The sequence below is a fragment of the Pangasianodon hypophthalmus genome, chromosome 1 (genome assembly GCF_027358585.1).
Source record: "Pangasianodon hypophthalmus isolate fPanHyp1 chromosome 1, fPanHyp1.pri, whole genome shotgun sequence".
Lineage (NCBI taxonomy): Eukaryota > Metazoa > Chordata > Actinopteri > Siluriformes > Pangasiidae > Pangasianodon > Pangasianodon hypophthalmus.
This window is the reverse complement of record NC_069710.1, coordinates 12,862,095-13,438,810: the sequence shown is the minus strand read 5'-3', so window position 1 is coordinate 13,438,810 and position 576,716 is coordinate 12,862,095. Positions and strand designations below refer to the sequence as shown.

At 39.2% G+C, this 576,716-nt stretch overlaps 27 protein-coding genes and 1 long non-coding RNA gene across 55 annotated transcripts in view; 11 read left to right on the top strand and 17 right to left on the bottom strand.

Annotated features, from left to right (window-relative positions):
- The window catches only part of st18 (ST18 C2H2C-type zinc finger transcription factor), a 49,778-nt gene extending 22,435 nt beyond the window's left edge, over nucleotides 1-27,343 (bottom strand). The window contains exons 1-7 of one of the 3 annotated variants that reach the window (XM_053236631.1): nucleotides 27,115-27,342; nucleotides 15,923-16,038; nucleotides 13,234-13,285; nucleotides 11,377-11,407; nucleotides 10,226-10,449; nucleotides 5,686-6,255; nucleotides 3,571-3,705 (exon numbers count right to left, since the gene is read on the bottom strand). In XM_053236631.1, the coding sequence (XP_053092606.1) occupies nucleotides 3,571-3,705; nucleotides 5,686-6,255; nucleotides 10,226-10,449; nucleotides 11,377-11,407; nucleotides 13,234-13,285 (1,012 nt within the window). In that variant the 5' untranslated portion in view covers nucleotides 15,923-16,038; nucleotides 27,115-27,342. Of the gene's footprint in view, nucleotides 1-3,570; nucleotides 3,706-5,685; nucleotides 6,256-10,225; nucleotides 10,450-11,376; nucleotides 11,408-13,233; nucleotides 13,286-15,922; nucleotides 16,039-27,114 lie in introns of all 3 variants that reach the window. The other 2 variants (XM_026926148.3, XM_034308702.2) reach the window with 2 other exon arrangements.
- On the top strand, nucleotides 10,437-22,258 carry LOC128318781 (uncharacterized). The gene is made up of 3 exons (XR_008302224.1): nucleotides 10,437-11,642; nucleotides 14,639-14,704; nucleotides 15,940-22,258. It is a non-coding gene; the product is annotated as an uncharacterized LOC128318781 (long non-coding RNA).
- A 35,016-nt stretch (nucleotides 27,344-62,359) lies between the features above and the next one.
- Nucleotides 62,360-82,558, bottom strand: rb1cc1 (RB1-inducible coiled-coil 1). Of its 2 annotated transcripts, none has more exons than XM_026926288.3 (23): nucleotides 82,169-82,558; nucleotides 78,171-78,302; nucleotides 77,670-77,796; nucleotides 77,107-77,277; nucleotides 76,698-76,900; nucleotides 76,189-76,597; nucleotides 75,254-75,424; nucleotides 74,896-75,080; nucleotides 74,454-74,640; nucleotides 73,593-73,674; nucleotides 73,388-73,452; nucleotides 73,198-73,301; nucleotides 72,250-72,376; nucleotides 70,274-72,156; nucleotides 69,503-69,659; nucleotides 68,208-68,316; nucleotides 67,794-68,076; nucleotides 67,247-67,301; nucleotides 67,104-67,151; nucleotides 65,009-65,067; nucleotides 64,785-64,912; nucleotides 63,556-63,626; nucleotides 62,360-63,292 (listed from the first exon to the last, which is right to left on the bottom strand). In XM_026926288.3, the coding sequence occupies exons 2-23, from the start codon at nucleotides 78,239-78,241 to the stop codon at nucleotides 63,215-63,217; spliced, it is 4,773 nt and encodes a 1,590-aa protein (XP_026782089.3). In that variant the 5' UTR covers nucleotides 78,242-78,302; nucleotides 82,169-82,558; the 3' UTR covers nucleotides 62,360-63,214. The 2 variants fall into 2 exon arrangements, with proteins under 2 accessions (XP_026782089.3, XP_026782090.3); XM_026926289.3 differs by lacking the exon at nucleotides 82,169-82,558 and adding an exon at nucleotides 80,015-81,530.
- A 14,915-nt stretch (nucleotides 82,559-97,473) lies between these two features.
- agap3 (ArfGAP with GTPase domain, ankyrin repeat and PH domain 3) lies at nucleotides 97,474-245,837 on the top strand. Of its 3 annotated transcripts, none has more exons than XM_026926227.3 (18): nucleotides 97,474-98,297; nucleotides 166,346-166,404; nucleotides 172,439-172,526; nucleotides 176,423-176,508; nucleotides 178,329-178,470; nucleotides 178,672-178,806; nucleotides 181,578-181,705; nucleotides 183,209-183,367; nucleotides 190,169-190,252; nucleotides 197,141-197,245; nucleotides 199,624-199,795; nucleotides 212,206-212,370; nucleotides 221,692-221,853; nucleotides 228,118-228,272; nucleotides 228,914-229,004; nucleotides 229,151-229,373; nucleotides 241,006-241,261; nucleotides 242,721-245,837. In XM_026926227.3, the coding sequence occupies exons 1-18, from the start codon at nucleotides 97,928-97,930 to the stop codon at nucleotides 242,934-242,936; spliced, it is 2,796 nt and encodes a 931-aa protein (XP_026782028.1). In that variant the 5' UTR covers nucleotides 97,474-97,927; the 3' UTR covers nucleotides 242,937-245,837. The 3 variants fall into 3 exon arrangements, with proteins under 3 accessions (XP_026782028.1, XP_026782029.1, XP_026782027.3); XM_026926228.3 differs by lacking the exon at nucleotides 97,474-98,297 and adding an exon at nucleotides 154,495-154,759; XM_026926226.3 differs by lacking the exon at nucleotides 97,474-98,297 and adding an exon at nucleotides 154,767-158,660.
- Nucleotides 245,838-251,849: 6,012 nt separating this feature from the next.
- On the bottom strand, nucleotides 251,850-257,182 carry gbx1 (gastrulation brain homeobox 1). The gene is made up of 2 exons (XM_026926690.3): nucleotides 256,134-257,182; nucleotides 251,850-255,522 (listed from the first exon to the last, which is right to left on the bottom strand). Exons 1-2 carry the CDS (start codon nucleotides 256,576-256,578, stop codon nucleotides 254,984-254,986), a joined length of 984 nt encoding a protein of 327 aa, XP_026782491.1. The 5' UTR covers nucleotides 256,579-257,182; the 3' UTR covers nucleotides 251,850-254,983.
- A 2,576-nt stretch (nucleotides 257,183-259,758) lies between these two features.
- Nucleotides 259,759-269,273, bottom strand: asb10 (ankyrin repeat and SOCS box containing 10). 6 transcript variants are annotated; one of them, XR_008302498.1, is made up of 6 exons: nucleotides 268,811-269,273; nucleotides 266,533-266,800; nucleotides 265,288-265,792; nucleotides 262,504-262,617; nucleotides 261,255-261,473; nucleotides 261,003-261,141 (listed from the first exon to the last, which is right to left on the bottom strand). XR_008302498.1 is itself a non-coding variant. In XM_026926439.3 (5 exons), exons 1-5 carry the CDS (start codon nucleotides 269,148-269,150, stop codon nucleotides 260,956-260,958), a joined length of 1,413 nt encoding a protein of 470 aa, XP_026782240.1. In that variant the 5' UTR covers nucleotides 269,151-269,272; the 3' UTR covers nucleotides 259,759-260,955. The 6 variants fall into 6 exon arrangements, 4 of the variants coding, with proteins under 4 accessions (XP_026782240.1, XP_026782241.1, XP_053093298.1 ...); XM_026926439.3 differs by lacking the exon at nucleotides 261,255-261,473 and having other exon boundaries at nucleotides 259,759-261,141; nucleotides 268,811-269,272; XM_026926440.3 differs by lacking the exons at nucleotides 261,255-261,473; nucleotides 268,811-269,273 and adding an exon at nucleotides 267,707-268,546 and having other exon boundaries at nucleotides 259,759-261,141.
- An 8,394-nt stretch (nucleotides 269,274-277,667) lies between these two features.
- zgc:92591 lies at nucleotides 277,668-279,368 on the bottom strand. The gene is made up of 2 exons (XM_026926441.3): nucleotides 279,149-279,368; nucleotides 277,668-277,955 (listed from the first exon to the last, which is right to left on the bottom strand). Exons 1-2 carry the CDS (start codon nucleotides 279,263-279,265, stop codon nucleotides 277,719-277,721), a joined length of 354 nt encoding a protein of 117 aa, XP_026782242.1. The 5' UTR covers nucleotides 279,266-279,368; the 3' UTR covers nucleotides 277,668-277,718.
- Nucleotides 279,369-290,807: 11,439 nt separating this feature from the next.
- asic1c (acid-sensing (proton-gated) ion channel 1c) lies at nucleotides 290,808-373,870 on the top strand. 6 transcript variants are annotated; one of them, XM_053232169.1, is made up of 12 exons: nucleotides 290,808-292,303; nucleotides 346,530-346,680; nucleotides 348,851-348,978; nucleotides 352,832-352,982; nucleotides 353,099-353,155; nucleotides 354,077-354,230; nucleotides 355,180-355,271; nucleotides 355,371-355,450; nucleotides 361,120-361,191; nucleotides 362,970-363,022; nucleotides 363,231-363,266; nucleotides 369,197-373,870. In XM_053232169.1, the coding sequence occupies exons 1-12, from the start codon at nucleotides 291,740-291,742 to the stop codon at nucleotides 369,273-369,275; spliced, it is 1,617 nt and encodes a 538-aa protein (XP_053088144.1). In that variant the 5' UTR covers nucleotides 290,808-291,739; the 3' UTR covers nucleotides 369,276-373,870. The 6 variants fall into 6 exon arrangements, with proteins under 6 accessions (XP_053088144.1, XP_053088146.1, XP_053088154.1 ...); XM_026926438.3 differs by lacking the exon at nucleotides 290,808-292,303 and adding an exon at nucleotides 322,940-325,110; XM_053232171.1 differs by lacking the exon at nucleotides 363,231-363,266 and having other exon boundaries at nucleotides 290,809-292,303.
- On the top strand, nucleotides 342,874-345,012 carry LOC128317966 (acid-sensing ion channel 2-like). The gene has a single exon (XM_053232188.1). It carries the CDS (start codon nucleotides 344,019-344,021, stop codon nucleotides 344,805-344,807), a length of 789 nt encoding a protein of 262 aa, XP_053088163.1. The 5' UTR covers nucleotides 342,874-344,018; the 3' UTR covers nucleotides 344,808-345,012.
- Nucleotides 373,871-374,774: 904 nt separating the features above from the next.
- On the bottom strand, nucleotides 374,775-386,749 carry atg9b (autophagy related 9B). Of its 2 annotated transcripts, XM_026926585.3 has the most exons (15): nucleotides 386,658-386,749; nucleotides 385,745-385,897; nucleotides 385,153-385,196; nucleotides 384,976-385,040; nucleotides 384,511-384,681; nucleotides 382,222-382,363; nucleotides 381,148-381,896; nucleotides 380,794-380,947; nucleotides 380,418-380,597; nucleotides 379,983-380,228; nucleotides 379,455-379,690; nucleotides 379,103-379,205; nucleotides 378,830-378,914; nucleotides 376,821-376,988; nucleotides 374,775-375,880 (listed from the first exon to the last, which is right to left on the bottom strand). In XM_026926585.3, the coding sequence occupies exons 2-14, from the start codon at nucleotides 385,851-385,853 to the stop codon at nucleotides 376,840-376,842; spliced, it is 2,433 nt and encodes an 810-aa protein (XP_026782386.3). In that variant the 5' UTR covers nucleotides 385,854-385,897; nucleotides 386,658-386,749; the 3' UTR covers nucleotides 374,775-375,880; nucleotides 376,821-376,839. The 2 variants fall into 2 exon arrangements, with proteins under 2 accessions (XP_026782386.3, XP_053088141.1); XM_053232166.1 differs by lacking the exons at nucleotides 384,976-385,040; nucleotides 386,658-386,749 and having other exon boundaries at nucleotides 385,127-385,196; nucleotides 385,745-385,789.
- A 774-nt stretch (nucleotides 386,750-387,523) lies between these two features.
- abcb8 (ATP-binding cassette, sub-family B (MDR/TAP), member 8) lies at nucleotides 387,524-394,679 on the top strand. 2 transcript variants are annotated; one of them, XM_026926017.3, is made up of 16 exons: nucleotides 387,524-387,763; nucleotides 388,635-388,971; nucleotides 389,440-389,595; nucleotides 389,871-389,965; nucleotides 390,278-390,383; nucleotides 390,909-391,070; nucleotides 391,180-391,265; nucleotides 391,378-391,475; nucleotides 391,572-391,677; nucleotides 391,756-391,789; nucleotides 392,106-392,242; nucleotides 392,330-392,424; nucleotides 392,589-392,722; nucleotides 393,324-393,471; nucleotides 393,676-393,926; nucleotides 394,292-394,679. In XM_026926017.3, the coding sequence occupies exons 1-16, from the start codon at nucleotides 387,663-387,665 to the stop codon at nucleotides 394,373-394,375; spliced, it is 2,130 nt and encodes a 709-aa protein (XP_026781818.3). In that variant the 5' UTR covers nucleotides 387,524-387,662; the 3' UTR covers nucleotides 394,376-394,679. The 2 variants fall into 2 exon arrangements, with proteins under 2 accessions (XP_026781818.3, XP_026781819.1); XM_026926018.3 differs by lacking the exon at nucleotides 387,524-387,763 and having other exon boundaries at nucleotides 388,929-389,039.
- A 3,873-nt stretch (nucleotides 394,680-398,552) lies between these two features.
- Nucleotides 398,553-408,651, top strand: LOC113533962 (myosin light chain kinase, smooth muscle). Its single transcript, XM_026926488.3, has 14 exons — nucleotides 398,553-398,837; nucleotides 400,187-400,222; nucleotides 402,193-402,320; nucleotides 403,109-403,265; nucleotides 403,388-403,699; nucleotides 403,959-404,055; nucleotides 404,169-404,372; nucleotides 404,493-404,710; nucleotides 406,168-406,291; nucleotides 406,365-406,514; nucleotides 406,689-406,809; nucleotides 407,067-407,157; nucleotides 407,245-407,385; nucleotides 407,689-408,651. The coding sequence occupies exons 1-14, from the start codon at nucleotides 398,675-398,677 to the stop codon at nucleotides 407,892-407,894; spliced, it is 2,148 nt and encodes a 715-aa protein (XP_026782289.3). The 5' UTR covers nucleotides 398,553-398,674; the 3' UTR covers nucleotides 407,895-408,651.
- Nucleotides 408,105-415,123, bottom strand: coasy (CoA synthase). 3 transcript variants are annotated; one of them, XM_053234435.1, is made up of 10 exons: nucleotides 414,941-415,123; nucleotides 412,980-413,676; nucleotides 412,657-412,871; nucleotides 411,628-411,777; nucleotides 411,264-411,453; nucleotides 410,971-411,035; nucleotides 410,614-410,698; nucleotides 410,204-410,301; nucleotides 409,913-410,059; nucleotides 408,105-409,550 (listed from the first exon to the last, which is right to left on the bottom strand). In XM_053234435.1, the coding sequence occupies exons 2-10, from the start codon at nucleotides 413,641-413,643 to the stop codon at nucleotides 409,482-409,484; spliced, it is 1,683 nt and encodes a 560-aa protein (XP_053090410.1). In that variant the 5' UTR covers nucleotides 413,644-413,676; nucleotides 414,941-415,123; the 3' UTR covers nucleotides 408,105-409,481. The 3 variants fall into 3 exon arrangements, with proteins under 3 accessions (XP_053090410.1, XP_026782291.3, XP_053090415.1); XM_026926490.3 differs by having other exon boundaries at nucleotides 411,646-411,777; nucleotides 414,941-415,122; XM_053234440.1 differs by lacking the exon at nucleotides 414,941-415,123 and having other exon boundaries at nucleotides 412,980-413,701.
- Nucleotides 415,124-415,334: 211 nt separating this feature from the next.
- Nucleotides 415,335-423,279, bottom strand: naglu (N-acetylglucosaminidase, alpha). The gene is made up of 7 exons (XM_026926891.3): nucleotides 422,767-423,279; nucleotides 422,081-422,228; nucleotides 420,966-421,112; nucleotides 420,785-420,870; nucleotides 419,976-420,232; nucleotides 417,779-418,506; nucleotides 415,335-417,513 (listed from the first exon to the last, which is right to left on the bottom strand). Exons 1-7 carry the CDS (start codon nucleotides 423,189-423,191, stop codon nucleotides 417,031-417,033), a joined length of 2,274 nt encoding a protein of 757 aa, XP_026782692.1. The 5' UTR covers nucleotides 423,192-423,279; the 3' UTR covers nucleotides 415,335-417,030.
- Nucleotides 423,280-426,983: 3,704 nt separating this feature from the next.
- arnt (aryl hydrocarbon receptor nuclear translocator) lies at nucleotides 426,984-441,626 on the top strand. 2 transcript variants are annotated; one of them, XM_034304489.2, is made up of 21 exons: nucleotides 426,984-427,271; nucleotides 428,845-428,944; nucleotides 429,075-429,110; nucleotides 429,277-429,324; nucleotides 430,269-430,482; nucleotides 431,294-431,507; nucleotides 431,907-432,009; nucleotides 432,302-432,367; nucleotides 432,476-432,561; nucleotides 432,723-432,802; nucleotides 432,927-433,061; nucleotides 433,178-433,252; nucleotides 433,445-433,596; nucleotides 434,179-434,304; nucleotides 434,667-434,757; nucleotides 435,742-435,772; nucleotides 436,633-436,735; nucleotides 436,847-437,003; nucleotides 437,186-437,357; nucleotides 437,490-437,626; nucleotides 440,876-441,626. In XM_034304489.2, exons 1-21 carry the CDS (start codon nucleotides 427,253-427,255, stop codon nucleotides 440,960-440,962), a joined length of 2,232 nt encoding a protein of 743 aa, XP_034160380.2. In that variant the 5' UTR covers nucleotides 426,984-427,252; the 3' UTR covers nucleotides 440,963-441,626. The 2 variants fall into 2 exon arrangements, with proteins under 2 accessions (XP_034160380.2, XP_034160388.2); XM_034304497.2 differs by lacking the exon at nucleotides 434,179-434,304 and having other exon boundaries at nucleotides 426,985-427,271.
- Nucleotides 441,627-447,224: 5,598 nt separating this feature from the next.
- mrpl51 (mitochondrial ribosomal protein L51) lies at nucleotides 447,225-449,500 on the top strand. The gene is made up of 4 exons (XM_026926498.3): nucleotides 447,225-447,373; nucleotides 447,554-447,642; nucleotides 448,664-448,771; nucleotides 449,225-449,500. The coding sequence occupies exons 2-4, from the start codon at nucleotides 447,558-447,560 to the stop codon at nucleotides 449,419-449,421; spliced, it is 390 nt and encodes a 129-aa protein (XP_026782299.1). The 5' UTR covers nucleotides 447,225-447,373; nucleotides 447,554-447,557; the 3' UTR covers nucleotides 449,422-449,500.
- Nucleotides 449,501-449,587: 87 nt separating this feature from the next.
- On the bottom strand, nucleotides 449,588-451,746 carry tfpt (TCF3 (E2A) fusion partner). Its single transcript, XM_026926497.3, has 6 exons — nucleotides 451,531-451,746; nucleotides 451,084-451,296; nucleotides 450,923-450,993; nucleotides 450,593-450,662; nucleotides 450,320-450,457; nucleotides 449,588-450,208 (listed from the first exon to the last, which is right to left on the bottom strand). The coding sequence occupies exons 2-6, from the start codon at nucleotides 451,294-451,296 to the stop codon at nucleotides 450,134-450,136; spliced, it is 567 nt and encodes a 188-aa protein (XP_026782298.1). The 5' UTR covers nucleotides 451,531-451,746; the 3' UTR covers nucleotides 449,588-450,133.
- Nucleotides 451,747-452,274: 528 nt separating this feature from the next.
- ndufa3 (NADH:ubiquinone oxidoreductase subunit A3) lies at nucleotides 452,275-454,617 on the top strand. Its single transcript, XM_026926499.3, has 4 exons — nucleotides 452,275-452,347; nucleotides 452,823-452,894; nucleotides 454,167-454,244; nucleotides 454,403-454,617. The coding sequence occupies exons 1-4, from the start codon at nucleotides 452,338-452,340 to the stop codon at nucleotides 454,492-454,494; spliced, it is 252 nt and encodes an 83-aa protein (XP_026782300.1). The 5' UTR covers nucleotides 452,275-452,337; the 3' UTR covers nucleotides 454,495-454,617.
- A 1,198-nt stretch (nucleotides 454,618-455,815) lies between these two features.
- On the bottom strand, nucleotides 455,816-474,655 carry zgc:158689 (uncharacterized protein LOC791177 homolog). Its single transcript, XM_026926496.3, has 15 exons — nucleotides 474,169-474,655; nucleotides 471,805-471,919; nucleotides 471,473-471,548; nucleotides 470,343-470,429; nucleotides 467,897-467,958; nucleotides 466,442-466,513; nucleotides 466,154-466,291; nucleotides 465,080-465,232; nucleotides 463,586-463,765; nucleotides 462,944-463,421; nucleotides 462,643-462,850; nucleotides 462,339-462,413; nucleotides 461,996-462,206; nucleotides 460,965-461,005; nucleotides 455,816-460,876 (listed from the first exon to the last, which is right to left on the bottom strand). The coding sequence occupies exons 2-15, from the start codon at nucleotides 471,850-471,852 to the stop codon at nucleotides 460,804-460,806; spliced, it is 1,902 nt and encodes a 633-aa protein (XP_026782297.3). The 5' UTR covers nucleotides 471,853-471,919; nucleotides 474,169-474,655; the 3' UTR covers nucleotides 455,816-460,803.
- Nucleotides 474,656-479,719: 5,064 nt separating this feature from the next.
- si:dkey-283b15.2 (neuronal pentraxin-2) lies at nucleotides 479,720-484,606 on the top strand. Its single transcript, XM_026926684.3, has 5 exons — nucleotides 479,720-480,925; nucleotides 481,743-482,079; nucleotides 482,172-482,419; nucleotides 482,618-482,797; nucleotides 482,899-484,606. Exons 1-5 carry the CDS (start codon nucleotides 480,335-480,337, stop codon nucleotides 483,106-483,108), a joined length of 1,566 nt encoding a protein of 521 aa, XP_026782485.1. The 5' UTR covers nucleotides 479,720-480,334; the 3' UTR covers nucleotides 483,109-484,606.
- Nucleotides 484,607-484,632: 26 nt separating this feature from the next.
- On the bottom strand, nucleotides 484,633-498,876 carry cyth2 (cytohesin 2). The gene is made up of 12 exons (XM_026926580.3): nucleotides 498,667-498,876; nucleotides 497,480-497,630; nucleotides 497,314-497,380; nucleotides 496,852-496,970; nucleotides 494,470-494,550; nucleotides 494,061-494,173; nucleotides 493,808-493,956; nucleotides 490,726-490,837; nucleotides 490,152-490,228; nucleotides 489,978-490,049; nucleotides 489,448-489,602; nucleotides 484,633-488,249 (listed from the first exon to the last, which is right to left on the bottom strand). Exons 1-12 carry the CDS (start codon nucleotides 498,731-498,733, stop codon nucleotides 488,162-488,164), a joined length of 1,251 nt encoding a protein of 416 aa, XP_026782381.1. The 5' UTR covers nucleotides 498,734-498,876; the 3' UTR covers nucleotides 484,633-488,161.
- Nucleotides 498,877-501,110: 2,234 nt separating this feature from the next.
- sphk2 (sphingosine kinase 2) lies at nucleotides 501,111-510,549 on the bottom strand. Of its 2 annotated transcripts, none has more exons than XM_026926579.3 (6): nucleotides 508,269-510,549; nucleotides 508,020-508,169; nucleotides 507,527-507,621; nucleotides 507,323-507,438; nucleotides 504,589-506,383; nucleotides 501,111-504,070 (listed from the first exon to the last, which is right to left on the bottom strand). In XM_026926579.3, the coding sequence occupies exons 1-6, from the start codon at nucleotides 508,756-508,758 to the stop codon at nucleotides 504,008-504,010; spliced, it is 2,709 nt and encodes a 902-aa protein (XP_026782380.3). In that variant the 5' UTR covers nucleotides 508,759-510,549; the 3' UTR covers nucleotides 501,111-504,007. The 2 variants fall into 2 exon arrangements, with proteins under 2 accessions (XP_026782380.3, XP_053082967.1); XM_053226992.1 differs by lacking the exon at nucleotides 501,111-504,070 and adding an exon at nucleotides 504,087-504,341.
- A 4,543-nt stretch (nucleotides 510,550-515,092) lies between these two features.
- On the top strand, nucleotides 515,093-525,391 carry cnot3a (CCR4-NOT transcription complex, subunit 3a). Of its 2 annotated transcripts, none has more exons than XM_026926332.3 (19): nucleotides 515,093-515,197; nucleotides 515,963-516,023; nucleotides 516,129-516,196; nucleotides 516,545-516,619; nucleotides 517,142-517,231; nucleotides 517,345-517,473; nucleotides 517,746-517,841; nucleotides 519,078-519,182; nucleotides 519,299-519,413; nucleotides 519,586-519,692; nucleotides 520,283-520,339; nucleotides 520,478-521,279; nucleotides 521,682-521,796; nucleotides 521,902-522,043; nucleotides 522,178-522,277; nucleotides 522,460-522,658; nucleotides 522,774-522,906; nucleotides 523,009-523,134; nucleotides 523,410-525,391. In XM_026926332.3, exons 2-19 carry the CDS (start codon nucleotides 515,999-516,001, stop codon nucleotides 523,506-523,508), a joined length of 2,583 nt encoding a protein of 860 aa, XP_026782133.1. In that variant the 5' UTR covers nucleotides 515,093-515,197; nucleotides 515,963-515,998; the 3' UTR covers nucleotides 523,509-525,391. The 2 variants fall into 2 exon arrangements, with proteins under 2 accessions (XP_026782133.1, XP_026782132.1); XM_026926331.3 differs by having other exon boundaries at nucleotides 515,106-515,288.
- prpf31 (PRP31 pre-mRNA processing factor 31 homolog (yeast)) lies at nucleotides 525,315-533,331 on the bottom strand. Its single transcript, XM_034303819.2, has 14 exons — nucleotides 533,178-533,331; nucleotides 532,627-532,842; nucleotides 531,550-531,610; nucleotides 531,332-531,415; nucleotides 530,832-530,929; nucleotides 530,575-530,681; nucleotides 530,323-530,492; nucleotides 530,080-530,237; nucleotides 529,763-529,852; nucleotides 529,517-529,644; nucleotides 529,352-529,424; nucleotides 527,925-528,053; nucleotides 527,552-527,650; nucleotides 525,315-525,830 (listed from the first exon to the last, which is right to left on the bottom strand). The coding sequence occupies exons 2-14, from the start codon at nucleotides 532,840-532,842 to the stop codon at nucleotides 525,711-525,713; spliced, it is 1,533 nt and encodes a 510-aa protein (XP_034159710.1). The 5' UTR covers nucleotides 533,178-533,331; the 3' UTR covers nucleotides 525,315-525,710.
- A 109-nt stretch (nucleotides 533,332-533,440) lies between these two features.
- Nucleotides 533,441-552,205, bottom strand: lmtk3 (lemur tyrosine kinase 3). Of its 3 annotated transcripts, none has more exons than XM_053241255.1 (16): nucleotides 551,652-552,205; nucleotides 548,916-549,049; nucleotides 548,110-548,245; nucleotides 547,909-547,982; nucleotides 547,618-547,736; nucleotides 545,821-545,908; nucleotides 545,385-545,533; nucleotides 544,924-545,008; nucleotides 544,159-544,280; nucleotides 543,455-543,604; nucleotides 537,116-543,269; nucleotides 536,798-536,970; nucleotides 536,409-536,542; nucleotides 535,690-535,952; nucleotides 535,515-535,599; nucleotides 533,441-535,115 (listed from the first exon to the last, which is right to left on the bottom strand). In XM_053241255.1, exons 1-16 carry the CDS (start codon nucleotides 551,737-551,739, stop codon nucleotides 534,988-534,990), a joined length of 8,082 nt encoding a protein of 2,693 aa, XP_053097230.1. In that variant the 5' UTR covers nucleotides 551,740-552,205; the 3' UTR covers nucleotides 533,441-534,987. The 3 variants fall into 3 exon arrangements, with proteins under 3 accessions (XP_053097230.1, XP_053097180.1, XP_053097197.1); XM_053241205.1 differs by having other exon boundaries at nucleotides 535,690-536,024; nucleotides 551,652-552,204; XM_053241222.1 differs by having other exon boundaries at nucleotides 535,690-536,024; nucleotides 536,807-536,970; nucleotides 551,652-552,202.
- A 791-nt stretch (nucleotides 552,206-552,996) lies between these two features.
- leng1 (leukocyte receptor cluster (LRC) member 1) lies at nucleotides 552,997-556,590 on the bottom strand. Its single transcript, XM_026926127.3, has 5 exons — nucleotides 556,112-556,590; nucleotides 555,381-555,563; nucleotides 554,389-554,577; nucleotides 554,159-554,274; nucleotides 552,997-553,593 (listed from the first exon to the last, which is right to left on the bottom strand). The coding sequence occupies exons 1-5, from the start codon at nucleotides 556,241-556,243 to the stop codon at nucleotides 553,368-553,370; spliced, it is 846 nt and encodes a 281-aa protein (XP_026781928.3). The 5' UTR covers nucleotides 556,244-556,590; the 3' UTR covers nucleotides 552,997-553,367.
- Nucleotides 556,591-556,759: 169 nt separating this feature from the next.
- On the bottom strand, nucleotides 556,760-569,313 carry tmc4 (transmembrane channel-like 4). 3 transcript variants are annotated; one of them, XM_026926125.3, is made up of 17 exons: nucleotides 569,224-569,313; nucleotides 567,316-567,438; nucleotides 566,270-566,456; nucleotides 566,016-566,164; nucleotides 565,750-565,917; nucleotides 565,212-565,297; nucleotides 564,372-564,517; nucleotides 564,118-564,265; nucleotides 563,075-563,233; nucleotides 562,309-562,463; nucleotides 561,580-561,700; nucleotides 559,231-559,328; nucleotides 558,846-559,029; nucleotides 558,486-558,616; nucleotides 558,149-558,304; nucleotides 557,549-557,627; nucleotides 556,760-557,293 (listed from the first exon to the last, which is right to left on the bottom strand). In XM_026926125.3, exons 2-17 carry the CDS (start codon nucleotides 567,341-567,343, stop codon nucleotides 557,057-557,059), a joined length of 2,232 nt encoding a protein of 743 aa, XP_026781926.3. In that variant the 5' UTR covers nucleotides 567,344-567,438; nucleotides 569,224-569,313; the 3' UTR covers nucleotides 556,760-557,056. The 3 variants fall into 3 exon arrangements, with proteins under 3 accessions (XP_026781926.3, XP_034163438.2, XP_026781927.3); XM_034307547.2 differs by lacking the exon at nucleotides 569,224-569,313 and adding an exon at nucleotides 569,127-569,157; XM_026926126.3 differs by lacking the exon at nucleotides 569,224-569,313 and adding an exon at nucleotides 569,026-569,137.
- Nucleotides 569,314-572,768: 3,455 nt separating this feature from the next.
- mboat7 (membrane bound O-acyltransferase domain containing 7) overlaps nucleotides 572,769-576,716 on the bottom strand; it is a 22,135-nt gene continuing 18,187 nt past the window's right edge. For both annotated transcript variants that reach the window (XM_053234639.1, XM_026926466.3), the window contains exon 9: nucleotides 572,769-575,339. In XM_053234639.1, coding sequence (XP_053090614.1) covers nucleotides 574,985-575,339 — 355 coding nt within the window. In that variant the 3' untranslated portion in view covers nucleotides 572,769-574,984. The remainder of the gene's footprint in view (nucleotides 575,340-576,716) is intronic.

The window sequence follows — 576,716 nt, the reverse complement described above, 5'->3', positions numbered from 1 at the left end:
GTCATGCCAGAATGACCAAAGTAAACAATATTGTAGAGGTTATTTGAATATACAGCTCTTTATTGCTATAGCATTTGGATGGAGGCAGTGTAGTTAGAGGATCAAACATTGTTTGGTGAGTTTGTGCTAAAACATACTGTGAACAGGAGCATTAAAACAAACCTGCACTTATCATCAAGGTAATTTGCTGGTATAATGCCAGCACGTTGCCGATTTGGTTGAGTGTAAGCCTTTTTTCCCGCTTGCCCCAGTTGCAACTAAAATTGTGCTTGTATTACCACCTCTAGGGACTCCTACTTAGCACAAACACAATTTTCCTGACTTTAAACAAATTTGCCTGTTATTAATATCACCCCACTTCAAAATAAATAGGCTTCTTTACCAAACTACTAACTAAATACAGAATGTAAATTCCTTTATCCATTACAAATAAGAATACTTGATTGTGAAATGTTAACCAGTTCATGCAAGTCCATAAAGTGTCCAGCAACACTAATTAATTACTCCACTCACTAAACCTGTTATATTGTTAATTGTCATCCAGCCAGTTATTTGTACTTGTTATAATCTCGCCCTCTCCTCTGCGCATCACACTTTCCATGACCGTGCCATTGTCTCAGTGTGCATCAAGACCAATTCACACCGAAAGCTTTTCTGAAGCATTTTTTGCCACGGAACAGGTTCACTTTCAATTAAAACAAGAAAAAAAAAAGAGGGAAATCCACAGCCGCTCAGTGATATGAGCTGAACTTACATGGGAAAAATGGTGCCCCATCCATCGTGGTCTGTTAAGTAATGATAGAGAAACCAATGAGTGTGAGAGCAGTTCAGGTCTGCGAGCACTGAGACACAAGCTTCAGGTCTACGCTTTACTCATGAGACAAGGCGCAATTCATGATTAGTGATACTGCAGTGTGCACTCAGGTCGACCATCCTCACGCTCTCTATTTAAATGCCATAACATCTTGAACATAAAACTCAGCATGAGGAGTTTATGGCACATAACAGCAACCAACATAAACAGATCTAAATGTTCCATGATGCCGCTGATCATTTCCATGACGCCGATTACTCATTTCTGTAGCAGTATTGATAATGTAATCAGCAAGTATCTAAAAAACATATACTCAGTCTAAAAAAAAAGGCTTTAAGTGCCATGTAAATTTTCAGTTGCAGAGTAACGCACCAAAGAAATCTATTCAAATCACACACTGCTGTTTTCTCTGCACAGTATACTTCATTTAAACTTGTGAGAATTTGCAACAATGAGGCTGTAGCTACAGAGCACAGTGTTTGCGTGGTCAGTAATGATATTTACATCATTCTGTTTACATTACTTATTGAACTTTTGCCTGTTTTCTCATGCTGAATCTCTGCACTGTCTTGATATCCGTATCTTTGACCCCATCCCTGTTCTCAGCTATGATTGTGGAATCAGTACAATAAAACAAAGCTTTAACCCTTGTGCCTTTAACATATAAGGAATAAGAGATGGCATGGCATGCCGTAAGAGGAAAATAATCTGTGAAATGGAGTTACTGTTACCACCCCAGAGTTGAATATTTTCCTATAACTGCACGTCCTGAAGTGTTCCTTTTATACCACAGCAATATGCCAACAATTAGAAATTTGTATTTATTAAAGAATGGTGTGGCATACTTTTTATCCATTTATATTTACGTTTAATTTTGTAGAATGTCTGTTAAACAAGTTAGTTCCTGTTCTCACTTGCGTTACAGCAGCTATAAACAGTCGTTCCCTCATGAGCCTCTCTTTTTATCTCTCTCTTTTGGGGTTAATAAAGCGAAAAAATGCAGCTTGTCATGTTACTGAGAAGCCCCAAAGCGTGAACTCCTCTGTCTGGAAGTTAAAGCTCTGACTGTTACAAAGCACTAAAACTGGAGACTCCTTCCATAAACGCTAAATAAACTTCACAATATCACACAATTACACAGGTTTTTTGAAAAAACAAAGTCAAATCATATTTTTAGAAATCAGTAACTTCTGATCAATCAGATTTGAGAATCCAACAGCGTATTTATTGAACATATGCATGTAAAGATAGCTGGAGTAGGATACTCCCTGAATATATTATAATTCTAGGTAGAATTCGGGATTGTTTTTAAACTGGGCAGTGAAGTGAAAATTGCATTTAGTCAATTAACTCTGTTCCTTCATGAGAACTAAGACACAGATTATAGTTGATCCTATTAACAGCAACAAACTTCACACTTAATGTTTTTGCTTCCTTCATGCTGCTGGAAATAAATCTCTGTTTCAAATATCAACAAGGAAACAGACTACAGCTGTTAAAAAAAAAAAAAATAAAAAAATAAAAAAAAAATAACACTGGCTGTTGGATACCGAGGGAGTCCTGTATCCCTAATAACTTTTCCCTTTTGTACACATTTTTTCATTTAGTTTGGAGGACATGTCTGTCCATTTATTTCTAAACGCTACATCCGCTCTAGTCCTTTGATTTGCGGAAGACTGCTGCAGCTCTACGACTTCATGCTTTCATACTGAAAGCCCTTAATTACATTTGCTGTTCCTTTTGTTGCTTCCCTGTTTAATGGTGAATGTTTGTGTTGCTTTCAAATGGCAAGAAAAAAAAAAAGGCAGTGCGTGAAAAAATAAGTGTTTCCACACCATGATGCTGATTTGCATACCACAGTAAATCAAAAGCAGTAGACAAACTTCAGAGCAGAACTTGTGAAATGACAAACGCGTTCTGCGTGCCTTCTGGAAATGTGCTTGATTAAATCTACACTGAATTTACCGTGGTACATAATACAGTCTACAGGTAAATGCACATTATTCAAATCAGTGGTAGTTTTGGTGTGTATATTATAGGTAAGGGAAAAAAAAACATGCTTGTGTAGGAAAATAATCAGTGATGGGGTGGTGTGATGAAGCAGAGTTCCTGTTGCCACCCTGAAGTTGAATATTTTCCAATAACACAACAGTATGTACCAAAGTGTTTTATTCCTTTTAGACCACAGCGATTTGCCAATGCTTATATAGTTTTTTCATGAAGGAAAGACATCATACCTTTTATCCATTTATTTAAAAAATGCAGCTTGTCAGGTTACAGAGAAACCTCAAAGCACAAACTTCTCTATCCTGATCTTTTGTTAAAGTGATTTAAAATTAGTTTTTAAGACAAGTAATAGAAATATAATAGAATATAATCAACAGCACTGACATCGAATGTTGATTAATTTCCTACAGCAAAGTGTTTTATTTCTTTTATACCTCAGAAATTTGCCATTGCAAAAGAATGAGATGTCATAGAAAATTAATCAACACCTTCTGGCCAATCAAAACTGAGAACTCAACAGTTCTGTGGTATCATTTTTTTTTTATCCACACTATAAGTTATAACTATAATTTTACTTGTAGAAAATTTCAGAGTTTGCCATTTAACATTGACGTTAGATCTGATAGAAAACTTGATCACACCTTGCTTAGCTAATAGCCATGGTGCATAACATAATTCCAGTGAAATTATGTTAATGAGATTTGGTTCATTTAGAGTAGAAGTCCTAAAAAAATGACAGAATAACTCACTTTCAGGAGGCACTCGGACTTTGTGGGGACATCCCGACAAACTTCTGTGGTGTGGGTACAATCCGGTCACATGACCCGTCCCATCACACCCTGGGGTCGGACACTTAACGTCTTTCTTATCTGTTCTTAGCGAGTCTATGGAACAACACAAATTCACAAAAATATCTATCGCAATCCAATCTATATATGTTTTTATATATATATATATATATATATATATATATATATATAGCCATATGTTGGGTTGGAATCAAAGTGTTAATCTGACATTAGCTATGATTCAGATCTTGAATGTTACTTTTTTACTTTCGGGATTAAACAGCACTTGTGAATCAGAGGCACTTTGGGGGGATTTACGACTTACACACAGGGTTAAATGTCTACTTGATACCTATCAAAGTTGATTCCACTTATTTCCAAAATGTGTTTATTTAAGCGATTTAAGTGGGATCATCTATCCCTCAGGGTCCAAACTCTTTCTGTCCTTCCCCATATCCCTCTTCTTTGTCCCTATACTGGTGGTTGTTTCTGCAGATAAGCCACACATGGGATAAAGGATAGGATGAAGTCAGATCCACTGTATGAGTATAGTTCATTAGCATCCAGAGACAGGATGCAGTTTGCAGTCTGTGCTGTGTTAAATTATCCTTTCAACCAGAAGCCCAGCAAAATGAATGAGATTACAAATAAACTCGGGGATGTGGTACTTAAAATTTACCACCCTGTTTTGAAGAAAATAAATTCATGACTAAATGAATACACAACACAGTGCTGCGTTCTACTTCAACTCTGTCTGGGTTCCTCTGTGGGGACGAGAGCCTAATGCCACTGTCTCATAATGTGTTTTATATTTATAACTGGCTAAAGAAACTGGATTTAAGTCCAGCACAATACAACAAATATGCAAGAGTGTTGTTAGTCAGTAAAGCCCTAATGGTACCGAAGTTATATACAGTCATATATCACAGCCTTTGACTTAGATTGTAAATACACTGAAAGTACTATATTACAATTATTATTACTAGTAGTAGTAATAGTAGCATAATTATTATTCATAGTAGAATTATTATTTGTAGTAGTAGTTGTTGTAATTTAATTATTATTCATAATAGGAGTAGAATTATTATTATTATTATTATTATTATTATTATTATTTTAGTAGTATTGTTAGTAGTTTATAATACTACTAACTAACATTAATAATACTACTACTGGTCTAGTAGTATTCATAGTAGTAGTACTAGTAGTACTGTTAGTAGTAGTATTGTTATTTGTAGTAGTAATAGTAGCAGTACTGTCAGTAGTAGCAGTATTGTTATTCATAATAGTATTAACATTAATAATCATAGTAGTAGTAGAATTGTTATTGTAGTTGTAGTAGCAGTGTTGTTATTCATAATAGTATTAACATTAATAATCATAGTAGTAGAATTGTTATTGTAGTTGTAGTAGCAGTGTTGTTATTCATAATAGTATTAACATTAATAATCATAGTAGTAGCAGCAGTATTGTTATTCATAGTAGTATTAACATTAATAATCATAGTAGTAGTAGAATTGTTATTGTAGTTGTAGTAGCACTGTCAGTAGTAGCAGTATTATTATTCATAATAGTATTAACATTAATAATCATAGTAGTAGTAGTACCAGTAGTAGTGTAGTTATGTTTAGTAGCAGTAGTGTTAGTAGTTGTAGTCTTATTATTCGTAGTAGTAATAGCATTAGCAGTACTACTAGTAGTAGTATTATTATTCATAGTAGTAGCAATATTGTTATTCATAATAGTATTAACATTAACAATGGTAGTAGTAGTAGTAGTATTGTTATCTGTAGTAGTAGCAGTACTAGTAGTAGTATTTTAATCATTATTCATAATAGTAGTATTATTCATGGTACTTTTGTAGTAGCATTATTAGAGCAGTAGTAGTACCATTACTAGTAATAATATTGAAATAATTATTAAGCATAGTACTATACATATCATTATTGTTTGTAGTAGTAGCATTAATATTAGTAGTAACAGTATTATTTTTATTATCAGAAGTAGTAGTAGTAGAAGAAGTCGTAGTAGTATAAATGCTAATAATAGTAGCAGTAGTTCTAGCAGTAGTATTACCTTTACTGTTATGGTAGACAGCGCGAGCGTCCATTTGTCTCCGTTCTTGGTTGACCCGTTCCAACAGGAAGCGGTCCATTTCCCTGTAGGCACCGTGGAGGAGCTGCCTGTGCATGGCCTGCTCCAGGAGGCCCAGGTTGAGCCGTGCCCGCTCCATGCCCATGCCCAGGGCCCAGCCTCCAAACGGGTCGTCCAGCTTGGGCACCTGGGCCTCATCCTCATTGTCACTAACCTCCCTCGAGTAGGCAAAATCATCTATCAGGAGCCCACTGGCAGCGTGACTTACATACATGGGGAGCTGAAGTCCAAAGTGTTTCTCGGGCCGGGCTTCATCAGTGGAGTTAGGGCTCGGGCAGGTGGCACTGGGCACGGTCAGAGGGCGAGGACTAATCCATCCACATTCCTCTCGGTCCGTATCTTTTTCTGGGCTTTTTTCACAAAGGTCTTTATCAAGCCATTTCTCATCACATTCGTTCTGGGAAGGTTCGGGAGAACTCAGGCTGGTGCGTTCAGACCACGACAGTGAGCCATGAGATTTGTCTCTGTAGTCAAGGCAGTCAAGGTCGTCGTCTGAAAACAAAAAGGAAGAACCGTTATTGAAAGTTAGGCATCATGGAAATGTTTCAAAATGCAATTACCAAAATATATAACTTCACACTATATACACAGTACTACTAACTCTCAGTCAAAACCGTCTCTGCCTAATCAAGGAGCCTTACAAGATCAACCAAATGTATGTGAACATGCAGAAACAACAGGCAAAGCCCTTTTAACCGAGCTGTCAGGACATCCACAGGGATATCAATTAACGTTTTCAAAGCAGTAGAAGAAATGAACGTGGAACATATTCTTCATTTTTTTTTTTTTTTATAAACTTCCTTTCCTGAAATCTCCCTGAAGTAATCTGCAGATAGATTGCTCGGTTAAGATGTACACGACTCCAAGATTGTTTTTGTGTTCCTTAGATTTCGTATACTGACTTAGAGGATTATTAGACAAGGAAAAAACACTACATCGGACATGAATTTTCAAATATGACTACCAGCTTAGCAGGGCAAGACACGAAATGATTTATAATGTGTTCTTATAAGGTACATGAAGAAACAACAAAACAAGAAACAAAAAAAAAAAGAAAAAGAAAAACATTTCACTCTTAATGACTTTTGATTTAATAACACTAAAAAAACAAAGGCTTTGGATTAAAATAAAAAAAAAAAAAAAAAAATCAAAGCCCATGTGATTGTCAAATATAATTCATATTACACGACAATATAATGTTCTTCTATACTGTGTGTGCATTTCTTCGACTAACAAAGTGAAAAAAGAGAAAATGGGAAACAACAGTAAAAACTAAATGTTTACTCAAAATATAATATTTTTTATATTATAATAATATTATTATTATAATATAATAACACACTTTTTAATAATCTGCTTTGTTTTCTTTTCTTTTTTGGTTACGTTCACCTTAGGTTTTGGATTGATTTTTGTAATTCTGTTTCTTGAAGATAAATTGTAAAATAGAGGTAGACTAAAAATGTTTCTTTTTTCCCTAAAATAGTATAACTATTTCATAAAATAGTTAATCAAGTACTTGCTCAGGTATCTCTTATATATGAAAGTCAGAGTGATTCCCTTTAATTAGATTCCTTAAACAATCATTCATTCATCTGGTGGATCCGGAGGCGATCCCGGGAATACTGGGAGCGAGCTGGGAATACACCCCGGATGGGATGCGGGTCTAATCAAACATCACACACATTCACACACTTGTTCACACGTAGGGGTAATTTAGAGTCGCAGGTCCTCCTGTTGACGTTTTTTTAAAGGTGGGAGGAAACCAGAGACGGTGGACATGGGGAAAACATTCAGAACGCTGCACGTGATAATGTTTAGTAGACTCAAAGAGAAATGGTTTATGGCCAGTCGTAAGCACAAAACCTTTCACAAACAAGGAAGCAGGGCTTGCTCGAGTGTTTTGGGGGCCATAAGCAAAATTTGAGAATCTCTGGATCCAGCTAGAGGCATTAATCCAGACTAGCATGAGTATTTAACAGCGTGCACAGGAGCCTGTGGACTTTCAACTGGAAATTTAGATTTCGCTCCACATTTTGCTTCAATTATTCTTTTGCACTTTTTAACTATTAGCTTTTGGGAGAACCATGTATGAAAATAGGACCTTTTTTTAAGTAGTCTAGGGAGTGCATATGAATAAAAGCTAATAATCAAGCAATTAATACATTTTAAAAATTCCATTTTCACATGATTATAAAAAAACAACTTTCATTTTGTTTATCCTCAAATCTTGCTTGGGCTTGAGTCAGCCCTGTTTACTTACAGCTGACCATAAAACGTCTTTAATAATCATCTTAATAATAAGCATCTTTACACCCTGCAAACCGCACTAAATGTGATATCAGTAGGTTAAATCGATATTAAAAGTAAAATGATTTGATTTTGGAGGAGATTTTGTAATGCCACAGGCTAGTATCACTACAGGCTAGTATCACTAGTATTTATCAGGTTGTATAGTAGCCTCTAAACTTAATCCACCACAAATCATCATGTAAGGCTTCGAAGGAAGTGGTCAGATTTTCAGGGGGAAAAAAAAAAAACATTAGGGAATGTGCTTTCCAATTTATCCAGCCTAGAGCTTTACTAGAGCGAATACTGTGGCACGACAGCTCCACAACATTCTAGCTTTTATTTTAGGGTTTAGCTCAAATATAAGGAAATATGCAATTCAGTAAATACACATCATTTATGTGCTTCATTTCCATTAAGGCAATCTAACAGCTCTCTTTTCCTCCTTTTTTAGGCTCGTCTGAATCACGACAGAGGTGTGATAAACCAAGCCTGTCCAACACAGATGCAAAGTTAGCCAGTTATGCTAAGTTACAATTAGCAGAGCAGGCATCCAGGCCTACTCTGCCATCCAGATGGAGACAGAGCGCTCACCAAAAAGTGCGCGCACACACACACACACTCACACACACACAGCAGTGAGAAAGAATCGGGGTGGGGGCTTGGAAGGCGAGCGTGGTTGGAGTGTTGGAACAGGTGAATGGTTTGTACTCCAGAATAGCCATTACCGTTGCTAGTGTGCGATCTGAGGCTTGGCTCAAGTCACTTACACACAATGCCGCCACCAAATGGAAGACTCGCACCCTCTTTTCCCCCCCTTCCTTCCTCTGTTTCTTTTTTTTTTTTGCCTGAAATTTAGATTCTGCTCCCTCCATCTTAGGAGTTTAATTTTTCACACTTTTTACATATCAGTTTTTTTTTTAATTATGAAAATATGAAAAATTTTCTGAATTAATATAATATAAATAAAATAATATGAATTTTTTTTTTTATTAAATTCAATTATCTTTTTATTTATTTTGTATTATTTTTGTAGGACTGTAAAAAGAAGAAAAAATCTATACACGCGGACACACAAATAAAATAATAATAAATTAATAAATAAACCAAATTCCATTTCCAGTGATGCCGCTCAATTTGTAGCACTATTCCGTTGTCCATTTAACGACCCACATGTGTCCAATAATGAGGCATAGGCATTATGCCTAATTATGTATATTTGCACCGTGTTTGATGGCCTAACAAAAGCTTTCGAAAGGGACAATTACGTTTGTTGCTTGGTTACATCGTTAAAAATATACCAAATAAGTGCAGATTATAGGGGAGCGCGAATGTGCACGCAAAAGTACGGGCATTGTTGCCAAAATGTTCATAATTCGTTTCATTAGGAAATGGCAATGTTTTTGTTTCGGGGAAAGGACGACGCTCGAAAATGTAATCTCAACTTTTTTTTTCATATTTTTGTGCGTCCGTTGCCAAAAATGTTTTCGTGGCTTGAGTGTGTGCGATCGCTTTCTTTTTTTATCAATGAGGCACAATATAATTTGGTGCCTTCTATTCTCAGTTTCTCTATTTGCATAATTATTCAAGCAGACCTCACTTGCTCAAATGTAAGCACTTTTTTTTGTTTGTTTTTTTTGTTTGTTTTTTTTCCTTTTCCCGGCTTGAATAATTGAGCAGGCGATAGCCCGGTTGTGATCAGGATTCAAAAAAGATATCCGGATACACAGTGTGGAGCAGAGATCCGAGGCTTATCAGTCCAACAACTGCTGTTCTTCTGTCCGGACACCAGTTTGGAAGCAGAGCGTGGAGGAGGAGGAGGAGGAGGAGGAGGAGGGGGTAAGGAGGGATTCAGAATGAAAAAGTGCTTTGCCAGGAATCTCATGACAGATCAGCTGTCCCAAATTTCAATCTGAGGATGTGACAGACAAACACAGCGGCCCAGCAGCGTAGTCTTTGAGCAGAAATTAATGGAGTGGGGTGGGGTTTTTTTTTTTTGGAGGGGGGGTCTGGATGGATGGACGGATGGATGGATGGATATACAGAGAACTGGAAGGGGGGGTTAGGAGGAGGAGGAGGTGGCAGGGGAGAAAAAATATGAATGCAACAGATGGTAGTTTAAAATTCAGCGTCAATTGTTCATCAAAACAGACAAAACAACGGGACATCTGTCTACCTGCTGGAGTGTCAATGTTCCTGGGTGCGTCTTTGTCCTGAGCAGTTGCCAGGTCCTCCTCCTGGTCCTCCTCCTCCTCCTCCTCCTCCTCTTCACTGGGACTGTAGTGGCGCGGTTTCATCAGCAGAGACTTCCTCTTGTTAACCGGCATGCCATGGGCACCTTCGGCCGCGCTCCTCTTCCTCGCCGCAGAGAGATGCGGGCTGCAAACGAGAGGATCCACACTGAGAAGATATAAAACGTGTCAACTAGCTCAGTCTTTTCTCATGTCTGTATTTAGAACCTGAGAAATGATTCGCTTCCTGTTCAATCTGCAAGGTAGAACCAGTAAAAAAGAAAAAAAATATGTTTGTAAAAGCCTTCAGTCATCCACTTAAAAAAAAAAATCTGTCTCGAAGAAGTTTTACTGCTGATCGGTTCATTAGACGAGGAAGATCTACGCATGAGTGGTTAAAGATTAAACATCCAGCTGCATTAACTGTTTGGCGGAGCAAAAAGAAACTCACACCAGGTTCCAGTTTGTAAAACACAACCTTTATCCAAAATCTAGCTTCAAAAATAAATCTTAAGCTCTAATCAAAACTTTGCGTTCTGATTAAAGAGGGTCCACTGAAGAAAGAGTGGTGTTGGCTTTGGGTTAAAAAAAGCTCCCTCATGGAAGGAGTCTCCAGTGTCAGTGCTTTGTAACAGTCATATTTAAGCTGCATTTTGTTGTCTTACTAACTTCAAGAGAGAAGACAAAAGGGGAACGACTGTCTATAGCTGTGATGACAGGAACTAACTCGTTTCATGGACATTCCATATCATTAAACGTAACTAAAAATGGATAAAAGCTATGATGTGGCATTTGTTAATAAATTAACATTACTGTGGCATAGGAGGAATAAAACACTTTGGGACGTACCCTTATAGAAAAATAACCAACTTCAAAAATGCAGAAAAAGATCAGAGTAAGTTTCATGTTAAATTTTTTTTTAAAAAATCAAGCAATAGCATCTGTAACCATTGTTATGATCTCTCTGTCGTAATAATTAAATTCAGTAATAATTGCGTAAACTGAGAGAAGACCAGCCATGAGAAAATGGCACATGTGGCATTTTACAAGCGCTTTAGGGGAGTAAAGTAGGGGAAGCTGGGAAAATATTGCTTACCTGTGCGTGTCGATGATGCAGTCAGGTGGAACTGCAAACACAGAGAGAGAGAGAGAGAGAGAGAGAGAGGACATGGGTAAATGCACATGTATGTGTTTCCCCACAGGAGAGCTGCAGCTGTGCATGCTCAGGATCCTGCGACTGCTGTTCCACAATCGTGTGGGACGCTTTACAGTCTGAGATCATACAGTCATCTCTTCGTACTCTCCCTCCCCTCCCTTTTTGAAGAAGTGCTTGGCTGTGACGCTGAGATTTCCAGGTGTCAGGTAGGTGGTCCGAGTGTGACAGAAGAAACCAGATTAGCAAGCGACAAAGCGACAGGTGACCGTTCATTATATGTGTACGAAGCAAAATAAAGCTTGGAAGAAAGTAGCCTCTGGTGAGTGTACGTAGCTTGCACAGTCAGCTCGCTTTGCTAGTCTATTCTGCTAATATGAAGCTGAGCGTGTAACGTGTAACTTGAATGCATTTTGGAAAAAAATGATGTGTATAGCTGTAGGCTATACATTTTGGCTACTAGCATTTCTTAGCAAAACTAACAAAAAACTGGCCAGACCACGCCCACAAGAGAAACTAGAAGCGACACAAGCAACTTGTTGGCTGCTAGCCTGAAAATAGGATAAGGATGAGGGTTCTTTTTTCAATTTGTAAGGTAAAATACAGTGTACTTCAGGAATAGAGTGAAAAAATATTATTAGATAATTATAGTATTACTTAGCATGAACTGCAACTGATGATCTTTTCAGAGACAGGAACAAGCACATATGTTAAGACACTGGACAAACTGAGCAAAATAATGTCTGAAGCAAAGCCGTCACAAAACTCTCCTGCTTACTACACGCAGTCACTTCGCGAGTTAAACTGCTAAAGATGCTAGCCAGACTGCAATAATTTTATATGTGGAATGTGAGGAGCGAACACAACATCTCACAGCTGAAACGTAGGTTAGTGACTTGTTGACGTAAACATGACAACTTTTACCTAGCTAAATATCTACCACTGTTTAGCCTCGTCGATTATGTTTCCAAGACAACCAAATCATGGGACTGGGCTGCCCACTGGAACTAATAGCCTAGCGAGCCAGCTAATGAATTTATTGATCTCTTGGTTCTTGATAGGTATTAAAATGTACATTGTTGTTCTTTATATCAGCTACAGTTTTATTAGGACAGGCTCATATGTCACATTGTGAAAGATAAAAATTATACCCATGGTGAAGGAGTGATTGATGTTGTAGGGCTTCTACACCAGAGGTGAATGAACAACTTTGATGGTGAAGCTACTCAACAGAGAGCATTCCCCCTGAGGGGAAATCAGAGACGGAGGGAGGCTCTACCATGGAGCCGTACCGTAGATCGCATTCATAGTGTCGCATGCAACCCATGGAGAAGACTCAATAAACTCCGCTCGAAATTTGCCCTGTCACATTACACGCCGCTGGAGTGCACAAGCGTGCGAGGAGTCAATCGCTCCATTCAGACACACTCCTTAACTTGCCAGGGCCAACATCAGCACATAATGAAGGCACTAGCTGTGAATAATGCATCACCTTGACATAACCGCCTCTCCAAATGAATGAGATTAATATTAAAATGAACAGCGGTGATTCTGCTTCTCTGAACCAACACTTCAGGTGAATTGTACACCAGGGACATGAATGGAGGCTAAAAAAACTTAATCTTATGCCTAGGGGGCGCTAGAGAGAACTGCCAGATAACTTTAAATATGGTGCCAATACCCTCTCTAATTAATGAAACATAACAACCACCAATATGGACTAAAGTGGAAGTGTGAATTGATAATGAATTGACTGTGTGATTTTTTTTTTTTTTTTAGATAATATATTTGAATACTTACTAGCATTGCCATTGCATCGCTCAGCACGATTCTCATCTCCTTCAGAATCCATCTGGAACAAAGTAGCAAAGGGGTCATAAAGGTGTTTATTTGAAAACATTTGGGAGTTTTTGAGTACTTGAGATGTAAAAGTAAGTTAAAAGGGTATTTGAGTTAAAGAGTAAAATTGTGTTTGAGTTGAAAGGCTAGGTGCAAAAAGGCACTTGAGTTAAAGCGTTAAATCATAGTTGAGTTTATAAGGAGTACAAAGGTATTTGAGTTAGAGTTATAATAATATATGAGTTGAAAAGCTAGACACGAAAAGCTGTGTTAAGAGATAATAGTCATATTTGAGAATAAACACTAGGCATTACAAGTTGTCTGAGTTAGGTGTTAAAATTTATTTGAGTTAGAAAGTTGAATTGTATTTGAGATTAAAAGCTAAACATGAAAAGGGATTTGAGTTAAAGAGTTGAATCGTATTTGAGTTTAAACGCCATGTGCGAAAATGTATTTGAGTTAAAGGAATTGAATAATATATATCAATATCATAATTGTATTTGAGTTAGGTGTGAAAATTTATACAAGTTGAAGTGTGAAAAGTGAAATGGAAAAATGTTATATTTGAATTTAAAAGCTAGACATGAAAAGGGATTTGAGTTGAAGAGTTGAATTGTATTTGAGTGTAAAAGCTACATATGAGAATGTATTTGAGTTTAATTGTATTTGAGTTTAAAGCTAGGCATGAAAAGGGATTTGAGTTTATAAGCTAGGTGTGAAAATTTATTTAAGTTAAAGAGTTAGTCATGTTTTGATTTTAAGCACTAGATATTACAAGGTATTTGAGTGTATATGCTAGGTGTGAAAAGGTGTTTTCTGTCGAATCATAATTGAGTTTAAAAGCTAGGTGTGAAATGGTATTCCACTTTAAAAGTTGTTTAAAATTTCAGTTTAACACAAATTCCTTTTCTCGTCTAGCTTTTAAACTCAAATATGATTAAACTAATTCAAATTCCTTTTTTCGCCTAGCTTTTAAACTCAAATATGATTAAACTAACTCAAATTCCTTTTCTCGCCTAGCTTTTAAAGAGGTGAACAGTATTTGAGTTTAAAACTAGGCGGTACTTGTCATAGAAACAAGCTAAAATAGAAGAAAATAGAAGTGATCCTCTAAGACGCAACTCAAAGTATCTCATGTATTTAAATAAAAAAATAAATTCCGCAAGATATAACTCAAAAGTCATATTTCCCTAACAAAGCAGGAGTCATGCAGAGATATTCCAGTAACCGTACGCAATCGATCCGATGCATTAATTCAGCTTTTTTTGCACTGTTTTAACCCACATGTCTGATGAAAACCACCATAGTGATCCTTAAAATAAAAAATCTCATATACTGCCGTGCTTTTTTTGTATTTTCTGTCCAGGAAATTCAATTAATTCGGCACAGATGCAAAGTACACCCGAAAAGAAAATGCACAAAAAAGACAGAGGTGAGTGAGACTTGCTTTTGAAAGAGGCGAGACAGCAGTGGCCAAAAAATAATGATGTAAAATAGTGTGTCAAAAAAAAAAAGTAGCACCGTGGAGTGTTTTTAGACAAAAAGAGTTGTTAATGCCACACACACACGCACATACACACATCCTCTCTCTTTCTCTCACTCTCCCTGCTGCAGCGTCGCCTTGCCGATCCCAAATAAAACCTATTAAATGTAATTATTCCGGGCTGATGGCGGTGTATAGTGGTCAGAGGGGCTGCGGTGAGTCACAGGCTGTGCTGTTACTCCAGTCGTAATGGGAAACATGACTCCTCTGCCTTTCTCTCTCCCTCCCTCTCTCTCTTTCTCTCTCTCTCTCTCTCTCTCTCACTCTCTCTCAGCTTGGCTGTTGTGATTGAAGGCACTGACCTGTCATACATTTATAATAGGGGGAGCAGGTGTGGCAGTGATGGGCCTTAATTTCCTTTAATAAACCTTTTATGTGGTCCACTCTTAATGCCACGCCGGTCCTCTCACGGCTCCCCGGGCGTAATAGCTTCATTACTTTTGATTACTGCACTCCCTATCGAGACAAACAACTCCCAAACACTATAGATTACATTCTGTAATAACTAATGTACCTGATTAGTTCATTACACTCTTCTCTGCTTTGCACACACACATACACACGTATACACAGTGCATTTTTGCACCATGTTAAAAGTAACAAACCGTTTTGTTTCTTTTTTTTTTTTGTAGATCTTTCAGTTTCAACAGTCTCCGCCATTTCATTACCGCATTACGAACGTTTTGGTCGGACGTCTCTGAGCAAACAGAAATGCCGTCGGAGTGCCTTATTTTTACCCAGTATTGCGTAATTGGATTTGCTCTGAATGGCCTTCGAGAGCCTCCTTGTAGCATCGTGAAAGCTGAATTACCAAACAGTAGGTGGTAAACATCAGGTCTTCGAATAATATCAGTTACCGCCTTATGCAACGCTCACAACATGTTGCTTGAACATCTAATAAACATGTTTATCTTTAGGGAACAATCCTAGATGAATAGGTTGAATAAATAAGCGTTAAAAAATAGCTCTCATCGCCATCATTGTGTCTTGACTGGACAAGCACATTACATGGAACTAAAAACACTACTTCATCTGAGCTCTCAAGTGGAGTCACCTCTCATCTCTGGTGTGAGGGATTTTTTTTTTTTTAAAAAGCCATTTTTCTACCTTTGCTTCTTTGTAAGGTGATGAAGAGTGTGAGTCGCAAGGCCCTCGGGGTCTCCTCTGCTCTCGGCTCAATCTTGTCTCTCCACTCCTCAGAGCTTCGGCATGAAAAGCATCCTCTGGGGACAGAGAGGAAAAGGTCAGGTAAGGAAACATCCTCGGGGCACTGGAAGATGCTCGGGTGAAAGAAACACACGGCAGATGGACTTTAAAGTAAAACACTTGGCATGATATTGCTATTGATATTGATTTTGGGATTTTTTCGTGTTCCTTCAGAGCTCCAGGTCATTTGAGGTGTCAGTTGATCCTTTATATTCTGTTACACCACAGCACTGTTGAATTCTCGATTCTGATTGGTCAGCAGCTCGGACAGTAGTTCCTGCTGCTGAAGCAAATCACAGGTTTGTATGAATGCACTCGTTTTAATGCTTTATCGTTTCCATAGTAACAGCTTACACAGGAACTTAAAAACTTGTGTAATTGTTGATACAGTTTGGCTTTCTGGTTAACATTTATGGAAGGAGTCTCCAGTGTCAGAGGAGACGGAGGAGGTTACACTTTGTGGTTTTTCGGTACTTTTTTTTTTTGTCTTATTAACTTTAAAAACAATAAAAACAGAAGCTTGTTGTTGTATAAGTGGGATAAAACACAAACAGTGTTGTTTTAAAACACAGAAGGATGCTGTTATTTAAAAAATATTTGTGTTCAAGGTGGTAACAGTGACTCCTTCATCACACCACCCTGTTGTTGATTACTTTCCTTTAACAGCACTATGCTAAGTGTTTTAATGTTCTAACAGCTAATTTACAAGTTTTACTTTTAGCTAATTTAATTTTTCCTCTTTCTGAAAACAAGACAAACAGATGTGTATTCACTGCCAACACGTTTGATGTGAGGTGCTTAAATGTTTCATTTACAGTAGCAATCACTCGAGTTATTTGATCTCTCTTACGAAATCAGGTAGCATCTTATCTAGAGATGAGGAGCTGCATGATATATTAGCATTTAACAGCGGTTTGAATCCTCAGCCATATGGTCATTTCATTTATTTCCATGGTTTATTTCCATCTTATAAAACCCTGGACACCTACTAGACAAAAATTACACTCCTCACAGAAAACTTCACCATGTCAATGATTAAAAACATATTTTATATATATCATAAACTGGACATTATGTGGGTTCTGTAAAGTTTTACATTACATTGCCAGATGTTTAGAATGTGTGTGTGTGTTTGTGTGTGTGAGTTAGTGAGAGAGCCAAAATGTAGACCAGAGAGAGGGGGAGGGGTTTCATCTCATTAGCATTAAAAAGACAGCCCACTATTTGAAGCTTTTGCCTCATCTGCTGAATCATAATTTCGTTCAATTCTAGTGCCCTCGCAGGCCAAGGACACTGATGGCTAAGGCCTCACACACTCCTGGGAGCTTGTGCTTCCTAATGTGTGTGTGTGTGTGTATGTGTGTGTGTGTGTGGGGCCGGTGCTCTCTGCCCTAGCCCATCTGCTACTTTTCCCACAACCTTATTTGAGCTGTCGAGAACTGTGTGTAAAAAGTGACGCAAGTGCAATCAACACATGAATTAAAATGTAATTTGTTCTGATTCGGAGGGGGAAAAAGTGCACCGTTGATTTGACATGATAACAGAGTGGTAATGAAATAAAAAATTTCAAATATGACTGCTGCGAGTATGTTTGGAGGAAGTAAAAATGGCTAACAATTTGGTTTAAATGGACAAAACACAAAACATATTTTTCTGTATTTTTTTTTAAAATTATATTAAATATTTTTTAAGTAAATAAAACAATTATATAGTTTCACCCACATCTGCCTTGTTGACATGAATAACAATCCCATGATGTCAATGACATATCAGTAGAACTCATTTATTAAACTAACATGATAGAGAAATATGAGTCCCACAAATCTGTATTTATTCAGGTTAAATTGGCTTTAGTAGTAAAACACTAATAATTCCAGTATATGGCAAATATCTTGTATTTAGAATAGCTGTACAAGCAGGTAGGATGACGGTTTAAGAAACAGAAAGCGTTTGAAAATAAAAGGTTAATAATATTTCCGTGGCCCGTCTCAGTGCCGAGCGCTTGTTATGATTAGACTGAACTTTGAGTGTAATTACGGAATAAAGCTGTGTGAGCGAAGCGACAATGAATAAATAAAGACCTTGAACATTATCTCCACTAATACTCCTCCCTCTCTCTCTCTCTCTCTCTCTCTCTCTCTCTCTCGTTTTCTCTCTCTCGTTTGCTCTCTCTTTCTCTCTCTCTCAGCTTTCTCTAGCTGTATCATTCTTTGAATTATGGAGCCCGGGGCCCAGCACAAGGTCACCTCTTTTCCTTCCCCCCTGTGTCTTTGTCCCGTGTTGCAGAAGGAAAGGGTTAACTCTGGGCTGAATGTAATTACGGAATGAATGGAATTACAATGTGCCTGCAGCAAGTTTGCGTCTTCCTTATTTATTAAGGCAGCTGATGGGCCAGGTTTGATGAGGCACTCTTCGGGCATAATTGAGTCATCACACAAAGAGGGGGCTTCGGCAGCATTCACCGAGGTTTTATCAGCCGCAAACAGACCTGATTACTGGCAATTACACTCTGATCTGCCAGGAGGAGGGGGCAGACCGAAGGAAGAAAAAAAAAAACTTTCCTGTTTAGAGTTCACCCCAGAAATAATTTCCACGTTCGTGGTTTTATACACGTTTGCTATTTTGGGATAAATAGAGTAAAAAGAGTTAAAAAGTTCAAACGTGGCAGCGTTCGTGACAAAAAAAAGTACAACAAACAAATGAAATGTTTGTAATGTTGTAACATTATCCTCGTCTCTCGGGTGGAATTTTTCCGGACGGATTTGAATGTGCGATGTTTGGATATGGTATGAATACAAGGCTAAAAAGAATATGCCGGCGCTTTCGGGAGCGCTTAATGAAATGCAAATGGTTCTGTGTAAATCGAAACCTTGTAATCACAGCATTTGAAAAACAAACAAAAACTTCAGAGAAGATTGGAGGAGGTTTTTTTAAAAAAATTTTTTTAAATATAGACTATCATATGTCCATGTTCAATCAGTGAGAAAAGAAAGTTCACATTAGAGATCCTAAAGTGTGAAATCTCTTAAATGTAAGAGCTTATAAAGCATCGAATCCGTTTTGTTTTTTTGTTTTTTTTTAGGATAATTTGAATAAAATGCATCATCAATCTTCTAGTCTGTAATCTAGGATTAAGGGCAAACTTGTTACTGAGGGTGTTTCTAGTTAAAAGGCTTTAAATCATTTTAATGCAATATTACTGTCTTGGACAATTGTTTAGCATTGTCGTTATTTTCTTTGCTATCACGTATACATTATGTTCTACGGCAGCATCCGTGGGAACGATCAAATGAAGAATTTCATTGTGTAAGGAAGCTTCATGAGTCTTGAACATTGTCTCTAAAATCCCACTTTTCTTCCATATTTTTACTCAGCTACATTATATTTGCATAATGCATATTAAAAGCAAATGTGCACATGTTAAAAAATCCACAATAAAGAAGCACAAACAGGCGTAATGTGACTAGTCAGGTGTTTAAAATAATAACGGCATGAACTCCATGCACTTGTGCTATTGGAAATTCTCTCCTGATTTTTTTCATGAAAAAGAAATGTTTGATCCTCAGGCCAAACTGGTCATTTCATAAAGAGGAAGCGGTCACTTTTATCCCTTTTCCCAACACACACTCACTTCGCTGATGAGAAAATGCATCCAGGATTCTTAACATGGAATTAATCGCTTGGCTGGCGCACACAGGAAAAAATCCTCACCCTGGCCGTGTCCGGAGAAAAGAACATGAAAGAGTTGGATGGTGTCACTTTTGGGAGTTTTGTGGGGAGCTTTCACCAAACACTTTCCACAACAATTGGAACTATAAAAGGATGAAAAGTACTATGTTCTTTACATAAAAAAATTGTAATCGTTGACAACTTGCTGACAAACTTCAGGACATGGTTTTATAGGAAAAGAGGAAAATCAACTTTGGGGTGGTAACAATGACTCGGCTTCATCACACCACCCCGTCGTTGATTATTTTCCTATAACATCTCAAAATTGTAGGAGTAACTTCCTTTCCTTTCCTTGCTGAAAATTTCTTTCATTATTTAACCACAATATTTTTATCCCAAGATTAAGAAGTCATCAAAGGAGCTATAATTTATCTGTATTGCTTAATGATATCTGAGCCACAGATCCTATTCAAAACGCTACCTGAATTCAGTGACCTTTACTCTTTGTTGGTCTTTTCATGTGTGTGTGTGTGTGTGGGGCTGAACAATGGGAGCTCTGATGAAAAAAAGGCCAGGTGTTAGTGGAGAAAACTTCCACGCCTATTCTCCGTCTCAGTCTGAGCAAACGTACTATGAGTGGTACCAGGTGGCCTCCGATTTTGTCATACCTTGGTTAAAGTCTGAGATAAAAGCCGTTCAGTCTAAAGACACTGTAGAAAAAAATACACAGACCTGGCCTCCTGTGAGCGAGTGAGTACCCTTTGGTTACAAAAAATAATTTATAAATTAAAAAAAAAAACCAGAGGGTAGAAAGGGGAAAAAAACCTATCAGGGGCTTGTATCAGGAGTTTGTGAGGAAGCCACCCTTTAAACTCCTGATTCCTAATCAGATTGCACTGAAATGAACAGCTCGTATGGCAGCTGTACTTTTCCCAGGGTTAATTACCTTTCACCGCGCTCGCCTAATGAGTCAGCTGCCGCTGTCATTAAACAACGCCACTTCAAGCGCCGCTCCTTCAGCCTGCACAAACAGTGGTCCCCCTCCCGGTTTCACTCGAGCGCAGGAAGCAACACCGACAAGGGACGGCGACAGAGCAAAAAGGGGGGAAAGGTCGCCGTTTGTGGCATATGTTTGGAAACCAGAGCCTTGTGACACCGAGTGCGACATTTAACCTTAAAGCCGCATGTCCGTCTGAGAGGGCGTTCGAGCTTTTTGTGCATTTAAATAATAATTAAATACAGAAGGTGTTTATTCTTTTGTTTTGTTTTTTTTTCTTCCACAAGAGCCAATAGTTTTGTTAGTTTGCTAGTATAAACATAAACAGTGTGTGGCGAAATCCCCCCGGCCACCTCGGATTACAAACTCAAGACCTTTAACTGGTGCCAGGCGAAATCCGTGTTAGCTCGGATTTACCTTCGCAATATGAAGTCCCAGTCCGAGTAAGCTTTGTCTGGAATCCGTTGTTCCTGAGAGTTTTCTGCGCTAAACGCAGCCCTAATGGTGAATTGTGATTGTTGAAATGGAGGGAACGAGAGGACAGCGTGGTTTCATCACAGATTTTTTTGTCACAAACACAACACAGCATAAACGTATTAACTTGCTTACATAATAATTTCAGTGTACTGCTGTAGATGATAGACATTCCTTTCGTACTAAAAAACAAGTATCTCTGCCATGGACAGATGAAATTAGGCCCTGCTTTCTCTCTCTCTCTCCCTCTCTCTCTCTCTCTCTCTCTCTCTCTTTCAAAAACAGTTATTTATAGCACAATCCACTTGTAATATGAATATTAGGGAATATTCTCCAGCATCTACACACACACACAATTTTGTACTTAAAAGGTTACCAGGGCCATACAGTGGTTCTGCAGATGGAGCATGATTATAATCACATATATCAATAAAATGTATAATCTTTAACAAAATGCAAAAAAAAATTTTAAGGACCTCCACACACATTTAGCCCATTTGTTCTCAGCTGAGCAAGTAAACCTCGAAAACCTTAGTTTCTTCAGGTATTTTTATTCACTGTCACTCAGTATGATTCAGTTTTAAATCGTCAGTATTTGCATTTTACACACAAGCAAAAAGTTTTAATAAGTAACAGTTCTCCCCACCACATTATCAGTGCAATAAATAATCCACAAATCTACACAGTGTGACTTCTTAAGCATGTTTTATCGCAGTGACTACATTTCTGTGCTAGTGACGATTATAACTTTGAGTTAAACTCTCCAGAGCCACCTTTAACGCTCAACTGTTCAGCTTTATACCAAGTTCTCAGATTTCAGGATGAAAACTATTTTCAAGCAAAATCTTGATGCTAACTGAGCCACAGCGCTGCTGAATTTTCGGATCTAATTGGCCTGGAACAGCAGCTATGGCAGCAGTTCCAGCTGCAAAGCACATCACAGGTTTATATAAATGCTAATCATTCTAATACGTTATCGTTTCTGTAGTAACAACTTGTACAGCAGATGCATTGCACTCACATCGATGTGGTGAAGCGGTCTTTCTTTAAGGAGAGTGTTATTACTTATGTATTACTTATTTAATACATTTGTGGAAGGAGTCTCCAGTGTCAGCACATGGTTTCTCTGTAACATGACAAGCTGTGTTTTTTGTCATATTAACTTCAAGAGAGAGAAAAAGACAGGATAGTGAGAGAGTGACTGTTTAGAGCTGGCATAACAACCGGGAAATTGTTTTGCAGATGTTCCAGTAAACGTATCTATAAATGGATAAAAGCGTTGATCTTTTAATAAATTGTAAAAAACAAACAAACAAAAAAAGAATTGCTGTGGTATAAGAGGATGTGCTGTTATTGGAAAATAACCAACTCCAAGGTGGTAACAGTGACTCCGCTTGATCACACCATCACATTGTTGATTATTTTCCTATATCAGCAGGACAGTGAGTGTTTTTCTTATATATGCAGTGGCTCAGGTTGTTGATATCTTTAGCCTGCGCTACCATAAGGACCATACGGATTTGTTTTGCATGTAGATAAGACAGCACTTGCGCAGGTCACTCTGGATACGAGACGTTAATGTAAATATTACTCAAACGCTGTAGCTGATATCAGGAAGAACTCTGGAGTGAAAAATAAATAAATAAATTTTAAAAATCGGCACATCAGTGTGACACGATTAACATGTCACCTGAAGGGAAGCGGCTGCCGTGCTCGGCGGCTTTGAAGTGACGGCATACTAAAGTGCACTCTTTCTCTCGCATCATATCCTGACCCTTCATCTCTTCTTCTCTCACTCACACTTTCAAGCTAAACACACCAAACACGGTCGGTCGCAGTGAAGCACGTCCCTACTAGCCTCTCACTCCCTTTCATAACACCATAAAAAAAAATAAAATGGAGCCAGAGAGACAGGGGGATGGGGGGGTAGACAGGGGGGTAGAGGGGACAGAGGTGTGTATTGTGTTGCATGGACACTGAGATAGCCACCCCCCTTCTTTCAAGACCTTTTTGTCATTCACTTAATGTCCGTTCTCGTTAGCTGAGCCGTGTATAATGGGGGGAATTATTTTCCGTGTAAATATACCACATGGTGACCCTCAAGGTACAAGCAGGGTTAAAAAAAAAAAAAAAGCTGATCCAAATGAGAATTTAAATAAAATATATATCTTGACTGTTTGGTCAATGAACAGAAATCTTAAAATGGCTGATTAAAAAAAAGTTTTGTTTAAGATTATTGTTAAGAAAATGCAGGAAAGTTTAAAAAAGCAAGCAGATTTTTACCAGGACGTCACTTCCAGGTTAAAAAATTGTCGCTCTGTGAAAAGTTCTCACAGTTTAGTTAAAGAAAATTAACTAAAAATGTAGTATCGGGGATTTCGCATCATCTTTTATTTCTGATCATTTTTACCAAGACATCACTTCCAGGTTTTAAAAAAAAAAGATATTCGGAGAAAGTTTTTTAAATAATTTGCCAGACTATTGTTTATTTATTATTGTCCGATTTTTGTAAATTATTTATTATTTGTGCAAAAGTAATAGGATAAAAATATTCAATTTGTTATATGTCAAGTGATCGCTGACAGATTTAAGAAAATAAACACAATCTTTCTAAGACTTCCTTTGCTTTAAAAAAAAAAAAGGTTTCTTGATTAAGGTTCAGCTGTAATCTTGTACTTTGATGCTAAATGAATTACCGTGTGCTCTCGCAGCCGTGACAGCTGTCTGTAAGCATTGGGGACACGTGCATTGGCCGACTTGACCCTTGTTAGGAAAAACAAAACACACCCTCACCCTCACCCTCACACACACACACACACACATACACAAAAGGCTCCTGAAGCCTGGGACTTGCCTAGTGAGGTCACTGGAGATTTTCCAGACAAGCCCAGTCCGGAGGAGGGGGCGCATGAGCGGAGGGCAAGAAGAATAAAAAAAGGAAAGAAAAAAAAAGAAAGGACAGGCGGCGAATCTCATTTTAGCAGACCGCACACAATCTGGGCTCCCACACAACTATCTCTGCCTGACCGCTTTCTATTTATCCCTTATCAGTGTTTACCAACCGCTACTTTTCTTTCATTCCCCGCTGCGAGGCCGTCCTCGTACTATCAGTCAACAGCTGACACGACGTGGAACGGCCTCAAAGGCGAGAGAGGAAGGGATCAAAACTGGAGCGAAAAGCTGTTTAAACAATGCAACAGGAAATAAATTCAGAAATCCTCGCTCTTCCTGCGGCCCACGAGGGTACGAGACGCTGCTTTGTAGTCGGGCCAGCAAACAAAACCGTGGACGATGAGGTAACGTTTGCAAGGTGCGCTGATATTTGGGAGGAATAAAAAAAAAAACAAAAGAAACAACAAAACAGTGATGATGAAAACACTGTGTGACTTCCTATGGTTTATCATGTCAATTAAACTTCAGAATCTTTCTCTCTCTCACACACACACACACACAGCTCAAATATTAGCCAATATCCTCCTATAAATCACACCTTATAACTTTAAAAGTCTCTATTTTTTAAAAATTCTTCTAACCTACAAGCTCAAAGAAAAATCAGTCTCAATTCAATTTCAATTCCATCTCTCTCTCTCTCTCTCTCTCACTCTCTTGCTCTCTCCCCATCCATGTTTCACTGTTCAAAAAGTTAAGTAATTAATTACGTTTATCCCTTCGCCAGCTGCTCCGTGGCAGATGGAACATTTTCGGAAACCTTGTCGAATTAAATCCAAATAATTCATTTTCCGGGATTAACTAAAGTGAAGTTTGTGCATGAGTGAGAGAGGTTAGTTTGGGGGAAAAAAAGAAAGAAAGAAAAAAAAAGTTACAAGACAAGGCTACATGGATCCACAATTAGCAAGCAAATGTTTGCATGCTCTGACTAGAGCTGTGGATAAATAATCCAACCCTCCCACAAAGTGTGTTTAGTGCATATTTATGTTTTACCTGGAAAGCTTTAGAAATAATGTGAGCTACATAATTAGGATGCTTTACACTAAAACTACAAAAGTAATGGCACCATACCAGCATAGTTTTAAAAGCCAACAAGAGACTTCTATTTAAAGATTCTTTAAATAGAACTTTTCGTCTAAATCTTGGTCTCTGCAGCAACATGAACGTGATAAACTCAGTAGGCAGCACCATGGACAGTTCCTACAGCGTCACTTGAAGCCACACACACACACACACACATGCACGCACGCCTACGTTTGAGTAAAAATGAAAGCAAGAAGCAGGAATGAAGTGTCACAGTACAGGATCACAGTCACAAGTGTGAGGAAGATAAACTACTTCTACGTTCCTCCCTCTCACATTGACAATTCGTTTCCTGTCACTTACTGAATGCTGAGTTTTAAAAGACGGAAGTGAATAGTAAGCTCAGAGTTTAAGAGAGCAAAGAGTTTACAAGTAATCACGTGCTACATGACTCCTTACTGCTAAATAACTCGATACAGACATTAGGAATAAAGTACATGATCAGTGTGTGCTTTAGAGGCAAGAGACAATTCTTGAAGATTTTCTCCTGCAACGATGGTGAGGTTTAGCAACATCTCATCACATCACCTCACACATCTCCTTTACCAAAATATAGCAAGATCAGACTCAAGATCAGACTCCAGATCAGACTCAAGCTCACTTCTGCCGTGTCTATAGCATAGTAAACCTTCATGCATGTGGACAGTAATAGAAAAGTTTTTTTTAAAAATGCAGTTATTTGCTGCAAAAACAAGGTGAATATAAACAAATTATTTCCTGTAAAATGCTGCTGAATAAATAGTATAAATATACAGATGCCTAAATAAAAAATGCATAAATCTGCAATTATTTCCTGCAGAATGGTGTTAAATATACATCTATAAATGTCTGAATAATTTTTAAAAAATCGTGCAATTATTTCCTAAAATAATAAAAAAAAATAATGATCAGTATACATCTATAAATTTGTCCTGCAAAAAATAATGCTAAATATAAATATACAAATGCAAAAAACAAAACAAAACAAAATGAAAAACAAGCATTCTGTTAATGAATCAGACTTTTTTGTGTTTATGTCCATTTATATTTATGTATACACATAAATAAATCTCTCTCTCTATATATATATATCTTTAATATAAAACTGATTTATGAATTTATGTGAAAATGAAGCTCAGACTAACAAACAGGAAAGTCTTCTAAACACACGTCTGAGTAAAAGATTATTACTTTAATAGTGAAGTTTAAGCTTTAGAGCATCATTACATGTTGAAGAAAAAAGTTCGATTTCGTGACAACAGGTTTGGGAATGAGAGGAAGTGCGCTGATTTGAAGTGAGATTACAGTCTGATCTTTTAACATCTGAGACGTTTCAGTGAATTAACTCCAAAAAATAAAGAGAGAGAGAAAGATTTTCATTACGAGGGCTTTGGATTTGTTAATAACGTCAGAAATGCGTTTCGCTTTACATAGAGCTCTGACAACACGTGAACACGACAACGGTGTGCTCAAAGTTTGCATGTGTGTGTGTGTGTGTGTGTGTGTGTGTGGGGTGTGTGTACAGCTGTCTGACTGAATAACACACACAATGCTAACACACGGTGTGTTAAAACAAGCGTAGAAAAACCTCGCGGCACTAAATTTAACATCCGATATTGTGTAGGAAATAGGTCAGGCTTCTTAGAGCCGGTTAATCTCGTCACGGGCTGTCAGAACTCAACACGCACTCGTTCAGGATTGAAATAAAAATGATGAAAAAAAAAATAAAAATGAAAAATAGTAAATCCCCAGAATTGAGAGAAGTGTGTGCCGTGACTTTTGTATAAAAGACGTGTGTTATTTTGTAATAAACTCAAATAAAACACAGCAGTTGCAAAAGTAGGAAAGAATAAAAAAAAACTTTACCGAGTTCTTATTACAGAAGTGAAACAGAAATAAAGCAGAAATGGAGTAGAGGAGTGAGAGGGAGAGAGAGACAGACCTAGTCGCCGGTGCTGATGAAGTTGGAAAGAGAGCGCTCCTTCTCCCTGACCGCTCGACGCTGCTCCAACCGACGACGCTGCCGCTTTTTCAAAGGTACTCCCTGCGAATATGACACAAGTGTGTGTGTGTGTGTGAGAGAGAGAGAGAGAGACAGAGAGAGAGTGAGTATGAGTGTGTGTGTGACAGTGCGCCGATAAGCACCTGCGCTCGGCTCCGGCTCCACGTCACACCTCCCTATTCATGAGCCTTCAATATGATGCACATTTGCACATCAACAGCAGCAACAGCCCTCCACCACACACACACACACACACACACACACACACCACTCCCACATCCGCAAAAAAAAAAAACATACAAACCAGCCCACAGAGGGGAGGGACAGAGACACAGTCCTCTCTGTCTGTCTGTCTGTCTGTCTCATTCTGTCTTCCTGCCTCTGCCTCTCTCTCTGTCTGCCTTCTGTGTCTCTCTCTCTGTTGGTCTGTCTGTCTGTCTCTCCCTGTGTCTTTCTCTCTGTCTATCTACCTGTCTGTGTCTCTTATTCTGTCTGTCTACAGCTCTCATTCTGTCTGTCTCTCTCCCTCTCTGTCTGTCACTCTCTCTGTGTCTCTTCTCCCTCTCTCTCTATCTCTCTCTTCCTGTCTGTTCCTCTCTCTTCTTTCTATCTGTGTGTTTCTGTCTGTCTGTCTGTGACTCTTATTCTGTCTGTCTCTCTCCCCCCTTTCTGTCTGTCTGTCTGTCTGTGATTCTTATTCTGTCTGTCTCTCTCCCCCTCCTTCTGTCTGTCTGTCTGTCTGACTGACTCTCTTCCATTTAGTTGTCTCTCTTTCTCTCTTCTGCTTTTGCTCCCTTTCTGTCCCTCTCTTATTCTGTCTTTGTCTCTCTCCCTCTCTCTGCCTGTCTCTCTCTCTTTGTCTTTCTGCTGTCTGTCTCTCCCTTTCTCTCTGTCTCTCCATCTGTCTGTCTGTCTGTGTCTTTCTCTGTCTCTCTGCCTGCTTGACTATTCCTCTCTCTGTCTGTCTGTATGTCTTGGTCTGTCTCTCTTTCTTTCTGTCACTCTGTCTGTCTGTGTCTATCTGGCTGTCTCTCCCTCAGTCTCTATCCTGTTTGTCTCTCTCTTTGTCTCTCCACCTCTCTCTTCGCCTGCCTGTCTCTCTCTCAGTCTCTCTGTGCTTCTCTCTCTTTGTCTGCCTGTGTCTCTCTCTGTCTCCCTCGTCTGTCGCTCCCTCCCTCTCTTTCTGTCTCCCTCTTTCTGTGTCTGATTCCCTCTACCTGTTTGTCTGTCTCCCCTCTGTCTGTCTTTCTCATTCTCTGTCTCTGACTTTCTCTCTTCTGTCTCTTTCTGTCTCTCCGTTTGACTGTCTCTCCAACTGCCCCCCCCCTCTCTCTCTATCTGCCCATCTCTCTGTCTGTCTGTGTCTCTCCTTTCTCTCCTTGAGTCTTACCCCCATCTCTGTCTGTCTCTCCCAGTCCATCTCTCTCTCTCTCTCCCTCTCTGTCTGTCTGTGTGTCTCTCTCATTATGTACATTGAATTATCTGGCTTTTTCCTCCTAAAGTGTATGTGTGTGTGTGTGTTTGTTACAAACAGTAGAAACTTGATATTTTTGTGTAGTTGTGATTGTGTTATTGGACGCACACACACACCCTCACAGTCCCCTCCTCTCTCTCTCTCTCTCTCTCTCTCTCTGGTCTCCTCCTCCTCTCCGTATCAGTCACCATGCAAATGAGACGGAATGTCACTCCTCAGCAGCAGATGGCCAGGGACGATAACAATGGCTCAACACACCACTTTCAGTGTCTGCCACTTTATTGCTAAGGAAACAACAAGCACGAGTGGACGAGTGGACGACTACACAGACACACACACACACATACACACACACACACAGGCACACACACACACAGCGTGAATGCTTGCTTCCTTTCTCTAACACGATATATAGAAATCTTTATTTCATCTTTACGCACACGCGTGTGTTTGTGTATGTGTGTGTGTGTGTGTGTGTGTGTGTTCATGTTATCCTTCGCCATCGTGTCACTCGGTGACTATGAGAGCTGCCTCAGTAATTATTAGAGTAATTAGATGTAATTCCTCCCTGTGGGCCTCTACACACACTCTTCTACATCACACACACAGCCATATATGGAAGTGTGTGTGTATATGTGTTTGTCTGTGTGTGCTTGTCTGTGAGTGTGTAAGAAGGCATCATGCATGCGATGTGTGACAAAGGCCATAATCGTGCTGACGTCACTGCAACTCTGAAGCTGGCTGACTTTTGTAAACACACACACATGCGCGTGTGTGTGCTTACGTGCAGCCTAAAGCAAACAGCGTGCAAGCATTTAACAAATAGAGGCCAGATTAGAATGACAAAGAGGGCCACACTTCTGGGAGGAGTCAGCAGTGTGTGTGTGTGTGAGTGTGTGTATGTGTGTGTGTGTGTGCTCATATCTGTTTCATGTCCCTTTTTTTTCTTTCCCCCTCCTCGTCTCCTGAGGATAATATGTAAGCACAACGCTGAGGAGTTTAGGGAACAGAAGGCCATGCCGCTGCTTAAGGTTTGGCCGTTGATCTCGTCTGAGATTTCATTTGAAAGTCTAATTTCGCGACAGCTTTCTCGACGTTCATCACATTTATAAAGTCTATACATGAGAGACGACAGATTTGTTGGCGGCTGAATGTTCTTACAAAATAAAACTACATGTTTTTTCTCCCCCCCTCCCCCCCCACAATGTAGTAATCTGGACTACACAAGCAAAGGAGCGACCAAATGAAGAAAAAAGAAAAAAAAAATCCCAAAAATCTGAAGAGACAAGAGCAGCGTCTAATCCGACAGTCACATTAGACACAAATCCACAAAGTCCAACGTTCTAATCATTTCTATCATTTCATTTTTTTCCCTACCATTCATCAAACGCAGTCCATTACAACAGGAAGTGCTTTTCCGTGTTAGATTTGGGGGGTTTTATAAAGAAAAAAAAAAGCAACAATAGAGCATATTAGAGGTAAAATGAAAGCAAAAGTGGGCGAGATGAAATGACATGTCAAACAAAGGTTCACATTTTCCAAAGAACAAAAAAAAAAAGGAAAAAAAAAGAATTGTTTGATTGCGTTTATAAAAGTATCACAGCGGGTCACACGTAATGTCTAAAAGCTTTTTGCATTAGTCTGCCAATTATGTAAGCGAAGTTAAACGTCCCTGCGCCACTTTGTTTATGTGCCTCTGTTAAACCTACACATATCATATCCAAAGACTCCAACTGTGGACTTTATATACACAAGTGCCTATGTGGCATTTATTTAAAAATGTGTGTATATATGTATATATATGCATGTATGGAAAATCCACAAGCTTCTGAGATTCTACACTGTTTTTACAGAAATCATCACTATTAATCCTGTCCTGTTGTAAGCACTGATGAATTCAAAATACATATTATTAGGATTACGACAAAAAAAAGTCTTTCTTATGACAAGCCTCAGCTAGCCCTGGCTCAATATATAAGGAACAAAACATGAAAATAATCAATGACCTAGCTGCGTGATGCAGCTCAATCTGAAGCACAGTTATAGTCACCACCCTAAAGTTCATTATTTTCTTATATAAATTTTCTATAAACAGATAAAAAAAAATTGGCAACACAATAAATGAAAAATGCAATCATGGCAGATTGCTGTATCATAAGTAAGGAATAAAACTCCTCAGACACTCAGTGATGTGCTGTTATAGGAAAATAATCAACTTCATGCTGAAGCAGAGTTACTGATAACACACCGAAGTTGATTATTTTCCTATAACAACATGAATTGTAACTATAAACGGATAAAAAAGTACAACGTGTCACTCTTTAATACATATATGAAAATGCAATCATGGCAAATTGCTGTGGAATAAATAAGGAATAAAACACAGAGTGTTGTGCCGTTATAGGAAAATAATCAGCGATGAGGTGGTGTGATGAAGCAGAGTTACTGTTAACACACCGAGGTTGATTATTTTCCTAAAACAACATGTTGCGAAGGTTTTTATTCCTTTTACACCTTAGCAATTTAACAATTTTTAACAACTATTTATAAGAAGAAAAATAAAACAGCTTGGCAAAGCGTAAACTTCTCTGTTTAAAATTATAGCTTTTTAATTACTGATACTGGAGACTCCTTCCTTAAATGTTTTTTTAGTTTGTATAAGCTTGTTGTTACTATAGAAACGATAATGTATCCAGACGAGGGCATTCATACAAACCTGTGAGTTGTAGCTGCACTACTGTCTGTTATAGGAAATGAATCAACACCTTCTGACCAATCAGAATGGAGAACTCAGCAGCACTGCGCTATAAACTGCCATAACCAGCCATGTATTAAGCCACATATTGGGCTCCATCTGCATCCAGCAGGGTTGCAGACAGAAAGGGAACACACCTGTGACTAAAGATAACACCTGTGTGAACACGGCCTCTCCATTAGCGAGCGATCAGCCTGAGCAGACGCTAACAAGATAAAAATACACGAGGCATGAGCGCTACATCATACCGTCGTGACTCACACGTTCATGAAGACACCTATAAAAATATGATGCTTTTTTAAAATCACTGGATGAGCAGAGTGGTCGAACTGAGCGTTCAGGTTGAAGTGGAACGGGAGATTTACGGTACTCAGGAAACAATTACGTTCTGAGATCAGCCCAGCCCAGAACTTTGGGGCAGGAACTAGCATGTGAGCTAGTTTTCCGTTATACAGAATAGTGGATCGTATATCGGAGAAAGAGAAATTCAAGCCAATCCTCTAACAAACAGTAAAGACTAGAATTAGACTGGGGAAATTTTTTTTTTTTTGGTTGGGAGGGTGCTGGAAATGTTTACATATAAAACGACACAATTGTATTTTTTGTAGGATAGATTTTATTAAATTTATAATTGATTTTTAAGTGATTTTTGTGTTAAAGCTGCACTTTTGTATGTCGTCTTTTTAGCTATGCATTTTTTCCTCTATTTTTAAGTAAAGTGCTTCAGTTAGTAGTTTTTAAAGAAAAAAATATCGGTAAAAGGATCGCTATCTGCTCATACACAAGGTTTCAGAAAAGAAGTTGCATTGTGTTGTTTCTACTTCTACTCCAGGCTGACGCTGTACCAGTATACGTGATGACGTCATACAAAATTATTTCCAGACTCATTCAATCATGCAAAACATTTTTTTTTTTTTTTTGGTAACTCTTTATATTAACGTTGCCTTAAAATAACAAATAAGCCACATATTAATTAAAGAATTGGTCATTGTGGACCTTTTTAATATATTTGTATATATTTGGGTGCCAATATTTACACCCACAGCATGAAGTTCAGATATATTTGCAAGGAATAAAACACTTGGTGGTGCGTTGTTATAAGAAAATGATCAACGATGAAGATAAGTTATGTTTCCAATAACAGCATGCCTGAAGTGTTTTATTCCTCGTATTCCACAGAAATTTGCCAACAATTACAATTTTTTAAAATTATCATGCAAGAGTTATACTTTTTATCCATTAATTGTTACATTTGATGTGGTGGAATGTCCTCGAAACATGTTTGTTCCTGTTATCACTTACGCTTTAGCAGCTATAAACAGGTGTTCTGCCATGATGTCAAAGTGAAAAAAACAAAACAAAACATGCAGCTTATTTCCATGAAACCTCAAAACACAACATCCTCCATCCTTTAATCTTCCTGTGTTGGAAAACGTAAACGTTAAATAAACGTCTCCTTAGACAAATCTTTATCATATAAACGATTACACACATTTTTTGTATAAAAGTTGTATGAATAATTACTAAATAAAGAAAAGTAATCATTTAAAAGCAGCTGAATTCATACATATATAGTTCAGGGTTTTTTCTCTTAAAAAAACATCAGTAATTTTCTTTTTCTTTTTTCGTATGCTGCCTGTTGCTTGCAGCGTTTAAATATAAAACAAACATCTGACTTGTGCACATCTTGTTTTGCATTGTGCATTGCTTTTTGTCCACAAAGCGATGCTGCTTATGAAAATGTCGGGACTTTTTTTTACTGCTTAGGATTAAGTAATTTGCTTGAGGTTGGCTCAATTTAATAGCCAAACTGTGTATATATGATACGTCTGAGTACGAGTCAGGTGACGTTAGTTACTGAGGACTGGTTACATGTATTTATTATAATGCTTTGATGGAGTTTGTTAATGTTTCAGTCCGATTATATTTTTAGAGGGGAAAAAAGTGTAACCCGAAGAGTAGGGGTGGAGTTCTACATACAACCTGATATCATTTCTATGGTATTTCACTGATTAAAGCCTGTTCAATTATTTAGCTTTGAAAAACAGGTATGTTGAGAGGATTGCTCTTAGCATTCAGGAGTTAAAATAGCGCAGAGTGTGGGTCATGCTTTAGATAAACATTGGCATTAATAAACAATAAGCAAAGTAACACAACAAGTTAACACACATATTCATTTCTGTTAAACCACAGCACTGCTGAATTCTCAATTCTGATTGGTCAGAATGTGTCAATTAATTTCCTCCAACAGCATTATTGTACTCTGACGGTATTTCCAGCTCTAACTCAAATCACAGGTTAATATCATTCTAATACGGTATCGTTTCTATAGTAACAGCTCATTCACAGGGACTTGTACGGTGGATGCTTCACATAAAGACTTTTTAAAAAATGCTATTATTTAACAGAAGACATTTATTTAACATATGTGGAAGGAGTCTCCAGTGTCAGCGATTTGTAGCAGTCAGAGGTTAAGCTTCATTGCATTACCCTGTCATTGATTATTTTCCTATAACAGCATGACATTGTATTCCTTAGTCATACTTGATGCAGTTGCTCACAAGTACACATTGCCATCAATCCATCAAACACATAATTCTGACAAATCCTTAAAAAAACTGCAAAATGTGTACTTTATGCTGCTGCAGTACTACAGATTTTTGTTATATTTATAGGACGAGGCATAAAGAGGTTCACCATCCTACTGTTAAAGTTCTTAATGTTATTTTCTATTCCTAAAAATATTCAGAGATAAAGTGTATCAAGTCCATGAAAATACAAAACATTAATAATAATAATAATTAACTTAATAATAACAAAATTCCACTTTTACAGAAGCAACACCAAATAAAAGGTGTGTCTTATAACATACTCACTGGCAACTTTATTATTCAATTCAATACAGTTTTATTTGTACAGCGCTTTTAATAATGGACATGTCAAAAAAGCAGCTTTACTGGAATATATAAATTCAGAATATAAATTTTAAATTTATAAATTTATCCCTAATGAGCAAGCCAGAGGCAACGGTGGCAAGGAAAAACTCCCTGAGACGACATGAGGAAGAAACCTTGAGAGGAACCAGACTCAAAAGGGAACCCATCCTCATCTGGGTGACACTGGATAGTGCCATAATAAATAAATCCCTTCTATAACTGTGTACTATATGGTCAAAAAGTGCAGCTGTGTGTTATATTGTCTGTAGAGTTTACACAGAATGGTGTGAAAAACAAAAAAACATCCACTGACTGTGTTGTGCATGTTGAACATATCATATAAAACATATTATCCTTTTCTGCTCACCAAAGAGTGGTTATCTGAGTTACCGTTGCCTTCCTGTCAGCTCGAACCAGTGTGTCCATTCTCCTGACACTTCTCTGGATGTTTTTTGTTTTTTGCACCATTTTGTGTAAATCCTAGAGACTGTTGTGTGTTAAAATACTGCTGCCATATGATTGGCTGATTGGAGAACTGCATGAATGAGCAGTAATAATGATGGAAAGTCGTGTTTTGTTGGGGGAAAATGGATTCTTCTGCCTAAGACCTCAGGAATTATAAATATATTTCATCAAAAAGATGTGGAAATGTTTCTGTTTACTTCCTAACCTTGCCTTCACATCTTCCTGCAAAGATCATGTTGTGTACAGAGCCAGTTTAACAAATGCATCAGGAAAGATGTCTGAAACCTCGCTAGCTACGTGTGATTTCACGGTTTGATCAAGTTGGTGGCAGTTGCGATGCAAATGTAGAACTTTATTTTTGATTGAGATACGCAAAAGAGAAACATATTTCAGAACTATATTTAGCAGAAAATGTCATATTTTCAGCACACAAAGGTTTTTGTCAGGTCACCACACATATAGAAGACTTATAGAAGAATCGGGTTTGGCCTTTAAACTAGAGCGCCAGTTTGTGAGCGCTATTCAGTGGCACCCTCGAGAGTACAAATAAGCCACTTATTAACGTGGATGACAATGTTTTGATTGCATCCAATGCACCACACTGAATCAGCATGCAAATGCCCTTTCATCAAAACAAAGACATTGATTATGAGGTAAGTTTCTTCGGCACAAGTAGGCCGCTTGGAGTGATTAATGGTCCTCCGCCATTGATTTCTTTTTGTTTAGATCTTTGCTAACTTTTCAGGAGATACAATTATAATTTGTTCGTCAACAATAACTCCAATCTGGGGCACTCGAACAAAAAAAGCTTAATAAGGTCTTCTCTGTGATTTGTCCTTTGAGCAGCGACGTGAATTCATTGAAGAAAGAAAGAAAACGGGGGAAAGGTCAATCACTAAGCAGTTTTGATTTGTTTGATCGCCATCTTGTACAAAACAAAACAGCAACACGGGATGAAGATTTCTATCTCCAGAAGTGAGAGGACATCGAGGTGCATCGATAGCAGAATTTCTTTACACTGAAATGTATAAACTACTTGGTGTTAATCATTCAGGGACGTCGTGGAGTATTTTATTATTAGCTCTGTTTTGTTTTCTGCTAGCAATGAACTCCTTGAGTTTTATAGGAGTTTAACTTGGAATTACGTCTTTTCTGACCTCTGTGCGTTCAAAGTGGGATGCCGTGTTTGTCTTTTGTTAGCAACAGTCTAGCAAGCTAACTATGATGACTTGATGTATGTTTACCTCCTCAAAACAGCTGTGTTAGTGTTCTAGCTTTAACCAACTAATATCTCTGTATGTTGATTGATCTAAATCAAATACTTGAATACATGTTAAACTCATTTAACCATAAAGAAGTGCTACTTTGTTTACTCTTCATGCTGTTAGTGGACATGTTGACTTGATGTCACTTGCTGAATTAGGGGTTGACGAGATCCCATTTTTCCAAGTTGAGGTGGTGTTTTCATTTTTTTTTTCCAGTTGGAGATCAGAAAGTACGAGTTATGAGTCTAAGTCGAATGCAGCATAGGTTTAAGACATTAAAGATGTTAAAGAATAAGGAAGGATCAATGATCTGAGTGCGCAGAGTGATATCAGTGAGTGTGATCATTAAAAATGAGTGCAACGTGTCATGAATTGTGCCTCGACTGGCAAGACAAAGTTGACAAGTGTGGATGTCTCAGTGCTCAGTGCTCCCTGAAATGAAGTACTCTCTCTCACACGTGCGACAGTTTCTCTGCCTTTGATGCCACCTTGCGCTCGCTGATACTGCTCTGCGCTCTTAGGTTGGCCGTCCTTGCATTCTCTACTAACGATTCTGTTTAAACACCAGTCTGATCATTAATTGTGATTTCGTATCAAGGCTTACGTCACGTAGTACCACATGGTGTCAGTATCAGTATCGATGCATCTCTAAAGCCAACTTGCTGAAGTTAACATCTATTTAATAGACCTAACTGCCATCTTCCTCTACCCCCTGCATATCAGAGAACGACTATTCAACACTGTGACCCCTTTTTGCGTAGATTTATCCATCGCCTCAGTTTTTTTTTTTTTTTTTTGCCAGAACATCACAAAAGGCATCAGACACATTAGACTTTTTTGGGCGCTACAATGTTCTATTAGTATTTGCAAGTCAAATGCCCTTGTTCCATCAAAGTAAACCATCAAAGAGCATTTGCATCATTCCTCCGATTTAACACTTTTGAAAAGTCGCCCCATCCTCCATCCTGACTCCTTCTGACTTCTCGCATCATCTCTCTGAGATAGTGATAATACGATTTTGGTGCCTTTTTTTCCCTTTTTTTTTCTTCCTGTTGAGAAACAACCTGGATTATGAGCAGATCACTACATAAACAGCTTTCTAAAAGGAGCCAGCTATTTAAAAAAAAAAAAAAAAAAAAAAAAAAAAGAAGAGGCTGAGGGAATGCAAAGAAGGATTTAAATTTTTAATTTGAATTTATTCCAGCAAGTGAAAGGTTCTTTTGAGAGAGGATTTTGGCAAAGATGATGGTATTTAAAAGTGATAAACAAGCATCTAAAGCTAAAAAGCAGGAGGCATTTTTGTGCTTTTTCTCAACTATATAGGAGGATTGATAGTCACATAGTCACATCTTGAGAGCAACTTAACATCAACTCAGGCACATCAAAGTTGTGTTAAATGCAGTGATTTAAAATTGGGCCTCACAAACAATTTACTAGTTTTGTGTTTAATCAAGAGTGCCCAGATTATGTACATCGAAGGTTATAAAAATCAATTACGAAACAGAAAGATGTGCTTCCCACTCTCTGCAAAGTCAGTTGGAGTGTGTGTGTGTGTGTGTGTGTGTGTGTGTGTGCGCATGCTTTAAAATGAGCTTTATCCTTCCTCTTCTCTCGGGTTGGAACTGTTGACAGCGAGTACGTGGGCACAGCAAGAAACTACTCAGTATTCCCGAACAAGGCACTAATCCTGCAACTAGGAATACAAACACTACCTCTAAACATTCACACACACACACACCTGACAACACACATTTAAAAAACTTTTTCCTCGCGAAAAGTCCTAAAGTACGACAAAGAAGACATGCTTCACAAACAAAGAGTTACATCATGCTGTTGCACGGTTAATCCGATCGAGGCCGGTCTTTATCCCTTCGCAAAACAGCGCCAAGTTTAACAAGAGTCTCGGAGAGCGATCACAGAACCAGTGCTGGATGCGATTTCACGCTGACGCATGGCTCAATCTCAGCTCCCAAACATGCTTAGAGAACTCTTACCGAGGCGAGAAAGAAGCTGAACTCTTAACCATCGATCCTGACGCATTTCGAAATGAATACATTAGCACAGTTTGTCATTGGCGTCGCTGTCTAACATGGTAATCTCCCGATTATATCGATCACCTTCAGCATCTGATCAAGAAAATAAACTAATTACAATCCACAACTTAAGAGCTGCAAATGCAACCTTGATTTATCAGCACAGATAAACGTGAATGTGTTTATTAGACGAAGCCCACAAGGCCGTATATGCATTAGAGCAGTCAATGGCATCATTGTGTAATAGGATAATCTGGAGACTAAATTGATTGTGACGATGTAGCAATTTCATAACATGAATAAATAAATGTAAATAAATTCATTTGTAAGAGTAATCTTTTATCATAACACAATGATCTACATTAATTAGACAAAGTGCTTATGTAAAGCTATGGAAGTGCACATAATAATCATAAAGTGTGCGACAACAATGACAGAAGTATGGAAGGAAGGGAAACTCTTGGGGTCGTGCTGTTATAGATAAATAATCAACGACTGTGTAGTGTGATGAAGCGGAGTCACTGTTACCACCCCAAGTTGATTATTTTTTTTATAGTATTCCATTACTTACACTACAGCAATTTGCCAACAATTACAATTTTTATTTATTACCTAATGACCTAATGTCATTCTGTTTATCCGTTTATAGTTACATTTAATTATGAATTTTTAATCCATCAACCTGGTGTCTTAGAAAACTCAAGCAAGCAAGAGCTATTTATTTAATCGGATGTACACCACAGCATTGCTGAATTCTCTATTCTGATCGGTCAGGAGGCGTTGATTTATTTTCTATAACAGCAGCTCGGGCGGTAGTTCTGGCTGTTATAAGTTATACAGGGACTTAGTAACAAAGAGTAACAAGAAGTGAGGGAATGACTGTTTATAGCTGCTATAAAGTAAGTAAGTGCTTGTTTCATGGACGTCTCACAATGCTGAATGTAATTATAAAGGGATTAAAAAGTGCAATGTGATGTTCTTTAATAAGGCTCAGGCTAGAAAACAACTCCAGAGAAGTGCATGAAATGTTCGTTTACACACCACAGAAGCAGTTTTGTTCTGTCATCTTGCCTGACTGTTGTTCCCTTTGCTGACTGCAGGGAACAGTGCAGGGTTATGACACACACACACACATACACACACACACACAAACACGCCGCAGCATTGTCTCCTGGGAACACTTTCAATAGGCCGTTTCAAAAGGTGCACATGACAATGCCTTTGATGCTATTTATGCAGAGCCTATAGCCAGGCGTGGAAACAGGTCCTCTCCGGAGCGCTGGTGCACTGTACAGGGATGGACGAACCAGGTGACACACACTGCTCAGGAAACAAGGCCAAGGCAATAACTCAGTGTGGGAGGAGTGTCAGCAACAAAAGTATGCTGAGGTAAAACAGGGAGAAAGTAAAATGGCTTAAACGATTGCAGTGGTAATAGAGGAAAGCTACGGAACACAATTTTTTAAGCTATATTTGTCATATTTGAATTGTCCTGAAGAGGACATGGAGACATTATGTATAAGGATTACACATTGCAATTAGCATTAACTTCAGCCCTGAACAGAGAGCACACTTCATATATATCATAAAGTTTTCTGTAAGGAGACATTTATTTAACATTTATGGATGGAGTCTCCAGTGTCAAAGGTGAAGCTGTAACTTTATTATTGATTTATTAAGATTATTGCTTGTCAAGCTGTACGACATGAATAAAATCGATCAAATCTGGGATGAATTCTGTAACACAGATGATAACGTGAGATAACGTGTGTTGTCCATGTCAGATTATACGATGACAATCCTCTAATGATAGACCTACAATTAAAGAAAATTACTATGTTCTGTGTAGTTTACATCTCCAACAAGCATTATCAAGTTTGGTGCAGAAAACAAGTCCACATAAACACAAACCTTCTTCAAAGTGAACCTGAGATAATAAGGAAAATATCCTTTAGCATGTTTCGTTGAAGTTTCACCATCGTCACTACCGTATTTTGTAGCTATCTGGTGAGTTTCACGTAATCCTATGCTGTCGTCTTATTGGTGGCTTTTAGATGGGGCATCGTAGCAGTGCTCACACTCTGAGACTTTAATCAAAAATTTCTCACATTGCTAGAACATTTAAAACGTCTGATGTCTTTGGTCACAGCAGCACGCGTCACGTTATGTATCCTAAGTCCGCTGATCTCAACTCACAATTCTTTTACACAATTCCGCAACAGCAAAATCATGCAGTGTTGAGCCAACTTTACTCAAAAGTCAACATTTCCAGGTAATATGGGGAGATTAATAAAAAAAAAAATTACAAGGTCTTTAAATCCTGATAATATTTAAGGATTTGGTCATTTCGTGTATTTAGGAATATCTGGGTTATATATACATTGTTAAAAACATGTTAGATGTCAAAATTAAATATGCTATTCTCATGTAAAAATAGTTCTATGGACTGATTGTGTGTATTAAAACATATGCTGGAATGGATGTATTAGTGAATTAGTGTCTGTTGGGTAAAATCTGTAACAATGGGACTCTTAGTTTATAAAATCTCATTAAAGAAGAACTCAAATAAAATACCTCTTGAGCTTTAACACTGCTCTAAAAGTGCAGAAGTGTCTTATTAAACATGAACCACTTCCACATAAATGAGGCTAAAAATTTTTAAACACATTTTCGAGCCTGCTGTCCATCTCAGTGATAGGGAAAAACATCTGCATTCATATTATTTGGTCGATTTGCTGATGCGGATGTAAAATGCTCTGTAATTATTGTCCCCGGCACCGGGGTGAGACAAATAAAAGTTACATACGAGGCAAATTAGCATGTGAATGAGGCTTACAGGAGCATGCTCAGTAAAGCACTCCACCTGGCTCCAAACAAGTCCACAGCACCCCCCCCACCATACACACACACACACACACACACACACACACACACTGGCTTCGACTAAAAAGGCCTCCTAGGGGACTTCGCTGACCATTCACTCTATTCCTTCTCTTCCCAAGCACCTGTGACTGTGTGTGTGGTTTTTTTTTTTTCATTTTTCTCTCTCTCTCTCTCTCTCCCTTGTTTTTTTGTTGGCAGGGTTCTATCATTAGGGAAACACTTCCTTTCAAAAGGAATTCTCACCACTAAACAATGTTGTTTGTGTGTTTACCACAGGGATGGTGCAAAAAAAAAAAAAAAGCATTGCGGTTAATAACAGCCAGTGAGAAAGGGAAAAGGAGGCTGAGGTGGGTCTTGCCTTTTTCCTCCGACTCGCAGGTGCTGCTGGAACGTTTTGCCTCTTCGTCGCCTTCCGAGGGCTCATCCGGCTTCTCCACGGTCCTGGACCTCCGAGAGCTGCTTTGCCGCTTTCCAAAGGACTTTGCCACAATCGCTTTCATTGTGCTCTGTAAAAACACATTTGCTTGCATGACTCTTCCAGGTTTATCCCTCTCGTGAGCCATCTAGCCCCTTTCACTAAACCCACGCTCGTCTCGCCAACATCAAGTCATGAGCACACATGCAGCTTTTCTTTCCTGTGAATTTCTCTCCCAAGTTTGAATAGAGAGCTTTCTCTATGAAGTACTGTTAGTCTTCCGGACATGGGTGTGTTGAGTAAGGTTGCTGGAGGACGTCTGTGGTCTTCATAGACATACACTATATGGCCAAACGTTTGTGGACACCTGACCATCCCACCCATATGTGGGTCTTCCCAAAACTGTTGCCACAAAGTTGGAAACACACAATTGTATAGAATGTCTTTGTATGCTGCAGCATTACAATTTTCCCTTCACTGGAACTCAGAAACCCAACCCTGTTCCAGCATGACAATGCCCCTGTGCACAAAGCACGCTCCATGAAGACATGGCTTGCCAAGGTTGGTGTGGAAGAACTCGAGTGTCCTGCACAGAGCCCTGACCTCAACCCCACTGAACACCTTTGGGATGAACTGGAACACCAACTGCACCCCAGGCCTTCTTGTCTGCTCTTGTGGCTGAATGAACACAAATCCCCACAGCCACGCTCAAAAATCTAGTGGAAAGCCTTCCCAGAAGAGTGAAGGTTACTATAACAGCAAAGGTGGAATAAATCTGAAATGGGATGTTCAAAAACCACATATGAATGTGATGGTCAGGTGTCCACAAACTTTTGGCCATATAGTGTACATACAATGCATTTTAATAAACTGTTTGCATAAAATCATGATTAAAAAGTCACGAGCTTCAGTTAATGTTCACATCAAACATCAGAATGAGGAAATGATCTCAGTGATTTCATTGACATTTCAGACAGGCCTGTTTGAATATTTCAGAAAATCCCCTGGGAACTGAAAAAATGTCCAGTCCTGCGGGTGGAAACACCTTGTTGATGAGAGGTCAGAGGAGAACGGGCACACTGATGCGAGCTGACAGGAAGGCTACAGTAACTCAAATAACCACGCCTTACAACGGTGGTGAGCAGAAAAGCATCTCCATGAACCATGAGGAGGATGGGCTTCAAGAGCAGAAGACGACACTGGGCTCCACTCCTGTCAGCCAAGAACAGGAATCTGACGCTACAGTGGCCACCGAGTCACCCAAACTGGAGAGATTGTAAAAACAATGCTTGATCAGGAAATATATATCCAGTCTGAAATGGCATTTTGGAAAAAAAATCTGTTATATCCTGTGGGAAAATGTGGATTTTACACTTTGTCTCTATATAAATAATGACACTCACTCTTTTCTATCATCTCCACCAAAACCAAAACAATTTTAGAAGATGTTAAAAGGATGCATCAGGGACGCAACACTTCCAGGGGGTTTTGCTAAAAACTACTTTCAGAAAAAAAAAACTATTCAAAGAGACTTCTGTACAAATATTTCATAATAAACATTTTTAATAAACAGACTTTTTAAATGGCAGAGTAATTCTGTGATTCTGTGAAACCGAGATATTTTTAGACGAGGTTATCATACCGTGAATATGTTAGACCGCAACACTCCTTGGTTACGTTTTGGTCTCGCTAAGAGACGACAGAAACGAGTGAGCGCTGCCTGGAGCACGGAAGAAGAAGCACAAACCCTCTTCTCACACAGGAATTTACCAATATGTCAGTTAGGATGAGATATATATTACCTGGGTTATTTCTGCTGCTCACTTTATAGAAGGTAAACTACGGATGCACAGTATGTAAAATATTACTGACATGACGGATTCAGACAGGACAAAAATCCCAGAGATAGTCCGTTAATAATTACATTACACCACCTCCACGTGTAAAACTAATCCAGTCAGAATAAGGCTTTAGTCTGCCTCGATCAACACTCTGTCTGGGAAGTAAACACAGTTAAAAAGTAAACATTCAGCAGCAAAAAAAAAAAAATTAAAAATACAAGCGCATTTTCATATTTTAATCCAACTTAGCTGAAACAAAAATAACACATTATGCCCTAATTGGGTGCCGCACAGTCCACAAATACTATTACAAGGCCGATCAGGATTAGCCGTGCTACATACCTAGTTATCTATTTCGGAGTGCCAAGACTGCGAGCAGTGGGCAAGTAAACTGAAAAGCTGGCAAATCCAGTTGTCTTCTAAATACAGAAAGTACTTAAATCCGGGCACTAACACAAGAGAAAGAGGGATAAAGAAGGATGCTCTGCATATCGCCAAAAAAAAAAAAAAAAAAAAAAAAAAAAAGCTCGTGCACTTCGCAGAATCACTGGCTAGGTTCAGCAAATATGCTAAGCAGAGATCAAAACAATCCTTTGATCCGCAGCCGAGTTTCCAAAGCTGTGGCTCGGCTCCTGGTGTAAATAACTTGTGTAGAAATCGCTACTATTTGCCTTCAGGTGATATCGAAAAAAGGGCCAGGGCTTCAAAATAGATCTGATAAAAAAAAAAAACTGCATTTATTATTCATTTATTAAAAATTGACCACACACAGGAAGACAATGTCTGAATGGTAGTTAATAATAGCAGTGGAAAAGACTTGAGTAATTCCATTTTATTACAAGTACAATTTTGGAAATTTTTCTATTTTACTCAGCAATTATTGAAATTGAATACTTGTAAATTTCCCTAATTCTTTTTTTTTCTTATTAAGATCTTGTCTTTTGCTGGAGTTACTATGCAGAGTCTTAGAGGATGAGATTACTTCCCACTTAATAATGAAATATCAGTGTTTAAAATTCACCATCAAATCTAAAGAAGTATGTTAAGTTAGCATGCGTTGGGTAAATGAGCTCATTAAATTAGCTAGCTAGTTACATTTTATAAATTAGTTTATTAAATTTATCTAGCTAGTTAGGTTTGGAAATTAGTTTGTTAAATTTGCTAGATATTTAAATTTTGTTAATTAGTTTGTTGAATTCAGTAGCTATTTATGTTTTGTAAACTAGCTTGTTGAATTTGCTGACTTGTTAAATTTTGGAAATTAGTTTGTTAAATTCACTAGATATTTAAATTTTGTTAATTAGTTTGTTAAATTTGCTAGCTCGTTCAATTTTGTTAAGTAGCTCATTATATTAGCTAGCTAGTTTCTGATGTGTCTTAAGATTCATTCCAAAATAGCTATTAAACATTTTGCTAGCCAGCAAGACATTCCACATGTGTCTGAGCTAGAATATTTTCTATTTTTATGAGTGATGAGTCATGCAGGATCGGACATGATGACCTTGTGCTCAGTTAAAGAGATTAAATTTCACTAAAGAATATTTTTCTTTTACCCAAGTATGATTTTGACACAGTTTTACTTAAGTACAGTTTCTCTGGCTAATAATATATTTTTAATATTAATGGTAGGTACACTGTTTCACTTTAGACCCAAGAATAAACATTAAGAAAGCAAATGAAAAGTCACAGTACCTACCTCCATGAGGTCCAGCAGAGTGAAAAACATGGTGGAACTCGGTACAAAAGAGGCTTGAGGAATCCTATGGCAGTAAAAGCAGCGTAACTTGCTGACTAACTTTGCCGTGTGTTTTGATGAGCGAACACAAAGGAAAGCGCTGTCCATTCAAAAGCCAACGGGGAACAGAGGGGGCCGTGTGTTTAACAGAACCCACACCACCATGGCCCTGGCGCTGGGTGGCACGGAGACGCTGCTGCCCACAGAACAACTTTTGTACCCCAGGAGCCGTGTTTTAGAAGAAAGTTTCTACTCTTTCTCTTTGGCTTTTAAACAGCTGGCGTGACTCGGCCTCTTGTTTGAGATCAGTGTGTGTGAGAACTAAAGCCTGGAATTTGACACAAACTTGATATTGGACCCTTAATTGTTATTTCCTTTACATCATGAGGAGCTGAGTGTCTCCAATGTCAAAGCACTGACACTGGAGACTCCTTCCATAAATGTTAAATAAACGTCATCCCCATACGCATGTTTTTGTTTGTTTTTGTTTTTTTTTAATCCTACTGTTACCTCCTGACCAATCAGAATCAAGAATGGGCAATAAACACAGTGTTTCCAAATAAAGTAATTGCACATGCATACTCCAACACCCTTAATGCTAGTACTGTTGCACTATCATTGCAAAGCAGAAAACAAGCAAGACATAAATAATGGCACCCCAATACTGGAGCAGTGTGACATTGTAGGAATTATCAGAACTGATCAGCAGGTGCCACTCAGTGCTAAAGGAGAATTTACCAGATTGACTTTGCTGTCCAAGAAGGACCAAATATATATATATATTTGTTTCAGCTTTGCACTGTCTAATTGTTTCTTTTTCCTCCGTCTTTGCTTTTGGACTCCATTTTTATGTTTATAATTGAAATACATCCTGATATTACTTGCTGCGCTTTTAGACATGAAAACACTTCACCTGAATGAAGCGACCTAATTAAACCGAGTATTTGCGAGTTGGGAATCACGTGATCAGATAACGCTCATCTTTTTGGCTATAATGGGCATTTTCCAGAATCTCTATTAAGAACACCATGAATTATTATTTTTTTTTACTTTACACAACTTTGTCACAAAATTATGTATTTTTATGTATTTTATTTTTGTGTATTTTTAAAATCTAAACTCAGTGTAAAGTTATTAAGTATGATATAAATGTAAATTCCAACCCTGATGGCAAAGGACCGAGGCAGTGCTTTAATGGAGTAACTGTAGGTTTTCCACCACAGGAAAGTCTTCAAGATGGAGGTCTTTAAGCTTTGCGGTTGCTAGGTAACAGGACAAGCTGCGTTTTTTGGTTGGTGAGGAAATGACTGTTTATAGTGCGATCAATAACATGCATGATAACACGAACTAACTTGTTTCACAATATTAAAAAAGCATGTCATTCATTACTAAATAAAAAATTGTAATAATTGCCAAAATGCTGTGGTGTAAGAGGAAGAACACACTCTGTGCTGTTATTAGAAAATAATCAACAGCAGGGGGGTGTGATGAAGTGAAGTTACTGTTACCACCCTGAAATTGATTATTTTCCTAGAACTGGTCATCCTGAAGTGTTTTATTCCTCTTCTACCACAACGATTACAGTTATTTATTAATTAATAAATAGCACATCATACTTTTTATCCGTTTATAGTAACATTTAATCTTGTAAACAATTGTGAAAGACAACAGTTCATGTTATAACGTTGTACACGTAGTACGTTGTTGATTATTATTCGATAATAGCGCACCACGTCGTGTTTTATTCTTTACTAATGTGAGTGCAGGGGTAAAAATCTGCCCTTCAGTCGAGGACATTCTTAAAACTGTACACGGATACGGAGCGTCACTTCACCGCTCCACGTTGTATTAGCATGTTCGATGGGAGTGCTGCTCTGAGAGGCAGTGTAAGCTGTGCATATGCGTCGCAGGGCTAAATTGTGAAATGACACATCCTGGGTGCGATGGAGGGAATGACTAACTAATTAGAAGGGAGTGCCAGTGTGCTAGAGGAGAAGTATTAGCGCTGTCTAGCTGTCAATCAGCGCAGTCCCTGAAGATTAGCATCTTCACAAAGATCGCAGCTTTTCGACTTGTCGGCTCGCAGGCTAAGCCAATGCGAATAATAGCTGTTGCAGGGCGGAGACGGGGCTCATAAAACCGCCGTGGTCGCTATTTAATCGCGCGGTAGAAGATAAGAAGCAGGAACACGCTAGTTATTGTCTAAAGTGGCGTGCTGAGTGGCTGTTAGCGGTGACGATGGTTTGAAGTTGGTGTGTGATGGAAAGTCACTAGAGCGCAGATCTACGCCTCTCCAAATCAGAGCAGAAACAGTAAGAAGTTCTAACAAGGAAGAGTGTGCCAGGTGGCGAACTGGCGGTACCAACACAACGCACAATCTGTCCGCTTCTCCTTCCAAACCACTGACAGCTGCCATCAACAGCCCCACACTCTCTCTCTCTCTCTCTCTCTCTCACACACACACACACACACATACACACACATACACAAACACACACATACACACACACACACACACACATTTGGTGCATCAGTTATGCACTACCATGCTTGTACCAGAAAAGCAGTCAGGTAGTCATGTAATGATTTCTGTCATTAAAAACGAAGGAAAAAACCCTCGAAACTCGAAAAATTCACGGCTCTTGGTTGAAGACACTTATGTTTCAGTTGGAAATTCTCAATTAAAAAGTGGCTTTAATAGTCCAAAATGTAACTTTATATATCGCTAACATCTTCAGAAGATTCTTCTTTAAAAAACTAACTAACTAACTAACTAACTAAATAAATAAATAAATAAATTAGGAGCATGACTTCTAACAGCTTAAAATACAAACTGAAATGGCTTTAATGCTCCATTTTTTTAGATAGATAGATAGATAGATAGATAGAGAGAGCTATTTATTTATTTATTTATTTAGTCATCAAAAAAGTCTTTAAAAAAAGAAGTCTCCATCTTTAAAAAAAAAAAGAAAAAAGAAAACTCCATCTCTTCTTTTTCTTTCCTGCTCTTTTTCTCTCACCCTCTCTTAGGAAAGGCTTTAATAGTCTGTAAGATTTTTTTTACGGAGGAGTCTGCATATCCAGAGAAGTGTTCGGGCTCCGATGCTGCAGTAAAAACTGCAAAAAACTGCTAAAAACTGCTAGTTGTTTGAAAGCTCAGTAGTGTCCAGCTATTTCAGGAAATGTTTGTTCTCCAATATAACCATGAGACTGGCTAGCTACAGCATGCTAACTTTAGCTACGTCTGTTCTATAACAGTAGCTAGCAAAGTCAAATAGCTACGCTCGCAGTTCAGAGTTAGCAGCTAACAAAACACACACACAAAAAAAAAAAGATTATAATAATAATCTTGTACCTGAATAAAAGTAAAGGTTTTCTAAATATATTTCTACTTAAAGTACAAACATACCAGGAAATGTACTCACACATAAAGAGGAAATACCTGCTAGTACTTACTTCCATGTTGTAAAATAAGGTGCTATATATATTGCTAAAGTATTTACTGTAAAATACTAAAAAGGTGGTGGTGTTTTTTTAAATTGATAAATTAATATCTTGGGGAGCTTGATGACTGATGAGAATATGCCTGGCAGCTAAAAATAAAAATACTGACATAATAATAATAATAATAATAATAATAATAATAATAATGCTTTCTGGTTTTCTTTTTTTTTTTTTTTTACAATTTTTAAAAAATGATCTTCCTCTTCTTTTTCCTTCCTTTTCTTTTTTACTTTATATAGAGTACTTAGTGCCCTTGGAAAGGGTGGTGGTGGGTTTATTTTAAAAAAAAACTGATGGGAAACTGTATATCTGGCAGCTAAAAATAAAGCTGGCACGCGCTGTGCGATGTCGTAGCGCTGCCCGAGTTTGATTTCGGTGTAACATTTTGCATATTTCGGCCCTCCACCTCCCCGTGCTGCATAAACAGGGCCATTCTTCTCCTCGGGCCGTACAATGAGACGTGAGTGACTCTGGCAGCACGCTTTGGATCGCTGCTCCTCAATCCACCAGTGTATGTTATCAGCAGGTAAACAAGCTTCCCGACAAAGCCATAATGGAAGTGTGCGTGGAATAAAGAGGCTCATCTCCAAACACTATAGAGCTCATCAAAGCCTGTGTCACTGCTGCTGCTGCTCTCTAACACCAACACTAACATTAACACCAACACTGACACTAACACCAACATTAACACTAACACCAACACTAACACTAACACCAACACTGACACTAACACCAACATTAACACTAACACCAACACTAACATTAACACCAACATTAACACTAACACTAACACCAACACTAACACTAACACCGACACTGACACTAACACCAACACTAACACTAACACCAACACTGACACTAACACCAACACTAACACTAACACCAACACTGACACTAACACCAACACTGACACTAACACTGACACTAACACTAACACTAACACTAACACCAACACTGACACTAACACCAACACTGACACTAACACCAACACTAACACTAACACCAACACTAACACTAACACCAACACTGACACTAACACCAACACTAACACTAACACTAACACTAACACCAACACTGACACTAACACCAACATTAACACTAACACCAACACTAACACTAACACCAACACTGACACTAACACCAACACTAACACTAACACCAACACTGACACTAACACCAACACTAACACTAACACCAACACTAACACTAACACCAACACTGACACTAACACCAACATTAACACTAACACCAACACTAACACTAACACCAACACTGACACTAACACCAACACTAACATTAACACCAACACTAACATTAACACCAACACTGACACTAACACCAACACTAACACCAACACTAACACTAACACCAACACTAACACCAACACTAACATTAACACCAACACTAACACTAACATTAACACCAACATTGACACTAACATTAACACCAACACTGACACTAACACCAACATTAACACTAACACCAACACTAACATTAACACCAACACTGACACTAACACCAACACTGACACTAACACCAACACTAACATTAACACCAACACTGACATTAACACCAACACTAACACCAACACTAACATTAACACCAACACTGACACTAACACTAACACTAACACTAACACCAACACTGACACTAACACCAACACTAACACCAACACTGACACTAACACCAACACTGACACTAACGCCAACACTGACACTAACATTAACACTAACACTGACACTAACACCAACACTGACACTAACACCAACACTAACATTAACACCAACACTGACACTAACACCAACACTAACACTAACACCAACACTAACATTAACACCAACACTAACACTAACACCAACACTAACACTAACACCAACACTGACACTAACATTAACACTAACACTGACACTAACACCAACATTAACACCAACACTGACACTAACACCAACATTAACACTAACACCAACACTAACACCAACACTGACACTAACACCAACACTAACACCAACACTGACACTAACATTAACACTAACACCGACACTAACACCAACATTAACACCAACACTGACACTAACACCAACACTAACACTAACACCAACACTAACACTAACACCAACACTGACACTCACACCAACACTAACACTAACGCCAACACTGACACTAACATTAACACTAACACCGACACTAACACCAACATTAACACCAACACTGACACTAACACCGACACTAACACCAACATTAACACCAACACTAACACCAGCACTGACACTAACACCAACATTAACACTAACTCCAACACTAACACTAACACTAACACCAACACTAACACTAACACCAACACTGACACTAACTCCAACACTAACACTAACACCAACACTAACACTAACACCAACACTAACACAACACTAAGACTGACACTAACATTAACACCAACACTAACACTAACACCGACACTAACACCAACACTAACACCAACACAGACACTAACATTAACACCAACACTAACACTAACACCAACATTAACACCAACACTAACACTAACACCAACACAAACACCGACACTAACACCAACACTAACATTAACACCAACACTGACACTAACACCAACACTAACACCGACACTAACATTAACACCAACACTGACACTAACACCAACACTAACATTAACACCAACACTGACACTAACACCAACACTAACACCGACACTAACACCAACACTAACACTAACACCAAAGCTGACACTAACACCAACACTAACATTAACACCAACACTGACACTAACACCAACACTAACATTAACACTAACACTGACACTAACATTAACACCGACACTAACACCAACATTAACACCAACACTGACACTAACACCAACACTAACACTAACACCGACACTAACACCAACACTGACACTAACACCGACACTGACACTAACACCAACACTGACACTAACACCGACACAGACACTAACTCCAACACCAACATTAACATTAACACCAACACTGACACTAACACCAACACTAACACCAACATTAACATTAACACTAACACTAACACCAACACTAACATTAACACCAACATTAACACTAACACCGACACTAACACCAACACCAACATTAACATTAACACCAACACCAACATTAACACCAACACTGACACTAACACTAACACCAACACTAACACCAACACTAACATTAACACCAACACTAACACCGACACTAACACCAACATTAACACCAACACTAACACTAACACCAACACTAACATTAACAGCAACACTAACACCGACACTAACACTAACATTAACACCAACACTGACACCAACACTAACACCAACACTAACATTAACACCAACACTGACACTAACACCGACACTAACACCAACATTAACACCAACACTAACACCGACACTAACACCAACATTAACACCAACACTGACACTAACACCAACACTAACACCGACACTAACACCAACATTAACACCAACACTGACACTAACACCAACACTAACATTAACACCAACACTGACACCAACACTGACACTAACATTAACACTAACATTAACACTAACACCAACACTAACACTGACACTAACACCGACACTAACACCAACATTAACACCAACACTGACACTAACACCAACACTAACATTAACACCAACACTGACACTAACACCAACATTAACACCAACACTAACACCAACACCAACACTAACACCAATACTAACATTAACACCAACACTAACACTAACACCGACACTAACATTAACACCAACACTGACACTAACACCGACACTAACATTAACACTAACACTAACACCGACACTAACACCAACATTAACATTAACACCAACACTAACACTAACACCGACACTAACATTAACACTAACACTAACACTGACACTAACACTGACACTAACACCAACATTAACATTAACACCAACACCAACATTAACACTAACACCAACACTAACATTAACACTATCACCAACACTAACACCAACATTAACACCAACACTAATATTAACACCAACACTAACATTAACACCAACACTAAGGTTAACACTAACACTAAGGTTAACACTAACACTAACACTGACACCAACATTAACACCAACACCAATATTAACACCAACACCGACACTAACTCTAACATTAACACCAACACCGACACTAACACCAACACCGACACAAGCATTAACACTAACACTGACACCAACATTAACGCTAACACCAACATTAACAGCAACACTAACATTAACACTGACACTAACATTAACACTAACACCAACATTAACACCAACACCGACACTAACACTAACATTAACACCAACACTGACACTAACAAAAACATTAACACCAACACCAACACTAACATTAACATCAACGCCGACACTAACATTAACATCAACACCGACACTAACACCAACACCGACACTAACACCAACACTATCACTAACACCAACACTAACATTAACATCAACACCGACACTAACACAAGCATTAACACTAACACTGACACCAACATTAACACCAACACCAATATTAACACCGACACTAACTCTAACATTAACACCAACACCAACACTAACACCAACACCGACACAAGCATTAACACTAACACTGACACTAACATTAACACTAACACCAACATCAACATTAACACCAACACTAATATTAACATCAACACTGACACTAACACCAACATTAACACCAACACCGACACTAACACCAACACTAACATTAACATCAACACAGACACTAACACCAACATTAACACCGACACTAACACCAACACCGACACTAAAACTAACATTAACATCAACACCGACACTAACACCAACATTAACACCAACACCGACACTAACACCAACACCGACACTAACGTTAACACTAACATTAACACCAACACTAACATTAACACCAACACTGACACTAACTCCAACACTAACACTAACACTGACACTAACACAACACTAAGACTGACACTAACATTAACCCTAACACTGACACTAACACCAACACCGACACTAACACCAACACTAACACCAACACAGACACTAACATTAACACCATCACCAACATTAACACCAACACCGACACTAACATTAACACTAACGCCGACACTAACACCAACACTGATACTAACACCAACAATAACACCAGCACTAACACCGACATTAACACCAACACTAACACTAACACTGACACTAACACAGACACTAACACCAACACTAACACCTACAGACACTAACACAGGCACTTATATTAACACTAATACCAATATGGACACTAAAATTAACACCAGCACTAACACAAACACTTAACGCTAACACCATAACTAACACGGACACTAACATTAACACTAACACCAACACTAACACCAACACAGACACTAACACAAATACTAACACCAGCATGGACACTAACACCAACACCAACACTAACACTATCACCAACACTGATATTTAATGCTAACACCAACACTAACATGGACACTAACGCCAACACTGATGCTTACCGCTAACACCAACATGAACACCAACACTGATGCTTACCGCTAACACCAACATGAACACCAACACTGATGCTTACTGCTAACACCAACATGAACACCATCACTAATATGGACACTAACACAACACAGACCCTTAACATGGATATATCTATCTATCTATATCTATATCTATCTATATCTATATCTATCTATCTATATATATATATATATGGTGGCTTAGTGGTTGGCGCTGTCCCCCAGCTTGGGCCCTGAGTCCTGTGGGATAGGCTCCCCGTGACCCTATGTAGGATAAGCAGTACAGAGGATGGATGGATATATGTGTTTGTTTATTGCTTTTATTGAGTCATTCATTCATGCATTTGTTTGTTTTTTTGTTTACATTTTTTTAGATAGACAGACAGACCGACAGATAGATAGATAGATAGATAGATAGATAGATAGATAGATAGATAGAGTTTGATTATACTCACTCATTCATTTATATATTTATGTTTGTTTGTTTGGCTGTTTAGTTTGTTTGATAGATTTAGTATTTACTTGTTTATTCATTCAGCCATTCATCCATTTACTCAGTCATACTTCTCTTTGTCGTTTTTTTTAGTTAGTTAGTTTGTTAGATAAATACAGACAGACAGATTATTTTTTTTATTCAGTTATTTTTAGTTGTTTGATTGTTTGATGTTTGTACATTAATACATTCACTCATTTATTTAATTGTTTGTATGGTTATTTAGTTAGTTTGAAATATTGATCATTTATTTATGTTTCTTTGAAAGATAAGAATATTTGCTGATCGATTATTTGTGTATGTTTTTTTTATGATTTTCTTTTGTTTACATTTTAATTGATTTTTGTTTGTTTATTTATTTGTCCATTTCTTTCTTTCTTTATTTGTATGCTTGTTTGAAAGAAGGTTTTTCACAGAAGTGATGAGTATGAGATGGTGAAGATGATCAGAATCACTCTTGTAATGATCTAGCTCTGCTTTCCGATTTGAATGTTGTCTCGTTTCACATTACACTCGAGTCCTGAAATAAAAAGAAAGAAATAAAAATGTAAAAAAAAAAAATCACCTATTTGGTTGTCGCCCAAAAGCAAAGGCCTCTCTCCTTGTGAGTTTTTGGCGACTGAAACAACTGTCATGGCGTGAATACAGATTCCATTTTCCTCCATGGAAGCAAATATCACGCCGTGTCCTACGGTCTGTCAGTTTGGCCGCCACCATGTGCCACACACACACGCACACACACAGCGAGTTCTTTCATTCTGGGCTTTATTTATTTATTTATTTTTTGCAAAGTGCTGTTAGTTGTAATAGAAAAGCATATTGTTGAACTGGATTTGATGAGTTGTTCTATCTAACATGTGACCATTAATAAGTATGTGTTACTATATTGTACAAATGCTTGTTTCTAGGCGTACGTGCATTGTGAAATATTCTGCATCAGCAGCACGTGCATTACCACAGCTCATGTTTCATGATTCATATACATCACGTGTGTCCACGAGCAGAGTGAGCACAGCGCACAAATCAAACACACATAACAGGTAAATAGTATTTTAAGTAAGAACTAAACATTCATCTGATGCTCAGTAGTTACAAAACACAACAGGTTTAAGACTTAAGACGACTTAAGGTTTGGCCTGGAATTGATTAGATTTATCTAAATAACAAATGATAAATACAGATATTGTTACTGTCAGTATTTTATTACAAGTCCATGTTCTCTTACAGAGAATTTTCAAAGTTAAAATAAATTAGTGTTGTTTTTTTTTTTGGTGAAGAGATCAAGACCAATATCGAGATATTTGTTCGAGTTAAGTTTCAAAAGCGTTATGTGTGGTGCAAATCTAACGTGTGCCATACCCAATTAACACCGTCCATCCCTACAGTGAAACATGATGGTGGCAGCATCATGCTCAAGGGATGCCCTTCATCCTCAGAACCTGGGCATCTTGTCAAAATTGAAGGGAAAATGGATAGAGCAAAATACAGGAGGATATTACAAGAGAACCTGCTTCAGCCTGCTTTAGAAAAAAAAAGAAAACAAAAGCTTGGGAGAAACTTTAGCTGGCAATGCACTGGCCTCAATATCAATCATTTTTTGTTAAAAAACAAAAAAACAAAAAGGTGAATGTTCTATAGTGGCCAAGTGAAATTCCAGATCTGAATCCTAGTGAAAATCTGTGGCACTGTTTGAAAATTGCAGTCAACAAACATCATCTGACCAACCTGAAGAACCTGCAGCAAATCTGCCAGGAAGAATGGGCAAAGCTGATAAGGAACTTATCCCAAAAGACTTAAAGCTGTTACTGCAGCAAAAGGTAGTTCTAACAAGTACTAGTCTGAAGGAGTTGAATACTTATGCAAGCAGCATTTTTCAGTTTTTTTTTTAAAGATCATTAACAGTGACAAGTAATGAATTTTGTCTTTAAAAATAGACTTTAAGAGCATATTAACGATAAAAGTCATTTGTAATCCCGACAAATCAGATTGTGTTTTGGGGGGTTGAATACTTTCACAAGGCACTGTCTATACACTTGGGGGTGTGCTGTTAAAGGAAAATAATCAATGACGGGTTGGTGTGATGAAGCAGAGTTGAGTAGTGCGTCCTGGAGTGTTTTATTCCTCTTATACCACAGCCCAACCATTTCTACTTATTAAACGACATGTACTTTGTATCCTCACGTTATGTCCGTGAAACAAGCTACTTCCTGTTATCACTCACGTAGCATGCTATACACAGTTGTTACAGCGAATCCTGAAGACTTTCTGGTGTCCGAAAACGATTTACCGCTCACTGTTACAAAAGCGCAGACACTGGGGGCTCCTTCCAAAAAATGCTAAATAAACATCTCCTCTCAGAAAATGTTAACAATTATATGTTGCTTCACCATCCTCCTGTGTTACTATAGAAACCATAACATTAGAACGAGTGCACTTATTTAAACCTGTCAGTTCTAGAAAATGAATCAACACCTTCTGACCAATCAGAATTGAGAATTGATGTTTTGGATTAAAGGATAAATTTGTTTACAGGCGTTTTGCAGCAACCAATCAGAATGCATGCTGGGTTTTTTGTACTTGTGGAGGTTTACATGAACACAAGATTATATTTCAGCAATTATATTTAAGCGATCATGATATATATAAATAAATAGTATATATATATATGAATAGCCAAGTGTCGAGGCGCTGTCAGACCCTCAACTACGAATATGTTGGGGAATCTAAAAAGCTCAAACGTGACAATAAATGAGCTTAACACAACCAATATGAAGTAAGATCAGACAATGCTATGGTAAGTACCCGCTCCTCCAGTTAATAATCCTTTTTATTTGACATTGGTCTATTAGCTGAGTGATATATCATTTCCATCCAAGTCTGTTTGATGATGTTGGTGTATGTGCTTAGCATTAGCGTGCCTTTTTGCAGGTTGTTTATTCCGCAGTCGCAATCCCACAACCAATTTTCCAACACAATGAGCCACATTTGCCGGATTTAAGTAGATTTACTTCCCGATGTGAAGCTCTAGTTTCTTCATTTTGATAGCTCACTGTATTTTCACAATTCTCGATTCTGATTGCTCAGGTGGTGATTCATTTTCTATAACAGCAGCTCGGGCAGTAGTTCCGCTTGCAAAACAAATCACAGGTTTATGCACAGTATCGTTTCTATAGCAACAACTTTGGCATGGATTTGTATGGTGGACACGCCACATAATCTAAGATTAATAAGAAACAACGGAAAATATATAATAGCTGATGTGGTGACGTTATCTGTAGGGAGATATTAGTTTAACGCTGGAAGGAGTCTCCAGTTTTAGTGGAGTTTAAGTTTTCAACCACGATAAGGTTTTTGGGACAGAGGCTTTTCCAAGCTTTCGAAGAAAGAGAAAAAACAAAGAAAGAGTTTCATGGATGTTCTGTAAAATGAAATGCAACAGTTAATGGATAAAACATACGATGTGTTCTTTAATTACTAAACATGCAGTCATTGAGAAATTCCTATGCTAAGTGGAATAAAACATGTATTATTTAGGAATTTTATGTTGTGTAATTTTCTTTGGTAAATAATGTTATTTAAAGTCACTTATATAAATGCTCCTGTGGTTTTCTCTGGATCACTACTTCACCCCAAGTATTATGTGGATGTATCTAATTTCATTATCTATCATTTGGTTGCTTTTTTTTCTGTCTGCTTTTTTTTTTCTGTGCAGACAGAATATTGCCGAATTTTATTTGAACAAAGACTTCCAGAAAGGAACGTGTGAGGTTCTAGTTCTCTCTCCGCTAACTTGAAAGATACTGAAATAATCACAGTGATGACAGTAAACTCACCTGGATATTGTAGACCTAAAAACTGCAAGTGAAGGCTTCTTCTTCTTCTTCTTAAGTCAAATAAGTCAAATAATAGGTTAAATCTCACCACTAAAAAAATATCATTAATTGATTTTTTTTTTGTTGGTGACATGAGAACCACTTGGTGAGAAAGGAAATGTGCTGTTGCAAAGAAAAGAATTTAACTGGACTTGTCTGTGTCACTTAAGCCACCTAAGTCAAATAATAGGTCAAAGTCAAATAAGAGTCAAAACAGTTTTTAATTTTATAATAGCATTATTTGTTTTCTGGTGACACACACACACCACCTGGAGAAAAAGGAAATGTGCTGTTGTGAAGAAAAGAATTCGACTGTACTTGTATATGTGAAAATAATAAGTCAAATGTAACCACTAAACAAAAAATAGCAGCATTTGTTTTTTGGCGATGCAAGCTACACTTGGAGAAAAAGGAATTGCAGCATGGCGAAGAAAAGAATTTTACTGTACTTGTATGTGTCAGTTAAGACACTTGAGTCAAATATTAAGTCAAAATCAAATAAGTCAACTTTGAAAAATTACCATAAAAGAGCATTATTTGCTTTTTAGTGACATTCACAAAGATCACTTGGAGAGAAAGGAAACACACTATTGCAAAGAAAAGAATTTCACTGTACTTGTTTGTGTCATTTACGTAACTTAAGTCAAATATTCTGTCAAAGTCAAATAAGAGCCAAAACCTTTTTAAAGGTTTTTTCATTTAAATAAAAAATAGTATTATTTGCTTTCTGGTGACATAAACACCACTTGGAGAGAAAGGAAATGTGCCATTGCCCAATTCCATTTTGTCATCGTCTCGACATCCCAGAGGCACAGCGGGGGGCCGTAAACATTTACACTCGCGGGGCCTGTCCGTTGCACATGCTCCGGCTTCGCCAGCAACCTCAGCATCGCATATTTAACTGTGTCAGGCCTGTCCCGAAATCCGGCAAATTGCACCAGCGAATTTATCAAAAAAAAAAAAAAAAAGAAAAAAAAAATAGAAACGGCATCCAAATGTGACAGCCGACTTATGCTGAACGGAGAAAATAAGACAAAACATTGCCGAAAACACCCCTAAAGACCCACATGGTACCGAACGCGCGGCGGTAGAGCTGCTAGGCTCCCTGCTGAGAACTGGGAAAGTGATGCCGGTGTGATGCGCTCCTCAGCGAGGGCAGTGCCATCAAAAAGCCCTTTTTAAGTCTGCTGCCTCCATGTGGTATAGCAACACAGCCTCAGCAGCAAACGCTCCGCAAAAACCTGAGTCTGAGGAACGCAAAAGTTTGTCTGGCACGTTGAAAATAATTCCCTAAAGCGCATTACCTCTGCGTCATGCCAGAGTTTAATTTTAGACAGAACTTGTTATATAGTGTGCGCACAGATCCTATTAATTTCTGACATGTTTGCCTTGGTTTGATATTCATTAGGCAATTTTGACACAATAGAGGCGTAATTCCTCGAGAAATCTTCTGTTTTGCCTAGCTGCAAACGAGTGCCAACAATTCGAGAACATCAATAGCTGATGATTAGAGAACTTATGTAAACAAGTACTTGTGATCGTAGGAGCGGCAGCATTTGCATGTAATTAGGAGCAAACACTGGGGAAAGAACTTATTGTGCTAGACTTGCATTAAACGTTCTGTTCTGCCGATAAAAAAAAACCTATATATTCAAACTGCAGCATGTGTACACAATTAACACACAGGGTTTGTTACTGTTGTAAATTCCAGGAAATAAAAAGAAACAATGGAATATTGTTGATAATCAAATAAAATTGGATTCTCATATAATATAAAAAGGAACTAGTAGAAGAATTTACTATGCCTTAAAACATTTCTGAGGTAAATGTTCCACTACGTACTCATTATGTGCTGTTATAGGAAAATAATCAACAGCAAGGCATGGGATGAAGCGGCGTTAACATCCATCCTGAAGTTGATTATTATATTTTATTCCTCTTAAACCACATCAATATGCTAAAAATTACCATTTTTATTTATTAAAGAATGACTTCGTCCATTCTAAAGACTGTTACAAAACGCTGACACTGGAGACTCCTTCCACAAATGTTAAACAACCTCAACCATTTTTTAAAGCAATTCGACCTGGGAATTAGCTGTTACCATAGAAACAATAACGTATTAGAAAGAGCGCATTTAACGTAAAGCTGTGATGTGAATTACAGCCAGAATTAGTCAGAGCTGCTGTTGTAGAAAATTAATCAATAGCTTCCAACCAATCAGATTGAAGATCACAAGAACCTGAAATTCACATCAACTAGCACTTGAGCAGTGACATTTTTCCGAAGGAAGTGAAACTGCTTTTGTTTTATCACAATAAACAGTACTTCTGTCTTCACTAAGCAGCATTTACTGAACAAAACACCAATCTGAAATCAGTCCAAGAAGCCTGGCAACTATTTATTCCGTAGCTCATATGTGACACCTGAGCTGCCTGCGAGTCATGTGTAACTGCAATTTTATCACCCTGTACTCGCATTTGTTTCCACCCTAACGTAGCACAAGCATTACACCACCATCTCAAAACACATCTTGATTTCTGCGCTGCTTCTAAACGGAGGAGGTTGCGTCGGAGCACTTTACATATACATTTAGCTTCAATACGCATCCTTATCATATGCAATGGAGGTCACTGGGTGTAATGGAGGTGGGACTGAGAAGGTTCGATGGACACAAAAGACTATTTTACGACGACATCACGTCAACACAAGCTGCTGCTTAAATAGCACAAAATACACAGTAGAACTGAAGCTAGTCATATAGTGAACAAAGTGGCTGTCAATATCAAAGCAGGATACACACAGCTCAGAGTGTACCACAGCCTTAAATAACATGACACGCAAGAAAAAAATCCAACCAGGAATGATTAAACCTGAAATACAGGCAGCTGTAGTTGCACTGTAACAAATTCACCCGCTGTATTAGATGTAGTTGGTAGATTTTCCTCTATTTACACCACAGCGATGCTGAAATCTACACCCTGACTGATCAGACAGTGTTGATTCATTGTCTATAACAGCAGCTGCAAATCACAGATTTATATTAATCCACTCATTGCAATACTTTATTGTTTCTATAGTAACAGCTCATTCACAGGTACTTGTTTAGTCAAAGGTTCACATAGAGGGTAAAAATAAAAAAGTGTGTAACTGTTGATGTGATGAACTTTTCTGTAAGGAGATGTTTATTTGGCATTTTATGGAAGGAGTCTCTAGTGTCAGTGTTTTGTCACTGCTGGAGGAAAAGCTGTACTTTTAAGTCTTCCTACACTATGTGCTATGTCATTATTTTGCCTTAACTCATTTATATTACAAAGTCCAGATAATGAAATAATATCTTTATGTTTTAGTAAATCCAAATAATGTTACTAAGTACAAATAATGATAATGATATCTTGAAATAAAAACTTAGTCAAAAATAACGAGATAATATCTTGAAATAAGTCAATATAACAATTTAGTAAGTCAAAACAAGATATCTTGAAATAATGAGTTACTAAGTCAAAATAATGAGGTCTTGAAATCTTGAGTTACTGAATCAGAATAATGACGGAACACTTGAAAAAAATTTCACACCTTGCGGTTAAGGGTATAAACGCTTTAGGAGGTTCCGTTATTGCAAATTAATCAACCTATATATATATATATATATATATATATATATATATATATATATATATATATATATATATATATATATATATATAACGTATAAAAATGTAGAAAAATCAGTTTCTGATTTGTATTTATGGTGCAAATTTATGCTAAAAGGTTTTTTTTTCTTCATTTTATTATGTTATAAGTGAAGAGAATATCTGTGGAGTCATTTCTAACATTCTTTTCTAACATTCATTTCTAACCTTGCAATCTTATCAGATTGTACTAATACATGTATTATAATCAACATTTTTTTTTTTCCATACCCAAGGTCAGTAGTTTATGCAACAAATCTGTAATTTATTTTTTACTAACCAGCTACTCATAGTAGGTGGGATCAAACCTTTATTGTTTGAAAACTCTTTTACAATACAGTCATTTTTTTCTTAACTTGTGCAATTTGATGAATAATATACAATGTCATGATTTAATCCAAGAATAACACACATCAACGAACAGGAAGTATTTCATTTCTACACGTTGACGTTCTCTAACAGTGGGAAGATATGTGCTGCTAATTATTTTCATTTTTGCGCTCGTTTTCCCGCCAGCACAACTGCTTCCCTTTTGGATCGACGCAAAGTGCATTATTTAATTTTTTTTTTTTTTTTTTTTTTTAAAGATCGCAAAAAGCTTGAAAGGGGTACTGCGTCGTTGTGTGACATTTTTTAAAACCTACATATCCAATTACGACACATCCAGAGTTAAAGAAAATATATGTATATGCATGCCATGAACATTCGCTCAAACATTTACAATAAATGTATAGTTTTAAAACCTTGCGTATGTTATTTCATAGTGATACTTTTCATAATGTTCTCTTCCCACAAGTGAACAAAATAAAATTAATAATAATATTAATAATTATAATGAACTAATATATATCCTCCAAATAGATTTTTTTTGTTCATTTTACAGACTTGCCCTATTCAAGTCATAATATTTTGGTCCACATTTACAAACCTCTGAATAAACAGAGGTAAAAAAAATAATCATCATCATCATAAAATGTTTTGCCACAGAAAATTAAATAAAGAAATAGTGATAATGGTTTGTCTTTCCGTGATGAAACAATTCTGAGTGATGCTCATAAGATGTCTGCCAAAAAACAAAACAAAACAAAACAAAGAAAAGAGCAATATAAACATTCTAGTTTTTTTTGTTTGTTTGTTTTTTTACAATTTTACACCTTCTTATTCCATGGCACGGCTTTTACGCGGTAGAATTTGGTGCCCAAAGGAACTTTGAAGCGGTTTTGGGCCTAGAGAGGGGGGAAAAAGGCCACCCACACACAGACACACACAGACACACACAGACACACACAGACACACACAGACACACACAGACACACACAGACACACACACAATTACAATTAAACAGGCATAATTGTTGTTAATGATAGTACTTATGCTTAAGGTGCAATTTAAGTTTAACAACTTTCTAAAAGAAATGTGCATGTATTTGATTTGTACTTCCAGTATGTCAGAATCAAGTTATAAAAAATACATTTTTAATGGTTTCACCTTTTTTGCCTGGCAATATTCTTTCTCCATGACCTTCCCCAGCACCCACGGTCGCCTCGTAGCTCCAGTTGCTGCAACAAAAAACATGTATATTATTTGAACAGTTGTGTGTGATGTATATAAATCTAAAAATAATATATAAAAAATAGAATTAATATAAATATTTTTAAAAGAATCATATATATATAGACACATACACACACCAGTGTGTATATATGCATCTTATTTTGTTCTTTTTTTTTCAATATTTATTGTTTTTAAAAATTCTTATATTTGTATTTATAATTGTTTTAAATCATTGACATTATTTTAAAATTACTGGACAGAATAACAGCAGTAACAAGGGTTTTCAGTAGAGTTTAGATGGAAGTGACCGTTAGAAAAGAATGATTTCATGCTGTCTGTTGATTTGGATTGTTTCATATAATCCATCTCTGGTCAAGTCGTAACCTCATGGCAGAGGCAACCAGCCTTAGGGCTCCATTGCCACCAGTTACTGCAGGAAACCCTGGGCCAATACCAGGGTCTCTCACAAATTATTATGTTCCTGTGTTATTTATTTATTTATAGCACTTTAAAAAAAAATCTAAATTACTTGGTTGCATTTATTCAAGTGTCAATATTCAATTATTCAATTTCCATCAGGTATGCTATTTATGGCATAAATTATATTCCATGTCAATTTTCTAATTTTTTTTTTTTAAACAAAAGGAAAAAACAACTGCTAGTAGCTGTAATTAGTTAAACAAACAAACTCTTGTTGGAGTCACTCTACTGGGCATATTGTTGACTTCACAGGTTCTCCATTTAACAGCATTATATTATATGTTAAGTAGTAAGCATGTGTAGTGAACAGGAAGCCATTTTGTATAACATATAAACTGTATTAAAAACGATTCCTGACGAGGTGAAGGTTTTTATGTGGATCATGAATCGTTTTTGCTTAAATTTTATTACATCCATCTACAGGTAATTCAATACAACTGCATAGTGCTGATTTTGTTCTGGATGGGGTAGAGACGTTCTAAAATAAATATTAAACTGTTTGTTATAAAAATTAAATATTAAAATGTCTGAAGTTATTTTAAATCAATCTGACCGTTCTAACATGCTTTATTATTAATGCTTTTGACTCCAGAGTGTACAAACTGCACCACAGTCATGCGTGCGTGTGTGTGTGTGTGTGTGTGTGTGTGTGTGTGTGTGTGTGTGTGTGTGTGTGTGCAGACCCGGCTTGAGGTCCAGCGCAGCGAGAGATTCTGAGTGCAGGAAGTAGAGAGTGGGGCCGACCGTGAACAGCACATAATTATCGTGCCGCTCATCCAGGATTATGAGGACCAAATCGCCAACCTGAAAACTGCGAAGAAAAAAAAAAAAAAAAGACGGAATTAAAAAAAATAAATAAATAAGAGAAGTCCAGGTTAAAAAAAAAAAAAAAAAAGATAAGACTTACTCTCGAATGGCGATCTTCTCCGAATGCCTTGAGGACACAGAGGACATGCTCTGCGACATCTAAACAGAATATGAGATCATTTACAACATTAATACACCACTTTCTCTAAACATGCTAATCCCTGAACAAACCCTGAACAAAAATCACACATTTTTTCCTCTTATTTATCTAAATTTAACTCTGTCTGTAAATATCTGACATAAACTTCCTTCAGTCCTTTGGTAATGTCCAATAAATATCTCAGTGTTTTTTACATCGTGGAAAACAAAAAACAGGGAGGTGTGATGCATCCGGCAAAGTTTTCCTGTAACAGCCCTTCCCAAAGCGTTTATTCCTCTTAAACTACAGCAATTCACCAATTTAATTATTTATTATAAGATATAGACGTTGGACTTTTTATCTGATTGTAGTTACGTTATGTGGAACATACACGAAACAAGTTATCGCTCACGTTATAGGAGCTATAAAAACACAGCTTTTTAACGTTACCAAGAAACCACTTTGTCCTGAAGATGTCCGGAAAAAGTTACGGACTTGTACAAAGCGCTGACACTGGAGACTCCTTCCTTCCAGAAAGCACCACCATATCAACAACTGCACATTTTTCTTCGTTCAATAACATGTATTTTCATCTGTTTATTAATGGATTATGTAGACGGGCACTTTTGTTACTATAGAAATGATAACGCAGCAGAAGGAGTGCTTTAATATAAACCTGTGATTTGCCTTGTTACAGAAAAATCAATCAATCAACACCCTCCGGCCACTCAGAATCGAGAATTTGAAAGAGGTGTGGTATGAAATTACGCATTACACTGAAGAAATACCACGGAGCACTGAGCACAATTAGGTAGCATTTGTGCAAATCAAAATATTTTACACGGCTTAACAAAGTAATGAAGACATTTAGGAGTGTATTTAAGGAAACCATTTTGGGTGAGATGCAGCCACGGTGCAAAACTAACAGACATCTTGGTTAGTAAAGTAATATTTAAAAACAAACAAACAAACAAAAAAGCCTCTTATGTTGTTCCACCACTATAAATTATATCGCCATTCCACCAGCAATGCTTAATTTTCGGATTCTGTATGACATACTGTATATCTGAGAATGCAAAGTGAGTTGTTTTTTCTATTTTGGGTTTGGTTTTTTGCTTTTTTTTGAGCTTTGCCTCTCTGTTCCTTATTTGGAACACGCTATTTTAGTCTCTGTTGTCCTTCTTGACACCGTAAAATTTTCTTTTGCTCCTCCAACTGGCTAACCGGCAATTTGCGTGCACAAGCGCTCAGTCACTTTCACTATTTGCCAATTGCCTCATACTAGCATGGAAAAAAAACTTTTTTGTGTCCTTGAGAGCCAAAAAACAAGCAAAAAACAAAACAAAAACAAACAAAAAATGCATAGGCATAAATATTTAATTTATTTTTTTTTTGTCATTTAATTTTTGAGATTATGATTTTTCCCCCCTGATCTTTGACTAACCCTGTTGTATTTTAAAATTGAAAATGATAAAATGGCAGACATACAGTATACCGTGGATTTAAATACTATAAAGCAGGCAGTGAAAGTCAGGGCACCTTTTAATTTGGTTGTAGTGCCACCTAGTGGTGTTTATGAGCAAGCGTAGATCAAATTAAGTTGAGCTGGTACTCTGAAGCAAATTAACTGCTCATTCAGACAGAACATTCCTCTGGGTCCTGCTCTCTCTATGGCTATCTGTTAGGCTTTTCATACAAAATAAAAGAAAAATAAACAAATAAAGATTAACCCTGTGTGCAGGATCAGTCCTGCGGGACAGCCAATTCAATCATGTTAAAGAGACTTGTATTTTAATTAACGGCTGATAATGTGCTGTTCGCCACCTGCACAACGCCAGTCCTCTAATTCAACGATGCATAAATTACCGCGCCTCTCCGTATCAATGGATTTGTTCACATGTTGATCTTGTGTTACGTAATGCTTGTAACGTATCAGTCTAGATAATTCAGCTGTATGACATTCCTGGTGCCATTTTAATAAACACTTCTATCTGATTTGAAACAAAAAGGGTATCATGAAGTGAGGCTTTATTAAAAGCTACCATAGAACACACACCAGTCTTTGGCTCAGCCTCTTGTTCTCCTCTTCTTTCATGTGTAAGGTCTGTGAGAGAACCATGCAAAATAAAATAATGCCATCAGTTATCTTTATCCATCTTAAAGTAGTGTAAATTAGAAGTGTTGAGAAGATCTACTCACTCTTTCCAACATCAGTATCCGCTGCTTCTCCTCTGACAGCATCAACGCGTTATCACTAGGAGAAATCAAACAGCAATTCGTCACGCTGTTTTAAAATATCTTTAAATTCATTTTCTCTCTCTCTCTCCTTTTTTTTTTTAAATTTGCCAGGCCAAACCTTTGTGCTTTGGCTCAGTTTGCGTTTCACAGCTCAGTTTAGGAGTCAGGTGACAGGTGAGTCGATTCAGAGACAAATAACTTTCACACTGCAATCAGACTCTCTTGGAACGGTCGTTTTGTTCTGCATCAGTGTGTGTAAATGTTGGATAAGTGAAAGCCCTCGCATATTTCAATGGTTTAGAAACTAAACTTACTGCTCTCTCTTGCTGTATCTGATCTCTCTGATTTGATGCTCCACAGTCTGGCCAAAGAAAGCCACGATGCTCTCTGGAAATATCTCTCACCTAATCTGTGTCACCCTCTTTACCGTCCTACACCCAAATGCTCATTTCTGCACCATGACGAGTTTATTATTGTGTGAATTTTGTATTATAAAACAGACGCTTACTGGACAGTCATCATGCTCGCTTCGACGGCAGAGTCCACTCTGTCATCGTCTCGCAGCGTGGCCACAGACACCAGCCTCTCCGAATCCAGCGCAGGCAGGATGGGGACTTCGGCGGGGGCGGGCCCACACGCTCCGGGCGTCTCCACGGCAACGGTGATGGGATTGGGCACAAAGAAAGCAGAGGAGACGAGGGTGGAGCTCCGGAGGCGGTTGAGCTCCTCCTCTAGGTGTTTTTTCTCCTGCAGGATGGTGGCGCGGTCCTCAGAGAGAGTCTCGATCAGGCCTGAAGGAGAAAAACAAGCTGATCACTCCACAAACATTATTATGATTATTCCAGCGGATTCTGGAGTCATATTTCTCTAACAAGATGTAGTACTGGGAATAAAGCTGAAGTGCTGTTATTCAGAAACTTACTCTTATCCTTCTCCTGCTGTAGCGTCACCTTCTTCAGCTTCTCACTTAGCTCATTGATGATCTGCTCCTTCTTTAACTTCTCCCGTGTCAGTACAGTATTGAAATTGGTCTGTAGAAAAAAAAAAAAGTTGATTTTTAGTGCTTACTTAGTGAGCAAGATGACGAAAACCATGTATTGAATCTTTCATGTATTGAATGTTTCATGTCCCTGATTAAAAGGCTGAATCAGGTGTGTTAGACCGACTTGTAGCCAGATGTGCACCGTGTGCAATCAATTATTTAATTGGTTTAGAGTAAAGGCAGAAAGACTGATGCAAATGTAAGGGCGCCATGTAATCCAGCAGGCAAACATTTAACACAGCAGAAGTATAAATAAAATAGAAGAGACTTGGGGAGACAGTGTTACCATTCTGCAATATTTAAAAAGGAAAGACGTTACTGGGCTTACAAAGAATAGCCGAGTAATTCATTCACTAGTGGCACTGCAGGGATGTCGAGTAGTCGGGCAGCGAGGAAAAACAGTGAGGCAGACAGTAAAGAAAGTAATTTAGTTGGAAATATTTTAGACATTGTGGAAGAATGCAAGAAATTGTTGTTTCATTTCTTCTTTTTTTTATTTTAAATGGTGCAATAGTAATTATTTAAAAAATTTCTTACTTGTGCCTCAGCACAAGTGTAATAAATGGCTGAGAAAACAATAATTGTTTGTGTTTGGATGGGCCTCCTGTCAGTTATTTTATAGACACTCTACAGGCCTTCAAAGATCCTGGGGGCGGAGCTTTGTGAACATGGAATGGACGGGTTGGCTCAAGAAGTAAAAAAAAAATTCAAAATGTCAGATACACCTACTTAACTATTAGTGACTAATCTTACCTAATGCACTTTTAATGGAACAGTATCACGTTCACGGTGGAGATGTGTGCGCTTCCACCTGCTCCTGAAATGCCTAATCATGTGTGTAATTGCTGACACGGTGACGTTTTCTGTTAGACACTGTTTATTTTGTCTTATTAACTTCACAGGAGAGAAAAACAAGAGGCTAGTGAGGGAACGACTGTTTATAGCTGCGATAACTAAGTGAGAACAGGAAATAACTTGTTTAGTGGACATTCCACAACATTAAATGCACTTTGTATTCATTGTATAGATTTGTCGTTCTTTAATAAATAAACGTTTGTAAAGACGATTTGTTCTTACGCTGACATACAAGATCTCCAGTATCTCTCAGCTAAGAGAGTATAGAAATGTAGAGAGAAAACTGTTGCATGCATGGATACGTCTCCAGAGTCTCCTACCTGCTGCTCAGCGATCAGTGAGGTCTTCAGGTTCTGCAGCTCCTCGTTCTTCTTCTTCTCCAGCAGCTCCAACTTGCCCAGGAGAGACGCTCTTTCTTCATCCAACCTCTGCTGCAATGCGACGTCCACAGCTTCTCTTTCCCCAGCCTCAGCTCCTCTGCAACATCACAGTCAGGTTAGTGGTTTTTAATCCGTGTAAAGGTTGAGTACGAAGAGCTCAACTCAAATTAGAATAAAATTAGCCTGCATTTTTCCTAGAAATTATGCTTCATTCACGCATGACTGTGGAGTTAGATTTATAGGATGCAGCAGAACTTCAGCAAACTTGCAATATTGGATGATATAAGCCCTCTCTCCAAAAAAAAAAAAAAAAAAAAAAAAAAAAAAAAAAAAAAAAAAAAAAAAAAAAAATTAAATAATAATAATAATAAAAAATAAATAAATGAATGAATGCAGCAGAATGTCGGCAAACTTAAAATACTGAAAGGTACAATAAATGATAAAGATAAAAATGAAACAAAAAGATATAAATACAAAAAAAAAAAAAAGAAAAAAAAAAAAAAAAGCTTGGACTATCAATTGCAGTTGGATTTTCAAAAAACACTAAATTTTACAACTTCAGTAACCAGCAGGCTGATGTCCCTAAAAATAAATCTACTTTTATATTACATGCTAAAGTTTGCATGTTGAAGTAAATTTTATTTATTTAAGAAATGACATTAGATGACTGATGTCTTATTTATGTTTTATAAAATGTTTTATCTTACTTACTTGTCTGTGGATTGTCTTTCCTCAAGTTGAGTTTCAAGTAGTTTAATTTTTCCTAACAGCCTCGCTTCCACCTCCTCCTTCTGCAATAAGGCTTCTTTCAGTGCCTCTTTCTCCTCCACCGTTCTCCGGGCTTCCTGACGCTCCTGCTCCAGCTGCCCTGACAGGAGCGTGTTTACAGCCTGCAGGTCGCTGATGGCGGTTTGCAACTCGCGCTCTTTATCCATGAAAGCCCTCTGCTCCTCCTCCCGTTCCTTGCGTAAAGTTTTGAGCTGGTCCTCCAGCTGGTGCTGGATCTCCTGCAGGCGTTCCTCACAGTCCTTCTCAGCGTCCTGAGACTTCTGCTTGAGTGCGGAGAACTCATGGCGCAGGAGCGTGCTCTCCTCATCGTGCCGCTCCACCAGCTCTGAGATGCAGTGGTCCTTCTCGAGGCGCATGAGAGCGCGCAGCTCGGCGAGGCCTTGCTCATGCTCCTCATTCTTCTTCTGCAGCTCTTGCTTCAGTGCCTCGACTTGCTCTTGGAGGGCCGTTGTCCGTGACTCCATCTCTGCCTTAAGGGCCTCCTCCTGCTGGTTCTTGGCTTCCTCGTATTGCAAGCGCAGGTCTTCCGTTTCAGTCTCTTTAAGTGCCATTTCCACTTCAAGTTTGCATCGGGCGTCAGCGAGCTCACTGATGCGGGCCTCGTAGTCCTTAAAGCGGCACTCGCGCTCCTTTCGTTCCGTCAAATGTGATTCCATGAGTTCTTTCATTTTAGCTTGGTTCTCAAGGGTTAGGGTGTCTAGAGCGCTCTGGTTGTCACGTTTCAGGATCTCCATTTGTGCTTGGTGCTCCTTTTTCAAACGAGCTTCCAAGTCTTGGAGACGGTTCTTCTCTGCGTTCTCCATTTCTTGCCGTACCTTCCGCTCGATCTCGACTTGCAGGCAATCCAGCTGGTTGGCAAGGGCGTCTCTGGAATGCAGGGCGTCTTGAAGTGCCTTGCTGCGCTCGGCAAGGATCCTCTCCAACTCCTGGACAGCCTGCTGGTGGCTGTTGCGTATCTCCTGCAGCAAGCGCTCCCTCTCACCATCCATCTGAGCCAGCTCTTTCTCTTTCCTCTCCACAAGCCCTTCGAGTTCGAGCATGGCCCTCTGGACGTCCCGGACGATCTTGTGGTTCCCTTCCAACTCGTCAGTAAGCCGGAGGATGTGCTTTTCGTGATCATCTTTCAGCGTTTGGAGCTCATTCCGGTGTGCCTCTCTGAGGTCCTCTTCTTGACATCGTCTAATATTGTTGACTATGCTATGAATTTCTGCACTCATCTTCTTCAAGGCAAAGCCAAAGTCCCGCTGCTCTTTCAAAACAAGTCCTTGGAAATGACAGAGGTCATCCTTAACTTTCCTCATGTTGCTCTGTGACTCCTCAGCAGCAGAACGGTACTTGTCTATGGTCACCTTGAGGGTCATGATTCTGGAGTTCTCTCTCTCGAGCATGGTCGTGTCCTGGATCCTTTTGCTATCTATAGCATTGATGACTGAGGAGTAAAGAGACTCAACCATCATCTCAGGACTTGTAGGGTCACTAATGGGATTGGGTGATGTTACATTCTCTTCGATGACAAACTCATTGACCGCTGACATGAAGTCTGACTCAGGGCTCTCGGCTAAAGAGTCCAGGTCCAGAGAGCCCTGCTGGAGCACGGGATCCATGTTGGGATGTCCTATGGTTTCAAAGTCAAACGTATGGGCGTCTATACTGTCAGGGGACAGATCTTCTAAAGGAGCTGGAAGGGAGAGCGGCTGAGTGGGTGGAGACGGTATACTGAGGGTGGGCGGAGTTTTGGATGAGGTGGGCGTGGTCTCTGTTCTGCTTTCCGAGCTAGGTCTTTGTGCACTCTGGCTCCCAGAAACCTTCAAAAAAAACAGAGCAAAAATTGTCATAATAGAACACCAATGTTCCAGACATTTGGAATGACAAAAACATAAAAAGTGTTTTTTTTTTACCTTCAGTTCACTCAGTAAGTCTGTGATGGTTTGAGACATCTCGTCTACACTCCGAGCTGCTTGTACTAGCTGGTGAAGAGCTTCTGTATGATGGTTTAATGGCTCAAAATCACATAGTGATGGAACCCTAAAGGAAAATGGACATTATAAACATGGCAAAAATAGAAAAATACAACAAAATAAGACAGAGTTCAGTGAAACAAAGAACTAGGAACTAAAGCCCAAAAACTAATCTAAAGAATCTTTAGCCCAATTAATCCTGGGAATGACAATGGCAGGATTTTCTGACATAGGAAAAGTCTTCAGGACAGAGTTTACACTTTGTGGTTTCTTGGTAACATGGCAAAGCTGTGTTTGTTTTGTCTTCCTAATTTCAAGAAAGAAAAAAAGAGAGGCTGGTGAGAGAATGACTGTTTATACCTGCTATAACATAAGTAATAACAGGACCTAACATGTTTTGTGGACATTCTACAACATTAACTGTAACTATAACGAGATAAAACGTACACTGTGTTCTTAAATTAATTTTAAAAAGTAATAGTTGGCAAATTGCTGTCATATACAAGGAGTATGGCAAGAATATAAAAATACAACAAAGTGCCACAAAGATAAGACAGCATTCAGCGTGGCAAAGATTTGGCTGGTACTTTAGCCGAGGAACTTAAGTCCAGGAACATGAGCCCATGAACTTGAGCCCAGGAAATTAATCCTGGGAGGCCCAGGAACTTTAGTACACTGTTTTGTTCTTTAAGAAATTACAAAAAGCAATAGTTGGCAAATTGCTGTCATATACAAGCAATAAAACACTTCAGGGTGGTAAGAATAACTCGGCTTTGTTTTGGGGTGCATTCTTCTACCGCTGATTATTTTCCTATAACAGAAAATCTTCCACTGCTTTATTCCTTACTTAGCAATTATTTTTCTTCCACTTATGTACTTGTATTTTACCTGAGAAAAGGCTGCACTTCAGCAGGACAGCAGCTCTTCAGATACTGCAGGTCGTTCAGGGAAATATCCGGAAGCTCAAAGTCAAACTTGCGAGGCTTTCTTGTCTAAAAGAAAAAAATGAGCAAGTGAAAGAGGGCTCAGAGAAAAAAAATTCATCATGAGCTATATTATCAAAAGTTCAAACACTTACGCAAAATGATGACGGAGGCCATGAGTCAAGTCCTCGAAACAAACGATTTCTGAGGAATGACTTTCCTACAAGGAAAAAAAAAAGTCGGAGGCGGATTTTGTAAAGAATTGCTTCAAGCAGACTCCAGAACCTCCGTGCTCTTTATCCATATTTACATGAAGCTCAGCAGATTTGTGGAGAACACAAACAGTAAGCTCATACTTACTGAACAGCTTGCCAAACGTCTCCCTTTTGGCCTTCTCTGCCTCATAGAGGTTTTTCCCATCTTTTACCAGGGCACTGGCCCACTGGGGAAACACGAAGCAGAGAAAGCACTGCTGCTCAGAATACATGCCATGAATACAGAATGAATAAACAGAAACAAAGGATATTTAGTAGATTCTAGTTGTGACCAAAGTTGATCTGGGCTAAATTACAATATTAACACTGCTGTTATAGGGGGAAAATAATCAGTGCTGGGTTGGTGCTATGGAATTTCTATTACCACCAACTATTTTATTCTTTTTACACCATAGCAATTCTCCAATGCCAACAACTTATTTATTTATAAAATAAAAAAAAAAAAAAAAAAAAAAAAAAAAAAAAGATTGTTGTAGTTGTAGTTTTTAATCCATTTATAGTTACATTTAACATTGTGGAACATCCGCGAACAAGTTAGCTCTTGTTCTCACTTATGCTACAGCAGCTATACACAGTTGTTCCCTGGAAGTTAATAAGACAAAAACGCAGCATGGTGCAAAGCCCTGACAACTGAGACTCCGAATTCCAGCATATCAACAATTATACATTCTGTATTTGTTAAATAACAGAACATATTTTGATTCGTTTATTATTAGGCTTAGTTTATGTAAAGCGTCCACTATACAGTCCCTATGAATAAGCCGTTGCTATAGAAACGATAACATATTAGGACTACTGTTATAGAAAATGGATCCACACCTACTGGCCAATCAGTATCGAGAATTCAACAGCACTGGTGTACAGTCCAATATTAAAACATAGGGCTAGGAATTGTGACCTTGAAACATATGTTAATGGGGTACTACCAGGTCACTGATCACCTCACCTCTCTGTAGTGTTTAACAAACATTTTCCTGCGCACCACCTCCACCACAGCCAGGCAGTACATCTGCGGGACGGTACTGAGGGCCTCCACCACACGCACTCGCTCCAGCAGCTCGGTCAGGAGGCGCAGCAGCGCTTGTAGCTTCTCGCCATCCTGATCCGCATGCAGCATCACGTAGCAGCACCATCTATAAGCAAGACATAATGATATGCGCTGATTAGCTGTTCTCCTCTACGGTTAATGAACCAATGCAAAATGACCATTGATGCTCACGCTGGTATGAAGAGTTCACTAAAATCACACACTCTGTTGCCTTTCGATGTCTCTACATGTACAGTGACAGCACATCTACTTGAAACGGATTGTTACTACAGACCGAGAGTATTACCGTTATCTGTTAAGTAAAAATGTTTAATAATATCTAAGTCATGACCGTCCTTACTTGAGACGGACTTGCAGGTTGTTGGCCAGTTCCTGTTTGGCAGTCGTGCACTTCTGCTTGATGTCCAGCAGCTTCCTGTGGTTGGTCAGCATGATCATCAGCTGATTGGCGTGACTCAGACACAGGTCCGGCAGCACTGAATTGTCCTTCAGGTTTTCAGCCCTCATCTGATTGGCTAAAAATCCCTGTTAAAAAAAATATATTAAAAAAACCATGGCTAACATAAAATTCATACAAGGCCCTACATCTCAGAAGCGCTAAACAGACCCAATAATTTTACCTGCTCTAAGAAAAATGCACTGTAATGATGTAATAAAGACGTACAAAACAAGCTGATTAAAAAAAATAAACACCGTACCTGAGCGAGCTCCTTCTGTTCGTTCACTAGCTTTTTGCAGCTGGCAATCATTTGGTCGAGTGCATACAATCTGTCTTCGAGCCCCTTTATGGCCTTCATGTTTTGATTATCCAGTTTGGTAATAGTGTCCCGGCACTCGACGAGAAACGGCTGAATAATCCGCGGATCGAGCTACAAAAGCAGAACACATGCTGACATGAGACAACAACGAATGCAAGTTATTATAAACATTATGCAGGTAACATTAGGCAAATATACTTCTGCTAGAAGTAACTAGGACTACTGAAAATGGCTCCTCAGTATCCACAATATCTCCACAAAAGGAAATTTGGAGGTGCATTTCAGGACAGAATCACTATCTTCCGAGGAACACAGTGTCTGACATTTACATCCATCCATTTTTTTTTTTGGTTTCGCGTTTAGAGCTTAATATCTGGGGAAGGGGCACTGATATGCACTACAACACTAAATACAGCAAGTGGCAGCAGTCAAACACTTCTTTTCCAACATGAGGCGACATCTGCATTGAAAGTCACGTTTATTCAAACTGAAATTATCAGACAAACACAGAGTATGGCGAAACAAAGTATGTAATTCGGCCTGTAATTTTCTCAGAGGAGGATGGACAAAAACACCAACATGGCTGATCTGCATGGAAATAAAACCACAGACGAGCACCAGGAAGAAATGACCCCAGAACCTCATTTACATTTAACATCGTCCAGATAGGACTATAGTCACACCACAGCGCTGTTAAATTCTCAAATCTGATTGGACAGGTGTTGATATAAACTTAAAAATGTGTAACTGTTGATTTGGTCTAAGGACATGTTTTAATTACAATCTATGGAAAGCTATTGTGTCTATCATGATTGTAACTTTCCTGATAAACTAACATGAACTTCAATTGTCTCCTTTAATGATCTCGCTCTTACTCTGTTAATGGAGTCGAAGCACTTCCTCACTACAGCCTCGACATCATTGGGCCGGTCCTGTACGTTGATCCAGTCCAGCAGCGTGACGTTAAATGAGGGAGCGTCCGTTTTTTCTGTCCCCTCCTGCTCCTTTTCTTCCTCCATCGCCTCCTGCAGCCCGCTGCTGCTGCTCCTCACTCTGTCCTGAGCCGGGGAATCTCCTGAAACGGGAGATTTCTGGTTCCGCTGGACCTCCGCAGGGCACAAGATGGCCGACTGGGAGGATGTTTGGCCTCCTTCTTCGTTGTCAGGCTCGTCCTCTGCTCTGGGATGTGGGGAGGAGGATTTCTCCAGGCTTTCTCTGTAGCTGTGGCGGGTCAGGCACTCCAGCAGAGGGATTTTAGCCATGACCGAGACGGCCGTTCCGAGCCTGGATGTATACAAGCAACAAAATAAGGTTAAAGGTGTGACTTTTTAAGGTAGGAAAAGGTATCATTTTGCATAGCTGTGTACACTGTAGCGCTACTCACTTTGTTAGCTTCAGTTTGATGTCTTCAAAATCCTGTTGGTAATTAGTGTACGCGATGTCGAATTTCGAGAGCAGCTTCTGATAGGACGTGGTGCAGTCATCCAGGTTGGCCATGATGGCGGCCCAGCCCTGGTGCTGAAGGTGTTCATCGTGGACCAGGCGCTCACAGAAAGAGCATAGCTTCTTGGCAACTTCAAACATTTCCTTGGAAAAAGAAAGAGAATACAACATGAGCACAGATCAACAATGAATGACCGGAATAAATATTTCTTCCTCTGCCCTTTGACTCATTATGACAATAATTTGGCTGTGGTGTTAAAACAGCAGAAGATATCATCAACTCTTTAGTCAGAAAGCTTAACAGACGTATAAGCATTGTTATTAACGCGTGTAAAGCGTGAGAGGAGTACCACGGCGAGCTGCGTCCTCGAGGCGACAGTGTGAAACACGGCCGGCATCATGAGGGACTCCTCCACCTTCATCTCCATCTCATTCTCTATGGAGAAGGTGGTTTTGGGGATCGTGGGCGCGCGGTCGCACAAGATCATCTCTTTGTTGAACAAAAAGATGGGGTTCGTATCCTGGGACACGAGATGAAAAAGAGAGCATGGGGTTACTTTTCTATTAATTACTCCACAAAACAAAATGCTGCTGTTTATAGTTCATTTCACAAAAAACTTTTTTTTCGTGTGTCTCAGAGGAAGCATTGACCAATAGCTAAACTATGGACAAAATGGAGGAAAAAGTGATAACTAACATAATTCCTAATTGTTTAGGGATGTACTTGACTAGAATCACCACAGACTTTATCCTCACATCACAAGGAAAAGAATGTGTTATCCGAGTCATGTTCGTGTTTAACCACAAGACGTCTGCCTCTTGTGCATTAAATAAAGATAAACCCTAATATACCAAAAACGGCCTGTGCTATAGGTTTACATGGTTACCAACATCACACATACACGTTACTCACCGTGCCTGCACTGTAGCTACACACTCTCCTCTCGGCCACCATACACTCGCCCCCATTAACCACCAGCACCTGATGCTGAGTGGCGATCTTATACTTAGCCTGGATTGCATGTTTGAGGTCCAGAACACTACAACACACCCGGGCAGAGAGAAATGTCTGTTTCAGTCAGAAGTACAGTTTGCCTACATATTTCACAGACTTCAGTAATAAATTGTTTAATATGCATTATACAACAGCGCTAATTTCTCGAAAGGTGTTGATTAATTTGAGCAATGACGCGCAGTACCATAACATCCACTATTTTGTTTTCTTTTTTTTTTATTAATGTTAGATAATAGGAAGTCATCCAAGACACATCAGCCTTAATTACTGTGTACTTTACCAAGCAAATTAAAGCATAAGATGTGGTCATGTCATTTAATTCCCACACTACTAATCTGTACCACTACTTTATTATACTTCTAAACCTTAAAATAGGCAACATTTCTGTAGACAACTTACGTTTGTACCGCTAGTTCGGTGTCGAATGTCAACGTGCTCCCATTATTGACCTGGAACACGTACAACTTCATGTTGAATTCTCCACTCAGCTTCCCTGCGACCTGGCTCCGTCATCTAGTCTGTGATGCTCACCTGAGAAGGAGAAGAATTCGATTTAGGGTCCTTAATTACAAAATCACATCCCGAGGACACAGCCTTTACACCTGAGTTTATTAGGAGATAATGACCCAGATCTGACCCTGCGCATGGACCAGACTATTCTGATAGCTTTACATAATATACATCTAATCATAAACTGCTGTTATTTACCAAAACTTGTTGATATAGTCAGGTTTTCTGTAAGGAGACGTTCATTTAACATTTACGGAAGGAGTCTCCAGTGTCAGCGCTTCGTAACAGTCCAAGATAAAGATGTTACTTCGCGCTTTTCATCACTAGAAAGTCTTTAGGATGGTTACATACGTACACAATACATACCTTGATTTTCATTTATTTTTTTTACACGCAGATTATAATTATTGAAATAATTATTGAATTGAATTATTAAAATCTAGTTTATATGATACCGATGAGGTACTTCACTGTAGTATAAGCGACATGTCCTTCTGAGACCACGTGGTGGCGATGTGTACTTTTAATTCCACATACACAGGCAGAAGTCGTCACTCCTGCGCACAACAGTGCTACAATCCAAATTCACTAGCTAACAAAAGCTACCTTTTGTGTTTTATGTATATGTACAAAAGTCGTAATTACACCAGAGAAGGTTTTTTTTTTTTTTTTTTTTTTTTAAGAATATCAGGAAATGCATATAATTATTATTGAGAATAGGGAAGATTTTTGGCTGCATCATCCTGTCTCAGTATTTAATTCAGCTAGGGTTATGGGTTTTTCTCCCAAGGAAACACATAATGACCCCAGGAGAACATTACGAATTAGAAATCTCAAATGCAGCTGTCTATCTGCCTTTAAATTTAAATACTGAGAGTAAATACTGCACTTTATTTTCGTTCATTACACCGTGACAATTCCACACGCGCCTTCTCAATCGCATCATGGATTTATCAGCGAAATCAGAGACGGAGATCAGATCTAGCGGGCGTGTCACTCTGTGTCGTCAGCAGACATGACTACAGTCTGGGCTAGAAAGAAATCAGCCCCAGCATCGCGTCCTCACTGCTTCATAGTGTTCTGTGTGGTTTTTTTTCCTTATGAGCGCTTGCAGTAATGTTGCGATCAGTTCTACAAAAATCCTAAATAATCCCATTAAAATGTTTATTAACAGCAAATAATCTGATGTGGATTCCAAAATCTATTTGAAAAATGACAGATATTATAGATAATATAGATATATAGACATTTTGGGCTTCATATCTAATATCACATCCAGGTAAAATCCTTTGAGTTAGTTCATTTTATTCAGGCTTATCCCTGTATAATTATTTGTTATTAATTATTAATTAATTAGAGTTATTAATTCTACTGCACAGCACTCTGGCAGCCCTTGTGGTGTTTAAAATGTGCTTTATAAATAAAGTTGACTGTTATGTTCACCTCAGATCTAGACAAGGTTCGGCAGTACTTTCTCACTGATAGCATATTACATTCTTACTCTACTCATATGATGTAATGAGGAGTAAAACCTGAGGTATCAAAAACAGCACAAAAACTACCTCAAAAAAAAACTTTCATCTCAAATTATGCTATGCTTTAAAATTTTATTGACTCTGCTACGACTTTTAATGCTTTCTAATTCAATATTTTACACAATTTAATACAACACAGCTTTAGGGAGAGGGAGAGAGACAGAGTGAGTGTGTGTGTGTGTGTGTGTGTTTACTAACCAAGAGCCTAACAGGGAGTATTTCAGGCTGAGTCATGTTGTTCCTCGCCGTTAAAGTGAATCATTAGGATTGCTGACAACTGTTTACTTTACACTATTTGAACAATTCATAGTATAAAACCGCGCAGTTTGTTTTACAATCTCAACCTAAAAGTGTGTGTCCTGAAAATGTAATCATTAATAGCACAGTTATTGGCTGAAACAGTAAGTTAGCTAGCACGCGCTTTCATAACTGAAAGCTTTTCTCGTCAACGCGGATTAAAATAATGTGTCTATAAATATATAACGTCAAAAATTAGAGTAAGAATGCGTTTTTTACAGTGCTAACTGTTGTTTACGTCATTAAGCTTGGTTTCTTTTTTAAGTGTAAACGCTTAAAATGTCCTTTAATCTCCGCGTTACGAGATAATGCTGCTAGCTAACTTAGCAATGCTAATATCTGCATCTGTCAGATTGGGGTTCAGAGTCGATTCCAAAAAAAACGAGTCGATTCCAAACGAGTCGATTGTATGATTCCAGGTTGAAAGAAAAGAGTCGACTCTCCGATTCCAGGTTGAAAGAAAAGAGTCGACTCTCCGATTCCAGGTTGAAAGAAAAGAGTCGACTCTCCGATTCCAGACGCAAGGAAATAAAAATAGAGAGTCGATTCCGTGTCGTTTATTTTTTTTCTTCTCATGTTCATCCATAATTTAAAGTGTCTGTTAAAGCTCTGTATTACTTCTATACCTAGTATAAGAATAATTTAATTTACCAACTGTTTCCTGGAAAAACTAGTAAGAAATACACTTAATCTACAATTAGACCACTGAAGAATAGAGTCGATTCTGTGTCATTTGATTTTTCAGCTCATATTCGGGCACAATTAAAAGTGTAATTAGTTAGAGTTCCGTGTTAATAGTGTAAAAAGACTTTACTGTACTAAAGTAATAAACTAGTCAAAAAATACTCTTAAACTATAATTAGTCCACTGAAGAAAAGAGTCGACTCTGTGTCGTTTAATAGATCATGTTTATGTATAATTTAAAGTGTAATTAGTTCTGTAGAGAGTTCTGTATAACTTATAGAGTCAGTTCTGTACTATTTTTTTCCTCTGCTCATGTTTGTTCACAATTTGTGAGAATAATTAACTGTTTGTTAAATAAACTAGTAATATACCATTACACTATAACTAGTCTGCTGTTAATTTGATGCCAATCACAGCAGCTCTGACTGTTAAAGATCAAGCTTTAATCTGGATTCATTTAAACGTTATCTATGAATCCAGTTGCGTGAAACTTTAAATCCTGTTTGAAATAATCCAGACTGCATTCGAGATATCATAAAATTTACAGTAAGCCAGGATTAACTTTTACTGTGTTGCTCCACAATGCTAAATTCAGATTTATATTTCAGGTAGAAATAATTTCATTTAACAAAACACATTAACAAACCAAAAGGGAAGAAAAACATATTGTTAATATTATTAATTTCTGATTCTGAATAGGGGTTCATTTATTTATTTAAGCACATCAGTCATAGTGGACATTCAGAAAGATTCCCAGTGTAAGGTTTTAGTTGCTGATTTTAGCCATTTTTGTGGTGCAACACAAACTAAAATAAAGCTTTCAACCTCAAAACTGTTTATAATAATTATAATAATTATTAGTGCAATCCATCATAAATCAGTTAGAAGAGAACGCTAAAAAAAAAAAATCAATTTAAAAAATGTCCTGAATCAAGAGAAGAGGTTTATTGTTACTATTGTTATTATTATCAGTAGATAATATAGTTAAAGATTTCTTTTCCAGTGCTGTGTTTTCGTTTGTGGAATCTAAAATGTCTATTATGTGTATTATGAGGAATCGATTCGGAATCGACTCGGAATCGGAATCGACTCGGAGAGAAGCAAGTAAAACTGACCCTGTCAACGTGAAACGCACCAAAATCCCTGTCTAAAATTGTGAACCTAAACATTTTACATTACAGAAATTATGATGTTAATCTTGTATTTTTTCTAGCAAGAAAAACATAAAAACAGCAATAAAACGAGCTCTACTCTACCTACCTTGCCTACAATGTCATAAGGTCCAACCGACATGTCTTAATGCTAATACCCAGACAGCATACATGCTAAAATGCTTAATGTTGCCATTAAATCCATTAAATTACATTTTACCTGTTAATTGTCAATGTCCATCCCTCGCGTTCAAGCTCGCTCGCTCCGAGGCTAACACTCCGAGGCTAATGCTAGCTGCACATAGAGAATGCTATGCTAGCTGGATTAGCTGCCGGGCTAATAGGCTACCGAGAATACCCTAGCAGTAAATACACACGGGCTTTGCTCTTCATGCAGGCATAAAGCCGTGCAACTAAAATCTGACACTATTCCTTAAAAACGTGGTTCATAAATATTACTCTAAAAAATAATAACAACCACAACCCTTCTTGTCATAAATGTGAATTCTGTATATCTCATTAACGCTATTCTCAGCCGTAAGCTAACTAAACAGGCTAACACCCTTCCACTGTGTTACTGCTGCTCTGTTTTGTTGTTGTCGTCGACCTTGACGTCATTGTGTACCGCAGTGCATTCTGGGATTGAGTACACTCAGAGGCCACTTCATTAGCTAGCCAGAACATACAGTAAAGTTATACAGGGCAGGGTGGAAGTGTTTTATTCCTCTGATACAACAGCAGTTTGCCTGGTTTTATTAATTAAAGCATGACACGTCATACTTTTTTTTTATTCATTTACAGTTACCTTTAATGTTGAGGGACGTTCTTGTTATCACTTACTTTATAGCAGCTCTAAACAGTCATTCCCTCACCAGCCTTTCTTTTTTCTCTCTGTCTCTTGAAGATCTTTCAACAACACAAAAAACACAGCGTGTCAGCTTGTCCCTGAGAAATCACAAACCCCTCTGTCCTGAAAGTTTCAGAAATCGTTTGAGATGTAAAGTTACAGCTTTACCTGACTGTTACAATGTGCTAAGAATGGAGACTCCTTCCAAAAATTCCTTACAAAAAACAGTGAAAACCAAAAATTATTATTTTTTTTTTTTTTTTCAATTTTTAATTTTAAGTCAATTAAATAGTGGAAGTATCCAGCCAAAAATGTGCTCAAGTAAAAGAAAATAAATAAATAAATAAAATTAAAAACTTGCCGCTTTTTACAGCGTAAATCCTGGTTGCCTGTGCCAGGAGGTACTGAATCAACAGAAATGGTAAAGAAACACAAAATTAATGTTATGCAATGACAGTACCAGTAACCAAATTTGAACCCTACAAAAAACCAGCTGTCTGAATTGAAGAGAACGTCCATACACACACACACACACACAAATATAAAGCAGTGTAAAATGTTCTGAAGACTGGACCAAGATCCCACTACAAGTGTCTCCAAAATTGTTAGAGATTAGAGGACGAGACTCAGCGCTGCTCTTCCCTCCAGTATGAAAAAAAAAGAAAGGCATGTTTAAATAAAACTATATAATGTCCCTGTATGTTCACGCTCAAAGTATCGCTTATTGCATGTGTTATTCACACGCTTGACGGAAGATTTAATGGTTCTAGTGACACAAATGTATTAAAAAGAGTCTAAATGTGTAATGGACTCTCACTAAAACAATAAAATCCATATCATTAGAATGGAAGTCTAATAGATATGTGATGGGAAATTAATTATCTGGAATTATGCCTTATTTCTGTTGATGTTTAATGTGTTGAATCATCCGGAGATTATGTGTAAATTACAAAATATTTTTTCAGTTTTCAACTAATTTGTGTAATGTTGCGTTTTCATGTGTGTGTCTATGTCCACTTTTTAGCTCTTTGCAAAGGGCTAATTATAATTCATTTCAGTTAAATTTTATGTATACACCACTTTCAACATTGTGACAAAGCAGCTTTACAGATATCCACATGTAGATTTATATTTAGATCCGTAATGAACAAACCAGAGGAGACAGTGGGAACGAAAAACTTGGAAGAAACCTTGAAAGGATCCTGTCCTCTTCTAGGTGACACCAGAGAGTGGGGTCCTGTGAGAAAAGGTGAGAAAAAAGTGCCTATAGGCTCCTCTGCATGCAAGGAAACATGTTGAAGTACTATATAGGGTGTCCTTTGAGTGGAGAAAGTGAGATGCAGTGCCCTCTACATGCAAGGAGACATGACAAAGTGCCCTCTAGGGTGCCCTCACAGTGAAGAAAATGTAATGACGTTCCATCATGGCTGGAAAAATGTGATGAAATGCCCTCTAGGGTGCTGCTACATGTGAGAAAACATGATGAAGTACCCTTATGGGTGCTCTAACAGTGGAGAAAAGAAGATGAAGTGCCCTAATGGCTGCTCTTCAAATGAAAAAAAAAATGCAATGAAATGCCCTCTAGGGTGCCACTATATGTGAGAAAACGTGATGGTGCCCTATTGATTGCCCGTACATGTGAGAAAACATGATGAAGTGCCCACTAGGGTGCCCTTTCAGTGGATAAAACGTGATGCGGTGCCCTATAGGCTCCTCTGCATGCAAGGAAACACGTTGAAGTGCACTAATGGGTGTCCTTCCAATGGGGAAAATGTGAAGAACTGCCCTATAGGGTGCCCTTAAAGTGAAGAATACATGCAGTCCACTACTGGGCTCCTCTACATCCAAGGAAACATGATGAAGTGTCTTCTAGGGTGCCCTCACACCGGAGAAAACATGATTAAGTGCCTTAATACCATTCAAATGGTAAAAAGTGATGACATGCCCTCTAGGGTGCCACTACATGTGAGAAGACATGACAAGGTGACCTATTAGATGCCCCAGTGTGTGAGAATGACACGATGAAGAGCCCTTGCAGTGCCTATAGGGGTCCACAATGTGCAAGGACACATGATGAGGTGCCTTATAGGGTGCCTTTACCTGTGGAGAATAGGTGATGGAGTGCCCTATGAGGCTAATCTACATGAAAGGAAACATGACGAAGTGCCCTCAAGGGTGCCCTTACAGCCGACAAATCTTGGTGAAGTGCACTAGTGGCTGCCCATCAAATAGAAAAACGTGATGAAATGCTCCATAGGGTTCCCCTACATGCATGGAAATGAGATGAAGTGCCCTCTAGGTGCTTGTGCCTTTTTATTTTTTCACCCCCATCCCTCAGTGTCTACCCATGGCCATTACCAGTCCTAACTGACCTCTTCTTTTGATATGTGCAAAATGGTTTCTTGTGCAAATTGCTACATCATGCATGTTTTTCCTGATTTTTGCTGTGAGTAATTTTGAGACTATTGGAAAACCATTTGCAATTAATAAAGTTTTTTTTTAGAGGATTGTCTGAGGAGCTTCTTCACTTGAGTTTTCAAGTTGCCTAAAATATAGAACACAGAGCTGTTGCAATTTATATCCCCCCTACTGTCATCTATTTTTTCCCTAATTGTTTTATTATTACATTGCAATAAATTTTAATGACTCTTATTCCCTGAAAGAGAATGATGTGTGGGCAGAGTTGCGAGGTAATTACATGTTTACTATAATAACATTGGCGAAAAGTGTTGGGGCGATAAGCTTGCCTTGCTTGAGCTGGTGTCTGGGAGACTCTGGAGTGACTTCGTGGTTGAATCCTGGATTCCTAACTTTGTGAATTTGTCAGCTGACCCCTAAGATGTCAGCGAAGGTGAGCATGCAGAGTGTTCCTTGCTGTGTATTATTTAGTCTGGACGATGGCCATCTGATCCTCAGACCAACTGTTCATCTCCCATTGAGAACACACACAGGGGGGTTCCCTTATCTAAACAGAGGCTGGATGTCATCACATGACCTATAGAACAGCTGGAGACCTGGACTCCTACTGTGTATGAGGAGCATCTCGTCCTCATGAGCTTTATTTAGAGGCGAGCCGCTGAGGGAAGTTCCAGAAACTATCCGGCTTGCACGTACAAGGGACGTGGCACTGTTCTGATGTCATAGCAACGAACTAAATCATATTAACAGAGGAGGTAACGCTTTTCAGACAAGCTGTGTTATTAACTTCAAAAGAGGGAACAACTGTTTATAGCTAGATTTGACTGAAGCAGATTTACTGAATAGTAGAGCTACGGCTTCTGAGATTATTAAGTTTGAGAACCACTGGCCCCGCCTACTAATTAGCACTAATTAGCATATGTGACTGTGTCTCTCATGTATTTGACAAGGAGTTTGCTACTCTGAAGGAATTCCTTACGTATTATGGGAAGTATACTGTAACTAGGTGTGTGGTGGCAGTTTTTCTGTACTACGGTGTTGATCTAAAAGCTAGTAATTTTCATCTGAATGATGCTGTTGTGCTCACTAAACTGTAGGTGGAGCTGTTCCTATTCCTTGTCACACCTTTTCAGTGCAAATGCTGTAGCAACCGAGCCGGTAGTGTTAGCTGGTCATGGAGCAGGAAGTCACCCTTTTTTCACTATGAACCAATGCCCATCTGAGATAATGACTGCTATTAAAATACCACTTGTGGGTTACACCTATGTAACATTAAGGTCAGCCAAAAGCAAATTTTACAAATATGTAAATTAAATTAAACACACCTCCACCCATACACAGGCCACACCCCTCCCCATGGCAGTATGCTATTTAGCCTACGTTTTCATACTGAAAGCTGATTGGTTATATTTTAGGACTCCCATCAGTAGCTGATTTTGACTATCCTTTATCTGTGCCTTAAAGGAATGCAGCAAAACCGCTTCAGGTGCATTGTGACCAGTCTGCTCAATGATTTCCCTAGAAAGCATTTTATCACAAACTTGAAGCTCATTGGCCTGTCTACTCCTTTGGGAGGGAAATTAATTTTGTAAACGCACCAACTGACAGTTAAAGTACCAGACCATGTTGTTGTAGGTGTGCATTTACATAAAACTCTGTGACTGGACTGCACAAAACTCAAGATCTAGACCCACTGACACTACAGCCTAATTACTTTTACATTTATTCACCTGTGAAATACGAGTGAGACAAAATAAAATCCAAGCAAAGTGCTGAGTAGCTGAGGTTAAGGGGTTTTGCTTAACCCCAACAGTGAGGGGCCCAATCTTAACTGCTAATGAGAACTTCTGGATGAAAACACACATTCATCTGCCTAAACAAGACAATATTATCTCAACACTAAGCACTGGGGATGTGCTGTTATAGGAAAATAATCAATGACATGGTGGTTTAACAAAGTGGAGTTCCTGTTATACCACCCAGAGGTTGATTTTTTAATAACAGCACTTCCTGAAGTGTTTTATTCCTTTTATATCACAGAAATTAGCCAACACTTCCAAAGGCTAGGACTTGCTCCCTCTGAGACACTGGAAGCCAGCCACCCGCATCTTCTTGAACTGCTGCTCATGCCGCATCACCAGGCAGCACTCAGAGGAAAGTGCCATCCACCCTCTTCCGCATACATGAGCTCATAGGCACCTGTGATTGGCTAATGTCTCTGTGACTGACAGCAGCTTTTTCTGTGGCATCATTAGGATTTAAACTTGTGATCTCCTGAGAGTAGGGCCACTTGGGACCTCACATCATACATTTTTATCGGTTTATAGTTACATTTAATGTTTTAGAACATATTCAAAACAAATTCCTTAATTATTCCTTACATTAGAGTGGCTGTAAGCAGTTGATTCCTCACCAGCCTCTGTTTTGAAGTTAACACAGCAAAAAAAATCCAAGTTTGTCATGTTACTGAACATCTGCAAAATGTAAACTCCTCTGTCCTGAAGACTTCAACTGTGTTGAAAACTTTCTGGTACAAAGCAGTAACACTGGAGACTCCTTCCAAAAATGTTCACATACTACACTTTTGAATGAGCAGATTTAGACAAAGCCCAGAGATGTGAAACGGCAGCCTTACCTTCTTCGTCACACCTGTAAAAATGTGAAGTGTAAATAAACTATATTAATATACCGTCATGGTAAGATGAAGTTATGGAAACAATCAGACTTCTAAAACAAGAAAGAAGTTTGTGGAGAGTTGGACAGGCAGAGGAACAATTCTGCATTGTCTCAACCGCTATAAAGAGAATTTCTTATGCAATAGACATAGGCTCTGGTAATTAACTTAGCACCAGTAAATTTAAACAATATACATTTTTGTTAATTATCTTTTACAGATTCTGATCCAATTAATTCTAAAGTGCCACTTGTGTCAGAGATCTCTAAAGCTGTTAAAACAAAACTGAACCAATATTTGTCTTCTCTCACCACAACGCTCAATTGTAATTAATATAAAATTGTGTGTTCTGTGTGATCAAGAGACTTCACTCAAATTGACGCACTCCTTTCATATAAAAAATACACTGCTGAAAAAGAAAAAGTTCTTCATATTAGAAGACTTTTTAATAAATGCTGATCCCGAGGTTCTGGAGCAGATCCCCTGAAGGGCGATGCAATATTCATGGCAGATTTGTGTGTCATGGAAACTCTGTTCTCTCTTAAGCCATCCCAGCAAAACATGTTCATGAGCTTGGCTGGGATTCTCAACAACATATTTGCATGATAAAAGATAAAAGTGATGTCAAATAAGTATAAATATTATCTCATTTGGTGTTTTGATGATAGTGGTTTGATGATTGCTGTCTAACAGGTCACTCTGAAATCTACAAAAATTGTTCAAGAGGGTTGAGATCTGGTGACTCTGAAGGCCTTAGCATAAGATTTACATAATTTTCCTGTGAATGGAGGGCGGAGTCCATCCTGGAAGAGACCACGTCCATCAGGATAGAAATGTTTCATGGTAGGATAAAGTGATCAGTCAACTTTGTATTGATTTGCAGTGACACATCCAAAGTGGAGCCAAAGCATGGCAGCATAAATAAATAAACAGAGCTAACATAACAGTGCTAGCGTTTTTCCCTGTAATATGCAGTATTATCCAAAAGGTTACTGTTCTGGAATTATTTTGATTTTTTTTTATTAGTATTATTATTATTAATACCTTGAAACAAGATAACCAGAAACATTTCTAAATATATGTACTATAGTGTCAAACATATTTCAAATAGATAATATTTGCCCCAATTCTTGAAATATCAACTTACTAAAAATGTTGTATTATACAATGAATACTATATGAGAAAGAACTACTAAGAATTAACCCAACTGTATATTTGGAGAAAGATGTCCACCATCTTGACTAACCTGTTAGTTCCAGTAGTGCTGATGATCTTGGTCTCCACATTAATGCATTGTACTCCATTGGCATTATCTTCTTCTTCCTGCTGTGATGATCACCAACTATATTTCTAGTGTCCTCTTTTCTTCATAGCTTCCGTAGTTCCTGTAGACTTTAAACACTACTTATCTCACAAACATTTCCACATGCCAAATGCTATTATGCGATTATGTAGATTGGATCCTTTGTTTCGTTTCAGTATCCGTTGCTGGCCGGAGGACGGGTTGCTCTTTTTGCATCTCGGTTCCTGTTCCTTTTTCATCCCTTCTCAGGGAGTTTATTCTTGCCCTAATTACACCATGTCTACTGTAAACACAATGGAGCTGAATTTATTTGCATAGCGTTACAGTTTCTATTTCACCTATCCTAACCACCAGTGTGAAAACCTGGGCAATGTATGCCAAGATGAACTCACCTTAGGACTCCCCTGTAAGGTGCTCAGAGTTGACCTCTGATGACAATTTTAAATTTGTCACAGTAGGAGCTGAGCATCCAGCTCCTATATAGGCCAGGCTGATAATGTCCCATACCTCACAGTGAGCCAGTCTCTGTTGAGACAAGAGAATCCCCCTGTGTCTTTCCTCCGTGGCAGATGAACAGTTGGTCTGAGGATCAGATGGCCTCAGTCCAGTCCAAATAATACCATAGGGCGCACAGCAAGAAGTGCTCTGCAGGCTCATCGTCATTGAAGGCTGCAAGGTCAATCAACTGATTCATGAAGTTGGGCGATAAGACCTTTGGCACAAACTCCAGATTAAACCACAAGGTCACCCCAGAGATATCTGGCCACTAACGCATGAACGACAAGCTTATCACATATCACTTATCACTTAACTCTTCAACTCTTTTAGCTGAAGTGATCATTGATATGAAACAGTCATGTAGTTGCACAGCTTGAGGTACATTTCACCCTTTGCATATGAAAAGAGAGCATCTTTAGGAACCGGTTCAATCCTATCAACAAGAAAACAAATTGAACGGAAACCCTTGTTTGAACTGTAGAGCCCTGAAAACACCGGCAGAGGAACTACTGCCTATAACTGTGTCATCAGGACCCATTAATCTGATCACCATCCAGTGAGCAACGTTTTTGCCTGTAAAATGTCCCATAACCAGCCACTGCCTTTAAGTGGTGGTAGATGTGCTTTCTAGGGTCCCACCTGATGGCTGAGGTGTACCAGGGGTCTGAGGGTGTGACACCCCCTGCCCAAGGTTTGTGCAAGACAGGCGTGTCTCTTAAATGAAACTTGAAATCAGGTTGTGGTGACCTAAAAGTGCCAAACAAACGGTCCGTTTGGCCATGCTCGCTTAATGATTCAGAAACCTGAGTCCTCCCATCAAAGGATATTTGGCAACAAGCGTGAAGAATTATTGTAACACACAAGGCATGGTGGATTTGCACACATCAGGTAGGGCTTGCGCTAACTAAACTGGACAACGAGCATAAACCAAGTTACCAGAGAGTTGCCCCATGTCCTGGCCTAGGTGGAGCTAGGAGCGAGTTATCAATCAGCTCCATTACAGAGGAATTAGCTTCTGCAAGTTTAAGGGACTGCCACACGCAATGCAATATAGTGGGGTCCTAACTGGTCATCTTCGGTTCATCTTCATTCTGCATTTGAGCAGCAGTGGCAGAACACAGGCATCAACCGACCAATTCCTAATATTTGCTAAAATGGCCATCACAAGTTGCACCATCCAACCCTTCTCAAGCTGCCACCATCTCTAGATTGGCTGCCATGACTACTTCAGAGCCAACCCTTCTTCTTAAGATGGCAACTCTGGTACACTATTACAAAAATTGTGTCTTGCTTCTCTTGTTGGAAGATCTCAGCATGTATGGCAAAAACACATAAGGAAGTGTCCAGGGGTTTCTGTATACTTGATCCAAGTATCACTGCTCTGATGAGGAAAATTTTTCTCATCTTTTTACCATCTGTATGTTAAACTGTTCAACTGTAACTCAATATCCTCAGGCATAAGACCTTGAAATTAAGTTTCTATCTGGCAATATTGAGTTCATGTCATAAATATATTACTTACATGCCAGTGAATATATGTGAGATATTTTATACCAAATTAAAATTGAAGTTGTATTTGACTTGTATTTAAGGTTAAAACTGTATACATCAATATCTTAAAATATACACAATTGTCAAATATAAACTTAGAATTCCATAGTCTCAAGATGAAAATTCTCTCCGGACTGCAAGGGTAATGTTTTATCATTTTATCATCTTTTTTTCATTTGCATTTTTGCAGCTGTCTGTTGTGCTGTGCAATAAATCATGAACAGAGACAGAGAGAGAGAGAGGGGGAACAGCAAGATGCACTACGAGCAGCTGGTGAACTAGCTACACTGTGCCAATAGGAAAACCCTGCCGATTGTATATTTCCCCCTCGCACCCAAGGAGCTGTCCATCCTATAGCCAAGTGCCAAAGGGACCATCTGTTAGGATAAAAAGGGACATGAAAATAGAGGCTGAGATACACACACACACACACACACACACTACTGTATGCACACTCATAAACCACAGACCACAGATAGTTTAATATATAGTTTCTAAAATAATTAGTATAAATAAAGTTTGAAAAATTACTTCCAAATTAAAAAATGTAAAATTATGACTGCATAAGTATTCACCCCATTGCTGTGAAACTTCTGAATTACACTATCTGGCCAAAAGTATGTGGACACCTGACCTTCACACCCATATGTGGTTCTTCCCCAAACTGTTGCCACAAATTTGGAAGCACATAATTTTCTAGAATGCCTTCGTATGCTGTAGAATTACAATTTACCTTCACTGGAACTAAGAGACCCAAACATTCCAGCATGATAATGCCCCTGTGCACAAAGCAAGCTCCATGAAGACAAAAACTAGTGGAAAGCCTTCCCAGAAGAGTGGAGGTTATTTTACCAGGAATGGGTGTGAGGGTCAGGTGTCCACAAACTTTTGGCAATGCAGTGTCATTCTGGTGCAACCACTTTCCATCCTCTCTCTCTCTCTCTCTCTCTCCCCTAAACAAACATACCTAAACAAACAGCATCATCAAGGAGCTATCAAAAAAAAAATTCAGGACAAAGTTCTGGAAAACCCAACACTGCTCATCACCCCGAGAACACCATCCCCACAGTGAAGCATGGTGGTGGATGCATCATGTTGTGTGGATGTTTTCTTCAGGAGGGACTGGGAAACTGGAGCCAAATCCAGGGTAATCCTAGAAGAAAACTTATTCCAGTCTGCCAGAAACTTGAGACTGTGGCAGAGCCTCTCCTTTGAACAGGACAATGAGTCAAAGTATACTACCAAAACTACACCGGAGCGATTAAAAAACCAAAGAACCTGAATGTGTTCTTGGCGTAGACAAATCCCAGACCTCATTTCAGTTGAGAATTTGTGGCAAGTCTTAAAAGAAATTGCTGTTTACCAATGGCCTCTATCCAATTTGACAGAGCTTGAGAAGTTTTAGCAAGAATAATGGGCAGAAATAAGGAACCAGATGTGCAAAGCTGATAGAGAAATATCCCAGAAGACTTGCAGCTGAAATTGCAGCCAAATGTAATTCTACCAACTATTGACCCAGGAGGGTGAATACTTATGCAACTCACAAACGTCAGCGTTTTTTTGTTTAATTAACTATTGTGCACCTATAACCATATTAACCATATGGTCAAATATTAGATATGTTAATTCCATTTCATTTCCAGGTTGTAACACTGCAAAATTTGGAAATGTTGTAGGGGTGAATAGACAGACAGATAGATAGATAGATAGATAGATAGATAGATAGATAGATAGACAGCCCAGGCCTTATGTATTCTTCTACATATCTACTCTGGAAAACAACACATTGTGTATCTGAATGCAAATTCATTATTAACATGCAGTTCACGTTCATTGGAAACAAGACTCCTACTGTTCTGGTTCTGAAATCCTTCAGGAGTAACATGCTGGAGCTTCACCAGCAGATGGAAACAAAATACTTTAAAAAAGCCACTGAGTGCTTCCCTGCACTGCCACAGGCGGTGCTGTTTACTTCTTTATGTGATATGTTAGGGGTTTGATATAGAATTTGGATGAAACTGGCAGGGTAGTGTGTGTGTGTGTGTGTTGTTCTGAATTGATTGTATCAGGTGAAAACGGTACATTTTAAATGTTTAAATGAAACCAACACTGATGAAGAGATTAATGATGAACTCACACTGTACACTGAGAAAACATGAGCTATAGTGTGTCACTGTACATGTACAACGTGGCAGGTATGCGTAATACGTGTACAGTTAACATGTTCAGACTGAATGATTGTATAATGTGGATACTCTTTGGTGAGTTATCATCTTATCATGTTTTTTTACATTATTAATTTATGTTAACGTGTGATTTCTTTTAACATTTGATTCATTTATTTTCACGTGATTTTTACACAATTTGTTTTTCACATGTGATTTTTACATGCGATTCATTCATTTTCACATGTAATTTTTCCATGATTTGTTTATTTATACGTGATTTTTTCCACAATTAGTTTTTTTTACGTGACTTTTACACAATTTGTTTTTTTACGTGATTTTTACACGATTTGTTTATTTTCACATGTGATTTTTTTTACACTTGATTCTTTTATTTTTCCATGATTTGTTTATTTTCATGTGTGATTTTTACACAATTTGTTTTTCATATTAGATTTTTACATTAGATTTTTAAGTCATTTTTCACATAAATTTTACACAATTCTTTTTTCACATGTGATTTTTGTTTCACGTGTGATTTTTGTTACACATTATTCATTTTTCACATTTGATTTTTGTGACACATGATTAATTTGTTTTCATGTGTGATTTTTTGTTCCAATTATTCATTTATTTTTTGTGGGATTTTACACAATTCATTTATTTTCAGATGAGATTTTTACACAATCTGTTTAAGATGTGATTTTTACACGTCATTTGTTTCACATGTGATTTTTGTTACACATGATTCTTTTTCACATGTGATTTTTGTTACACATGATTAATTTGTTTTCACATGTGATTTTTGTTCCAATTATTAATTTATTTTTCCATGTGGTTTTTTTTTTTTTCAGATATTACATATCACGCAGTCACAAGTGAAAAACATTCGTCTGGAAAGTGTATTTTTTTCCATAACAGTTAACTTATCATTGCTTTCATTTTTTTATCTGAGTCACATTATGATGCTTCAAACAAGGCTTAAAATCTGTAAAAAGTTACATAACACTTCATATTATTGATGTAAGGTGAAAAAAATATTCCAGTGCTGCATCAGCAGCAGTAAGTTAGAAAAGCTGAAAAGGTGGAATTTTACAGTGTGAAAGTGGGCCAGCACTTTCATTGTCTTATCGCTTAATGAATAAAGTTTAATGAGTTTTTATCCTCACTCTATTAAAGAGGGCAGCTGAAAACACTGCTTAAGGCATCTACACCAGCACAGTTAAAGATGTATTAAGAAACTGGGCAAATACTAATGGAAGTGTTTTTGTAACAGACAGTGATTCAATGGATTTCTATCCAAATCATCAGAATGAATCCTGACGATGCTTCGGTTCTGTGGATGGGAGGGACGGTATTCCCTGTCCTCTCTTCCCTAGCAATCAAAGCGACATGAACCAATTGTATGCTTTGGAGAACTTGTGTATGTGGAAGAGGGCGGATAGCGGGGAGCTTTTCTTATTATTTCCTGTTTACCAGTGCTTGAGCTGAAAGTGCTTTAAGTGCTTTAAAGTGTTGAGCTGTGATTACTTTATCAGCTTGAGTAAAGTGTGGTGGATGAGTCCTTCCAGAGCTTAGGAAGTGAGTCAAAATAATTATAGATTTCAGAAGATGATGTGTTTTTTGGAACAGCAAAAAATCGTGGACAAAGTTGTGTGTCGTCTGACATCACAGGAGGACGTTGTCATTGCTAGAATGGTTACAATGGCTATTAATTTACTGTATATTAGTGATAACAGTCAGGTTTTGCTTTTAGCTCTGAAAAACAAAACAACTTGTTTCTCAGTCACCATTTTCCAGTAATGTTCGTTGTCATAGTAATGAGAACGTTAAAATTCATAGAAGTAGTGGAAATGTTAGAGCGAACACTGGTCTCAGAGTTTTAGAGTTGTTGAGTTATTATATGACAGAGACTTGGCTCGGATAGTTAGTGAGCTACGAGTTGACGCCACTGATTAGCATGAAACTAGCAGCTTTGGAAGCTGATTTGTTTCAGCAGGGTGTACAGTGTACGGAAGTGAGAGAGCTGGAGACGCTAAATAACTAAAGCGTCGCTGTATCACTGTCTTTAGGTAAAGGGGACACAAGGGCTAATTCCCACTGCACTACTATCAGCAGGTAGTCGAACAGAAAGCGAAAACAGTCTAACAAAAGTCAAATCAGAATTTCGTTCCAAAAGACATCTTGGACACCATCGAAGATCACGTGTTAATTATTAAACTTAATATGCAAGACGTTTAAACTGCTTAATCTGCACACTCTGCTAGCAAGTCAGTAAGCTAGCATGCCAATACAACCCTGTACATAGTTGAAATGAAATTGACCCTGCCAATTTTAAGGGAGTTGTGCTATAGCCCCCTCTTATCATTCTTCAAATGGCCACTTCAAGTGTTTAACACAGAGATTTATCCCTCTCTCACTTTAAGGAAGTTGTAATCAGTGCTTGTTAGGACTTCCTTCCTGTGCACGGGTCAGTGATGAAGCACACAGAGTTGTTAGAGAAAGCGGCCAATTATAGATTGCGATCACATAAACACATATCACATAAAAAGAAAAAACACTTATTCATCTCAAACAGGAAGACGGAGTAAAAAATAAAATGTATTTCATTCTCTGTAGGGTATTGGGTATAGAACCAGCCTGTGAGGATGAGTTATAAAGGCCATGTTTAATGTTTATTGTTAAAATGGAAGAATTAGCATTCACTGAGACAAAAAGAGAAAATATATACTTGGGTTTGTATTAGATTCTTCAGCAGATTAACAAAGCACTCTAACTGTACCAGTTACGCACACTCACCAGATGTGCCAGTGATCTCTGCTACTTCCTTCCAAGCTTTATTTTTCTTCACAATGTCTCTACATGCATTTAATCGTGAAAAATCGTTTTTCTTACATTTCTGTGTGTCAGACATTAAATGGGAATGAACTGTAGGTCAGAACTAAAGCTGTGAGTGGGGAACTGAAGAAACGACGGACCACACTTGCAACAGGATTGGTCCGAGGAATGGCTCCAGCCAATCATTTTGTCACTTTACCACGTCAAGGCTAATTTACATAGAACTGAGAAAAAAATCTCAATCTGTCGTTTGCCTTTGTTGCTGAAATCATGGCACTGTCGTAGAAAATGAACTATCGCTTATCGCTTTGTCGCATATTGCTCGTATGAACGTAGAGTTAGAAAAAAAGAAGGTCTTTCTATAGGACCCTACAGCATTCTTCAGCTTGGCCATCTGTGGGATCTCTTAAAGGTTCAGGATCTGCTTATGTAAAGCTCTGTGCTAGAAATGTGCTATATAGGAGATGTGTATCGAACATTATTATGGAAGGAGTCAGTGTCAGCTGTGTAAAGCTGTAACATTATGTTTTTTCCGACATCTTCGGGACAAAAGAGTTTGCGATGAGTTTGTCTTGTTAACATGATAAGCTGTGTGTGTGTGTGTGTGTGTGTGTGTGTTATTAATTTAAGTGCACTGGTGAGGGAAGGACTGCTTATACCTGCTATAACCTACGTTAGAACTTGCTTCGTGGACGTTCCACAACATTAAATGTAACTATAAATGGATACAAAGTCTAACATGTGACTCACTGAGAAATTAATTGCTGCAAACGATAACAAATAGATGTGATTTTTATTCCTTCTGGAATTATTTCACTGGTTTGAAATGACATGGTCAGGGGCTTCTTTAATGCAGAGAAGTGGAAACTGTCTAAAGTTGACAACAAAGGCTGGATCCCAATATGCTGACTAAAGGTTCTTTATTCCTTTGGGTGTGTGTGTGTGTGTGTGTGTGTTTGGCCTTTCCATGACAGAAATACAATACACGGTTGCATAATATGGCCGAGAATCAAACTGATGAGCTTAATCCCTTCGCCACAAGGACGTCCAATCGCGTTACACCCTCCCCCATCCATCCATCCCTCAATCCCTCCCTCCCTCCCTCCATCTCTCCATCCGTCCATCCATCCTCGCGCGCAGCAACTACGCGCTCCGTGACGTCACCGGGCGAGGAGGTGGGCACGCTGGGCGGAGCTTCTCGGACCCAAAGAAAAAAGAAAAAAAAAAAAAGGAGAGAAAGAGAGAGGGAGAGAGAGAGAAAGGCTTTATGAGGCTTTATGACTTCTTCAGTGCACAAACGCCGCAGTCCATGGACCCGCGCGCGCTCCGCTAAAACGGACTCATTGTGCGGCTTAAGAAGAGAAACAAAATAATTCAGTTTGGTAACAAATAATAGAAATCAACCATTTGAAAAGGAGCGCGAGTAGCGTGGGAAAAGGCGTGTCCGCTCGGTCAGGCGTGCTAACACTAAAGAAGGGCAATCGGCGGTAGAATAGAGGAAACAGAGCCCGTGGCCAGAGGAACAATGCTCGCGCATCAAGTTTTGGTAATATGAAGCGCGGATCGTTGCAGGCGGAGACTGAGCGTTGATGCATCAAAACATCGCACCGTAGCGCCGTTCCAGCCACTAATCCTCCCCGTTATTTCTCTCAGCAGCCGAGCACGTTAACTAGTCCTCCTCGCCATGAATTACCAGTCGAGCGTCCCGGTCTCGGGCATCTCGCCGCCGTCGCAGCCGGCCATGCCCGCTCCGGGTGCGGTCCCTGCCCCTGTCCCGGTGCCCGTCCCGCAGCCCATGGCGTCCCAGTTCGGGTCCGGATCATCGGGCAGCTCCGGGCCGGGTCAGTTCGGCTCGGGGACGGCGTCGGGCCCCGCGGCTCAGTCCGGCGCTTCGGGCTCGCAGTTCGTGCTGTCCAACTCGGCGGCGATCCGAGCCGAGATCCACCGCTTCGAGTCCGTGCACCCGAACATCTACGCCATCTACGACCTGATCGAGCGCATCGACGACCTGGCGCTGCAGAACCAGATCCGCGAGCACGTCATCTCCATCGAAGGTAAGCCGGTGATCAAGAGAGATCCACATCACCACATCACCGCATCACCTCCTAGCAGCGCGTGCTAACGGCTCTCCATTTCCTCCCCTTATTTATTTATTTATTTATTTATTTATTTATTTATTTATTTATATGTTTATATGCTTATTTATTTACTAATTCATGCAGTAACACCAGCTGAGGTACCTGAAGCACTCACGAGTGTCTCAGATGATCTGTGCACCAAAATACTGATCAGATAGCTTTTCTAACGTTTCAGTCAGTTTTTGCTCAATCACTGATTCACTCCAGCATCGCGATATTTACTGCGTGGATGAAAATATCGTCTGTGCTCAACAGCAAAAAGGTAAACAATGCAGTACTTTGCAGCTGCCCCGGGAAACCACGTAGATTAGGAAAAAATGAATCCTGAATAATTTAGAGGTGTTCCTCTTCAGCATCAGCCAAAATATCGGGGTAGCGGACAAGCTGCTGGACTAATGATCAGAAGGTCGTGAGTTCAAACCCCAGCACCATCAAGCTGCTACCAAGCTGCTGGGCCCCTGAGCAAGGCCCCTAACCCTCAGCTGCGCAGTTGTATAAATGAGATAAATATATTTCGCTCTGGATAAGGGTATCTGTCAAACACTGTAAATGTAAATTGTGGTGTAAACTACAACTCCCACACATTCCCTATTTGGTACCAAACCCATCTATCTAAGATCTTGATACGCACTACTGAGGCTACATCCACATTAATCCAGATATAGATCTGAAAACTGCATTTTTGTCTTAGACGCTCTCTGTCTACACTGGCATTTTCAAACTTTTTCCATAAAATGCTTCCCCAAACTGAAAACATTTACATCCCTATACTGCACATGCGTAAAAATGTAAGATGTTTTGGCCTGCGTCATGTCCGTCAGGCATTTATTTACTTTCCGTCTCCTACTTGAAAATCCTAATTTTCCTATCTGGAAAATTCCTTGAAAAAATGCAATCTGAAGGTTGCACAAAGTGACATTAGTCTTTAACAGTGCTATCAAACTGGATAGCAGAAACAACAACTGCAGTACAACATCGTCCACCATCTTGTTTGTTTTGAGATGAATGGGTCACATGACTGCGTCACATGACATCACATGTTTTTGACTATCTCCATTTTCTCAGTCCAAACCACACAGCAAAAACGGCGGTTTCAAATGTATCCACTTGGGAAAGCTCCATTTTTGCTTGACAAAAACACTGTCTCAGTGTGGATGGAAGGCCGAAACGTAGAGGCAAAAGATGCGTTTTCAAATTTATCCAGATTAATGTGGATGTAACCGGATTCAATTCCAGCCTCCTCCCAGTAATCCCGCGTTCACGCTAGCAATCGACAAAGTGACCATTCATTTTCTACATATGTTTTTCACTATTCTGTACGAATTAGGTATAACATTGTAAAAACGACAAATCCAAACTATTTGCTCGAATGATTCCTCAGCGTTCAATCCTATGCCGTTCCTTCAATTCGCTACTCACAACTTTAGGTCCTTGTTTACTGTTTAATGCGCAAAAAATAGAAGAAAAATTTCTCGTCATATACTGTATGACCTCCCGTTAATTGTGTGTAGAGATGTTACAGAGAAAAATAAAGCTCGGAAGGAAGTAGCAGAGATCGTTGGTGTTTCTGGTGAGTGTATGTAGCTAGTAATTTGCTAATCTGGCAGTGAAGCTAGCACGAAGCCTAGCATGCACCATGTAAATCAAAACTAACCAATTTTTCACACTTCAGAAGGTATATATTTGTTACTATTGCTACAGAACGCTGGATAGGCCACACCCACATTGTTGTCGCTCAACAATAGCAGTCATTACACGTCCACGAGAGACAAACTACAAGCGACATGAGCGGCTAGTGTTCTTCTAGTTCGACATTTGTTTTTAGTTTCAATGAAAAGCTACAGTAGCTATATGTAGCTGTATAAAAATAACACATGCACCAATCAGTGTGAAAATCGGTTTTGATTTACATGTTGCGTGTTCAGATTCGTAGATTAGCAAAGCAAGCGAACTGTACTAGCTACATACACTCACCACATACATACATACATATTTAATGACGAGTCATACTGTATATGACAGGATACGATGAACCGGGAAATAATTGCAGGTAAGAACTAAAGATGTGAGTGAGGAATTGAAGAATAATCGCACCAATGGCGCCATAGGATTGGTCCGAAGAATCATTTGAGCCAAACGTTTGGATTTATCACGTTACATAGAATTGAGAAAATCTTAATTCAAGTGTCACTTGATGCCGTCACTGAAATCGCAGCACCGTGTCTCACACATGCGTAGAAAATGAAAACCGTCACTTTGTCGCTAGCGTGAACGTAGGGTCAGCTGATAAACACTTTCATGGTATGAAACATGTCGGTGGATGAGATCTACACCCATGCTGCTTCAATATTTCAGCACTCAGCATCAGGACCAGTATATGTAATATAAACTGGTCAATAATTGGTACTAACTAGCACCAGTGTTTTTGTCCTAGAGAAAGGACGACTTCTGAGAATTTCTGAGTTTTGTTGCCTGTAGTGTAGGATGCGCTAAATAGGACACGGAAGAGTACTGTGTTGTGTTTGAGAATTCCTCATTAATGCATTGTCTTACATACTGTACATTGCAGTGTTTTACCAGAGACTGTACTTGTGTATTGATTAGTGTTCTAGGCTGCATTAGGGAGATTTATGACAGTTTGGTTTGATATTGGCGAGGCCGAGTGAAGCGAATGCTCTGGTCGTGGCTTTCCTGCATTCATCAATCAAGTGCACTCGGAGATACTCGGAGGTTTTTGTGAAGTGGTCAATTTCTTCAGTATGTTTGACGCATAAACAGAACAGTTGAAATGCAAACATTTGTATATGTTTTTCAGTTATGCAAGGAATAAACCTTTTGGGAGCATGCTGTTAGGGGGAAAAATCAACTATCAGACTGAGTGATTGAGCAGAATTACTGTTATCACTCCTCACAAGCTGATTATTTTTTAATAACAGCACATCCCGAAGTGTTGAAGAATGACATGTACTTTTTTTTTATCCATTTTTAGTTACAGCAAATGTCGCAGAAGGTCCACGAAAGAAGTAGTTGCCATCCTCACATACGTTAGAGCAGCTGTGGACAGACGTTCCCTTCTTTCTTCAGCTTCTTTCTTCTTTCTCTTGAAGTTAAAGTTAAGCTTGTTACAGAGAATCCCAAACGTTACGACTTTACCTCTGGCTGTTACAAAGTCCTGACACTGGAGGCTCCTTCCTTAAGTGTTAAATAAACATCTAAAAAAAAACTTCACCATGTATGTGGAGCGTTCGTCATACAAGTCGCTGTGAATGAGCCGTTACTATAGAAACGATAGACAATAGAAGGAAATGAATCGATGCCTTCTGACCAATCAGATTCGAGAATTCACAAGAAGAAAGAATATGGCTAAATTGTGTCGAGTATTTTCTAGTGAAGTACTGGTGCACTTCAAACTCTTTATTATTCCAGTATGAAGAGCAGAGGACTTATTATCTTATAGAATTGTTTAGACTACACATGACCTTTGTGCGATTTTGTTCATGATACAACATGCACGCCTGTAACTGCTGTTCAAGTGCCATTGTATTTAACCCAGCTGCCGTTTAACCCTTTACAGACTAGTTTATCTATCTGGATGCTGAAAATAGGTAGCCTTGGTGTCACAACTCATCGGTGTTTAGAGTTTTATTCTCCTAATCCACATACTGAAGGTGGGGTTAAGGAATAAATAGGGAATATAGGAAAATAACCAGTGATGGAGTGGTGTGGTGTGGTGAAGCGGAGTTACTGAGGATTATAATGTTGTATTTATTAAATAATGATATGGCATATGTTTTATCTGTTTATAGTTACATTTCATGTTGTGGAACATCAGCGAAAGAAGTTGTCGCTTACGTTATAGCAGCTATAAACAGTCGTTCCCTCACCAACCTCTTTTTTTTTACCTCAAAAAAGAAAGATTTTACTGAGAAATCACAAACTCCTCTGTCCTGAAGTCTTTCCCAATGCCAGTGCTGACACTAGAGACTCCTTCCAAAGAAAACATCACTATATCAACAATTACACACGTTTTTTCAAACATTTTTAATTCTGTTGCACATCTAGAATACAAGTTCTGGTGTAAGTTGTTATTATACACAGAAAAAAAAATAATTCATAACATATTTAAATTAAGGGCACCATTTCCACTTGAGTAAAAGTTTAAAAAATGTAAGTTCAACGTCACTGAAACTAGAAAACTTTCCAAATATACTTTATTGTACATAAAGCCATAATCACTATTTAGAGTGTAGAAATGATACCATATTAAAATGAACACATTAATATAAATCTGATTTGCAGCTGCACTACTGTCAGAGCTGCTGTCGTAGAAAACTAATCAACACCTCCTGACCAATCAGAATCCAGAATTCAACAATACGGTACAAGGGTGCATGCCTTATTTTGAATACCTAAAATGATATTTGAAGGTTGATCATTTTAAGGTTGAATATGAGGGTCGGTTCAGATGCTTTCAGCCTAGAACTGTTTGTGCTTTTTTTTTTTATTTTATTTTATTTTTTTTTTTTATTTATTAGTCCTGATTGCTGGTATCATTATGCATTCTGTAATAAGACTGCCCTTTTAAACATTGTTTTTGCAGACCTCTAGGTCACATGACCAGGCAATAATGACTCAGCAGAAGATTTTTATCCTGGTTTAAGACAACACTGCAGCATTTTATCTGGAAAGAAAGCACATCATTGCAGGTTGAAAGGACAGTGATAATACTTGGAAATGTCCACAAATGTAATATTGTGAACATACGGAATGCTGTGTGCGAACGTTGAATTCAGTTGGATGTCTAGTCTTTATTAGGGCTGACCAGGCAGTTCTCAAAGTTGATGTGTTGGAAACAGGAAAAATGGGCAAGCGTAAGGATTAGAGAGACTTTGACAATGGCCAAATTGTGATGGCTAGATGAGTGGGTCAGAGCATCTTTAAAACGGCGGGCCTTGTGGGGTGTTCCCGGTATGCAGTGGTTAGTACCTACCAAAAGTGGTCCAAGGAAGGACAACCGGTGAACTAGCAACAGGGTCACGGGCGCCCAAGGCTCACTGATGCTTGTGGGGAGTGAAGGCTAGTCCGTCTGGTCTGATCCCACAGAAGAGCTACTGTAGCACAAATTGCTGAAAGGTTAAAGCTGGCTATGATAGAAAGGTGTCAGAACACACAGTGCATTGCAGCTTGCTGTGTATGGGGCTGTGTAGCCACAGACCTGTCAGAGTGCCTATGCTGATCTCTGTCCACTGCCAAAAGTGCCTACAATGGACAGGTTAGCATCAGAGCTGGACCACGGAGCAATGGAAGAAGGTGGCCTGGTCCGATAAATCACATTTTATTTTACATCATGTGGAAGGCCGGGTGCGTGTGCATCGTTTACCTGGGGAAGAGATGACACCAGCATGCACTATGGGAAGAACGCAAGCTGGCGGAGGCAGTGTGATGCTCTGGGCAATGTTCTGCTGGGAAACTTTGGGTCCTGGCATTCATGTGGATGCTATTTTGACACCTACCACCTACCTAAACATTGTTGCAGACCAGGTACACCCCTTCATGGCAACGGTATTCCCTAATGGAAGTGACCTCTTTTGGCAGGATAACGCACCCTGCCACACTGTAAAAATTGTTCAGGAATGGTTCGAGGAACATGAAAAAGAGTTCAAGGTGTTGACTTGCCTCCAAATTCCCCAGATCTCAATCCAGTCGAACATCTGTGGGGTGTACTGGCCATCAAGTCCGATCCTCCATGGAGGCCCCACCTCACAACTTACAGGACTTAAAGGATCTGCTGTTAACGTCTTTGTGCCAGATACCACAGCACACCTTCAGGGATCTAGTGGAGTCCCTGCCTCGATGGGTCAGGACTGTTTTGGCAGCAAAAGGGGGACCAACACAATATTAGGCAGGTGGTCATAATGTTATGGCTGATCGGTGTATAGTAACAGCTTACACAGGGGCAGATCCACATACAGATTAAAAAAAACATGCCTATTTGTTAATATGATGTTTGTGTCTGTGAGAACATGATTAATTCACATTTACAGAAGGAGTCTCCAGTGTCAGCACTTAGTAACTTGAATTTTTTCGGACGGAAGGATTAGTTTCTTTATCATGTGACAAGTTATTGTAGTATCTTCAAAAGAGAGGAGAAAAGAGAGGCTGGTGAGGGAACGACTGTTTATATGACTGTTTATAGCTGTTATAACTTGTTTCATGGACGTTCCTCAACATTACATGTAACTATAAATGGATAACAAGTGTCAAACACTTCGGGACATGCTATTATAGGAAAAGAACAAATTTCGGTGTGGTCGCAGTAACTCATCGCAATTCATTGCACACTGTCATTATAACAGCTTGACATGTCATTACTGTTATTGTTAGACCTCAGTAGTCACTTATTGGTGATAATTAAGCACCAGATCCGTATTGGGAACCAAAAATTTGATACAATAGACAGGAAACTTGATTAGTAGAGAGATAACCGTGTTTGTCTCCCTCTTGTCTTCAGTAACCCTATGGCTGTTTACGCAAGATTTGCGTAAATGTAACAGCCATTTTGTGTCACTAAATAGTAAACCCAATCATTCTTTACATTTCCATTGTATGTACGTTGGACGAGAACGCAATGAGTCTACAGTTATCTTCCCCCCCACACCAATGGTTAGTTCTTGACTCAAGCCTTTATCCACATGTGCTGTTTTTAGACACACGATGATGTACATGCCATTGTTATTCCAGAAATTTCTAGCTGGTGTTTCCATCGAGTCAGTTTGCCAAGAGCTGCCTCTCGTTTATTAGCGTGTGAACTCAATAAAGACACTCGTAGTCCTGCCTAGTCCTGAACTTAAATAAAACGAGAAGTGTTTAATGGTTGCGTTTGCGTCAATAATCATTACCACAATGACCGAAGAGCTCATCTCTCAAAGCACCAAATTACAGCTTTGACTTTTTTCCAGCAGCAAGGAGCAATCACAAATATTTTTCTTCATCATTGTATTTTGTGCAAATTGTCTCTTCTTTCTGAAAAAAAAAGGAAACAAGCGCTTGAAATATTTGTATGCGCAGTGTTTTGTTATTAACGTCGCAGATCACTTTACACATTTGGATTCTCTAATTGTTTTCTCATTCCCAGATGTGTTTTTTTGTTTTGTTTTTTTTTGACAAGTTGCATTTTTGTTCTCACTGAGATAAACAAAGACCTCAGTTGTTTGCAGGTGGCTTTGTTTCTGATTTAAAAAAAAAAAAAAAAAAAGAGTAATCTTGTGCTCTTGCTGCATTCTCCTGTGGCTCTGAACTGCCATTTAATGCGTCAGAGTGGGGGGAAAAAAAAGGAGTCCGAAAAGAGAATCTATGCAGCACTCTTCACTGCAGCAAACCTTGTGGAGCTGTTACAGGGCGAGACAGTGATTGTATGTGTGTGTGTGTGTGTGTGTGTGTGTGTGTGTGTGTGCGCACACCCACCCACCTGTACGCCTGGACTGCAGACTTTTGCCGCGGTTCTGCATTAAAGCACAGTGCCTGCCTGTTGCTTAGGAACCAGAGGCTCATACTTTTGCTGAAGATGAGAAGAGAACAGGAATTAAAAAAAAGAAAAAAGGGGAACGGATTAGAGAACAACTCGGATCTGATTGTACGGTTTCATTGCATGTCCTCTGAATGCTTCAACATGCAGCTGTATTTCGGAGATTATTTTGCATCCACCTCATTTACTACCCCCTCATTCTGACAAACGCACTTAAATATACCAGTCTAAACAAAGACAAAATAAACACGTTTTGCAGAGAAAATATTTACTCGTGTGTAGTGGGAAACAGAACGAGGGCTTAACGTAGCCAAATATGATGTATATAAGCTGCAGATCAGATTAGCAAGAAGAAATAGTTTTGTCTCCCAGAATTTGCATAAATCCATCCATTTTGTCACTTAATCAGAAACACATTGTCAGGGTTTTACATAATGAATATGTATATTAGACACTGTAATGCTTTTTTTTTTTTCCATTGGGAGACATGCTAATGTATTGATGTGCATGTCATTCCAAAAAATATGTTTGCCCACGGTTTATCATTTACCTCAGGCATATTCAAACTGTGGTGGAATTGCAGGAGGGGCGAGATGGGAAAAAAAACGACTGCATCAGACCTGCCAACCTTTACGTATTTTGCTTAAGAGCTCCGTATTTTAACATACTGGAACTCAAAAAGATGCCGTTTTACTCCCCCACCCCCCACAATAACAACAAGCTGATCGACGTTTGAATCTGAAATGACTGACAGTTTGCCCCGCCCACTTTACCACGTCTCACATTAGTGTCATTTCGGCCAGTGTGCTAGTCTCAACTCATTTTTCCCGCTTAAAAATTAGCTTTTTGTCAAGGAAATTGTAGAATGTTTTGCTTTGCTTAAAGTGAAATTAAATCTATCAGTGTGTTCAACTTTAAACAAAAACATTAACTAAGTATACAGTTAACATCAGTTAGCTGTATTAGAGATGCTTTAAATATTTTTGGTGAAAGAGGCGGGGTTTTCAAAAACCTGGGAAGAAGAACTGCGGGCAAAAGTTTGGATATGTCTGATTTAGCTAATGAGCGCACATGCGCATAATCATAGAACATGATCTTGTACTACGCCCTGTACATACAACGGCAATGGTTTAGTCCAAGCCGTAAAAAAATGAAATGGGGTTCATTTGGTGCAAGACTCCCTAGAAGGGAACACTGAATTTGATCCACAGTGCTTTCTTCTCCTTTCATTGCCTTTTAGATTTTTTTTCCATCTAATTGAAGAAACATCAATATTACCAATTACCAATTGAGCTGAAATACAGCTGTGCCTCATGGCACTTGAGAAACCTAGGTGTAAAACATAGCACCAAGTCCTTTAGGCATCTCCTCTATCACGTACAATGTTCTCGGGTAATATATGTCTATCAAAATGACATCACGAAATCGATAATGTATCGTATGTTATCTAATCCTAATCACAAGTTATAGAAATCGGGGTGTATATTATATTATTATTATTGTTATTATTATTATTATTATTATCCATCTACAGCGCTGTTCTTGAATTCTTGAATCTGATCAAGAAGAATCTGGTCAGAAGGCATCAACAGCAGCAGTTTTGACAGCTGCACAGGTTTATTAATAATATTATTAATAAGCTTGTTCTCGTTGTTTCTTGGAGTGGGGGCGGTACCATATACAGCCATGTTTTTGGGAGGTGGAGGAAACCAGAGAACGAGAAGGAAGCCCACAGTAACCCGGCTTCAGGATTCAACCTGAAAATCTGCTGCTGTGCCACCGTGCTGCTCGGCTAACTCTGTGACTGATTCGTTTAGGTTTCCCTGCTTGGGCATGTTTTCAGTGGCCGTCAAAGTAAAATAGATAAATCACTGTGATAAAATAAATGCTGACCTTTAAACGTCCGTGCGCTGTATAAACTCACTTGTCAGAGCCACCATATCAATCCTACAATAACTGGGCTAATAAAGGGCTTTTATTCTTGACTGATTTTGCAACACGTGTATGTAACATAATATCACGACTCGAGAGTGACTAATGTTTAGTGATGATCAGGAAACATTTGCTTACAATTATGCAGAGGCTTTTTAATCGACTAATTATTTAGATTGTGTGCCTGCTGTGGCAAAAAAAAAAAAACCAAGAATATGAAATTGCCCCATGGTGTCCGCTTGTCATCTGAATTAGCCCTCTTTTTGGATATTTGACAGCACGTGCCTCTCCCATAAAGGCCTTTTGTTGAGATGTGTTTGGATCTCTCGTCTTCCTGTCAATCATTGCTTCAAAACGGCATTCACAATTATGCTAATGAGTACAACTTTGGGAGCTGACCTTTGACCATAATCTAGTTTCTGGAAGGGAGGGAGTTTGGAAGATTGTGGCTCCACACGTGAGGTGGTTCTTGCCGTCGCTTGGTGCCACAGCAACGAGAATCTGATGTTATTCCCTGGACGAAGAAGAGAAAGTAGGCCATTGTAAAGGCAACACAAAGGCGCTTTCTCTAAATTTGCCTGACGGGCCATTTTCCTGCTCGTCTTTAGAGAGCACGCGTGTCCTTTTTGTCTCACCACGGGGACCGAAGGATATTAGTGCTGCTTTGAAGGTGATATTTGTCTAGCAATTAGTAGTGATGGGTAGACAAATAGTACAGTAATGAGACCTTTTGTGTTGTGATCCAGCAGTCATCTCCGTTTCCTTTCCAAAAGATAAATAATATTCTGTCCATTGGCCTCATTTATCAAGCTGGATCCTAACGAATTTTGTAGAACAAGCCTCACTAATGCGAACCTCGGTTGCATCAAATCGTATAATTGGTGATGAGCTACTGTGATTTTTTTTTATACGGACTACACTGTCAAGTTTAAATCGCTTATTTCTTTCAATTTCACACACAATTTTAATAAAGTTTGACAAAACCTTTTAACGAACTCGATTGTTTCATATTGATGACTTGAAAAAGTAGACTTTTAGACATTTACGTCACCGTTCTGATGCTTTTAGCTCTCTGTGAGCTTTGCCTTTTATGGAGTTCTGTGGACGTGGCTAAATGTAATTCACCTGTGCCATGAACACGCTTGGTAATTTGTGGCTGATTGATGTTTATCAACGTATTTATCAGCACATGAGCACAAACATTTTGTTAACCTGGAGAGAATTCTTTGTTCGGTTTGGCCTATGAAAAAACACTTACAACATTTACTCATGCTGATTTCTGCCACTTTGAAACTACATTTATAATTATGCAAATAGGTAAAACTTTAGATCAGACCCTTTCGACCATGACTTTGTGGACGTTCCCAACGCATTGCAAATTCCACGGAAAAAGCAAAAGGTGATCAGTTAAACTTCCCTTTAGGTATAAAATGTATACTCTGTTGCACAGAAAAAAAAAACAACCTGCTGTAGTAGTGGGGTGGAGACATCTGGAACGGCATGCTGGAGATTTGGCGAAGTGAGCCAGATGACGCAAAGTCTCTGGAGCTCAGGGAAGAAATGCCGGATAGGCATCTGGAGCAGTGTGCTGGAGCTCTTCGTCAGGATCGGCAGGGCTGCTGAGCAACAGATGGCCAATGACAGGAGAAGAGGCTTTGGAGAGCTTGGAGCCAAACATGCCTGGATCCCTGGATCTCCTTGGCACAGAGACGAACACATTCACATTCTCAAATTCTCTCTCGCTGTATATGAAGTGGACCTATGGATATTTGGTGACGCAAACCAAAATGGAGGTCAAACCAAAATGGAGGTCCTTCCAAAGGTCCGGAAGTCTTGACACAATTTATGTTTATATATTTATCGCATTTGGCTGATGCTTTTATCCAAAGTGACTTATCATTGAGACAGGATAGAAGTGAGCAGTTAAGGGTTAAAGGTCTTGCTCAAGGGCCCAAAAGTGGCAACTTGGTGATGCTGGAATTTGAACTCGTGACCTTCCGAACAGTAGCGCAAGACTTTAACCACTGAGCTACCATTGCCCATGATTATTGATCTCTGGAACACTGAACAGAATTGAGGCCTGGTCTTTTGCTTCCTGTTCTTGCTGGATCCCCACAGGACCCTGCTGATGGTATGGCCTTGTAGGAATGTAGCTCACTATATGTGGGGAGCCGGATGTAGTGTTAAGCCTCCAACTAATTGGAGCTTCCATGCTCTATTTAGGGAACGGAAATTGAACTTCTCGATTCCGATTAAGGAACAGGGGCATGTCATTATTATTTTTTTTTTTAAATGCAAGGACATTCAAGGATATTCAAGTTCTGTCCTTCTATAGGTACTTCCCTACAGTGCACAGGCAAAGAGATGGCACCTATTTCCTTTTGGGTTTGATTAAATTTTTACTTGACATCCTGTGCTAAAAGCTGCTTTTTCTGGAAGCTTATGTTTTTCATTTTCTCTTTTAAACTCGTAATGGGGTTTATAAATAGAGATTAGAGATTGTCTCATACACCATACGGAGAGGACTAAAATAAGATGTGTACTAATCATGTGAATGAGCTGCTGATTCCTATACCAATAAGGATTGGATGGGGAAACTGAAAAAGCTTCAAAATAATAATTAAAAAAAACCTTAGTGTGTGCTCTACTCGTTTTTAACCAAATATCTTGCAGTGTTCATAGGTTTATATTAATATGCTTGCTTCTAATATGTTATCATTTCTATAGTAATGGCTAATTAACAGAGATTTATATATTATATATTATATATTATATAAATAACAGTAGGTTTTCCACCATGGGAAATTCCTCAGGACTTATGATGATGATGATGATTTACTTACTTCTTGAGAGAAGAAAATAGAAGCTTGTGAGGGAACGATTGTTTATAGCTGCTATAATGTAAATGATAACTAGCTTGTTTGAATAAAAGTAACAATAAATGGATAAAAAACATGTCATTCTAATGAACAGAAATATAATCATAAACAAATTGCTGAGGTCTAAGATTAAAAAAAAAATGGTGTTATTCACCTTTGTCCTGTCGTTGTTTATTTTCCTGTAACAGCACAACCCCAAGTGTTTTATTCCTTGCTTAGTAACAATTACAAAAATGATCAGAGGTTTACAATTTCATAACACTTTGTACTGAACCTTTCAAATTCTAATATTTTTTGTGTTTCCTTTTTTTGGTTTTAAATAAATTAATTTCTTTATGATTTTTTTCCCCCAATGGAACACTGTTGTTTTACTAGCAGCTTTTTAGCAAACCTAAGTAACATCATACAGAATATGATATTTTTGTCACATTGCTCACCCATACTAATCATTGGGGGTGTTTATATCTTTTCACTCTCTAACTGAAAAGTAAAATATCCTGAAGATTGATTCTCTTCGAGCAGTTCCGTGGGCGTCACGTCGGTGTTGAGTGTTGGTTCCGCTTGTTTGAGCATTTCAGTTATGACTGTAGGTGTCTGCCCTCGAAGCGCACTTCACCACACAATAGCCCACATCATATTATGACATGGGTGATAACATAGCATAACATAACATCAGACGTTTTTAATATCAGTAGTACCAGATTGCTGTTGTGTAACTGCTGTTGTGGTTGGTTTGGAGGAACTCAGTCTGGCTTTGAGGTTTGATCCCTATCACCTCTCCTTTTGTACTTTATTCTCTTACTCCTCCAGAGGTGCCAAAACGTACACTTTAGCCATAGTATGTGTGAGTATTGACCCTTTGCTACAGCAATATAGAGGTTACGTTCGCTTTCCAACAAGTGGGCGGGACTATGGGTGTTAGGTCATGGAGGAGATGTTAATTATGATGTGACATCATCCCCGGACTTTTAACTCACTGTATTTTTTTTATTTTTTATTTTTTTAATTCAGTTCAATTTAGTTTTTCACTCTGGTAGAATTTTTTTGGTTTGCAACATTGCCCCCTCTGCTTTTTTATGACAGCTGGAGAAACACTCGGCCACATTTTGGCTGTGACTTTTCTCACTTTTAGCCCTTCTGGCGTAATGGCTGCACTCTGAGGCTACTCTGCTAATCGGCAAGAGAAAGAGACATTAACGTTTCAGATAGAACACTGATTTGTACATCCTGTGCTGAATGGAAAAAATCCTTATTTTTGCAATTTATCTGAATTTCATTTACAAAAAATGCCACACAATTTGTACAACACAGAAATCCAGAAGCTTGAGTGAAGGAGGTCATGCTAATAACTGCAGTTGACGTATAAATTACATACATTTATTCCAAAGCACATAGCACATGGATAGCATTATGGTCAAGATTTAATCTGAAGAATCCGATCACAGATCAGTGGAAAAGAACGGCTTCTCCCCGGCATTGCCCCGCGGCTGAAATGTGATCACGCTGTTTACATCACCACTTCCTGTGTTTCCCAAAAGCTTAGTGGAGCAGCATGACCCCATGGCAAAAAGCCACCCCCTCTTCCTTTCCCGCCTTTTTTTTTCTCTTCCTCTTCGTCTGTTCCACACACACAGAGGACCATGTGGTCTTACTTTGGCGCTGAAAGGCCCAAGTGAGAGAGGAACAGCAGGAACAGAGCCACGTGGGGTTTCCATTCACCGGGTTTTATGTGAATTCTTGTATGACACAGTTTAATTCACGAAAATCCTGGAACGGCAGAAGAAATTGCCAGAAAGCTGTTTTTTTATGGATAAAAAGAACAAGCAGATTTTCGTCACAAATATATGATCTATATGAAGTGTGTGTTCTAGATTTTTCCATAATGGTCTGTGTTTGGCTTGTTTTTACCAATTGTTGATGGAAACGTAGCACATCCGCTGAAACAACTGTGAATTGTGAAAAAAAAAAAAAGAATTGACAAGCCTAGTACCAGTGTTGCTTGATGAGTATCACTGTCTTTAGTGCAGTACATTTTTTAGGTGATGTGCTGTTGTAGGAAAATAATCAACGTTGTGGTTTTATTTATCTTAAACCTCAGCAATTTGCCATCGTTAACAGTTTTTTATTCATTACAGAACAACATGTTGTGTTTTTTATCCGTTTATAGTTACATTCAATGTTGTGGAACGTCCATGAAACAAGAAATCACAAATTTTTTTTTCATTCACAAATTTATCCATAAACCGTTTGTAAGGGTATTTACACAAGAAATGTGATATTCATGAAAATCTAGTTACTTTGGAAAAATGTTCATATCCTACGAAAACTATGGAGTGTGTGTAAGTTTACATATAATCTGAACCTTGATTGATCGGATTAAAATTATATAACTGGCGATGACTTGCTGTGATATTGAATACTGTATATACAGATTACTCTGTCAAGTGTCAAATTGGCATACTACTTTAATTTAAAAAAGTCAGTCCTTTCATATTAATGACTTGTAAGAATGTGATCCAAAACAAATCCATAAATATAGACAAATAAGACTAGCTGCTAGACAAAAACAATGGCACTCTATAAAAGGAGACAGCGTTGTTTAGACAGCGGAAGATTTAGCACACACCATGCTTAGGAGGCGCTCTTTTACCGTTTTATTGTCATTTTGTTGTTTTCAGCTCTCCATTAGCTTTGCCTTTTATGGTGTTTTGTGGGCGTCACTAAATGTAAATCAGCTGTGCTTTGAACACGCTTGGCTGATTGACATATGCATGAGTACGAAGAAAATCAGCAAAACTTTAGTAAATCTGACAGAGATTTTTCATTCAGTTTGGAAATTAACTAATTCAGGACCTTTGTTAATATCAAAGATATAACTGATATGAGATATTTTGTTTGTAGATGAAGAGAATCTATGAGGAAAGGCTTTCGTGTAAGCCTATTACACAAGGATCAAGAAAAAGAAGGTTATGTTGTTTGGATGCTGCATCTCATTTCTTGCATGCAGCTTTTTCGTGGCTTAATATGCAAGACGACACATTACATAAGAATACTTAATGCCAAAAATCACTTGCATTCATTTGAACCTCTCACGTGGACATACATTTTCATGACCCCTTGTTAGTGTTTTTGTTCTGGACAGCACCATGGCGTGTGAGCTTAATGGAAGGAAGAGCTGTGGATATCATTCACATTTATAACGAATGCACACATTTTTCTTTCCCTCTCGAGTTTAAGAGAGCAGTTACTATGGCGACGTTGGAAGAGGAAGGTCATCTGGATGCCGCAGATGATGTGGGCGCGCTTTAAATGACAACACAGAGATCTGCCATCATCTATCTCTCTTCCATCGTGTCATTTAGCAGTTTAATCAGTTGACGCTTGTGTTTTGGCCAGGTACGGGCTGATCAGCCTGTTGTTTCCTCCGGCCATTCATTATCTAGAAGTGTGTTTCGTCTTCGTTTGATTTTGCAGCTCTGCTTTCTTCCTTTTTCGTCTTGTGTTTGAACATTTTCCTGTTGTGCTGCAACACAACAGCTGTGTTTTTACAAAGCTGCTGAGGTGACAAGGTGGTTATTTTTTAATAAGGTCCACGAGTTAATATTTCAAGACCACAGATTAATATATCAAGGCCAAAAGATAATATAGTGAGATGAATTGAAGCCATGAGATAATATATGGAAGCCACTTAGATAACTTATAGTGGCCACAAGATAATACTTAGACCATGAGATAATATACTGAGACCATGAGATAATATATTGTAGCCACAAATGTATACACTGAGGCCGTGAGTTAAAATACTGAGGTCATGAGTTAATATACTGAGGCAATGAGAACATTCTGAAGCCACAAAGTAATATATTGTGGCCATGAGATATGTTGAGGCCACAAGATAATATGTCGATGTTAATTTATTGAATCTACAAATATATTGAAGCCATGAGATAACATATGTTAAGGACACAATGATATATTTTGGGTGCAAAATAATATATTGAGACCATGAGATAATATACCGAGGCCAGGAGATATGTTGCAGCCATGACATAATATATTAAAGCCATGAGATAATATATTGTGGTTGTGAGCTGCGAATTAATATGTTGAGGCCCTAAGATAATGCATAAAGTCACAAGATAATATATATCAAGACTACAAGATAATATATGAGGCCACAAGATAGTATAACAATGCTACGAGATAACATTGACACCACAAGATGATGATGATAATATACAGTATTAAGGCAACAAGATAATATATGAGGCCATGAGAGAATATACTGTGGGCACTATTTAATATTGAGGCCACGAGATAAGATATAAATGGCAGTGAGAACATATTGAAGCCACGAAATATTTTGTGGCCATGAGACAATATTATAGAGACTGTTGATGCCCCAGGTTAATATACTGAATCCATGAGATAACATATTGAGAAGACAAGATAATATATTATGGCAGTGAGATAATATATTGAGACTACAAGTTAATACATCGAGTCCATGAGATAATGTACTTGGAAAATGAGATAAAATGGTGATGCCAGAAAGCCACAGGATAATATATTCCAGCAACAAAATAACACATTCAGACTACAATTTAATATATTGAGGCCACAAGATAATATATCAAGGCCATGAGATAATATATTGTGGCTACGAGATAATGTATAGAGGCCATGAGTTGATGTATCAAAGCCACACCTTAATTTATTATGGCCACAACAATATATCAAGGCCAATTTTTTCACATTCCCATGTCAGAAAACATAATCACAGCTTTACCTCTGACTGTTATGAAGCACTGACACTGGAGACTCCTTCCATAACTTTCCAGAAATTTCACCATATCATGCCATATCAGCTACACGTGTTTCTTTTTATTCTGTTTGTGTATGTTGTTACTATAGAAACAGTAACATATTAGTGCGGGTGCATTAGTGTAAACCAGTGGAGTTGAATCACTTACAGAAGCCTCTTCAGTTTTGGTGAACATTGCTGTGATTGCAAATCTTAGAATGACTGGACGCTTTATACATTTTGAGAAATGCTGAGCTGGTTGGTATCAGATAAAGTTTTTGTGTATACTTTTTCCCCTATTCGTATTCCGTTGCGTCAGTTCCTTACAAAATTGGAACAATTGATGAAAACGTTATTGTGTTTTCAATCATTCTGACTTTCTCTGCGTCAGCTGCTGATGCCCGGTTTTCAAATGCAATGTATTCTCGTGCAGTTACAGGACGTCGAAGGATGATACGCTCCGTCACTCTGAAGCAGAGAAGCCACTTGTGTCAGCTCTTTCCCCTTTTTAACTGATTGTGATGAGTGCAGAGGTAGAGAGTGGGCCGACTCTACGTCGGGTTTCGGAGAAAGCTACTCTGGCAGCGTGTGGAGCTGGCAGGGAAAGTGCTACGTTCAGCAGTGGGGCCAGCTCCGGTTTCTAGAAATTCACATGCTTTTCTGCTAATCTTCTCAAAAGACCCGAGTGTGAATCTCGGAGAAAGAGTCAGAGCGTGAATATCTTAATCCTCTCTTTGAAAAATACATTAAGACTGCACTGCAAAGGTCAAGCTCTCTTATGGGCGGCGAGATGGAGAGAAAATATAGGGCCGGAAATAAATAATACGGCTGTTTCATCAGAGATATTATAATAATTTAGGTGCACATGTGAGTTCAGAGCTGTCTGGGCTTCCTATGAATCAAACACATGCACTTTTCTTTGCAAAATACTCAAACTGCTAGCGAGAATAAAATCTCAGCTAGTCACTTTCAGAGTGAATCCATACTTTGCTAAACTTTTCTGTAAAATTTTTTTCTTAACAGCCGGCTAACATTAATTTCAGTTTTTTAATTTTAATTACACAAGCTACATTATATTCAAAATTCATATTAATTAGTTTTTTTTTTTTTGCTTAGTTACTTCATGAAATGTGTTTTGACATATTGTGGGATGAAATTTAGGTTATGTTGCTTATGTTATAGCAGCTGTAAACAGTCAGCCTCTATATTTTTCACTTGAAGTTAATCAAGCAAACAAACAAAAGAAAACGAAGGTTGTCGTATTAGAGAAACTGCAAAGTACAAAATCTGTTTGTCCTGAAGACTTTACCAAGTTACAGCTTTACCTGTGACTGTTACAAAGCACCGGCATTGGAGACTCCTTCCGTAAAAGGTAAATAAACATGTCCTCACAGAAGACCTCACCAAATCGGCAATGTTAATGTTTTTAAAATTCGTTTATGTAGCTCGTCCATCATACAAGTCACTGTGTAAGTTGTTACTATAGAAACAGTAATGTATTAAGATGAGTGCATTAATATAAACCTGTGATGTGCCTTTCAGCCAGAAATACTGTCAGAGCTGAATGTTCTAAAAAATGAATTAAAAATAAGAGAACATCAACACCTTCTGACCAATCCGAATGGAGAATGCAACAGCACTGTGGTGTAATACACAATTAATTCATTGCAGCTCGGTGTGAAGGAAGGAGGAGATGGAGAACATGCTCTAAAGGAGGATATAAATAGTGAGAGGCTGTTTTTCAAGTTCTTGAGATTGAGGGAGTGTTTAATGTCAGTAGGACTGAAAATGACTCAATTCCCAGCGCCACTTGGCTATTTTTGCATTGCTGCTTAGTCAAGCCATAAAACAATGTAGAACTGAAGCCTTTGTAATGGTGCACTTATCCACTATCTGTAGTTCCTCTGCTAATGGAATAAAACATAATGTCTGCTTTTATGTGTGTAGATACATAAGGACTAACGGGGTCCCATAAATTCATTAAGGTGGACTTAATCAGCTTGGAGAAAACACTAACCGCACGGAAGAAGAGTGGTGTTACTCCCTTCCACTCGAGTTCGAGCTGAGAACTTGAGAAAGATCTTTCATCGAGATGTGGAAATCAGCCTGCAAACTGTGTGCGAGCGAGTGTGTGGGTGGAGTGGGTGGGCGGGAGAGAGAGAGGGGGGGGGGGGGGGGGAGAGAGAGAAGATCGGGAGCGCGCTACATTGGCGTAGTCTTCCAGTTCGCCTCCTGAGAGTTGATGAGGGGGAGCTGAGAGAGTAATATACAAAGAAAAAGAACCTGAAAAAAGAGACCAAGTCATCAGGTTGAGATCTTCGTTAACGGAGTGTTTGATGCACTGAACACCTGTGACCAACTCGTTAGATTGGTACAAACACCAGATGTTAAAAGGACAGCAAAATCATAATCATAGCATAATTTTCCACTTCCAGCAGAGAAGGCGGCAAAATACCTTTAGCAGCTATTGGCATCACCGATGCTGTTCATGTTTCTGTGTGTGTGTGTGTGTGTGTGTGTGTGTGTGTGTGTGTGTGCTGAGCTTCATTGAGAGATGCAGCATAGCCGTGGGTGGGAAGTGGAGTGTTGTGTAACCGAAAGAATGAGGTAACGAAGTAAGATGGTAAAAAAGGTGCAATATGTCAGCCCTTCCAAATCCTGAAGCTCTCTCAACTCTCTACTGTTGAATTGGTTAGAAGGTGTTGTTAATATTGTGTGCACTTTTCTAACATGTTACCGTTTCTATAGTAACGGCTCATTCACAGGTACTCGTATGGTGGACGCTCACATAATCTAAGGCTAAAGATATGGGGAGGTTTTTTTGTTAGGAGGCATTTATTAAACGGTTATGGAAGGAGTTTCCAGTGTCAGGACCGCTTTACATTTTTTTCTGTAACATAAGCCTTGGAGAGAATGAAGAGGGGCTAGTGAGGGAAGGACATTTATCGCTCCTATAATGCAAGTCATAACTTGTCTCACAGACGTTCCACAACATTATGTGTTAACTATAAATGGATTAAAAAAGTATGACATGTCATTCTTTAATTAGTAAGAAACTGTAGTCTTCAGGAAACTGTTGTATAAGAGGAATAAACACTTCAGGGTGTGCAGTTATAGGAAAATAATAAACATTGAGGTGGTAGCAGTAACTCGAGCATGCAATCTGTGCTAATAATGATGATGTATTGTAATGGCTGGTAAATTTGTCATAATGGATGAACACCTAGGGTTCCTCAGCTCCCTCACGGAATTCTTAATGAGCATATCGTACATGAAGTTGTTTTGTTTGTGCAGTTATTTGCTTCCTAGCAGCTTTTCACAAGCTTTTGATGCAGGAGATGTAGTGCTACATACAAAACACCATTTTATCTCTGGTCTTTTGAGTCAATAGAGAAAAAACCAGCTTGCTTCTCTTTTGAAATCTGCCACATTTCATGGGAATATGCCTCAATATATTGATTTTCTGAGCATAATGTCGTAATTTTATCTTAAAATAATAGTTTAACCAGTGATAACATGGCTAACTGGTAGCTAGTCGCTGTCATATAGCTAGCTTTCTTAAACTATATTACAAAAGTTTAATATTTGCTATAAATGACCTATATTGTTAATAGAAGTCTAATATTTACCACAGCACATGATTCAGTATAGAATCATTATCTGAATAACTATCTAAAACACCAAAGCTAACTGAGCTAGCCACAAATGACAACAGCTAGTTTACCCAAACTCCATTAGCGATAATTCTGAGGGAAAGATGAAAACTCTGAGAGAGAAAAAAACAGCTAAAAAAAAAAAAAAGATAAACTGATAGCTTGTGTGTTTTAGGAATTCAGTCAGGTAGCAGTGTCTGTCTTGGCTAAAGTGCCGGTCAGTTGGTAGCTTAATTGTTTTGTGAATTGAAAATGCCTCACTGTTGGAATGACTCAACGCTCAAGGAAAGAAATGAACCATTACATCAGAGTGATTCAGAGATTTAATGTCTTAGACAAGGACCTGGCTGTGCCTTAGCTGCTAATCTGTGCCTGGGTATATGTCTGATCTTTTAGATCCATTTTGTAAATATTTGGAGTTTTGAAAATATTTGTAACTTTGTCTCTCTCTCTCTTCCCCTCCTCCATGTGCTGTCTGCTTCCTCTGAAATCCCCGGGTTTCAAACGCATTCTAGGTAAGTGTTCTTGTTCCCTTATGTTTATATGGGTTGATTTCTTTCCCAGTATGTAGCATAGCGGAGACAGATTTGCCAGATTTCCTCTCTAGCTCTATGTTCCAGTTAGCCTAGCTTCAACTTTACACTTTATTTTTTACCCAGAATGAAAAAAAGAGAGAAGAACTGGTGAACTATACAAAGACTGGAGCCATTAAACTTAAGCTTAAAATATCCATATCTGTACCTGTATTCGGATTGAAACTCGAAGTAGGTGTGCCCTAAACCTAAATTCTGGCTCTAACAGTTCCTCAACCTCAGCTACATCACTCTAGTTCATAACTGGTCTCAACTAGAGATGTATGGGACTTGCCAGAAAGGTTCACAGGTCGTCTAGCAAACAAACAAAAAACAAAAATAGTGCTCCTTATATTTGTACCTGTTTAGAACACATTATTCATTGATTCCAAATATTCATATTTACTTACATCCCAATCCATGCTCCATTATTTAGCTACAGAGATGGTAGCTAATGGTTTCACTGTTGCATTTACGATTTTTGACTCTTCACTATGGCAAAGTGGAAGACACCTGGAAACTACTTTTCACCTACCAGTTTGGTCTTCCTTATCATACAACAGCTACCAGTACAGGAGAGTGAAGGCCGACAAGAGTTTCCTCTGAGACTTATGAAGGCTGATAACAGCATCTTTTCAAACTGCTGCTCATGCTGTGTCACATGGTGATGTTACACACTCAGAGGAAAGCGCTATCCGCCTCCTTCCACATACATGAGCTTATAGGCACCCATGATTGGCTAGTGTTGCTGTGATTGACAAGGGAGAGAGTATGCCATCCCTTCTACCCTGAGAGCATGGATAATTTTACTCTCTTGGACTCCCGGGCTACGGACGGCTACGGGATTCAAACTCGCGATCTCCAGCAGTTATGGCGAACGCTTTTCTGTTGCGCTTTTCTATTGCGGGTACTTTTGCTTTCCAGCTTTATCTGGGTGAAATTTGACCTGTGAATTCATGAGCCTCAGTCTTGTGATTGAATAGAAGACAAGTGGGCGGGACTGTGATGTCTTTGTTCAGTAAAGTAAATGTAGGAGGTGCTAATTATTAAGTATCACTTACACCGTGGTGTTTTTTTATTGTTGCTTGGCCGAAAAAAAAACCACGCAAAAAAAAAAAACTAATTATCCATCTGGTCTGCCATAATTTTTATTGTGGGTTTTTTTTTTGTGGCAAAAGTCTCGTTTGTTTTTCTCTCCCTCTCTGTTAGCAATATGAGCACCTCTGAAACTAGGTTTTTGATTGAGAGAGGCTCCTGTATGGTACAAAAGTGTGTTAAATTGATATCTCTCAAGACACTTTAAATTTGGTAATGGACTAAATACTGAAAGAACCTGATTTGCAAGATGATACGCTGAAAGATAAGGAAAAAACTGGTAATTAAAGATAATTTATTCCCACTGAAATCTGGAGATGTCTGTGATCTTTTTATGTAATTGTGCGTTTCTTTTTCACTTTCTGGTGTAGCAGACTGAGACGAGGATGCTTGGTGTCTGTGTCCGGTGTAAAATTGGCACGGAGGATTTGTGTAGTGGAGCGTTAGAGATTAAAGGGGCGGCTAAGACACAGCTCTGTGTTTGGCTGATTTCACTGCTGATGCCTTCAGCTTGTTGCCCAGATGTTGCTATCTCTCTCTCTCTCCTCTGTTCCTCTCTTTTCCTTGGGCTGTGTGAGGAGAAATGTCATTAGTTGCTCTGTGTGTGTGTGTGTGTGTGTGTGTGTGTGAGAGAGAGAGAGAGAGAGACTTGAAGCTGATTAATTTACCATTCATACACACCCTCTGCTATTTAAGACTCTCTCTCTCTCACACACACACACACACACACACACACACACGAGTGCTTTTAGTGTGTTTTGAGTGTCTACCTTCCCTTTGGCTCTTTGTAATGGTATCAGATGAAGAGTTTCAAGTGTGTGTGTGTGTGTGTGTGTGTATGTTGCGTACCTTGGTTTGCGTAATGGTGCGAGATGAAGAATGTGCAAGCATGTGTGAGTGCCTGTGTGTGTATGTGTGCATGTGTGTAGTATCTTCCTTGTCCTTTGTAATGGTACCAGATGAAGAGTTTGAAATGTGTGTGTGTGTGTTTGAAATGTGGGCATCCCAGTCTTTGATCTTGGTGTTGAGTAGAGTCCGAGGTCTTTTCATCCTCAGTTCGGTGTGTGACTCCTCATCTGCTCATCTGTCCTGCTCCTTCAAAGGGCTGATTTTGTCACTAACCTATTAGCAGCAATTGGAGCTCTGGCTCCTGGAGGAGGAGTTTCTCCTTTCATCTTTTCTCTTATTGTCTAAATTGGGCTGTTGATGGTCGGCCATTTTGATTCGGCTAGCTGCCTGTCTGTGCGAGTTTGAGTAGTGGAGTTCCTCAAGGCTCGATGTTGGGGCCCACTTAGATTCTCTCTCTTTCTTCTTCATCTTGGTGTGAAGTTATTTAGGAGGGGCAATGACTTTTGGAGAACTTTAGTGCTTGGGTCTGCATTTAAGAACAAATTTTCTTAGGTTTCATCTCTGCATGCATTTTCCATTTAACAGTATGAGATTAGCGATATTATTATGGCCTCATTAGTTCCAGTGTAATGATCCCGTGAACACTGCAGTGCTTTATTGACGCACAATCAAAGCCAACTATAGAACGCAGCTATTTTCTCAATTGGGAAGCCATTCTCACCAGGTTCTCTTTTTGTAAGAAATGACTACATAATGGGGCCATAGGGAAGGTTGTGGCTTCTCAGTGCTTTGTAAAAATAAAGAAAAAGAAAAAAAAACCCTCTCAGAGCTTAATGCTGTGAATACACATTGTGTTTTGATTATTTTAGATGCATTTTCAGGGAGTTCTCAGAACTGGCGCCACTTCTTTTGTGCAGTTATGGCTTTCATTAGTTTGCTGTTGATTTGTTTGACTTGAAATATATTTCTGTCAGATATAAAAAACATCCTTGATGTAAGTTTTGATATATGACGTATATCAGTGTTCATCTATCCAATAATTCAATTTCAACCATTCCTCGTTATAAGTAAGCTGCTTAATTGATATAATTATTGATATAAATTGAGTGGCCAGTTTTTGGGGTCCTGTGGTGGTCCTTTTCCATTGATATCAGTGTTTTGTGTGTGTGTGTATGTGTGTGTGTGTGTGTTATAGCAGCGATAGACAGTCATTTCCTCTCTAGTCTTTTTTTTAAATCTGAAAACCTCCTTCGTTCTAAGACTTTCCAGTGGCGGAAAACTTGGTCTTACAAAGCAATGACACTGGAGACTCCTTCCTTAAATGTTGAATAAACATCTCTTTACAGAATGTCAACGATTATATGATTTTCTTTTGTTTGTAAGATGACAGCACTGTCATATGAGTCCCCTTGTAAGATGTTACTATAGAAACGCTAACGTATTAATAGAAACCTGGGATTTTTGATAGGAAATGAATCATAACATTCTGACCAATCAGATTCAAGATTTCAACCACAGTGTGGTGTATACAAATATAATGTATACTTTGACATTAATATACATAACTTCTTATATAAAACATGTAGGCTACTGTGTAATCAATATTCAATTTGCTGGCTGTCATGCAGCGATCTGGCTTTGGGAATGCAAGCAGGTCTCGGGTTCGGCCATGACGTCGTTCGCCCCATGCCGCCGCTTCCTTCCACAGATTTTGGACTGATTTGGCCGGATCTCTGCCTCTCATCCAAATCCCTGTCTTCGTTCCCGGCTTGCCATCTGTAGAGGATGCCTGTGTGCCTGTAATGAGACGCCCGGACCAGGAGCCGCGCCAAGAGCGAGGGGATACACCTGTAGATCCGAGGCCATCTTGGCTTTTGGACGCTTGTCAGAATGATGGACGCACGAGGCCACTCTGACAAGTCCCTGTGTAAGTTGTTACACTAGAAACAACAACATATTACAAAGAGAATATTTATACTATTGTCAGAGCTGCTGTAGATTAGAAAATCAGCCTTCTTTCTGACCAATCAGAATCGAGAATTCAGAGAATAAAACTCAAGGCCTTCAATAGATACACTGTTTATATCAGAGCTACAAGGAGCGGAGACGTGGAAATAATGTGATTTTGGATACAGCTGCTTTTTTTCCACTGAGTTGAAGGTCCACTTGAGAGAGAAAAACACACTCGCACACAGCACAAGGGTCTTGTCCACAGGGAAAAGCCCATTTTAGATGCTGATGTGTCGCTGATGGATTTTTTCCTCTCTGTGTAATGCACAGCTGTACTCTCTTGGCATGACAGAGAGGGAGAGAGTGTGTGTGTGTGCGTGCGTGTGTGTGTGGAGAGCTGACAGAGCTGACAGTGTTCACTATCTATCTAGAACACAGCGGTTTTCCAGTTAAACTGAGGCAGTGGATACAAGCCGGCTTGCCTGACACTCGGATCTAGACCCCCATAAGGAGCCATTCTTCATCTCTTTTAATTTGCATTGAAATTTTTTCAGCTGCATTAACAGCGTTTGTGTTTTAATGCCGTTGCATGGCCAGAACATCGTCCAGCACCCACACTGGGTTTGGAGGTGGATGTGGAAGTTTTTGACAAGCTGATGAACACAGACACCTGCACCATTATTTTTAATTCTTTGCCTCATCCCTTGGTATTTTTTTGTACTTTTTGTACTTTGTATTTTACTGAGAATTGTTTGAGTAAATAAAAAAAAAAAACATTGTTGAGATAATCTTGTGTCCTTTTTATATTACACCCCATGTAGTGAACATATCTAGTAAATCCGAAGCCATCTCTGATTCAACAGTTTAATAATTATTTTGAATCCCGGCAATGACACAGCCCTCCGTGGCACTGGGTGGGAGGGGCATACTCTGTCTCCCCTGTCAATCACAGCAACACTAGCCACTCGTGGGCATCTGTGAGCTCATGTATGTAGAAGAAGGTAGATAGCGCTATCCTCCAAGTGCCCCGTAATGCAGCATGGGCAGCAGTTCAAAAAAAAAAAGATAAGGCTGTTTGGCTTCACATGTCTCAGAAGAAAGCGCTTTCACAGGTTTTATGTTTTTTCCTTTAATTCATCACCCATCTGTATTGCACATATAATTATTTAAAACTCTGAAGTTCACACTGGCTCAATTTTTCCGCCTCCGTTCTGATCTTTTTTATTCGCTCAAAGATGGTGTTTGGGGTTTTGATGAGACGTAACGTTACCAGGAGGTGAATAGCATTAAAAATATTTTCCCCCATGTGTGTATGTGTGTATTTTTGTCGCTTTCTTTCCTCGTATTCTCTTCTTTCCTCTCCGTGTGGGCGGGGTGTTGAGTGTCTCTTCTTGTTGAGTGTCTCTTCATGCTGATGCATTTGGACGAGCAGAAAGACAGCAAGGGACACGAGTAGCACTCAGGATTATAATTCAAGATGCACAAAAATAATAATAGCTTTCCTTTTTGGATGCGCGTGTTTGATTGTTGCCGATTTGAGCCTATGCTTAAGAGCGGGTTGGATCTACATTTGTGTGTGTGTGTGTGTGTGTGGGATGAGATACGTTACACAGTGCTTTCTTCATTTTTTTTTTTTTTTTTTTTATGTAACCATGGCATGTTTCCCAGTAGCGGCTCGTGACCATAGATTTTGGTGGTGCAGGATGACATTAATAATGACATAGCCTCCAACAAAATGGAGTCGAGAGGGTAGCACACTTGGCTTACAGGCAACTATCTAGTGAATTTTTTAGAGTAACCCAGTATTAGCAGTCCACAACATATAGTCACTGAGACATCATAGCAGCTCGTTTTGAGCGGTTTTGGCCATACTTTTGTTCAACTGTGCTTGATGCAGCAGGTGTGCTTCCTGTAAAGCTAATAACACAGATGCCAGGTTTCAGCTAAATTTCCAAAGGCCCTACATCTAAATGATGTCATCTCAAAAATGGCATCTCATCATCTTCATCACCTGAAAAAAGACATGACATTAGCAAAAAAAAAACTGAGCTTTGGAAAAGTTCAACATATTTTTCGTCGTTTTCTCAGCCTTTGTGTGGGGAAAAAAGTTCACTGTGGTGTGCGCGCATTTCTAATATATGGACATGTTCCACTCAATAATCCTCCTTTCCTTCTCCCAATCTTTGTAGTAGAAATGGTTATGTACATCATAGGCACACTGTCTGCACTTACACTTTCCTTTGTTTGCAGAAAGGTATTAGATTGAAAACACGATCTTGGTGGGTACTTTTAAACTAGACCAGTTTGGTGTAAAAATCATGACCCTGGTATCTTTGTCATTAACTGTCCTGTTCGCTGCTCCTCCTCCCCTAAAAATGTTCATAGAGTGAGCAAGGGAATGCTCAATAGAACCTGAGCTTATATCTGTCCAAAAAACATTTTTTTTATAACATTGGCCTCTCAAAAGAGGTAATTAGTATTTCAGCAGAATTTAAAAATGTGTGGACTTAATGAAGACAAACATTTGTGTTGAATGGCTGATATAAATGGTGGAAGGTTTTTGTCCATAGCTCCGTAGTATATGGGACTATACAGTGTGAACATGTATAAATATTGTATAACGTATAATTTCTGGGGTCGAAAAGGATGGAAACAGGACGTGCTGATGTTTTAATCTCGTCACGTCTGAGCAACGGCGTGAGCATTTTTATCCGGAGCCGTGGTGAGAATACAAGTCCTCCTTCCTTCCTTCTAAACAAACAAACAAACAAACAAAAAAAGGAAATAAAGGAAAAGAATAAAATTAAATGGACAAATAAATAAATAAATAAATAACGGCAATGTAATTAAAAAAAAAAAACATTCAGACATACAAGAGCACTGGAGGTTGCCAAGGCAACAGGCAGCCTGCTGCAGGGAGGAAGAAAGAGGGAGGTAGTGGGCAGGATGTGTACACACACGCCACCACACACACACACACACACACACACACACACACACACACACACACACACACACAGAACTACATACGATGTACATATAAAATATAGAGGTGTTATTGCCTTGTCTGATATGTCACATTATAACATGTGGTATTAAGGTCTGTGCATATGATTTGTCAAAGTGTTGGTCAGAGACGCCACGTTACGCTTAACACATTTGTTATTATGTTAACAGTGCTGTGTAGCAACAGCTCCACTAGATGGTACACAGTAAATGGCCATTTGTGATTATGAAAATAAGCCAATTATTGCCCATTTTTCTACATTTTGTATTGGCTTATTTCCCATTCTACACTCGCCGACTACTTTATTAGGAACACCTGTGCACCTGTATATTCATGCAACTATCCAACCAGCCATAATGCGGCAGGAGAGCAATGAATAAAATCATGCAGATACAGGTCATGAGCTTCAGTTAATGTTCATGTCAAATGTCAGAAATGATCTCAGTGGCATGGGTGTTGGTGTGAGTTTGAGCTGGTTTGCGTATTTCAGAAACTGCTGATCTTCTGGGATTTTCACACACAACAGTCTCTGGAGTTTACACAAAATGGTGCGAAAAACAAAAACCAAACAAAAAGAGGTCAGAGGAGAATGGCCAGACTGGTTTGAGCTGCAAGGTTACAGTAACTCCAGAAAAACACTCTTTACTACTGTGATGAGCAGAAAAACATCTCAGAACACACATGTCAAACCTTGAGGTGGATGGGTTGCAACCACAGAAGACCCCATCAGGTTCCGGTCCTGCCAAGCAAGAACAGGGATCTGAGGCTACAGAGGGTATAGACCCATCCAACTTGGGCAGTTGAAGAACATTTTTTCAATCTCAGCTGTGAAGTTGTTCCTGGAAGGTACCCCAGAGTTTGTTCGAGAACATACCTGTACAAAAAGCATCATGAAGACCAAGGAGTTATCAAAACAAATCTGGGACAAAATTCTAGAAATGTATCTGTAGAACCCTGTGTGTGTGTTTGTGTGTGTGTGTGTGTGAGAGAGAGAGAGAGAGAGAGAGAGAGAGAGAGAGAAGGTGAGTGGGTAGGAGGACTCGGGAGACAGGCGGACTTTGACAAAGCTTCGGGCTCTATTTTTTCTACTAGTGCCTTTCAGAGCCCTCAGTGGAAAAACCAAAATAAAACACCATCCCAATATTGCACGGCTTTTGCCTTGCTCAAGTTCATCAACATTTTCCAAGCTCACGCTCCAGCGTGTGTGTGTATGCGTGCGTGCGTTACATGCGACCTCTGTCAGCTCTGTCCCTCTCTTTCTCTCTCTGGTTCATGGTGTTCTCTTATTTTTTCTGAAAGGGCAAACAAAGTACACATAAGTAAACTCCCCATGATGACACACAGGTGAGAATCATCAAGCACTACCTGCTGGTTCAACCTGCCTCCTTTCCGTCCACAGCTGATGCTCGACCACACCCCCGCTGCCACACTATCAATCCCGAACTGTGACAATCCTGTTGAGCTCTATTAAATCCATATTAGGGATTAGTCAGAGAAGCAACCAAGAGAGCAAAGGTAACGCTCAGCGTGGTGCTATCACCACCATGCTTCACAGTGAGAGTGGTGTTCTCAAGCAGGACACACACAGACTGCAGTGACAAGACTTCAGAGGTTAGTAGCATGAATGTGACAGGTTGTTTTAACACATGGTGTCTGGGACAACAGGAGATGTTTGTGCTGGTCCATTAAAGTGTTTGTCAAAAGTTCCCCTTTGCTTGCTTTATTTGCAAGGCTAAGGTCATTAAGTAATGGATGTTTCATTTTAGCACTCCTCTAAATCCTTACACGGCAGCACCATAAGTCTGTATTAAGTCTGTTGAATTCTTGATTCTCATTGGTCAGAAATAACAGCTTACGCAGAGACTTGCTACGTAAACAGACTAACCAAACGTGTAATTGTTGATATGTAATTGTTTTCTTTTTGTAAGGACATGTTTAACATTCAAGGAAGGAGTCTCCGGTTCCATCACTTTGTAACAAAGATGTAACTTTAAGATTTGTGACATGGGAAAGATGTCAGAACCTTCAGTTTCTCGGTAACATGACGAACTGTTTTTTTTTTTTTTTTAACTCTCGTTAACTTCAAGAGAGAAAAAAGAGAGGCTGGTGGGGGAATGACTGTTTAGAGCAGTGTTCATCACACCACCTCATCGCTGATTATTTTATTCTAACAGCACAGCCCCAAGTGTTTTATTCCTTACAAAGAAAAGTATTAGAATCGCTATTAATATTCGAATACACCTCCGTACCCAAATCTCATGCTTCAGTATGGAGCGTTGACATTTTTTTTATATAACGGTGCCAGAAACCACGCAAACAAACCTGACATGCTGAAACAACTCGACATGGTTTAAGTAGTGTGTGTAGTGATATAGACATGCAGTTTGGACAGTGCTGCTAGCTATAAGCCTACATTACTTAGCTTGTATTAATATTAATGGCAGTGCAAAGCTAAAGACGCAAATGTGAGATAGCAGCTGTATCTATGCTGACATTTTGGGGGAAGGGGAGAAATTGTGTACAATGCATTTTTAGGCTGAAATGTTCCATTAAAAGGCTCGCAGCTCTCTCATGGTGTCAGTGGCAACACTGATGCTGCGCCACCGAAAAGCCTCTCTAATTGCACCACGGCTGCTCCTCTCACTCCTCTGCTTCTGCTGTCACTGTCGATGAAATTTCCAGTATGGTAGTCCGTACACTGTCAAAATGGTGGACGTCTTGCCATAGTCTTGCCATAGTCTTGCCATAGTCTACACTTCTTGCCTCATACTTTTTCCTGTATGTTATCTTACTGAGGCGTGACAGTCCGCATATAAGATCACGACCCAACCATGATGTTAATAATGGTGTTGGTTTATAATTTTCTATAACAGCAGCTCTTTATTAATATGAATGCGTTCCTATAGTAACACCTAATTCAACGGGGCTCCACTAGTAACAATACTGTGATAAATTATTTCATGGTGCACTTTTTTGAGATAAAAAAACAAACAGTTGGTTAGCAACCAATGTAACGTGATACATATCGTGTATCATAAAAATGTATCATTATATGGTATTTTTTGTTATATTGTCCACCTTTATGATCCAAACATGCATTTTTTAAAGAATAATAATTGTGTAATTGTAATTTTCTATAAGCAGACGTTTATCTAACATCTTTGGAAGGAGTCTCCAGTGTCAACTTTTATAACAGTCAGAGGTAAAGCTGTAATCTTGAGTGTTATGACACGGAAAAGATTGATAACATTTTCTCGGTAACATGACAAATTGTGTTGGCGGCTGGTGAGGGAACGACTTTAATACTTATTTATAGCTGCTGTAATGTAAGGGATAGCTTGTGCCGCAACATTAATCGTGACTATAAACGGATAAAAAAGACAACGTTGTCTTTTTATGAAACGTCTTTCTGGCAGCTGTTCCCATGATGCTGAAGATGCTGCGGGGATGCACAGTGATTTCAGGAAAAATGCTCAAGGATTGGACATTGTTTCCTTTAAAAAAGAGGCTCATCGGCTCCACTTGACTCAATCCTAAAGCCTTGATTTGAGGTGATGATGATGGAGCCCAGGCTGCCACTCCATCATTATCATCATCATCATCATCATCATCATCTTCGTGACAGAACTGATACTCATGAGCATTTTCACTGATTGTGAATGTGGTTATTGATTGTGAGATGGTGGAAAAGAGCAGCGCTGTCACGTAGAAGGCTTTGTCAGAGCAGAGTTTGAGCTAATCCAGTGTTTTTCAAAGTATGGTACAATGTGTTGGGGTCCAAGCACCGAAATCAACTCGAGCCTAATTTTGTGTCCAGTTTCTACAAAATGTTTGTCAACCAATGAACTAGGGGCGGGGTCTAAAATACAGTATTGCAGATCGGTAATTTGATGTCTGATACATATTTTGTGAAAGTAAATAAAATGATGCTGCTTGCTAATATGTAATGATTGTTACTCATTGTAAATGTCTGTTATAAAATAAGTCATGTTGAGGAAGTACTGACGATACACTTGATGGTTGTTTCTTGTAATAACAGCATTTCTGAATGTCAACCGCAATTACTGTTATTCACCGCTACACCCGGTACCTAGAAATTTCTTGAATAAAAGCACTACAGGCATCTCGAGCTGGATGTATAAAATATGCTTTGATTACTACTCTGTAATTGTAATATTATGATTACAGAGTAGTTAGAACTTGACACTAGAACTACTGTCCAATAAACAGAGCATAAAAATGCACTGTGCTGTGTGAGCTTGCAGTGAATGTCGGATTCTCGATTCTGACTGGTCTGAAGAACAGCTACACTGTTAAAACTACGCTGCTAAAAATTTTGTACACAAAATACTTTAAACAAAAAAGCACTAGCTAGATGCAGTTTTGTTCGTAGTTGCTCAGGTGCAAAATATATATTACAAAAAAAAATGCTAGCTAAATGCAGATTTGTTTGTAGCAGATCAGGCACAAAATGTTTAAATTGGCAAAATTTTTTAAAAAAATATGGCAGTAAAATATGAGCCAGTTTTGATCGTACTTGCTTGCTCAAGGCACAAAGGGGTGGAGTTTTTGGGGATTGTACATGGCATTACTCAAAAACTCATGTCTGATCTGAAAGATTCAACTTTACCAGAACAGCCAGGAAAATAGTCAGAGGTTAATTATAAACAGTCAACACAAGCCTTAAAGCGGCGATCTGCTGTACTCATTTATCAAGAAGATGACATGAACTTCTGAAATCTTCAACTTCGATGTGCAGAATGACTTCGTCAAATCATTTCGGAACCGAACAAAGCAAACAGCTTTTTAATGGCCACTGTATATTTCTGCCCCCGAGCTTCTGAATGAATCAACGGATATACAAAGTACACGAGCTACTTCTCAGAGAGAGACGTATTTCAGCAAATGACACGATCAGTCATTGCAAAGTGTCCGAGAGGGGGAAAAAACGTGCTTGTTTTGGTGTGGAATAAGGAACCAAGGAACGAGGAGAACATTCACGATCCCTCGCTTTAGTGTTGAATTCTGAGAAGACGGCAAATCGAATTCCCTCAAATGCCTGTATTTACACATTTAAGCGTTTGCTGAAGCATCAAATCACTTTCAGTGATGAATGGCTGTTCAGTTCTCAAGGGCCTGCTTTGCCTCTGATAAATGATATTTTGGGACGGAGATGTAATGATGGGTATGTTATATATATATATATATATATATATATAAACAAGACTCTGCAGTAATGCTGACACCTCCTGGGGGTCACTTATACTTACACCCTCTTGCTCTTTTTTTTTTTTTTTTTTTTTTTTTTTTTTAGAACAATGGAGCTATGTTTAAAGACCAAGTTACACCAACTGTGCAGCTCAGGAGTTTGGGGAAAAAACGAGTGAATGTTTAGTTGGCTGATAAAAATCGATACTGAATTATGTTTAGGGCAGAACAATTCATTCTATTTTTGTTTGTGAGCAAAAATGATAGCTTTCTCAGTCAACAAAATATTTATCTATTTAAAATATTTAGGAACAAAATAGTATTTTCTTTCTCACTGTCCAAATCTCACAAATCCTTATTCCTTCGCATGTATAAACCTCCAAATGAGAAGTTAAGTGACACCTGGTCACATGGAACATATTTAAATGCTATATAAACAAAATGTTAATGTGATGGTATCACTTGCACAATAACATTTATAAACACTTGCTTATTATCTTATATAAGATAATAAGACAAAAAAAAAAAAAATGCAGCTTGTCATGTTAACGAGAAACCGCAAACCTCTGACACTGGAGACTCCTTCCGTAGATGTTAAATAGAAAACCAAAAACTCTTAACCATATCAAACAAAATTTACACACATTTTTAATCTGTTTATTTGGAACGTCCATTGTATAGAAGGTCCTTGTGTATGTTGTTACTATTGGAAATGATAACGATAACAGCTATGGTAAGATCTGCTGTGGTACTAAATCAACACCTTCTGAACGATCAGAATTAAGAATTGTGACATAAGTAAAAATTTATTAAGGAAGCTAAAATTGTGTTCACCTTCAATGAATTGTGCTGCTGTAGTTAAAAAAAAGCAGTATTAGCATTTTTAGTCCCATTCCTGTTTCCTGTTCTTCTCGACAAAACCAGGAATGGTCATCCTGCCTTCAGTTCATAAAGGAAAACACAAGCTGATAAAAATCCGGAGATTTGATGAAATATTTTAGTGTGAAAGGTTAAACATGAACATCTACATCAACCTCCAAATTGATCCGACGCAACCGTGTTTCCTTAAACAGACCGAGCACGAGAGAGATAGAGAGATCCCCATGTGGCGGTGTGTTTGTACGTGCGTGCAGAAATAGATGCTATGTGTTCTGGCGCGCGTAGCAACTGTTGTGCTATACGTGGGCAGAGCTTATGTTGGGCTTTAGCCCGGCTTCCTGCGTTTATTGTGGCGAGGAAAAGCTCAATCTCAGGGCTAAACTTAGATTAGCTCTTCGCTTACCTTCCCCAGCCACTGGTCTTCTTTATTTTGGGTTGCTGTGTTATTGTTTTGTCGTCCCATGTGTCACTTTTTCTCTCTTGATGGAGGTGTAATTCGGAACGGCCACACTTTACACTTGTCCTTCCAACTCATTTCGAGCACTAATCTTTTTCTTTTCAGGCTTGTCACCGAATTACAAAAAGCAACAATACATTTTCTGGGAACATTTGTAAACAAAGTGTCCCTCTTTTTTTTTTCAGCTTGACCTGTCTTTGCCCAGGCTGTCATTGCATCGGGGACTCCTGGTGTGTCACGGTTTATATTTAGCAGGTGCACTGTAGCGGTTGATAATGAAGGTTTGAGTGAGTGTGAGATGAGGGAAGTAGGTAGTCCCATTGCCTGCTGTTGGAATTAATAAGGTCTTACTTCACCTGCCGCTATATTTAGTCCAGGAACATGTGTGTGTGTGTGTGTGTGTGTGTGTGTGTGTGTGTGAGAGAGAGAGAGAGAGAGAGAGAGAGAGAGAGAGAGAGAGAAAGAGAGTGTGGGAGGTGTTGTAGTTGAACACTCAATGTAGCGACACTCAGAGGATCGCTGAAAACACCACACCTTTCAATAGTGTTGAGAAAACCACTCAAAAAAATACCAATCCGGGACTCGTTACTCTGATACACTGCAACACTGTATTGGTGTCAGGTTGCTATCAGGTCCAATTCATTTAAAAAAAAAAAAAACGTGAATTAACGTTTAACTAGAAATTATAACATGGTAATTCACTCAGGCTCGTGAACAAAGCTGAGAAACTCTCAATTCTGATTGGTCTGAAGGTGTTATTTCAGTAGTCCAGGCAAATTGCAGGTTTATATTACCACACTTGTTCTAATATGTTATCGTTTCTATAGTAACAGCTCATTCACAGGGACTTTAATGGCAGATGTGCCACACAGAGTGATTTAAAAAAAAAAAAAAATGTGTAATTTTTGACATGATTAACATTTGTGGAAGGAGTCTCCAGTGTCAGAAATAAAGCTGTAACTTTAGGTTTTCCGCCACGGGAAAGTCTTCAGGACACACCTCCAACTGCTTTCTTGTTTATATGAATTACAGCAGGTTATTTAATGGTATTTAATCATGGGAGGGCAAAACAACAATATGCCTGCTGTTTAAGGGAGAGCTGTTGCTAGGCAACTTGGAAATATGGACACTAAAAACAAACTAGCTAGTTAACATGCTCATATAGCCTTTGTCTCTAAGTACAATTAGCTTGGATTGATAAGTGAACTTCTACGAGTTTTGCTGAAGCCTTTTGAAGTAAGGAATACTACATGACTAGAAAGGTTATATGGAGTATTTTTTTGTAAACCCCATAATTCATTGCTATACATCTTTTCCTCCTTCAAGCACAAATTCATTCGAAACTTTATAATGCATTTAGCGAGCTCGTGGCTAGCTTTGGGCTGTTGTGGTAGTTCATATTCCAGACTTTAAAAATGGAGTCGCAGTGTCTTACCACTTTCCACTTGGGATTCTCCAAGAATGATCACCAAGCCTTCTGTTACACCGAACACAACCGGTTGGGAATTGGAACGAGACGAGATGAGGAACATAATTACCACAGCTGAGCGTCATCCAATTTGCGATGCGCTCCCAGTCCCTGTCCCAGCATGGTCTGTAGTGCTTATATCCCCAACACCTGCGCTGTCCCTAAACAACCGGCTGTTTAACGCTTTATAACTCGCCTGATTCACCGAAGCACCTTCGCGAAGTCCTGAAACCACCCCACACGTTTATTGGCTAGAATGGACCTTCTGATCATCTGCAATCAAAATTTACATAATCATCTAAGCTGCAGCACCATATGACCTCCGTTTACTCGTTATGAAATTACTATGCAAATGTAATGCTGTGAGAGAAAGTTGCCATTTTGGTCTTGTTTATCATTACACCACTGCGCTGTTGAATTCTCAGTTCTGATTGGTCGACTTCTGGCTGCAGTTCAAATCATAGGTTTGTATTTATACGTTTGATCTAATATGTTATCTTTTCTATATTAACAACTTACACAGGTAGTGGTATAGTGGGCTTTCCACATAATAAACAGATAAAAAACATGTAATTGATAAGTTCTCTGTAAGGAGGTGTTTATTTAGCAGGTGTGGAAGGAGTCTCCAGTATCAGAGGTGAAGCTGTAACTAGAAAAGTCATTCCCGTTTCTCTGTAACATGACAAGCTGCAATTTTTTGTCTTAGTAATGCCAAGAGGCTGTTTAAACATGAAGTTATTATACTTATGCACTGTTAACTTATTCTCGGTAGTATAAAGCATTTCTCATTCGCTCCACCTGAGGAACTACTCACAAGAACCGAGGACGTGGTCACCAAACAGTCACCTCGTATTTAGACATTAGCAAAAATAAAGACGTTAATCAGACGGAAATGACATCTTTACACATGACGATATCTCTACAGCTCATAAACCAAATGTTAGCCAAAGATTTTCTGCATTTTTTGTCGCTGCTTCACCACCAGTGACATTAGGAATGGGTCTAACCGATGCCACAGCGCTGTCGGAATTCTCGATTCTGATTGGTCGGAAGGTATTGATTAATTTTCTACAACAGCAGCTCACAGGTTTAGGTTGTCGCTATAGAAACAACTTGCACATAAACAGACTAAATATGCATGTAGCATTTATTCATTAGACGTTTGTTTAAGTCACCAGAATGGTTTGCTGTTCATCGAGCGCAAATGAAGATGCACCAGACTGAAATAATGCATTTGCGTAAGATGAGACACTACCACAATCCATAGCCAAAGCTTTTTCTTAAGGATTTTTGTCGAGGGTGCAAACACAATGCTACATAACCTGAAATATTCTCAGGAGAGGATAGCGACTGTTGCTACATAAAGTTGTGATTCAAGTACTTGCTTTTTTCCCGCCATAGTGTGTACTACGGCACATAATTAACAAGTGATACTTCTGACTTGCGTTAGTTGCTGCATTTTATCATAGTTAAGTGGACTTCCAGGCAAGCCTAACATCTAACATAGAGATTTTGCTTGCCTAGGTTGGCTAGCTAATATAGTTATACAAATTATTATTTGTCTGAATCGATAAAAATCAGTCTGAAAGCACTCAAAGCTTTAGTAATTCTGTCCATATGTTTTTTTTTAATTGGAAACACGGCCTTGACCCTGCCAATTCAAAATAAAACAAGATTACTTCTTGACTAATAGGCACCAATAATTGCATTTGCTTCAAGGGGAAAAATAAGATGCAATTAATGACAACACTTTATTGTGGTGGAGGTTAACTGGAAATACTTCACCTCCTTTGAGAAGGTGTTTCTACTCGTGTTCTGGATTAAAAGTACTTCTGTACACTGGTCAGAACATCATGAGCACACTCTGTCACTTTATTTAACATTTATTGAAGGAGTCGCCATCAATTAAACATTTCCTTTACAGAAAACGTCACCATATCAACAATTACACCTTATTATAGAAACAATAACGTGTTAGAATTAGTGCATTAATATATATATATATATATATATATATCTGTGATTTGCAGATGAAACTAATGTCAGAGCTACTGTTTTAGAAAATGAATCAACACCTTCTCACCAACCAGATTCCAGAACAGTGCTGAGGTAGAAAAAACAAACACACTCCTACCCACGTACTTAACGTCGCTCCAACTGAAATAATCAAAAATATGATGCCTCTGAATCTTTCGGTCTCTGATACCATGCACAATCCTCTGCAGTTTGCTTAGCAGCTTAATAACACACTGCGGTATTGAACTGAGTGGTGGTTAGCACTGCGGGTAACAACAGCAAAAGAGGAAGAGCAAAGCTTCCATTTGCTAAATATTCAGCGCTTCCCAGGCAGCGTGGAGATAATGGCAGGTCACGGAGCTAAGCTCGTGTCACAGAGCAGACGCTTCTCTCTCCTGGCCTGTGATTAAAAGCAATTAAGGAGCTCAGGGTTAGTGAGCAGAGACCAATTTAGCTTCTCCAATCCTGCATTGAGGCGGCAAAAAAGGACACTGTGAACCGTCCAAGTGAGATACGTTTATATAGGTGTAACAAGACCTGCCTTAGTGAGTAAAGCTACAATAAATACTACAAAAAAGATGGCGCTTAATTGCTTAAAAAGCTGCTCAGAATGAGAAACTTAAATTACCTATGGTGACATCTAGGATGCTCCTTATCTGGGATGTATTACACAAATGTCAGTAAGTCATTTTTCGTTTTGCCAATGATTACAATTTATTGTTTATTAAAGAACGACCCGTCATAGTATTTTCCATTTATAGTTACATTTAAAGTTGTAGAACGTCAACAACAAAATAAGATAATTCTTATTACTTAAGTTATAACAGCAATAAACAATCATTCCATCACCAGCGAACATTGCAAATGGAAAGTGTTCTTTTGTGAAAGTTTTTTTTTTAATAACATGGATGATCCAACTTTGTTTTTTTTAGGGGTCCAAGCACCAAAATTTACTGTTTCTTTTTTTTTGCCTCTGCAGACCACACTATAAGTCAAGACATAAAACTTGGTCAATAGCTAGTTTGTTACTTTTTGCCTGTATCTCATGTACTGTGATTCAAACCATGGAATTTCCTTGGTTTCTGCCAAACAAAAAAAATTCATTTAACTGTGCATGCATAGGTTTTGAGCTAATTTGCAAAAAGGGCTTGGACCCCACAGATTGCTGCAGATATATAGTGTGTGTGTGTGTTTTACAAGTGCATTGAAGCATCTCTTACTTACTCTTTCCATCACTCTCTTTCATTTACCCTGACTCCTCTGCTGCTTTTACTGGCTTTTCACTTTGGTTATTTTTCTTGCCTTTCTTTCTCTTTCGATCTCCTGCTGTTTTTCAATAGCTCTCCCCATCTATTTTTCATCAGCTCTCTCTGTCTCGACTTTCTGTATGTTATCTCTCTCGATCGATAGCTATTATTCTTTTTCTGTCCCTATATATTCCTCCTGGTCATGTACTCTGTGTCTTTCTTTTCTTCCTGCTTTCTCTCATTGTCTTCTAATCTGTATTACTCCGTTTCTCAGTATTTCTTCCCATCTCTATCTGTTTTTGGACGCTGCTCGGCAGCTGCGGAATGTCCCCCCTCATTGCTATGCCTGCTCGAGAGGAGCGAGATAAAGCATGAGAATGCAAATGGACAGCTCCAACCAACGACAAATGCCTGTACGCCAACTGCCCAGAAGACCAGCCTGTTATTAAACCACCACCTGGCTTCCCCCTACTACATTAGCCACTCAATTAGAGAGACATACAAATGGAGGGGGAAGAGCTTGTTTCATTTTGCTATTCGCGCACAGCCATCATGTTCCTCGTAGCCTCTCTGTAGGTGGCGCACACACACAGTCATTCTTATGCAAAGAGAGCACTCCAGTGGCATAATTTGTGCTTGGAATATTATTCCATCTTTGCATCCTGCTGCTCTTTAAGTCCCAGCCATCATCACAAGTTGTGAAATTTCTGGATTCAGTACACTTCCACTGAGCCAAGAGGGATCGTTTTGTTCACAGCGTTCACGACGACTGATAGAAGTTTGGCAGCGAATTGGAAAGATATGGCAACCTCTGGCCCGAGCCGTGCTGTCGTTTTGATGTGACTTACAGTGCTGCGAGTAACAGTGTTGAGGATGCTGAAAATGACTCACATTTACCGAAGAATTAGTCATTTTCAGCACAGTGCTAGTCAGCCTCAGGTCTTCAAGCTATCAGCCATTCAAATAGCTGCTTCAACTCCACATTTCTTTGTGTGAGTCATCGCAAATGAGGTGATACACCTGTCTCACACCTGCTAGATATAGACTAAAACAGCAATTAAATGCACTATGGGATACGTCACAAGGCTCTTAACTTTCACCCTTGCATCTTTGATCAGCTTTTTTGAGCTGCAGGCAGTTAGCAAAAAGACGTTATGTGTTTAGCTTTGGGGGGGGGGGAGGTTGCTTGTACTGATAGCTTATAGTTTATTAGGTACACTCACCATATAAGTGCACTTTTTGGACCTCCAAGCCCTCATATTTTTAGTACAAAACAAATACTGTAACTCAAAACTACCACCACCATGCTTCATGCTTTTTATTTTTAAATAATTTTGGAAATGCCCTCTCCCAATTTCAACATTATGGGCTATTTTGTGTAGAGTCATGTTTAATCCCAAAGATATTCGGGCAGATCCAGGTTGTAACACTACAAAATGTGAAAAAGTTCAAGGAAGTACTTATGCAAAGTACCATCAAATGTGTAATACAAGGTAGATGTTCCTAATAAATTAAAATTATGCTATAGTAATAGATCTTAGTAATAGTAATAGACCAAAAAAAAAAAACCTTGGAAAGTGCATATGAGGTAATAAAAAATAAATAAATGAAAAATTTCTTCAAGCCTTACTTGGAGCCATCTTGTGTCGGAGATAAGGGTGGCTCATATGGTGAAGATATTAGATTTTGATTCTTGAAGGCATCTTTGATACTTGATACACAATGCTGTATGTATCATTATTGTTAGCTTGGTTGAGGTTAGGAGACATATGTTTTTATCATTTTTGGAAGGAGTCTCCAGTTTCAGTCTTAGGTAGAAGTTGTTAGTTTTCGGCAACGGAAAAGTCTTTGTGTGTTGTGTTTTGCGATTTCTCTGTAACATGACAATCTGCATTTTTTCTTATTAACTTATTGTTAATTGTTGTTCCTTTGTTACTTGTTGTTGTTTTTTTCGTGCGGCTCCTAAGGTTCTGAAACCTAAACAGATCACGTGTACAACAAATCACGTGTACCACCAATATCCATCCAATCAGGACAAAGGACGCGTCATCATATTCCAGTCAGTCATCTTACCAGTGTGTGTGCAATTTTATGTACAAGTTTCAGAAGAACCAACTTCAGCGAACTTGGATCAAACTGACTCCAACCTCTAAGACTTTTCTGTTCTGTTCTCCGTTGCACTCTCTGCTTTGGTTCTCTTTTTCCTTTTTTTCTGTCAGACCTGACAAATCTTTTTGTGAAGGCTCAGTTTCCCAGGCCAGGAGATGTTCTCAGATACCAGCTATGTTGCTTTGATCTATCTCTGCATGAAAAAAAAGTGTGTGTGTGTGTATATGTGTGTGTGTGCACGGCTGTATGCGAAACTGACGCACGCTACAGTGAACATGAATTGGCATCGCTGCTCCCAGTGAGAGCCGAGCACACCGGGGCCGGCACAGGATGACACATCAAAAGCGAGGTGCGATGTTGAGCCATCGGCGGCATCAAGTGTGTAACAGCTCTGACATCACAGCAGCCCCGGGGGCCTGTTTTCCCGCCCAGTGAATCTGAGCTGTCTGAATCTGTATAACTATATAAATATAAAATAAGAAAGGACTGTACAAAAAAGACAGATAAAATGTCTTTTCGTCTGGGTGGGTTTAGTAGATATAAAATGCAATGTTTTGGATAAGTCTTTGTGCTTAATACCACGGTGGTGTACTATGTTTGTGGGTACTATGGCTACATTTAAATACATCAGATTCCTTCAATTACATAAACGATTTAGCATTTCAATGGATTTTGATGTTAATGAGAATATTCGCTCATTATAATTTAGCCATAAATCATGCAAGGCGAAAAAAAAGTCACAATTTTAACATGAAGTTTGAATGTTTCAGATTTATTTACTTACCCTCATTTGCTTTCTTACATGACCAAGTATCCACATAAAAAAAAAAAAAAAAACTTCAAGCCCCTCCGATACACGGTTTTGCCATAATCCCTAAAATACCTTCCTATATTCACTACATGCGCTCACTACATAGGCTATAATGGTGAAAAAGCTACATAATACCCTATACAAACAGCATTTTTCTCAACATATTAAGTATTGATTAGAAAATTAATAGATATATAAGAATTAAAACACATTATGAATATGAAAATGAATCAACAGTTAGGTGGTATGGTGGGCTAGACGTGAAGCAGAGTTACTGTTACCACCCTATAACAGCATGCTTTATTCCTCTTACACTACAGCAATTTGCCAACACTGACAATTTAACTTACATCTGTTGAAGGAACTTGTACGACAGATATTCCAGATGAAAAAGTGTACTGGTGATGTTTTCTGGAAAGAAACCTGTATTTACCATCTATGGAAGGAGTCTCCAGTGTCAGCACTTTGTAACAGTCATGTAACTTGTAAGCTTTCCCTATATTTTCAGGCCAGTTTCTTGACACAGTCAGGGACACGTCATTAATCTGATCCGATAACGAATAGGGTTTAATGTCAGCATGTGTCTATATTATTTAAAGTGTGCAGTACAAATTTCTGCCCGGCTGACTGATCGAAAGCCGAGGAGTATCCCGATCCGAGCCAGTGCCTGAACATTTCTGAAATGTGTTATAAGAGCGATTTAGTTTATTTATATGCCTATGAAAACAGTTGCTCATTTTTGTCTCCCACCACAGGCAATGCTCCTATGGGGATTTTCTACTCTTCTAATGAAACCGTGCTACTCCCCTCTCTCTCTCTCTCTCTCTTTCTTTCTATCTCTCTCTCTCTCAACCCCTCCATCTTCCTAACCTGTCTTGTCTCTGTTTTCTATTTCTATATATATCCATGTATAATTGAATACGTTTGTGAGAAATGTTTGAATCTCCTCTTTAATCGGCTCTTTGGGATGTTATCCAGAGTTTTATGTCAAGGCGAAAGAAATGCTCTGTGATTTTTTTTTTTCTTTGATATAGTGTGGAAAAAGAATATTTTCACATTGAGTTTCAGACAGTGAAATTGAATTAGCGCCGACTGTCTAACCAGATACTGTCTCTTCCTGCATATGTGCCTATAAATAACATCCACAGATCTTATTACTGTCCTATTACATTTTGCTTTAAGATGTGCAGGATCTCCAGCCTGATTCTAATCCCAGTTTCCGAAATTTTGGATCGGTTGTCGGCACAGATGTTCCGAAGGTGTGAGAGGAGAAAGAGTGGTTCCAAAGCCTTCAGATCTCGTGCCACAGTTACAAATATTTTCATTTTTTAAAGCCAGAAATGTACACGATGGGTGTGGGCGATATCAGTGTCATCACGAGTCTTGAAGGCAGTTCTGTGATACATCATTTGTATCACAATAAGTTTGTTTCACAAACTGCCTGCAAATACATCATAAATAGTAATACATATTATAAATAATACATTTGTTCATTGGCAAATATATATATATATATATATATATATATATATATATATATATATATATATATATATATATGTATATATACACTATATTACCAAAAGTATTCAGTCACCCATCCAAATGATCAGAATCAGGTGTCCTAATCACTTGGCCTGGCCACAGGTGTATAAAATCAAGCACTTAGGCATGCAGACTGTTTTTACAAACATTTGTGAAAGAATGGGCCGCTCTCAGGAGCTCAGTGAATTCCAGCGTGGAACTGTCATAGGATGCCACCTGTGCAACAAATCCAGTCGTGAAATTTCCTTGCTCCTAAATATTCCACAGTCAACTGTCAGCTTTATCATAACAAAATGGAAGAGTTTGGGAACAACAGCAACTCAGCCACGAAGTGGTAGGCCACGTAAACTGACGGAGAGGGGTCAGCGGATGCTGAAGCGCATAGTGCAAAGAGGTCGTCGACTTTCTTCACAGTCAATTGCTACAGAGCTCCAAACTTCATGTGACCTTCAGATTAGCCCAAGTACAGTACGCAGAGAGCTTCATGGAATGGGTTTCCATGGCCGAGCAGCTGCATCCAAGCCACACATCACCAAGTGCAATGCAAAGCGTCGGATGCAGTGGTGTAAAGCACGCCGCCACTGGACTCTAGAGCAGTGGAGACGCGTTCTCTGGAGTGATGAATCACGCTTTTCCATCTGGCAATCTGATGGACGAGTCTGGGTTTGGAGGTTGCCAGGAGAACGGTACATTTCGGACTGCATTGTGCCGAGTGTGAAATTTGGTGGAGGAGGAATTATGGTGTGGGGTTGTTTTTCAGGAGTTGGGCTTGGCCCCTTAGTTCCAGTGAAAGGAACTTTGAATGCTTCAGGATACCAAAACATTTTGGACAATTCCATGCTCCCAACCTTGTGGGAACAGTTTGGAGCGGGCCCCTTCCTCTTCCAACATGACTGTGCACCAGTGCACAAAGCAAGGTCCATAAAGACATGGATGACAGAGTCTGGTGTGGATGAACTTGACTGGCCTGCACAGAGTCCTGACCTGAACCCGATAGAACACCTTTGGGATGAATTAGAGCGGAGACTGAGAGCCAGGCCTTCTCGACCAACATCAGTGTGTGACCTCACCAATGCGCTTTTGGAAGAATGGTCAAAAATTCCTATAAACACACTCCTCAACCTTGTGGAAAGCCTTCCCAGAAGAGTTGAAGCTGTAATAGCTGCAAAAGGTGGACTGACATCATATTGAACCCTATGGGTTAGGAATGGGATGGCACTTAAGTTCATATGTGAGTCAAGCAGGTGACCGAATACTTTTGGTAATATAGTGTATATATAAACCCTAAAAATAAAAAATGAACACTGAAAAAGTTTAAAAAATAATAATAATTTTACACAATTTAATAATTGTGCTGCTTTCAGTTTCTAATTATGATTTTTAAAAATTTAATAAAAAGGTATTACGATACTTCAGAAAAGTGTATTGTGACATGATTTATCACAATATTTATATAATATTGACAAATTATAAATTCATTTGTGATCAGAGTGATTAGAGAGCTGCTCGTATTTTGGTTGGCTAGAATCTTAATTAACTAGGCTAAAAAAAAATGATAGCTAACTTGATTTAACTAACAATTCTTGTGAGCTAGTTAGTTTGTTAGACTTTTAGTTAAAAGAGCATTAATACAGATTAAGGAAAATGTAGTCAAATCCCCTATATTTCGCTGGGTTAGGGTTAGGTGTGTCATGTTTTATGTTTAAAGATCTTTTTTTTTCTGCATGTTCATAGGTGAATTGTAAAATGGTAACTGCTATAATCAGAACCTATCTCTGTTGGGCAAAAATGAATACAGTGGACATGTATACAGCAAGGCTGGTGATTTTTTTCCACCCAGTGATTGAGTCAGTCGACTAGTAGCGGTGATTGTTAATACCATAGCTAAGAGGAAAAATGAGTGCCTTTATAATGTGTCATGTAAGAAAAATTAACAAACTGGCAAAATTTTGTATGTGTGCAAATGTAGAAAAAAGTATGTCCAGCTCCAGCTGGTTTTTTTGTCATGTGATTGTACTGATTCCCCTGAGATTCTGGGTGTTCTTTGCCCATACACTGCGAGAGCGCTCGTTATCTGTGTGCTACTCCGTCTTTGCCTGTTTGTGTGTCCATCCATAAACGCTACATTTCAGACTGAAATGCTATGTTAAATAGTGTAGGTTCTTCTTCCCTGACTGAGATTTTAAATGTATAACCTTGCAAGTGTGCCAGCTGATCAGCCTAATTGCTGCCCTAAATAGGATTAATGTCTTTCCTAGGCAGTATGGGGGTTTTACTGATCATTTACAGCTCCATGACGCTCATGGTGAAAAGTAGCTCGGCCCATTGGGTCCTGCACCGGTTCTTTGTACTCAACATGTCAAGTGCCTACGGCAAAACTCTCGCCTCATCATGAAAACGCGGGTGGGTGGAAGGGGGAGCGGAAACAAAAGACAGAAATTACAGAGAAGGCCACGTGAGAATGCGAGCCCTATTTCTGGAGCTGTATTTGGGGTGCTACTAAGAACACAGTAACGGAAGATTAGAAGCGAAGGTTGTGAACATGGTGTACAGTGAGTATTATGCTTGTTAGGCCAGCTAGCATAACCTTTTTGATCCAAGGTTAGCCATGTTTGGCAGAGTACACCAGTTCCATACTTAAGAGAAAGTGCAAATATTTATCTAAAAGAATACTCTGATAAAGGTCATAATGTTGCTTTAATTGTTTACTTGTGTTAAATTACAAAAGTGCAAACTCCTCCTAAAATTTGCTTAATGTATAAAAGCACAAAAGAGAAAGCCTGAAAGCCCTTCGATAAGGATTTTGGTTACTAAAGATAAATTCATTGGTTTTAGCCAAAGGACTTTGGTTATTAAAAGTACATTTGTCACTTTTCACCATAAACTTTGCTAACTGAAGATAGTTTTGGATACTGAAGGTATGTTAGTCACTTTTCAGCAAAGATTTTGGTTACTGAAGGTAAATTAGTCACTTTTTGCCAAAGAATTAGGTTGCTGAAGGTAAACCTGTCCCTTTATGCCTGTCCCTTTATGGCTATTGAAGGTGAATTTGTCACTTATCACAAAGGATTTTGGTTAGGGAAGGTAAATTGGTCGCCTTTTGCCAAGATTTTTGGTTATTGAAGGCAAGTTAGTCACTTTTCAACAAAGATTTTGGTTACTGAAGTACTGAAGATAAATTAGTTGCATTTCGCCAAACATTTTGCACAAAGTTGTAACGCTTAACCTTAAGAAAATGAGTCAGGTCGAAAACCTGTGAGACCAGACATCATGAGTTACTTTTTGCCAATGATTTTGGTTACTGAAAGTAAATTTGTCACTTTTCACCAAAAAAGTTTGGTAACTGAAGATAAATTGGTTGCCTTTGGACAAGGATTTTGTTTACTGAAGGTCAGTTTGTTGCTTTTCACCAATGATTTTGGTTACTGCAGGTAAATTAGTCGCTTTTCACCAAGGATTTGGGTTATTGAAGAAAAATTTGTTGCTTTTCACCAGTTTGGTTATTAAAAGTACGTTAGTTGCTCTTAGCCACGGATTTTGGCCACTGAAGGGGAATTATGCACAAAGTTGTAACCCTTAACCTTAAGAAAATAAGTCAGGTGGAAAACCTGTGAGACCAGGCATCATGAATCCAGCTGAGACTTACGGATTACTCAACATTCTAACACTTTTGTAATTGAGAGTACAGGTGATAACAGGTACCTCATCATGTACCTGTCTTTTTAAGGACATGTGCCATATTGCAGAAGTGTTCAGTGTGTAGCTTATCTCTCTGCCTCTTTGTGGAGGTTTTTTGGAGCACCGGGCCCACGGAGTGCGGAGGAATGGATCTGTGAACCCACGCTCACATGCTTGAGCTCTTCTCCTCTCTTTCCTCCCCCATCCTCTGGCTGAGCTCCCAGGTTCTCTATCTATCTCTCTCTGTCTTTTTTCCATGTTTATTCTTCCTGAACGTGGTAAGCTACTAGCCTCCAAAGCTATTTTTTGTATTTTAACCCTGTACAGCATAAACCTCTGTTCCTGCCCCAGCAGTGCGCATCTCATAGCCTGTTATGGCTCATGATCCTTCCTGAGTCATGGAATTAAGCCTGTTCTGTTCTTTACTTCCATTCCATTACAGTCACCTTGACACATATGTAAAGGATGTGTTTAAGATTTACTACGTATCGTACACGTTACAAAAGAAGGACAGAGAGAGAGAGAGAGAAAGAAGCGTCTGGAATTTTTTTCTCTCACCCTCTCCTCCTCTAACAGCCTCCCACAGACATCCTCAAACCTATCATTTTCTCCGCAGTACAAGAGTTGTGCTGCTGAATTTCAAAGAGCCTCCTACGCCCGACACCACTACAGCAAGCATAATTACCAATGACTCGAAGCCCCATCCTTCTGCACTTTGTGCATGGTGTGGTTTGCCGCTCACACACACATGTACACATATTCATAATTGCACTGGCCATGGTGTTGAGCGTTTCAGCCCCAGACATCCCCAGGAAAATGAGTGAATGAGCGTGTTGCATTGAGCGACTGACCGCTTCACAGGCGAAATCAAGCATCGCATGACCTGTTATTGTTGACGGTGCCACCATGTCAGCTTTTCAGTGATGTTTCTCCATAAAATGTGTGATCTATATCTGTTATTGTCAGAACAGAGCGCCTGTTTAACCCAGTTGAGTTAAAAAAAAAAAAAAGTAATGTGCACAGAAATATTGACATGAAATACTGACATTGACATTGAATATCTTTTTAATATGATAGAGAGATGGTTTCATATTTTATGGATGTCCTCGCAATTCCTGCACACTCACTCTCTGGTCCCTTGGAAACAAGTCGGCCATTTTGATGCATGTTGTCATGGTGATCCCAGCAGTGAGGAATGCTCGCAGCATTAAGCAAAACGTTCACCTAAGTCTGAAGGTGTGAGTATGTGTGTGTGTTTATGCTTTATCTTTAATTGCATCCACTTCAAGACCAATAATCTTGAAAAATAATTAATTTTCCATGTTAATTAATGTTTACAATATTATAGTGATATTCTATTCTAAAATTATAGTGGCTCACTAGAATAATGAGAGTTTTGTGAACTTAAGGAGGACAGTTATCATTATGCTGTCCTCTGAATGTGAAAAACATTTGTCCCTGACATACACTATATGGCCAAAAGGATATGGACACCTGACCATCACACCCATGTCTGGTTCTTCCCCAAACTGTTGCCACAAAGTTGGAATTACATAATTACATAGAATATCTTTGTATGCTGTAGCATTACAATTTCCCTTCATTGCTTCCCAACTAAGAGGCTTATACCTGTTCCAGCATGACAATGCCCCTGTACACCAAGTGAGGTCCATGAAGACATGGTTTGCCAAGGTTGGAGTGGAAGAACTTGAGTGTTCCGCACAGAGCCCTGACCGCAACCCCACTGAACACCTTTGGGATGAACTGGAAATCCGGAACAACCCAGACCTCCTTGCCCTGACATCAGTGCCTGACCTCACTAATGCTCTTGTGGCTGAATGGACAAATCCCCACAGCCACGCTCCAAACTCTAGTGGAAAGCCTTCCCAGAAGATTGGAGCTTATTATAACAGCAAAGGGGGACTAAATCTTGAATGGGATGTTCAAAAAAACACACATGGGTGTGATGGTCAAATGTCCACAAACTTTTGTCCATATACACTATATTACCAAAAGTATTCAGTCACCCATCCAAATGAATCAGGTGTCCTAATCACTTGGCCTGGCCACAGGTGTATAAAATCAAGCACTTAGGCATGCAGACTGTTTTTACAAACATTTGTGAAAGAATGGGCCGCTCTCAGGAGCTCAGTGAATTCCAGCGTGGAACTGTCATAGGATGCCACCTGTGCAACAAATCCAGTCGTGAAATTTCCTCGCCCCTAAATATTCCACAGTCAACTGTCAGCTTTATCATAACAAAATGGAAGAGTTTGGGAACAACAGCAACTCAGCCACGAAGTGGTAGGCCACGTAAACTGACGGAGAGGGGTCAGCGGATGCTGAAGCGCATAGTGCAAAGAGGTCGTCGACTTTCTTCACAGTCAATTGCTACAGAGCTCCAAACTTCACGTGACCTTCAGATTAGCCCAAGTACAGTACGCAGAGAGCTTCATGGAATGGGTTTCCATGGCCGAGCAGCTGCATCCAAGCCACACATCACCAAGTGCAATGCAAAGCGTCAGATGCAGTGGTGTAAAGCACGCCGCCACTGGACTCTAGAGCAATGGAGATGCGTTCTCTGGAGTGATGAATCACGCTTTTCCATCTGGCAATCTGATGGACGAGTCTGGGTTTGGAGGTTGCCAGGAGAACGGTACATTTCGGACTGCATTGTGCCGAGTGTGAAATTTGGTGGAGGAGGAATTATGGTGTGGGGTTGTTTTTCAGGAGTTGGGCTTGGCCCCTTAGTTCCAGTGAAAGGAACTTTGAATGCTTCAGGATACCGAAACATTTTGGACAATTCCATGCTCCCAACCTTGTGGGAACAGTTTGGAGCGGGCCCCTTCCTCTTCCAACATGACTGTGCACCAGTGCACAAAGCAAGGTCCATAAAGACATGGATGACAGAGTCTGGTGTGGAGGAACTTGACTGGCCTGCACAGAGTCCTGACCTGAACCTGATAGAACACCTTTGGGATGAATTAGAGCGGAGACTGAGAGCCAGGCCTTCTCGACCAACATCAGTGTGTGACCTCACCAATGTGCTTTTGGAAGAATGGTCAAAAATTCGTATAAACACACTCCTCAACCTTGTGGACAGCCTTCCCAGAAGAGTTGAAGCTGTAATAGCTGCAAAGGGTGGACCGACATCATATTGAACCCTATGGGTTAGGAATGGGATGGCACTTAAGTTCATATGTGAGTCAAGGCAGGTGACCGAATACATTTGGTAATATAGTGTATATTCTGATGAATATCTCCACTACCTACTTTTTGTATTTCGAATTGTCCAAGCAGGGGTGGAGAAATGATAAATCTATTAGCTAGGCCACCAGCAAGCAAAAGCTCCAATGTGCTGCCCAGTCTGATGTTCTGTTTGTCTGAAAACCTAATTAGTCAGCTGAAAATGTAGATAACACCTTTTTAACCCCAACAAGTTAGTTAAATAATTAAGGGTATTCATACAGACCAACAATAGTAACAATACTAACAAAACTATTTGGATATCTTATAGGTATTATATGATGCTTGTGCCATTGACAAAACGGTAGTTTTTGGCCAATTGGCTCTGGGTTGTGGGTTTCACTCCATACATCATAGATTCTTTGAGTCTGACTCATTATTTTTTGTTCGATGTGCTATTAGCAGAGTTGTACATCAGTTTAGTGCTGCACTCTTCTGTATTTTTCTTAGTTTTTAATTGTTTCCACATACTTGTTGTTGCTGATCTATAAAAAGCATCATGTCTAGCAAAATGTCTAAATTAGTTATAGTTATGAGCCTATGGCTAGAATGTGTCCTTAGATAATGTGTATAGTTTAGCAGGTGGAATGGAACTCGGGAACAAATGGCACGCGGTAGTAGTGTGTTGCAGTACCAGGGATTATAGGAACTTGTAAATTCATTAGGTAGCCCACTGGGTAAGTGAAAGCTCTAATGTGCTTCTCAGTCACATGTTATATCCAGAAGTCCATTTAACAAAGGTGAAAAGATGGGCTAATTAAGTGCAATAATATAGACTATGGAAAATAAGCGAGTGCTTAAACCATGAGAGAGGCAATGTAAATTTTGCCTATGAGATCTGGTGCACTTTCTTCAAATATAAAGACGTTATCTGATTCTGACTAGCGTCATCATTTTTTACTATATGAGGTGTTTAAATGCAAGGTGATTGTGTTTTGCTATTTTTAGTGTTGTATAACAGTTTTTGTGATGCACTGTACTTTATTTTGCTCAGTTTTATCCCTCTGGGAAGATCTGTTCATCCAGTCTTGCTAATTAACATGCCTAGTAAAAATAGTTCCTATCTTGGTTTGCGTGCATAATGCAGCAGTAGTGTACTGAGAACTATATGAACCAACTGGAGTGTGTTACGTTTAAACAAACATTGACTTCTTTGCAAACATCAATAGAGAGTAGAGTTTTTCTTTCTCTGGTTGTTGGATGAGTGAAAAACTTTGCACTAAATTCTGACTGGGGTGCTGATATGTCCACCCCTGCCACAATAACAAGCGTTGGACATTGTGATGTTTAACTGATTATTGACATATGCAATATTCAAGGCAAAGAATGAATGACGGGTTAAAGACTGCAATTGTGACGTGATCTAAATTGACTCATGGGAGGAAGTGTGTGTGTGTGTGTGTGCGTGTCTGTGCGCGCCCTTGCTGACTCATGTTCCGAAAGCACAGACTGTGTCACTTTAGTCACTTTGACACACAGTCATCAATTGGTTCAACTAGCAGTCTGACAGTAGTGGTCCTAAATCTGGCCTGGCAAATTTCGGGCCTAAAAGTGGAACCCATATGGCGCACACCAACGCGTAACTGGAAAAAGGAAGTGACCGGCGACTCCTTCTAGTATCACGATTGCATGTGTAATAATAGGAAAGTCCAGGTCGTACGTCATGATGATGTACAACTAGGTGGCGTATAGCACTTCTTCACGTGATGCTCAGAAACAAATCCGAGCTCGGGACTATCCATATCGTGACAGGGTGCGTGTTGATATTGCGTTACATAATAGTAGGAGGAGTTTCTCTAAAAGTTATCAGCTAACTTGCTAGGCAAAAGTTGTAAAAATACTACTTGAAATTCAAATAAACTGCAATGGCCTGGTGTCCCTTTCAGGGTGTGTCTCCGCCTCATGGCCAGAGTTCCCAGCATAGGCTATGGAAAAATATGGCAGAAATATATGACGTTCCTCCTGCTGCCAAACTATGGCTTGAGGAACTCATACCTACTCTGCACTTGGAACGAATCTTTTAAAAGGCAACACTGGACAGTTTCGCAAGATTTGGGACCCTTTCTTCTGTTACCTCAAGAGGAGTTCTATTCCTTAATGCAATGTATTGTAACTTAAAAGTTGTTTTGAATGTCACTGTATTTTATATTAACAGGCTGGAGAAGGGGTGTTACATTTAATGTGTTTTTTTTTTTATAAGAAATATAAGAAAATTAATACTGGAACTTGTGATTATTGTACGGTTATTCGATGACTGAATAAAAAACTTATTTGAAAAAAAAAAAAAGAAAAGAAATATATGACGTAAATAAATTCTGGTGACCTTAACCTTGCCACATTAGCAGGCAAGAAAGTTGATTGTAAGCCATTGCAAGGCTACGAAAATGCTGGGCTACTGTGATAAAGTCAGATGTAATTTGCATTATGCTCAACTGATTTGCTTTTTTATTTAACAAAAGATTTATTTGTTTTATTACATTTCTGGTGATTAAAATGCAAATGACTGTCTGTATTTTGATCAAGTTTGGGCAAAGCAGTGAGATGTAGGCTAACATAAACATTCGACTGGACAAAAATGATCACAAACCAAGACAAGCTTGTTTTTCTTCTACTCGTACTCAAGTCTACAAAAAACTTATAGCCTTATAACAATAAAGTGGACTAGTGTTATTTTTACAGGAATCTGCAATTTAAAAAAAATGATGTAAAATTACAAAAGCATATGTATAATAATACAGCTACAACGTCAAGAAAAGTAATGCCGAGGTTCTTATGCTGGTACAGAAATGAACACCAATCAGATTTGAGAATTCATTAGCCCTGTGGCATAATTAATAAAAACAGATCCCCTTTAAATAGAAGTGATGATAAACACTACATACGTGTTGTGCCATGTTTTTCATTTGCTCCGTGATGCACGTCCACACGGATATCATCATGCGAATGCGTCAGAAAGTTTTCCACAGGAAGTGAATTAAACAAGACTTGAGAATGAATTAATGCTAATAGTGAGTTAATTACTGTTCTCAGTCTGTGCTTACTTAGTGACAGTTTATTTGCACGTTCTCTCTCTCTCTCTCTCTCTCTCTCTCATTAAATTTCCATGTCATGGTGACATTTGGATATTAGTGTGTGATTATGATTGTGATTATTCCCTATAACTGTATTATTGGCATATGTCCAAGGCAGTCGAAATGAACGCGTTCCTCCACTCAGTGATAGAGGGGGGTGACGTTAAATGTATGTACGCAGTTGAATAATAAAATGAGAAACTGAACATTGTAGAGTGGGTAAAAATATAAATGGTTTGAATTTGCAGGACTGAATACTTCCCGTTGCAGATAAGGGATAAATAAACAGGGTTCGTGGCAGTAACGAAATAGCCATGTGTGTGTGATCTTTATTTAAGTAGCACTTACAAATTCATTCATATTTAAATTGCAGCTCGAATTGCTTTTTTGTGTGAGGTAAAAGACTGAGTATAATGAACTGAAAAGTAAAAATAAAAGGCAAATATAAGATAGTAAAATAGGCAAATAATAAAAGCAATGACGGATAGCAGAAAATAAAAATATAAAAATTTCTTATTCTATTTTTTACACGCTATATATAGATAAAGTGAGGCACAAAATAAGGTAGTTAAATGCTAAAGAAATATTTTTTTCCAGCAATAGATTGGGAATGCGTTCCAGATCTAAAACTAAAATATAAGACACATTTTGTTGCTCTTTGAAAGCTGTTGGAGATCAGTAACATACCAGTAGACAAAGATACCTGCACCATGGCATGCTTAAAATAAAATAATAGATTCTTTATTCATTAGTCGAATGCTTTTACCCAAAGCAATGTACTCAAGAGCTATTGCTGGAGCTTGTTACAAAGCTCTAGACATCGTGAGATTTTGATGGTCAGTCTCTGACATCAAGGATTTCTCAGAGTCATGTGACTGCCCCCTGGTGGTATTGCACGTGTGGCACCCTGTGTGTTCAAAAATGTGTCCAAAAGAATGGAACGTTCTTCACTTAGAGGATTATGACTTTGTAATCCATTATCACAGCTTGTCTTTTCCCGTTCTAATGAAATATTATGGCACACACCAGCCTCTTCATAAAAGAGGAGAAAGAATGACATTGCCTCCGACCTTCACCCGCCCTTTTTTTTTTTTTTTTTTAAAGGAGAAGCTGTAAGGAAAAGTGGTTTTAAATATCTGACCTTAATGAGTTTCTCTATGAAACGATTTTAATTAGATTTGCTGGGCCAACTGCGCCGCCGGTTCCTGAAACACAAACACGCTCCCCAAGGAGAGATGAGGAAGAGTGTTTTGGGGGGGGGGATGTCTTTCTGTCAGCCTCTGTAATTAAAACAGGTGGAAAAAGGAGTGTTTGTGCATTTTATTTCTCCAGAGGCTAGAACGTGGCGTCATTGTTTTGGGTTCGTATGGTGACAGGCGGCTCAGGCTGCGTCCGGTGTTTAAATGAAAAGGCAATGAGGCGGTGGAATCATAATCATACTTATTTCCAGCTATTTCAACAAGGCAGTAGTAATTAACTCGGAACCTAAACTTGGAAGGTTATGCTAAATGCGATTATATTTGCAGTGCTGAACGCATTTCTATACATGGAGAATGGAATAATAAATGAATTACACCAGATATGTGTCTGATAATTGTTAGAGATTAACCTGGTGGCTAATCAAAATGATTAAGAAATGAAATATAAATTATTAAACCCTCTACATATTGCTTTATCTTTGTTAAGGTATTAGCATTGTAACTCTGCCTTGGAATAACATTGCTCTGTGTCTCCACAAAAGATCTGTTTTACAAGTTGCCCATATGCTGATCTGCGCTGTAGCATTAAAAACATTTGTGACAGTTTCATGTGTGGTGCGTCAGCAGCATTGCAAGCATGCTTAGACACGTAGAACCAGTTTCTTGCTGGTTTCTGCTTGAGTAATCTGCAAATCTGTAAAGTGTCTTTTTTTTGATGAAAGTGCAAGACAGTGTCTTCTTTTTTTGGGTTCTAATCCGGTAATGCGTACAGGGAGGACCTAGAGGGAGTAAACCACTCTTGATTAGGGATTCGCCTACAAGGAAATATCTTCATGGAGGTGGCACCTCTGTAATTGTTGTTCTCTTCTTCCCTCCCACTCTTACGCTTGTGCTGATAGATGCGCTTGTCTTCATCGTGAGTCACTTGGTCTCTGGGGAAATGGGCCACCTGTGGATTTGCTCAGCTGGATGCTTGGCGTAGATCCACCAGCTGTTAGCATGTGCTTAGTGGGATTGATAGCGTGTTCGCTCACACCTGCAGTAGTATAGCGAGGCCATGATGCTTTGTTTCGGTGGCCGACGGCAACCCAAGGACACTCCATACAGTGAGGAACACCGTCTGATTCCCGATGAAGTAGCGGTGAAGTTTGCGTCCAACCCTGGATTCGTAGACTCAGGTAATCATCATTTATTGGGCTTGTTATATGTAACATCATTTAGTGGGCTCAAAAGGGAACCTGTCCTCTTCTCAGTGACACCAGATAGTGTGATTATAAATAAATGTAGAAGAATAGAGACAAACACAACTAAGTGCATTGTGTAGCATGAGCAGATTGAGAACGCGAGTCCTGGGATGAGCACAGGACAAATCTATTCAAGGGTATTCTCCTTATGATACAAAAAAAAAATTGTCCCTGGACTCCAGAGAACACTGGATCTAGAGACTTGATCTTGACAATGATTGTGATCTGGTGCTGAATGACTAGAATGTGAGCCTTATGAGGGTTGGTCTAAGTCAACAACTTCAACAATTAATTTTTTTTGCATATTTATAAACATTCAGCAGGTGCTTAAGCTTCGGTTTTTGTGTACATTAATGCTGACATGTCCGGACATGTTTGACAAACACCTTGGTCTTTCAGTAATAGTGTGGTCATTTGCAGGTGTAATATTAAGTTCTGAAAAACAGCAATCCTTAATGTTGACTGTGTAGGCAAGAAGGTCAAAGTGTAACATTCTTGCCTGGACATTAACATCCATATAATTCTGTCAGCAGTTCCAAACAACCTGGAACAGCCTGGTATGACAGGCATTAATGTACAGATAAGAAGGAAGGGAGATAATGAGGGAAAGATAATGAACTGAAGGTATGCCTTGTGTTTGCACATCGTTCTCCATATAGGAAGTAAAGGTAATGAAGAGACTTTGGTGATTATTAAGATCTGTTTGATTACTAGAGCTGTTTGAAGAGATTTTCTTTGACTTTGTTGGAGATTTGTTCCCAGTTCCCAGCTTCATGCCTGTCAGATGGTGGACATTCTGTCATCCTGGAGTAAGATGGATTACGCCACAGATTGTGGGGATCTGTGGGCCAGTCTCTTCTTCACTTTTCCTCTGCCAGCTTGTGATGACTTCTGGTTGGCACCACAAAGAATTAGTTTTTGAATGTACTATGTGTTTCAGTATCTTTGACTGCTCCATGTCATCATTTGTCTTACTTGTTCTTGGCTTTCCATTCTGACCAATTTAAGGTTTGGAAATGGATAGGGAAAGTACTCTTGGAAACCACTTGAGGGTGCTGTCCTCAACTTCATTGGAGGTTAAAATTCTTTGTGGTGTATAGATTGGTAGGATTTGTAGGTGATTGGATGTCACTGCTATTTTTGATGTCATCCAATTACAAAATTGGAAATAAGCTTTTAGATTTTCTGCTAAAAACCCTAAAAAATGGGTCATCTCATGTTTAAAGTCTGAAAATTTGAAAATTGTATCTTAGAAGCCTTGTATAATACAATGTATATTATACATCATTATAATATAGTGCAAGTGTAGAAAGTTTTTGGTTTTTATTCTTGCATTAGGTAGGATATTGTCATTTCTACTTACAAAGTTGTTCTTCTAACTTTGATTCCCATTCCACAGCATGTGATTCCTTGTCAGTGATCCTTCTCACTCTTGATCCCAAGACAAAGTTGCTCATCCAGCCCACCTGGACTGCACACAGGTGGTCTTGTCATGAGGAATCCTTAAAATGACAAATCACCTACACAGCCTAAAACTGTCCTGACGTTCCTTTCTTCCTAATCCAGTCCTGGGAAAAGAAGCCACTATTGTATTTATCCCAGACCTTTTAAGGTAGATGAGAACATGTAATTGCAAGTGGGGATAGGAGGTGAAGATAATCGGGGGTCTTAGAAACACTAAGCACCCTTTCAATGTTAGCTAGGATCTTGTCATTGTTGCTTTAGTGCATCTTCATAAATTTCAATCTACACTGTTCAGAAAGGTTCAGTAACTCTGGAAATAATTGAGGTGGACATTATGAGCCATTTCTTCTTTAAACTTTGTCACTTGGTAATCAAGAAGCTGCTCAGAATTCACCCTTGTCTTCATGCCATGAGCTGGAAAATGAAGGAATGTGCCTTTGCTCCCAGGGCCATGATTCCTAATAGAAGAAGATGCAGCTTTTAGCTATTTACTAATAGACTTAGCACTGCACTAAGTTCCTCGTCCGAGATATTTACCCCCACCTTTCCAATTAGCTTTTTTTTCCAGAGCCAATACAATGAAAACAGAATGAGAGAGTTTGCTCATCCTATTTACATCAGTAGCTTTTAGTGGTTTGTTGGATGTGTTGGTGATTTCATGCTGAAGCTTGTCTGAATGCCTTTTTTCCCCCCTTTTGTCTCCTTTTCTTGCATGTCAGATGTGAGGGATTATAGCTGTGTTTGGAATGTGGCCTAGAGGTGAAAGTCTCTGAGCAGCCATGGCCAGATTTGTGTTAGAGCAAGAGAGAGAGAGGTATTGCGAGACTGAACTTGTGGAGGTGTGCAGACATTGCAATGTTAGTCCTGAGCAGTCAGCTACTGAGTTGATTCCATGAGAATTCAGCGCTTTCAAGCTGGAATAGCTGTGTACCCAGTCTTGGCCTTTTTGAATGGGACTTTTGGAGGCGGAGAGGAGGGTGGGAAAATACGACAGGCCAAGCCCAGAGAGGCAAAGCTAGTAGACAAAATCAGGAGAAGCAGAAGAGGGAGGAACATAGACGCAGCCCGCGGCAGAGGAGGAGGACAGCCAAGTAGGGACTCAGCAGGTGGTGTCACCTGAGCGGCACCGGTGGGCTGGGAAAAAGTGGGAGGTGGTTGGGAGAGCCAGGAATGAGGACAGACCGGTTTCCTGCACTTCTGCAGGACTGTTCTAAGCTTAGGTTCTCTATAGCAGATTTTGATTCAGCCTCAATCAAGAGAACACCATGGATTAAGGACTTTAACACTGCTCCTGTTGTGGGCTGCATACCTGAGAAGGAATACTGTAATGGAGAGGCTACACCAGAATGCCCTGTGGTGGTCCTCCGAAGGTCTACCCCTGGGGTGCGACACATTGGTGGCAACAGGAAGACGGTGAGCATGTATGGCTCCCTGGATGAGCCCCAAAAACAACAAATTACAACAGGGGTTCGTGAACATAGGTCACAGAGACCTCACAGTGTGTGCATGTTGGCTGCCTCTCAGTCGAGCAGTGTGCTTGTGACTAATTCCTCCTCAGTTAAAACAGGAAGCTTCGACCATCTTCAACAGCGTAGATGTAGGAGAGCAATTGATGGCCTCAAGCAAGACATGCCTCCATCTTTCCGGCTGCCCCCATATCCACAACAGGAGGTCCTACCGCGCCGACCCCTACAGACAACTGGAAGACCTCGGCCTGTTAGCATGACCGTTCTAGAGCTGAAGGAGGCTAGTAGATCACAAGATGAACTGGCTAACCGCACTTCCAGCGATGCTGCAAGCCTGCCTCACTCTGGCTTTCGATGGAGGTTCTTTGGCCGACAGGCACAGGATAAGGAGGCGGCGGCCAGGTCAGTACCTACTAGCAGCAAACCAGATAGGCCGAAGAAGAGGTTTAGCTCTCTGCGAAGGAGCCTAAGCCTCAGGCTCAAGCGTAATTGTAATCAACCAGAGCAAGATGCTATACGAGAAAGAACATGGACGACAAGTGCAAGGGAAGATGTGACACGGTCCAACCAGCCATTCTCTTATCTGACTGGCAGGACATTGCCTCCTGCTTATGAACACAATGAGGACCAGAGAGGCAAGCAGTTAATCGAGTTCCAAACCAGAGGGAAAGTCTCGGTTATCGAGGTCCCCTTAGCACCACCTAAACTCACCAAGCCCCTCAAACCGACGTCTTCAGAGCCGAATTTTTGGCAGCTCATCACTAGTCGCTTTAAGAGAAAAGGCAACAAATCTGAGGCCTGTGCTGAAAGCCAACTACCTGGCAGTGATCCCCCAGCCTGGAATAAAAAGCCACAGCCAGTTACCATAGAGACACTAAAGGGCATTGATTTCAGCAAAGGTCAAGGTAAGCTGTGTGTCTATGTGAAAGCTCTGCAGCCATCCAACCCCCTCGGTTCCCCATCTCTGAACAGTACAATCCCTTAGAGTATTGAACGAGCCTGAAATATTCAGGGGAAATTAATAAAGTGATATTGCTTGGCTCGAGGGGTTAGATGTATTATTCACTATTGTAAGTAGATGAGATTTGTCTAAGTGAGTTTGCATTAAGGTTTTCCTAAACTGAAATTATGCACAAATTTAATGAGGATTAAAAAAATGCATATCTTCATCGCTGATTAAGGAATAGCGCATAGTGAATGGATTGACACCAGGATTAGCTGATAAAAGGATGGATAAAGGAAGCATGAACAAGTAATGAGAAACGGGTTGAAAAAAAGTGTTTAGAAGTCTCAATCTTCAATCAGTTTTTTCTTTTCTAAGCTTAGTTGACATCTCCAGCCAGAGACAAAAAGAGTGAGATCAGTACTATAACTCTTGATTGGTTTTCAGTACAGAAAAAGCATTTATGTTAGAAAAGCCATATTTCCAAAGCTCTAGTGATGGTCCATCACAAAATCTTTATGCAAATTGAGGTGTGTCTTCTCGTATTTAAAAATGTGAGAAAATTCTGGAAATGTTGGTATGTTTAAGTTTTCTTTATGCATTTTACATCAAGAAGATGAGATTAATATAATTTTTAAGCTTTGTTCAGCTTTGAGGCAATGTTTAAACATTGTTTATGCAGTCATTTCTGTATAATCTATACCACAGCCAAGCACAGAAGTGATATTTTTGAGCAGTGAATGCTAAATTTCAGCAGTTTTAAATATTATTTGGGTAAAAGCAGGGCTGCATTCCAGGCAACATTTTGTGTTTTTGCATCTCTGTAAAAACGGCAGCGTTTTAATTCCAGGATCTTGGTTCTCCATGTAGAAGGCGTGTGGCATATTCTAGGCAGCAGGCCGTGAATCGTGTGTGTGTTATCAACATGAGTCACTTTGCCGTGAATATAGTCCAATATACACACGTAGTGGCAGACAAAAACATATTCTCCCTTCTAAAACTACGCTCCGTCTTCATCGACTCTCCATCTCACCTGGAAAAGGCATGTTGAGTCAGTGCAGCTATGCTCAAAACAAGAGTGTAAACATTACAGAGGTCCTTGAGTCTTGTTTAACAAGTTTAACTCAGAAATGCTATTTATCACCAATGATTATCTTTTTGCAACATTATAATTCCTTGAGTCTGAATCCCATTCCATGCTAGTACTTATCATGTAACACTTTCAAGCCAAAACGCCTGCTTTGTGATTTTATTTTGCCTGCCGTCACTATAGAGACGGTCCTGACCGAGATTTTGCCCTGGCTTGAGAATGTATCAAGCAGGCAATCAAAGCTAAGCTAAGGTGTGTTCACCTTGAAGGCTGGGCCCCACACGCCTGTCCTGACCTGCCTGCTGATTGAGAGAAGCCTGTAAACGGATTTGTAGAAGTCTCTGGTGAAGTGCAGAGGTCTCAAGTTTTCATGTAATGAGGCCCCAGAGTTGTTGGGTGGAGTCTACCAAAGACTGCGAGTCTGAACATCTTCATGACACAGCGCTGTTGAATTCTTAATTCTGTTTGGTCAGAAGGTGTTGAATCATTTTCTATAATAGCAGCTCTAACAGTTCTGGCTTCAATGTTTATATTAATCCACTGTAAGGTGACATTTATTTAGTCTTTATGGAAAGAGCCTCCAGTCAGTTCTTTTTAACAGTCAGCTGTAAATTTTTCAATGAAATGTAAGCGGATAAAGTGTATGTGCCATTCTTAAAAAATATAGTCTTTCGCAAATTGCTGTGGTATAAGAGGCATAATTAAAGGTAAATAATCAACCTAAGGTTGGTAAAAGTAACTCTGATCCTCACACCACCCCGCCGTTGATTATTTTCATGTAACAGCACACCCCCACAGTATTTTATTCCTTTCTTATTCAACAAAGTGCTGGTAAATTTCTCAAAATGGCTAAGGTGCTCAGTAGTTTGAAGTACACAACCAACTTGTTTGCTTGAAAGATGCATGGATATGTAATTTCTTGCAGATTTCAAGGTTCATCTTTACTCACAGCTTTTAAGATAACAGTATGAGTTTTTGCAGTATTTCATAACTTGTAGACATTGAACATTGGACTTCAGTTACTTGCATGAAAGTCTTTAATAATGTATGTTTGCTTTATGGCCATTAAATGTTTCAATGATATACTTGAGACCAAAGTGGTGGGTGGTAATAAAGTACAAAAATTTGTGTTTTGCTTGAGACTTACTACATTAAAAAAAAAATCACTGTTTCCTACTCAGTGACTTTTTCCAAGTAGACTGATTGCTCCATAATCTACACGTTTATGGAATTCATAAGGTGTTTTTTTTCGTTTTGTTTTGTTTTATTAGACAGATTTATGCAGTTGATAAAGTGCCAGTTTGCAACAAATCTAAGCTCAAGAAGATCAGAGTGGCAGATTATATACCGATTTGTATTTTTCTACTTCACCCCATGATTAGCTGTTTGTAAGACAGAATCTTAGAAGACAGAAAAGCAGAATCTTAGCCAGAAGATGATGAAAAGGGCCTAGAGAGGCTCTAAAGTAAAGTAAAACTCCAAATACAGCAACGGCTCCATCTCCAGCCATTTCTGAGATAGTCTGTTTAAAAAACCTTAGATTCTTAACCAATAAAACTATCACAATAATAATAATAATAATAATAATAATGATAATAATGTCCATAACTACAAATATTTCAGCACCTACATCATGTTTTTTACCAAACCAGTTAAAAACAATTTGTATCATGACTGCTAGCTATTAGCATACAAGTTAATTGGTGGTGTTGGAGATATTAGCATGCTATTTGGGGATTCCAAGGGACATAGCTATCCTAAAGTAGCTTTAGTTAACTTAGTTCATTTGCACACATCCTTCAGTTTTGAAGTAGTGAGTCAATACAGCACTAATTTACTGCTAATATCATTGAAAATACTTGCTTTGTGGGCTCCTTTATTTTCATTTACAAGTTTTAATTTAATTCTGGGTAAAGATTTGGGTATGTGTCTTTTTTTTTTTTTTTTTTACTTGAGCCACCTTTGCTTCAGACATGATCAGCCAACAGAAGCTTAAAGCCTCTGACTCATTTGTTTTTCCAAACCTTGGCTCTTGTATTCAAAGCTCTTTTGAATGATTGACATCTAAAATGTATCATAAGGCTGGGCTTGAACAAGTGATCTCAAGATATCAAGTGGTAGGCACAACCCAAAGTAAGAACACTACTGTACGTGCTCTGCCTTTCACTGATGAAGCATGCTTTATGTTTGCCATTGCTGGTTACCATGTCACCTACTGGATGAAAAAAAAAAATCAGCACAAAGCAAGCCACTTTTTCTTCAGAGAAAAAAAAAAACGATGGCACTCTTGCACTGTGCAGCGATTATACATAGTTGCCTTGACCCATGGTTGACTGCGGCATCGTGAATAATACTAGCTGAGTCATTCCTTCAGAAGTTCTGAGTTAAAAAGAGAGAACATTGGGTGACATTCGATATAAACCTAAGGCAAGAACAAGGGTGACATCTTGGAGATCACGCTATTTGAGCAGCAACTTCAGGACTAATACTGTATCCAAATTAGAAAGGTCTAATACGAATTGTTCAATTTCTTGCACAGTGTTTGACGTCCTTTATTGAAGTTCGTTTATAAAGCGTGCTTAAGTCAAAATGGAGTAATGAAGTAATTGAAATTGAAGGGAGAAAGACCACGCCTGAAATTCCACTTTCTTCTCTTCTCCACTAGTGATGAAGTTTCTGTGCCCACCACGTCCTTATCTACTTCCTACTATTGAACAAGTCCGACTTGAGTCTTTAGTGGTGGCCGTGGATTTCCAACACAAAGCTATCTAGTGCAAAGCAGAAGCTAATGGTGGGTATGGTTATCTAGCTCAATGCTGAAACCACCCAGAACGCTGCACTGCTCTTCGCCTTCATATTGTTGAGCTGAGTGTGTGGTCTGCACTTGGAAAGCTTTACATTTCCAACAAAATTTTTGCAAACTTTGAATGTGTTTTTCATATCTGTTTGCTGGATATCCTTGGCTGTTTTGAAGAAGCCCGTAGATCTCATGAGATTATATTGGTCTGTCCATCTATTTGTCTTCTACTAATCTGCTTTTCTCTTTCATAAAAGAGCATACTCTTATCCTGGAACTTTGAATATAATTTCGATCAATTGTACGAGACAATAGAAGCAAAAACTGGAACATAGAATTTAGCAATGTGAATTCCATTTTCCTTGTTACTTTCTCATATACTACATTTCGATTTGGCTGTCATCTGAAGTTCAGTTCTTCTCTGTGATTTAGTCAAACCCAGAAATCTTGATACAAGTTGAACCAATATATCATTACTTGGATTGGGGTAAAGACTGGGTCAGCCTACATGTTTTACTTTCTGAAAGTAACACCAAGTTGTATTGTGTGTGTGTGTGTGTGTGTGTGTGTGTGTTTGAAAAGTGCTTGTGGAATTTTTACGTGGCTGTGATTCAGCGTGGACTCATTGTTGAACCTGCAGTGACGTAAGCACTGAACAAAAGATAGGGTGCTCCAAGGTGGAGTTAAACACATGGTGATGATAGACAGTGGTGATATTTTGTCCACGTTAACATGCTGTTTGTTTTCCTCATTGAGTTCCCATTAAGCACTTTGCTACAGATTCAGTTTGGGATTGAAAATTAACCAGGTGTGCTAAAGGTGACTGGAATTCCTTGGTCTTGTATCAAAGCCAAGCTTTTCCCACATATTTATGTCTAGACAAAGCAAGAACGTCAGGAGATAAAGAACTTAAAAGAAAATGAAAGGATGCCAACTTGAGATAAGACTGGTTAACATAAACCTCCTAAAGTTCTGGTTTATTATATAGTGATTCATCATAATGCACATTATTCGGTAATCTCCTGTCAGAAAAGAGCATGAATCTGGATGGTTGAAGATTGGAAAAATGTCTTCATCTGTCCATTTTGGGTGACTTGATACCAACTATAGGCTCAGATTCCTGTTCTTGGCTGACAGGAGTGGAACCTGATGAGGTCTGCTGCTGTTGAAGCCCATCTGCCTTAAATTTCAATGTATTGAGATGCTTTTCTCCTAAGCACAGTTGTAAAGAGTGGTTATTTAACTTTGATGGTCTTCCAGTCAGCTCAAACCAGTCTGGTCATTTCTCAACAAGGTTTTTCACCTTTTTTCCCTGTACCATTTGGTGTAAATTCTTGTTGTGCATGAAAATCACAGCAGATACGCAGTTTCTGAAAATCTCAAACTGGCACCAACAACCATGCCACAGTCACTGAGATCACTAAGGTTTTTTCCCAAAATTCCATTTGATGTGAACATTAACTGAAGCTCTTGACCTATATCTGCATGTTTTTTTGTTTTTTTTTTTTTATTTATTTTTTATTTCTGTCCTGCCACATGATTGTTGGCTGATTGGCTAAGTGAATGAATGTGCAGTGGAACAGGTGTTCCTGCTAAATATTTTGAAAATAAGGTAAATAAGTGTTCTCATTTTTAAGAATCATTGGGTTTATTTGGCTGTGTGATGTGTGCTGAGTCATCTTCACTTGGTGTTCACCTCAGATAACCTGGAGCTCGGTGTTTTTCCTCACATGTGTTTGGAATGTGCTAATCACTTAGCAAATAACTCATGATATGACAGCTCCAGGTTGCTTATGGTTGGGGGAGGACAATTTAACAATATTGCGCACACAGAGGATTTGGAAAAATTAATCAATGGCATGTTTCATTGAAAAAAGCTACTTTATATTTAATGTTTGCAAAAATAAAAGGAAGAAAGAAAAATGAAAAGATTTAGTGTATGTATATATATATGTATACATACATACACTAAATCTTTTCATTTTTCTTTCTATATATATATATATAATCAAATTTGAAAAATCCAGTCAGGTTGTAATTATTATTGAAACATAAACAATGTTAGAAAATGATATTATCACTGTTATTCTGGTGTTAATATAATATCATGATAACACCCAGCCTCATTTCTGAGAATTGTAATTACTGAGACAGTGTTTAGCACTTGAGGTTAGCAATGCTAGCTAAGTATCTAAAAACCTCTTAGGCTGTACCTTTGTGAAGCATTGTGTGGTGTGAATACAGAGGGCAGATTAAATATCAAACACTTTTTTTTGTCCTCATATAAACTCTTGTGTGGACTGAAATGATATGAAGTAGAAAGTCATTTGTGGATTGTTACCAGTTTCTTGACAGATATTAGGCTAAGGCTGGTGTGAGTGGCGCTAACATGATAAAAACAATATCTTGGGCATTTGATGTATTAGCTTAATGCTAACTGGCTTGTTAAAATATTTTTGAATTTTATAACACTACATTTCCATATCACCCACATCAAACACTTGTGGTTTTTGTTTTTTCCCCAAGGTTTTTTTTTTTAAAACCGTGTATTTAGCCATTTAGCATGAAGCACCTCTCCTCAGTAGCGCTGGTAGGCTGCAATCAGAGCGACAGTCATAGCTGATTCAGCCTCTTGTCACATCACTAGAGGAGCCATAATGGAAATAACATTACAGAGAAGATTAGGAAAAACAAACCGGTGGCAATTACCACAAGTGCCATGAAGCGCTGTGTGTAGGCTGCTGTCGTAAAAAAGCTCATGTGTGTGTTTGTGTGTGTGTGTGTATGTGTGTGTGGGCCATGTGGCTTTCTCACCTGCTCTGTGGAGACACACTGTCTGAAACCTCCACCGGAACCATGATGTTTTCTCTAAACATTTTATCTCTTTTTGAGGGATCAGTTTACAGAGGCGTTTGTGTTTAGTTTAGAGTAGCTGCAATGCTGCATAGAGAGGATGAGGGTGAGTGTGAGGGTGAGGGTGGGAGCTCAACATGTTCGGACTCATCACCCTACAGCTTTTAGTTTTTATTTTGGACATTGTATTACGTCTATATCCTATTGCAAATGCTGCTTTATCTCAGATCAGCAGAGATGTGTGAGGAATTTATAAGTAAATATGACTAAAGTGCTAGTGGATTGTGTGTAGCCATTTTCAGTTATCTACTTTTAAATAAACTTGCTGTTTGATTTGATCGAGTCTCTTATCCATGTCATGCTCCATTTTCTGGTCTAACCCCATCATACCTTTTCAAAAGCCAGTGTAATTGTCGCTGTGACTCACAAGTGCAATTGTTCAATGCACCATAATTTAAAATAATCTTTAAAGGAAACCTTGTGAGAAAAAAATCAGCCATCTAAATCTGATTTTTATTTAGTTGTCCAATATCATATCCACATACATTTTTTCATTAAAAAAAAGTATTTGTTTTAAATAGTGTGATGAAAATCAAATGACTTCTTTTTTATTTATTTGTTTGTTTATCTGTTTATTTATTTATATCTGCCATAGTATTGTTTCCATTGAGTAGTGTGATACTGTGCTTGATATTGGTAATGTAAAAATTAAAACTTATTTATTTGTTTTTGCTTTTAATTTTTATCATCAGTGATATTATTTATGTATTAAATGTATTTTGTACATATGTAGATGTATTAAATTTTCTTCATGCAGTGATTGAACACATAATAGTCATAGTAATAAAGATTTGTATTGCCTATGTTTGTGTATTTAAATAACTCTGATTTTTTTTTTCTTCTACAGATTCCTTTGTCAACAGTCAGGAGTGGACATTGAGTAGATCAGTTCCAGAGCTCAAAGTGGTAAGTTTATGCACAAGCATGCTTTAAATGTGAAAATACGTGTTTTAAACAGATCATAAAGCTGAATGCTTAGATAAACTGAAAAGGAAATTCTGATCAATCAGACACATCCGGTTGACATTTATTTCACTAAACAAATGTGAAGAAATGAATGTTAAGTCAAGCTCTTGAGAATCTTTTAGTTTCTCTGAGGGTGTGATTAGCCAATTCTCTGTAGGATAGTAGGATGTAGGATGAACAAAAGGAGTTGTAGATAAAATTACGCGGCTTTGACTCTGTTGCTCCTAGCACGCGTCTGGCGCTGAGGCACAGCATGGCAGATGTGCCGCTGACGCTGAGTGGCACTTTCAGGTTACATGGCTGACAGTTTCTGAAAGCCATTCATCTGCGTCAGTCATTAGAGAGCTTCAAGCTTTTCCCCTCACACACAAAACTGTCAGGGTTCAAATTTTGTAGTTCTGTTTTGTCTTTAAAAAAAATTTAATCAGAACGACATGGGATTTTGATGTTTCCCTTCAGCAGAGGTGCCAATATTTAAGGTTTAGTAATAGAATTTATGAATTTTGACTTCTTATGAAATGCATGCGATACATGAGAAACCTGAAAATGACGGTTTTCTGCTACTTCAAGCTAAAACAGCTGAAACGTGAATAAAGGAAAGCTAATTCACCGAAGGAGAAAGGATGTGCCTTGGTTTTGTGAGCCAATAGAACACAAGAAGGCGTGACTGCGGGCTGTTTGGTTGGTTAATAGAATGAAGGTGGTGCTTATTAATAAGTAGCTCTCACGCTAGACTTGTACCTTGTTGTTTTCATGGTTGAAATAAAAATAAAAATGGTGGACATGTTCAGAAATTATGGCAAAACAGTTTGCTAGAATTTCCTTCAAGACATCAATCATATCCTGTACAAACGCCGCCTTTCTCAGCCTTTTTTCTGAAGCAGCCTTGCAGAAATGTTGCTTAAAAAAAAAGCCATGCTGAGAAAACATTTAAATCAATCACGCTCTGAGGCAACCTTCTTTTGCATTTGAAGCCCCGAGGCTCTGCTCACACAATCAGGAGTGCGTTTGTGCGAGATCGCTATGAAGGATCGCAGCTCCTTAAGCCTCGTTAAGACCTGAGCGGCGTTCTCATCCTCGTAATTAAGCTCGAACTTGGATTAATCACCCACTTGCGGCCTGGAGAGAAGGGGGAAGAGGGGATGTTTGCAGTGCCGCAGTCTTTGTTCTTTCAAGACGTCTTCCACTTTATTCCTAAAAAGGAATCCCGAGGGGATCATGTTGGCTTTTTAGAAGCCGCCATTAGAGATATTGGTGCAGCAAACCCACATTCCTAGGATTGAGCTCCCACTCTGAGTGTATGAGAATTGCAGGAAAAAAGCATTTATCATTAACATCAAAGAACATACCTGGTGAAAATACTGAATAAAAGGAAGACGCTAACATTCCAGTAAACGTAGAACAGATTTTTAGTATGTTACAAATCTACCGAAGCCCATCAGTCCATGTTTGGGTGTGAGTGTGTCTACATGTGCAGACATATGGCTCTGTACAAGGTAAAGGTTTCTCTTTGTCTCCTCATTTTGGAAAACTTTTCCATCTGTTGGTAGCAAACAGTCTAATTTCAAGCTTCCAGAGAAGACAAATCATCTCCTGTTAATGTGGAGAGACTTTTAGAAAGAGAGAGAGAGTTCAAACAAGGAAGCCATTTACCATAATACCTCTCAAAACTGCACCATTTGAGACTGGATTTGATGTCTTTTTGTAAAAAAAAAAAAAAAAAAAACAAAATGGCATGGTCGAGGTATAATGTTCAAATGTTTCATCTGGTTCCCCTGCGGGTCGGGTTAGGAAAGATCTAGATCACTAAAAGGTACAGAAGACAGTGTCACTCCACTGACAAGCGTCTGTCTATCATATACCCATTAATCCCGAGTGAATTAATGAGCAATTAAACCCAAGGTGCCTGATTTGTGCCACATTAGCTACCGTTTCGATTGCTCCACTCCTTTTAAATCAGCAATCTAGAAAGTCTTTCACTGTAGTATACAGAACTTTTACCAGACTTTGCACATGTATCATATTCATGCTAAATATGCTGCTCTTCTTAGGAAGTAGGGTTGTTGCATTGTCATGGTTTGACAGTTAGTCATCACACAGACAGTTATCTCACTGCTCCATCTTTCCATCTTTTACCATCTCTTATTTTTACCAGGTCATGTTCCTTACTCCAGTGGTTCTCATCCCTTTCTCATCTCTAAACTTTCTCAACCACTTTGCTAAATCCACTACCGCTGTAAGCACGTTACATTGCTACCCCTGCTGCGACTCCTAGCATGTTCGCAACTTTATCCTCCCCAGTGGCTATCAAACACGGCATTGCTGATCATAACTATACCAACCAAAAATGGTCTATTATTAGCTAAGCAGCTCCTCTTTTCCTTGCAGGCCCTCCCTCTTTCAGCATACAACAACAGTGTGACAAATACTGACAGTGTAGAAACTACTCTCTGAGAAAGAAGAACAATTAATAGATTTGCTCTTTTAGGGTTTTTTTTTTGTTGTTCATTTCTGTTTTTGGTTTTATATATACAAGGATGTGCAGAGACACTTTGTACTTCTTTGTATTTCTCAATAAATCTTTTAATTTTCATGAACTGACGTGTTTTTAAATGGTTCAATTCAATTCAATTTTATTTGTATAGCGCTGGACAATAACAATGGACATTGTCACAAAAATGGTTGATTACTAGCATGAAGCTGTGATATTTTTAGACTAGGTTATCATACTATGAAAATTCAAACTATAACACCCCAACATACAAATAACACATATCATTTTGTAGATTGTAAAAATGTACAGCTTTGCAAGCTTTTTGTTTGTTTGTTTGTTTAGTTTTACTGAATTTTATTGGAAATGTAATTTCTCCAGCGAGCTTCACAACAGACTGCCTGTTCTGTTTGCCTGAGTGAAAACGTTGCACTCCCATGACTCCCATGTTGTTTTCCTGACACTGTATAAATCTTTAAGTCATAGGCCAAGCACCACAGACAAAAATCTGATTTTGCTTCCAATTGTCAGTTTTTATGTAAGGTTTTTGGTGTTTTTGATTTTGGGGTATTTGTCAGCTCGTAATATTTTTCACAATATGGAAAATGATTATTGTTGATATCATTACTGTTATATTTACATATGTCTGTTCATTTTATGTTTTTTACTATATATATCCTATTCAATTTTAAATATGTATAACTGTAGGTTATGTATCTAACCATGGTTCTATAACTGAATGAACCTCCACTAGTACTGAAGGAAAGTAAATTTTATTGTTGTTATTGTTTTAAATTCAAAGCTGAACAGACATTTTTAAATCTCTCTGTATGGAATTATAAATTATTTTAAACCTTATTTCTTAAAACATAATGCTGTTTCCTTCATGTCGAGTCATTTCCCTAGATGAGCAGTGATTCACATTGAAAAGATTCAGGGATTGTATGTGTTATTGATATACTGATATTATAGTAATTGCCAATTTTCTTAAAAAGGCTTAAACATGCTCTGGGTCACATTTACTGCCTCATTCGTGCATTTATTACATTTGTGAAAGAAAAATGAATGAATTATTTTCAGATTATATTCATATATGAGGTGTGCATTGAGGTGTGTATTAAGGTGTGGTACTTTTTTCTTTTTCTGTTTTTAAGATTAAGTCTCTGCCAGTTAAGTAGGTGGGTTCATCTCTTTGAGCCTGCTCAAATTCCTGCCCGTGGTCCCGAAGCTCCGTCCCCAGGACCAGCAGAGTAACGTTCAACTAGAGTTACCAAGTTCACCCATCATACGGATTAGTATTATCGTCATTAGGCGTTGCAGAAAAATAAAGAACTGTGGAGTTCTCTCTATACAACAGATAACTTAAATTAATTCTGCTTTAAATTTTATTTTAAATTTTACCCTAACCCTAACCCTATTATACAGTTCTTATGCAGAATTAGCTGATAAAGCCAAAAGCTTCCTCCAACTAACTAGCTCATTTTTTTATTCACCTGTCTGTCCCTTAGTCTCTAACTTAGCTCCTAGATTAGCATCTCCCTTGGGCAGGTGCTGATTTATTGTGTTTAGCGATTAATGTCAATTATATTTGATTTGTCATGAGTGACTTTATCGTCCTATCACACTACAGAAGTACTCTGCTTGTTAGAGTGACAAGCTACGGACCATTGTATAAGGAGTGAAGGGACGTTAATGAATGTTTATAAAATGACTGACACGAGGCCCATCCTAACAATTCTGGTCCGGATTGATGTGCATTTGCTGTTTTGCAAATGTTTTTTTTTTTTTTCAGCCACATAATATACTTGTGCTGAGGCTGTAGCCTAAACCATTATTTTTTTTTCATGTTCTGTATGAAAAAATCAGTTATTGCTCGTTTAAAATGATGGATCAAACGGCATCTTTATATGTTTTATACAGAGTGTCCCAAAAGTCTTCATACATAGGGGAAATTAACAATTTTTATCAAAACATCTTCCAAAGTTTTGCATACTTAGTGTATATTATATACTTTTTTCAGATAGCCTTTAAGAATACTTTTGATACTTTTGAAATCATTCTCATGGCTGGAACGGGAGGCTGTTGCAAGGTTGCGATGGACTTTAACAGGAAACATGGCGAGCACATCACACACACAACACTGTTGCCAAACTTATTAACAGATTCAAAAAGACTGGAACTGTTGTAGACTAACCGAGAAGGGGACGTCCACGAACATCCACTGACAAAGGCACAACCGACATGGTGCTGGCATACATAGTCCCCTATGCATGGAGACTTTTGGGACACCCTGTAGTTCATATTAAAGCTTGTTTGATTAAAGGAGCATTAGAAAAGATTAGTCGAGATTAATCAAGATTAGGTCTAGTGTGTTTGTTATTTAGACATAGCTGATAAAAGTACCTAATGTTTGTTGTATTACATTAAGAAAGAATAGATTACCTCATCAGTAGATCAATACCTAGCTTGTGTAATGCTAACTTCTTATTGTTTGTTGACATCTGTGATATTCTTTCATAGCTAAAACAACAATTTCACAAGTTCGTAACAGCAGTGAAATAGCATGGCTATATGCTAGTCCAGAGTGACTATTCTCTATTCACTTTACACAAATACAAAAACTGCTTGTCACAGCAAACTCTCGCATGTGGGCTAGCTGTTTAGCATTTTAGCTTGGATATCAAACTGCCTGAAAACCAAGTGACAACAGTATAAACATGTGAAATTATGCTTATATTGATTTATGTAACTGTTTATCCTGTTTATATTTTGTAATGAGGTCTCATGAGTCTTTAAGCTGTAACCTCCATTGTTAGCTGCTTAGCATCGTTAGCTGCACGGGTAGTAGCTAGCAAATGTATCCACTTGATTCGTCCATTCAAATCATTCAAAGCTTTATACAGATGTTTAACATCCAGGAGCAGCGTCCCTAATTCCCTTCACCAGCAATAAATTAATCCATTGTGGAAAATCGTCTCCAATGATTATTCTGGTTTTATTGGGTTTCATGTTTCAGGTTTTTTTTAAAGCAATTTTTTTTTTTTTTTTTGCTCATTGACCCAGTTTCTTCCATGTTTTTCTTTCTGAACAGACTGAGATGAGGGTGGAGTGAAGGGGCATTGGGGGTGTGTCTATAAAAAAAACCCAGACAGAACATCCTTATAAACACAAACAAGCACTCCAGCCCTTGACACAGTTTTCCAAGCTGAGTTTCTCAGCCACATGATACACTTGTGCTATGGGTTAAACAATTATTTTTCATGCTGTTCTACATATTTTCCAGGTTATTTTGTACTAGTAAGAAAAAAAAAATCAACTATTCCATCTTTGAATTCGAGTGGAAATTTAAAGGTTACTGTGTCTCCTAAATCTTCTTATTTTTACTGTTTTTTTTTTTCTTTGTTAAAATGAGCTGCTATTATTCTCCCATTTGAATATCCAATTTTTTCTCCAGTGCCATGACATTGTTGTATTGTGTTGCAGGGCATTGTGGGTAACCTCTCCAGCGGGAAGTCGGCCCTCGTGCACCGGTACCTGACAGGAACATATGTCCAGGAGGAGTCTCCGGAGGGTGAGTGGACATGATTGGAACGGTGAACTGCTGTATGTGATTTGTTTTTGGGGTCAGTGCAACCTGCTGTGCAACACTGCTGCTCATATCTCTACACTGTGTATGTGTGTGTGTGTGTGAGAGAGAGATTATTATGGGCAAATTAATTTTTTTTTTTTGAGAGAACAATGACTGTGGAAAGTTTATAGAGTTGTACAAAAGAGGTGTAGTTAAAGCTTACGTGGGCTTTGAGACGACTCCACACACTGGAGTGTTTACAAACGGTGATTCATTTCAGACTTTTTCATGCCTCAACCCGAATCAGCTTCCTGATTTCTTCATCAGAAACAACATCATCACAGAATTATTCCATTTCGTTTCATTTGTTTTTGACAATGCTTAGACTTTTTTTTTTTTTTAACTTTACCTGTCAAAAATGAACAAATTCGTTGTTGTTTCTTCAACTCTTGGATTTGCTGGGTTTTGTTGTCTCACCTACAGCCAGGGAGTGTTTTATTAAAAGTCCCAGATCTCAACTTTTACTTTCTCATTTTCCAGCAGTTTGTAGGATTTCTGCGATTCACAGTTCGTATCATACTCAACCCCATTTGCTAACATTTTCAAAAAATTTTACAATACCAGCACCTCGCAGGATTGTTGTTTCCCTTAATATCAGAATGAATCCTGTCAGGTAAGGACGAAACCAATGTGGAGCTGGTCTAAGTAAGAGATAAAACACTCAGTGTTGTGCTGTTGTGCTGTTCCAAAAAAAAGCACCTGAAATATTTTTACTTATTTACAATTTGTGAACGATTACCATTGCAAAAGTGCTGACACTGGAGACTCATTCCCTAAATGTTAAATAAACATCTCATTACAGAAATCGTCAACTGTTACTCATTTTTCTTTGTTAAATAACAGCAATGTTTTATTTTTATTTGTTTAGTATTAGATTTGGACGATTCGGAGCGTTGGCCATACAAATCCCTTTCTTGTAACTTGTTACTACAGAAACGATAATGTATTAACGTGAATTTCTCAGCCGAATGACTGTCTGAGGTGGTGTTAGAGAAAATTAATCAACGCCTTCTGACCAATTAGAATCAAGAGAAAGTTTAAAGGGGGGTGGGAGGGGGGCGGTGGCTGGTGAGAGAGTGACTGTTTACAGCCACAATAATGTACGTGATTGTACAGACGTTTTCCACAGCGTTACGTAGCTATAAATGGTAAAAACGTGTGATTAAAAAGTCTTTTTTTTTTAAACTAAATAAAATGTAAGTGTTGGTAAATTTCCACAGTATAAGAGGAATAAAAAATACTTAATACATGATGCTAACAGTAACGCTGCTTCATTACACCACCTCATCATCGTTATCGTTATTATTTTTCTATAAAAGTATACCCCCAACGTGTTTTGTTTCTTGTTTCATTTCAGGTAACGCCTCTAAATATTCTTTGCTTGTTTCAGCCAGTGTGTATGCCCAGATGATTTATGATTAAGGTTGCTTCATGGGAATGTTTAACAGTGCTTCATGCATTTTCTGTTTTAGGTCACTTAATGATTGAACAGCTTATAATATTAATAATAACAGAATTGTATTTTATAAGCTGTTCAAGTCAGAAAACGTCAGTGGACTCAGAACCTCAAGCTTCCTGATTATTTCTGTTGTAACTGTGACAGAAATGGGTTGATTAACGAAAGGCTGTAATATATTGCTATTATTCTGATGTTCCTGTGGATTTGCTGCTGCAGTGACAGGCGTTACGATTTGCCGGCTGCGGTGTTGCTATAGCAACAGAGGGTCAGGCAGAGATTGTGGGCTGTTTTGCTATGTCAAGGTCTAAACTGTGTTCTCAGTCCGCCCGTTTCATGAGTGAAAGGTGGATTAAAAAAAAAAAAAAACAGTCTAGCTCTTGTGCAAAAGCTGATCCATTTTATTAATTTTTATATTATTGCTTATAAATTAGCACCAATTTTGTGTGCTCTTTTTTTTTTCTTTTTTTTTTTTTCTTTCTCTTTTTAGGCAGGGCTGAGTGAATGAGATCAGGCTTGCCTTTGCTGACATGTTAGGATTTGCCCTCTCAGCTAGATGATAATTATCTGCTGGTGTTATTAAGACGTTCTGTGCTTGCCGCTTTATGCGACCGCAATTACATGACACAGATATTGACTACAACAAAAGATCTGTGTGTTCAGAAATCAGCATTCAGCATCAGATCCTTCTGACTTTTTTTTTTGGAAGTCATACATACACAAGCTAAGCTGCGTGGGAGAATTTCAGTGATGGCATTGATGCATTTTAATCACTCTTTACAACTATGGTAAGCAGAAAAGCATCTCGACACACTGAACTTTGAGATGTAGGGGCTACAACAGCAGAAGACCACATCATCTCTAGAAACAATAACACAAATCTGGTGTAATAGGCTATACAAATTGACCTCATATCTTGCTGGAACATCTGGAAATTCCATTTTTACATGTTAGAGTAAAAATATAGAAACACAATCAAATTGTATTCATTATAGTTTGATCTGTTGCCGGCCCTGAGCTCTACGAGGGAGCAAACATGATTACAGCAACACGAATGTAATTTAAAACCTTGCAGTGCTCTTGCAGCAGTTCCTGATTGAGGCTCTCACCCCAATTTTCATTTTCATGTCCGTATAGAATAGCAATAGTCTGCTTATTTAGCTTTCTAGAAGAAAAGACTACTTTCAGCCATGGTGGAAAATAGTAAATTGTTAATCAGTATAAAGAGATTAAGGTTGATGAAAGCACTCTTGAATAAGTGATGACATTGAGTTTGTGTGCCGTTTGCCACCTGGTTACTTTCTTTTGGAAAAATTTGTACAGCAACAGTTGATGAAAATATTTCATTCGGTATAATAAGCACGTTTTCCAAGTCTCTAGACTTCATTACAGCATGTGTCCTAATGTGCTAAGAATTACAAACAAGCAAACATGTGAAAAAGTGCTTATTAAAGTAGCCCCTCCCATCGTACTATCAGGGTGGACAAATCGGTAGCCCGGTCACTCGGGACAAACAGATTTGTATCTGAGATGTTAATTTTTTGTACTTGTAATTGACCAATAAGTAAATTCAACAAAACAAACTTTCACAAAATAAATGTTTTTATTTGGTAGCTATATATGTAGCTATGTTTAAACATAACACCTTAAACAGTAATGCAGTGGACCTTAATGCTGTAGCTATAGCAATTGCTACTCTTTTCAAATCCCACCACCTGTTGTAATACACACATCGACCGAGATACAAGCCGTTTGACAGCAGAACGTTTTTTTTACTAGTCGAGTTAATTATCATACAAGGGTGACAGACGATCTTTTCATCAGGAATGAGCAGTTATGTGGAAACACTTACGAAACCAAGTAAAATAAAGTCAACCACAAAACCGTCATAAATCTTTCTTGCTAGCTCACTATGTAAGCTTGCATTTAAAAGTATTGAGAGAAACTAAAGATCATACCCAGATTTTGTGAGGATGGAATGCCACATGATGTGCTTCATTAGCAATATTTACAATAGTTGTTTGTTTGTTTTAGTGTGTATTAATGCACTTATCTAGCTAACTAGCTCATGATATGTTGTTACATTATGTTAATTTTCACTGTTTGGCCGTGTCATTTTAAGTTTCTGGGTGGCCAAATTTAAGTGGCACAGTGGAGAATTAACTTATCCAGTGGGCTAGCTAATTAATTTGTAATTGGTCCATCCCTGTTTTGAACTGATCACAACCTCAACACTAACTTGCTAAGTTAGTTGCTAACTCACCCTGCTTTTATAGTTTGTGATTATGTTATGTTCACTTTATTCACTGTACGAGGCGTAAACATGGCCAAAACACTAATGATTGAACAAATTAGTGACTGGCATCTTTCTTCTCTGTCACAGGAGGAAGGTTTAAAAAGGAGATTGTGGTGGATGGACAGAGCTACCTGCTGCTAATCCGAGATGAGGGAGGACCTCCTGAGCTTCAGGTATGACTATGATACAACGACGTAATTTTTATAATTAATCTTTATAGTTAACATGTCATAGTGAATGGTGTCTGAGATTTATTTTGTAATGAAATTCTTGGAGTTTTGCTTTAAACTTCTTTTGGTTAACAGTTTCCTACATTACTCAGAATGCCATTTGACTACCTGCTGATAGTGGTGCAGTGGGATTTAGCCTTCGCTTCTTCTGTACCTAAAGAGAGTGATGCAGCGGCGCTTTAGTTTTTTAGTCTGTCCAGCTCTGTCAGCTCCTCATCTGCTTCAACCGCATCAACGTTTCAGCTTCAGCAGGCATCGAGCTCATCATCTCGTAGAATCACGAAATACATCACCAATATTTCAATATACAGTAGATGTTGCATATGTTTGAGGGTGTAGTTGTCCTTTAAGCATCAGTGTTTCTCTCAGTGAAATGTGTCAGCAGCTGGTAAATTTTGTAAAAAGGGGACTACTTACGAGCCCCTTGACGAAGCGTTCATTATAAGAAACACCATTATCAGCCTTCTAATGCAGTCTGTCGCTAATTGCTTTCAGCACTAAATGCACACGAATGATTGAAAGATGTGCAGTGAAAATGCAGCAAATTAAAATGACCTCTGGGAGATTTCAGGGAAGTGCGCTTACCCGGTCCTCATTTGGATTCGGCAGCAGCATCGAGATTGAGGCGAGTGGCCCTACGAAGGAATGACAGATGATTTGTGCTCTCACTCTTGCCGTCTTTTGGGGCGTGTATCGGTCTGGTCCCTGTTTTTCTGTTTCAAAATGATACACAGCCTGTGACGGCTCATCTTAATTACACACGGCGGAGGCTCGCAGCAGAACAGTGGGAGAGGAGACGCTGATGGAAACTGTTGTGGGAGCGAGCCTCCTGGCGGAATAGTGGAGTGATTCAGCTTCTGTTACTTCCATTAGCTATTCTTCAATTAAGCTAGCATTATGGTAATGAATACCATGGTACCTGTCCTTTCTTTATGATGATAAACGATAAGCTGTTCTTATCGTTGAATGAATGATTAGCTGTTTTTCCATTGTGGTAATGAACTACTAGCTGTTCATCTTTTATAGTAACGAACAATTAGCTGTTCCTCCTATGTAGTAATGAATGATTAGCTGTACTTCCGTTGTGGTAATGAGCTATTAGCTGTGCTTCTTTTATAGTAGAAAACACTGCTGTTTTTCCATTGTAGTAATGAATGATTAACTTATGTTTAAATTATGCAAGCATTAATGATTAGCTCTTCTTCCTTTATGCCACCATTACGGTAATAAAAGATTTGCAGCTTTTCTACTATACTAGGATTATTGTAATGAATGTTTAACAGTAATGAAAAATTTGCTGTTTTTAGTGTGCTCACATTATGGTAATGAATATTCTTATATTATGATAATTATTTATTAGCTGTTCTTCTTTTATGGTAAAGAATTATTAGCTGTTCTTCCATTATGGTCATTCCACAATTTGCCATTGTTTAGTATGCTAGCATTATGGTAATAAATGATTAGCTGTTTTTCCAGTATGCTAGCATTATGTCATTAATGATTAGGTATTTTTCTAGTATGATAATGAATGATTAGCTGTTCTTCTATTATGGTAGCATACAAGGAGTACAACAAATGACCTCTTTGAATGACCTCTAACCCCTGGAAATGGTCCTTCACTTGCTAACCAGTGGTTCAAAAAAACCTAACTTCTGCTGCTGTGAAGGAGGTGTCTGAGGGTTGAAACTGGACATGATTAAATGTGTACGTGATCTTAACAAGGTTTTCAGATAAATGTTGTATTTGATCACTCTTGTGCTCAGTTTGCCGCCTGGGTGGACGCTGTGGTGTTCGTATTCAGCCTGGAGGATGAGATCAGTTTCCAAACGGTCTATAACTACTTCCTACGCCTGTCCAGCTACAGGAACACAGCAGAGGTGCCCATGGTGCTGGTGGGCACACAGGGTGAGTGATGACCCACCTGTTTTCCATTTTTCATTATTAAACACCACTTTCATACAAATTTAAACACCTCTCCATTGTCCAGCTCTCCATTGTCCTCAGCACACAAGAAAAACACCACTGTCTATGATCTCACAGTCAAAACCTGATCACCAAAAACATGCTGAATGTGACCTCACATGCTTTTCTCTCTCCTATGTCAAGATGCCATCAGTGCCACCAACCCGCGAGTAATCGATGATGCCCGAGCCCGCAAGCTCTCCAATGACTTGAAGCGCTCCACCTACTACGAGACCTGCTCGACTTATGGCCTCAATGTGGAGAGAGTCTTCCAGGATGGTGAGGCACCCAAATGTCAAAGCAATGAGACCAGTGAAGCTCAGATCCTTCCAAAACATGCACTTTTCCTACACGCTCACAGCAGAAATCCTTTTTTTTATCAAACTTGTTAAGAATGTGTTAAGAACAGTGGCTTGCATAGGTATTCATCTCCCTTGACCAATCTGGGACGTAATTGGGATTATATGTCACGAATCTACACAAAATAGCCCATATTATTGAAGTGGTGTGGAAAAATCAATAGATTGCAAAATTATGTGAAACATGGTGGTGGTAGTTCTAGTGAGCTAGATCATATGCATAGCACTAAAAAGATGAGGATTTGGTTGGCTCTGATCAGGCAGCTTTGAATTTCTTTTACTGGCGCCATGTCTGCGGTCTCCACCGTCTCTACCATCTCTAGCTTCCTCTTTGTAACTCCTAAATAGCACTTAGGAGCCATTTTGACATCACTATAAATCATAAATAATAATAGTCTTCTCCTCTAGGAATTATGGTCTGTTCACCTGCTTTCGGAGTAAGAACACTAATCCTGGTTCCTTTTTTTTTTTTTTTTTTTTTTAAATCCTCGCTAATATGATTTAATAGCCAGGAAGTTGCTGATCCCAGATAAGCACTCTCATTCTAGAGATAATAATACCTATGTGCCCAGGTTTTATATTAACAACACGGAAAGTCGCTTTGTTTTAATTGCTTAAATTTACCGACGTGCTATCCAATCTCATTGTGCCTGCTTCCTCTCTGTGTTTCTTTATGGCTGAGACGGTGATGGCTAGCGTTTCTTCCCTGCGCTTAATCGAGTCCTTAGGCTGCGCTTGAAATAATTAAAAGAAGGTATTTGATGTACACTCTAGAGCATTCAGACCGACGGCAGGCTCTAATCGCTTACTTATTTCTCTATTTTCCACTCTTTATGTGTGCTCGTCTGCAGTAATTAGCCGTCTGCAATCTTCTGGTGTCTCAAAACAGTAGAACGCTTATGCTGCAACCAATTCCTTCGTTCTCAGTGCCTTTACTGCATTTTTACTCCAATCTCCTGCACCATTCCCAATTCTAAAATTTATGTCATTTGAGGTACATGATAAATGAGCTTCTAGGGAAGAACATGCTTAATAATAATAATTAAAAAAAAGCACCATGGGGTTTAAAGGCATTACATAACCACAGAGAAAGACGAGAAGTCTGTCCATGTCTCTGCAGAGAGCAGTTCAAATCAATGACAGTCCTAACAGTTATAATAAATAATTGTTAATTGTAGCAAATACTGCGTGTTATGATGGAAGATCAGCGTGGATCTCCTGGAGTTTAATGGGGCTTTGTGTTGATATGCCGCAGTGTATGGGTGGGATATGATGATGTGTGGGGTTAGTACACCCTCTAGTGGCTGGATGTCTCATTGCCGTATGCGTCCCATGGGCTTAGTAAAGAACCTACACTGGGTCAACAATCATTTCACGTTAAAATGAACACTCCAAATGTTAATAATAGCCTCCAGATCCAGAGCAACCATGACCAGGATAAACCGTTTACTGACAATGAAGGAATGAATGAACAGAATGAAATAAAAAAAAAAATAAGTGACAGGAAGACATCAGGAAATATGCAACATCTCTTAATAAACTACTGATAATTACTTCCAGGTTTTACCTCAGTAAAGTGATAACACACAATGTTATTATGGAGGTTTTCATTCAGAAGATGGGTAGACTTTATTATTATTTATTTTTTTTAATCAAGCATGTTTAATTCGGAAGAATTTTAGCCAAATTTAAAAAACTGCATTGCACAGGCAAGCCTATAATTCTGTTTGCCAGCCTCCCTGAAAGCCTGAAAAACCTAGAACAGGGAACTATAAGTATTCCTCAGACCTGCAAATCTAACACTAGCCAGCTAGCTAACTTGAGCTAACATTACAAAATTTACAACAGCTACAGTCCTAAATATTCATAATCTTCACTGCTAACACTAGCCAGCTAACTAACATGCTAAGATGACAGAATATCTGAGAGGATTTAAGTTACATAAAGATTCATAATCTTCACTAGTAACTCTAGCCAGCTAGCTAACATGAGCTAACCTGACAGAATATCTGAGAGGATTCTGAGTCACATTCATAAATATTCAGCATCATTGCTACTAACAATAGCCAGCTAGCTACCATGAGCTAACCTGACAGAAAATCTTAGAGGATTTGTTATTTTTATAAATGATCATAATATTCACTGCTACCTGGCTAGCTGATATTTTCTAACCTGACAGAATTTCTAAGAGGATTGATTGAAGTCATATTTGTAAATGTTCATAATCTTTACTGCTAACATTAGCCAGCTAGCTAAGGTGTGCTAATCTGACAGAGTATCTGATAAGGTTTAGCGTATTATATTTCTAAATATTAATAATCTTCTCTACTAACATTAATCAGTTCCCTTACTTGCCTTAACCTGACAGAGTATCTGAGAGCATTTAGCTGAAGTTATATAAACATTCATAATGTTCACTAGTAACACTAGCCAGCTAGCTAACATGTGCTAACCTGACAGGATATCTCAGAGGATTATTTTTTAATGACCATAATCTTCACTTCTGACAGTAAATTACTTCCTATTTGCTAGGAACTTCTACTTTTACCTAGTGTATACCATAACAAACACAACTACACCAGTAGAATAGTGAAGGCAAACAGATGTTCTTTGCTCTTCAGTTTTCTATGAGCCTAGCCAGTGCCATTTTTTGCACTGTGATAACATGTGCATCCGCCTTTGTGTCCGCAGTCGCTCAGAAGGTGGTGGCACTGAGGAAGAAGCAGCAGTTGGCCATCGGGCCGTGCAAATCTCTGCCAAACTCACCTAGCCACACGTCCGTCCCCGCTGCGGCCATTCCGTCCGTACACCTCAACCAGGTGAGCCCAACCTCAACTCGAGCAGGGATCCAAGAAGAACATTTCAAACACACTCATGACAAAAATTCTTATAGAGCTTGTAATCTGTTAAGTACAGCATCTTCCGTAAGTATTCTCCCCGCTTGAAGTGTTCCACATTTTGTCTATTGTAGTATAATTGGAATTATATTATTATATGAATCTGGCCAAAATATCCTATAATAATGAAGTGGTAGGAAAAATCAATATAGTTTGAAGCATGGTGTTGGTAGCTGTAGTCTGTCAGACCCTTGTCTCAAAAAAAAGTAAACTGTGTGGAATCTATAGAAGGCTCCAAAGACTGTGGTGGTTGTAGGTAGAAAATTTTATTTTAGTTACATGGTGAAATTCATCTACAGTCAACAAATTATTGGCACCTTTTAGAGTAATGTGCAAAAAAAAAAGTAACAAGACAAAAAGTAACACACAATGTTTAAAATCAAATCTAAACAACTAGATTTTCCAAACTCTTTTCCTTTGTTCCTACAAAAAAGTTATTCTCATAAAAAAAAAACCTTTTTTTTTTTTTTTTTTGGTTCTCAAAAACAAGTGTTCCAAAATTATTGGCACTCCACCAAAAAAAAACATTATGCATGAGAGAGTTTTTTTGTTTGTTTTTTTGCTCTCAATCTCCAACACTATTGTCTCCTTTTGCTTCATATTTTGTGTCAGAGGCAACAATACAGTAGGTCAAAAGATACCACACATAAGGTAGTGAATATTAATGAGGGGCATACTCTGGGGGAAAAAAAACAGTTTTCAGAAGCAGTTGAAAATGTCAAAACCAGGCTGCCTCTGCCAAGAGGTTAACACTTGGCTGTGGATGGATTTTTCAAGATAATAACCCTACACATTCATCTAGATCAACATAAAATAGGTTGCGAAAATGCAAATTAGTGTTTTGCAATGGTCATATCATGCTCTTTGGTTTGGATTGAAGAAGGCATCCTCAATCTAAATGTGTCTCTAACTTTCAGACATTACAGAAAGAGGCTCAATGCTGTTATTCTCTCCAGAGGACAAATAACTGGCAATCAATTTTTTAAAAATTTTAATCTCTCCTTTCTCCCTGTCTCTCTCAATCTCTGGCACTCTTCGTTCATTCACCCTGTTGATTTCTTCCTTCTTCCTGTTCACTCTTTTTCTCCTTCTCTCTATTTGTCTCTCTATCTCTGTCATGCTCATGTTCTTACAATTGCCTCTTACTATTTCTTGGTGTCTTCATTTCTGCCATTCTCTCTCTGTCTTTCTGTCTGTATGTCTCTCTCTCTGTGTCTATTACTCTCTCTTTCTCCATCTATCTCTCCCTCTTCCTCTCTCTCTTTCTCCCCATCTCTGTCTGCTCTCTGTCTCTGTCTCTTGCGCTCTTTCTGTTTGTCTCTCTCTCCTCTCCTCTTTCTGCCACTCCCTCTGTCCCTCTTCCTCTCTTTCTCTTTCTCTCTCTCTCCTCTCCTCTTTCTCTCTCTCTGTCTCTCTCTCTCCCAGGCTGCTAACGGAGGGGGCACGCCGTTCAGTGACTACTCCTCCTCAGTGCCCTCCACCCCCAGCATGGGACAGCGGGAAATGCGCATCGAGACCATTGCTGCCTCAAACACACCCACGCCCATCCGCAAGCAGTCCAAACGCCGCTCCAACATCTTCACAGTAAGTATGAGGCAGCTAATGCAGAGCACCACACACTCGCATTACTGAGAGAGGGAGAGAGAGAGAGAGAGACAGATAGAAACAGAGAGAGAGAGATAGTGAAAGCACCCTCTCATCTGCAGGCCTCCAAACAGCTCCATCGCTCCACACCAATCACTGTTAGCCCTTATGTTCTTTTCAGGTCAAAATAATACATTTCCATTTTTTTTATGCCAAGTGACGAAACTTGTTTCTTGTTTTTTGTGAAGTTGTATTTTTAAATTGACATTAAAGTTACTTTTGCCTCACTATTTTTTGTTGCTAGTGTAGAAGAAAAATTAAATGATTATGGACTATTTCCATACTTTTTAAAAATTTTTTTGCTAGAAGTGATTATGAGTGGTACTGGTTGTGATCTGCCTGACAATACATGAAAAGAAAATGCTGACCAGGTTAAAGATTCATCTGTGTTAAATAAACACAAAATCACTCCCAGAAAACACTCACAGTAAACTGCGAATCTGGAATGAATCTGGATCTGGAATCTGGAAAAAAAAAATCAGTGTTCATTCATTGGCTTCTGAGATTTGACTCAGTTGACATTTTGACTTATGACTTGCAAATTAATGTTTTGCAAATTAATCACTATCCTTAATTGTGAATTTCTTCTTTGCATTCTCTTGGTTTTTTTTTTGCTTTTTTTTCCCCATTTATCTGATTTTCATGAGGCTAATTTTCCCTGTGCTCTCTGACCGGTCTTTGTAAATCAAGTTCCAAGCACAATGTCTACGTTGTTAAGAATTGAGATAAAGATAAATTATGTTGGAAATTAAAAAAAATGCATTGGGTCAACACTAAGTTTATTCAAATCCTGAAACATGAGGGTTAAATATACAGCGATGGCAGCGGGGCTGTTTGCAGATCTGCATTTAGAGGACTCTATACTTTGCGAACACCAGAGGGAGCCGCTGAGCTCAGTCTTACCAAAGCCCTCCTCGAAGCACATGTGATCAAGCTTTCCATAGCAAAATGTATCACTTAACTAGCAGTAGTAAATCGTAGCGACTGGACTTGTCTCATCTTGAACACGTTCCTTAATTTATGAATAGATATAACAGTGAGGGAATGACTGTTTATAGCTGCTACAATGTAAGTAGTAACTGGAACTATTTGTTTGGTGGGCATTCCATGATTTTAATTGTAACCGTAAACAAATAAAATGTACAATGAGTCAAAATTGTAATAATTGATAAATTGTTGTGGTATAAGTAGAATAAAACACTTTGGGACATGTTATTATTGGAAAATAATCAATTTCATGGTGGTAACATTAACTCTTGTGCTTGTGTACACCCTCTCACTGATTATTTTTCCTTAACAACATGCCTATGCCATCCTGACATCCTAACATCTTAATTATGGCACTTGTACTCCCACAAGTAAGAACTGGCCCAAACTGAAACCAGTGGAACTTTAAGAACAACTGGAACAGTCGCAGTAACGATATCGTCATGACAACATGTCATTGAAAGAAATGCCTAGATTTGCTGATCAGCTGTTTGTTTAACCAATTTTTATCAGCTGAAACAAAAAAGTCTGCATCAGGACAAAATAAAATGACTGTAATTTTAACTCATTGCTAAAAAAAATATGATGACACAAAGCAAACATTGTGAGAATGTTATAAACCGTACAGTTTAGGTACTCAGGAAAGGAAATAAACAAAACAGTATTTCTGCTTCTTTGCGCTTTATGTGCATGTATGATTTAAAAAAAAATTAAACGAAATACAATAACACAATGTTGGTTTTGACTGCACAAACCAGACTGTTTTGACTTTTTTCCCCCCCTTCCCCTCCCCTTCGTTTGTCTGTATATTGTGTCGCACTAGCCCCAGCCCTGAGTACCATTAGGTCTCGTTGGTGCCAATGTTGAGAAGCTACAAAACCATACAGCTTGAATCACTAGTACTGGGCTGTCCAATGGAAAAACTTTTTTGGTGCAAAAAGTACTTTGTGGAATGGAAAAAGGCCCAAAGATGATGTCCCAAGTCCAGTTGCTCTGAATTACAGCTGCTAGAAATCTTCAGACGTTTTAATAATTAAGAAAAGGCTAGAACTGATGATATGAAAAGAGGAAAAGGGCAATTTTTTTGCTTTATAACCGCTTTGTTTTCCTTTATTTTCTATTCTCCGGAGCCCTTTTCTTTCTGTAATAAACTGTTAATGTTTTACACAAAGGGAAAAGTTTCCTAGACACATTGCATGTTGCAAATTTTCTCTTTAAGAAAACATCTTTCACTTTGCCCCGCCCCCCTCCTGCCACAGCGTCAAATCAACCAATCAACGCCAAGCCCCTCCCCCCACCCTTCTCTTCTCACTTTTAACAGACGTTCGCCTAGCGGGCTTTCTGCTGGAGGAAAAGACAGGGACACACTTTTGCTAGCACCCTGTTCATCCTCCAGTCTAACCAATCAAGACCAGCCCCAGTCCATTCAGGCCCAAATCCCCTCCCACCTGTCCTCCAATCAGAAGGCCCTTGGAGGATGATTGGCGGCTCTCGTGCTAGCTCCCCTGTCCTGTTTTCTCCCTCCCTCCCTTGATAGGTAGTGTCAAACCCTGTGCCCGCGGAGCCGAAGCACGCCACCTACCCCGTCTGGGTGCCCGAGTGGCCGAGTGAACGCAAGTTCCAACTCATGACCTTCTGAGGAGCAGCGACATGGAGTGGGGGAGGGAAAAAGGGAGGTAGGGAGTGAAAAGGAAAAAAATGGGTGATGCAGTGTCTCCGACTTCAAGCTACAAAAGATTCCAGCGCAACTGGAGAAGAGATGTTCATACCACGCAAGAATCATGACCTCTGCATCGCTGGTGATTAAATGGTGATCACCAATTGGGAGTGTCCGCCAACGGGGATGACCCACCATTCTGTCAAACTACCTATCCATCCATCCATCCATCCATTTTTTGGTACTTTTTTTTATTACAGTTCTCTCACAGCTGCACTTAAAAGAGTGGCCTTATTAAGATCTCATACACTTTTTTTGTATTTGTGACTGAAAAACAAGTAAGCTGAGCTGTCCGAATCTATGCTCGTTTCTTTAGAAAGCAAAAGTTGTCAGCTGATACGTATGTGGTCTCAAAATCTGAGAAGATCCTCTGGGTAGGTCCTGTTTCACACTCTTGGGAAAAAAACAGTACTTAATTGTACAGTTCAGGGTACACATACCCTTGAGTATGTCTTTTGTACCTTTTGGTATGTCTTTCAATTGGCAAATATGAGGTAGTTACGGTATATAATTATTATGGCACTTAATGAATTATAAAGTACTGTAATTAATTGATGTTACATAATTACTGTTCTTAATTAGTTAAAATTGTACTGTAATTAATTTACGATGCATAATTAATTACTGTACTTAATTATATAGTATATTATATAGTACCATCATTATGGTACCTCATTATTTCTATTGGTAGATAATTAATTATGGAACTTAATATGATACATAAATTATGTTATATAATTAATTACAGTACATAAGGAAATAATATGTAAGGAAATTAATTTACAGTACTGTGGCAGCAGCTAGGTCCTCCATCTGGGTTTCAGCACCAGTATAGAAGATGTGTGTATCTGGAAAGGGGGACTTGGGAGACAAGCATATTATTTAGCATGAGTGCTTTTCAGCGTGCGTCCCATGAACTGAAAGAATCACAGAGGTGAGAATCACTGGTTACATGCTGGTTCAGCCCGCCTCCCCTTTCTGTCCACACCCCTGCTGCCACATAATTATAGTACTTAAAGAATTAATATGCTGAGGCAATTAATTTATGGTACATAATTAATTACGGTACTTAATAAATATGGTCCTGTAATAAATTTGCAGTATATAATTCATTATAGTACGTACATAAATTATGGTACAGCGATTAGAGCACATAGCAAATCAGTACGGTGCAGTAATTCATTCAAGGTACATAATTTGACCTTGGAGAACAAAATTGTATTAGTGTACATTAGCGTTTAGCAATTTAACATTGACATAAACATATAAAACAAAGTTATTGGTTTTTTTCAATGGCATATCAGACCTAGACCTAAAAGCTAAGGGAAGTTGATTGATTTTGAAGTGACCACACTAAATTATATCACTCTCTAGGTAATTTTTTTTCCACAGTTATTAGCATTACATATGTTCCATCCCTCCATCACCTGTGTGTGTGTGTGTGTGTGTGTGTGCGTGCATGTGTATGTGAGATGTGAGTTTTGTGCCACTAGATGTCAGCAAAGGACACCAATAGTCACTCAGTGCTTCCATGGTACTTAAGGAACCGCCACCAATATGTTCCTCATTGGTACGACGTCATTTATGTGTGAAAGTACAGAGGTGGAAAGGGGAAAGGGGTTCTCATCCTTTTTTTTTTTTTTTTTTAAACTCATTTATTTTTTTGTGAAACTCTTGCCATCTGTCATTTCACTCCTTGAGCCAGTTTTCACTTCTCATTTCATTTTTCATGTTTTGATCCTTCATATTTTCCCCTTCCAGGCCTTAAAAAAAAAAAAAAACAAGAGTACTGGAAGACTGGGACTTGATCTGTCCTGTGAGTGTCGACCTGTCACTATTTGCAGTCTCTTTCCCACTCTCCCTCAACAAAAAGGGCTCCTTTTGCAGAACCCTTTGAAGGGCCCTTCTGTGTCAGTGTGACGACTAAATTTTCTTCAGCAGCTCAAACACACACACACACACACACACACACACACATACAGCACCCACACAAGCATGCTGCTTTACCCTTAGTGTCCTTCTCCCTGTCTCCTGCTCCCAGTGCACTGTGGGTAATGCATCATGGCTTTCTTGGACATGTCCCATGCCAGCCAGTTAAAGACTCTTAAACTTTAAATGTACGAACCTCATTAAATCGCATTGAACTGATTCGGCTTGAGGCCCCTCCCCTTTCCGCGTATTCGAATGCTTTCTCATTTCTCCTCGGACGCTTTTTAATCCCCAACAAGGACTGAACTCATGACATCACGATGCCTTTTTTGCCGCAAGCAAGGACTCTAAAAGACGTGCCAAGATACTATCTGTTTGTTTTGCGTTTCCTCTTCTTTTTTCCCTGCTTTCTCTATTCTTTTCTTTTTGGATCGGTTTCACCTTGTCTCGTTTTCAAAGTAGACGACGTGGGTGATGCAATATGATTGACAGTGGATAGGGAAAAAATTTTTCACACTCCTCTTTTGGATGCTGGTGACAAAGTCGTCTTGGAAAATGAACGCAAACATAATGGGATTTTTTTTTTTTTTTTTTTTTTAACACTCGGCATGAAGTCGTGCGTCCGAACTCAAATCCAGCCAAATGTAATGCCAACTGTGATCAATGAGGCATTGCGGGGTTTTTTTGTTTTGTTGTGGGGTTTTTTTGCCTTTTTCTCAGACTTTGTTCACATGCTCTTAAGCTGGAGTGTGAAAAAATCTTATGAAGGCCTTCATAAAACAGAGCATAGGGATTATAAACTGAGAAATAAAATGGTGTGGATTGCACTGATTTGTATGAATGTAGTGTCTAATCTAGTTTGTTTTTTTATTTAATTTAATTCTTTGTTCATTTTATTTATTTATTAACTGTTTTCTCAGAAAGCTGTGGAAGGATAAACTGTTACAGTCATTTCTATGACCATGATAATAACAGATGAAAAAAAAACTATAGACTGCCGTATATCTTGTATTGAAATTTATTTACCAATGGTATTCAATAGAAAGTATATTCTATAGATATATGAGTATATCTATTAAAGAAAAAAAAAAACAGCGCCTCTGTCGTCCTCGTCGGATCTGCACCGTGTGGTTCGGCCTGCCGATTCTTTCCAAGTGAACCTGTGACTTGATTTGTATGGTGTCTGTACATAAATATATATATATATAAAACAAAAAAAAGATTAATAAAATTTTAAAAATTAATATGATTGTGTTGTGTGTGCTTGGACTCTTGTTTCTCTTTTGATATTTCCAATATCCATTTTGCGAATGAGCGTCTTTCATCTTGTTTGTCTGGTGTGTGTGAAGACTCATAACGTGTGTATGTGATATAATTTTTCTTCTTTTTATTTATTTATTTTTTTCTGGGGAGGTTGTACATTCTTGGTATTTTTTGGTATAAAAATATAATATAATAATTAACATGCTTCTTAACATTTACCCCCTTTTCCAGGGACGTCTCCAGGATCCAACTCTAAAATATGTCAATTTTTTTCATCATGTTGATGCTCTAATTTGTTTAAAGAGTGCTTTTTTATTGTCTAACCCTAACCTTGTTACTTCCTTGATTGTTTTTGAAAGTTGCTAGCAGAGTTTCAGGTCTGTTTGCAGGGAGATGCCGTTAGAGAAGACGTGGAGTAAATAAACTTTTTTTTAAAAAGTTCAATTTAAAAAATTGAATTTATTTATGAATATGTTTATCTGGTCTTGTTAATGACTATGGTGATAATCTGAAAGGTGCCAAAACGTTTGGAAAAAAAAAGGTTTTTGTGTGTATATATAATTGTTGTGTGTGTCCTGTCTGTGTGTATTTTGTGTATTTTTATACTGCACGCTCAGTGTGCTGCTGTCTGTTGCGCTGTTTGGCTTGTGCGCTCTTTTTCTTTTTTTCTTTTTCTTTTTAAAAAAATCTTTTTTTTTGCAACATTTTTTGCCCCCTCTTTCATCCACACACCCCACCACATATACATCATACACACTCACACACATTACACCTGCCCCTTTCACGTCCACGTCTTGTGGTGGGTTTTTCTGTTGTGCTGATCGATTTGTTTTGTTTCTTTGCAGTCGCGGAAAGCCAGTGAGCAGGCAAAGAGCGCTGAGTGTAAAACAGACAGCATAGGCAGTGGGAGGGCCATTCCCATCAAACAGGTGAGTGCACTTCACCTCACACACCTCATACCGCATGCCGGTGAGTAACACACTCAACACACACGCAGCACGGGAAAAACAGAAAACACCTTTCATCAGCAGGGTCCAAGCAGCCAGGTTAAAAATATCAGGTACGAATTCAGTATCAGTTTCAAATTCTGTAAAATTGTGCTTCAATGTTTGTAATGTAGAAATGAGTTTTAATTGAACAGCCTTTCACATCATGGCCACTGGATGGTAGTGCAGAGTCAGATTTTGAGGAGTTAGGAGTTCCTTGATGTACACTGGATGGTAGTGCAGTGTCCGATTACAAGGAGTCAGGAGTTTCTCTGTGGCCACTGGATGGTAGTGCAGTTTCCGATTACAAGGAGTCAGGAGTTTCACTGTGGCCACTGGATGGTAGTGCAGTGTCAGATTATGAGGAGTCAGGAGTTTCTCGTTGGTCACTGGATGGTAATGCAGTGTTAGAGTACATGGATTCAGGTGTTCCTTGGTGTGCACTGGATGGTAGTATGGTGTCAGATTATGAGGAGTCAGGAGTTTCTCTGTGGCCACTGGATGGTAGTGCAGTGTCAGATTATGAGGAGTCAGGAGTTTCTCGGTGTGCACTGGATGGTAATATGGTGTCACATTGTGAGGAGTCAGGAGTTCCTTGGTGTATACTGGATGGTAGTGAAGTGTCAGATTACAAGGAGTCAGGAGTTTCTTGATGGCGACTGGATGGTAGTATGGTGTCAGATTACAAGGAGTCAGGAGTTTCTTGTTGGCCAATGGATGGTCGTGCGGTGTCAGATTACAAGGAGCTAGGAGCTTTTGGTGGCCACTGGATGATAGTGCAGTGTCAGATTACAAGGAGTCAGGAGTTTCTTGGTGGCCACTGGATGGTAGTACAGTGTCTGATTACAAGGAGTCAGGAGTTTCTTGGTGGCCACTGGATGGTAGTACAGGGTCAGATTACAAGGAGTCAGGAGTTTCTTGGTGTGCACTGGATGGTAGTATGGTGTCACATTATGAGGAGTCAGGAGTTCCTTGGTGTATACTGGATGGTAGTGAAGTGTCAGATTACAAGGAGTCAGGAGCTTTTGGTGGCCACTGGATGATAGTGCAGTGTCAGATTACAAGGAGTTAGGAGCTTTTTGGTGGCCACTGGATGGTAGTACAGTGTCCGATTACAAGGAGTTAGGAGCTTTTGGTAGCCAAAAGATGGTAGTACAGTGTCAGATTACAAGGAGTCAGGAGTTTCTTGGTGGCCACTGGATGGTAGTACAGGGTCAGATTACAAGGAGTGTCCGATTACAAGGAGTTAGGAGCTTTTGGTAGCCACTGGATGGTAGTGCGGTGTCGGATTATGATGAGTGAGGCGTTTCTTGTTGGCCACAGGATGGTAGTGCAGTGTCAGATTCAGGAGTTCCTGAAACTGCAGCACAGCTGTTTCAAGATAAGTACAGAGTTTATCAACAGGGAAGGAGGTAAACATGTGGCACTGAAACACCTGGCAGGTGCAACACGTCCTGATTGCGGCTTTAAAGGGGCACAATGTTCTCAGATTTAAAAAAAAATTCACATCACTGACAAATTCACACAGATCACACACAACACTGACTTCTATTTACCTCTGGCTACATAATAGGAAAAAAATTAAGAGTGACCAGTAAACCTTTAATAACCTGCTGGGATTCTGAGTTTAAAAGTCGAACTATGATGTCAAGAATAAAGCCATTAGTGTTATAATGGTCATGGAGAATTTTAAACAGTTGTACATCTAGCGTTGGTATTTTAACAAAGTCAGATCTTTGTTTCTATACACGGACAAGAGCTACACCCAAGATGAGATATACATATTTATTGCTTTTACCCGTGAGTCTGTAGCTGCTTAGAAAAAGTTCTGTTAGCACTAGCATTAGCAAAGTATCTCCCATGTAATTTGTTGGAATTGCCAGGAAAGTGGTTATATCTTCCTCAGACCATTAATTCACCATCGGGATATTAATTTTGATGGCTTTTTTTCCCCAATGATAATTGTCAAAATAACACTTGAGTTGCTTGTGGTGTTGTCATGGCAACAAAATTACATTGCCGCCAAGCCCATGACATCACCGAGTCTTGATTTCAGACCAGCATCAACTAAGGGCGCTGCCCCAGATTTGGGCTTTTGTGGTGGATAACTGTTTGGAGAACAGTTTGAGATTATGAACCAGAACTGGTACCTTAGTAGTAGAAAATTGTGCTCTCCATCCTAACCTTCTGATATGACGGCAATAGAAATGTAGAATTCATTAAAAAAAAACTTTCACACACAATACAAAAAGTATTAAAGGAAACCATCCTCTTACCACCCTGAAGTTGATTATATTCCAATAACCGCATGTCCTGAAGTGTTTTATTCCTCTGATACCACAGCAGCTTGCCACTGATTACAATTTTTATTTAATAAAGTATGGCATGTAATACTTTTTATCCGTTAGTTAGTTTCTGTTATCACTTACCTTTTAGTATATATCAGTTTTCTCTTTCTTGAAGTTAATAAGACAAAAAAAAACCCTGCTTGTCATATTACCAAGAAACTGCAACGCATAACCTCCTCCATCCTGAAGATGACGGAAAACTATGGCCTCCTGCCATAAATGTGAAATAAACACCTCCTTACAGGAAACTTCACCATATCAACAATCACATTTTCTTTGTTAAATAACAACACTTTTTTTGAAAAGGTGATTATTATCCTTCGATTATGTGGCATCTGCCATAGATGTCCCTGTGAATGAGTGATTGCTATAGAAACAATAACGTAATTATGAAAGTAAAACCCAAAGTGGAAGGAGTAAAGATGTCTTCAAATTGTTTTAAATAAAAAGGGGGAAAGGTTCTGTACAGATCAGTAACAGTACGTGTTTGTCACCGTCATCACATGATATTAATCATTTGTACACTGGTGTAAAAGCATTATACCACTGAAACATTTGACAAGGAGGTCAGAAGTTCTTCCCACCACTTACCCCAGGCCTTTTCCCTGCCACTGTATATCAATTACACTCATCCTTTCAAGATAATCCCTCTTAAGAAGTGTCATTGTACGCGGCGGGACTGCATTGAGCCACTGGAGAAAGAGAGATGAGAGAGAGAAAGAGAGAAGGTGGTCATGGTGGGACACCTTTCAATGGGCCTGATTGCTCGGCCAGTCAAATGCACAATCGGGAAGATCAAAGTGCCAATGGGACTATAATTGCCTCCCACTGGGCAAATTACACACTTTGGGCTAAACCCCCCCCCCCCCCCCCTCCCCCCCCCACAAACTCACCACACACACCCATCTGTAAAAATGGTAAATAAGGCCAACAAAGCTCAGGGGCGACACGGAAAAGCTGTCAACACTGAGCTTTTGTGCTTATCGCCAGTAAGAGCCCAGCTCTCCTCCCCTCTCCTTCCCTCTCTCCTCCTCTCTCCTCATCTCTCCTTCCCTCTCTCTCCCTCCCTCTGTCTCCTGACAGGATGTAGACACTTTTTATTTGGGCCATAAGAGAAGAAAAGTGGATTCTCTGGATTGTTTACTACAGATATAGTGAACAATGTGTGTAAATACAGACCTAGAGCAAAGCTTAAATAAATATGGATGAATACATACAAATTACAAAATAATTCATGCAATTTTTTTTTTTTTGCAGTTTTTGTTTGTCTTTTGGGTTGTTTTTGTTGATATGCTGGTGTTTGGGGCTTTTTTGTTTGTTTTTTGTTTTTATTAATTTTTTGTTTTGATTTTGGGGGTTTGTTTTTTTATATTTTTTGTTTGTTAATTTTGTTTGTTTGTTTTTTGTTTTTAGGTTTGTTTTGGGGGGATTATACTTTTATACTATGAGTTTTTGTTTACTTTTTTGTTTTTAAAGTTGTATGTATTGAGTTTTTTTTTTTTAAACTTCTTTGGGCTGTTATATAAACTTTTCTTTATTAAACAAAGTTTGTTTGATTGAAGTTCCAGTCAAGAACTGACCTGCCCGACTTTTCCATGACAAAAACACAATAGACAGAATCTACAGACAGGTCATTAACGTCATTAATCTGCTTCAGCAGCTTTCCACAGTGAACTTTTTCCAAATACAGCAATGTAGAAATTAGGCAGTGTGCCATAGTTTCACATAAAATATATCATTACATCACTTTATTTTCTAACATTATTTTGTAAAATTAAACTGCAATAGGTTCTTGTCTTCTCCTTAGTCTGTCATGCTGTTTTTCACTTTTTACACATCGATAAACAATACTGGATGATATACTAGAACTGCTAGGGATAAAAAAAAAAATGAAGTGTGGACACTTTTCACACTTGGAAGGGGTGGAGCTACATACTTTAGGGTAGACAGCCTACACCTTATATATGTGTATATAATATATATATGTAAAGGTTGTAGGCTCATTAACACTTATAACACTTATTAACAACTAACGCAATTGAAGTTTAAAAAAACACCTTATCAACAGGGAAGGAGGTAAACATGTGGCACTGAAACACCTGGCAGGTGCAACGCGTCCTGATTGCGGCTTTAAAGGGGCTTCTTAGCAGAATGTTCTTTTGGATGTCGAGCAATCGTATTCAATTAAATCAGATCAAAAATATCCACGTTTTTCACATGTCTACAAAAATAAATTATTGATTGGGGGGGGGTAATATAATATAATTATATAATTAAATAATAATAATAATAATAATAATAATAATAATAATAATAATTATTATTATTATTATTATTATTATTTACAGTTTTAAAATAGGAGACATTAACATCAATTCAAGTGTTTCCAGAACATTTAAAAAAAAAAAGTTATAAAAGAAATAATGATACCCACATTCTCAGAATGATATCTCAGAAAACATCATCTTATCACAATATCAATATTTTATAGTCCTATCACCCAGCACCTTTTTTATCGATTACATGAAATAAAATACAACAGTCATTTAATTCAGTTACAAATCACTTCAAACCCTTTTCTCGTTCTCGTATGTGTTTTTACTACACTACTCCAAAATGTGCCAAAAAAAAAAAAAAAAATGTTAATCCATTTGCATCATTAGCAGACTGAGAAAGCTGATGTAGCCGTGATGGTTATATTATTGAGAATGTCTGTTATTTAGCATTAAATGTGTAGGGAGGTCAGGAGAAGAATGGAGAGATCAGTGGAAGTGTGTGATGTGAGGATTAGGTGTGATTGTGTGATAAATACCCTAATGCCCAGTTGACCCCAGGTCGACTCCTAATGAGCAGTTCCTGTGAGTCGACCCCCTTCCTAGCCTGTTAAAACAGCTAAGCTACACACACACACAGGCCCAGAGATCTCACTTGAAGTGTTAAACAGCACATGAAATCTGCCCTAATCCCCCTGATTAGCCCTCAGACCCCCCTCACACTCACGTTTGGCCCCCTCAGGCTTGCAGCCTTGCTTTGTTTGTCCTGGTGAGCCGAGGGGGTGATAAGGGAACAATCTAGGGGCTTTGAAGAAGCTTGGATCACACAGACTAATCCTGAGCTCGCAAAGGTCTGCTTGAGTTCAGCGCCGACACCCCAGGCTCATGCATACAGAGGGAGACTCGACACAAATAGGATTTAGGATTTAGCCTTCCTTTTGGATTGAGCTCAGGGGATTGATATGTGCATGAGTAAAAGTAGCAGCCGAGGTATAGTAAATGGTGCAGCTATTAATAATAATAACAATAATAATAATAATAATAATAATAGACAAGAACAGAAGAAATCTTTAAAAAAAAATAGTTTCTAAGAAAGAAATTAAATAAGATCATTTTGTAAAATCATATAGTTTGATACACAAAAATAAAGAAGAAGAAATCATGAAAATTAGATTATGAAGTAAAAAAAAAATTTCAGAATGATTCATTAAAATAGAGTTTGAAAGAAATTAAAATGGAAGAAATCATAAAGTATGGAAGAAATCAAAAAAGAAAATTTATATAGAAGAAATCCTTCTTCAGTTTTTTTAAAAAAACAAGAACTCATTAAAGTAGAGTATGAATAAAAATAAGGCAGAAGAAATCATGAAAACTAGAGATTGAATGAAAAAAAAACAACCAAAGTAGAAGAAATCATAAAATAGATAAAAAGTATGAAAGAAAACAATTTAAATAAAATAAATCATAAAAATAGAGTTTGAAAGAAAATGAGAATTAGAACAAGAAATCTTAAAAATACTGCTGGAAAGAAAATTCAAATATATTAAATCATAAAAATGGGGAAAAAATAGTTTAAAAAAAAAAAAACTATTAAAATGGAAGAAATAACAAAAATAGTTTAGAAAAAAATGTCTTTAGCAGCTTTTTAAAATCATATACCGTAGTTGAATAAATTAAATTTAATTTAAAGTGTCATTTTTTTGAACAAATATAATCCTATCTTGAACAGTCCAAATAATCATCCTTTTATCCTAACACTTATTATCAGATTCAAGAGCCATGTCAGAAATAATTTGTTGTATTTAATTTCCTCGGAAGTAATGCTGAATTTCAAATATAACTCTTTTTTCTTTTAAAGACAAGTATATTGACTAATAAGGGATACGTACATTGTCACACTTGGAATAAAATCTAATATTTTTGTTATTTCTCCTCATTTGTGGAAGCTTTTATGGAGCATGCTAGCAAATGTGAATCTTGGGGGTGCCAATAATTACATGTCTATATGTTTTAAGCTCAAAATACCACTCGTTGTGTATGAGATTTATTGTATCTGTTTTTTGTTGGTTTTTTGCCCAAAAATCTCAAATTACACATGTATCGCTTTTATTTAACGACAAACTCTTGATGAGTGTGTTTATACTGAATTAAAAATTCATTTGGTGAAGTTAATCACAGTTCTTTTGTCCTTGTCTGCTTGCATCTCGCAGGGCATTCTGTTAAAGAGGAGCGGCAAATCGCTAAATAAAGAGTGGAAAAAGAAGTACGTCACGTTGTGCGACAACGGCGTCCTCACCTATCATCCCAGCTTACACGTGAGTGACAACCACTTCCTGTCTAGAAATGAACATTCACGCATGATTATGTGATGGATTTCAAATTTGTTGGATATAAAACCAAACAGAATTGCTAAAACAGGACACCTGCTTATCAAATGGTTTTGGTTTTATTTCAGTTTTCTGAAAAATTATACTGTTCAGCTTTACTAAATGCGGAAAACCATTTAGAAGCCAAGGCTGTATTCTTAATCAACAATTGGCAAAAGTAATGCTAACGTTGTACTTTTTCTAAGTTAATAATAATAATAAATGTAATTATAGTATATTAGATATAACAGGACATCCTGAGGTGTTTTATTTGTCCTACACCACAGCAGTTGGCCAACGATTACAAGTTTTGAGTAGTTAATGAATGTCACATTGTACTTTTTATCTATTTAACACATTAGTTTCTGTTATCACTTGTTATAAAGAGTTGTAAAGTGTTGCTCCTTCGCCAGACTCTTGAAGTTGATAAGACAAAAAAATACACTTTTTCATGTTATCGAGAAACCGCAAAAGTGCAAAGACTTGGAAGACTTCCTGAAACTGGAGACTCCTTCCATAAACCAATGTCTTACAGAAAACTTGTATATGTTTCTTTTTCTCAGTGGTGTAGTCTTTCAGAATTGGCGACTTAACCAGCAACTTAAGTTGCGTCAATATTAACACAGGGAAAGTTCGCGCATTCAGACACTGTTTATGCGCATGTCGAAGTTGAGTTTCTGGGATATTAAAATGACCTAAGTGCAGTTCACGCTTCCGACATTGCCAGACTTCTCTTATGCAGAGTTCTCGGGATAGGAAGTTTTTCAGCTGCTTTGAAAACAAGCACATTTCATTAAACCAGAAAACTCAGCGGGTAGAAAATACTGGAACCAGCACATTAGTGATAATCATATTGCATTTGACAGCCCACATAATAATAATAATAATAATAATAATAAAATGTAGAATAAAACTAAATGCAATTGCGAAACTACAAAAAATACAGTTTAAAATCTGTAATATGTTAAACATATGAAACTATAAGAAGATAAATATTCAGTAAATATCTAATACTAGTCTGAAAAGATTCTAATAGTGATAATTACATTAATCACTACAAATTTGTCAATTTAACAATACACGTTCCACCCACTTTGATTAGCTATCAGCTTATAAAATACTTATAATACTTATACAGAATATAAAATTTTTTTTTTTTTTTAAATCTTCTTTTTAATTTTAGAAATAGCATAATATTTCATACTGACAGCAGCAGAAATTGTAAAGCTTATAAGACAGGACTGAAAAAGTGACTGAACGTAAAGGTTTGTTTATATTTTAGGTGCCAGTGTAGTAAGAGGTATACATGAGATTCAGTGTTAAACTCCCATTGTTAATGGAGCAACTGCCAAACCTGAGTCATGAAATCATAATTTTAAGTTTTAGAGCGTGGATATAGAAATGAATATCTCTTGAATCAGTTGCGATCGTGCACTCGGGTGATGTACTGTACACGACAGGCGGCTTTCGGCTCGAGCATCATTACTTTGTGTGGAAGCTATTAGCTTCTGGACACCTGTGGCTTGTGCTTCCACGCAAGTTCCATAAGTTACTCACACCATTTAACTGCAGTGTGGGTGCAGAGCAAGAGCGAGAGAGACAGACAGAGAGAGAGAGAGAGAGAGAGAGAAAAAGAAAGAGAGAGAAACTGTTTAATTTTGCATTGCAGCCAACAGAGCCGTCCCACAATCCCCTTCTGTTAATTCTGTCTGCTACATCAATTAAATTGTTTGCAGAAACTAATTGAATATGGCTTAATCACACATCTTAATAGCTTTCTGCGCCTCGAACTGGCTGTTAATTCCTGCAATAAAGTGAAATGAGAGCGCTCACTGGGTAATTAGCAGCGAGGCTTTTGAAGAAATTAGTGCTTTATGGTGCGCAGTAAAAACGCAGCGGAGTTGGCGGGAGGCTTTTCAGGGGCCGGCATTTCTGCACGTTTTGTTTTGTTGTTGTTGTTGTGGGTTTTTTTCTTCCTTTTTTTCTGCTGATCAGGGTGATTTTCACCTTGGCTTAGCCCATTTGAGTTGGTGCAAACACCCCATCCAAATGGAATGGCCAGATTTAAATGGGAATGAGCCTATTTGAGATCATTAGCGCTAATTCTGCTAATCTGCCAAAGCAGAGATGCAGGTGAAGTTAATTGTGTGGGTTTTTTTTTTTTTGGGTGGAAGTGGGATATTTAAAAAGCAATCATGACTGCTACTTGCTTGTGACCTAACTGCTCAATTTTTGTACAAATTGCTGGCGAAGTTCTCAACTCCCCAACCCAATTTGTAAGCTCTTGAAACAGATTGCTTTGTTTCTTGTTTTTTTTTTATTATAAGGATTACATGCAGAATGTTCATGGGAAAGAGATCGATTTGCTCCGGACGACGGTCAAAGTGCCTGGGAAAAGGCCGCCCCGGGCTGTGGCTACGGTAGCACCGACTGCTAGCCCCAAAAGCAACGGTTTAAGCAAGGACAGGAGCACGCTTCAGCTCGGCATCGGAGCAACAGGTGAGTGTATACAGCTCTTTATACAGGACTGAATACAGGAGAGCCTATTTCTCTCCTTCTAGACTTCTGAACCAAGAAGAAATACCTTGTATTTTTGCATTCCAAGTCCAATTTTCCAAAAGTATCATAAAGTTAATATCATTTTTAACTGGTGGACAGAAGCTCGAACATCTGACCATGACCTTTGCCCTGGAATAGCTCTTTCCGGAACTTTCCAGAACTATCATGCCATTGGGAATAAGTCAATCAAAGGAGGTCCAAGCTTAAGAAGCTAATAAAAAGTATTATTTTAACTTGAAATTGTAATGGCATATCACTGTATATCCATTTTTATTTTTGAAGTGACCTGCACAGAGCAAAAAATGTTTGCCCATGACTTGTGAAAAATGTCTAACAGACATCTCAGTGCATTGTAAAACATCTGGCTAGCTGGATAATTTAGCTAGCTGACGCTGAAACTTTGATAAACACTCAGCAGCGTCTGCTAGCTAACTTTGGTCATAGCCAATCGCATCCATTAATGGCAGAGGTGCCAGCATTTAAGGTGTACACATTTTGGCCCCTTTTTGGAGACGCCTGCAAACGACGCTTTATTGCTTTTTTCAGCTAAAACAGCGATCAAACAGAACATGAAAGAAATTCACCCATTAAAAAAAGGTGAAAGGACGTGAAAGACGAACATTTGCTGCTAGATGAACTTTGACCTGTGAATTTACAATCATCTGTCTTAAACAATAGCGCTAATAGAAAACAAGGGGCAGGACTCTGATCTGTTTGTTCTTTAAAAAACGGAACTGCTTCCAGATTTTCTTATCTGGAAAAAAATTTGCCTTCTCATTTATTGATATGTATGGTAACAATTTTGTGGCAATATTATATTTGCCTGCAACGATTTTCTTGTTAGTAATGTCGGCTAACACTCCCATTATTGAGAAATGCCCACATATTGAGACACACCCACTTTTTTTTTTAAGGGAAAATAATTAGAAAAGACAACAAAACGTATAATTGTTGATATGATAAAGCTTTCTGTAAGGTGATGTTTATTTAACAGTTATGGAAGGAGTCTCAAGTTCCACAACATTTAAATGGTATCAAGGAATAAACACCTCCACACTGTAACTGTAACTCATCACACCATCCTGCCGTTGATTATTTTCCTAGAGTGATACACAATGGAATGCTCGCTATCTTTTTATTTCTTGACAAATCCTGTTTTTATTCATCCGAGTTATTCTATTGTGTGAAAATAACACATGCTTCGAGTTATGATGCTTAAAATCTTTTCTGAATGCTGAGATCCAGTTGAGGCTTGGAGGCTGGGTCTCTTCGTTTCATTAGCCAAGCAGAAATAAAGACATTTGCTCCGTATTCCCTTGTGGGAATTCCCCCGAGACAAGGTGAGGGAAAGGTGTAATTGGATTTAGGGGGTTTACATTAAAAGTAATTAATAAAAATTAGACGTTCTGTTGTGTTGGGGATCTGCGGTCTGCCAGGGGTTCTCTAGGAGCAGAGCTGTGGCATCGTCCAGGCTAATTGCTTTTGTGGCATTAGAGTCAGCGCTTAGAGGGCTTCTGGGAATTTCAGCACTCTGGATCGAGTCCAAAAAATCCTGATTCCTGGCTTAATTAGTCTGAAAAGTGTGTGCAGTGACGTGTCCAGGAAAGGGCTCAGGGGTTGGGAGGATTTTGGAGAGATGACTAATGATTAACCTGCAGACAGGGCAAAAAGACGGGGTGGATTTGTAACGATGAAAAATGAAACGCTGGAAGTAGTGTGTGTGTGTAATTTTATATATATATATATATATATATATATATATATATATATATATATATATATACATATATATATATATATATATATATATATATATATATATATATAATATAAAATTACACACACACACTACTTCCAGCGTTTCATTTTTCAGCATTATATATATATATATATATATATTTATATATAAAGTAAAGATTTTATCTCAAATGTTTAGAAATCGCTGTTAAAATCATATTTTCTTTCGGATATTTATAAGTATTATAGATATTCTTACATCACTTAATAATCTGCCATCTTGAGCTCTTCGTCACACAGGATTTTTTTTTTTTTTTTCCTTTTAAGCCTCAAAATGGCTTCCTAATCACATCACATGTTTAACAGCGCTCATCAAATTATATTTGACCTGCGGAGCAAATACTGTTTAGGACACCACGCACGCGCACACACACACGCTTCTTTATTCATACTCCTGAATGTAGGACACGCTCATCCAATCACCCATGTTAGCAATGGTTAAAAATAATCTTTTTTTTTTTGAACAGTAACAATATCAATGGGAAATTATTACTGATTTTAAAAACAGTATTGGCCCTGCGTTTGTACACTACATAGTGCCCTACACATACACTCCATTTGAAATTGAGCCACAGGCATGGAGCGAGTCCATTAAGTTCCTGTTTTTGTTTTATTTTGTTTGCTTTTTATATTTGTGATAAAAATAACTTAGACATGTCGTTTTAACAATATGCGAAAAGAAATGATCAAACCAGAGTGCTATTGAATTCTCACAATCCGATGGGTCACAATTGGTGTGGATTAATATGGATGGACATACGCTTGTGTAATCATTGATATGGTGAAGGTATCTGTAAGGAGACTGTAAGGAGTCTGCAGTGTTGACGTTGACGATGTTCAACACATAATTAACTATAAACTACTTATAAAAGTTGTGAAGTGAGTGGAAGCTCTTAGCACGGGCACATTTTATGGTATGAGAGATATAAAACACTTTGGGATGTGCTGTTATTGGAGAATAAATGAGCGTTGATCGTTTTTCTGTAACAACACGCCCTGTTGTTTATGGAAGCATGTTTTAATAAATGCCTGATAGGTGAGTAACAGGTGAACAGTGAAAAGTGTTTCTATGAAAATTTTAGTTTTGGAAGCACTAATTCTAGTGTTAAACTCTTTTTTTTTTTTTTTTTTCCCCCGATCTCTTTGCACCAGTGCCTTTTTTTTGGCCCCCCTTCTCGATGTGTCTGAGCTGGTGTTAATTTCCACTCGAGAGAAGGCTGCGGCTCGCGGTGGCTCTCCGCCCGAGTCCGGGCCCTACACTTGATTATGCAATCTGATTTTGATTTCATTAGGCATGCAATTGATGCGAGCGAACAAAGGGGTAATTTTTCATTCATGGCACTCTAGCTGAGCGCTGTCGTTCCCTTTCGCCTGTAATTCATCCCCCCCCTCCTCACACACACACACACACACACACACACACAGAACTGCTGAAGACCATTAGGGATGCTTTGGAAGGGTGGTGGAAGGGAGGCGTTTGAAAGATAGAGAAGGAACACGACGGGAGGCTAAATGAATGAACGCATGTGTCCACGGAGTAAAAAGGAGTCTGTCTACACGGGGCCCATCCTAATCTTTCTGCTAAGTACTCACCGGAACCGTTTTTAAATACGACGCCTCGCTTGTGTCACCACAGACAGATACGCGATAGCAAAGTGATAATAGTCCTGCCATTCAGCCTTAATCAATGACGTCTGCCTGAGTGCTGAGAGCGCTGCCTCGAACTGCATTCGTTTGTGAGATGGTGTCATCTCAGTGTTCAGCTCATAAGCGCCTTATCAGTAACGACACTCATAAAGACGTGATTGACACGTGCCTTGAGATTTTCATGTTGTGAAATGTTGTAGAAATACCAAAATCATAGCATTGATGTCCACATAATTTCTCAAAGTGTTAACAAAGTATGAATGATTTTAACAAAGTATGAATGTAAAAAGTTTGGATTTTATGGTTGTTAGCAAACTGTAACGATGATGATAATTTAAACATTTAACTTTATTTAGGAATGAAAAACATTACGCATTTTTTTCCCACTTCACATATCAATAGCTGCCAAAAAAATTCCTCGAGCGAAAAATTCTTTAATTTAAAAAATTTAATTTGTCTTCGTTAACGCTTCATGTTAATTAGTCATAGTAATTATTGGACATCGTAAAATGAGGAGTAAAACATTGAAATTGAAACTACTAATGCGAAAAAATGCGGCCTGTCATCTTACTGAGAAACCTACGTAGCGCGAACTCCTTGAAGCCTGTGTCTTAAAATGTACGTACCTGTTAGAAAGCTCTGACACTGGAGACTCATTCCATAAGTTTTACAGAAATCTTCACCATATCAATGTTTTTGCATTGTTAAAAATTTAGTTATTACTACACGTTAACCAAACAAGTCCCTGAACCAATAACATTAATACAATCCTGTGATTTGACTTACAGCCGGAACTACTTTCAGAGCGGACGTTTTGTTACAATTACAAGCACTGTGTTAGTGATGCTGTTTAACATCGTCAAACATGATTCTGACCGTTCATCCCTGATACACACTATGCACTATACAGACTCGCTGCAGACAATCCGACCCGGTTTTCCCCTCTGTCTCTTCTCCACTCTTCCCCTTTCTCCTGCATTAGCATGGACGCCTCATTATCCTCCGCACTTGTACATAATGGCAGCAGTTGCTCTCAGGGGTCAGGGCTCCGCGGCCCCGTGACCACACGCCTCATCAGCCGTCTGAAAAGCCACAGAAACAAGGAGGAATGAGAAAAAATGGCCGCCCCCTCCTGCTAATCTGTCCTCTTCACTAATCGCATCTAAATTCTTGCCTCTACAAGATTGAACCGGCTTTGTTCTTGTGAATCTTGACGCTATTTTATGCCGTTTTGTTTTCCACAACTCAATCACTCAAGCTAAACATGTCCAGTGTTTGCTTCTTTATTTTTTGCACTGTTACCACCCTGAGGTTGATTATTTTCCTATAAATGCATGTCACAAAACAGTTTATTCCTCTTCTGCTACAGCAGTTTATCAACAATTACAATTTTTATTAATTAAAGAATGACGTTGTTTCCTATCACAAGTTCTTATATTACAGCAATTTGCCAGAGATTAGATTGTTTTGTGTTAATTAAATAACATAAAGTACTTTTTATTCTTTTAAAAAAAGTGGTACTACTTGAGTTTAGTTTGAAGACTTTTATGTAATGACTTGTTTCAGACATATTGGCATTTGTACTCAGACTTGTGTCTTTGACATTAGATTTACTAATGCTGCATTAGACTTACCTCGGAAATAGGAAGTTGGAACTCAGAATTATGTCATTTTCAACCTCTGTGCATTCTAGCTACAAAGTACATGCATGCCTCCATGTTTGCCTTTTGTTAAGCAACAATCCAGCCGGCTGTTGTGTGTCCAATGTTATGTTGATTGACCTAAAGCAAATACTTGTATTTATAGAAGATACACTATCTGGCCAAAAGTATGTGGACATCTGACCTTTACACCCATATGTGGCTCTTCCTCAAATTGTTGCCCCAAAGTTGGAAGCACACAATTGTATAGAATGTAGCATGCTGTGGCATTACAACTTCCCTTCACTGGAACTAAGAAACCCAAACCTGTTCCAGCATGACAATGCCTCTGTGCACAAAGCACGCTCCATGAAGACATGGCTTGCCAAGGTTGGTGTGGAAGAACTCGAGTGTCCTGCACAGATCCCTGACCTCAACCCCACTGAACACCTTTATGATGAACTGGAACACTGACTGCACCCCAGGCCTTCTCATCCAACATCAGTGCCTGACCTCACTAATGCTTTTATATCTGAATGATCACAAATCCCCACAGCCACACTCCAAACTCTAGTGGAAAGCCTTCCCAGAAGAGTGGAGGTTACTATAACAGCAAAAGGGGACTAAATCTGGAATGGGATGTCCAGCAAGCACATATGGGTGTGATGGTCAGATGTCCACATACTTTTGGCCATGTAGTGTACATCATATAACTCATTTAATGGTAAGGATTTGACACCACTTTCTGAACTCAGGGAGTAGGAATTCTGAGTTGAAGGGGGTGTTTTCTTTAGTTTTGTCTAGTCACAGGTTGGAAATTACACATTACAACCTTTTCGCATAGTAATTTCTTTTTCTAGAAAACAGCCTGGTGCAATGCATGAATAAAGCCAGTTTTTTTGGTGGTTTTCGGTCTTGATCCTGACTCAGTCTCGCTTTCATTTTGGGTCTTGACTTGGCCTTGACTCCCTTAAGACTCTGTCCTAAACCATACCAAATCTATGGGGCATTACTAAAATATGAGATGTGGTTCGAGGCGGATGTTTACAGATGCAAATTTTCAATTGTTTGTTAGCTACACTAGCATCCATACTAAATTAGTAATCCTTCGAATATGTTGTCAATTCTATAGTAACCACTTAGACACGGACTTGTATGGTGGACCATCCATGTAATCTAAGCCTAGTAATGAGCTAGCGTGATTTGCGGACATCCCGTGGACAAACATTCAACGTAACTGTAAACATGGCGTGTTGCTGGTTAATTAATTTAAAAAACTGTAATAATTTGCAAATTGCTATAGTTTAGGGGGAATAAAACATTTCACAGTGTGCACTTTGTGCACTATTAAATTGAACTGGTGAGTTATAAAGTAGTGGTCATGATCAGTGGTATGTATGTGTGTGTATATACGTGTGTCTGTGTTGGCCTGAGACGTGTGTCCGGGGTTACGGTGTGTCAGTCTGCTATCTCTGGAGTTCTAATAACCCTGGTGTTGTGTGTCTGAAGTGGCGATGCGGGTGCGAGTACAGTGCTCTACCCCGTATTTTCCTCTGATTATTCTCTCCTTGTAATTACATTATCTCCCCTTTTATGCAGAATTGTTCGCCAGGGACTAATTGATAGAGACATGTTTAATTCATCAATCATTAGCATCAAATTTGACAATTAGAGATGATTGTTGAATTCCTGATGGAGATGAGGCGAGGTTAGTCAATTATTTGTTCTCTCTCTTTTTTTTTGGCGAGTTAAAGTAGTGCATACATTATTTCACATCATAAAAAAAGTCATTTTCACATATTTGTGACCTCAAATAAACAGCAATTTTTGCCTTAATCGTAAAGTTTGAATTACTATTGCTTCATTTATATAAGCTAGTAAAGTGGCGTCTCTAATGCATCAGACAGGAAAGTTCAATCATAGTCTCACTGTAATGTATTCATTGTTTGTTTTGTTTTCTACTGAGGGGAAAAAAGTATGAATTCTTTCATTATTACACGGCAGCACTCATGTAGTCTCGATTCTGATTGGTCAGAAGTTGTCAATTAATTGAGGTTTTCTGTCAGGTATGTGCACTTAACATTTATTGAAGGAGTCTCCAATGTTGTCACTTTGTAACAAAGTTAAAGTTGTAATGTTAGGTTTTCCTCCATGGGAGAGTCATCAGAACAGAGGAGTGTTTCATTGCTTGACAATCTGCATTTTTTTTTTGTTATTAACGTCAAGAGAGAAAAAGAGACGTGAGGGAACATCTGTATATAGCTTCTTTAATGTAAGTGGCTTGTTTCACAGATGTTCCGCAACATTAAACCTAACTGTAACCGTATAAAAAGTACATTTTGGTGTTTAATAAATTAAAAAAATCCTAATTGCTGGCAAATTGCTGTCGTTTAAGAGGAATAAAACACTATCGACATGTTGTTACAGGAAATTGATCAACTTCAGGGTGATAAATGAAACTCCGCCATCATGCCCCCAAGTGTTTTGTTCCTTATTTACATTTTACTTTCTAGAGTGTAGCATATTATATTAGAATTATTAAGTAACTTCACATAAATATTACACTTTTTCAGTTAAAAACTGTGGAAGCACCTGATGTAATGTTTTCTACTATTTTAAATTTGTGAAATATGAACCTTTTTTCTTCTTATAGACATAATAAAAAAAATCATTTATCTAATTTTTATTTAATTTTTTTTAAATTACAACACTTCAGTTTACTGTCAGTTTGGTGGCAAGCATTAAATATTGTGATGCATATAGTGTATCATAGAAATGGCTTCAAGTATCGTGATATGATCTTTTTTTTTTTTTTTTTATCACATCACCCACCCCCTTGTAATCACTAATCATCTAATCGTGTAATTGTCTAATTGTAGGTGATTAGTGCAAGTATATGGAGCGTTCCTTTCACACACAATCAAGATGACTTTCTCTGGTGTTAGCTTTCTACCTATTCAAGCTGACGTGTAATGTTTGTTTTTTTTTTTAAACAAGTTCGAGTTTTTTTCCAAGTTAAAAAAATATATATACAATATTCTTTTTATTGTTTTTATTCAAAGTTTAAGGTTTTTTTTTAAAATCAGAATTTAAAAAAAAAAACATTTTTCCTTTTCAAGGTTGTTTTTTGTTGGTGGCGGTGGTTTGCTTTTTGTTTCATTTTGAGACTTAGAATATTATATATATATTAATATTTATTAAATATATACAATATTTTACCATTTCTAAAAGTCTAAAAAAATATATATTTTTTTTTTTTACCAAGAATTAAAAATTTTTTATCATTTCCTTTTTTTTTAATCAAGGTTTATTTTGTTGTTGCTTTTTTCATTTGTGTTTTTGTATGTTTTGTTTTAGACATTTTTTAGATTCCATACAAAGATATATGTTTGAGTTTGAGGTTCAAGAGTTGTTTTTTTTTTTTTTTTTTTTTTTTTTGTTTTGTTTTGTTTTTTTGTTTTTTCCCCGAGACAGAAAAAAAAAACATTTCCAAAATTGTAAATGAAATTGGGTTCATTTTTCCTCACATTTTTCAAATTTCATTTCCCCTTTTCAGGGTCCGAACGAATTTTTGAGACCATTTTCTTTTCAGCATCAGTGAAAGGTTTCTCAGAGATGACATTTGCTAGCATGTTAGCAAGTGTCTAGTCGTCTCCGAATCCTTTTCCTTTGAGTGGAGTTCAGAGTAAAAACAATACACAGTAATTACCAGTTGCATCCAGCAGCAGAGGCGTCTATCTGAGTGATAATCGCACCGCAGCTTTATTTAATTTCATCCCTTCTCACTTAAACATGTGGCGAGAGATGCGCAAAGAAGCAGTCAGGGGCAATATTATGACAGAAGTAATAAAACGTTCCCGTCAACAATACGGATGTGATTACATGTCTACGAAAGTGACAGGCGTAAGAATACCCTCTATTCTTTCAATTACTAACGAATTGCTCCTGATTGTGCCGAGGCGTCTCCTCGCTCAGCGCTAGCGCTAAGCAAACCTCAGCTAGCACAGGCTCTTGTTAGCCTAATGCGTCGTAGCCATTAGCGGGAGTAATAAGTGTATCAAATTCGCATAATCATGTCTAATTAGTGTCGGTAATTATCTTGTTGGGCGCAGGAATATTAATCTTGCCGTGCCCGTAGGGGAAGGGCGTCTCTCGGAGGGAGGGAGCGGCAGAGAGCTCCTGTCTCACGCTGAGGAGCGTGCTCGCTAAATTAGAGCGATGGAGGGAGGCAACAGGAAGAGAGAGCGGCAGAGAAAGGAAACAAAAGACAAAACAGAGAAGTTAACTGCGAAGTGCATCAAGACAGATGGCCAAGAACGTGCTTTTAAAAAAAGTTCTTCAGGACTATTTTTGTGGGCCATCTGCATAGTTATTCTCGAATTTTTGAACAAGCTAGTCGCTGTGATTTTTAACAGTGGGGGGGCGGGGGATGAATTCACTGCTTATCTTGTGATATTAGAAATCCTGATATTAGGCTCGAATGTCAACAAATGGAAGCGTAGCAAGGTTTAATTTGGTTCTATATGAATTTCAGGGATATATTATATGAATAGTGAAGTGACGTGTAGCCAAGTTTGGTGACCCATACTCTGAATTTGTGCTCTGCATGTAACCCATCCAAGTGCACGCACACAGTAGTGAACACACACACACCGTGAACAGACACCCAGAGCAGTGGGCAGCCTTTTTTGCTGTGGCGCCCAGGGAGCAGTTGGGGGTTCGGTGCCTTGCTCAATGGTCTCACCTCAGTCGTGGTCCCTGCCGGACCTGAGACTCGAACCCACAACCTTCAGGTTCACCTTCGGGTTACAAGGCCAAGTCTCTAACCATTAGGCCACGACTGCCCCCATTTAATTGGATTATAAAGCTGATGTAAGAGATACAAAAGTCTCACTGACTGTCGAAGGCAGCTTTAAAGTTGGGATTGTCTCTTTCTTCACTCTTCTGTTTTTTCTTTTATTTATTTACTCATTTAATGGCATTAATGGCCATACTATTGTCCTCTTTTTTTAAATTTCCAGTTTACAATACTTAAAAATAAAGTTTTAATGTACTACCAGTGGTCAAAGGAAAAGATTGGAGTTATTATGGTGTTTATTCATTTTTTTTTGCCATCTTGTAACTCTGGTCAAAATGAACCTTAGCATAATATAATTTTTATTTTATTTTTATGTCCCCTAAAAGATGCCTTCCAAAAATTCACCCCCCCCCACCCCCCCCCAAAAGGCCCCAAAAAAGCCCCAAAAAAAGGCACCTAAAAATCACCTCTAAAAATGTCCCAAAAATAGCCTAAGAAAAACTGCCAAAAAAACATCACACAAAAACACATCTTCAGAAATGCCCCTAAAATGCTTCCCAAAACTACCACCGAAATTGGACCAAAGAATTCTCCCCCAAAAATGTCTCCAAAGAATGCCTCCAAACAAAACAGCTCCAAAATACTCCTAAAAACGATTCCCAAAAAAATCACCCCCAAAAAACACATCCTAAAATCATCCCTTAAAATGCTTTCAAAAATTGACACCAAAAATCTCCCCCCAAAAAATGCCAGGCAAAAAACACCCCCGAAATTGCCCTTAAAGTTGATTCCCAAAAAATGCTCCACAAAACTGCTCCCAAAATGCCTCCAACTATACCCCACCTAAACCACACCTCTAAAAATGCCTCTGAAAATGATTCTTCACAAAAATTCTCCCCAAAATTGCCCATAAAACACCACTTAAAAAAAAAAACACCACCTAAATGCAAGTTTGCAATTCAGTAAAAAGGTTATCTAATGATTTGTAAACACAGCCTCTGCATTTATAACTTAAATTTTTTTTTAATTTAATGGCTTATTTTGACCTGAACCAAATCATTAAATGATTCTTTCTAACCTATTTGACTCAGCGTGTATTTGTTTTTTTCCCACCACCTTGTAACCTTCAGGTCAGAACAAGCCTCAGTGTAAGACAAATACTGTAATACAAATAGTTTTTTTTTGGAAACCTCGTGTAGTGAAAAACAATTAAAAACGGGTCATTTTGACTCGAACCAAAGGGAAAAATCATTAAAGCGTTCTTGCTGAAATGTTTGAGAGGGCCAGCGTGTGTTTTTTGGGAGCAGCGGGAGCGGAGGGAGAGGACGCCATGCGGTGCCCGCCCCGGCCTTGGCGCTAATGACGGGCGCCTCTGATTGGAGGCAGGCGGGAATGCCGCTGGGGTAGATGGATGTGGCTGGCAGCGAGTGGGGGGGAGAGCTAATTACTGTTCCGAGTGTATCTTGTTAATTAAGGGCTAATTAGTGGCAGAAACCGAGAGGGGGAATGAGAGAGAGGGAGAGGGAGAGTGTGAGAGAGAGAGAGAGAGAGAGGGAGGGAGGGAGGGAGAGAGCGGAGGAGGAGGCAACTGCTCATGTAGCGCAGAGAGATGAACATGGAGAAGTGGCAGACCCCATCACGGAGAACGAGCAGCCGAGAGACAAATGGAGAGGACGTGTAGCGCATCTGTAGGGGAGGAAAGTGTACAATCATTAATCACAGTGCATGATGACTACAGCGAGCTTGTTTATTATTGATGTATATTTAACAGTACACAGTTCAGGAAGACAGGGTCAAAAATAACCCCCCAAAAATGGCCCCATGAAAAATGCCACCAAAAAGCTCCAAAAAGCAGCCACACAAAAAAAAATGCCCCAATAATCAACCTAAAAAATGTTCTCATAAATAAATGGCTGCCAGTCCCCAAAGAAATTCCCTAATAAATCCCTACATATCCTCCAATAAATGCCCCCAAATAAAAGATAGCCAAAAATGGCCCTAAAAATGCCTACCGAGTGCTCCCAAAATCTCTATAAAATCTCAACCCCTAGAAATGTCACCCACAAACAAGTCACCCAAAACAAAACCTTCTAGCTGCCCCCAAAAACAACCCCAAAAATGCCCACTAGTAAATGCCCAGACCCTGCCCCCCCAAAAACACAGTGCCCCCCAGAATACTCCCAAAAAACAACCCCAGTACCTGCTCCTGAAATACCCCTGAAAAAGACTTCCAAAAAGGCTCCTCAAACATGGTCCCCAAATACACCCCTCAAAAATGTCACCAAAAAGAAAACATGCCCAAAAAAACTCTTTCTCATATTCAGTGTGAGATAAAGCTAATTAACCATAGACAATTTTACCAGGGGTGCCAATAATTATGGAGCTGACCATGTATTGTATTTGTATCAAAGGTAGTTAATTAGTAACATTTATTATTTACTCTCTCTCTCTCTCTCTCTCTCTCTCAGGCACTTCTCACTCGAACAGCAGTACCTCTCTGCAATCTGGAGGCGTGACCTCGGGACTGGGTGTGGTCTCTGTGGGCGGGGCTAAAGAGGGAATGCATCAACGCTCTTTCTCCGTGTCCAGTGCTGAGCAGTGGAATGAAGCAGTTAACACGAGCAGTGCCTCAGGTGTGTCTCTGTAACACACACACACACACACACACACACACACACACACACACACACTCATTACTGAACAATTAACACCTACACATTATCTAAATTTTTTTTTTTTTTTACTTTTTAAAGTGAGCCATGATGTCCACTGCTTCCTAAAACACAACGTCAATAACTTTTATTTAGAAACTGAGTATGAATGAGAAGTTAATTCTATTCCTATGATAAAGTTTACAGGCTCGATTTATCTTACATAAACAACCACATATGTAGGTCACAGACTTGCTTTTTGTCTTCTTTTCTTCTTTTTTTATTCTCTTTCATTTTATTCATCCCTCACTTAGGATAGCAGAGCCTAAACCATTATTTAGGATTTTTTGATGGTTAACGAATGCTATGGCAGAAATACTACTACTATTACTACTACTACTACTACTACTACTAATAATAATAATAATAATAATAATAATGAAAAAAATTTATATAATTAAAAGTTATTGTTAGTATTTGTTTGTAATATATTTTCTACAACTATTCTTATTAGTAGTAGGAGTATTATTATTGTTACCATTTTATTAATATTGTTGTTAGTATGCATTTATTATTTTTATTAGCATTTTGTTAGAAATAAAACAATAAATTTTTGCTAAAATATTATTGTTTGTATTGTTAGTATTTATTTTTACCACTACTACTATTAATTTATTATTTACTGTTAGTATTTGTTTACTGTTGTTAGTATGTATTTTTTTTGTTAAATTATATATTATTATTATTATATATTATTATTATTATTATTACTAATACTACTGTTACTATTACCACTACTATACAGCTGTTGCTGTGGTTACATCTCGACGGTCATTACCTCACTTTGTTCTTCTTGTTTATCTTGTAAATGATTTCTTTCTGTGTAATTAAGCTCGTTGGTTTAATTGCGCTAGCGTAGCTATAGATCTACAGGACGTTTCCGATATAATTAAATAAGTCAATATGTTAACACAGAGCTAGCCAATCGCCAGTGTGGACTTTCTGCAGCTACCACAATGCTCTGTAGTTCAGTCATTATGTAGCTGAAGTGGTTTGTAACAAAGTTTTATTGTGAATCGTGAAGAATTTGTCACATATGAATGTTTTTGGTTTTTTTTTTTTTGTTTTTCTTTTTTGGGCAGAGGTCTGAAATGGAATCTGTAATCATCCTAATTCAGTAATTACAGCTTTGTTCCCACTGCAACACAGTATCTCTCTCTCTCTCTATCTCTCTCTCTCACACACACCCTGTTCCTCCGTCCTGTCAGTGCACTTGACTGAAGTCAAATAATATATTTGCCAGGCGTAACAATGCTGCGCTTCTCTCTCTCTCTCTCTCTCTCTCTCCCTCTCTCTCTCTCTCTCTCTCTCTCTCTTTTTTTTCCTCCCCCGTCCTTCCCTTCTTTCTTTTTCCCTCCTGTGTGGGGAAAATGAATGTTTTACGGGGGCAACATTCATCACTGGTTATTTCCATCTCTTTGTCGGCTGGCAGTAAAAAAGCACTTAAATGCACATCAACAGAATAACAGTCATTTCCATGCATGTTTGCACACTCGTCGTTCTCATTAGTGGCTGCTCCATCGCTCTCTCTCTCTCTCTCTCTTTCGCTCTCTCTCTCTTTCTTTATCTGACACTCATACACACACTTTACTCTTTGCTCTGTCTTCATGTCTCTCATCCTCTCTCTCTCTCACACACACACACACACGCTCTTAACTCTTTCTCCATGTCTCTCTCTGTCTCTCTCTTTCTCTCTCTACCGCTAGTTTAAAGAGCGCTCTTTACGAGCACACACACTGTGGCCCCGTGGTGCTGCAGACTGAACACATCACACACTCGCCCTTCTCTCTTCTCTCTCCGTCTCTCCGCCTGTCGAACAATCAATTTCAGCCGCCATCGGCCCCCTGCCTGCACCCATCAGCTCCACACCCCAAAGCAGAATTACTCACAGGGCCGCTGCCCTCCCAATGAGCTCTGCCGCACTCTGAGTGTGTGTGTGTGTGTGTGTGTGTGTGTGTTAGTGTTGAACCGTTTCTGTCAGAGCCTTTATTCCCATCACGAAAACGTTAAGCGGGAATTTGGTGGACGTTTATGCGAATGAATAAACAAATTTTGCAACACTACCCATTTTTCTTCATTAAAAAAACATTGGACATGTTGTAGTTTTTATCCATTTATAGTTACTGTATATAGGTAACTCTGTATTAGCTATAACATCATGTTCGGAAGTGTTTTATTCCTCTTACACCATAGCAATTTGCCAGTGATTACAATTTTTTTATTAATGAAAAAATAAAACTTCATACTTTTTTCTATTTAAAGTAACATTTAATTCTATATAGGAGCATGTTCCAAAGTGTTTTGCTCCTCTTGTACTACAGCAAATTGCAACGTTAGCCATTTTTATTTATTAAAGGACACTATACACAGTTTTTATCTGTTTGTAGTTACACTTAACTGTATGTTAGCTACAGCAGAACGTCTCAAACCATTTTACTCTTCTTACACCACAGCAGTTTGCCAGCTACTAGATTTTTTTAAATTAAAGAATGACATGTCTCTTTTTATCCATTTATAGTTATATTTACTGTGTTGTAATATGTGTCTATCAATTATGGGAGTTTTTACAATTCTACGGATCACGGGGTCTCACAGTTTTTGCAGCCAGGGACTGCTATCTTTAAAATAAATTCAGTACAGCTTTATTTTTAATGAACATAATCCAAAAATATTAGGCATTTTTTAAACGTGTACAATACTGTTAGAGCTGCGGAGCTTTTTTATTTTTGGAAATTTCCACCAACAAAACTCTTTTTTAAAATAAATTTACCATTAAATTTAGGATATTTATAAGCCAACATATTTTTATGTTACTGAGGTGAGAAGTGAAATACATGAAATACATGTAACTATAATAATAACTATAAAGACTCAATAATGATCAAAATAATCTTCTTTTATCAACGACGGATTCTGATTTCCACCAATGTAACCAAAAAAAAAATTTTTACAGACCCCCTGGGGTTCCCGAAACACCATTTTGAGAACCATGACTCTAGATTATTACACACTTCCTTTTCTCAAGCAATCTTATTATAATCTAATTTGGCATCGTAGCTATAATTAGAAGGTAAATAACTTCACAAAGTGAGTCATTTGGATGAGTCATTTTCATCTGAGTGTTTTGTGGAGGATGAATAACTCAGGTGATTGAGACATAGTGTCTCTGAGAAACAAACAAATTTGGCTGAGAAATCAAATTAAAAGACATTTTTGCTGCTCATGACTTCAATTTGAATGTATTTCTATACATAATTCATAAATTGAGCTATACGGTATATTTAGCCATTTTAGATACACTTGAGTCAAACAGCAGTCATTAACTCATCCTTGCTCTGGCTGGTTGAAGGTCAGCGTACGGAATTGTCGCGTAGATGATGGAGGAAGATGATGAGCGCTCTCAGATTGATGGAGTCTCAAAAATGTAAGATGTATGTAACCGAGGAGGCTTCTCCATTTTATTTAAGAAGTGATGCCATTTATGAAATGAGGAGAAGGTAATGTGGAGCTTGTAGAAAATGACTGGGTCATGTGATGAAGCGGAGGTACTGTTACCACCCCGAAGTTGATCATTTTCCAATAACAGCATGTTTTGAAGTATTATTCGACTTAAATGCTACAGAAATATGCCAGCGATGACGATTCTTATTTTTATGAATGAACGACGTCATATTTTTTAGCCATTTATAGCTACGTTCAATGTTGTGGAAGATCTAGGAGACTTCCTGTTATCACTTCTTTCCTTTTTTCCTCCAGTTATCCCTCTTTCTTGAATTTAATTTAACCAAAATAACGCAGCTTGTCGTGTTAACAAAAAACAGTGACGTTTTACTTGGATTCAAAGTGCAGACGCTGGAGACTCCTTCCAAAAATGCTTACATTTCCTCACAGGAAAGTGTGTATATGTCGAGTCTATATAACAATAGCGTATTAGAATGTGCAAATTCACATAAACCGCAGCCGTAACTATTGTCTAACTGTAGGTTAACCAATCAGAATCAAGAATTCAGCAGCGCTGTGGTATAATAGGCAGCAAACACAATAGATTTTGGTGTACAACCTTGTTATAGTAAATTGGTGTAAGGTTTCTGTGGATGAATCCTATATCTTCTTATCTTCTATTAGCTCATGGCTCCGCTCATGTGCTTAAACAAACGTGTTTGAAAATGATTGCCGATGGTAACGTGCGTTCTGGATTTGCAGATAGAGGGCTGGAGGGAGGGGTGTGACGCTTCCCCGCGGCGGGTGAAGAGGCTGCGAACGCGGCCGTAATGAAGTTTGACATTTCGTTTGCCGAGAGCAGCCGCCTGCACCTTGATTAGCGCGCTCTAATTGACTATAATAAGAAGGAGGTGGTGATTGTGTTCAGGGTTTTTTTCCCTGTCTTTTTGATTTTTTTTTTTTTTCACTTCCATTAATTGCTGCTATTGCCTTTGATTACGGGCGGGAGGGGTGGTGTAGGGGTTTCTTCACAAAAAAAAAAAAAAAAATTACCGCTTTGCACCCTGTGTGCTCTCGAATTACCGGAGGAAGTCCGTCCATACTTATGTCGACAAAGAAATGAGTTTCCACCTTTCGCCCTCATCACCAGAACACTGCACTTTTTTAAGTTCCATCTCCCGCCGGGATGGTAATGGGCTGTAATTGCAGGTTAGCTCGCCACCTCTTTCCTCCGCCTCCTCCTCGGAGGGAGGAGAAAAAAAGAAAAAAAAGCTTAGTTTCGGACTCGAATGGCTGCAGATCCCTCCCGTGCTTCATTACAGCTCCTCGCCCGCACCGCTAATGCCAAACTGATCTCACTGCACTTCCTGCCGAGCTGGCTGGCCTGCCACTTTGGCTCTTAATCTTGAAGCGGCCTCCATCAGAACATATGAGTAGTAATTAAGCAGGTCAGCGCTGCGATTTGAATAGGGGACAAATTGCAGGTTATTGATGGTTAACTAGGTGGCGAGTGGGTATGCGGACCTCTTAATCCCTTTCCTCCAAGGCTACTTTAAAAAAAAAAAAAAAAAAAGTCTAGAATATGTCTATCACATTACAGGTTAACTCCTAAAACTCTTTACAGACTAGTGGCAAACATGAACTGGTATCACGAGTAGTATGTTTAGTGTCCACATTTTGCTCACCTTTGCGTCTCACCTGGATACTGTAGATTTTTACTGTTGCTGTCCTTTCTCTTCTGTACCGTAAAGATTTATTATCATGTGTTACCCAAAAGAGCGTTCCTTTTTGAGTCTGCTTCCTCTCAAGTTTGCCAGAAAACATGAAAAAGTGTGTATTTCTCTTTTGGCTTTAAAGCAGCACTAGATGATGATGATGCGTGTAATGGAAGTTGCACTATTTTCAAAATTCTTCCTGAATGATAATCGATGAGGCTTATAGAGTTAAAAAGTGTCGTATCTTCCTCTGATTTTAAGCGAATAGCCGTTACCGTTCGGAGGCCTTTTCAGTGTCGTTCGTCCGTTGACTGACTTTGATTGTGTGAATCAAACCATATGAATGAATTACAGGTCTTGTGTGAGAGACAGGGGCAAGCTTCCACTTTAACCTCACGCTATACACACAATACACCCTCTGGCACCGAACAGGTTGGGTGTTCTCCCCCTCTGCGCCATACGGCGTGTGTGTGTGCACATGCGAGTGTGTGTGAACGGTGTTCTCAGGAGCCCCTCTGCCCCCAGCTGTCTGCTATGGCTAATGATAGGTCCCGGGGGGGCTGTTGGGGAAGAGGAGTGTGGAAATTGAAACAGACGTTCACGACGCCGAACACAACGTGTGTGGCAGCTGTGCGCCGCGCTTCTCCATTCAGAACGAGCGAGCGCGAACGGCACCTAATAGTCATGAATATCAATGATGGGAGCAGTGTCGAGAGACGAAAAGCGTCAGCTCCTGCCATGTTCTTATCGCCATAGTAATTACAGTCTGCTTGCTTGCGGCTTCAGTCACTGTAATAATAATTGTCATAGCAAAAAGGACTATAAGTGGGAGGATAAAGAAATACAACAATGTGTGCACAACCATTCTGCTTTTTTAATCTAAAGTATTTCTCTCTGTACCACTGTGCTGTTGCATTCTCGATTCTGATTGGTCAGAATCACAGGTTTTATATTAGTGCACTCTTTCTAATATACCATTGTTTTGACTTAACAGGGACGTCACATGAACGTTTGGAAAAGTGTCATTTATTTAGTAGGAAGGAGTCTCCAGTGTTTCAGTGTCAGAAAATTTTCCAACACTGGAAAGTTTTCATGACAGAGGAATTTGTGGTTTCTGTTTTCTCAGTAACCTGACAAGTCATATTAACTTCAAGAGAGAGAGAGAGAAAAGAGAGGCTGGTGAAGGAACGACTGTTTATAGCTACTATAACATAAGTACAAACAAGAACTTACCTATTTCACGGACGTTGCGCCACATTAAGTGTAACTATAATTGGATAAAAAGTACAATGTCAGTTGTACAGTAAATAAAAATTGTATGGTTTAAGAGGAATAAGACAGTCAGTGTTGTGCTAATATTGGAAAACAATCAACTTTGGGGGTATAAAAGCATGACTCCTAGTGCAATCACTATTAACCACTTTTTTATATTAACACATTGACATTTTGTGATGTTATGATCAATTACAAGGCCGATAAACAAAATGACCATCATTGATGAAGGGAATTATAGTTAAACTCTTCAGTTTTTCTCATTCATGTGTAATTCAACTCAAATCCCACTGCGTTTCAGTATTCCGTCGCTTCATTATTTATTCATGATAAAGCTGTTCTAATTGAGCTTCCTCCTTAGAATAGTGGCTACTGTCATTAGCAGTGGCTTCACCTTGTACCAGTGCAACACTTGACTGGTTCAAAAGACAATGTGTGTCTGGTTATCCACTCAGAGTTCGGAGTTGGCAATAACACAACAGGTTCTGAAAAATTTGTCCCCTCTTTTTCCATGTGCATGCTGCTGGTTCGTTTCAGGAAACTAGCAAACCTTTTAAAGTAATATTCCCTGTTTTATCCATCTGTTTAAGAACCATTTAATTATATAATCAGACATGATTTTTCTAATGAAAGGCATAAAAAATGGTGGAGACTTTGACAAGCTGCCTTTGAGAACATATTGTACAAAAGTCAAGTCCTTTAGAGTTTACACACATTGTATCATCATTTTAGACAAAGATTTGACCAAAGTGAGAGGTGGTGATGTTGATTTTATTGTCTTGTCTAATTGTGTAGCTGCTCAAATGAGTATTCCACAACAAGGAGTCGAAAAGGAAAATTGGCTATGCACTCTGGGTGGGAGGGGCATGATCTCTCTCCCCGTCAGTCACACAACACTAGCCAGTCGTGGGCATTTGTGAGCTCATGTATGCAGAAGAGGGCAGATAGTGCTTTTTTCCAAGTGTGTTACACTGCCCTTGGTTGCAGCATGAGCAGCAGATAAAAAAAGATAAGGTTGTCTGTGTCTCAGAGAAAGCATGTGTTAGCTTTCAACATACCTGGTTGGTAGTTGTCCTGTGATGGGTCAGAGCTAGCTAGTGGGTGGAAACTGGCTAAACCAAATTGGGAATAAAAAGGGGTGGGGGAAGAGTATTCCCAAAACTGCTGATTCACTGATTCATTGCAATTTTGGTTGAAAAATATTTTAAAAACCCAAACTGAGTTGTTGGCGTTGTTATTCAAATATCGCTGCCTCCCAAGCCACTAACCTCACCTGTTCTTGGAAGCAGACCAGCAAGACTTTGGCCACGAATTGGCTCACTACTTGACAATGAGACAAGGATATGAAATTGTGGCACCACTGACATTATGCACTAGGGTTCTGTGGATTGTTAATGGTTCTAGCGCTGTAAAGGGGTTTTCTTTGGAACCTTCATATCTCCCATACACTATTAAGAAAAAAGGTTCCATCTAGCACCCTTGAGAGTCCACTAGGCTCTTCTACCCCTTGGGGAACCCTTAAAGGTTCTATGTACAATCCTACCACAAAAGATTATCCATTCAGAAAATATTTCAAATAGAAGTTTTGAAGCCAGAACCTTTAACCAGGAACCTATTTTTTAAAGAGTGTTGTCCACAGCAATAGGGAGTGGTGGAGCAGCTCTGACTAGGCAAATGATAAGTGATTATACACTGTATTTTTTAATATGCTGAGCTTGCAAATGATTGCAAATAAACTAATGTCACATGCGCTCCATAAAACAAAAAGAAAAAACTCATATTATGACCTTGATGTGTTTTTAATTAAATAACATGTTAACATCATGCACCATGATAAAAGGTTAGGTAGTTAGCTAAATATGTGATGCGAAATTTTTAAACCAGCACGCGCCTAGCTCTATGCCAGCCCACGCTAAACCATGTGAAGCCCAAGGCAGATGTGGAGGCTGTAGCTGAGGCTCTTCTACCCCCCACATGGGTGCCATCTTCTTCTCTTCTCTTAAAGACGGCGCTAAGCCTGCATTCCCTGAAGGGATCTTCTAAATTAGGTCTAATGTTCCGCGCCGGCTAATGGTCGTCACCGCCATTAGAATATGCAGTGTTTGGCACCACGGGTTTTCAGATGTTCCCAGACCACTGTCCACACACACAAACACACACATGCACACACATCCACCCCAGGCCTGTTGAGATGAATAGAGTGTGTACCACCACAATGAGCTTTTGATGCCAAGACAATAGAGGGGCTGCCAGTATCTGACACACAGTGTGAATGTGTGTGTGTTTGAGGGTGTAGCAATATGAGGTCCGCTTTGCCAAGGCCCCTCTGCCCCAGGGCTTGTGGATAATGGTGTCCTAGGGGGATGGAAAAGTGATGTCCAAGTGTCAAGAGGCTTAGAAATATGACCACCCTTTACCTATTGTGCCTATTGACACCCTCCACACACATACAGACACACCATCATACTTACACACCACGCTCCAGCCATTACAGAGTGGCAGGTTAGCATATTAAAATCACCTTATGCCACAGTGCTGTTGAATTCTGGATTCTGATTAGCGTTTTTTTTTTTCATAGTGAAGCATAAAAATGGAAATGACCATGTTGGTTTACATAATATGTATAACAAGATGTATCCATTTGTAAGATTCCGATTTGAATATTTATCAAGATTCTGAAAAGGGAGCTCCAACTAAAGATTGAGTTCTACGAAAGACTTCTTGTCCAATGGGTGAATGGAAATCCCAATATGGTCAGTAAGACTGGTATAATTTGCCTTCTTCCTTGCTAACCCTCAGTCCTCTTTCTCTCTAGCCAATGGGACGTTGGATTCTCTCAGCGCCTCCACTGGCCTAAGTGGACCCACCAGTCCAAAACTGGAACCACCTCCTTCACCGCATGCCAACCGCAAAAAGCACAGAAGGAAAAAGAGTACGGGAATCACCAAACCAGATGGGCTATCGGCAGGGAATGAAGGTAAAACATGTACTCACGTTTACAATCACACTGATTACACTCAAGAGTTCTCAAGGGATCTGCGGATTGCTAATGGTTCTAGCTCTTTAAGGGGATTTTCATTGGAACCTTCCATATACTATTAGAAAAATAAAACTCCATCCTGGCCTGGTTTGATCCCTGGGGGAACCCATAAAGGTTCTATGGTGAACAGAAGGTTTTCCTTTCCCCTTCCTTGTCCTGTAGGAAGCTAGAACCCTTGAGGAACCTGTTTTCACCAAGGAACCACCGAGGAACCACTTGCCATCCAAACCCTGATGTACCCAGTATACCCAGTTGATCATATACCTCTTTGAAAGCATGACTGACCCTCTTTCTGAAGCTTTGATTCATGCCATTGTTCTCAGTGACGGAGATAATATGTCACTAACTCATCACCTGCGTGCCATCGCTACAGCCCGTCTGACGAATGAAGACCCATAATTGGGTGGCATTGAGAAAACAAAAGCGTTTCTCTCAGGCTATTCGCACTCAAGGGGGCCAATCAATCACGCTGATGTGTGCTGTCCTTCAAAAAATTGTCACCAGTGTGTCATGACGGTAATGATTTTGCTCGTCGTCGTTATTGTTGCGTCTGCTTATAGCCAAATCAGATCCAGTTCCCGGTCCTAGTTAGCTACAGCAAAGCTGTAAAGGTGTAAGAGGAGACGATGTGGCGCGATGCAGCCCAGCGGGAGTCCGCTGACTGATTGAAGGGTGTTAAAGGGGTTTTAATGGCCTAGTAGTGAGTGATGTCTGACATTAAGGGCCCAAGGGGGATTACAGGCATGGTGGGTTCTCATTGTTCTCCGGTATTAGGGAACAGTTTAGAAGACCACAGTGCGTCCCATTACATGTGGAATACTGTCAAAACCATGAGGCTTGAACGTGAGGCGACAGTCAAGGCACTTTCAAAAAAAAAAACTTTTGCTTTCCATCAAGAGCTGTCTCTTTCCCCTTGCTTCTTTCCTGAAAGGTTCTATTAGCGTGCGCGTGTCTGTTCTGGTGAGCGCATGCAGAATACAGACATATTGCTTAAGTATGGGAGGCACTCATGTGGAGCCACAGACTGTGTGTGTGAGAGAGAGAGTGAGACAGGTGGGTTGGATCCTTGAATAAATTGCTATCAGTTTATCTCATTTATGAGGCAATCACAAGCGCTGAATGCAGAAATTGAATTTTAGTTGTTTTGAAGCATCATAAATCAAATGTGCGGTAGCTTTTGGAAAAAGGTTAAGCAAGTTTTTTTTTGTTTTTCCTTACTCTGGAAAGAATATGTGTGAGAAAAGAACTATTAATAGTTAGATCTTGTCATCTTTCTATTATGCCTTTTTTTGTAAATGACCACAGGTCACACAAACCAGGACGTTGAGTTTGCAAAGTGGTTGGTCCTTATTCTTAAATGAAGCTAAGAGTGACTTTTGTGTCTTATGGCATTAAGTAAGGAATAAAACATGACTATGTGGTGTGATGCCATTACACTACCACCCTGTCCCAAACAGCATGTCCCAAAGTGTTTTCTTTCTCTTACACCACAGTAATTTGCCAAAAAAATGTAAGTAAAGAATGATACTTCATACATTTTTATCCATTTTGTTACATTTAATGTTGTGAAACACCCACAAAACAAAATAGATCCTGTTATGATGTAAGTTATAGCAGCTATAAACAGCCCTTCCCTCACCAGCTTCTCTTTTTTTTCTTAAAGTTCTCTCTTAAAGTTAATAAGACAAAAAAAAAAAAAACACGGCTTGTCAATTTTGTCTTGTTCGTCAGAATTCCATCACACTGATAAATTTCATCTATTTGGTGTAAATTCAAGGACATGAATTAGTGTTATCTTGTTAAAAAAAAAAACTTTAAATATGCAAAGAACACAATTTTATATGTTGCACATTTGTTTGTACTTTTAGAAACTTCACAGTAGTTTATACTGAACTGCATCAGAATGCAAGAATTGGCTCTACTGGCTTTTATTTATTCCTAGCAGCTTTACAATATTAGTTATCTTTCTCCACACTGGTACTTTATTTTATCAAGGCCATGTTGGTTTGAGTGGATAAAGGGTTAACTCTTCCCTCGCTGGGAGTCCAAGCGGCCGGTAGCAAATGAAGCTTTAACTGCCTGGCCTAATGGAGGGTGTTTATCTCAATACTTTTGTTTTGTCATTCTCCAACCCGCTCTCGTTTCCCCAAGTGCTCCCCCGAGCCCCTGCCTCTCTAATGGAGCTGCTGTGGAGGGCCGCACTTTGGAGGCAGAAATAACAAGATTATTGTTCGCATGCCACGCTACACAGTCACATACACACAAGCGCTCACGCCCAGCCAAACACAGGGTCAGACAGTACTGGTGTTAGGTATATGCGCGCCTGTGCACAGCAAAGACAGTCATGCTTATCCAATTGTCCGTATATCTCATTACACAAATATTGTTTGTGTATGTGTGTAGGCATGAGGTTGTTTTCTATGACTGTTGTGTGTTGGAGGGAGATAGAGAGCGCATTGTCGTCTCCTCTCCTCCTCTCTGTTTGGCCTGTGTCCCCCCAGGCTTGTCTTGGTAATGGCCCTGTGCTGATTGCTCTAATACAGGTTAGGAATATTGCCTTTAATGATGTGTAAAATGAGCAAGCGCCAGCACTGACATTTACAGATGGCACCAGCGGACTCGGTTCCTCCCAGCTGCCTGTTAATTCACAGCAAATGACTAGCACCTTGCACCTTTTATCAGCCACCATCTCTCCTTTTTTTTTTTTTTTTTTTTTTTTTTTTGCCTTGAAGTATGTTTGATCCGGTCAAAGATTGGGAGTGTATAAGAATACCGTTTGTTATCAACAATGCACCGAACACTTGCAAAAAAAAAAAAAAAAAAAACCTCACGGCTTTGCCTTGCGCATGACTTGATGGATCATAGCACTGGACTCTGACAGAATAGCAATTGGGACGTGCTGCCTAGTCCAGCTGTGGTCAGTGTGAGAAGATCCCACAAGCCTGGGGGTCTGGAACCAAAGCATCTGCTCCCAGACTACAATCAGAATCAGAGGATTCACCTGAATGAATCCTCAGACACTCACTCACCAACCAACCATACCCCCCCCAACACACTACTTCTCTTATTTCATAACATTTGATTTAGCAGATTGGCCACCATATGTCTCCCGTAGAGCACCGTGTCCCAACACATCACAATATTTGCACATGGCGAAGTGCTGATGAGCTTCTGTAAGGTTAACGACTCCAATTACATTAGATTAAAGCTGCTAATGGCCTTCATCGTTTGCAGTTACAACATGAGCAAGACCAAAAAGCTGTCCATTGAATTTCTGATGCATGGGAATCTGGAAGGGAGCCAGGAGAGAGGAAATACCACACTTTAACTTCCCTAGTCATTATCTTGAACTCCCTTTTAATTGTGTTAATTAGGGTACATCGCACCACCCTCGCTCACTGCACCCAGATTGAATTACAGAGCCACTTCTCTTTTATATCTCAATTTTAGTGTACTTGTTGCTGATGCAAATCTACAGCATAGCGATCCATAAAGCATTTTTGATTGCTTTTATACAAGGTTCTTGTTTATAGAAAAAGTACAGGAATTGTGCATAAATGTTGACAGAGGCATTTCATTTTTAGTTATTTAAATTCCTAAAACACATGCCCCTAAAACCAGCTTTGCCAAAACATTAATACAGTTCAGGTATTTCTCCAAAGCATTATTTTGCAAGCCTCTCAAAAACAGGTTTCCCTTAAGACCCAGGGCCATTAGGATGTGACTTTAGCGAGCTTAGTTTGGCACTTATTTGCTTGTTTCAAACCACTGGCAATTGAAGCTTGATATTTTAGATTTCCATATGGAAATTACCTGTTGTAATGGCAATTTTTTCAGATGACCAGCCAACAAGGTAATTGTCTGTGTTCAGATTCATAGGTGTGTAATCATAGGACCTGCTGGAATTCCAGATAATTATGTTGGTGTACGTATTAGCATTATCAAAGTGAGAAAGAAAAGGAGAGGTGGCACTTCCCCTACAGCAGCAGAAGAGGACGTATAATTGAACAAAACCATGGAGAAAGCAAATGCATGTATGACATAATTCTAGTTTTTAAAACCACTAACAAAATATCTTAAAATGCAAGCCCCAGTTTGGGACCCTACTCAGAGGACAGAGTGCTCAACAGCATGTAATTAAACTAGCTAGCTATGTAATTACATTGCAGAAATGTTTCGCTTTCATTTTATAATTAGCTACATGCTGTTTGTGTGGGTGCTTGTATATAGGCTAATGTCTGGGCAAAATTTGATGTCGGCTAGACCCCGTGGTGTGGTGGTCTTAAATATTTTACTTACGCTGCTACCCAGATAAATGTGTTCAAGACAGCTGTATGACTATCAATGTACATACCTACAAACAGGGCTAATTAAAAGATACAGTATTTTGTGGAAGTATTCACCCACCTTTCCACAATTTGTAATGTTACAACGTGGAAGTGGACTTAATTCACTGGAACTCAATGGAAGAGTATGAATCAGGGTTTGTTTTTCAGAAGAAAAAAAAAAACACAAAATCCCAAACATTCCATGGAACAAAGAATATGGCACAACCCTGACCTAGAAAAGGCCAGCCACCAAATGTTAGTGACAAGGTAAGGAAGGCATTTAGTCAGAGAATCAAAAAGAGGCCCAGGGTAACTCTCTATATGATGCTCCCACCACCATGCTTCACTGTGTGGAAGGTGTTCTTGTGATAAACGTAATAAGCAGTGTTAGATTTAATGGTGTGGTACGTCCATGAAACAAGTTATTGTTTTCACTTACATTATAGCAGCTATAAACAGCCGTTCCCTCACCAAACTCTTTTTTTTTTCTTTTTTCATTCTTATTAGAATGAGCACGTTATACAGTGCAGTCAGTAGTGCAGTCAGAGCTGTTATTATAGAAAATTAATCAACACTTATGAGATATGTAATCATAATTAGCATCGATGCAGACATTGCAGTGGAATTTTAAGCCCTAGACAGCCTGAAAAGTAAACAAAGAATTGCTAGTTGGCAGGCAGCGCTCCCTCACCCTTTAGTCCTTGATTTAGATATACACCTCCTGGCTTTTCATTGATCTTGAGCCTGGAGTCGAGTCCCATGAATGAAATCAGATAATTGAAGATGGTGTAGAGCTAATTGGATTATTGTTTTCAGCTCGAGGCTATGTAGCAGTGCTGAAGAATAAGACGTGTTCTGTATAATCGTACATCTGTTATTTGGCACACTGGTTCCTCGTACTGGATTTAAATTCTGATAGGAAAGCAATTAGGGAAAGCAGTGTGGGATTTCTATAACATTTACATTGAAATTCAATTTACATTGAATGATTTACCTAACTGGGACATTAATCAGTGTATGAAATGCTAAACTTGTTACTGTTCTATTCTTCAAATATTTTTTTTTCATTTTATGCATGTAAAATTTTTTTTTTTTTTTTTTTTAAGAATTGGTCTGATTTAAGACTATATTCAAAATATTCCGATGACCCAAGTAGCCAAATACCCCAGATATTCCCAAGGCTTATCTGATCATCATGAATGTGTTAAAGTCATCATGGCTGTAAAATGATCATCAAGCAAATTATCGCTGAGCTGATGGTTTATTTCTCACCTCTCGCCTCTTGTTGCGTCGGCCGACGCGCGCCCCTTTGTCTCGCCTCATGTTTGTGATGTGGAAATTAGCACGACCCGAATGATTAACCCACATTAGATTCTAGTTAGGCGGTTGCTCTGTAATGCGATTGGATGATAATGAGATAAAAGCTCTAATGGATATGTTTACCTTGTAAATGAGTCGATTTTTATTATGCTGATGTGCCACGGCTACTGGAATTGATGACAGGAACTCATGTTTTCCCTCTATTGCTGTCTTTTTAGCTTCATTCCAGAGCTAAAATATGTGTTTTGTCTCTCTCCGTATATTATTATGGCTGGAGAGTGGCAGAGGCAAAATAGTGATGGCTGCTTACCTGTTGCAAATTGAACACCAATCTGGTGTTAATTCAGTGAAATTCTGGTTTGTTTGGGTTTGTTGGGGAGAGTATGCCCCTCCCACCCAGAGAGCATGGAATTCAAACTCGTGATCTACCGACCATAGGGCAAACAAATTTTTTTTCTGTTTGATTTTCTGTTTCTGGTTTCTTTAAATCCTGTTAATGCCTCACCAGTGTTGTTCTGCTAATCTTAAAATAAATGTGTCTTCTTGTTTTCAGAGCAAGAAGAGTCGTTTGAGTTCATCATTGTGTCACTGACTGGACAGATGTGGCATTTTGAGGCATCAACATATGAGGAGAGAGAGCTCTGGGTCCAAGCAATTGAGAGTCAGATATTTGCCAGCTTACAGTCATGTGAAAGTAGCAAGAATAAGGTAAAAAAGAAAAGAATATATATATATATATATATATATATATATATATATATATATATATATATATATGTATATATATATATATATATATATATATGTATATATATATATATATATATATATATATATGTATATAAAATATGTGCGTGTATGTGTCATAACTTAGGTTACATCTTGGATTTGCATTAGATTGTGTGTCAAGTAATTAATGTTCTAACATATTTGAATGGTGTTCCTCAGGGGTTTCATGTGGGACCAATAAAGTCAGAAAATGCTTCAGAGCATGACTCCCACATTAAAAGAATGTACTGAAACACTAGTTGTGAGCTTAATAAAATGACTTCGTCCGGATATTTGCTAATAAAAGTGTATGAAAAGGCTATTTTAATCATATCATATATGCAAAAGCTTATTCTTCCATATGTGTATTTCTTCTCTCGTCTCCCCGATCTTGCAGTGTGTGTGTAAGTACAGATGGTGCATTGTGGGAAATCTATTAAGACTGACAGGTCTCATTTTTATCTTCGTACCGACCGCCTCATCTTCTCTCTCTATCTCTTTCGCACACACTCACTCACACTCACACACACACACACTCTTTTATTCCTTGTGATCCCTAACTTAATCTTTCTCCACTCAAGTCACGATTAGGGAGCCAGAGCGACGCCATGACTATCCAGTCCATCAGGAACGTGAGAGGCAACAGTTTCTGTGTGGATTGCGACTCCCCCAGTGAGTAGATAACTTTTTGCAGCGTGTGTGTGTGTGTGCCATTTGACACAACAGATATCGGTTTCTGTATTTTCAGCATGGTGAGTGTAGTAGAAGACGATGTGTTGCAGTGTGAACAGATTTGTTCATGTTTTTTTCTTGTGTAGATCCAGACTGGGCGAGTCTGAACCTCGGTGCTCTGATCTGTATCGAGTGCTCGGGGATCCATCGGCACCTCGGCACTCACCTGTCACGTGTGCGCTCGCTGGACCTGGATGACTGGCCCGTGGAGCTGAGCATGGTGATGACAGCTATCGGAAACGCTATGGCCAACAGCGTGTGGGAGGGAGCGCTGGAGGGATATTCCAAACCCGGAGCTGATAGCAGCAGGTACAGTCCTACACCTACACTTATACCGATACCTACACTTACGCTTACACCTAAACTTACACCTACACCTACACTTAGACCTACACTTACACCTACACCTACACCTACACTTATACCGATACCTACACTTACGCTTACACCTAAACTTACACCTACACTTAGACCTACACTTACACCTACACCTACACTTATACCTACACCTATGCTTATACCTACTCCTACAATTGTGCTTACACTTATACCTACACCTACACTTAAACCTACACCTACACTTACACGTACAATTAGACCTACACTTACACCTACGCTTATACCTACACCTACACTTACACCTACACCTACACCTACACTTACACGTACAATTAGACCTACACTTACACCTACGCTTATACCTACACCTACACTTACACCTACACCTACACTTACACGTACAATTAGACCTACACTTACACCTACGCTTATACCTACACCTACACTTACACCTACACTTTCTCCCCTCCTACACGCTCCCTCCCACATGCTTACACCTACACCTTCTCCCCTCCCACATGCTTATGTCTACACCTACACCTACACTTGTACCTACACTTATACTTACACCTGCACTAATAACTACACCTGCACATATATCTACACCTACACTTATAACTCCACCTGCACTAATAACTACACCCGCACATATATCTACACCTACACTTATAACTCCACCTGCACTAATAACTACACCTGCACGTATATCTACACCTACACTAATAACTACACCTGCACAAAGTTTTACACCTACACTTACAACTACCCCTGCACTTATACACCTACACTAATAACTACACCCACACATATATCTACACCTACACTTATAACTACACCTGCACTTATATTGACACTTACACCTATATCTAGTTTTATCTGTATCTGTTTAGTGCTCCAGATTGGGGGAGTGGCCTAAACATGAAGTCTTTCTTTCTTCTTTTTTTCTGTATTTCTTTCTGTACAACCCAAAGTAGATGTGGCCTAAACAGGAAGTCTTTTTCTTTCTTTCTTTCTTTCTTTCTTGCCTTTGCTTGCTTGACTATAGAATAGAATACATATAATATAATGTAGTATAATATAATCAAAGCTAGTTGCCTAATTTAAACCACCAATTTTTGTTGCATCTAGCGGGATCCTTGTCTCAAAGCACACGTCTAGTCTCAACCAGATGTCCCATGAAACTTTCTGGAATTTTTTTTTTTATTGTTAGAAAAGTGTGTCTCCTATTCATATCTGTATTTGTATCTGTTTAGAATGTGTTATACATTGTATATTTCAATTCACTTTAGTTCAGATTAGATATTATAACTAGTGTATGGATTTGAATTTGTCATTCTGTGTGTGTGTGTGTGTGTGTGTGTGTGTGTGTGTTTAAACCAGCATTATGAAAAGAGGTCAGCTCTTTCCCTGTGTCTCGGTCGGAGTAGCGCTGACTCTTAGTCATCTGTAGAATAGATAGGAATCCCGGATGGCAGCCGAGCGCTTGCTCCTGACTTGATGAAGGATTATTGATGCTGATATCCCACTCTCACACTCCGGTCGGCAGCACTCGCTGGCGGCCGGGCAGCAGGAGTGTTTTTCACTGTCAGGGAACTCTGATGGCTCACACACACTTTGTCAGAAATGAAAATCTGATTAACGTCGTAACTGATTTTTCTGAGCCACAGCAGCATTGATGCTACATGGTGTGTAATCAATGCTTTTTCCTCTCTGGGGTTGTAAACAGTCATGTTAATGGGGTAGTATGTATATGGAATCTTGGGAACACATGCTTCCATCAAGCGTTACATCAGTGACATTCACAAAGGAGCGAGTGAGAGAGAGAGAGAGACAGAGAGAGAGAGACAGAGAGAGATGCATCAAGTGACACATTGTATTCTTTATCCATTTCTAGTTACACATAATGCTGTGGAACATTAAAGACAAAATGTAGCTTGTGTTATTGAGAAACTCGACTGGAAATGCAAAATGTAAACTCCTCTGTCCTGAAGACTTCTTGAAGTTCAGGCTTTACCCCTGACTGTTACAAAGCGCTGTCACTGGAGACTCCTTCCATAAACGCTAAATAAACATGTCATTAAACGAAAAACAGTTAAGGTAAAGCTGCATTTTTTTCCTCTTATTAACTTTTTACCTCTTTTTACTAAAGTGAGGGAATGACTGTTTATTAGTTGCTGTAAGGTAACTTATAGCACAGTTATAGGATGTTTCACAGCATTAAATGCAACACTACATGGATAAAAAGTATATATCATTATTTAATGAGCAAAAAAAATCGTTGGCAAATTGCTGTGGTATAAGAGGAATACAACAAGCTTTCTTTCTTTCTTTCTTTCTTTCTTTGTCTACTGTGCTTTCTCTATTTTCATTGTGTACTTTTTTCTTGCTTGCTTTTCTTTCTTTCTTTCTTGCTTTCTTCAGTTCTTGCTTCCTTGCTTTCTTCCCTGTTTTATTCCCATGAGAGGAAAAAGACACTTCGGGACGTGCTGTTTAAAGAAAATAATCAACTTTTGGGTGGTAGCGGTGACTCTGCTTCATTACGCCACCATGTCGTTGATTATTTTCCTATAACAGCACAAGTCAATGCATATTATTCCTTATTTGTGACAGTTTTGCGTGTGAGAGTAAAGACATGTATTTAACCGGAGATAATATAAAATAATATCCAACTGGAATTTCAATACACTCATATAAGACCCATTTATACATATTTAGCAGTTAATTCTCATAATACTCTTCCGAGAATGAAGAGTACTAGAGCTGAGTCGCCATGGCGCCAGGGCCTAACGTAATTAATTAGAACGATTATTTTGATGAATAGAACCAATCAATCGAGCAAATCTTTTGGTCGTCCTTTAACCAGATTGATGGATTTATGATTTACTCAGTGTGTGTCATAAATTAGGCTGTTCTCATAAATCTTGCACGGGGCCAGAGATCGACAGAGAGAGAGAGAGAGAGAGTGTGTGTGGGTGTGTGTGTGTGTGTGAGAGAGAGAGAGAGAGAAAGAGAGACCAAGAGTATTGGGCTTTAATAGAACACGTCTTAAATTAGCAGTTGGCAGATGTGTGTTTTTCGAGGCAGGTCTAATTGCCTTGCACCTGTGTGTGAAAATGCTGAGAGGGGTCGTTGCAACAGATTTTTTCTTTCTCTCTCTCTCTCTCTCTCTCTCTCTCCCTCATTCACTCACTCTTTCAAAATGGCTGCATTCTACAATCAATTTCCTTTCATATCTCCTTTTATTTATTTTTTTTCTTTTGCACATTCCCATTAAGACACTTCGGGAAGCACCTTTGTCTCCATCACTCCATCTCCTCCAACCCCCTCCTCTGTGTCCTGGAGGTCCAGGCAGTCGTGGAGAGCTATCGCTCATCAGTGCGCTCTTCACTGTCACACACACACACACACACACACACACACACCTTGACGCCCTTTGGCCAGTACAGGCAATAGTTCTGATAAGGAGAGCACTTTGTTTCTGAAATAATTTGCCCGCATGTCGCCCCCACAGGGCAACGGTGGTAATAAAAATGAATCACACCACTAAGTTTACCCCACCCAGTATCCTATAACCATTTCACCCCTTTCACTGTACACCTGCTGGGCTTCAAGACCTCCTCACTGAGCCCCCACTTTCTATTTTAAGTATTTTAGATCACTACTTATGATCCCTGCAGAGTGCGCATCTTTAAAGCAGACACTTCTATGATTACTGAAAAATAAGTGGATTAGCAACTGAACATTACTAGCTTTCCATCACTATGTATGGGGCATGCTGTTATAGGAAAGTAATGAACCACGGGGTTACTCTTACCACTCCAGAGTTAATTATTGTTTGTTACATTCCTCTTATACCACCAACAATAACAAGTTTCTATTTATTAATGACGTCATACTTTTTTCCGTTTATATTTACATTTATTGTCGTTCCAGATCTCACTTATAACAGCTATAATATGTTTATTTAAATTTATTTTTGATTTTATATTGTTAATATTTTTTTAACTTTTATTTATTTTTTTTTTAATTTTATATTGATATATTCTTCTATCTGTCACTGCTACTATTATTATTATTATTATTATTTTAGTTTTTGGATTATAATTCTACAAATTTGTCAGCAGTAATATATAAATTAATCATTTTACTGCAATTGTTTTAATTAATTAATTAATTAATTAATAATTTGATTATTATATTGTTATTTTACTGTATTATTTTGTTTCTTAATTTCTTTATTACAAAGTATTATTGTACACATTTTAAATACTTTTCATGAAAGAAATCTGTACTGAGAAGGTCCATGGAATTTATCTGACAGTTAAAAGGGTCTCTGGCTACAAAAAGTTTGCGCACCCCTTCCTTAAAACAACTGACCCACGTTTACACCAGTTTAAGAGCCAAATACTGCCGTAAATCCCATAAAATGATTACTATTCCTGGATGATTTAAGAACTTTTGGCACCCCAAGTCACCGGAAACAGTTATTAGTTCAAATTAATCAGCATTTTGGTGCTGGAATTAGACTGAGAATCAGTTCTTTGCTGTATTAAGGACCTGAAAGCTGTGAGATTAGACACCAGCTCTGAGTGGTAGAACTCAGCCAGGAAAAGAGCCATTTGTTTGTAGGCTTAGATGGAGTCAGTGGGGGGGTTTGGCATAGCTAGCTTTGCCTCGAGCCTTCGCCACACATAGACTAATTACTTCGATTAACATTTGATTAATTAATATTGAGAAACAAGGTGTAGCAAGTACCACTAAAATCTCACAAGGCAGCTTATAAGTGCTAGAGATGTAACTGATTATTAATGATTAATTACGAGTGTTGGACCTAATGGCTACCGGCATCTTTTCATAGATAGATATAAACACATGATGCAGTTTAACTGAGAGAAGAATGATCATAAATAATTTTTGGATTTAGTTTTACCTCTAATTTATGATAGTGTTGTTCTGTTGTTATGTTAATGCACTCATTCTAATACATTATTGTTTCTAACAATTGTTTTCAACAACTTCAGGAGTTTATGCTTTGGAGTTTCTCGGTAATATGTCAAGATGAATTTAAAAGAGTTTACAAACAGTTAAAAGTGTGATGTGTTGTTCATCAATGAATTAAAAATCATTGGCAAATCGTGCTGTTCTTCGCGTCAGGCTGCGTCACACACACCTCCACAACGCTGATTATTTTCCTATAACAGCAATGTTATTCCTTTACCTAATATCCATATCATGAAAAATTATATCATGATACACTTTTTTTCTGAGACATCATCTGAATTTTTTTTGTTGTTGTTTTTTGAGTGTTTGTGAGGTTTTTTTTTTTTTTTTTTCATTTGTTTCGGTTTTTTGTTTTTTAATTACAAACTCTAGGAGCCCCTGTACATTTTTATGTTGTTTTTTTTTCACTTTTAATATAACACTATCATCTGACATGTATCATACACATCAAGTATCATGATTATGATTTGATAAGATAATCAAGCCATTGCTTCTCCTTCCCTGTGTGCTACATGAATTGACCTCCCCTTTACTGAGTATTTCCATTGCAATTTAAGACATCCCCTCGCTGCTGTATCAGCTGTATGGCACAACCCTGCCTCTCCAGGCCACTTGGCACCTCTGAACCTCGCTGAATAGCTCTCTCTCCCTGAGTGTGCACTTCATGGGGAGCGAGGGCAGTGTGAGGAGGAGGAGTAGGGAAATGGCAGAAGGTTTGTGTTTGTGTGCCGCTGAGTAATTATCCTTGTTTGTCCTGCTGTATTGAGGTGCGCTCATGTGTCACTGACTTGCCGGGCAAATCATTCCACTTGATGAGGTGCAGGGCTTTCTGGGACTTCCTTACGAGAGCCAAGTCCTCACCCCATCACCTCCCCCCCCCTTCTTTTTTTACTTCTTTCTTACTTTTGACTTTTCTTTAATTTCTGCATAATTTAGTTGAAATATGGGGTCATTAAGTAATTTATTATGCTAAGGATTCGGGGGGGAAAAAACTCTTCCGAATTCTTCAGAATTTTTTTTTTTTTTCCTGTATATGCCTGGGCTGCAGTCCATGACACAGGCCGTAATACACAAAGTTCCTGTTCTGATGAAAGTGATGAATACATTTTCCCTTTGAAATACTTTTCTCTGTCCCCCAAGCAACCCCACGTTTCAGAGCAAGCATGTGTGCCAGGCTGTGTCTCTCTCTGTGTGTCTCTCTGTGTGTGTGTGTGTGTGTGTGTGTGTGTGTGTGTGTGTGTGTGTGTGTTTCTGAAGGGGGTAGCCATGGGCCTGATTTCCTGAATATAACCCCCCAAAACCCCATGGAGAGTGTCCTCTCAGTCTCATCACTCTTTCTTTTTTTTCCAACCTTTCTCTCTTTTTCTCTCCAGCCCTCCCTCCCTCCTTCCCTCCCTCCTCTCTCTTTCGCTCCCTCTGTCTCTCTTTTGACATGCTAAAGCCGTTCGTTTTTATTTTTCCTTCCTCCTGCCGAGAGGAAGTGTCCTTTTCAAGGCTTCTCAGCTTTCTCCCACAGCCCTGTGCGCCGGCCGGGTGCTTGTTTGCTTTCGCGGCGCCGTTTCAAACGGGAGGTAGAGGCAGGATCAGTGCTCTTCCCTTCTTCCTAGTCTTAATTTTTTAAATGAAAGTGGAGTTTTTAGGTCTTTTTGTAGGAGTCTCTTGGCACTGTAGACACAAATAAGCCAGTATATATACATGCACTTTAATATGAACACCTGTACTCTTGCTTATGTGAATCAAGGGTTGGCATGTTGATGCTTTTCTGCTCACCACAGCTGTAAAGAGTGGTTTGTGGTAAAGGTTATTTGAGTTACTGTAGCATTCTCCTCTGATCTCTCTCATCACAAGGTGCCTCTGTCCACAGAACTGCTACTCACTGGAAGTTTTTTGGTTGTTGCAAGGTTCAGTGTCAACGTTTGAGACCCTTGTGCATGAAAATCCCAGGACAGGTGTTCCTGTTAAAGTAGGCAGTGAGTGTACATCCCACTTTTCTGCAGATATTCTTATTTTAATTTTACATTTAAACATTTTCAGGACATAAAATTCATAACCTGTACTCATCCAAACAGTGTCCCATCAAATGCTCTCGAGAACACATTAGCCCCGCCCCTGCATTTTCCCACATGGTTATTCTCTTTCTCTGCTGAATGGTGCTTGGGTGTGTGTGTGTGCGCGAGCGCACTCATTCCTCCTCCAAAATAGTCATGTTGTCTCAATATGTTGGACCATTGCACCTAATCAGTCCAAAAAAATCAGTCCTGCTCACTGCCTGACTTCCTGTATCACAAGGAAATGTGACATACAGAATCAAATCATGTCTCTATCATCATTTCAAGAGCACATTGATCTGAAATTTGATCACACAACTCTATTCGAATGTTAGCGCCGTGTTTGTAAAGCAGACTCCGAAGACGATTTTGCAGTTCCACTTGAGTGCACATGTGTGGACCCCTTCATCTCCGTCCCAAACCACAGAACAGCAGAACGTCTGGGGCCTCTCTCTGTCGCTTCTTCTCTTTTACAGTCTTGAGCCTTTTCACTGCCGCCGTATGTTTTCTGTGTGTGAGCGAAAGAAGAGAAAGATAACAATGGGGTGGGTCTCTCTCAGCACCTCTTCAAAAGAAAAACAAGCTTTGAAAGACTGACTGCTGGGGGGGGGTACACTCTGTCTCTCTCTCTCTCTCTCACACACACATACATACACACACCATTGAAGAGCAATTCACTGTGGCTGCAGTCTATTCACGGGCTTTGTGCCTTGTTCTGGGTAAAGAGAGGCCGGGGACTTTAAGGGAAACGCAGTTAAAGCCATGGCCTTTTTAATTAGCTCGCCCCTTTGTTGTGCTACTGACTTTCACAGAGTGCTTGGATACAGGAAATTGTGTACAGTGTGGCAACAAAAACATGTTTGCATACTTAAAACTTCTCCTTTGTTTTTTTTGTTTTTTTCCCTGAACGACTCCTTTAATATTTAAATCTTCAAGTTGTTGAAGGAAACCTGTTTGAAGTGGGATATTGTGCTGTAGAAAGCTATAGAAACTCTCAAACCTAGTGATCTGTTAGTGGTAGTATTGTAAATTTATTTAGTTTTTCTTTTTATTGTTTACAGATTTTTTCATGTTAAAACATATGGTTTCCACTGTTTGTTTATTTATTTATAACAAAACTAATATTGCTAAGAAGTAAGAACTTGCATGTCATTATAGTTTAATAAATAGCAGCTTAAACATTTATGAAGTAAGGAATAAAACACTTGGCAACATGCTGTTATAGTAAAATAATCAACCAGACAAAGCAGAGTTCCTGTTACCACACTGAAGTAGATTATTTTTCTATGAAAAGTGTTTTATTCCTCTTATATGACAGCAATTTGGCAGCAATTACATTGTTTATTAAGTAAAGAATGACACGTCATGCTTTTTAACTGCAAAGACTTTCCTGTGATGGAAAACCTTAAAGTTACAGCTTTACCACTGACAAAGCACTGACACTGGAGACTCCTTCCACAAATGTTAAATAATCATCTCATACAGAAAACTTCACCATCGTCAACAGTTATAAAACCAAGTTTACAATATAAACATGTGCTTTACCTTACAGACAGAACTATGGTGTTACTCAGCACCTTCTGACCAATCAGGTATGACAATTCTGCAGTGCTGTGGTGTAATAAAATTGAATATGCAAACAAAATTGTTATGTTATGATGTGTTATGTTATGGTATGTTAGCAGACTTTAGGCTATGGCTGCTACACACCAAAATATGAGCTGAGGAATCCTTGTATCTCAAAAGCAAAGATGTCAAGATTTATTGACAATGAGTATAAAGTGTCTCAAAGTTTGAAAGAGTCCTGCGATGAGCATAAGACAGTCTTTATGATTACAGAATTAGTTCATAGATACAAATCTACATTATCTAGGTCAGATTATTCACCAAGACAAGCAAATTGTTTTGGGAAGCGCAAAAAACCATCATATTGCTACATAGATATACGTATACAATATGTTTCCTATATAGAATTCCTGTGGACCTTACTTGCTTTACCAGTCCAGCTCTCATGCCACATCTATCATCTCTATGCTATTCTTTTTTTTCCCCCACTCCCTCCCATCCCTCCCTCTGGTCTAGCTCTGGCAGCTGACATATCAGCGTGTTCCCTAGTGCTCGCTGATTTGGAGTCTCCTCTTATCTTATTGTCCAGGAGATAATAAGGGGGCGTGTTCCCATTTAGACACCATTGTGCCTCCAATCAGCGCTGCTGTAATTAACATGTGATGTGCAGGCTCACCATTTGGCTCGTTGCTGTCACCACAGAAAGAGGTGGCACTGTATCCCTAACACCTAATTAGTCATAGAATTAGCAAGTGTCAAAGGAAGAAGTCCTCTCTCCACATGTATTCTTGGGAAGGATGGGTAATACAATAAATAAAAAATTTAAAATCCTGTTGCACTTGGATCCAAAATCTCATCTCTACACTGTTTGTTATTTATCTGACATATGGATGTGGTTATATTCAATGTAAAAAGAGACTCATGGGACTCACAAATCTCACCCTTCTCCTCTCTGTCATTCACTCATCCAAGTCAAACAACGAGCCCTTTCTAGTTGCCTTATCGCCTGGCGCATGAGGTTGAGGGGTCACTTCTGCACTGAGCATGCTCAGAAATAGCCGCCTATCGATTTGGATTTTCATGAATGGAGGTGTTAGATGAAGAGAGCTAGATAGAAGTGTGAAGCTTGAGTACTGTCTTGAGCCCCATTCTACCTTCAGTGTCTCCCTTCTCTCTCTTTTCTTCGGCCCTTCAATCTGGCTGGCTTTGATCCCCCTGAGCCTTGAAGGTCCGGTGTAGATTGGGGAGTCCTTTGTGGGGATGTGCCAAGCAAGAGTGACAGCGGTGACAGCAGTGATAAAAACATGTCCCCCCTCCTTCCTGTATTGTCCAGCACAGACATGCTGTTCACAATGTGTAACCTTTCGATAGGCGACCAGGCTTTAACCCTCGCGCTTCTGAAGTCGAGATCAGCACAGGCTCACTGGTGTGTTAGGTGAACACCATAGAGTCGGGGTCCAGAATCCTAAGTGCATTACCAAGTTTGTAATTTAAGTAAAAATTTGTCAAATTAAGGTCTCTCAAGTCATTAATGCCGAGTGCACACCATACGACTTTCAAAATCGCAGAATTGCTGACCCTTTCCCACTACACAAATTAAATTGTTTGCAATCAGTTACGGGGTGGATGTAGAACTGTGCATACCACATGGAGGCACATGATCCCCAAATCCTGCTTTCTCATAAAAATAAATGCACAAGCTCTGGAGGATAGGCCAAATATTTTCTTACAGAAACAAATTTATTGTGTTTACATTTTGCCCTTGCGCTCCAACACATAGATGGATGATAAATTGGATTCAGGGATTTGCTGCGCATGACAGCAGATGAATTTGATTTCCTCTCAAACTCTCATTGGCTGCTTCTCAGCACTAATCTTGCAACTAGTCGCAGAGGGGTTCATACTACGTGTTTAACCACTGAGAATATCAAACATGCTTGACAATATTGCCACCTCGGGGCTCATTTGCAGACTGAGGAAAAAACACCAACCGCAATACTTAAATGGTATGCAAATATTCAAAATTTCACACAAAGAGATCTCAAGCTGCTATGTTTTGGAAACTTTTCTAGCTAGGTCAGTAGGTTTGTCTCAGACAGATTAAAAGCTCTGACACTGGAGACTCCTTTCAAAAATGCTAAATTAACTGAGGTATAAAAAGCTACTTCACAATTGTCGTCTGAAAGCAAACTGAAATTAATTTCTTTAATTGGGGAATGTTCCTTCATTTTAGAGCAGTAGGTTAAAAGAACTGTATCTGGTGTGTAAGCACAAGATTGAAATTTCATAGGATTAAAAAAAATTGCTCATTTGGGAGCCATTCGGAAAAGAAGCTATAGAAAACATTGCATTGTGGTCCAAAAGGTGTTTGATTTGGCATAGACATAGCGCAAATCTTTGTGACCCTTGGGAGCAATGTTTAAAACACAGCATGGCGTTGAACTGCGTACATGCTGCCAGGTGATTAAAAACAATGTGCCTGTCATCTTTTAATGTAGCCCTATTAACACAGATTCAATGCATGCATGGCAAATGAAATATGTTCCTGCTTACTGTGCGCACTGTGTAGCAGTGACAGCGACCCTCGGTCAAAATGCTAAAAATCTGCAGATAATACAAAGTGCTCGTAGGTTCATTTGCTGTAAATGATGAAAGCATGCACAGAAAGAAAATGGAGCATGACACAAAACTGTACATCTCTCTCTTTGGTGGAGTTCATTAAACCATTTAGGTTTGACACAAATAAAACATCTTGCATGATGTCCTTGTACATCTGGTTCGTTAAACCTTCGTGCATGCTAGCAAAAGAAAAAGCAACCGTTCATTCTCCATGTATGTGCGTGACACAGATCTATGATTTCACTGACATTGGAATTGAGACCCCTTGTAAACAAAACCAAAAATCTCTTAAGACATCAATATTTTAGTAGTTGTGATCTATGACTCAAAAAGCCTCTTCTTTTTATCTGCCCCCCACCCCCACCCAGGGAGGAGAAGGAGCGCTGGATCAGGGCAAAGTATGAGCAGAAACTCTTCCTTTTGGGTCTGCCTCAGTCGGATGTGCCCCTGGGGCAGCAGCTCCTGCGAGCCGTAGTGGAGGACGACTTGAGGATGGTGGTGCTGCTGCTGGCTCACGGCACTAAGGACGAGGTGAACGAGACGTATGGCGATGGGGACGGCCGCACAGCGCTGCACCTCTCCTGTGCCATGGCCAATGTGGTCATCACACAGTTGCTAATCTGGGTAAGGGCCATGTAGTAAAGGCTAAAATCCAAAAAAGCCATCGGCAGCTAGTAAGATTGGGACTGGCTAAAAGTTTGTGTACCCTAAGTTTATATTTCGAGTCATTTCTGCAATTGGAAACACTTGTAATCATACCCTATTTTTTTTCCAGTTGGACCAAGTTAGAAAAGCCTGACTCTTAAGCCTGTTCTCATTGCTACAGTTACCAATTATTTTTTGCTCAGATAAAAGTAATCCAAAATTTCATTTTAAACACACCTAGAATGCTAGCTGATATAGGAAAATAATCAATGACAAGGTGGCATTTTATTCCTCTTATACCACAACAATCTGCCTTTTTTAATTAAAGAACATCATTTCATACTTTTTATCCAATTATAGTTACATTTAATGTCTGGGAAACAAGTTAGTCCTGTAATCACAGCTATAAATAGTTGTTCCTTATCATGTTACTGGGAAACTGGAAAATGTGTACTCTTCTGTCCTTCCTGTACTAGAAAACTTCCTGACTGGTACAAAGCACTGACAATGGAGAATCCTTCCATAAATGTGAAATAAATGTCTCCTCACAGAAAACAGCAACATATAAACCATTACACACATTGTCTTTTTCCTTTATGTGGAGCATCTGTTATACAAGTCCCTGTGTAAGTTGTTACTATAGAAACGCTAACTTATTAGAATGAGTGCATTTATATACACCTGTGATTTTCCTGGCAGCAAGAACTATTATAGAAAACTATTATAGAAAATTAATCAACACCTTTTGAGCTACCCAGACTTCACCAGCGCTATAGTATAATAATAATTAAACTAAGATGTCGGTCCAAGCCAAATCATAGGCTTCGAAGACATGGTCTTTTTTTTCCATTCATACAAGCCAAGTCCACATGTCTCCAGCTGTTTCAGCACCAACATTTTAGATTTTCTCTTTAGATATGTTATGGAATGCAACCAAGTGTAACTTTTTTTTAAATGCATATCTTTGTGCATACCTGATCTCTACATGGCCATCGTGAACAGCTTAACTGGCATAGAGAGCTCACAGTGTGATACTGTGATGCTTTTTGGGGAAACCCATCCCTCTATAGTTCTCAGCTGAAATGATTTAAATGAACAAAGAAAGAAAGAACAGAAATAAAATTTGAGCCTTATAACCTAACAATTAAATGTAGTCCAGGAAGCACTTAAGTTCCAAAAGCATAAAGCGAGGTTGTTAATGTTAAGGTTAATTAAGGTCCACAGCTCTTTTATTATCCAATTAAGCAGACTAAAGCTATGCACGGATATTTAATGCACTGCTTTATCAGATATAGTTACAAACTGCACTAACCAACTGCATTCATGCGTAATAGATTATTTTCCCTTCTAATTGCAGGGTTTTGAGTCATTGATTATTTTCCTATTCCTTATGTAATTCACCCTGTTTCCTCTTATTACATGCTTGTCCTGTGTACAGTATGGTGTGGATGTGAAGAGTCGCGATGCCCGCGGTCAGACGCCACTGTTCTTTGCCCGGCGAGCAGGAAGTCAGGAATGCGTTGACATCCTCATCCAACATGGGTGCCCTTCAGATTCGGGCGGCACATCAACACCGCCCGGCACGCGGCACAACCCCAATGCCAACAACAACAATGGACAGTGTGAGATGAACCGCAGCATTAGCATCATGTAGATCCCGAACACCGTGCTGTAAGCCTTCAGTGTCCCAGTGCCATGATACTGTGACTTCCTTCCCTGCCTTTAGCCATTTCCACATGAACTCCACTATTTCTCGTGTCGCCATTCACGTTAGCGTAAAATCTTCCTGTTGCTCCATTGTGTCGAGTCAGTGTATAAATTCAGATGTGCCAGGTTAACTCTATTTCCCAAAAACTCTTGATATATTATATGGATGCGCTGCACTATAACACCATTAAATCAATGTAGGAGAAATGTGCATAGCCATTAAAGAGTTAGGACTATGATAAGTCATTTTTTAGAAATATTTCAGTTCAGATTTCAATATTTCATGTTTTTTTTTTTTTTTTTTTTTGGCCAGAATACATACTAATGTTTTTTGGTTTAGATTTTAAAGACTGGCGGGGGAAAAGCCTGTATACTGATTACGGGAAGACGTGAACCTGTTGTATTGTAGAATTTAATAAGGTGCAGATCATTGGAAGTAATTTTCGGTCTTAAGCATCCAAGCTTGTCGAAGAATTTTCTCCGCGTTCATCAAAGCAGATAGCCGCCTAAGAATACCTCTTCAGTCAAGGCTGAAGGACATGATTACCCTGAGCTGAGAATAATACGTCATTATCAGGGCTTTGTGAGATGGATTCGAGGAGGACGCTGAAGTGGTCTTCTGACTGTTTGACACTGGGGTCTACGTACACGTTATATATATAAATATATAAAATGAAAGATCTGTTAAGTGACCTACGTTTGCTGTGAACTTGTGTGCGTGCTTAGAAAATGCTCATTTACCTCCTCCATACTTGATTATGCATTGACAAGGACATTTTCCATTTTGTACTGATAGAGAATAACAGGATTCGGGACGGTACGACAGATTACATACAGAATTGTGTATATAGTAGCTTATCTTTCCCTCTGACTGCCTCATCCTACCATTTAGGTGCTAAATGATTAGCAAAAAAAAAAAAAAAAAAAAAAAAAAAAAAAAGCTTGACCAACGTTGTTGCCTCTCTAGTGACTCTTAACAGGATGTAAGCTATTGCTGGTAAGGATACTAGCATGGCTTTTGAGTTCCTGATTAGCCATGCTAGCTTTTTTTTTGTCAAATGTTATTCTTTTTTTTTTTTTTAACCTGAACTGATAAAACACCACTTTGATTCATCTCAAGTCATGCTAATGAGCTATGAGGGAAGGAAGTAGCAAAGCAGGATGCTTTTGAATCTGATCTGTTTGAGAAATCAGAAAATAAATCATGTTAATATTTCTTTTTTTTATACCATGCAGTATTTTATGTTTGCAGAGCATTTGTTTATTAGATATTCCACTCATATCTTAACAATGTGTTGAAAGAGAATATGGCACTCCATTAATCATTTAATAGAGATGCAAAAACAGTAACGTACAGCATAAACAGTACATTTTTTTAAATGACTTATTCCTCTTTTGTGAACAATTAGGCAGCTTTAAGTTGATTTGTTTGAAGTTGTACATCTGCAAAGGTGCCAACATTAACAGTCTTTGACCCGTTGCTACTAGGGTTGCCAGGAATCAGCCCAAATACATCTCAAAACACCACAGTGACCTGAAACCAACCCAAAGTGTTTGGACACTGGAAAAGGAAACCCCATTTTTCATCTTCTTCTCAGTTCATCGTGGTGTGCACGCATTTCTTTACAGTATCTGCAATTCGTCTTTTTATTAATCCTCATCTGGTATGACCATTATCCACTCCATAATCCCCCTTTACCGTCTACCCATCTTTGCGATATATCTTAAAAACAGAAATGGTTCTGTACAGCGTAAATGCTGTCTGTACTTCACTTTCCCTTTGTCTTGTTTGCCATAGCCAAGGTTTTTGTGGAAAGTGATCTTTGTGGCTGTAGACTATTATTATACTAGCCCTAAAAACCTGCCACCTGTGGATTTGCTCTTTCCACAACCTTGTTCCAAAACTGGCCCAAAAAAAAACAAACGCAACCCTTGCAACCGCTGCTGGTGGAAAAAGGCAGTTGACTCAAGGGGAAAGGGTGCGCACTTACTTCTGGTAGAGCGTATATTCACTGCAGGCCTTATCTAACTTTGATGTGTAAATTCAGAAGCCTCTGTCTTGTCAGGCAATAGAAAGTGGGTGGTGCTATGGGCTCTTTCGTTGGTTACAAAAAAAAATAAAAAAATTTAATGGAGGAGCTGCTTGTATGTATCATCACACCAAACTTTTGCCTTATTGTTTTCTTATCAGAAAAAAATTAGCCATCTCATCTGCCAAAATTTGCAGTAAAATTTGATCTCTCTCCCTGCTAGCATATTCTTGTTACCTATGTTGGCACCTCTGCATTTGAACTTCGTTCTTATATTTTACCACCAGTCAAAGATAATAATTTAATGACAAAGCAAAATGCAGCTTGTCTTCATTTCTTGGCCTGGACAATAACTGCAAAATCAAGTCGTTTGTGTATTTGATTGGTTCTACTGTATGCTGATTGGCTCGAGAGCTGGCGCACCAACGAAATGGCTCTGAACGGACTAAACTTGCAGAAGTACCTGCGCACTTCTCTTTTTTTCAAGAGAGCATTTTAGCCCTCTTTCAGTTTACTTCATTTTTTTTTCCCAGTACCATGCATTGGTCTCAATGTGCCTGTCATCACATTGCCTGACCTTCAAAGGTACTTTTTGTGTATAATGATGTACATTTGACATATTTATAAAAAGATGCCGGATGTAAATATTGTTTTGGTTTTTTTTGTCGCTTTTATTAAACGGTTTGTCCTTTTATTTTTTTTCTCTTCAATTTTTCCATTGTTTTTACATAATGAAGTGACTTCATGAGTGTGTGCTCGGATGCTTGGCTGACTATTGACATAATAAACACTCGAATAAAATGATTTATACCATAGCACATCCGAGTGTTGTTCTTTCATTAATCAGTTTGTTCATTATGGTAAAAAAAAGATGGGTAATAGTTAATCACAAAGGGTGAGCATGCGGTATGTATGAGTTTCCTCCCTCTTTTCCTGCATATGCATATCCACGTGTGTTATCTGCTAGTTCTGTCTAGTGTGTATTCCAGTGTTGTGTCCAGGGTTCTGGATTCACTACAATCCTGACCAGGATAAAGCACTTACTGAAGATGTATGAATGAATAAACCAATGTTATTTATTACTCCATTCATGTTTTATTTCTTAACCTCATCCTTGGCATCATTCTTGTTTAATTTTAGCCAGCTCATTTCTTTTCCCTCTCGACTTCCCTCGTCAGTGTCTCACCTTCTCCCTGCTGTTTGCCTTCACCTATCTCTCTTTCAGTCTCTTCTCACAATCTCTGCCTGCTGTGCTCTCTGCATCCCTCTTCTCTCTCTCCCTCTTGCTTTCTCCTCCGCCACCCCCCCTTGCGTTAATTTGCTTGAGAATGCATTAGCCGTAATGAGAGCCGAAGGCCGAGGGAATCCTCCAGGGTTCCATTAATCATTGCTCCTCAGACAGCCAACCTTGATTACAAGTGGCAAGAAATTCATTAGAGCCGCGCCTCTGACAACTTTTATCTCCGCCACTGGATCTGACTCATTAGGCAGCCAAATTAAGGCTATGATGGCCCTGATGAAATTCATCGCTTGTTTATCTTGTGCGATTCGATGCATCTGCCCATATTTTCAGGCTCGTGGGCGTCCTCCGCACACACCCCCCACCACCACATCCCATCCCAGACACTCCTCAGGATTCAGGCCTCCTTTGATGACTGATCCTGCTGCCTGGGAGAACCTGCTTCTGCTCTGAGGAATACCTTGGCATTGGGGACTTGTTGAGTAACAATACCATGGTGGAAACACAGCAATTATGTTATTCATTTTAGAAACAGGATGGTGCAGAAGGTACAAGGTGCTGCCTCACAGCTCCAATCATGAATTCTTGGGTTACTTACTGTGTGGAGTTTGGCATCTTCTCCCTGTGTGTTTCCTCTGGGTTCTCTGGTTTCCTCCCACCTCCCTGTAGGTGGATTGGCTAAGGTAAATTTCACCTAGATGTGAATGAGTGTGTGTGGTCCCCTGTAATGGACTCGCATCCAATCCAGGGTGTATTCCCGCCTCACACCTGGTGTTCCTGTGATAGCCTCCAGATCCACCGTTGCTATTTTGTTATTTTTAGTGATAGGGTGGTATTACCAAAACACACAGAGGTTTCTCCTTAGCTTTCTCTCTCCTATTGTACTCAAGGGAACAATGCTGGACCAACCATCCTGCGACAGTTCCTTCCTCGTGCCTGGTATTCCCGGGATAAGCTCTGGATCCACCACAAACCTGACTAGGAAACACTTGATTCATCTCGATGCAGCTTTTCATTTTCTGATGAATATGTTCGTAGGGACCCTGTTTAGTTCACTCAATCAATGACGGTTGTTCCAACGCTGCACAACTGGAAAAGGAAAGCTCTGAGGAAACCTCTGTGTTTCAGTAATACCATCTTATCACTAACAATGACAGAACAGCAATTATACATTCAACCTAGATGTCCTAATTAGCATGCTAATAAAAGCTGAGTTTAAATTAAATGAGATGAACCCAAAAGGAGGTTTTCCTTCATTTTTCAACAGGTATTTGTAAATGTTCTTACCTGTGAAATCTGACTATATGCTGCTATAGAACCTGTGCCAATTTCATTATAGCAAAATTGCAGTCAGGTTTGTTGGTTATTTCTCTTGAATAAGTTATCAACTCACTGGTGAAGGAAATGTTTTGTTGCACCAGTTTAGGGGTCTGATTCTATAGTGTGTGTGTATCTATATGCATATCTATATGCAGATATATATATATATATATATATATATATACACACACATATACACATATACATATATACATATATATATATATATATATATATATATATATATATATATATATATATATTCATTCCCCAACACGGGAGTCGTATGGTTCCTGTCAGGACCTGAGAACAAGTTATTGACATGATGTTGCATAGAGCTCTTAACTAAAAAGCTCTTTGGGTGATTCCATGATTTGGGTTCCATTTAGCCCGTTTAATGCTTAAAAATGATTTTTTAAATTTATTTTTATTTCAACATTGAATATAAACAAAAAAAGTTCTTTTAACCAAGTTTCACTAGCATCTATGCTACCAGCACAAGGACATTAAGAACATTGTAAAGATTTATTGAACTTGTTAGTCAATATCACAGTATATGAAAATAAATAAAAGTGAATGAGATGACATACTTTTTCTTCTTCCCATGATCTTTGGAAAATTCGGATGATGCAGCTTTCTGTTGAACTTCCTGAGTTAGGGATTGATGTGTTCAGGTAACAGGGTTGAGTGATTGTTTAGTACAAATTACATTTTTAATAACCTATAATGGACTTGTGGAAAATGGTGTTTCAACATGAGATTCACAGATTAATGCAAAGAATTTTACATTTTGATTTCTAAGTACTGTAGATTTTACAGGTTTTATTAAAGTTACTTACCTGAAACATGCACAAGGGTTGGTGTGAAGGGCACTTTACCTGTGTTTAAAATGTCTTTTACCTTTACTTTACACACACATTTGTAAATGTAATGGCACCCTAATTGTGGAATCACCCACCTAGCATTAATCATGTCTAGTTTGCTAATCTGAAGGAGGCAAACTTCATTGGTTATCCAAGTACACCAGTGTGTATGTTTAAAATCATTACAAAGTTATACATTATTTTAGAGTTGTTTTAAAGTATATTTTTGTGGCTGTTTTCACATTTATACAGTCATCTCTTAATGCTAATATTATTAGCATGAGCATCGCTGTTTTGGTTAAAAGTTCGCCTACAGCATGATATTTTACTTCAGTCTGTACATTTTGATGATGTCCCAACACTGAGGTGTTTGTATGCAGATGACTGAAGTGTTTACTTACGAGCTATGGGGTGTGCTTTCACGTCTAAGTGTAAAATTTTGTCCTCGCCATTAGCACTTACGTAAAAGCTTCTTCACGAACACGGCTAACTACTAATGGCTGAGTAGAGGTGTGTCAGAAAAGGAGAAAATTAGCCTTCGTATCCTGTGTCCAAAGTTAAGAAAGTTGACGAAATATTTTGGGCGAAAGGGTCTCATTACCTCAGTAATGTGCTGAGCTTTAAAAAAAACGACTAAATTGTAGGGCTTATATCCTACGAAGCCGCTGAGGTAGGGGAGAATGGGGTCAGTTGTAACCTGCGTTGCCAGGTGTTTTCAGCGGAGATTAGATGACGCAATAGCCTAATTTGCATATCAAAACGTATTACATGACGAAGGAAGATTTTTCTGAAGACACTTAGAATTGAATAGAATAGAGTTTTATTAGAATAGAAAATAAGTAAGGAATAAAACACTTGGGGGCATGCTGTTAATGTTACTTTTACCACCCCTTAGTGGATAATGTTCCAATAACAGTTTTATTCATCTTATACCACAGCAAGTTGCCAACAATTACAATTTTTAATTTACTAATGAACATGTCGTGCTTATAGTAACATTAACGTTACGAGACAAAGTAGTCCATGTTCTCACTTCTGTTATAATAGCTATAAACAGTCGTTTTTTTCTCTCAGCCAGTCATGGTGCAGAGAAACTGGTAGTGCACACTCCTTTGTCTTGAAGACTTCACCTCTCTGTTACAAAGCGTTGACAATGGAGAAATGTTAAATTTCTCTTCACAGAAAACTCCACCATATGAACTACTTCTTATAGACAAAAATAGTCTTTGGTTATAGCACCACAAATTATTTACATGTTATACTAATAGAATACTATAATTTCTGATTACTGATTTCTGTCAAGCAGTGGTAATGAGTATTTGGTATATAGACATGAAGGAAATGGTAACAAATAGAATCACTCGCTTTTATTGATTTTATAACTATCACCAAGGAGAGAGTTTAAAATGAAGAACAAAGAAATGCACAGGTGGGACAAACTATGGTGATCAGTAATTAGTTTGGTTGGGACATTGGCTCACACAAGCACAACTCAGTCAGGCTTTAAACTCAAGTGCACAAGCACAACTCAGTCAGACTTTTACTGGTGGTGAGTTGATTGAACCTGCTCTCTCAGCTAATAATATGTAATGTGAGCTGGAGTGCAGGACAGTCTAATGTCTACTCAAAATTGACTGGATTTGTCACTAGGCTCTTTTTTTTTTTTTTTTTTTTAAAGAAAAGGGTGTATAAAAAGTCGACCAAATCAAAGTTGATTAACACTATTATCAATTACTCCAAAATATCATTATCACTCCAATCAGCGACAAACTACAGTGGTGACACTCACTCTGCACATGCTCAGTAGAATCTTCTGTCTGCCAGCAAAAGCCCAGCTTAAAGATAGATCTAAAGAATTTATCGTCAAAAGTCTGATTTTTAGGTAAGTAATTTCCTCATCTGCAGAACTTTTTTGAATTATTTGTTCATTTTGTATGCAAATGAAACCATAACAGGCTAGTTTAGATCATTGTCTAATTGACTTTAAGTTAGGATGACTGATAATCAACAAGTTAACTAAGCCAGTTATCTAGCATATCAGATTTGATGGCTGGCAGTGTGGGGTCAGTTGCAACAATATAAGCAATGACAGTGTTAAGATATTTAAATGCAAAAGAGATTCCACTTACTTGAAAAGTGATTTCCTTCCTGGAATGCTTTGTGGCACAAGGATGAAGCTCAAAGACCCAAGCATATCAGTTGTTATTTGTGTGATTGACGTATACGGTGTCAAACATTTATGCACCCATTTAAGAATACATTTTAGCAAAGAAAGTGCTTCATCATGTGCAAACACTGTACAGCCCTACTTACAAAGAAGTTATTTACTGCATGATAAAATATTTTGTGATGAATTAAGATGTTTCAACTGACACCATCCATGGTTGTTTGAATTAATTTTATATATCTTCTTATATTAACATAAAAATGGTGTTTATTATGAAGAAAACAGACTAAAGTACGTGTAATGTGTTTTAAAAAGGGAGCTTTGTGACATGTTACAATTGACCCCACTCTCCCCTAAATGTCTTTTCTTTTCTTTTTTTTAAATAAGGCGTGGTCATGACATAATATGCGAGATCACGAGTTAATATTTCAAGGCCCAAAACTAAACATCTCATGGTCAAGAATTATGCTGTGGCCATGAGACACCAAAGTTGTCCCCCAGTTGTGTAACTTGAAACCACGACTTAATACGTTGTGGAACGTCATAATTAATACACGGCCTCCAACGAGCCTAATTATATGGAGGCAACTGCGAAAAAGTACGGACCCTCTGAGGTGACATGGTGGTAATTTCTAAACGACATGGCCACTGGTTTAATTTGTGCCTATCTCCTTGGGGGCAACTAAATACATTTTTTCACCCGCTAAATAATTATCAGGGGGCCATGTATTGAATATGATGTTCCCCGATACATTAAGTCGTGGGCTCGTGTTACACAATAAGTGGACACGACATAATATTTCGTGGCCACGAGAGAGTGAAAAATAAACAGCATATCACCTCAGCGACTCCGTATCAATCATTTCCATGCTTAAGTTCCTGTGGCCAAAATAGAGTACTTGCTATGAGTTAAGTCGTGACCACTAAACACATCTCGAGAAAGTTGACTCGTGGCCTTAATGTATAAAATTTTTAAAAATTAATAATAATAATAATAATAATAATAATAATAATAATAACCATGTCACCTCCGCGCCTCGGTACCAAATAATTAACTGAGGGGCCACGTATGACGTTCTTACAACATATTAAGTCGTGGTTTTATATATATATATATATATATATATATATATATATATATATATATATATATATATATATATATATATAAGAAATAAACACTATGTCACCTCAGTGGCTCCATATGAATCAGTGTCATGTCTCACTCATTTTAAAATACAGTAGTTGCCACGAGTTAAGTCGTGACGACTAAATAAGTCTTGAGAAACTTAACTTTGTGGTCACGAGAAATATAACTCGTGGCTTCAGTATATTAATTCGTGGCCACACCTTGTCACCTCAGTGGCTCGGTGTCAAATAATTATCTAGAGATGGCTATTACCTATGACGCTCTCACAACATATGAAGTCGTGACCATGAGATATTAAAAAAATAAACATCATGTCACCTCAGAGAGAGAGAGAGAGAGAGAGAGAGTTAAGTATTTCGTGACCACAGTGTATTAATTCGTGCACTCTCCGAAATAAAGGGTCCTAAACTGTGTCATTCCTTGTCACTGGGGTTGTTACACATTTTGTATCTTGAGTGTGTGTCTTTTACCTAAGAAGGTGCGTGTATTGTACCTTTAAGTCGTACCCTAAATTATTTTTAAGATACACTATATCCATATTTCCTGCTAAAAGATACAAGGTACAAAAGGGCGACGAGGAGAAAGTACAGTTTAGTAAACTTTTTCTAAAAGTGTGTATTAAAAAAATCATCACAATGTCACTTCTGTAAAAGTCTGTTGCACTACATAGTGCACTGTTTTGACATTTTTAGGTACTTTGTAGCCCAAAAGTGTAAGCTAGTGGAGAATTTACAGTGCGTTTATGAAAGGTTCAAATGATACAACGTTATTTACACAGGATAACACACTTGACCGTGGAAGGAAGTACCCTAGGGAGTAGGGCACTATTTCAGACATGCATACTAGTATGCAGTTTTTAGGATGCTCTTCTGGATTTGACTTGGATTTAAAAGTCTATTCAGTGCGCTAATTATAAAGGTAAAGTAGTGAGAAGAAGTTTCCTGATTTTACAGAAAATGAATCCACAAAGGAACCAGGCTGTTCATCCATTGATCAAACTACCATTTTGTTTAATTGGCCCCTATAAATCTAACATTAAAAAAATAAGATTAGTATGCATGATGTGTAAAAAAAAAGAAGATATCATAGGCTATTAGAATACATTTCTTTCATTCATCTGTCACTTGGACTTGTCATGTCAATCAAATTGTAAACTGTTTTTTTTTTATGTACTCACATGAAAAAAAAGAGATTTGAGACGAGAGAGAGAGAGAGAAAGATGGAGAGAGAGAGTGATGGATGTTGAAGATCATTACTGTTAGGTGAATATGACCAGTGTAGAAATCCATCACTCTTCTCTCTGACAACATGGCCTCCTAAAGAGAGACAAATGAGTCTCATACTCATTAACAAAACCTCTCTCTCTCTCTCTGTCTCTCTCTCTCTGTTTATTCACGTGCCAAAATCATCATGGTGCAAAGATTATTATTATTATTATTATTATTATTTTTAAGTATTAAATTCAGATATCATTTCTTCAACACATCAAGCCAGTGATATTAAAAATAACTCCCCTCTCACTTATCCTAAAAAAAAAGCCAGGATTAAATAAGTTAAATAAATTAAAGTGAACGAAACAGAATCACAAAAAACGTCATTTATATCCATCAGTAGGTTTTTTATGTATATAATTTGCAGTTAGGAAAATTAGGAAAGAGGTTGGAGTTTAAATGTTGAAATACGCATGAATAAATGAGAAAATTAGCCTGTTTGAGAGATGAATTGTCAGTAAATTTGTATTTGCATTTGTGTTTTCAGGAACTGTTTTTAACTTAAAAACAAAAAAGTATTTATAGCAGAAGTGTCACCTAGAGAAAGCTCATTACAGCATTCATTTAGAATTTATTTGAATTTTGATATTAAATTGTAAATCTGTTGTTTAACTTTAAATGTAATTTTGTTTTTGTCTTTTTAATTGGGACTGAAATGATTGTAGAAGTCCAAAAAAGAAAACTGCTTATTATTTTGGATGGCCAGCATTCAGGCTATATGTGAACTTGACCAACAACAACAACAACAACAAAAACTCTAAAGTTTTTCTTTATCTCCGAGCAGAAATTTGTTTAATTAACGCAGAAAACAACTAAATAAACATTTCTGTAATGAATAATGAAACTATTTGGGGTCAAAATATTTCTGAATATGTAAGAAACTTACTGAACGCAGAACACCTGGGGATTTAAAAAAAATACTAATAATAAATAAATAAATAAATATATCATATGCATTTTAAACAGAATGACATCCTTTTGCGTTTTACCCTCCCTTTTTGCATTTTATTCGAATTAATGTTAAATAATGTTGTTTCCCAAATGTTTTATGCTTGCAATCCTACAAATGAACCAAATCTCCTAATAATAATAATAATAATAATAACAATAACAATAAGGTAAATATACAACAGGTCTTCTTATTCTTCTTCTTTGCTGTTGATATTTTAAAAGGGAAATAAATCTTTGTTCTTCTCCAAACTTACCCCGCCATGCATGTTAACAACATATCAATTAATCTATTGGTTAATTACATGCTACGTCATCCTGCCTAATTTAAGACTTGATGGACCCATTATTCATAATTAGGCCAATAACGTGTCGCGGTTACATTTAGGCATTTTTTTGAGCTGTGTCATAGTTTGCTATTTTTTTCTCACCTTTCAGTCTAGAAGTAGAACTGTAGCACTGAATGTCATGAACTCTTGATTTATTTCAACCAACCACTGTTTCCTTAATTTTTTTCCACAAATAAGTGGTCTCTAAAGACCGTGATGATGGTGAGGATGATGATGATGATGTTGATGATGATGATCATGGAGGAACACATGCAAGATGTGAGAACAACATAAAAAAAATGGCCTTTTACAGCCATACAATGGGAACCATATAAACATGCAGATAAACCAACTAGACTGCAACTGATAAATACTTTTTTTGTTTGTTTAAAAACGTCCTTTTTAACAATTTTCTTTCATAGTGCACATGGGCGTGTCGTTTAGACACATTTTTTTCTATTTACACATTATTTACAAAGCAATAAATTAAAGACATGGCCACGTTATAAGAAAAAAAACTAGTATTTAAAAAAATACATCTAGGTCGAATAATAATCCGTCTAGATGCGAGTTTTAATTGCGAGTTAATTCCCTCGTTTTTTGTGCTTCATGCATTTATTTCTATGCATTTCAGGAGCGAGTTTTGGAGCGCGCGTGGGCGGCTGCATGGCGCAGTTCACGGCCTCGCGCCTTGCTCGATCTGCTGGTGCTGACTCCTGACGGCGAAGCGGTTCACGTGCACAGGGATGGGCACGACGATCTTTGGGTTGCGCACGGGCTCACCAGAGCGGCTGTTCACGTTCCCTGCCTTGATGCGCTTCCACTTTGCGCGCCGGTTCTGGAACCAGATCTTCACCTGCACCTCGCTGAGTTTGAGCGCGTGCGCGATCTGCGAGCGCTCGGTGAGCGACAGGTACTTCTTGCAGTGGAACTCCTTCTCCAGCTCGAGCAGCTGCTCGCTCGTGAACGCTGTCCGTCGCCGCCGGCTCTTGCCCGCCGAAGACGCGCCCGCCGCCGCCGCTGCTGCTGCCGTAGACGTGGAGCTCAGAGGCTCGTGAGAACCTGCTTTCAATTTGCTCTTGGAGCCGCAGCTGTGGCCGTCCGAGAAGCTCTCGTTCTCGCTGTCTCCCGAGCTGTCCTCGCGCTCGCTGCACGCCGCCTCGGCAGACTTCAGGTCGAGCTTCTCATCGTCCGAGCTGTACAGTTTAGTCTCACCTGACACACAGAGACACAGGAGAGGGAAATGTGCGCGTTATTACTAACCATCACTTCATCCACAAGCCAAAAAAGTATGAGTTAAGACTTCAAGCAGGATTCCCTGACTGGTTTCTAAATTAACCACAAATTTAACAAGAAGACTCAAATTTTCCTTGTGCGACTTTTATTTATTTTTAGTTTTTGGGAGTTGTTACCAGTTTTATTTACTGTTTAACCACACTGTCAATGCACAGATCTGAAACATGCATGACATTATTATTTATTTTTTATTTTATAGATTTGACTTTTTATTATTATTATTATTATTTTGTTATCCTGCAACAATGTCTAAAAAAGTTGTGCGTGTAATTTGACAGTGTTGAATGACATTGTGTCGAAATCACTTCTGTTGCATTAACGCTGTTCTTTCTCCTGTGTCCTACAAAACATAACTTATTTGTATGCACTTATTTACTCTTCATTGTTTAGCTGAACTGTCTTTCATGAAACCGAATAGAGGAATTCGTTTCCTCAACAGCTTTGTTTTTTTTTTTCATCAAACAGTAATCAGTCTTGTTGCACTGATGTCGGAAAGAGCGATTTGAAGCTTGTTGCGTTCTTGCTCTCACCTGCCACGGTCTGAAAAGTTTCCGAGAAGTTGAGGAGCTCGGCTGATTTGTCGCGCGCGTGCAGCTCTTCGTGCGGACTCTCCTGGCGCCCGATCGCCGCGTCTGCGCTTAACCTGGGCCCGGTGATCTCCTGAGGCGGATAGAAACCGTCCGCGGGCTCCGAGAATCCCGGCAGCGTGGTGGTGAGGGCCACCATGGAAGGCATGCCCTGGCCCAGGCTCGCGCAGAACGTGTTGGTTAACCGGCCGGCAAAGGACGCTAGAGGCGCGAGCGGAGGAATGGCCGACGGTAAGGGCGAGTGAGACAGGGCTTGCGGGATCACGAGCGGTCGATACGGCATGAACATGGGGTAGCCCGTGTACAGCAAGTGGCCCGGCCGCGGCTGCGGAGTGCCGATTAACGAGTCTATGGAGAACGCCGTGCCTGGACCGCTCGGCCTCTGCATGCTGAAGTTTCCGTGTTCCGTTGCCGTATAAATCCTGAATTGTCTCTCTGTTTCTTGCCAGAAAAGCAAAACTTATTCCTGTTGATTATTCGCTGATTATTCGCTGACTGAAAAGTTTTCTCGCCGCTTCTTTTTTTTCTTCTCCCTTCTTCTCAGGTCTCGAGCTCAGTCCTTCTCTCTCACTATTTGTCACATAGTGAGACATAAACACACACACGCACCTCTTTCCCTGCCTCCCACCCCTTCTCTCTCTCTCTCTCTCTCTCTCTCTCTCTCACTCACTCACTCACTCTCACACACAGACACACACACTCGCACTGTGAGTGCGCGAGCGCTCATCATCAACACAAGAGGATAGAAGGGGGCGTCGCCCGGGAGACTCATCCATCTTCCTCAAATTACGCTTCATTTCCTCATTCAGGGCCTTTTTTGGCGCCGCTTTCCCAGTGGATACCAAACAGACGGGTCAAGTCACCCCCCCTCTCTCCCCCTCTCTGCTCCTACAATGGCCCGGTCCACACTGAGTGAGATGCGCGAGACACCGCTTCAACCCTGTAATCGCTGACCACACCGACCCGATCAGCTATTATTAATTTTGATTGATGACAAGCAATTACTTTGTATTCAAGAGGAGACGCGCAACAAACGGCGCTCCTTTTTTTGTCCAAACTCAGGGGCCGATGGCACCGCAGATGTTTTGGCCCTCTTGTGTGTGTGTGTGTGTGTGAGAGAGAGAGAGAGAGAGAGAGAGAGAGGCTTTTTATTCTGTGGGGGCTAAATGGTGAAATTGTGGCCTCTAAGTGCACGGCGACAATAAGCCCCTGGAGAGAAAGTTCTGGATGAAATTACGTTTTGGATGTAGGACTACAAGGGTAGGTGACATTTCTAGACCCGGGGATTTGGAGTGAAGGCTCGAGAACAGGTCTTCAGAAAAAAAAAAAAACAAATACTACTACTACTACTACTACTACTACTACTAATAATAATAATAATAATTATTATTATTATTATTATTATTATTATTATTATTATTATTTTATGGCTCAGAGCCAGGACTGTCAGAGAGCAAAGTAGCCTAATTTGGAGCGAAACTTTCTCCATCTCCGTTTTTAAGTGTCCTATTCATTTAATCGGAGATCATTTTGCGGGTTTAAATGCCAGTTCCCTCTCGCGCTGCTGATTGGGCGCAGTGAAGTGGTGGTGGCGGTGGCGGTGGCGGTGGCGCACGCTCTCACCGACCGGCCGTCTGATTAACCATCACCTCCGACTCTGATTGGACCCCACATGCTAATTATTCTCAAAAATGCAAATGACCCCATTGAGTAGCCGGGCTCTTTGATCTATTCAAACCAGGCACTTAGCACCCCCCTCCCTGGCCCACTTGCCCCCCACTGTCCCCCCCAGCACTGTCTATCAAGCCGATGACATTTTTCTCAGACCTTCCAGCATAACATAATTTATAAGATCTCATCTTCTAAATCATAAAATCACATTTGAAAATTTAGTAAAAATGTTTTTTATCGTATCATACATACATTCTGAATCAGGTCAATAATAATAATAATAATAATAATAATAATAATAATAATAAAAACAACAATAATAACAACAATAATAACAACAATAATAATAATAAAATATAATTATTACTATTATACACACTTTTCTTCTCTCACATCTCCCAAACACTACATGCAGTATATACTTTCTCTTTTTAAGCTTTTGTTCTCAAGATTTTTCTTTTTACCTTCCTTTTTTCTCTGCAGCTCTTCCTCTACAATAACTTCTAACTTATTCATATATTCTGTCAAATTAAATACATGTAAGTCACTTAAGTTGTCAAAACTATGTACAAAATGTATACATAGGTGTACATGTTTCTGAATGGAGGATGGGACGAGGTGGAGAAGGAAGGAGGAGAGCGCGCATGAGGATGGTGTGATGATGAGGAGGGTGTAACCGAGGATAGAGGTCAAAGTGCTCCTGTCACACTCAACATGAATGGATGGCTGCTCTTTCCTTGTAAGGCCTGAAGAGTATCTTCAATCACATCATCATCATCATCATCATCATCATCATCATCGCTGCACTTTTGCATTAAAGATTGCTTATTATTTTATAATAAGAGAGAATATAGTAAGAGAACATGGCATTGTCCAGCTTTCCAGAGTGGCCTTGACGAAATTACACCAATTAATATTTTAATGTGTCTAATTTCATGAATAATCTAAATGCGGGAATATTTAATGTAAACATACAGGGATGTTGTACAGTTTTTTAAATGTTTTATTTTTTTGATACAAAAAGTTTTGGGTATTCTTGTTTTGTTTTTGTTGTTTTGTTTTGTTTGTTTTAAAGCAGTGCAAATTTTGTCAAGAAAACACTGGTTTCAAATTATCAGCACAAATTAACAGCACTGAGAAACTTCCTGTAGTGGAACACTTAACTTTTTGGCTTCTTTATATTCTTAGGTTTGTACATGTGGAACACAGGCTTTCAGTAGGGTTCTTACTGCAAAACACTGATTTTAAAAAAATTGTTCAGCCCTTTCTGTGTTGATGTGGAAGTCTGTTTAGCTCATCATCTTGAGAACCTCCTGGCAGAGGCAACCAGCCCCAAACCATCAACAATCCACCTCCAGATTTTACTTCAGAGTATGATGGTGTGTATGACCAAAAAGTTTGTTTTGCAGTTTTATTCCTCCTTCACCATTTTCCTCCTGACATGTGACACATTTTATTATGGCCCTAATTGTTCTTAAAGGTATTTTTTAACTGCTTTATCTGATCTGTGCAGGCCAACCATTTGTGTTGAAAATCTGTAGACTTCCCATGTTTTTCCAATGGTAATGGATGTGAAAGGGATTTTTACATGTGAGCAATTTCATATTTATACCCCAGGGAAACATGATATAGTTAAAGGCAACACCAGTGTTCCTGGGGGACTGAGAGTAAATGGGAAAAATAGTATCAGATTTTCAAGAATGACAATTTGTTTGGATTTATTTAAAATATTCCATTTACTATTCTTCTAAACAATAATATTGTTTTTAAAAAGTAGTTCTAATGCAACTTTTTTTGTTGTTGTTATACCAAAGATAAATTTATGTGTTTATTTTATGCAGTCATTTTTAGGAAGGGTGCCAATAATTCTGACAGGTACTCTACAATTTCAGTAACAAAACACACAGTTTGAAACATTTTTATTTTTATGTCAATGCAAATAAATGTTCAGGCTATACATTCAAACCATTAATTTTTTTAAATAATTCATACTGTCTTCCTAAATAGATGTGATAATGCAGCTCGCCCCCTTGTGGTCTAAAAAAATAACCACAATGTCCTCGACATCAGTAAGCTCATCACTGAAAATTAAACTATCAGACATGTAAAAGCATTCAAGGTGTTAAATAAATCTACTATGCCATACAATAATCCTTCAATCATACAACAAAACTCATTCTTTTAATGTCTAATTAATGCTACTTCCTATACGTGTGCTTTTAGTAAAACAGTGAACGCAAAAGGGAATGCATATTAGCGTAATCTACCAAAGCTATTCCTCATCATCATCATCATCATCATCATCATGTCTTTTAAACACTGAAAATTAAAAAACACTTCTCAAACGTTGTTTGCTCCACAGTTAGACACATTCATTTAGTCTAGTCTTTGAAAGATGCATGTCATGAATGTCAAATGTCACATTTATGCACAGCGCTGAATGATATTTGTGTCTCATTTAAGGCAATTTACATTTATTCATTTGGCAGATGCTTTTATTCCAGCTGGGATTTGATCTCACAACCTTCCAGTCACTAGAACAAAACTACCAATGTTCAAGTCCTGCTCAAATTATTGGTCAGTATATATATATATATATATATATATATATATATATTATAATTTTATCGACCAAAGAGACCAAAGTTCCGCCTTCATTATTTTTTGGGGCTCACAAAATGGACAAGGTGATTTCACAGATCAAAATTCACCTAGATGAAATCAAAGTGAAAAATAAGCACTACCAGCACCAAATTTCACATTCTGTGTCCTTTCCCCTTCAGTGAATCAGCTTTTCTGGCAGGAGAATTTTATTTGCATTAGCGTAGTCTTCAGCTCCTATAGTGCCATAGCAATCAAAAAAATCATAAGTGTTATTAATGGCACCTCTGCCAGTGTGCACAGAGAATATGTGCTAACACAAATTAATTCCTTAGTTAAAAAATACATGCCTTTTTGAATAATCTAGAGTAGCTACAATTGAACCGTCATTGTCACTGAACAGTTTTACGCAGTATTAGTCTACATCCATGTCCTTTTCACTTGTACCATGATGACTATAAAGCTGGTGGTACACTTTTGGTTCAGCAAGCACTTAGTGAATATAGCCTCGAAACTGCAGCATCAGGTAGTCCTTCAGAAATGTGGGCAGGCCTAATTTTGGCACCACTTTGTGTACACGGCCTTCTAGATAGGTGCGTAACCTGTGGCGAGCCAGATGCTGCAGGGAGCGAGGAGTATTGCCCAGGGCAAACACAGACTCGTAAAAGTCATGATGTTTCTGTAGAGAGAACCCAAAGAACAGCATAATTTAACAGTTCTCATTCAAATATCCTGGCCATGTACACAAATTCTTTACTGAAGTAGAAGGGCAATTATTTTCTAAATAAATACTTGTCATGTTACAGAGAATCCTCGAAGCATAAACTCCTCTGTCCTGTTGACTCTCCCATGGAGGAAAACATACTGACTATTACAAAGTGCTGACACTGGAGACTCCTTCCATCAAGATTAATTAAACATCACCTTATTGAAAACTTCTTTAAATCTGTTTATTATTATCTTAGATTATGTCGAGCGTTCATCATTCAAGTCCCTGTGAATGAGCTGTTTCTGTCAAAAGGAATCAGAATCGAGAATTCAGTAGTGCAAAGGCTGACTTACAAGAGCTTTATTTCAAATCTCTCAAATGTTAGCTCATGGATGACTACCAATGGAATTTTAATAGCTAGCTTGATAGATTATAGTGATGGGTTTCCTTCTCTCTGTCACCTGTTTAGATTTGTTCAGAATTTCGTTTGGCTCTTTAAAGATAAACGCTAGAAAGTCACCTTATGACAAATACACTATATGGCCAAAAGTATGTGGACACCTGACCATCACACTCATATGTGTTTGTTGAACATCCCATTCCAGATTTTGTCTCGTTTGCTGTTATAATAACACTCTTCTAGGAAGGCTTTCTGCTAGATTTTGGAGCATGGCTGTCCATTCAGCCACAAGAGCATTAGTGAGATCACTGATGTCGGGCGAGGAGGCCTGGGGTGCAGTCGGCCTTCCAGTTCATCCCAAAGGTGTTCAGTGATGTTCAGTGGGGTTGAGGTCAGGACTCTGTGCAAGCCACTGGAGTTCTTCCACTCCAACCTTGGCAAACTATGTCTTCATGAGGCTTGGTTTGTGCAAAGGGGCATTATCATGCTGGAACAGGTTTGGGCCCCTTAGTTCCAGTGAAGGGAAATTGCAAACTACAGCATATAAAGACATTCTAGACAATTGTGTGCTTTCAACTTTGTGGCAACAGTTTGGTGAAGGATCACATATGGGTGTGATGGTCAGCTGTCCACATCCTTTTGGCCATACTGTATAGTATATATGTTTATAAAGAATGTAGTGATGTTTGAAAATGTAGAGAGTAGAATGTAGAGGTTTTCTCTTTTGCATTGCTGTGAGTAAAATTCAGAAATATAAGAATGTAAATATGAAAGAAAAATGCAAGTACAGATACGTAAAGTCAGACTTAAATATTTTACAAACATAATTGAAATTTGTTACCTCTTTGGCTGTGTCATGTTATTTTGAATTTGTATAATGATCTATCTCAGCCTTATGAGAACATAAATGCAGTCCATTAATATCTTCCCACCTGGAACTCCTCTGGAGGAACGGCCTCCACCCACTGATCATTGACTTTGAGATGGCTATATGCATTCAGCAGCACTTCTATTGTACGTGGTGACATACAGCAGTACTTCAGGACCTGGAATTAACACACACACATTAAAGATAATCATCACCTTAGACATTTATTCATAACAGTCATCCTGAGCAAACAGCAGGGGGCTCGCTGTTATAGGAAATTGAACAACGACAGGGTGGTGTGATGCAGCCCCAAGTGAAGCGAAGTTACTATTACTAACACAAAGTTAATTATTTTCTAATAACATTGTTAATTCCAATTATGCCATGTTTTCACCTGATGTCACTTTATACTTTTGTCCATTTATAGTTACATTTAATGTTGTGGAACGTCTGTGAAACAACTTAATTCCGTTAAATCAGTTACGTTATAGCAGCTATAAACAGTCATTCCCTGAGCAGTCCTGAAGACTTTCTTGTAGTGGAAAAATTACTGAATATTACAAAGCACTGACACGGGAGACTCCTTCCATAAATATTAGCCTAAATAAACATCTCCTTATTGAAAACTTCACCATATCAACCATTATACAGTTTTATTTATTAAATCACAACATGTTTATTATTGTGTATTATCTGCCGTGCTGTGTAAATTAATACTATAGAAATGATAACATTAATACAAACTTATGATTTAAATTATAGCCTTCAGAGTTGAGAATTAAACAGCACCATGGGATAACAGTGAATAATAAATAAATAGGTCAAAGTATACACTCTTAATATGTGAAACATGCACTGAGTATGTTGTGAATGATCTGTTAGGACAGTCTAGTCATTTCTTGAAACAGCTAACACTGAATTGGGAAAACAGAAGCTGCTCCTCAATCAAGGTAACAATGACAGTTTCCACCTGGAGCGATATCCCCACCTGCTCGGAAAAAGGCCAGAGGTCGGCGGTGGTAGTTGTGAGGGAGTGCAGTGCAGAATAATTAAGCACTTGGCTTGATGAACAGATTGGGCCCCTCTCTGGGGGATTGTCGAGAACTTCTGCAATTAGTGCTAATTAATCTCCTATTAACATTTGCCTCATTAAGAATCAGGCAATTTATCCGGCACAAGTGGGATTCACTGGATGTACAGTACTAAGCGCTTTCTACTATGAGCACAGTGTTTAAAAAGAGAACGAAAAATTCCAATGGAATTTGATATAATACTCTGTTTCGCATGTTGTAGCATGTATTAATCTGTTTAGTTCTTAAACATATTAAACATGCAAACTACTTTTGACTACAAACTGAGATTTTATTTGCATCAAGAGTACATTTGAACATGAACAAAATGAAAATCTCAGTACTCAAATGATGGCCAGCCTTTAGTCAAAAATTTTATATGTAGGTAAATGTAGTTGAGACATTGGAGCAAATGTTGTACTCAGAGTTCCAGAGTGCAATGCAGCTATATTACACAGTAGCACAGAGTTATGGCAGTGACACAGCTTAACCATTTAGCAATCTACGACATGACGAGCATGATGGCCTTGACGGCAGAATTAGCATGAAACTTGAAGCTTTGGAAGCTGATCTGTATGAGCAGATTGTATAGTTGAGGAGGTGAGCAAGCTGGACAGACTAAAGGACTAAACTGCCGCTGCATCGCTCTCTTTAAACAGACATGAAGCAAGGGCTAAATCCCATTGCATCAAGATCAGCAGGCTATAGAATCGTTTTAGTAGCATTATTGGAGATCTGCCAAGCATTAAGCATTTTGTGTCGAAACTCCTTATTTTAACATTGGAGTCACTATGTGTTGTTACAAGTTATCATTCAAAAATACGCAAAAAGAGTAGTCTTATTTTTTCTCCGATAAAAAAATGCCAATAAGCCACTCAACATGTGAATCTAAAATTATGCACAGGTGTTTTGCACTTTCTAATATTAGCTGACACCCTGGAAGCTCCCACACACTTTCCCTCCCATCTCTCATTAGTAATCTCTGGTTTCCATTTTCCCACTTGAAATGCCTGGAATCACTTTCTGTCACGGTAAATGGAGAATGTTTTGAGTTCATTAATGCGAAATAAACTCTATCAGTATACAGTATGTACGATTTACCTAACATCAGATAATAACGTATGTTTATTAAGGATGCCACCAAAATCTCTTGGTGAAAGACAAAAAACATCACAGTAGAAAATCTAACATGTCAAAAATCATTTTAATGGTAAATGATAAGTAGAAAATGATTTTAAAAACACTGCTTGCTCTCCTGCACCTGTTAGCACAGATTCATTCAAACAGCAAGGTAGAAACTGAAGAGCTTATATACAGTATCTACCAAGCAAGCAGCAGCTCACTACCCCCACTACCTCCAGGTGGGTACTGTATAACCCCATATATACATGAACTACAGTTTCTAGTTTTTTGCCAGTGATTTGTGAAAGGACTATATACTGAACTACATCTTTACCACACTCAAGCTGTTTGAAAGCAACAGTTTGACCTCAGGAGGTACCCACGAGATCCTGGTAAGTGAAGGTTAAAACTTGCGTTGAGATCTGTCTGAGTCCTGGAATAGTCCTATGGATTGGTGAAACCAAAATTGACCTTTGCTAGAGTGTGGGAATGAGGAAATTGTAAACATTTAAAGAATGCAAAAGCACAATCTATGATTGCTTTAGTATTAGGTCAGCCCTTAAGATGGCAACCGCAATACGCCAAAAATGAAAATGGCTTGGGGGTTGATGAGATTAAAACAATGTACCCAGATCCTGAGGCAGATGTACACTGACCTTTGGCAAAGCTCCTGGCCACACTCTGATTGATCCGTAGTTGAGCAATTCCTGCACAATCCGCTCGGGCTCATGCTCCAACTTATAGGCCACCATTTTTAGGATATTATGCATGGGCGCCTCGCCTCCATAGTCCATGACATTGACAGAGGCACCGTTCTGCAGCAGTAGCTCCACTATCCTGGGGTTGGCATTCTTGCACGCCATGTGCAGAGGAGTGTGCTTGTCAGCGTCACCCGTGCTCACGTCCGCCCCAGCCTCCACCAACCGCTGGCACACTTGAGCATAGCGCTCCAGAGCAGCGTGCTCATGCGGCTGCGAACATGCAGCATTCAGTGGTGTTTGTCCTTCATCATTCTGGGGCTCCACTGCTGCACCGTGACGCAGGTACAGATCCACGTGGGCCAGAAGACCGTGACGTGCTGCTACATGCAACGCCGTGTCGTTTTCTTCCAAGCTGCGGCTGTTTATGGCTGCGCCAAACTGGATGACATGCTTGGCACACCTGGGAAATGTACGTCAAAGATATAGTGCTAAGAGATCTTTTCTTTCTCTCTTTCTTTCTTTTTTCTTTTTATCACATATCAACTTACTATTGTATTTCTTTTTTTATTTCTTTCCTCCTTGTTTGTTTTATATTTATTTTTTCTTTCTTTCCTTTTTTTAATTTCTTTTTTTATTGGTTATTTCTTTTCATTCTTTCTTTTTCTTTCTTTAATCCATCCATCTGCTGTTTCTTTCTTTCTTTGTTTGCTTCTTCCTTTCAGTATTTAATGTTTTGATTTTCTTTCTTTCTTTTAATCAGTTCTTTCTTTTAATTTACTTTGCCTTCTTTCTGTTGAGTGTAATTTTCCTTTCTCTTTCATTACTTTTTTATTAGTTCATTCTTTCATTTCTTTCTTTTTCTTTCTTCAATCTGTCTACTGTTTCTTTCTTGCTTGCTTTCTTTCTTTTATTGATCCATCCAGTCCATCCAGTTTTTTCAATTTTCCTCCATCTGCTGTTTTTTTCTGTTTAGCTGTCACTTTTTGCTTCATTTCTTTCTTTCATTTTTTCTTTCTTTTCTTATATATATTCAGATCGTTAAAAATATATCTGCCTTTGCTAATGACAGAAACCATGTTATCAGTCATACTACATTACCTATGGTATGACCAATATTGACCTTGCTACAGTTCTTCAGATAATGTGACTAATTGTGCAGGATTCAAAATTAATGATACCCAGTGACTTATTATCACTCACTCCAGCGACTCTGGCTCAGTGCAGACATGCAGGGGCATCAGTCCATCCTCGTTGACAGCATTGGCGTTGGCACCGTACTGTAGCAGCAGTTTAACGCAGTCTGGCTGGCACTCCTGGCATGCCTCGTGCAATGCAGTGGTGCCCCCAGGAGCAAAATCTACACTGGCCCCTCTCAGAAGGAGATGCCTCAGGCAATCAGTGAAGCCTCTGCCTGCTGTGATGTGCAGAGGGGTGGTCAGATCCTGCTCATAGGTCAGAGACCACAGTCCTGAAGAAGAAAAAGAACACCATCAAATTAAACATGAGACCTTTGATTATTTGCCAGAAAAGTCAACAAGTGCAATGAACGATGTTTGTGGAACTATGTTACATAGGCAGGAAATGAAGTTAGCTCAAATGAGGAGCAAAATACTCCATGTTGCACTGTTATAGGAAAATAATCAACAACCTGGTGGTGTGATACATCCCAAAGTGTTTTATTTCTCTTACACCACAGCAGTTTGCCAATGATTACATTTTTATTTATTAAATAATAACCTGATACTTTTATCTGTGTACATTTTAATGTTACATTTAATGTTGTGTAATGTTGCTGAAACAAGGTCAGAACAAATCACTTTTGTTTTCTATTTTAGTTTTTTTTCCTTCCTTCCTTCCTTCCTTTCTTTCTTTCTTTCTTTCTTTCTCAACATTATTTATTTATTTACTTCCCTTTTCTTCCCATCTTTCTTTCTTTCTTTCTTTCTTTCTTTCTTCTTTACTAAGTTAATCAAACTGAATTGAATTGAAAAGTTGACATCTCATCTTTATTTAACAGGATCTTTGGTCAAAAAAAAAAAACTCACCAGCCTTTCTTTTTTTTCCTTTTTCTTGAAGTTAATAATGCAAAAAAAACAAAACAAAACCACAGCTTATTACCAAGAAACCACAACAAGCAAACTCCTCTGTCCTGAAACTTTCTCCATGGTGGAATACTTACTAACACCGGAGACTCCTTCCATAGGTTTATGGTAACATAACTTCTTTCTACATTTCTTATACATTTCTCTTTGTTGAATAACAGCACTTTTGTAACCTATAGTAATGATAACATATTCGAATATGCAGCTTCTGACCAATGCATCAACACCTTCTGAGCAATCAGAATCAAGAATTCAGCAGTGCCATGACATACTTAACCCTCTGTAGTTGAACCTGAAGTTCCTCCACTCCTCTATGTCACTGGTATCATAAATCGCATCCATAAGGTGTGCGTATTCAGGGTCATCGATGATACTGGCCACAGTGACCTCATCACCGGTCAGGAGAGCGTTCCAGAACTGAAGCACCCATCCCGAAGCTTGCGCAGTTGCGATCACGTCGTTGCGATATTTCTTCTGCTTCCTGAACTTAATCTTTGGTCCCATGATTTAAATTGAAGCAGTTGCACAGATGACTCGATGGTATCCAGTGTCTTGTTGTGTTGTTGTTTTGATCGGTTGTTTCTCCTGAGTGATCTCTGGAGGCTCTGAGCTCTGTTTGCATGGACAGCTCTATTTTAAGGGTTCATGGCTGTTATGCAACCCACTGGACATGTTAGAATCCATGAGGCAGTTGCGGCATTTGCACCACATGAGATTTGTGCACTCTCACGCCAGTGGTGCACTTATTAATGTTCATTAATGATGACTCACATCCTACAGTCTCATGTGAACTGAATGAACAGCTCTACTAAAATAACTCGATTATTTACAGAATATTTATTTAGAGAAAGAGTTTGTGCTCTGGGTTAATGGGGTTAATGACAGCACTACCCCTTGACCATTCTGTAATTCTTTATTTTATTAGGTTGCTTTTTGATGATTTTCTTTTCCTACTTTTATCACTCAATTCTTTCTTTCTTTATTTCTTTTTTCCTTCTTGCTTTCTTTCATTTTATATATATGTATATATATATATAATTAACTATATTTATTCATTTACTTTGTTTATTTTCTTTCTTTCTTCCTTTCCCTCTCTCCCTCCAGTTGCCGTCTTCTTTCTTTGTGCACCTTTTGCTTCCTTTTCCTTCTTTAAAATGTTGGGTTTTTTAAATTTATTTTTTCTTTTTTCCCCTTTTTCCTTTCTTCTTTTCCTTTTTTGATTACTCCTTTTGCTGTTTTCTTGCAAAAGGAGTTGATTCTTTTCTTTTCTTTCTTACATCCCTCCTTTCTTTCTTTCTTTCTTTCTTTCTCAAGACATTCATACACTGAGTCATCAGTATATATCAACCCAAATCCAGTGAATGAGTAAAACGTACCTCTCACTTTCCCATCAGCGACCCAGCGCATGGCCCCTCCTTCAGGCTTGATGACCAGTTTATCCGGAGAGCCTTTGGGAAACAGTGTCTTCACAGCCTCCACATCTCCTGTGTACAGTGCATTCTGTACCACCAAATCACGGCAAACCAGTGGCGCCGATGGTACCTCCAGGTTCTTCCTGGAGAGTGTGGCTCTTTCCCGAGCCTCCTTCCTCAGCAGGTAGCCATTGACGGTTGGCTCAATGAGCTTTCTCTGATGCCTCCGTCTCTCCAAAAGGTCTTGTTCTTGTTCTAAGGAGCGCAGAGCTGTTGAAGTGAAGGCAAAGCTCCGGTGAGACATGCTGAAGGGAAGAGGCTATGGAATTTTTTTGCTTTTCTTTTCTGTCTTCAGTCTTAAACTGCAGTAGACACCACGTTCGCTGTGCCACCCCGGCTCAGTGGAGTTGTTTTGATATTTAATCTCAGATGGGCCTTGCTGCCTATGAGCAGGAATCTATTTTTACCGCAGTCACATGGGCGGCGCATGCCAGGTTTAGACGTTCTACAGCTGAAAGTGTGACAAGGACATTTTTAGTCCACTTTAGACTGCAATAAGTGTGTATAGTGGGGATAAGTTTCAAGACACGCTTTGTCATGCCTTTCCTTACTAACTAGTATACATAGCCATGGATTAAATTATGAGTTGAAATTAAGCTGTCCCTCACAAGGTCTCAAAACAACTGGCTCATTTGAATTGATGGTAAAATCCATACTATAAGTTCTTTGTATGGAAATAGTATAACAGTGTAGAAGGAGGGGGCATGGTTTAGCATGGTGGTTGGGGGAGGCGCTACACGTATAATGACTAACACCTGAATCTTGTTTTCCTCGTATATTAATGGGATCTCTCTCTCTCTCTCTCTCTCTCTCTCCCTCTGAGCAGTGAGCAAACTGGAACGCTGCCAAGTTATTTGTGTTGAAAAGATTTATGCTACTGACTATGTGCTATAGCAGAGGTGCTAATATTCCTAACATGAAAATCCTAGCAGGCAGAGAAATATGACAGAAATTTACCATACAAAACCTTGTTGGTAGTGGACATGGCTAACTTTTTTTTTTTTTCAAATGTTGGCCAAGCAACAGTAAGAAAACAGCAAGGCAAAAGTCTGGTGTGATGTTACTTAATAATAATAAGCAGCACCTCCATTTTTTTTTATGGTTTAGAAGTAGCGTTTATGATTTTTTATTCTTTGTTACTGTGACACTTTTCTTCTTTTTCAGAAATGTTTTTCATGTGAAAACTAACATTTTTGTTACTTAGCTAACCATATCATAACCAACCACACCATTTTGCCTGAAGACATCTGTAAATTTGCTGCTCATATGTGTGACTAGTGCTACACAGTTTGCTAAAGAATTAATCAGAAATATATAATATCATGTACAGTAACTAACCAGTATTTATGTCTAGCTAATTTATCTCTAGCTGAGGTTAGCTAAGCTTACCTCAATGCACTTTTTCAAAGTAGATAGAGTTAATGCCTTCTAGTGCAGCAAAGGAGGTAGGGCCAGGGGCACTCATCCTCAAGTTCCACACTATCCACATTATCCACATATCCACAAACGCACAATGCTAGCTATAGTGTAGCATTAGAAGGTCACATGCGTATTTAGTAGTTTGAGCATCTAAGTAAAAAAGTAAGGAGTAAATTAGAAAGGATGATTGACTAAGAGTACGAGAGTACGTGTTCACACTCAAGTAAAGTATAAACATGCCCAAATAATACTTGAGTATATTAACAAAGACCAATTACTCAAAGTATTTTTCCAAAAGTATGTCAAAATATTATACACACACACACACACACACACACATATATATATATATATATATATATATATATATATATATATATATATATTTTTTTTTCACTGACTGTGTTCTGCAGTGCCGTAATGGCTGTCACATTGACTGAAGGAATCAAAGACTTCCTACTTTGCAAACACACATTACTGGCGAGGGAGAGAGCGGCGAGATTGTTTTTTTGCTGCTGGAGTACATCCTTTTAAATGATACGCATAATGAGTTTATAATATGCATCTGGGCTACCTCCTCTCTACTTTGATGTCTTCCAAATGGCCCGGGTGTCATCAGCAAAACATGTAGGCACTTTCCCGGCCCATTGCCTCCCAAATGTATTTTAAATATCATTCCTCGTAACGCAATTATTTAAAACGTTGAACTAAACACTTACTAATGGGGGAAAAGAGACAGCGACTTCCACAAATTCATTTCTCAAATGGTGGACATTCAATTTTTTTTTTTTTTAAATGGAGGCAGGGACTTTTTCGACCAAGAAAAGAGGGGGGGGGGGGGGGGGTTAGAGAGAAAAGAAAGGAAAGGAAAAGAAGGAAAGGAAAAGAAAAGAAAAAAGGAATCAGCACTCCTTTCAGTCATTCGTCTTACTCCCTGCAGACACCACACACACACTTGTGTTACTCCCTGCAGAACACAGAAACACACCAAGCCACTCGCATACACAAGTAAATTTTGATGAAAGCAATAAGATAAACATAGATCTGGCCATCTGTGGTGCTCTCTGGTCACTGGTCTCACGAAACAACCTAATGATCGCCAGCCTCATCAATACAATTAGGCAATTAGTTCCTGCTGATTATCTCCCACTCATTGCCAACTTGACTGCTGTGCCTCCCATTAAAATTAAAGAACAAAAAAGGAATATATGGAGACTCATCTAGTTGGCATGCGAAGACAGCAGTAATAACACATTTGCTAATTAATGGGACATTGGTAGGAGGGGAGGACTTTAAAAATGCAAACTAATTGGTTGAGACTAATTTACAGAGTAACTAACACACTTATTATAGTATTTTAAAAGTAAGACGATATCCTAAAGACTAATGTGAATCCACCCTACATAATTAACTTGTGATCGTCATTGAGATTTATTTTCACTTCCCCTTAGCGGTTTCCTACATTACCCACAATGCCATCATGATAGTGGTGCAGTGACATTTAGTCTTCATGTCATCTCTACCTTAAGAGAGCGATGCAGCAGCTCTTTAGCCCATTAGTATGTCCAGCTATATCACCTCTTCATCTGTACACTGTGCTCGAACAGATCAGCTTCCAATTATTTCATGCAAATTTTGCCGCCAATGCCATCATGCTCGTCATCTCATAGATTGCTAACTACCTGAGACTCTGCTGTAACTCTGTGGTGTATGACTGCATTGCATTCTGAGTCCAGTGTTCAGGCAGAAGCTCAAGAAAAATGTCATTTCAAAATAATGTCAAGTTTTGGTCCACTGTAGCCTCAGATTCCTGTTCTAGGCTGACAGGAGTGGATCGCCTACCTCATGGTTTGACGTTTTGTGCAATCGGAGATGCTTTTCTGCTCACCGTGGTTGTAAAGAGTGATTATTTGAGTTACCCTTGTTTTCCTGTCCGCTTGAACAAGTCTGGCTGTTCTCCTCAAGGTATTTCCAGCCAAAAAACGGCAAATGTTTTTTGTTTGTAGCATTCTGTGTAAAACGGTGTAAATCCCAGGAGAATAACCAAATGTACAAGAGTTCCTATTAAAATATAAGAGTGCGAGTGTATATCGTCTGCATACTGAGCCGTATGCAGATGATATAACAGTATAGAGAGCTGGATATACGCAATTTACTTCCTGAAGAAAAACGTGAAGCGGCATAACCAAGTCAGTTATAGACTGTAATATGAAACACTTTCCCGCTCAAACACTTCAGGCCAGATGGGATCGGCGTAGTATTAAATGCAAATGTCCAATGTGTGACAGAGAGATGAGGTTGGCATGCAAATGCACAGATTTGTACCAAGTCACGAATAAAGCTTGGCTGTGTGTTTCTGTAATGCTTTCTTTGGCCATGAAAGAATTTTGAAAGAATTCTAATGGTGTGAAGGATGAGATAGAAAAAGAAAAAACCTTCTGAAAAAGACCCTTCCAGCTTTTAAGCCGGTACCTGTGATGTTTAGCACGCTATACGTTGTGCTGTTGATCCCCGCACAAATGGAGGCCCTCTTCATTATGACAATTGAGAGGTTCATATTTCAATCTAATAGCTCTCGATAAATTTAACAATCGATCACAACCTCATTTCATTGCGAGCGCCCCTAATACGCGCTTCCCCGCCAAGTGGAACATTTTCTAATGATGCACTTGCACACCAAAACAATGCGGGGCCCAGTGACTACATTAGTCACTAATGTCCCAATCCATAATGTGCTTATAACGCTCCCCCAAAAGAGAGAGAGAGGGAAGTAGAAAGAGAGAGAGAGAGAGAAATGACTCCAGAGAGAGAGAGAGAGAGAGAGAGAGAGAGAGAGAGAAAGGGGGGATCAGCAAGGAACCGGGAGATCAGAGGGAAAATGGTCATGATGATGATAGTGCTTAAGACACTGTCATTAATGACCCTATCACACGCGCTGTAATACGTCCGCAGACATGCTCTCATTAGCATACATCAGACCATCAAGGCACATTGCAGGAGCAAGAGAGCAAGCAGGGGAGGGAGACGGAACGCAATACACCACATTAACATCCGGCATTGCTCAGGCTGCGTTGCTGTAGCTCTGATTAATGCAAAACAAAAAGCACCATTTATTTTCAAACCAAGGTGTCTGCTTTGCCTCTGCTCGTCTGTCCGTCCCCCCTCCCCCTCCCCAGTTTGCAATACTTCACCAGGCTAATACAAAGCTGTAACAGGAGTAAATTGTTAATTAAGAAAGTAACCTTCAGGCTAATTAGATGACACTTTTAAGAACTTCCTTGTTCATGCTATCAGACTTATCAGATCCTCATCTTTCGGCTGAAAGTTGTACAGAAATGCTAACGACAATAAATTAATACTTCTAGTATATATATATATATATATATATATATATATATATATATATATATATATATATATATATATATATATATATATATGTCTCCATTAATTAAACTAAATTAATTAAAGATTCATGTGTAAAAATTCATGTGAAAATAAAAAAATCATATTTTTAAAATAAATATCATTTGGAAATAAATGAATCATATGAAAATAAAATCACACGTGAAAATAAATTAATTGTGTAAAAAAGATCATGTGATTCTAAATGAAATGTGTAAAAAAAAGTGAACATAAATGAATCGTGTAAAAAAATAATTTGCAAATTTATGAATCATGTAAAATTAACATGAAAATTAATGAATTATGTGTAAAAATTACATGAATTTTGTGTAAAAAAAAACTTACATAAAAATAATCATCTCATGTAAAAATATACTAATTGTATGTTTAAAAAAAATCACGTTAAAATAAAGGAATTGTAGATGAAAATTCATAAATATAAATAAAATAAAATAAAAATAAAAATAAATTAGTAACGGAGAGATTTATTGTTTGAAAATACTGTAAATCGTGTTATTATATGAAAATGCATTTCAACATGTTATACCATGAAATTGCACACGTAAACTCAAGTAAACACATTGTGTTAATGATGTGATAAATAAACAGTAACGTGAAAATAAATAAATCATGCAAAAGATCAAGTTAAATAAATGAATTGTGTGTAAAAAAAAAAAATCACATCATCTGAAAAAATTTTTTTAAAATTCTGAAAAAAAAATCTTTGTTAAAAAACAATTCCCTGTTAAAAAAAATCACATGTAATGAAAAATGAATCTTGTATAAAAATCACATGAAAAAAATTAATCATTAAAAAAATCTGATGTTAAGACTGTGTGGGAAAAAAATAACAAACAAAGTGTCCAAAAAGCAAGTGTCAAAAAGCAGGTGTAAATTTCATATAAAATTTTTGTGTTTTTTCATTTAACTGCATATCTATTATCAGGCTTATTTCAGGTCTGGAATATTCTACATTTGGGAAACTGGTTTCATTTTTAGGATGTTTTTAAAAAGTATAAAAAACACATAAAAAGTGTGTTTTCATAGAGAATTATGTACAACAAAATTAAATCATGAATGAATTGCTTGACAAATTATGCTAATTTAACTAAAAGCTAACCCTAACCCTAGGTATTTTGAATTACAGTATTTTCATTCTGATCTTTGACATTTAATAAGTAGTACTTTAGTACATATTCCTTGGTCCAAACTCTAATGAGGATACTGAGATGCATTTAAACAAAGCAGCCATTTGAGTAAATGATCATCAGCAGGCATTAACATGGCTAAATTCACAAATTAAATCCACAAATTTAAGCAAAATGTTCTAAACCTTACACTCAAATCCGCTCTGTTAACTCGGCTTGTTACGTTAAATTAAGTCAATTCAATTAAGCAGAAACTTTTTTTGAAGCTATCACACTAGTGTTGGTAGTAGCTGCTCGCATTTTAGAGAAAGTTTACTCTTTATAGCACAAGTCAGAAAGTGTTGGCTAATTTTCTATAAAATCAGCTCTGAAAGTAGTTCCGGCTGTAATTTAAACCACAGGTTGATATTTAATATAATGCGCTCGTTCTAATACATTATTATTTCTATAGTAATATCTCGGATGCCCTACATAATAAACAGATTCAAAAAAATTTTCTGTAAGGAGATATATTTGACATTTATATAAGGAGTCTCCAGTTTCAGCACTTTGTAAGTTAAGCTCTAACTTTATAAGCATTGGAGAGTCTTTGCAGTTTCTTGGTAACACAACAAGCTGCAATTTTTGCCTTTAAGAAAAAAAAAGACATAAGTGAGAACTCGGATGTTCCACAACATTAAATGTAACTGTAAACTGGCAAAATTCTTTAATAAATAAAAATTGCTGTCATATAAGAGAAATAAATCAATTTGGGATGTGCTGTAATTGGAAAACTATCAACTTCAGTGCGATCTTCATCACACCACCCCATTGTTGATTATTTTCCTATAACAGCGTAACAGATGGTGTATAATTCCTTACATATTCAAAAGCTCCTTTACTGAAGAACTGTTAATGTCATGAGATTTGGAATTTGAGAATTGTGAGATTCTCACGAAATAACAATACAGAAGCCATGTAGGAGAACTACAGGCACAAAGGTCACACAGGACCAAGCACAGATGTTTGTTCATTCCTTTATTTCTTAATTCCATTTTCATAATTTAAAATTTCAATCAAGGTTTTTTTTTTTGTTTTTTTTTTGGATGTTTGTTTTTTTGTATTTCTTACAGACTGGTATGTCTTAAAACACCATGAATTAAAGCTCTTAATTAAAAGCCCTTAATTCATGGTCTTTATAGACTTTAATTCTAATTCGTACACAATTATGTGAAAATTTAAGAATTCAGGAATGAAATTAAAAAACTTGTTTCGACTTTAAGCCACTCTTTCTGAAATTTCTGACCTAATCAGCAAATATGCATGAAAGTTCATACACGATCATTTACGTAAACAACGCTTTCAGTTAACGAATGCCACCTACAGAAACCTATAGATCTTCTTGTAGGAACAAAAAAAATCTACAATATTATACACAGAAGTAACCCATTTCATCTAGAGCTTCAGTATTTGTTGTAATGCCTTGAAATGGCTGTTTCATCCATTTGATCGCATTTTGTGCTGTTGATCTTGACCACAGGTCTCAGTAGTTTCTTGATTGAGTCCGCCATCTTAAAAGTTCTCAAATACTTCCATCTAGTGGTGATTATATTTTACTGCACAACATGATACCCTGTGTCTACAATGTAACAAGTGATTACCAGGGTCATTGTCCACTTTCCACTTTTCGTCTGGCACATATTCACATATTCACTGCCTGTATAAACACAACAACTTGATGAGATCATTATATTTATATATATATATATATATATATATATATATATATATATATATATATATATATATTTTTCTGTTTTTGTGTTTTTAATTACTCATTCCTGTTTTGAGTTTTATGAGTTCTCGTTTTCAATTTAATCTCATTCCCCAACCTCATGTTTTTCTTTTATGAACTTACTTTCATGATTTGTACTGATTTTTTTTATCAAATTTTATTTTGATTTTTGATTTTTATTTTTGTTTTTTATTTAATCTTTACTTTTGTTTTTCTTTGCTAAGCTATTTTTATTATTTCTTTTGTTTCGTCATTCTTGTTTTTATTTGATGTTATTCTTTTTTACTCATATGTTTTTCTTCTACAAACCTTTATTTCTTGTTTTAACTATTTTTGTTTTTACTAATTATTTTTATGATCTATTTTTATTCTTATTCTTCTTTAACTTTTTATTCTTATTTTTCTTTAACTTTTTATTTTCTCCAATTTGTATTATTCTGTTTTTATAAACTCTATTTGATTTCTTGTGTAATTATTCTCATTCTTGTTTTTATTCTGTTATTCCTTCTGTTTTTATTTCCTCACTATATTTATTTACTGTTTATATACTCTCATTCTAATTTTTATTTTTTCAATTTTAATTTACTCTTTTTTTTACAAACTGTATTATTCCTTCTGTTTTTATTTCTTCTGTTTTTATTTATTCACATACATTTTTCTTTTACAAACTATATTTTCATGGTTCCCTCTGTTTTTATTTACTCCTTCATGATTTTCTTTTACAAACTTTTATTTTTCTTTTTTTCCTGTTTATAATTTGTATGATTTCTTATGTTTTATATTCTTGTTCTTCTTTTACAAACTATTTTTATGATTTCTTTTTTGCATTCTTGTTTTGTAAATGTAAAAAATAATAATAATAATAATAATAATGATAATAATAATAATAATAAGCATTGCCCTTTTGAGCCAGTTTTGCACCTCTGATCCAAACTAAACAGTAAAAAAAAAAAGTTTTTTTCCCCCCCTGGATTCTGTATAAATGAATGAATTTAAGACAACTGCATTCAGAAGATATTTTTGTGCAATTTTATTTCCAAAAACTAAATATTCCAGCCCAAATTGGCTATTTGGAGCTAGTGTACTTGGTGACAGCTTTGGTGCCCTCAGACACAGCATGCTTGGCAAGTTCGCCTGGGAGCAGCAGACGCACAGCGGTCTGCACCTCGCGGCTTGTGATGGTCGAGCGCTTGTTGTACTGCGTCAGTCTGGATGCCTCGGTGGCGATGCGCTCAAACACATCGTTCACAAATGAGTTCATGATGCTCATAGCTCTGCTCGAGATGCCCGTGTCCGGGTGCACCTGCAGAATGAAACATAAAATTCACATTATGTATAGTTGTACTCCTGTACATTCATTCATGCTTGTCCAATCATGCAAATACAGGTCAAGAGCGATCTCAATGACTTGACCATGACCATGACATGACTCTTGGTGCCAGAGTTGGAGTATTGAAGCTCATCTCTTGGGATTTTCACATACAACCCTCTCTAGAGTTGGTGGGAAAAACAAAACAACTGTGGGTGTAAATGCCTTGGTGATCAGAGAGGGTCAGAGAAAAATGGCAAGACTGGTTCGAGCTGACAGGAAAGCTACAGTAACTCAAATAACCACTCTTTACAACCATGGTGAGCTGAAAAGCATCTCGAAACACATCAAACATTGAGCGCATGGGCTCCAAAAGCAGAAGAGCATATCCTCTCAGGCAACAACAGGAATCTGAGGCTACAGTGGGGACAGGCTCAACCAAACTGGAGCAGTGAAGATTGGAAAAAGACCAGGCAACATTTTTTCCTCCGAAACATGAGCCTGTGCACACTGGCACCAACAACCATGGTCAAAGTCATGGAAATCACATATTTTTCAAGGACACTGCTGAAAAATCCAGCTTAGTCTGACCAGCTAGCAGCTGCTAAAACACAGACCAAGCTGGTCAAACTGGTATCAAGGAAAGAGTTTCTGAATTACCACTACTAATAACAAGAAAAATGCGATCAGAAAAATGTCAAAGATTTATTGTTCAGTTTCGTCAATAACTAGGATGGACTTGAGGATATTTCAAAGGTTCTTAGGATAATTAAAAAGCTTCCTAGTTTTCTGAAAGGGTTCTACTTGCAAACCTTGATGACTGCAATATGATAACATGTAAGATTTTAGATAGAACCTTAGAGGATTTAGATTTTAGAAAAATTACACCGACTGTATTTGAGTGTTTTTTTTTAACCTGTATCATATCTGATACTGTGGCAAAAATATTTAGAGCTAATGTTAAGTTAAATGGACTGTTCTAGCTTATTATCTGGCTCCTTTTATCTAAAGGTACCTGATCACACTGTAGAAAGAAAACAGAGCACAAAATGAACTCTTACCACACTGTTCACTTATATGTCCACAACACAGGCATGAATTTGACACTGTGGCCCAATCAGATGTTTAAAAAGTGTCTAAATTAAAATGAAGATTGAGAAAGCACAAAATCTTGCAGAAAACCCCACCTGCTTCAACACTTTATAGATATACACAGCATATGTCTCCCTCCTCTTCCCTTTCCTTTTAGAAGACTTTTTGTCACCTGGCGCTTTCCCTTTCTTTTTACTCCCATCGTTTGACATTGTACGAAATATTTTGTTTTTTCAAATTTCAGTGTGAGAAATTCACAACTTCAGGCCGAACTCAAGGTCTTCAGCAGAGCTCAGCTGCAACTCATCACCAATTTATCACATCGTCACAAATACATGACGAGTCTAATTAAAGCCAGTTTTCTATTATCTACTCTTGTGTTGGAACTGTTTTTATCTCTTAATCCTACACTTCATGGCTTTGAAATCATTCAGCATTCATTAAGTAAGTATATGTTTTTAATATATTTTTTTCCAGAATTGCTTGCCTTCAAACAAATTAACAACTCAACACTCTCTTACCACAGTATATATAGCTACAAAATATTAACTTGAAAATTTACTGCATTTATTTAAAAAATGTTTGTCATGACCGTGATAGTCCTGGTATATTATTTATTTTAATGAATAAATTATTTAAAAATATATTTCCAATTTTGTTTTAAAATTTGCATGCCATGTCAATTCTGACTTTTTCTAAATATCACCAAAAAGGAAACAGATTGTCCATGTGTAGCAATACCAAAACATTATACATGTTCTACATATGTTAATGTTGACCAAAAATAGAGAAAACATCATTTTACAAATTAGAGCAATATTCTTAATGTGTACAAAATGTATGCATTTTAGATCTGTGATATGACTAAGCTGATTTCTTCAATCCTTAAAAAAAAAAAAATAAATATATTAAAAATGTTGAAGCTAAGGTGTTCAATGGAGTTTCACCAAAAGACAAATCATTTAATTTTATTTAATTTAACTTGGCATACTGTGTAGAACGTTTATCAAGCTATATCAAGATACATAGAAAGTTTATAGATGTCTTGAGTGCAACAAAAATGAGGATAATGATTCATGATAATTTACAGTAATGCTGTTAAGTGATTCGTGATTTATGTCTTGTCTTATCCTAAAAACGTCTGTAAATTGATTGTCCCCAGTGCATGAGCATTTATTTAGCTACATGTGATTTCTTCACACAATTAATTTATTTTCCCATTAATTTTCCATGAGCTAGAACTAGGAACAATGCATGATCACATGTTTAGTCTGGATGTTCAAGCTTATTACCCCTCACTGAATATCAGTGCTAACAGGGTTGAACATGGCTCTGTTTTTATCGGATATATTATCAAAATAAATGGATTCATTTATGTGTAAATGTATATAAGTCAAGCTTTGAGTAGATTAGATTAAGTAGTGGGCTAGGAGTCTAAGAACAGGAATAACAGTAAAAAGAGATCTAACTCTTGGAATTTGGGGATAGGGATAGAGATGGGAGTAATTTGACTGGTCAGGTGATGTTGCCTGGGAATTCTGGGATATGGAGTTTATGGTTGGTTGCTGACTCAGTAAGGATTCTGGGAGTTCTAAGAAGGGAGCAGACAGACCTCACACTCCCCTTTAGAAGAATAAAGGAATTGCCGAGTTCTTTGGTTTGTCCCATTGGGAAAGCTGTTCAAGGTTCTCATTGTATTAACCTACAGCAGAGGTTCCAGTTAGAACCTAAACATACATTATGTATGATGCATCAATTATATATATTTTAAATATTGTACATAATAATGTAGCTACTCTCCCATGTGCAAGATGCATAAATGGCTCCTGTACTATACTGAGTGTTTAAAAGATTGTTTAACAACACTTTAATATTTGTGATGCAGTAACAATTTCAAAAGCATAAAGAAGAAACATCCCTCCATGATTTTATTGTGGTTTCTGAAAGATATGTGAGTGATTCCATGACTGGAAAAATGTTTGAACCCATCTCAGGAAACTCTCTCTTTTTTTTTTTTTTTTTTTTTTTTTTTAAACAAGGATTCATTTTGCTTTTTAAATGCTTTGCTTTTTTCACTGGCTGCATTTTGCTTTTAAATGAGTAACAGTGGAGTTTTTTAGTATTGAATTAGCAAACACACATGTTAACTAGTGTCACTGTTAGTGGCATGAAGACATTAAGGACGTTGTAATGATTGACATAAAATGATTGTTTTGAAACTAAATTTGTTTTTATTTTTAAATCTAGTATTGGGTAACAGTGTTGTAATTTAACAGAGAGCTTGTCAGTCAGTATCACAATATCAGTATGTATGAAAATAGAAAAGTGAACAAGAGAATGACTCCTCAGCATGGTCAGATGATGTAACTTCCAGTTGAACGTGTGAATGTGTGTGAACGTGTTCAGGTAACAGGGTTGAGTGATACTAAATCTTACATTTTTCATAGCCTATAATGGATGACTCATAGAAAAGGATGAGTCAAAGAGGAGGTGTTAAACAGATTCAAAAGTTAATGGAAAATAATATTTCTGGAGCATTTATGATTATAATGATTACATTTCAAGGTACCACAGTGTAGCATTAGCTAGCAACCCCCAGATAATTTCCTTTCTCAGTAGAACTTGGGTTCAAGCATTTGTAGTTGATCCATTTATATTTAGTGCATTCTGTTTAATATATTAAAACTGTTCAGTAGTAGTAAGTGTAAATAATGCAACTTTTTTTTTTTCTTATAATGTATACCAACTAGGAACAATGTTTTTATCTATGCCTGCTTTTTTGTGGAAAAAAGGGGTGTGTGCATGCCTTGCTAAGCCTTACCATGGTGTGCAAAGTCAAGGGAAACTCTCTGAGTTCGCATCACTAATGAAAAGAGGTGAGAGATTTAACAATTCATTTTCCACCCGTGCAGCAGACTAAAAGTCAAAACAGACTTTAAAGGAATATTTTTTGCAAGACCATCAGACAAATAAAGATCACCTGATCCCACAACAATATGAACATACACAGGGATGTAGCTACCTACGTAGGTGTGTGCATGTATATACTCTGTTATCATTTAGTATTGATGTGAATAGATTGCTGTGGTAAGGCAGCAGCTGAATTGAATTGCTATCGTGACCGATGATGGATGGCGCAGAGGAAATCTCTGAAATCATGGCTGATATGAAAACAGAAGAGCAGCGGTGTTTTTGGTCATAGAACCTTGAAAATGGTCTCTTTCCAGAAAAGGGAACTAGTACAGGACTTATAAGTGCTCTTTAGATTGCATGACTGTGTGCAAGCACTATACATGCATTATGTAGGGTTCCTGAGGCAACTAATTCCTTTTAAGTCATTTAACCAAATGTAATGTTTTTTTGGGACAGCACATGGCGCAGCAGGTAGCGCTGCCCTTGAAGGTGTGTGGGCCCCCTGCCCCCATCCACATGTATACAGATATTTTGGAATTTTTTATTATTTTTTTCCCCCTCTGTGATTTGGCCTCACATCCAAGGTTTGGGTAATTGAAAATGAAGCCTTTTTTTTTTTTTTTTTTTAATACCCTCAAGGGTGGAAAAATTACAACTCCATTTTCAAATGTATGTTTAAAAAAGGTTAAAATCACACTGTCAACCTACAAATACTTGTTGTGGTCTTGCATGTTATGATTGTGCTAAATCTAACAGCTGGTGACTAGACTGTTACTTTGTACTCTATAATTTCTTATTTGATAATGTGTTTCTTCCTAGTTTTTCTGCATCCTCTACTATGAAGGATATACTGCTCATGAATAGCAGCTGAAATGTCAAGAGTACTTGCTGTGGCATCATTCCCAGCCAACTTTTCCAGCAGTCGTTGAATTTGTATTCAAGTGGAAGGTTAAGCAGTAGTTCCACCTTAGCATCAGTCCACACATATGAATGCTTGTTTGTGCTATTTTTGTTTTAAACCTTTTGGCCATGTTGGCCCAACTACATCTTAAAAATCACACAAAAAGTCCTAAAACTAGCACAGAAAGTTTGGTCATTGGATTTTCTTTTTACTTCAGCCTATGCATGGGGAAACAAGTTAACTGTGGTACGCACGCATTTCTAATTTTCAGTATTTGCAATATGCCTTTTGTGGTTCTGTAAATCGTTGACATACGGGCTGCACTTACACTTTATCTTTGTTTACTATAGACTATGTTTGTGGAAACTGAGTAGATTTACATCATGGTAGCCACTTTTATAATAAACCAAAAATCCACCCACGGACTTGCTTTTTTCACTACATTGTTTGAAATCTAGTCCAATTTGGCATTAAAAACCTGACCCTGGCAACCCTGCACTCAATATGCATGCTCTTAAAGGTTATGTCATAACAGTTTGACATGCTATCACCATCTACTGGGCTGGCATATTCATACAGGCATTTTCAAATTGTCTCTTGGTGCTTTCATGTGGACAGAGACATTCTTCATGTAGACAGGAATTTTTTGAAAATGTGAACTACATTTTAACAATAGTCTAAAAACCATCAAAAGAACAAGCCAATTCAAACTCACAGTTCACTGAGGATAGGCTAGTACTTGGTACTAATAGGTCATTTCTGAATGCACAGCATAGTCATTTCAGGGAAGGAGAATAAAGCAGCTTCAAATGCACATTAAGAGACGAGAGTCTGGGCCACAGCAACCAATATCTGGCTAAGCACCATTAGTCAGAAAAAGAAGTAACTGTTGAAAAGAATTCCGCAGTATGATTCAGCAAGCCAGCAAGTTTGAACTTGACTCGTTGAGTCATATATATGAACAAAAGCTGCTGATGTACAAACTTCATGGTGTTATCCTCTTTCTGGCAGATTCATAAGGTTCATAACATAAGCATGATTCTGCACATCTTCGAGGATGATCAATGGTGTCTTTTGGGAGGCAGATGAAGTGTGGATGCCCCTAAAGAACTCTACAAAACCGGAATCAAATGGTGATGATGGGTGTTGTCAGAATGCATTAATACCCTGTGGTAATCATCTTCAAACTAATTTGATTTGTCAAGTCTACTAGTATAGCTGTATTAGGCTCCCAGAGTTCAGCACACATTTTACTTCCTCCCATGGTGGGCCATCGATACTCGCAGTGGCAGAGAGGAATTGGTACATAACCTTGGACAGGCTAGAGGGAGCCAGCCCTGAGATCTGCTCTCCATTCGTATTTTTCAGACACATCAGTAACATGTTATAAACAGATGATTGAGGAGGTGCATGTGAAATACAGTCATGGGTATAATGAACGTGAATATAGATGGATTATTTATGCCATCCCCAAAAATACATTAGGAAGAGAAACTAAGCTCACATTGTCCAATCAAAGTACAAATGACACAAAAGGACAGATGAGTGTTTAGTGTTCTTTGATTTGTATGAAATGGTAACAACTTTTATGTTCAACACATTTAATACCATGTATAATATTTGGCTAGTCAGATGCCAAAATACTAGAAATAGACTTTAATTCATAGGCTTTCCTTTGCACTTGCCTGATGTGTCCAAGCTACATCTGAGTATGGTTGAGCAGCAGGTGTATGACATTTTGAGTCCGTTTCCATGGTAGGTTTCTGGTTTGTTGTTTGCTTTTTGCTTGGGCTTGCATGGCCTGTATGTGAGCTACTTTCTCCCATGGCCTTAGCTTACCAAGTTTTAGGTTTAGAAACAGCCTCTAACGAATGTGTGGGTTACACACATGCTCAAAAAAGCTAGTCTCCAGTTATGTCATGCCTCATTATAGTAAACCGGGGAGTTTAAAGGCACTTTTTCCGGGCAGTGAAGCAGCAGAAACCGTTGTCTCACCTCCAGTCTACCACTGTCTTTGGCACTTATGGAGCTGCAGGACACATTGATCCATACTGAGAATGGAATGATGCTCACCAGAATAAGGTAATAACGCCTTATCACCATTTAAGCAGGATAATTGCAGCTCACTTTGTTGATTAGGTAAGAAATGTGAGTAACAAGAACACAGCTTGGTGAATGAGTTCAGATTTTAACTAGGAACATGCTAATGGGGTTTTTAACTATAAAATCTCTTCTCTTTTAAATAAATATAAGCCCTACCGCCATGCCCCTGAAAAACACCAGAAAAAAAAAAAAACAGATGTAGAAATGTTAGTATGGTCTGGCTCTAACAGTTCCTCAACCTCAGCAACATCACTCATAAGCTAGAGATGTGTCAACTTTGTTAAATATCCCACTCACACTTATTTTTGTTTATATCTGTATGCGATATTCCATAATGAATTTAGCTGTTTCTATTTCCTAAATGTTTCTAAATGTAAACAAACTAGAAGCTTCATTTTAAACCCTGACCAGACAGTTACTAAGGATGCTCATACTATTTATATCACACAGCATTATTCATTCATGTTTCTTTGTCCTGCGAACTTGGTGCAGGTCAGATAAAAGCCTCCTGACTATTTTGTCGTGTACTGTAGGATCCCAGTCTTGAGTCTCAACCAGATGCCCTGTGAATCTTTCTTGAATAGTACACCTCCTATTCATATCTTATTTGTATCTGTCTAGAACACATTATCTGTTCATTCTGAATAGTGTATTCGATTACATGCCTAATGAAGACACAACATATTCATTCAGTCAGTTTTGAAACTTTATTAGACACTGAGTATGATCAGGACTATCTAGGAACTAATTTTCACCTTGCGTAACCCAGTTGCTGGGTACTAGATAGGTGCATTAGCCTAATGTATTACATTTACCATGTTTGGGAGTAACAACATAATTTCATATTAGGACTCAACACCTTTTTCTTAATCTTTATATTAGTCTAGGCTTGGCTTACTAACATGTATTCTAGACGGTATTTTATTTGTTTTAATTATGGTTTTATGATCCATTATTATTATATATATGCAAATACCAGGTATTGGTGATCTGTACCTCTCTGGCATCATGGCATAGCAAGCTTGTTTGTGTTCCTTGACTATGCAGCTTGTAACCTCCTGTGTGAATGGAGGCAGCCTGTCATTGAGATTTGGCTTCTACATTTTTTTGGCAAAACCAGGGAACAGCTGTTTACGGTTCTCAGAAAGGCGGGACAGCAAGCAATAACGAGTGCCTCTCAGTATGTTGTGAATCTTTGGCCAAGTATGATTACACACACTAATTTTCAAAATTTTCCAGTATTTTCACTTGTGGTGTGGTGAAGAAGCTTTGCCAGTCAAGAGCCTGCCAAACAGACTGCACATAGCCTGTGTAGAAAAATAGCAATACTTAATCATGTACACCAAATTTCTTTAAGTGGCACAAGGAAAACTACATCCCACTGAAGTCATCCTTAATGACAAATCCTACAACTTTAACAGTTTAACAATCTCCAGCTTATTCTGATTAATGTTCAAAGCTGATACTGCCTTGTATTGCATTAAGTTACATTTGAAGTGACATAATGAATTTTTATGCTAATTGACCAACATTTCCAGGTCTTTGTTCAAAATGGTGCGATTCAGTGATAAAAAGATTATGGGCCCTTAATACCCTAGCAGGAGTAAGGGAATGGAGGAGACTGGTGGCAGATATCAGAAAGGGCAGTGTGGTGTTTATTTGATTTTCACCAAAAGGAAAAGAAAACATGAAATTACATAGCATGCACACACACCCACTGGCTCAGCAGGACGCTGTCTGTAAAATCCTTGGTATCTCAGTTCTACACCAGTTCAATTATTCCTGCTTCTCAGCCCCTAACTGCAAAACACACAGCATATAAATAGCTCGGTGTTAGTCACACACAGGTGACAGCATTCATTCATTACGTTGCTTGTTCTCCAAGCTGAATCCCCCCTCAAGTAAGAGAATATATCCATTACAGCCATCCATGCCCCCGACCTATGGACCACCACTTAAACAGGCGACATTCCAGGTACCAATGGGTGATTTACATGGTGGTGTCCTGGAGCCTCTGGTATAGGGTATGGTCTGTGGCCCATCCCAACAGATAGTATCGGAGGTCTGCTAACTTGATGGCCAGGCAGTCTTTCTCTATTGTCCTATAAAGGCTCACCTTTACAGAGAAATCCCTATCAACCACAGAGGCCTAATAGGGTTCCCTGCACACACCAACAGGTGGGGGACCAGCAGTCAGAAAATATACTGGCAACCACTTTCTGGTAGTGGCTTATCGTAAAGCAGATTCATGGTATCGGATCTATGCTTCCAATACCGTCTAGAATAGAATATACCTTTCATTGGGTTGATCACTTTTTACTGATGGAAAGGCTTCCATATTTCAGTGACTTCCTGGTATGTACTTTCTTAGCATTATGTCCAAATTTTGTCCATCTAAATTTTGGGAGGTGGCTGAGATTGTGCAGTGAAGTGTTGTGAAGTGTTCTGTCATTCATATTAGGTACACAGACATTGCTTCCACCTGAATGTCCTCTGGTGATGGAATAGCGCAATCAAGGCAGTTTACTGACATGGCTAGGAGCCCCTAGATCAAATCGTACACAGAGGAGGCATGGGCCTGATGGTCATTGTCAAGAAGGGTACTAGGAACACTGTCTTCCCTTGGCAGCTACCTGTTTGACTGCGAAGCCCTTTTCAAGGACCACATGGCTCAGTCTTAGTGAGGGATAGGTCTAAAAAGGTCACAGCAATGTCTGTACCTTTCTTAATGTCCAAGCTGGGGACACCCGAAACTGGCAGACAAACAACCTTAATTGCTCACGCAACCGAGGAAATATAACAGCAATATCATTGCTTTGAGAGAGTGACTCTTTAACAGAGATCCTCTGACTCTTGAAAATTATATGGTAATCAAAACCAAACTCTCCTCTATGACCAAATTCTTTTATACTCTTCACCTACTGTATGTCCCTACACTGGATCTTGCTTTGTGACAATGTCTACTTTTAAAAGCACTATACAAATACAATTTAATTTCCCTTTTAAGAGAACACTGGAATGGCATCTATATGTTGTTGTCCCTCTTTGGACTACTCCTGTTAGGGGCCACCACAGCGGATCATTGGTCCGCGTATTTGATTTGGCACAGTTTTTTTGCCAGATGCCCTTCCAGAAGCAACCCTCCCCAATTTTATCCGGACTTGGGACTGGCACTGAGAGAACGCTGTTGCATGCAACCCCAGTGGCTCCGGGTTGGTTCCCTGGTGTGAGATTCGGCGATGCAGCGGTAAGAGCATTGTGGCCTAACCACTAGTCCTCCAGGAGGCCAGAATGGCATCTATATACACTGCAAAATACATGTGGAGCATGTCTCTTAAGAGCTTGTTGTCATTGTAGAGAAAGCTGTTATCTATTTTCTCTGTCTCAGATTCAAATGATATTGTCTGTGGGGTCTTGTGGCTAAAACGGCAGAAATGAAAGCAGCTTCTTTCGTCGTCTCATCTGCTGTTCATTTATCCCTTTCATTAGCAGACCATGTGAACAAATTGTTTGAAACCCCCATACATGTACATAAAATAGGATTCACAGGACATTTCCGAGTGAAAATAAATGCAGCAGAAGCTGCTGTAATAAGTGTGCAACACCCTTCCTCCAGTGGAAATGTATGAAATCTGTACGCAAGTGGTAACTGAAGACGCATTTATTATGCTAGGTGTGAATGGCTGTGTGTCTTTGCTGTTCACTTGTGATTGGATCACTTGAGATGGATATTAATACCAGGTTTGAACAGACCCAAAGGAACCATTGCTTAAGGGCCTTGTTGACGTACTGTTCCATAGTTGACGTTACATTAACAAAGCATTACCTGGCAGAAGGGATGTTGTCCCAGGGATGATGAAGTGATAATTTGGTGGGGCATGTCTTACACTAGGTCAGCAATATGTTGATCCCCTCAGTATGCCACAGATTATATCAGTCCAGGTTATATCTGCAATGAAATCAGGGGCAATGGTCTCTACAATTACAGCTGAAACAACACCATCTGTGTATTGATTTGGTAGCACAGAAAGACATGATTTCAAATTTCTACTTGCACCAGTGTGAGTGTGCTTTGTTCCTGAATTAGGCTGAACCAATGGCCTGGCAAATCTTTGGATTGGCTTCACATTAGTTACACACATTGCCCAATGCAGTCACAACCCCACCTCAATCTAACTATACCAGTCTTTTGGAGTTAGGTATGTCTTTCCTAGCACAATGAGCTCAGAGCAGCTACTGAAGAGCTTCTGGGTAGTTTGTGATGGTCTGCTGATGGTCTCGAAGGTCTGTTGACGATAGCATTCATGCAGCAGGTTATCCAGCTGGTCCAGGGAATGGGAGTCATACCGACAGGCAAATTCTGTCTGAAGTTCATCCCCTAGTCCAGGGATAATTGAGGGAGTTGCTCTCCTGACTCCTTTCCTAGTTGGGTGATTTCTGTGGCCCATTCTCTTGCTTGACCTGTGAGTAGGGGGATTAGAAATGCTGTCAGTGGAAAAGGTATAATGGTTATATAGATTATATAATGTATAATAAACAATACAAGAGAAAGCCAGTAATTTTTCTTGGGCATTATGATATGGGTTATCGTGCTTGCCTCTACTATGGTGGGTGATCTGGGCTCTGAAGAGCAGTCAACTCCTGGATAATGTTGCCTAAGGGTTACAAGACCTGTATGGAAACTTGTGCATGCATTATTTGCAGTGAAAAGTAACAAGCCACTAGAAAATGCATGAGATCATGTAAAACTTCATTCACTGTTTTTTTTCATTATTATAGATCCCATAGATCAAAGGGCTTGCCATAACCTTGGCTGTTTACTCACTAATTTGCTTTCTTTGACCAGCATATGGTTTGTAATTTCACAGTGCTCAGGAGTGTAATGAAACTGTTATGCAAAGATGTAGACTAATTTTCCTGGAAGAACAATAGACATTAAGTTACTGGTCAAGTGTAAGGTGATATATCAGGTCTTAGGTGCCCAATCTATATATTGACTCCCTTATTCTAATAAAGTGAAACCATGTGACTTCTATGGCCGATGCTCTACATAAAGGGATTTTAAAAAAGGTGTGTGATGGTGACATTTTCTATAAGGATATGTTTATTTAACATTTATGGAAGGAGTTCCCAGTGTCTGTGCTACAGGTGAAGCTGTAACCTTAAGTTTCTGGTGGGTTTTGCATTAAATTGACAAGCTGACAGTGACTAAGTACTAACCAGAACCAGCTTGTTTCATGGATGCTCCACAACATTAAGTGTAATTAGGCATGGATTAAAAATATGACAAGTATTTTTTAATAATATAAGAGGAGTAAAATACTTCAGAATCTGCTTAATTTTGGAGTGGTAATGGTTAACTCTACTTTGTCACACCACCCCATTGTTGATTATTTTCCTATAACCGCATGGCAGGGTTTGTTTTGTTCCTTGCATAAGTAATTATATAAAACTGCAGTTTGCAGCATGGAGCTGTTTAGGCAATTAGGCTGATTCTTGTACCACAGAATTTGTATTTCTTTTTGCTTTCCTCTATGTGACACAACCTAAAACATAACCATAAATGGACAAAGAGTACACTGTGTAATTTTTTTTAATAAATAAAACATTGTAAGTGTTGACAAATTGCTGTGGTTATAAGAGGAATAAAATGCTTTGGCTGTCAGCAATTTGCCAGTTTTTTCCTTACGTATTCCCCCTGTACATGCATAAATGTCACTAATTGACTATCAGAGACCATCCTACGTAAATACATCTCTCTCTCTCTCTCTCTCTTCAAAAAAAAAAAAAAAAAAAAAAAAAAAAAAAAAAAAAAGGCTGACCAGTGGGTTTCTGCAGGGAAGTGGAACGAATTCTGCTCTGGAGATTTGACAAGGATGAAATCTCAGTGCACAAATGCTGATAGGCGACTACCTGTGGCTGTGTAACGAGATCGTAGATTGCAGGTTGTGATTCTCTGTTGTGAAACCTGGAGACAATGTATTGAGTGTAAGCCCCCTCTGCCCTCCCCCCCATGCTCGCTCTCGCTCATTTTCTCTGTCTGTCTCTCTCACACACACACATACACACACTGGTGAAGCAGGAGCTCAGCAGTGGGATGGATTCTGACTACTAAAGAGACGGAGTGAGAGGGAGGGGGAAAGAGCCAGCGAGCTCTGAGCTTGCACAAGAGAGGGAAAGGATTGAGGCACTGGTGTGCAAATCCACATGAGCAGATCTGGAGGAAAACGCTGGCTGCTTCGGGTGAGACCTTGAGTGTGGCTTTTCTCAGCATCAAGAGGTAGCCCTCGGTGCTCGTCGTAGATCCCGGAGGAACGAGGCAACAAAGACTTGACTGACATGCGCAAGAGGTTGACTAGGGGAGGTCTATGACACTTCATTTGCATCTGTGTAGAGGAGTGTGAGGAAGATCCAGGGAAGAAAAATGAACGTCAGACAACAGCTTCTTTTTTAATGATTTTTTCCATTCATAAACCCAACAAGGCGATGTAGAGCCAGTCCTCCTGGCTGGATGAGGCACAGTCCAGTCAGCTGCTGAATGTTTCTGTTGTGGCTCCTTATTTCTTGTCTATCTGCACTTTTCAATGTGCAACGTGAACATTTCACAGGCTTGGGTTCTTCTTGAATAGACAGCGCATTTCAAAGAAGAACAGAAGTGCAGCTTGTGATCTAAGGTGGACTTTGGATCATGTGCAATATTTTTTGATACTATTGACTTTACAAATTATTCCAATTTCTCTTCCAACGTCTGACTAGGAACTGACTTGCCATGACAGCCATGAAGGGAGATTCGGAGGACAGCATCGAGAGCATCAGGCCTTCAAATCTGCAAGCCTTTGCCAACTCGTCCACGCTGCACGGCATGAGCCACATTTTTGCCTATGGACACATGACATTCCGTCGCTTCTTGTGGACTCTCTCATTTCTGGGCTCTCTCGGTCTGTTGCTTCTGGTATGCATGGACCGCGTGTCATACTACCTTGAGTTTCCTCACATCACCAAACTGGACGAGGTGGCAGCACCAAACCTCACGTTTCCTGCAGTGACTTTTTGCAATCTCAACGAGTTCCGCTTTTCCAAGATCACCAAAAACGATCTCTATCATGTAGGGGAACTGCTTGCCTTGCTCAACGAGAACTACCAGATTGCGAACACACATCTTGCAGAGCCAGAAATCCTCGATGCTCTGAAAGAAAAGGCCAATTTTGTCAACTTCAAGCCCAAGCAGTTCAACATGACTGATTTCTATAACCGAACGGGCCATGACATCAGTGACATGCTTCTACAGTGCACTTTCCGAGGCGACATTTGCTTCCCTTTCAACTTCACCACAGTGAGTTGTCAGAGCTCAGCATGTTTTTTTTTTTTTATTATTTACAGTGTGTCAAATACAAATGGGTAAACCTCCTTTTGCTGTCATATGAGCTATCAGTTTTTATTTAAATCGCAGTAAAAAGAGGACAGCTGCTCTGAGTGTCCTCGATCCTGAAAAATTTAGTTACTGTTATGGTTATAAAATTCCTGTTCAAGTTTATTTAAAATGCAAAATTAAGATATTTATTGTACATTCAAGAGAGACTCCTACTGCAAACTAGTAAGTTTAAAATAAATCGGACAGTACAAGGCAATACAATTCAAATAAGTATACATATTATTTTAAGAACTGATGTCTTGTGGTGCGATACAACAATTGTATGAATTTCTTCCTGTTCTGTAAGGAGTAGTAACAGTTCAGTGGAGAAGGTAAAAATACATCCTGTACAATCCTGTCAAATTTATCCCATCTGAGCTAGAACTATATAAATAAAAGTTCACAGCCAGTAAACATGCACAAATACAGTTCACTTTTTTAATATATACATGTGATTTTTTTTTTTTTATAATTACATTGGTTTTGGTAAAAATGAAAACAAAGACAATGCCGGAAACAGTTGATTCATATTAAATGAATGAATGCTGAATGAAGTTCTTTCATTCAAGCACTAATCGTGTACTTACATACGCAAGTGTGTTTGCTTCTGAACATTGGGTCTATATGGTTAAACCATGACTTGAGGGTATTTTTGGGCATGATGCTACCAAAATTCTTCAGTTCTTGATTATTTCAGTTTTTTGGGGTTTTTTTTGGCTTAAAAATTGTCTTTATATGGATGCATATGTTGATTAGCACAGGTGAAGTAGGTCATTTGGCCATCACCTACAGAACATTAACACTGTTGAATTCTCGATTCTGATTAGTCAGAAGGTGTTGATTAAATTTACAGAAAAGTCACGCCTTATATATACACATTATGTACAATCTTTTCTATAGTAACAGCTCATTCACAGGGACTTGGATGGCAGACGCTATACTTGCGTATTAATAAAGTGCGTAATTGTTGATAATGTTGAAGTTTTCTTTGTGAAGTTATTTTATTTAGTATTCTTTTCTAAGGAGTCTCCAGTGTCAGCACTTTGTAACAGTGTCATTTAAAATCTTCTGACACAAAAAAGGACAAAGGGATTTGCATTTTCCGATTGCTTGGTAACTCAACAAGCTGTCTTGTTAATGTCATGAGAGTGGGGGGGAAAGATGTTTTAAGTGATAAAAGGAACTAACTTGTTCCATGGACATTCCACACAACAATAAATGTAACTATAAATGGATAAAAAGTACAATTATACTTCAGGACGTAGTGTTAATTGTGGAAACTTCCGGGTGGTAATAATAACATTTAATCACACCACCCTGTTGGTCATTATTTTCCTTTACAGCATAACGCCAAATGTTTTATTCCTTACATGAATAATTATACAAAACAACATATTACAACATGAAGTAGTTCAGGGATTCAGGCTAATTCTTGAGTTCAAGAATTAAAAAAAAGAATCTCAGTGGTTGCTTTTTCTTTTCCTATGTGTTCTCTGATAATGTATGTATTAGGAGTATAATGAATGGAAATAGTAGCGAAAGTGCTGACTGAGTGATTACACATTATTTTGAGAAACATTTCACAGCAAGAGCAGGTACTGTATATAGTAGTAGAAGGGTATTACTGAAATTATGGGTCATTATGAACACAGAGCTATTAGGTACTATGTGAGACTCCACAGGCTTAATTGGAGGTAATTGCTATGAAAGTGATGCTATGGGTAGCACATTGGCAAAAATAATAAAATAAAAATCAAATATTAAGAATTATCCTTTTTATGGTACTGGTGGTACAGTGTGCATTTCACTACAGATGGGTGAATCCATGATTCAACCTTGAATCTAAGAAAATGTGCACTTACCCATACATAGTTTGCTTTTGTTTTTTCTTTTCTTTTCAAAAGATTCTGCTGCTTGTCTCAATTCAGCATGGGTAAATGATTTGACTGTGAATGGTTGACTAACACATTCACTGTTCATTGCTGTGGGAATGTTGAATACTTGGGAAGGTGGAAAAAACAAAGAGGTAGAAGGTAGAAAAAAAAATGTAGGCTTCATGTAAAAACAGGCTAGATGAAGTCAATAGTACAGTCAGGTCCACATTGTGTAAGACTATGCTAGGAAAAGTCCTGTTTACTTCCCTTTGCTTTAATAAAACCTTCTCACTGTATCACTTTGTATGAAATGACAAGTTTTTTGTTTTTTTTAAAGAAATCCTATTCCCATCTGCTCCCACAGGAATTCTTTTTGTTGTCCTTTAAAGCTATGTAAAATTGGAATAAAATCACTGCACCATGGCAGTGTGAACTGAAATCTCACCTCACTCAGCGATTTTCTTTTTTTTTGGTAAACTCAGATCCAGACTTGTTTCTGGAAACTACTGAGGCCAGAGTTGAGTATAGTGGCCTGGAAAAATCTTCCCGACACTGCTGTAGTCATGTCCTCCATCCAAGCAAGGGGGCTCTTTGAGCTGTTGATGTACATGAGCATCCATCCTGCACACGCCGAGTTTCAGAATCGCACATTTCTGCTGCGCCGCTAGATTGTCCACGCCAGTGTATTTTAAGAATTGGGACATACAGCTTTGTAGCGTACAACACTATCATTTTGCACATTTACTTCACTGCTTTATTCAATTTCGTCTTTAACAGTGTACCCTAAAAAGCACTGAGTCTGAAAATAATAATGTGTATGGCTATTAATAGAAGGGTGACCTGATGCCTTCTTTTCTTTTGTTTATCAGATAACCTAATAGCAATCTCTTGATTCAGTTTTTGTTTTATTTTTAGTAAGAATTAATAATGCCTAAAAAAAAAAAAAAGGTTCACAGGGCTTAGACATATGTGAAAGTCTACAATGTTTTTATATAATGTGAAAAGTTTACTGCAGTAAGCAATATGGTGGTTACATAATGACAGCTTACTGATTTACAGCGCTTGTATTTACTTTGGCATTTGCCCAAGTACAGTCATTTCATATCACTTTAAGTTAAAAGGTCGGTTTTGCAGATTTGTTTCAAAATATTCCTGCTTCAAATCCCATCTATTTGAAACAAATGCTGAATGCACCAGAAACTCGTTTTGCTGAAGAACCACTTTTGAAAGATCACTTTATATAAAAATACATTGCTAAATTTAAAGCCATCTCTGTCACTTGAGTAACTGTCCCTGTACTTTTTTAGTTGGAGATTGGAGAGCTTTCTTCATTTACATGAGTGTTGCCTGGCAACAAGGCTTTGCTTCGCCAAAGCAAATCATTCATGGGTAATTGCTTTTGTTGTGCATAATGACAAACACTTGCCAGGTCACTGAGATGACACAACAGCAGTCATTTTTGTAGTATGTGTGCATGCTTATAACTGCTGAATGCATGCATGCACACATTTCTGCTTAATCAGTTTTTCTGTGTGTGTGCGCACGTGTGTGTGTGTGTGTATGTGTGTGTGTGCTTCATACCTGTTATATCCAACAAATTACCATTGACAATGCACTGCTCTGCTGATGGTTGTGTCAAGGTATCATGGTGCATTCCAATGCTTTACCACTGTATTATGCATTCCTGTGAAGCGCTTGACTCGTGAGACATTGGTTTTGTGTCTGTGGTCCATACGGATTCAGCAGAGTGCTTGATTCTACATGTGATGGAAACAAACCACCTAAAAAGCATTTCTGTGTCTTTTTGTTGTTGTTGTTGTTCAACACATTGATAGAACTGTGAGCCAACAACAAAAGGAAAATAAGAAACTGTGGATTTCAGGTTAGATGAAGTCAGGAAGATGGTTTCATCTCCTTTTGCTCACTCCCATGTGCCATCAAATTATGTTTTTCGTTTAGCGTTACTTAATTAGAGTGGTGAAAAGCCACAGTGGTATTATTGGAATGACGGCCAAACAACTCGCACATGCTTTTGCACATTTATTACCAGTTAGGCCTTTATTGCTATTGATTTTGTAGCTGTGACTGCTGAATATGAAAGCACAAAATGTAACAAAAACATCAGAAATCTCTTATAAGTAATGTTCCTTTGCCAAAGTTTTGACATTACACATTTCATATGTGTTACATCATCACGAACAAGTGGCTTATTTGATTGACAACATGTCAGAATGCTTCATTCTGCTTGTCAAAAATATATAATCAGGCTTTGTAGATGTCAAGAAGCCAGGGAGTGTTGGTTTCCAGTATAAATGAGAAGAAATCTGAATATTGGTTTTCAAATATTTCAGCTTGCTACAGAGATACAGGAGCCACCTGAAAAAATGACACTTTTCTGCTTTTTCAGATGCAGTGTAAATAAACTCAAATAAATAATAATAAAGAATAAATAGTGGAAAATCTAATTCACTGAAGGGGAAAGGGCATGAGACATGAAAGAATACTACTTTCCTTGTTTGATCTAGGTGAATTTTGCCATGTGAATTCATGAGCCCTGGGCTTGTGAACCAACAAAATGCAAGTGGGCGGGGCTGTGGGATCTTTGGTTTAAAAAAAAAAAAAAAAAAAAAAAGAGGAGGAGCTGCTAATTATTACAAATTGCAATACTAGATCATTAATATCAAATTGTTACCTATGATTTGTAATACCAGACTTTTGCATCGTTGAGTAAAGGGTAATGATTTGATATTAATGATTTGATATTTGATGATACTACTGAATCTCCTAAGATATGGTACAATGTGATTTTGAGTCATAAGGAAATGATTTGATATTTGACACTACCAGAGAATTTGCTATGATAGGAGACGATTTTGAATCTTAAGGCAACAATTCAATATCTAATGATACAACTGAATTTGTTATGATATGATACAATTTATCTTCTAAAGGCAATGATTCAATATTTGATAATATCACTGAATCTGCTACACTACAGTACACTATGAATTGATTTAGTAGCGTCTGATTGATGTGTGACCAACTTTGTTCAGGATCTGGGGTAGGTCTAATGTTAACAGGTGACTAATGATGATCTGGAGAAGAACTAAGTATGGGCAGAGTTACGGACAACTCATCTTGCTAGGCTATTTACACATCAGCTTAAAAATATGGATTATAACAGATAATTGATTTCTGATAGAGGAAACAATCCTTGCCTTTAATGACTGTCAGATCATTACACCCCTATCTGAAGCCCTAGAAATGGGGGGCATGGTGGTTCATTTTTTAATAAGATGTGGCCACAAACTAAGTTGCTCAATGTCCTGGCCATGAACTGTGTAACTCAAGTCCACAGCTTAATATGCTGTAGAACATCAAACTTAGCCTCCAGTTAATTATTTGGTTGGGAAAAAATCTATTCACGTTGAGAATTCATTTAAGGTGACATGGGGTTGTGGTATATCCAAACCAGTGACTCCAGTACGTCTTTATGCGTGATTCCAAGATTGATGTAAAGTGTAATAATATCAGTCATCTCTATGCTTAGGTTTCTGTGGCCTGTGGTGTATTTCAATTGATTTCTTGGTCTCATTCATTTTAAAATACATTAGTTGCCAAGAAACCTAACTCAAAGCCTCAATATATTAATTTGTGGGTGCACGCTATTAAAAAATAATGACTAGATCGCTTTAAAGTCTCTGTGTATTAGAAAGGAAGCCTCATTACCTTGAGTAGGGTGGTGCGTATTAGCATTTCAACTTTTTTAATAAGTGCTGCATTAATGAAGTAAAGGTGTCACCTTGTGCAAAAGAGATGTTAGTCACTCTGATGGAATAATATATGAAAATGGAAATATTCCACTTGCGCGCACACACACACACACACACACACACACCCCTCTCTATTTGTATGTCTTTCTGACTATGGATTATTTCAATTAGTCATCCATATTGCTGGTAAGTAGGCGGATGTACTGTAGACGCATTGAAATGGAATTGTTCCTGTGTTTACCCTTGAGGATTACATGTTGATTGCAGCCCACCAGAATCTATTGTTGTTCTTGTCAAATGGCCTTAAAGTAACCATTTTACAGTTTATTCGGACACTTTATAAAATCAACCGAGTATCAATTAGAGCTCAGTGTTGCACTTTGCAAATACTTTCATATACTTGAGAAGTTTGAAAAGAGCTCACTGAAATGACGAACACAATTAAGCAAAAAGAAGGCAATGAAACTTTGCTCTTAAAAGTCCATGTATGGTGAGCTAAATATTGTAGCTAAAAGGGAAACAGACAGGAAATGAAAACTTTTGAAATATAAATGCATTATTTAATGTGAGAAAGAATGAGCATTTGTGAAGATGATGCAAATTTTGCAGTCTCTATATCTTAAATACCATGAATGCTTTTTATCGCTGTCTCTTTCTTTCTTCCTCAGCATTTTGTTTGTCAGTTGGATCTTTGTCTCCTGAATTATTACCAGAAGCGACACATATCATAAGCCACTAGTCGTATTGCTCCGAAATAACAATAATTCACTGACCTCAATATACTTTTATTGTTCTGTGAGACACTGCAGCCTTCAAACCATCCTTTAGACATAATAATTCCAAATAAGGGATGTCAGAAAACATCCTTTAGAGTGATGCCTTAGAAGAACGTTTCTTTTTTCTTTCTTTTTTTATTCCTAATGAGCCTTGTGCTTTCATTTATTTATCTTCAGTAAGAGCTTTATCCTGGTTGGGGTCATGGTGGATTAGGATGCTATCCCAGGAGCACTGGGTGCGAGCCCTGGATTAGATGCTGTTCACAGTGAACACTGTCATGGATAGATCTTTAACCATTTTTGTCTTTGCCATGGATTAAATAAAATCCATAATAAATGAAGGGTCTTTGTACAAAGTCAAAATTGGTCACAACTTGGTAACGTTGTGAGAATGAAATAAGTTTTTTAATGTCAAAATTTTAAATAAAATGGATGAGTAGCTGCTTTTTTTTTTTCCTCAAGTGGCTGGTGGTTATCGTAAAACCCTGTATATGCACACACTTTATGATCATTTTGGGTAGAATACAATGATCAAGCCTTATTAAGATTTGCTCGCACATAATTATTTTGTTCCCTTGTGTTACTAAATCATGGTCATGAGCTATCTCATTCTCACGCCTTACTAAGTCATGGCCATGGATTAGGGTTCTGTTCCCACGTGTTAATAAGTCATCAGTGGGGCTTTGTATCTTTGTGGTGGAAAATGGTAATCAGTTTATCAAATCATTGACTGAAATGTTCATTCATTCATTCGTTCACTTCAGACACTGCTTTATCCTGGTCAGGCAGTCACTGGATCTGGAACTTGTCCCAGGAACACCGGGTATAGGGTGGAAATACACCTGGATGGTATTTTTGAAAAAGAAATTCAGTTCTTGTCACTGTTGTTACAGCGCGTGTGAAGAGCAAAAGCAATATAATTAGCTGTCCTGTCTGCTCACTCGTAGAAAAACAAAACACTCGTAGAGCATGCATGGGGCATTGTGATTCCTGCCACATTGGGCATCTATTAGCGCCTTGGTGCAGTTCACTACATGCAATAATAACTCTATGGATCTAAATGGGTCAAAGACTGCACAACATTAAGCAAATCAATGGAACATTGGCTTATATCTGTCAAACAGCAGCATTTTTTTAAATCTGTCGTAACTCAAAAGAGGTAATTAGTATCAACAAAATTTAAAATGTATGGCACTGTGAGTGTGGACTTTGTTGAGTGGTTGATTATATCTGGCTTGCTCTGCCCCACCTGCCCCTATGGACAAGCCGCCACTCGCTCCTTAGGACTCTTTTTGCCTTCCGCTTTGATCACTCTGTCAGAAAAAGATCTGCTAAAGTCTGATCAGGCTCGCCTAGGTGCTGTGACAACAGTTTTCTCACACATCCACCCAATTATTAGTATTCAGATCGGGATACTTTTTTTTTTTTAAGCCAGTTCTCTTTAAGATGAACTTCGGCTTTCATCTCATTTTCTCCAAGATGGCAAGTGTCAGGTCTTTGAGTCTCGTCTTTCCTGCAGCAGCCAGTTGTTGCATAAGGATTAACTATTTTTATACCACAGCCCTGTTGAATTCCTGTATCTGATTGGTTAGAAAGCTTTGTCTAATTTTCTGTAAGAGCATAATTGTGGAGCCTACTCATTATTTTAAAAATGTGTTGTTATTCAACAAAGAAAAACAACAGAAAATGAAAGCCTTTATTTGTCACATATACAATACAGGACAGCAAAATTCTCTTCACATATCACACCTTTTATAGAAAGGTGCGGTCAGAGCGCAGGTTCAGCAATGACACGGCGCCCCTGGAGAAGTTAAGGTTAAGGACCTCGCTCAAGGTTCCAACAGTGGCAGCTTGGTGGTGCTGGGGCTTGAACCCATGACCTTCTGATCAGTAACCCTTTACCGCTGAGCCACCACTACCAAAAGAGAAGCAGGGAATGACTTTTTATGGCTGCTATTTAAAAAAAAAAAAAAAAAAAAAAAAAAAAGAGTGATAACAGTAGAATGTTAACAGGAGGGCAAGGATGTTCCACAACATTAATGTAACTATAAAAGTATAAAAAATATGATGTCATTTATTAATAAATTCAACATGTGGAGGCAATGTTATGGCATGGGCATGTATGGCTGCCAATGGAACTGGGTCACTGCTGTTTATTGATGATGGACGTAACTGCTGATAGAAGTAGCAGGATGAATTCTGAAGTGTACAGAGCTATACTTTCTGCTCAGATTCAGTCAAATTCTGCAAAACTGATAGGGCAGAGCTTCACAGTACATAATGTCCCAAAACCTACTGCAAAAGCAACCCAAGAGCTTGGAAATGGAATGTTCTTAAATGGCAGAGTCAGTCACCTGACCTCAACCCAAATGAGCATGTTTTTAACTTACTGAAGACAAAACTGAAGGCAGAAAGACCCCCAAACAAGCAACAACAGAAGGCGGATGCAGTAAAGGCCTGGCAAAGCATCTCTTGGGAGGAAACTCAGCATTTGGTGATGTCCATGGGTTCCAGATTTCAATCCATCATTGGATGCAAAGCCTTTGCAGTCAAGTATTAAAAAATAATCCTAATATTTGATTGATTGTTTGTCCAATTACTTTTGAGCCTGTGAACATTAAGGTACTATGTTTTAAAAAAAAAAAAAAAAAAAATTGTAATTCCTAAAAATTTACCTCAGTATTTTTGTTAAACCCCTTGAATTAAATCTGAAAGTCTACACTTCAATCACATCTTGATTGCTTCATTTCAAAATCCAAGGCAGAGGGTGTCTGCACACTGAATGAAAACTAGACCACAAAGGTCTATTTTATTTATACACTGCTCAAAAAAATTAAAGGAACACTTTGAAAACACATCAGATCTCAATGGGGGAAAAATATCATGCTGGATATCTATACTGATATGGACTGGGTAATGTGTTAGGAACGAAAGGATGCTTGTATGCATGCCTGACAACGTCGGGGCATGCTCCTAATGAGACGACGGGTGGTGTCTTGGGGTATTTCCTCCCAGATCTGGACCAGGGCATCACTGAGCTCCTGGACAGTCTGAGGTGCACCCTGGCGGCATCGGATGGACCGATGCATAATGTCCCAAAGGTGTTCTATTGGATTTAGGTCAGGTGAGCGTGGGGGCCATTCAATGGTATCAATTCCTTCATCCTCCAGGAACTGCCTGCATACTCTCACCACATGAGGCCAGGCATTGTCGTGCACCAGGAGGAACCCAGGACCCACTGCACCAGCACAGGGTCTGACAATGGGTCCAAGGATTTCATCCCGATACCTAATGGCAGTCAGGGTGCCATTGTCTAGCCTGTAGAGGTCTGTGCGTCCCTCCATGGATATGCCTCCCCAGACCATCACTGACCCACCACCAAACCGATCATGCTGAACGATGTTACAGGGAGCATAACATTCTCCACGGCTTCTCCAGACCCTTTCACATCTGTCACACGTGCTCAGGGTGAACCTGCACTCATCTGTGACAAGCACGGGGTGCCAGTGGCAGACCTGCCAATTCTGGTGTTCAATGGCAAATGCCAATCGAGCTCCACGGTGCCGGGCAGTGAGCACAGGCCCACTAGAGGACATCAGGCCCTCAGACCACCCTCATGAAGTCTGTTTCTGATTGTTTGGTCAGAGACATTCACACCAGTGGCCTGCTGGAGGTGATTTTGTAGGGCTCTGGCAGTGCTCATCCTGTTCCTCCTTGCACAAAGGAGCAGGTATTGGTCCTGCTGATGGGTTAAGGACCTTCTACGGCCCTGCCCAGCTCACCTGGAGTAACTGCCTGTCTCCTGGAATCTCCTCCATGCTCTTGAGACTGTGCTGGGAGACACAGCAAACCTTCTGGCAATGGCACATATTGATGTGCAATCCTGGAGGAGTTGGACTGCCTGTGCAACCTCTGTAGGGTCCAGGTATCGCCTCATGCTACCAGTAGTGACACTGACCCTAGCCAAATGCAAAACTAGTGAAAAACAGTCAGAAAAGATGAGTAGGGGAAAAAAATGTCAGTGGCCTCCACCACTGTGTGTGTGTATGTATGTGTGTAATATATATACAATATTTTATACTTGCATAGTGAAAAAAGTGCAAAGATCAGTGACTTAAAACAGATCAGTGAGCACACGTTTCAGCCCATAGCTTTCTTCAGTGCTTCATTTCAAATCTGTTGTGGTGGTGTGCAGAGGCAAATTATGAAAATTGTGTCACTGTCCAAATACTTATGGACCTGATTGTATATAGAGATTATAAAGACTGATAGTTTCATCAAGTTTTGAACCATTTCATGTGATGTGAGGACATCATTTTATATCCTCCAGTCAGAGGCATAATGAGCATCATGGGAAAGATGTGGGTCTCATTCCAAACACAATGAGCAGGCTAAGAAGTTCAGTACAGCATCTGTCACCATGTTGCTATGCGATCTATCACATCTGTGATCGTCAAACACATCGCATCTCAGCTGGGGGTTTCAAATTAATCCTAACTGAGAGAATGTCCAAAAATATCCCTAGTTCTAATCCTTGCTTCGATGCACTGTGTGTATGAAGTAAGGAATGAATCAATTGGGGGTGTTCTGTTATTGATAACATATTAGAATGTTAAATAGCATAACGAAATAGCATGTTAATATTCTGACCAATCAGAGTTAAGAATTCCACAGTGCTGTGATATAAGAACAATTAAAGAAAGCTAAAGAGATTACCTTATTCACAGGATTGAGAATGTGAACTGCAATTTTAAAATTGCACTTTGTATTGTAAATTTTTTTTTAAAATTAACTATTTTCTGTAATGGGCTTTACACAAAGCACTGTCAGTGTTGGCAGCAATCCCATACACCAGGTTTCATCACAATATTAAAGAAATGTTTGACATTTCATTTGTGAAAGCTATAATTAACATGGATGATGTGTGAAAAATGGGAAATGTTTGAATTGAGTGGGAAAGATAGCAGACAGCGCCGCAAGACCCCCAGAATAATTGGAGGAGGAAGACTTCTGCTGGCAGGGAGCTCCAGGCAGGAAAAGTTTGTAAAGCTTTATTATGTTGGAATATAAAGACTTGGATTAACAGTATACACAGTCAGTTATCATTGTGGTCTAAATCACATTTACGAAGAAGTACTACTAAAGGAATAGTCTTTAACGGGAGTCATTTGATCTGTAGTAAGAAGAATTGAAATTTCCTTCCATTTCCTTCCTTCACTGGCCACTTTTAGAAGGAAAACCTGTACCCCTGCTCATTCATGCAGTTATCCAATCAGCAGTCATGTAGCACTGGCACAATGCATAAAATCATGCAGATATAGGTCAAGAGCTTCAGTTAATTTTCCACATAAAACATCAAAATTGGGGAGAAAAAATCTTTGATTTCTGTGACTTTTGACTGTTGGTGCCAGAGTTTGAGTATTTCAGAAACTGATGATCATCTGGGATTTTCACGCACAACAGACTCTATAGTTTACACAAAATGGTGCAAAAAAAAAACAAACATAGTTCTGTGGGTGGAATTGCCTTGTTGTTGAGACAGTTCAGGGTAGAATGGCCAGATTGGTTCAGACTGACATTAAGGCTATAGTAACGCAAATCACCACACTTTACAACTGTGGTGAGCAGAAAAGCATCTCATGATGCACAACACACTGAACATTGAGGTGGAAACTTCTATTTCTGCTGCAACATGCAGATAGTAGAATTTGCCATCAGCAGCATGAATCCTCGGTCTGCCTTGTGTCAACAGTTCAGGCTGCTGGTTGTGGTGTAATGGTGTGTGGAATGCTTTCTTGGCAAACACTGGACCCCTTAATACCAAAGCAAATATTGTTGGAAAGCCCCAGACTATCTGTGTATTGTTGCTGACCATGTGCATCCCTTTATGGCCACAATTTATTCATCTTATAATGGCCACTTTCAGCATAGGTCGACTCAAACTGGTTCCATGAACATGACAATGAATTCAATGTACGTCAATGGCCTCCCTGGTCACCAGATCTGATCCCAATAGAGCATCATTGGAATGTGGCAGAAAGGGAGATTTGCAGCATGAATTTGCAGTTGACAAAATCTGCAGCAATCATGTTATGCAATCCTGTCAACATGGACCAGAATCTCAAAGGAATGTTTCCAACACCTTGTGGAATCCATGCCATGAAGAATTGTGGCTGTTTTGAGAGGGGAGGGGGTGGAGATGAGCCCAATCCAGTATTACTATAAAATGGCTGGTGAGTATATGTCGAGATTTCACACCTATGAAATCTATGAAACTAGTTAAGTCACATGACAGTTGATGGTGTCTTGAGGTGTGAATTAGAGTCTGGAAGTGTGAATTGGTGTGAAACAACATTGACAGCATTGTAAGGAGCTGATAAGTAGCTGTCATAGATTTTTCCTACCTCCTCATCCAACGAACCAGCTGCGTTCCTTAACCAAATTGTGTACATGTCAATATTTTGCATTAAATTTTCAATTACCTACATTATTTTGTAATCATGTAAATAATAAACATGTAAATAATATAATTGCAAGAAGTAATTAAGGGGTCCAAGCATTTTTTGGCCCCTCCTTTTTGCAGTGAAACCAACAGTACTTGCTCCCAAGGAGATGTAACAAATTTGAAGGCAAGACATCAAGCCCTTGCTGAGATATTGCTTCACTTTCTGTTTCATCTTTCAGTCTTGCGTACATCATATACTTACTTACGACACCATTCAAATATGATATGATGTACTGGATGTGTTTGGAGATCTGAATGCTATGTACCGTAAAAGATTTTCTATAATGGTTTCCTTTGCGTATATCTGATGATACAAGGTCTCATTCATGACCAGAGCTCAGAATCGAGCCTAGGACGCTCGAGCTTTGCAACCACAACACTAACTGTTATCTTGTCTACTACAATCCAGAAGCCTTATCAAACTGAAGGGTAGATGCAGTGAATGAGACAAAGACACCGTCCTACACCATCATTAGCTATGCTTACATGACTTAAGAAATGAGGACATTCCAGTTTTACTAGGGGGAAAAAAGCTTGCAGATATTAATCAGTAATCTTTTCATTCACCTCTGGCAGTTAAAAACACATTTAATGGGATTATAAATGAGGCAAGGTTGCATCAAACTGCATTCTAAGCTATCCTAGAGACAGATAGCTGTCATTTTTATACAGCTGGAAAGAGTATATTAGTCTTAACAGCACTCAGATATATTTAGCATTAATAAAGTGATTTGGACCTACCCCAAGAGGCTTTTTTTTTTTGACCTAAACAGCTTTATTGGTAGTAGCTTGCATTTCGTGCAGGCAGAAAAGGAGTCCTTTTGACTCCTTCACATCCATAACACACCTGACACAATTAAGAGGCTGAATACACAAGCCAGAGATGTAACAGAATTTTAAACAAATAGGTAAGATTATAGCACAATATTTGGGAAAACTACATAAATTACATCTTACATTAATTTAATTATTAAAGAACAATACATTTGTAATTTTTATCCATTTATAGCTACATTTACTGTTTTTTTAAAAGAAAAAACTTTTTTTTTGTTTCCTTACCAGCCTCTTTTTTTTTTCTAAAAAAAACTTTCTGATACTGATAAACCACAAAGCATGAACTTCTCTATGTTGAAGAACTTCACATGTTTGAGAGCTTAAACTTACAGCTTTACCCGACACTGGAGATTCCTTCCATGAACGTTTAGTAAACATCTCCTTACAAAAAAAAAATACCAGATTAACAATCACACAACTTTTTTTTTAGTCTTTAGTACAGACGAGTTTACACTTTGTGGCTTTTGGTGACAATACAAACTTGGTTTATTTGTCTTGTTTACTTCAAAAGAGAATGAAAAAAGTGAGTCTGGTGAGGAAATAAATGTTTGTAGCTGCTATAATGTAATAAGAATTAGGTTGTTTTTTTTTTTCAAAACATTAAACGTAACTATAAACAGATTAAAAAGTATGATGTGTAGTTCTTTAATAAATAAAAAATTTGTTAGCAAATTTGTTGTGTAAGAGGAATAAATCACTTCAGGACATACAGGAAAATAATTAACTTCAGGGTGGTAACAGTCACTCTATTTGAGCACACCACCCCATTGTTGATTAATTTCAAAGTGTTTTATGCAATAGCTAGCTAATTAAACAAGTAATTTCTCAGCCACCGAAACTATACTGTATGCAAAGGTGACAATCAAGAAGTCTTAGCATGTGGGCCGTTTATTAAAATGGCTGGGGTTTGAGTAAAATCACTAGACATGCATATTTATGATGCTATGATTTCACCTAGAAGATAAAACAGAAATCTTCCATACCATTTAAAGACCTCTTTAAACACAACAGCTCAGAGGGTTTTTCTGGAAACATGCTTGTTTTACTTGTGTGGAATCGTGACATTTACAGCTGTTTATTGCCTACCATGCTGAGGTTAAGGCCACACATTAAACAGCGTGCATCCCAATGTTGCCATGAGAACAGCAAAACCGAGGTAACTGTAGTGAGCCTTGCAGTAATCCAGAGCTCAAACCCACGTTTGTTGCAGATCCCCATATCTGCAATTATAATTATACAGACAAGAATATGTTACTGAGGCCTATAGAGAGAACAGATCCAGATTAGTCATCTCGCTTTATTCAGTCAGTGTGACGTGATGCACCTCTGCACATTCAGCTGTCTGTCCTGTTTTTCCATTTTTTCCGCCCTTTGTCATGCAGAAGAAAAATTCCGCTGATCCAGGCTCTCCGATTTGGTGCGTGGGACCTTTGGTTAGTATAAACCATTTATTTCCATTGACTTTTATCCATTTAAACATCATCTTAGATTTAAAGAAGCAAATCTCTTCCACCACAGCACTGTTGAATTCTCAAATCTGATTGGTCAGAAGGTGTTGATATAATTTTCTGTAACAGCAGCTCTGACAGTAGCGCCACTGCAAATCACAGGTTTATATTAATGCAGCCGTTCTAATATTTTATCGTTTCTGTAGTAATGACTTGCATAAAGGCTTGTACAGCAGATGCCAAATGTAAACAGAATAATAACATTTATATTCATTGATGTGCTGACATTTTTTTGGTAGGACATGAGTTTATTCTACATTTACAGAAGGAGTCTCCAGTGTCAGCGCTTTTTAACAATCACTCAAGATTCCCACGACAGCAAAGTGTTCAGGACAGAGGAGTTTACGCTTCCTGGTTTCTCAGTAATATAACCAGTGGCAGGGTTTTTTTTGTCTCATTAAATTCGAGAGAGAGAAAAGAGAGGCTGATGAGGGAACGACTGTTTATAGCTGCTATAATGTAACCAATAACAGGAACCTGTTTTTTGATGTTAAGCAACTATAAATGAATAAAAAGTACAATGTGTCATTGTTTAATAAATTAGTATGAAATAAATAAACAGCAAAATAAATAAAATGTATTTAAAAAATAATATATAATAATAAATAAAAATATATAGTAAAATAAAATAATGTATAATTTTAAAAATGTATATATAAAAAAAATTTAATGTACAAAATAAATTTTTGTTTTTATTTTAAAAATTTATTATCTAAAAATTATTTCCACGTCATTTTTTTTTACACATGATTAATTTATTTTAACTTTTTTTAAAAGAGATTTTTAATTTCACGTCCGTCCCTCCCACCCCCACCCCACAGGATTCATTTATTTTCACATGATCAGATTATTGACGTGAAATGTATGTGATTTTTTTCCACAAGGGTGGGAATATCAGTAAGCACAATTATGCTGAATTTGTACTGAATTGATGTGCAACCAACAGATTCATATGACGCCATGTCATGATGAAATTGTAGCAATGCCGGATCTTAACAGAAATCAAAATGAAACCAGTTAATGTGTCAGATAACATAACCTTTATGAACAGTGATTCTTCTATTTATGTAAAAGCTGCTGAGGAGCAAAAGATGTTTGCATTTCTTAACACACTCCCATACTCGACACGATCAAACAATAATAAGAACGTGAATACTAATCGACAAAGAGTCAAAACATGCTGTATGGTTGTACCAGAGCTGAACAAATCTTTGGACAGTGTGGCAGACGTTCAGATGGATACCCACAGTGATGATCTCTCATACTGCATGCTAGTAGAGCTCTGCTTCCTCTGCACAAGTCAATCCCATTCATATTGCTGAGTCAGACCTTTCTGGCCTAAAGGGAGACAATTTTCAGCTGGAATGTAAATTAGGTACAGACTTAATGTTTCATATTCTGTGGCAGTGAAAAGCATTAACCAAAGTAACACACATTATGTCTTTAGTTCATTTGTCAGGGGCTAATGGCTACAGGCCTGTACACACACACACACACACACACAAATATATATATATATATATACACAGTCAGGTCCGGAAGTATTTGGACAATGGCAGAGTTTTTGTGATTTTGCCTTTATACACCACCACAATGAATTTGAAATAAAACAATCAAGATGTGATCAAAGTGTAGACTTTCAGCTTTATTTTAAGAGATTCCACAAAAATATGGCATTTACCATTCAGGAATTACGGTCATTTTCAATAACGTACCTCCATTTTCAGGGGCTCAAAGGTATTTGGACAAAGTGACATAATTGTAAATTAGCAACTGTAACCTTCAGTTGCTGCTTATTTGTGGGTCTTTCTGCCTTCAGACTTGTCTTCAGTAAGTGAAAAGCATGCTCTATTGGGTTGAGATCAGGCGACTGACTTGGCCATTGAAGAATATTCCATTTCTTTGCCTTGAAAAAGTCTTGAGTTGCTTTCGCAGTATGTTTAGGGTCATTATTGACCTGCACTGTGAAACGGCGTCCTGTCAGTTTTGTAGCATTTGGCTGAATGTGAGCAGAGAGTATCGCCCTATACACCTCAGAATTAATCCTGCTACTTCTTTCAGCAGTCACATCATCAATGAACACCAGTGAGCCCGTTCCATTAGCAGCCATACATTCCCATGCCATAACACTGCCTCCACCATATTTGACACATGATGTGGTATACTTTGGATCGTGAGCTGTTCATTTCTTTCACCACGCTTTTCTCTTCCCATCATTCTGGTACAAGTTAATCTTGGTTTCATCAGTCCAAAGAATCTTATTCCAGAACATGGGAGGCTTTATTTAGATGTTTTCTGGCAAAGTCTAATCTGGCTTTCCTGTTCTTGAATGTTACCAGTGGTTTGCACCTTGTTGTAAACCCTCTGTATTTACATTCATGAAGGCATCTCTTGATTGTAGATTTTGACAATGATACGCCTACCTTCTCCAGAGTATTCTTGACATCTGTTGATGTTGTGAAGGGGTTTTTCTTCACCAAGGAAAGGAATCTGCGATCATCCACTTTAGTTGTCTTCCGTGGTCTTCCAGGCCTTTCGATGTTGTTGAGCTCACCAGTGCTTTCTTTCTTTTAAAGAATGTACCCAACTGTTGTTTTGGCCACACCTAAGGTTTTTGCTATCTCTCTTATAGATTTATGTTGTTTTTTCAGCCTAATGATGGCCTCCTTCACTTGCATTGAGATCTCTTTGGACTTCATATTGGTAGCTCCAATCGAACAGCTGCCAAATGCCAACTCAATACCTGATATCAACTCCAGACCTTTTATCTGCTTCATTTGTCTTGAAGTAACGAGGGAATGGGTTAATTGATGCACCTGGTCAATTAACTTCATCAGTCAATTGTCCAAATACCTTTGAGCCCCTGAAAATGGAGGTACTTTGTTGAAAATGGCTGTAATTCCTAAATGGTAAATACCATATTTTTGTGGAACCTCTTAAAATAAAGCTGAAAGTCTACACTTTGATCACATCTTGATTGTTTTATTTCAAATCCAGTGTGGTGGTGTATAAAGGCAAAATCACAAAAAGTCTGTCATTGTCTAAATACTTCTGGACCTGACTGTATATATGATTCTCTGAAATAATTAACAGCACAATGAAAACAAGCTAGCAGGACCTTCAGGTTGGCTATAGGAGGTAGATTTGTGATTGATTTAACTCCTACAGTTCCATATTAATAGGAACATCTGTACTCCTGCTCATTTATCCAGTCACCCAGTCATGTGGCAGCAGCTCAATGTATAAAATCATGTAGATACAGGTCAAGACCTTTTAAATAATATTCTTATCAAGCATCAGAATCAGGAAAAATTTGACTTTGATCATGGCATGGTAGATGGTGCCAGTTTCATTCTCCTGAAATTCTCTAGTGTTTATACCGAATGGTGAAGAAAAAATAAATAAAACATCTGTAGTTCTGGAGGTAGAAATGCCTTGCTGATGAGTGAGATCAGAAGAGAATGGCTACACTGGTTTGAGCTGACAGTAACTATGCACTCTTAACAACCTTGCTGAACAGAAAAGCAGAGTCAGAACGCACAACACATCAGACCTAGATGATGACCACATCGGGTTCCACTCTTGTTAGCCAAGAACAGGAATCTGAGGCTACAGTGGGCACAGTTACCGCCCTAACAGCATCCTGAAATGTTTTATTCCTCTCACTGCAATTTGGTAACAATTAGCTTTTTTAAATTGATTAACGTTAACATAACTAGTAAACGTAGTTACGTTTAATGTTGTGGAACGTCTGCAAAACGAGTTTGTTTCCGGTACCACTTACGTTATAGGTATGTTTCAGGTAGAAACAGTCGTTCCCTCACCAGCCTTTTTTTTTTAATAAGACAAAAATGCAGCTTGCCATGTTATCAAGAAACCACAAAGTATAAACTCCTTTTGTCCTGAAGACTGCTGTAACCGTTACAGTTACAGCTTTATCACTGAGACTGAAGACTCCTTCCATAAAGGTTAAATAAACATTTACAGAAAACATCACCATAACAACTATTACACATTTGTTTGCGTTTTATTTATGTTGTACTGTACATCCACCATACATAATACAGCATAAATCTGTGCTTTGAAGTACAGCTGAACTCATGATTAGAGCTGCTGTTCCTCTGTATGAGCATGGTGATATGAGTGATTTGATGACTGTGACATGATTAATTTATTTCTCCATAACACGTCAGAACCGGAGCCCCCTGGACCACAATCCTTAAAGAGAGGGTAATGTTTTGAACCCCCCAGGATGGCCTACTCATTGGTAATATGCATGTGTTTATTGGCACACTGAGACCTGTGCGAGCGTGAACTTGTTTGGGCTCTGCAAATGTTATAGCCGTTTAAATATCACACATCATTTGTATTCGGCGTCTGTGAGCTCCCCGAGAGATGGCTGGGAAAGCAGGAAGCGGCGCTGCTGGAAATCAGACGTGCTGCTGTGGTCCCTGATGCTTATCAAATCGATGAGACAAACATACAGCTCTAGATGCCACTGTTCACATTTAAAAGACTTGTGGTTTTGATGCATCATAAATGTAACAAAAGGAGACACTAAAATAGCTCTCTGAGATTCCTCTAATAAAAGCTTGCAATTATCTTTATATGAAGAAAATTGTCTTTGCTGATTAAGCATGCTAGGATTACACCTAGTAGCTGCACAAGTGCCTAAATTCCTGTTCTGTAATGAAGAGTACACATTAACCATGCAAATAGATTTCACCTAGCTCTCGTGGTATCATTTTAGCTTCATAACAGCACACTGTAAGAGCCTTGTTTCACTTCTCAGCCATCCTGTGCTCACAACACCTGCCAGTATCTTTGTTCAGTGGAGAAAAAGAGGGGGAAAAATACAAAGAGGATGTTGAAAGAGCCTCTGTCTGCCTCATCAGCTTTCTTTCTTTCTTTCTCTCTTTTTTTTTTTTTTGATAGTGTCTGCTGGTTTGTGGAAATAAGTCATATATCTAGCTTCAAATCCATTGTGGCAAGCAAATTGCTCTGTCAGTGTTTGAGCCTAAAACCGGAGGATCAATTTTAGAAAACTGTTTTTTCCATTGCAACATGTTTTCTAGGCAAAGCATTGTACTGATTTCGAAAAACGAGTTTATGGAGGTCTAAATGATAAAAAATTTTTCTTGGTTTGTTCATAAGGCTGAAGTTAAAATGTAAAAGTAAATAATTCTGCACATTTTTCATGTGGCATAAATTAAACCTAAGCTTTTTACCAGAGTTTTATTATTGGCCTGCAAGCATATCAGAGGAAATAAAATATATATATATATATATATACACGAAAATGTTGCATGACGTTTAATTAGGAGTCCCATGCATTATTGTCTTCACTCCACAATATGACACTGGAGTTTGCTCAAACCAGAGGCGTGTCTCAGTTGCATGCAATTCTGACATTGGACTTTTTTTTTCTTGCGCAAGCAGGCCACTGTCTGACAGATGTATCTACAATATGTCATGCTGTAATTTATGTTTTGGCTGTAGATACCCAAAAACTATGAAATGCATTTCAAGTCTAATATTAAATACATGAATACGACTGTATTCTATACTATATAATTAAGTGTCGCCCCTTTAAAGTCCACAGCAATAACTTTTTTTGCACACTGAGGACATAGATCACTTATCTTTTTTTTTTTATGAATTAAAATTAGGAGCTATAATTAAAGTGAGCAGCAAGCTTAGCACGAGTGCTTGGTCAGCTTGTTCTTCAAAACGTGGGCACATTTTCTTCATAGGAGAGGGCATTGAATTAGCAAAAACTTTGACATTATTTTATTAATTATACAAATCAAATGATCACGATTAAAACTGCCTAAATCCCGCTCACACATTACGATTTCATAGCCGCAATTTAGTACCTCATGACTTCATTAATGCTGCACTGTAACTAAAATGCAAAATAATACAATGTGCTGGATCAAGTGCTATTTTATAAGCTGCTGAATAATGAGGGTGGAAGCCATATTGTTAAATTTGCAATGATTCTAATTATTCATGCAGCAATATATTGTGGTCCCTGGAGGACAAGTGCCAGTCCCAAGCCTGGATACAATTGCGGAAAGGTTGCATCAGGAAGGGCATCCAGCATAAAACTGTGCCAAATCAAATATGTGGACCAATGATCTGCTGTGGAAACCCCAACGGGAGCAGCTGAAAGAACAACAACAACATGCAGCAATATATCGAAAATATACTAGACTCCTATTAGATATTTATTTCTTTTTCTTTTTTTTTCCTTTTCATGTTTAAGGCAAGTGCTTGTAGCGGTCTAGGTGCTATTGAAAAACAACATTTTCTACTTAAGAAAAATCTGGCACCCTCAGAAGTGTCAACTACACACAGGTGATTGAAATAATCTCTGTTTTTGCCTTTAACCACATCCTGTTTCCCTGGCATATGAATATGAAGTTACACATATTTAAAATCATGGGGGGGGACATAAGAACTTTCAACACAAAAACGACAGATGGTTGTTGACATACACGTTGAGTGACCTGCAGGCTATATTATTTTGAGTCATTTAGTGTTTAGTATAGTTTATTTTCAATACACTTTAGATCATTTTTCATACTGAGGTCCTTACATCATCCATGATTGATGGAGCTGACCTGGTGTTTCCCTGCACAGGCAGCTTTTTTCCCCTTATTTCCACACATTGTGTTAGCCTGAGGTAATTATTTGCTGTCACAAACTCGGGCCTTTTGCGCTGAAGCACAGAGCTGCCTGATATCATCACTGCATGGTCTTAAACCTTTAAAATGACTGTAAATTGCCTTCGCTTTTGTCGGTAATGTGGCAGCGGATTTAAAATAGTCTCTTTGGACAGTGCAGCAAAATCTACATCCTCCATGCTGCTGTTTAAGGAAGAGCAATAGAGGCTGTTTGCTGACAGGAGAAACGCGGTTCTGCCACAACAGGGCATGCTTGAAAACCTTCTCGCTTGTGAAGAGGTCTTGCCTGAGGAGGTCTTGATGAATGAGTCCCAGCACACAGTGTAGCATTGATAATCAGTGGTGTGTGAAGTCAATTTATCTCTCATGCCTGGACTGTGTACAAAAAGCATTGAAGGCAACAGTATTCAATCAGCTTAGCTTCCTGTGCACACCGATCATTCCTATGCCTTTATCAATGTTAAAATACACATGTAAAAAAAAAAAAAAACTTATAGAAGACCAAATAATGCTGAAAAGGAGAAAACTGTCGCTGCATTAACTGTCAAAACATGAGATTAAAAAAAAAGCTCACTAATATGATGTGCTGGATCAAGTGCTATTTTACAGGATGTGGAAGCAATATTTTGTGATCATTACAACTAGGACTATTCATACAGCAATATATCAGCAATACTAGACTTCTGTTGGATTTGTTTAGATTCAATGCTCACCATTTTCACCTTCATGCATCATCATTAGTCTTTATTTCATTTTTAAATTGTCTTGTTTTTATGTTAGACCACATGAAAAACAGAATTTGCTTCTTCAGTCCGAATTTTCTATCCCTGATTTTGTATGGGCTTTGGGGTAAAGAGTTGGTCTAGATGTTCTTGAAAAACCCAGTTTCAGACATTTCTCCTCAAGAACAATCTGGAAGCCTCGGAGGAATGAACCGTATAACCCAACACTGAACACTTTCCCCGTTCAAATATTTAACTATTTACTTAATTACTGAATATATGATTTCTATTGTCATTATTCAGCTGCCTATAGAATAGCACTTGATTCAGCGTGTCCTATTATTTCGTATCATGCTCCGATGGTTACTTGTACACACAACTTAATCAAGCCACAAAGCAATTTTCGCTACATAACTATTGGACTAATTTTTGGGTTGACTACAGCCCTGAGAGCATAAATAATCCTGTCTCCTTTACTGTATGTTGACATGGAGGTGTGTAGGTCTGAATCAGGGTGCATAGATAATGTGGTGCATAATGTGGTGCATAGCCCTTTGGTTATTTTTTTAATTACATTTATTTCTTCAGTTTTATGTATCATTCAACAGTTTAATTACATTATAGGATGAGTGATTGTAATGTAGCAAGTGTTTTCACTAATGTAGCGAGTGTTTTCACCACAGGACGCATTTCATTCTGTAAAATGGTCTCATTCTTGGAAACTCCTCGTTGTATTTAATGATTCCCAGGAGATACCTTTATGGATAAACAAGAACGGTTAAGAGTTGGTTGCGATGTTTGACTTACCAGCACGATTCCTATTTGCTGATTACGTTTGTGAGATAATTTTAAAGACCTTTTACATAATTTGTTAGATTTTGTAAGCTGAATTATGAGTTGTTTCGAACTCAGTTGCCACGTTGCTTTGAAATTGGCTCATTCTTGTATCTGTTTTATATCTGACACACAGGTACTTGGCATTCAAACAAACAACTCCTCTGCGTAGCTGCCTTTTGTAATCGTAATTCAGCTCTATTTCTATTATTTAGTTCACCTCCTATATCTTTTCCTGTGACACTGAAACAGTCATTTCACTTTCCAGTCAATGGTCTAACTTGCTCTTAAATGTCGCCTCCTTTCATATTCTTCTTCACACCACAATGCTGTTGAATTCTTAAGTCTTATGAGTGTTAGGAAGTGTTGATGTATAACAGCAGCTCTGACAGTAGTTGCAAGGCAAATCACACATTTATACTAACTCTATAGTAACAGCTCATTCACGATGACACACAACACACTAAGGTTTTCCTTAATTAAAAACGACAGATATGATTTCCTTAAAAGTGAAACCAAAGTGGGCAATTTAAGGTTTTTTTTCTCCCCATCTTCAAACAAAAAACAGTTTTTTTTTGTTTTTTGCAATAAGTCTAAAATATACTGTACATGAAATTAGCCCATGAAGAGCTCTGCATAACCTTAATTCTGATTTGGTTGTAAAGCAGCATAGATATGGTTTCCAGACGTGAAAGCTTGTAATTCCTCGTTCCATAAAATTTAATTTCAGACCTATCGTCATGAAATTTGGCTTGGAGGAGCTGCTTGACCGTGTTCCATGTGAGAGGAAAAGATAAGGACACTTTAATTTAGGTGACTCATGCAGGGGAGTAGGACTGCGACTTTACCCTGACTTTGAAATAAATCAAAAATACATCACGTACATAGTGACGCGTGAAATTGTAATTTTTTGGGGAAACAAATCCCCATCGTGATCGATTTTACTTGAATCCTAAATCACGAAAGGTCATCTAATTCTTATTTTATGGTGTCTTTTGTGTCTCCACCTCCTCGTTTATATGGTGTATACTGTATGGTGCCAGGTTAAATGAGGACATTGCTGGAACTATTTCAGTAACATAATTAATATTATATTCTTTAGACTGACAAGTGATGAGCTTGTTTCTTCTCAGATGCATGCTTCCAATTTCAGGGCCTGTGATTAGCTCCAAATGTCCCAAATTATCTGTCACGTCTTTGTTTCACTCGGTTTGTTCTCTGTTTTGTCAGGGTGCTAAACAAACCTGTGATTAAAACATGTCTCGGATGTGTCATCATTTGGATTAGCTAAACTAACAACTGTTTTGAGGGTGATGGCACATTCATTAGGATTTGATTAGCTTGTTTTGTCTGATTTCTAATATTACTCTATTAGTCTAAACAGTATTTCCAAGACATATTTGATATAGGCATTTATACAACAAATCTGATGTGCTGTTCAAACAGACATGGTGTGATGAAGTGGAGTTACTGTTAAGATCCCGAAAGATGAATGTTTTAATACGGCACATTCTGAAATGATTGTACTATAGCAATTTGACAAAACTAACAACTTTTATTTTATTAAAATCATAAGGAAGTCTTGCATATTCTCCAGAAAGATCATGGTTATTTTACCCATGAGTGGTCACATAACTGACTAACATTAGAGTAAAGTTAGCATGGCCATACCATGAGCATGTTTTATACTCTCAATATGCTGAAAGCCATTTTTAAAAGATACTACTTAGGATTATCCTTTTTTTTTTTAAGAGGGTAAAAATTATGGGCTGAGGCATTAAACAGGCCCATGTTCATGAATAAATTCTTGGTATGGTAGCCATCACGCTCAAAAAAAAAAAAATAGGCATGTCAAACAGTATAAATGTACAAAGTATGTTTTCCATTTGCTACTTCTGAATAGAAGTTGTGTATAATCTGTTTTTTAAAATGTGAAATGTCAGGAACTATTCATGAGAAACTATATTATTGTTAAACTAAACACCCCCAGGACATTTTACTGAAATGCAGTGGCTCCTATGAAAAAGGTTTTAAAGCTATACCCGCTTGGGCTTTTGTGGTCAAAAGACTAAAATGAATCATAAACATCTACGAATAGATTAACATTATTAGATGCAGATTTATACCCCATGCTAGATACGTATTTTTTAAAATTAACACCACTGGCACAACGAATCCTACGCATTATGTCGACGAGCTGTGTGATGCAATTCGAGCTTCGCCTTCATTTTTCTCTCCTGAAGCGCTTGAGGAAAGGATCTGTTTTGATGGCCCTCGAAAACTCACAGGTCATGTAGAATGAGTGTGTGGGTTGTGTGCTTGTTTGCCTGGCCCCTTGCAGACGGTGAGAGTTGGTAGAATATGTTTACTCCCACCTGCCTTTCCATTTAATAAGCTCTCGTCTCTCTCTCTCTCTCTCTCTCTCTCTTGCTTCTTCCTTGCCCAGTAGCCATCTGCACCATTCACGCCATTCTCCAGATCTGCTAATGTTGCTAAAAGGAAAATCCGTACAAGACACAGGAAAAGCCAAGTAACAATGCGAAAACAATGAGGCAAAAAAAAAAATCTGGTGTGATGCTACTTAATAATTAGCCGCTCCTCCATTTTACCATTTTACCAACCAAACACAGTACTACTTGTTGTTTTTTGGTTCACAAAACCATGGCTCATGAATTCTCAAAGGTGCCAATATCTAACAAGAAAATCTTAGCAGGCAAATAGAAAAAGAAATTACCACAAAACCCTAGCATGTCTGTGGACAAGATTGCTGTTTTGTTTTGTTTTGGTTTTTAAAAGACATTCACCAAGCAAAAGTAAGAAAACAGTCAGGCCAAATCCCTTCATATTTTTTTTTTTCCTAAATAGCGATATCGCATTCTCACCCACTTGCTCTCCTATTGGCTCACAAGACAGAGGTTTGTGAATTCACAGGTCAGAGTTCACCTAGAGAAAGTCAGAAGGTGAAAGTGGAGACACTTCCACCTTTTGGTCTGATAGCTGCTTCAGCTCAAAAAGCAGAAAAGTGTCGTTTTGAGGTGTTTCCTGTATCACTGTTAGCAAACCATAGCACTGTGGCTAAACCATTGCATTTTTGAGATACTGAAGTGACCTAACACTGTGTGAAAAGTTATCCAGAGGTAGGACAGTAACATTTGTGTTTTAGATGTAGCATGTATGATTTTTGACCCCTTGTTATAGCAATATGGGAGAGACCTACATCTGGGGAAAAAATTAGCTCCCTCGTTCATTGATTTACCATTTTTTGTGGTAAAATTCTGTTTCTTCTGTCTGCCTGCTAGGATTTTTTGTTTTGTTAGCAATTTTAGCACCTTTATGCTCGATAAATTTTGTTCTTTGATGCTTTTTTACCACTGTTGGATGTGGAATAGATAAATTAAAATGTGATTTTTTTTCCCCCTCATTTTAATGCAATATTTTCTATCATGAGAACAATCTTAGTCTTTACTCTCCGTTTGTACCTCTGCCCCAAAACGATTCACGATAGCAGTAGCGCAGAAAGCTGCGTACTCAAATTGCTCTCTTTTATTTTTAAATTAGTTCCCTCTCAAATCTACAAATCTCATCGGGATGAAAAGTCATCTCATTTCTTTTCAAACACTGGTTAATTAGTTTCGCTGCACTGGAGCGGTGTGTTTATGCGAGCGACCTTTTGAAGAAGCCCTGGTGATCCGAGTTTGTATTCTGCGTGATTGCTCATGCTAGTCTGTGACACTCTGGCTGCACTTTCTGAATGAGATCCTGGTGTTTAGCAATCAGCAGGTAGCACAGGACTGTCCACGAGACACAAATGGTGGAAGCATTGTACCAAGCTGCTTATTTCTAACATTGTCTAAACAATATACTCCTTTGTGTTTCCCCTACAGAAAAGTCCCATAATCACACGATGACACATGGTTTTTAGACACTTCACATCTTATGTTTCTCACATTTATTTCAACAAAATTGTGGTTTTATTTTTCCTTTGTTATTTTTACACGATTCATTTATTTCCACTTGTGATTTTTACACACTTACATTATTCAATTTTCACATCATTCTTTACACATTTGGTTTTTCACGATTCATTCGTTTTCCCATGATTTTTACACAATTTGTTTAACATGTGATCTTTACATGATTTGTTTTTCACAGGAAATTCTACACATGATTATTTTCATGATTTGTTTTTCACGTAGTTCATTTTTCACATGGGATCTTTAGATGATTCACTTATTTTCATGTGATCTTTAAACGATTCATTGATTGTGGCATGAAATTTTCATGATTTATTTATTTTCATTACTTCTGATTTTTTTTATACCAGATTTTTTCACTTATTTATGTGCACTTTCACACATGGGGCATGTGTTTTCAGTTCCCCAATGTGATTTTCTTGGATGAATAATTTTTTGCACACGGAATCACATTATTCACCTGATGTCACGTGTGTACTTGAATTCCAGGGCATAACATGTTGAAATCCACCTATAGTCACATATTACTCACACAGTCACATGTGAAATGTGTGATTTATTTTTTTTTTTCCATTAAGGGTTGGAAGAGCTAGGATTGATTGTGCGCTGCGGTGGCCAGCAGACGGCAGTATTGATTCGCTCCGATCTCACCCCGCATGTGCTGATGTACTAGAAAAGCCATTACATTAACAAGCAGGCTATAATACACTGCATTAATTTGCTGTGGCTGTTGACTGATATTGATGGCTGATGCCAAAACATTAGCATAGTAACTCAATTAAACTGATTAGAGATCGTACGCTAACAATATTATGCTTTATTTCTAACTGACATGCATATTGCGCAATAATTCCTGACTAGTTAGCACTCGAGCCGCCTCAGTATGGATTCTTTCAGGGGCTGGCACTGACATTTCCTACATATCAGCGATCATGAGGGTGTGATGCTGAAGCTAAGCCCCTGTAGAGATCAGCAATCTGAACACGTGTGAATGCAGCGGGTTTCTCTTGCATTACAGAGAGGGAGAAAAGCATATTTGGGTCCGAAAATGCTGATGTTAGTAAAGTGCTTTATTGCCTGTGGTATGAGCGAGTTTGCTGGGCTTCAGTGATCAGCTTAAATCATGCACAGAAATTTCTTTTGGATGAAGACTGCTTTCAGTGCTCCGGCTCAACCCCGACATGATTGATGTGTGAAATATGAATCTTCCATATCATTTATTTACTTTCACACATTAATATGTCATGTGCTAGGCATGTCTTTTTTATTTTCACATGTCAACTTTTTAAAGCTTATTTCATGTGATTTTTTTAATGATTCATTTATTTTCACATGTAATTTTTTACACAATTCATTTTCATGTATTTTTTCTTTCAAATAATTTTTCACGTGATTTTTGCACTATTCACTTTTGTTCACATGTAATTTTTTTTACAATTCAGTTTTCATGTGTGATTTTTACACGATGATTTGATTTTCACATGTGATTTTTGCCTGATTAATTTTTGTTTACATGAAATTTTGACTCTATTCATTTTTCATGTGATCTTTATAAAAAAAATTTATTTATTTTTTTTATAAAATCATTTTTCACATGATTTTTTGCAGAAATCATTTTTGTTCACGTTATTTTTTACATGATTCTTTTTTCACGTGTGTTTTTTTCCACAATTCATTTATTTTTAAACGTGCTTTTTCTTACACATGATCCATTTACTTTAACATGCAATTTTTAAAATGTAGGGCATGTCTTTATATTTTCACAACTGATTTTAATGTGTGATTTTTTTTTTGTTGCTGTTTTTAAGTGCAATTCATTCATTCAAATTTCACGTACAGTTTTTCCACACGGTTTTCTCAATATTCGTTTTTTTTTTTCACAATTAATTTTCACGTGTAAATTATTCAGATGCAGGCCATGTTTGGAAGATATATGATTCCATGTGAAAGGTATGTCATTTTCCATAAGGAGAATAACATGCTCAGCAGATAAGAGCCCATTAATAACCTCTTAAGATACATGTGCTATAAACCAAGAATGAGTCTAAATCCAAAAGTAGGTAATCTCCTGTGACTTTTTTTTTTTTTTTTTTGGCTAAGCTGTGTGAAATCAGAGTTTTCAGTAAGAGGAGCTTCAGTGTGCAATGTGCCTTAAGGTAATTTCAGCAAATCCACTCGGGAGCTGAGTTAACGTGGTGTATTGCAGGATGGGAAGTTGTCTGACTTAAGATTTTCACTTAACACATTACATTAAATGCCTTGTCCTTGATCGAACTCTTGTCCTTCCTTAATGGATGCATTTGACTATCTTTACATGATCATATTACCAGACTGCCCCTACCTTTCTGTAATTAGATCCTAGATAATATGTTTCACCTTCCGGAGAATCGTGTGTCACTGTGTCTCTCTGATATTGTGTTATATCTGATACTACACTTACAAATCTGTATGTAATGTAAAGGAGGAAAGGAAAACATTTTAAACAGTGGTTAAATGTCCTTCACAACAACAAATGTGTATGCTTCAGATAAATAACTTAAAATGGTAATAAAAAGCATTTATCCCTGTTCCAGCCAGCTATATCAACTCTTTACATTGACATATAAAAAAAAAAAAAAAAAAAAACATATCATCATCATGTATAAACATATATATTTTTATTTTGCCTTAAGGTCTGAATCTTGTGCTTGAAACAGCCTTTTCCACAAGTTGTGCATTATGAAAAAAGTATGTTTTAGTTCAATCACTCAACCTTGTTACCTGAACACATTCACCCCCTTGAAATATTTGGAATATTCCACAAGTCACTGTTTCAACAGGAAGTAGCATCATTCCTCAATTTCCTGATGAACATGTGTTCTCTTTATTTTTAATGATATTGTGATATTAACTGAGGTGGTCAACCCTTTTACCCAAATTATAGATAGATAGGAGGTAAATCATACATTTAAAAAATTTTGAGTAAATCATTAGAATGTCCAGATATCATTAGCATGGATGCATTGTTGCCTGAGATGGGTCTTTGACTGCTTAAATGCATGTCTTCTAAGTTTCAATGTTGAGAAAAGAAAAACTATAAACATTTAAGTTTTTAAACTTACAAATGAACCTAAATATTGGAATCGGTGGAAACAAGACAAGTCAGATCCAGATGTTTAGTTTCCCGTGAGCAGTAAGACATCCATTTCTTTGTCTCATGGATGGGGAAAAAAATGCAACACATGTTCTTGGACCGAAAATGCAAATGCTGGAAAACAAAACAGCACTCAAAACTGCTGCTGTGGAAAATCCTGTTAACACACTTACCGCTGTTTGTCTTTACTCTTCTCCACCTGTATACTGTAATGATTCATAATCTCACTATCCAGGGTGTCATCCAGACGATGAGTTCTCTGAGTCTGGTTTCTTTGTCATGTCGTACCAGGAAGTTTTTTCCTCGCCACTGACACCTCTGACTTGCTCATTAGGGATCTAAATCTACATCCAGAACAGGCTGAAAAGTGACACCGTCCATTCACAGCCTCTGTCTAGGAGATGGGAGCAGAACTCTTTCCATCGAGTTCCTGTGACATTATGGTGAATTGCAGAAATTTTAAAAATGGCTGCGTTCTTTTTCTTGCAGTGATATAATAAAAGATAGTTTGATTAAAGATAGTAATAAAAGATAATGAGTTTATCTTTAAACTGATTTCAAAAATGCAAAAAGTTGGGCATCTCTTGTTTCTGACGACCCTTGTTCATTCTGTGGATCAAATAGTGACACTAAGAACCTTTAGGTTCTAGCATCCACCCATTCCATCTGAAACTGGTGACGTACAGTTTTTTTTTTTTTCATCCAGCATTGCTCCACGTGGACCTCATTATGGACAATTTTAATGTCATTGTTGACATTGGACAAGCAGTATTTCTGGTCCCAGGACTTGAAACAATTTCTGTACAAGTACACTGCCTAATAGTTATGTTTTGTCATTATGTACTTCATGTATTGGTTTTTATTTGGTGCTGAATCACTCCATCCTAAGATCTTCAGACAGGTCTATTATTTAGGCAAATGCCAATTATTTTAGAATGAATTGAATGAGATCGATTTTTTAAATAATGCACTGCTACTATTCTTCCTTTTGTTATTCATTCTGCAGCCAACTGTGAATCTTTTGTAGAGCATTTTATAGACCAATCTCTGCACAATAGCAGTTGTCTTCAACAAAGCGGTAAGATCCATTCTGGAAACTGCTCGAGATGATAATGGATTTCATGCTAGTTTGGCTGTACAGAACATAATGGTATACAGTATCAGTTTGACATGGAAAGCTTTGGGCAGACTATAAACTCGCTGACATTTTTGCATGGACAAACATTTTCCTCAGTTCATTCCATTAAATCCACTAAATGAATCCTATGAAAAGGAAACATGTGGAAATGAAATATAATCGATGTCCATGCTTCAAAACTGCCATTAGATTTATTTAGAGCCTGTATTGATTTTGTATATGATTTCCAATTGGCCTGTGCGCTTATCCTCCATTCGATCCACTAGGGGACCACGTGTGGTCCCTGAAGAAACTCAACCCTGGCACTGAATATGCCCTTCAAAAATGCACAAGGGTGGGCATCTAGTGTTTCAGACAACCCTTGTTCATTCCATCCGACAAGTCGCAGCAGCAAAAACCTTCTGGTAGGATCGTAGGATCTGTCCAGTTTCTCCGGTTGAAACCATGGGCACTCCTGAAGAGGACGAGCAGCCTCGGCCGTCAGACATCACCGTTTTCGGAGCCAACTGCACCCTTCATGGGCTCAGCCACATCTTCCTGCCTGGAGGAGTCACCATCCGTCGCTTGCTCTGGGCTTCTGCCTTCATAAGCTCGCTCTCCATCTTCCTCTACCAGGTAGCTGGAGCAGTGATGGAGTATTACCGGTATCCTCATGTCACCATCTTGGACGAGATGGACAGCCCAGTCATGTACTTCCCAGCCATCACCCTTTGCAACTACAACAGTTTCCGGCGCTCCAAGATGCAGCGGAATGATCTTTTTTGGATGGCAGGGCTTCTCGGTGTGGAACAGAGCGACTTCGATGATTTCATGGCTGCCCTGGGACAACCAGTGGATGACAGCAAGTTTTTTCCAAGCAAGACATTTAACATGCTGGAGTTTGTGCAGAGGACAAGCCACAGCATCGAAGAGATGCTTCTGGACTGCAAGTACCGGGGCAGGGACTGTGGACCGGAGAACTTCACTTCGGTAAGTAAAGGCTTGGACACCTTCTCTACTTGGTTTCAAAAGATGATTAGGTTATTAGGTAAGTTCTTAGGTGTATTCGTTTCCTATTGTATTACTAAGATGATGGACAAGGACAATCCAACATTGAATGGACCCCAATTCTCCAATTACTACCATTTATTATTAACCACAACCAGAATAATAGATATATTTATTCATATACTTTCACCCACTGACATGCTTTTGGGAGGAAGCTGGAGGAAACTCACAAGAAGAGGGAGAGAACATCCCAAAGTTCAATAACCCAACTTCAGGGTCAAACCGGTGACTCTGGAGCTGTGAGGCAGCAGTGCTACCCACAGGATCCTTCTTTATGTTTTCAAATGATTTGACACTGCAAAAAAAAAAAAAAGAACATATATACGTATGTGTGTGTGTATGTATATATATATATATAATGTGTGTGTGTGTGTGTATGTGTGTGTGTGTGTGAATGTATGTATGTATGTATATATACATACTGAAAGCACTGAACCGAAAGATGCGTCTGCTATGTTGAAGTGCTATGTTATTTTGACTTAACAACTAGTTACTTCAAGGTTACTATGTCATTAATTTAACTTAACATATTGTTATTTTGACTTAGTAAGTCGAAATAAATATATTATCATGAAGAAGCGTATTATGTGGTTATTTTAATTGTAATGCTGAATCATTACTTGGACTTCTCTTAAATCTTTATTATTTTTTCTTAATTACTTAATTATTTCAAGCTATTGTTATTGTGAGTTATCTCACTAATTTAAATTAGTTAGTTAAGATATTAAATATGAAGATATACCAACCTTGAAATAGTAAGAATAATTTTAAAAAAAAAAGAAGAATTCAAGTCAAAATATCAGCAATAAGTTATTATGATGAAGTAATGAGATATTGAGTCGAAATAATGACATGGCACTTACACATTTTTTTTTTTTTTTTTTTACAACTTGTGTTTCCGGGCTTCCGTATCGTTAATATAGCCAAATTTATTTAATATTTCTTATGATATTCTGATAAATATATAATTTAAATATAAGATTATTAAGCCCTGAAATTTTCATTGTTTCAAAGGTCTAAAATAGGGTTAGTAATCATCTTTGAAATATTATATAAATTTGACTATATTTAAGAGGAATTTTCATCATATTTACCAATGATGGCCATGAAGTTGTGAGCACAAACTGTAACTGTACAAATATTAGAATATTTCAAGATCTTTAGTCAGAATACTCTAAGTCTACAAGCGTTAATCCAGAGTGAGTGAGAACGACTCAGTCAAGACTCGCACTGAGAGAAAAGAGGACCGGCAGAGATGTGCACAGGCGAATCCAAGTACCTTAAACACAAAAACTTCCAAGAGTCAAAGAGATATAAAGCTCGGTATTGACCCCAATATGTTTTTACCACAGTAACAATAAATTCCAAACATAAAGGTCTCATATTGCATCTAAAAGTGATTGAATGTCCTCCCTGAGCAGAATGTTCTCACCTCCAGCACTGTGTGTGGTAGAAAGTTTGCAATTCAATAAAATGCGCCAGTGATTTGAGTAATGAAAGTGGGGATTTTGTCACTCTTGGTAGAAGTCTAGCTCTTGCTCTTGTCACTGATCTCAGGCAATCATTCAGATCTTGATGTTGTCATTATTATTAATATTAACCTTTTTTAAACATGGAATATAAGAAGATTCACAACTCCCTGTGGTCTTGTAAAATGGGAATAATATAATGAAACTGGAAGTGTTCATATTTGTATTTGGATTCTATGTAATATTTATCATTCTGGAATAATCAACATTTTTTGGTGTGTTTGTGTCTGGTAGAGGTGTGACACAATGGCTGTATCTGTGCTCCAAATATCCTGTATTCATATTTAATCCCAATTTGGATGTGGCCTAAAGAGGAAATTATTTTTTCATTTGTTTGTTTGTTTTACCACTATGCCTAGGGACAAAAGCTATCACCATGTTGGTGAATGCTGGTTCTAACAGTTCCTGAACCTCAGCTACATCATCCAGTTCATAATGAGCTCATTGCGCAAACACTTCCGTTCTTCTTAGTACTGCTCTTGCATTTCCAGTTCATTCACTACACTCATATTTGGTGATATTTTACAGTCGGTTTCTGCAAAAGCTCCTGAAGATACAGTATGTAAGAATACTCTCAAAGCTCCTTTTAGCAAGCTAGTGAATGGCTTCAGACTGTATACTTTGCTATATGTACACAACTGTGAAGGTAAGACAATAGCTATTTTAAATATAACATATAAAAACCTTGTATAAATATAGGAGAAACCTGAAGGATAGTTTGCTCTCTCACTGTAATGATAACTGTAAAAAATCATCTGCAAAAAGTGGTCCATTGGTCTCAACTTAATCCTGTGCACTTGGGTATTATTTTTGTTTATATCTAGCTGCAATATTTTCAAATGAATTTTGTATAGCAGAAAAATGGCCCAAATGCAACCACTGCTGGTGCATCATTTCAATTTTTGGGCTAGAAAACATACAGTCTACTTCTGTTCGGTTCTTTATAATGGCTGACACATGGTCTTATCAAGGTTGAGTTCTAGCAGCCTGACTGGGATGAAGTTATCGCTGTCATTGCAGATAAACTGGTGTATTGGTCTGTTAATAAATACCTATCAGGCATTTACCTTTAATTTATTTTCCCAACATGCATTTTATAAACCACAGGCCACCCTGGATTAGCTCTAAGATTGTATATCACATCCTACTTGCTAAATATTCCTTCATAAATAGAAAGTGCATCTTTTTATGTGGGTAGTGAAATCTGTCATGCCCTTGCTGTGACCAGGCATTGGGTTACAGCTGAGTATCAGGAATCGGAGCCTCCGATTCTGCTCCAAAAGCAAGGAGAAATTAAAAATGTATGAATCCTTCTGTACCACGTGAAAATGTTGCCATGAGGCCCGACTAACTTTCAGGAAGTGGACCATTAAATGAAACCTCTGTTTAGGGAGATGTCTGCAGGTGATGCTCATCATAGTGCTTTATTTCATTTCCAGATGTTGTGTTTTGTTTCTGACAGCACCATCTAAGTATCTCTTTACGTTAATGTTGTGCTTGTTGTCTTTTAATTAGAAGGAAATGCATTTGTCTTTTGAGCACTCTAGACCTCGCCCCATGGTAATTGCATTCTTGGCATGAAAGCATGTACACATTATAGAAAGCGTTCAATAATGAGTAACAGTCAGAGAGTGGATATTGTCTTTCACCATTGCAGTAAACAACAGTCAATAATACGAAAGAGAATATTGATGCCACACAATGGAACACATTATAAAATGAGCAATAACAGTCATCCAATGAAATACAGGGTGAAAGCTTTACCACAGGATGCTTCATGCTGCATTCGGCACAATCAGACTTCAGCATGAGGCTTTGAATCAAGTTTCAATTCAGCCTTTCAAAAAAATTGATTATGGTGCTATAATTACATACGGAAATCTTGTAGAACAAGTTTGTTGGAGGGGGGAAGCGTTAAGTGTCATGTCATTGTTTTGACTTAATATTTCAGTTATTATTAATATTACATTATATTATTTTAACCAAACTTATTTCAAGATACGCAAGTCATGCAAGTCATTATTTCAACTTAACACATAACTCGAAATAACATTTTGAAATATTCTCATTATTTCAAGATATTATGTTATTATCATTATCATATTATATCATTAATATCTCACAATTAACATCTCCCCTGTATATTATGTTATGTTAGCTACCATTTTTTTCCAGGCAACCAAAACACAGGACAGGGCAGCACATTGGAGCTTTTCTTGATTTGTACACTTCTACTGAATAATAAACGTGGTGGTCCTACAAAAATTTCAGTAGACATCAGGATTTGATCTGAACAAATTTGATCTGAACAAACTGTGAAGACTGATGAAAATTTTTACCAATTCAAAAAAGAGAAGCCTGGCAGCTTCCTTTTGTCCCGAGTTTCACAGTCGGTAGAGCTGGTTTGGGATAAAGAGCTAATTGAGTTATGATTTATTTAATGGTTATGGGTATTGTTAGAATTATTCTTATCTGTGCAGCCTACACTGTTTATTCACATTATTCAGCCTATGATGTAGTTGATTTTACTTATTGTCATATTGTCTTTCCCTGTGTGTGTGTATGTATTTGTATATGTATATATGTATGTGTGTGTGTGTGTGTATATGTATATATATAAAATGTGGGCACCATGACTCATAGCTCCAGGGTCCCTGGTTCAATCCTGAGCTTGGGTTACTGTTACTTTTAGCACTAGATATTGTCACAAAAGAGCTTTATAGAAATCTGGATGTAGATTTAGCTCTTTAATGAGCAAGCTTGGGATGATGGTGGCAAGAACAAACCTTCAGAGAGGAACCAGACTCAAAAGGAAACTTGTCCTCTTCTGAGTGACACTGGATTAGTGGATTTATAAATTATTACAGTGTATAGATGTGAATAAAGAGTACAGAAGAGTCTTTATGATTACAGCAGTTGTTCTTAGGTACAGTCTACAAATTTACAGATTATCCACTGAAGCAAGGGTGAGCCATGGACATCAACTTTTTTTGAGAAGTACAAATCTTTAGGGTATCCATGTGGGACCATCCACAGCAGCAGAAGGTGAATCACGAGAGCAGAAGCTCCAAGCAGAAGTAGAGAATCAGGAGGAATCAGGAAGGTCAGTAGAATGGTTGTCTCAGGCTCAGGCACCGGCATCACGTACATCTTAACAGAGAACAGACTATTACGGACAATCTTATCTTATAGCGGTTTAAAAGGGTGTACGTTGTGATAAGGGTACAAACAGAACCTTGTGGAACATACCGAAGACATCACTAACATTTCCAAACTGATAGTGGTCAGTCAGATAAGACTGGAGCCAGGAAAGAGTTGTTCCCTTAACTCCCACAAACTTTTCTAATATTTCTAGAAGAATATTGTGATGTAACGTATCAAATTATGCACTGAGATCAAGTAATACAAACAAGGAGACACAACCCTGATCTGGAGTCTGTAGTAGGTCATTTACTACTTTAACCAGTGCTGTATATTAACACAGGGATGAAACACTGACTAAAATGTCTCATGTATATGATTCCTATGCAGGTATGAGCTCAGCCATCCTTAAAGCTGACCTTAAATCCATCCTGTTTTCCCAGGTCTTTCATCCATCATAACCATAAACTGTAATGTTTACAGTTTGATTAGTGGTTGTTGATCTAGATATTATATGCTGCATGTTTTGTCACTGTTATATCTGTTGTAAAGAGATATCCATAAGTAGCATATACGGGGGGAAAAAAGAAGTAGCCCTAGAAGACAGCATTGGGGGAACACCAAAATGGACTTTACAATGTCATTTACAAGCTGATTGTGGTTAGTCAGCAAAGACCTGAGCCAGTAAAATAGTAAAAGATTCATTCCCTTAACTCCAAAAAATGTTCTAGTCGATCTAGAAAAGAGATAGACTAACAAAATTAAGTATTGTGTAGAACTTTGTGATCTATGGTATGTAAATCTGCGCTGAGGCCACCTTTAGGCCATTTACTACTGTAACCAGTGCTATTATAGTAATGTGATGAGGCCTAAACCCTGCCTGAAATATTTGATATGTAATGTTTGTAGTTTACTTAGTTGTTAATCGTTATATTACATGTCGTTGTATCACTGTTATTTTAAAGAATATTAGTAGTGTATTAATAGTATATTAAAAATAAGGTGTTAAGTGTCTTTTCCCATGATGAAAACTACACAATAACTAAATAATAATTCAATGTTCTACTCAAAATAATATTCTATATTACCATACAGTATATGACAAAATGTAAAGTCATTTCTCAAATGGAAAAAAAGATAATGTCAGAACAGTTTGACTGGATAAAGGTGAATATTTTTCCCCTCATCTCTGTACACTCGTTGTTACTGTGATACATTATGTCCCTTTTATCTCTGTTTTCTCAAATAAGTATTTCTTCAGATGCATTTCCACTGTGGACTTAGACACAGCAGTATTTGAGTAGTGAAATGATCTTTCTATAGTGAATTAACTTTCTACAAGTGACAACTGTGACATCTGAGTACTCAACACATTGTCCTATAGTTTTTATTTGTCACTATTTCATTAATTTGGTGATGTGATTTCGCCCACTGATCTCTGCCTCAACCTTAAAATTGAAACTCAGCCATGGTGTATTGTGATTGGGCTGAGATTAAGTTAAGGGATTACTTCAGAGAGCAAAGCTGCACCTTTATCAGCCTGAGATTTATTGACGTGAGACTTGGGGATTAACCACGTTCAGTGTTTGACTTTATCTGATAAACGTACTTCACACCTAAAGATATTGGACTTGAGAGAGGTGTCTGCTATGTCTCCCAGCCCGCCCCCAAACGAAACCATAATTGCTCTTAATAGCCTGCACCGTTTTAATTAAAATGAGGGTAATGTGTTTCACACTCATCTAAAAGCCACTCTAGAGTTCATGATTACACCCTGTGTTAGGCTGTTAATTTGATTTTGCGCCAAAACATCAATCAGATTGTTCCAATCCATCCATCCTTAATCTGTCTCCACTTGGCTGGTTATAATGAGCTTTGTTAAATTGACAACAAAATGAATTCACTAACCAAAGCTCATCAGTCATAAGAGTCAAAGTATGATGCTAAATACAGTGAAGATAAAAAGTCTACACACTCCAGCTGAATGACGGTTTTTGTAATATTAAGCCATAAATCAAGATAAATCTTGTTTTCCATGTGTCCTTGAAAGTAGCATGATTCTATAGAAAAACAAGTCGATAATTTTTAGAGAAAAAAGTAATTGAAATAAAAAAAAAAAAACACTTCTATAGTGGGGGCTGTAGCTGTGTTCAAAGTAGGTTAGGTGATACAATGCCACAATCTGTATTTAGATTGAATTATTATTTTTGTTTTCAAAAAGTTCAAGGTTAACCAGTCACACATTAGCATATAGAAACTATCAATGAAAGTAGTTCTGATTATCCCCAGATAAAAATTCAGTTCTTCCTGTTTGAATCTCAATCATGCCACTGCCCTCCCCTAGCTGGGAGTATGAGGGTGCAAAATTGGCCATGTTATCTGGGTGGAAGGGGCATTCATACTCTCACCTGTCAATCACAGTGACACTAGCCAAACATGGGCATCTGTGAGCTCGTGTATGTGGAAGAGGGCAGATAGCACTTTCCTCTGAGTATTCAGCTACCTTGTGACACAGCATGAGCAGAAGTTTGGAAAAGATGCAGTGGCTTAATGTGTCTCAGAGTAGGCATGTGTTGTCTTCATCCTCCCTGGTTGGTAACTGTAGTGTGATAGGGGATAGCTGGCTAGTGGGTGGGAATTGGCAAAACTGGAGGAAAACGAGGTAAAAAGACAAGAAAATGTGGTATTGCCAAGTTGATGACAGGACATGGAAAGGAGCTGCAGGAATTTCTGCAGGACTGTTTGGCTTTGGGGTGGGGTGGGAAAGCAGAAGCGATTTCTCGCAAAAGAACATCCAAGCTTGTCTGAATTTTGCAAAACAATAAAAAATACATTAAATAACTAAACCACAGGGAGAGAAATGTCTTATGGTCTGTTGAGAAAAAGGTTGAATTTTTTTAAAACTGAATTCTATACATAAAAGATATGCAAAGACAACACAGAAACAAATGTCTGATAAGATTTATCTTTGTTGTTATGGAAAGCCAGAAATAATCACCTGCTCATTAATGCAATTATAATGCAATCGCCCAATCATGTGGCAGCAGCACAATGTATAAAATCATGCAGTTATAGATCAAGCACTTCAGTCAATGTTCATATCAAACATCAGAATGGGGGAAAAATGTGATCTCAGAAAATGAGATTTGGTTGTTGGTGCCACACAGGCTGGTATCTCTGTATTTCAGAACTGCTGAGATTTTGACACAACTGTCTCAAGACTTTACAAGGAATGGTGCAAAAACATCAAGTTTTACAGACAGACACGCCTTACTGCTGAGAGAGGAGAATGGCCAGACTGGTTCGAACTGAAAGGATACGCTATGGAATCTTGACTCTTTGCAACCGTGGTTAACAGAAAAGCATCTCATCACATCAAACCTTGAGGCAGATGGACTACAATAGCAGTAGAGCACATCGGGTTCCACACCTGTCACCCTACAGCAGGAATCTAAGGATACAGTGGGCATAGGCTCACCCGGACTGGACAGTTGAAGATTAGAAAAAGAGCAAGCAATGTTTTGTTTTGTTTTTTTTATTTCAACTGTCCAGTTTCGATGATGTTCCTAATAAAGTGGCTGGTGAGTGTATATCCATTGTATGTGTTACAGATTTGGGGGTTTAAATATAAACTTGCCATTTTTACTAAAGTTTGCTTGAATAACAAATGACTGACAGTTTTGATCAGAGTGACCTTGTGTCTAGCATTACTTTTGTCAGCGCCGTTCTCATACTGATCTATATCTGGTCCTGGCCAATAGGGGGGAAGTGTTTCTCCAGCATTGCACCAAATCTTCTGTGTAAACTGAGCTTTCACAGCAAAAAAAAAAGCCAGATGTCTTTCTGTATGTTTCATACAAAGGAATTCATTTATTGTATGTATTAGGGTTTTATGGTATAGTATATTTTATGTGTAGGTCAAAGACAAGACATGTCTCTCTTATGATCAAAAGCTGTTAGGTTTACAAAAAAGTTTGTATAAATATTATGTCATAATTTCAACTTCACTTCCTGTTATATCATAAAAGGGTTTACAGAGGATCTATGCAAATTTGTCATTCAGAGTAATGGTCCAAATTGAATTTTATATTAAGGTTAATATTCCTGGTGTTTCTATAGTAACAACATATTAGAATGAGTGTAGTAGTATTAACCTTAATATCTCAAATCTTAGTTACCTCTGACTGTTACAAACTCAGTTTGTAACAGTCAGAGGTAACTAAGATTTGAGAGTTGTTTACACTGTCTTGTTTCTCTGTAACAGGATAAGCTGAGTTATGAGCATTTAAATGTAATGATAAACAGATAAAGTACATGTAAATGTTCTTTTAATGAATAAACAATTGTTAGTGTTGGTAAATTGCTGAGGTATAGAAGATTAAACACGATGTTATTGGTAATAATCACCTTCGCACTGGTAACAGTGACTCCTTGTCTTCTTGATTATTTTCCTGTAGCAGCACAACACAGGGGTTTTTATTCCTAAATCCTTATAGGAACTGATTTAACCTCGAGCAAGGTCTGTTCTTTAATAAAGCGAATAGCTTTAATATTGGCAATAGGAAAGGAGACGGTAAATATCTGGGCTCAGCTGTGAGCCATTTGATTCTTTGGATGAAAGCGTGATTTGATCAATAACCATTTCTCACATTTGGTCACGTATCACATTTGTTGTGATGTCTTATTTTGAGTTGTCTTATTTTGTGGGCGTCTTCAAATTTCCTGTGAGACATAACGAAGCACATCTCATCTGAGACTTCATTATGGCACCTGCTTCTAAAGATGTGCTGCACTAATTAAGTACTCTCTTAACAACTCTAATTTAAATGTCTTCATTTCTTTTTCACACACAATCATAAGATCCAGATTGTCTGAAGCAGTGGCCCTGACAGCAAGGGGGAGGTCTAAAACCTGTCTCCGACGGAGTGTGTCTGCAGGCGACGTGCCACCTCACCGAGTGACAGAAACATTCTGTTTTCCTCTGATAGGGTTCACTCGGCTCCCGTGCTCTCGCTCGGGGAGAGCACAACAAGGGCTTTTGCGGCAGGGGAGAAGCGGCAGCTGTTATTCACTGATACAGATGGAATGTTCTCTCTGCAGAGGCAGCGTCATGGGGGATTGGCACAGGCATCCCAAAACTAGCAGTCGTTTCAGCTGAAGGCATAGCTCAAATTAAACATCTGTCTTAAAGATCTCTCATTAATCTAAAGTCAAAAACAAAAACAGCCAGTAGACATCTGGACACCAATGTCCTGAAAGTGGTTGCATCATGCCAGAAGGCCTACAGTGTTTTTGTTTTTTTTCAGTTATTAGCCAAAAAAAAAAAAATTGAGAATGCTCATGTTGCCTTTACATGAAGTTGACCACCAGAGGGCACTGTTACCAAGACGAAGAAAAAGTCCTGAACAATTTGCTCAAGTGTGAAACCCTATGAAGATGTGTAGACTCCTAATACCTTTCAAATCCAGCAAAATGCAATAGTGCCTTTATTAAAGTGCTTTATTTAAATATTTGTTTCCTATAACAATGGCTCACAGACACAATATAAAGTGCCTGTTCAAGGGGAGGTATTCACACACATCCCACTCGAACTTTTACCACACTTTGTAGAGTTACAATCAGGAACTGAAATGGACTTAATCATGATTATATGTCACAGATCTATGCAAAATAGCCCAACTTGTGATAAACCTTCCCCACAGTGAAGCATGGTGGTGGTAGCATTGTGTTGTGAGTAACCTCTTGGTTGTTTCTCCAATGACTAATGCCCTCTTTACACTGACTTTTGGTGGATGGCCTCCTCTGGGACGAGTAGCAGTTGTGCTGTATTCTTTTCACACCAACAGTGGTGAATCACATCACCATGAGTGTGTGCAATCACATCTTTGATTTTTGCAACACCACAAAATATGGAAAATTTCAAGGGGGTTGAATATTTATGCATATATAGTATGTATGTACAGATGCTTTTGCCACTTGCTTATATTGTGTAATTAGAGGCAGATGGAAAGAGTAATTACATATTTAGTATTTATTTATTCTCTAGCTCAGATACTCATTTGTGGTGAAATTATGTGAAAACAAAAAGCCTTGCCATGTTTAAATTCAGGATTCATAGTATTATTAGAAGAGCATCCTCTGTGAAACAGATTGAGAACAGCACTGTGAGCAGTGAAATCAACTATGACTACTGTATGTGTTCACACAATTTTCCACCTCCCCAAAATGATGTTTCCTTGTTTAGTTTTGTGTTCGAGCTAGGAGGTCAATGTAGCTTTCAGTACACCTTCCTACCTTAAAGTAATATTATACAGGTTTGCTAATGCGTTTTAGCACATTAGCACGTGGTTGATTTGTCTCAACAGCAAAAGCTTTAAAAATTTATATTTTGATGGAAATGTAAATCATATCCTAAAAATGATGATAATGACATAATAGTTTTACACTGCATTATGGAGATCATTGTTAATATAGTAAGGAATAAACATGTTAAAAGCTGCTACATGTTAAAAGTTCTGCACCAGTCCATTAGCTTCTGCACCTCCTCTCTGTATGCTGACTCGCCGTTCTTGCTGATGAGACCCACCATAGCCATGTCATCGGCGAACTTGATGATGTGGTTTGAGCTGTGCATTGCTACACATTTTTGAGTCAGCAGAGTGAACAGCAGTGGGCTGAGCACACAGCCCTGGGGGGCCCCAGTGCTCAGTGTGGTGTTGTTGCAGATGCTGCTCCCGATCCGGACTGACTGAAGTCTCCCAGTTAGGAAGTCCAGGATCCAGTTGCAGAGGGAGGTGTTCAGGCTCAGTAGGTTCAGCTTTCCAATCAGGTGCTGCAGAATGATTGTGTTGAAAGCTGAACTAAAGTCTATGAACAGCATTCGAATGTATGTGTCCGTTTTGTCCAGGTGGGTGAGGGCCAGATGGAGAGTGTTGGTGATGGCGTCATCTGCTGAGCGGTTGGGATGATACACGAGTTGCAGGGGGTCCAGTGAAGGGGGCAGCATGCTCTTGATGAGCCTCTCGAAGCACTGCATGACGATGGGTGTGAGTGCAACTGGACGGTAGTCATTGCGGCAGGACACTGAAGACTTCTTCAGCATGGGGACGATGTTGGTGGCCTTGAAGCACGTTGGAACAATGGCACTGCTCAGGGAGATGTTGAAGATGAGAACATCCACCAGCTGGTCTGCACATCCTCTGAGCACTCTGCCAGGAATGTTGTCTGGTCCAGCAGCCTTCTGTGTGTTAACTCTGTGTAGAGTTTTCCTCACATCAGCTGTGGATAGACACAGCACCTGGTTGTTGGGAGGAGGGGTGGTCTTCTTCGCTGTCGCATCATTCTGTGCCTCAAACTAAGCATAAAAGTTGTTCAGTGCATCGGAAGGGAGGCATCACTGTCACAAGCAGATGATGTCCTGTAGCTGGTGATGGCCTGGATGCCCTGCCCCCATGTGCCGCGCATTGCCTCTGTACTTGAAGTGGCTGTGGATTCTCTGGGCATATGCATGCTTTGTCTTTCTGAGGGCCCGGGACAGTTTGGCCTCGCTGTTCTTAGGGCCACCCTGTCACCTGCTCTGAAGGCGGAGTCTCGGCTCCTCGGCAGCGCATGCATCTCTGCAGTCATCCACGGCTTCTGTTTGGAGTGTGTGGTGATGGTCTTGGAGACAGTGACATCATCAATTCATTTGCTGATGTAGCTGGTCACTGATGCCGTGTATTCCTCCAAGTTCCTCCCTGAACATGTGTCAGTCAGTGTGCTCACAACAGTCCTGAAGGGCAGAGATGGCTCCTGCTGGCCAGGTTTTCACCTGCTTCGGAACCAGTTTGGAGCGTCTGACAAGCAGTCTGTATGCTGGGATTAGCATGACCGAGATGTGGTCAGAGTAGAGGTGGGGGTGGGGCTCAGACCGGTACAGGCCGGGGATGTTTGTAAACAAGATCCAGCACGTTCTCCCCTCTCGTTGCAAAGTCCACATGCTGATGGAATTTAGGGAGCACTGACTTTAGATTTGCGTGGTTGAAATCTCCGGCAACAATAAACAGTCCGTCATCGTGTGTGTTCTGCAGTGTGTGTTCACAGAGCGCCTCCTTCATCGCAATGAACAATGATTACACGTTTTTAATCTGTTTGTTCTGACCAGTCAGAAACGAGAATTTGAGAACAGCAGTTATACAACAGCGCCTTTGAATTCTTGAATCTAATTGGTCAGAAGGTGTTGATTAATTTTCTGCAACATCAGCTCTAACAGTAGTTCAAATCATGGGTTTATATTAATGTGCTTGTTCAAATACATTATCATTTCTTATAGTAACGATGTACACAGGGACTGAAAAAAGAGTGCAATTGTTGATATGGTGGAGTTTTTTGTAAGGTTTTTTGTAAGGACTGAGGATATTGTGCTTTTTCGTTTGGTTTTAGGAAAAGAGAGAGTAAAAGAGAGGTAGATGAGGGAACAACTGTTTATAGCTGCTATAATGCAAGTGATAATGTTTTTTTATGGGTGTTCCCAATGTTAAGCTAAAGTATATGCATTATAAAAAGTACAATGTGGTGTTCATTAATTGCTATAAAAAACTGTATCTCAATACATTAATGAATGAATTAATAAAAACTTGTATTTTATTCTTTGCTTAATGCAGTTTGGGCACACTACTACAATCCATCGTTCATTTAAACTGCATTAAGGAATCATAATAAATCAGTAAACATTAAGCAATGCTCCATCTCTAAAGTGAAATATTAAAAGAGGTTTTGGCACAATTGTGCAAAAGATGTCAGTTGTGTGCATTGGTTTTTGTTTGTTTGTTTTTTAAAAAGAGATAATAATCAGTTACAGACAGACTGGTAGTCAGCATTGAACAGTGAGACAGACTCTGTATTCAAGCAGTTGGTTAATTAGCTGTGTGGATAAGGCTAATGGTCAAGCACTCCGCTCTGTGCCTTTGGCCAAATTGCAGTAATAGCATAATTTATAAGCGGCTTCATGATTGATCCAGGCAGTAGTTAATTGGATATAAGGCTGGGGACCTTTTGGCTTTATGACTTGAGAGTTTTGAAATTACTCTTAGCGGCAGTAAATGCATTTACAGAGAGACTTCACTGAAAAAAAACATCTATTGTTTTATCAGCATAGTTTTTCCTGATGAAACCGTTTGTTTACTGATAAAACCGCTCTTCAGTTGTGAATAATAAATAAAGTCTTATGTTGTCAAGCTTTTGTTTTGCGATAGCCAAAAAAAAAATCTTTTTGTGTCAGTAGAATTTTTGTAATTCAGTCACGACTTTGGATTTGTGTCTTTGTTATTTGTTCCTGCGATAATATCAATGAAAAAAAGCTGACGTTGTTCATAATGTTGAACGATGACAGTCTGATAGAATTGTTCTACCTCATTTCACCTCAAAGCGTTTTTTTCTTCACTTGGAGCTTCTTTTCTTCACTGGCAGATAGCCAATACGTTAAATCTACACAGTTTACAGAGCTAATTTAAACAGTCTTTGATTCAGAAACTGAATGAGTCATAATGCTGATGTGAAGCGCTGATGAATTCCTGATTCTGATTGGTCAGATGGTGTTTTTCTATAACAGCAGCTCTGACAGTAGTTCTAGCTACGAATCACAGGTTTATATTAATGCACTCGTTCAACTTGCACATGGACTTGTACTACGGGAGCTTCACATAAATTGTTAAAAACATTTCATTGTTGATATAGTGAAGTTCTCTGTGAGGAGATATTTATTTAACATTTATGGAAGGAGTCTCCAGTGTCAGTGTTTTGTAACGGAGCTTTGTCACAAATTTCCCCTTTGCAATGAGGTTCCCATGGCGACAAGCACCACTTGCTCATGTTTGTGTTGTTTTCTGTTTTAGTCCTGTCTCCGCCCAATGGTCCATCATTTGCCTGTTTCCTGATTGTGTCCAGCTCTTTTGCACTAGTTCATCGTTAGTTTGCCTATTTATACCCTTTTGGGTCTCTCTTTCTTTGTCTTGTCCTTGTTTTATGTGCATTACTGAGCCTTGATTTTCCTTGGATTCCCTGTTTTTGTTTCTATTTACTTCCATGTTTTTAATTCTTGTTTGTGATTATGGATTATTCTTTTGTGACGTTGACTACTTGATGTTGACTACGAGATTTGACCAATGCATAATCTGACAAATGCAGATTATGACCGCATCTTGCCTTAAAAAATCCATTTAAGGACACAGGAACACAAGTTTAAGCACTTGTGTCCTGCCTCTCAATGACGAAAGAGAGGGGAAAAAAACAGAGGCTCATGAGGGAAATACTGTTTATAGCTGCTATAACATAAGTGATAACAGGAAGTAATCTGATTCATGGATGTTCCACAACATTAAATGTAACTATAAATGGATAAAAAGTGTGATGTGGTGTTCTTTAATAAATTACAATTGTAATCATTGGTAAATCACAGTCGTATAAGAGGAATGAAACAATAAAACACTTTGGGATTTACTGTTATAGCTCATAAAACTTCAGGTTATTTCCAAACATCTAAGCTTATAATGCAAATGCAGTCAATTAGACATTCAATGACTCAAAACCTTTACACACATACCTACAATTAGCCATTCTGATAGGTAAACATACCAAATGTTACTTTCTAGTCACAGTGTGTCAGTTCCTCACTACTCCATCCATCAATGGAAAAGAGCCACCATAGATTCTCTAGCATGTATGGTTGCGTTTAAACATTGTGCATTTTCTGTACAATTTTTCAACAGTGAGTTAATAGAGTTCATCTTTTTCCATGCACAGTGTGTGTCAATCGCACTCTAGCCCTTCATCCAGGTCCGTTTTTTTACCTCTGTACTGTATTAATCCAGGAATATTCGGGTGTTTAGAGCTCCAGCAAAGCTGCTATAACAGATACACTCATTCCAGTGCAACACACACTATTATATATCATATAGTAAAAAATTCCAAAAAATGGAATTTCCACCTGTTTTTTTTACCTAGCCTACTAGATTTAAATGCTATAATTTTATTGTGGCAGTTGTATACAGTGTTTTAGTATCAAAAAAGCTTTAGTTGTGCTGTGCGTTTTATCTCTGTAACAGTGTTATTGTGGAGAGATGTGAACTGGTTGCCCAGCATGGGGCTCACACCCCTGCCTTATCCCATCACCCTGCTCAGGGGCAACTAAACACAGAGTCACGATACTCTACACACAGAAACCCAACAGTGTCCTGACTAATCTTATAACAGACTTGCAGGGATAAAATAATTCATTTGTTTCTACTGATTGAAAATGTCTAAGTTGATTTCCATTCTGCCAGCGGAACGGAATGCCTGTGTACTGCGAGAAAAGGGTTAATGACCGTTTATACCAGAGCTGGCATGGACTCTACAAGTTTGTGTAAAACCTGATGATTCATGTTAGATCAAAACCATGGGAGTGTCATCTGAACCCTGTTTTTCAGTAGAAGGGATAAATCTGAAGACATATCTGATCTTTTGTACAAAGACATTATATACTGTATGTCACAATGTCACAAATGTGCTTAAATTTAAGAAGTGACCAACAAATCGTGCAGAATCTTGAATATTTAGGATTTTGAACATTTCCTTTTCTTCGTTTCAATAATTTCTTTAAACTTTGTTTATTTCTAGTTATAAATGAAAAAAAAACAGAAATATATATATATATACACATTGGGGAACGATTGTAGATAAGTGGCACATGAGTGGATTTGAACATTACTGTAGACCCAGTGAGCTGAAGATTCACTTCTGGAATGTTCCATGCCCAGTAACAGGCTGGTGAAGTTGGCTGCTGGCAGACTGGACACTGTCGTTGCTTTATATTTCAATCCAGAGCATCTCATGGGTCCCAGAGGGTTAGCTGAGAACCACCAGATTTGGAATTTGTCATCTTTTTAACCAGACACTGGCACAAATCCTTCCTGCCTGCAGCAATGCCAACGGCACTCGCTTTTGCTTGCTTGGCATTATGGAATGGAGAGGAACAACTGACTAAGTTTTACTTTTTGCTATGCTGTTTTATACCACAGGGTTGTTGAATACTCCATTCTGCGCAGTGTTTGTGCATGTGTGTGTGGGTCTGGGGTGGCAAAGGAAGGGGGTTAATGGGAAACTAGAATTTACCATTTTTCACCCCCACACATGGTGCTTTTCTGGAAGAAGTGTGTATATGTGGCTTGATAGAACAATCATTTACATGGAAACCAGTTACATAAAATTTCTGACCGGGACTGACGACAGAAATAGTTTTTCAGCGCTAAGCTGGTGCAGATCAATTTTTCATGAAGCCAAAATGTCTATCGCATTTACCCTGTGGTAACAGAGCTGACTGAATTAAGAATGTAATTCCAGCCATGCGGTATTACGGCTTCGACACAGACCAGGTCCTGGCATTATTTCTCACATTTTAATTTGTCTCTTTCGCATGGGACATCATACTGTTATATTCAGCTTTAATAGGAATCAGTTGGAGCGTAACAAATCACCAGCATCGAGGCAGCACTCTTCCGACTGTGATTTCTGGAATTAACAACCATTTTACAGTTCTTGTTTATTGGGAGGTTGGTTTCAGAATTATGTAATAAAACAATTTTATTATTATATGGATATTGCAAGATGATACAAGTAAACATAAAAAAAAAAAATTAGACACGATGATGTGAATCTTTTCACAAAAACAATTTTGAATTTGAACACAGTTTTAACATTGTCAATAGAATAAACATCAATAATTTCCTGGTATTTTTAAGTATGTATGTATATATATATATATATATATATATATATATATATATATATATATATATATATATATATATATATATATATATATATATATATATATAGAAGCTTCTACTTCGAAGTATCGAGATTCTTACCGATACTTCAGCAATTTTTTTATTAATAGTGATATAATGTTGATACATACTGCATTCATTGAAGATTGTCCACACTGAATGACTTAAAATAAAAATTAATAATAAAATTATTTCTTAAAAATGTATAATAACTAAACATAATGAAAGAGAATGCACACAGTTCATTTCTACCTAAAGAGAGCGATTCAGCGGTGCTTTAGTCTTTTAGTCTGTTCAGCTCTCTCACCTACACATCTGTACATTCTGTTCAAATATCTCTGTTTCCAAAGTTTTAACTTTCATGCTAATCATGCTCGTCGTCTTCTAGATCTCTAACTAGCCAATCTGCGCTGCAACCGTGTCGTATAGTTGTGTGGGATTCTGGAACTTTGAGTCTAGCATTTGCACTAATGTCTCCTCTACTTCTAAGCTGGATTTCTCATTAATGTGGCTTTAAACATCGCTGGAAAATGAGGATTGAGAAAAGAAGCTCTTGCTGTTTTGTTTTTTGGAGCTAACTGCAAAACCTGAACTGTGCTAGCAATAATAATGTCCCAGTGTGACATCAGCATGGCACACATCCCCAACTTCTCATGCGAATAATGAAAATACAGCACCAAGCAACAAATTAGCACCAGAAACACGAAACATACCACAAATATTTCAATATAATCATATTTAATGTGTTTCAAGGTAGGATTTTCCTGTAAGTCTTTATACTAGGTGTAATTCCTTTCATTATTGATATAGATACATGCCATATTAGGGCAATTTATGAACTTGGTGTCTCAAAAAAGAAGCTGAAAAATGAGGATCGGTACCCCTGCTGCAAGTCCATCGATAGAAAAATCTGGGAGGGAGTGAGGGGTTGGGCTCCATCTCACAAAAGGAAAGCAACGGGAATCTGCAGCCACACACTGGCTCTTCTCCGAGAGCAAGCAGGTGGAGAGCGAAGCGAAGTGAGGAATGTCAGATTTAAAGGAAGAAATGTAGATATCTGAAGCACAGATGGCATCTGGAACCTCAGGGGCTGCTAGAAATCGAAATCTAATGGATTGTTACACATCTGTTTTAGGAGGGTTATAGGAATTTTTACGCTTGGTGAAGTACGTACTGTTTTTCCTTTCTATTTTTAGAGGGAACGTCTTAATTAAAGCTTAATGAGGTCTTGCCATCTTTTAGTGCATCGACACTTGTCGAGTTTGCTTACGCTGGTTGGTTGTTTGATGGCTTGAATTTGATGTTGAAATCAGTCCCAAAGCCTGAATCCTTCTGGAACTTATGAACCTGTCAAACTATGGTGAGGCTCACAATGACTCAAGAACCCATAAATAACGGGTCGAAACCTCAGAAGGCGTATTTTCAAAGAAAATCCAGCATCACGAAGATCACTTTGGCATTCGTGTTCAGAACCAAGGTCCATGGGCTGAGGTACGTTTTTGCTCCGGACAAATCCAAACCTCAACGCTTCTTCTGGCTTCTGGCGATCTGCATCTGCTTGGTGCTTCTGTTTGTATGGTCCTGTAACCGCTTGTTCTACCTTCTCTCCTTCCCCGCCGTCACGAAGATCTACATGGTGTGGGCGAAGAGTATGACGTTTCCGGCCGTCACGCTGTGCAACCAGAACCTCTTTCGTGTGTCTAGCCTCACCAAGGCAGACCTTTACCACAGCGGCTACTGGATGGACATTATGCACGCGAACCATTCGGTGAACAGGCAGAGCGTGGCAATGCTGAAGCACAGCCGGCACAGAGAGAAACTCATGCGTCTGCTGGACTTCTCCGACTATGTCCCGCCTCCCCGCTTCCACCTCAACACCACTGAGATAATTGACAGACTGAGCCACCAGTTAGAGGACATGCTTTTGGAGTGCAAGTTCAGGGGAGAAAGCTGCACCCATAAAAACTTTACTACAGTATGTATATTATTTCATGAGTGTCATTTCATTTCATACAGTAATAATCTGAAAATACTAATAGTGTTGCTAGAAAAGGTCCAAGCACTAACTCCTCCTTTGCATAATGCTTCTTATGTATTTGAAATCAGCTACATAAGGAATAATACACCTTGTGTTGTACAGTTATAGGAAAACAATCAACGACAGGGTGGTGGGATGACGCAGGCCCCATGAAGTTGATTTATTTTCCAGTAACAGCATGTCCCTCTTATACCACAGCAATTTGTATGTTGTATGTACGCATCATAATTTTTATCCGTTTGTCGTTACACTGAATGTTCAAAAAGCAGGTTAGTTCCTGTTAACACTTACGTTACAGCAGCTATAACACAGCTTGTCGTGTTGGCGAGAAAGCACAAAGCATCAGGAAAAGATGTCAGAAAGGTTCACCTCTGACACTGGAGACTCCATCCAGAACTCTTCAACGATTACACCTTTCTCTTTGTTAAATAACAAAGTAATTTGTTAAGTGCATTAATGTAAACCTTTGATTTACCTTGTAAATATTATAGGAAATGATTCGACACCTTCTGACCAATCAGAATTGAGAATTCAACCGTGCAGTGTTTTTTTTAAACATTGAATGAAATTATATTGTTCTTATAAACTACTAATGGTGCCAGGAAACTATTTAACTCTTCTTGCTGGTGCCACAGAGAACTACAAAAATTAAATCACACCATAAAAATGGAGGGAAGTTTGTGGCAAGATCATGGTTAAAGAATTGTGTTTTGGCATAGTGAAATTTTCTGATAACTTTATTTTTAAGAGTGCAAGTTATTTTCAATATTCTAAAAAATTTCCACTAACCAAATAACTGAAATACCTACACTCCAGGTGCAGGGTACAGTATAGGCCATTTATTGTCTTTTTAATAGCTGGGTATCAGATTTGTGTGGTCCAGTTATCACACTGTTCCATTATTCAAGATGTTGTAAATTATAAAGTTTTATTGGACTTTTTTTTTTTCCAAAAATGAGTTATTGCTTTTTGTGACAGTGCCAGCCTGCACTGAAACAGCACCCGGACAAATTTACTTGGGTGGAAAAGACATGAATAATTAAATATCTCTCCATTCTTCTAGCACAAATGAGATCAAAATCTCAACCATACCTCTAGGACACCATTTTTATTATTTTATTTGCATTCTGTAATAGTGTTCAAATCCCTTCCAGCATTGAAACAGTTGTATTTCGACTAGAACAAGACTGCTGTCTATTTATTGAAAATTTGGGGGTTTGTTATCAGGGTTTTTTTTTTCCCAACAAGCCATTATTTCCTAACAAATGACAACCTGCCAAATCCTCACCTTATCTTTTATCAGTGGCGCTTTTCATTGCGATGCACAGGAACAAAGCAGAGGTAAAAAATCTCACTGTGTGCACACCAAGCCATTAAAAAGCTGCTCAGAAATGGTTGTTAAATCTTGGGTGGGTCATGTTAAAGGTAATGGCAGAGCGCTGTTCATTAACGACTCGGTTTGATCAGGACGGCATGATGCTCACCTCAGCTGTCTCAGCCTGCTGGATTGAGTTATTTTTTTCAATTTAATAATATATGGATCATTTTTAACCACTTTGAACTGAATGAAGGATTTAGCCAGAGTTATGCACTAAGCAATGGGTGTCCTATTGATTTAGTTCTTATTTGATTTCATAGTAATAAAATTGTTTTGAAATACATAATATGTCTTGACAGCCTTCATTATATTTAATCTAGCCCATTGACCTGGATATGACAATTAAAAATATATAAATTTCACCTCCTCATCATGGTGCACATGTTTTTTTGTTTTTGTTTTTTTTTTTTAAATTATTATTAATTATGTCTCTACCCTCTGTTGTTCCCCAGATTTATACAAGATATGGCAAGTGTTACACCTTCAACTCGGGCCTGGATGGCAACCCCTTGCTGACGACGTTGAAAGGTGGCACAGGAAATGGGCTGGAGATAATGCTGGATATTCAGCAAGATGAATACCTGCCAGTGTGGGGTGACACAGGTAAATATCAATCCCCTAAACAACAAAATGACAGACAGCGGTCATTTTACATTTAGTTCCACTTTGTGTATAATAAACGCCCTTTGTACCACAGCACTGTTGAATTCTCTGATCTGATTTGCAGGTTTATATCAATGCACTTCTTCTAATACATCATTGTTTCTACAGTAACAGCTTACACAGGGACTTGCATAGTGGAGACGCCACATGAAAGGATTTGGAAACCTGTATAAGTGTTGATGTTGTGAAGTTTTCTGGAAGAAGATATTTGTTTAACAGTTATGGAAGGAGTCTCCACTGTTAGCATATTGTAACAGTCAATAACAGTCACTAACTTTAGATTTAGGAGCAATATGTTTGTATTATGAAATGCTAATTATACGGCATCCTTCTAGTGAGCTTCATCGTATATAACAACTGCTAAGTAAGGAATAAAACACTTAGAGGGGTGTGCTGTTATATGTATTTAATCAACGACGGGGTGATGTGATGCGGCCCAACGCAGAGTTATTGTTAGCACGCTGAAGTTAATTATTTTCAAAGTGTTTTGTTCCTCTTATACAACAGCAGTTTGCCAATGAATACTATTGTTTATTAAATAAAGAATGATATACTTTTTTTTATCTGTTTTTAGTTTCTTTTAATGTTGTGTGAAACGGGTTAGTTTCAGTTATTGCTTATGTTACAGCAGCTATACATAGTCATTCCTGCACCGGTCTCTCTTTTTTTCCTGTCTTAGTGACTGTTACAAAGCGCTGACACTGGAGACTCCTTCCATAAATGTTAAATAAATTTGTCCTTAAAGGACACTTCACCATATCAAAAACTCTCATTTTTATTTATGTGGAGCGTCCACCATACAAGTACCTGTGTTACAGGTTGTTACTATGGAAATGGTGGCTGTGATTTGCAGCTGGAACTACTGTCAGAGCTGCTGTTAATCAACACCTTCTGACCAATCAGAATTGAGAATTCAGCAACACTGTGCTATAAAGTGCATTAAGGTTAAGGTAATTGGTTATGAATTAAATGCACAGATTTTCACTCTTATAATCACTCTTATAATAATAAGGAAGGGTGGCATTTTAAATCCTTAAAAATGATTGTGCTAAGTATTAAAAATAACCCCAATAAAAACCCCAATAAGTATTAAAAATAACCCCAATAATAATCCCTGCTTTCACCCAGACAGTAATATACCATTTCACTGGCATCAGACAGAAGGTTTTGAGGTAACAACTTAAGTAATTAGATGAGCAAGATGCCAGCATAACCCCAACCAAATACCCTGCTAATGTCTGTTGTACTGCTTTTTGATTAATGTGCTTGAGAGCATAATGATTACCATGCATTAATCATTCATGAAGGACCGTTTATTGCATTTCTCAGTATTTGCTTTTCACTGGTCTAATGATGCACTCAGGAAAGAAAAAGTTATGTTCTGTAGAAACTTTACGGGGAAAAAAGCAAGCAAACTCATTCGTGACAAGTTTTGATGGATAGCTCAGAGACTCCTAACTCCTCTTACCATCCTAAATCTAAAAGTTAGCCAGGTGCTTTTCATTTCCTGATGGAATAATCACCAAAAAATGCTTTATTCATCAATTTTCAGTGAGAGAAACTGATTGCTATCTTTGTCCAATATGTCTTGCTGTTTCCTTTATCCTTACCTCATCATTAGACATTCTCAGAATTTAATTTCATACTTGGAATGGAAAGATCAGATTCAGCTGGTGTCAGTGTCCTAGCAGGGCTAAGCCATGTGTCTTTAAAGATAAACAGACATCAGTGTCAGGTTTCGTTTGCTGTCATCCACATCAGACATCATATTTGTTGTTACAAATGTTTTTAATATCAGTAAATGGTATAAAGAAGCAAGAAGCAAGGCTCGGGCTGATTTCTTTCTAGCCCAGACTGTAGATTTATCCTTCTCATAATGTCATCGACAAGCTGTTGATGGATATTAGATTGTAGCCTCCTATCTAATGTCACACACTAGGTATGGTATGAAAGTACCAGATCAGATATCACTCAACTAATATGTGAACAAACATATATTCAATATATATTTGATGTGTACAGCTCTACAAAATGTCAGCTTTTTCTTTTTTAAATATGACAGTTTCTTTGTCTGTCTTCTCTAACATCCTGCCATGCTGTTCCTCCACAGATGAAACATCATATGAAGCAGGCATCAAAGTCCAGATCCACAGCCAGGATGAGCCGCCCTTCATAGACCAGCTGGGATTTGGTGTGGCCCCTGGTTTTCAAACTTTTGTTTCATGTCAGCAGCAACTGGTACCTAATGCTATGCCTATTGCACACAACCCCCATTTTCACACTGTCTGTCTGTGCTCACCTGTGTGATTCATACTCTAACTCCTTTAACTCATTCAGTTAGTCCTGGAGAAAACCAAAGACAAACATACCTACAGTTCAGAGCCAAAGGGAAATTGGGAATTTACTTAGGATAAATTTCAGTGGTATGCATGTTTATATTGTTTGGTTAAACTGTGTCTCACCTAGCAGGCCAAACAAGTATTTAGAGTTTAATTACACACACAAAGTGAGGATTTAATACCGAAATCGTGCACATCACTATTCAGACCACAGACGTAAGTGCTATTCAGAAATCATGTGAGAATTACACACAGAGCGGCTTTTAAGTAAAACAGAGTCATGTCTCAGTTATGTATGATTCTGACACTAAACCTTTTTTTTAATTCTGATGTTGCACATTTTCCATGATATCATTCGGCTAAAAATACAGTCAAAATAACTATGGAAAACCATTTGAGGCCAATATTAAATGCATAAATATGACTCTCTTAATTAATAGTATTTGAATAGTACCATCCCTTCAAAGTTTTTTTTTTGTATGAATCACATCAGAGGAAACAGCATCTTAATAGGAGACATTGCTTTATCACAAGGAATGAATTTTTTATGGATACAATTATGATTAAACTTAAAGTATAGCAGATCAATGTTTGGTCAGCTTATCCTTCAAACTGTAAGCACATTTTTATTACAGGAGAGAACATTGATTGAACAAAATAAACATATATAGGTTATTACAAAGTGAATTAAAAGCATGCTAATAGATGATATGATTTCCCAGCATAAATATTCATTTAACCAATGAATTTATAATTTTTCATTTAACTTCTTAAACATCACACAACGTCTTAAAAATAGGGGAAAGATTCGTCTAAGTGGATAAATCCTTATGCTGGACAGCTTATTTTAGTCTGTGCAAATACTAGTAAATAGCACTAATTTGCATTATATAGAATTCTGAGTCGCCAAGGCATTTACTTAGTATTGGGATAAAATCATTTTGTGAATGATTTTCATTTTCGATGTCAGAGACGAAAATCATGCTTTGTAAAAGAATTCTTTGGTTATGACTTCATGATCGGCAGTCTTAGAATGCATAATGTACCAAAGACAACCAACGACAAAGTTCTAGTAGAACATTTTGATTAAAAACTCAGTGTTAGATCTGCTATGACACTTGTCTAAAAGCCATAGGGTTATGAAAACTCATTAGACAGCTACAAATACGGTAATGGCGATGGTGAAATGTAAACAAAACTTGCTAATGGACAGGGAAAACATATCCTTATTACCTCACACTCACTTTGAAGAATGTTTGTGTTTATACAGGGCTGTTTTCTGCATCCAGCTAATTGGTGACATAAAGTAGAAAAAGCAGAATGTACTAATTTTCTTTAACCTCAGGTCTATTGTTGGAGGATCTTCATTGTATAGTCTGACATGGAGGACATACATCATCACACAGTCTGTTATAGAATCTTCAGAGTCTTCAAAGACTGCTGAAATTGTGTGGCCTAAAACCGGTTTTATTCTGCGAAATGAAATTTTCCATTCTGAGATTCAGGGACAGCCCTGTCTTCTAAACCATACATGAGGAAAGGATAGTGGATGATGTCCTAATCCACTTGCTGGAGTCGACAATGAGATTAGATTCGGTTTTGAAAAAGCACTGTAGTGATATGTCCATCTTAATTGAGCGACTGTTCAAAGAGACACTAACAATAACATTCGATAAACGATGGCCTTTATGCTAGGATGCTCTTGTAGAGATTGGACCCTCTCTGTGAACCAGCTGCATGTTCATTATGCACTGTTGAGGACATGAGCCCTTTGGAAGTTGCAGCCCATTGGTTTCTTATTTCCATGGTCATCAGCCTGAGGCACTTTGCGGCAGCTAAAATGAAATCAATACCTATGATTGCCATCAGTCATCAATTGTAATCGATACAAGAATCGTTTTCTCACTGGGAACAAAAACTATTCATTTTTCTCATCCTAATTTACAGATACGGACAGCATACTTTTTTACATTTGGGGAGCAGATATACCTTTTACAGGCATTATATTTTCTCCCTCCACTCCTGGAAAAATTCCATCTCTACTGTTTTCAACTGATAATTTTAGTGCCTCTCTTACAGCCATTCTTCCAATTTTACAGGCAGGTTCCAAATTACAGGCACGTCTTGTGTCAGACAGTGTTTATTTGACAAATGCGACATTTTTGCATATAACCAGAATGTTTATAGATCTCTTTATATGAGTATCTCAGAAAGTTGGCTCATGTTGGTCGTGTCACTTGGTCTTTACTGTAACCCATTGGGGAGGGGAAATAAAATAAAAATTGCAGTTAGTCTGTCTCTATATTCGCATATGCTGTAATATCATAAGCATAATTTCTATAAATAAATTCACGATCCGATATTGCAATGATATCACCATGTTTGTCACGACACCTGCTTTATACCATGTAAATAAGATCAAGGACTGTTTGCACCTCACTAACCATCACAACTCAGGCTGATTGTGAGCTCAAATCCCAAGACTGTCCGAAAGATTCTGTCAGGTTCTTGAGCAAGGAAACTGAAGGAAATGAGAAAATGGAGAAAACTTCTCTGTAAATGTTTGTTTGAGATTCTTCTGAAAGGTCCATATGTAGATCCTTAGCACTTTAATGAAATGCAGCGTCATATAATTTGCTCAGATCTAATGAGGCGTGCAAGGCTTCCAAATGGTGCATCTGGCTATGAATGTGCATCCGATTACCAGAGATGCTATATTCCAGGATTCCAAGGAAAGAACTGGCTGTGATTTCATGGGATGGGAAGGATGGTTTAGTCTTTCATTCTCAATCAAACACTGACAGAACTGGAGAGACTGTCCAAACACATTTATTTGTCCAAACATGTTAAAACATGATAATTCCCTATAAATTCCCTCTGCCAGCACCACAAATGCTTTTTGTGCTTGTTATTCATTCTGCACGTGCTTTTGTTTGTGTTTTGCCATGTACATTTGTTTTGGTTTTGGTAAGTCTCCACCTATGTCATGTCATTCGTTTGTTCTCCTAGTGTGTACACCTGTTCTGTGTTTAGCCCTTAATTAGTATGTCTATTTATTTATACCCTGCTATTTCGTGTTTCATTGCAAAGTCTTGTCAATTGTAGACGTGCATTTCTGAGCCTTGTGTTTTCTACTTTATAACCTTCATCTGTGCTGCTGTTCATGATCATGGCTTATCTTAGTTTGTTGCTGCCTGTATATACTCTAACCCCTGTGTTCAACTTTCACAGATACTTAGGCCCAGCGGCTTTAACAGAACAACTAGATTAAATTTATTAACAGTTAAGCCAAAAGGGATAAAAACAAAACCCTGCAAAGCCCTTCATAAACACTATTTAGATCTAGTTCAAGTTCTAGTCAGGTTTACTGAATTTTCGTCTGACTCCATCTATACCATAAATTGTATGTATGGTTCTAAAATACTAAATTGGCTATTCTCATGGCCTTTTGACTCGGACCTAAGATTTTAGTTTAAATTTTCTCTGGTTTTCTCCACATCATGGTTAACACTGTTTAGCAGTATGTTTATACTTCTGTGGCATTTCTTTGCCATTTCTTTTATTCAAACACACGTTTGGTTGAAAAAATGGCTACATTTGGCTCCACTGATCTTTATGTGGTCGTTCAGTTGGTATTCTGTGATGTCTCCTTTTACCAAATGTCTTTTCTTTTGCTTGGCTGCCCATGACTGATTTGTTATCGAACAGCACATTCACACCATTAGTGAATAAAACTGTGTGGTGTATCTCAGCTTCAGTATCTTCCACCGCCCTGGGGCGACTGCAAATCCACTCCCATGAGCTCGGAGTACTTCTCCACCTACAGTATAACAGCGTGTCGTATCGACTGTGAAACCCGGTATCTGCTGGAGAACTGTAACTGCAGGATGGTACACATGCCAGGTACAAACACACACTGTTTACTGTTGTATAAAATCTTGTTCTATATTGACTCTTACAATCTGGCTTTTTTAGAATCACTGCAGTTATTGTCTACTGTGATTTGAACATTTTATTAGGCACCTCCACTGTATGCACCCCAGAGCAGTACAAGGACTGTGCAGACCCTGCCTTGGGTAAGAGAACATATTAATAGTTTAGGTAGCATCAAAAATATAATAAGGTACAATTTCCCATTAAAACCTCAACAATTATTAAGACTGTCTGAAGCAATTAAAGGAAAAATCCACCCTGAACAACTTGCATATTAATCTTTATGATTAACGCACGATTTTCAATGACCAATATTTATTTTATAATGAAACTGATTTGATGTTTTAAGTTGAAACTTCTTTCATTGACATGTTTTCACTTTGGTTAACAGTTTTGTATTTTACCCGCAATGCAGTTCGACTACCTGCTGATAGTGGTAATGTGGGATTTAGTCCTCACTTCATCTCTACCTAAACAGAACAGTGTGGCGGTGCTTTAGTCCCTTAGTCTATCCAGCTCTGTCCTCATCCGTACACTGCTCAAACAAATCAGCTTCCAAAGCTTTCAAAACTTTCATATTAATACCGGCATATCAATGCCATCACGCTCATCCTCTCATAGATCGCTAAATAGATGAGCTGATTCTTAACTGCATCATGTAGCTTCATTAGACACTGGAACTTTGATTCTAGCATTTTACACCAGTGTCTCCACGAATTCTATCCTGGATTTCTTACTAATACACCATTGAACGTCCCTTAAAAATAACAGATAAGTAAAGATGTTTTTGCTCTTTTGTTTTTATGAGCTACCTGCAAAACCTGGCCATTACCCCTTATGTTGTTTGCTAAACACATCACGCATAATTCATTATAAATATATTTAAAGTGTTTTAGGGTGGAGTTTGGCTTTAATATCCAAATGTTAAACAATTAAAATATCAAAAACAGTTTTTAAAACAGCATGGCTTTCACACTTATGTTGTGTAGTTATGTAATATTACTATTCAGAATTAACTCGATTAAACTGATCTGCACTCTACACTATGTTGTCACAATTCACAGATTTCCTTGTTGAAAAAGACAACAACTACTGCGTGTGCCAGACACCTTGCAACATGACTCGCTATGGCAAGGAGCTTTCCATGGTGAAAATACCCAGCAAAGCGTCTGCCAAATACCTGGCCAAGAAGTTCAACAAATCAGAGCAGTATATTGCGTATGAAATATGCCAATTTCAAATAAAGATTCATTCCAATCATCTAAGATTAGAACATCCAAGAAGGACTAGGAATTTCAGTTCAGGAGCTGCATATTTTTATAATGTAAATTGAATAAAACTTGTCTAGTACCCCTTTTAATGAAATACTATGACATACACTGACAAACCACTTTATTAGGAGTATCCATACACCTGCTCATTCATGTAATTATCCAATCAGCCAATGTGGCAGTAGGACAGCACTTAAAATGCAGATACAGGTCAAGAGCTTCAGATAATGTTCACATCAAACACCAGAATGGGGTAGAATGTGATCTCAATGATTTTGACCATGGCATGGTTGTGGGTGCCAGTTTGAGTATTTCATAAGCTGATGATGATCTGGGATTTTCATGCACACCATCTCTACAACAGAAATGTTGCACAAAAAAAATACAACCAGTGAGAAGCAGTAGCTGATGAAAGACATGTCAGAAAGGTCAGAGGAGAATGGCCAGATGGTTTTGAGCCGTCGGTAGAGCGACAGTAACTCAAATAAACACTCTATACAACCATGGTGAAAAGAAAAGCATCTCAGAATGCACAGCACATGAGGCAGATGGGCTACAACAGCAGAACACCACATCAGGTTCCACTTCTGTCAGAAATTTGAGGCTACAGTGAGTGCAGACTCACCAAACCTGGACCATTGAAGATTGGAAAAAGATCACGTGGCATTTTTCTTTAACTGCCCATTTTGAGTGAGCATGATTGGCTGATTGGATAATTGGTGTGAAGTTGTTCCTATTAAAGTGGCCAGTGAATGTATAATAAATAAGTGTTGTAAATAAACCAGTCTAAAATTGTCCTGGCTGTAACACTGATTTTGGTGTTTTAAATATACTTTTACTAAAGCCCATAAAATTGATTTGCTCATTTCCTTCTTTACTTGTGTATCTGTTTACAGAGAAAACATATTAGTTCTGGATATCTTTTTCGAGGCCCTGAATTATGAAAAGATTGAGCAGAAGAAGGCATATGAAGTGGCTGGTCTACTTGGTGGGACATTATGGATGAAAAAAACACATTTAACTGATAAAAATGTAATACATTTGTTCCATGTAACACATTTGCTATTGTGTAAATTTCCTCTTTCAGGTGACATTGGCGGTCAGATGGGGCTGTTTATAGGAGCTAGTGTCCTGACGATACTGGAAATATTTGATTATTTGTATGAGGTAAATTGCATTTCTGTCTCTTTTTTTAAATCATTAATCTGTACTAAACAACAGTGGCTTGCAGATGTTCACACCATACTGATTTTAAGCTACATTAAGCATGTAGCTTTTGAAAACAGAAATGTCATAAAAATGTCAAAAATGAGAAAAATCTGGTAACACTCTCTATGAAGGCCATATATATTGAAAAATGAACACATTCCTAACACGTTATAATGCATTCTAAGGCATTATACACATTGTTCTAAGTATTATAGAATTATGAATTGTTAACATAATGCAGATATGCATGTTTGTAACACATTATAATGCTACTAGCAAAGAAGCATGGTTTAAGCTTGAATAGTCTATTATTCATTGTTTATTGATCTGTGTCTATTAATAACTGTAGTATAGCTGACTTTTTTATTCAGTGTTTTATCTCTATTATACTATGTACATTACTATACTGTACGAAATACGAAAAAAAAAAAATTTAATAAACAAAACCGGTCTTTCCGATCTATAACAACATCTCTGAATCAACAACAACCCTTCAGGATCATGATTTGGGCTGTAGAAAGCTTGTTACAAGCTTACAAGAAAGCACATTTCCATCTGCTGAAGCCTATGGGGAAATCATTTTTATGTAGGACAGTGACTTCAGAGGCAAGGTTAACGCTACCTTGAACTGGCTTCACAGTTTAAGTGGTCCTGAGTGGCCAGTCAAAGCCATGATCTGAATCCCACTGCATTATACAATATATATATATATATATATATATATATATGACAAATATTAAAACTTGAGGCAAGACACATTTGCAAGCTTGAGCAAGTCATTAAGTTGTACTTGATGCAACCAAATATTGAATACTAGGAGCTGGATACTTATGCAATGCACATATATTTACAGCTTATTGTTATTTCCATATGTGTCTTGAAGATATTTAATTTAGTGATATAATGTGAAACTATGTCATGAAAAAATATTTAAACCATTTTAATTACATTTAAATAGTTCTGCTTCCTTAAGTTCCAGACCACAACGGTTTCCAGGACTTCCTTTAGTGGAGTATTACTCTTGTGCTCTTTTCCTTGCCAAGTACCAGAATCATCACCTTGTGACTGTGACCTCATGTGTGTAGCCTATGAAAAGTCCCTACCACATTACATTCAACCTCAAGCAGGAGACACAGCTGAGGAAAAATCTAGGTGAAACGAAGTAAGCTCCTTAACTGCATTATCGCAGCAGGACCAAAAACATGCAGAAGGTTAGAGTGGAGGAGCTTGCAGGAATTTAATGCAGGTTGCTAGCATACAAAGATGAGAAATTTGCAACTTGACACCTCAGTAGGGAGTGCTGATAGATTGTCCCAGAGCGTTCTGATGATCAGAGGATAATGCACTGCAAGCTGGAATTAAGGCTGCAAAACTAAAGCTGGATCCTCGATTGGACAGATGAACAAATGTCATTTTGGAATACATCTGCCCAAGCAAGTTCAATTCAATTTCAATTCAATTTTATTTGTATAGCGCTTTTAACAATGAACATTGTCACAAAGCAGCTTTACAGAAATAAATGGATTCACAAAAATATATTGTAAATATTTGAATTTATCACTGTGAATTTATCCCTAATGAGCAAGCCAGTGGCGACGGTGGCAAGGAAAAACTCCCTGAGATGATATGAGGAAGAAACTTTGAGAGGAACCAGACTCAAAAGGGAACCCATCCTCATCTGGGTGCAACGGATAGTGCGATTATAAATAAATCCCTTCTATTATTGTGTACTATATGGACAAATAGTGCAATTGTGCAACCAATAAATTCATCACAGTTTTTGCAAGAAGTCCGGCTGGTTAAAATCTATCCGCTGTCCACTGATGGAGTCCTCAGTACAAAGCTGCTCGTGGCAACTGCAGCCCCAAAGCCACTACAGCAATCGCAGTCCCAAGCCATTACAGTACAGCTCCCCACATGTGATCCCCAAGCCATCTCCACAGCCCCCAGGTGGCGCCATCCCCAGCAATCCAAACAGTTCTTCAGGCAATCCATATGGGGCCACCCCCAGCAGCAGCGAGCGAACTCAACCGATGAGAACTCCAGAACAACCAGAAGTAGGGCATCAGGATGGGTCAGGCAGCGAGGAGGAGCAGAAGGGGTCAGGATCACTGGCATCACTGGCATCTCAGAAGTAGCATGTGTAGCTTGACAGAGAGTGAGGGGGAGAGAGAGAAATGGAGAGAAAGGAAGAGATTGTTAGGTGAGCTTTTGTCCTCTAATGGTTAAGCACAGTGTACTTTGCATGCAGAGTGCAAGCAGGGACTCCGGCAAGACTATCTATGACAGCATAACTAAAAGGGAGAGCCAGAGAAGACAGACATGAGGGCACCCTGGGACATAAGGCAGCCAGCCACTCCACCATCGTCAAACCTGAGTGAACGTGTGAGAGTGGGGGGCGACAGCATCCAAACATCCCAGTTCACCACAACAGTCTGTGCCTGTGAAACCCTCCAGACCTGCCCCTGTACCTAAGAAAACTATTCACAAAAGGCTTGACTAAACAAATATGTTTTCAGCCTAGACTTAAACACTGAGACTGTGTCTGAGCCCTGAACACTAAGTGGAAGGCTGTTCCATAACTGTGGGGCTTTGTAAGAGAAAGCTCTACCGCCAGCTGTAGCCCGCATTATTCGAGGTACCAACAAATAGCCTGCACCTTTTGATCTGAGTAGGCGTGACGGATCATAAAAGACCAAAAGTTCGCTCAGGTACTGTGGCGAGAGACCATTTAGTGCTTTTTAGGTCAATAGTAGTATTTTATAATCAATACGAAATTTGATTGGGAGCCAATGCAATGTGGATAAGATAGGGGTGATGTGGTCATATCTTCTGGTTCTAGTAAGGACTCTCGCTGCTGCATTCTGGACTAACTGGAGCTTGTTTATGCATCTACTGGAACATCCAGACAGTAAGGCATTACAATAATCCAACCTAGTGGTAACAAAAGCATGAACTAATTTTTCTGCATCGTGTAGTGACAATATATTTCTTATTTTAGCAATATTTTTGAGATGAAAGAAATCAATCCTAGTTATATTATCTACATGAGCTTCAAAAGAAAGACTAGAGTCGATAATCACACCAAGGTCTTTTACTACTGCACATGATGAAACAGAAAGGTCATCCAGAGTTATTATGTAATCAGAAAGCTAACTTCTAGCTGCATGTGGTCCTAGTACAAGTACTTCTGTCTTGTCAGAATTAAGTAAGAGAAAGTTAATAAGCATCCAGTTTCTAATGTCTTTTACACATTCCTCAACTTTATTAAGCTGGTGTCTGTCATCTGGCTTTGCTGAAACATACAGCTGTGTGTCATCAGCATAACAGTGGAAGCTAATACCATGCTTACGGATAATTTTACCCAGAGGTAGCATATATAGAGAAAAGAGGAGTGGACCTAAAACAGAGCCTTGCGGGACACCAAACTTTACCTTAGTATGAGAAGAGAAGTCACCATTTACATTTACAAACTGATAACGATCAGTCAAATAAGACCTGAGCCAGGAAAGGGCTGTTCCCTTAATGCCTACTACATTTTCTAGTCTATCGAGGAGAATAGCATGATCAATAGTATCAAAAGCTGCACTAAGGTCAAGCAGCACCAGCAAGGAGACACAACCCTGATCAGAGGCCAGTAGTAAGTCATTTACAACTTTTACCAGTGCTGTCTCTGTGCTATGATGAGGCCTAAATCCTGACTGATACATTTCATGAATGTTATTCCTATGTAAGTATGAGCATAGCTGCTGTGCTACAACCTTTTCTGGGACCTTGGAAATAAAGGGGAGGTTTGATATTGGTCTATAGTTAGACAGCTGACAGGGGTCAAGGTAAGGTTTTTTAATCAGGGGCTTGATAACTGCTAATTTAAAAGATTTAGGTACATAGTAAATGCTAAGGGAAGAATTGATTATCTTTAAAAGAGGTTTGATTGTTTCAGGAATTATCTGTTTGAGGAAACAAGTAGGTAAAGGATCTAGCAAGTGACTGGGCTATTCATCAGAATTAGAGAGTTCTTATGCAAGAGTTGATTAAAGCTATGACCTGATAATAGGTCACACACAGTGGCTGCAATGACAGATACATAAGCCATAGGGCTGAGTACAGTGGTACTAGCCCTTAATGAGATAATAGCCACAATGGGACATGCAACAGGCAGAGATCCTAAAGGCAGCATTCAAAGGTATAGGTGTCATAGTAAAAGGCTGCAATAAGTTTGGTTGGCTCAAAGGCCACTACCAGAGCCTGGTAAAAACATGCTATATCGCTTTCCTCTAGTACCTGGACAGTTTTTTAGGTGCACAGACCCTGGAGATACCCCAGATTGCTGCCTCCTTCAGTCTGAAATGGATGACACTGGACAAGATCCAAAAGACTATGCAATCAGTATTACTGATAGTCCCATTCTGGCTGAACAGGCCATGGTTCCATCTCTTGTTGATGTTACTGATGCCCACTACCCAGATGCAAGGGTCAATATGGTACAGCAGACCACATATTATGAAATTATTAGTTTGGCCCCTGGGAATGACTCCAGCATACTAGCATGTTCACTAGTCAGAGTCACTGATCACTGTGTATGCTCACTCTACATCTGCTGTTGCAAATGAGAACATATCCAGGAAAGCCCTGTGTCAAGTGAGTGCTCTCAAACTCTATGTAGAAGTTACGGCCAGCTGGTGGGTCACTGACCAACTGTTTGTGTGCTTTGGGAGCACCATAAAGGGATCCACTGTCTAAAGAAAGGTTAGCCCATTAGGTAAAGGAAGTGATTGATTAGGCATTCCTGAATGCAGCTCAGGAGTTACCATCTGCTGTTAAATTTCATACAGTGCATGCTATGGGGAGAATCACTTACAGAAATTTGTGAAGCAATGACCTAGAGCACCCAGTCTATTTTCAACAGATTTTACAGATGTCATGTTTTTCATCACGGTCCATGCCTGAGTGATTCTCACCATCAGTGGAGATCTGTATCAGAAATTTCAATGATTCTTATTCGTCAATATAGTACAATATCTGGAATTAGAACTAGAATTAGAAAATACAGTATCAGCACTATGCAAGAGTGCTATAGTGCACCCTGACAGACTATAACAGATAAGGATGTGTTACAAAACCTCATGGTGATGTTGATATACGGCCTCTACTATTTCTGAAAGAATCTCTCCTGATGATCTGGTACATAAAAATGTAAAACAGGTTATGTATGTAACCATGGTTTGCTGACTAAATAGAGGGTTTCTCGGGTTGATGAGATTAGCCAGAGGACGAGCATGATGTAGCAAGGACCTTTTAAATGTGGGTTCACTTTCATGAGGTTTGATGGCTTCGTTATGGGCACAACGAAATGAGCACATGGCAATACTCCACTAGTTCTGAAGGACAGCAGCCTAGCATCCCTCTACTTTATCATTGAATCACAGTTGCATATGCACCCTTCTGTGTTGCAATGAATGTATTGAGTTGATGCTAAACAAATCCCAACATGAAAACCGTGTAAAGATGAAGTCCAATAATTCGGTTACATATTTTAAAAAAATAGCAGGATTTTTCTGTACTCTATTGTAATCTGCCATTTACTAATGTTTTTATAACTTGACACCATAATCTTATTTCCTTAGGTATTTAAGGATAAAGTATTGGGCTACTTTCTACGTAAAGGACGGCCACGTCGGAGTGCAAGTGATAATCTGGTAACTGAGCTCGTTCTATTCCACCTGCATGTGCATGCTTTAGGTGGAGCTGAGATAACATGACAGAAACAAAAGCAAGGTTAGTTTTGTGGTTAGAAACGTGCATCTGAAAGCATAGCTATATATACTGCTGCATGTTGCTGCTATTTCTTTTGTCTTTGGCTCAAATTCTGATATGGGGAAATGCAGATTATTGTAATTAAAACATGGTAATTTGTCAAAAGAAACAGGGCTGTGGTTGAATTGAGGTGATTTCTAACAGCTGCATAAGTCAGTGATAATATCTTCCACTAAGTGCTAATTATTTTTCGTATGCAATCATATGCAACTACAGGGAAGCAATAATATGAGAAAAACTAATTAAAATGGTTGTGGGGTTATTTTTTTATTTATTTATTTATTTATTTATTTTTTTTGAGTTTTATGATATAAATCTGGATGATTAAGCAGAGATGTCTATGGCCAAGGTGTTACAAAATATTTTCTTTATTAATTTTCTTTATTAATGACAGCACCAGACAAACACCCTAGAACAGGGTGATCCCTTTAGGATATATTTCATTACTAATGGGTGCAGTTCCACTGATGTATATACAAACTTATTTAACTTGTGCAATGTATGCTTATCATACTTAATGGCATAAATAAATTTATTATTTCTGTAGGGATTTTTACCATACATTCTCTGAACTGAAATAGGCAAAACACTTTGGGTGACACATTAATTGGTTTGTGTTAAAGCTGCTGTAATCGATTAAAGTACCATTACAACCTGATCATTGGCTTAGCTATCACTAAAATAGATCCGCTGAGAAAAAAGGAGGAGACATTCCAGTCTGCCTCACTTTTTTGTGTGTGTAGCTTATACAAGGTTTGTCTATAGATGAACAGGAAGCAGAGTGCTAGTGCAGTTATTGGTGTACATTACAAAACAGTCTACAAAATGAATCCAAAAAAGCACTTGTACCAAGCAAGAGCAACGCCTTTTCAAGCTTCTGGTTTAATTTGGCTTGGTAGGTTCTTGTGTAATTTATCATCATCCTAAATTAAGACCCTATAAGGTATATGACAGTTAACTAGACAAAAAAAAAAAAAAAAAAACACGTATGGGTCTGTCGGTGTTTAGTGTTACAAAAGCACCACTGAGGATGTGGACCAACAAAGCAGTTTCATATCTGCTAAGTTCTCATTTACCATCTGTGACAGGAATACCTGAATATAGTTAATGAATATAGCTTGGTAACTGGTGTGTGCTTAATACTTTGGGGTTTCATGCCAAGATTCATCCACATTATGCTAATCCACTGCATGTCACCTATAAAAACATATTTCTTGGTTTATAGTTTTGAAAATATTTTATCTACTAACATTTATTCAGCTATGCTGACTAAATAAAATTGCATTTTAAAAGTTCTGTATTAAAATAAGATGCTTAAGTAAAAGTTATCCTTGTTTTCCTCATCCTTTATATTCACCAGTGGATGCTGTAAGATCCAGTTCATTAAGACTTGTTCATGCATTTTTAATGTTAATGCAATTGTTCATTAAACTTCACAGAAGCCAACATTGTTTTAAAAAGGATGAATGGATCATTACTTATTCCGCATTGTATAATTTTGTTTGGTCCAGGGTTGGGGTCAGTTCAGATTCAATTCAGCAAATTTAGGACTTGAATGGAGGCCTGATGAAGGATCCACATTGACATTGAACCTGAAACTGAACTGAACCCATACCTGGTGTGTTCATCCTCATGTCTCTCCCCGTCATGTGTCTTCCAGGACTACTCTGAGAACCCCACCAGCCCTGGTGTCACGCCTAATCATACCCCCAGGTAGCTGGCCACTGACAATCCTGCAGATACTGTACATCCTCTTAACCTGTCTAACTATAACCCATTCCCATCAGCATTTCATTTTTCAACCCCTTAAATATCCTTCTCTGAGGTTCCCTTTTTATTGAGTATGTTTCCTGTAATAATAAATTAATGCAGGAAACTGTCGTTTCCAAACATTCTAAGGAAAGTCTTTCAAATCCTGTAGCCTTCAAGACGGAGATGATGTTTTGCACAAGTTCAGGTAAAGCAAATCCGTGCTATGAATGGATTAGTCTTGCCTCATTTTTGGTATTTTTTTGCTATTTTTGTAGCAGTCCTTTTTCCCAAAAACTTTAAGACTATGGATGTTTGCAAAAGGTGTTTTCTATATTGACATTTTTACATGTACAAATTTTAAATATATGGTCATTCCAAATCTGTTAGCAGTGAAGCTTTTGGGAAACAGACTTTCTGTGACATAGTATTTTTGTTTGTTTGTTTGTTTGCATACTTTGCATAGCCCTTAAATAGTCTTTGTGTTATTTAATCTTGGATATAACTCTACATAACGAGGTTACAATGCAGCCTAACATACATAACTAGTTTTGTGAAACACCAGATACCTCCTTATGCATATGCGTACCAAGATCCACAAAGTTGTGTAGTGATGTATGACACTGTATTTGGAATAAATATCGCCATCATAGTGCAAACATTCCTGTGAACCTTCTTGCCAAGCCAGCCCTGGTCACAACTGACAAGGAACCATGGCAGTTATGGTGAGTTCACAGAACCATAGTTACATATGTAACTAGTGAGGAGGAAGAGACACTGGCATGTCTCAGTAGGGATTGAATGGCTGACATCTGGTCCAAATAACACCAAAGCGCACATACCAGGCACAGCAAAGAATGCCCTGCAGGCTCACAATCACTGAAAGCCGCAAGGTCAGTTGACATTGCAGACAAATGATTCACAAATGATTAAAATGTCCCAGGCTGGGGACTGTGGCACATAGAAATATCTTGCCTCCTTTAGAAAGGCAATAATAAGCCTATGAGACCCATCCACAGTACTGCGGTTTGCCACGATGGCTGCCACACACACCTTAGATGGGAGACTTCCACTTACAAGGTCCATGTCCTAGTGGCTCTTGTGTTGAGAAGAGATTCCTGGACTGATTGATCACAGTCCTCCACAGATCACAGTTGGCAATTCTGCCCTAGGGGCCAGACCCACAGATACCGGTGGTTGGGTACAGGTGCACAGATTTCGCCATCCATTTGGGACAGTCAGTCTGTTCGGGTAGGAAGCCTTCAGGGAACCAATGTCTTGCCAGCCATCTTGGGGCCACAAGCAAGACTCTTTGGCCTAGTTGCTGAATTTGTGATACAGTATGGGAAGAATCAGCAGTAGAGAATTAAAGATATACAACAGGTCATCCTGTCCTTGAGAACCGCAACCAGTATTGTGTTGACGTGAGACTGGTGAACAGGTCCATCACACATGGGCCAAACTGAGGAGATGCTGAGAGCCTATGAACTTTGTACAGTTTGGATTATAGCTGAGATTATAGAAGAGAGAACAAGAAAAAAAAAACTTCCGGTCCGCCTTCAATTCCAACTGGTTGACGTGTTCCCAACTTACACTTAGGGGTCATGTTTACCCAGTGCCCCTGTGGTACCACACCATAAATGAGCATATGGGGAGACATCTGAAGTGATTGTCTCTTTCCGGGGGCACACTGGTTACAATCCGACTCCTTGTGTTAGAATGCTCTGCAGTATCAGCGGGCCAGTGGTTGGGCTCTTTTTACTGTGACAAGGACATGTTTCAATCCACAGTATCTTGGGTCCAGTCACAGGCTGATAACCCACTTCTGGACTGCCTGCAGCTCTACCAAGTCTAATGGGATAACCGATGAGGCTGCCATCCATAAACATGGATTGACTAGCTAATGCTAACAGATGTTACAGCACCATATCATGAAAATGCCCATAATGTAGATGAAAGATTACTCACAGAGGTTGACATTAATGAGATGAGGACAGCTTTGGAGGACAAAAGACCTGTACATTCATGATCACACTCAAGCAGCTAAGCAGATGTTTATGTAGTTCAACATGTACAGCTGAACAATTGTGGTATTTCAGTGGTATTTATTGCAAATACTGCATCATACCACTACATAACTTTTTGTGAAATCACAGCATGTATGGGTGCATGCACAAGGAGTTAAATGAGTTGGTTATATACTGTATGTAACTGTAGTCTTATGAGTTCTGGATGACATTTAGGTTTGTCAACCTACAAACAATACATTCCTGTAGCCACATGCATCAATAATCTTAACAGACATCATAACCGCCTCTTCAAAATCGGGATAACAGGTTGACATCCTCATAACACTTCTCATCCCAACGACTCTCACAAGCCCCTGATGTTTAATGGTCATTTGGACCTCATAAACCCACGGTTACATGTGTAATACTTATAGTTTGTCCTTCCTAACATTGGTAGGCAGACGACAAATACCCACTCCATCTTAAGGGATTTGGTCTTTGTGGTGTGTGTGGTATGAGGTCTGTGGTCTGTGTGCGCTTGGCCAAATTTCTGCTTTATAAACTCCAATACCTCTGGATCTACATACCAGTCCAGGTGAATTCTCTGCTGGGCTAGGAAATCTGCAGCCCTGTTCTGTACTACCCATAGGAAAATGAAGTAGAGTAAAGCCCATGTGAGGATTTGCTCAGATGGTTTTAGCAATTAATCAGACCTCACTCTACTCTGATGGTTTATGTGGTAGCTGACAAAGGTGTCGTCTGTCTTGATTTCCCTTTCAGAAAGGTGCTAGAAAAATAGATCTAAGTCTGAAGACATTGATATGCTTCTTCCACCATAGGCTGTTGGGAATTGGGAGTGTAATGTATAACTCACTGTGTGGAGACCAGAAACTATTTTATTGCTCAATGAACCTTTGATATTGTTTGAGCTTGAGTAGGGTTTGACTGAAGGTTTTGGACTTTACCCACTGCATATTTGTCAGGGTTGCCCTATTTGCATATCCTTTCCAGTACAAATTCTCTCCTGTCATGCATGCATTATACTGGGCCATTGTCAATGTCAAGGGGGTGAGTCTGGGTAGCTAGTTTAGTTCAGTGGACATGCTGATCATGTCTATCTATGATCTTCTGTTTAGACACTTCACTAAAGATTGTGCCAGGGACAGGAAGTAGATCCTGTTTGTTTTGTTGGTCATATCTGCCAATGGGGACTGTATCAACCAAACCTGACATCAGGTTAGAAGATGGTAACATGAAGACAATAACTGCTGGCATACAGTCATACAATCAGTATTCCCTGACACGCATACCTCAAATTCTTGAAGCATGTGGCTACATTAAAATATTCATAGGTTGACAACCTGAATGCCCAAATAAACAGCAACAAAAAATATTTTCAGGTGGTCTAGTAAAGATGTAATTTTTTTTTTTTTTTTTTTTTTTTTGCAAACTGTATGTATGGAAAGCATGGTGAATCCTAAGAGAATCTTTACCGGTTGGTTTACTACAAATTGCATTGGACTTTTACTTTGGTAAATTGCCATCTTTTACAAACAGGCAAGCATTTAAGCATAAACAGGGAAGTGGTGACTCAGTGGTTAAGGCTTTGGTTTATAGATCATTAGGTCATGAATTCAAATTCCAACACCTAGTTGCCATGGTTGGGTCCTTGAGCAAGAGCCTTGTTTCAGCTGCTCAGTCGTATCCTGTTTCAGTTGTAAGTCACTTCAGATAAAAACATTTGCCAAATGAGCAAATGCAAATAAATATTTCCATATATTGATAGGAGGAAAGTATTGATATACTTTCATATATACAGGGACATCCGAGATTTGTGCATGGTATCTTTAAACTGGAGCATTCTATTTATGATGCTTGAATGACTCAATTGATATTCCCCAATACTATAACCTAACCTTTTATGTAAGACATTACTAGGTTTATCTGTCCCAAAGAAGTGCTAGATGTTTTTGCCTGCACCAAATATGTACTCATAATAAAACTAGTAATATCTTTTTTTTTAATCTTTTGATGTCTCTGCTTGATTTATGTTAGTCATTAGAGGTCTGCATGAAAATTGTCCTGTTTTAAACTGATTATAGCCTTCTTTGGTGGAAATCATCAGTTTAGTCCAAATGCACTACACTAATGCAATAAATGGTTGTTGCACTATTTCACTATTTATATTTCAAAGACTTCCAGTGGCCACTTTATTAGAAACACATGTGTCTACACTCACTGGTCCTTTTATCAAGTACAGAGCCTTGAATAAGTATACACTCCTTGAACCTTTCCTCATTTTGTAGCGCTATAAGCTGGAACTGAAATTGACTTATTTGGGATTATATGTCATGAATCTACACAAAATAGCCCATAGTATTGAAGTGGGGGTAAAAGGTAATATGGTTTGCAAAATTATTTACCAATAAAATGTAAACATTGTGATAGCATAAGTATTTGTCCCCATTGTGAAAGCCCTAAATTAGTTCTAGTGTCATCATTAATTGAATGGAGTCTACCTGTGTGCAGTTAGTGTCACATGACCTCAATACAAACACACCTGTTCCTGGAAGGCCCCCGATTCTATTAGAGAGGAGAGGCAGCTGTGCAATAAGTCACTGACTCATTAAGGAGGGGAACAAAGAGGCCAAGGGTAACTCTCTCAACATGATGCTGCCACCACCATGCTTCACTGTGGGAGTAGTGATCTCAGGGTGCTTTTGTGCCATGGCCAAATAGTTCCGTTTTTGTCTCATCAGACCAGAGAACTTTTTCCACATGTTTGCTGAATCTCTAACATGCTTTTTGGCAAACTACAAACCAGGATTTCATATGGCTTGCCAGTCTTCCATAAATAATCCTCCACTTCAGTATTATAGGTTATTTTGTGTAGGTTTGTGACACATAATCTCAGTTTAGTCTATTTCATTTGTAACTACAAAAAATAGTATATTTCAGGTTGTAACTACAAAATAAGGAAAGATTTCTGGAGGGTGAATACTTAAGGCATTTTACATCTATCATATAGATGCATTTGTAGGTTTGCAATTACTAAGTAGTCCATCTGTTGCTAATTTGTCAGTCTGTTCTACCCCATCCATCAAAGAATGGGACCACCATAGGACACCACCAGATACACATTGGGTGGTTGAACAATCTCAGTGAAGCAGTGACACTAATTTGGAGGTGATGGTATGAGTGTATCAATAATTGTATGCTTATATAGTGCACCTATGTGGTAGTTGTATCTCATAAAATAGCCATTGATGGCAGGTGTCTAATGAAGTCAGGTGTACCAAATAAAGTGACATAAATAATGTCCTTTGCTCCTTAGGGGTGGATTTAGTTATTAAACTGGAACTGGGGAGGGGGACCATTCCATGCATCAAAATTTGAGCCTGAAAGGCTACAAAGGGCACGATTTGACAAAGTGTCAAACAGAATGTCTCTTCTTGAACGGCTTTCTTGATTTGATGCACCATCCTAAAAAAAAGTCCAAAAATTTATTGTTGTCTTGGACATTTCATCATTGAGCACTTTACAAATCATGCCCTTAAAACCATGTACAAGTGCCAAAGCTCCTATTGGCAGATGCTCTTAGTGTTCTTTGTGCGAGACATTGTGATGGAACCTGTGTCTAATAACATCACTAGATGCATCCCTTTGTGGTGTCATCACAGGTCTACACGCAATGAGTTTGAAACCAATAGTAAGGAAATAGTCCTCAAGTTTGGGAACGGGGAAGTGCTTTTATTAAATGTTCTGCACATGATTGGATATGTTTCTATGATGTATGATCAAGCAAAAGTCCTACATCCAGGATTAAGTAAGAATGTCTTCTCCCCCTCTTCCCCTTTCATTCAATCTTATCCACCTCATCTCATTTTATACCTCAATGTCTTATACAATCATTTGAAAAAAAAATTTATTGCCATAATTCCATTTATATTTATTATCCATGCTCCATCTATGGATGTTTTTTCTATTTGTATCTTTCCATTCCATTACCTCTCCCTTTCCCCCCCCCTCACTTCCCACTGTCTATTCCGGCGCCGCCATCGATTCATTGTGCATCCTCTGGCACATCTGAACATCTCTCCCCTCCTTCCCCATTTCCCCTCTCTTCCAGAGCACATGCGACACACTCCGGAGTCACTCGGACAGCCTCGGATTCGCGCCGAACGTGCTACCTAGTCACCCGACTCTAGGCAACTTCGAGGAGTTCGCTTGTTGACGACGCAGGCGGCGAGGACAATTAGCAGTCTGACAGCAAACTGTGATTCTGACTTGCATAAATGTACATATCTACACGCACACTACGTGACGACTAGTTCAATTGGTCAATGAATAAATCAATTCCTGAATAGAATCAGATATCACCGTAAAAGTACAAGTAGGCAACACTTTCCAAAACAATACTCAGGTTATATTAGCATAACGCAGTATCAACAGCACCAACTGTTTGTTTTATGTTGTGAAAATGATAGTAAACACTTATTTTCGATGATTTAAAGGCTATGCCGGAGACACATAGAGCAATTGATTGTCATTTTCGTGAACTGTGCATTAACAACGTGGGATATTAAGGCTGCTACTGAAAGTGAACTAAACAAGGCACACCATTGCACAAAATGAGCGTAAACAGGCAGTAACATTTCCTTTTGTTAAACACTAGGCTTGTTCTGATTATTTGATGTACGATATACGGCAATATTTAACAGTGTTGATGTGGACACATCACTTTTAAATATTGTCCCTACTCACTATTTTTTTGGTTTTACATTTACTTAGCTAGCATATGTTTGCATTATTCAGTCATTACAGCACAGCACTGTTGAATTTTCAATTCTGATTGGTCAGAAAGTGGTGATTAATTTTGTATAACAGCAGCTCTGACAGCAAATCACAGGTTTATGACATTTATGACGTTTATGACTATAGTAACAACTTAGATGGGGACTTGTATGGAGGACGCTCCGTGTAAACGTTACAAAAAAAAAACATAGGTCAAAGGTAGAGCTGTAACATTGTTCTTCACTATGACAGTGTTCAGGGCAGACTGTTGGATGTATACCAATTGCTGAAATGTCAAATCGAGAATAAGAAGCGTTTTGTATACTTACGTTTTGACAAAATGTTTTCATGTTATGAAGGAATTTACAAAGGAGTTAAGGCTTGGTGTTAACTGCTAGCTAATTCTTAGCTAACATTCTAAATATTTGGTAGTAGGTGTGAAGTTCGGTGAAATTAGTTTGTGGATTTGTGACCGAGTACCAAAAATTCATTCATCTTCAGTAAGCGACTGAATCGAACTCAGGATCGAACCAGGGAAATGGAACATAAATAAAGTTCTTTATCAGGGTAGACTTAAAAATCTTTCAAAATGGAGGATGCATTGTTCTTCATAGCTAGCAACAATAACTAAAGTCGTATGGTGAGGACATGTAACACACAAACAAAAATTGTTGTCCACAAAAACGAAGGCTGTTTATTTGTAAACACATATTCATGTTTGTCTATTTTTTAGTGCAATATCGTGTATTCTATTAGTGTGACGTATATCTTAAATATCAACACAAGCCTAGTCAACCTTAAGGGAGTAAATGATGTGTAATTGAACTTATTTCTCTGAATGCAGTTGAACAATGTTTGTCTGTTTACATTACATGTATATAAGTGCAATAATATGCATCATGTGTTAGAATAACCAATGTAATACCCTCAAGTCTTAACTGTTAGTCAAAAAGAAAGATTAGATTCAGGTTCAGTGTTGACCGCTCCGAGGAGCATTTTACTTTTGATATGCATCGTATTTCTAATCGTTTCTATTATATATTCTGGAATTATGAATCATACGCAAGACTCTGAGAGGGCACTCGGAAAGATTCAGGTTTTAGCACATCACATTTTCATGAAACAACTTACGGTCGAATATCAAAAAAGTGGCCTGATTTGTGTGAATAAATGAGACGTGTACACACTGCTTTCAGTCCAGTTCTACCAATATATCCATCCTATTAGTCCACAGCAATGATAGAAAAAGCATTTTGGTGGCAAAATACAAAGCAACGATCATGTAGTTATTTATAAATGATGCAGAATTCCTTTAGGACAGCTTTAATCATAATAATCCCCTTGCGTCTTTTACGAAACACTGCTCATACATCAACCCCCCATCCCCATCCCCCACCCCTCCCCCCGCAAGTATACACAGCAACTTGTGGTTAAAAACTAGATTTCCCTAAGGCGTCTTCCTTTCTTTGCTTGCATGCACATATTTCCTGCATATGAAAGATTTATTCGATGGTGTGCCACATGCTGCGAGCGAAGGCTGAGGGATATTATCACAAAAAAACAAAATAAAATAAAACATCCACCCTCTCTTTAATTTTGCTTCTGCATTCAGCTAATAGCACTGTTTTATAGAACAGGATTTCTAGCACATATATCTACATTTTAAGAGTCAATTGTGAAGTGTAAATGAACCTATATAATAAACATATTTAACCTTCTCTTAATGAGTACTATGTCTGTCTGTCTGTCTGTCTTTCATATACATTCAAGTGTTAACAGTGTTAACATTGCTAACAAGAAGATCCTAGCAGGCAGAGAAAAAAAAATACATGTATATATATTACCACAAAAACCTCTTGGTGTATGCCGGTGGATGAGATGGCTAATATTTTTTGTTCCAGATGTGCACCAAGAAACATTAAGAAAACAGCGAGGCAAAAGTCTGATGTGAAGCTACTTAATAATTAGCAGTTCCTCCATGTTTTTACACACCAACCACACCACATTCCCGCCCACTTGTTTTCTGTTGGCTCACAAGGCCGAGGTTCATGAATTTGGAGGTCAAAATTCAACTAGGAAAAGTCGAAGAAAAAGTAAGTGCTATCACAAGCAAATGCAGCTCTTCCATGTCCTTTCCCCTTCAGTGAATTTTCTGCAGGGTACCTTTATTGGGATTTAGTAATCGACGTACAGGAATGTTTATGGGCGGTTGGTGGAAACTGGAGAACCCAGAGGAAACAACTACACAAACTCTGCCCAGACAATCACCCAAGCTCGGGATCAAGCCAGAAACCCTGCAGCTGTGAGGCGAAGACCTGACCTGCTGTGCCACCCAATGTTATTAGGTTTTTTTGTTGTTGTTGAAGTTCCCTGTTTTCACTACTTTAGCTAGCGCTTACTTTAGCAGGTTTCATCTTTTAAAAATATTTTTCATTTTCCACTACTTTCAATGTGATTAGGCCTCTTCATTATTTTTATACCATTTCACTTCATTGACAGTGCTTATTATTTTTGTATCATAGATTTTAAATATTTTAATGAAAAGGTTTTTTTTATTAAGCTTATTCCTGGATATAGCCCAAAATGTTTACCGTTATCAGACTATTTGAGTGGATTGGTAAAATCTGATTTTTTTTTGGTCAGATTATTTTAAACATTTGCATGCGGTCAATGATTTATTTCATCAGCTTGTTATTCAAATAAGCTATACTATTATTTCACAATGTCAGTGCACATGATTTAATCTCACTAAATTATCTTTTTTGAGGTTCACTGTTGAAGAAGCATTACTTTGTTTGATCAGACACAGACACATCTGATCATTAGAGATAGAACAGACAAACCCAGACATGAGAAACGCCACACAGCCAGTAACCTGGGGCAAGGCTCATATGAAGTGTGATATGACAGCTGTATCCCATTATGCTACCATGCGACTGTAATGAATGTCTATTTTTCACCATTTTCTTTTTAACACGTTAGTGGCTCAGCTGGTAGGTAAGCAGGTTTCTTGTGCTGAGGATCAGGGTTCAAGTTGTGGTTCTTTGTAAGCCCATTAGTGTGTGTAAATTAAAAGATAATTCCCCCACAAAAAAGGTTGTCTGAAAGCACTGTGGGTGAGGTTTGGGCTGTTGCTAAAAGCACAGGGGATCAAGACCACTCACTGGTGAGCCAAGCTGTGTGTGTTTGTTCTTGCTCTTTTATTACTGTATTATAACCATATATGTGTATTATTGTGTTATTACTGAGTTATTACTGTGTTATTACCATGTTCATAATGCTTGGGTGTTGTTATTACCATGTTATTACTATGCTGATTTATTACTGCATTATAACTGTGTAATTACTGTGTACACAGTACTGAGCTATTATTGTGTCATTACCATGTAAATACTACGGTATTATAACAGTGTTACCATGTTTGCAGCGCCTAGATATTATTGTATTATCACCATGTTGTTACTATTCTGAATTATTATTGCTATGATTATGTAATTATCATGTACACAGCACTAAGCTGTTTCTTTTTTGTCTGTTATTGCCATGTTATAATCATGTTATAACCATGCTATAACTGTGTACACAGTGCAGGATATTATCGAGTTATTTCCATGTTATTACTGTTTTAATACTATACTGAGTCATTAGTTATAATCATGTAATTACCATGTACAGGTACCAGGTTATTACTGGCTATTACTGTATTACTGTGTTATTACCATCTAATTACCATCTACATGTATTACTGTTATAGCCACATTATTACAATGTAATTACCATAGACACAGTACTGATATTATTGTTATAACTGTTCTTTACTGTTGTGAGTAAATGTAAATAAAAAGGAAGAAAATGGGACACAGCCTAAAGGATGCAGACTTTGTAAAATAATCATCTTTAGAGCGTCACGGTTACAAAATGAATCCAGGAGACCATTTTTGGTTTGGTTTATTTTTAAATAGTGTTGTTTTGATCAGACAAAAAAAAAAAAAAAAAAAAAAAACAGAAAACTAAGATAAATATTAAAAGCAACCAAAACATATAGCACCTTGCACAGTCATAATTTAGACTGCTTATAGTGGTCATGACGATAACAAACATGTAAAATCACCACGCACTTCTTTTTCACAAATGCATTTAGAAAGCTGTCACGAGTCGAGTGTAAACATTTCGGATCAGGTGACTCACATACTCCGATTTCTCCCTGGAGCAACACATTATATGCACCAAAATAAATACTGTACATTACCTAGTTGAATGTGCAGAGGTATTTCAGGCTGTGATAAATATTAATGCATTTAACCTGATGTGAACTTAAAAAAAAAACGAAAAACAAACATTGCCAACATGTCCGAGGCAATGTACTGTTTTTCCTCATCCTTAAAAGCAATACTATTTTCAGACACAATAAATGTGTGTTGTGAAACTTTTCATCTATCAGCTGTGAGAGAGGATTAGCAGTTTATGGAAACAGCGGTAGCCATCTGGTCTTCCTAATGGCCTCTCCATGATACATTATTTATCCGAGCGCAGTATGAAACGTTAAGAAAATGAACCTTGCTTGTCAAGATAATAAAAGCGCTAAGGCTTGATTAACAGCTAGCTAATTCATCACTTACCTAATTAGGTGTTAATATTGAAAAACGTCACTTCCTTTTCCTTTGTCATATAAGCACCATTAATGTTTTATAATGTAAAAAAAATACTCAAATATACTTAATATCTCACTGAATTAGTATTAAATATAAACTTTTACAGTGTCTAGTGGTTTCATCTGAATAGACATCTGAACTGAAAAGTGTTTAATTAATGGTTATACCGCAGTGCTGCTGAATTCTCCATTCTGATTGGTCAAAACGTGTTAATTCATTTTCCATAACTTAATTTTCAGGGGTTTTTTTTGACAGTACACAGAGACATGCATGGCAGATTCTCCACATAATCGAATTTTTTTTTTTTTTTATGTGTAATTTTTGATGGAGTCTCCAGTTTCAGCACTTCAGCACATTGCTCTTTACGGCTTCTTGATAAAGACAGGCTGCATTTTTTTTTCTGACCTTTGAGAGAGGTGGGTGAGAGAACAAATGTTCTCTCTTTATAGCTGTTATAAAGTAAGTGACAACAGGAACTAACTTTTAAACGCAACTATAAACGGACAAAAAGTACCACTTCATTTTCTGATAAATGTACTTGCTGTGGCAGAAGAGGAAAAAACACTTCAGGATGTGCTGTGATTGGAAAATTAATAAAACTCTGCTTCATCACACCACCCCGTCTTTGATTATTTTCCTATAACAGCACACCCCCAAGTTTATTATTCCTCACGTAAATGATTTGCCCCTTTGATGACGAATATAGAAGTCCAAAAAATGCTTTAGTGTCACTCCGACAATGAAAAATCAGCGAACATAAACTGTGTGTACATTTCAGCACCTCTGTAAAAAGTATTCAGAATAGTTCAGTGCTTCCTAAAGATTCTCAAATGTTTCCAAGACTGAAGTGTTACAATTCAAAATGCAAACGTTGTCGGCAGAGGCAGATTTTTTTTTGTTGTTGTTGTTCTTTTTTTCAGACCTGGAAAAACCTGAAATATTTACAAAACTTTTGTACATCTCCATTGATGGGGCACCACATGCAAAATAATACACACAACGAAACCTCATGATCTTCAGAAAAAAAATAAATCACTAATATACCTTTTCTCCCACTCATGAGCGAGTTCACATTTGTCACCAAGCTCATGTTTTTGAAACCAACCTACTGCTTAGCACACAAGCTACATCCTTAATCTGAGAATGAACACTCACCCACACAACAACAACAACTTTAAAAAAATAATAATAATGAAACATCTAAGCGAGAGGAGAAAGTGGTTGGTACACTGTGTAGGTCCAGAATACCACAGCTCCTCGAGGCCGGAAGACCAGTGAAGCGAAGACTCCGTGATCCAATTCATTTGATCAAGAAGCTTCAAATCAAACTAAGGCCACGACATTCTTCCAGAAAATGAATGCAAAGTCTGTAAAAGATAGAAAAACAGCAAGAGATTGAAACTAATCATTCAGTGTAGTCAAGATTTAGTCCATAATAATAACAAATAGTAACAAATAAAAATCCTTTCAGCACAATGCTGTCAAACTCACAATTCTGATTGGTCACAAGGTGTTGATTAATTTTCTATAACAGCAGCTTTGACAGTAGTTCCAGGTTTCTATTAACACGCAATTCGTTATTGTTTCTACTGTAACAATGTACGGAGTTGTACGGAGTGGTGAACGCGTCACATAAACTTATTGAAAACTGTGTAGTTATTGATATGTGAGCAATGTTTATTTAGCATTTATGGCAGCGTTTATGGAAGTGTCGGGGATTTGTAACAGACAGAAGTATAGCTGTAAGTTTTCCGACAAATATTCTGACAGAGTGCTTTCTTGGGAAAAAAAGAGATTGGTGAAGGAACGACTGTTATGTACTAGCTGTTATTACATATGTGTTGACAGGAACTGGACAACATTAAAAACGTTGCAACTGCTCCCCAAACGTTAAATGTACATCATCACAACATTAAAAATGTAACTATAAACAGAGAAAAAGTATCGTGTGTATAATTATTAAAAAATGTTAGACATTGGTAATTTACTGTGGTATAAGGGGAACGAAACACTTCTGCATGTGTTGTCATTGACTATTTTCCTACAACAGCACTCCCCCAAGTGTTCTACTCCTTACTTATAGCATTACTCTGTGGAAGTACAATTTCACTGTGATTGTGTCCTAGCAGGATTTCATTTTCTGGACCGTCAATGACTTATATTATATAAACTAATTCGGCTGATAAAGAGCTCTTACGAAGTCATCAACGCATGACAGAAGCAATTATGAGAATGACTGGACAGACGGAGAGCACAAGATAGCGTGTGAAACAGCAATGGCAGGACCGGAGACAGCGGATAACACACCCCAGATCTTTAAGGCACTTCAGCTGCTCGCCCCGCTCGTGTGACTCGTGTGATGTGGATCAGAGCTGCTGTTGATCTCCTCTTCCTCCTCCTCTTCCTCCACCCAGCCTCCCAGCCGGAGAGGGGAGAGCGCCGTCAGGCCAGCCGGGTGCATCTGAGGCGCAGGCACTAGCGTTGGGAGACATGTGATTGCTATTTAGTTAAATATTCTGAAATACTAACAATATATTAAATTATATATGAATATAAGTGCTTCCTGTGTCGATATACAGTCAGGTCCGGAAGTATTTGGACAATGGCAGAGTTTTTGTGATTTTGCCTTTATATACCACCACAATGGATTTGACATAAAACAATCAAGATGTGATCAAAGTGTAGACTTTCAGCTTTATTTTAAGAGGTTCCACAAAAATATGGCATTTACCATTTAGGAATTACAGCCATTTTCAACAAAGTACTTCCATTTTCAGGGGCTCAAAGGTATTTGGACAATTGACTGACAAAAAATTTAATTGATCCATTCCCTCGTTACTTCAAGACAAATGAAGCAGATAAAAGGTCTGGTGTTGATATCACGTATTGAGTTGGCATTTGGCAGCTGTTCGACTGGAGCTACCAATATGAAGTCCAAAGAAATCTCAATGCAAGTGAAAGAGGCCATCATTAGGCTGAAAAAACAACATAAATCTATAAGAGAGCTAGCATAAACCTTAGGTGTGGCCAAAACAACAGTTGGGTACATTCTTAAAAAGAAAGAAAGCACTGGTGAGCTCAACAACATCGAAAGGCCTGGAAGACCATAGAAGACAACTAAAGTGGATGATCGCAGGTTCCTTTCATTGGTGAAGAAAAACCCCTTCACAACATCAACAGAAGTCAAGAATACTCTGGAGAAGGTAGGCGTATCACTATCAAAATCTACAATCAAGAGACGCCTTCATGAATGTAAATACAGAGGGTTTACAACAAGGTGCAAACCACTGGTAACATTCAAGAACAGGAAAGCCAGATTAGACTTTGCCAGAAAACATCTAAAAAGCCTCCCATGTTCTGGAATAAGATTCTTTGGACTGATGAAACCAAAATTAACTTGTACCAGAATGATGGGAAGAGAAAAGCGTGGTGAAAGAAATGAACAGCTCACGATCCAAAGTATACCACATCATGTGTCAAGCATGGTGGAGGAAGTGTTATGGCATGGGAATGTATGTCTGCCAATGGAACAAGCTCACTGGTGTTCATTGATGATGTGACTGCTGACAGAAGTAGTAAGATGAATTCTGAGGTGTATAGGGCTATACTCTCTGCTCACATTCAGCCAAATGCTACAAAACTGATAGGACGCCGTTTCACAGTGCAGGTGGATAATGACCCTAAACATACTGCGAAAGCAACTCAAGACTTTTTCAAGGCAAAGAAATGGAATATTCTTCAACGGCCAATTCAGTCGCCTGATCTCAGCCCAATAGAGCATGCTTTTCACTTACTGAAGACAAGAGTGAAGGCAGAAAGACCCACAAACAAGCAGCAACTGAAGGTGGCTGCAGTGAAGGCCTGGCAAAGCATCTCCAGGGAGGAAACTCAGAATACGAGTTTTGAGAACATGGGGTCCAGACTTCAGGCAGTCATTGACTGCAAAGGATTTTTTTATCCAAGTATTAAAATTATGGTTATATTTACAATTATGTCACTTTGTCCAAATACCTTTGAGCCCCTGAAAATGGAGGTACTTTGTTGAAAATGACTGTAATTCCTAAATGGTAAATGCCATATTTTTGTGGAACCTCTTAAAATAAAGCTGAAAGTCTACACTTTGATCACATCTTGATTGTTTTATTTCAAATCCATTGTGGTGGTGTATAAAGGCAAAATCACAAAAACTCTGCCATTGTCCAAATACTTCTGGACCTGACTGCATATTAAGAGTTTGTTTCCAAAACATGTTATACGACAGCATAAATATGTTTGAGTAGAGGTAATCCTAAATATTCTAAAAAGCAAAAACTCACCAGCGCTGGTACCAAAGTCCCTTAAAGACACGTGAGGATGTAACTGACCAGGTCCACGCTGACACGGGAACTTCTGCTGATGCACCTATGAGACGTAATAACCTTTATCTTAAGTCAAGATTATAACATACATCACATACATACAGGTGACAAATGAGAGGAAAACAAAACAATTGTTAGAAATCTCCCATAGGGGTTCAACTGGTTTGAGAACTGGTGAGTATGAAGGCTGTGGCATATGATTTACATCATTTTCATCAATGCAGCACTTACCTCATGCATGTAGATGGCATGAAGGCTCATCTCGGCTGTGGCGAACTCTGAGAGGAGGGCTGAACCTGACTGGCCGTACATCTTCGACTCGCTGGCACACATGCTAGATTGTAATGAGAACGTTTAATCAAATATCTATAGATTAATTCTGATGAGTCGCATCTATATTAATTAAATATTTAATTCTTTTAACTTTCTAATTGTTCAATTGAATTAGCTAGTCAATTAGCTTCAGACTGATACTAATTAGCAATGCTTTTTAATCTCCTAATTTATTTTTTTAATAATTGATCATCCACATGACTGAGTGAGTTCCACACTGCTGTTAAATAGGTGTGTTTAGTGGAATCACCTGTCAGCGGCACTGCTGTGGTACATGGGACTTTCGTGATGTTGATGAACGGACGGCTGGAGGATGTGAGAGCGCAAGCGCCCGGCTTGAGGCTGCTGGGAGGATGAGAGCGAGGCTAGTACGCTCGCGGCGGCTGAGGCCGTACTGCTCTGAGGAACAAATCGACGGTTCCAGCCCGGCAACCCAGACGCCGTCAGGACCGGATGAGCCAGAACACTCGCCAAGAGGGTATCAGGCTGCAGGGGACATTATCATTTGTCACACATCAGCAAGACAATGTAGTCAAGAGCACATATTAAATATTCATTCAGCAATTTATAATACTCATATTTTAAAAATTACTAGCTGTTTAAAGATACATAGACTGCACTGTCCTTGGGACTATAGGAAAATAATCAAGGGCAGGGACAGTGTGAAGCAGAGTTACTGTTTCCACCGCAAAACAGTACTGCCAATTTCAAAACAGTTTGCCAATTTCTGAGAGATTTGATACAATAAAGTAAAAAATAAAATGGAATAGTAACCCACCGCAGTGGCGGAGTCATTGGAGAGCAGCGAGGTGCAGAGCGGAGCCTCGGAGAGCAGGAGCTGAGGGTTCGGGCCAGCCTGCGCATCCTGCTGCACCTTCTCGCGCATATGGCTGATGAACAGCGAGCTGTCCTGAGGCGGCTGCCAGCGAGGGTTTTTCAGGGTGAAGTGAACAAGCGACAACTCCGTCTTGCCGTTTTCTGCCTGCTGGTACACGGACGCCTCCGTCTGGCCCTCTGACATCCACTGAGAGCGGAGAAATAACATTAAATCAAAAGTAACTTAACATAGCTTTTATCATCATTAGATACATATTAAACATTTTTATATTTTTCACTTAAGTAAAAATGACCTTATGTAAAAAAAAAAAATTAAAAAAAAAAAACTACACACACACACACACACACACACACACACACACACACACACACACACCTGTGGGTTGCCATGTCGGCGGATGTCCATCTGTGCGAAGGAACATATGTCGCCGACGCCCACCACCTCCACGGTAAAGTTGCGCAGGAAGTCGATGATCTCCAGAGACTTGTTCCGGAGGATGAAGATGAGGATGAAGGGTGTGATGATTGGACTGAGCAACTCCTCCAGGATAAAGACCTGAAGAGCACATTCACACAGCTTTGATTTAACTAATGAAATTGTGCTTCCTCTACCTTTAAAGACTATGGATGGCTGGCGTAACAATAAACAGACAAAAATGATGACAGAGAATCCGGGAGAATGAGAATCCGGCTCTATTAGTGCATTCTGGTATGTACAAGGTAACAATCTGTCTCCACTGTATATTCCTCACCGCTTTGTATTGGAAAAGCTGCGCCATCTCGTCGCGCGTCTCGCTCTTGTTAGCGTTGCCCTTCCAGTGATCGGGCATGTAGTGGATGTGTGCTAACACACACTGTAGCAGCTGCTCTGGGCACCACACCATATGCTCGTCTGGTATAAAGGACCTGCCGGAGAGCAGAAAGCCACAAGGTCACTTCTTACAGGTGCTGAATTACACCTTCAGTACGCTGAACTATTTATTTATAAATATATAATCATTTTATATCATGGTCTTTTTAATGTATAATCTACATAAGCAGCTTAACCCATATTTCTAGAAACTGCGAAAAACTGCTAAAACTGCAAAATAGAGAGATCTTCATACCTCGCAATGGTGATAATGACACCAAGAGCGGTCCCTGCAGTGAGGACATGCTGTACTGCAAGGACGTCTTCATCATAGACGGTTAGTGCGACAAGCACGGCTAGCAGCGAGCCAGCAAAGAAGGCTGCACTCCGGGCCAGCACAGCGAGCAGGGGCGAGTTGAAGGAGTTCATGTATTTGGCGGCGGGACGATAGGCGCGGCCGAGACGCTCACGCAGCTCATGGTCCAGCTCGTTGAAGTGGCGTAGGTAGAGACGTCCGTAGAGCGACCAGCAGCGTGTACCAAGGCTGCCCGGCTCACGCTTGATGGCCTCGGCGTAGCTGAAGAAGGCGTACAGCGCCTGCCACACCAGCACGAGCGGACACAGCAGCAGGTTGGCCATGCCCGCCAGCAGGATGGTGCGGCTCAGCTGACGTGCCAGCTCCAGGCGCTCACTCGCTCGCTTGTACTTCGGGTGCAGGCTCCATTTGTTCTGAAAGGGCGAACCCGGCCCCCAAAACAGGATCAGCTCAAAGTTGTACTTGAGGCCCTGTGTGAGGAAGACCACGTCACCGAGGAAGGGCACGCGCAGGTGCACGGGCAGCAGCGACTTGTTGATCATGGCTACCGTGTAGTTCTTGAAGCGCAGGATGCGGTGGTAGATGTCCAGCTCGGTCAGCTCTTTCTTGTGGATGCACATCTGCTGCTCGCGCTGCAGCCTGATCAGGCGCGCCTGCACTTCCTGCCAGCTGAAGTTGCACAGCTCGTCCTGCCGTTCAGTAGAACAACCAGCGAATAGGTTACTTAATCTTATAGACAGGTCTGGGGTTGCTTCAGAATGAATTCAGCTAAAACTAGAGGTGGAATGGTATCCAAAATACAAGAAAAAATACCCTACCTTAAAATTTAATCTCAAAAGCCTTACCAAGGGAGCCAGTAATTTTGAATCTCACTGTAGTCCAGCATATCAGCGGTACATACAATGTTCTATTAGTGCTAAAGCTTAAACATCCGATTAAAGCTCTTTTATTAACGTGTGCTTAATAACTTTCCTCGTGTAAACACGTGATATGGGCTGTGCATACTGTACTCACCATGCTGATCTTCAGGGCTTTTATATAAAACTGGCGGATCTCCCAGTAACTGAGCACGTTGCAGATCACCTTCCCAAGCCGATAGATCCAAAAGATGGCCGCCATTATTAGGAGAAAGATGATCCAGCTGTTGCCCTGAATCCTGAACACAACGAATCCAGATGTTTTCTAGTGCATTCTCATCTATTTCAAATACATCACACATTCTACAGTTGTCAATTTTCAGAAGATACAACGGCGGTCAGATTCACTGTCCTGATTTTCACGATGTTCCACTGAAGGTTGATCGTGGTAAACATTTCGAGTGAGCGCAGGCCTCGGACTTGGCAACGTAAAAAATATAATAAACCATAAACTGTGGGACACTTTGTCACAGAAGACATTACAATTGTTATGCAGCAGTAATTTTCATTTTATTTTGTCACCAGAGGCTGCAAAGTGTGTGTGTGTGTGTGTGTGTGTGTGTGTGTGTAGGGGGGGGTTGTAAACAAGTCACACACTAATAAAATATTGTGCATCCATCCAAGTACTGTGCATCCAAACAAATAATAAAATATGATTAAATTAAATAAAGAAGCTATAATAATAGGAAAAATGCTGTTAAGATACACCAAGAGTATGTGTGTGTGTGTGTGTGTGTGTGTGTGGTGCCTAGTCGACATTAACACATTGAATTTTACAAATGCCATTTTTCTGTCTGTTTCCCATCGACAATGAAAACAAGAAAACGATATGGTGAGCTAGGTATGCCCACTGAGTGTCTCGCCCATGACCTCCACATCATTTCCACTGTTTGTTTTAACCACATGAACATAAAGCACGCTTTCTCGCACTCCACACGAGGCAGTCAAAACACCATTTTAATGTGAACAGAAAAGAAAAGTGGATAAGAAAAGATGCGTCTTTGGTCAAAAACGTTGTTTTAGCATGAACGGAAAGGAGAAATAGTTTGTTTTTTTTTAAAAAAAAAAAGAAGATGCATAAAATCTTTAAAGAATTTTAGAATGCTGTTTAACGTGAGCGGAAAACAAAATGGATAAAAAAAGATGAGTGTTCAGTGGTCGAAAACACCATTTTAACGGAAACAGAAAAGCAAGGTGGATAAGAAAAGCTGCATCTTTGGTGATCAAAAACGTTTTGGAGTGAACGGAGCGGCAAACAAAACGTCTTTCTGGTGTGAAACGAATAACAAAACATGCATCTGAGGTGATCAAGAACGTTGCGTTTAGCGTGAAGAGAAAGACAAACCGGATAAAAAAAAGATCATTCTTATTCATTAAAGAACGACACATCATACTTTTTATCCATTTATAGTTAGGTTTATAATGTTAGCGAGAAACCACGAAGCTCAATCTCCTCCGTCCTTCTTTTTCAGAAGTCTTTATGTCATTATGCGACTTACACAAAGGTGAAGCTTGGTTTTGTTATTTGTTCAATAGGGAACACAAAACATATTCATAAATAAAATCGCAATATCAATTTTTCACCACACACTCGATACACTGGATTTAAACGAGTGTGTGTGTTCACCTTCTGCTGCTCTCTCTACTTTTTTTTTGTTTTTTTTTAATCAAGTGAGCATGCCATCGATGACTTCAGTTCCACACTGTTCTTGGACAGAGACCAGGCTGGAATCACGTCATCTCTGATAACCGAAACGTTTTGGCTCTCGCTCACGCAAAAGATGATCAAGTTTATGTGAACATAAACTAGTGCGGATAAACAGATCTTCTCAGAAAGCAGATCTGTTCTGTGTAGAGTCACAGAAATAGCAAGCTCCGTGACAGCAAGTTCCCTCTGCTGGTGTCGCAATAAAGGTGTTTATTTACAGTCTGGATGTTGCAGAGGAGGAGAGGGCCGCGGAAGAGGAGGAGGAGGAGCCGAAAAAAGCCAAACAAGGACTGGATCGAACACAGAAAGTGTGAAATAAACAAATAAATAAATAAATAAATAAATAAATAAGACAGATAAATAAAGTCAGAGCCCTGTTCAATTCTGCATTCTGATTGGTCAAAAGGTGTTGATGAACTACAGTAACTTACACGAGATACGTCATTTAATTTTTAAAGGAAAAACATATACCTGTTCACATGCTGATATTTTCGGTAAGATGTTTATTAACATTTAAGGAAGGAGTCTCTAGTGACTCAGAACTAAGGTCACGATGTGCCGTTGGTAGAAAATAATCAGGGTCAAGTCAAACTGGTAACGCTGATTCATTTCCTATAAAGTGATTAAGGACCTTCGAGCATCTGGGTGAATCGTGGGATAAAAGCGGGTCACACTGACCTCTCTGTGCACTGCTCAGGTGACAGGATGGCGTCCGGCAGCGTGACCTTGGTCCTGTCCAGCGGGTTCACGCCTGGCCCGGTGTGGTTCACGGCTCGGTTGGCGAACAGCACGTCATACTCCACGCAGTTGAACAGAAAGGTGGTGAACGTGACCACGAACAGGAACTGCCTGGAAGAGCAAGACACCACGGAAACGCAAGAATAAGAACGTCGCAGGACACTACCAGTTTTATTCCAGCTTGGTTTCATTCTCGATTCTGATTGACCTGAAGGTTTTCAGGAGCAGTTCCAACTGCTCATCAAATCACATATTAAGCAGGCAAATTGCTGTGGTCTTAGAGGAATAAAACACTCCATAAGAAGTGTGCTGTTTATTAGAAAATAATACATTTCAAAGCAGATTATTTTCCTCTAACAGCACATCCTGAAGTGTTTTATTCCTTACATAAGGGCGTTTACTTACACAAGTTCAAAGAACTCGGATAACATCATACAGGCGAATCCATTCTTCTGATGGAAATGATAAATGTACGCAAACTTGGTTAAGGAATAAGCAGACAAGAAGCATGCTTGGATTAGATGATCGATAATAAAAACATGAAAAGCAAAGAAACCTGACGAAAAGTCACGGGAAGGATATTCTAGTGAAGAAATTGTCAAGGTTCTTGATGTGATGCCAGGAATCTAGGGGAAAAAACAAACAAACAAACAAACAAACAAACAAACAAGAGTCGAATCAGTAAGACTGAGACAAAAAAATGCACAAAAAATATTAAGTAACTTTCATGTTTTCTGATTATAACTTTCTTTAATACTTCAACTTTAATAAAGCATAAATATGATATGGAAATGATTTTATTTCCGTTTTAATTTAGTCTAAAACTTGTGCTTCGATCATGTTGTTGTAAAGTTACGTGCCATAATGTTCAACCCTAAAATGCAAGAGAGAGAGAGACTTGTGACTGAGATACACGCCAAAGAGAAACATATTTCTGTAATTTTCAAGTAGAGGAGACGTCAGCGCAAAGGCAACGTCCCAGAATGCATTGCAGCTACATGACACTGAGCTATGTAGACAGCTAGGCAGTCGAGACAGCTGAGTGTTCGGATAAAGAGGTGAGAGAACTGGACAGACTAAAGCATGACATTAAAGCGCCGCCGCATCGCTCGTTCAGAGTGGACTGAAGAAGCGAATGTAACTCGTATGAACACCGACAAGATCGTCTCAGTACCTCTGAGTCCCTCCGGCACATGGATCAGCAGATCCTCTTCTCCCGGAGGCGAGTCCTCCTCATAATCCTCTAGTCTCTGGTACTCCTGGTAGGTTTCAAAGTCAGCCATCGTGCTTCACATTCTCCTCTGCGTTCAATCATTCATCACTGGTCCTTATGGAGGGAAAGAAAAACAACCAAAAGACAAATGATTTAATGTGATTGAATTAAAAATCTTTTACGTGACAGCTCTCAGAAAGGCCACAACTCTGATCTCTGAAATTTTATTCTTGGAGGTTTAAAAATAACTAAGACATGAAGTCATATTCTCCAACATCCTTTTTTTGTCAGCATGCCATGCCGACAAACTACAGGCTGCTTTTGATCACAGGAAAACGTGTTTATAAGGTACTCCTAATTCATGATAATGATTCAACTTCCAAAATATTTTTGCCCTAGCTAATATCAAACCACCCACACGGTGACATTGCCAGCGGCTGTATCCCAAATCACCCCTTCCACCACTTGAAAGTGCGCTATAAAGCCTACAACATAATGCCTATGTAGTGCACTTATACATCCAACAGGGAGTCGTTTGAAATACAGCCAACATCCCAGACGCACGACACGATGACTTGTTAAAGATGAAAATAAGAATAAAAGACAGAATTGAGCTAAGATACCCGATTGGAATTAACGTTAAACATTTTGACTTTATTTTAAAACTTTCTAAATATAAAAATACATAACTGACAAATAAAATCATCCTGTCCAAGCTAACCAAGTGAGCTAACAGCTAGCTGATGAAATAACTAACAATACTGTTTACGTAAACAGCTAACTCAGCTAGCATGCTTTATATTTTTTTACTATTATTTAATTTGTCTAAAATATATAAAATTTATAAAGTTTATAAACTCGCCGCAGCTCTTACCATTAGGACCGCAGACGCTTTTCTGTTATTGCTCTTTTCTCTCCTGAACAAAAACAGACATGTCAACAAACCTCGGCGACGTCATTGTGACGTCGACCAGACGTCACGTCCGCTTTGTGCTTTTATTTATTTTTTATTTAAATTTTTTAAATCCCATTAGGCAGGAGTTTAAACAAATATAAATAACAGCCTTTCGAGAAAAAGCTTTACATTTTTTATGATTATGTTTTGAAGTAGAGCAATATGTCAAGAAAATATTTGTTTATTTATTTGTTGGCTATCTATCTATCTATCTATTTTTTCAAAGCTAAGAGGAAAATGGGGTGTTCTTTAACGATAGGTGGGTGAGCAGGTGTTTAAGTTTTGATTATGATGATGATTCAGAAGAAGAAGAAGATGATGATGATGATGATGATTCAGAAGAAGATTCAGAAGTTTCAAAAGAAGATTCAAAAGATTCAGACGATTCAAAAGACAAAAGAGATTAAAAAGAAGATTCAAATGTTTCAGAAGAAGATTCAGAAGAAGATCAATCAAACTCTTCTGCCAGCAAGCAATTTGTAGTTTTAATTAAATTAATATTTAAATATATGTTCGTTTTAATAATTGTGTAACCTTCACCTTCCTCCGCCCCCTAACGGCAGTAAAAAATAAAATAAAATTTAAAAAAAACCTGCCGACCGAGAACCCGGACAAGAGGTGCGTTCTGTATTTCTTATCGCACCCGTATCCCGGCTTGTGGCTTCCTATTGGCTGGATGGTGGGTTGATAAACGGTTTGCGTGTGCGTACAAATGACTAACCAATCACAGAACAGAACCTGGGACCACTCGAACCAATCCTAGCCAATCGTAGAGCAGGAGGCGGGATTTGTTCTGATAACGCGTCAGGGACAGTTTAAAAATGGCGGCGCACGTATAGATTTATAGGTTTGCCTTGAATGAAACTGCTGTTAGTCAGAAATTAATAAAAAAATCTGTTCTGTTTTCCGAATCAGACAGTGATAATGTTTCACATTTTGCGCTGTAGTCGATTAACCCCAGGTTCAGGTGGATTACTGCGGTATAATGTGACTAAATCCAGCGAGCTGCTGCTGCATTCCAGCCGGTATGAGACTTTATTACCCCTTAATTCACACTGAGACACTGAACAGGAAATAGAAACATCTGTTACACATTTGTTGTGTTGTGTCCTTTCATGTGAGTGTCAGACAAGCTGCTTTAAATCAGCCCAAATCTGCATAAGCAGACATTTACACATACAGGCTAATTGAATCACTTTACTGAATCGATTCACTTGATTCGAGTTGATTCATTTGACTCGCCACAGACAGCACAATCCACAATGGTTTTATACTGTACATATAACAACTTTTCAGTGCTTAAGAATGTTCCTTATCCAGTTTAATTCCTCTTGAATTCTCAATTCTGACTGGTCAGAAGATGTTAATTTTAATAAAATACTTCATGATTTGCTGTTATGGGAAAATAATCTCCTTTCCAGTGCTCAATGTAACTCTACCTTGTCACACCACCCTGTGGTTGATTATTTTCCTATAAGAGCACACTCCCAAGTGTTATTCCTTGTGTTATGATAGTACCAGAGATAAAAAAAAAAAGCACTAAATCAGTTTATTTTATATGTTTATCCATTATCAAAACCACATGGAGTAGGAATTGACATAGTGTTTGCTACTTGATTTAAAAGGAACTGCGCTTCTGACTTGTAGTTAGTAATAGACTGTTTCAAAGGGAGTCTACATCAAGTTTAATGATGTGTACTTTTGTAGTGCACTTGACTAGGGAGTAGGGAGTTATTTAGAATCTGGTCCATCAGTGTAGATTTAGGGTCAGTGGTAGAATTCCATATCTAGTGCACTTTGATAGATTAAGGGTTTTGGCCCACCAGTGCTTGCTTGGATAAAGTCTAAACGACTGCTGTTTGGGATTCACCGCATGATTTCTTTATTTTGCTACAGATATGGACAACGCTCACGACAATGGACCTCTCAATCCTCAACCACCACCAGCGCAGTCATCCGGATGTGGACCCAGGCTCAAAAAGCACTCCGACTCGTGACCCGGCATCGCCTCAAGTCGCCTAGAGTGGCCCTGACGTTTGTGGTGGGACCAGCTGCTCTAACGCTTACAGCAAGACTGTTCGGCACTGTGGCTTACTGCAGCGCCGATCTCAACAACAACAACCTCCTCCTCCCTGCAAAGGCACAAGCCAAAGAGAAGATCCCAGAATTCAGCTGGGCGCTCCTCTGGGAGTTCGTCCGGCCACAGATCCTCGCATTAATCGGGGCCATTGTTGTACGTCACGTCTGAGTGTCATCATTAATTAACAAATTAATAAGAAGATATCTAACACATGTTTGCAGGTATCCGATCTAACAGACATGTCAGATGAAGCCTTACGTTCTTGTTGACTTGAAAAGTGTGTATAAACTGGAGCGGCCACTTGCAGCACAAGGGGACTTAGGACACTTTTCACTAGAAAACACGCTTGCGATTATCAGCAAGAGACATGTGGTTGAAATAAAAGAAATTGAAAGAAATGTGACCTTTGAATTCGCAACCCTTGGTTTTGTAAGTCAACAGAAATCAAGATTTCTGGGACTGTGGCCTGTTTGTTCAGTTTAAAAAAAAAAATGGAGGAGCTGCTAAATCTTAACTGACTTAGGCTAAATCTTTGCTAGGATTTTCATGCTAGCAATGTTGTCACCTCTGGATTTTAGCCATAATTTGATTAATGGTTTTCTTCCTCCAAACTTCTTCTAGCTTGCATTCGGAGCAGCAGCTCTGAACATCCAGATTCCACTGATGCTCGGCAATCTAGTGAACGTCGTCGCGCAGTACATGAGGGAACACGTGGGAAATTACATGAGGGACATTCGCACACCTGCGCTCAAGCTACTTGGCCTATATGGCCTCCAGGTAAGATTCTTCAAATCTGTATCCTTTCCAGTTTTCTACTTCATTAGCTGACTGGTCACATGGATGGTCACTTGCAACACAAAAGAGAAGGCGTGTGTACTGGGGAAACACTTTACCCTCACAAACAACCTACACGTTTACCAGCTTTCGAATTAGCTCAGCATGTTAATTAGCTAGCTTACTAACTAGCTAGAACTAGCTAGCTAGGACACTTCCACACTTTTATTTATGTGGTGCCCTACAAACTGAATACAAGCCAAGTGTGTGTTCCTCAGGGTCTACTGACCACTGGTTACATCATCCTCCTGTCCCGGGTTGGAGAGAGCGTAGCTGCCGAGATGAGGAAATCGCTCTTTGCATCATTGCTAAGGTTTGTTTTTGTTGATTATTAATTACATTACTATACCATGTAGTACGATTTGACTGTTTATATCTGCTGTAACGTTAAGTGAGAACAGGAACGAACATGTTTCGTGTGGACGTTCCACAATATTAAATGTAACTATAAATGGATAAAAAGTACAATGTGTCATTATTCGATACATTTAAAAAGCTGTAATTGTTGGCAGGTTCATTGTTGGTGCTTTGACCCTTTATAATGAAAGCACTATAACACAAAGACCAGTGTACATTTCAAATTAAATATGGCTCCATATGTTTGTGTGTTGATGTTCTCCTGCAGACAGGATGTTGCGTTCTTTGATGCCAATAAGACGGGGCACCTAGTTAACCGTCTCACTGCAGACATTCAGGAGTTCAAGTCTTCATTCAAGCTGGTTATCTCTCAGGTAAGGGGTGAAATTTCAGCTCCACACTCCAACCTCTAGATTCTCTAGAGTCCTTATATCCTGCTACAGTTCATCCAGTTGCAAGAAAACATTTGGTATTTTGCTGGATTTCTGTGTTAATTGTTTAAACCAATCATACTTAATGATTTACATGTGTCTTTGTTGGGTCAAGCTGTCTACTGAGGCAGCAATGCTCCCACCACCATGCTTCACAGTTTTCATAAGGTCGTCATGTTACAGTGAAACTACAAAGTGTAAACTCCTCTATCCTGAACATGTCGGAAAAGTTAATTACAAAGCGCTGACACTGAAGACTCCTTCCATAAATGTTGTATAAACATCTGCTTCACTGTATCGACGTTTACACGTTTTTCCTCACTTTATGTGGAGCGTACCCTTTATAATTCCACGATAACGTATTAGAATGAGCTCATATAATCCTCAGATTTAAATCTGTCAGAATACAACAGAGATGTGGTATAAATAAAGGTCATATACTTTACAATCCTATTTCCGTATCTTCAGGGTTTACGGAGTGTCACGCAGACCGTCGGCTGCTTCGTGTCGCTGTATGTGATCTCTCCGAAGCTGACGGGCCTGATGGTGGTGGTGCTGCCGTGTCTCGTTGGTGCCGGCGCTCTCATCGGCTCCTTTCTGCGCAAGCTTTCTCGAAAAGCCCAGGAACAGGTCAACGCAAGCTTCAATAACTCCACTTTGGGGCAATTTAATGGTTCATCAAACCAGATTTTGGGTTTCTATAAGCATAGCACAAGCATTTATCTGGTTTTGCTCATAGGTATCTAAAGCTACAGGCGTCGCCGATGAGGCCCTTGGGAACGTGCGAACAGTGAGGGCCTTCGCCATGGAGGACCGAGAACTGGAGTAGGTTCATCATTTTTCTTTACAATCACAAACATCATCTTGGTGTCTGTGTCGTAATAATCAAAATAACTGTTGTTCAAATATTCAGCAGCCATTATGGTGTCTGTTACAGGACGTATGCCATAGAGGTGGAGAAATCCGCCATGATGAACGAAGCTTTAGGAAGAGGAATCGCCGTGTTTCAGGGACTTTCCAACATCGTCTTGAACTGTGAGTGTTAAATAAACAAAAATTGATTAATACAGAATAATATTCACATTAGAGTCGTATAAATTTTGTATGAACCTTTCATTCTTTTCTCGTCAGGTTTAGTTCTGGGCACTATTTTTGCCGGTGGATCCTTAATGGCGCATAACGACATGACCCCAGGTGATCTCATGTCATTTTTGGTCGCCTCGCAAACAGTTCAAAGGTCAGCCTGATCTCAGCACCATCTCATTTATCTCTAATTACTTCAACACTCTGACACTTCACCTCTCATCCTCTGCAGATCCCTGGCCAGCATCTCCATTCTGTTCGGGCAGGTGATTGACATTGTGTTAACCACAATTCTACATATTACGTAGTGCAGAAAAACACTGTTACAGGAAAATAATCAACGACGGAAGGGTGCGATGAAGCAGAATTACTCTCACCATCCTTTCCCAATAAGTGCTTTATTCATCTTTTACCACAGCAATTTGCCATTGATTACAATTTTTATTTATTAAACAACAACATGTCCATTTTTATCCGTTTATAGCTACATTTAATGTTGCGGAACTTGGAATCAATATCAGGTTAAAGATTTCACCAGAGCTGTCAATCAAAATGTTCTAATTGATGTGTTTTCTTGCTCAGATGGTGAGAGGTATGAGCGCAGGAGCCCGTGTTTTCGAGTACATGACTTTGGAACCTACCATTTCCCTGACAGGCGGGGGACGGATTCCACGCAAATCTTTAACGGGAAGAGTAGACTTCGTCAACGTCAACTTCAGGTACGTGGTAGATATTCTCCACTGCCTTTAATGTAACATTTCTCAAGTTTAAGGATGACTTTTCGATCACATTTTAATGTTTTGTAGTTACCCGACGAGACCTGGCAACCAGATCCTGAAAAACCTCAACCTGACTCTACCTCCATGTAAAACGGTGGCTATAGTTGGAGAATCCGGTGGAGGTAGTGTGTATGTTTTTATTTATTTACTTATTTATCTCATACTGTGCTGAGGTTTAATGTACAGAAATGTTCACCTTGAAGTTTATTGTACTTTCCACACTACTGCGAGTTGTCATTATTTTTAGCTGCTATGGAAACGATTTGTGTCCGTGCTTGTGCCTCAGGTAAATCCACCGTGGCGGCGCTGCTCGAGCGCTTCTATGACCCCAGCAGCGGACTGGTCATGCTGGACGGTCTGGACATCAGGACGCTCGACCCTTCATGGCTCAGGGGTCACGTGATTGGATTCATTAGTCAGGCACGTTATAATAAACTGCAAATCTTTTCAGGACAGGAAAAGAACGTTTTTGAAACAGGTTTTGTAGTTAGATACAGCGATTCAATTTGTCTCTGTGTCTGTCTGCCTCCCTGCCTCCATGTTTGTCTGTATGACTTTATACATTTGTATGACTTTATACATTCTGTCAGTCTGTGAGACATGGGCATCTGCCTCTTTTTCTGTCTGTCTGTATGATTTTCTACCTATCTGTCTCTCTCTCTCTCTCTCACTCTGTATGGCTTTCAATCTGTCTCCCTGTCTGTCACTCTATATGTCTACCTACCTGTCTGCCTTATTATCTACCTACCTTGTTTCCTTATTATCTGTCTATTTGCTTATCTATCTGTCTGTCTTTTATATCTGTACATGTCTACCCACCTGTCTACCTGTCTGTTTGTATGTCTTTCCTTTGTATGTCTAACAACATCTCTGCCTGCCTGTCTGTCTGTCTTTTTATCTACCTGTATGCTTGTCTGTCTATCTGTCTGTCTTTTCTATCTATATAATCTACCTACCTGTCTGTCTGTTCTTCTGTTTGCTGCGTATTTACCGTGCTGTTTGTTTCTGGCGTTAATGGCAGGAGCCGGTCCTGTTCGGCACCTCGGTTATGGAGAATATCCGATTCGGTAAGCCAGGTGCCACGGATGCTGAAGTGATGGCTGCAGCCAAGCAGGCCAACGCCCACACCTTCATCACCAGCTTCCCCGACGGCTACGACACCGTGGTGGGTGAGTGCTTTGTTTTCAACGAGAGAATTCCGAGACAAGATCAGGGTTACACTGTAGTAATAGTGGAGGAGGAAAAGAAAATACAGTCAGGTGACAAACATGAAGCACTCTGAGTTGCATTTTAAATGTTTAATATTAAAAAAAGGCCAATTTACATTTTAACTTCATCCTTCCTGGTACTTATCTGAGGAAAACTCCGTACAGGTGAGAGAGGTGTGACCCTGTCAGGTGGGCAGAAGCAGAGGATTGCCATTGCTCGTGCTCTTGTGAAGAACCCCAGCGTGCTGATTCTGGACGAGGCCACGAGCGCGCTGGACGCCGAGTCGGAGCGTGTGGTGCAGGAGGCGCTGGACAGAGCCACAGAGGGACGCACCGTCCTCATCATCGCCCACCGCCTCAGTACCATCCAGGGGGCGGACCTTATCTGCGTCATGAGCAGCGGCAGAGTGGTGGAGGTGGGGAGTAAAAGCCATAACTAGGGAATAAAACACTTGGGGGCGTGATGTTATACGAAAATAATTAACAACAGGTGGTGTGATGAGTTACTGTTACCACCCCAAAGTGTTTTATTTTTCATTCACAACAGCTTTTTGCCAACAATTGCAGTGTTTTATTTATTAAAGAACGACACAGCTGCTGGTATAGCAAAACACCTTCTGTCCAATCAGACTCAAGAATTCTGAACAGTGCCATGCTATAAAGGGTGATGAAAACAAATATCTTGAACATGACATCGTAGGAAGGTGTGCTAGTTTTTTTTTTTTTTTTACATTTTTGAAAAATCTCCTGACTTGTATTTATTTATTTATTTTCTCGGCAGGCTGGAACTCACCTGGAATTGCTGAGCAGAGGAGGTCTGTACGCTGAGCTGATCCAAAGACAGCGAGCTAACGACCAGAAGTGAAGCCTTGAGCAGAGGAAGTGCAGCAGATCCACGTTACCTGGATGTAAATGATATTTATAAACGCATCATATTTACCATCATTTAATGCTTTTATCATTCTAAAGAGGTGATCGATTTTACCTGCATTTGAGCTCATGTCTTCAGACTGGAAATATTTTAAGTAATATTTTTTAAATCTGATATTTAAAAGTATCGACCATTTCCATATTGTGTATATCTACGTACGTGTATAGTAAATTTTAAATGTTTAATTTGTAAAAATGAAGAAAATGAATAAATGTGTAGTTATACACTGGAACAGAGATCAGCATTCCAGGTTAATTATACTGTATGTTGTTGCTAAATCTGTATTTGATATACAGTAGAAACACAGTTTGTAGGTAGAACATTTTATAATTTTGTATATAACAGCACCACCATGTGGCAGGGTTTCAAATATCTTCCTCCATTCCATAAAATTCAGTTTTTTTTTAACAAACTCTCGCCAACTTCGGCTTTCAGTGAAAGCCTCTCAACATTTAAGGGTCATTTTAAATCTGTTTTAGGTCAACTGAAGTTTATAAGATGGCCGATTTAATGATTGTGGTACCAATCATTGGAAAAAATGAATTCATGAGTTACTTTCAGTCTACATTTTGGGTAACATGATCACGCTTTCAAAGTGATCTTATCGGTCAATATCAAAATGTACGAAAATAAAGAAGAAAGAATGAGAGGATGTACTTTTCTTTTTTCCATGGTCGTCAGGAAGGTCAGATGACGCAACTTCCTGTTGTTCCCGATTCTGTAAAGATCCTTTGGCATCCGTTCAGACGAAATTATCCAACTACTAAAAGCTGGTGTGCATAGTGCAGCGGGGGGTGGGAATCAGAACGAGCCATAGTCACAGCATCACCATGAAGCGCGTTTTGTTTAAATCTACACATCGAATAAAAACTTTTGTTTCGCGAAAGTCAATAGAGAGAGTAGGTCTTTTCTTTCCTGGTTCCTGATCGAGAGGGGAAAAAAATTACAGCTACAAAAAAAAAAAACTAATAGCCAGGGCAGATAATCTTCTCATAGATTTGTCTACCCTGGTAGCATTATCATGAGAGAATCTTAAGTATAAAATCCAATGGAAAATACAGAACTACACTCATATTTACACACATCTAAAACACAGAAACTACAGAAACTTGCACAAAAGACCTGCAACTAGCCCAGAAAAGTTCACTGTGGTGCGCACGCATTTCCGATTTTCAGTATCTGCAATACGCCTTTTCTCATGGACATCAACATACTGTATCTTACAACAGAAGATGTAGACACATTGGGCCTCGTTTATCAAAGCTGAATATGAACAGATTTATGTGTAAATCACTTGTACAAGTGTTTACACAAGAAATGTGGTATTCATGAAAATCCCATAAGTTCGAAAAAAAAACGTTCATAGCCTTCTCGTGCTCCTGAGTGTGTGTAAATTTACACATGATAAGACTAGCCTTGACTTGATTGACTTCAAATCTTATAATTTGCATGGATTACTGTACTTTTATATATGGAATATACTGTGGAGTTTAAATTGTGTATTTTTATTAACTGTTTAGCAGACGCCTTTATCCAGAGTCTCTATCAAAAACACATTCTCATGCTAGTTCACAAGGACTAAGAGGACCACCCAGAACATTTTGTAAAAACCAGTCATTTTATTATTGGCATTAAAAAAAAGAATATAAGGAATAAAGGAAGCAGCCAATACAAACCCAGAAATTAAGACAAATAAAATTAATCATTCAATGGAGGACAGGCCAGTCTGTCTGCGCAGAGCCGCAAGCCATAAGCAAACACTTCAGCTGATGCAAGATGTAGCGCTCGCTCGCATTTACACTTTGCCTTTGTTTGCAGAAACTGATTTGATTCTGATTCAGATTATTTGCGACAGAACAAAATCTGAGTATTTTTTAAACTAGCTCAAAAAACAACAGGCTTGCTTTTTCACCTGCAACCTTGTCAACCCTAAGTATATATAGGGGATGATGAATAATACAGTCGTGTTTGAGATATAGAATTTCCCAAAATTTTAGTACTTTTTGATAACTGATGAAATAAAAATATATCAAATATACAAGATAAAGATGATACAGGTACCATCACAAAAGCATTGTATAATATAATACCGTGTGAAGCCCATGAGATCCGATTACAGTCCGTACGACACACAATGCATTGCCACGCTGACCTTATTGTTTATTTATCTACAGTGTAAATACTGTGTAACAATAGTATTGTATTGAAACTTCAAACTAGCTCCACCTAGGGTAGAGCTTCCTGCCAACCTCAACCGTTTCACTAAAGAGATCTCACGATGGCTTAAGATATTTCCCTTTATTTATTTCCACAATGAAGGAGGACTGCACCAAGAAATGAGCTCTTTTGTTTCTCATAAGACGACTTCTGTGTTCGGTGTCCTCATTCATATTCTCTCATGACTCATGAAAGCTGTAACTAATGAGTGAGCAGTGTGTATCCACTACATCTGGATCTCAAAATCTATTAAAGACTATTCGTAAATATGTTAGCTAGCTAACTATTTTTTCTGGTCAGTGTGACAGCTAGTTCTTTCCCAAAAATACATGCATTTGAATGCACTGTAACAACAGAGTTGATATGTAAGGAATAAAACACTTCGAGGTGTGTTGTTAAAGGAAAATAATCAGTGATGCATGGCACGATGAAGCGAAGTTACCGTTACCATGCCGATGTGTTTTATTCCTCTTTACACCACAGCAAGTTGTCAATGATTGCGTTATTTTCTTTATTAAAGAGCGACACGTAAAGAAACAAGTTTGTGCATGTTATTGCTTACGTTACAGCAGCTATAAACAGTCACTCTTTCACCAGCCTTTATTGTTTCTCTCTTGTGTAAGTTAATAAGACAAAAAAAACCAGAGGTTGTCATGTTACCGAAAAACCGCAAAGCATTAAAAACTCCTGAAGACTTTCCTGTGGTGGAAAACCTCCTGATTGTTACAAAAACACTGGCACTAGAGGCTCTTTCTATAAATGCTACAGTAAATAAACACTTCCTCACACAAAACTTCAACATATCAATGAATCTACATTTTGTTTTTGTTTTTTTGTTAAATAATAGCATGTTTTTTAAAATCTGTTTAGTTAAATGTTTTTCAATTATCAACCGGAACTATCATCAGAAAAAAATCAACACCTTCTGACTTATCAGAATCGAGAATTCAACAGCACTGTACTGTACGTGTAAACTGTTCATGTGTGTATGCGTGCTTGCAAAACACAAAACATGCTATTGTTGTGTTGCTGTCTTTTCACATGTCCACGTTGATGTTTAATGTCCTGTCCTCTTAAAAAAAAAAAAAACAGGATGCTGAACAATTAGCCACTCAAAAATGCCAGTGAGTAATGAGCACATCCTGACTTTATTTCCTAGGAATTTCAATTCCTAGGAAGTGTGTGTGTGTGTTTATGCGTTTAAGGGCATACATGCATCTGTGGTACGTGTGTGAAATTTCCGCTCCATTAAACATCAGCGTCATTGTGTCTAGGTTTTGGCATGTACAGTATGCATCCATAGCATGTGTGTGCAATTACTTGCTCAGTAAGGTCCATTAGTGAGTGAGTGAGTGTGTGTGTGTGAGCTCATGTACACACTCAGCTACACTAATTCACAGGGATTTGAACACACACCCTTCTAGAGCATAATGTCACATGATATCATATCCTGCATCTATTTATTATGTGTAATAAAATGTAACAAAAGCACCACACACACACGCACACACAAACACACAAATACAACAAAAGAGTGTGTACGGAGGATGTGGACTTATTGTGGAGGATGAAAGGAACAGGAGCATGGTCTGACCAGCTATTCAGGTCACATGATCTGAGACTGTGTGTGTATATCTAACTAATTTATATATATATAAGTTCTTACTTTTAATTCTTTTCGAATCAAATGAAGCTTAACCTGCTTCCGAAACTTGTGCAGCTTGTCCGATTCTTTCTCTCGCTCTCACACACACACGCGCACACACACACACACACACACACACGTTCAGAGTTGATGACACTCCCAGATTGCTTGCTCTGATGCATTTTAAGGATGAAAGGGAGGCACAGTCCCATCACTAAGACACACACACAGAGCAAAGGAAAGACATATATACAAATGTCTCTGTGCTGAAAATGAAACAACCCCGAGCAGGAAACACAACAGGAAGAGGGGCAGTGAGTGTGTAAAACTGCTCTCTAATCTTCCTGAGGCGCTTCAGTAAGCTTTGAAAGATGGACTGCAATGGAGGTGCAGAGAAGAAGACCTACATGACCACCATTACCTTGGAGTTGAAGCCATCAGGAGAATCTCCAACTCCACGATATGGGGTGAGGAGAATGGAGAACGGGACAGCACTGAAAGGCAAAGAAAAGACAGATGTGGACACATGTAAAGGTCAGTTAGAAGTTTTATACCAAACCTTATACCATTCCAGTTAAACATTCTTGAATGGTCTTGGTAAAACTTAGTTTAAAAAAACAGAAACAAGGAATAGGTGTAAGTACACTGAGAAATTGTGACTTCTAGATTTAATTCTGAAAAAAGCACACAGCATATTTATCTCACACTCACTAGGAATGTTTTATTTATAAACTTAATAACAGAGGTAAAAATGAGTCTATAGTGGAAGAAGAAAGAGAAACGAGAGACTGGTGACAGAAGGACTGCTATAATATAAGAGATACCAGGAACTTGCTCATGAAGGTTTTACAACATTGAATGTAACTATAAATAAATAAAAAGTATGACATATTCTTTAATTAATACACTGCTGTGGAATAAGAGGAATACAGTTCGTCAGGACTTGCTGTTATTGGAAAATAATCATCTTCAGAATGGCACTATAAAGGCAAGATCATATATATATATATATATATATATATATATATATTCATAATATATATGAATAGAGTAATACAATAAGAAATATGTAAGTTTACTCATACTCGTGCAAAAGCTCCACTACCAACATCTCATACTACAAGACACCCTGTAACATGAGCCTCGTGTATGCTGTCGTGCTGAACAAACGACAATGAAACGAGAGACGAATGATGAAATGTGAAATGTGAATGATAAATCACTTAATGATAGCAAACTATGCTGTACGAAAATGTCGACCAGAGGCACCACAGCACCTTCCTACAATACAAATAAGCTAGTAAAACGTCATACGGCATTTAAGTAGAGAGCGCAAGGGTGGAGCAGTGCAGAGAACCTGTCACACATACGAGCACTTCAGTTCAGCGAGCACTGAGCACTGACACACGTGCAATTCCTTAACCTTAAAAATGCACATCATGGGATCTTACACTCATTTTTAATGATCAATACTCGCTAATATTGCCCTGCACGCTCATGTTGGCCATCCTTGTAACATATTAAGCATAAAACTCAGCATTCACGAGTTCACTGATAGCAGCACATGGCAGCAACTAACATGAAAATATAAAATAAAACAAATAAAACTGAATCAAAGCCTCCCTAAGCAATATTACATATAATGACTATGAAGAAGGATTTTATGCATTACATTGTCTTAAAATGGCATCGAAATATGCCACAAGGTAGTTATAATTTCTAACAAGGCTACTTTTTTTTTAAATTAGCTTTTCAATTCAAGTCTTTGGCCATTAACCGCCCCTCCCTGGAGGTCACATGATTGATTCACCCTCTCCCACCTGTCTATATGTACCTGAATTGTCTTTTTAACCTGTTTAGTTTGTTGTTTGTCCATGCTTTAGCTGTCACACCCAAGAGAAGAGCTGGCAGTGGAACAGGTCAGTGTGTTTGGTAGTTTCACTTGAAGATGTGTTGATTAATCTATGCCATGTTTCTCTTTTTTGTTGTAGTTGGCTTTCTCCAATGTATTTTTTTTTTTACTAAATGATGTCTATAATAAGGCTGATGTTGTGCTTTAAATGCTTGTAGTGCTTTAAAATAACTCTGACCTTGCTGAAGTCTGAAAGCAGCTTTTCATACCAAACTTGGACATTAGCAGCTAAGTGATTAGCAGGATACATCTCACCATTCTCATCCTTTTCATTTTAGAATTGTCTCCAGCCATCTGTTATTCAAACTCAAATTAGCAGTTTATTTCAGCTAGCTAGCTAGTTAACAAAAACTATAGCAATGTTTCCATCTCACTAACAATAACTAACTAGCTAGTATGTAGTACTAGACGTGTGCTGCATTAGTGACCAGGCCTAACTGTGTTTCTCCAGCCATTTTGTTTCTAAATGAATTAAATCATATGCAGTGTTGAAGCTCTAAACGCAGGCCTAGCTGTGGGTCAGCGGAAACGAAATGTGTCATGTCTGAACTTTACAGTGGTAATGAAAGACTGTATAGATGTGGCTCTGTGTTCTGAGGATGTAAGGCTGTTTGTGGTGTGGACTAGCAGTGTGCTAGTTTGCAGCAAAAGTTTCATACTGACACTCATGAATGTGAGAAGCTTGATGTTGGCTTTCTAACTTCTCTGTGGTTTTTTTAACTTCTCATTTGTTGTGTCTAGAGTTGCTTGTTCTCAGCTATCACACTTTTTGTCCTTTGTTTCTGCCTTTAAGCTCAGGGTTGCCAGGTCTCGGCCAAATTCCCAACCTGTTGCGTTCACTGTGGCGCACATGCACTTCTGAAATATCCTCTCCCAAGCTTTGCAAGAAATTTTACAGAAATGGTTCTGTACATCACAGATACACTGCCTACACTTACACTTTTTTTACACTTTAGACTATTTTTAAACTAACCCCCCAAAAAACACCCCCCGAGATTTGCTTTTTTTCACCTGTAACCTTGTTTCAAATCTAGCCCATATTGCCCTAAAAATCACAACCCTGGCAACCCTGTTTAAGTCTGAATGTTAGACACTGCCTGTGGAGGTACTGGTTTCAAATGCCCTTTTTTCCCCAACAAAAAAAGGAAAATGTTATGTGTATTCAGTTTTGGAAAGTAGCAGCACTATGAGTTTAAGATCCTGGAAAAAAGTGGTTTTATTTTAGGTTGGCCAGACATGGGTTTGGTCTAAATTGAACTTTTTGGTTCTATTTCATGCCTCCTAACAGTTAAGGGCAGTGAGAACCACCTAGATCCCTTCTTGTGCTCATGCACATTCAAAGTCATGAAGTGACCATTTAACTTGGTGGTTGATATAAGTACTTTTGCCAGACAGTCATTGTTCCCTTTCTTCATGTGCTCCTTGGTGCTATCTACAGTCGGATCACAAGGTAACCTGTCCTCCAAAGCTGGTGATAAACTCCTATCATCTCCTTTCACCATTTTTTTGTCCGAAAGGGTGGTCTCCAAGACTTGCACAATGATGCAGTTTGTGCAGTCGAGATAAAGTATTCCCTTAGTCTGCACCTGGAAGCATCACAGCTGGACCTCTTCGCAATCCCAAATTGACTCACTGTGGAATGTGGTTCCTCCTGTGGATGTACTATATACTGTATATCTGTGGTTTTAGGAACACTGGATAACCTACCAGTGGCGACTCGGTGGGAACTCTGCCAAGAAGGTTCCAAGGAATGATGGCCATGACGACAATGGTATTTATATTGAATGCTACGTCATACAGTGACTTTGTTGAAGAAGGTATCCAGGTGATTCTCAGCACCCCTGGTCCCAAACAGTGTCCTAATCACCATTTCTATTTCCCAGTGTAGTGGGTGCAGGGTGTGGTCAAGACCTAGTGATTTGACGTGAAATGATTTCTGTCCATCTCGTCATTTCTATCTGCCGCTCTCTCTCTCAGGCCCTGCGGTTGAGTTTGTGGACCCTGTGGAGAAGGTGCAGGTGCGTGTTGGAGAGACAGCGCGACTTTCCTGCTCCTTCAGCTGCTCGGGCCCTACAGCATCCTGCTGGATCCACAACAGGAAAAAGGTCTGGATTCTAGCTTTTGTTGAACTCTCTTAATGCTGCAGTTCAAAATTTTTGATTAAATTTATAGAAGCATTGTTGAGTCCATAGGAAAAAATTCCTGCTGCAAACCTTGGAAAGACTTGAATCATTCATTCAAAGTCAGAGCTCTTGGGATTTAGCGCATGACAACGTGGATAGGCGCAAAAACATTAGGCATGCGAGTTCCCAGACAGTAGTTCCGGCTGTACTTCAAATCGCAGCTTTAATTAATGCACTCGTTCTAATAAGTTATTGTTTCTATAGTAACAAGTCATTCACAGGGACTTGTATGACGGACTTGTATGTTCCACATTATCAAACTCTAAAACCTAAAGCCATGGTGTTATTTAACAAATAAAAATATATAATCATTGATATGGTGAAGTTTTATGTAAAAAGATGTTTATTATTTATGGAAGGAATCTCCAGTGTCAGTGCAACTGGAAAGTCTTCAGGATTTTGCACTTTGCAGTTTCCTGTTAAGAAAGAAAAAAGAACTGTTTATAGCTGCTATGACGCAAGTGATATCCGGAACTAACCTGTCACGCAAGAGGTTTCACGGCGTTAAATGTAACTATAAACGGATAAAAGTATGATGTGTGATTAAATTTTCTTTAACTGTAAAAGTTGTAATTGTTGAAATCCACATTAAGGTGGTAACAGTAACTTTATTAGCAGTTACTCCTTTGGAAAACCCATTAACTAAGGAATCCACTAATGCTGGATGTGTAAATAGACCATTTCTTTCCCCTCTTTTTATTTCTTTATAGGTTGTGGTGGACAGAGATCGCACTCGCATAGAGAGCAGCACTAGTGGCAGTGTCTTGACCATCTCTGAAGTCCTTCCTGTGGATGTAGGAAGCTACACAATCTTTGTTCAAACTCAACGAGGCATCGCTCAACATACAATTGTTCTCAGCATTAACGGTGTGAGAACTAATCCCATTCTCGTTACGTTAAGAATGATCAAGCTGTCAGTTCTCAAGGTCTCAAATTCTCAAGTTGGTCCCTTCGTTTTTTTTTTTTTTTTTTCCCCATCCTTTCCTCAGATCGACCAGAACGCCCTGCATCGTGTCCATTCGTGTCCCAGCTGACTCCCAGTTCTTTAGTTCTGTCCTGGAGTGGACCGAGTTACGATGGCGGTTCACAAATCACAGATTACGTGGTAGAGATGCAAAGTTTCAGTCCAGGTGAATCCAGGGACTGGAGCATGCTCACTTCCCAGTGTAAAGACACGACGTACCGGGTCCGCTCAGGCCTTCACGCACAGGGCGAGTACCGCTTCCGTGTACGAGCCTGCAATGCTGTGGGGGTCAGCGACCCCAGTGAAGAGTCAGACTACATCAAGATGGATACAGCAGGTACACACTAGCTACAGATTTACTGTAGGCATGTGACGACAATCTGTGCTGCAATATATTATGATATAGTTACAATTAATCAGAAACTAAAATTCCTGCGAGATTTACAACAGTGATATCTGTGATTATAGAATCCAAAGTTGTACAAAAAAAGAGGAAGTATATCTGTTCTGTGAAAACTGGGACTAAAAGCTTTAGAAATGCTTTTAGCCTCACATCCTTAAACAAACCGCTATAAACAGAAATGCTCATTTCTCAGGGGAGCCACAGGAGGAGACTCTCCCTCAAGTCGACGTCATTGTTGACACCACTCACAAGGTCAAAGATTGCTACAACATCCATGAAAAATTAGGAGTGTGAGTACGTTCCTAAGCCCTGACACAGCAACTTGTGCTATAGAGATGCATTTAGGTCGATGATACAATGATTTCACCCTGTGAATCCTGTGGTCTGAATATTCTTTCCACAGAGGGAAGTTCGGCCAGGTGTTCCGGCTGACCCATAAGGAGACGGGTCGCGTGTGTGCCGGAAAGTTCTACCGTGCATTCGGGTCCAAGGACAAAGACGCAGCTAGAGAGGAGATCAAGCTGATGAAGGAGCTGCACCATCCGAAGCTGGTGCAGTGTCTGGGAGCGTTCGACACCCGCTCGGAGATCGCCTTGATCATGGAGTAGTGAGTTGTGATGCGGCGGCGCTTTAGTCTCTTTCACCTCCTAATCTGTGCACACAGCAAGGCATCATGATTGCTCCTTTTATATAATAGTTATAAAGTGTGATCATATTTGTGTTCCAGCATTGCCGGTGGTGAGCTGTTCGAGCGTATCGTGGACGATCATTTCGAGCACACGGAGCCCAACAGCATGCAGTACATGCGGCAGATCCTGGAGGGCGTCCTGTATCTTCACCGCAAAAACATCGTCCACCTCGACCTGAAACCTGAGAACATAGTGTGCCTCAATGCCACCGGGACGCTCATAAAGATCATCGACTTCGGCCTGGCCAGAAAACTCGGTGAGTGGTCTGTGGTTTTCTATGATATATATTATTCCGTGTCCCTGTTACTATAGTAACAATAATTAGAACAGCGCAATAACAACAAACCTGTGATTTGTCATGAAGCCAGAACTACTGTAAGAGCTGCCGTTATAGAAAATTAATCAATAACAACTGAAACAAAAAATTCAACAGCATTGTTGTGTAACACTGTTTAACGTTGCTGAATGCTGTTTATTCCACAGCGGGGCTGAGTTCTCCAATCTGATTGGTCAAAACGTGTATTATTTTTGCACAGTAGCTCTGTCTATAACATGAACGATAAATTAATATTAACACGCTCCTTCTGATACGTTATTGTTTCTCTAGTAGTAGGGAAGGGGAGAGGGAGAGACTGTTTATCGTGGCTATAATTTGAGAACAGTAATTAACTCGTCTCTCAGATGTCCCACAACATTAAATCTAACTATAAACTGTTAAAATGCATAACATGTTGTTCATTATTAAATTAAACATTGCATTCATTGGCAAATTGCTGTGGTATAAGCGGAACAACACACTCCACACAGACTGTACGGTTAAATAAAAAAAAAACAGTAACCATTTAACATTGTTGTTTAATAATGTTTAAGGTTGTTGTCTAGTACTAGCAACGTTATATAAACAACATTATACAGCATTAAACAAAATGTGTTAACATTGTTGTTTAAACTGTTTAACAATGTTTAATGCTGTTTAACATTGTTGTCTAACGCTGTTTAATGTTGTTTAACGTTCTTTAACAATGTTTAATGTTGTCCGTTGTTTAATGCTATTTAATGTTTTTTAATATTTACGGATCTTTGTCAATTTATAGGAGTTAATTTTAACATATCAAGAACATCTATTTTTAGTTTGTTTTTTTTTTAAATACAGCAAGCTGTCATACCTTTTGTCAAAATTAGTACATTTTAGCATGTCTGAAGTTAGACATGTTCTAGTTAGCTTAAAGATACAAAAATTGTGCTTGACTAGGTTAGGTTTATTTTAGCTGAACACTTTAATCTAAACTTTGAATTTGAATTGTAAGTAATTCCCTATTTCCTTCAAGTTCTGGTTTAAAATTTAGTGAATTATTCAGGCAACATATCTTGAGAGCTGCAATTCATAATATGAAAATGAATTAAATAATAATTATTATTATTATAATTATTATGCTGTTGCTTATAATATTTAGTTTAATATTTCATTTAAAAATACATTTAAAAAAAACCTGCTACATTTAAATGTATTCATCTGAAATTCATTAAAAAACAAAAATAATTTTTTTCCATAAGTCATGTTTTATATCTTTGCACCATATGCTGAATAATTTATAATCTCTGCTAATTACATCGACTTTCCTCCATGAAATCTGGGAATGTAAAATGATTACATTCGTTGCTCTGATTAAACAACAGAATCCCCCATGAATGTTTTCTGATCGGTTCCCACAGAACCCGGAAAGCCTCTTAAGGTGATGCACGGCACACCCGAGTTTGTGGCTCCAGAGGTGGTCAGCTACGAGCCTGTGGGTCTGGCGACTGACATGTGGAGCATCGGGGTGATCTGCTACATCCTGTACGTACCGGGGCGTTCGTTTGTGTTTAATGCATGTGGGTTTGTGTTTAATCTCTTTATGTCTCACGGTCAGACTGAGTGGAGAGTCGCCGTTTCAGGGAAGCACCGACGTTGAGACTCTTGCGCTCGTCACCGCTGCAACCTGGGAGTTTGACCCCGAATTTGATGACATCACCAATGAGGCCAAGGACTTTATCTGCAAGCTGCTGAAGAAGGAGCAAAGGTTTACTGTGCACTACATGTACTACTGTCATCCCATAATGCTTTTTTCCTGTTGTCTTGATGTACTGTATGGATGTATACATGTTGATGACGTTCTTTCTTTGCCTCTCCCACTCACACACTCTCTCTCCACATACACACACACACACACACACACACTCACACTCACGCACAGGGAGCGGATGTCATGCGAGCAGGCTTTGGCTCATCCGTGGATGGCCTCGTCCACTGGTCGAGTCACAAAAACCCTGAACAAAGACAAGATGCGGCGTTTCCTGGCCAGGCAAAGATGGCAGGTGTGTGTGTGTGTGTGGGAATGAGTCAGCTTATGGACCATGTGACCTTTTGATCTTTATTCTTCCTTAGAGTTCTTTTTCGAGGTTTAGTATTGGTCTGGAAGAACTGCTTGTTTATTATCGCACCAGCTGTGTGACAATATAACTCTAACTCCGATCTCCTCAAAAGCTAGAAAGCTAGTCAATGTCAGAATTTTACATTTGATGGTTGGGGTTGTGACGCGACATTGACGTTTCATAATATGATCAAACTGCAGAGAACCGGTAAAGCCGTGCTGGCGCTGAAGAGGATGGCGCACCTCTCTAACAGATCGGACGGCTCAGATTCTCCTTCCAGCCACATGAATGGTAACAAACATACGAAATGCGTACTGTACAAAAATTCCTGTACCTGTTTGTAATAAACACCAACACCACACCTGTATTCTTGTACAGACACGAGGTTGGGGAAGGAGGCCGAAGAGGCTGTTAAGTCTCTGGAGCAGCAGCTGAGGAGCAAGCCGAATTTCCCACAAACCCTTCACGACCTTACGGAGCCTTGCGGTGCTACTGTACACATGGCCTGCATCGTACAAGGTAACGAGACTCCTTATATTGTTTACACATAAACAGCAAGACAAAACCTACATAAGTGTTAGTCATAGAGTGGTCTAGGTTGGAAAAAACAATCAAATATAAGTGTATTGTTTAATACAAAAGGCAATCTGTGAGTCAAAGCACACTTTCAAACAACAGTGCTGTTATTGTTATTATTATTATTATTATTATTATTATTATTATTCTGATTGGACAGAAGGTCCCTGGAGGCAGTCATTAGTGTGGCTTAGTTTCCTCCGTTTTGGAGGACTGTTTAACCACTTCAGTTTTTCCTTTCTGCAGGTTATCCTGACCCGGAAGTGTTGTGGCTGCTGGACGACGAGCCTCTGGAGGAGACTGAGCGCGTGCAGATCGAGTACAAAGAGGACGGGCTCTGTACGCTCACCCTGACCCAGGTGCAACCGAGGGATTCTGGGATATACGAGATCCGAGCCTCTAACCACCTGGGCCAGGCGCTGTGTTCAGCAAGGCTCACTGTGGCCAACTAAAGGCGTGGGGCTTTAACGGGGAAAAGGTACCGTTGTGCAGAGATTTGGAACACAATCGCAATTCGGAGTTGACTTCTTGTACGAGGATCCAGTGCAGCCAAAAAGGAAAACTTGACAAGGATAAAGGTGTCCAAGGTTTCACGATGCACTTGACCACGATGGCACTTTGACGCACAATTCATAGCCTTTCTCAAGATGCTAGAGACAGAGTTCTTTTTTTTTCTTAATTTTCTACCATTATTCTCACTTTAGGACACATCTGCGTTTCATAGCGTATACTGTTATTTAATCTTCTGTTGAGTTAAAGGTTCACAATATACACTGACTGTTATTAAACACTTGTACACCTGCTTAGGCTACCTACTGTAGCATGTCCATCTAAAGGTTTGACATGCTTTTCTGCTCACCATGGTTGGAAAGAGTGGTTACCGTTGCCTTCCTGTAATCTCGAACGAGCATCGTCATTCTCCTCTGACCTCTCTCACCAACAAGGGGTTTCTGCTTGCACTGAACTGGATGTTTTTGTTTTTCTCACCATTCCGTTGTGTGTGTGAAAATCCCAGGAGATCAGCAACTTCTGAATTACTTAATGTTGCTGCAACATGACTGGCTGACTGGATAATTACACAAATGAGAAGGTGTTAAGGTATTCCTGGTAAAGTGCTCAGTAAATGTGTGTGCATAAATGAAGCTGTAATTTTATATAAACTCTTGACAGTGTCAGATTTTAATTTAATAAAGAATTTAACTAACTTAATTTCCCCCCCTCATCCTGCAATGACTGGCATCATTCCTGCCTCAAACCCAGTAAAGGCTGATTAAGATTCATTTCCGTTCTCCCAGATGTGGCTACAGATGAGGAACGGCAGAGAGAAGGGCGAGCAGGACGCTGTGTAAAAAAAAAAAAAAAAAAAAAAAAAAAAAGTAGTGTCCTCTTAAAACAGAGCTCATCAATGCTGACAGTTTAAACGATTCAGGATTCAGACGATAATAGTGTTACAACTTGATTTATTCTGCCATTTTATGAAACTGTATGTTTGGATAATGCTAAACTAGATGCTAGGTTTCCAAAAGTCTTTGCTTACCTGCTAGCTTCACCTGCCTCAAAGTCAAAATCAGTCACAATACAAAGCTAAAGAAACAGTCATTGGAAATAAGACATGATTTGGTGGATCAACAGGGTTAAAGATGCATCCATTCTTTAGCTGTTCTCATTTATCCCTCACTTAAATGCTGAAACCTGATTAAAAAAAAACATCTGTGTGGCATTCTGGTGATCGAGTAAAATAAAGCCAAAAACTAAAACTAATAAGCATGATATTTTAACCAACACGCCCCTAACTTGCTTTAAAGGTCAAGAAATTCCTCACAAGACATCCGAGCTCTTAACCATGCCAGTCTTTAAGGAGTGTTTCTGCAAACACCTGGCTGTAACTTGTGGGAAAAAATATCTGACCGTTGAATTGATTTGGGAGAAGCCTCAAATCAGCATTTGATTTAAACCCTTGGCTATGAGAGACTCTGGCCAGAGCCTGAAATGTACAGCCAACCACTGAAGCGTGTGTGCGCGTGTGTAAAACAATCGTCTCAGGGTTGAAATCCGGTTTCCTCTTTCTGCTGTATCCGAACTTGAAGTAAATTCCAGGCTTTTTCAACCTGTAGATTTATTAAAACACACACACACACACACACACACACACACACACACACACACACACACACACACACACGACATTCTGTAACACAGCATGATTACCCACAGCAACATCTCACTAACCCAATACTGTAAAGCAGTATGTACGTAACATCTCTATAAACACATTTGTTTGTATTTGTACAAATCATGCGTAGTAGTATCATTTATATGATTATTATCTAAAATAGTTAAATAAGAAATCATTATAATTGCAATGTGAACACTGCTTTGGCATTTTCATGTGAATTAAATAAAATAATAAATATTAAATGAGATTTATAGACTTAAGAATGGCAGCCATTTTGATTGACTGACTGTGTACCTGTCTCTGAGTGACGTCCGGCTCCCACAGTGTACACAGAACCACGTTGGCCTGCTCCACCAGCTGCACATTAGACCACTGACTCTGTAATCTCCTCAGTGCGTCCTCCTGACTCACCCCATCCCGCTGCACTATACGCCGCATGGCCTGATGGAGGGAGAGAACGAGAGAGAAAGAGCGAAATATGTATTAGACAGAAGGATCGATGGATGCATAATGCATTGGATAGATATCTGGATCCTCATACTGGATTTTAGTGGCTTATAATGAAAAAGGAAAGAAGTGCACTACCTCTTCCTCAGGAATAATGGCCACCCAGACTTCATGAACCATCTCTGTCCATCCAGCCTGCAACAGCACTGCAGCATCCACCACACACACACTCTTCCCTGTGTACACACACACACACACACACAGAGAGAGAGAATTTATGTTTACTTAGCATTTGTGTCCTAAACACGCCGTTTCTGATCCGATACGCCTGAGAGGATTATCAGAGCAGCTCACGTACTTTAGAACATTATAAACTATTTTTGTCTCCTGACTCAATAATCATCCAAAATTACTTTCAGTTGAACAAAAACGCCTGCATGTAAGGCACTTTAAACGAAAGCGAATCAGAAATGAATTAATGACAAAAAAAAAACAAAACTATAAAATGGTGCAGAATCTTAAAAGCATTGAAAGAGAGGGAAGCTTACCATCTTCTTTAGCTTGCTGTATTCTTTCTTTCACAAGAAGTGCAATCTCAGGCCACACTATATCAGTTAGAGCTTTTAACCGTTCCTATAAACACACACACACACACACACACACACACACACTCATACTGTCTTTCTTGGTATTTCCACTGACTTGTTTATTACTGTAGCTAAACCCATTACACAAGACAAAAGCTGCAATTTGTGTCAAAACCTTTTTTTTTTTTTTTTTTCCATGGGTACCAGTAAAATATCTCCACGCATATATTATTACTATTATAGCATATTTGGCCTCCACCAAAAGATAGATTGAGTGAAATTGCAATTAAGTAAAATATTCTCACTTCACTGCATTACCTTGTTTCCGAAAACCTTCCTCCCCAGGGCTCGTCTGTCAATGGTCTTATCCTCATTCACAATATCTGGCGTGGAAGACACAAAAATACATACGCACACATATGGGGCGACTCTTTAAGACATGATCGTGACAAAAACGTTGCTCAACTACCAAAAATTGGTTTTGTCATAATTTAGCAAAAATAATTGACGGACCGCTGAAAGCTTGTGAGATTCCGTATCATTTTTCTGTTTAATTAACTGACAGCAGCTATTTACTCTCATAGCCCCGCCCCCTTCCTCCCCACTCTCACCTGTACCAAACTCCTGCACTATCCTGTGATAGGCAGCCGTGCCGGGTTGGTAGGTTTCGTGGCCGAGCTGGTCTGCGTCGATCCGTGCAGCTCCGAGTCCTTCCAGTCTCCGAGTAATGGAGCTCTTCCCGCTTCCGCTGCCTCCCGTCAGGCCAATCACGTACGGGTGCTGAGAGAGAGCGGGGCGAGGCTGATGCATGCGAGATAGCAGGTCATATCGTTAGTTCCAGGAAGTACTTATAGGGTGCAAAAACATACATATATACAGTATATGTGTATGTATATATATAAATTCTTTACTAGCTATAGAATACTAATATCATTTGATATTTTTAATGCATTTTTTATTTCAGACATGTGATACAAGGTTAGCGTGTCTCACCGTGGGCAGGACGAGGAGCGTGCCCAGCAGGCGCGTGCGCAGACTCGATGAGCTGATCTTCTCCTCCTCGATGTCTGCGTGATGTGCATCTTTAATCAGAGGAATTTCATACAGCACCAGCTCTGGGAGCCCCTGTACAACAAATACAAAAAAATTAGATATGCAATTCCTAAGGAAGGCCATATAAACACTGTAAATGTTTCCCGACAGCTAAACGTAAAGTAAGCACACATGATGGGGAATCTCTGTCAATCGTTTTCTTTTTTTTTTTTTTTTTTTTTTTTTTTATGAATACTTGCCATCAATAGCTAATAGAGTGGTGGAAAGTTAGAGTAACTGGATAATGATTTGCTGTAATTAAAAGCAATAAGAAAGATAACAATGACTATACTGTAGCCTGTTGACGTGTGGGGGTAGGTGACTAGATTTGCTATTTTTTTAAGAACAAAATATACGTAAGCAGTGTCTTTTCTGTGTCTCTTTCACACTGTAGTGTTCTTCGCCTCATCCTCCTCCGTTATTATTCTGATATCAGGAATCAGGGCAGTTATCTCTCACGCATGAAATGAAGCCATGCTGCTTTTTCGTTGTAAGAATTTACAAAAGAATTGACTAAAAGCATCCACAGTGGCAGATTAAAGCATTAACGCTTAACACTTGTACCAAAATGTCGCACTGCATGACTAACCAAAACTGAACTCTGCACGCGTGGCCTGGTTACTGATTACACCGAATAATCCAGACACAAAACCATCATCACCTTCAGACCAAAGTCCGAGCCTGCTACCAGATTTCGTTTGATCTGGCACAGACAATTGCTAGAAAATGTAATATTAGTAACAATCTTTTTAAATTCAGTTTTTTACTCCTGCCCTATACCGAGAAATCTATATTGTAAATATTGATGCCTTCGTAACACCAGAAATGCACTTCAGATGGGTGGAATGTGGGATTCATTACAGTTAGCTGTGAAGTGAAGCTACGATCTGGCCCGGCCATTCAGACGCTTACATTTTCTGCTCGTTTCCTGTTGACGGCCTCGCCGCCCCGCCTCGTCTCCTCGCTAACCACGATGCACTGCAGCTTGGGGTCACTAACGGACGGGCCGAAGGGGTCGGACAGGGGGACGATCTCGTACTGCAGGGACGGTTTAACATCGTTCAGGAACTCACAGAGCTTCTGCACACGTCTGCTGTACGGTTCGATCAGCTCCTTCAACACCTTACCTGGACAAAGAGAACAACTTCAGGGTGGTAACAGTGACTCTGCTGCATCACAGCACCCCGTCGCTGATTGCTTTCCTGTAACAGCATAACACAGAGTGTTTTACTTACTTTTAAGCAGTTCCTGGTCACACACTCCAATCAGAAAGCGCCTGTTCGCCATCAAGCAGCAAATATTCAACAGGGTCCGGTGAGCACCGTGCAGACGATCGAAGGTTCCACCCACCACCACGTCTCCATACGTCTCTACAGGCTTTGAATTGTTTTTCTTCTCGTTTTCCTCCTGCTCTTCCATCACTTCCTTCAGCTGTGGCCACAAGACAACGGAGGAAAGGCTGGGCGAGCACACGTAACAGCTTCCGGCGTAAACCTGAAGGCACCGAGCCACCAGAGACGTCTGGCCTGAGTCGTTTATGGGGAAATCTGTCATGACAACCTCCGGGGATTGAGAAAGCAGCTGAGGAGAGGGGAAAGGGTCGAGGGTCATGTCCTGCTGAGCATGGATGTTAGCGAGCAGCAGCCGGACGTCCAGGTGAGCGCAGACATCTGCCGCGTTGCTGTACAGGCGCGATATGAGCCCCGGGAGATCCACGGACGGGGGGATGAAGACCGGCCGAGGCGGGCAGCCTGTGCCCAGGTTGAGGCCCGGGTGGAGATGAACGTAGAGGGTGCGCTCCACCAGCTTAGCGGCGGATTTAAGGACAGGAGCAAGGCGGAGGGGGAGAGTGTGGAGAGGGGAGGTGAGGACCAGCACCCCTGTGCTGAACATTGACATTTTGGACAGGTGTCCACTCCCACTCCAGGCAAGCTACAATAAACACCATCACTGGTTAGATGGGCAGACAGCAGCAGTGAGACAGACAGCTGGTTAGATGGACAGAAGGACAGACAAACAGACAGGCGGTAAGACAGGCAGCTGGTTAGATGGACAGACAGGCAGGTAGTAACACAGACAGCTGGTTAGATGGACAAAGAGAGACAGACAGATAGACAGACAGCTGGTTAGATGGACAAAGAGGCAGACAGACAGACAGATGGTTAGATGGACAGAGAAACAGACAGACAGCTGGTGAGAGGGACAGACAGACAGACAGACAATTAGATGGACAGAGAAACAGACAGACAGCTGGTGAGAGGGACAGACAGACAGACAGCTGGTTAGATGGACAGAGAAACAGACAGACAGCTGGTGAGGTGGACAGACAGACAGACAGCTGGTTAGATGGACAGAGAAACAGATAGTTGGTTAGATGGACAGAGAAACAGACAGACGGCTGGTTAGATAGACAGACAGATGGCTGGTTAGATGGACAGAGAGACAGACAGATGGCTGGTTAGATGGACAGAGAGACAGACAGATGGCTGGTGAGATGAGAGAAGAAGGTATAGACAGAGAGACAGAGAGAAGGTCAGACAGCTGGTTAGAGACAAATGCAGTAAGACAAACAGACTTCCAGTAAGACAGAAAAACAAACAGTCAGACAGACAGGTGCTTAGATGGACAGACAGACAGACATAAGCAGTAAGACGATAGTTGAAGGACAGACAAGCAGGCAGAAGCAATTGAACAGACAGTGACAGTTACACAGGCAGACAGACATAAAGTAAATAAAGACTCTACATCTCCTGACTGTTTACACTGTGCTGTGTGTTGTTTAAAGGTTACCAATTGCATAATTAAACTCAAAGTTTATGTTATAAACGTTGCCTACTATTGAAATTTTTTAGCTGCAGGTTTCATACACACACATACACACACACACACACACACACACGATGCAGTTTTAGTTGTAAAGCAAACTCAGATGGTTTAAAATGGAGAAGGTTTAGTGTCTTTTGTGCTAATATTAAAAACTGTCACCAAAGTCAGGGCTTAAATCCCAAATGGCTCCTCACTGGATGTACACTGAACTACACTGAACTACACAGGGTGCAGATTTTATACACCCTACTTAGTGAACTCGTGTAAGCAGTAACACGCTGTTTGGGATTCAGCCCAAAACCGGTGACACAATTATAATGTAGTGCTAACAGGCTAAGCTGCTGCCGCCACTCAAAAACACAATACTTACCAAAAGCAGCTCTGTCTTCCGTTTTACAAACTCACCTCACTCTGACCAACCTCTCAAAATATAATTTTTATATAAATATTTTAATAATTTGCTACATAATTGCTACGCTCTCAATCAACACTCTCTTCCTCAAATCTACTCTCGTGCCCATTCGACCGAGACGTCTGCAAACCACGTGACAGCTTTCCGACTGCTGATTGGCTGTTCCTCAGAAGACTATAACCAATAGATATGTAGTTCAAGTTTGTTTGTTTTGTTTTTTTTATTTAGCAACATTAGCTTCCTTTCTCTCTCGCTGGATATCTGTGGTGAAAATGAAGCTTGAACTTTAACCCTCTAACTAAAAACAAATTATATACATTATTCTACATACTCAAAGCTTCTTGAGACGAAACAAAATGAATACATTAATTTATTTCCCTTTGGTTTAGTTTCTACAGTAACAACGTACACAGGGACTCCACATAAATGGAATAAAAATGCTTGCAACTGTTGATATGGTGAAGTTTTCACTTAAGTGATACAATTGTTGAATAGTCAGGAATTAAAATAGTTTATCCAAACACTTTGTTACAGTTGTGAGCTGAGGAGACATAGCAAAGACAGACATTAACAATAGGAAAAGAATGGTTTTTATTCAGTGTGGTACAAAAATAGCATTTCATCTCCCCCAAGTCATTTATTTAAGTCATTTAATTCAGTAATGCCTGAAAACTAAGAAATGAAAGTGGAATGCGTGGAAAACAAGACCATCGGTCACCTCTTCATTGGTTTAAATCAGCCTTCTAACCAATCACTAAATGTGGTATTGTAAACATCTCCACTAAATAATATTCTCAGACTCAGAAGCTCTAGCCATGGGCTACAGCATGTCTGTTTTCTTTTGTATACTTTTCTGGCCACAAGCTTCAGGATCTTAAAGGTTGAAGTCTGATTAAGAACTTGTGCCCCTCTCGCTGAGACTCCATTTAAAAAGATATTTAAATGAAGAAACAGACATCCAGTAAGACAGAAAAACAAACAGTCAGACAGAGACAGAAGCAGTAAGACGATAACTGATGGATAGACAAGCGGGCAAACAGACAGACATCAGTGCAGAGTAAATAAAGACTCTACACCTCCTGACTGTTCACACTGTGGTGTGCTTTGTTTAAAGGTTATTAACAGCATAATTAAATTCAAAGTTTGTTATAAACATTGCTGGTGTCATTTCTGAAATTTATTCAAGTCTCAAATCCTTGCACTGTGGCAAAGCAAATTCCACTGTGACCAGTACTGTATAAGAGAGTGTATTCAGAGCCACGGGTTGCACATTACTATCCAATTCCACTCAGCGATATTCGAGTGGAACACGCCAGTTGCCAACTCAGACTTGTTTTCGGATGTTTGACTCCCGGAATATTGTCAGCCTGGAAAATCTTCCCAGACACCACTATAGACACTGCATCCTCCACCCAAAAAAGATCAATTATTGGAGCTATAAGACAGGCATGAGCTTCTATGCTGCACATTCTCAGTTCCAGAATCCACGATTTCAGCCGAGTGGCCGAGTTATGCAACCACTAGTCTAAATACCATAAGGTGTGTGAAGAAGTGTGTCCCAGATGGGGACACACAGGAGCCAGTCACCCAAATATGGCAGTATCCTTATGCCTGTTGGCCATCACAGTGAATCATGAGTGCACCCGTAGTGATGGAGACAGACTGAGGGGTAGGAGCCCAACTAGAATATTTTTGTCATCTGTGCATTCTTCTTTTGTACTGTCCTTGAATGTACAATTACGATACATATTAGGACTTATTCATTAAATGTATAGGTGCACTATCAATACTGAATAGGACTAACAAAATATTTATACTTCTATAATAATTTATGTCATTAAATTTGACTGTGATAGTACAGCAGTAACTAAAATTTGACCTGAAACTGAAGAAATGAATCAGTGGCTTGGAAAAACAAAAACAAATTGTAGAATATCCGACTTTGACAGGACAGGAAATAGCAGACAGAAAGTATCTGTGTAGTATTACATTAAAACATTACTGTATATAGTATTGATCCTACGGCCCGATTTTGTGTTTCACGTGGTTTATGGTTTTAACCTCTTCAGAACATGTGGGTAGTATTTGAGAAATATCCTCAGAGCAATGCTGTACGTATCCCCACTCGGTTTGGAGGGGTATCTCTTCCAGTTGTAGACGAAGCCTTTCTCGATTTGGAACACAGCCTTGTTGAAAACATCCTGCTTGAAAGGTTGGCTGCGGTCCACACACTCCACGAGAGTGCTGACAAACAGCCTCCAGCGCTGCGTGTAGTAATCCTCCATTAGCCCCGCCCACTCTTTGCTAGCATAGTCCAGGATATTGCCGTCAGGTCCCCACAGCGTGATCTGGTTGCGGGCATTCAACTCATATAGCTCCGCCTCCTGTTCATCCATGCCCAGCGAGCGTGCTTGCTCAAGCCATGCCCCCAACAGGAAGTGTGCGTCACTGGAAAGGAGGCAGTCCAGTTCGGGTAAGAGGTCGTAGACAAGCATACCTCCAGCTGTCAGGAGTTCTGGAAGCTTCTGGACCTAATTGTAGGGCATTAAATTTGATGTAAAAAAATTGTTTGATAAAACATATGAAAATAATTACCATTGATTTTTCCTCATTATCATATAGCTTGTCAATTAATTTCCAGTACTACAAATTAATAAAAAATTCTGGCACTTGGTTTTCAGGTTTAGGTTTTTGCCAAAAAACAAAAAAAAATTTTCTACATCACTAAAGTAATTAATAAACATAGATTCCAACAGAGTCATACATTAAAGAGCCAATAAAATTAACTTCTCTAACCTGGAATGCATCTCGTATTTCTTCGAAGAACTGTGTTGTCAGGAGCTGAACAGCCTGACGCGTCACATCCACCAGATCATAACGAAATGTATCAATGGAAATCAGCGACGGTGCCGCTCCCAACAGCAGCTTCCAGGCCTCATAGACGTCTCTCGGATTGTACCAAATTTCAGTCTGCATCTTTAGAGATGGTCGGTGCACCAGAGGACTCCTGTTGTGGTTCTTGTACCCAGGAATGGTACAATTGTACACACTCCCAAACAGCAGGCGCCAGGCAAGCGCCAGGCTCTCGTTAGTGGTGCCATAGCGGCGCCAGGCGTACATCGTTGCCCACTCGGTCAAATTGACTGCTTCTTTGCGCCACGCCAGCTCAGCCATCAGCTCGTAGATGGCTGGGTTTTGCTCGATGCCCTCGGGCGCAATGCCTAAGCCCACCAGAGTGGAACCAGGGAACTTCTGAGCTTCGAAAGGACCAGAGTTAACACGCTCCACTGCGCCAAACAGGCCACTGTTGCCTCCAAAGTTGTGAAGCATGCACCAGATAAAGGGCTGGCCATAGAAGGACTGGGTGAAGTTAAAAGCGGGCATGGACTCAGCAAAGAGGTCTAGGACGATCATACGTCCCTGAGGTACGCCGTGAAGGAGCGCCTGGATCTGTGGAGGTTTCCAGAAGTCTGGGTTGCTGATGAATAACCAGCCCTGCATCAGCCAAATGGCCTGTGGGTCCACTGTGAGAAAGCAAGACAAAATGAGTGGACTACCAAGAAACATTTAACAAAAATCTCTATTTATTTGACAATTTCAGTTAAGCAATCTAGATCAGGGATCATCAACTGGCAGACTACAGTCCAGTTGCAGACCCAGTGAAGTATTACAGTAGACCAAACAGTATGTTACATTCAGAAAACATTATGTAACATGGGTTTTGCTGCACCTTGTCCATGTCAACTACACTGATTAATCTGAGGGCTGTGACAGTCACACATTGACAGAATTCAAGGCTGCTTCTCAAACAGCATTACGTGCACTAAATATACTAGCAAGTCTAACAAACTATTTAGTACAGTTGTATAAGGTTGGGACATGAGCTTAGTATTCGCAGCTCAGGATATAATTATCTATTCCTGTTTTGTCAGTATTACAGAAAAATTATGGAAAAATCCACTATTGCGCAACATCGGTGTGACTCACAGTCATGTCTCCTCACATCCAATGTGTGTGTTATTACTTCATCTGTGTTCTCTGTGTATTTTATGATCTAGTTTGTGGGTTTTTTGTTCTCCAGCCTGTCAGAAATGTCAGGATAAAATGACACAGATAAGTCAAATATATACACACAGAGAGCGAACAGATGCCCAAGTGACTCATGGCTGAGTAGTTCCTTAACCGAGTTCCAGATTCAAAAATACATCTCCTGTTAGTGACTATTTAAATTAAAAAAAAAAAAACCTTTACAACTGGGTAAAGATACAAATTCCACAATGAGGATTATTCACTGCCAAATTAGAAAATAAATAAATGTCTTACCTGTTCATTAAAAAGATGCGAACCTGAACCCAATTAACATTAATTATAGAATTATATTGAACTCTTTAAATATGCTGAATGGATTGTTTTTGTCTCTTTCTCTTTCCTGATTGGCTCCTGGCTCCAGTCTGTCACAAAGTAGTCAGACTTCTTTCTTGCCTGAATCTGATGTATCCAAGTTGGGGTATGATGTATGCATGCAAATTTCGTGCCCATTCCGTCCTGACATCTCCTACACAGCGCTGACTGTCTATTATTTAATTTATTATTAACTGATACCAAAAATCCTACACACTACAGCTTTAAGTTAAGGATCAGTAGTGGTTTGGGATATGAACTAATAACATTCTGGTCTTTCAAACAAAACTTTAACTTCATTTTAGAGAGCTAAAGGTTAAGGTGAATTGGTCAATGCCAAACTTTTAAATGGCATATGAATTAAGAATAATCCATGTATCAGTTTAATCATATTTAGAGACCTCAAAGCTGGCATGCATTTCAAACAATCGAAATTGAAACACACATTTTATGCTGAACTTGCGCATGCTAGCATGGAAGCCTGCAACATGTGTCACTTTTTCAACTTGTCTTTCACCCCAGCTGCAAATAAACACCTCCTTAATTTGAAAAGAAAGGCAAGAATTACAGACTTTTGGGTGCCTGAGGTTACCTGAGGTCATAGTGGAGAATATTGCGCTACTAATTGAGGCCAGATAGGCTGGGTCAGAGGAGGCAGGCGTCATCTCGTTAAAGGTGTCTGTGTTGTAGATGTGGTCCGTCCCGAACTCTTTAACCACCTGCGACAGGAACAGAGAGCCGATTGCCAGGAACAGCGGGTCACGTGGGTCCAGCACAAATGCACAGGAATACGTGCAGTTAAAATGGCTCCACGGCCCCAGCTTGGTCACGTTGGCTTTGGGAAACAAGCTAAGGAAAAAAAACAGGATTTAGAAAATCAGTGCAAAAGTTTGCATCCCCAAAACTGTTTGCTTTTATATGGGAAATGTAACTTTTGCAATGTCAGTTTTTGATTCATATACAAAAAAAAAAGTTTAAAAATGAAATGTGGGTGTGTCCTGCAGCAAGTTAACATTCCAAAACATTTCATCCGGCAAATTCTAACAGAAAAAGGGACTGAATGTGAGCGCATATTACAGCTGAAGGGTGAACTTATAAGTTAGTAGAGAATATTTAACACATTCACAATGGCCAATGCAACCTTTTGAACAGACATTTTCTAAAGACATTTTTCATTATTAACATTTTAACATACCCAAATTGTCCATCTTTATTTGATAATGAAGAAACACCTTCATTATCAAAACCTAACACACTAAACTTTTTTTTTCCCAACAAATGAATTCTATTCTTCATCATTTTTGTATTGCAGATATGCACACTTTTGCACTTTTTGAACCTCTCTCTCTCAACAGAGGTAATTTTTCTCCATCTTATGCAGATTAAGCAGTTATGTATTACCGCATGATTCCACGAGGCACGATCCCTGAGAAAGCTGGCAGAACAGGAATCATTCCCAACGATCTCATCCGCTCCAAGATTTTAACCTTCAGGGAAGAAAATGATCCAAGTGTACAATTTCAACTTTTCAACTTGACCTTTTAAATGTCTTCAGTTAGCACATAGTTAATTACACACACACCTGCAGAGAGAGCTGTTTGGTGTGCCAGGACCGAGGCAACGGGCCTCCCCACTCAAACAGATTCCCCATCCGATTCCACGCAAGGAACGCTGGACCAGTAAAGAAGTCATCGATCTCCGTCTGATTTAGACCCAGAGACCTGTAAACCTACGGCCCGAGAGAGAGAATGAGGGAACGAGAGTGAGACAAATGTAGTATGAAAGAGTCCGACTCTATAGCAACCAGTAATTGTCCACTAATCTGTAACAATTAGATAATTCTGTAACTCAAGCATAGGTGTAAACACAATTCAGATATAAGTATTGAAAAATAGAAAAATATAAACATACAAATAATCACCAAGTTAAGAAATCTTATTGCCCCTTTTGTTGTCTTTATTGCTTTTGCCTTTGTTGTTGTCACTATAGACGCTGTCATCATTGGTGTGAGTGTTGTCACTAGTGTTGTCATTGATGCGACTGTTGCATTATTGTCGTCACTACTGTCATTATTGTTGTCACCACTGTGAGTGTCATTGTAGTCACTGGTATTGTCATTAATTTTGTCAGGTGTACATTACATGATTTTAATGCATGACATGGAGGCAAAGAACCATGTGGTGCAATACCACTTGCCAGCAATGACATGTTAAAGGGGTCTTTCATGTATCAAAATATAATCAAAATATGACTGAAAGGATAAAAACGGTTAATTTCTGTTAGTTATTTTATATACGGGTCATTAGATCTACAATTCTGCCCACTCTAAATCACACACAGATAAAGTAGTGCAGTAAGATTATATTTATTTGAATGAATTATAATAAATAGTTATTAGAGAGAGAAAGAGAGAGAGAGAGAGATTGTGCATGTGTGAGTTACCTGCGTCTGTGCCACGTCTCTACTAATAATGAAGCTGAGAGTTGAACTACTGTATGCAACTGTAACTGTATGTTACTATGGTTACAACTGTTTATAGTTTAGAACTGTATTTAAACCGTTAAACAGTTTGAATCCACACCTTCCAGCCAATCAGTCGAGTATTCAGACAGATATAAGTTCATGGTATAAGTTCATAATGTATAAAATATTATCTATGATGTGTTTTCAGATAAACTATAGAGGTTGTTAGATTACCTCCTGCCACAGCGCCTCCTGCCCGGTGAAAGCCAGGGGCAGATTGATGCCATTCAGTGCCATCCAGTCGATCTCTCGCTGCCATCGTTCCCAGTCCCACCACACAGTCGAGTAGCTCTGAGTGCACACATTCTGGTAGTACCTGAATCTGGATAGACAGGAATGAGGAACAATAACTGAACAAAAGATTAGGCATGCATGATAACCTCACCTTTTCTCATCGCTCACGGTAGGGTCTGCGGCCTTTGTACGCGACGTCAGGACTCATCTAACTTCGGGTATGTCATTACTACTGTTTACTGAACAGGTTTATACAGTATCATGTTGTTCACGGGCCTGGATACTAATAAACACTTATAAGGTCATACTTGGCAAAACACCAGCATGAACAGATTGACTTGATAAAGGCTGGGGAAAAGGACAGGGCTTGACAAAGCGCAGGAGAGGAATCCTCTGGCACCTAGTGAGATCACATCAGCCAAACACCATCCTTGCAATCATCCTTGCAGTCATCCTGCCATTCATCCTGCCATTCACCCTGCCATTCCCACCTCGCACCCAGGATCCACCAAAGACCCTGACCCCGACCCTGACCCACTGTTACTTAAGATAAATGAATGAATAAATGCAGTGCATAGTGTGATTTCACTTGCTATGGATGACACCTTGATGACGTCACCGCTCACCTGTGCTGCGTGCTGATTCGCAGAACGCCCGTGATGGGGGGTAAAGGTCGGGGCACGCGCAGCTGATCTCCAGACCACGACACATGGCAGTTGCAGTAGTACTTCAGATAGTTATAAACGCCCGCGGCTGCCGCCACGCCGCTGCTGCCCACCGCCACGACCTGGTCGTTTCTCGCAGAACGGAGCTCGCACACGTCCAGACCACGACGGGACAGCGAGCTGTTCACGGACACGACGAAATCTCGCGATATTTCTCCTAACAATCTCGTCAGCAGCTCCCTCACGGCTCTGGTTTGCGTTTCATCGCTGGCTTTCGCCCGCAAATGATCCAAACTCCGAAACTGGCGAATTCCCCAAACAAACCCGACAAACAACAAGACGAAGAGGAGGAGAGCTTGAAATAAACTGCGCTGTCTTCCTGTCATTTTTATTCCAGAAACAATAACATCGAAATGCTAAACTTCTTTTTGCCTCTACTATTTGTTTTAGTCCTGAGAGGAACAGGAAGCATTCGCCATTCACGTGCAACCTGGTGTCCAATCAAATGCGTTCTTAGGGGGCGCGCGAGCGAATTTGGACCAATAGGAAAGCTCAAAAACACCACAGCATTTAAAAGCACGGCGGCGATTTGGTTTTGTCACATGATTCAGAAATACAAGAGAATGTAGATGTGTTCAGAGATTATTACAATAAACGTTGGATTTAAACATTTTAAAGGTGCAATAGGCAATTTGTTTTATTTCTTATTTGTACAAATAATCTGGAAGATATACAGAACATGCTAAAAGCAATGTTTATTATCCGTGGGTTTAGCAAAAGTGTACTTAGTTGCTGAGAAAAACCCGCCATGAAAACTGACTTCCGGCCCGTGTTTGTGTTTTGGATGGGCTTTCTGTCAGTCATTTTATAGGCTACGTCCACATTAATCTAGATAAATTTGAAAACGCATAGTTTCAGATCTATATCCAGATTAATGTGGACGTAGCCATCGTAGATTCTGGTTGAGGAGTTTAGCGAACATAAAAAAAAGACAAATCTTACCTAATGCACCTTTAAAATAAACATATCTAAAGTACGCATACATTTTTTCTAAAAAACATAACCACTATCAGTGCTATCGCCAACAAAATCAAACAATATCTTTCAAATCTTTCTTTGTTTGTTTTCATATAATAGGAACACCAAGTCGTTTAACGGTGTAACAGGGCAGTGGCAGGACTGCTGTTGGACTATTGATCAGAAGGTCATTAGTTCAAACCCCACTGCTGGGCCCCTGAGCAAGGCCCTTAACCCTCAACTGCTCAGCTGTATAAATGAGATTAATGTAAATCGCTCTGGATAAGGGCATCTGCCATAAACCTTTTATTTCTCATTTCTACCACAGTGACTAATTGTACAGACACTATGACTAACCTTGGCTCAGGATTTCTACCCTGTTATATAACAGCCAGGATGGAATACACACACAACATGTTGATCTTCTTATTACTTAAGTAATGAAAAAAATTTGGTCTTGAGCAAAAAAAAAAAAAAGACTTCAAGTTTGACGAGCAGAGCTAAACCTTAAAGTCTTTCAAAGAATAAAAGACATGAATATAAGGTTGCGTCAAAGTTTGGCGACGGTGATTATGTATTCTGTTTACTTGCAATGTAAAATGTCGTAAATACATTTAAAAAATGGATAATCCTAACCAACAATTGTTAGTGCTTTGCTAGTTTTCTTCTTGTTGTCAGTATTGCTAGTTATTAACTATTTAATACATTTCCTCAACAGTCAATTAGCTATTTATGCTAGATGTGCCATTACTGTATATACATTGCACTCAGGTTATAAGGTAAAATCCACCCAGAATGACTTTATAATAATCTTTATAATTAATCTTCAGTGGCAGTCAAAGGTGTTCACTTTTTTAGTTTGAGCTTCTTTCATCCTTGGTCTAGTTTCCAGTCAACCGGTTGGAAGTGAGGCATTTTTTTCTCTCTCTGCAATTTCAGTCACAAAATAAGAGAGTGGCGAGTTTCTTTTTTCTTATCTCTTTTGTGCTTCCAGCATGCGGGACAGCTCAGATGGAGTTGAACGGGAATCAGAAAACCAGGGATAACAAACCGTAGGAATTCAACGGAAGAAAGGGAGGAAGTGAGGATAGTGATACTACACATGGCAGTAAAGATCAGGGAAGCAAGAATACAATGTGTTAGCAGAGTAATATCAGGGAAACACAGAAATGCATACCAGGAGAATGGAAAAAAATCATATTAGAGTTTGGTCATGTGGTCATGGTGAAAGTGTTGCATCCAGTATGGCTGTCTGAAGCAATTAAGGGTCTCATTGGAGAGATGGACGAGGTGGCCACGCCTCCTTGTTTATCTCTATAGGCGATAAATACACAAAGAAACACAGAGATTATGTGGAATCAAAATGTAAGTGTGTGATAAACATAATGAGGGCCTATGTGGGACAGAGAGCAGATAGAGAATCCCTTTAAAGCATCCACAGAGCTCTGATTAGATCTGTGCTAGATTTTGACTAAAGTTGCACCGAAGGCTTCTATGAGTCCCTGAGATCGGTTGCAAGCTAGTACGCTTAAAGCTGTGTTCAAGTGCACTTCTCCTGTAAGTGTAGTTTTAGTAGATGCCACATAAATCTCTGCCCCTAGGATCTACGGTGGCCCGCAGAGCGTCTGTAAAATGACTGACAAGAAGTCCATTAAAACACAACAGAGCATTCCCGACCGGAAATCAGCTTTCCAAACTCTTCTCGTTGATCGCCAATGCTAACTAGCCGAGTCGAATCTCTGGTGCGACTCAGTGTCGTATGGCTGCTGGAACTTCGAGTCCAATGTCCAAGGTCTCATTCAATACAATGTTGAACGTAACTGGAAAATGGTGAGCAAGAAAAGAACGTGTTGCAGGTTTAGTCATACATATTTCATTTTTTTTTTTTTTTTTGACACCGTAACACATATCATTCCGTTAGCTAGCCTGCTGATGATAATGGAATTTTAGTCGAATACATGCCATTTTCACTGTGTAAAAATGTACGACATGCACAGAATGGTTGCCGATATAGTGTAAATAAATGAATATAACCAAAACGGCAATCACTGCTAACAATTAGCTGCATTCAGAAAAATGAATAAAATCTGTCATTCATTGTAGAAACTGTACTCTGATCCGCCATGTTGAAAGTTCAGGACTCTTCCCATCTCAGAAACTCAGGTATCAAAATTATCCCAGTTTCCCAGTCGTAATTATGACATGAGGGGTCAGTCATGTGCAACTTCCTAGTGGGAAACTTGTATTTACGACAATTCTGATAGCACATGAAGGCAGCGTAAGTTTGTGGAAAATGTGCAGCTAGCAATAAGAAGTGCTTGGTGCGTTCAAGTCATGTCCGAAAGATCGTATTTACGAGTCGAACGCACATGAATGCCACCACAAAGTCATAAGTCGTGATTATGAGTGGGAATTCTTTGAGCACTGAGTTTCCGAGTTGGGGTGTTGTGTCAGTAAGAAAACACGGTGGAATCAATGGATGTGACGTCTGTAGCTGACGGTAAATTTGTTGAAATCGAACGGGTATTTAGCAATGACACGTGTTTGCCTGCACAAAATACTATAGCATTGTACAATTATGATAATTATTATGTAACGATAAATTTACAATGGCTTCATAAATTGTTTAAAAACATAAAAATAAAAAACCTCGCACCTCATGCTCATGCTTTGTTCTTCATTTTGTAGAAATTAAAAGAGTTTAAAAAAACCTTGCTGGATTTTTGTAGTTTATTAAGAAAAAAATACACCGCTATCTTGCGCCGACCAAAGTGACTCGACCGCTTCTGACGTCGTAATTACGAACTTCTCAACTCGTAATTACGGACTTCCCAGGAACGCTGGAGCGCACAGTGTGTCACCCTGTGAGGTCAGCGCGGCACACAAGCACTAACTTCACGCAGGAAAAACTGAAGTACAGCCCCGACTAACAAATTATCACCACCATCACTCAACTCATCAGAAATATTGGATTCTAAATATGTTTAATGTGTTTTAGAGTGAATTTTTCCTTTAATATCCAAAACTGAGGAGAAATCCTGCACACACACACACACACACACACACAAATGAACCTGAGGTAACTGTGGTCTGGTTTGAGAGGTTTTGTGTGTGTGTGTGTGTGTGTGTGCGCGCGCGCGCGCGTGCGTGTGTGTGTGTTTTCCTGGAAGCAGAGCGCCATCTTAGATCAACATGGAGGGGGGGTTTAAACGGGAAAACAGAAGGAGAGAACTATTCTTCCGCTTAATAACCCTGTTTCTTTAAAATGATTTACTTTAAATTGTGATATAAATCTAATAAATATATATTTTAAATATTCCGGATTTAAAAAAAAGGATATAAACCTCAGCTGAGGTGATTTGGTTTGTTTTGTTTTTGTTTATGTGTTAGCAAAGCTAGCTAGCTAGCTAGCCTTCACTTCCAGTCGGATATGGCGTCTTCCAATCCAGGTACCTCATTTATTATTATTACTTATTATTTATTATTTTCTCTAGTAGGTCAAGACGTCAGGGTTTAGCCTTTAATGATATTGTTGTTGTTGTTGTTGTTGTTGTTTAGTTAGAAAGTCTTAAAAGGGAAAGTTAGCATGTAGCTAGTGAGTAAATGTATTAATGAGACAAGATTTGCTGTATAATTTATGCATTTATTTAATTATTTTATTTATTTGTTGATTTGATTTGCTGTGAGGCACAAACTCAAGTTAATCATTGCGGTTTAGCTGTCAAATTTAACAAGTGTCTGTTTCGGTTAGCTAACCATGCTAGCAGGCCCAGAGAAACTAATGCTAATGCTAATGCTAAGGTAAGCGGGGGAAAAGTTTTAAATGTGACAAAAATATTGACTTATATTTCAGAATTTATGTTTAAAAATTAGGTGTAAATGTTGAGCGATAGCAAAATTAAATAACCTTGAAATTAATAACCTTAAACCGCGTTAATGCTAGTTAAAGCAATTAAAAACGGCTCGCGGTTTTATTTAATACATTTATTATTAATTATTCATGAACTAGGTCACTTCATAAAGTTTACTTCATGAAGTTTAGTTTCCTTTTGGTAAAGGAAATTCGTTTTATTCCTTCTTCTTATCATTATTATTATTGTTATGTATTAATAGATTATATTTAGCTTAGAAGATAACGTTATATCGCGGTAGTGTCCCGGATGTTGTTATTATCGCGATAACTTAATTCAGACATTCCTGTTAAGGTTTTATCTAATTTAATTCTAGTACCTAGTGAACTTTTATATCATTTTTTAAAATATATTTTTTATAGTTTTGATGATGCTAGAATCGCATGACAAGCTTAAAAAAAAAAAAAGGCAACTCCCTGGGTCTAGAGCGTTTTATTCCGCTTATACCGCAGCAATTTGCCGACTGTTAGTGTGTTTATTTATTTAAAGAATGACTTTAATCCATTTATAGCTACATTTAATGTTGTGGAAAACTGCTGGGTTTTCTCTCCCTTGAAATTAATAAGACAAAAAGACCCACAGATTGTCTTGTTCCAGAGAAAACGAAACGTGTAAACTCTTCTGTCCTGAAGACATGATAGAATCAGAAAACTTTAGAAAGACTTAGAAAGCACTGACACTGGAGATTCCTTCTATCAGTGTTAAATAAACATCTCCTTAAAGCAAATATCACCATATCAACGATTCCGAACTGTTTTAAGCTGTATATTTTGGAAGGAGTCTCCAGTGTCATGTAAAAATAACAAGCTGCATTTTTGTTAATTTCAGGACAGAACAAAAGAGAGGCTGTTGAGGGAATTGCGATGATAGAAAGAATCCTGCTTTTAACGAGAACTCTTCTGTCAAATCAGCGTTTAGGACTCAGCCTTAGACAAACCATATAATAAGAAGAATTAAAAATAGTGCATTGCCTAGTCTACTGTGCTGCCATTTTTAATAACAGCTGGTGCTGCTTGGTCTGATAGCGGAGTTGAACACAGGGAGGCCTTGGGTTTATTTTTCCCCTGTATTTTAAGACGTGTTGACATACGCTCTGGATTTGTTTTGTCAGACATGTCCGATGTGCCGTCTCTAGGGATGGCAGTGCCAGCTGGATCTCACGCCAACCCCGGAGCCATCGTACCAAAAAGCAGCAACAAACGAGCTGCCAGGTAAGTGTGACGTTTGCAGACTCAATTATTACATGTAATAAAAATATTATTCTTAGCAGTAGGAGTAGGAATTATAAAAATTAATTTACTGATATCATTTATCACCCCCTCTGTCTTTTTCCTTTTTCAGCTCTGACTTTGATGATGATGGAGGGAAGCTCTTCAGGTGAGCGCACATCTCATCTCGTTTAAAACTTTACATTCATTCATGTGTGTGTGTCTGAGAGAGAGAGAGAGAGAGAGAGAGAGAGAGAGTTCTCTGTTTTGTTTTGTTTTTTCCTTAAACCAAGCCATAAGCCTGCATCTGTCTTTTATTTCTGTTCTCTCTTCAGGTGTGACGATGAAACGTCCAGCTCTAACGACAAGGAGCGATTCGCCAGGTACTGAGGAGAGAGGGGGAAATGGATGGAGGGGGCGGGTGGAAGGAGAAGAACAGAGATCGTGATGTCTGATTGCATCGCTGTCTCTGTCGGATTGTTCACTTTTCTCCACTTATCTGTCTCTATAGTTGTCTGTCTGTCTGTTTTCCTGTCATTTGATTGATATGTCTCTCTCTATGTCTGACAGTTTACTTCTGTCTACCCAGCTGTCTGTCTCTCTCCATCAGTGTCTGTCTGTCATTTTAGCAAACTGTCCGTCTCTCATTTTAGCAAACTGTCTAACCATTTGTCTGTCTGTCATTCCAGCTCTGTCTACTGACCTGTCTATCTGTCAGACAGTCTGTCAAGCTCTGTCTACCCGTCTGTCCATCTCACTTCAGCGGTGTCTGCTTGTCATTTTATCAAACTGTCTGTCTGCCTCTGTCTACCAACCTGTCTGTCTCACTCTGTCATTTCAGCACACTGTATGTCTAGCACTGTCTACTTGGTTGTCTTCCATTCCAGCTCTGTCTGTCTGTCTGTCTGTGACTTAAAAGGCTCTGTCCAATAGAAATCTTGCTTTAAAATGCATGTTCACTCTCTGAAGCCTTTTCTTTTGAGCACTTTACCTCTCTTCCCTTTTTTCCCCTCTTTTCCTCCTTCCATCTATCTGTCTGTCTGTCTGTCTCTCTGTTTTTGCTTCTCAGGCGCTCTGAAGAAATCTTTCCTTCCTTCACTTATGTCACTCACACACTCCTGTCCCTTTGTTTAAGATGAACTCATCTTCTCGTTTGAAAAGATCAGACATAGTTGTCTTTCTTCGCCTTTCACACGTTTTTTTTATTCTGTTTCATCTCTTTCTTCTCTCAAACCTTTTTTTTTTCTTTTTTTTTACTTGATCTTATTGTACCATCTCTTTCTCATTTCGCATCTCGCTTGTCTTCATCGGTGACCTTTGACCCCAGGGAGAACCACAGCGAGATTGAGCGACGCAGGCGCAACAAGATGACCGCTTACATCACAGAGCTGTCAGAGATGGTGCCCACGTGCAACGCGTTGGCACGGAAACCAGACAAACTCACTATTCTGCGCATGGCTGTGTCTCATATGAAGACTCTGAAGGGCAGCGGCAACACTGGCACAGACGGCACATACAAGCCGTCCTTCCTCACTGATCAGGTCTCACACACACACACACAGCTATTTTATGTTAATTTTATGCAGAATTCCTTTAAGAGCTAATGAAGGTGTGTTCCAGTCTCTCCCTCTGACTGCATCCAAACCCACCTTCTAGTGTAAATACTAAATAGTGCTTCAAATAGCCTTTAGGGAACAGTGTTAGCTAGTTAGGCAAATCAAGCTCTCCAGAACAGTGTGTCCCAAATCAGACTAAAAAAAAAATATGAGGGATCACAGCTACCTATTAAGTACAGGAGTGTGCGGATTGGAACACAACCAGAGAGAGAGAATGAAACAGTCATTCTCTTTGAGCTGCCTAAGTAGTACGTAAGTAGTACATAACTTAGACAACAAGGCGCTCCCTGGTTGCCGTGACAACAGGATGCTGTCTGTAGCCATGTCCCAAACTGCACTGAATAGGCTAGTGCTTGACTTTGCAATTACTTAGTGCATTTTTTTTTGCTGCAGAACCAAAAGTCCAAGGCTTGGAGCTGGATCTGATCCACCTCCTCTTATAACCCCTAACCCCTAACCCACACGACGCCGTACAACATAGTAAACACACCCATCCAGCCTAACACACACTTTTGGCTCGACTCCACCCGGGTAGGAGGAGCTGGATCAGGTCTGGCTCCACCCCCTGGACTTTTTGTTCTGCAGTGAGAGGTGCTTGGCTTTTCTAGCCAACTTATTTGATGCAGAAGCACAGGTTAGCATCTGACGTGGTCTGTTAATGTGTCGTAGTTAATAATTAATTCAGCATTAATGATGTGAAAATCCTAACACTAACATCTGTGTTTCACCACTGCAGGAGTTGAAGCACCTGATACTGGAGGCAGCAGATGGTTTCCTCTTCGTGGTGTCGTGCGAGACTGGGCGTGTGGTTTATGTCTCGGACTCGGTCACACCAGTGCTGAACCAGGCTCAGTCTGATTGGCTCGGCTCGTCTCTGTACGATCAGCTCCACCCTGATGATAAGGACAAGCTGAGAGAACAGCTGTCCACTACTGAGAACAACAACAGCGGTGAGCTCTCTCTCTTTTTCTCTCTTCTCTCTAACTCTCTCTATCTCATGAAAATTACTCCACACCAGGAGGGGCCGGAGTCTCCTCTCTCTCTCTCTCTCTCTCTCTCTCTCTCTCTCTCTCTCTCCCTCTCTCTCTCTCTCTCTCTCCATCTCCATCTGTCTGTCTGTTTATCTATCTCTTTGGGTCTTTGTCTCTTTTGGTGTCTCTCTTTCCTGGACTCTCTGCTGATCTGTCTATCTCTGTTTCTTCTTGTCTTTCTACTGCTCTCTCTCTCTCTCTTCTGGTTTTTCTTCCGCTTTCTCTCTTTCTCACACTCACTCACTCTCTCTCTCTCACACTCGATCTCTCTCTTTGTCTCTCTCTCTCTCTCTCTCTCTCTCTCTCTCTCTCTCCCAGGCCGCATGCTGGATCTGAAGACGGGCACAGTGAAGAAAGAGGGAAGCCAGTCGTCCGTGAGAATGAGCATGGGGGCGCGTCGCTCCTTCATCTGCAGAATGAGGTGAGCCGTCACAGCACACCGCGTCTTCTAATTACATTAAATCCTAAATCAGCTTAGCTAAACTCACACCTTTGAAGGATCTAACGTGGCTTCAGTTAGCTTTATGGATAAAGCTTTGTGACGTTATTGGAATGTACCTTTTGTATTTCTGTGATATTTCTAACTGTCTGTGCTGTTTCTGCTTTTTACCGCCCCTCCCGGTGTGGAGTAATTTGCTTTTACACAGCCACAGAAAAATTTGGTGCGGTGTGTCAGCTGTCCGCTGCTTTTCAATTGTGTGATTGTCTCTCAGGTGTGGTACATGTCCTGTGGAGCCCATGTCCATGAACAGACTCGGCATTCTGAAGAGCAGAAACAGGTAACACCCCTCATGCTCCCCTTTTCTTTCTTTTTTTTTTCTTTTCTTTTATTCTTTCACATATACACACACACACGCACACACACACTGTGTTTGTCTGTATGTTAGGAGCGGGTTGGGTTCTGTTAAAGAGGGAGAGCCTCAGTTCGTGGTGGTGCATTGCACGGGATACATCCGATCCTGGCCTCCTGCAGGTAACACACACACACACACACACACACACACACACACACACACACACAAACAGGAAGTGGCACTATTGTCTGCACAGACTTGCTTGTCCAGACTGCACCAATTCCCAGGGTCCTAGTGCTCACTCTTGTCAATAACTATTTGATGAATATTTCTTCCTCAGGTGTTTCTCTCGCATCTGAAGACGAGTGTGAGAGCGGACAGGGCAACCGCTACTGTCTAGTCGCCATTGGGAGGCTGCAGGTATTTTATGTGTGTGTGTGTGTGTGTGTGTGTGTGTGTGTGTGTGTGTGTGTGTCAGTCCTGGATTCCATAGCTCCTTCACCTCGCTCATCCTGTCTTCCTTAACTGTGTGTCTGACATCTAGGTGACATGTTGCCCCAGCGACAACAGCATGAGCACTGTCAGTGTGCCGGTGGAGTTCATCTCTCGGCACAACTGTCAGGGGACGTTCACATTTGTGGATCATCGCTGCGTGGCTACTGTGGGCTACCAGCCACAGGTAGGCCTCAAGCGAGTGTGCCAGTGTGCCAGTGTCAGTGCTGAAATAAAAACAGTTTTTGTTATTTCCTGATGAACATAGCTATATATATAGAGACCATATTTTGGTGTGTGTAGGAGCTTCTGGGAAAGAACTTTCTAGAATTGGCTCATCCTGAGGACCAGGGACTCCTGAGGGACAGCCTCCAGCAGGTGTGTTGTGTGTGTTATTGTTAAAGGTCAATGTAAAATAAAAATCTGCTTTTATTTATGCCAATGAGGCGTGATCAAATTAAATGTGTACATTTGCACATTGTATAAAACCTTAAATTTGATAAAGTCTTTGAGGATGATGATGGAATTGCATGCGAGTTGCGATTGTCTGATGTTTAACCTCTGATCCAGGTGGTAAAGCTCCGGGGTCAGGTCCTGTCTGTGATGTTTCGCTTCTGCACCAAATCGGGCGAGTGGATCCTGATGCGGACGAGCTCGTTCACCTTCCAGAATCCGTACTCAGAGGAGATCGAATACATCATCTGTACCAACACTAATGTCAAGTGAGCACACACACATACACACACACACACACAGTAGTGCTTGTTGGAAATAGGGAGTTAAATGTATTTATGACATTATGTCTACCCTCACACAGGCACACTACACAGCTGTATGTACAGGTTTTGCAGATAGGAAAGTCGGAAAGGATGGACAAGATGGTTAACCGGAATGATGATGGGCACACAGGAAGAAAGTTGCACAGATGAGTTAATAGGTTGTTGGGTAGATAGAGAGATAGATAGTTGGATAAAAAACATTGGACAAATAAAGATAGACAGACAGATGGATGGATCAAACCTAAGATGTCCTAACCTGAGTGAACAAAATGACATATTTCATAATTTAATGTATGTGTTTTCCGGGGATGTTTATTGACAAATGTTTGATTGCATTGTTATGATCAGCATCATGTTCCTGAGTGGCGGGGAAGAAGTTTGTGTGTTTGTGTGTGTGCGTGTGTGTGGAAGAGATAGACAGCTGGATGGATAGACAAACAGACAGAAGGAAGTGTAAATAGGTGTGAATCCACTCTGACCTTGGATCTGCACTTCTCCCCTAATCCCTCCATCCCTTTTTGACAGTAAAGCTCCGAATCAGGACGCTCTCTCCCCTCTGTCCTCCCCCAGGGGGGCATTACCCCCCTCTCTGGGGCAGAACAGCCCCAGCTGCCCCCCAGCCTCCAGCCCGGGGCAGATAAAACACACCAGGTGAGACCAGATAACCCCATTACAACCCCCCCCCCATTCCCCCCCCCCCCGCCCAAATAAAGGACTGCCCTCTACATCAGTCCTTCTCTTTTTCTCTCTGTCTTCCTGCCTCTCTCTCACTCTCTCTCTCTTTCTCTCTCTCTCTCTTTTCTCTTTCTATCTCTTTCTGTGTTGAGTAGCTCTAATCAGCATGACTACACCAGGTAGATGTGGGTGTCCATGGTTACCGGAGTTGGTGTCCAGGGTTACGGGATGCTGTTTTCAGGGTGACGGGTTTGTTGGTTGTCGGTGGTGGGTGAATGCCATAGGGAGAGTGTACGTGTTCTGACTGTGCTCTCTGTCTGTCCCTGTCTGTGTTGTAGGCAGCTCCAGCAGCAGCAGCAGGCTGAGATGGAGGGAGGAGGAGGAGGAAGAGAGGAAATCTATGAGGCTGGACAGGTGACTCTTCCTCAGGTAAACATACACTGATAAACTGCACGAACTGATTATGTACTTCTGTGGTCTGTAAATGTACAGAAAGATGCTGGATGGGTGGCAAGACTATTGATGGAATGATAGATAGAAAGATTATTGATGGAGGCCTGGATGGATGGAAAGGAGGATGATAGAGCAGTGGTTGAGTGCAAGGATGGCCAGGTATGAGAACGGACATGTGAATCTTCCTTTAACCAATTATGTAACTTTAATGTATCCAGACGGTTGGATGGATAGAAAGGTTATAGATGGAATGATGAATGGATGAGTTGGTGGAAAGATGGTGGGATGGATGAAAAGACAACTGGATGGGTGGAAAGATGGACAGAAAGATTACTGATGTAATGAATGATGGGTGATTAAGTGGAAAGTTGGTTGGATGGAAAGGTTATTGTTGCAATAATGGATGGAAAGATGGATAGAAAAGATGGATTCAGCAGTTATTCAAAGTATCCTGACATCCTCCATTACTGTCTGGTACAGAAACACAGACTCCCACACCAAGAGGAAACTCGAAGGCACTGTGCGTAAGGCCTAATATAATTAAAATACTAAACTAAAATAATTGGACTTGACCTACCATCAGTGCAATCTCTGTACATAAAGTACAGCCCTCTGACTCCTCCTACCCAGCCTGTGTCATATTTCAGCCCCTCCCATCTAGCAAAGGATACAGACGACTGATGTCAAATACAAGCCGCTTCAGAAAAAGCTTCTTTCCTTCTGCCATCAGAGGACTCAACTCTTCTCTTCTCAGACACTGCTGATATGTTTCTGCCTCTCACTTGTGTATTCTTGTATTGATGGAATGACAGATGGTTGATTGGGTGGAAAGATGGATGAAAAGTTGGTTGATGGAATAACAGTTGATTGAAATGATGGAAAGTTGGAAATGAGATTTGATGAATAGTTGGATGGATGGATGGATGGAGTATTCAACCTGCCTCTGTTTTCATCTCCCAGGTTCCAGTGCAGCCAGTAGGACCAGATCCTAGTAAGACTTATCTCTCTCTCTCTCTCTCTCTCTCTCTCTCTCTCACACACACACACACACACACACACACACACACACACACACACACACACACACACACACACACGTCTGACAGTTCCTGCCATCTTTGCAAGGATTGGCTAGTAATTCTTATTACCAAACAGTTTATCATTGTATCTCATCATCTGTAATGAGCATCAAGCACTAAGGGACTTTTAACGACTAAGAGATATGAAAGTGTGCATATTTATATGCATCAGTAAATTTTTAACAACCATTCCAAAGAACCCAGGATTGTCAAGCACAGTTAGATCTGATTAGTTGACAAATCACTGCTGGTTTGTAGGTTCTAGGTTGTTGCAGTCATTTTCAGATTCAGGTTAGTCTAATGATCCATTTAATGATGTATACGTTGTTGATGGTTCCTTACTACTTTACAACCAGAGCCTGATTAAAAATATGTGCCAAAAATTAAACTCTAAACACTATGATATGAACGAAAAATGAGCTAGTGTTAATGGCATTACAATAAAAAAAAAAAAACCTTTTATTATTATTTTTTTCTCAAGTCAAATAGTGTATATAGCTGAGATGAGAAAGATCTGAGATGAAATAACATTTCTTCTGGACCCAAGGTGAAAGATACATGTATGACATAGACAGTGCTGACAGGACATAAATAAAGTTCAACGGGAATAAGAAGCATGCAGGGAGGGGGTATGGGAAACAGTCGGGGTGCGTACAAAGACGGGCAGCAGAACATAAATACTTCATGAAAATGGGGAAACAGTTTTCTATAGTCCAGAAAAAATATTTTCATACCTTTTTTTTTTTTTTTCCCCCCCTCCAAATACTTTCAGATCATTCTAAGGTTTTGTCCTCCAGTGCACCCCCTGCTGGACAGCAGGTTTATACTCCTTCTGCCTCCTTCAGTGCTAGCACACGTGCTAATGAGTCCTTCAGGTACCACACACACTCACAATAGTCAAGTAACATGCATGTTAGTGTAACTAAATAGTGTCTGCATGGATTATGGCTGACTGTGTATGTGTGTGCGCGTGTCATGTTTTTCAGACAAGCTCCTTCGGCAACCCAGATGTTGTCCCACATGCCGCGTCAGAGCGCCCCTTCTGGTCTCCCCGTGAACAGCAGCAGCCCAGTTCAGACTCAGAGTGCAAACCCTGCGCCCTCTGCAGCCTGGGCTCAACAACGTGCTCCCTTCAATGCACAGGTCATTAATCATCATCATAACAGAAAAGGGGTCGTGACTTTATTTATGGAGCTCATTTAATACATTAAAAATTAAAGTCCTTAAATACCACATTGATCATCATGAATAGTGACTGTCCTAAATATCTTAACTAGTATATACTGCAGAGCCCTCACGTGTGTGTGTGTGTGTGTGACCAACAGGCAGGGAAGAGTCAGTCACCCCAATTTTCCATGGGAAATTTTAGCTCTGCCCCTTCCTCATCAGCATCCTCTTCTTTTGGACAAATGGGTGGAGCTTCAGCTAACATTGGAGCCAACACGACTAATTACTCGCAGATGAACACTCGCAATCACCAGTCCACAAACGGATATGGTAAGAACTCAAAGATGGCAAACTCTCTGTTTCTTTCTGTATGTCTCACACGCACACACACACACACACACACACACACAAACACACATAGACAGTCTCTATCTCTCTGTCTCTCACACACTCACACACCAGGTGATGTGAGCCAGACGGGGCCGCAGTTCTCCTCCAGACCAGCAGAGGCAGCAGCGTGGCAGCAGTGGCAACCCCACACACAAAACACAGCAGACACGCATCCTCACATACAGAACAGCCAACCAGAGATGTTTACTGTGAGTATTACATATTCATGTATGTACATGCATACTACATACATGTAGGTTAGAGTAACTAAATCTGAAATAACATAAACATGATGTTCTATGGATAGACATGACATCAAGCATTATTTCTTGGCTACCTGAAACAGGACATTGGATTGTAGGCCAAGGTTGTAGGGTACAGCCTGACAGCAATAGGGTAAGGCACAAGACATTACAGTAGGGCATAGGGTTAATCAGAATAGGCGACAAATGCACTAGGATAAGGTGCAAATGCTACAAAGTCACCAGTATAGCGAGGACGTCACAGCCTAAGGTCACACAGACACTTTCATAGCAAGTAAGGCACATGAGTAGTACAGACATTCATAGTGTGTAGGACACATTAGGAGGTCACGAAGACACTATCTGAGCGAGTAGGGCACATCAGTAGACCAAAAACGCATACTAGGATGGGATGTAAGGTGTATCTGGAGGCTACAAAGATCATAGAACCCGGTGAAAAATAGTAATAAAGACACTGGGGTGGGGAGTAGGGCACATCAATGGGCCACAAAGACATTAAGATAGGAAGTAGGGCACATTCAATATGCCACAAAGACATTAGGATAGGATGTAGGGTGCATCAATAGACCACAAAGACACTAGGATAGGAAGTAGGGCATATGCAATAAGCCACAAAGACACTAGAATAGGAAGCAGGGTGCATTAGTAGGCCACAAAGACACTAGGACAGGGAGCAGGATGCATCTATAAGCCACAAAGACACTAAGACAGGGAGCAGGATGCATCTATAAGTCACAAAGACACTAAGACAGGGAGCAGGATGCATCTATAAGCCACAGAGACACTAGGACAGGGAGCAGGATGCATCTATAAGCCACAAAGACACTAGGAGAGGGAGTAGGGTGCATCTATAAGCCACAAAGACAGTAAGACAGGGAGTAGGGTGCATCTATAAGCCACAAAGACAGTAAGACAGGGAGTAGGGTGCATCTATAAGCCACAGAGACACTAGGACAGGGAGCAGGGTGCATCTATAAGCCACAGAGACACTAGGACAGGGAGCAGGATGCATCTATAAGCCACAAAGACACTAGGAGAGGGAGTAGGGTGCATCTATAAGCCACAGAGACACTAGGACAGGGAGTAGGGTGCATCAGCAGGCTACAGAGACACTAGGAGAGGGAGTAGGGTGCATCTATAAGCCACAGAGACACTAGGACAGGGAGCAGGATGCATCTATAGGCCACAGAGACACTAGGACAGGGAGTAGGGTGCATCAGTAGGCCACAGAGACACTAGGACAGGGAGTAGGGTGCATCTATAAACCACAAAGACACTAGGACAGGGAGCAGGATGCATCAGTAGGCCACAGAGACACTAGGACAGGGAGTAGGGTGCATCTATAAGCCACAGAGACACTAAGACAGGGAGTAGGGTGCATCTATAAGCCACAGAGACACTAGGACAGGGAGCAGGGTGCATCTATAAGCCACAGAGACACTAGGACAGGGAGCAGGATGCATCAATAGGCCACAGAGACACTAGGACAGGGAGCAGGATGCATCAGTAGGCCACAGAGACACTAGAACAGGGAGTAGGGTGCATCTATAAGCCACAGAGACACTAGGACAGGGAGCAGGGTGCATCTATAAGCCACAGAGACACTAGGACAGGGAGCAGGATGCATCAATAGGCCACAGAGACACTAGGACAGGGAGCAGGATGCATCAGTAGGCCACAGAGACACTAGGACGGGGAGTAGGGTGCATCTATAAACCACAAAGACACTAGGACAGGGAGTAGGGTGCATCAGTAGGCCACAGAGACACTAGGACAGGGAGCAGGATGCATCAGTAGGCCACAAAGACACTAGGACAGGGAGTAGGGTGCATCAGCAGGCTACAGAGACACTAGGACAGGGAGCAGGGTGCATCTATAAGCCACAGAGACACTAGGACAGGGAGTAGGGTGCATCTATAAGCCACAGAGACACTAAGACAGGGAGCAGGATGCATCTATAAGCCACAGAGACACTAGGACAGGGAGCAGGATGCATCTATAAGCCACAGAGACACTAGGACAGGGAGTAGGGTGCATCAGTAGGCCACAGAGACACTAGGACAGGGAGCAGGGTGCATCTATAAGCCACAGAGACACTAAGACAGGGAGCAGGGTGCATCTATAAGCCACAAAGACACTAGGACAGGGAGTAGGGTGCATCTATAAGCCACAGAGACACTAGGACAGGGAGTAGGGTGCATCAGCAGGCTACAGAGACACTAGGACAGGGAGTAGGGTGCATCTATAAGCCACAAAGACACTAGGACAGGGAGTAGGGTGCATCTATAAGCCACAGAGACACTAGGACAGGGAGTAGGGTGCATCTATAAGCCACAAAGACACTAGGACAGGGAGTAGGGTGCATCTATAAGCCACAAAGACACTAGGACAGGGAGTAGGGTGCATCTATAAGCCACAGAGACACTAGGACAGGGAGCAGGATGCATCTATAAGCCACAGAGACACTAGGACAGGGAGTAGGGTGCATCTATAAGCCACAGAGACACTAGGACAGGGAGCAGGATGCATCTATAAGCCACAGAGACACTAGGACAGGGAGTAGGGTGCATCTATAAGCCACAGAGACACTAAGACAGGGAGCAGGGTGCATCTATAAGCCACAAAGACACTAGGACAGGGAGTAGGGTGCATCTATAAGCCACAGAGACACTAGGACAGGGAGTAGGGTGCATCTATAAGCCACAGAGACACTAGGACAGGGAGTAGGGTGCATCTATAAGCCACAGAGACACTAGGACAGGGAGTAGGGTGCATCTATAAGCCACAGAGACACTAGGACAGGGAGTAGGGTGCATCTATAAGCCACAAAGACACTAGGACAGGGAGTAGGGTGCATCTATAAGCCACAGAGACACTAGGACAGGGAGTAGGGTGCATCTATAAGCCACAGAGACACTAGGACAGGGAGTAGGGTGCATCAGTAGGCCACAGAGACACTAGGACAGGGAGTAGGGTGCATCTATAAGCCACAGAGACACTAGAACAGGGAGTAGGGTGCATCAGTAGGCCACAGAGACACTAGAACAGGGAGTAGGGTGCATCAGTAGGGTAGCGCACAGTGGTTTGATTCAGGCAACAAATCACTGCTCAGATCAGACATGAGCATCAGTCACTTCAGACCTCCATGGAAACCTTTAGCTCTGCCCCTTCTACATATCTTCTTTTCCCCTGCAGGATGTTCTGTCCATGCTGGATACGTCTGCGAACTTCAGCAACGAAGAATTTACCGAAATGCCCATGTTCCCTCCATTTCCCGAGTGATGCCTATCGTCCTTTTTTAGCCTTTTTCTTTTCTTTCCTTGCCTCTTCCTCTTCTTCTTCTTCTTCTCTAATTTATCAAGAAACAAAATGAGGGGAGATTTGTTGATATTTCCTTTTTTGTTGTTGTAAAATAATGTCTCATGGAGTGGAGTTTTCCTCCACGGTGGAAGTGGCTGTGTTCTAATAACCACGCACAAGTGCACAAAGTGAGCATGATCAGTCCAACACACTGAGTTAGATTTATCCCATTACGCCCCCAGAAACACGCACAAACACACACACACACATATTTAGAGACATTTCCAGTTTTAACCCAAATATAAGGAATGTGTCGATGTTCAATTTTATATTCAGTAGCAATAATTGTTGATATTTTACAATATTATTACAATTTAATAGATATATTTTTTTAAAAAGGGGTGGTCCTTATCCTGCCTTCCAAGTGGGACTGCCTTTATTGCACTGCCTAAAAATGCTGCCTATGTAGGATGCCTCGTCCTGAGCAGAGCACAGAGGTAGTGTCAATATTTTAACAACTGAATATTGCAATTATGTTGTATAGCTGATTATGGACATGTGCCTATGTAAATTCACACAGTCGCTGATAGCATTTCCATGGAAACAATCATGCGTTTTCTGGTTCTTCTGAAAGCAATTTGAATTATTATTATTATTATTATTCACATTATCACTATGAAAATGTGTCTTAATTAGAAATAAAGGCACACGATTCTGGACTTTGCTTTCATTTGCATTTGCTTTATTTTATAAAATTGTCAGAAATTGACTTGATGAATAGCTAAAAGAATTCGGCATGCAGTGAATCTGGTTATGGTCTAAAACGCATATGTAAATTAGCAACTGCTTTAGTATTTATTTATTTAATGCTAATTTCCTTGAAAGCTCCTCACCCTGATTTGCATATGCAAATTAACTAAGCCTGCGGCACCTACAACTGTGGTGCTCATTTAATTATCTTGCTTTCCTGATCTTTGACAATCACTTTGGTTAAATTTTTTTTTCTAAACTTAGCACATCCATGTTATTATACATGTTTTTTTTTTTAATTAAAAAAATGTAATTAAATTTAATTACATTTTAATTTAATTCTGGGGGCAATTTCAATTTCCCAAAGAAAGACCATAAAAAGAAAAATTATTGTGTTCGATCTCAAATAATGAACTTTTTTTTAGGATACTGTTCCTATTTTGTATTTTTTGTTTACGCAATACTTCAGATGAACTCTAGGTGTTAATAGTTTGTTGTTGTTTTTTTCCCAGAATTATAGACTCATTGTTAATTAAATACATTCATAAGAATGTCCATGTGCATGTCTGGGGATGTGCCCTGAATATAATTTAAATCCGAAAGATCGCAGATATTGAACTTGAATTATTTTTTGTAAACTACAGTGGATCTACAAACTCAACACACACCTGTTAAAAACAACAGGTTCTTGTGGAAAAAATGAAACAAAGCTAATTATATTATTATTATTATTATATCAGAACATTTCCACCTTTAATGTAAAACAACCTATAAAATGCCATTGAAAACCAAAGTGACACATTTCAGAGAAAAAATATATAAAAATAAAAACTTAGAATAATCTAATTGCATAATTGTGCACACCCTTTTATAATGTGGTATGTGACTGTGTTCAGAATAAACCAGTCATCAAGCTCATGTGAAATAGTAGTTAGTACACACCTGTCTTCAACTGGAGTGACTCTGATTAACTCCAAATAAATCTCAGCTGGTCTTGTACGATTTTTCTGATATCTTCTTTGGTTACATCCTACCGCAAGAGTTAGGTTATTCTACCTAATTCTTAATTTTTTTTTTCTTTGAAATGTGTCAGGTTGGTTTTCAATGGCATTGTACAGATTGTAATTTTTACATTAAAGGTGGAAATGTTCTGGTATGATTTATCTTTGTTTCAAATTTTTTACAGCACAAAAACAGGGGTGTGTAGACTTTTTATATCCATTGTACATTTTAATTTAATTCTGGGACTATTTCATTTTACTAAAAAAGACCATAAAAAAGAAACATTATTGTGTACGATCTCAAATAATTGACTGTTTTTAGGATACTGTTCCTATAAGTTTTATTTATTTATTTTTTAAACCCAATACTTCAGATGAAATCTAGGTGTTAATAGGTTTTTTTTTTTTTTTTTTTTTTTTTTTTTTTTTTTTTTTTTTTTTTTTTAAACGGAATTATGGAATTTGGAATTTGGAATTTTTTTTAAATATATATATTAAGTGCATTCATAATAATGTCCTTGTGCATGTCTGTGGACATGCCCTGAATATAATTTAAATATCAAAGGTCACAAATATTGAACTTGAAATATTCTCCTAAACTACCTACCTACAGTCTAATCTGTGATACTCAAATAATTTCCGATATTTCTTTTCTTCTGTAAAAGACATTTGCATGTATATCTTTTCCTACTTCTCTCCATGTACTTCAGAAGAAATCCAAAGACTCTCTTGCTTTGCAGTTGCTTTAAAATGGATTCCTTTTGCCATTTTTTTAATGGGTTACATGTATGTTTGGGGGTGTGTCTCGCTTATGATCTGATTTGCATATGCAGATTATACAGGCGGGACGTGACAAGGGTGATTTATTCTTGTTTATTATTGTATTTGTTTTTCTTTTTTTGTTTGTTTTAAACCATTACTGCAGACATGAAAATGCAGTTTATATAATTACACAAATATAAAAAATTATATGTATATGAAAATGTTAGGGACATTGTTTGGCTTTTTGTATTAAATTGTTATATTGTCAAAAAGAAGTGTGGTTTATTTAGGCGTAATATATATTATATATATAATTTTTTTTTTTTTTTTTTTTTTTTTTTTAAATGGGGAGGATGACGTGCTCAGTGATTCCAAGGTGTCTAGCAGCTAGTGACAGCGCAAAAAAAAAAAAAAAAAGTTTTTTGTGTGTATATTCACATATATTTATAGATAAGGATTATTAAGGAGACTAAAGCTTTATGACTATTTAAACTGTTCAAATGGCAGTATGTTCAAGAATCCACGTCCGCTTCTTTTTCCACACAGGAGAGGAAGATCGGCTTGCAGGCTTTTGTAAAATTTATCAGTGAATCCTCCTGAGGTAAATCTGATCTTTTGCAACTGTCAGGATTACATAAGGTGTCTTAGATTCTGGCAGTCAGGAAGGGGAAAGCCTTTAACCACTTACATTCAGAGTCCAGTCAAGGATGGCTGGTATAAATCTGCCAGCAGGGCTCAGTTCTCTAACACTAACCGGTTTTCCTATTGCAGTTAGTGTTTAAATATTAAAGACCTCTCATGTTGACTTCAAACCTACCAAAAGGTCTGTTTTGTGTACCAACCTTCTGGAGTTTGTAGATTAGTCAGTACTTTTGAATGGAAGGGCAGAGTTTTTGATTTGAGACTCAGCTCATGACAGCAATCACGACAACAGAGGAAAGTTTTAAGAGAGACAGAGCTTGTCAGTGTGTAAAATCAATGTTCGTGAAATCGCTAAACATTTTACAGTTCGACTTGGAAACCAGACTCCTCTGCTTTGCATTAGACTGTAACACACCACCCCAAAGTGGATTAATTTCCTATAAAAACACAACCACTAGACTGGTACGTCAGTACAAGAAATATTCCTTTGGTTCTAATGACCATTTGAGGACATTTGCCTTAAAAGTATGGGAGCCCCTGCTATAGACTCATGCAGCAACACTTGTGTCGGGTGATTACACAGAGTGAAACACCCCCTAGATTTCATTTCCTGATATGTTTCCTTAACACGCCATTCGCAGTGATTGAGATGATGCATATGAAATACGGTCACAGATGTAATAAACCTGAGCGAGGCGGATTATCTAGTCCATCATTATTTTTCCCAAAATGTCTCCCATCTGATACCACCACCAGTCATCACAGGGTCCAGTATGGCTGGATTTTGGAGCAGGGCCAACGTGTGAGGGCCAGAAAACATCATGTGTTTGCTTCCATTGTACATGATGCTTGCTTCAGTAATGTTTTAATCCACAAACACCTGATTGTTACCAAACTCCACTTTTTAAGTATTAATTGGGGACACAGGTGCTCTCTGTGTGTGTGTGTGTGTGTGTGTGTGTGTGGACACTAAAACTTTCAGCATAAGTAATAGAAGGAGCCAAAGGAGATCAAGATCAACAGGGTCAGTTACCTACACAGAATTCAGTCTTTGCCATCCAGAAGGCTTTATCTTTATCTAATAATCACATTAGCGCCAATCAACAACGGGTATTGGCAAATTGAATTCAAATAGAGATCAATTATTTACAGAGATATATACGACTACAACTACAGAAGAGGAAAGGAACATGAGATGAAGATGGTCTACCTCATCAAATAAAGGAGTGAAGAAACATCATAAAAGAGACTCGATAGCAACGTCATGGACCTTCATAAAGGATTCTTCTCTTAATAAGAGGCCTGTGTATTTTCACAGTTTACCAATCGAAGGTGTGTTGAGTTTTATACTGAGCGTATTTATTAGATGTATGTGCGACTTTAAAAGAGTTTTACGAGAGAATTTGTGATGAACTTAAAAATGGGATCGACCTTTACTAAAAGACTGAGAGGCATCTGGAGCTGATATATTAGACAGTCTGTGAAGATTTAAGAAGACATTTTGAGTCAAATAAGGACAGTAATGAAGTCCTGAAGATAAAAATGGATGTGGATTTGGGCTTCTTTCTTTTATTCCCATTTTTGTCTTTTATTCAAAGTGTTTTTACACTTTATTAATGTGAGTCAAAGATGTTTTGACCTTTTTAATTGGAAATGGTGAAGAATTATTATTATTGGAGTGTGTTTGGGTGAAAAAAGAGACATTTAAGACAACAATAAAGGATTTGTCCCCGTATACGATGATGCCTACTCGATCCCTCAGATAACACTCTTGTAAGAAGCTTCACTCAAGCTGATAAACAAGCTAAATGGTTTTTCTTTCCCCAGTGGATTTGAACAACCATGGATGTTCCTCTTGCTGAGTCTTGGATGGATGTGGATGTGGATTTGGGCTTTGCTCTTTTCTTCTTCTTCCTGCTCCTCGTGTTCCTGCTGGTCAGCGTAGTGCGCTGCTCCCAAATCGTTCTCGATCCCTACAGCGCCATCTCCATCTCCATCTATCAGGAGGAAGAGGACGCGTGAACACTTTAAAAAAACGTGCTGCTCAGGAGCTTTGCACCTGTCATGGAGGAGTCAGAGAAACCCAGTACTAAGACTTAGAACTAAAATTTTGAAATATGAAGTATTTGTTTGTTCTTGTTTACATGTACTCCGTCTCAGAGTGCTCGTTTTTGTACTATTCTTATGATGTCTTAGTGTAAAACACTCAGTGTCATGCTATTATAGGAAACTAATCAACAACAAGGTGGTGTGATGAAGTGAATTTTCATTAACAGCAAATCCCAATATGTTTTATTCCTCTTATACCACAGAAATTACAATTGTTAATATACAAGTAACAGCGTTTTTTTTTTTTTAGCGGAAATTTAGCAAATACCAAAAAGGTGTAAATAACTAGCATCCATGCTAACTGCATGAGAACATTAAAATGTATTTTTTAAATTAATAATTTATTTTCAATGTATAATTTGGGCAACAAGGTTATACTTTCAAAGAGACCTGGTCACTCAATATTGTTGCAAATAAAGAAAAAGTGAAAGAATGAATGTTCTTTTCTTCTTCCTGTGATCTTCAGGAAGTTTGAATGATGCAATCTGAATATTTCAGATGTGTTTAGCTAGAAGTTTTGAGTGAATGTATATATAAAAGGGTTTCACAACCAATAATGGATAAGTCAAGGATTAAAAGTATTTTAATGGTTATATTTCAAGGTAAAATGTAGTTAGTTAGCTGAGTGAGTCAGAAATGCTATTGCTGTAGATTTTGTAGGTTTTATTTATGTTTTAAGTTTATTTGAAACACACAGGTTGTTGTTGTTGTGAAGGACACTTTAACTGTGTTTAAACTTTACATAATTTTTTTTAATGTTAATATTGATAAAATAACGCAATAATACATTTTTTAAAATGTTTAAAACTCTTTGATATTTCACCTCACCATAAAAAAAGATATGATTTTAAAAATTTGTATTATTTTATACATTTATTTACTTACTTAGTTACCGAACAATGACTAAATAACGTCTTGACGGTTGAAATCGGTTGAAATCGTCTCGCGCGGAGGCTTTTAATTTGAAATTTAAAAATGAACAGTCGCCCTGGTGTTTCCTTCAGGCGGCTTACATGCTAGTGTTGTGTTAGCTTGCTGAGCTGAGCGGACACACGGTTTCTCGGCGTAAACTCGGGGATGTGTGTGAGTTTCCGCGGTGTTTAGTGAGGTTCGGTGGCGTCTGACTGAGGTGCGACTCTGTTTATTCCGTTACTTTAACGAAACACACACACACACACACACACACACACATGGCTGTGGGGCTCAAGGTTAAAGGCGTCCGCGCGCGAGCCCTTACTGAAGCTGTGTTGAGCGGCTGTGAGGAGATGTTTAATCTGTGTGTGTGTGTGTGTGTGTGTGTGTGTTTCAGGAACATGTCTGTGTTGGGGAGTCTGTTAAACACAGGGTTATCTCTGTGGAGAAGCTCACTGCAGCTCTGCACCACACACCTGCACACAGGTGAGGAACTGTTACTGCTCCACTCTCTTCAGGGGAAAGTTAACTAATGCTGCTCACACAGTCACTACAAGGCACCAGACTGCGTCATACACTCATTTGCATATGGATTGAATCGACATGATCATCTGCATATCAAAGAGTTTTATTTAGAAAAATAAACATTATAACTTCTTTCTTCTCTGTTTGTTTATTTTGGCTGTCTATCTGTCTCTATCTTTTTGTCCCAGTCTTTCTGTCTGCATCCATCTGTCTGTCTGTCTATCTCTAGCTGTCTGTCACTATCTATCTATCTATCTATCTATCTATCTATCTATCGAGGTGTCCCACTGTCTGTCTGTCTATCTATAGTCTGTTTCACTATCTATCTATCTGTCTCTGCCTATCTATCTGCCTCATCCCCCTACCTCTACTGGTCTTTCCCTGTCTATCTCTTTGTGTATTTCTTTCTATTCTGTCTACAGTCTGTTATCATCTGTATATTTGTATTGATCAGTCTGTTTTTGTCTTTTTATCTATTTGTCTGTCAATCTGTATTTCTATCTATCTATCTATCTATCTATCCATCACTGGCTGTCTGCATCTGTATTTGTCCATCCGTATTTCTCAATATTTTGTTTGTATGTTTTTAATTTCTCTCTTGCCTTCTCTCTTTCTCTGACTGTAGAAACCAAAGGCAGTATTTTGTTCTGTTTATCTCTGCATGGTTTACTCTGAGCAGTTATATAAGGAATAAAATGAATGGAGTTTTGCTGTTATAAGAAAAGAATTAACGACAGGCTGCTGTGATGAAGCGGAGTCACTGTTACCACCCCAACGGGAGGGAGGGAGGGAGAGAGAGAGAGAGAGAGAGAGAGCGCGAGCGCTTGTCTATGCTGTCAGTTCTCTAAGAGAACACACACACACTCAGTGTGTTTTCATTGTTAGCACTGATAAGTCCAGGGTCACAGGTATTCCAGGTTTTCCCTCATTTCCTCTTTGTGACCAGTAAACTGTGTGTGTGTGTGTTTTGTGTGTGTGTTAGGAGCATGTTTGCGTGTGCGGATGCACGCCATCCCGCCCCTGAAGCAGGTGGACCGGTGGACGGAGAAGAGGAGCATGTTCGGCGTTTATGACAACATAGGCATTCTGGGTGAGCAACGTTATCCACACACGCTAATCTCTCACTGTTCATTATCAGTCAGCAAGGCTCTATGCACACCTTCAGTTACCATAGCAACCATTATTGACTACACTGTGCACCACTTCATACCAAAATACTCATTTCTGATTGGCTGGCAGGTGTGCATTTGTTTACTATTAGAAGAATGCCTCTAATGTAGAATCGGTCTCATCATACTCTGTAACCATGACAACACTGGTTTAGTCACTATCAAAATGGTGGACACTTGTCGACGAATCTGATTGGCTTACAGGCTGCTGGTTTGTTTTTTTACCATGGCAACAAAATTCTGGCACACTCCCAGTTTGTGTTGGCTCAACAGGAAGTGGTTACCGACCTGTTAAATAGGTTCCAGTCACCACAGCAACCGTAACACATGCCAGCAGGGACGAAAGTTTCATACCATTGAATTGTTCCCCTCAGGTGATTTTAAAGCCCATCCTAAAGAGCTGATCAGAGGGCCTGTGTGGCTGCGGGGTTTCCGTGGTAACGAGTACCAGCGGCTGATACGCAAGAAGAGGATGGTGGGAGATCGCATGATGACGGAGGACAAACTGGTGCTGGAAAAGAGACTGCGCTTCCTGTATCGCCGCTTCAACCGCTACGGCAAACACAGATAGACCTGCTCTGTGTGTGTATGTGTGTGTGTGTGTGTGTGTGTTTTCAGTTAAATAAAGTAAAAATGTAAAACTAACCTCACATTCTGCTCTTTTTCTGAATTGTTTACCAAAGTTAACAGTGCAGATTCATACTGTAACATAACCAATTTTCAGAATATTGCAAACATTATTAACATTACATGTTTATTAAAAAAAAGTAAAATGAGTCACTATAATACAATAATAATAATAGAATAATAAATAGTTTACTTTTAAAAGGACAGTGCAGCCTAAACAGAAATGTACACAATATTCAAGGCTAATGTAGCTAACAAATAAAGGAAGCTCATAGCTACCAGTTTAGCATTTTAATTCAAACTGCATGCCTGAATCACACACATCATTTGGCTCAAAAAAAAAAAAAAAAAAAAGACACCATTATGTTTTTAAAAATACAAATTAAACGTAAACTATGTTTTCATCTGAATCACTGCTTATGTACAGTTCTGCATACAAACTTCTGGCCACGCCCCCTACAACCCTTAGACGTCCATTTTTACAGACTGCACGGGACAACGTGTGTAATGATTTAGACATGCGGGTTGTTCAGTGCTAAACTGGTGGCTGTGAGGTTCCTGTACCTGTACTGAATCAGCCTCATAGCTCCTGGCTTGGTTTCTAAACTACATTTTAGGACGTACACACTTTCACTTCAGACTGGGGGAGGTAGAGCTCAGTGTGAGAGGGAGTTAGGGCTCGGGAACGCCGTGAACGGAGTCTCAGACATCACACACAGCTCCGACTCGGCCTACAACACAAAGCGAGGAGACAATTTTAATGCTGGGGTTTTGTTTTAAAGTGTTTGAAACACAGCTGAAGTGTTTAACTGTGTTTAGTCTCACTCAGAGTTTCCTCTCACCTGAGTGTCTCTCTCTTTCTCCTTTGGAACCCGATGCCGCTTTTTCTTCACTCCACATGCTGTTTGGTTGGTGACAGAGGGGGAGGAGCCATCGTCATCTCCTCCAGGGGCACCATCTAAACTGGCTCCGCCCTCCTCCTGTTAAAACATGTATATCATTGGTGTGTGTGTAATATATATATAGGGGCGGTGCTTCATTCTCATGACATGGTATGAGTGTGTGTTATCATTATTAGTGTTCTTATTGTTATTATTATACAGGATGTGTCTCACCTCTAGTGGTATTGTGAGCTCGACGTTCCTGTAATCATCTCCGTGTGCATCCAGAGTCTTCATGAGGAACCTAACACACACACACACACACACACACACATATATGCATGTTAAAATCTCTGTGTACAATGTGGAATATGAAAAACAACTCATTGCTGTATACCATCATTTCAATTTTTCTTCTAGACACTTGTAGTCTTTTATTCTAATAACACATTCTCAAAACAACATTAATCATATTTTACACTATCACTAATATCATGGTGTTATATCGTCATACTAATAATGATTTATCCCCTTTTTAAACCTATGAGTCATAGAGTGACTTGCCTTCTCTCTTTCTTCAGTCTGCGTGTGAGTCTCTGGACGCGGTGAAGGCGAGCCAGTGTCCTCTCATTCACCTGAGAGAACACAAATCACACCACAATCACATCACACCTTATTTTAACACACAACACACTCAAGAACCATCCTGAAAGGTGCTTACGCACTTGTTCCAGCTCCTTGACCCATTTGCTCAGAGCCTGGTATTTCTTCTTGTCCACGTCCCTCGTGTCCTTCGGTACGTCCGGAGGAGGTCCTCCGCTCTCCAGGATCTCAGTGGCTCCTGAAGCAAGCTCGACACCCGCAGCCTCCAGTTCAGCCTCCAGGATGTGACCACCAAAGAGAGGAGGCAAAGCCAGGCCTGAGAAATCCTCCATCATCTACAACACAGGAGAGATATGAGGCAACAGGACACCAGCAACACATATAATATACATTATATAACACCTTACAGCATGGTACAACACTCTGACAATCATGCATAACTTATACAGCATAAACACACTGGGGAAATGGACGCATTAGTCTGAATTCGCAGCACCTTTAAAACCAACATAACTGGATATAACTAGGTTTATTTACATGATGAGAAACAAATACAAAACATGACTTACTTTTAACACTGCTAGCGAATAAAACTGCAACTTGTTTGGTGTCGCATCAGCACGAAAGAGTCTTCAATTTGTCTAATAAGGAGGAACTAATAATACACATTCACTTTCAATCATCAATTTGAATCATCTTTCAATTCAAAATATCGAACAGCTTTTCTACAACAGCTCCGACGGTTCACGTCGCATTTTAATTACGTCACAGATTTACTCTCTAACGTAACGTTACTCAAATTCTCTATTTAATAGTGGCACAACATGAAGGTACAATAATATTACAATAGTTATGTGTATAATATAATTTCTATATGAAAAAATACAATAATTATTTAAAAAAAAGAAAAATAAACGAACAAGCGTAGAATACGTTATTAGGTCGCGTTTTAAGTACGTCACTTATGTAGTTTATTTATTTATTTACGGTACAACAACTAATACTGTTCAATAGTTACATGTTCAACATTCTAATTCTAGGACAAAAATAACCATAATTAATTAAATAAATAAAATAATAAAAAAAAGAATATCATCTGTGTTTTAAATGAAATAAAAATGTTTTTAAATATAATTTAAAATTAAATCTAACAAAAAGTTTGAGAGCATAAATGTGTTTTATAGTAAGTATTAATCACCAAGCTAGCTTTTTTAAATGCGTAATATTTTATAACAGCATTCTCCTTAAAGTTCGAGCATCGTTACGTCGCGTATAAAATACGTCATTCACTTTTGATCCAATCTGGAGCGAGAACGTCACTCGTCTTCGAACTACATTTCCCATTAGGAGCTGAAAACAGAACTACACGACCCAAGATGGCGGGTAGTAAGTATTCAACAGCAAGCTAGCAGCTTTAAATTCGTGATGTTTAATAGTAACAATGGTTATGATTAGTATATTTAGACTAAAATGATATTTTGAATGGGTTTAAACATTGCAGTTAATGGAAATGGGGTGTAATTTGGTGTTTTTGAGTCGGGAGTGACCTTGGGGCTGGCGTTGCTCTACAGTCAGTTATGCTAGTCTTTAGTCTTCATTGATAAGAGAAAGTTAATATACAGATGTATCTATTATTTATATGCAAATCTAAATAATAATTATTAATATTTATATAAATATTTATTTTTTATTTATATTACTATTTTAATATTAACATTAAAACATATATATATATATATATATATATATATATATATATATATATATATATATATTTGAAATATGTAAATATTTCAAATATTTCAATTTTTCAGTCTGCACATGTATTTAATATGTATAACTACATTTTTTGTTGTTTCAGTCGGAAATTTCCTGAGAAACGCCTGGAATAAGGAGCCTGTGGTGACAGCAGCGTGTGGCCTCGGCATCGCTGGTCAGTGCCGTAATGAATCTGAGCTTTTCAGCCGACCAAACCCATCTTCATTTCAAATGAATTGCAGATCTTTCAGTCCTGTTAGTCCTGCTACTTAAAGGTCGAGCTCTTAGTCCAGGGCCTCTCAAACTTTTTGGGCAAACGACCCCAAATGGCCATTTTGAATTTCCTGCAACCCCAAGCCTTAACCACCCTGATTCTTTTTAAAAAGATATACAACAACATTCAGTAACATTCAGACATTTTGTATGTATAACGTATGTGACTAAAAACCAAAGGAATATCCTTTGCACTTACTTACCAGTCTAGAAGGAAGTGTTGTGGCATTATTGTTTACACACTCACTGCATATCTTATATGCAGAAAGATTTAAAAGTGGCATCCACTAGATGGCATGTCAGTGCAAAAACATCCCTGTCTATCAGGTATCCAAGTCGAACTGTAAAATGTTTAGTGATTTCTCACACACAGCTAAATACAGATAAATACACTGACAAGCACTGTTTCTCTTTAAACCTTTCCACTGTCGTCGTGATTGTTGTCATGAGCCGTGTCTCAAATCGAAAACTTCTGCCCTTACATTCACATTATTGACCAAACTTGAAAATCCATTAGACTGGTATACAAACAGACCTTTGGGTAGGTTTGATTGTTTGAATCAAATACTAACTGTAATTAGAAAACCAGTTAGTGTTTAGGTATGTGATTTGAGACAGAAAGAGGAGGTAGATGGACAGAGAAATTTGTCCATTTTTCTTGCTAAACTACTCTACTGCAGCGTGTCAGGATAGTGAAAAAGAATAAAATATCATATACCCTATTCATTTATACAAGACTTGTCTGAATGTAACTCCCAGTAACATTTCAAAATATTAGCACACAAAATCCGTCTTCGATATTCCTAATATTCATTTGTAAAATAATTGAATGAAACCGAAGAGGAGATTGTGAAGTTCTCTCACGACCCCTTTTGTAACTCAAGTGACCTCACCTTTAGGAACCCCTGTCTTATTGTGAGACTTGCAATTTGAAGATGTTCATTCCTAAACCTAGAAAAGCAGAAATGTTTCGGGGGGAAAGTGTGAGGCGGCTCGTGAAAACCCTTCGGATGTTGCTACACTCACCTGACTTTTTATTTTTTTTTAATAAAGCTGTAAACCCACTGCTTTACTAAAATATTCATAAATGTGTCCCTGTGTGACGTGGATAGAAATGTACCAGTTCCGTGAATATTTCTTGTTGATTAATTATATGTAATTGATGTTTGTGCAGCTCTGATTCTGCCGCTGGTGAGCCCGTACACCAAATACACAGTCATGTTGAACAAAGCGACACCGTACAACTACCCAGGTGAGTGATGCTCTCACTGCATGTCCCATGTGTATTGTATTCCCAAAAATACACGTAAACCACAGCGCCACCTGGTGGCCAGTACACGTGACTGAGTTTCCCATGGTAACTCTGTGTGCTGTTAACTGTTTACCTGCTCTCCACTCGTTTTCTCTCAGTTCCTGTGCGAGATGATGGAAACATGCCTGATGTCCCTGCTCACCCGTGTGACCCACAGGGCAGAAACCTGAATTGGCTGAAAGACATGTAAAAAAAATATATATATATATATATATATATATATTGGCAGCCCCGGACCTGTACAGATTTTCCACTCTCAGTCAATGTGTTTCTCAATCAGTGTGTCTCAATAAATGTCCTTAATTTAACACCACCACTTATTTCTCATTTCTTTTTATATCAGTTACAGGTTCTAACATTTCCTACATCCTGTGTGCCAGTAAACGTTATACAGCAGGAATTCATTTTATTACAGTTTCTTCAGTGTCTCTGGACTTGGTAGTTCAATATATTATTTTTAAAATTATAATCATTTTCATTGCTATTGTTCCGCATTTGTAGCATACTACTGGTATTATCTGAAAGTTAGTTCTGAATGTTTTCTAGATTTTGTAGCTACGTTTATATTTAATCATGATTTACACAGTGGGTTTTTTTTATGAAGATTTTGCACCAGAGTGAAAAAAGTAACACCACATGTGACACCATCGAATTTCCAACGAATGCTTCTGTTTTTTGAAAAAAAACAGTAATTTTTGTCATGACTGTCAAAATTAGACTGTCAAAAAACAGTCAAAATTAGTCATTTCCTGCCCACATGAGAGTAAAGCTGTGTGCATGAGAGTAAAATAAATCATCCACATGAATCATCCACTTTATTATTGGGCTCCGCAGGATCCCAGGCTTTGTAATGAAGTCCTTGAATGTCTTTTTGGCCACAGTGAACTCTCGGTGGAGGTGAAAAAGCACCATCTGAGCGGGGATATGAGTAGGATTAAGCATCGCTTGTGTGTTTGTTCATGATCAACTGTGTAATTCATAGCCTATAATCATGGATGAAACAATTAAGATGATAAATTAGAACATTTATTCTGACAGAATATCTGAAGATTAAGGTTCAATATAAACATTAAATGAATTTATTTAAGTTTTTTTGTAGCAAGTGCGTTTTTTGACCACTGAGCCACTGATACCTTTAGAGAAAGATGTTTTTACATCATCATCATTACATAAGATGTGTTTATAAAGAAAATCTTCAGTTATAGTTGCTGATGGTTCACCAGATCCAAGCCTCAAACCATAAGTCTCACTCTGATACACACCTGCCTGCTTAACCCAAGGAGCTAACACAACCTGTGGGACATGATGGTTCAAGTCTCACTTTGTTCCTTTGTCCATTGTTGGCTGGCTTGTATGTTTTCATTGAATATTAAAAATAAATGTGCAAAAAAAAAAAAAAAGTGTGCGTGTGTGTGTGTGAGAGAGAGATAGAGAGAGAGAGAGAGGGAGGGGGGGGTGTTGATGTTCTGGCATCAAGCCTCAAGAGGGGCTAACAAGCAAGACTTTGAGACTGTGTGAAGGGATGCAAGGGTTTATGCTAATGTGGACAAAAAGATTTTTTAAATAATAAGAGTAGCTAGAAGTGAAAGCGTGTAGCACAAGAAAAAACAGTGATTATTGTAATATAAGGCAACAGTGTAGTTGGTTGATATATAACAGCGATTGATGGTTGGTTGGTTGATCTATAACAGTGAATAGTAATATTGTGTGTGGGTGTATATATATATATAAAGTAACAAAAATATATTTTTATTACTTTGTCTACCTCTCCAGGAGCCCCAGGTGGGACATACTGGCTTCCACTCTCTTTGCCAGATTTAGTGCCCCACCAGGTTCAGCTAGTCTCAATCCTATGTGGGATTACACCACAGAGGGACTCACCCTTAGACATGTGAGCCACAACTACCTTCAAACAAGGTGTGTTATTTTTAGGGAGCTGATCTTTTACCACACGCACACAGACAGACAATACCATCTGAGGCAAGGTTTGAACCATAACCCTGGCACTGCAAACCCTGCACCCCAGCCCACTGAGCCACCAGTACACACAAACAAACCAGCTTTTTTATTTTATTTTGGTGGGTTTATCTTGGGTTGCTTAATTATTCAGAACAGAAAATATTCAAAAAGTAAATCAGAGTTACAGCTACAGAGTTGTGATAGAGGCACTATCTTTCAGCGCTAGGGTCTCTGGTGTGATCCTGAGCCTGAGAAAGCTGTGATGTTATTTTAGCTTTTTGGCATGTGTAGACGTATATTTTGGCTCAGATGATCACATGAACCCTCAAACAACACCAGTTTGGTGTAAATATGACATCACAATAATCCAAAATGTTGATTGAGATTTTTTTTTTTTTAATTTGAATTCTTACACAGCGTGTTAGCTAATGAACAGCGTGAAATGACAGCATACACACCGTGACACAAACCTGTACAAGCGATTAATATGCTTAATAATCCTTTAGCATATAACAGAGTTTATAATCAGCATCAATATAAAACAAAACACATTCATAATATGACTTTCTTTTGGACTCTGTCTTAATTAATACTGATTAGTTTCATTTACTTTACTAATATCTTAACTAATCTCTTACAAAAGAAAAAAATTCATAATAATACTGAAAATGAAGAGATAAAACAGTCCATAATCACAGTTATTCCTTGAAAACATATTCAGTACAAAATGTGCACTATAATTATCAAAAATGTTTGAAAGTTTTGTACATACAGCAGTGAAGGAAATACATTTCAGTGGACAACATTCAGTCACTTTTATAGGATTTAGGCACAGATTTAAGAAAAAAACAGATGTCACATATCAAAAAAGTCTAAATTAAAAAAAAAACATTTAGAAGTCAAAAGATTTGAAGCTTACATAAATTTCAAATTTATATAGGCATGTGCCAATTAAAAAAATTATTGCAATACATTACATATTTTCTTTTTAATCACATTACATTGCAAAAAAAAAAAATCCCCAGTCAGAGGAATGACGAGATTTCTAAGGCGTAACAATACTGTGCATGTTAAAAATTGCAATATAGCGTATAACTGAATATAGGCACGAGACATAAACACTGCATGAGACAAACATCCAACAAGTGGTTACAACACTTTAAATTAAACTCCACCTTTCCCCTGAGAGAAAAGGAAACCAAAATAAAAATGATGTCAAAGAACTGAATTAACAGTTAATTTACGTTTTCACTCTGCACTTCGTTTAAAATCCCAAATTTGAACAAAAAAAGAATAGAAATCTTAAAATAAAAATCTGGAGATGTTACGCTTAACTCACATCACAGGATTTTTGGTCCTACTTGAGCAAAAAAAAAATCAAAAGCATTTCATTCATACACTCAATATAACCACGGATTTAAGAATGACCAAAATAATCAAACTTAATCACGTTAAATGTTCCAGCTATCGCAAATTTCACCCTTTTCTCTCAGACATAAGGTTTGAAACTCAAAAATAAGACATGATGTTTGATTCAAAATAAATCGAGAGCATTTGGGAGAACAGTTTAATAAATGTATAATTAAATAGTTTCGATCTCATAAGCTAACTGCTAATCAGTTGATTAGCTAGCAGACTATTATCTAATAGCTAGCTACTGACTACAAGCAAAAATGGCCTCTAATCGTCTGAAACTCTCTCCAATAAAGAGAAAGCAATCAAATGAAAGTAAATATTAGGTCAAATTCTTCTTCCTCTAACACATTGGCACTTTCCCAAACTTTCTTAATCACTTTCCCAAGTCACCATCGGTCTGCACATTCTTGACCTTCACACGTTTCATAAAATGTCAGTTACGATTTTGCTATATCGTTAACATAACGCTATATAGCTTGATGTTTTAATATCGCATCTGTAACCTCCACAAATCTTACCAAATATCTGTCTATTTAATAATTCCGACATTAATTTGGCCTATAGATAGCAACATCACACTGTTAAACTTCTTAAATGTTACCAAACATCATTAAACACATTTACATTCATGTGAATATTACACTTAGGCTGATTACAGATTACAGGATTCTTGCAGGTTTTACTTGGTGCTTGGCCCCCCGATAATCGCCACTTATTAGAGAATATATTTTCGCGCCGTGGTCGCTGTTCAAAACGATCCTCGCTGTAGACATGTGCTTCTTTTAAAGGATGTCAGCTAATGTTAGCTAATTTTTTATGGGATTTTGGATATACTGCTCTGAATAAAACATGTTATAGGAAAATGATCAACAACGGGTTGTGTGATGTGACCCTAGGCGAAGCAGAGTTATTGTTACCATGGCAAAACTGAATATTTTATTTTATTATCCGCCATACAAGTCCCTGTGTAAGTTACTATGGAAATGATAACGTATTAATACAAGCGCATTAATATAAACCTGTGATCTGCAGCTGCACTACTGCCAGAGCTGCTGTTATTGGAAATTAATCAGCACCTTCTGACCAATCAGAATCAACAATTCAACAGTGCAGTGGTATAAATAGGTAAGATATATTGATATACATTGATAGAATCAAAATTTGTGTAAAGATTATGCCATTAACATTAAACAAACTCACACTTTATATATCCAAAACATGACCCTACATTCATTAAGCATCAATATCTCAACAAACTTTCCTCAGCAAGAAAACATACCCACAAATCGACCTTCTACAATTTTACTTCCTGGATCCTTCAGAAGACAAAATACTGTATTCTATAAAATCAAATAACAAAAGTCTTTTTCTGAACATTACTTAGTTGTTATGTCTACAATCACTAAATACATCAACAGAACAGGCAAGCCAAGACAAGGTAAATGATATAAAATCTATATAATCGAGAGGATATATATATAGTCAAAATGGCTCAAGGCACAACCACAAATCTCCATATTAGAGTCCTAGATAGGTGACAGAGTGTACACTACGGAAGCACACTACAGAAGTCCCCACTCCAGCGACAAGTAATGTGTGAGAGAAAATTGTAATTCACTAGCTAAAGTTTGAGATAAAATTGTAATTCACTAGCTAAAGTTTGAGAGAAAATTGTAATGTAGCCAGTTAATGTCTGAGAAAAAACGATCTAGTTAACACTTGATAGACATTTAAAATTCACTTGTGACTATTTGAGAGAAAATTGTAATGTAGCTGGCTAAGGTTTGAGAAGAAATTGTAATGTAGCTAGCTAATGTTTGAAAGGATATTGTAATTTAATTGCTATTATTTGAAATAATATTGTAATTAGCTAGTTACGTTTTGTAATGTTTTGTAACATTTTAATTCACTAGCTAATGTTTGAGAGAAAATTATAATACAGCAAAATACAAGCAGAATACAAAATTCTAAGTTATTAGGTAGCTAAAATATGATAGACAATTGTAATTCACTAGCTTATTTGTGACAGACAATTTTATTGTAGCTGTAATGTAACTCATGTGAGAGAAAACTAATTCGCTAGATAATGATTGAGAGAAGCTTGCAATGTAGTTAGCTGAAGTTTGAGAGAAAATTACAACATAACTAGCTAATATGTAAGAGACAATTGTAATTATCTAGCTAGCATTTGACAGACATTTGTAATTAGCTAGCTAACATTGGAGGGAAATCTGTAATTAGTGAGAAAACGATGGATAGACATTTCTAAATCAATAACATTTGAGAGAAATGTAGCTAGCTAAAATTTGATAGACTCACTCTTTAATTTTTGACAGAAGATTGTAATGTAATGAAAATTGTAATGGCTCAAGTTTGACAGAAATTTGTAGCTAGATAACGTATAGAGATAATTGACTCGTTAACTGAGATATTGATTCTTTGAATAATTTTTGACAAAACACAATGCCAGCATCAGTGACTTGTGTAACTTTTAAAGCAATGTAACAATACTTTGACACAGGGACTTACTTACACATGAAGCGTCTCACTGTGGATTTATTTTTTTTGGCAGGAAATGTTTGCTTTATCTGCTGGGAATGGAACAATGGGATGAACAATGGAATTGTCATCAGCTATCTAGAGCTCTAACATGGAGATTTCACACAAAAACAACAGGTTTTGAGGCAGCCTCATAATAAACTGAATGCTGACTTAATGGTTTTTAAATATATTAAGTACACAACATAACCTGATTTCCGGCACATGTCTGATCCAAAACATGAGAATATAGAGAACGTTTTTGGCACATCACAGTATGTGTTCATTAGGTTGAGTATTAAGTCATTATTTAGACAATTTGTTAATCAACATGGAAGCCAACAAATATCTAAAAAAAATAAATAAGTAAAAATGGACCAATCAGTGGCTCAGATGAAAAAGAGAAAAAAGAGAAAACAAAAGAAAGAAGTAGCTGTGTGAATAAAAAGATTTTTTTTTCACAGGATTTGTACATTTACCGCCTTTTTTCATATTTCAGATGTCTGTAAGTTATTTAAAATTAGTTATCAAAATAATTATTTTCTAACAATCAAAAGGGAAAGGTTAATAAAAGAGACGATCCTCCCTACTCGATAAGCGGAGCCGAGCGATCGTTGGTCACCGTCTTCCTCAGACGGATATGAGCAAACGGATTGGTCCTGAGGGGTGGAATATGCAAATTAGCATGCAAATTAGAAAGAGAGCAGTGAGGAGTAGCTCTGAAGTGCAGGGATGATGGTGGTTTACCTGGTGGGAGACGGTGGAGGAGACGAGCGATCACCGGGGAACTGCAACAAACACAGGGAAGAAAGGAACTATATCAGTCTGAATATTGTTTATTTCACTAATCAATGAGATTTTTTAAATTAATGATTAATTACATTTTTTAAATTAAAATTGAACATAATCTAATAGGAAGAAAGGAGACGGCCTGGGGCTGTGGTTCTGATAGATAGATAGATAGATAGATAGATAGATAGATAGATACGAGGGAGAGACAGGCAGAGAGAGAGAGACAAATTGATAGACAGATTAGAGAAATAGATGAGAGAGAGACAGACAGACAACACACAGGAAGATAGATAAACAGACTATCAGGTAGGCAGACTGAATCACAGACATGCAGACAGACTACAGACTAATGAATAAAACACACAAATGGGCAGACAGACTAATAGACAGACAGATAGAGAGACAGACAGAGAGAAAGGCAGATAGTTAGACAGTCACAGGCAGACTTACTAATAGATAGACAGATTGACAGGCAGACAGTCAAACAGATAGATAGACAGTGAGACAGGCAGATAGTTATATGGACACAGGCAGACAGATAGATAGACTAACAGACAGGTAGACAGACAGACTAATAGAGAGACAAGCAGACACACCAACAGATAGACAGACAGGTAGACAGTCTAATTGATAAACAGACATATTCTCCAATATATAGATGGACAGACTGGAAGACAAACAACTAATAAAGATAGACAGGCCAACAGATAGACAAACTAAGATGAACAGACTGGCAGACAGATATATGGACTCATAGATGGAAACAGAGAAGGACAGACAGACAGACAGACAGACTAAAATACAAACAGATTAATAGATACACAGATAGACAGGCCAACACAGACAGACTAACAGACAGACAGACAGACAGGCAGGCAGACTGATTAACTGATAGACATTCAGACAGACAGACAGCTCCTGTCTGGAAGACATGGTAGATGAATGGACAGAGCAGAACACTACAGGACGGTTCACACGGGATTCACCTGCTCTTTGCCCTTCTGCTCGGCGTGGCCTGGACTCACGCGTCTGATGTCAGGGTTCATCATGCTGTAGGGGCGTGGCCTAAACGTGCTGATCCCACGCTCCTCCTCCGAGTCTGGACTGAGCTTCGCAAACTCACCTGCAGGGGGCAGCCTGTCTAACTGACTCATACTCGTACTGGTCAACTTGGACAGGCCAGGAGAACTGAGAGGACTGAAGGACACACATTAATACACTATACATTATTAATGAATTATTAAAAAATAAACACTGCTGTAAAATCGTACTGTTAGCATTTATATTTTGTGATTTCATCAACTATGGAGCATGAAGCTGGAGTCGGACCTGGCAGCGTCGTGCTGTGTCGGTGTCGACGTTTTTGGGAACGGTTGTGTGTAGGAGAAGGGAAACCAGCCTTTCCTTCAGGAAACACAACACAACAGCTCATGTGAGAATATTAATTTAACACAATTTTATAGTGCACTAAATATATTTATACCACAGCACTCAATTCTGATTGGTCAGAAGGTGTTGATTAAGTGTCTATAACAGCGGCTGTTTGTTAGTGTTGGAAAAATGCTGTTGAACAAGAGGAATAAAACACATGCTGTTATTGGCTATTAACAAGTTTTTGAGTTTTTTTTTTTACCGTCCAGTTCTCTCATTCTGTCCGTAGTGCCAGCCATCTCTTGGCTCGCTGATTAGAAGATTGACAATGTCTCCAGGAAGGAAGGGCAGCAGACAGGAGCCCCCTCTTTCTCCTTTTTCTGCCCTGTCACTAGAGCTGGGCGAGTGAGCGAACAGCGCCTCCACACGGAGTGGAGGACAGAGAGGGAGCACACGGGGTAGGGTGGAACCTGAGAAGGAAAAAAAACATTCAGCTCCCTACCTCCTATGTAACGAAAGTAAATAAATGAGCAATGAAAAGAGCTACTAGCATGGCTATTTACCCATAAATCCTGTCCGCAACTCATTTGGCTGTTTCCTTGGTAACGGCAGCGTGGAGGTTGCGTAGATGTCGGCAGCCCTGGGCAGCAGAGGGTTATGGGCCGGTGGAGAGAAGGCAGAGGGTGGCACGGGAGTGAGGGCACGAGAGAGAGGTGCACTATGGGGCAACGGAGGAGTATGGGGGGCGTTAGGGGGCGAAGCCTGCAGAGAATTAAGGGATGAAGCAGAGGTGGGGCTAAGAGAGAGAAATGCAGAACCAGAAGGTGGAGAAAGCAAGCTAGAAACACTTCCTGGCTGCACAGAGGTAGTCTGTGGGTGGGCGGGGCTAGAAGAGGTGCTAGTGTTGTGGGTGGTGCTGTTTTGGGTGGAGAGTGAGCGAGGGGTGGGATCAGATGAGACAGATGATCCACCGCGCTGTTGTTGGGAGCGATTGTTGGACTCGCCGTTCAGAAGGGGCGGGACTTCCTGTATGGACAGCCTCTGTAGGAGTGAGTAGTGACAGGTGAGCCAGATTATTATAATTCTTATAAATGTTGTATCTCTTTCAATATTCATTTATATCCTCTAAAGAATTCCCCTACCACAAAGGGACCCTACTGTAGTGCATACTAAGAAGTAGATAAGGTATAATATAAAAGCTGCACCTGCTCTCCAGACTGAGCAGAGCCCAGTTTAGTGTGTCGGAGGACTTCTGCTATCCCAGAAGCCCCGGCACCCTGAGGGGCCGTGTGACGCAGCAGGTTCAGCGCTCGCTCTGGTAATTTTGTTGGCTGGGAACATGACTGTTGCCACGATGACAACTTTTGCGACAGGAGTTCACGCACCTGTGGGAAGCAAACGTAAATTTAGTGTTGTAGTACACAATATGAGCGTAATTTTGTAGTTTGATAGTGGATAGTTTATCTTTTTTTTTTTTTTATCTGATCCCATGATCAGAAAACATTTGTATGTTCATTATATTCTGAATATTTTACTATTTGTTCTATAATTTTTGTTTAGCGTTCTTGAACTGTAGTAGTTACCTGACTATGAATGAGCCTAGTTCACTGTAGTTTTGTAATCCGCAGTGGTAGCTTATTCTCTCTGTCACCAACTTAGTGTCAGGTCTATTTTAATTTGGTTTGGTACAACAAAGCGGTAGTTTATTACGAGAATAACCAGTTCAAAGTTCATTTTGCTCTCACGCAATTTTGTTAGATTATTATGACGAGAGGTATAGTTGCTTAACTTGTACTGGTAGTTTCTTATGGTGAGCTGTAGTTGTATAACTTGTGGTAGTTTATTATGCTGAGCTGTTGTTGTATAGCTTGTAATGGTTGTTTATTGTGGTGAGCTGTGTACCTTGTGGTAATTTATTATGGTGAGCTGTAGATGTATAAATTGCAGTGGTAGTTTATTGTGGTGAGCTGTGGATGTGTAACTTATATTGGTAGATTATTGAGGTGAGCTGTTGTTGTATAGCTTGTAATGGTAGTTTATTGTGGTGAGCTGTAGATGTGTACCTTGTAGTGGTAATTTATTGTGGTGAGCTGTAGTTGTATAGCTTGTAATGGTAGTTTATTGTGGTGAGCTGTTGTTGTATAGCTTGTAATGGTAGTTTATTGTGGTGAGCTGTAGATGTGTAACTTGTAGCGGTAGTTTATTATTATTGGCTGTGGTTATGTAGCTTGAAGTGGTAGTTTATTGTGGTGAGCTGTAGCTGTGTGGCTTGAAGTGGTGGTTTATTATTGTTGGCTGTAGTTGTGTGACTTGTAGTGGTAGTTTATAACTGTTGGGTGTGGTTGCATGCATTGTGCAGTGGTAGTTTCTTATTGGTAGTTTGTTATTAGCTGCAGTTGTGTACTTTGCTGTTTGTTATGGATCTCTGTAGTTATGTACCTTGTAGTGGTAGTTTATTATAATTAGCATCAGGTGTGTACTTTATAGTGGTTATTTATTATTTTTATTGTACTTTATAGTGGATATTTATTGTGATTAGCTGTGGTTGTAGTGGTAGTTGAAGTGGTAGTTTATCAGTTTGCAGTGGTTGTTTATTATGATTGTTGTTTGCCGTTAGTATGATTTGCTGTTGTGCATTATGTTGTTTATGTTGTGTAACTTGTAGTGGTAGTTTGTTATGGTCAGCTACTGATGCGTACCTTGTTGTGGTAGTTTATTAGCAGCTTGGCGACTGAGCACTGACGATCCACCAGGAAGCAGTACCTCCTCCTCTCCTCAGTGAGAGCCGAGCGATAACCCACAGCTACCAGAGAGTCCAACTCTGTCTGCCTGCGACTCATCAGCTCCACAAACTGACAGAGAGACCCAGAGACAGGAAAGACTTCGCTCATTATTGTTTCTTACAAAGAACCACCCATGATCACTTTGTGTTTTTGATGGCATTAAGATGTGCCCCACACACACACACACACACACACACACACTGAAGGAAAAGACAGTACCATGTGAGAATAAAATCAAAACAGGAGTGACAAAAGCAGGAAATCATGTCTCCATATCTTCCAGCATGAAACATAATACTGATGATCTCTCTTGCCACTTTCCATTATTTAGCTTTTTTTTTTCCCCAAAATTTTTCTTTAAACTTAATCTTTTTTTTTTTTTTTGCTACTTAAGTCATTTTGGTTATGTCCAACACACTATTTATGTCACTTATATTTACTATTAAATATTTAATGATGTACTTTTTATAATATTTAATTTTATAATATTTACTATTTATTATTTTTGTTTTATAGATTATTTATCTTTACCAAATTAAATAATGTAATCTTACATTTAAATAGAATTATTTGATTTTTAATATTTCATGTTTAATCATTTTACTTTATTTTAACTACATTTTTAATATTAACATTTTTCTTTTAATTTTACTTTTTAAGCTTTCTTTCATTTTAACCTTTTCTATTTAGTATTTAATATAGTCCTTTCAATTTTATAATTAAATAACTGTTACTTTTATTAAATAATGGGTTACTTTAACATTTTCAGTACAACGTTAATACAAATATTTTTCTTTTAATTTGACTTCTTACGCATCATTCATTTTTAATATTTTATATTTCACTTACATTTTACCTTTGATACTTTTTATTTTTTAATGTTGTTATTTTTTATCTTATGTTTAAATCATTATCATGTTTAAATGGTAATATGTATCATTTTGAAAGCAAATGTAAATTGTATGAAAATGAAAACTTGTATCTGTGTACCTGCATCTCTCGGTCTCCATATTTATTCGGGTGGCGGCTGCCGTGACTTTTCCTCCGCAGTTTCTTGAGCTGTGATTGGCAGCGTTCGATCGACTCCGCCTTCGACCGCCGCTCGCTCTGGTATTTCTTCAGCGTCGCCTGGAAACAGATTAAACTCAATCACCTTCATCTGGCGTGAACACCAAGTGGGATTACTTAACATATTAACATCTTATTAGTATTGTGAAGGAAAAAAAAGTTAATAAAAAAACTGAAGCCAGATTAAAAAAAATTGAAATGCAGACTCACGGTGAGGAATTTAATATCCAGGTCAAGCTTCTGTTCCAGCTGAGAGAGAAGTTCAGAGTGAAACAGCTTCAGCTAGAGAGAGAAATAAAAGTGTAATAAATACACGAGATCTTTCTTTTATTAGTCTCATCACTGCCCTCTTTTTTTCAATTAAATGTTAATCTTCCATAATCTAAAGAAGAAGGGACTGGAACTGTCATTAAAAAAGGTTTATTTATTTATTATGATTATGACAGTTATAAATAAAATTCCTTGTACATATTTTCCTAACAAACAGTTTTCAGCCAAACTGACTCCTATATCAGGATTAGATACAAACATAAATATACAATAAACAGCAATTTATTTAGTGAGGAATTTCTGCAAATACACTATTTAAAACTGTCTTTAGTCAACATATTAAGAATATATAAAGAAATATATTAATGTCATTTCTTTCCCCATTGATAAATAATATATTTTTGTCTACATTAGTCTGCCATATTATATTTATAAGATAAAGATGAACATTTCCAAAACAGCAATCTTGGAAAATAGCAATATTTTCTTGGAAAAAAACTCATTTTAATGTTATTTCCTTTTTTAAGTTGATGTGGGAATTGTAATGCAGAACATTATTCTGAATTGTAATTCTGAGCTTAGCTCTTTTTTTTGTCTTAATGAGACAGATAACAAAAGAGAGGAACAATACTGCATACTATTTAAGCAGGTTATTACAGTTTTTTTGTAGAATGAGCCATCTTTTGTGTATTGCATGCAAAAAAAATGTCCCCTAAGGTCTTGTCTGTGTACACATACTGTATACTGTATATATGCGATTCCCAAATGTGCATATTCTTATGATAATTAAGAAGTAAGAATTATTATTAGAAAGAATAATTATTAGAAAGAGTTTTTCCACAAGGCAGTAACACTAATATTAATTAAAAATAAAACATTAAAACAAACAAAACAAAAAAAAAGCTGGGAACGAGAGACATAAGTGAAATAAGCACCTTGATTATTGTCTAAACTGATGTGAGCAGGAACAAATTAATCACTGAAATATTTCAAGCCGTCAAAACATTCACTTTCCATCAGGATCGAGGCTAATCTCGGCTTGGAGAATTGACCCACCATAACACGCACACACACACGCCGAGCTTTATAGTGTCAGATAATATAAATGATCAATTTTGATAATCTGTAATAAGACATTTTGTGTTCATCTCTGTAAAAGTGGTAGCCTTGAACATACGATGTCGCTGCTGAATTGTTGATTCTGATTGGTCAGAAGGTGTTGATTAATTTTCTATAACAGCAGTTCCGACTGAAAGGCAAATCCCAGGTTTATATTAATGCGTTCTCTTTATAGCTGTTATAAAGTATGTGATAACAGGAACTAACTTGTTTCACGGACGTTCAACAACATTACACGTTAAACGCGTCTCGTATGTTTGATACGTGTGCACTCACCACGTCCTCTAACTGCACCTGGATCTGTCTGTGCACTTCGGCCATCTGAAACAGCGTGTCACCTGAAAAGAAACACAAAAATAAACAATCAGGAAGACACATGCGCTATGTTCATTTTAAAAAGTGAAGACAAGTCTACCAGCCAATATTAACTGTATACATACAACATTTAAAAAAAATATAGAAATGCTGGAAATCACAGAAGAGAGACATAAATATGGAGGGAAAAATGGAAATCAGGACATACAAGTCCAAAAACAAGATATAGACGTGCAGAAGTGACAATACTTTTAAGCAGACCAGGACTGAGGTGAGTCTACTGAATGTTGTTTATTAGTTAAATATGACCTCCAGCCATGTTTAGCAAACTTAAATATAATTATTAAAGTGTGTTTTTTGGGTGTCCAAGTGGAATTCAAATGAACGCACGACATTCTCACTGTTAAATAAGCCGTTAGCATAAACTAGCGAATGATTTAGGCTAATGATTAACCCAGCTAGCTGTTTCCAACATAAAGGCAGACAGTTCTGACAATAAAAATGAGACAGATCAATCAGGAGTATCAACATTTTCCTCAGATGTGTTAGCAAATTACTTCAAAAATGACTCCACATAGCTAAAAACTGACATCGTTGTTACGCTTAGCGTCAGTCGCTAACTGAATTTTGATGGGTTCTAGTATTTTGAAAAATATGAGTGTTGTCTGAACGTTTTGAATTCTGAAGTAGTAAACCTATGAAAGTTACAGATTTTATGACAGTTCACAAGTTGTAAGTCCATGGATGTTGTGCTAGCATTCGATGCTAAGTATCATTACAATGAATTTCATATGGAGCCTTTTCTTGGTAATTTATGACACATCTGAGAGAAATGTTGATATTTCTGACAATTGTTTTTTATGTAACTGCGCCTTTAAATTGTCTGTGTGAAAGACTGAACAGTTATGCTACAGCTAGCTAAAGCTTTAGCCTCGGTCTTTAGCTAGCATTGCTTACCTAGCAACAGTGTTCTCACAACTTCAGGTGAACACAAATTCATGGCAACACGTTGTATTTTGTCTATATTACAACACACACACACTACTTTTGAGTTGTAATAAACACAACTAAAGATGATCACACTTATGTTAGCTACAGAACAGAATATGTTGCTAATGAACGTTGAATGCTAACCAGTACAGGTGACATGATTTCTACAGTTCCCGCCCACTTTAATATTCATACTCGTTTATGAATATGAAAATTTCCCATCTCACAGTAGTTCATACGTTTATTTCCCTACAGTTGGTGATAAGTTGTCGTCTGTTTTGTGTCACCCCTCAGCCTGTGTGTGTTGCGTCTGTGTCCCCCCGCTGAATAACACTCTGTGTGTGTAGTTTGGCATGTGGCCCTTTTCTTCACCCCCTCCATCCCTCCATTTCTCTCGTCCACCCCCGCTGCTTCCAACGGCACAATGCGATCATGTGGTGTTGTTAATCTTTCAACAAAGACCTCTCTCTCTCCTTTTCTTTCTCTCTCCCTCATTTTCTCTTTCTCCTGTTTTTATGGTGCACTCTGTTTTTTAATGGCACACTCATCTTTTCTGTCCCTGTCCTCCTTTTTTCTCCTTCATTCACTACTTCACCCTTAACTTTTGCTCTCTCTTTCTCTCTTTCTCTCTCTCGCTGTTCCTTCAATTTCCGTTTTTTTATGCTACACCCATCTTTTCATTCTGTCTACATCATTTCTTTTCTATCTTTTTTCATCAGCTTCCCTTAATTTATTTAATTCATTTAAAGCTAGCTTATATCAATCTCTCAATCCACCTATATCTCTTTCTCTCGTTCTCTCTGCGTTTTTTATCCATTGTCTTTTTGATGGTGCAATGACCTTTCAGTCTCTCCCCTCTTTTCTGTCCCACTTCCCTCATTAACCTCCAATCCCTCGTTCTCTCTCTCTCTCCTTATGCTGAACTCGTCTTTGCAGTCTCTGTACTTCCCCTCCTTTCTGTCGCTCTTTACTTAGTAGCCAGCCTTCCTTATTCTTTCTCTTTTTGTCTTTCTCTTCCTTTCTTTCTTTTCTTTACTCTCTCTCTCTCTCGCTTCCCACTTCTCTTCAGGCCTGTTTTACACTTCTGAATGGTTACACAAAAATACAAATCAATCCTCACTTTTACTCTTTCTTTTAGAAGGCAGTTGTCTTTTCCATCTCTTTTCTTACTTCTCTCTCTCTTCACCCTCACAGCATTCTCAATCCTTGTCTCACATTCTCTCTATTATCTCTCTCCCCTTGGTTTAATCTTCTCTTCCTCTTTCTTTCCCCTCTTTTTCTTTCTCCATCTCCCCTCATTCTTGTCTTCTTCCCTTCTTCGTTTATTCTCCTCTCTATACTTTGTTCACTATGTCCCTCTTTTCCGTCTCTCTTCCCTCAGTAACGCCTCTCTCTCCTTCCTCTCACACTCTCTTACCCAGTTCTTTCGAGCTCTGGCTGTCACTGGCCAGTTCTCCCAGTTTAACCAGAGCATCGAAGTAGCCTTTCGCTGCGACAGTCACTCCTGCACAGAGGGAAAGGAGAGGAAGGAAGAAAGAAAGGATACATCAATCAATCCATTTTACTGTGCGTTAGTTAACAATTTATTGAATTGAATTCAATTTTATTTGTATATTGCTGTTAAAATAGATAAGTCATTGCTCTTCTACAGCCGTATACTATAAATACAAACAGTACATATTGTGTTGAAAGGAAGTTCAGTATGAGCAGATTGTGAATAAAAGTCCTGGGATAAGCTGCTGCAGCATCACAGGGCAGCGTAACACACTCAGAGGAAAGCGCTATCTGCCCTCTTCCACATTCATGAGCTCACGGATGCCCGCGATTGGATAGTGGCGCTGTGATTTACAGGTGAGAGTGTGTATGCCCCTCCCACCCAGAGAGAACAGCCAATTTTGTTCTCTTGACTCAGATAACTAATAACGCTTTTCTGTTGTGCCGCTCGGGAGCCAGGAGCGGCTCGTTCAGTAGGAACACACACTTCGAATACTTTGTTTTACGCACTTTGTTTCCTTCACACTAATTAGCTAGCATGTGTACTGGGTAATTTTTTTATGTCACATATCTTATTGTTTGTGTTTAAACAATATCTTCCACCATTATGGAAAGGAAACTACTAAAGTCTCCTGAAGTGATTCTCAAACGTTTTGTAGCTAGGGACCCCCTTTATCTGTAAAACCATTTCCACAGACCCGCTCAGTATGGATTTCTTTCATGAACATTTTTTTAAAATAATATTTTTGGAGCCACAGAGCTTTTGATTCCTAACACATTAGGTCTGAGTTGACTTTGGTGCTTGGACCCCTAAATGTAATAACTTTGATAATGTGGGTTGTGATTTAAGCAACTGTAACAATTCTTTTTTAAAAAATGTCACGGACCTCCTGGGAGTCCCCGGACCCCACGTTGAGAACCAGTTGCCTACAGGAATGTCGATTCGACTCCCTTGAGCTAACAAACTTCACTTGAGCTGATGAAGTAATGAAACAGGCCTTAAGATGGCCGACAAATGATTGGACAAAAAAGCAAAAACAAAGTGTTCCTTACCTGTCAGTGCTTTCTCATAGTGTTTCCCCATGGTGACAAAGTTCTTCAAACTGGGGTTAAACTGCTCCAGGATGCCCTGAACACACACACACACATACACACACACACACACACAACAAATACACACACTTCAGACACACAGCCTATAACAGTTTGTTCACTGTATTAACATGCAATCACTCAAGTTTGCAACACACTGGTGTAAAGGAAAGGAAAATCAAGGGGAGGTTACATGGGCGGAGCCTGAGCACAAACGAATTAAAACAGGAAGTAGACAGGAGGAGTCTTTTCACACAAGAAACAGAACATGAAAGAAGGCTGGTTTTATTTACCTTGTAGACGTTTTCTGTCATTTTGTTCACCTCGTCAGATCTTGACATCGTATCGCTGTCACTCGCACGATTCCTTCAAACACAACCCAGGACGTTAGGATGAAGCCACGCCCACCTGCAGAAACAGAGAGGCAGACATAGAACAACAGCTTACACAGAGATGATGTACGTGTCAACATGATAGTGTTTCTCTAATGTTTACGCTGTGTCATACAGATTATTTAAGAATTTAATATTGCTTTAAAAGCACAGGAAAGTATCAGAAGGTCAACAGATCAGGCTTCAGCTGTGTGCTATTCTTTTAATGTTAAAGTTACGAAGCGCTGACACTGGAGACTCCTTCCATCAATGTTAAATAACCATCTCTTTAAGAGAAAACTTCGCTTTATCAATGAATTACTTTGTTAAATAACGGCATGTTACAATAAATACAATAATTCCATCATGCAAACCTGTAGAACCTCATCTTCGCACTATGAATATTTGAGATAAGGGAAAGCACATAACAATTATTAATGATTAATTCTATAGTTTCCTGATTTAAAGGAACATTTCAGCCAAAAAAAATGAAATGTACACAATGTCCCACAATGGCACCTTTACTGCAGATATAGTTAACCAGCCAAGACATGTTTGGTGTGTAAATATTTTTGCACTAATGTAGCAAATGTGTAACAAATTAGGAAATCTTATGAAGATTAGGGACATTTCCCAGGTTAGCATTGTGCAAACTGATGTCAAATCTTCACACCCTTGCATCAAAAGATGTGCCGAACTGCTAGCTCTGAGTATCTAACTCCAGTAAAAAAAAAAAAGCAAAAGAAGAAAACTTCATAAACTTGTGTGTCTGTGTGTGTGTGTGAGAGAGAGAGAGAGAGAGAGAGAGAGAGGGAGAATCTGGAGCAGAATGTCAGCGCACTGAACAAACAAGTCTGTGATCCTTCCAGAGTTTTCCGTTGGGAGAGAAGCTGGAATTCCAGGGTGGATTATCCGCTAAGACAGGAGCCCGGAGCAAAGTCACCCACCACACACACACACACACACACTGCTGTACCACAGAACACACGTTACCCTGTACCATGTTACCATGGGGAAAAAAAAAACATTCTGACCTCATTCTGACCTCTTTCTTTCCTTCTATCATCTTCTTTACTGACTCGCCCTGTCTGCTGTGTTTACTCAAGAGTACTGATCTCACATACACACACACACACACACACACACACTTTTTATGGATGGATAGACAGACGTATAGATAGATATGAAAATTCCAGTCATACATCACTACATGTAATGATTTAAAAAAATATATATTTTTTTTTTTTCTGGAGACATTCTGCCTCGAGGAAGCTCACTTCATTGTAGCCCTACTCCTTTAATTCCCACAATGGAACGGATCCTAGGATGGCTGTAAACCGCAGAACCTCATTTAAGAGTAAAATGCAGCCTGTGAGGCAAGAAAAAATGAGATATTTTTGTCTGAGATGAGGGAATGCATATTTTCGAAGTGGCAAAGCACTCTTCAGTTCAGCATTATAAGAATTCATGCTTGTGCTCATTTGCGAAGGCGTGTAGGGTCTGTTCAATGCTGCAGATGTTCATTAAACACTGAGAGGGCTGATTCAGTGTCCACTTAAACCAGTGTGTTGAGTCAGATGTATGACGGCAGATGTTCATGCAGAGGTCCAAAATATTCCCTGCTGAAAACAACTATAGAAACCATCACAGAAATTCTAATGGGTTCCACTACAAATACCATTCCAAACCATCAGCTAACCATTAAAACCATTACTGGTCCTTAATGGTGTCCACTAGAAATAACAAATAGAAGGCAACAAAGTACCAGTAGTGACCCAGTTTCCATTAAATCCAATACAATTCCCATTATAACCATTAAAACCAATACAATTCCCATTATAACAATTAAAACCAATTCAATTCCCATTATAACAATTAAAACCAATTCAATTCCCATTATAACCATTAAAACCATTAGAAATTCTGTGAGGGCTTCTAGTGGGTTTTTATTTCAGCAAAGTTGGGTTAATTCAACACTTGTTCATTCAGTTGGTGTGTGGTAACTGTAAGAGATGATGCTGTGTGTGAGTGTGTGTGTGTGTGTGTTAATTCAAAAGTGTGTCAAAGCTGACTCCACAGTGCTGATATTCATAGTAATGCACAGTGCCAGGATAAAGCTAAAGTGTTAATGCAATACACTGTTAGTGTTAATTCAAGAACAGCTGCACACTGTTGGTGTTTCTAATCAGCTGTGAAGATGAAAAGCACCTGTTGATCTATTCAGCTCAGTGTGTGTGTGTGTGTGTGTGTGTGTGTGTGTGTGGTAGCGCGTGCATGCCTACTCACCGTCTCTGCGCGCATCAACTTCACTTTTTTTCCCTCCCGCGTGCTCCAAATCTCCGTTATTCCCGCTGCCGCGCGCTCGTTTTTACGCGCACCGCCCTCACGCGCTCATCCAATTCAAATAAATCAATCAATCAGTTTAAAAGTGGAGGAAATGTCTGGATGGCTCGCGAGCGCTGTGCCACTGTAAACCCGCGCGCTCCCCGTCTCTCTCTCTCTCTCTCTCTCTCTCTCTCTCTCGGGTGCGCGCGCCGGACAATGTCCCCTCTCTCACTTCAGGGCCACGTCCCAAATGACCATTTAGTGCACTATGTAGGGAATGCGTCCTCTTGCACACTGTGCTCAAGCATTTGTTTGTACACTATCTAGTGCACTTTAATAAACAGAAAGGATGCATTTCGTATTCATCCCTCCTTTCTTTCTTTTTTTCTTCCCTTGCTCCCACTTTCTCTCTCTCTCTCTCTCTCTCACTCTCTCTCTCTCACACACACACACACACACACACACACCCCTTCACTCGGGGTGAATAACAATGAGTCTGGACATTGGCAGTGAGGAGAATAATGACCAGGGCTTACTGCCAAAAGCATCTCTCCTCCCTACTTTGGACATAGGGTGACACAGTGGCTTTGGCCCCCTATGTAGTGCACTAATCTGAGAAAGGAGCCCTTTTTGGAGTTCAGCCCAAAGTCTTTACAATCCCCACATCCTTCACTACATCCTCCCCCATCCAGCTCTTTCTCATTCACACAGCTCTGACTCTTACATTAGGTGCACTGTGTGTGTGTGTGTGTGTGTGTGGGTGGGTGGGTGTGTGTGTGGAGCTATATCAGTCTCTATCACACACATTAGCACACATCAAAACTAATACAGAATTGTTCTTTTTCAGTTGAATCTCTATCTCCTATCTCTCACATGATAGTTTTTATCCATATATAGTTACATTTAAATGTTATAGAACTTCTGTGAAACAAGCTAGTTCCTGTTACCATTTACATTATCGTTACCAAGCAACCGCAAAGCGTAAACTCCTCTGCCTGGAAGACTTTCCGATGGTGGGAAACTTAATGTCTGGCTCAAAGCACTGACACTGGAGACTCCTTCCATAAATGTTAAATAAACATCTCCTTGCAGAAAACTTCACCATATCAACGATATATTGTGAAATAACAACACAGTTGTTAAAATTTGTTTATTATCATTGTCTTTGATTATGTGGAGCGTCAAGCAGTACAAGTCCCTGCGTAAGTTGTTACTATAGAAACGATAACAGGACACAGGAAACACACACACTGGATACAAAAACACTACATATACAACATACACACACACAAATGTAAACTAAATCACAAGCTTAACACACTCTCTTTTCATTTCCTCTTGCTTTCTAATACCTGATCACTCACTTCATCCATGTATTCACGGGTTCCCTTTATTTATTCTCCGCATATGACCTTTGGCCTTTTCATCCTCTTGCTCTGAGTAGAAACAGACGCGTGGAGGTCAAGGGGTCAACACTAAACATTAGTGCCTGGGATGTGAAAGGTAACGGAATTAAGGTCGAACATGGCTGGATCCTGTCTCACATCTCTTTACCCAATGACAGACACACAGACAAAGACACACACACACACACACACACACACACACACTGTAGTATACTAGGGGGCGCTAAATGCTCATTAGAAGAGATTATGTTTCTTAGGTGCTCAGTTTAGCATCTTGCAAAGTGTCAAATAGGTCAAGACTGCCTCTAATCACTATTATATATACAGAGGAATGTGTGTGTGTGTGTGTGTGTGTGCACTGTCAAGGTTAATTATTGTAGTGAATACCTGCTCCATTTTCTACACAGTGTGTGTGTGTGTGTGTGTGTGTGTGTGTGTGTGTCTCCTTCTGGCTCTAAATCTCTTTCGGGTTTCTCACACACTCACACTCACACACACGCATCTGGATCAAAGACACAGATGAACTAGCACAACGAAGTTAAGCTGTCTATGTGTGTATACACAGTTTCAGAAATATAGATCTGTGTGTGTGTGTGTGTGTGTGTGTATTTTCTAACATCTGGATCCGGTGTAATTTCCTTTATAATTTAATCGATTGTGAATCTGGCCTCATTTCATTTCTACAGTTATTTAATTTGCTGGGACAAAAGACTCGCACTGGGAGAACAGAGAGAACAGACACAGAGCTGAGGAAATGACACTTCACAACAGGGGTGTGTGTGTGTCCTCACACTGTCCTAATGTACAGTCGTTTCAATTGTGTGTAGTAGGATCCCTAGACAGTGTGTACTTCATGCTCAATGTCACATTACACTACATTAAATACACCTTGGCTCCGTCCCAATATACACACTTAAGGTATAAAGGTAACTATTTAGGCTCTGAAGAAAAATGTTTAACTACTGCAAAGATGCCTATTAGCCTTACACCATATTTTATTTAATAGTATCTAACTAGCAAGCTAGCTAGCTATTCGGCTATCTATGTTTACTAACATCAACCTCTCAGAGAGCTAGCTATAGTTTTATGGCACTATTAGCTAGCTAGCTATTACATACACTATATTACCAAAAGTATTCGGTCACCCATCCAAATGATCAGAATCAGGTGTCCTAATCACTTGGCCTGGCCACAGGTGTATAAAATCAAGCACTTAGGCATGCAGACTGTTTTTACAAACATTTGTGAAAGAATGGGCCGCTCTCAGGAGCTCAGTGAATTCCAGCGTGGAACTGTCATAGGATGCCACCTGTGCAACAAATCCAGTCGTGAAATTTCCTCGCTCCTAAATATTCCACAGTCAACTGTCAGCTTTATCATAACAAAATGGAAGAGTTTGGGAACAACAGCAACTCAGCCACGAAGTGGTAGGCCACGTAAACTGACGGAGAGGGGTCAGCGGATGCTGAAGCGCATAGTGCAAAGAGGTCGTCAACTTTCTTCACAGTCAATTGCTACAGAGCTCCAAACTTCATGTGACCTTCAGATTAGCCCAAGTACAGTACGCAGAGAGCTTCATGGAATGGGTTTCCATGGCCGAGCAGCTGCATCCAAGCCACACATCACCAAGTGCAATGCAAAGCGTCGGATGCAGTGGTGTAAAGCACGCCGCCACTGGACTCTAGAGCAGTGGAGACGCGTTCTCTGGAGTGATGAATCACGCTTTTCCATCTGGCAATCTGATGGACGAGTCTGGGTTTGGAGGTCTCCAGGAGAACGGTACATTTCGGACTGCATTGTGCCGAGTGTGAAATTTGGTGGAGGAGGAATTATGGTGTGGGGTTGTTTTTCAGGAGTTGGGCTTGGCCCCTTAGTTCCAGTGAAAGGAACTTTGAATGCTTCAGGATACCAAAACATTTTGGACAATTCCATGCTCCCAACCTTGTGGGAACAGTTTGGAGCGGGCCCCTTCCTCTTCCAACATGACTGTGCACCAGTGCACAAAGCAAGGTCCATAAAGACATGGATGAGCGAGTTTGGTGTGGATGAACTTGACTGGCCTGCACAGAGTCCTGACCAGAACCCGATAGAACACCTTTGGGATGAATTAGAGCGGAGACTGAGAGCCAGGCCTTCTCGACCAACATCAGTGTGTGACCTCACCAATGTGCTTTTGGAAGAATGGTCAAAAATTCCTATAAACACACTCCTCAACCTTGTGGACAGCCTTCCCAGAAGAGTTGAAGCTGTAATAGCTGCAAAAGGTGGACTGACATCATATTGAACCCTATGGGTTAGGAATGGGATTGCACTTAAGTTCATATGTGAGTCAAGGCAGGTGACCGAATACTTTTGGTAATATAGTGTACTTCAATGACAGCCCCTTGTTTTATCTCTATCTAGCTTATTTAATAGCATGCTAACTAGTTACCTATTCTTTTAACAAAATAAAGGATATTATAGGCAATAAAATGGTATCTCTTTCACCACGTAACACCATGCTGTGTGTGTTTGATGTTTTGAGCACAGGTTTGAAGCATCAGGTTTAGGCTAAATAGCTAGGCAGTAGCAAGCTAGCAAGCTAACTAGCATTCTCTTGACCTCCACTCTGTCAGAACCCATCCTAGCTTTTGGGATTTTTCTTAAAATAGCTGTTCTAGGAAAAACAACAACAACAAACAAAGGAATACTAGCAGAGCACGTCTTTCTCTCCTCATTTTGACCTTAATCTGTGGCCATCTGTCTCCAGCTTAATTCGCCCGATTAGCTCATTAAGACTCATGACAGCATACGCCGCAACATGGCCGCCACACACTCCATTACAGTACACACGATGCTAAAAATAATCTAAAGTTTATACGGTGTAATGAAGCAGAGAGGAACATGCACAGCTGGAGAAATCCTAACACACATAAAAATCTCCATTTTACAACAGAATTATGTCACATTACACATTTCCTCTTGAATAAATGATCAATAAATCCATGTCTACAAGAATAACAGTTATCCTAGAGATTATTATTAATGTAAGATTAATAATAATAATAATACCTTTATAGCGAGACAAAAGAAAGCACTGTACGCTTGTAATCATCATTATAATACTGCTTTTACTTTACTTCTTGAAGTGATAAGAGAAGATGGGACAGGATGAGAGAGAGAGAGAGAGAGAGAGAGAGAGAGAATTAGCTCAATCACCTGGATTAAGTCTATCCCAAGCTGTTGAGACACACACACGGGTAAGAAACTTCTCTCTTTATAATATTATATATATTATATAATTATATATTATTATATTATATATATATATATATATATATATATATATATATATCTCATTATATATTACATATATATAGTATACATGCATAATTTAATAACATACACACTACTATATTAACCTATATAGTAGAAATCCGCTTTATATGATAAGTAAGGGATGAAAAATGACAGGACATGCTGTCCTAGAAAATAAGTTGATTATTTTCCTATAATAGCGCATTATGAAGTGTTTTATTTCTCTTATACCTCAGCAATTTGCTAATGATCTGCAGATTTTTTTCTTTCATACATTTTCATTTCATCTGTTTGTATAGTTAGATTTAATGTTGTGGAACGCTGAGTTCCTGTTATCACTTACACTGAAACAGCTATAAACAGTCGTTCCCTCGGCAGCCTCTCTTTTATTTCTCTTTCTTAAAAAAAAAAAAAAAAAAAAAAAACGTAGCTTGTCATTTTTTTAGTTACAGAGAAAGTGCAAAGTGTAAACTCCTCTGTCCTGACTGTTATTGGCGACTCCTGTCAAAACCGCTAACAAAACTTCACCATATCAACGATTCCACACGTAATCACGTAAATCATTTTATGTGGCGCGTCCACCATACACGTCCCTGTGTTTAAGCTGTTACTATAGAAATGATAATGTGTTATAGAAAAATTCTGAACAAGATTCTGACCAATCAGAATCAAGAATTCAACAGTGCCGCGGTGTAAATCTCGATATTGAACTATGCTGTTATTCTCGATGCTTAAAATGTCACTTCGTTGTGTTTAAAGTTGTTCTAGTGTGTAAATATTGCACTGTCATTGCATATACACTACAGCTGCCTGTTTAATGTGACCATTATGAAGTGACTGGTATGTGAACAGGATGTTTAGATAGATGTTCAGCTGTGTGTGTGTGTGTGTGTGTGTGTGTGTGTTTATAAGTGCTGGACTCTGTTTCTTTATGAGGCCTCATTTGTCTTTGCAGGAGGGTGTTAGCACCCACTGATAGCCGCTCTAAAGGATTACACACACACACACACACACACACAAACCTAGACACACACATACACACACACACTGATCTGTCCCAAGCTGTTAAAACTCTCCACATTCAAGGCCACTTGGCAGAAGAGGGAAATAATACAGACATGTTAATTACGAACACACATTAAAATACAAGTGTATTCTTATGTATTCCAAGTATATATTAAATATTACATAAAATAAAATATTACATTACATTAAGTAATTATATATGAATTCATTTCATTAGTGTGTTTTAGTGCAGTCATTAGTCTGTCGCTTTTGTACTAATAATTTAAATAAGGCTTTACAAAGCAGAAGGAGAGAACAGAAAGTCTAACAGAGAGAAAGAGAAAGAGAGAGTTAGGGAGCGAGACAGAAACAGAACTAAACCCAATGTAACACAACACAGAACACACACCTCACTGGAAATGAGACATGACGCATTTCACACTCACTCCACAAATCTCCTGAGGCCAAGGATGGACGGATGGGCGCTACCGCTTCTTGTGGGCGTGCTCTTTGTCTGTGGAGGAGTTTCAGGCTCGGAGCATGAGCTCGGTGCCCATCCACGCTTCATCTGCACCCCCATTCCACCCGATGCCCCCTGCGTCCCCTCTGAAAACACTGGCCACCACAGCGGCCATCACAGTGGCCATTATGGCGAGCATCACAGCAGGCACCACAGCGGCCATTACAGTGGCCATCACGGTGACTCCTGGTGGGGCGTATCGGATGAGGCCACGCCCACCATCTTGCACCTGCGTGAGAGCTTAGTGCAGCAGAAAGAGACGATTTTGGACCAGAGGGAAACGATCCGCGAGCTCACCTCCAAGCTGGCGCTCTGCCAGGGCTTCGGGCACAGCCTGGGCGGACATGAGCATGGACACTCCCAGTACAGGCCTTACCATGGCAACGAGGAGCACACGGACGATGAGACGATGAGTCTATCTCACTCGAGCTCTCCGGAGCAGATGAGCCACATGCTGACAACGTTAAAGGAGAGACTGGAAAACCTGCAGGTGAGAGAAAGAGACAGAAAGTAAGACAACTACTCTAACCAAGATATATCAGTTTTCTTACTCTTCTCCTCAAAACAGCGTGTCCCCACTGACTATCAAAGTGCAGCAGTAACACTTATTTTAAGCATTTCTGCACTGAGTTTGATGCAAACATCACAACTCAGTACCCTACACCAGTGCGGTTTCTGGCCATTCTTCTGGCCATTATTATCTGAAAACAGAAAACATTTAATTCACCTACACCTCCACAATCCCTGCTGTTACCAAGGGATTCCTCAGGGATCAGTTGCAGGTCCAGGTTATGCTTTTTTTTTTAGAATTCTCAGACATATCTATAAACCCAGCTCCAGCCAGAAATCAAAACCTAAACAATAAACTACTTCCTCAAACTTTCCTTTTGCGGAAATGTTCATTTAGCTACATTCTGGTACAAAGCTATATAAATATAACTCATGTAGCTAGAACATAACTAGAACATAAGTCTGTAAAATAGGTATAGCATTGAAAAGTAGAAGTGAAGCAGAACCAGTCATGTCTGAGAGAGAGAGTATGCCACTTCTAAAAAGCAATGGACATAAAACTAAGCCTTGAGGAATCCCTTTTTTAAAAGTGTTTCATGTTTAAAAAAAATCCACTGAAATTTTCATAACAAACGACCCTAAGTATTTTGAAGAAATGTTACTAATCAGTCAAGATCATACACTCCGTATTTAAATGTGAAAACACCACACAGGGTAGAAAAGAACACTTTTACACTTCGCAATCCGCGTCCCATAACCGCATCCCAGGTGTTTTAAAACTCCACATGTGTTGTCAGACACAGAACACGTCCACTGCATACTCCGCCTCTCTGAAGGAGCTGCTGCGGAGGAAGATCTCCGCTCTCGAGCAGCAGATGCTGCATCATGCTGCGTCCATCACCGACGGCAACCATCACCATGGTGATGATGAGGATGACGACGATCACCATGATGGCCATCACGACGACGAACACCATGATGGGCAACGCGACAGTAACAACAATCACCACGATGACAGTCACCATGACGGCGGCCACCAGAGGACATCTCACCGCTCGCAGGATCGCAGGACGACGCATGACGAGCTGGACAAAGTGCTGAAGCAGCTCACACACGGTGCACGCTCCAACACAGGTGAACACATACATCATTTCAGAAAGTATGAGGTGGTATAATTCCCAACTGACACCTGATTCTCTATTCGCTATCATCACCACTGTTTTCAGGTACGAGAAAGAGAAGTAAATCTTCCAGAAGTTTCCAGATTGGCTTCCCCATGCGCACAAACTACATGTATGGGAAGGTTAAGCGAACTGTGACGAGTGAGATCTACGCCATGACACTGTGTATGTGGCTGAAGGGCGGAGCCTCTGGCATCGGCACGCCCTTTTCCTACTCCGTCCCTGGGCAAGCGAACGAACTGGTGCTGATTGAGTGGGGGGACAAGCCGATGGAGCTGCTCATCAAAGACACGGTAACGGAAGAAGCAAGAGAGAGAGAGAGAGAGAGAGAGAGAGAGAGAGAGAAGACAGACTGGGGTTGTTTGATGAAATTCTGATCTCTGATTGGTTGGATACAGAAAACATCCCACAAGAGAGTGCTGATGGTTTAATTTTTATGGTTTAACAATTTGTAGTAATGCTACCTCAAACTGATATGTGTGTGTGTGTAGGCAGTGATATTACCCCTCTCACTGCATGATGGGAAATGGCACCACGTGTGTGTGACATGGTTGGCACGGGACGGAGTATGGGAGGTTTATCAGGACGGAGCAAAGAGAGGATCGGGGGATAATCTTAATGCCTGGCAACCCATCAAACCTGGAGGAGTGTTTATTTTGGGACAGGAGCAGGTGACACATATACACACACACACACACACACACACACACACACTTAAAAACCATCTCCTCTCATTAATAACCCTCTATATATGTGTGTGTGTTTGTGTTAGGACTCACTCGGTGGACGTTTCGATGCCACCCAGGCTTTTGTTGGTGAAATCTCAGACCTGCAGCTATGGTCTCACACACTCACACACCACGACATCTACAGCCTCGCGTCCTGCCGAGGTCACATGACTGGTGATGTCATAAGCTGGGCGGAGTCAGTGGTGGAGCTGCACGGTGGGGTCACCAAGTACCCGTTTGATCCCTGCCACTAAGGCTACATTCCTAAATATAGTATATACATTTTCAAAAAAATTAGGAATTGATGAAGAGGGTCTGGTGAGGGAAAAGCTGCTCTGAGAACAGGAACAAAATGATAAATGTACCTATAAATGGATAAAAAATACATTCTTGGATAAGTTTAAAATTGTAATAATTGGAAAATCAATGTGGTGAAAGTGGAATAAAACACATCGTGACGTACTGCTGTAGAAAAATAATCAGCTTCAGGGTGGTAACAGTGACTCCGCCTCATCGCACCACCCTGGCACTGATTATTTTCCTCTAACAGCACAACTCCAAGTGTGTTACTCCTTATATATTGAACCAGATGTATGAGAGCAGTGGGTAGAAGTCAGTTACGAGTTCTTAGTCATCATTTGTTATTGTAATAGTTATGAACACCGTTTTAAATTCAGTAGACTAGTGCTCAAAATCACACTCTCACTACGTACTTGACTCAGAAATAACAAAATGGCCGCCCTGAACTTTTTTTTAACCTCCTTGTTTGCATCTTAGCTACATTCTTACTTCAGTGCATACTATGCAGGAACACAATTTGAGACACAAACAATTCTCTATGAAAAGGCAGCCTTTCTTCCAAAGTAGGTGTGACCCGAGCTTTGCTTTTTCACAGAAAGTGAACTGAAAGATACAGCAATACCAAAGAAGTTAGCTAAAGCATTAGCATTTGTAACCATTAGAAAAGTAGCTTTATGTTCAAAATCATTTTTTGAAACTGTTACAGGAAGAAATTTCATATTTCAAATGTTTGAATGCTCAAAAAAATTATTTTATGAACATCTAGTGCACTACAGAGTGCGCTGTAGAGCTGTGTGCTTAGGTAGGATGTAGAGATTACAAGGAGCTGAATGCCAAATAGTTCTCTAATGAATAAGGCATGAAATATTATGACACTAGATATCTAGTGGACTATGTAGTGCAATCATATAGTGCACTAGATTTCAGAAGCTGTAATTTACAGCCTAGTGAACATGGATAATTTCCAACTGAATCTGCTCTCGTATATAAAGTGCACTATATAGGGTGCACTACATAGGGAGAGATCACGTCATACTCAGTGTAGAGCACACATTTATAGATTTATACAGCAATGTGGTGAACCTGTACATGTAGCACTAGTTAGGGTGTAGGAAGCATTTCTACATGGCGTATTCTATCCCCGTTCAGATATATAGTGCACTAGTTAGTCACTAAGTACGAAGATATTTGGTACTGAGCCTGGGAAAGCGATATATTTTTTTGAAAGGTTCTTTATTATTCTTTTTTTTTTAAACATAATTATTAAACTTATGATTTTAATAAAATGTAACAAAAGTGACATTTCCTCTCTTGTGATTCATGAGTGTGTATGATTATATGTGCAAACAAATAAACTGGACAAGTTTGGAGTATTCTGTTCAATACGGTTTGTATTGTCAAAAGTAAGCAGCAGGGGGCGACTGAAGCTGGACAGAGTAAAGTAAGACAGAAAGAAGGAAAGAAAGATGGAGCCGTGATTATGATGTCGTCTTGAACTTTATTGTCTGGCACCAGTACACATTTGTAACCTTGTGTTGTTTCTTTGCTACATTAAGAGACTATTTCCTGTTTATTACATCATTCAGTCAAAAACAGTGCGGCCTAATCCCAAAAGGCATGTAGTGCGCTACCTAGGACACAGAAGCCATAATGTAACACACCATGTAGGGCACTTTGATACAGAAACACCAGAACAGGCTGTTCCTTTAATACAGATTCTATCTAACTTCAAACATGGCTACGCTCTATTTAGATGTTTTTTAAAAATAATAACGCAGCACTTGTTCATATTAACAGGGAAACAGAAAGAAAAAAAAATGATCAAGCAAATTACACTGCTACATTTCATTCTCATTAGTTAGTAGCTAAAAACACAAGGCTAATTACAGAAGAGAAATATTAGCGTTCCATATTATTACTTCTTGCGTATACAACAATTGACGATAATTTATTTTCTTCTTTTTTGTTAAATGTAAAAGTACTTCGTATGCAAATGTAGAGTTGAAGTACCCTACATGCTAACGCTAAATTAGAATGTATAAATCTGAAAAATATGGAGCGCTAATAATAGTCTCTTGTTATGAACAAAGCCGATACGATCATATCTGATTCGGCAGGCACACATGCATCCCCAGTCCACGACGATGGAAATTAATTTTTATTAATTATAATAAAAACATAAAAAAAATGAAATGAAACAATAAATTAACATGTCTACACACACCAGAAAAAAAGATACTAAACGTATTTACAAAACAGTAATGACAACGTGTAATACATCACGATAAGCTGCCATAAAACTCCTTCAAAGCCCTCGAATCAGAGTGAACTAGCCGTGTCAGTGAACACGCCCACGCTAATGCTAACGCTAATGTGCTTAAGAGGTATATGGAGTCCATTTCCTGTCTAAAGCAATCATACGGAAATGCAACACTGAAATTACGTATTACAAAGTACGCCTTTGATTTCATTAATAATGAGTTTGAAATAAGTTTATGTTTCATTACTACGCTGAGTTTGTACTTTACGTTTCATTGCTATTTTAGGTTCGTAGTTTGCTTTTCACTGATATTTTATGTTCGTAGTTTATGCTACGTTGATATTTTGTGTTAGTAGTGTACGGTTCTTTCCTATTTTGTTTAGTTTACATTTCATTATGATGTTATGTTTGTAGTTTACACTTCGTTAATATTTTATGTCTGTAGTTTACATTTCATTACTATTTTATGTTTGTAGTTTATGTTTCATGACTGTTATATTTGTGGTTTATGCTTCACGGCTATGTTGTTTTTAGTTCACGTTTCATTACGATTTTGTTTGTAGTTTACGTTTCATTACGAGTTTGTTTGTAGTTCATGTTCCATTACTATTTTGTTTGTAGTTTACGTCTCATTACAATTCTGTTTGTAGTTTACGTTTCATTACTATTTTGTTTGTAGTTTACGTTTCATTACGAGTTTGTTTGTAGTTTACGTTTCATTACGATTTTGTTTGTAGTTCATGTTTCATTACTATTTTGTTTGTAGTTCATGTTTCATTACTATTTTGTTTGTAGTTTACGTCTCATTACAGTTTTGTTTGTAGTTTATGTTTCATTACGATTTTTGTGTTTGTACTTTGTAATATGCAACTTTTATCTCAGCCCTGCCCCCGCAGCTCAAAATGTTACAATGATGACATGTTTCAGTAAGAATGCTTAAGCTATCGTAATCTGTGATTTGTAAATGGAAATACGTACATTTTAATGATCTAAAGAGATGTATGGCTGTAATATGAGAAATATGTTAAAAACAAGTCACTATCACAACTGCAAACTAACTTACGTATTGGATTCTGGATTTGCAATGCATAAAATTACAATCTCATACTCACATTTCCATATGATTATATTTGACAGAAAAATAACTCCATAGAGGTATGTTTTGAAATTTCTCGCTCTAAACTAACCAGTTCAGTGTCTAGGCTTTAAATCTGCATTTAGATTTATTTGGCAAGCCTTTGTTCTTGTGATCAGGGCGTAACCTAACTCTAACTTTAGACCTTTATTTTCCCGCATATTGGAATAAATGGACCTATTCAAAGAGCTGTGCTAACACTGTCACACCCCAGCAGCGCTGACTTCCTGTTGTTTAACAGGAAGCGAGGCCATCAGCATTCTTCTGGATCCCTGTGGGGTGATTATTAGGCAGCTACAGCTTTTGATGAAAATAAAACAAAAGCCTTTTATAGGCATGATTCAAGCCAACTGAAAGCAACCTGCTCAATCGAGGGACACTCGTTTCCCAGCTAAATCTACTTAATGTTTACATTTGAAACGGATATGTCGCATTAATAAAAATTAGCTTTCTGTCTGTCAAAGCTAACAAGCAGGACTAGTGTCTGTATATAGCGATTTAATGTAGGGATGAGTCAGCTAAACTCCAAATGACTCTCTTTTGGGAATATAGTGGGTGTATGAGCCATTATTTTTGCATGCTATGTTGTGTAGGAAACTGAATCAGTTTTGGGTGGGAAGACAGTGCACTACATAGGGTTCATGAACTATTATTTCATACCCTAAAAATGTAGTGCGCTATATAGGGTGTATAAGACAATATTTAAAACCCTATGCAGGTAGGAGTGAGCCTTAATCAATATGGCTCCCTAACGGACACTACATAGGGTGTAGAATGCACTCAATATTACTGGGTACTCAATATACTAATGGACATATGGTGCACTACGTAGTGTGTAGAAGTCAGTCAGAGAAAGGGCAAAGAGCCAGGAGTTAATAAAAAGCTTGAGTGACTAAATCCCTAGACACTAGTCCTTTGTGTGCCTTTAAAAGAAAGTCAATAAAAGAAAGACAATGGTGATGAGCTACGATGATAACGATGACGATGATGACGTCATATCCATGTGATAATTAACTTGTATGTGTGTATCAGTGTTTCAGTAAAGGAGTGTTTCACAGTATCTGATTAAAGAGAGAGGAAGACCAGCCAACAACAGTAGTAAGCACTAGTAGTGTGTAGGGACTGTAGAAGGTACTAGGGACACTAGTTTATAGTGATAGTAGTGTGTATTAAAAGTAGTGTCCAGCACTAGTAGTGTGTATGGACAGTAATGTGCAAGCTTAGGGACAATAATGTGTAAAGTCAGTAGTTGTGTGTAAGGACAATGACGTGATGACGACGAGGAAAATCTAGGGTCATCCTTCTGTCCTTACATAACAGTGTACAGGGACAGTAGTGTGTATGGATGCTATGGAGTAACACTTCCTCTTAATAACACTTCCTGCTAGCTTCGGAGTACCTTTTTTTTCGCAAGGGGGCCTAGCCTGAGTAAGGGTAACGTAGTGAACACTCCACTGGAGGGCACAAGCACAGGAGTGAATGAAACACTGAAGCTCACGTTGGCCCCGTCCTCCAATAAACAGTCCTTAGAGGAGGGATAAATAATGAGGTGTAGATGATGGAGGAATGAACAAAGGATGAAGGGATGAGGAAGAAGAGAAGAAGAACGGTCCTAAGCCTGCTCTTCTTTCTTCTTCAAGGAGATGCGTTTCTTCCTTGCCGCCAGCATTTCGTAGAAAGGGTCCACGCTCACTGCCGATCTGAGACAGACACAGAGACAGAAAGATGTCCATCAGTGCACTTTATACCAGCAAGTGCATAATTCTCTAAACTCCCTAAACTATGACTTAAAATTCCTCTTAGAAATCCTTTCAGGTCGGTTCAAGTTAGCTAACCGGCTAGGCACAGTAGGAAAAATGATAAACGTTTATGGACAGGACTTAAAATTCCTTTCAGAAATCCTGTCAGATTTGCTAATATTAGCTAGCAAACTAACATAAGCAGTAAACCTTAGGAATATTTATAAATATGGAATAAAAATAATTTCACATCCTGTCAGTTTGCCTTATGTTAACTGCCTGGCTAGTGATAGCACTATTATGTGATAGCACATAATAACAAAAATTATAAATATTTGTCAAAAATCCTGTCAGGTTGGCTCAGGTTAGCTAGCTGGCTAGAACTAGCAGTAAAGATTTATGTATAGGAATTGAGCTTTTTTTTTTTTCAGAAATCCTGTCAGATTAGTAAACTTTAGCTATCTGGCTAGGCGTAGCAAAAAAATTATAACTTATAAGACTTAATAATTCTTTTGGAAATCCTGTCAGGATACTTAATGTTAGCTAGCTGGCTAGTGTTAACAATGTAGATTATAAATATTTATAAACATGATCCATACAAAAAAAAAAAAAAAAAACCCACTCAGAAATCCTGTCAGATTAGCTATAGCTTATTCATCTTCTTTTACTGGTAGCTAGCTGACTAGCATTAGCAGTAAGCATTAGGAATATTTAAACAAGTCTTAAACATCTCACACACTGTCAGTTTACCTTATGTTAGCTAGCTGGCTAATGTTAGCACTGCAGATTAATATGTTATAATTAATATGACTTAAAAATTCACTCAGAAATCCTGTCAGATTACCTCCTGGTAGCGATGATGATGATGTTCATGTGGCCTAGGTAGTGAGCAGGGTGTGGATGTGTGGTTTGGGACATGCCCACAGGGAACTACTGACATTTTAGTGATGGTGTTTGTGTGGCCAGCATAGTGAATAGGGTTGTGGTTTGGGACACATCCATAGTGTTCCGATTACGGGGAGGAATTTGTGATGGTGTTTGTGTGGCCTACATAGTGAATAGGGTGTGTGGTTTGGGACACATCCACAGTGGGCTGATGGTGATACTGATGTTTCTGTGGCCTTTATAGTGAATAGAAAACATTGAAATGTTGAAGTACTTGATACTGTGGATCCATTCATCCTTCTCCTCCGGCGTGGGGGCGGAGATTCGGTAGACCATGTGATTGCCCTCCACCACTCGCCCGTCAGCTTCCGTTTTACACGCCTTAATGAGCTGCCCTCGGTTATTAGGGATGTACAGCTCAAAGCAGTTCTACACAGACACAACAAAAACGAGAATATAACAGTAAAATAATGCATCCAAACAGCGTAAAACATAGTTGTTAAAATGATAAAAACACTGTTGCTAGGCAACTGGGAAATATGTAGCCTGAGTATGGACATGGACTATAGAAATGTGACTGTAACCGTCTTAAAAAATTCTGAATTCCGAAGTTAATATATACCACGTGAATGAAACTTACATGTGGCATTTTCTCTTAAATATTATAATGAATGTGTGTTATAATTCTAATGAGTGTGAGTTGAAGCGAAGCTTCTGATTGGTCAGCTGGCATCTGACATCATCATCTGACAATTTTCCAACATTCCATCAGTTTTAAGAAATCTGATTGGCTGGAAGACTCACGGGTTTGCGTGGATCCTCCACTTCCCGAATGCTCAGGTTCTCTAGGGGGATAATGCCTCTCGGCTCCTTATCCTACACACACACACACACAAAAACATATATAATAATGCATAGACAGACAAGCAGAAGGACTCAGTGATGTGTGAACTACCATGCACTGGAGTGCGCACTTACTGTAGTATACTCAAAATAATACAGGCAGTTATCGGTCAGAATAAACCACCGCCTCTTCCATGTTTTCACTCGGCCTCCTGAGAGAGAGAGAGAGTATTCTTTTATTTAAATTCTTAAATCAACTCTTCACACTTTAGAATATACATCTGTTTATCAACTTATTTAATTTCTTAAATAAGTAAAGATAAAGAGACAAACTGCAGCTAGATTTGGGACAGAGCTGGAGCAGAGCACCTACCTCCTGCAGAGAGGAAACCACAGGCCAAGCAGAACAGACCAGAGAGCGAGAGAAACAGGGGAAAGAGTGAGACAGGATTAGTGACAGATCACACGCCTCACCATGCAGAGAACTGAAATGCAGGTTACACACACAATCACGCTCTCTCTCACTCTGACTCTCTCTCACACACACACACACACAAAAACAGCATGCCAGCATTTATAAAGGGCAACAGTATAAACTCATCACCATGCAGGCCACCGGTTTGAAAGATTCACAAAGAGAGTTGCAAGATCTCAGACTAGGGTCAAAACACACACTCTCTCTCTCTCTCTCACACACACACACATTTACCCAGTTTAAGCAGCCAGCCCTCTCGGTCGGGGTTGAAGAAAGTGTGAGTCAGATCATTCCCATCATCCTCTGGGATTTTGAACGGCTCGTTCTTAATGCTGTCGTACAGATTCTGAAGAGAGAGAAAGAGAGAGAGAGCGGGAGGGATTTACACTTACAGTCTTGTAGATACACAGTCAGGTCTGGAAGTATTTGGACAATGGCAGAGTTTTTGTGATTTTGCCTTTATACACCACCACAATGGATTTGAAAAGTGTAGACTTTCAGCTTCATTTTAAGAGGTTCCACAAAAATATGGTATTTACCATTTAGGAATTACGGCCATTTTAAGCAAAGTACTTCCATTCAAAGGTATTTGGACAATTGACTGATGAAGTTAATTGATCAGGTGCAGTCTATTCCCTCGTTACTTCAAGACAAATGAAGCAGATAAAAGGTCTGGAGTTGATATCAGGTATTGAGTTGGCATTTGGCAGCTGTTCGACTGGAGCTACCAATATGAAGTCCAAGGAGATCTCAATGCAAGTGAAGGAGGCCATCATTAGGCTGAAAAAACAACATAAATCTATAAGAGAGATAGCAAAAAAATTAGGTGTGGCCTAATCAACAGTTGGGTACATTCTTTAAAAGAAAGAAAGCACTGGTGAGCTCAACAACATCGAAAGGCCTGGAAGACCATGGAAGACAACTAAAGTGGATGATCGCAGAGTCCTTTCATTGGTGAAGAAAAACCCCTTCACAACATCAACAGATGTCAAGAATACTCTGGAGAAGGTAGCCGTATCATTGTCAAAATCTACAATCAAGAGATGCCTTCATGAATGTAAATACAGAGGGTTTACAACAAGGTGCAAACCACTGGTAACATTCAAGAACAGGAAAGTCAGATTAGACTTTGCCAGAAAACATCTAAAAAGCCTCCCATGTTCTGGAATAAGATTCTTTGGACTGATGAAACCAAGATTAACATGTACCAGAATGATGGGAAGAGAAAAGTATGGTGAAAGAAATGAACATCTCACAATCCAAAGTATACCACATCATGTGTCAAACATGATGGAGGCAGTGTTATGGCATGGGAATAACATAGAATGGAATGGGCTCACTGGTGTTTACTGGTGTTTACTGATGATGTGACTGCTGACAGAAGTAGCAAGATGAACTCTGAGGTGTATAGGGCTATACTCTCTGCTCACATTCAGCCAAATGCTACAAAACTGACAGGACGCCGCTTCACAGTGCAGGTGGATAATGACCCTAAACATACTGCGAAAGCAACTCAAGACTTTTTGAAGGCAAAGAAATGGAATATTCTTCAATGGCCAAGTCAGTCGCCTGATCTCAACCAACAGAGAATGCTTTTCACTTACTGAAGACAAGACTGAAGGCAGAAAGACCCACAAACAAGCAGCAACTGAAGGTGGCTGCAGTGAAGGCCTGGCAAAGCATCTCCAGGGAGGAAACTCAGAATTTGAGTTTTGAGAACATGGGCTCCAGACTTCAGGCAGTCACTGACTGCAAAGGTTTGTCCAAATACCTTTGAGCCCCTGAAAATGGAGGTACTTTGTTGAAAATGGCTGTAATTCCTAAATGGTAAATGCCATATTTTTGTGGAACCTCTTAAAATAAAGCTGAAAGTCTACACTTTGATCACATCTTGACTGTTTTATTTCAAATCCATTGTGGTGGTGTATAAAGGCAAAATCACAAAAACTATGCCATTGTCCAAATGCTTCTGGACCTGACTGTATATCTACAAGCTTAGTTAAGAGGCAGTGCACTTTGTCTTAGTACAAAAATCTGAATAGGTCGTTTGGTGTATTGATTCAGAATTGTAACATGACACAACACACACACACACACACACACACACACAGAGGAATTTTTTTCCTGTGAATGAACATGAAGGAATTTTTTTCCTGTTTTGTTCCTGATTTATGACTAATAACTGTATAATGCATCCTGCACCTTGAACAAAGACTCAACATGAACACACAAACACACACACTCTTGGAAGCACACACACTCACACAGACACTGGCACACACAGACATGTTCATTCACACACTCGTATAGAAACACACAATCACATGCAGTGACACACACACATACACACACCCCCAAGTATTAGCACAAACTCACTGGCACACACACGTGCATAGAGAAACACACAGGCACACACACTCGCACACACACATAGGAAAGTAAGACATTAGGATATTATTATGTTCATGTCTGAAATAATTAAAACATTCATTACGTTAAGAACTAACTGTAACTCCTCAAACACTAACCCCGAATTAACCCTGTACCCTAACCCACAACTTTCACTAATCCTGAACAATACTGTAACCCCAACTAACCTTGTACCCACAACCTTCACTAACCCACAACCTTCACTAATCCTGAACAACACTGTAACCCCAACTAATCCTGCACCCTAACCCTTACCTTTCACTAATCCTGAACAACACTGTAACCCCAACTAATCCTGTACCCTAAGCCACCACTTTCACTAATCCTGAACAACACTGTAACCCCAACTAACCCTGCACCCTAACCCACAACCTTCACTAATCCTGAACAACACTGTAACCCCAACTAACCTTGTACCCTAACCCACAACTTTCACTAATCCTGAACAACACTGTAAACCCAACTAGCCCTGTACCCTAACCCACAACTTTCACTAATCCTGAACAATACTGTAACCCCGAACTAATCCCGTACCCTAACCCACAACTTTCACTAATCCTGAACAATACTGTAACGCCAACTAATCCTGTACCTTAACCCACAACTTTCACTAATCCTGAACAGCACTGTAACCCCGAATTAACCCTGTACCCTAACCCACAACTTTCACTAATTCTGAACAACACTGTAACCCCAACTAACCCTGTACCCTAACCCACCACTTTCACTAATCCTGAACAACACTGTAACCCCAACTACCCCTGTACCCTAACCCACCACTTTCACTAATCCTGAACAATTGAACAATAACCATTGCCTACAATAACCATATGCCTACATACGCCTACACACACACACACCTACACACACACACACACACACTCACTCGGAGCAGCTCCTCGGGCAGGTCTCCACCCTCGTTGATCCCCCGGTTCATGCTGATGAAGCGCTCCACTGTGGGTTTATCTCGAACGTTGGGATTGTGGAGGCTGGTGTTCAGCATGATGATTGCGAATGACAGCACGTAACAGGTGTCTGAATAAAAAAAAAAAAAGCATAGTGTAAGGACACAATGCAGTGTCGGATTTGGGAGAAAACAAGACTGACACTGTGTGTGTGTGTGTGTGTGTGTGTGTTACCAGTGCTCTGAAACACTCCGGGGTTGCAGTGACAGTATCTCTGCGCAAACGCTTCCATCATTCTGTCAATCTTCTGGGCTTCACCGGGCAAACGGAAACTCCACAGGAACTGCCTGAATCACACACAAGAAGCGACACACAATCGCATATTTTGTTGAATTTTCCATACAAGACGCTGTCAGCTTCCTGTCCACAACTTCCACAGCTTCCACAGGCTGGAATTTTATCTGACGCTGTTTTGGAGGTATTATATTCCCTGTTATATTCCACACAGGCCAAAACGAATCACTTTGGATTCAGTGAAACAAACGGTTCAAAAAGAATCGTCTGGGTAAAGTGAATCGTACATATCATCGCTAACACACACTAATGTACATTACAGCATCGGGGGAGCTGACGTGTGATTTACCTGAGAGCCTGAACCAGGTTGAGATCCGTAAACTCATGAAGGTCAACAAACGCCTGCAGAACCCGAATGTTGAACTCATCTCTGAGAGAGAGAGAGAGAGAGAGAGAGAGAGAGAAGTCAATACAGAAGTTAAATTTCTGCTCTATGCAGACGACCTGGTGCTGCTGTCTCCTACTGAACAAGGCTTACAGCAGTTCCTGGACCTGCTGGAGCAGTGCTCTCAGAACTGGGCCCTGACAGTCAACCTGGCCAAAACCAAAATTGTCATCTTTCAAACGAAGGCCAGACTCCAGGAAAACAGACACCAGTTCACTCTAGAAAATACTGCTCTAGAGCACTCGTTACACTACGACTACTTAGGGCTGAAAATCAGTGCCTCAGGAAGCTTTGATCTGGGAGCGAACGCACTAAGAGAAAAAGCACAAAGAGCTCTTTACGCAATCAAGAATAAATTCTACAAAATAGACATCCCAATTAGAATATGGTGTAAAATCTTTGAGAGTGTTGTTGCACCTATTGCGCTGTACAGATGTGAGGTTTGGGGTCAACTCAGTACACACGACTACACTAGATGGGATAAACATCCCATAGAGTCCCTGCATGCAGAATTCTGTAGAAATATCCTAAAAGTTAAAAAAAAAAAAAAAACAACAACCAATGCATGCAGGGCAGAATTAGGCCGATTCCCACTGACTATACCCGTACAAAAAAGAGCTCTGAAATTCTGGAAACATCTTAAATCAAGTAATGAAAACACACTACAGTATGAAGCACTGAAAACACAAGAAAATCCAGTCCCCTGTGTCAGCTGGTCCAGAGACTCACTAACACACTAACCTCTAACACACTAACCACTAACACACAGCAGTTTCAGACCAGTACTGCTCACCAAAGTCTAATCAGAGTCAACCAAATTACTAAGCAGATGAGAAGAGCGTACCTGAAGCATTAGGCAGTCAGACCCAAACCCAGTCCAGACTACACTGCTATCAGGCCCTAAACAGAGAGTATGAACTGGCAGAGTATCTCTTCACCGTCAGAGATATAAAGCAGAGACACATCCTGCGCAAGTACAGGCTGAGTGAGCACAGTCTCGCAATGGAGAAGGGCCAACACAGGAGAACCTGGCTGCCCAGAGAACAGAGACTGTTTGCTCACTGTACGAGCAGTGAGGTCGAGACAGAGCTGCACTTCCTCCACTGTGAAAAATATCAACATCACATGACAGCATCACACACAAACTTCCAAATTTCTGCAATTTAACATAAGAAGAAAAATTAAAAATCATTCTAGGAGAAGGAAACACTGTAGCCTTCGCTGTAAAGTATGTGTCAGAATGCGAGAGCCTGAGGGACAGCGTTACACCGAGTGTCCTGCACACACCCTGAATACACACACCATGTTCACACACTCACCTGTCAGGTTTTTGTTGTTGTTTGCTTTATGTATATATATATATATATATATATATTTTTTTACTGTTCCTGTTTATGATGTTTGTAATGTTTAAATACACATATATGTGTTATTTGTATAAATATGGTTTCCATATTTGCTTTGGAAACAATGTGATTTATAACATTCATGCCAATAAAGAACTGATGAACTGAACTGAGAGAGAGAGAGAGAGAGAGAGAGAGAGAGAGAGAGAGAGAGAGAGACAAACAAAGAGAGGGAGTGAAATAGAAGCAGAAGGGGAGAGAGAGAAGACAGACAGTGAGGGAGTGACAGAGAGAAAACAAAGAGACAGACAGATGAAGAGAAAGGGGCAGAGAGAGAGAGACAGACAGACAGACAGACAGACTGTGAAACAAAGAAAGAGAGACAGATAAACAGACAGATAAAGAAGGACAGAGAGGGGGCAAAGAGAGACAAAAAGAAAGAGCAAGAGAGAGAAACAGAGAGAAAGACAGAGAGAGAGAAAAAAAACGAAAAGGCAGACAGAGTGACAGAGAGAGAGAGAGACAGCCAGAGAGAGAGAAAGAGACAGACAAAGACAGACAGAGACAGACAGAGAGAAAGATAGAGAGAGAAACAGAGAGAATGACAAAAAGACAAATGCAAGTAGACAAAGTGAGAGAGAGAGACAGACAAACAGACAGATAAAGAAGGATTGAGAGGGAGGCAGAGAGAGAGACAAAAAGAAAGAGCACAAGAGAGAGAGAGACAAAGACAGAGAGAAACAGGCAAACAGACAGACAGACAGAGATACATACAGAGAGAGACAGAGAGAGAAAGAGAGAGAGAGACAGAGAGAGAGAAAGAGAAATAGAAAGGTTTCAATAAGCTTGGCTGTTGCTGCGCAGTTCCCGCAGTAGTGTGTATGAAGAGAAGATGGATTGCGGATGAACTGCAGCGGAGTTGTGGAGCGTCAGACTCTACCTCTCTCCCAGATAGTCTCCGATGGCCGTTTTGTTAAGCCCCTCCCCTTTATAGAGGAACTGAGCGATTTCCTCTGGAGTGTGACGCAGCAGCTCGTTCTCCACCAGGAACGCAATACCCTGAGAGCACCACACACACACACACACACACACACACACACACACATACACACACACACACGTCTCAGAATTCACAACACACCACCATTGACCTACAGAACATATAGAACGTTCTCTATATGTTGTAATGTCCTGTCTCTTAGCAACCGCTGTGTGATGTCACTGTCCTGCAGTGACATCACAGGGACAGTGACATCACACAGCGGTTGCTAAGAGACAGGACATTACGACATATAGAGAACGTTCTATATGTTCGGCCTATTTGTTGTGCTGCACAAAGTATTGGCACCCCACCCCACCCCAGAATCCCAGTAAGTCAATGGAAAGCTGTCTCGTTTCTCACCTTTTTGGGGTCCATGTTGAATTTTTTCCTCCCCATAGCCACATGCCGACTCTTCTGGAGCGTTTTGCTGCAGATATAAACATTATTTACATTTAGGTCATTCCTTGATACTGGTATGCAACGTGACATCCCGTAATACCACACGCACAACGAGTGAGGCTCTGACCTGCCCTCTGTGCTGTTCTCCAGCCCTTCAACCTCCATCATGGCCTCTCGCAGCTCCTCTCGCAGCCTCTGGATCTCCAGCAGCAGCGCTCCTTTCCTCCGCCGGATCTCCTCCAGCTCCGCTCGCTCCTCTGGGCTCAGATCAGCCGGGACTGATGGGAGAATTATTATTCCTTAATTATTGCCACACCACTACTGATGACGACAGTGACAACAACTTTTATTACAGTGTAAAACTCTGAGGTTTAGGTCACATATACAAGTTCTGACATGCTGTGGGGTTATTAAAAAAAAAAAGCACCAGAGGTCTGAGTCTTTTTTGCATTCTGTACGGTGACAGAATACCGCAAAACACACACACCTGTCATTACTGTCATTTCTGTCATTACTGATTATGACTAGGATATTTAACCAGAATGGCCTTCAGTCATGCGTTTCAGATATGCGCTGTGTACAGAGGAATGCACATTGTAGTGTGGTGCTTCTTCCTGCTTTTACACATCTATAGCACATCTATAAAACATATATACCACATATATACAACACATCTATAACACATCTATAACCTAAATATCATAATGACGTCATAATGAACATAAAAACATGTAGGTTTTACTGATGAAGAGCTAATATATCAAAATGTCAGTGCTTTGACCAATGTTTTAGTTCACATCTTTAAAAAGACTAAATAAACTCGCAAATGTCATGATGATTTTGCTAACTATAAGCATTTTAATCAAATCATGAATATCAAGTACAAAGCTCAAGCCCCCCCTCCCCCCCCACCAAAAAAAAAACGTCTGACGTTTAAAAAAAAGCCATGATACGGTGTATAACGTGGCAACACGACCTAATCAAGCATAAATGTGTCAGAGAAAATCTAAATAAAAACATTAAAACGTTCGTGTGTATTATAAAAATAAAATGTATTGATTAGGCAACGTCGGGAGAATCATTTCCCATCCGTATTCAGCAAACCCCGCCTCCTTCAACACAATTGGCTAGTAGAGCAAGGTTCCTGCGCTCCTATTGGCGGACAGCTTGTTAACGCAAACTCCTCGCCATTCACAGCGCGACTCATCGGAGATACGGTGGAAATTCAAAACAGCGCATGCTAACGCATTAGCTCGCTTAGCTACGTTAAACAATACAAGATACAAGAACACAAGTTTTTTTTTAGCGACTTACTGTAATCCAGGTCGTCCATTTTGGGAGCTTTGCTCTTAGGCATATATGTATCAGAGCCGACTGTCATTCAATTGCTGAAAAAGACGGATATATAAAATATACCCCCTTAAATTAAAAGGAAATAAATAAATAACAAGGCGGAGTAAAAGGAAACCAGGGAGGTTTCTAGACAAAGGAGGAGTCGGCGTGATACCGGATGTTGCGTCAGAGGGGGGAAAAAGAACGTGCGTTGCTGTCGGTCATCTTGGTAAGGGCACGGGCTTCGTGACGCCATTTTGGAAAGAACCATTACTTTAGCTGGAGTAGTTGAAAGATGAATACAACCCCCCCCCTTTTTTTTTATCATGCTAGTTCACGTCCCTGGGCAAAATGTTCAGTATTAAACTCTTAAAAGACAAAAACCAGTGGTTTCATGAGTGATTTCCTTCTGTAGCTCAGGGAAAAAAGTTTTGCCTTGTTAAATGTTGTTAAACCTTTTCTTAAATGCACCCTCACATGGAGATTAAAGCTAAATCATCAAAACAGGTTAAAAATCAAACCAACCAGACAGCTACTAACTGATGTTTGTCTGTGGTACCTTTTTTAGACCTATGGTAACATTGAAGTTAGAATAAAAAGTACTGTTTTACTGGCTCCAGGCATCGTTCTTTGGTTAGCACTAATTGTACCACTATGCTGTTGATTTCTTGATTCTGATCAGTCCGAAGGTGTTCATTTTCTATCATAGCAGCTCTCAATGTAGTTCCAGCTGCATGACAAATCACAGCTTTATTCTAATACAGTATCATTTCTATAGTGGAACTAGGGACTTGTGTGGTGGAAGAACCACATAATTAGAAAAATGTATAATTTTTGATATAGTCTACTGTGAGGAGACGTTTATTTAGTATTTTTGTAAGGAGTCTCCAGTGTAGCTTTGTAATAATCATGAACAAACGATAAACTGTTTGATAAAGCTGTAATTTGTAATTTGTAATTGGAATATATTCGGGAGAGGCAGAGGGATGATGCTGGGTTTCTCGGTAACTCGGTAAACTGTTTTTTTTTTTTTTTTGTCATATTAAGAGAGAAAGAACAAGAGAAAAAAAAAACAAGAGGTTGGTGTAAGAACAACAATTTACAGCTGTTATAGCATAATTAATAACAGGAACCAGCTTGTTCCGCAGATGTTCCACATCATTAAACACAACTCTAAATGGATAACAAATACAATGCCTCATTCTTTAACAAATGGTTCCAGTAACTCCATGTTGTTGATTATTTTGCTATAACAGCACTCCCTCAAGCGATTTTATTTTTGGGTCCCACGAGATTCCAGGCTTGATGTATACCTCTATTGTGGGGTTTTCTGTTGTTTTTGGACTCAGATACTGTGGACCAAAAAAACTCCTTGGCAGAGCTGATAGTGAGGAGGAAAGGCGTAGAGAAGAGAAGATAACAGAAACAGGACTGTTTACGACGTGTGTGAGTGGCAGATTACCAAACAGCAACACCACCACATAGACCTATAGCATGCAATATATCATATATTATAATTAGATTAGTTAAAATTAACCTAATTAAATAGATTAATTTAATGAGAATTAGTTTAATTCATTTTATTAATTTAAAAATCACTGTACTATTTCACAATGATTTGTTGATTGTTTTCCATGTTCCACTTGCTCCTTATTGTCTACCAGTGCATGTTGCCATGAGATGGCAGATGGAGGACAGGAAGTGAGACTGGGACGTGGGCTTCCGTATTTACAACTCCGTAAAGAGTGTGATAACTAGTAGCATTAGTACAGCTATCCTACAGGAAGTCTGCTGAATCACGGCCATGTTAATGTCACTTCCCCTGGCTGATAATTACCCTGCATTCCTACAGAAGGCAAAAAAAGTACCACCTTTTTTCCCCCAAACTTCCACCGCTTTTGTTTTGGCGCTGGGCCGGAAAGCAGCAGCATTCCTGAGTCAACACTGTGAGATGTAAAAATAGAAGATTTGAGTTTTGGCTCTTGTGGGCCACCATAGTGTAAGCATTTTGACATCAACTCTCTGTCCCAAATGCTAGAACTCATGTATGCCTGATATTCTGAGAAACATATCAACTAGAAACAATGTTAGTATTACTTTCAAGTTTTCATATGCTACCCATAATGCCCTGCAGGTGATTGATGTGTAATAAGTTAGCATGGTTACGTATATCTAGTATCTATCTACTAATTAGCTCATTGTCTAGCAAACCACAATGGTTAAAATGTTTTCTCTCTCTCTCTCTCTCTTTTTTTTTTAGCGATGTGTCATTGATATGACACCATCCTAGCATTTGGAACGCAGCCACAAGCTCTGAAAACAAAGCTGCAACTCAAGCACCACACATTTCGTAGTTAAATTTAATCTTGAAGATAAACAAGACATTTTTATACAGAACTATGAACTGTACATCATATATATATATATATTTTTTTTTATTTAACATTGGCTATTAGTGATAATTACAATTTTAATACAAGCATCTATTAACAAGACATCATAACTGGCATCATGAAACCAAGCAGCAGTTCAATTACTACTGAAGTGTCTTAAGCTGCTCTAAAGCAATGGTCCACCGAATGAAATGAAACACAGCCTAGCGCTAACAACAAGTCCAGGATTCCAGGAGTCCAAGATTTAGCACCCCAAACACACCTGAAATATACAACTTTCCCGCTCACCCCAAATGCAATCAGCCAAGACAAGTTTGCGTCTTTAGTTTAACACTGAAGCTATGAGGAAAATGTAGCTAACAAGAATTGGACATTATGTAGCTAAATCTTGCCTGAGGTCTACAATTTTTGTTCAAAACAGAAATTTATTGTCCAGATTTCTGCTACAATTTCACCTACAAACTTTGGGAGGCAGGGCTTAATATTTTACACAATCTTTTCCATAGAAATTAGATTACGTAGCTTGTTAATATTGTTTGAAACAAGTAGATATAAATCCAGGCATGTGTTGACGAATGAGATGATTGTCCATCAGCTACTTATTAGCTACCCTGGCCTCGTAGCTCCAACGCAAACCTAAACCCTAAAGACACCAAAAATGGCTGACTGACGAAATTTGAGACAAGAGGAACATTGTGTACATTTTCTTTTCATTTAAGTATTCCTTTAATCCGTGTGGTAGGAATTCATAAGCTGTCTACATTAGATGTTGACAAAATTTAAACAATTTAATATTTTTTTTTGCTCAAAATGTCCCTTTCTTTTGTCAGATATTGAAAAATAGAGTAATAAAAAGTCATTTAACGTCTTAAATTTAACTTGTTGGTTTAAATTGAAATGGTTCATTTTTGGGAAAGTGTTTAGTGTTTATTTTTTTATTAAGTCTATCTTTTTAGCTGTATTTTAGCTTTAAAACTATGTAAGCATTTTCCTCTTATTAAGGGCTTTTTAAAACTATTTAAACATTTTCTCATAAGCATAAATCTTTGCAAAATGCATTAATAAAATGAATAAATTAAATGAGTGACTAAATGTTTCACAATTAGCACAATTTTGAATGCTTGGGTAGATTTCAAATTTGTTTAAAAAAAATTAAATTAAAATTTAGCAATTGTGCAACTTGCATTACCTCACACGAACATCAGCATTGCATGCTTTTGCTTAAACAATCAGGCAAATGCACTATTAAAGATAATTATATCAGAATAAACACCATTAAATGGCTGTATCCTATAACAACTAGGCATGTGCTGATTATCAAAGGTTACGATATTATCATGATATAGTATTTAAAAATATTGCTAAAAGCAACAATTTTTTTCAGATGTTTTATTCGTCTAGTGAGCAAAATTATAAGATTGCCTTGTCTGATAAGGACACTTTCAAATTTGTCCAAAATAAGGGCCTTTATAAGACCGCTGTCATTATGCTGCCTGTTGAATTACATACACTTTATAGCTCCCTATTAAATTAAATAATGATTAAATAATGTAGTGCCCTATATAAGAGCCAAGTGTCCTTGCTAACAGGGTGCATTTTACAATATATCGTGATAGACCGTACGACTGATTATTGGCACATGCCTGTTAGTGAGCTACACTCACCTAAAACCCCAGACTATGCTTGATCATAGGCTACCTAAGATGTCATTTATTATGCACATTTATCTATGGTCCTTGTTAATGAAAATTACTAAAAGGCTTAGACGGATCTTAACTAAGGTTGCGATCTTAAAGTATCACGTGGAGAAGTTGGAAGATTACCAACTGGAACATTTCTGCCCTTGCAAATGTCAGTTGAAGGATTCTGTGTGGCATACAAATTGCTGCCAAATGGGATTGGTGATTACCCATCCCTAAATAGGGTGTGGCTGTGGCAGAGCTTAAAAGGGCCAACTAATTCTGCAAGGTAAAAGGTGTAGTGCAGGAGGGGCTTGGTAGGTTAGGACCTGGTCCAAAATTTGGCAGCAAGAAGACAGGCATCAAGGAAAGGCAGAGAAAGGAAGTGGAGCTGCGGCATACCTTCTGCAACGAAAAAATGGAGGAGGCACTTGGTAGATTGGGATGCAGCCCCAAATGGGGCAGGGAGGAAAGATGGGGTAAAACAAGGAGACAGGGCTTAAAAGGGACAATGAGATCGCAAAGCTTGGCTGACTGGTGCATGGCCCTAATTTGGAGAAGCTAGGAGCAGCTGGGAAATAAGGAATGTGAGTTTTGGCAGTCTGGGCAGTGGCATTAAATTGTATGAAGTAGATGATGAGGAAGAGGAATCAGGAAAAGAGAAAGTGGGTGAAGTTTAAAGAGGTGGTGAAGTTTGGCAAATTGGAACAAGCCCCCATACTGATTGCAGAGGAAGCAGAACTTGGGGAAAGTGAGGAACTTGGCCAATTGATGTTGTGGCCATCAAAAAAAATTTGCAAGGAAAAAAGGGAATAATCAAGAGAAAAGAGAGGGGGAAAGCAGGATGTGGTGTCTGCAGCCTGGGATGTGCCTAAAAAGTTAGGCATCTCCATCTCTTTGTGTGTAATAAGGCAGGAAAACTTCATCATCTACTCAAACAGAAAACTGGAAACTGAAGTGCTCAAGCTCACTTGTAAAGAAATTCCCTCATTCTTTTTCATCTATTTTTACCAGTTGTTATTGTTTCCACATGTAGCTTAGTGTCCAGTTATCATCTCCTTATTAAACTCACTGGTGATCCAGTAGTCCCTTTTAAATAAATCCCATTAAAAGCTATTGCTTTTATTGCAGCTGCTGGCTATATTTATTCCTCAGTGTCTCTGTCGCTCTCTCGCTATCTCTCTCTCAAAAGGGGACAGCATAGTTATTATGCAATGCAGAGTGTGTAAAATAATCCGCCCACGTTTCAGGTCAGAATCTAGTGATCTTCACTCCTGAGTCTCCCACAATGACGCGAGCCATGGATGGATGGATCTGAAAGAAAAGTTCACAAGAATCGAAATTAATAACTAATAACACCACAAATTCTTTTTCATCTGCTGGGTTTGGGGGATGTCCAACATTACTTCAACATTACAGTGTCAAAATAGTACCCCACCAGTGGGATGGATGTCCAGTTTTGTTGCATTAGTATGTGGTTTGGGAGGCAGCCTCAGGTAGTGGTCGAAATAGAAGGTACCATAGTTGCTGTGCTATTTTGACAATGCACTATTTAGCAGTATGAGATTCAGGACACAACCCATGTCTGTGGGTGACAGATGTGTTGTGGATAATTAGAAGACATAATGGGACGTGCACAAAAGTATGTGGACACCTGACCATCACACCCAAAGGTGCTTGTTGACCATCCCATTCCAAAGCTGGTCCCCACTTTGCTGCTATAACAGCCTCCACTCCTCTTGGAAGGCTTTCCACGTGTCCACATACTTTTGGCCATACAGTGTATATTAATGTATTTGGAATGAAAGATGTAGTGATTAGTCACTCTGTACCTGTGCCTGCAGGGGTCCATAGGGCACAAGTTCTCCATCCACAGTTAGCGTCCCCCGTGGCGAAAGGGGCTGCAGCCGAAACGCTCGAGCGGAAACATGGCTCACATAAGGTGACGTTAGAGAAAGATGGGTGCCTCTTTCCATCGCCAGGAACAGGCGGAGAAGCGTTGCCCGGGAGATCCCGGCCCTCACAAATGTCAGGTGAATGAGTCCATCATCAAATTGTGCATGCGGAGCTGCTAACAAATCAGCGCCCAAATGGGACTGGTAGATAGCAAGTACTAGAACAAAGTCGCCTTCAATAGTCACCCAATCTCGAGTAGGCAGCGGCTGATCAAGGGGGGGCAAGAGGTTGTCTTGAGGGGGTGGATCTACAGGGGAGGTAACGGGGGGGCGGGGCTTAAGAAGCCCAGCAGGTTGGACCAGTTCAAAGGGGAAGGAGGATGAGGAGGTTGAGCTTGGCAGGCAGGTATGTGGGCCTATATTGGATGGTGATGAAGGAGGGGTTGGGGAAAGAGACAAAGAAAGCGAAGGGAATTTGGGTGGTAAGGAGTTAGAATTGGACTGCTGGAGGAGGGAAAGAGGGCGGGGCTTAGACACACTCGGTTTCTGGTTCTTGTTCTGGTCCACTGAGGTTTTGGGTTTAGAGAGGGAAAACCGTGAACGACGAAACGGTGAGGAAATGGTCAGCGCTCGCTCTCGTGTAGGGTCCGCTGGAAACGCACCATGATGGAAAAAAGTCCCGTTCAGGTCTTCATCTACCCTCTCATATGCTGGCGTTTCTACTTCTTGTTCGGAATCTGCTCCGATTGGCCGGCTAAAGAAGGCAGTAGCAATCTGGCTGGATGGGGCGGAGTTTTTACGAAGCACCTTCCGTTGGTCTGGGTTTGAATATGCCTCCACTTCCTCCTCTCTTCCTTCATCTGCACTATATTCTTCTCTCAAATCCCTTGCTCCATCCATGCCATTCCATCTCTCTTCCTCTCCTTCATTTGCAGAAATTTTCTCATTCCTCTCAGACTCCTGTCTTTCGCTTGACTCCATACTAGACCCAGATGTGCCCTCCATCCTCTCCTCCACCTCTTCTCCTTCATCTACATCATATCCCTCTTCTGTTATATTTCTTGTACTGTCATCTTCTTCCTCCTCCTCGTTAGACTCCAGTCTTCCATTTGACTCTGCACTAGACCCAGATGTTCCCTCCATCCTCTCCTCCGCCTCCATCTCTCTCTCTCGATCCTCAGCAAGACTGCTCGCCCTCACCACTCCTCCCCCTCTCGCTCTCCCTCTTCTCCTCTGCCTCTCCCTGTCTCTCTCTTCCCTCTCCCTCTCTCTATCCCCCTTTTGGAGGCTCCTCTGTTCGCTGAGGCCCATATCAGAGCAGGTGCGATGGATTGGCATTCTACAGTATCCTTCAAGTCCTTCAGTGATGCTGCGGGAAAGGGGTCGATGTGGAGTCTGCAACGGCACTTCCGGGGTTGAATTTGCCCCTCCGGGGGGCAAATAGGACAAGCGACCCTTATAGGAGCGCAGAGATGCTAAACGCACCAGTGTGCCTAGCGTGAAGCGAGCAGAACCAAGCCCTCTGTAACGCTCACTCTCAATGTCCACGTCTGAAACAAAGCCCCAGGCTACAGACAGGAAAGAGAATAATCTCTTGGGTGATGAAGGTCGTCCATTCTGATTGGATGACGAGCTAGTCGTCACGGACACCAGGTCCATGGGTCGGACTCCACCCCGGCAAAGCAGGAAGCAGCAGTTGATGAGAAGGGGTTCGCGAAGGCACATGTCATATCTGAGAGAGAGAGACCAAGAGAGTGTAACTGAGGCCAGCTGACTTACAGATAACATCAGGGGAGTCAGTACAAGTACTGGTAACAACAGGTGAGCTAGTACAGGTACACATAATAGTTGAGCTAGTGCAGGTAATATCATGTGAGCTAGTACAAATACACATAATAGTTGAGCTAGTACTGGTAATATCAGGTGAGCTAGTACAGGTACACATAATAGGCGAGCTATTACAGGAGCAAATAATATCAGATGAGTCAGTACAGATAATATCAGATGAGTAGTATAGATACACAATATCAAGGGAGTTAGTAAAAGTACACATAACATGAGTTGAGGTAGTATAGGTACATATAATATTAGGTGAGTTAGTAAAGGCGCATATAATATCAGGTGAGTTAGTATAGGTGCATATAATATCAGGTGAGTTAGTAAAGGAGCATATAATATCAGGTGAGTTAGTATAGGCGCATAAAATATCAGGTGTGTTAGTGAGTTGATATCAAATGAGGTACAAGTGAAACCACATAATGGGATTAGGTAAGGTCAGATGAGTTTTTCCAGGTTTGGGGCGGGTGAGATACTAGGGGTAAAGGTAAGGACAGTTAGGTTGACACAGGTGGAGGTAAGGTTAAGGAGATCGGGTAGTACACGTAGAGGTAAAGTTAAGGCTAGGTCGGGTACTACAGGTAGAGGTAAGGTTAAGGCTAGATCGGGTACTACAGGTAGAGGTAAGACCAGCTGAGTTACTTGAGATAAAGTTAAGGCTGGGTAGTGTCCTACAGGCAGTGGCAAGGCCAGCTGAGTTAGCACAGATAATGTTAATGCCAGGTAGATTACTTTAGGTAGAGGTACGGCCAGGTGAGGCAAAGGTAAGGACAGAGGCAAAGGTAAGGACAGGTCAGTTATTACAGGTAGAGGTAAGGTCAGGTTAGTGTTTTACCCTGCATAGTGGTTAACGGAGCCAGCGAGCGCGTTGCCAGAGCCACATGGTAAAATTCCCACTGGAGTTTTAATTGCTTGTTCCCAGTCTGGCCTGTCCATGAGGCCATTAATAACCTATACAGAGCAAAAGACAAAACACACATCAGTGATGTCACAGGTTTCATTTAAAAACCATTAACAAGTGTAGATGCGTGAACAAGACCTCATGCAGCAGTCCATCTCCAGAGACGATGACGATGCCGTCCCACTCATGCAGAGAAATCTCTCTGATCAGCTCACGGGCATGATTCTGCCGTTCTAATGTGCAACACAACACAAATACGAAATAAAAATGAAAAATAATATCACGACCAACGTAATAATGCATTAATAAAAAATAATTTATTTCCATAATTTATTATGGAAACTTCTTATATATATATATATATATATATATATATAAAATAAAAAACAAATAAATAAAATGTAAGATATTACAATTATAAAATTAATCAAATTAAAAAAAAAATTCTATTAAAAATGTGAGAAAATAATAAATAATTTAAATAGTGAAATTCTATACTTACATAAAACAATGAGATTTTATACTTACATAAAACAATGAGATTTTATACTTACATAAAACACATAAGAAAGTCATATAATCATTTAAATATTAAAAAAACAAACAAAAAAAAAAAACAAAACAGGTGTACCTGTCTGTATGAGGTTGTAGCTGATATTGGCTTCACTGATCATCGGTAAAATGTGTGTCTGACACCACTGCATTGCCAACCCCCGCCCACTGAATGGATTGACCAATAGCAGCAGGCGACGTGGGCGGGGCAACAAGCTTTTGTTGAATTCTAGAAAAGGTGCAAAAATCGGGCAAAATGCTCGATGAGCATGCTTTATGAAGCACTTTGTGATTCAAGGCCCAAACACACACACACACACACACACACCTGTGTATACGCTGACATCGATCCCTCTCAGCAGGCACTGCACAGCTGTGTTCCATTTCTCCGCCTCCGCTCTGGTTTCAGCCAGGTAAGAACGCACTTGCCTGCGTTTAGCCACACCCCTGCGCCGCCTTCCCATTGGGTACCAATAGAGCACCAATAGCGGCGGGGCAGGTGCCCGGGGGCAGTTACACCCCGCCAGTTCAGAGAGAGGCAGCAGGACTTGGGCTTCCTTCCCAGGTCGGGGACAAATCCTCTGCACGTGAATATGAGTGAGGGTCAGAGTGAGTGAGTAAGTGCACGATGAAGGGCTTGAGGGTGATGAAATGGTGCCTGCAGGGCTGCTCAGGCCACTGTCTGCGCCGCTGCTGCTCCCTCCTGAGCTCCCCCCGGAGCTCCCGCCCATGCCCCAGTCCGTGAACTGGCCGTACAGCAGAGCATCCTGTGTCAAGAAAGAGTTCGGGGACGGACTGCGAGGACTCGGAGAGCGCATTCTGACAGCCGTCTCTCGTCGGCAAATATTACTTTATCATGCACAGTGTGGTGCTGCGCAATCCATCTTGAGAAAACACCGTTTTGTAATCGTTTGAGCTGACTGGCTGATATGAGCAGAGGAAACTGAAAATCCAAAGTAGACTTTGAAAAAGTTCGTTCTCTGAAACCGTCCTTGTTTTCAAGCTGAAATGAAAAACCAGTTTTTGGATTTTGGGTGAAGAAACCTTTGTATAACCTTAAAGCAAAATGGCTTTAGAAGCTCCTTTTATCAATTTTCGTCAGAGCACTCCAGAAAATAGCTGTAACTGCTATATCTGGAGTAAAATTTCAACTTTTTGCTTCTCCTTTCAGAATCTCAGTCTCTGATGAACCTGTTTTTCTTTCCAGGATTTCACGAACACGGGGACTCAGAAGCGAGCTCTTTTTTTCCTGTTTGTTTGTTTGTTTCAGGGTTCACATTAGCTACAGAGTCTTTTTTATCATGCAGAAAATTTCATTCTCTGATTCTGCCTTCACATATACAGTTTATGGCCACAGGCGTAGGTATAGTAAACAGAATTGCGTAAATATTGCGTTTCACAAGCTTGTTCTGTGAATCCACTTTGGTTTTCAAGCTCTTCAAGGGATTCAGCAGGTTTTTATATCACAGAACCAACATCAGCACTAACGTTCGCCAACGCTTGGATGGAAGATCGTGCAGAAAATGTGCTTCAGAGGTTAATTTACTTTCGTTAGCCAACGCATGGACGGAAAAATTAAAGTTTGGAGGTATAAATATAGTAAACAGTTTTTCAGAAGCTCGTGCTGTCAGTTTTCTTTTGTTAAAGCATAAGTCAGGAGACAAAACAGTGAGAATGTAGAGATTTAACTTTTAAATCCCTAATTGCTATGACTTCAGAAATTTACCTGCCTTCACTAACAGCGAGTCTGGCTGGAGCAGCAGATGTAGTAAATAAGGAGTCAGTGCCTGTGGTAAGGTTGTTACAAATCTTGTGCGAGTCACACAAAAAATGTTCCTCATTAGAGTTTCAGATGCACATTTTTTGTAGCGTTTGGACAGAAAAGCAATCCCAGACAGCAGTTGTAGTCAGTGGACGAGTTTTTTTTTTTTTGTGTGTGTGTCTAGATTAAAAAGCTCAACGTCAGCAGGTAGACTGATCTCTGATTGCACTTACTTATTGCCTGAAGCAAAAATACTGACATCTGTTCAGAGAGAAATTACATAAAAAAATAAAATAAAAAAGATGCCGTCCTCCGGGCCTCACCCGCTCAGTGTACATGAACGAAAAGAAATAAAAGCGCTAAGTAATGATGTAGTAAACACTAATAAATAAGTGTCTGGCATTATAAATAATAAAATTCCATTGCTGGGTTATACACGTGATTAAAAAAAAAAAAAACAATAATAATTAAAAAGTCTTGTTAGTGTTGGAGAAAAAGAGTGCTGATATCTTGAGGTAAGGAGGTGTACAAACGTAAACGATACACGGATTAAATGATTTTTAAGGCAACAAAAATAATTTATAAAATGTCCACAGATATAGATGGATGAGACGGAAATGCAAAGAGTTCAGGTAAATTTGCTCGTCTTATCTGACAACGATGTCACTTCCTGTTTCAGATTGGAGATCCCATGTCACATCGCCAAATACAGAGGCGACGCAAAGTCCGACATCCATCTTTCCGTTAACGTGTAAACACACTCGGAGCAGTGCAGAGCCAGAGTAGAGGGGGTAGTGATGTCACCAGGTTACATCATCGGGTTTCGTATCTGTCTGACGGCCCAGAATTCCCTGCAAACACACACAGAGGAATATCACTATATAGTATACAGTATATTTAAGTATATCTCTAGTACTGTGCTGATTCCTGTTCTTGGTGTACAGAAGTGGAAGGTGGAACTTGATGTGGTCTTCTGCTGTTTGTTGCCTCAGGTTTTGATGTGATGAGATGCTTTTCAGCACACCATGTATGTAAAGAGTGGTTATTTGAGTTACTATAACCTTCTTGCCAGCTCAAAGCAGTCTGGCCGTTCTCTTCTGACCCTCTCTCATCAACAAAACACATGTTTTTTGTTTTTCGCACCACAGTGTCATGGTGTGAAAATCTCTGAGCTACTCAAACCAGCCTGGCACCAACAATTAACTGAAGAAATGATGTGACATCACAGAATTAACAATGTAATTCAATGTTAATAATCTTATTCTCTCAACAATCTGATCACTTGTGCTCTTCCCCCGTGACCTGGTACATGCTGATGCAGCAAATATTGACCTTTGACCTACTAATGAATTTGCGAAACAGACTTATCAGTCAGCAGACGTACAACGTGTATAAAAATGCTGAATCAGCGATATAGCAGTGAACACAATACTTCTGCAGATGGGGTGTGTGTGTTAACCATGGAATGAGACTCTGTGTGTGTGTGTGTGCGGTGAGGTTGCGGTCTAAATACAAAGTTCATTGTTCTACAGGACTGTAAGCAGAAGTGCAAGTTGGGTGAAAAGTGAGACACACATGACTCTGACTAATGACCGCTGACGCATGACATCACACTTCACACTCCTGTCTGATTTATTACATACTACACATTCATTATTATCGCATTATTTGTTACGAGGTCAAAATTCAAAATGTCAAAATTCCTTGCACAAATTCCATTAGCAGTTTAATTAGTTAAAACGTTTAGCTAGTACTCACATTCATTTGAATATTAATGAGCATATCTCTGATTTAAATATACATCCGCCATCTTCAACTCATCTTCACACAAGTCTTTTTTTTCTCTCTCCAAATGACTTCCTTTTCACTACATACTGTGTAACATAATGGTGTTGTAGAATTTACGCAAAATAGTTACATGTGGTTGTTAAATTCTCCATTCTGATTGGTTGGAAGGTGTTTACTATAACGCAATTATTGACCTTTGACCTACTAATGAATTTGAACACACTTATCAGTCAGCAGACGTACGTGTATAAAAATGCTGAATCAGCGATATAGCAATGAACACAATATTTCTGCAGACGGGGCGTGTGTGTGTTAACCATGGAATGAGACTCTGTGTGTGTGTGTGTGTGTTTGGTGAGGTTGCGGTCTTTACTCTTTCTGAGAGTAAAGACATACACAGGGATTTGAATAGCAGATGCACCATATCAATGATATGGTGACATTTTCTGTTGTTTAAGGTTTCTGGAAGGAGTCTCCAGTGTCAGCACTTTGTAACAGTAATAGGTCCATCGTCAGGACAGTAGGCTTGCAAATTAGAACACAGCCACAAATGCACAAACATAACGCAGTGTTACGAGTGTATTGTGTGACAGATTATTGACGCAAAATGAAAAACAAAGGACACGTTCCTCAAAGTGCCCTTCTGTGGCCTCATTTCATTTATCTGTTTGCAAGGTGTTTAGACTAAATCAATCATTGGCAGATCTCCAGATCAGTTTAAAAGACCAGCGCCAAGAGAGAGAAAGAGTGTGTTTGTGTGTGTGTGTGTATTGTTACACTTCATCTCATTGTAATACTGGGTGGAGGGTTTAGGACACGACCCTGACTTTCTCCAAGAGCCCACAAAGGACGCATTCTTCCTCACTTTCTCTTACACAGGTATTAACGAGAAGAAAACAATAACACATGTGACAGTTATATTTTTAATATCGTAACAAAGCGTTGTCACTTCAAAATGGTTGGGGATTTTTGAGGCTGTGTCTCATTCCATGTGAAAAACAAAAAGCTAAAGGAAAACTGTGATTAGGTGATGCTTTTATTAGGCGCACACTTTTCTTCTCCTTTGGACTTTAGATTAGACATTGGCCCTGGATGCAAGCTTTTTTTTTATATTTATCACTGATATAATCATAAAAACAGAGACTGATATTGAATTGATAAAAGGGAAGAGATAAAGAAAGAGATTTGAACTTTTGGCACACCAATGATTCACACTGATTATATGTTATATAATATAATATAACATATTTTAATATAATATAATATAATATAATATAGTATAATATAATATAATATAATATAATATAATATAATATAATATAATATAGTATAATATAATATAATATAATATAATATAATATGAATATATAATTAAAATTAAATTCCATGAGGGTGTACAAGCCTTGACTTCACAGGTGGTCATTATTATTATTATTATTATCATTATTATTATTATTATTATTATTATGTTTAGATTTTTAAGTCCAATGATCTATCCAAAGAGAAAAAAAGAGATTAAGAGTTTTTAATCAGCTCATAATGATAAAATCAGTCAGCTAGATTTACATGAAAAGAGCTAGAACAGCTAGCTAGCGCTCAACACAGCAGCTTAAACATGAGCCCTGTCTCTAAAAACACAACAACAACAACAACACCACGGTTTTGCACACTTTTATCCAGCCATGTCATTAAGAAAGATGATAAAATAAAGCAGCCTGTTAGCCTGTTAGCTCCTGTACTGTGTTAGCTTTAGGCCAACAACAACTAACTACTGCCCCAATTATTAATACTACTAGTATTTATTTATTTATTTATCTATGTATCCCACGTCTTCCGCTTTGAAATAAAACACCTAGGGGTTAAGCATTAAGGCATAACAAACATTAAAAAAAAACCAAACTGTAACAATAATAAATAAGAAATAAACTTGCCTTCTAACCGCTTCCTCGCGCACAGAGAGTGAGTGAGTGAGTGAGTGTGTGTGAGAGAGAGAGAGAGAGAGAGAGAGAGAGAGAGAGAGAGAGAGAGAGAGAGAGTGTCACTGAGCCGCTCTCTCCTGCCGGAGTTCCGGAAGTGTCCGCCAGCAAGGGGCGGGGCGTCACCAGTTGACTGACAGACCGACAAGCCAATCGCAAGCGCGTAAGGCCCACCCATTGACATTCCGTACATTTTTAAGGAAATACAGTAGAACAGCAGAAGGAATGCTCAGATCAATCAACAGACTCACAAACACAGACCGAGCAGACTGAGATTCACTGAATAAATATAATTAATTATGGATAAATTAATACACAGAAACCTCGTGCCTATTATTAAAGGTCAAAATCACCTAAGTCTGTAGCATAAACAGTTAATAAACAAACAAACAAAGCTTTTTTATGTTAATGGTTAATTACACTTACTTTTTCTGCCAAAACTGTTTTAGAAATGTATATGTATGAACAATGAAAAAAAAAACACATATTCAACAAGACTAAATATATAAACAAAGAAATACATTTTAAATGTTGCGTATTATCCCAAAAATGGGATTTCTTTTGTAAACAGTTAATTACAATGCAACTTTAATAAACAATATCTAATCTATATTATACATAAATTATACAATGTGTGAACAGTATAAAAGAAAAACATTACACAATGCACAAAACAGTATAATAAAAATAAATAAAAAAGGAAAGAAAAAGAGCTAGACAAACAAATAAAATGTTTTTTTTCTGCACACTATTGAAATATAAAGGGGGAAAATGTTGTAAATGGTTAATTACAATTGATCACTAACATGACTTTAAACTCATTTTTGCCATCAAATGTTTTTTTTAACGTATATGTATTATGCAGGTTGTCGATTTTTTATTTTTTTTTTGCTTATATATATGGTACATTTCATTTTATTTAATTTTTATGTAATAATTCCTGTTCAGATGTTCAGATGTAATAATTCTCTGACTTTGCTTTGGTGTATAAACATGCGCTGTTTGGATTCATGAACTATTAAGCAAATGTGGTCATTTGAGTCATTCTTTTTAGTTCAAGTATTTCATGGAAATGGAAATATTTGTGGACAGAAATGTACTAATAAAATTTTGGTTTGTGAGTACACAAACAATCTTGTAATAATAAGAAGATCTTAACATTGTTAATAGATTTGTTTCATTTAATGTATTTATGCAAGTGACAAGGCTGCTAGTACAGCACTTAATTTTATTTTTATTTTAGTTTTGAATTGCATTTTATTTAATTTTATTATTATATTTACAGCATCTGGCAGGCGCTGTTATCCAGAGCGATACACAAGTGCTTTGTACTAACATGCTATTTATTTATATATTTATATATGTGGCATATTAACATATCAGGAACTACAGATTATTTATTACTTGTAAATCCTCTATATTTAATGCAATAAATCATAAAAAGTGAACCTGATATTATTTCCGTAAATATAACCTTCGACCTAAAATCACAGCCAATGAGCGTAAAGCACTTGTGGCCCTTTTCAGATGAGTGACAGTGAATTCTATCCAATCATAAAAGAAGAAAAAACCAGAGGCGGAAATATACTAAATAGGCGGCTGCATGTTTTATCCAATCACAAGGCAGGAAAATTATTTGGGGCGGGACTTCGTACAGTGGAGGCGGGGCTTTTACGTCCATCTTTAATGTAGCTGAGGGAGAGTGACGAGAAGAAGAAGAAGAAAAAAAACGTGATATATTTGAAAATAATTTGTTCGAATCATTTTCGTCGGGGTTTAAAGACAAAGATATAAACAAATATTATACATATTTGAGAAAAAGGTACAGGACAAACGAGCGAGGTGTTAATGAGCTGTGTGCGCTGTTCTGCAGGCTTGCTAATTTAGCCGAGCATTAGCTTTAGCTTTAGCTAAACTATAGTAGACAGCCAGGATGACGTTAGCTTAGCATTCTTGGCTGAGAGCTAACATCAACAAAATGGCGTCTCTAAATTAATTCCATGGTTAATTCATTACTTTAGTGTAATTTAGAAGTGTTTATTGCATTGCAGTAGCGCGCGAATTCAACGCTCTCTGCCTGCGCAAAGCTAAACATGCTAATAAGCTAACGTCGTTGTGCTAGTTACACCGAGGCTCGCGCTAAACCTGACAATATAGATTAAAACGCGTTTGTTTTTATTTTTGTTTATTCATTTTTGCTAAGCAGCTGTATAAATGCTGGCTGTTGTGTTGCAACAGAATGTAAAAAAACGACAGCTAGCTAATTTACTTTAATTAGTTTATTATTTAGTGTTTATTGAGCCAGCTAGCTGTAAACAGATTTGTTTATCAGCATTGAGGAAGTAAATATAAATATAAATACAAACGCACGAGACTTGAGTGTTTAATAAGCTGGATTTCTGTCGCTTTTTTATTACTATAAAGCTGCATAATTGTACTGTTGTATGAATATATATATGTATGTGTAAATATATTTTGTATTATTCTTCATGGCAGGGACAGAAGGTATGAAGACAGTATCATAGCCAAGCCATGGCCGATAAGAGAAAACTCCAAGGTAACGCATGTTACAGGTCACCCAGGTAGTGTTTATCCATTTATTTTTGCCTGCATCCTGTCATGAGTGTGTCTTCTGTCCTTGAACCCATTCACACACACACAGGTGAAATAGACCGGTGTTTGAAAAAAGTGGCAGAGGGGGTGGAACAGTTTGAAGATATTTGGCAAAAGGTGAGAGCTGCTGCTGATGATGATGATTATTATTATTATTCTATGTGTTATTACATTATTATGTAAGTGTTATAGATTGGTGTTGTACTGTTGTATGTGCTGTATAATACCATTAGAACCACACAGCAGGTCTTATTTCGGAGAAGTGTGGCTGAGCGTGTGTGTGTGTGTAGTGTGTGTTGTGAGAGAAGGACATGATCAGCAACACGGCAGGCAGAACCACGGCTCTGGCTGAGAGCTAGCGTGTTAGAAGTCCAGTAAAGCACCGTGAGGTGGTAACGAGTGTGACGTGCTGCTAGTCTCTGTTCATGGTGCTGGTGAATGAAGAGTGTGTTCTGTGTTCAACAGCTTCACAATGCAGCCAACGCCAACCAGAAGGAGAAATACGAAGCTGACCTCAAGAAGGAGATTAAAAAGCTCCAGGTGAGAATCTGTCCTTCTGAGGAGCTATCAATCCGTCCGTCCGTCATCCATCCACCTATCTCTCCATCTATCTATCCATCAGTCTGTCTGTTGATCAATTTATTTATCTATTCCTCCATCCCTTCCTATCTATCTATCTATCTATCCTTCCATCTATCCATCTGCTCTTTCTTTCTTTCTTTCACCATTTCCTTCTTCATTCCTCATTCCTATCTTCCTTTGATGATCCTTACTTTCTTTTCTGGATTTTCTTTAAGCCTTCTTTCCTTCCCTCCCTTGCTGCCTCTGATATTTCCCTCCCTTCAGCTGTGTTGTGTAAAAAGTGTCCAGTGTTTCACGCACTTCATTACTCAGCAGTTTTAGTACATCGGTAACATTTGGTTATTAGCAGTGCACCGAGTTTCTCCCCAGTGTGAGCACACGGCTTATACTAAAAGTGGTTAGTGCACTACATCAGTATGTGATTTGGGACTGAGCCAGAGTGTGTAGAGCTCATTATGTCCCTGATCGTCTCCCTCACAGAGACTGCGAGACCAGATTAAGTCATGGGTGGCGTCCAACGAGATCAAAGACAAACGGCAGCTAGTGGAGAACCGGAAACTCATTGAGACGGTCAGAACCAATTATTTAGTTAAATTACTGCACTCTTTTTTTTTTTTTTTTTTATACAACTTTGAGGCGATCAGCAAAACGTAAATAATCAACCATGTGTTGTGTTTCTGTAGCAAATGGAGCGCTTTAAAGTGGTAGAGCGGGAGACAAAGACGAAGGCGTACTCTAAAGAAGGACTGGGTTTGGCTCAGAAAGTGGATCCAGTGCAGAAGGAGAAGGAGGAAACAGAACAGTGGCTCACGGTAAAGTAACTCCAGAAATCTCACAGTAAATTGTCTCCTACTGAAGAGAGTTTGCGGAGTGTGTTATTCATGAAACGTGACGCATGAACAGTTAGTATGTCGTGTTCACAGTAGAGTCTGTGCTTTGCTTCACTTTAGTGCTTTTATGTTACATTTTTAAACACAATCAAATAATCTTAAAAAAAATTCAAATATTCATTTATTCATTATTATGTATGCTGTTTGAAACACAGTCCATTATTTATGCCATACGTTTTCTTGTTTCTCTGTAGAACACCATAGACACTCTGAACATGCAAGTGGATCAGTTTGAGAGCGAGGTGGAGTCTCTGTCCGTTCAGACAAGGAAGAAAAAAGGAGACAAGGAGGTCAGTCTCTCTCGCTGTGTCATTCCCTGTCTGTCGCTCAGTTCTGTCATCCTTATGGCTGGATGTGCACTAGACGGCACTTCAGAGCTGAAACATCCCTGTCTGTCTGGTCTCCAAGTCGAACTCTAACATGTAGCAATTTAGTGATTTTCATGCACAGTGACGTTAAACACACTCACAAGCTCTGTCTCATTTTAAAACGTTCCACTGTCATCATGATTGTTGTCATGGGCTGCAAACTGAAATATCTTTCGGTATGTTCAAAGGTATTTCCTAAATCCGGAAGACTTTTCAGTAGGTTTAAAGGCTATGTTAGTTGTAGTACTCAATAAAAGTCTAGAATAGTACACAAGTATGTGATTTGACACACTAGTTTGCTTAGTCAGCTGCTGACACAGTGTCACATGATGCTATACCTCCCCAACTATTTACATTGGTATTGCACCCACCGTGCGCTAATTTTTGAAGATGCACGACACTCCAAACAACTGCAGGATGCACGCGGCAGTCATTTCGCGTACGTGTAGTTAAAAGCAAGTGTAACTGAGTCTTGAAAAACACTAATCCCGCCTTCACACTAACATGCGGTACTTCTAGTTTGTCTCTAGTGCAAACTAGAACAGTTGTTGCTTGAATAGAAAACTATACTAGCTGACTATACTAGCTATGTACGCTCACCAGAGGCATCAGCAATATCTGCTACTTCCTTCCAAGCTTTTGTTTCTTTATAATGTCTCTATACGCATTTAAAAAGAGGCCGTATATGACAAGATAAGCTTTTTGCACGATAAAAATGGTAAGCAGGAACTAATTATAGGTAGGAAGTAAAGTTGTAAGTGTGGAACTGAAGAAATGTCGCACCACACATGCCATAGGATTTGGCTCCAGAATCTTTCAAGCTACTAGTTTGGATGTGTTGCATTTCCGTGACTGAGAACTGTGAATATCAATTCACATGCTGCTTGTGGCGCAATCGCTGAAATCGCCGCTCCATGTTGCACACGTACATAGATATGATCACTTGGACAATCACTTGGTAGTGTAAATATTCTGTGTTAACATAGGTATTAACTAGAGTGATTCATATCTCTCTTTGTATTCAGGTCTGTATCATATAAGTCAATAAAAGAACATTCAGTAATTCTTTCATTTTTATCAGTAATAATGATCGAATGTGGCCTGTTTAACTCCAGATAAATAAAGAAAATATGATTAAATGTGTGTGTATATGTTTAGAAGCAGGATCGTATTGAGGAGCTGAAGAAGCTGATTGAGAGACACCGGTATCACATCCGTATGCTGGAGACCATCTTAAGGATGTTAGACAACGACTCAGTGCAGGTGAGACTTTAATTATAATTGATGATTCTGTCGATGATCTTTCAATTTCTTTCCAAAAACTAATGTAACGGTCATGTGACATCTCTTTATACCCGTCTCTGTGCCTCTCTGTACAGGTGGAAGCAATCCATAAGATAAAGGACGACGTGGACTACTACATCGACTCCTCACAGGATCCCGACTTTAAGGAGAACGAGTTTCTGTACGACGACCTCGACCTCGAAGACATCCGTAAGTGTGTGCGCGCAGTGGAGCTAGTGTGTATCCGGGGCAGATGTCAGGTTGATCTACCATTAGCGTATGGTCGAACCTTCGGTTATAGCTGATGTTGATATTTGTGGAATAGTTTTGAGATTATTTAAACATATCCACCGTTCTGTCTCTCTATCTCTCTGTCTCTTAGCGATGTTGGCCACATCTCCGCAGGGACACAATGAAGAAGAGATGAGCACTCCCACCTCCACCACGTCGTCCTCTCCTATCCCTCCATCTCCAGCCACGGCTACCACCGTAATTTCCCTTTTTTTTTTTTTTTTATTCTGTTACCAGCTCATATTCACAAACAGCTCATGACTGATTAAAAATGGGTGTTTATCCTTTTTTTTTCAGCCCAAGAGTAAAGCATTTTAGCTCAAAAAGCAGCTCTTAAAATACAATCTTATCTATGACTTGAGCATGCAGATCTTTACTGCATCACCCAATCTCTTCCGATATTCATTCAGGATAGTAGTCTTGTTGGCTTAGGTGTTCCTCTTAGTCTTCATGGTTGTGTGAATAGGATTAAAAAAATCTCATCTTTCAGGAATTTTAGTATGTAAGATAGCTCTGTGGGACAGGGTTAAGTGGAGATGATTTAGGACAAGTTCTAAATATAGAGACTTGGGACAAAGCCCGTATATTGGAACTAGACTGAGGGTAAGGATGAGGATTGATTTGCCACAGAGCTTGTAGGTATAAATGACGATTAGGGACAAGGCATTTTGAGGCTCTGATTTAGGACAGGGCCTGGTAATCAAATAGGGGTTATCTAATTGGCCTAGTGCAGGTAACTGAGTTGGTGTAGAAAATTGTTTTTAATTGTTAATTGTCTGTCTGTTCAGGAGATCCCTGAAGAGGAGAAGAAGAGAGGCCGATCTACTGACAGTGAAGTGAGCCAGGTGGGGTCTGGACACTGTTTTGCCTCCTTGACCATTTAGAACAGAATATAAATTAATATTCATACATCTTAAAAAAAAAATTAATTTATGATTTTTCATTGTGTGCTTACAGTTCTTTCTTCTTTTCTCTCTTGTCAGTCACCTGTGAAGAGCAGCAATCCCCTGTCTTCTTTCTCCTCCTCTTCCTCCTCCTCCTCAGGCTTTTCCTCCTCTTCCACCTCATCCCTCGTTTCCATGGCAGCTGTCGTTGGGGGAACAGCATCAGTTTCCGGGGGCAACACGCTCCTGGGCAGTTTCAGTAGTGCAGTCCAGCAGCATCCGCACAGCAAGCTATCTTCCTCCTCCTCTTCATCGTCGTCTTCTTCCTCCTCCTCCTCCTCTGTGACGTCCAGCAGCACGTCCAGCCCACCCAGCCACCCTAATCTGCCCTCTTCCACCACACCGTTAGCCCTGCCCACTTCTAACTCTCAACCACTGACATCAGCAGGCCTTAATGTGGGCAAAGCAGGCACAGCTGTGACGAGCAGCAGTATGCCAGGCATGATGCCCAGCAATATGGCCGCCATTATTTCGAGCTCGATGCCCACTCCTTACGCCCAAGCAGCAGCCGGTAGTGGCCCGAGTGGACCCGCAGGAAATAACAACAGCAACAGCAGCACTGTTTCAGCAGTAGGTGGAGCAAATGCTAACACTAATTCTACGGCTAATGCTAACGGTACAGTGCCGATGGGCTCCAACGGGGGTATTTTAGGCCTCGGACCAGCGCAGTCAACCCACCAGGGAGCGGCGCAGTTACCCATCAGCCCAGTGGGCACGGTGCCAGGGGGTGGAGCCAACATGGGCCCTGGAAACGGAGGCAGTACGGTGTCATCAGGGGGCATCATGGGTAATGTGGCACCTGCCCGACCACCCAGTGTGGTTAAACAAAATGGAGGAACAAGTAAGTAAAGCCCTGTGGAATTGTTATGTGGGTGGAGCTACATATGAGAAGTCAAGGTCCAGTCAGGGTCCAATCTACCAATTATTAGAGAATGATAACGTGGTCTATGGAAACTTTTCGCAGTGTGCTAAAATTACAGTAAAAGTACCAATTAATCTAAATTTTAGATTGTGTTTTTAAAGAATTTCATTTTTGCACTGGGTTTACCTGGCAACACCTACTCTCAATTTAGCCCCACCCACCTCAGTTAAGAAATCTAGGGTTAAAGTCTGTCAAATATAGTTAGTAATGCAATGTAGTAGTGATGTTAAGAAGCTAATCATTAAATTAAGTTGATATTTTGTGTGACAGCTAATGAAATACGAGGCTATAAGTTTAATCTGAGTGATGTTTGATGTTAAGACCCTCTAGCGTACAGTGCCGTTGTGGCCGACAGCAGCTCAGACTCCTCCCTCAGCAGCGCCAGCCTATCACAGAGCAGCCAGCCCTCTTCCACCAGCTCCTCGGCCAATCAAACGTAAGCTGACTTTTGACTATGAATACCTCTGAATGAGACACAGCCCTTCTTTCTGCAGCAGCTCTCCAGTTTGTTACTCTCACTTCGTCTCTGTCTCTCCCCTAGTCTGGATAACGGGCCGACTCTGCTGAGCTCCATCACTCTGCCTCCCTCCTCTCAGTCTCCTTCGTTTTCAGACAGCACCCCTGGTGGTGGCAGTTTACTCAATGGCCCGCACTCATACACACCCAGCACAGAGGCGATAAAGGTTTGTGTTTTAGGTTATAAACCCTCAACATGAATAATGAAAAGAATCTGATGAATCAGATGTGATGACTCTGTGTGTGTGTGTGTGTGTGTGTGTGTGTGTGTGTGTGTGTGTGTGTGTGTGTGTGTGTGTAGGCCCCTGAACCTCTGAGCTCTCTGAAGGCGATGGCTGAGCGAGCAGCTCTAGGTTCGGGACTGGATGGAGAAATCCCACCTCTTCATCTGACAGAAAGAGGTACATTACCAAACACACACTTTTTTTTTTTAAACACACACACAATGGAAAAAGTGCTGATTTTAAATCTGGTCGAGCAGCTATATTCATTAGCGGCATTTAAGCAACAATGTTATGGAGCTGTCTTAAGAATAACGTCTTCAACACAGCTAACACACACACACACTGTGTTTCTGTTATAGATTTGTTTTCGGGATCCTCAGCCGCCCCCGGCCCCCCTGTCCCTCCCCAACCTGCTGTTACAGAGGTCAATCTTCCACCTACTCTGGGGGCGTGTCCTCTAGGCCCCTCCCCTCTCACTAAAGAGCAACTATATCAGCAGATCATGCAGGAGGCAGCCTGGGGGCACATGCCCCTCCCATCAGACTCAGAAAGGATCAGGTATTCACAACACACACTCAAAAGGCCATTTACAAATATTATTACAAATAAATACAGTAGAAATGCCAGGTTACACACCTGTACAAAATACATGTTTGTGTATGCGTGTGTGTAGGCAATACGTGATGAGGACTCCGTGCCCTCTTTTGCCCTTCCACCATCACACTCCTCCTCATCACAGCGACTCCATTGACTTCTACCAGAGACTCTCCACTGAGACCCTCTTTTTCATCTTCTACTACCTGGAGGTGTGTGTGTGTGTGTGTGTTTAAAGGTGAAAGAATACGAAGACTATTGTGCATGTATGTGTGACCGTTCTGTGTGTATGTGTGTTTTTTTTTTTTTGTCAGGGCACGAAGGCTCAGTATCTTTCAGCTAAAGCCCTGAAGAAGCAGTCTTGGAGATTCCACACTAAATACATGATGTGGTTCCAGAGACATGAGGAACCCAAGACCATCACCGATGAGTTTGAACAGGTTCAGAGTTTCTAAATTATTTATTTTATACACCTAGGAACTAACTTGTTTTGAGGAAATGTAAACGGATAACAACAAAGAACATGTTATTCTTTATCTCCATTGTTAGTAATCAAACATAATGTGCTGTTATAGGAAAAAACTCTTCCCTTGTGAGGCCCGATACAATAAATATCACTCATCCAGGAACTGTGGAGTTCTTCTTTGGCAGCTCCAATATGGCAGCCATTTTGTTTAGACATGACTGACTGATGTTCTTTTCCCCCCTCTTCTAGGGAACCTATATTTACTTTGACTATGAAAAATGGGGCCAGAGAAAGAAAGAGGGCTTCACATTCGAATACAGATACCTGGAGGACCGAGACCTGCAGTGACACACAGATCCAGTGCACACAGTGAATGAATGAGAGAGCGAGAGAGAGAGCGAGAGCGAGAGAGATGGCTACGATGACTGCAGCTGTTGACATTCCAGGAGAGGAGTGCAGTCCACGCTGTGAGGAGAGTAAAGTAGGGCTTCATCAGTGAGTGAGAGAGAGAGAGAGAGACGGAGTCGAGTGCCTGTTTACACACACAAAAACTATCTATTTCAATTAAAAGGCCCCTTCCTTTATCATCTAAATAAGCAGAAAAAATAAAGATCTTTAATATACCTTCATTACCCCATGTGATCGCAAAAGAAATGAAAAGCATTACTGTTTGTTTGTGCTTTATGAAACGAGTCATATGACAAGCTGTGATGTCATTCAGCACCTCGCTCATGTCCAAACAAAGAGCAAATTTTACTCTTAAGGTCTACACAGCCTTACCCAGAATATTTCATCTATTGAAAAAGGGCAAGGACCAGGATGTGCATCTGCCATGCCAACACATTAGAGTTAACATAATACCCATAAATAAATCCACAGGGAAAATCATCATCATTAGACAGTTCAAATGATAGGCATTAACACCAGAATCATAACCTTAACTAGTGTACAGATTACCTCTAAGAGCCACACATTAATGAATGATTATTATTACCCTCAATCCTGTCCCATAATGCAAGGCACATAAGAAAACCATATCACAAGATCATGATGTTCAGCTTTGCTGAAATTTGCTAACAAACTGAAACATCAGAGCAGCACTTCTGATGAAAAAATATACTGTGGTTCGGCTTATTGTGGCACTTAACATGTTCTCCTCCAGGTTCTCCAGTTTCCTCCCATCTCCCAAAACCATGCCAGGTGGACTGGCGACTTTAAATTGCCCCTAGTTGTTCATGAGTGTGTTCCGGTCCCATCCAGGGTGCATTCCCGCATCACTGAAGGTTGAAAAGCTGAAAGTTTTATTGATGAATTATTGCGTGGTCCACCAATACATCTACTTAATATTGACTATGAGGTCAATTGTAATGATAAGAACAGCACAGACATGATGTCATCGAGGTGCAGAGTGACTTCACAGGCTTTAACGCCAGATCTCAGAAACCATACTAGCACAAATACACAGAGATGCTTTCTAATATTTAACATATCATTTCTTTGAGCTGCAGTAGTCAGAATTCAGCAAAAAAAAAACCTTTTTTTTTAATCTGGACAGCACTAATGGAGCTCAGACACGTTCAGGACAGACAGAGGGCAAGACGGAAAACGAGTGGACACATTAAATTGCTATGCAATTGAACTCTTCTCGGCCTGCGTCACCTAAACGGCGTTACTATGATGATGATGATTATTATTATTATTATTACTGGCCGTCCTCGTTTTTTTTGTAGCATCTTTATCTCGAGTGTGTGTGGGAGGGTTTACACGCACGTGATTCTGGTGTCTGTTTAACAATGACGTGAATTAAAAGAATTCTCTAATAAAAGAAGTATTCAAAAGATACGTAACGTTCAGAGCTTTATATGTTGTGGCTTTTTTGGCAATTTCTAGCTCCAGACGTCCTTTACCTATTCGCATATTTGGTCACTAAACTAATCCCCGTTTCTAGTTATTGCATACTTTTAGTACATAAAATATACCCCTTTAACACATCATTTCACGTTTCCTTTCTTATTTTAGAAGGGAAAAATAAGCAAAATTCCATCAAGGTTAAAACGACTACACCCAGACTTTGAAAAGAGAACTTTTTTCAGCACATGGACTGAAAGTGCAGCTGATTTGTGAATTTTTCTCCTAAAATAAGTGATGTATAAATTAATTTCATGGCCTTTATTGGGGCTGAGAGTGGAGAAAAAAAAAAGTGTACAATTTCAATAAAATACTTTTATGAACCAGACTCATTGTGCTTTTTGTCCTCAACATAAATGACTTCCAGATTTTTTTTCCCCAGATTAAATGTACATTTTAATTTAAAGCAATTTAATACAAATTATAATCTTAATTTCATAACCTGCAACCTTAGGAGGGGGGGAAAAAAAAAACTTTTGGACTTCCACATTTTAATCCCTTTCACATTTATTAAAAAAAAAAAAAAAATCAAAGTGATGCAAAGGAACTTAAAGGGTAAAAAGAAAACATCATACAGTGAAAAACTCTCTTTACACACGCGGAAAAGTCTTTATCCAGAGCGAGTGTGTGTGTGTTGTAGTCTCACGCTTTGGCTCCTCCCTCTTTCTTGACCTTGAGGAACTCGGCCATGTTGGAGAAATATTTCTGGTTGGCTTCTGCCACTTTCTTCTCTGCAGCCTGCGGATTGACGATCTCCAAACCCTGCAGGGGAAAAAAAAAATGCAGGTTCTCTATGGCTGCGTCCAATATTAATAGAGTCCACTAAGAACTAGCAAGAGGTTTGGAATACAGCTCAAATCACTAAGTGTGTTAAAATAAATGCACACCATCTACTATCGAACCTTTACCGAGAGATATTAGCTTGCTAGCGCTATTCTTTTTCACTCTAACAGATGAACATGACTGCTTCCCAAACCGCAGAAAAGATCTCAAGTTATCTAATTAACCAGCTAAGCAAGTAACACCCAGTAACCCTGGCAACTTGCTTTCATTTCTGAATACATCTCAAATTGGCGTAAGTTAAAAGAAAGCTAGCCATACTGTACCACCATGTAAACTATGATGGTAGACAAATCGGACACACTACCCAGTATGGTAATATGTGGTTTAGCATACAGCCCATGACTACATACACCGATCAGCCATAACATTATGACCACCCGCCTAATATTGTGTTGGTCCCCCTTTTGCTGCCAAAACAGCCCTGACCCGCCGAGGCATGGACTCCACTAGATCCCTGAAGGTGTGCTGTGGTGTCTGGCACAAAGACGTTAACAGCAGATCCTTTAAGTCCTGTAAGTTGCGAGGTGGGGCCTCCATAGATCGGATTTGATGGCCAGTACACCCCACAGATGTTCGACTGGATTGAGATTTGGGGAATTTGGAGGCAAGTCAACACCTTGAACTCTTTTTCATGTTCCTTGAACCATTCCTGAACAATTTTTACAGTGTGGCAGGGCGCATTATCCTGCCGAAAGAGGTCACTTCAATTAGGGAATAGTGTTGCCATGAAGGGGTGTACCTGGTCTGCAACAATGTTAAGGTAGGTGGTATGTGACAAAATAGCATCCACATGAATGCCAGGACCCAAAGTTTCCCAGCAGAACATTGCCCAGCGCATCACACTGCCTCCACCAGCTTGCGTTCTTCCCATAGTGCATGCTGGTGCCATCTCTTCCCCAGGTAAACAATGCACACGCACCCGGCCTTCCACATGATGTAAATGAAAATGTGATTTATCGGACCAGGCCACCTTCTTCCATTGCTCCGTGGTCCAGTTCTGATGCTCACCTGTCCATTGTATGCACTTTTGGCAGTGGACAGAGATCAGCATGGGCACTCTGACAGGTCTGTGGCTACGCAGCCCCATACACAGCAAGCTGCGATGCACTGTGTGTTCTGACACCTTTCTATCATAGCCAGCATTAACTTTTCAGCAATTTGTGCTACAGTAGCTCTTCTGTGGGATCGGACTAGCCTTCACTCCCCACACGCATCAGTGAGCCTTGGGCGCCCGTGACCCTGTCGCTAGTTCACCGGTTGTCCTTCCTTGGACCACTTTTGGTAGGTACTAACCACTGCATACTAGGAACATCCCACAAGGCCCGCCGTTTTAAAGATGCTCTGACCCACTCATCTAGCCATCACAATTTGGCCGTTGTCAAAGTCTCTCTAATCCTTACGCTTGCCCATTTTTCCTGCTTCCAACACATCAACTTTGAGAACTGACTGGTCACTTGCTGCCTAATATATCCCAACCCTTGACAGGTGCTATTGTAACGAGATAATCAACATTATTCACTTCACCTGTCAGGTGGTCATAATGTTAGGGTTGATCGGTGTATATCATGCAGTACATTGAGTAAAAATGAAGAACCACTCAAACTTTACAGTTATCAGAACGTGTGTGTTGGTGTGTGTACCTGTAATGGAGTGAATGCCACACTGGAGCTTGTTCCTGAAGACCTGTCTCTGACGGTGGACTTCCCTCCGTACGTCATGCTCTGCTTCTGCAACGTCCGCTACACACACACACAAACACCAATCAAAACGATAATAACGGTTCAGATACAACACAAAGAATGTGTTCAAGGGGTTAAAGCTTCGTGAGAACACTGTTGCTAGGCAACTGGGAAAATATGTCTAGGCTTATAGTCAAGGTTTAAATTGATAATAGGTGCTATACAAGAAAAAAAGCTTTCATCATTATTTCTGTATTAACAAGTGTGTGTTCAGAATCAGTGTGTTGGGGTATTGTGTGTGTGGGTGTGTGTGGGTGTGATGCGCTAGTCATACCTGCAGGGATTTGGAGATGCGAGCTTTGGTGGCGTCATTAACCTGCGCCTGTCTCACCCTGCCGCTGCCCGATTTACCCAGCTGCCCCAAGCTGAAGCCCAGATCCTCCTGATACGCGTCGTCTTCAATCTGAGACACACATCATTACACAGCAACGTTACAAAGCAGAGCCTGACTGTGAACATAACGTGAAATAAATTCATTAACATTATATTATACAGATAGCAGGCTATATTTATCAAGCTGGATACAAACAAATTTATTTGTATATTTATTTGATATTTGTCATATCACGTATAGACTATTGTAATGCCCTTCTCACTGGTGTTCCATCTAAATTGCTGTATAGGCTTCAGTTAGTTCAGAATTCTGCAGCACGTGTTCTTTCTAGAACACCTTCTACTGAGCACATTTCAGCAGTTGCATTGGCTTCCAGTAAGGTATCGAGTTGAATACGTTACTTACTTACAAGGCACTTCATAATCTTGCACCCCAATACCTTACTCAACTTCTTCATGTGTACACCCCTCCACGTGCTCTCAGATCCTCATCTTCAATTTCTCTTGTGGTACATCAGATTCGACTATCTACTATGGGTGCCAGATCTTTTAGCTATGCTGCCCCTCACCTATGGAACTCCCTTCCCCTTGAAATTCGTAACAGCGACTGCCTGCGGACTTTTAAAAAGCTTCTTAAGATGCATCTTTTTATTCAGGCTTTTTTATAATATGTTTTACTGAGTCTTTACTGTATTTTATTTGTATATGCTGAGTGTTTGTTGTGTGCCTTTGTCTTGTGTAGTGATTTGTATTTTTATTTTTATTTTTGCCTGCTTGTGAGGTGACCCTGGGTGTTTTGAAAGGTGCCATTAAATAAAATGCATTATTATTATTATTATTCTTCATGATATTCTGGTGGGCTTGGAAAAATGTTTATATCCTGCGAGAGCTCAACGTGAACCTCAGCTGATCTGCTTCAAATCGTATAATTGTCGAATTACTGTGAATATTTTATTCGGATTATGCTGCCAAGTTTAAATTGCTTATTTATTTCGCACACAAATGTAATGATTTTTTTTTTATATATAAACGACTTGAAAATCCAGTGCAAGTCCATAAATCAGAACAAAAAATACTAAAAGCATGTGTCTATAGCACTGGTGTAGCATTGCTGTAGTATTAGCATGTGTCTGTGGTGTTAGCATGTGTGTGTCTATAGTATTAGTGTGTGTATATGGTGTTAGTCTGTCTAAAGTCTAAGTGTGTGTCTCTAGTACTAGTGTGTGTCTATAGTTTTAGCATGTATATTGTTAGTATGGAATTACTGTATTTACACACAACTTTACTTAATTACTGATTTAAAAAGGCCCTGTGTGTGTGTGTGTGTGTGTGTGTGTGTGTGTGTGTGTGTGTGCGCGCACGCTGTACCTCAGCGAATGTCATTCTGTTTGCATGTTTTCTGATCTCTGTGAGTCCCAATCGCTCCTTCATCTTACGATACCTGAAAATAAACACAGTGTGAGTGACACCAGATACAGATGCTCTCACTCACACACTCGCACGCACAATCACACGTCACAATCACACGCGCACCTCCTGCCTCCTCTCTTCGTCCTCGGAGCATCGAGTGGGGCGGGGAGGGGCTTCACCTGTTTGACGGGTGGAGGCTCCTGCCACTTATCAAATTTACGCTCAATCTCCTCCTTCAGTTCATAACCGACCTACACACACACACACACACACACACACACACACACACACACACACACACACCAATCTTAACAGAATGTTCGAGTGAGCTGCTGTGTGTCTGTGCGTGTGTGCGTGCACGCTCCCCACCTTGCCATCTGTACTCTCATGAAAACTGTCCACACGAGCTGCAAGTGTGCACTTGGCTGAAACTTGACGTGCCGCCTTCCTCCTCAGATCCTACACACACACACACACACACACACACACACACAGGAATTTCTGATTATAAAATTTTTTTGATTATAAACACATATAAAAGATTACTGGGGAGTCACAAGCATGAATAATTCATTTGGGACACGACTAATACGGTTACTGATTTGGTACTGAGCCGCCCGTGAAGACGCAATATGGGCCTGTGTGTGTGTGTGTGTGTGTGTGTGTGTGTGTGTGTGTGTACTAACTGGAGGGAGGGACTGAACGACGTCGCAGTGGTAGATGTAGCCTGTGTGAGGGAGTAGTGACGTGCTGCTGAAGCCAGACAGTGTTCTCTTCTGCGCTCCCAGCAGCATTAAGTTACACGCCGGCATCTTCGAAAGGTTCGTCAGGCCGCCCGCGATTCCTGTTAAATTAAACACATTAAAAAAGAAAATGTAAAGGAATTAAAAATTAAAGATTTAACTGAAGATGTTTAAAACCCCATCTACCCATGATCTTGGCGGCTGTCGAGGCTCCGACGATGATGGACAGATTAGGAGCAATGAAGGACATCCTCGACTCGACGTATTCGTAGATCCTGTGTTTTGATTGGTTAAGCTCGAGTGCCATGTCACACGCCTCCTCCAGGCGCTGAAGCTCATCCTCTGCCAGTAGTGCACTGGAAACAACAACGCTCACACAAATTAGCATGCTGTTACAGGAATCAATAGATTGTTAAGAGTGTGTGTGTGCGCACTCACCCCTGTGTGGTGGAGGCAGTAACACTGACCACCATGATGGTGGCGTTGGTCAGAATCTGCTGCAGCGTTTCATTGTTCTTACACTTGTCCAGGTTGTTCCCCAGCTCCTACACACACACACACAAACACACACACACACACACACAAATATTTAACATTCCACCAATTTCATGATAATATGATGTTCTGAATTGAGCAACAGAGCCAGTGAAGAAAATAAAGTTCTTAATTAATAAAAAAAAAATTTTAAAGTCCACCTTGACAGTCCTGATGTAATCCAGCGTGTTCGGCACCAGCGACTCTAGCTCCGGGAATCTCTTTGAGTATTTATCACGCACAAACTTATGAATAATATCTGTGGAAAAAAAAAAAAAAAAAAAAAAAAAAACCCCAAACAACCGAATAGAAATATATTAGTGGTCGTCTTCATTTCTAAATCATATTTGTCCTATCCTATTTTCCTGGGCTGTGTTCCAATATCACCCTTCGCCCTTCCCTGGAAAATCACAGGCACCATTTAGTACACTACAGTACAGAACAGCCCCTCCCCCAACTCCGTAATGACTCCTACACACTATGAAGTGCACTAAATGTCCAGTAAGAGGTCATTTAAGCTAAGTGCACTAGACTAATGAGTTTGACTTGTTTATACAGAGATAAGGAGGAGACCGAATCACGGATTTTAAATCTGTACAAACTACAGAGATGACCCGAGGCGAGAACACACCGCAGTGTTGCATAGCATCAGGAAACTCACTCAGTTCATTATCGATCTCCACTGTGAGGTTGTTAGCAGCGACGATGAGGCGATACTCGGGATCGGCCTCCACCGGCCCGGAGACTGCGAGAGAAAGCACAGATCAGAGCGATCAGAACGACACAATACACACACAATACACAGCCTGATCACCAGACTGATCTCACTATACACTCACTGTTACTAAACCTTTCAGTTATCAGAAATCGTCTACTTACCGTCTGTGGATTTGCGTGGATTCCCTACGTACTGCGCAATCTTATCCATGATCTCAGCAAACTACACACACACACACACACACACACACACACACACACACACACACACACAGTTTAACAAAACTCAGAACTGTGTTCTATTGCAACTGGATTAGTCAAACAGCTGTAAACCTGTCACTGTGAGTGTATCTCAGGTCACTCCACCTGTCTGTCCAGCAGCCATCTTTCTATCAGTTTATCAATCTATCTCTCTACAAGTCTGTCCATCCATCCACCTGTCCACGTATCTGCATGGCTATCTGACCACTCACCTGGCCAGCCGTCTGTCTGTCTGTGCATCAGTCCACCCTGTCACCTGTCTATTATCCACCTTGCTGCCTGTCTATCCATCCATCCATCCATCCACCCCTTGCATGACTGCCTGTCTGTCCATCTAGCCATCCGTCCACCTTCCTGCATATCTGTCTATCCGTCTGTCCACCTTGCTCTGTCTGTCTGTCATCCCACCGCTCCACCTATCTGTCTGCACATCTTTCCACCTTGCCTTCTGTCTTCCCACCGCTCCACCTGTCTGTCTGTCTGTACATCTGTCCACCTTGCCCAGTCTGTCTTCGCAGTGCTCCATCTGTCTGTCTATCCATCTGTACACTTTGCCACTTGTCTGCCCACCTCCCCACATACCTGTCTATCCATCTGCCCACCTCCCCGCATATCTGTCTATCCGTCTGCCCACCTCCCCGCATATCTGTCTATCCGTCTGCCCACCTCCCCGCATATCTGTCTATCCGTCTGCCCATCTCCCCACCTGTCTGTCTATGCATCTGTCCACCTTGTCTTCTGTTTGTCTGTCTTCCAACCGCTCCACCTGTCTGTCTATCCATCTGTACACCTTGCCACCTGTCTGCCCACCTAACTGCCTGCCTGGCCATCCCTCCACCTGCCTGCCTGGCCATCCCTCCACCTGCCTGTCTGTCCATCCCGCCACCTGCCTACCAACCGTTCTGTCCTTCACCCTGCCCAAGCCCTCACAGAAGAGAAACAGAGACACACAGAGACTTGTCTAAATGTGCCACTCACTGATTTGCTGTTGCGCAGTTTCGCTATAGAAGTCACACACTCCGTGCTGCTGTAGTCCGTCTCCATCTCCTCTGGAATGTCCTCCAGTCCTCCATGTCCCTCTCTGTTTGCAGTTTCTCCATCACTCTGGTCTTCTTCTCCACCCGGATACAGTCCATCCTCTCCTTCCTCTCCAGCTTCCTCCAAATCAGCCAAGAGTTCGTCTGCTAAAGACATCTGCAAAACAAGGGGAAATGTTTGTTACACTGTAAAGCCAAGTTCAAGTCTTCAAACTTCGACCACAGATGCAACAATAACAGGACAAAAAAAATGTGACGTAACTAACATCAAGTAAGTAATTTTACTTGTAGCTAGCTACATCTAAACAAAAGACTTTTTATATTAAAAAGAATATTGTTATATTAAACAAAAGGAAGTTGTCATGGTTACATTAGCTCCCTAAATATCAAATGGAAAGTAATCAGCTAAGTCAGCCGGCTAGCTAATTAGTTAGCTTTGTGGAAACAAAATTGAGTTTTATTTTAATTAATAGTTAATTCTGGTAAACTTACCTCGTAAAGGTGTCTCTAGTCTTTCGGATAAATGCAAAAGTATCAAATTAATAACAAAAACTAAATACTTAAATGAGGAAATACAGAAACACTCATTCACAAACAAACGTTTTAATAGCGCTGCAACGGTCGCACAGGAAGTACGTCACTTATAGCTCAGGCAGTCGCACGGTCTTCTGGGAAATTGTGTTTCGAACCAAAATATACATGCTACAGTATAACATTTTAAACCACTGTATTAAGGATTAGATTGAATAAACTCCAAACACACCAGGGTTTTATAAGCCAATACAATTTATTTTCATCAAACAGTTCGTTAAATGTTTCACAGTTTCCTTTTTTTTCCTCCCCAGAATAATCCTTAAGAAACCTCGCAATGAGACACTTTTACAAATGAGCTGGTTTTATCCTCTGACACTGATTTATCAAATTAAATATGAATCAGCGTGTCGCTAACTAATCGTTTTTTTTTTTTTTGTTTTTTTTTTGACGATTTATTTCTTTTTTTTAATTGCTTTTAAACGTAAATAATGTAAAGACTGTGTCAAACACACTTCAAAATAATACATTTCCAAACAGACACGCTAAAGTGACAAATCCATACAGACTAACATCTAGGTAAATAAGAAGGCAAATAATATAAAATATTGCAAAGCTTATGGAGGTGAAATAATCTGGCTTTTGTAGCACCTGATTAAAATAATGCATAACATCCAAGACAAAGTAAATGTGCATTTTTTTTTTTTTTTGGGTGGGGGGTGGGGGTGGGACAAAGGATAAATAAATAAATAAATAAATAAAATTTCACAATTAAAAACACTGTATAAAACATAATTTAGACAGTTGGTAGCAATTTTTTTCTTGCGTGCAATCTAAGAATAAAGGTGAAATAAATCCTAAAATGAGTTTGTACAACGCCGTAATGTCACTACTCATTTGTACAAAGACTAAAAGAGCACTGCACTGTTAGATACAGAGGCCTCGGGTTCGCCTCAACTGCAACGAGAACAAATTTACATTGACTGATAGGCATGTGCCGATAATCAAGTCTACGATATATCGAGATGTTTAACAATTATGCTGTTACCAAGCATTTCATTTTTAATAGTTATGCAGGAATTTTGTAATAAATATCAGGAGAGCCGGCAGCAGAACAGCGCTTACACTCACCCGGGATCTTCTTTACAGTCTTCTCCAATCGGTGTTTTATATTATGTCCTGATATAAGTAACATGGTAAATCACATTTTTTATCCATCCATCTGATTAAAAAAAAAAAAAAAAAACTTGGATCTATTATGTTTCACAGTGGGAAAAACTGAAGTGCCCCTTCATCCCTGACTCTTCATCACTTCACTTCTCATCTGCGTAAATTTAAACGTTATCTCTCCGCTAACTTCCCTTTTACCGGCGGTTGTCTTTCAATACCGCGATAATATCGTAACCTGTAACTTCAGCACATGCCTAACACTTCTATTTAAGGTCACAGACAGACAGGTACTGGTCGAAAAAAGTGCTTCCCCTTCTGAATACAGAATACAAATGTACTTTAAGAAGCCATGTAAATAGAGCAGTGAAGCTGGTACAACTGTAACGAGACTCCTATTGCATAGCCATGAACTCCGTTTCAGATTAGACACAAGTTCCTGAATTTTTTTTTCCTCCAGCCTCAAAAAAACAGGAGTCTGAGTTTAAAAAAATAACCTCCAGGTGACGAGCGTCACTCCAGAGCGCTACATATTTCCTTAGGGTGTGCGTGCGCGTGTGTGTGTGTGTGTGTGTGTGTGTGTGTGTGTGTGCATCAAAGCGTGTCAGACTAAATGAGGGTCATCAGCGGGACTGACAGTGAAGCGCGATGATGCTGACGTTGCTGATGAGCTCAGTGCTGATTTGGACTTTGCATGCTCTTTGTTCTTGCTGGCTTTGTGCCCGCTCGCTCCTGCCGGGAAAAAAAAAAGATTTTAAAGATATTTTTACATTATTCTTCACAAAACTTGCATATTTTTTATGACGACTGTGCTTAATTAAACAACACAGGAAGTAAGGAGGGTGGTCTAAAAAATCGTACTAACATTCCTTTTTCCATGTACAATACAACACAATTAGTGACACAGAAAACGTACCACACTGAAAAGCAAAACCTTCACTGCTCTTTCGCTGCTTCATCTCTTCAGTGAAAAACAATTTGCAGGAGAATTAAACGCTGACTCTTTGTCAGAGGTGACTGCTTTTCACCTTCATCAGACATGCTACATTTCATTTTCATGCAGACATGCTACACTGAAATGCAATCATGATTACATGATTAAAGTGATTAAACACTGCTGAATATACTAACCATGTCCATCAAAGTGGGCGGGCTTTCCAAGAGGAGACGGACTTGTAGGGGCAGAGCTGGAACTCAGCTCATTGGTTGGTGTTTCCTGTAGGAGAAAAACATTGGCAGGTGATTCACCAGTGTATACAGGCCTACGCACACTGATAAATATTTAGGAGTGCATTTGGCAGTCTACCTGATCAAACAGATAGACAGTGACATCATCAAAAAAGGACACGTTCCTCCCATGGTCGCGATTTTCTTTGTCGACAGGTTCCTTCGGCGATTTCAGCAAACTCCGCAGCCCTACTCGCTTGTGAACATCGGTCTCCGTGACGACGATGACCTTCCTAGAGGCCTCGTCCTCCTGCTCTTCGTCTTCTTCTTCCTCTTCAGGATCGCTTCCTGTTGAGAAGCCCCTTCTCCGGCCGATTCTGTTTTCCCCTCCTTCCCAGAATCCTTTGGAACCAGGAGAGAGAGGAAGCGAGAGAGGCAATGGGGGGAGAGAGAGGGAGAGGCGGGCCAGTTTAGCTGGAAAAGAGGATGATGATGTGATAACAGAAGAAGAGAAGACGTGTGAGTGTAAGAAAGAGGAAAAATAGAAGTAATTGCTGAAGTGGAATTCCACAAATGACGTTCGGACTCATCCAGTATAGAATTTGGTGTATGGACTGAAATAGTTTGTAACACCATTTCCTTCTTCAGTCATCAGTTTCTATCCCTGTTGTTTTTCTCCCTGAGAACAATCTGGCAACCTCAGAGGCCTAAATTAACGTACAGGTAGTTTTCATAAGCTGAATGAAGAAAATCATAAAATCGACTTTCCCAGCATAAATATAAACATAACTTTTGTACCTGAGTCGCTGGCTCTGAATATGTTTTGGCTACATTAGCTGGTACATAATAGAAATGTACCTTTCATAGCTTGGTTAGCGGCAGGTGGATCAGGTGTGACTTCAGCCTTCTCCATCATTTTCTGTGTCCCCATTTCTACTTCAGCATCTTTACTTTTAGGTAGAACTGGGCTAGATGGGATTGCTTCATTTTTACTGTGGAGACAAATCAAACCACGGAAATACGTTTACAAAAAAATTGGGTTGCACGACAGCTTTGAAAGAAGATGGTGTAGAGAAAACTGCGATAGTAATTTATATTTACATGAACTACAATTGTAGGACACAGACATCATAACTTTTCATCCAGTGTAAGGAGAGGTGGTTAATATAGTGGTATATCTAAGATTGTAGGATTTTACACTTTAAACCGAATAAAGGCGATTCACAAGCTTCAGTGCACACGCGTACACGACAAACCTCTCAGTTCCCAGTGAGGCTTCTTCACTGGAAGCATCACAGGCAGTGCCGGCACTGGTTTCTGCCCAAGGACGCAGAATGACGCGGTCAGTAATGGTAGATCCCCATAGCACGTTGGTTTGAACATTCTCACTGAGGGAGTACTGCAGTTTTTCTTCACAAACCTTAAAATGTGTGAAGAGTGCAAGAAAAACAGGAAGGATCATTACGTCTTGAGTATGATGGTGTTCAATACATCACATTTAATTTAACATTTCAAAACAGAAAAAAAAAAAATCTAATTTAAATGTATTATAATGCATGCCTTACCTGCATCATTAACCCATTTTTAGCTGGCATTTGAGACAGCAATCGCTGACCTTTGGCACCTTCGCTTAATTGACATGGTGAAAGTGCAGGTGAGATGTTCACTCCCTCCTTCTTTTCGAGTAAAAGCTCATTTTCTTCCAAGCTTTGCAATTCGTCCATGGAAATGTCTGAGATTCCGTGAACCTCCTTGCTCAGCTCAACTCTTGTCTTGCCATCTGAAATCCCAGAGTTCTCTTGGTCGTCATTGGTGCTTGGCAAAGACTGATGATTCTTCTTCAAGGATTCTAATAGTTCTAAGTTTCCTAGCAAGAGGTCTCCTAGAATATCTTCATCTCCGGAAATGCAGCACAACTTCTCCAGCTTTTCAAAATCCTCCAGAGGCTCCTCATCCAAATCCTTCCACTCTGAGATGAGCAATTCTGGGATAGAGTTCAAGGAGCTCTGAGAGATCACTGAGTGAGACTTGCTATTCCTCATGTCATCCTCATTTATGCAATCAGATACCAGGTGGGTCTGATTTTCAGCGATCAGTGATGGTTTTTGTCCCAAATTTGCAGTAATTCCTTTGCTGTGGGTGCTGGTTGAGCATTCAGCAGTGGATAGGTTAAAGGAATCTGCATTGTTAGAGAAGACCAGTAGACTTTCATGGTCTGTGACGTCCATCCAGGGTTGATCAGCTGGACCAGACTTGATCTCTATATGGTGCACCGTGTTTGGGAAATTGTTTGGGCCTTGGCAATTGCTCACTTCTGCATGCTGGGAAGCGTCACACTCCGATATATCCATAGACATTAAGGCAGGAGAGCAGCACTGAATGTTGCTACTGTGGATCGTGCAAGGTTCAGCTTCAGCGTTAACAGTGAGAATGGGACAAGATGGAGAATCTGATCTGTCTTTTTCAAGAAATATATCCTCGCCTGTCTCCCTGTTTGATGTTTGGCAGTGATTACTTTCAACATCCTGGCTAAAGTATGCGTCTTGGTGTGCTGAAGGTAAGTGAGGTTTAATAACAATATTATTTGTGGCCTGGACCTCATCAGTTTCAGATGTTGCCGTGACCCAGTTATTGTTGTGATTGGTATGAGTCTCAGTCTGTATCTTCAAGCCTTCAAACCTTCCTGATTCAGCAAAATGGTGTTCTCTTTCTCCAGCCTCGTTCTTTACTTCAAGAATGTTCTGTGGTCTGCTAAATATTTGGTTTCCTTCACCTCCTGGAAATTCATCTTCTGCCTCATTTTGGATGCACACCTTGCAATCACTGGAGCTTCTCCTTCCAACACCATTACAGTGAGTGAGAAGCTCTTGCTCTGGGTTCTCCAGGTTATCCACTTCCACTTTTAAGTCCACATAATGTTCTGGTTCTCCGTTTTCCATGTCAGGATTCTCATTGTTTTCTTCCTGGTGAATGTCCATCCTCTGTTGAGTTTCAAGAGCTTCTGGAACCCAACTGGAAAACGTTGGTTGATGTTTGTGATGTTTTTGCTTTTCTTCAGTGTAAGTACTTCCATGTGTCTCCATAATGGTGGGATGAGGCTCACTCTTTGCTAGTTCATCATTTTCTGTTTCCCAGAATTCATGGCTCGTGCCAAATATCTCCTCCTCTGTACACTTGTTTTGTCCTAAACCTGGAAAGAATTCTGTCGCTAGTTCTTTTTCGGATCTCTTAGCTGATGCCCACTGCTCGTTTTCAGTCGATGCCCACTGGTCATTTTCAGCTGATGACCACTGGTCATTTTTACTTGATTCCCAGTGGTCATTTTCATCAGGTGCCCTCCTGTCATTTTCAGTGGATACCCATGTGTTCTTTTCAGGTGATGCCCACTGGTCGTTTTCAGTCAATGGCCACTGGTCATTTTCTGCAGTCCAGATTTGATGATCATCTTGCTGGAGTCGATGACATACAACTGCTTCCTTCAGAGATCTGTTTGTGGAACCAGGCTCTTCAAGAACCTTCCATATTTCCTCTGCTTTCACATTTAGTTCCTTTGAGGCGTCCTCCCCAAAGTCATCAAAACATTCCTTTTGAAAAAGATCTCCCAGGCCTTCCTGCTCCAGTTTGGTGTTTGGAGATTTCTTTGTTGTGAAGCAGAGCTCAGCTTCAGTTAACTGGCTTTCAGCTTCTGACCTTGTCTTTGCTTGCTCTTCCATTTCTTCTGTAAAAGTAAGGTTTCTCAAGCCCAATTCATTGGCATCACTGTATTGTATATCCAGTGTATGCTTTCCTGACCTAAGTGGTTCCTTATGAATTTCTTCGCCTTTTGAAGTGTACATCAACTCATACGCCTTTGTTTTCAAATAAGCCTGAGTTTCAAGAAGTTCCTCCACAACGTTTGCCTTGTGGACCTTTTCTACAGGTTGTATTATTGTTTTGGAGAGCAATTCCATGTTGTGAACCTCTTTTTCTTCACTTAAATCAGTGACAGAAGATATTTGAAAAGTAAACTTGGAGGCATCAGTGCATGGGAACGCTTTTAGTGGTGGATCCTGAATAGCACAAAGCAACTCATCAATAGCATTGTTTTCAGTTTTTGGGACATCAGAAGTCTCATATCCTGAAAGCAATGTACCATCACTACCATGTTTAGGACTCATTTCAGTAATGCTTTTCACTGAATCCACTACGGCATCAAGTGATATTTTAACCACTTTGCCACCCTGAACATCGTCCTCTGCCTCAGTCTTTTCTTCAATTCCCATCAGCGTTCCTCTCTCGCCTGCTCGACCACTGCCTGGACGAGAAGAACCCAATCCATCAGAACCTCTTCTGGGCAAACCTTCCCCACCATCCCAATCACTGTCTGAAAAGTAGGCAGAATCTCGATAGGGGGTTTCAGTACCCAAGATCCTCCACCCAGTGCCTCCTCCACTAACCCATGAGTCTCCAGGGGTGAGGCAGTCCATAGAACTAGAGGTAAGGGGTGACATTGTTGAGTCCGTGGGTGTAATAGTAGACAGGGACTGTTCAGAGTTTTGTTCCCTTGCAAAGGACAGTGGTAACACATCAGTGCTTGCTTCACCAAGAGATAACATAGAGTCTGTTGTACTGATGCCCTCTTTTATGTCATCTACTTCTTTAGCATCATGTCTGGTGCTTATATTGAAATCTGTGTCAGTCAAAGTAGTTTGCTCACTGGAGGTAAACAATGTCTCCTTTTTGGAGACTCGAGGAGAGTCTTGGCTTTTATAACTTTGAATAACTTGGCCACAATCTTGTTCAGTTGTGGAGGCAGTGGTATTTGATAAACTGGCAGGATCGGGAATATCTACATACATACACCCTTTTACACCAAGGACTTCTGAACTTTCAAATGAACCATCTCTTGTTTCTATTCTGAACACCAGTGGATCCTGCACATGGATTCCCTCCACAACCTTACCAACGCTCTCAGTTTTTTCAGTCAAGATACTCTTATCGCTAGCTTCTGTTATGTCCACATCTATGATATCCTTTGACAAGCACTGAACTCTGGACTGTCTCGGTAGTTCTAAGCTAACATTATGGAGAGGTTCTTCGTTTTCACTGTTGATCACCTTTGCATCTGTTCGCTCTTTTACCACAGGAGATGTCTGGTCCATTAAAAGCCCTGTTTTAGGCAGAATGCCTGAAGGAACAAAGTCAGCAGGGCTTTGGGGTTTTGAATCTGATTCTTCTTTGGCTGGATGAGCATAAGTGGATAAATTTGGCTCTTTTTTGAGGCTTTGTAGTTCTGATGCTATTTGCAGAACAGGCATTTCTGGACGTACTGCAACTTTTATTTCACTTCTTTTAGCTCTCTTGGTAACTTGGGCATAAATTGCCTCTTTCGTATCACTTAAAGGCGTAGCTAACGATTCAAATTTTATTGTTGGCGAGGATGTTGGGCCAATGCAAACGGACTCGTATTCGGGTGATATTGCTACAGGTGATGGACTTTCTTCCTGTTTGCGTTGTCTTGTTATTATCTCAGTGAGAAACGTCTCAGCTGATTGGATCTCTTTTAGAAACTCCACTCTGCTCATGTCTTCTTTCTTTGACATTTCTGTGTTTATCTCAGACAGTAGAGATTGAGATCTCTTCATTCCTTGTGCAAAGGCATCTTCTGCTTCAGTATATGTAGACAAGTCTTCGGGACGTGCATAAGGGAAGGGTGTGGTCCCAAAGCGGGATACTGGGATGCCCCCATCGCCATCATATACGTCTTCACAATCTGACATTGCAGTGTCAATCTCAGTGAGGAACAAATCCCTCTTTTTAATACCCTCATCTTCTGCAATTTTATCGGGTACCCATGCTTTAGTGGCTGAGTCAAGTTCGGTGAGGAGGGATTGGGAGCGTCGCATTCCTTTAAATCCACTGTCCTTGTCAGTATCCCTGCCCCATGAGGTTTCCCCCAAGTTGGAGTCCAAAGGTTCGTTGGAGATTTCCGTTAGGAACAGGTGTATTGGCGACTTCTTAGCAGCTGCAACTCGCTCCCGATGCATCTCTGCATCTTCCTCCTTCCAGAGCGCTGGAAGAATTGTGTCAAGACGTGACTGGGTTCGTTTCATTCCTCTGGAGAACAGTTCTGCTGTAGCAGGATCTGGGTCATCAACCAAGCTGATGTGTTCAATGATAGTACCACTGCTGAGTCTACTTGGAGATACAAAGGGGGAATTATAGTCATCTTCTGAGTATGTCGTGCTGGAGGAGGACTTTCTCTCAATTTCTGGATTCGACTCTGAGTGACACATTTTGGAATAGGGTGATTCTCTGCCTCCTGGGGACTCGTCCTTTATGTAGGTTGAGTTGTGCAATGACTGCGAACACGTCATGCTCCTGTCAGCAGTCCACTTCTCAGAATAGTCACAGCTTAATGGGTCTCTTTCTAAGTGCACCGCAGGATTGTTATGTCTGGGGAATGTTTCGCCTGCATAACTGTGGAAGGGATCCTTTTGGGGTCTGTAGTGAGGAGGGAGGGGTGGAGGGCAACTCTGAGGTGGAGGAAATATCGAGTGTCCACTGGAGGATGGAGGGATGGATGGAGAATGTGACGGAGATGGGGGCAGCCTCTGGTGTGTCCGATTGAAACCCAGATGATCAAAGTTGCCTTTTGAGGTTGAACAGCTGCTCATAAACAAGGAATCTGAAGTGTCTGATTTGCTAATGGGATAAGTGGGTGCAGGGTAGTGACCTAGGCCAAATGAGCGGGAGTACATAGGTGGAGGAACAGGTAGGGGCCGAGAGAGTAAATTGCTGCCTGAAGACATGGACATTGAGCGAGGTTTTGGTGGAAGGATTGGTACTTGGGAAGTTACAGATCCAGAGCGTCTCAGGTTTGCGTCTCTTTTAACATCTCCGATGTCCACTACTGCATAATCGGTCACTCTGTTACAACTTTCTTTACTGAACTCAACCAGACCTGTGTTTGGCACCAGGACTTGGACTTCACTGGATCTCACAGTCTGGAGTGTCTGAGAGGCACCTTGTCCAACGTTGTTTTGGTAAGTAGGCTTTCCCTTATCGAGCGTTCCACTAGGAATCTCTACCAACTCCAAATCGCCAGAACTAGCCGAATCTGTATGTGATGAGGATGACTTCCCTTTAAGATTAGTGGATTTGTCCTGTGGAGTGTGTTCCTCTAAGCGAATGTAGTACTCGCTGGCTAAAGAAGGGCTACGCGCGCTAATCACAGGCACGACCGTAGGCGTGTCCAATGACTGCCGATGACCGGAGATGGGCGTTGGTATTGGCTGAGGAGGAGGAAGTGGTTTGTAACCCCTCCTACCATGTGCTTTTTCCCAAAAATATTCAAAATTCAATCCTTTGCTCGTCTCAGTGACTGTCAGGATGTCGTCAAGCTCATGTGATGAAGGAGGGATCGAATTCACGGGATCCAGAAGAGGGAAGGAGTTACCGTCCTCTCTGCTATATCCTCTCTCCTTCTGTCGTTCACCTGCAGCTGACTGGAAAGCACTGGGGCGAAGTGAGTCCCATCGCCTTTCGAATGACTCTTCGCTTTCTCCTCTCCTCCGACGGCCGTGAGCTTCCTCATACTCGTCTTCGTCTTCTTCCTCTGCCACACTCGTCCTGCTTGTTCCTTGTTCCGCGGCCAGGAGAGAGGAAAGGAGGATGAAGATTTCGTTGACTGTTGGACGCTGTGGAGGTGGAAGCCAGCATGACTGCATGACCTCGTACCTAAAAACAGACAAAGTGATGTAAATTCACAAATATTTAAAAATGCTGTTGCTTTTGTCCTCCTTCATTGTGCAGTTATGACCAAAGACATTTAACCTCTTATGTCCTGTTTGTTTTTGTTTTAAATGTTACAGCATTGCTAAATTGGGAATATAGCAGAAGGATTCATCTGTAATGAAACTGACCAGTAGTCGGCGTGTGAGAGTTTGAGGCGCGGCTGAGCCAGTGTAATCTGTCTCTCCTTAATGACAAAAGTGAGAACTTCTTCATCACTTAAGTGGCGATGTGGCTGTGCACCGAATTCAAACAGCTCCCAAATCACCACGCCTAAGGACCTGTCAATCAAAAATTTTGCAACAGACTTTTAATGTAGAACATGAGATCAACATCCAGGTATACTAAAGCATAATTGGGGCATCTTGTGATTGGTTTATTATAATGAAAAATCTATAAGTTGTATAATCTTGTCCACTGAATTCATCATTGCTTCCAGAAAAAAAAAAAAAAAAATATATATATATATATATATATATATATGTATATATATATAGACATATATAGATATATATATACATACATACATACATATATATATATATATATATACACATGTATGTATGTATATATATATATATATATATATATATATATATATATATATATGAAAAATATGAGCTACAGTCTGTACACCAACAAGACAGAGTTACAAGGTTGGTGCATTAAGTGGATACGATGTTTAAAACCCTAGCAAATCTGCTGAGCCTGAAACACTTCTATCAGCACTACACCCGTGTCGGTGTTACAGTCGTGCTAGGAATGGCTCACAACCATTCCTCCAATAATACCTGTTCAACACTGGTCCTACAGTGGAATAAATAATGGTACATACCACACGTTGCTGGTCTTCGTCTGGTCTGTGACCACTAATTCTCCTCTAAACTCCTCCAGCAGCTCTGGAGCGATCCAGCGCAGAGGAATCCACAGCTTATCCGGTGTTAAATAATAGTCCTCCTGTTTGAATAAAAAAAACAGGGACATTGGGCTAGACTGGATGTTCCTTATGAATTTATTAAAATGTACTCTATGCTAAGCTTATTCATTTAGCACGGTTATCACATTATATCTCTCTTGCTGTACATACACACACACACACACACACATATTGACTCCATTTTGAATCTCCACTTTCCATATTTGGTCAATGTTACCTGTCCTTGCCTGCCTCCCTCTAGTGCCACTGGTTCTAGCTGTGTCTTGTTTCTATCTCGAACTCTCTGTTTTCATGCTCTTCTTCCTTGTCGTATCAGTAATTGGACCATGTTTGTCCACCTGCCAAGCTGGTCCATCCTAGCCTCATAGACACTTGCTATAAAATCCAACAGTGTCATTTGGGTCCTCAAGGGTAATCATAGTCTAGTTATAAGTTTTTTCCCTAATTTTTTATATCGTTGTTTGCACTATAAAATATTTATTCTGGTGCTGATGCTAGCCTGAGCTCTTGGCATTGTGACCCCTGGTATGGGGTTATATCTTAACAATAATCCTAGAAAAAGCCTTAATAAATGTCCTTCTTGCTACATTTGGACCCACACTAGCTTCAGAGTGCATTAATAGTATGTTACCTAAAAGAAAAAAAAAGGTTATCGTGCAGTACCTTATAGTGGTTGTGTGAGAGGCCATAGTCTCCGATCCGGACTGTCAGGTCTGAGGTAAGCAGGCAGTTCCTCAGTGCCAGATCGCTATAGAAAACAGAGGTAAAATGTAAAAAGCTTCCCTTTTCATTTACTTCCTAAACCTTACTGTAATGCTCCTTAGCGAAATCATGAGTTCATTATAAATCATCAATAAAATCAAAAATATTGTCTGAACTTTGTCCCTTGCAAGCTACACTGTACTGCATAATGTATACACACTGCTAGATAAAAAAACATGAAAAAATCTTCTATAATGTGATGTTCCTGAGCTGCTGAGATTCACCCTGACAATCCTGCAGTAGTCAGATATGTCGAATGTTTCAGGCAGGAAAGTAGTCCAGGGACACAGTGACTGGTAGGAGTCAGACCCAATCAGGACACAGAGAGTCTTTGGGCACCTTTAGGCTTCATTCACTCTCACCTGTGTATGTAGTTGTTCTCATGCAGGTGTAAAAGACCTGACGTAATCTCATACGCCATTCGCTGCAAGGTCAAAAGGTCACGGTTCAAAAGGTCAGGGGTCATGCCGTCCGACTTCCTCTGAGCTCTCAAATACCGCTTGAGATCGCCCTGGTTATAAGAGGCATTTAAAAAAAAAAAAAACTTATTTGTGTACAACACATGGTTCACATAATACTAAAAACTCAAAGAGCCATCTAGAGTACAAACAGTTTTTTGTCAAATGACATTAAAAGTTAAATGATATAAATGATTTCTGAGTCTCCAATTATATTTTACATTAAGTAAGACCTTTTTTTTTTCAGAGTTCAGCAGCATTTGTACAGTGCATTCTAAATGTCTGAGAACAGATCATTTAGATAGATAGATAGATAGATAGATAGAAACTTCATTCTCACCAGCTGGCAGAACTCCATAACCAGCAGGTAAGGAATACTCTCACTGCACTGACCCAAACACTGCAGGATGTTGGGGTGGTGGAGACTCCTGTGGGTCCACAAGAGACAGAAGGAGAGAGTGAGAGAGAGAGATGTAACTGAAGCAGGGAAGGACAAAGACTACGCATCGAACTCAATGTCTAGGAGAAAATATTAAAGCTATATATAGAGAGGAGCATTTTCTTTGTAACTGCAATAAGCAAATCAGTAAATGAATTTGATAATAAAGGGTAAATCAGATCACTTATTTATTATAGTTAATAAATGTTCTTTATTTCTATAATGGTATTATTTCGTGCTATCTATGTTGGTTTTGTTTTCTTTTTTAATCCTCATTTTCTTCTTTCATTCTAGGAATATACATATTCAAAATCACCTATTTATATATAAGTGATTATATAAGTGATGGTTACACTCTCAGCGATGTATGCCAACAAAGCAGTCTACATAAAAAATGAAAATCGAGAGAGAGAGAAAGAGTGAGAGAGAGAGAGAGAGAGAGAGAGAGAGAGATGTGTATAGTATATAGGTCAGTTATGCTGAGTGTTAGGTAACCCAGTTATAACAATAATGCACTTGATACATCAAACACAGTTATACAGCACTGTATACATTTTCACGTTATCATAGAGTAATCATATAATAATTGAAATATGATAAGGTATTGTGTTAAAATAAGCAGTTATGAGGATCACAATACAGCTACACAACATATGTTCTCCCAAGAGTTAGCAAATAACCATGAGTATTTATGGTTCTGATTAAAACAAACAGAAAGACATGGAAATGACAAGAAAAGAAAGTGAGGAGAATTTTTAATAGGAAAAATTGTAGAAAAATATTTTAGTCAGCTCAGGCAGCTTATATACAGGCAGCTCAGGCAGCTTATATACTTTGTACATTAATACCATGTTGTCCCCTGTCACATGAGAACTACCAACCGGGGATGTTCACAGGGCAGAGTATCACACTCAGAGGAAAGCGCTATCTACTTTCTTCCTCACACGTGAGCTCACAGGCACCCAGGATTGACATTGAAGAGAGAGAGAGTATACCATCCCTCCAGTTACTGGTCTTGAGTCCGTTTAGCATGTTTTGTTTCATAACAGTGACGTAAAAATTGTAACTCACTCAACTTTTCTATTCTTTCTTTCTACATCTTAGCAGGCATACTTGCAACTATGGGTAAAAAGAGTAATGCTAGCTGCTAAAAGGACTGCTGATGCATTTTAGGATTTGGAGTCATTCACTATATTACACTAATTATTCTCAAATGTGAAAATACTATTAGGCGTATTAGGATACTACAGGCTGAATATTCTTTTTCGCAGGTTTGCACAGGCTTGAATAAATCATCCTACGTGCTGCAACATCATTCCAAGGTCTCAAGGCAGTTGGCATGAGACCTGAAGCGCTTCTTGCTGCATGGGAAATCAGACCGCTGCCTATCATTTTTATCATCTAGTCATGCTAGGCTATAGAAATTGCTTTTCATTTCAGATTTATAATAGTGCATGACCAGCTGTGAATGCCTATACCATCCTCATGTGTCCACCACTTGCCTTATATGGTCACAGCTTCTTATCCACGGAAATTTATTCTGATTGTTTTGCTTTTCTGCCTCACTGGTTTCTATTATTTATATATCCTCTTGCCATGCATTTCCCAGTCTTTTCTTTGTTCCTATTTCCTTCTGTTTAGCTTTCTCAGGTTTTTGATCCTGACTCCCTGAACAGTGAAGTGTACAGGTGTTCTCACCTGTACGGCTCGGCCTCGGCCAGGAACTTGCGCTGCTCCAGAGGACTGGCACTGACTTTCAGCTCTTTAACTACCACCTGAGAGGGGCTGCAGTCACACAGCACCTCGGCCAAGATCACCTGAAGAAGGGGTGGGGGGTGGGGGGGACAGAGAGAGAGAGAGAGAGAGAGAGAAAGAGTATGCATTAAGACTGTTTTTTTTCTCTACGAATGTCAGGAGTGATTACTGTAAAATATTTCTATGGTTAATTTTATGAAAATAAAATTAACACAACGTTTATAAAGTATGTACCTTTCCAAACCAGCCATTTCCGATCTCCTGCAGGTAGTTGAGAGTGTGTCTGCGAAAACACTGTGTACTCGACCCTGTGCAAATAAATCTGTGTGTTAAGTCATACATCTGATATTATTTATGCATTGGATAATGATTATTATGTGCGTTAGGGCCTGTATGTGTGTGTGTGTGTGTGTGTGTGTGTGTGTGTGTGTTCACCTGTGCCATTAGGCAGCGCTGAGCATGCTCTGTCTCGCAGAGGAAGTGTGTAAACCTCGGGCAGAGACACACACGAGGACACACTGTCCTCAGGAACAGGACTGGAACATTCTTCACCATCAGCATTATCAAACTCCTGAGAGAGACAGAGAGAGAGAGAGAGAGAGAGAGAGTGATGGAGTGAGACAGAATGAGACAGAGATAGACAGACAATAAGACATAGAGAGACAGAGAATGAGACAGCAAGAAGCAGAGAGTGAGACAGATAGGGACAGAAAAAGGTAGAGTAAGACAATGAGTGATTGAGTGTGAGACAGAGAAAGAAAGAGGTGACAGAGAAGAGTGATTGAGACAGAAAGAGACAGAGAATAAAACAGAATGAGACAGAAAGAGATAGAATGAGACAGAGAATGAGACAGAGTAAGACATACAGCAATAACATGAGACAGACAGCAATACAGAGAAAGGGAGAGTAGGAAATAAGAGAGAGAGTGATACAGAATGAGACAGAGAGTTAGACAGAGAAACAGAAAGACAGAGCAATAAAGTGAGACAGAGAAAGAGAGAGACAGACAGAGAAATACAGACAGGAATAAAGTGTGAGAGAGAGAGAGAGAGAGAGAGAGAGAGAGTGAGAGAGAGAGAGAGAGTGAGTCAGAGAGACAGAGAGTGAGACAGATAAGGACGAGTGTAAGAAAAAGACAGAGAAAGAGAGACAGAAGAATGAAGAATAGAGAAGAGCTAAACTGATGATGAAGCCGTATGTTAAAAACATGAAAATATGAAAAGGTGTAGGTGAGACTCACGTTGAAGCCGACGCTTCCTCTCTTACAGCACAGACAGGTGAGGAGCAGCAGGATGAATGAGACAAGGCCTGAGCAGGAGACCAGGATGACCACGTAGGCTGGAGGAGAGAGAGACACGTCCCGCGAGAAAGACACTGTGACAAGGACAACAGAGAGACAGACAGAGAAAAGGGGAGAGAGAAAGAGTGAAACAAAAAAGCAATGCAATGGGAAAGATGGAAAAAAATGAAAGGGGAGAAAGACAGGAGAAAAGGGAAAAGAGGGAAAAAGAGAGGGGAAAAAAAGGAAATAAGAATAGAAGAGAAAGCGTGTGTAAAAAAATGAAAGGGAAAAATGAAAAATGGGGGCAGAAGAAGGGACAAATTAAGGACATTAGAAAGGAAAGAGGCCAGAAGAAGAAGAAGGAAGAAGGGAAGAAGAGGAAAAAAGGAGAAGTCACATATGGTAGTTAACTACACATATCCATCCTAATACTGTAGAGAGACAAATCAGATCATGAAACGAAAAAAGAGAAAAAGATCAGAGAGAGAGAGAGAGAGAGAGAGAGAGAGAGAGAAAGAGGTTGCATATATTCCTTTTTGGGAAAAGTCACTGAGAAGGGAGAGGAAAGTTAAGTTAAGTTAGCACTTAGCATTAACGTTCAGAACAGAAGACAGGAAGTGCCCAATGAATTGCGCTCATTGGCGAGCTGGTGAGAGAAGGAAGGAGAAGAGGAGGAGATCAGAACGGAGCCGGAGGTTAGGAGGAAAAATCGCAGGTTAGAGTTTAGGGAAGTAAAGGAGCTGGAAAAAGCCTGTGTGATGGTCACTGAGAGGGGCGGGACACTATCGGGTCGGTACCGGGCCTGTCTCTGGGAGGAGAGCGGACAGCTGTGTCCCAAACGCTGGCGTCTCACACAAGGGCACTTGGCTAAAGAAGCTAATATTATGCATTATTTTATTATTTTACTACACATGTTACATTTTGCAATAACATGTCGAGCACAGTGCATTGTGGGAAATACACTGCTGCCAATAAAATAATCCCTACGTCCTCTAGAGTTTCATTAAATGCCTTATGTTCTAGTCCTAGTATGCGCACTAACTAGTCCTAAACACAAGAGTTTGGGACAGAGCCAAAGATTCACTCAGATTAGGGAAGATACCAAGTGAGAAAGGGGGGGAGGGGGAGCGTTTTTTTTTTTTTTTTTTTTTTTTTTTAGGAGTACCTCGACTGGCTCGTGTGTGTGGACTGAACCATCTGTGGAAGAGAGAAGGGAAGGGTGCATGGGGGTTAAAATAAAAACTTCAGAATTGAAATTTCACACACACACACACACACACACACACACATCGAAAAGCATACGAGTCATCACGAGTGACCTCAGTGATGAATCCAAAGAGGTGTTCATTAAACTCATAAATATATATTGAACTATAGAAAAAGAACAAAATAGTTTGTAACTGTACCATATAATAATGATAGATAGATAGATAGATAGATAGATATCACTATATATAGACAGATCTTGAGGTGAGACACTACAGGTAAATAGGGTTATTTATAAAACAAACACTAGATATCATAATAAACCATCACTTGCTGATCTTCTATCAAGCATTACTATGTTGTATTGGAACTTTCACAAAAACTGGCATTTGTTTATGCAAACTCGAATACGCATAAATTTGCATACATCCAAGGAATTTAATTGTTCCCTCGTAACTTTCTCTTGTAGTCAAGAAAGACTTTTACAGAACGGCTTGCTGGAAAATCACTTCTTGTTAAGCATGATGGGCTGTTATAAAATATAAATTTATATATATTTATGTCATTTTTTCACTATAAATTCTAACATACATCGACTAAAACAGATTTTTTTTGTTCTGAATGTAGAGAAATCTGATTTGGAGGAAAACGGTTTTATAAATGCAAATATTTACTATATATTTGATACAAATATATATATACTGTATATCATAATGACAAATAATTTTCATTGAGTTATGAAATGACGTCATCTGTGAAGTAGGCGGGGCTTAAATAGACAAAGTTTCACATAATGCAGTGGGACAAAACCGTGATTTTTCTTTATTGCCACTGTTTAAAAGAAGACATTATACAAAAAATTCCAGTCTACCCCTTGAGTCATGTCTTAAACGTACGACATAAATGTGAACACAATACAATAAACCATTTTTATTATTATTATTATTATTATTATGTCTGAACGGGGAATTTACACAAAACGGGGGGGGGTTTGGTCTGCCAAAATTAGCACACAGTGCGCATGCGCAACGTGGCGTACTCTTTTCAGCGGTACAATATTACAAAAAAATAAATAAAATAAATAAATAAAAGCACAACACCATGGACTATGTTTACCATTTTGTGCAAATTTCTTTATATAGCATTAATAATTATGAGAAAAAAATATTAGCATTGGATATTGAGATTTAGAATAAGGTTATTTAATCATTAGCTTAGTATTAGTAATATTAATATCTGCTTAAAAAACAAACAGAGTTTAGCCTGAATTATAAAGACTGAGCTACACAGAACATGTCTGCCCTTTCTTATTTATAGCTAAGCTAATGGAGCTAAATGGAGCATCTTTGAGCACAACAACAACCTTAAATTTCAGTGTGGTGAAATGTAGTCTAAATGGCCACTACAGTGCAATTTATTTATATTTCTACCGTCTGGACCACGTTTAACACTCAGTAATCAGCCTCCCACCCTGAGCGACCCTCTCACCTTCTGGCTGCGGGGCTCCGTGAGCTCTGTCCGGGAAGAAGCCCGACATCAGCCCCGCTAGCAGCATCACCCAGCTCCGTGTTAGCATAGCGGCGATGGCGGCTGCATCCGAGCGGCAGCTGTGCTACCTTTCTTTCTTTCGTTCTTCTTTCGGCGTGTTGTTTGTCTTTTCCTTTTTCTCCTCCTTTCTCCTCCTCCTCCGTCGTCAGTGAGAGATTTTTTTTCTTTTGTGCTCCTCTCAACCTAACAACAACACCATCCTCAGCATCACCATGTCCGCCTTCATCTTTAATTATCTCATTTTAAATATATACATTAAAAAAAATTATTAATAATAAGCCGAATAACAAAGCTCCAGTCGATTCCTGTTCTCAATATCCTTCTTACTCGCATGTATTTTACTGTTTTGGTGTTTTGTTTTTAAATAGTGTCTGTTATTTTCCGTTATTCTCCGCCTGTCTAGAGAGGTGCGCGCGCGAGACGTTCTTCGGGGTCGCGTCTTGTCGCGTGCGTGTCTGCGTGCGCGCGTGAGTGCGTGAGTACGTAAACGTTTTTAACGTTTGTCCAGCGCCTTTGTCTGTAATACTACTGATAGATATTAAATATATTTAAAAAAAAAAACAGAGCGCGTGACCTTGTTCTTTTACACAACGGCGCGTGCTCACTGTAGTGAATGTTTAAAATTTGAACAGGCGGCGCGCGCCGCTGAAAAGCAACGGCTCTGTAAAATAAAATGATAAATACTAGGGAATGTAAACAACAGGCTTCCACACGATCCCTCATCGATTCTTATGGCAACGATTCGATTTTGATGATACCACTGAATCTGCTACGATATAATACAATATAATTTCGATTCATAAGCTAACAATATTTGACGATAACATCGAATCTGCTATGATATAATGCAATATGATTTTGATTCATAAGGTGACGATATTTGTCTTTACCACTGAATCTGCAACATACAACTTTAACTCATAAGACAAGGATTCGATATTTGACAATCGACTTACGATTGTTCCTTTTTTACGTTGATTGAGTCGAATCGTCCAAACTTTACTCCCACAATAAATACCAATGCGTCTTGTCACGTGTGTACATAAAACCCTCTGGTATTTATCACATATTTTACAGAACCATTATAGAATCCATCAAAATATAATTTAGGTAATCTGTAATAAAATTACCAAACATGCACATATTGTATAATGAGCAACATAAAAGAAAGATTAAACTTTATAAAAGGCTTGATTAGTAGCTTGAATTTTGCAACTATCACTTACATGGACATAAAATAAGACAGAAATTGAATTAAAAAAAAAAAAAAAGCACACATAACAAGTGAGAGCTAGATTGAGTTTTAATATCCTAATGTTTCTGGGACAATTTTAACATGAAATTTGATAATGATATACTTTATAAACACTCAAGGAAAGAATATCAGTAATGATCTTTACTTTACACAGATTTTCTATCCCAGCTCAGATAAACACAGGTATGAGATACAGGGGCATGGACACAGTGTGTGTGTGTGTGTGTGTGTGTGTGTGTGTGTGTGTGTGATAAATTATACCATAGGTAATGTGTGTTGCTGTGTCTCTGTGACTGCTTGTGTTTGGATGCCACTTTTTTGATGACATCATAACATAGAGAATAAAGTCTACAAGACGTTCAGGTGGAGGCGGAGCTTCAGTGTGAATGAAACAACAGAGTCTAGGAGTTCGAGTACAAGAAGTCATATATGTCTTTGTCCCTTCTCCGTCTCTTGCGTGCTAGTTCAGGAAAGTATGCACTGTTGTACGGTCTGTCTCTCTCCTCCGGCTCCTTCTGTCCATCCTTGGCTCCACCCACTCCGTTCCTCTGGTCCAGGAGGGCCTGAGCACGTCTCCTCTCCTCCGCTTCCCTCTGTAGTCGCTCCGCACGCAGTCGCTCCATCGAGCTGAACAACAGAGCAGATCGATTTATTTTTACTCAGGGCTTGTTTAGCAACAGTTCACTTTTTCTTATGCTTTCTTTTATCTGTCTGTTTAGCCATGTGTGTATCCGCCTGTCTATTTATCTATCCATCAGTCTATCCCGTTATCTACCTGTCAATCTATTTTCCCTTTGTCTGTCTATTTAAATCTTCTCATCCATTTGTCTAAACATCTTTCTGTCTATTTATCAAAACATCCATCTATCTGTATGTTTGTCTATCCTTTCATCTATGTATCTGTCTATCCAAACATTCATCCGTCTATCTGTGTATCTGTATGTCCAACTATGTGTCTGGCATCCATCCATCCATCCACCTGTCTATCTATCTACCTATCTATGTATCTATCTGTCTGTTCATCTATGTGTCTATCATGTGTCCATCTGTCTGTCATCTATCCATCCAGCTGTCTGTCTCTCCATCTATCTATATATCTATCTACCCACCAATATGTATATCAACCATCCTATTCTGTTTAAAGAATGCTCTGATATTTAAATGAATTCAAAGACGAAAGGAATCCCCTCACCTCCCTGCACTCGTCTTCTCCCCTTTATCTCTCTTCTCCTTCTTCTTGTGCTTTTTCTCCTTCCTGTCTTTCACTGCCAGAGCTTTCTTGATGTCCTTCAGAGGGTCCAGACCTTCCTACACAGGCACAAGAAGGCACATTTCCCACTTACACAGCATTCATATAGGACACGTTATTGATATGTCACATAGTATACTATTATATATTATTATTACTATGATTCACAGTACCTTTAACTTCCGGTCTTTCTTCTCTCTCTCCTCCTCACTTATACCCTTCCTTTTGCCCTTGTCTTGTCTCTCTCTCTCCTTCTCTCCTTCTTTGTCTCTCTCTCTCTCCTTCAGATACCAGGGCGTGGCCTCGGTACCAGGGGCGGGGCCAAGAGACACCAACAGACCAATAGCACGCTCCTGTTTCTCCTGATCGAAAAGCAAAAGACGACGAGTCAATCAGGTGAGTGTGTTTCAGAAAAGCTCGGTGTGTGTGACTTGGATGTGAAACTATATTTCCCCCAAAAGTACAATGGAAAATGTGTCATGTTTATTTAATTTTTTTTATTATTATTATTCATTTAAATATGTTATTGTTTAATAGGCAGAATATGCCAAAGATCCTGATTGTCAGTCAATAAGCACGTTCGTACAGTGCTTATTCTGTCATTTCATGGGTTATTAAACAAATTACTCACCTCTTTTAATTAGACAGAAATGCCACGCACATTCATCTCGGGTCTGATTGAGGTTTAGGCTTTTATTGCGCATTATTAATGGATTACTAGGCTGCATGGAAGAATAGTTAGTGAGCGTGACTCAGTTATTCATCTAATGCACATCTATTAAGGGGACTCAACTGAGAGGAAGTGGGCTAGAAGCTGGGGTGGAAATATCACAGTTCCTGGCTCTGGACTGTGGAACGGTGAATAACAGCACTATCCAGAATTTAAATTACTCCATTTGATTACTCTAGCTCATTCTTTCCACCTTGTAGAAGTAGATTTTACAGGTTTTGTTTTGAATGAATTACACTGCTCTACAGCGGCAGACTAGTGCAGTGGGTGCCATTATTTATGTGTGTGAAAGCCCTGGTGCTGGTTCTCTGCTATGCCCTGACAGTGTTAGCTGGTGTACACTGCAATCCTGGCCATAACAGAACTGCCATCATATTGACTGTTTATGAAATATTACAGCTTTATCAAGTCACGTGTTATGTTCTTCACACGGACCTTCTCCTCTTTCTTCTCACGCAGGTACTCAGTGTTGCCTTTCTTCTCTGACGAGTCTTCCAGAGGAAACAGGTTGAGATGCTCGTTCGCGCCAGTCTCGCCACACGTCTCTCCCTCATCCCTCTGTCCTGCTGTGTGCTCGAGCGCTGCACGGGATTTCCTCCGCAGATACTCCGTCCGAGCCTTCAGGGAAAACATGGAGGGAGAGAGAAAAAATAAAACAAACAGCATCACAATCACTACCAATAATCATAATAATAATAACAATAATAATAAAAAGACTTATAATGTTGATTCATGAACATTTATATGCTTAGTTAACTTTATTCCACACTTGACATGACAGTTAACTGAGTTATGTGAGTATTTACATATCCATATGTGAATATGATATAATAAAAGTAACACAAATTTAAACAAAAATTTTCTAAAACAACTATAGAAATAATATATAACGTAAAAAAAATTATATATATATATACAAAAAAAAAATCAAAATTAGGCACAAAAAGAGGTGTAATTAGATTTTAAATCTTATTCCTTTTAAATATAAATAAAAATAAATGTATATTCTTTTCAATATAAATAAGAAAATAAGGTCTATAAGATGTTAAATGTTACTTTTTAATTATACATATATTTTTGATAATAAATAAAATTCTAATAAATAAATAAGTTAAGAGTTAAATCTGAATCATATCTTAGCTGTATGATTGGGTTGCTATGGTTACCTCTTGCTCCGCGCGCTCTGCGCGCCGCCGAACTTCGTTCTCCTCCTCGGCCGCGCGCTGTTCGTCTCGACGCACGCGCGCGATGTTGTCCTTATTGCGGACGTGCCAACTCTTTTTCGGCAAAATGTTCATGTTTTTTAGAAAGCTAAATCCTCGATGCAGAAAATACACAGAATACACTAATAAGAAGCCAAATATATGGGCTTTAATTCGAAAAAAGGCAAGCCGAAAGAGGCTAATCGAAAAACACGATAATGGGCTAAATAGCTAGCTAGCTGATGTTAGCTAGCGTCGAAACTTGAATTCGAATTTAGTCGCCCAGATTCATTTGAAGTCTATTGTGAATTAATAATTCCCCACCAAAATATTTCGCCCATGTGAATATGATAAAATATAATTAACATTTAAGTCGTCCGAACCCAGCGACAAGTAAACAACGGAAGTAGCCATACGTAACGTGACGACGTCATCACGTAAATAATTACACACGGCGTAATGGACATGCCAGTGACAACCACAAGATGGCGCCCAAGATCGAGAACAACGATCGCGTAAAACCCGGGAGTTTGCTCTTCACAAATTCAAAATTATCAATGCAACTAATCATTAAGTCAGAAATAACTCTATAGTATAATCTTTAAGCAGAAATTGACACAAAATGGACACTTTATATATACCGATTTTTACATCATATTACAGCATATGGTATAGCAAGCCCTCTCATAGAGTAGCTGTACAGGAAAAACAGTAGTCACAGTCATAAAAATATTTCCATGTACATCTGTAGAGCATCCTACTTCACATACAAACACTACATGCATAGTAGATTTTGGCTGTGAGACATGAAGCAAAGAAAACATTTATGTAAATTTTGCCAATATGAAGTATGGGGGAAAATTATAACAGCGTTGTTTATGACTCCATTTTGATGATATGATAGGAATGTCACATGTCTCTCTCATAAAAGCCACTATTCCTAAAGTCTCTAGCTGGCATCGCTGGTCCTTCATCTCGCTCAAATGCAGAATTGTAGTTTCCTCCCCATCCTGGCACCGCACTTCTTGGGCCTATGTCATCTCTGGTTCCTCTGCCATCGCTTAGTTGTGGTTCTTTTTCGTTTCTGGAAACCTTTGCACTCAGCTCCTTGATCTGTTTGACCAGGAACTGTTTATCTCGTCCTTCCTTTATGGAGAAAGCGCGTGAGATATCAAACAAAGAGCATTTTAGGATTCATACATTATGAGTGAACATTTACGGTACACTTCTGTAAAAAAGTATTTTAGAGCTATAAAATACTCCATAAACAATATTAATCTATGGGATTCAGTGCAATGAAACGGAAGCTGATAAATAGCTCTTACACTGGGGAGTGCATGGAGATTTAAAAAACGTAAGCAAGTCCATTGGCTGCAGGGTACCAGAGCAGGACACACTCACCAGTTTGTGTTGTTTCTTCAGCAGATTAACAGTCTTCCCGTAAACCGACGCCAACACAGCCACATAAGACATCACCACACTGCAGAAGAACACAGTTGGTAGTTTACATTGTGGTGTGTATATATATATATATATATTCTCAATTCTGATTGGTCAGAAGGTGCTGATTTGCTTTCTGACATCAGTGCAGCTGCAAATCACAGGTTTATATTAACATATTATCTTTTCTATAGTGACGGCTAATTCAAAAGGTCTTGTCTGGAGGACGCCCCACATAAAAGGATTAGTAACAATTCATGTAATTGATGATATGGAGACGTCTGTTTCATTTAACAGTAATGGAAGGAGTCTCCAGTGTCAGCGATTCCAACAGGCTGATGGAAAGCTGGGAAAGTCTTCAGGATGGGGGACTTTGCAGTTTCTTAGCAAGATGATAAGCTGAAATTTTTGTCTTTATTATGTTCCACAACATTAAATGCAACTATAAATGGATAAAACTATGATGTGTCTGTTTTTTGTAGTATAAGAGGAATAAAACTCTTCAGGACACCTCAGATAGATAGATAGATAGATAGATAGATAGATAGATAGATGACTAACCATGATAGGATGAAGAGTGGGATGGAGAAAGCCTGTGAGCCGATATACAGCAGAAACTCCTGCGTTGTGTTGGTCAGTGAATGGAAAGAACTAGGAACAACAGCCCACATGGAGGAGGAAAAACGGAATGGACCGCAGCCATAGGACGGATGAATACTGCAGATAATAATAATAATAAAACAATGTTGCTGGAGCGATTTCCTAGGTATTATATTTGTATAGCCCATAGCTAACCAACTGGCTAATCATCCAACATGTTAAATAGTTATATTTCTAACTATGAATCAGTGTGTGTGTGTGTGTGTGTGTGTGTGTGTGTGCCTGTGTGTTGACTCACTTAGCTACGCTGTAAATTAGCACCACACTGGAGAGCACCCAACCGAACAGAAGAACCAGGAAGAAGAAGAAGTTGGAGCTTGTGGAGCGAAACGTCTTCACCGCCGGACGACAGTTCTGGAATAGAGTGACCTGAAAAAACAAGAGAGAGAGAGATGCACATAGACAGATAAATAGATGGACAGAAGAACAGACAGAAAGATAAGGGTAGATGGACTTTAAGGAGGGGTGTCAAAAATATTGCCACTTTAGTAATCAATATTTATCAATTTATCAATATTTAAATAAGAAGCTATTACTAATTATTTATTACTACTATTACTACTACTACTACTACTAATAATTATTATTATTATTATACCTTTTTGCAGTAGAATATGATGATGAACTTGATGGTGTTGATGAGCGGCAGTATAGGACAGAACAGAGCGCCACTCCACACTATAGTCTGACTGTAAACAAGTGCTAACACATTCGATGCGACAACAAACTCCTGACGACCCACCCACTGAGCCAGCTTACATGAGCAGTGATCCACTACCAGCCTGTAACACACACACAGACACACACACACACACACACACACACACACACTTCAGCCAGTTCCAAATCTTTGAATCCACCATAAAAAATCTTCATATGAAATTGAAATCTATCTGAATACTCTGTTTGCTTTATATATTTGGAAGTATTATGACTGATAAACAAAGAGACAGTCAGAGAAATAAGTGAACAGACAGACTAACCTGCGAGGAAACTCCACCAGTATCATCACCGCAATTGTAATAAGAAAGTCAAACAGAGTCAGTTTGTACATTTCCTGCCCAACACGTGTCTCCCAGCACTGTGTGTGTGATGGAAGAAAACAAAGAAAATAAAAAAAGAAAGAAACACCACAAACAGCGACATTGTATAAAGAAAATATAGAATAAAATTAAATATTTATCCCACAAGATTCACAAATATTGGTAGATAATTTCCCACAGGAGGTTATTACTAGCTAGCTAAATTTACCACAGGAGGTTATTACTAGCTAAAGTTACCACAGGATGTTATTACTAGCTAAATTTACCACAAGAGGTTATTACTAGCTAAAGTTACCACAGGAGATTATTACTAGCTAAACTTACCACAGGTGGTTATTACTAGCTAGCTAAAGTTATCACAGGAGGTTATTACTAGCTAAAGTTATCACAGGAGGTTATTACTGGCTAAAGTTACCACAGGAGGTTATTACTAGCTAAAGTTATCACAGGAGGTTATTACTAGCTAAAGTTACCACAGGAGGTTATTACTAGCTAAAGTTACCACAGGTGGTTATTACTAGCTAGCTAAAGTTACCACAGGAGGTTATTACTAGCTAAAGTTACCACAGGTGGTTATTACTAGCGAGCTAAAGTTACCACAGGTGGTTATTACTAGCTAGCTAAAGTTACCACAGGCATAGCTGTATCACTGCTGCACTTAAGGTTCTCAATGACATCATAGGTGCCATTGACAAGAAGGAGTACTGTGTAGCTGCATTCGTTGATCTGGCAAAGGCTTTCGACTCTGTGGACCATGAAATATTGCTGGATAGGCTAAGAGGTATAGGACTCTCTGAGAGCTGTCTGGCCTGGTTCAAGAGTTATTGTTCTGGTCATTTACAATCAGTGAGGGTGGAGGGGCTTCTGTCAGATCCCTTGCCCCTATTCAAAGGGGTCCCACAAGGAAGCATATTGGGGCCTATACTTTTTAATATTTATGTTAATAACATTATTCTTGATGCAGGTGATTCTCTTGTACATTTATATGCTGACGACACTATCATTTATAGATTTAATTCTTCCCTGACTACTGCACTATTTTTATTGCAGGCCAGTTTTACTCGCATCCAACATGCTTTCTCTAGGCTTCATTTAGTTTTAAATACAAATAAAACAAAATGTATGGTCTTTAACAGAAATCTTCCACATGTTGAGGATCCGCCTAAAATTTTCACACTGGATGGCTCTGAGATCGATTATGTTGAATGCTATAAATATCTTGGTATCTGGCTCGATAGCAAACTGTCATTTGAAACTCACATAAATGTACTGCTCACAAAGGTTAAAACTCGTATTGGTTTTCTTTATCGTAACAAATCTTCTTTTACACATTCTTCAAAACAGCTTATGGTTAAAATGACAGTGCTCCCAATTCTGGATTATGGTGATGTAATTTATAGGTTTGCTTCAAAAACTCTCCTTCATAAACTGGATGTTATTTACCACGCTGCAATCCGCTTTGTGACTGGAGCTTCATTTAACACTCACCATTGTCACGTGTATTCTTTATTGAACTGGCCTTCTCTTCATTCTCATAGACAAATTCACTGGTTTTTGTTTATTTATAAAACTCTTATTGGGAAAACTCCGCTATATTTACAGTCACTTCTTAATATTCATAATACAAGTCATAATTTGCGCTCTAGAAGTTTTATTAATTTCTGCATACCTAAAGCCCGTACCTCCTTTGGTCGTTACTCTTTTCAGTTTTCTGCTGCCGATGACTGGAATCATCTGCAGCAGACCTTAAAGCTTAGTTCATTCATTTCGCTTACTTCCTTTAAAAATTTAATTCAGTCAATAGTACAGGATCATTGTACTTGTTTTTAGTTATTTGTTTGTTTTTATGTCACTGTTTATAATTGTGTTATTTGTAATTGTATAATGTCTTTATTGTTGTACCTGCTTTTTATGTTGCCTCTTGGCCAGGTCGTCATTGTAAATGAGAACTGGTTCTCAATTGACTTAGCTGGTTAAATAAAGGTTATTAATTATTACTAGCTAGCTAAAGTTACCAAAGGAGGTTATTACTAGCTAAAGTTACCACTGGCAGTTATTACTACTTAGCAAAAGTTACCACAGGATGTTATTACTAGCTGAAGTTACCACAGGTGGTTATTGCTAGCTAGCTAAAGTTACCACAAGAAGTTATTACTAGCTATTTAGGTCATTGCTAGCTATCTAGTTAGCTACCACAGAAGATTAAGTGTATATGTACAGTATATACTGTATATTTATTCTCTACATATTATTGTTTACCTGACACTGTGTGTTCGTTTTGTTGTTTACCTGATACTGTTTGTAGCTGTAGCCGCAGGGTGAACAGGTTCCTGTATTTCCCCCACATGTGATCTGTTTCCACAGAGTATACAAGAGTACAGCTAAACTCACAAAACGCAGGAACACAGCCCTGAACAGAGAGAAGAAAAAAAAAAAGAAATGATGTTATTTTGTATTACTTTGTTATTTTGTATAATTAATTATTTAGACCCCATGTACACTGATAATTGATTATCCTGTACATTGCAATTTTAAGTCACCTGGCCCTTTGCTACAAAATCTAGTGTTAGATAGTTAGCTAGATAGCTGTAATCTTGTTTGTAGATGGCCAGTAGTCATTTCCATAGTTACATTTATCTAACCAAGCAATTTAACCTAGCAACCTAAGCAAGTAAAACAATCTAACAGGTGGTGTGTAACTTGCTAGCATTGGATTGTTAGTAAGTTAGAAATGTTCTTCAGCTTGCTCTTCATTACAAGCTCAAGTTACCACAGGATGTTATTACTAGATAAATTTATCACAGGATGTTATTACTAGCTAAAGTTACCACAGGTGGTTATTACTAGCTAGCTAAAGTTACCACAGGAAGTTATTACTAGCTAACACTGTTTCAAAAGCTGTGAAGATAACTTTAGGTAGTTTAATATTAGCACATGATTTGTATGTATGTATGTATACGTTTTTTCTGTGGTGTCCCTGTGTGTGTGTGTGTGTGTGTGTGTGTGTGTGTGTTTAACCGTAGTAAGGCAAGGATCACAGTGACACTAGGCGAGTATTTCTCCAGGTTAGCGATCTGGTCACACAGAAAAGGAACGACAAAATTACTGGCTGATATAACGATGGAGGGCAGATACTCCAGCAGCAATCCCACAATGCCTTCCTGTTGTTGAGACTGGAAAAAGAGAGCAAGAAACACTCATTAGTTGCTTCTCACCAGGTTTTCTTTTTTTATACAGCTATTTTTACATTTTTTAGAGTATTGTCTTTGCATATAATTCTTGAGTTGACTGTCACATTATCTTTATTTCTCATGGTATTATGGCAAAATTGGAACCTATGGTTAGCAATCACTGCAGTCAGTGCAATCACTGTGCTCAATGCTAAACAAATGATTTTAGTCACTCATTTTAGCACTTCTCTCTCAGGAAAGATTGAATTAGAAAAGCCAGCTAGTGGGTGATATTCTATAACTGAACAGTCAGAGAATCATGTACATATAGATTAACAGATTGTTCTGTCAGCTAAAGTGATTAATTAGCTAGTTTAAGTCCGCACATGGAAATCACCAGCTAGTAGTGAGTAATCTAGTTATTTAGCCAGATAGCTGATGAGTATTTACAAGGCACTCTTCAAACATTTGCATTTAGTTATTATTAAGGACTCCTTAAATGTTTATTACATGCTCTGACTGATACTTAAACATATTCCCATTTTATAGAACTAAAAGTTTTATTTTTTTGTGTGAAACATGACTATTGGCAACTAAAGCTAGCACAGTTTTACCTGACTGTACTGGGTTGCAAAACTGATGGCAAAGAAAGAGCCCACTATCATTGCCAGAACAATGAGGTTTAGGAAAAATCGGAGGGAATAAAGAAAGAACGCTTGAGAGAGAGTGAGAGAGTCAGCCTTCCTCTTAATCCTCTCCTCCTCCAGATCCACCTGAGAGAGAGAGAGATAGAGAGAGATGCAGGTAAAGCGACGTAAAGAGAGTAATATAATAGAATCTTATAATATTGGTGTTTATTGCCAGACATTAAATCAGCCATTTTGTTTGCAAAATTAAGCCAAAATTTAAGGAAATTTACAATGTACAAGATGGTAGTACTTCCTGTTAGACTCCTAATCAGGACCTAATGGTCCATAAAGTAATTAAAGTAAAGTAGGGTTTGTTTTGTCACATGGTGTGTTAAAACAGAACTGAAGAAACAAAATCTGTACTTTCGACATGGGAACACAAAAATTCAATACAGTTAGGTGGCTAAACTCATGACAGTACTTTTGCTAGGCAACCGGAGCATAATCTAGCTATTGACTGAGAATGGTTTAGCTAGCTAGCACATAGCACTTAAGTCTTGTATACAAACAATTTAAATGCAAAATGAAAACAAGGCATGTTAACTCATCCAAATAAATACAAGGCAAATCAACATTTCCCTCAGATATGTTACAACTGACAAACACTTAGCATTAACCACTATCCAAACTTCATATTGCCATATTCAGACATGTTAACATTACATTGTGAATTCAGAAAATTTTGACTGCCAAAGTGGTGAATACCACAAGACGTGATGAAAATGACCATATTTGATCACTACGATGCATATCCAAAATGTGGCTGTGTCATCGAATCCATATATGGAGATATGAGCAGCTCTGCGTGTGCATAGCTTGATTTTTAGATCAAATTCATATACGTAAATGTATATGAATTATCTTCACTGCTAATGCCCCCTAGCTACCTAACATGATTTACCAGTAGAGCTGAGAGTTCAATGCAATCGATTATGGGTGTGTCTCCCTGAAGAAGAAGTGGTGCTCACCTGTAGGCGATAGCGCAGGTTGTTGTGTTTTACTGTGGCAGCTCGCTGGTCCTGGAGGCCGTGATCCCACCCTGTAAAAACAAGCACACTGTACCCTTCTAAGCGTCCTCCGTCCATCGCCATGACAAGCCGCGTCATTCCACCCATCCTGTCGACCAGTCAGAGGCTTTCATTCATTGTTTGCATACATTTTATAGTTGAAATGGATGTAGATGCTACATAAGCAAAGTTATTACTGGTATTGTTGTACTTACCGAACCACGATGCATAAAAGGCAAAACAGGAAGTAGAAGGCAGCGGTGAGCAGGTAAGCCAGTGGAATGTTGTATGAAAACCCATTGCTGATGACCTCGGTGTTATTATAAAATCCGTAGAACAGGTACGAGTACTCCATGAAGCCCTGCAAGAAGAAGAGGAACTGGAATGTTACGCTGTTACAAAACTCTGACACTGGAGACTCCTTCATGAAATGCTAAATAAACATCTCCTCACAGAAAACATCACCATATCAACAATTTTTCATTCATTTATGTGAAGCATCCATTTGCAGTCCATGTGTCCCAGTCTAAGTTGTTACTATAGAAATGATATCATGTTAGAAAGAGCCAGAACTACTTTCCAAGCTGCTTTTACAGAAAATAAATCAAACATTTCCTGACCTGTCTTGTTATCACTCATTGTTACGTAAAGTAATTATAGCGGTCATGCCATGTCTGTGTGATACTTTGGTTTATTACTATTAGTTTGGTATTAGAGTTCACAGTTGAATGTGTCAAATATCATAAGCACTAAAACCCATACTCGAGAACTAAATCTGGAATGGGTTGTTCAACAAGCACATTTGGGTGTGATGGTCAGGTGTCCACATACCTTTGGCCATATAGTGTCATTTATATCCAACAGTACATTTAGCTACATAACACAGCATTTCCAGGAATTAGTCTCAGTTAAAATACTAAAATATTGCATTTTGATTTACATCACATGCAATATGCAGAAATTTAAGCATTAAAGCAAATTCAGTGAAATCTGTTAAACATAAAGTGAGTTACTGAAAGTGTGTGTGTGTGTGTGTGTGTGTGTGTGTGTTGTACCGTTCCTGAGAGCAAATCCAGGAAGTAGGTGTAGTAAATGGTGAGAGGTTGAGGCTGAACATCGTAATGCAGACACACCTCCACACCTACATCAAAAACAGAGCTCTCACACCATCCACATTGGTAAATATTTCATAGCCAGACAGTGGTGCCTAACACGAACAGTCAGGTAAGGAGGAGGCATTAGTGAGAGAAGCAAGCAAGAGGCTAAACGTAACGCTTGATATGATGATACCACCACCATGCTTCATTACTGGCATAACGTTTGGTTGTATGAGGGAGGACAAAAGTGTGGAAAAGCAGTGTGACTAAGGCTTGGACTTCTTGAGGAAAGAGAGAAATAACAGAGTATAAAGAACCAAACTAAACAAATTGAAACACAGAACAGGTGAGTGCAAACAGAAACAGACCAATAATGGTACGGAGGCAGAGACAGGAACAGAAATTATTGCATTTGGTATAAATAAATTTTCTTAAATTGAATAGAAAGATATAAAACTGACTGGACTCGGATATAATAAAAAACAGTAGCTTTTACGTGAAAGGTTGATGGACGGAACGAGTAATTGACCGCTGGAGTTGACTGAGTGGAAAACAATGCTGGGTATGATCACGAAACCGGCCATCAACAGGAAGGACAGGAAGTTCAGAATAACAAGGAATCTCAAGAACAGGAAATAGGACTGGACTCCTCCTCCAAAATGTCCTGTTTAGAAAATAAAAATCACAGATAGAAAATGTCTCCAGTTCCTTTCACCTGGTTCTTCTGAGCCCAGAACAAATCTGAATGAATTTTTATGTTACCTCCGATCTGGTGCACGGACTTCCTCCAGAGCTCGACGAAAGATAAAACGCTCGATACGTCCTCACGGAAACGCCGAAAGGACTTGGAGTGACGGAAATGCCAGGAACCCCAACTAGACACAACAGGGACTCGCATCTGCTGCACCTGCCTGAGAGAGACTAAGGATTGACGCCTGACTGGCAGCAACATTCGTATTTACTTTTAATTATATAATTTTATAACTAATAAAAAAAAAATGAAACACAGATTTTACCGTATAGCTTTCTTCAGTCCCATGTGAAGTGGCAGCTCTCTGAGATTTTGCGTTTTCTCTGAATTTTCATCCTCACCGTCGTTTTTGTCAGGACGTGAGCTCCAGTCAATCTGCACGGCACCCTTGTTCGCTTCACCGAAGGGAGCTTTGCGTGCCCTTAGGGAACCGTAGTGGCCGCTGTTATAGTCTGGAGCAGGGAAAGGAAGTGAAAGGTACAGACATACTGAAGAACATGCCCATCAGACTACAATGTAGGTCTTTGGACTTGGGGAAGAAACCGGAGTAGCCGGAGGAAACCCCCCCCGAAGAACGTGGATAACATACAAACTCCATGCACACAGGGCGGAGGCAGGATTCGAACCCCCAACCCTGGATGCGGAAAAACATCTATGTATTGAAGTATCTAGTTTGTAGGGAGCTGAAAATCCCATAAGATGGCTTTACTGGACATCTAGTGCGCTACATAGTTCAACATTTCAGGTGCATTTATACAGGAAGTACCAAGTTAAATAAATCCAAAAGTCTTAGTGCACATAAAGAACATTAACTAGGGTTTATAAACCATTAAATCCTCTTTTTTATAGAAAATCAGAAAAAATAAATCCAAAATGGCTCCCTATTGGACACAGTGCACTTGTTATAATGTATGAGCCTATAGTACTTTTCTACAGGGAATAGGGAACATAATTAGGGCACTACATAGGATACAAAATGATGCGTCATACAGCCAAATACAGCACATACTGCCAAATTACAAACCCTTTTTAAGGTTCTGTGTCATTTCAGGAGCAATAGATACCAGTGTATGGTTTAGTTCTATAGGATTTACTCCCAACAGAAAGACACTCCATAGGGTACATCTGATTCACTTGATCACAGCATTCTGTACACTGATGAGCATAATAAGAAATACAAACCAGATTTGTACTTTTTTCCCTCTAAAAAACACAAAGTTGACTAAAAGAGAAATCTATTACAATGAAGGGGGCAAACAATCAGACCATGTTTAGCTTTAAGAAGTGTAAAAAATCAAACAAATATCCTACCTGCTGTGTTTAATTCTCTCAGCTCCATTGGAAGCGCACTAGCTCCACCATCGAGTAATGAAATACAAACACCAAGCACTCAAACACTCATCTGTCTAAATGACGGGTCTAAGTCTGTAGTTACTGCAAAAAAAAAAAAAAAAAGTGTGTGTAAGTGTGTGTGTGTGTATCCAGGAATTTCTCATGCCTGGACTTTGAGCTTGAGTAACACAGCGTCTCTGAGACACTTCCTTGAATGAGAGGACCTTAATCTCCCATTGTGAAGCCACTGTGTGTGTGTGTGCATGTGTGTTTGTTTAGAGGTAGAGTTGCAAATTAATCAGAGGGGAATGAGCCACTGAACCAGTTTGGTCTCATCCTAAATATTAGTTTCTGGTCTCAGCAGAACAATGGCCATTTTAAGGCTTTGTCCCAAATAATAACACAAAAAAACCTTCTTGATATGAGCTCTGATACTGGCTGTTCCAAATACAGCATCCTGTGAACGTGTCCCAAACCACACTCATTATTCACTATACACTGTAGGCCACTTAAACACCAACAGTCCACTATGGAAGTGTCCCAAACCACACTCATTATTCACTATACACTGTAGGCCACTTAAACACCAACAGTCCACTATGGACGTGTCCCAAACCACACTCATTATTCACTATACACCGTAGAACACGTAAACGCCGTCAGTCCACTATGGACGTGTCCCAAACCACACTCATTATTCACTATACACCGTAGAACACGTAAACGCTGTCAGTCCACTATAGACGTGTCCCAAACCACACTCATTATTCACTATACACTTTAGGCCACTTAAACACCAACAGTCCACTGCAGACGTGTCCCAAACCACACTCATTATTCACTATACACTTTAGGCCACATAAATGCTGACACTTGACTGTGGATGTGTCCCAAACCACACTTAAACACCATCAGTCCACTGTGGAGGTGTCCCAAACCACACTCATTATTCACTATACGCTGTAGGCCACTTAAACACCAACAGTCCACTGCGGACGTGTCCCAAACCACACTCATTATTCACTATATACTGTAGGCCACATAAATGCTGACACTTGACTGTGGATGTGTCCCAAACCACACTTAAACACCATCAGTCCACTGTGGAGGTGTCCCAAACCACACTCATTATTCACTATACGCTGTAGGCCACTTAAACACCATTAGTCCACTGCGGACGTGTCCCAAAGCACACTCATTATTCACTATACACTGTAGGCCACTTAAACACCATTAGTCCACTGTGGACGTGTCCCAAAAAAACACCATTAGTCCACTGTGGACGTGTCCCACATAAAACAGCCAATGTAACTGCACTAGCTAGGCAGTTGGCAAGTGTATTACCCACAATGCAATGTGAGCAAATGTGTTGTTAATACAAACAGGCTAGCGTTTATTAGCTTTCACATAGATGCAGCACTGTGTGTAGCAAGCTGACTAGCAAAACGCTGAGGGTAGGCTAGTTTGGTATTTAGCTAGTAGCAGTGTATTGTATTACAAATAAAAAATTATTATATATTAGCTGAATAAAAAAAAATAAAAAAAAATAGCTAGCTAGTTCAATGACCATCCCTCAGTGTTATGCTAGTTAGCTTGATAAATGCAGTGCTTATTCAGTAGTCTTAGAGCTAGTTTGGTAGTTAGCGATTATTACTGCATTAAATAATATAAAAATATTATATAATAAACCAGAGGAGTTGATATGCTCTGGAGTGATGTGCTGATATCATCTACAACATCATCAGGCTAAAGACAGAAGCTGCTACTGTGTGCTAGCGGCTACCGGTTACCATGGAGACCAAGGCAGGTCCAGGTGCGCATGTAGTTAGAATATATCTGAACTGATATGTGTGTGTGTGTGTGTGTGTGTGTGGGTTAAACATTTACTGCTGTAGTGTCTCTTCCAGGAAATTCAAGCTTCCTGCTGAGAGCGCTCATAAAGTGTGACCTCACTCACTCTGGACTCATGAAATCCCATAATGCCCTGCTAGGGGTTAGTGCCCACGCAATGTTTATGTGGCCTATAGTGTATAGTGTGTGTGGTTTGGGACACATCCACAGTGGACACAGTGTTTATGTGGCCTACAGTGTATAGTGTGTGTGGTTTGGGACACATCCACAGTGGACGCATGTTTATGTGGCCTACAGTGTATAGTGTATAGTGTGTGTGGTTTGGGACACATCCACAGTGGACGCATGTTTATGTGGCCTACAGTGTATAGTGTATAGTGTGTGTGGTCTGGGACACATCCACAGTGGACACAGTGTTTATGTGGCCTACAGTGTATAGTGTGTGTGGTTTGGGACACGTCCACAGTGGACGCAGTGTTTATGTGGCCTACAGTGTATAGTGTGTGTGTGTGTGTGTGTGGTGTGGGACACATCCACAGTGGACGCATGTTTATGTGGCCTACAGTGTATAGTGTATAGTGTGTGTGGTTTGGGACACATCCACAGTGGACGCATGTTTATGTGGCCTACAGTGTATAGTGTGTGTGGTTTGGGACACGTCCACAGTGGACGCAGTGTTTATGTGGCCTACAGTGTATAGTGTATAGTGTGTGTGGTTTGGGACACATCCACAGTGGACGCAGTGTTTATGTGGCCTACAGTGTATAGTGTATAGTGTGTGTGTGGTTTGGGACACATCCACAGTGGACGCAGTGTTTATGTGGCCTACAGTGTATAGTGTATAGTGTGTGTGGTTTGGGACACGTCCACAGTGGACGCATGTTTATGTGGCCTACAGTGTATAGTGTGTGTGGTTTGGGACACATCCACAGTGGACGCAGTGTTTATGTGGCCTACAGTGTATAGTGTATAGTGTGTGTGGTTTGGGACACGTCCACAGTGGACGCATGTTTATGTGGCCTACAGTGTATAGTGTGTGTGGTTTGGGACACGTCCACAGTGGACGCAGTGTTTATGTGGCCTACAGTGTATAGTGTATAGTGTGTGTGGTTTGGGACACATCCACAGTGGACGCAGTGTTTATGTGGCCTACAGTGTATAGTGTATAGTGTGTGTGTGGTTTGGGACACATCCACAGTGGACGCAGTGTTTATGTGGCCTACAGTGTATAGTGTATAGTGTGTGTGGTTTGGGACACATCCACAGTGGACGCAGTGTTTATGTGGCCTACAGTGTATAGTGTATAGTGTGTGTGGTTTGGGACACATCCACAGTGGACGCAGTGTTTATGTGGCCTACAGTGTATAGTGTATAGTGTGTGTGTGGTTTGGGACACATCCACAGTGGACGCAGTGTTTATGTGGCCTACAGTGTATAGTGTGTGTGTGTGTGTGTGTGGTGTGGGACACATCCACAGTGGACGCATGTTTATGTGGCCTACAGTGTATAGTGTATAGTGTGTGTGGTTTGGGACACATCCACAGTGGACGCAGTGTTTATGTGGCTTATAGTGTATAGTGTATAGTGTGTGTGGTTTGGGACACGTCCACAGTGGACGCATGTTTATGTGGCCTACAGTGTATAGTGTGTGTGGTTTGGGACACATCCACAGTGGACGCAGTGTTTATGTGGCCTACAGTGTATAGTGTATAGTGTGTGTGGTTTGGGACACGTCCACAGTGGACGCAGTGTTTATGTGGCCTACAGTGTATAGTGTATAGTGTGTGTGGTTTGGGACACGTCCACAGTGGACGCATGTTTATGTGGCCTACAGTGTATAGTGTGTGTGGTTTGGGACACATCCACAGTGGACGCAGTGTTTATGTGGCCTACAGTGTATAGTGTATAGTGTGTGTGGTTTGGGACACGTCCACAGTGGACGCAGTGTTTATGTGGCCTACAGTGTATAGTGTATAGTGTGTGTGGTTTGGGACACATCCACAGTGGACGCATGTTTATGTGGCCTACAGTGTATAGTGTGTGTGGTTTGGGACACGTCCACAGTGGACGCAGTGTTTATGTGGCCTACAGTGTATAGTGTATAGTGTGTGTGGTTTGGGACACATCCACAGTGGACGCAGTGTTTATGTGGCCTACAGTGTATAGTGTGTGTGGTTTGGGACACATCCACAGTGGACGCAGTGTTTATGTGGCCTACAGTGTATAGTGTATAGTGTGTGTGGTTTGGGACACATCCACAGTGGACGCAGTGTTTATGTGGCCTACAGTGTATAGTGTGTGTGGTTTGGGACACATCCACAGTGGACGCAGTGTTTATGTGGAATACAGTGTATAGTGTATAGTGTGTGTGGTTTGGGACACGTCCACAGTGGACGCAGTGTTTATGTGGCCTACAGTGTATAGTGTATAGTGTGTGTGGTTTGGGACACATCCACAGTGGACGCAGTGTTTATGTGGCCTACAGTGTATAGTGTGTGTGGTTTGGGACACATCCACAGTGGACGCAGTGTTTATGTGGCTTATAGTGTATAGTGTGTGTGTGTGTGGTTTGGGACACATCCACAGTGGACGCAGTGTTTATGTGGCCTACAGTGTATAGTGTGTGTGTGGTTTGGGACACGTCCACAGTGGACACAGTGTTTATGTGGAATACAGTGTATAGTGTGTGTGGTTTGGGACACATCCACAGTGGACGCAGTGTTTATGTGGCCTACAGTGTATAGTGTGTGTGGTTTGGGACACATCCACAGTGGACGCAGTGTTTATGTGGCCTACAGTGTATAGTGTGTGTGGTTTGGGACACATCCACAGTGGACGCAGTGTTTATGTGGAATACAGTGTATAGTGTATAGTGTGTGTGTGGTTTGGGACACGTCCACAGTGGACGCAGTGTTTATGTGGCCTACAGTATATAGTGTATAGTGTGTGTGGTTTGGGACACGTCCACAGTGGACACAGTGTTTATGTGGCCTACAGTGTATAGTGTGTGTGTGGTTTGGGACACGTCCACAGTGGACACAGTGTTTATGTGGAATACAGTGTATAGTGTATAGTGTGTGTGGTTTGGGACACATCCACAGTGGACGCAGTGTTTATGTGGCCTACGGTGTATAGTGTATAGTGTGTGTGTGTGTGTGTGTGTGTGTGTGTGTGTGTGTGGTTTGGGACACGTCCACAGTGGATGCAGTGTTTATGTGGCCTACAGTGTATAGTGTGTGTGTGTGTGGTTTGGGACACATCCACAGTGGACGCAGTGTTTATGTGGCCTACAGTGTATAGTGTGTGTGGTTTGGGACACGTCCACAGTGGACTGCAGCATCCATATGGGGCAACTGTTTATAAATCTAGCTAGCCTGCTGTTACACAAGCTAGCTATGGTTCAAAGTCTTGGCTAAACCATAACAACTAGCTAGTTAACAACTTCATAAAATAAGGCATTAGATATAGCTAGCTGACTAGCGGCTACATACATAGCTAAACAGCTTAGCTAGCATGGTTGTTAGCTAATAGCATTAGCAAGGGTTATAAAGGTGGAGTTTCATTGTAAATTAAGATGCAGGTTCATCTAAATTCGAAATTTTAATATCAACACACGACTGTTTAGTCTCATGGCAGAACAGTGAAACACTTCTCGTGTAAAATACTTAAAAATATACACAACATTTACGTTCACATTGAGTGTGATGGAGTGACTGAGAGAAGTACAGAGGCATTTTCCTGTGAAAAGTAACTGCACGTCCACCATGCAAAGTTCGTAACTAATGCATAAATTAATATGTGAATTAATACGTGAATTAATGCATAAATCCGTAAAAGTTTAAGGTACAGCTCCAATTCTGTTCGTAACGAATGTGTGAAGAAAGATTGTACAGAAGCCATGTGTAAAGCAAAACACAACATCTGTGTTACAGATCTGCAGATTTTTCGGAAATTTCCGTTCATACAAATTGCAATTTTGTCGCCGTGTTCACGCAGTATTACTCACGACAGGAAATAAAGTCCGTAAGGAATGTTCCAGTGAAGGAAAGTGAAAGTATGTAACAAAGTGAAAGAAACGGAAATAAAATGTTTGTACCCAAAAACAAAAACAAAAACAAAACAAAAAAAAAAAAACCAACATAACAAAGATGGACTTCAACTCCCATGAACCTTTTAAAATTCTTGGAATAAACACAGACATTGTCTGACTTTCACTAACATTCACGTTCTTGTACCATAGCAACACACGTCCTCCATCACATGACCCCCGAGAACCTCTGATCATGTTCGTATGGCAGTGGAGGGTTGGCTGGTTGGTGCAGAAGCAGTGCATGATGCGTAACGTAGTCTTTACACATCGGCTATAAATTTCTATCACCATTCACGTCACCTCTGTCATGCTGTGAAAAATACTGGGTTTATGGCAATTAGTATGGAAGCAGTGCATGCTGGGAGATGTTGCACATTATATCCGCTAACATAACGCTATGTCCCTTTCTAACATAAACCTTAACATGAGAATTGGCATCAAAGCAGTGCATTCTGGGAAACTGAGTTCTTACACATCTGCAATTGAGAACAAGTGACTTTTTCTGTTCTGTCTTCCGTTGAAGAGAAGCAGTGCATTCTGGGAACACTTCCTTTTTTGGCAAATCTCTCTTCTGTCCTACAGACAATATTTATGTGCAGTGCATGCTGGGAGATGAAGTAATTCTACACTGGTTACTGAACCAGTACTGGCACGTGAGACTTGTATATCCATTTTTATATCCTTTTTTGTTTCCTCCCTCTATCTGTCCATCACCTGTTTCATCTTTTAGCACATTCACATCAAAATCTGTTCATCTCCTGTTTCAGTTCTGTTTTTAACACGCCCAAAAACTTCATCAGTCCAAGAGAAGTGCTTTGTTCCTTCATCGTGCATTTTTAAACTTATTTTCTTATTTTATTTCTTATTTCTTCTTTTCAGATCTCCCTTTCATTCCTCTATCCTTCTAGTTTGCTTTTATTCTTCCACATTTGCTACTTTGTTTTCTGTTTTCCTTTCCTTAATCCCTAAACTATCTTTTTTGTTTGTTCATTTTTTCTTCACCATTTGTCCTTCATCCTTCCATCATTCTCTCTTGAGTTTGATATTCGTCTATTTCTATTGTTTGTCCATGTTTCCTTTCCTTCTCTCCATCATTTCTTTCCTTCCTTCCCTCCATCATTTCATTCTTTCCTTCCATCCCACCATCATCTCCTTCTGTCCATCCTCGATTTCTTCATCGTTTCTTTCCTTCATTCCCCCATCGTTTCATTCTTTCCTTCCATCCCTCCATCATCTCCTTCTGTCCTTCCTTCCCTCCATCATTCCTTCCTTTCCTTTCATACATTTCTTTCTGTTCTTGATCATCTTCCCTTCTTTCTCTCTTTCCCTAACCATTCCATCGTTCTTTCATTACCGTGTCATGAGCGAGTCAATGTGACTGAACGCAGTGACAGTGTGCTTGTTGCTAAGGGCAACAAGTGCACTCAGCCTGAAAATCCCTACACACTTCATCCTCCGCCTGGGCTGCGAGTGCGCACTCCTGCCGTGACTGATACGCATTTTAAAAGAAGCTGTAGAGGGCGTGGTAAAAAGAGCACTAAAACGGGGGCTAACATATATACAGCAATTGGCACAGAAGCAGTGCATGCTGGGATTTGTAGTTCTTAAACGGCAGGTGCACTAATTATAACCTGAAATACCCAGTGCACTCCTGAAATCCCATAATGCACTGCAGAATGCATTCGGCAGTTTGTAGGGAGACGAGTGTCACTTCTCGCTCTCCTCCCTCGTCCTCTCCTTCTTCCCTCTACCGATCAGTCGTCCGGCGGCGATGCAGACGAGTGCCACGGCGTGGATGAGGAAGTAAATGGAGCTCCAGTAGTGCAGCGTGTCGCCGGCCTTCAGCAGGACGAAGCCCATGCACATGTAGTCGTACGCACGCATCTTCAGGAACCAGTGCACCCAGTCGAACACCTTCTGTCCCTCAGCGCCGAGACGCACGCGCACACACGACTCCATCGCCAACTCTGCTGCGATACACACCGGGATGGTCAGGAAGGACAAGTAATAACCTGCATGCAGACCATGCCAGTACGCGCTCACCAACATCGTCCATCCCGCTCTGGACAGAGAGAGAGAGAGAGAGAGAGAGAGAGGGAGAGAGAGAGAGATAGCATCATTAAGTCCACATTATTTGATAACATCAGCAAAAGAAAATTCATCATTCAAACTTCACACACACACACACACACAGCTACTCTACAGTCACCTGAGACAGAGAAAGAGACAGAGAGGACAGAAAGAGAGAGAAAGCATGAGAGAAGGAGAAGGGGGTGAGAAAGAGAGAGAAAGAGAGAGAGGGAGAGAGGGAGAACACACTCAGCACACACAATGGCCATCGAGACGGGCTGCTACAAGTACACACTCAGCACACACAGGAGAGGAAGAGGAAGAGGAAGAGAGAAACACAGACAGAGGAGGAGTGTGTGAGAGAGGGGGCAGAGGAGGAATGAAAGAGAGACAGGGAGAGGGAGAGCGAGACAGAGAGAACCCTATTAACTTTTTATTAAAATTGCAAGTGTGTGTGTGTGTGTGGTACCTCAGGGCAAAGGATTTGCATGGTGCGATGCTGTAGATGTACTGATGAGTGTAGTGTGTGTGTGTGTTACCTCAGGGCGTAGGCTCTGAACGGTGCGCTGCTGTAGATGTACTGATGAGTGTGTGTGTGTGTGTGAGTGTTACCTCAGGGCGTAGGCTCTGAACGGTGCGCTGCTGAAGATGTACTGATGAGTGTGTTGTGTGTGTGTGTGTGTGTGTGTGTGTGTGTGTGTATGTGTGTGTGTGTGTTACCTCAGGGCGTAGGCTCTGAACGGTGCACTGCTGTAGATGTACTGATGAATGTGTGTGTGTGTGTGTGTGTGTGTGTGCGCGCATGAGTGTGTGTGTTACCTCAGGGTGTAGGCTCTGAATGGTGCGCTGCTGTAGATGTACTGATGAGTGAGTGTGTGTGTGTGTGTGTGTGAGTGTGTGTGTGTGAGTGTGTGTGTTACCTCAGGGCGTAGGCTCTGAACGGTGCACTGCTGTAGATGTACTGATGAGTGTGTGTGTGTGTGTGTGTGTGTGTGTGTGTGTGAGTGTGTGTGTTACCTCAGGGTGTAGGCTCTGAACGGTGCACTGCTGTAGATGTACTGATGAGTGAGTGTGTGTGTGTGTGTGTGTGTGTGTGTGAGTGTGTGTGTGTGTGTGAGTGTGAGTGTGTGTGTTACCTCAGGGTGTAGGCTCTGAATGGTGCACTGCTGTAGATGTACTGATGAGTGTGTGCGCGCATGAGTGTGTGTGTTACCTCAGGGTGTAGGCTCTGAATGGTGCGCTGCTGTAGATGTACTGATGAGTGAGTGTGTGTGTGTGTGTGTGTGAGTGTGTGTGTGTGAGTGTGTGTGTTACCTCAGGGCGTAGGCTCTGAACGGTGCACTGCTGTAGATGTACTGATGAGTGTGTG

Excerpts from the sequence above, each read along its gene's own strand:
- rb1cc1 (XM_026926288.3), bottom strand. The coding sequence starts at position 78,241 with ATGAAGTTGTACGTGTTCCAGGTCAATAATGGGAGCACGTTGACATTC. Across the intron at positions 67,152-67,246 it reads GGATACTGATGTTGGAAAGA|ACCTTACACATGAAAGAAGA; the intron begins GTGAGTAGATCT and ends GTTCTCTCACAG. Across the intron at positions 63,627-64,784 it reads TGCGCTGGACCTCAAGCCGG|CAACTGGAGCTACGAGGCGA; the intron begins GTCTGCACACAC and ends TTTTTGTTGCAG.
- agap3 (XM_026926226.3), top strand. The coding sequence starts at position 157,460 with ATGAGGACAGACCGGTTTCCTGCACTTCTGCAGGACTGTTCTAAGCTT. Across the intron at positions 183,368-190,168 it reads GCCGCTCCAACATCTTCACA|TCGCGGAAAGCCAGTGAGCA; the intron begins GTAAGTATGAGG and ends GTTTCTTTGCAG. Across the intron at positions 212,371-221,691 it reads TAACACGAGCAGTGCCTCAG|CCAATGGGACGTTGGATTCT; the intron begins GTGTGTCTCTGT and ends CTTTCTCTCTAG.
- gbx1 (XM_026926690.3), bottom strand. The coding sequence starts at position 256,578 with ATGCAGAGGCCGAGCGGTCCAGGCACGGCGTTCTCCATAGACTCGTTA. Across the intron at positions 255,523-256,133 it reads AACTTTTCAGACCGTGGCAG|GTGAGACTAAACTGTACAGC; the intron begins GTGAGAGCAAGA and ends TCTGTGTGTCAG.
- asb10 (XM_026926439.3), bottom strand. The coding sequence starts at position 269,150 with ATGTCTCACCGGAGCTTTGCCTTCACTTCAACAGCTCTGCGCTCCTTA. Across the intron at positions 266,801-268,810 it reads CGCTGATGGGAAAGTGAGAG|GACTGTGGTCTCTGACCTAT; the intron begins GTACGTTTTACT and ends TTTCTTCTTCAG. Across the intron at positions 265,793-266,532 it reads ACTGAGCCAGAGTCGCTGGA|GTGTGCCAAGCATGTCATCC; the intron begins GTGAGTGATAAT and ends TACATTTCCCAG.
- zgc:92591 (XM_026926441.3), bottom strand. The coding sequence starts at position 279,265 with ATGTCAAACGATGGGAGTAAAAAGAAAGGGAAAGCGCCAGGTGACAAA. Across the intron at positions 277,956-279,148 it reads TCTATAAAGTGTTGAAGCAG|GTGCACCCGGACACGGGCAT; the intron begins GTGGGGTTTTCT and ends TTCATTCTGCAG.
- asic1c (XM_053232169.1), top strand. The coding sequence starts at position 291,740 with ATGACAGCCATGAAGGGAGATTCGGAGGACAGCATCGAGAGCATCAGG. Across the intron at positions 346,681-348,850 it reads GCCAGTGTGGGGTGACACAG|ATGAAACATCATATGAAGCA; the intron begins GTAAATATCAAT and ends GTTCCTCCACAG. Across the intron at positions 361,192-362,969 it reads GGAGTGCAAGTGATAATCTG|GACTACTCTGAGAACCCCAC; the intron begins GTAACTGAGCTC and ends TGTGTCTTCCAG.
- LOC128317966 (XM_053232188.1), top strand. The coding sequence starts at position 344,019 with ATGGTGAGGCTCACAATGACTCAAGAACCCATAAATAACGGGTCGAAA.
- atg9b (XM_026926585.3), bottom strand. The coding sequence starts at position 385,853 with ATGGCTGACTTTGAAACCTACCAGGAGTACCAGAGACTAGAGGATTAT. Across the intron at positions 382,364-384,510 it reads CCTGAGCAGTGCACAGAGAG|GATTCAGGGCAACAGCTGGA; the intron begins GTCAGTGTGACC and ends CGTTGTGTTCAG. Across the intron at positions 380,948-381,147 it reads GTCATTATCACCATTGCGAG|GTCCTTTATACCAGACGAGC; the intron begins GTATGAAGATCT and ends GCTCTCCGGCAG.
- abcb8 (XM_026926017.3), top strand. The coding sequence starts at position 387,663 with ATGTTTCACATTTTGCGCTGTAGTCGATTAACCCCAGGTTCAGGTGGA. Across the intron at positions 391,071-391,179 it reads CTCGAAAAGCCCAGGAACAG|GTATCTAAAGCTACAGGCGT; the intron begins GTCAACGCAAGC and ends TTTTGCTCATAG. Across the intron at positions 392,243-392,329 it reads TTCGTCAACGTCAACTTCAG|TTACCCGACGAGACCTGGCA; the intron begins GTACGTGGTAGA and ends AATGTTTTGTAG.
- LOC113533962 (XM_026926488.3), top strand. The coding sequence starts at position 398,675 with ATGGACTGCAATGGAGGTGCAGAGAAGAAGACCTACATGACCACCATT. Across the intron at positions 398,838-400,186 it reads AGATGTGGACACATGTAAAG|CTGTCACACCCAAGAGAAGA; the intron begins GTCAGTTAGAAG and ends TCCATGCTTTAG. Across the intron at positions 407,158-407,244 it reads TCCTTCCAGCCACATGAATG|ACACGAGGTTGGGGAAGGAG; the intron begins GTAACAAACATA and ends ATTCTTGTACAG.
- coasy (XM_053234435.1), bottom strand. The coding sequence starts at position 413,643 with ATGTCAATGTTCAGCACAGGGGTGCTGGTCCTCACCTCCCCTCTCCAC. Across the intron at positions 411,778-412,656 it reads ACAGGAAACGAGCAGAAAAT|GGGCTCCCAGAGCTGGTGCT; the intron begins GTAAGCGTCTGA and ends TTTGTTGTACAG. Across the intron at positions 411,454-411,627 it reads CGGTGAGACACGCTAACCTT|CCTCGCCCCGCTCTCTCTCA; the intron begins GTATCACATGTC and ends CGCATGCATCAG.
- naglu (XM_026926891.3), bottom strand. The coding sequence starts at position 423,191 with ATGACAGGAAGACAGCGCAGTTTATTTCAAGCTCTCCTCCTCTTCGTC. Across the intron at positions 422,229-422,766 it reads CGAATCAGCACGCAGCACAG|ATTCAGGTACTACCAGAATG; the intron begins GTGAGCGGTGAC and ends CTGTCTATCCAG. Across the intron at positions 420,871-420,965 it reads CCAAACAGCTCTCTCTGCAG|GTTAAAATCTTGGAGCGGAT; the intron begins GTGTGTGTGTAA and ends TCTTCCCTGAAG.
- arnt (XM_034304489.2), top strand. Across the intron at positions 428,945-429,074 it reads AGCAACAAACGAGCTGCCAG|CTCTGACTTTGATGATGATG; the intron begins GTAAGTGTGACG and ends TTCCTTTTTCAG. Across the intron at positions 433,062-433,177 it reads CTGTGGGCTACCAGCCACAG|GAGCTTCTGGGAAAGAACTT; the intron begins GTAGGCCTCAAG and ends TGGTGTGTGTAG.
- mrpl51 (XM_026926498.3), top strand. The coding sequence starts at position 447,558 with ATGTCTGTGTTGGGGAGTCTGTTAAACACAGGGTTATCTCTGTGGAGA. Across the intron at positions 447,643-448,663 it reads CACCACACACCTGCACACAG|GAGCATGTTTGCGTGTGCGG; the intron begins GTGAGGAACTGT and ends TGTGTGTGTTAG. Across the intron at positions 448,772-449,224 it reads TGACAACATAGGCATTCTGG|GTGATTTTAAAGCCCATCCT; the intron begins GTGAGCAACGTT and ends TGTTCCCCTCAG.
- tfpt (XM_026926497.3), bottom strand. The coding sequence starts at position 451,296 with ATGATGGAGGATTTCTCAGGCCTGGCTTTGCCTCCTCTCTTTGGTGGT. Across the intron at positions 450,994-451,083 it reads GGGTCAAGGAGCTGGAACAA|GTGAATGAGAGGACACTGGC; the intron begins GTGCGTAAGCAC and ends GTGTTCTCTCAG. Across the intron at positions 450,663-450,922 it reads AGACTGAAGAAAGAGAGAAG|GTTCCTCATGAAGACTCTGG; the intron begins GCAAGTCACTCT and ends TGTGTGTGTTAG.
- ndufa3 (XM_026926499.3), top strand. Across the intron at positions 452,895-454,166 it reads GTGTGGCCTCGGCATCGCTG|CTCTGATTCTGCCGCTGGTG; the intron begins GTCAGTGCCGTA and ends ATGTTTGTGCAG. Across the intron at positions 454,245-454,402 it reads GACACCGTACAACTACCCAG|TTCCTGTGCGAGATGATGGA; the intron begins GTGAGTGATGCT and ends GTTTTCTCTCAG.
- zgc:158689 (XM_026926496.3), bottom strand. The coding sequence starts at position 471,852 with ATGTCAAGATCTGACGAGGTGAACAAAATGACAGAAAACGTCTACAAG. Across the intron at positions 466,292-466,441 it reads TGGATATTAAATTCCTCACC|GCGACGCTGAAGAAATACCA; the intron begins GTGAGTCTGCAT and ends ATCTGTTTCCAG. Across the intron at positions 460,877-460,964 it reads CCTCCACCGTCTCCCACCAG|GACCAATCCGTTTGCTCATA; the intron begins GTAAACCACCAT and ends TCCACCCCTCAG.
- si:dkey-283b15.2 (XM_026926684.3), top strand. The coding sequence starts at position 480,335 with ATGAGACATGACGCATTTCACACTCACTCCACAAATCTCCTGAGGCCA. Across the intron at positions 482,080-482,171 it reads CGGTGCACGCTCCAACACAG|GTACGAGAAAGAGAAGTAAA; the intron begins GTGAACACATAC and ends CACTGTTTTCAG. Across the intron at positions 482,420-482,617 it reads AGCTGCTCATCAAAGACACG|GCAGTGATATTACCCCTCTC; the intron begins GTAACGGAAGAA and ends GTGTGTGTGTAG.
- cyth2 (XM_026926580.3), bottom strand. The coding sequence starts at position 498,733 with ATGACAGTCGGCTCTGATACATATATGCCTAAGAGCAAAGCTCCCAAA. Across the intron at positions 494,174-494,469 it reads AACCTGGTTCAGGCTCTCAG|GCAGTTCCTGTGGAGTTTCC; the intron begins GTAAATCACACG and ends TGTGTGATTCAG. Across the intron at positions 489,603-489,977 it reads TGGAGGATCCACGCAAACCC|AACTGCTTTGAGCTGTACAT; the intron begins GTGAGTCTTCCA and ends GTGTCTGTGTAG.
- sphk2 (XM_026926579.3), bottom strand. The coding sequence starts at position 508,758 with ATGCGCTCTCCGAGTCCTCGCAGTCCGTCCCCGAACTCTTTCTTGACA. Across the intron at positions 507,439-507,526 it reads GAGATGGACTGCTGCATGAG|GTTATTAATGGCCTCATGGA; the intron begins GTCTTGTTCACG and ends TGCTCTGTATAG. Across the intron at positions 506,384-507,322 it reads TCCGTTAACCACTATGCAGG|ATATGACATGTGCCTTCGCG; the intron begins GTAAAACACTAA and ends TCTCTCTCTCAG.
- cnot3a (XM_026926332.3), top strand. The coding sequence starts at position 515,999 with ATGGCCGATAAGAGAAAACTCCAAG. Across the intron at positions 522,278-522,459 it reads TCTTCATCTGACAGAAAGAG|ATTTGTTTTCGGGATCCTCA; the intron begins GTACATTACCAA and ends TTTCTGTTATAG. Across the intron at positions 522,907-523,008 it reads TCATCTTCTACTACCTGGAG|GGCACGAAGGCTCAGTATCT; the intron begins GTGTGTGTGTGT and ends TTTTTTTGTCAG.
- prpf31 (XM_034303819.2), bottom strand. The coding sequence starts at position 532,842 with ATGTCTTTAGCAGACGAACTCTTGGCTGATTTGGAGGAAGCTGGAGAG. Across the intron at positions 531,416-531,549 it reads TCCACGCAAATCCACAGACG|TCTCCGGGCCGGTGGAGGCC; the intron begins GTAAGTAGACGA and ends TTTCTCTCGCAG. Across the intron at positions 530,493-530,574 it reads ACTGCCTCCACCACACAGGG|TGCACTACTGGCAGAGGATG; the intron begins GTGAGTGCGCAC and ends TGTTGTTTCCAG.
- lmtk3 (XM_053241205.1), bottom strand. The coding sequence starts at position 551,739 with ATGCTAACACGGAGCTGGGTGATGCTGCTAGCGGGGCTGATGTCGGGC. Across the intron at positions 535,600-535,689 it reads CTGTCTATCTGTTTGATCAG|GAAACACCAACCAATGAGCT; the intron begins GTAGACTGCCAA and ends TTTCTCCTACAG. Across the intron at positions 535,116-535,514 it reads CGCCCACTTTGATGGACATG|GAGCGAGCGGGCACAAAGCC; the intron begins GTTAGTATATTC and ends TTTTCCCGGCAG.
- leng1 (XM_026926127.3), bottom strand. The coding sequence starts at position 556,243 with ATGAACATTTTGCCGAAAAAGAGTTGGCACGTCCGCAATAAGGACAAC. Across the intron at positions 554,578-555,380 it reads GTGAGAAGAAAGAGGAGAAG|GAGAAACAGGAGCGTGCTAT; the intron begins GTCCGTGTGAAG and ends CTTTTCGATCAG. Across the intron at positions 554,275-554,388 it reads AGAAAGACCGGAAGTTAAAG|GAAGGTCTGGACCCTCTGAA; the intron begins GTACTGTGAATC and ends GTGCCTGTGTAG.
- tmc4 (XM_026926125.3), bottom strand. The coding sequence starts at position 567,343 with ATGGAGCTGAGAGAATTAAACACAGCAG. Across the intron at positions 565,298-565,749 it reads TCCGTCCATCAACCTTTCAC|GTGTGGAGGTGTGTCTGCAT; the intron begins GTAAAAGCTACT and ends TTTTTGATGTAG. Across the intron at positions 559,329-561,579 it reads ACAGCTACAAACAGTATCAG|TGCTGGGAGACACGTGTTGG; the intron begins GTAAACAACAAA and ends TCACACACACAG.